The 576716-nt window shown below is 41.2% G+C and overlaps 3 protein-coding genes and 1 long non-coding RNA gene across 24 annotated transcripts; 2 read left to right on the top strand and 2 right to left on the bottom strand.

Moving 5' to 3' along the window:
• Positions 1 to 29262: 29262 nt before the first annotated feature.
• On the bottom strand, positions 29263 to 52468 carry GALR1 (galanin receptor 1). The gene is made up of 3 exons (XM_073331794.1): positions 51687 to 52468; positions 42420 to 42485; positions 29263 to 35435 (listed from the first exon to the last, which is right to left on the bottom strand). Exons 1-3 carry the CDS (start codon positions 52383 to 52385, stop codon positions 35118 to 35120), a joined length of 1083 nt encoding a protein of 360 aa, XP_073187895.1. The 5' UTR covers positions 52386 to 52468; the 3' UTR covers positions 29263 to 35117.
• Positions 52469 to 152266: 99798 nt separating this feature from the next.
• On the top strand, positions 152267 to 326472 carry MBP (myelin basic protein). 4 transcript variants are annotated; one of them, XM_073331790.1, is made up of 11 exons: positions 152267 to 152666; positions 189826 to 189901; positions 214612 to 214665; positions 237120 to 237224; positions 238117 to 238213; positions 291248 to 291678; positions 316089 to 316193; positions 317526 to 317561; positions 318238 to 318270; positions 321534 to 321659; positions 323781 to 326472. In XM_073331790.1, exons 2-11 carry the CDS (start codon positions 189851 to 189853, stop codon positions 323835 to 323837), a joined length of 1095 nt encoding a protein of 364 aa, XP_073187891.1. In that variant the 5' UTR covers positions 152267 to 152666; positions 189826 to 189850; the 3' UTR covers positions 323838 to 326472. The 4 variants fall into 4 exon arrangements, with proteins under 4 accessions (XP_073187891.1, XP_073187893.1, XP_073187894.1 ...); XM_073331792.1 differs by lacking the exon at positions 237120 to 237224 and having other exon boundaries at positions 152271 to 152666; XM_073331793.1 differs by lacking the exons at positions 214612 to 214665; positions 237120 to 237224 and having other exon boundaries at positions 152273 to 152666.
• On the bottom strand, positions 285201 to 517324 carry ZNF236 (zinc finger protein 236). Of its 16 annotated transcripts, none has more exons than XR_012157278.1 (38): positions 517233 to 517324; positions 493581 to 493723; positions 492606 to 492770; positions 488659 to 488837; positions 481771 to 481895; positions 475131 to 475303; positions 471552 to 471698; positions 453292 to 453363; positions 447992 to 448195; positions 446102 to 446330; positions 436374 to 436646; positions 435296 to 435499; positions 427667 to 427811; positions 425413 to 425673; positions 424832 to 425082; positions 424030 to 424131; positions 417671 to 417822; positions 416066 to 416169; positions 413444 to 413595; positions 413056 to 413268; positions 411610 to 411892; positions 410897 to 411000; positions 405905 to 406270; positions 403926 to 404071; positions 399978 to 400221; positions 397300 to 397479; positions 389867 to 390022; positions 376111 to 376298; positions 367978 to 368109; positions 360505 to 360702; positions 354590 to 354719; positions 339454 to 339630; positions 338773 to 339145; positions 329176 to 336860; positions 323744 to 328539; positions 316693 to 316752; positions 290850 to 290909; positions 285201 to 288401 (listed from the first exon to the last, which is right to left on the bottom strand). XR_012157278.1 is itself a non-coding variant. In XM_073331780.1 (33 exons), the coding sequence occupies exons 1-33, from the start codon at positions 517291 to 517293 to the stop codon at positions 339024 to 339026; spliced, it is 5781 nt and encodes a 1926-aa protein (XP_073187881.1). In that variant the 5' UTR covers positions 517294 to 517324; the 3' UTR covers positions 337610 to 339023. The 16 variants fall into 16 exon arrangements, 2 of the variants coding, with proteins under 2 accessions (XP_073187881.1, XP_073187882.1); XR_012157277.1 differs by having other exon boundaries at positions 323744 to 336413; positions 336525 to 336860; XR_012157279.1 differs by having other exon boundaries at positions 323744 to 336413; positions 336635 to 336860.
• On the top strand, positions 517157 to 539247 carry LOC140906897 (uncharacterized). Of its 3 annotated transcripts, XR_012157290.1 has the most exons (5): positions 517158 to 521731; positions 531917 to 532053; positions 536587 to 536677; positions 537043 to 537119; positions 538499 to 539247. It is a non-coding gene; the product is annotated as an uncharacterized lncRNA (long non-coding RNA). The 3 variants fall into 3 exon arrangements; XR_012157289.1 differs by having other exon boundaries at positions 517157 to 521731; positions 536587 to 537119; XR_012157291.1 differs by lacking the exons at positions 536587 to 536677; positions 537043 to 537119 and having other exon boundaries at positions 517164 to 521731.
• Positions 539248 to 576716: the final 37469 nt, after the last annotated feature.

Genomic DNA, 576716 nt, shown 5'->3' with positions numbered 1-576716 from the left:
CTGGAGCTGCGACCGGTCCTGTTGGCGTATGCTGATGACGTGCTCCTCGTGATCCAGGACCCCAGTGACTTGGTGCGGTGGAGGCTTGCCAGGCCATCTATTCAGCAGCCTCCTCCGCCCGGGTCAACTGGGTCAAGAGCTCTGGCTTAGCGGTAGGAGACTGGCGGCAGGCGAGTTCCCTCCCACCCGCGCTTCAGACCATCCGGTGGAGCGCGGGTCCGCTACTCTACCTCGGCGTTTACCTTTCTGCCATGCATCCCTCTCCACCGAAGAACTGGGAAAATTTAGAGGGCGGGGTGATAGAGCAGCTCTGGAAATGGACGGGACTACTCCGATGTCTCTCTCTCCGAGGGAGAGCGCTGGTGCTTAACCAACTAGTCCTGTCCATGCTCTGGTACTGACTCAACACCTTGGTCCTGGCCCCAGGTTTCCTGACCAACCTCCGGACATCGATTCTGGGGTTCTTTTGGTCAGGAATGCACTGGGCCCCTGCAGGGGTTCTTCATCTACCCCTGAAGGAAGGAGGACAGGGCCTGAAATGTCTGCACACTTAGGTCCGCATCTTCCACCTCCAGGCCCTACAGAGGCTCCTCTATGGTGCAGGCAGTTCGGCGTGGAACAAAGTGGCACACGCCATCCTGCTCCGCGTCCGAGGGCTCCGATATGACCAGCAGCTCTTTTATCTCCGTCCGGGAGGTCTTTCGCGAGACCTCTCTGGGCTGCCGGTCTTCTACCAGGACCTCCTCCGGACTTGGAAACTGTTTTTAACTACCAGGTCCATGGCAGCCACCGAGGGGGCAGATCTCCTCGCAGAGCCCCTGCTACACAACCCCCAGCTCCGTGTGCAGGTGGCGGAGTCCCGCTCGGTGAGCCAGAGCTTGATCTTGGCAGAAGTCACAAGAGTCGGAGACCTCCTGGACTATGACCGGGGAGACTGGCTGGATCCCCTGATGCTCGCCTGGCACATGGGGCTCTCCAGACCTCGTACCCCCCAGCGTGTACTTCAGGAGGTGAAGGCTGCTTTGCTGCCCGCTGCTCGAGCTTACCTCGACCGGGTCCTGATCGAGGGCACGCCCTGCCCACCCTCTACCCCAGGCCCGCCGGACCTTTTAATTGGACCCCTGCCCCATAGACCCAATCGACCCCCTCACCCCTTTACTGCGAGCCAGCTGCATGAACTGCAGCCAGTATGCTTCCAAACCTCACCAAAGAAATATCTATACACGCTCGTGCTCCACTCCCTCCATGCCCTCACCCTAGTGTCCTGCCCCGTCACAAAGTGGTGAGACCTTCTGCCACCTTTGGATGGTGAGCAGCCCCGGTGGGCCAGCCTATATTCCACCTTGGTTCCAAGGCCCATCAGGGACATCAGTTGGCGGCTCCTTCACAGAGCTGTGAGCACAGGCACGTACTTGGCGCGGTTCAACCCCATCCCAGATACTTGTCCCTTTTGCGGTGTGAGGGAAACCCTGGCGCACGTATATTTGGAGTGCGCCAGGCTGCAGCCCCTGTTCCAGCTCCTCACAAGTCTTCTATTACATTTTTGGTTGCATTTTTCCCCTCACCTTTTTATTTATACACTTCCCATCCGTGGCCTCACAAAGTTGCGGGATCTCCTAGTTAACCTCCTCCTGGCCCTGGCTAAAATGACCATCTATAAAACCAGAGAGAGGAGGTTGGCCAATGGAGTTTCCTGTGACTGTGGGGCTGTTTTCTGATCCTCGGTCCGTTCACATATCCGGGCGGAGTTCCTCTGGGCGGCATCCACCGACTCCCTTAATGTTTTGAGGAGCGGTGGGCGCTGTCCGAGGTTCTCTGCTTGGTGTCCCTGTCCGGTTCCCTTTGTTTGACCCTTTGATTGGGGGAGAGAGTAAGGGACCCCAGCCCCAGCCTTTGCTGCTACGGACACCACCACCTTAGAGGGGTCCTTTCACACATGGGTGCATGTGCGCCCTCCCCCGGATTGTCCACCCCACAGCCTGCCCCTCTTGTTGGGTGCTTTCAAAGGAGGGAATTGTTGGTGACACTGGGCATGGCACCAGGTAACTCCAGGGGGTGGCAGACCTTGAGAGTCAATGAAGCCCCCTCGCTCTGGGCCACCAGGTAACTCGGAAGGGTGGAAGACCACGAGAGTCAAGGAAGCTCCCCGCTCTGGGCCCAGGCAAGCTTGAACATTTCCCTCCCCTGAAGCTAATGAGAAAACAATTGTGTTTGGCTACTGTGTTACACGTTGCATATGCTGTTGGTTTAGTTTTGTAAGTGTGTTATGCAAATAAGAACACCTTTTTTGCTTCAAAAAAAAAAGTACTCTCCTGCTGCCCTCTGGCTGTGCTGTATCACAATGTATAATGTGCCTGAATTATTAGTTAGCATCAGGAAACCATACAATATAATCAAGGCAAATACTAGAATAAAAAATAATCATCTAACCAGCCCAAACAAAATATCATTTGGAACCAAAGGGAGGACCTTCAAGGAAAGCCATCCCAAAAAAACAAAAAAGAAACCATTCCCAGATGACACATAAAATAATAAAGCAGTTAGGTTGGGAAAATGAGAACAAAGGAGGAGACTCAAAAAAGGGATCAAAATGTATATGCCTGGTATTTTTTCTAAAAGCCCGATCTGACTAAGCATTTAAGTATGTGTTTAACATTAAGATGATAGTGGTATTAGTTACATGGTTAAAGTCAAGCATGTGCCAAAGTGCTTTACTTGACAGGTGTGTAAAAACAGTCAAGGTAGGCCATTGTGCAGCTCTTCTGGGCTAGACTTTCACAACCAAAGAATCTTAACAAATTTCTGACTCCAGCCTGGACTAGGCTAAACTGGGGGGAGTGGTAGACACACTGGAGGGTAGGGATGGATACAGGGGACCTAGACAAATTAGAGGATTGGGCCAAAAGAAATCTGATGAGGTTCAACAAGGACAAGTGCAGAGTACTACACTTAGGACGGAAGAATACCATGCACTGCTACAGACTAGGAACTGAATGGCTAGGCAGCAGTTCTGCAGAAAAGGACCTAGGGGATACAGTGGACAAGAAGCTGGATATGAGTCAACAGTGTGCCCTTGTTGCCAAGAAGACTAACGGCATTTTGGGCTGTATAAGATGGGGCATTGCCAGCAGATTGAGGGACGTGATCATTTCCTTCTATTCAACATTGGTGAGGCCTCATCTGGAGTACTGTGTCCAGTTTTGGGACCCACACTACAAGAAGGATGTGGAAAAATTGGAAAGAGTCCAGAGGAGGGCAACAAAAATGATTAGGGGGCTGGAGTACATGACTTATGAGGAGAGGCTGAGGGAACTGGGATTGTTTAGTCTGCAGAAGAGAAGAATGAGGCCCCGGGGATTTGATAGCTGCTTTCAACTACCTGAAGGGTGGGTTCCAAAGAGGATGGATCTAGACTGTTTTCAGTGGTAACAGGAGTAATGGTCTCAAGTTGCAGTGGAAGAGGTTTAGGTTGGATGTTAGGAAAAACTTTTTCACTAGGAGGGTGGTGAAGCACTGGAATGGGTTACCTAGGGAGGTGGTGGAGTCTCCTTCCTTAGAGGTTTTCAAGGTCAGGCTTGACAAAGCCCTGGCTGGGATGATTTAGTTGGGGATTGGTCCTGCCATGAGCAGGGGGTTGGACTAGATGACCTCCTGAGGTCCCTTCAACCCTGATATTCTATGATTCTAGACTGATCCTAGGCAACCAGAGCTGTATGCTTAACAGTTCTGTGGTAACAAACTTTGGTACATAAGCTTGGTTTGGGTAGCTCTCTGCTCACTTCATCCATTTTAGAAAAAGGCAAAGAAAATAAAGATTCAAAGTTACTATTTCACAATTGTGCTCTTTCCTTATCCCTTGTTCCTAATTCCCATATACTTGAATAATGGTTTTCTGTGTCTTTTGGCTAATGAGTATAAAACATATTTGAGGAAGGAGAAACCTTTTAGTTAAATGAGATCTTCATGGAACTGTAACTATTTCTTGTTCTTTGAGCAGTTGTCACTATGTGTTGTGCACTTCAGGATGTGCATGTGCCCAGGACTGAAGATTTATCCCTAGCAATGTCCATTTCGTTCACAAATGTGCCTCGCTCTCTTCATTCATTGCACCAAGGGCATGAAGGGGGCTGCTGGACTGCTGCCGTCTTAGTTCCTAGAAGGAAATGAGGCAGCAAGGGAGCAGTGTGCTGCATATAGGGACAACACCTCTCAAAGAACTCGTTACTACTAGGTGAGTAAACCATCCTTTCTGCTCTTCTGGTTGTTTTTTGTACTACTTTCTACACATCTTGGTAACATCCTAATCTTCCATTTCCATTTGTTTGTTTGTTTTTGTTTTTAAAAAAAGTTTAAATTGTAAACGTTAAAATGCTTGTCATGCTAGTCTTTTTATTTCTCCAGCTATGTTAATCATTGGTTTCTGTTACTCATGAATTGATTTTAGCATCGTAAAACAATGAATGAAATATCCCTTTGTACTTCAGATATAGCTATTAGTCACACTAGATTAAACTATTAACATTCTTGCCATTTAAAGCTTTGAGGGAACACAACCGTAATTATCCACTATAATGCGAATCTCCAGAGACACCATTACACTGTGTAGTATAACTTCTTCAGAGGGGAGTAGGGTTGGTTTTGAGATATTTGGTGGGTGCACAGGCACTTAGACATTTATGAAGAGAACACTTTTGGTCCAGTACTACTTCATTTTAGGCTCCTTTCTGACAAAGGACACTGACCCTGATAGAAGGACATGGACTCATGGAAATGTTCTACATAGGGTGTATCGAGAAGATCCTGCTGCTGACTCTGGCTTTAGGGCTGGACCCCAGAGTTCCATAAGTAGGTAAGCTGGAACTACAGTTTCTTCTCAAGGTATGATGGTTGTAGTTCTTTTCTTTGCCACACTTTCCTGATTGTCACAATCTGGGAATTGTCCACCCATGGCAACCATATTAATAGTCTTAGTTTCTGGCAAGGCATGATGACAAACAATGGGAGTTATATAAACAGAACCCTTTCCTCAAGATGGAGAAAAAACCCAGAGGGAGCCAGATCTTTCTGATGATCTTTCCTGTGAGATGTGGACAAGTAAACCCCTATTTGTTTATTTTATTTGTTGTTTTGTAATGGAACTATGAGATTGACACTTCTGAAGAGCATCTGAAACAATCTCTGAGACTGCAGGTAAATTTTGCTGTGATGTTATAATTTTGGCCTGTGCAAAGATCCAAGTGAAATGCGAATTTGTAAGGGAAAGAAAATTACTAACATGGTCTTTGTATGGTCTGACAAAGATGCTGAATAATCCTGGTGCACTCTACTGAAAGACATTGTGAAAAGAAAGTTAAACTCTTTCTTGGAGAATCAGTTATACATAGCAAACATCTTCAAGATAACTGTGTCAACAGTACGCTCAGTATTTAATATAATGACCTTATCTTTCAAAAAAACCCAACAACTCTGCATCTATTAAAGCTAAACCTTCCATTAGGCAGGCAATTCAGTCCAGAAGTCACTCAGCAGTGAGGTCACTTTGTTGTACAAAGCACAATTGGATACCAGACAACAAGGAGCAAAGATTAAAGAGTTCTCCCACAGAAGACTAAATAATGAGGAAAATGCAAAATCTCCGCTATTAGAAAACAAACCACCCACTCAGAAAGAGCATCTGGCATCAACTGTGACTAAGCTGGAAAATCAAGAAAGAAAAGCATGTTATTGCTTCCTTTTCCTCATATTTCTTCCTGAAAATTAGGAACCTAAAATTTGTTGCCAGATTTTTTTGCTCCTGATCTGGAAGCTGGATGCTAAGAGCACTTGTACTTAGGGAATGGGATTGGGTTGGATGGACTCCTTCCTTTTGGAAGAAGATTTAAGGACTCCAGAGTGGAAGAAAGACAACCTACTGCGAGGACTGAGAGGAAGAATTTGGAGAAAGAATGCAGGGAAGAAGAGCCTGTTTGTGAGGTCCTGGAACTTTGGTGGAACTGGGCCAATTTTTAGCCTTATTCCACCTAGATTCATAGATTCATAGATATTAAGGTCAGAAGGGACCATTATGATCATCTAGTCCGACCTCCTGCACAATGCAGGCCACAGAATCTCACCCACCCACTCCTGCAAAAAACCTTCACACCTATATCTGAGCTATTGAGGTCCTCAAATCGTGGTTTAAAGACTTCAAGGAGCAAAGAATCCTCCAGCAAGTAACCCGTGCCCCATGCTGCAGGGGAAGGTGAAAAACCTCCAGGGCCTCTTCCAATCTCCCACCTTTCACCAAATTTTAAGGATGTACTAGTGGACAAATCTAACAAATCATTAAAGTCAATGGCAGTTCTGAGTAAGTAAGGATTTTGGTCATAGTTATCTAAACGGGAAGGGGGAGCATATAAAGGTCCATAAAGAGGCAGAGAATATAGAAATAATGACCTAAGTTATCTGAAGAAATTAGTATTGTAACATTTCTTAAATGTACCTATAAAGTTGTTTGGGTTTTTTTACAAATAAGAATTGGGGCTGTGACCTTTTTCACTTGCTTTGCTGATTTTGTTTTTTAAACATTAGAAATACCAGGAGTGTCATGTATGTTCTTCCCTGGTGTTGCTGAAGGATTCTTTGTAGGTCTCAGAAATGTGTAACGTGACTCTTATAATTTAATTGAAGGAATCAAGGGGTTTTGCAAGCTTTTTCCCAAGTGTTCATTGGCAATGAAGTTAAAAAGCTGTAAACATATACGAACAACAATCCAGATGGCTTGATTCTCCATTGTCCTGCCTCTGGCATAGTCATTTGCAAAGCATGAGCAGTACCATCTACCGCAAAATAATGAATCAAGATGCAAAAAATCATGAGCTGAGCCAAGAAATCATGATTTAAATAAATATTGTCTTTTGTCTGTCTTCTGATTTTTGAACTCTCTCTATCCACCCCAAATGTGTGACAGTTAATCTTGCAGATTCTCCCAGATTTATAGTGAATATGGTATTGACAACCTCAAGTGTTCTGAAATCACAAGCAATGCAATCAGGACATTTGGCTTATAAATCATATTTTAATATATAGATAGATGATAGATATAGATATAGATATAGATAATTTGATTTCTTTTTATTTACCTGGTGTTTTTTGAACCTTTGTGGTGTACTCAGATGACATTTTGAAGCTCCCACCCTCAATCATGAGGGTTAGAAACTTTAATTTGTTTAAAGAGAATGAGAGTTAAGATTCTCACATGACTCCAGGAGCTGGGGCTTTAAGAAAAACACCAAATATCATGAGACTCATGATAAAAACATGAGAGTTGGATCTGTGGAAATAAAATGTTATCATTCTGAACTGGTAGTGTTTTACCCATACTTTTGAACTGCTGTAAATGACTGCAAAAGGTACAAGACAATGTAGAATCAGGTCTAAAGTTTTAGCAGCCTAACTAAATAGCCATATCCTGCTCAAATGCTTAACTGTCAGTCTCTTGTATGGTCATAATTTCAACACTTGTCCAGTTAAAATTTTCCACATCAGGTAGTCTTGACTTTTTGTATCGTTTCTTTTTCATATAAGATTTTTTCTTTTATATGCTTACAGTAATATACAATACCCCAAGTCTATCATTCCAGATGCAGTAGAGATACATGAGACAAGATATAAATGTGCAAAGGGACAGAAACTTGGAACAGTGACATGAAAAAGGCTTTTTCTATAGTAATTGAAAGTACATAATTAAATGAGCATTGTACATAAATATTATAGACGTTAGCAACCCAAAACCGACGGTCACCCATGCGGCAAAAAAGTAAACCATAAGCATAGCAACATCGTGGCTTAATAGAGCTCTAGCCTACTAATATTCCGGTTTATTTGTCACCTAAACTGATAAAACTTGGGTCATCTAAATCCCTTGTATATTAGTCTTAATTAACTTTTATTACTTCCTATGTCCCTGTTAGAACCGGAGAAAAAAGCAGTTGCAGAACGATTAGGCAAATGCTTTCCTTCGTATCCTGCCCCTGGGCTGATCTAACAGATATTTTTTATCTAGGCTGGTATATCTCACAGAAACAGCGTTCTCTTTACAGAGCGCTTGGCATATACAGAGGATACACCAAACATTTACTGTCTTTTACTATATATCATCGTCTTTTACTGTATCTGTATAAACTGCTAAGATGAGAGATCCTTTCTGCCATCATGCATCTATTTTTATAAAATTTGTTTCATCTAAGCCCCAATTAATATTTAGACCTTTCATATGGAAAAATATAAAGTGCCTAACTCTATTTAAAACAGCTGAGCAATTCATAGCAGTTATCCCCTCTGTCACCACAATGCAGGACATCATCCGTGATGATGATAGAGCCTCACCTCGATGTCGACATACGAGGATTCAGCAAACGCTATTCAGGGTTGCATTGCTGAATCACCTGCATTGTTACTGGACTGTGACAGTGGGACAGGTGTGTGCAATTACAGACCCACTCTCAGCTATACAAATTATGTGCCATGCTGGTGCAGAAATTGCAATGAGGAACTTCATTCAATGTAGAGCTCCTTTCAATTAAATGCAATCAGTTCAATTTTCTAAGGGCCTGTCTAAATGGTCATTTATTTGGCAGCAAGCTGGGGTGTGAATCTGCCACTAACTGTCTATGTGGAGCCTGCTGATGTGCACTCACAGTTCGCTACAGTGCTTTTATCTACTTCTGTTTCATGGCGGGGCCGCTAGGATATTTCATCCATGTGAACTAATTATTGGAGCCGTCCTATGCATATGAACAGATATAACGGTTTGGCATCTTTTTGTTCTATGGTAATGATGAATTTGTAAGTAATAGTCCAAGCCGATACAAAAGTGGATGCATGCTGTAATGTCTTTGTGCATACAGTTAAGCTGTATCAAGGCCTAGGGGTATGTAACAGCATCACTTCAGAATTAGAGCTGGCAGAGGATGACAATTCTGTTTCACTACAACTTTTAAAGTTCCAAAATTTGTTCACACTGAAACAAAACCAAAACCATTCAAACTTTGTCATGAAGCAAATTTGGGTCAAAACATCCATTTTCAGATCAGAAAGGTCAGGCTTTTGATGTAGGTCTCTCTCTGACTAGAGAGTGCACCCTAGACCTCAGAAAACTTTCTGTCAAAAACTTTGCCCAAAGCAGTACTTCTCCATGAAACACACTGACCAGCTCTAATCAACAGTTCCTTTCTTTGTTCAGTTTTAGAATCTCAGCCTTAACATTAATGTTAGACCTTTTTGTGGATTTAATTAGTTTCCTCAGCTGTCATAGTTAAGACCACAGAAGAAAACACAGAAAAACAAGGAAAACACCAAGAGACCTTGAACGGAGAAGAGCAGAAAATTCCATTGAGTCCATTAAAGATCTGATTTTGTCATTTTAATTAAAATGAGAAGTTCTCAGATGCTACAGTGATGAGTGGTATATATCAATTTATCATCACCTCAGTGCAGTCTTTTCTGTGTGATAATGCTTTAAGGCTCTCTCTGACGAAGATTTTATTTGAAACTTAGCCCTTTTTTTTCAGATGACAAACTGACAAGATTTTCCTGCTCGTAACATTGAAAGATTTCATCTTTAAAACTTTTCAGTTACAACCTAGAATCTTTTGTCAGGCTGAAGCAGTGATGTTATCCATTTAAAGCAAAATGCCAGATCTTGGTGAATGAAATGAAATGCATCGGACCTCAAGATTACGTGTTTCTGATTTGATAACAAGAAAATGAAATTAAATATTTATTGTCAAGCTGTCATCTCTTATTTTAGAATAAATGTAATTAGGGATATATAAGCACTTAAATGATTACATTTTTTTAAATGGAAAGATTAAAAGTATTCTGCGCAAATGAAGATACATCATGTTTTAGATTTAAAAGGCAAGGGATCTGGTTAGCACTTTGTTTAACAGATTGCAAATTTCACATGAACACACCAACCCATCAAGAAATATCCTCAACCTTTTAGAATACTAGGAAGACAATGGATATTGTCTCCACATCAAGCTGACCTTTTCAGGAGAAAAGCCAGCCTTCCTTGCTGTGCACAAAGCCCCTCTCAACCAGGCATGATGGGAAGATGAGGTGCTTCATACCCACTCTGCTTTGGAAGTCCTTATGGTGAACATGTCCTGCTTCTGCCTCTTGAAGCTGCACAACCCACAGCTCGGTGGGGTGCACACTAGTTTGGAGAATTTTAAAGATTACCTCTGGATAATCTATAAAACAGAGGGGTGGGGGTGTGTGTGTGAGAGAGAGAGAGAGAGAGAGAACACACTTTTCCTATATCTCAATCACTGGGGGGTGATCACAGTTGTAGAAGGGGTCTCCTTGATCACTGAAGAATATCGATCTTGATTAGTATTTAATTTGTGGAGAATCCTGAAGTGGGAAAGGAAAATCTTCATTCTTCAGCTAATTGGGACTCTCTTCCTCCCTGTATGATCTTTCTGACGAATGTGTTTGCCAAAGCATCATTTTCAGACTGTGGATTACCTTTTAAAATTATTTTCTGACTTACTGAATGTCAACTAGAAAAGTATCCTACCTCCATGTGAGGACATTATGGAACTCACTAACCATGCTCAGTGCATTCCCTAATGCCAACCCCTTGAACCAAATTTCCATATATGGCACTTGCAGGCAGCCTTTGAAAAGGGCAACCTTAAACCATCACATAAGAAGGTTAATGGTGACTAGATACTCAACACAAGTAATATTAACAACAGTGGGAAGGAATGTAAATCAAGATAGGTAAAGATCTGGTTAAACAATATTTAGATGTATTCAAGTCAGCAGGGCTTGATGAAATTCACCCGTAGGGTACTTAAGGCTCTAGCTGAAGCAATTTTGCAATCATTAGCAATGATCTTTCAAAACACTGGGAGGATGAGTGAGGTCCCAGAAGACTGGAGAAGGGCAAAAATAGTACCTATCTTTAAAAAGGGGAACAAAGAGGACCCAGGGAATTATAGACCAGTCAGCCTAACTTCGATACATGGAAAGATACTGGAACAAATTATTCAACAATCAGTTTGTAAGCAACTGGTTATAAGGGCTAGCCAGCATGGATTTTTCAAGAACAAATTTTTCTTCTTTGACAGGATTACTTACCTAGAGGATAGAGGGAAAGCAGTAGATGTGGTATATCTTGATTTTGGTACGGCTTTTAACACAGTCCCATGTGACATTATCATATACAAACTAGAGAAATGTGGTTTTGATGGAATTACTGTAAGGTGAGTGCACAACTAGATGAAAGACCATACTCAAAGAGCTCTTATCAATGGTTTGCTGTCAAACTGGGTGGGCGTGTGTAGTGTGGCCCCCGCAGGGGTCAGTCCTGGGTCTTGCACTATTCAAGATTTTTAGAAATGACTTGGATAATGAACTAAAGAGTATGCTTATAAAAGTTCCAGATGGCACTAACTGGGAGAAGTTGCAAGCACTTAGGAGGAGAGGATTAGAATTCAAAATGACCTTGACAAATGGAAGAATTTGTCTGAATTCAACAAGATAAAATTCAGTAAAGACAAGTGAAAAATACTTCACTTAGGAAGGAAAAATCAAAAGAAAAACTACAAAATGGGGGAAAACTGGCCAGGTGAAAAGAATGTGGGGATTATTTTGGATCACAAATTGAATACAAGTCAACAATGTGATGTAGCTGTGAAAAGCTAATATCATTCTGAGGTGTCATATGTAAGACACAGGAGGTAACTGTCCTGCTGTATTCAGCACTGGTAAGGCCTCAATTCTGGGCACCATGCTGTAGGAGAAAAATGTGGACAAATTGGAAAGAGTCCAGAGGAGAGCAACAAAAAGGAAAAAGGGTTTAGAAAACCTGACTGATGAGGAAAGGTTAAAAAAACTGGGCAGGTTTAGTCTTGAGGAAAGAAGACTGAGAAGAGACATCTGATAAGTCTTCAAATATGTTAAGGGCTGTTGTAAAGAGGATGGTGATCAATTGGTCTTCATGTCCATTGAAGGTAGGACTAGCAGTAATGGGCTTAATTTGCAGCAAGGGAGATTTAGGTTAGATATTAGGAAAAACTTTCTAATTATAAGGGGATTAAGCTCTGAAATAGGGAGATTTTGGAATCCCCATCATTGGAGGTTTTCAAAAACAGGTTGGACAAACACCTGTCAGGAATGGTGTTGTTTACCTAGTCCTGCACAGTGCAGGGGGCTAGACATGATGATTTCTTGAGGTCCCTTCCAGGGGAGACATAACCCCTCAAACTAGGTAGCTGTCTATCAGGAAGATGTCTTTGGCCCTTACAACTAAACAGCTAAAGGAGTTGACAGTTTCTGTGGGCTAGCTGCCAAAGAGTTTTACTTCTGATGGATAGGTTTTGACAGTATCTTAAACTGTGGAACATTTCATTATACAATAAGAAAGCGTACTAGGTGGATAACAAGATACCACAAATAGGGCCAAAAGTGGGTCAAAAAGTGGGTCAAAGAACAAGTTGCTATCCATTTCCATACCACAATACAGATTGATTGATTATTATTGAAATGAGCCATTTTTTAAGGAAAACTTTCAGTAACTCAGTAACAGCAGAGAAAACTTTAATGCTGTCATTACTCATAGATTTATTTATTGATTCAGAAACATTTTGTCAAGACATAAGTGATTTGCATCTTGCAGATATACAGCAATTTAAAATTTTATTCCAAAATGGGCTGGTTATGTTCCTCCCTTGGTACAACGTATTATTTTCATAAGAATTAGGTACTGTTATGTCTTCAGTGACACTGTTCCTTTTTAGATTTTTGTTTTGCTAAGTGATTGATAAAGTGCAAACAAGTTAAATTTACAGTACTTGGGAACAGTGTCAAAAATTCACCCTACTTTTCCTGTATACACACAAGAATTGTATGGGAAAAGACCAAAGAAAACTGTTGAAGAATATCAGTTACAAAGGAATGAGCCTCCAAACAACATATTATTGCTCCATTTATGGTATGAACCAAATTATAATTCACAAGATGAAAGCAAAGGACGGGATCCTAAACTAGGGTAAACCAGTGTAGTTCCATTTACTTCGATGGAGTGACACCATTTTACACCACCTGAGGCTGGCCCAATAAGTTGGAAAGCTAAAGGATCAAAGTTTTATAAAAGATAATTAAAGCTTGTTTCATGATATATTTTAAAACTTATGTTTCTGTTTGAGAGAGGGATATGCCATTTTACCCTTTATTTTTCCTCACCCTTGAAGGCCCCACTTCCTGGTTGCAGGTCTGTAATGAAGGGGCCTATTTGACCAAGAAATAGGGGTCTGGCAGCTAAGGAAAGTGTTTAGCTGAAGGTTGTGCACTCCAGAAAAGAGATCTAGGCCCCACAAAGGGAGGAAAGGCTCTTGAAGTAGCAACTGGGTAAACAAAAGGAGACAGCTCTGGCGTGGGGAAAAGAGCTGTAAACCAGGATAGATAAACAGTTGGACAGTGAAAAGGAGTTAAGCAAGGTTAAAGATCCACGGAGCAGTCACAGCGGAGAGTAAGGAGACAGGCAAGGATCTGGAAAGCAGGGCTGAGAGAAGGAGCTAGGCCCAGGAAGAGAGGAAGAAGCCAAGCCAGGAGCAGGAATGGAACTGGGAGTCCAGGCATGGGGATTAGGATGTAGAATCACACCTCAACAGCTCCATTCAACTGCCGCTGAAGTCCATGGAAGTTGAATTAGGGATGAATCAACTAAGCAATATTATATGTGATGGAAAAACTCTTTCCTCAGTCACGGTGCCTGGGATGGCTCACAGCTGACCACAGTGTCAAACTCAGGTCAGACTGTCAGAAATCAGGGCAGACACCCCAGACTGGTGGTATATTCTATCTTCATTTGCACCAGGCTAGTAATGAAACTGTACTCCTGGATCACTATATTAGTTTTACCATGGAGCCACAGACAGTCCTCTTTAAACTCTCCAGCCCCTACTTTACCACCCAGAGAGACTGGACTTTGGTTATTAAAACCAAAATGTACCCCCACATTATATTACTTCTGGCCCCAAAGGGCCAGTCACTTACCCCAGGTCAAAATACGCTCCAGATCTCACCAAAGACAATGTTGTAGCCAATCCTTTAGTAAACTAAAACTACAGATTTATCAATTAGGAAAAAGTAATGAGAGTTATAGCAAGGTTAAAGCAGATAAAATACATTACAGATGAATTAATCTGTAGGTTCAAAATAAAAGCAGTGATGTAATGATCTGCCAGTCTCATAGAGTCTTTTCATAAATTCTTTCAGGGTTTTCCCAAAGTGGATTTGGGGAACTCTGTCTTGTATCTGGAAAGCCCCCTGGCGGCCTCCAAAGAGATCAGAGACATCAGGATCCTTCCCAACGTCCAGTATTTAAAGTTGAAAACAGCCGGCCAAGTGTCTTTAGCACAGTATGTGTTCATAGGTTTCCCTTTGTTGAGCACACAACGCCCCACGCTTTGAAGTCAGTGTTCCTCCCTGCTCAGCAACTTTAGACAAATGGGTGTAGATAAACAATGTGATAGCCAAAAACATTTAGTTTTCATGCAGTTTTACACATCAAGTGAATTCACAACTAAACACTAACACACTTTATTCTTCCAGGATTAATTAAGTATACAGACAGCAATCACAGGTAAGCAGCAGCGCTTTAAAGTGACTGTGTGGTTGTGGCTCTCCCCAAAAGGGGAGTCCCTGAGTGAGAAAATTTCAGCACTGTAAAGTGATAGTGTAGACAGGGCCTTAGTGTATATGTAGTTACCGGGCACGTGCCATGAAAACTCTGTGTGACAACATCTTCCTTTGTTCTGTTCTAACAAGTGAATACAATACCATTAGCAATCAACTGGTTCATAGAAAAGTGGATACAATAACATTCATATTTCTTCTGATCTAGAGTTATTTACCATAGGGCATGAATAATAGTAAATAAAGCAACAGGATATAGCCAAATTTAACAATCCAGTTGCATTTTATGAGTGGATTAGTTTGCACATATCAATGCCACTCGACATTCCTCTGAGGTGCACAGACAGGTGAACTGCCTATTGCTTTTAATCTAGACTGGTTTGCCTGCTTTTCACTGGTGATTGGATAATGGCCTGAAATGCAACAATTGATTTTTCCCATAATTGTCGAAATTTACTAACCTGTTAGCTTACATCCCTGGTTTTGATATGGGGTCATTAAGTATTTCCTGTACATCTGAAGGCCCACAGCACTGACAGCAAAGTACTTTATAGCAGAGGACCCTTATGCTATGCCCTCTTGTCTGAGAATTTGAAGCAGGGAAGTTTCCAGACACACTTCCTTCAACTACCTTCTCTTAGGGATCTTTCTACCTCTCCAGGACATCCTGCATGAAATTCTCAAGCATTCTAAGACCAAAGTAATACTAGATTTATTAGATATAAAGGGGAAAAATCACATTAATGCTAAAGAAATGGTTCGTATAACATATGGTGTCTAAAATTCTTCAAAAAACAATCCACCTAGTAGTATCTATGTTGTTACAGTGAATAAGCTATATTGTACATTTCCTGAGCATATCCATCCTAGATGGTCAGGTGAGGGGGGCCACATAAGATAGGTCATCTCCTCAGCTTGCCTGTTATTTCCTTTTCCTTCGGGACCTTTTGGTAGTTGGCCAGAGAGACAGCCTCTAATCTCTCAAGAAGATACCATCTCCATTCTTCCCTGCTCCCTGATATCCAATTCCTCTGTAATCTTTTCTGAAGGTGTGACAGTGTTCATTATCACATCAGCATTTTGCATCTATGGTGATGTAAAATAGTCTTTGTCCTTGTACAATAGCTATTTTCCTCTTTCCCACTCCCTGCTAGATTGCCACCTTAATCTAGTTATGGATTTATTTCCCAGGTTCTTCTCTCAAAAGCAAGGCCCCTTTAATCTTGCCTACAATTTAGTCCACCTAAGTATCCATTAGATACTAGGTGATTAGATTCTGGTTTGCATGTCAATTGTCCCTGGTTGGAGGTGCTAAGCAAAATCTATATCACTGTTTGCCTTTGAAAAAATAGGGCTCAGATTTTCTTATAAATCTCTTACCTTTGAAATATTGATAACTTCATACTGATTTGCCATAACTAAACATTCCTCTTTAAAAATCAAGCCACACTCTGTGCCTTGAAGGCTTCCTGCAGCAGTGAATTTTACACTGTGTAAAAAGACTCCGCAGTTCATAGACGATGATGATGGCACCATATAAAGTGATTTAAAGAACTCATTCTTCTAATTTATTATATTAAAATAGAAGACATCAGGATTTTGAGTTTTCCTTTTTCTTATTTTGTGGAATATTTATTGGCATTGGTTAGCTGCAGTATTGGACAGTCAAACTGATGTAATGCTAATCCACTCCAAGGCATCAGCAGCAGGGACAGGGATCAGACCTAGGACTTTGCATGAGCTTTTACTGCCTGAGCTGAAAGACACATGTCTCTTAGCCAAAGCTGAAGAAGATTCATCAATCTCTAGCTGGCCTAGCCATCACCAGAGGGGGACAGAATACCACACCAAGCAAGTAGGGGTTACATCGAGATAAGTATCAAAAACATATGAAGTATTTATTGGCTTGTCCACACACAAGTATGGACAGAATTCTCCTCTCACACCAATGTAAATCAAAATATTCTATTGAAATGAATGAAAGTTCATGTGTAAAAGTTAGACCATGTCCCTACATGTCCTGAGTTACCTAGGTGTAGTTCCCATTAAAAAGGGACCATCTGAGTCTCTTCAAATCAGGAACAGTTGTGGATTCCAACATTCATGGACGAACTGCCCACTCAGGACTTATCTGTACTGGGATCCCTTTTTATACTGATGTAAAACATATCTACAACAGAAGTTTGCACCTGTGTAGCTACAGAAGTGCAAAACACCTTTGGTTGAATAGAGATAATATATAGTACTTATAGTGCTTTTTATCTGTGGATCTTACAAAATAGGTCAGTATAATTAGCTCCATTTTACAGATGCAGAAACTGAGGCACAGAGAGGAGAAATGACTTGTTAAGGTCACCCAACAGGCCAGCAAGGAATTGAAAGACAAGTTCTCAGTTACAAAGGTACAGCTCCCCTTGACTTCTCAGTACTTCTCTTTCGAATTGTAAAATGCTGAAAGGAATAAATTGTATTTACTTGTTAGTTAGGTGGTTAGTGTATCTATAATTGTTTTGTTCTAACTGTGCAGCCAGATTTCAATCTCTGGGCCAGAATCAGCCCAATGTCACAAGCCGGTGCAAAGTACAGTTACATGACCTAGCTTGGTCAACTGTGTATTTAGGGGTGATTAAAATGCACCCCCAGGCTGCCATTGAAGGGAAGGGTAATAATAGATGTTAAGCTTTTGAAAAGGGAGTAAGTATGTAAAGGAAATAGTACTGTACTAATTGCTGTGTTAAGCCTCTGAACATGACTCTCATGAACTAGGGGTGAAATTCTGGCCCCATGGAAGTAAGTGGCAAAATTCTCATTGACCTCAGTGTGGCAGGATTTTGCACTAGATGTTTCCAGGAATCATATTGAACCAATACTGCCAATCCCAAAGGTTCAAAAATCATGAGATTGGCTTAAAAATTATGAGATTTGAAAAACCACATTTAGGTTCTTTTTTTTATTTGCCTCTGTGGTTTGAGCCTTGAGGGTACACTTGGATCATGTTTGCAAGATTTCCTCTGCAAACATATGAATAGAGAATTACTTAGTTTTTAAATGAAAGCTGAGGCTCTCACATGCCCCCATGGATCCAAGAGCTGGAGCTTTAAGAAAAGCAACAAATATCATGAAACTCAAAATAAAAATCACTCGAGTTGTCAACACTATGAGCTGAATGCTGATTCAATTTATAAAAATACCATGCCATGTCTCCTAATAACCCTCAAGAGTTTATTCGTCATTACAGAGGGAAGGTGATATTTCCACAGGATTTGTGTATTAATGGAAGGATGGATTAATTTAAATAACTGATTTTAATCATGATTTAAATCTGAAAGCAGGAAACTGATTTAAATCAACAACTTTTTTACATTTGTACTTTTTTAGTTAGTTTCCTAAAGAAAGGTCAATTTTCATGTAATAGTCATGCAAATCAGCATGTTTGTTGGCAACTAGTACGTAAGAACATAAGAATGGCCATACTGTGTCAGACCAATGGTCCATCTAGCCCAGTATCCTTTCTTCCGGTAGTGGCCAGTGCCAGATGCTTCAGAGGGAATGAAACAACAGGGCAACTATTGAGTGATCCATCCCCTGTCTTTCAGTCCCAGCTTCTGGCAATCAGAGGCTTAGGGACACCCAGAGCATGGGGTTGCATCTCTGTCCATTTTGGCTAATAACCATTGATGGACCTCTCCTCCGTGAACTTATCGAATTCTTGTTTGAATCCAGTTATACTTTTGTTCTTCACAAACATCTCCTGGCAAAAATTTCCACAGGTTGATTGTGCATTTTTGTAAAAGTACTTCCTATGTTTATTGTAATCGTGATGCCCATTAATTTTGTTGAGAGTCCCCGGGTTCTAGTGTTATGTGAAGGGGTAGATAACACTTCCCTTTTCACTTTCTCCACACCCTTCATGATTTTATAGACCTCTATTATAACCCTCCTTAGTCTTTTCTGATCTGAACAGTCCCAGTCTTTTTAATCTCTCCTCATATGGAAGCTGTTCCATACCCCTAATAATTTTTTGTTGCCCTTCTCTGTAACTTTTCCCATTCTAATATAGCTTTTCCGAGACGGAGCAACCAGAACTGCACACAGTATTCAGGATGTGAGCGTACCATGGATTTATATAGAGGCACTATGATATTTTCTCTTGCTATCTTCTAATGTTTCCAAACATTCTGATAGCTTTTTTGACTGACGCTGCACATTGAGCTGATGTTTTCAGAGAACTACCCACGATGACGCCAAGATCTTTCTTGGGTGGGAACAGTTAATTTAGACCCCATCATTTTCTATGTGTAGTTTCGGATTATTTTTTCCAAAGTACATTACTTTGTACTTATAACATTGAATTTCATCTGCCATTTTTTTGCCCAGTCACCTAGTTTAGTGAGATCCCTTTGTAAATCAGCACAGACAGCTTTCGACTTAATTGTCTTGAGTAATTTTGTATCACCTACAAATTTTGCCACCTCATTCTTTGCCCCCACCTTTCCAGATCATTTATGAATGGAACACATGCCCCAGTACAGATTCTTGAGGGAACCCACTATTTACATCTTTCCATTTTGAAAACTGGCTTTTATTCCTACCCTTTGCTTCCTATCTTTTAACCATTTACTGATTAATTAAAGTAGCTTTCCTCTTATCCCCTGGCTGCTTACTTTCTTAAGAGCCTTTGGCATGGGACCTTGTCAAAGGCTTTCTGAAATTCCAAGCACATTATATCAGCTGGGAGGTATTGCCAATACTGAGGAGGACCAGAATATCATACCAGAAAATCTGGATGACCTTGTAAACTGGAGTAATAGAAATGGGATGAAATGTAATAGTGCAAAGTGCAAGATCATACATTTAGGGATTAACAACAAGAATGTTGGTATAAGATGGGGACTTATCAGTTGGAAGTGACACAGAAAGAGAAAGACCTGGGTGTATTGGTTAGTCACAGGATGACTATGAGCTATCAATATGATATGGCCATGAAGAAGGCTAGTGCAGTCCTAGGATGCATCAGGCGAAGTATTTCCAGTAGTAGAACGGTAAGTTTTAGCACCATTATACAAGGATTAGGGAGACCTCTTCTGGAATACTGTGTGCAGTTCTGGTCTCCCTTATTTAGAAAGATGAATTCAAACTGGAACAGGTGCAGAAAAGGGCTACTAGGATGATCAGAGGAATGGAAAATCTACCTTACGAGAGGAGACTCAAAGAGCTTATCTTGTCTAGCCTAACCAAAAGAAGGCTGATGGGAGATATGATTGCTCTCTATAAATACATCAGAGGGCTAAATACCAGGGAAGCAGAGGAGTTAAGTTAAGCACCCATGTGGACACAAGAACAAATGGATATAAACTGTCCATCAACAAGTTTAGACTTGAAATGAGGTGAAGGTTTCTAACCATCAGAGACGTGACGTTCTGGAACAGCCTTCCAAGGCGAGCAGTGGGAACAGAAAATCTAACTGGCTTCAAAACTGAGTTTGATATGTTTATGGAGGGGATGGTATGATGGGACTGCCTACAATGGTGTGTGGCTTATCAGCAACTGCCAGTAGCAAAAATCCGCAATGGCCAGAGATGGGACACTAGATGGGGAGGGCTCTGACTTTCTACAGATAATTCTTTCTCAGGTATCTGCCTGGTGGTCTTGCCCACATGCTCAGAGTTTAACTGATCACCATATTTGGGGTCAGGAAGGAAAAATTCCCCTGGGCAGATTGGCAGAGACCAAGATTTTTCACCTTCCTCTGCAGAATGGGTCATGGGTCACTTGCAGATTCAAATTAGTGTAAATGGTGAGTTCTCTGTAACTTGAAGTCTTTAAACCATGATTTGAGGACTTCAGTAACTCAGCCAGAGGTTAGGTGTCTATTTCAGGAGTGAGTGGGTGAGGTTCTGTGGCCTGCAAATGTGCAGGAGGTCAGACTAGATGATCACGATGGTCCCTTCTGACCTTAAAGTCTATGAGTCTACCTCCATGTATTTAAATAAGATGAACTTACTGAGCCCTAAGAAAACACCTTTGCTATCAACATATTCATTGAGACTATGTAAAGACTTTAACTAAGAAGACTCCAGTCAGTCACTATTTGCAGATGCAATCGAATTTTATTTTGAAGTAGCCTGAATGGATCGTAAAAGGTCACAGTATAACTAAAGTGAAAAGTAGAGCATGCTATTATTGAAATAAACTGGAAGCAGAAAGTGTGTTTATTTAAATGTCAGTAACCTGATATCTTTTCTCATTCATTTCTCATTTTGAGTTTTCTCTTCAGAACATTTCAAAGAATTTGCCATTCAAAACATGTCTTTATCACATCTTCCTGACTCAACCACTAAGCCCCTGACATAACTATTGCAAAATGTTCATCTAGGTCTAGTACACTTATAAATAATCTTGACTGCATTCACTGAAGAACATAAAATTTAACTCCTGCAATATGAAATGATGTTTGTGCTGCCACACCATTCCCATCTGTCTTTCCTGCAGTATTCTAACCTGTGCAAGCACCACCATGGATTTAGGAAGGAGGTAAAGTCTTTGGGGAAAGGACCACTTTTTTATTCTGTGTTTGTACAACACCTAGCACAACACAGTCCTGGTCCATGATTGAAACTCTTAGACATGACCGCAGTAGAAATAATAAAAACCGTAACCATAATTAATAATAATAAAAAATAAAAGAAAGCAAGTCACATTGTTTAGAATGTGCCTTGAATTAAACCCCGATGCCAAAATTGTCTCATTTTAGAGTTCTAACCTCTTTTAAAAAAATAAAATAAAATAACCCCTTAGACCCTAAATATTTTTGTGGTCAGTCTCACTTGCTGAAATGGAGTGTCTGAGCACTGTACCGAAGTATATAAACCTAACAAGTAATCCAGTCACAGGTTCTTGCCTTGGTTCCCTCCAGCACAATTGAAGGGGATTTTGTGTGTTTGGCTTGTTTGTTTTGATTATTTGTGTGTTTTTACAAACCCTAGGAACAGTGTTCCCTCAGGGTCTGCACATGGCAGGTCATGTTCCCTGGTAGTTATCCCCCAGAGATAACTGTGTGAAAGGAAGTGAGTATGTTCCATTGCACCATCCCTCCTACGTTAGATGTTCAGAGAACTCAAAAGGGTCAGGGATTCATGTCTGGAGGAGGAACAGATGGGATGATGCTACGCTCACAATACCCACAGCAAATAGCAGAGAATCCACAAAAAAGTAACGCAGCCTAGGCTGGAGAGTCTTTGTCAGAATAGCATGCAATGGAGCCACATTATCAGAGAGCTGAAATGAGAAAAGGACCTTTGCACAGGTGACCCTGTGCCTCTGGGAAAGGCATGGAATTAGAGAACAACTGCAGCTTCTGTGTATCCACCATGATGGCTTGAGAGGGAACTACCAGAGTGTAATAATACAGCTTTAAGGTCAATCATTGTGGCAAAGTCCCCATTTGTCAGGACATGACAAAGGTGCCTGCCCAGCAACAGCTTTGGAAGAAGGGTTTTTTTGTTTGTTTGTTTTTCAGCTGGGTATCTAGTATCTTTGACAAGTCCAGAAGGGCACATTTCTATTGCACTCAGCTTGCAGTGAAAAGTTGATACAACATAGATTCATGTGAAGTGTCAACTGCTGTGATGTATCTGTGGCAGACAACAGTTTTCTCTTTGTACTTACAGTGGCTAGTCACAAATCCTAGCTCTGGGCCTAGCTGCAGTTCTAATGGATGTATTTATGCAAGTGAATTTTTAAGGAGGGAATGTGTTATGTAGCCCTATCATATATTTATACTTTGTTTCAACCACACATTTTAAATGGGTTTCAGAGTAGCAGTCATGTTAGTCTGTATCCGCAAAAAGAAAAGGAGGACTTGTGGCACCTTAGAGACTAACCAATTTATTTGAGCATAAGCTTTCGTGAGCTACAGCTCACTCTGAATGCATCCGATGAAGTGAGCTGTAGCTCACGAAAGCTTATGCTCAAATAAATTGGTTAGTCTCTAAGGTGACACAAGTCCTCCTTTTCTTTTTACATTTTAGATGCTGATCAGTAAGGCTAAAACAAGACAATATAGAATATATTTGAAATTTTCAAAAGCACTTGGTATTGGCATAACTGTATTTTCACTGAAATAAATGGGAATTTTACCACTGACATAAATCGGAGCGAAGTTAAACCAAAACTGAGCACTTCTAAAAACATTATTCTGTATCCAAAGAAGAAAGGAAATTCTACATGGAAACCCTTCTGAACACAAGTCTAAGAAAGGACAACCTTTCAGATAGCAGCAGTTTGCCATTTGCTTTTAAAAATTTAACAGAATTTAACTGCCCTGTTAATCCAATCACAGAGCTCTTAGATGCCAAATCTAGTCCTATAATTAACTATTCACTAAAAATCTTGTTAGATGCAGTGGGGACTAAGCACAATCAGGTACAATACACAGATGCATACCAGCTACATAATGTTTTAGAAACCAACTATGATCAGCTTGTTCCCAGTTTAATGGAACAGAATGTAACAGAGCTCTTAATGAAAATCACATAATTTGACCAACTGTCCAATGACACAGTCCAGGCCTTCATAAGGCCAAAGTGATCCTCACAAATGAGTGAAATTCCAATTTCTCCTTCTCTGGACATTTGATCTCTGCAATTTTACTGGTATCTTTTATATTAGTTTGGGATTGTTCCTTCAGTAACTTCCAATGTTCACTTTTCTTTTAATCAGGTTAGTGTCCAGATTAATAGATATGATAAGAAAACAGCGTCCTTACCACTTATTTCATTGCCAAGTATATTGTAATTGAGAAGTTTCAGAGTAGCAGCCGTGTTAGTCTGTATTCGCAGAAAGAAAAGGAGTACTTGTGGCACCTTAGAGACTAACCAATTTATTTGAGCATAAGCTTTCGTGAGCTAATGCGTCTGATGAAGTGAGCTGTAGCTCACGAAAGCTTATGCTCAAATAAATTGGTTAGTCTCTAAGGTGCCACTAGTACTCCTTTTCTTTCTGTAATTGAGAAGGAAGTTTTTTTCAGGCAAATTAAATAGTTTTCCCTAAAGGATAAACTATTGCGTCTGGTCATTTAAAGTCAGTGGTCAAAGACAAATGAAGACAAATGCAAAGATTAGTTGTTGGTCTTAGGAAATAAAAGTCAAATGCTGATTAATAGCGAGCATTATAATATGAAATAATAGCAATGTCCTCACTACAACAAAAATGTGTCAATTTTCAGACAAATATATAAAAACAGACTTTTAATCTCCATTGCAATAAAGTTAGCAGAACACTTTTAGAACATATAATCCAGTATAACACTATTTTGAGGGATTTTCTTCATCTTGAGCAAATACATGCTTGTACTATAGCACCTGCTTTTGCATGTTGGAACAGAAAATTGTCTGTATATTTATATAGAAAAAATGGTGGCAGTGGCAGAGAGTTCATGGCAATGTTGTACAGAGGTCAATCAGAACAGACTTGGCTGTTGTATTACAGTACAAGCAGACTTCCCAGTGAAAGCTCCTCAAAGCATTGAGCCAGATTCTCAGTTATAAATCAGCATAGCTCCAGTAAAGTCATTGGAACTGTGCAAGTTTATACCAGCTGAAGATCTGGTGTACTGTGGCTCAGGCACTCTACCCAATGCACTGTGTGTGCAACATGCAGTCATTGCAAGGGGACAACTCACACGAGTAAACTTACAGACATGCTTAGGTGTTTGTAGGATTGCGGGGGTTATGTATCTTAGTGTAATGTGAGACACTTCAGAAGGTACCTGACAAGGCTAGACAATTTGACAATGCTGCAACAGAAGTTCAGTGTGGACCACTGCAAAGTAATGCACATTAAAGGAATAAATGTGAACCTCATTGGTGAGTTGTAAATTAACTAAAAACACTCAAGAGAGAGACCTAGACAAATTTTGAAAACCTCTGCTCAGTGCAAGGGAGTGGCAAAAAATGCTATATTAAGAAAAGAATTGAGAATAATACTGAAAATTATATTGCTATTATATAAATCGTGATAAACTCACAAGTAAATACTTTGTTCAGTTTTGGTAACCCCATTTTAGCTAAGCTATAGCAGAAATTGACATTTCCGTGAAAACCAACAAAAATAACTAAAGGCATGGAAAGATTAAACAGATTAATTTAGAAAGGAGATAAATAAGAGAACTCAAGAGTGAAGTATTATAATTAGCAAACATAGTTATTCCCATAACATAAGAAAAAGGAGGCACATACATTAAAAAGCAATAAATTTAAAATTGATGAAGTGAAATACTACTTTACATGATACATTATTAACCTATAAAACTCATTGCCACAAGTTATTTTGATAAAGACCTTAGTAAGTTTAAAAAAAGAATTATGCATTTATATGAATTCAGAACATCAGCCACAGTTACATTATCTATCATAGAAATATATTAGAAACTAGGTATAGTTGAAAATTTCCATCAAAATTATTTTTCAATGGAATATTGGGTATTTGATAAAGTAAATTTTTTCACAAGTTTCTGCTTTCTATTAAAAAGAAAAGATATTTTTGTCCAAAAAGCAGAATATTTCAATTTGGAAATACTTCCATGGCATATCAAGAGAGTTGTAGATCATGTGCCTCATGGAAACTGTAGTTTGGCAAGGGTCTCCCATGATGTACCAGAATGGCTCAGCAAGACGTGAGAACATGTGCATCATGGGCAATGTAGCCAGCCAGGCAGCCCAGCCCATGGAGGAGGAATGCAGTATGAGGTACCTGAACTACAGTTCCCATGAAGCCCCAAGGCATCAGTTCCAAATCAAATTTTTTTGGTTTTAGGCTGAAGATGGTTGGATTTTGATTTTTTTTCTTATTTTATTTTATTTTATTTTACCAAAAAGTTGAAATTTTCTGCAGATGACAAAAAGAATTGTTTTCTGACCATAAGAGGCATCAATGACTATTCTTCAGGACATAAACCAATTACTAACTGCCTGAGGTTACAAAGAACTTACCCATAAGCATGATATTGCATTGATCATTATGAGGGCATTACACTACACATGGCCACTGTCACATATGAAACACCAGAACAGAAGGACAGTTGGCCTGATCTGGCATAGTAATGTATATATTGCAAAAATGTATCACTTTGAGGCTGAGTTTGAGACTGGTGGGGAGCTAAGAGGAGCAAGTGGTGGGCAGGAAGAAGCCAGCGGGCTGGCGGGGTCTCGGGACACAGTGCAAGCAGAACAGGCCGGGGCCCCTTCTGAGCATGGGCCCAGCTCCATGGTGGCACCACTGTTGCCATTGTAAACCCAGTACCGCCCAGATGTAGCCAGAAGGAGTCCCTCCAGTGGTGAGTAGAATCATAGAATCATAGAATATCAGGGTTGGAAGGGACCTCAGTAGGTCATCTAGTCCAACCCCCTGCTCAAAAGCAGGACCCATCCCCAATTAAATCATCCCAGCCAGGGCTTTGTCAAGCCTGACCTTAAAAACTTCTAAGGAAGGAGATTCCACCACCTCCCTAGGCAACGCATTCCAGTGTTTCACCACCCTCCTAGTGAAAAAGTTTTTCCTAATATCCAACCTAAACCTCCCCCACTGCAACTTGAGTAGAGCATCTTCTGACATTGTCAAATTATTAATAATACCATAAAGAGTTTATAAGTGGGAAAAGTAAACAATCTTAATCAAATCCTATGAAATAAAAAAAATATTTAAATTAGTTATGTAAGTAGAGTCTGAATGAGCTCTTCCCTGACATCTAGTGGTGAGCTGTGGAAAAAGATTTCAGAAGCTGATCTCGTTTGCATGGACACACCTACCCTGCATAGGTGCTCAGCATGATGGGCTTGCTTGCCCAAATGATCACTTGTGGATGGTGTTGGATCCCCAGTCTCCTAGTTATTGGGGCAGGAGTAATAAAGGGTCATTATCCTTGTTGTGTGAACTGAGGGCAGCAGAACTGTACCTGGCATACCCCAGTGGAGGAACTCACCCTCAACTGAATGGCACTCGCTAGGCAGGGGACATGGGTTCCAAAGCCCAGTTAGTGGAGAGAGGGTAGGGATAGGTACCTGTATCCCTGTTTAAGGGTTTTAGACACTATTTGACCCTTTCTCTCTCCATAGTATAATAAAAGAGCTAATTTAGACTCAGTTGAGCATCTTGTTACATACTGCAGAGCTGAAATCACTGATACTTTGGTCTAAATATTAGATCTACTTTGAGACAGTGTCTCTATTGCAAGAGACTGCCCAGTGTGCACTGGCAGTGAGGCTCCTGCACTGAGAGCTGAAATCAATGAGAGCTGTGTTGGGGGTGGGAGGGAGCTGAAGACAGCTTGATGAGTGGCCAGCCAGGCAGCTTGTGGAGAGGCATGGCAAGTGGTCAACAGCAACACTGGTGGAGCAGGCCAGAGCAGAGCCCCACAGAGGCATGGTAATTGGCCGCTGGAGTGAGGACCGAGTGCCTGAGCAATGCAGCGTGTAAGGTGCCCCCCTCCCCACCTTCCACACAGGGTGGGAGGTGAACTTTGTGGATGAACCTCTGAACTCTGGGACTGCACTGGCCAAGGACAGCAACTCTGAGTGGGGTACAGAGAAGGGATGGTCACATTAAAGGGACTTTTCAGTTGCTGGACTTAAGGCCCTGAGGGGAAAAGGACATTTCCCAACTTACTTGGGGGTGGTTCTTTTGCTCATGGCTTTTGTTTATGAACCCTAGTTGTGGTGTTTTCCCAAATAAATACTGAGTTAAATCCCTCCTTTTATTAAAAGTTTTTGTTACACTCAGACTCTGTGCTTGCGAGAGGGGAAGTGTTGCCTTCTAGAGGCACCCGTGGGGTGGGGTGTAATTGTCCCAGGTCACTGGCTGAGGGCTTGACCTAGTTTTGTGTTGTATTGTTGAAAAGTAACCCCTAGATACTGAACCCAGCCCTCGTTGCTGCTGGCTCCACCTTCCAGAAGGGTTACAGTTACTTAGAAGAAGCCATTTAAGGGGCTGTCTAAGGGACAGGCCAGTTGTAAATGTTAAGAATCTTAAATCCAATTAAATCCCACTGTTTCTCTGTTTACCAATGTTTAGCTCCTGACTCCTCTACAGGAATACATGATCTAACCATCTGGTGCTTAACAGGAGAACTGTTAGTAATTTAAGTTACAAGCATTTTCATACCCAATAAAATCTTTTCAGCTGTTTAAATCCATTCCCTTGGTTTTCTCTCACGAATTTATGTTGAATTTTCTTTTTTATTTGGGGATGGGGTCCCGTTGGTTGACTTCTTGACTCGTTTCTGTTTTTCTTGTCTGTCTGTGGCATCTTGCTTGTAGAGATGGATAAGATAAGTTGTGATGTGTTTTTTATCTAGCAGGGGAGGTTGTTCACTTGAGTCTTTTATACCCATATCTTACCTATTTCCATGAAATTATAGGAAACACATCTCTTTCAGGCTTGCTTAGATTCAAGCTGGTGTCATTCCTTCTTTGGCTCGATCCCTTCATGGGTAGTCCTTAGGAACCTCTTAATCTTATGAATATAGAATTATAGAATCATAGGACTGGAAAGGACCTCAAAGTCATCTAGTCCAGTCCCCTGTAATCATGGTAGGACTAAATATTATCTAGACCATCCCTGATAGGTGTTTGTCTAACCTGCTCTTAAAAATCTCCAATGACAGACATTCCACAACCTCCCCTTAGGGTATTAAGCACTGGAATAAATTACCTAACAGTTAGGCAGTTTTTCCTAATGACAATCTAAACCACCCTTGCTTCAATTTAAGCCCATTGCTTCTTGTCCTGTCCTCAGAGGTTAACAAGAACAATTTACCTCCCCCCTTCTTGTAACAACCTTTTATGTACTTGAAAACTGTTATCATGTCCCCTCTCAGTCTTCTCTTCTCTTATCGAAACAAACCCATTTTTTTTCAAACTTCCCTCATAGGTCATATCTTCTAGGCCTTTAATCATTTTTGTTGCTCTTCTCTGGACTTTCTCCAATTGGTTCGCATCTTTCCTGAAATGTTTCACACAGAATTGGACACAATACTCCAGTTTGGTGGAGTATGTAGTTTAGTAACTGAATATCCAACGTGTCTTTAATTGTCTTCTTCTTGTGGCAGGAAGGTAGCACACAATTTTCAATACTAGTTTTAACTCTTCTTATTCCGTCAATTTTTTGAGATATTCTTTCCATTTTATTAGAGTTTGACAGGAAATTAAATTCTGTTTTCAAAATGTGCAAACACTCCTGTTCTTTATATAAATATTCAGCTCTCAAAACAGTCTTTTAAAATGAAATAACTTTTAGAAAGTCTTTAGCTTAATTTGTCGATGCTACATGACAATTTTTTTGCACTGCTTCTGTGGGGTGCGGGAAATCCATTTTGTACTGTAGTTTAAATGAATTATTACTCAAAGTTCTGTATTAATATGCTTAGTAAGGAATCTACTTATCAAAAAACATTTCCTGAATCTTTTTTGTTGTCTGTATTGTTATACACATACTTGCTGACTGGTATTTTGAAATAAATTACCAAAATAGTTGAAACTGGCATGATTATATTGTGTTATTTTGACAAATAAAATATGCAGAATTTTAAAATATTATATGCAGAATTTTTAATTTTGGCACAGAATTCTCCCAGGAGTGGTCTACACACAAACCTGCACCAATTAAATCAAATGAGTTACTGCGTAAGGCCATTACCAACCTTAGTCATTAGCCCACATAGACTTGCACTGAAATAACTAAATAAGCTATGATTCACACATTTGGTTATTGTGGTTCAACTGTGTTTGTAGACTAGTGCTAATGTAAGTGACATCAGAATCTGGCCCTGTGTGTGTAATTCATGAGTAATGCACAAACTTGTAGGGCTCAATTCTAATCTTATCCCGGTTTTCTATTGGTATGGCTCCCTTGACTTCAGTTGTTATTGTTTATTTACACCAGCCTAAGGAAAAGGAAACTCAGAATCCGCTGCATTTAAAATATTTACATTTCAAAGGCTTTTAAAATTCAGTAAAATGGCACAACAAAACTTCAATAAAGGCATTTGCATTCTGATATGAGGGCATTTAACTATGGGACTCCATCTGATAATTGGTATAGCATTGAAAATTAATCCCCCTTAACTCCCTGAAAGATTACCTTTGGGTTGTTAGATTGTTATACAAACACACTAAAACTGTTTTAATATTTCAGTACCTTACAGTTATGTGCAGAAACATAAATCGTACAGATGTATTTAAAATTAAGGCAGAATACAGATATCATTTAGAACAGCTGCATGGTACTTTAAGTCAACTATACACTGACACAAGTACAGATTAAATTTTCTGCTCTTTCACAATTTGTGTATGTAATGAATTCACAATACTAGTACAAATACTCTAAGCTAGAAGTTCTTTGCTCTTATCTGAAAATGTATAACTATTGTTAGGCACAATATAAATAGACCAAAGTATGCAGCAGCCACGAACATAATGCAGTCTAAAATAATTACATTCATAGCGTTATCACTGTACATAGATTTTCTCCACTGTCCACACAATTTATGCATTCAAAACAAAATTTCTTTTTTGTAACATTTTAAAACACAGTCCACCTGGTGCTTATCTCTTGGAGATAGTAATGTTCTTTTACAAAAATGAGTGCCATAAGCTTCAAAAGTTAGGAAAGACATGCACAAGTTCAAAATCACTGACTATCAAAATTTGAAGGACCGTGAGTTTTAACACTTCACTCAAATGTTTTATTTTGCCAAAAAAGTAAGCTGTTTTATTAAGCTAGTTTATAGCTTGAAAACCACTTTTAATGTGTTGAAAATGACTCATCTACCAAAGCCACAATATATTCCATAATAAAAACCCCTATATTAAGAGAATGTTGAAATGGCACAGTTAAGCACGCAAAAGTCAGAAAATAGCAATGTTAAGGGTGACTCCCACACCAGCTTGACTCTGTCCTCTTTTGCATATGCATTCCAATGCAGTTGCTGTTTACCTTCTCACATTATTTCTCAAATAATCCAATATAATTTTCCATTTTTTCTCTTCCTTGAGATAAACAGATACAGCATTTTCTCATATTTCTTTCTTGAATATTTATACTATTTTCACTCTCAATGATCCAGTATGTTTGTATCGACTTAGACTTTTAATATAAGTATGTATTTTAATAATTTATCGGCAGCCATGTATTATCCACTTTCTTAACCAAAAGGGGACTGCATTCCTCAGATGCAATTCAGGAGATGAGGCAATTGCCTGTGAAGCTAATGTAGCTGAATATGTAGGTGACACTGATATGCCAGCAAGAGTTTATTATAACGTAGTGCAGTTGCACTTATTGTGTAGTATGATTATTTAAGAATAGTTTACTTTCTGATTTTCAGATAAATGATTTATGGATTTGGGGCATTTCTGTAGTAGTTTTACAAGATGCTACAGATGTGTACCTAACATGTAGAACAATTTATGATGCACTCTATTACTTTAGAGAGTATGTGATCACGTAAATAAATCCTGGTTTAATAATGCATACACACAAATTTGCAGACCTAAGGTTGAATGAGAAACCCTAAAACAATCAGAAATTATTAAATTGAGTGCTTATTTGTGCAACATTAAAGTTCTCTTAGTGCAGAGTTTTCTAATGAAATTTCAGGTTATTTTTTAAAGAGAAAAAGAGAAAAAAGAAATTCCATAATGTGAAAATATTTGGCAAGAAACCATCAGCAGCCTCCCTTCCATGTGAGATCTGCAAGAGCAAGCCTCTTTCTAGAGGACTTTGGAATTCTGCAGGAGGGACCCACTCTCATGTGAGCAGGAGAAGCTGCACAGCTTTTACCTCGCCATATGCCATTTTGCCTCAACCTCTTTCTCACTGACAAAATAAAGGCCCGTGAAGTGGACTTTCCTATCCTTCCATCCACTCTGCAGAGACAAATATGGAAAGCATGATCTTGTCCTTATTCAATTTTAAAGGGGACTTGAATAGCTCCTAGTACTAAAACAATGTATCACATTATAGTTATGTTTTGAATATATTAAATGGGCACTTTAATTCTAAACTTTTTGAGAGACAGTCAGTGTGAAACAGCCTAAACAGGGTGTTTGGTTTTGTGTGATTAGAAAGTTGGCAACCCTACTTTGGCCTAATTAGAAAGTCAAACACAAATACTCCACAACTTGGGGTTCAGCCCAGCCCTGTGACTCTGGATGTGGAGTTTCACATTCCCAAAGGCATTCTTCCCACCCCCACCCCACCCCATCCCACCCTGCATTTCTGAAGCAGCTTTCTTCTAGGGTCTGATCTTGACTTCAGTGGGCTTTGGATCAGGCCCATAGCCCTTCACCTGAGTGCTTTTGTACGATGAAGGGGAAGCTGCAGTGAAGTTTAGTGCCCAGGTACCATGCCACAGGGCCTAATTCATGTTTCATTTGTTGTTGGGAAGAAGGTGAGGGAGGGTTTCCTCCACAAAATGCTCAAACTCATTGATCCACTATGGACCAATAATCAACAAAATTTAAAATGATTAACATTACAAGGAAGCTTTTTCCAGATAAAATATCAAATTAGATATCTTAACTGAGTTTATGTATTTATTTTACTTTTAAACTCATAAATTAAAAATGCCAGAAGCAGTGCCTTTCAAAACTGAAAGGAGATGTTTCCAAGCAGAGGTATTCTATGTTACAAATGCTGGAAGTGCTCTGTAATTATGGTAGTGAGTGTGACAAAGCCTGAATACAATAAAGGGTTCTTTATCTTGATGTAGGTTGTTAACAAATGTAGCTGTAGTTCTGTCTAAATAGTCATTTTATTTTTTCAGTGGGGAAAAAAAGCAAATAAATTATGCAAAAATATAAATTAAGAGTGCCTATAGATAGCATGAATTTACATTCCCTTCTTTTGCCAGATTTTGTATTTTTTAATTACAGTGCAGTCCTGTGAAAATGTGCCAATCACAAAATTTGTAATATAGACTCTCAGAACCACTGCTCAAAATAACTTTATATCTTTATAGAAATGTTGCAAGATCTCGCCATTCTATTCTCTAAGGGTTCTTATACCACCCCTCTTCACCATAGTATGCAAGCCCCTTCCAGTAGTATGTGACTAACACCTGTCACATGATGTTTGTTCCCTCTCTCATACTCTCCCCAGAGGAAGAATTATGTTTGCAGTGGAGTCTTTTGGTGGGTTTTTAAAAATATATATTCCATTTATGTATATATGTTGCTGTGTATACCATGTTTGAGAAGTCAGGTCAACGATGTATGCCGTGCAGTAGGTGGTGAGGTTTTCGGTTGCCCCTAGTTCCTATGGAAATTCAGTCCACAGTCTTAAACTAGCCCCTGAAGGAGCTGTCTCCCAAACTACATTCAGCATTTTCTATTTTAAGAACATAAGAACAGCCATACTGGGTCAGACCAAAGGTCCATCTAGCCCAGTATCCTGCCTTCTGACAGTGGCCAACGCCAGGTGCCCCAGAGGGAATGAACAGAACAGGTAATCATCAAGTGATCCATTTCTTGTCGCCCATTCCCAGCTTCTGGCAAACAGAGGCTAGGGACACCATCCCTGTCCATCCTGGCTAACAGCCATTGATGGACCTAGCCTCCATTAATTTATCTAGTTCTTTTTTTAATTCTGTTTTAGTCTTGGCCTTCATAACATCCTCTGGCAAGGAGTTTCACAGGTTGACTGTGCATTGTGTGAAAAAATACTTCCTTTTGTTTGTTTTAAACCTGTTGCCTATTAATTAATTTGACTCTGATAATGTACTTTGCATGTGGGACAATAACTCTATGCCATTTCATGTGTACTCACTCGGATATGTAACAGAGTAAGCCATTCACATACAGGAAAAAGTGAATAAATAAACAAAAGTTCTATATAAGCAGAACTATTTTCTGGGAAGATGATTTCTCTGCTATGTCTGAGTGCATGAATTAGTGTGTAAATGCAGGCATTTTTGTGTGAATTAAGCCATACCCTCTAGCTTGGAATTTCACTGACTTTGTCACAGCTATCTTCCACTAAGCACAAAAAGATACTACACCTGCCCTGTTGTAAACATTAAGTTTCAGGAAGAAGAGGAATGTGGCACAGCATTAACTGGAGAAAAATGTAAAAAATCATGCACGTAATATGGATCCAACCCAATTCCTACTAATGTCAATGGAAATACTCTCATTGACTTCAGTAGGAGCTGGATCAAATTTAAACTTAGAAGGTCAGAATGTCAGCTGGTATACATTGATGTATCTGTATTAAGGACAATGGAGGTACACCACTTTACACTAGCTGAGAATCTCAAATAAAGTCAGTGGAACTACTCATGTTAGTTAAATGTCTACAGGATTGGACCATTTAATTTGTTTTAAAAATACTAATTGTATTTTTTTCCAACTTAAAACTATTAAGCTGTCTGATATTAAGACACTAATAGAACTGTTGGAATGCTAATGTCAACAATTTCAACCCCCATTTAAAGCTTCCTTCAAAGAATAACAGTGTGTGTGTGTATGAACATATCCATAACTTAATGTTTAAGCTAATATATTTAGATATATATCAATAACTAGAAATGGCATATATAGAGAGACCTGAAACAAACCCTTCCCACTTCGACTACATCAACCTATGTTATGCCGCTGCTATGTGAGTGCCTTAAGCAAAATTTTATAAAGGTGTAACCATTGTTTTGTATATGCAGCCAGGCAAGGCACACAAAGTACAACCTCATGTTAATACCCTGGTGTAAATTCTACAGTTACATAGTTAGTTTAGCATTTCTTCTCTAAGTAATTATTTCAGCATATGAAAATTATTTCTGCTCAACATTTGCTTAAAAGCAAACAAAACCATTGTCAGAACCAACCTTGAAGAGATGACTGAAGTTTTAATTATCTTTGGAATCTAATCACTTCTTTTGAAATCATAGTACTGCACTATTAATTACCTATCTTTGAAGTGATCATTTCTCCCCCCCCACACACACACACATACACACAATTTATAGAATAAAGTATGACGTTATAGAACTGAATTAGGAACTATACACTTGCATTCTATGTTAACATATTTGTGTTATAGGTGCAATTGGAATATGCTGTACTTTAATATTTATAAATAGCAAGTTATTAGCTTTCCTACTAAATGAATAAGAGGGCTAGTACTGACATACCATTACCCACTTTTTCTGGAACATCTTTCAAAGGACATCTCCTCATTTGAACCACGCGAGACAAAGATGTCTAAGATTAAGAATGGCCACAGTTATCTGATAAATGTAAGGAAATTGATTTTTTTAATTCTACCAGTTATTAAGCTAAAGCTGAAGCTGCAGCTCTTTTTGGGAGCTCATTGTGCTTTTTCTAGAAGTCTAGAAAACCCAACACGACAGGATTTTTTTTTTTAATTGTTGCTCACACATGAGTACAATTTGTAGACGGTGCTGTATCTATCCGACTTCTACTTTCTTTAACATCACTCAGAGGTGATTCGTTACCTATCTGGCATTTGAAGACTTGTTTGTAGGCCTTCCTAAAATTTTCAGAGAGGAATGCGTATATAATAGGATTTACAGAAGAATTGCTGTAAGCCAGGCAGTGTGCTGTCACTCTGAAGAGAAATGACGCTTGAGTCAGTGGGAAAACTCCAAATTCAGCCCAGAGGTGGATCACATGATGTGGCAGCCAAGATATGCCAAAAGCCACCACCACCACTAGCACAGTCTGAGCTGTCTAAGGCAGGAAAAGAGAAACAAGGATGATTTATTAGCACTTGAACAAACAGTTTCAAACAACGTGCTTCAAAACCATTGTAGAGATTAGGAAAAATATTAGGAAAAAACACATTTCTAAGTATTTACAAACTATTTTAGTTTATCGGCCATATGTATTTTATTTCATATAATGGGATTAGGTCAAGAAGAACATAGGCCCTCAAACTTCACTTGATAAACATGAGGTTCCCATTGCATGGACCGTGTGATTCAAATGGTAGGAAGCAGTATGTAAAGATTAAGGCTCCGATTAACTACTTTGTTAGTCCAGTTTTATGTCAGTGGAACTCCACTGAGTTGCAATGGAGTTCCATTGACACAAAACTGCTGTCATGCAGTGGTGATGCAAGCCCTTGAGAAATGCCATAACTTTAAATCTAATAGGCTATGTTTTCTGTGAATTGCATAAAGATTTAGGGCCAGATTTTCAAAAGACCTCCACCTAAATTCAGTTGCCACATTTTCAAAAGTGCTCAGCATCCAGCTGGCCACTTAATTTAGGTGCCTAAATGGGGACTAGGGGTCTTTTGCAAATCTGTCCATTAGCCATACAAATCCCATTAATGTTGGTGGAAATCATGGGAGTAGTGCCCAGCAATGAAAAATGATCACAATATATGTATTAAACCTGAATTGGGAAGAGGAGGCAAATATATGCTTTTGATAACCTGGAAACCCAAGCTCACCAACAAAAACAGTATTTTAGACAAAACTAACAAATTGAGCAGAACAGACTAGACCACACTACAGCTACCTGACTTCATTGTCCTTATTTTCATAAGGAGATGCCATCCATCTCCAATGATAGACTCTGTCAATGGGGAGTACTAGGATATAAATAGAGAAATGTTAGGCTTCTAGGATAATGGAATGCAACCATGGCTTGGAAAAATCATTGTCGGGGCTTTTTTAATTTTTAGTTACTTCTTTAGGAAAATACTTATTGTTTTGCAATTGTTTGACAAATTAACACCTATTAAGTTTCCAGCAATTACCTCTTTCAATTAGTTCATTGATGAGAGACATAAGCTCCATCTTAACTATCAAATTTGTCATTCACTATTATTACATAAATAAGGTCTTGTCACTTTTTCAACATGGTTTGGTCTTGCCTGTGTAGACGGAGTCAAACCATGTTACAGAGCTATCTTATATCCCTGGGCATAGAGTTTAGTCCCATCTACTCAAGGAACACTAAACTATGTTATAACACAGAAACGGTACACATCAGTGTACATGAGGCCTAGATATTTTGCTAGGTTCTTGAATTTGGATCCTATTTACCTGTAAGTAACCAGCCACTTACTCTGAACAATAGATTTTTAGCTCAAGCTGGTAAGAAATCAATCTCATCTCCTCAAGAGAAGGTTGGACTGCTCATGAAAATCGTTTCCATTTCAGTGACAATGAATAAAAATTTCCTGCATGGGAGACTGTGCTAATTAGTTCTCACTCAACAGAAATGTTAGCATTAGATTTAATTCCCTTTAGCTGGAAACAGAATTTGGCTGGTATAGGAAATGTATTCAGCTCTGCCTATGAGTAACTTCACTGAGCAGCCGTAGAACTTCAGGGTCCTTCAGTCACCTTCACTCTTAACCTCACTAACACAATCATCCACACCTAGATTCTTATTTCAGTCGGCCCAATCCATCACATAATATCCATTGCCTTTGGAGATACAAAAGCTCCAGGAAACTATTCAGTAGATTCCACATCAGGGTCACCTAATCAACAGAGCAGAGTTCATCTGCTAAAGATGAACCTTCCCATGCCAAAAGGAAAACTCTTTCAGATCCACAAGTGATGATGGAATAGCTGGGGGAAATAAGAAGAAACAGAAGATCTTCAATGATCTGAAACTCAAAAAAGAGTCCTATAAAAAGTGGAAACAAGGTCAAATTATGAAGGGTGACTATTAAATAACAACACAAGCATGTAGGGACAAAATTAGAAAGGCCAAGGCACAAAATGAGATTAAACTAGCTAGAGACATGAAGGGTAACAAGAAAACATTCTACAAATACATTAGAAGTAAGAGGAAGACCAAGGACAGGGTAGGCCCATTACTCAATCAGGGGAGAAAGACAATAATAGAAAATGTGGAAATGGCAGAAGTGCTAAATGCCTTTTTTGTTTCACCAAAAAGTTTAGTAATGACTGGGCATCTGACATAGTGAATGCCTGTGAAAATGGGGTTAGGATATGAGGCTAAATTAGGGAAAGAACACGTTAAAAATTACTTAGACAAGTTACATGTCTTCAAGTCGGCAAGGCCTGATGAAATACATCCTAGAATACTCAAGGAGCTGGCTGAGGAGATATCTGAGTCATTAGCGATTATCTTTGAAAACTCAAGGAAGACAGGAGAGATCCCAGAGGACTGGAAGAGGGTAAATATAATGCCAATCTATAAAATGGGGAATAAGGACATCCTGGGGAATTACAGACCAGTAATATAATGCAGCAAATAATCCAGAAATTAATTTTTACACACCTAGAAGATAATAAGGTGATAAGTAACAGCCAACATGCATTTGTCAAGGCCAAATCACATATAACCAACCTAATCACTTTCTTTGACAGGGTAACAAGTCTTGTGGATAGGGAGAAGTGATATATCTTGTCTTTAGTAAGGCTTTTGATACTGTCTCACATGACCACCTCACAAACCAACTAGGGAAATATAGCCTAGAAGGAGCTACTATAAGGTGGGTGCATAATTGGTTCCCAGAGAGTAGTTATAAATGATTCACAGTCAAGCTGGAAGGGCATATCGAGTAGGGTCCCGCAGGGATAGGTCTTGGGTCCAGTTCAGTTCAATATCTTCTCAAATGATTTAGAGAATGGCATAGAGAGTACACTTATAAAGTTTTCAGATGATACCAAACTGGGAGGGGTTGCAAGTACTTTAGAGAATAGGATTAAAAATGCAAAGTGATCAAGACAAACTAGAAAACTGGTCTGAAGTAAACAGAATGACATTCAATAAGGACAGATGCAAAGTACTCCATTTAGGAAGGAACAATTAATTGCACACATACAAAATGGAAAATGACTACCTAGGAAGGAGTACTGTGGAAAGGGATCTGGGGTTTACAGTGGATTGCAAGCTACATATGAGTCAACAGTGTAACACTGTTGCAAAAAAATCAAATCCCATTGTGGGATTTATCAGCAGGAGTGTTGTAAGCAAGACATGAGGAGTAATTCTTCTACTCTACTTCACACTGATAAGGCCTCAACTGGAGTACTGTATCCAGTTCTGGGCATCAGACTTCAGGAAAGATGTGGACAATTGGAGAAAGTCCAGAGGACAGCAACAAAAATTATTAAAGGTCTAGAAAACATGACCTATGAGGAAAGATTGAAAAAATTGGGTTTGTTAGTCTAGAGAAAAGAAGATTGATGGGGAACATAATAAGTTTTCCTAAAAGGTTGTTACAAAGAGGAGGGTGAAAAATTGTTCTCCTTAACCTCTAAGTAAAGGACAAGAAGCAATGGGCTTAAATTGCAGTAAGGGATGTTTAGATGAACATTAGGAAAAACTTCCTAACTGTCAGGGTGGTTAAGCACTGGAACAAACTGTTTAGGAAGGTTGTAGAATCTCCATCACTGGAGGTTTTTAAGAACAGATTAGACAAACATCTGTCACCAATGGTCTAGTTCAGTGGTTTTCAACCTTTTTTCATTTGTGGATGCCTAAAAGATTTCAAAAGGAGATGTAGACCTCTTTGGAAACCTTAGACATAGTCTACGGACCTTCCCCCCCCCTCCCGCCCCCCACCCCACCGAGATCTGTAGACCACATGTTGAAAACCACTGTTCTATGGTAATGACAACCTTTCTGAGATCCCTTAAACATAGTCTGCAGACCCGCAGGGGTCCACGGACTACAGGTTGAAAACCACTCGTCTAGTTATTACTTAGTCCTGCCTTCAGTGCAGGGGACTGGGCTAGCTGACCTACTGAGGTCCCTTCCAGTCCTACACTTCTATGATTCTATTTAGTGATCATTCAACCAGTCATACTCCACAGCACTCTATCCTAGACTTGTCTTACCTCTGCACACACTCTCCCATTGTGCCCTAAATGCGTTCCTTCAAGCCTAAAGCCAGATCCATCTCTTCTGTAACTTCACTGGCTACAGTGGGATTATGTTATGGATAAATTTAGCAACTAGCATGAAATAACCCATGTGTTTGATCCTAGAGTAGGAAATGAACAGGATTCAGGCAACCTATAGTCTCTGGGGCAGATCTTCAGCTGGTGTAAACTGTCGTAGAGCAGGGGTTCTTAAACTTCATTGCACCGCGACCCCTTTCTGACAACAAAAATTACTACACAACCCCAAGAGGGGGGACCGAAGTCTGAGCCTGCCCGAGCCCTGCTGCCTGGGTGGAGGGGCCAAAGCCCAAGGGCTTCAGCCCCAGGCAGGGGGTCTGTAACCTGAGCCCTGCTGCCCAGGGCTCAAGCTCTTGGCTTCTGCTTCAGCCCCTGGTGGTGAGACTCGGGCTTCGGCTCTGGGCTCCAGCAAGTCTAAGCCAGTCCTGCTGACCCCTTTAAAATTGGGTTGTGACCCACTTTGGGGTCCCAACCCACAGTTTGAGAATCGCTGTCAGAGTATGTCACTGTGTCCGACAATTTTCACAGCTGAGGATCAGTCCCTCTGTTCAAAAAATAAAATATGTTTGTGAGGGGAATGGACACCAAGAGACACCTCTCCCAAGTCTGTTTCTAGAGGCAGTAGTAGGGGATAGGAAGGACAAAATGGAGCAAGGAAATTTTTGCAATATTTTGAAATATTTGCAAATAATGAGCCAGGTCCTCAGCTGATGCAAATCAATAAAACTCTGCTGATATCAATAAAAGTGTGCTAATTTACACCAGCACAGAATCTGCCCAATAAAAGATCTGTCTTAATAAAAGATTACAAATAGGACCCTTCAATTTAGGAAAAATTCCCACTGGGAACTGAAATATTGTCTTTATCACGCATACATTTTCAGTAGGAAACAAAAAGGTAAATAAACCTACAAATTTTTTTCAGAAATTTCTTTTTTTCCTGTATATATGACATAAAGAAAGCACAGTGCCCTAACCCTTTCACTATGTTAACATTTTGATACAAAGCAGAATGATATGGATAATTGTATACCTGCTCAACTTACTAAGAGAGATTTGTCTCTGACCTTATTTACACCCAAGCAACCCCCTATCCCCCAATCCCCACCCCCACCCCCCCGTGATTTTAGTTCGATGGCAAAGAATTTAGGGCAGATTTTGTCCCTGTGTCTCTTAAATCTATCATGCTTAAGATACTTGGTATCTGTGGGATGCCTAACTGTGCATAATGGTTTGACAATCCTTGCAACATCTGTTTTATTCCATTATCCCTCTCAAGCCTAATTCCAAAGTTTACCTTTATAACATTATCAGTATAATCTACAACCAAGGAAACACTACAGGGCTGCTCTTATTTATTTAATGGGATGGCTCTTAACATTACACATAAGTAAATAAAACTACCTGAAATATAATTTCAGGAAATATGCTAATTCTAATATGTTAATGCTAACGTTTTGTGTGTGATCAATAAATATACAAAAATAGTATTCTAGGAAACATTTATTTTGCATTTAACTTTTTTCTTAAATATGAAAGTCTAATTTAAAAATCCACTTATGAACTCCTTAATCAGGCAACACCCATTCATTTGAATACTATGAGAAGCATAGGATTAGGCCCTAAATGCAGAATGAAAATGAGCAAGAGTTCTTGTTATTTAGAAGAAATAATAATTTAAAATAGTATATATTTTTTTTCAGTATGGCTATGTAAAATTGTATTGCCAACCCCAAGCATTCAACTGTCATTAGTTGGGTCCCAAAAACTCATGAGATTGATTTAAACCAATTATATTTTTCAAACAATAATATTTTGGTTAATTTTGTTTGCCTCTGGTTTTTGAGCCCTTAAGGTACATAAGGGTACACTTTTTATTTTTAAATTAAAGCTCAGATTCTCATATAACCACATGACTCCAAGAGCTGAAGCTTTAAAAACACCAAAAATCACAAGACATAGGATAAAATCACAAAAGTTGGCAATTTCCTGAATCTTTAGTAGTTATATCATAGGCCCCAATTCCACAAAGTACTTAAGTACCCTGCTGAATCAGAGATTTAATACCTAATCCTCTTAACACTGTGCCTCTAAAAAAAAAAAAAATCTTGATCTGTGTTCATAAATATAGAAGTCAGGCAGGAAACTCCTGATTTCAAGTCTGCTCAGAATTAGAACTCTACATCGCTCCTGGTGCCAAGTCTGCTCAAAATTAGAATTCTACATGCTGTATTACCAGACAAATTCACTATGATACAGACCCTTCTATACATTCCTAAAGAACAATATTAGCTTTGTGATTTAAAGATCTTTTCAAAATTTTATTTGCAGTATTAGTAGTGGGTGTTTAATTTAAGCCCTGAACAGCAGAGAATAAAAACAGTTTTCATGCATGGCAACGTTTTAAAAGAGGATCAGGAAGTAAAATAAACCTTATTTAGAATGTTCATCTTAAAAACCAGAAATTCTTCGTATTACATCAAAAATTACATTAGCAGAAAAAATTTACAAGATAGGGAAAACATACAGGAGAAGTGAAAAGTACATTTCTACTAGAAATACGTCTGAGTCACACTGATTGGTTCTGGATCTGGTTTTCACATCCTCAAAAGTTCAAAGTATAAAGATCTAGAATAGTGGCTTAGCCCATTGTAGAGACTAGGGGCCAAAAGCAAAATTCAAATCTAGTTTGAGGTTTGGATTTTAAACCCTCAATGTTCAGGTGTATTTAGATTCAAGTCCATCTCTATGTTATACCTTTGGTAACAAGCAACATTACATTGAGAAGTTAGCATGCTTGGTAAGGAAAGCAATCTACCTTTTTCTTGGATGCTTCTGACTTCTTTGACATGTTTCTCAACTTTTTATGCAGATGATTAAGGACCTGAAAAAGATTAATTTGCGTCTTGCATTTAACGGCTTTTAAAATTAAGGGACATGTTTCAAAATTATGCTGTCCAATATTGCTTGCAAATGTTGATGTATCCAGTCTACACATTTCAAAAGTGCATGCTGTAATATCTAATATGCACCCATAGGAATCAACAAATATGAAGCACATAAGTTATTTAATTCTAATATAAAAAACAGATGCATCACATAACAAAATATACATGGCAGTGAACCCAATCTGCCAATAAACATAAACCTGTTCTACAGTCATTTGTAACTGGCAGTCATTTTTCTTCCATAAGAATGTCTATGTTTGTGAATTTAGGATGACTTTCTTTGCACATAAAATAAAAAACGTATATTTTGAACCGTAGCGTTCCTTAGCCTTCTGCATAATTTGCATTCAGCAGCTGGATATTTGGTTAATATAATCATGCCTTGGAGCTGTCTGATTTTGAAGAAGGAAACTAAAAAGGTTTTTTTTATTAATTTATATAAAAATGTGTCACAAGTGAAATATGACCTTTATGCAAGATTTGCCATGACTTGTCATGTATCTATAGTAGGTCAGTTTTTTATTCTGGCAACAGAATTGACTTGTCATTAAAGAGAAGCTTCAAAATTGTAACAGAACCTTGATAGTTCACGCACAAGATTTTTGGGTAGTGTAGCAGGAACATATTTTGGCTGCAACCATCATTCGCTCTGAAATTAAGAGCATCTGTAGGACAGGATCTGAAGAAAAAAAATTGTGCCATGCAATTGTTTATGGAAAAGTATACAAAAAAAAAAAAGAAACATTCAATAAAATGGAAAGGTGGCAAATTCAAATACGCAATTAGACTATGGAACTCATTGCCACCGGATGCCATGAAAGCCAAGAATTTAGCAAAATCAAAGGAGGGATTGCGTATTTATATGGATAACAAGACTATCCAGAGTCATAACAGTACATATTTTTACAGAGTTTTAAAAGGGATAGAAAACCACATGCTTCAGGGTTTATAAACCAATCTCAATTTAGAGGTTAGAAGGAGACTTCCCTGGGGGCAGATTATCCCATATCTGCCTATTGTGGTGTCTTTTGCCCCTTACTCTGTACCATCTGGTTCTGGCCACTTTCAGAGAAAGGATATTAGTTAAGATGGATCACAGATGTGATCCAGTATTAATCATATGTTCTGAAAAATGTATCTAATGCAGTGGTTCTCAACTCTGGTCCACCGCTTGTTCAGAGAAAGCCCCTGGCAGGCCGAGCTGGTTTGTTTACCTGTCGTGTCCGCAGGTTCGTCCAATCGCCTCTCCCACTGACCATGGTTCACCGCTCCAGGCCGATGGGGGCTGCAGAAAGCGGCGCAGGCCGAGGGATGTGCTGGCCGCCCTTCCCGCAGCGCCCATTGGCCTGGAGCGGCGAACTGCAGCCAGTGGGTGCCGCGATCAGCCGAACCTGTGGATGTGGCAGGTAAACAAACCAGCCCGGCGCGCCAGGGGCTTTCCCTGAACAAGCGGTGGACCAGAGTTGAGAACCACTGATCTAATGAGTTAAAAAGAAAAGGGATATATTTCTGAATGACAATGGTCACTTGAGGGTGAAGAGAAAAGATGTAAAAGACTGCCGGATACCTGAAAACATCAACTGAAGACAATTTGTATGTAAATACAAGGCTAAAGGTATGATAACTGTTAAATACATTAGAAGTGTATTAGTTCAGCAGTATATACATACCAACTGCTTGATCCTGCATTTTTTTGTACATCTCAATCTCCATTCTTCTGCATCTTCCTGACATGACTCAAACTGTCAGTAGACAAGCCTGACCCACGAACAGCATGAGAGAGACACATAGATTGGCCTTCACTGAGTGTGGTCTGGATGAACCCCCAGACCTCTCCACCTCAATAGTAAGGAGACCAGAGGGCAAGAACAGCCCTTTTCCCAGACTTCCATGAGAAGAACTCCTGGGTTCTTGTTGAGAACCTGGGGCAATGATCTTCCTTCTCCTGACTCCTGCTCCCCTCCTCTCACCTGGGCAAAGGGAGGGAAGAGAAAATCCTGGCTGCTTCTGCCAGAGTAATATACAGAATAAGCAGTTTCTAGCAAGGTATGAGTAGGAGCTGGATGGGGAGGATGAGGACAGTGAGTGGTGAATGTGTGGCTGACTTTGGAAGAGAGTAAGAGCAAGTGAGAGAGAAATGAAAACCATTCCCCCGGTTGCTGCTTTAGACTAAGATCTGGAGTAGTGGCCAGCTCCACACTACTTGAATAGGCTATTTCCTCCAGGTAGTTAACCCCTTGAACTTTCTCCATTTTGGATTAGGTACTAATTTCACAAACCCACCACATGCAGCCATCTGACTAGTCAAATTCTAGCTTTGTATGGGGGGTTCACCAGATAATCTGCAGTCCATGTGCAGAAGTTGGATGCCCCTATTCCAACACCACTGAAACAAAGCAGACAATCCACACATGACAGGAGCTGTGGAGGAGTGATATGTTTATGTACGTATACTCCAAGATCAACCAATGGCCTCTGTACACACTATTCCTACTTTGGACCAGAATGCTCCCAATGAATGATCCCTTGCTCCTCTATTACTCACACTCAATTCAATCGGATCACTTTAAAAATATGATACTATTCACTGTGAGCAAGGGTGACAGTGTCTGATCCTTTTTTCGGAACAGATTGCATGAAGTAGTGGTTTGTGGGCTATTGTCAACCACAACACTGGAACACATGAATGTTCTTCTTACAGCATACACTGAATATGGATTTGGTGGGGTCTATTATGCTATTTTCCAGATGCCAGTCAGGATTTGACCCCAAGTAGTTTTGAAGACATCTACTTCTGCATTTGTAGCAGCTGGTAACACTGCAGGATTTTTAGGAAAAAAAACCTGTAACATGCAGAAATGCATCCAAGTGAGTTTGGTACCAAGATTTAGTACTCCATCTGAGCTCAGAAAGCTAGCTGAAGTGAAGGATCACTTCTTATTTTTTTAAGCAGCCTGGAGAACATAGCTGATTCACACAACTAAATCCCCACTCACTTAGCTGAAAATGTACTCCATACTCTTTTCTAACAAGAATTTATATGTCAAAAGACTTAAAATCTGGAAAAACAATTCCTTACATAAAACTTTTCAAGCTCCCAGCTTTCATGTACCTATTGTTTACAGATCATATTTTGCTCTCAGGAAAGGATAAAAGGGAATAAATTCTCTTGATTAACCTGAGGTTTTGCAGGGTCTTTTATGACCATGGCGGTAGAAGAGTCTTAAAGCCATCACTGAATCATACAGGGGGCGGGGGCACAGCGCGGGGGGAAGAGAGAGAAAGAGAGAACATGGTTTAAAAGACCCTGCTGCTTTTGGCATATATATTTCCACCAAACAACATACAAGCTTAAACACTGTACAGTTTTAAAGCATATTTGATTTCTTGCTACTTACAGCCACTTCATTGGTTACACTTTCATTATTAGTAGCTCCTGGAAAGATCCATTTAAAATAATGCCCCTAAGTAGATTACACAACGTAATTATCTAATAATAATGACTGTATCTTGGTATATGTAAACATTGCATTCTGAACCACAATTTGTCATATAAATCTTATTTACATTCAAATGTCATTGTCAGCAGTGCCATAGTTATGGTACTGGGACCAATTCAATTACTACAGCAGAGCCTTTCATTCCATTCTACTTAGTACTGTGTCACTACAACTATTATAGATTTTATTTCTTTTTCTTTTTCTTGGTGGGCCTGGGTTATACCACTTCCATTAACATCCTCCTGCTAAAACTTGGGATACAAGATTTCAGTCCAGGAACATTTTTAAGCTCATTTTTATGTTAGGACTCCTACGCTGTGTGATTTATATTTTTAACTGAGTCTATAAATCAAAATGAATTTCCGCAGTTCAGAATGTTCAGGATATTAGTACATAATGGAGACTGGTTTCTCTTAGTATTTCTAAAGGCAAAAGTAAAAAATAGGGCAGTTATTAATATTTGAAATGGATAAGTGGACAATAATCATTTTGGGGTATATCCTGCCACATGAGTACTCCCATCAAAGTCAATGACCAAGATTTTTAAAAGTGACTAATATTGTTGTTACCTTAGTTTCTGGGTGCCATGATTTTTGGGTGCCCAACATGAATGAGCCCTGATTTTCAGAGGATAGCTTTAAGCTTTCTCAACTTGGGACCCAAAAACTGAGTCACCCAAAATCACTAGTCACTTTAGACTTCCTTGGTAAATGGGAACTGAAGATGCTCAGGACCTCCCAAAACAAGCTTTGGCACTTTGCAGGCTTGAGCCATTGGTCCTTAAGTGGCACTTTTTAATGTACAATCCTATAGTAACCTCATAATAGTATATACAATAAATTGATATGTAAATAATAAAAGAAATACGTAATCTCATGACAAATCACACTTACTGAAAAGAGCCATTTCAAGCTATCCATCAAATAATATGCACTTAATTTAATACTCACTACTGAACTATTAAATAGTTAATCACTGCTTATAAATCTCATTACATGTGAATGCCAGCTCTGGTTTTCTCTGGGTTTGCAGGAGGACAGATTTTAGAAATACCCATCACTGTTTCAGTATTTCTGTAATTTGTAATGGTGCTGTTGTCTCTCAGAAAGAGCTGTCCTTTTGCTAGTACTTCCCAGTAGGATGTGAATTCTCTGATAATGTAATTTAAGACAGAGGGAATGCAGCTAGCTTGCCATTTAAATGCATAAAAAATGAAGGAAATTACAATTTACATAAAAAAACAAGAACTTGCCTTACAACAGTCCTGAAAATGCCATATATTCAAATAGAGAACTGCATTCCCTTTGTCTTAAACTACATTATGAGTAGACTGAAGCTTCCTTATTATTACTATTTCACAGATCCACAGCTGGCGTAATTAAATGTAGCTCCATAGAAATCAATGAAGCTACATCAATTTATACCAGCTGAGGATCTGACCTAGTAATATGCTCTACTTTATAACTAAATGTAGCCATTGATGTACCTGTTATATTACACAACAACTTTCCTTTCACACTGTGTGCACTGGGAAGCCAAGATGTCATGGTTGTGTTTATTTCAATAGCATTCTATGGTAATTTGCTAAATGGAGCTTCATGATGACTCCTTTGCTGGACATATACTATCACAGCTCTGGCCTTGACAAATTTAAGACTGAAACTCTGTCATTGACTTATTGCCATTCCAATCTTAACCTACCCCACCCCCTGCTCATCCGGATGTGCCAAAATACTGCAGGTGGAGTTTTGTCAAGTCACAGTCACAGTAGGAGTGAGCCCTTATGTTGCAGACAGATGCCAAGTGCCTCCTGCAAAGAGCTGAGTTTATTCAGTTCTCACTGCTACGAACTGAGGGTGGTGAGCATCTCACAGAACTGGTCCCTCAGGGCTGGATCCTGACTTCAGCGGGAGCAGGATTAGGCCTGTCATCTCAGACCCCTTCAATTCCTAACCAAAACAAGGGTGAAGTAAGGACAGCCTGGTAGCGAGTTAAAAATGAGGTTTCAGCTGCAACTTTGAATTGCCTTGATTTCCTGGCTGTGACAACATTTTACTGTTAATTAACATACATTTAATTAGTTTAGTTAACCCCTGTTTCAGGCTATTTTAACTTGACCATAAAAGATTTGCTCTGGGCATAAACTTGTTATTCTGGGACTCAGATTTGAAGATTTTTTTAAATCATATTCTTTATATTAATATTTATAATAAATAGTTATTTTTATAATCAAAATGGTGTGTTTATATTAACTTTAATATTTCAATAAAGTCTGTTAAAAAACAATCCCTTTTAATTTTGTTTTTAAATTCTACAAGTAAAAATTTATAATTTTAAAAATCATTCACACTTGTTTAACTTACAAAACTTCTTTCATGTAAAAAACAAGGGTTTAGAGGCCATAAGTCAATATTGTGAATGATGCTCTTTTGGCTATAAAAATTATTAATACTTATTCATTAAAAATTAATGTTTAAAAAAGGCATCTTCTGAGCATGTCCATTAACACTTTCCCCATATCTGTTAATATCTTTATTTAAATATGGTGATGATCAAATCTATGGTATTGGTTTCTTCCCCTCAAATCTACTCAGTGCACACAGTAACTCCTGTTACAGACAATGAGAAATCTACCTACCACACAGAGAAAAGAGAACTAAACCTTTGAGGGCTAATACTAATTTTAATGTTTTGCCTTTTTGCCAGTTTGACACCTCTGTCACTTTAAATGTTGTTTTTGCTCTGTAATTTAGAAACTTTGTCCTTTGAATACAAGCATATTTCAAAGTGTTTTAAAATGCACGTTTGCACTCTATCGGTCCTTTTTCCACATCACAATTAATGAATTTTTACACAAACTATATAAATTATACACTACAACCCCCTTGGAAACATGTTTGCTTTGGAGGAACTGATTCCTCAGCAAGAGAGCAGATTTTACTCACATGAGCAGACCTATTAACTTCAATGCAATTTACTGTAGTGAGTAAGAACTAAGGAAGCGAGTAAAGGTTTGCAAGATCTCAGTAAAAGAACTGTCCAGTCTGACGGAATTCAACCTGTTCTAGATTCTGGAGAACAGCAGTCTGAACTGGTGCTTCCTTCAAAGCTGCAGAAAACAATGGTACAGAAAATGGATCATTGCCTGAGCGAAGAAGTGGGGAGAGTGAGTGTGTCACAGTTCAGCCCTTTTCATCAGAAACTTGCTCATCATCAAGTGATTGCTTTCTGGCAGCAAAAGGCATGATCCTGAGCCCCCTGAAGTCAGAGGCAAAGCTCCCATTAACTTCAGCTGATGCAGGATGAGGCTCCCTAACAAGCGGGTAGCGTGCCTGTTGCTCTTAGTGTCTTTTAACTGAACATTAAGAAGTAAGTGGTAGAACGGGCATCGTACGGATCAGGACCCCAGTAATAATGTGGCTGCAGGGACGGTGCAAGGATATTTTTGCACCCCAGGCGAAACTTCCACCTTGCGCCCCCACCTCCCCGACAACCTCCGAAAACTAGTAAACTTAGCATTATAAACAGCCTGTCCGAACGGGTAACGGCTGTTGTAATGTTTCTTTTTTACCTTTAAGGCATTTCAATTGTTTGCCATTGCCTCTGATGGTGTCCCATTCAAAGTCTTACTATTGTGCAAAGCTAAACAATTGAGCCTTGCATTGCATCATCAGCCAGGTTAGGCAGGGTGACAAATCCCCCTTACCCCAAACGGCCATTATCCCCTGGTGACTCATTTCTACCCCTAGTCTGTAAAGCAGACTTTTAAGGTAAATACATTATGCCTTCAATATTACCCATGCACACATCTCACAAAGATTCTCACTCTTGACAAGTTACCAGCCTTGTGTAGATCCCTTCCACGTTCCTCTTTGTGGGTAAGTGTCCTGTAAGACACGTGCAGGGTGCAGTGTTTGTCAGGCCTGCGGTGACAGCTGTTTGTGAAGATCAGGGGGCCCTTTGCCAAGGGATTCTTGTGTCATAGTGAGGTTGGGGTGGCTGACTGTATGGGGCAGGGCACTGAGGCTGGTGGGGCAGGTAACACTCACTGGGCTGAGGGGCAGGCGGTCCCAGGATGGGGCAGGGGTCAGCCTGTCAGTCTCCAGCGCTCGAGCCGCGCCAGGGCCAGCAGCCTCTTCACCTCGGAGTCTCCTCCGCTTCCCCGGGGGCCACCCCTCTTACGCTTCCCGCCTGCCCCTGCGGAGGCTGCGCCACCCTGGGCTCGGGCCACCCGACTCCCCCCAAGTGGCACCTGGTTCCTGCTGCTCTCGGCCGGCAGGTGCAAGGCCCCAGCTGAGCGTGGCCCCTTGCGCCTCCTCCGCGGCAGCGCCCCCAGCCCGTGTCTTCCTGGGCGGCCGCAGCGGCAGCAGCCGGGGAGCCTGAGAGAAGGAGTGGCCCCCGGGCAAGCGAGGGAGACTCCGAGGTGAAGAGGCTGCTGGCCCTGGTGCGGCCCAAATGCTAGAGACTTACAGGTACCTGCCCCTGAGCAATAGTGTAAAAAAAAATTGGGGGGCATTGCTTTTTGGCGCCCCCAAATCTTGGCGCCCCAGGCTGCAGCCTAGTTCACCTAGTGGTTACACCAGCCCTGTGTGGCTGGGTTTTATTGAAGTGCAGCATGTTTTAACTTATTGCAATTTTTTTTTAATATGTTAACAACTTTGCACACTGTTGCATTTTGCTGCATTTTGCTGCATCGGCATCCCAGCAGTACGGGAAAACACTGAAAGTGTTTATCGCAGCTGAAATGGAGATTTTAAAAAGAAGTTTTTTTCTAAAAAAAAATGAAAACTAGCAGACAATATGCCCACTATCGGCTATACTATACCTCCTCCCCACATTTACTGCTGAACCTTCGGACCCACACAGGTGTGAGGTTCCCCGAAACACCTTACAACTGGACATTCCTAGCCTATAAATCCACAGTGTAACTCCAGCCACACTTAACTCGCTTTGAGTGTACCCCCACTCCCTTACACACACCGAAACTTCAACCCCTCCCATGTTCTTACTTCTGTACTCTCTTCCCATGCTCGCAGCCCAAAACTACCCCTCATAGCCTAGCCCCCTGCTACTGCACCCACACACAGACCAGGTAGCCCACCCATCTAACTTTTGCAGATGCTAACACCCTATACCCCACCCTGTCCTATAGCTATGCGTCTACCCCTTCCTCTATTCAATCATCGTTGTATTTTTTCGTCTACGCACACAAACCCTATACCTAAACACACCCTGTAACTATACCCCATATACACCTACACACTTCATACCAGCATCCCATCCCTGTACTATACCCCCATACACACACACACACACCCTATAGCTACATCCTATAGCTAAACCCCACCCCTCTAACGTACCCCAAACTCTCACACCCCCTTAAGGCTACACCCCACTTCTGCAACTGTACCCCAAACTCTCACACGCCCCCTAAGGCTACACTCCACCCCTGTAACTGTACCGCAAACTCCCAGCCCCTCCCCTGGCTACACCCCACCTCTGTACCCCAAACACTCACCTGCCCTATACCTACGCCCCTGTAACTACCACATACACACCCCCTATCGCTATACCCCTTGTAGCTGCACCCCGTACACCCATCCCCTGCACCCTCGACATCCTCCCCCTCGCATCCACCTTGGCGTAGCAGAAGGAGATGAGCAGCAGCGGCAGCAGGTAGCCGAAGACGAAGGTGCAGACCACGTAGACCTTCTTGTGCCGGGGGTTGGGCCACTGCTCCCAGCAGAAGGTCTGGTTGCTGGCGTCCCGGTGGAAGAGGCGCTGGTGGTGCGCGACGGGCGAGGCCATGGCGATGGAGAGCGCCCAGATGAGCCCCACGCCCAGCAGCGCGTTGCGGGAGACCCGCAGGACGGAGGCGCGGCGGGAGTGCACGATGGCCACATAGCGGTCCACCGACATGGCGGAGAGGGTGAAGATGCTGACCAGCATGGAGATGGTGAAGAAGTAGTGAATGAACTTGCAGATGAAGGCGCCCAGCACCCAGGTGGGCAGCACGTAGACCGTGGACTGGAAGGGGATGCAGAAGAGCAGGTAGGCCAGGTCGGCGATGCTCAGGTTGAGGATGAAGATGTTGGTGGTGCTGCGGGGCTTGCCCGGCTTGCTCCTGGCCAGCACCGTGATCACCAGCGAGTTGCCCAGCACCCCCAAGGCGAAGATCACGCCGAAGACAATCAGGGTGAGGAAGTTCTCGATGCCGATGCCGAAGAGGGGCTTGGTGTCCTGCTCCTCCTCCGAGAGCCCCGAGAGGTTGAATTCCCCCCGGGGGGGGCCTTCGCTCTGGTTCAGGAAGAGGATCGCAATGGCCTCGGGCTCCATGGTTGCTGCGGCTGCCCCCCCCCCCCCCCACCAGCGACAGCCGGGGAGGGTGGAGGAGAACAAACAGCGCCCTTGTCCTGCACACGGGTCCCGCGCCTCGCCCCCAGAGACCCCCCCCCCCCCGCCCCAGGCCCTGCAGCTGCGGAGGCCCCGAGGGAGCTGCGCTGCGCTGCGGGCCCCAGGCGCCCAGCCAGAAGAAGGGGGCGGAGGCGGGGGCAGTTTGCCGCCGCGCTCACGGAGCCGCGAAACTTTCCGGTGCCCGGAGGCTGGATGGCATCTCGCCTCTGCTGCTCCCCGGGTCAGCGCCTCGTGCGCGGTGGGGGCTCCCGGGCTGCGGCCGGCCGGGGCTGGCTCACCCACGCAGGCACCCGCCTCGGGGATTTGCGGAGCGGGGTGGGCAGGGGAGCTCCTGGGGGAGCCTCGTGGTCAAATGCGCCCGCAGCGGCGCTGCCCAGCTCCGTCCCCTTCGCAGTTCCGCCACGGCTGCGGGGTTTGGGCTCCCACCCCCTCTGCCCAGCGCGGTGCCACCAAAGGGCAGAGCCGGAGAGCGGCGCTGGGCGAGTGCGCGGGGACCTCAGGCGTCCCTGGGAGCGCAGCAGCCTCCCTCGGCCCTCCCCGCTCCTCCACCTCCTCCCCGGCCAGCTCCTCCCCGGCTGGCCTCCCGCGCGCTCTCCCGCCGCCCGGCTCCAGCGCGCTGCCTCCGCCGAAGGGAACGTGCCGCCCCGCCGGGCTGCACCTGGGCGCAGCCCCCAGCTCGCCACAGCAGCCGAGCTAATCGCGCCGCTAATGCGCCGGCAATACACTAGCAACCCCTCCTCTGCCTGTCCGCAACCCCCCTGCCAATCCAGAGCCAGGCCAACTCACCCTCTTCCACCCTCACACCTCCCCTCAGCCCTCCCAGCTGCCTGTCCCAGCCCGTGCACTGCTGAGCCCCAGCCCCCGGGGCTCGTCTTTCCCCATCAGCAGAGTCAACGCTGCTGCATCGCACACAGCTCGCATCCCTTCCCATCTCTGGAAGGCTGGTCGGGGACTGACCTGTCGCTGGGTTGCGTGTGCGTGTTTTAACTGGAACCACAGCCAACTTCTCCAAACATCAGCTCCAAACATCTCCTGCTCTTGCTGCCACACTCGGGGGACTGTAGTCAATAAATAGCACTGTACATCTAGACAGTGATTCACAAAAACACGCCATGATCCCTGTCCTGGTGTAGGTTTTGTCCTTATCAGTCAAGGCACAATTTCAAAAGTTAAACAGGTGTATGAAGATGTGTGACTGATGCTGCCTGAGGGCTCCATCCTCTGAGACGCCCCAGCATCCTTCTTTCCTGGGGGATGCTCAGCCCCTCACGAGGACTAGGTTCATAAAGCCCAATCTTGTAATGCTAATTATGGACCCTCTTCAGGAAAGCACTTAAACAAAGTTTAAATCCATACCTGTTCATGACAGCAAAGAAGCACATGCTCAAGTCTTGCCCGGAAGATAGATACTTTCTGAAATAGGGACATGTGTGAGTAGTCCCATTGAAATCAGATGCAGGATCAAAACTTTCCCTCTGATCCTGAAAACTCATGCATGCAAATAACTCTGCATATAAGAAAAGGAGTACTTGTGGCACCTTAGAGACTAACAAGTTATTTGAGCATCCGATGAAGTGAGCTGTAGCTCACGAAAGCTTATGCTCAAATAAATTGGTCAGTCTCTAAGGGGCCACAAGCACTCCTTTTCTTTTTGCGAATACAGACTAACACGGCTGTTACTCTGAAATCTGCATATAAATTGTCCCAATGACATTAAAAGCACTACTCATTTGTGCCACTAGGTGTAGGTGTTTGCAGGATTGCAGCCTTGGCCCCCATTTCCTGACAACATCTTTCTTCAGGAAGGATACAGAAGCATATCCTTACATTCCAGTGAAGTCAATGTGTTAGTTAAAACTAAATGCATGTATAAGTGCTTTCTTGAACCGGGATGGATTTAACCCCATGATAACAGTTTTCCTGAATTGGGGCTTTAGTTTGCTGCAAGCCTAAGTCTGAGCTAAATATATTTTAAATGGTATTAATTTCATTTATATGTTCACAGTTTTATTAAAGTTTTGTAACACAGATAAGTTCACAAAAATAAAACAGGGATACGTTGTTGTTAATAATACAATGTAGCACGTTTACTATTTAAATAATCTTACAAACTTCACAGCATCCCTGGCAGGAAAATAATATTATCCCATTTTATAGATGAGAAAGTGAGACTCAGAAAATTGAAGTGAACTGTTCAGAGAAGAGGTTATCAAAACAGAAGTTACATAAACATATTTTCTAAACAATTGGATGGAATTGAAAACTTCGTGTAAGAAGTTCATATAAATTACACACACACCCCATTCTTCAAATGTGAGTTTTAACATGGTTTCTTGATAGTTCTTAAACATCTCTTGTTTTCAGATTATAAATGTAGGTGCCATGCCTGACTGTATTGTTATGTTATCTCCTGTTTCTCTTTTTAAAACACTTTTGGTCTAGAATAGAGAATGAATGCTGAGGAGGTAGGTGGAGATAAAGGTAGGAGAAAATAAGATTAAAGGGAAAATTCGATGTTCTTAGAAGAAAGAATAAGATCTGTATCATTGAATGTTCATTCCTAATTTTTGTAGATATATGGTTGACATTTTTGTAGATATATGGTTGACATTTTTCCTTTTTTACATAGCCTCATTTACATATTATTATTTCCCAAGAGCTCAAAGCTACTTCACAGCAATTTTAGTGCCTGAACCGCCGGGATAAATTGAACTATTCTGGTGTGATTTTTGAATGCAATGAGCTCTTGCTTGCTTTGCAACCCAGAATTCGAAAGGTTTTTTTCTGTTTGCCTTCTCTGCTTATATTGATACAGATCATCAGCTAGTGTAGCTCAGCCTAGCTTCATTGACTTCAGTAGAACTAGACTGACAGAAACCTGCTGAGTATCTGGTCTATGTACAAAAACAAAATAAACACTGAAAGAGCTAAATCTAGCTAGTAGAAATTTAAGAGAATGTTTTAATTATATTAAAACTGTTTGCTTTTCTGTAGCTATTGTAACTTAGTTAAAAATGACAGAAACAAATTATTTGTTATTAATTTTTTAACTTAAAGCTTCCTATAGTGTTCTTGTTTGATTTTTTGTATATAATTTATCATCATATTGACATGTTTTTAAATGACCATCAAAACACAGTAGAATACATTTGTGCATCTGTAACAGACTCCAGAGCAGACATTTTGAAAAGTGTCCATTATATATCAATTACTTTGGACAGATTAGAAATTGTGGGATCCAAAATTAATGTTATAGGGACCAAAATAGATTTTCTTAACATTGTTGATGTATATATTTATCAGTTTGAATCCCTTCATATGCTGTGATGCAAGAAGTATTTTTGATTAGCACTAACGTTTTGCACTTAAATCATATCTTGCAGCCTGTTACCATTCTCTAAAATATTATTAATTAAATACTGGCTCCATTGAAGTCAATGGCAACATTCCTGTTGATTTCACCCTATATTTCTGAAAATGTAATTCATTTGTGCTGTTCCTTCCTTTTTGGCTCATTACTCATAATAGGTGTTATATGTTGAGTAATATAGCCTGGATTATAGATACAGACCAAATAATACAATATTGTTTAACAGACGGAAATAACCAGGAAGAATAAATCCAGGAACAAAATCGGTTTTATGAGAAGACAACCTGGACATTTCATTTGTGATATTGGATAGAAGTGTTGGCACTAATACAGTTTCCTAGGTGATGTATAGCCAGATTTGCAACTCAGACACTGCTTTTCATGTGCACATGCATAGTATTTGTCAGCCTGCAAAACAGTACCCAAAATGTGTACCAGATAATATAATTATGTTGTAATTTTGCTATCTTGATTAGTAGTGCATTAGTAGACTAGAAGTGCATACTCTTTCTGTTTAAAAACCCAATGCTGCCAAAATACTCACTTAAAGGATTAGGTTCGTAAATCAGGAAGGAAAAGCAGATATTACCAACTTGTAATTTTCAGATGGTTAGAACCATTTTGTTCCCCCAAATTTGATAAAGCTCATGATCCTTGTGAAGGATTACACACCGAGTTTGGCATTTTAGTTCACATTTTTGTATTACAGTTGCCTAAGTGTAATAAATAAACTGAACAATTTCAAACAATGGAAAACATTTTTTCACATGCACAGTAAGCTGTTTAGTTTACTTCCTTCAAAGACTCCAGAAAGATTCACTTTTGTGCACAGAAAAAGCATGGCAAAATTTAGCCCCTAAATAAAGATTCCAAGAATTCCATACAAATAATTATGTTATTTAATATATTTTATTAATGATCTGGAAAAGCAGGGGAACAATGAAGTGGCAAAATTCAGGCTCTGATTAAAAAAAACACTTAAAGCACATACTAAAGTTGATCCCTTAAGGACTTGAGGATATCTCTTAAGCACATACATAGGAACTTTCTTGAATAGGGATGCTTTTCTGAATCAGGATTTTAAAGAAGATTCCAAATGTTTCAGATGAGCCAAAACTAGCTGTCTGTGAAGACATTCAGAGAGAACAAAGCAAGGTGCATGTACAAGATCATGACAATGAAATTCAGTCGGCAGAATTTGTGGCCACGCTCCACAGCGTGTTCTGTTCTGTGAAATGAAATAAATGTGCACCCCACAACGGAATGATCAGGAAGAAATCTGAGATAAAAACTTCAATGAGATTTCCTTTCCTTCCATACACTCATTCAGGTTTTCTCATAAGAGGCTCTGATGGGTGCACCATTACTCTTTTATACAAGGCCTGTAATAAAACACTTCAGATACTTCAGTCAAAATCTAGCTTATGAAAGAGGCTGAATTCAATTATGGTTTAAAGTTAATAACCCAACAAATTAATTTTTAAATACCCATCTATTACTTTTTAGAGGTGATTTAGTATTGTATAATATTGTATAATCTAAAATACTTTTCCCCATTGCAATACATTTATAATTAGCAATAATTCTTCTACTTAGAACAAGGCAACCATAACTATATATATGTGTGTGTTTATACACACCTCAGATACTTTTTTCCTTCTATAGGATTTCTATCCAAGCATCTCAGAGTTTTTTTAGAGACAAATTTATTAAACATGACAATAAACATGAGGTAGGTAAGTATAGTTTTTACCATTATATTGAATGAAGAATAAAATGGGTAAAGGGTGGATGGAAGAGTCCCTCAAAGATGGCATTTCAGCAAAACCTGCCCCTCATGTATAACTTCATTACTATAGAAAGGATGAAACCAGATTTAGGGCTCAGTCCTGTAAAGTGAACTCTTGCACCAGTCCAGCAACAACTTAAGAACATGTTTAACTGTAAGCATGTGAGTAGTCCAATTGGTTTCCCATACCATTGAGGGATGAACCCTTTGTTCATTATGCTTGTCTTAGTAAATGACAGTTTTTATTATTACAAAAAGCATTCCCAAGGTTGTTGAATTTTGTGTACGGAGGTTGAAAATAGATTGACTTTCAAGATTAACCTTGTTTCTTTTAATTCTGTGATACAAGATAGTAGATAACAATTAAAGAATCTATGGTTAATTGTTTTTACTTTGTTAACTTCCTGAAGTAGAAACCCCTATTTATCATTCAGAAGCTAAATCAAAAATCTATAATCCACTTTTAACTCACATGCTGGAAGATTATTAGCATGGGAAAATCCACATATTTGGAGATGTGAACGACCCTACCACTGGTATTCTTAGGAAGAATATAACACTGTGGTCATAGATGTCAGTGCAATAAAGTTTAATTTTAACTCCATGATTGAGAGATATTGCTAATAAACTGTCTGAGTTTATTGCTAGTTTTACTAACATTTAGAAAAGAAATAAACATCCATCCCTATTCCCTTGAGAGAAACTACCATTTTGCTGCAGATTAAATGCCTAACTCTTTAGTCTGATTTCTAAATATCAACTGTGGAATAGAAGCTGAACGTAGCTTGAATGCAGAGGACTGACTTTATTGTTAAACATGTTCAGTATGGTAGTGGATAAGGACCTGGCAAGAATGGAGCCTTATTGTGTTAGCCACTGTACAGACAGAGTCATAGACAGTCCCTGCCCCAAGGAGCTTACAGTCTAAATAGACAAGACAGACGTGAGATGGGGGGAGGGGTAGAACACACAACCAGAGTGAACAATGGACGGTAGCAAATAGCTGATAGTGCCACAGTTTGTGGGCGAGCGAAGGGGAGTAACTTAAGAGGGGATAAGCTAAATAAAAAGGGAAGGGAAGAGGTGATGAGAGGGACAGGGCAGGGGAGAAGAGGGTAATACCAGTACAGGTCAGAGAAAGTCCAGTCAAAACTGTAGAAAGTTCTCTGAATGTCCAGAGGTCTCTGCTTTGGCTTCCTCTTCCCCTACCAGCTGGAATCTCTGTCTGGCTCCTCTCTGCATTTTTCCCCTCAAGGCACATAGCAGGAGAGAGATGAGGTACCACATGCATCCAACGAAGTGGGTATTCACCCATGAAAGCTTATGCTCCAATAAATCTGTTAGTCTATAAGGTGCCACAAAACTCTTTGCCGCTTTTACAGATCCCGACTAACATGGCTACCCTTCTGGTACTTGACACCTGGGTCCTACTGTCCCCAAAGCATGTGCGTGGTCTCTCCTGCATAAGTCTGGGTGCTGGGGGGAGGTGTCCTTGCCTGGCCTTATTTTGCCCCCTCCCCCGCTTTCTCTGCTTCTGCTTGTACCAGCTGAAGTCATTGGCTTGCTCCTCTCTGCAGGGTTGTTGCTTTTTTTAAGTTATGGTTTACAGTGCTGTAGTTTCTCTTGTTCTAGGCACTCTGGGGTAAGTACCTCCCAGTGAAGTATATGAAAATAATCTGTGTTGTATTTCAAAAGAATATTTTAATATGCAAAATTGAATGTTCATTACCTGAACATTTACACAGATGTTATATAGCACACAGCATTTATTCATTACAAAAGTTGTGTGATTAAATTACCTTTTCTAGTAATATATTCTAATGTTTGGTAGTTGTTTAAAAATATTAATTTTTTTTAATATTTAACACTATTAAACTACGCTATGCTTTTCAGAGTTGAACCCAACAGAGTTTTTCCTGGGTGAAGAAACCTAACTGTGTTTCATTCCCCATCCCAACTTCACTCCCCACAAAAATGAGAGAGAGAAAAAAGAAAGCAAAAAAATTCCTTAAATTGGCAGAATTAAGAGGGATTTTTTTTAATGAATGCTAGCAATACAGCAAGGCATAATATAGCACACTCTACAGAAACCAGGACAGAGCAACTTAAACCCTCGGAGGTGTGCAAGCTGCAGAGGCCATGGACACTGAATGATCCAGCTATAGAGCCAGAGGACTAATCCACCTCCTAGAATCCTAATAAAAAGAAAAGGAGTACTTGTGGCACCTTAGAGACTAACCAATTTATTTGAGCATAATAAAAGCTACATGCCAGGGAGTGAGGGGTGCTGGAGGAGGCAGAGAGAAAGGAAAGCTCATGTGAAGTGAGCTCCCTATCTTCTATCCCCTTTTTATGCTTCTAAGGGAGAAGAGAAACATGAGCAAGAAATAATACATGAGGAAATTTGGAAAAATCCCAGCTACTATATTTGGGAGTAAAATAATCTGGAATATGGATATTCAGTGGAAAGGAAAAACCTGGAAAGCAGAAATGTAGCTGAAAGAGACCGACACCAGATAGCAAACTAGACATAAATTGGAAGGGTGATATGGTAGCAAAAACCACCACTACCACCTTCAACAACAACAAAAGCCATTTTGGCCTGCACATGATGAGACATCACAACCCAAAGTGTGGGATAATTATCTCTTCTCATATGGCTGCTGTTATGATTGCTCCTGGAATACTGACCTCAGTCTACCCTAACGCCCCCTGTCAACTAAGATAAAATAAATAAAAAACATGTAATGAACAAAAAAAATCAACCAAAAAAAAAAAAAGCAGAGGTTAGTTTTTACCATGAAAATGAAGAAAGCCCAAAACTCCATGAAGTCTGATAGAGATTCTGCTATTACTATTAATTTTACATGGCAGACACTTGGATACTACAGTGGTCGGTCAGCAGTATAAAACCCCAAGATGGATAGGTAGGGCCTACCAAATTCACAGGCATGAAAAACATGTCACGGACTGTGAAATCTGGTCTCCCCCTGTGAAATCTGGTCTTTTGTGTGCTTTACCCTATACTATACAGATTTCACAGGAGAGACAAGTGTGTCTCAAATTGGGCATCCTGACCCAAAAGGGAGCTGCAGGGGGGTCGCAAGGTTATTTTAGGGGGGGTCATAGTATTGTCACCTTTACTTCTGTGCTGCCTTAAGAGCTGGGTGGCCAGAGAGCGGCGGCTTTTGGCCGGGCGCCCAGCTCTGAAGGCAGCGCCCCGCCAGCAGCAGCACAGAAGTAAGGGTGACAATGCCATACCAGGCCACCCTTACTTCTGCACTGCTGCCTTCTGAGCTGGGTGGCTGGAGAGTGGCGGCTGCTGACTGAGGGCCCAGCTCTGCAGACAGCAGCACAGAACTAAGGGTGGCAGTACCACACCATGCCATGCTTCTTCATGCTGCTGGCTGCAGCTCTGTCTTCAGAGCAGGGACCCAGGCCAGCAGCCGCCGCTCTCCAGCTGCCCAGCTCTGAAGGCAACGCTGCCGCCAGCAGCAGCGCAGAAGGGTAGCAGTACCACAACACCCCCCCCGACACACACACACACACAACAACCTTGTGACCCCTCCACAACTCCTTTTTGAGTCAGGACCTCGACAATTACAACACTGTGAAATTTCAGATTTAAATAGCTGAAATCATGACATTTATTATTTTTTAAATCCTATGTCCGTGAAATTGACCAAAATGGACCATGAATTTGATAGGGCCCTATACAGGACTGTCTCTAGGCACCAGTAAAACAAGCATGGGTTTGGGGCAGCACAATTCCAGAGGCAGCATTCTGGCCACCCTTTTTTTTTTTTTTTTTTGATTGGGCAGTTGCGCTCTCGGCGCTTGGAGCAGCAAGTTTTTTGCTTGGGGCGGCAAAGATCAGATATAGTGTCCACTTCTGGATACCACCTTACCGTTAGACTTATTTCATTTTTATTTGTTAAACTCCACCAGAGCCCGTAATGCTATGAAAAACTACAGAAGACATGGTTCTTGTTCCATCGAGCTTACAATCTAAATAGACTAAAAAATGAGTCTGAGTTACAAAGCGCTGTAGCCGAGTAGAGGATGGCTTTATCTCAGAGCTTTAGATGGTGCCCAAAAGAATTGTATCATCATTGTGCTTTTGAATTTGCTAATACTCAAGGAAAGTACAGGTTTAGAAATGTAGGTGAAGATAAAAAAACCTGACAAAAACACAGGAGAAGTACATAGTCACTACCTGTCAGCTTACGTGAAATGAAAGTTCAGACGGGGCTCAGCCTTTGATGTAGGATGCTAGCAGCTGTCAACATCTCAGCAGATCCATTTGCAAACCCTGACCATTTTTATTTTACAATAAACCTGGGCATTTTTCTAAATTTTCAGGCAGTTAGTTGGGGGGAGGAGTTATTATTATTATATTTCTAAGATTGTCAGCAGTTTAAGCTTGATTTTGCTCTGTTGAGTTTTCCGTAGCTTAAACTCTTTCTGATTTATTGACTAAGTTTTGCTGAATATTGACTTAGGCTCATTTGTACGGTATTTAATTTGCTCTGGGGTGGGGCTTGGTTTTAAGTCCAGCAGACTATACTGGTTCCATTTTTTCTTTGGTCTCAGTGAGCTTATTGAGGTTTTATCCCTTACAGTCCATTTGGAATTTACTGTAAAATTTTAATTTGTTGTAAAGGTAGTTGAGACTTTTTTCCTCCAGACAGTCACTGGATATCTCCAAAGTTTCAATCTAATGCCATGAAATAGACAGATTTGTTGGTGGTATTTCTAATCTCTGCCTGCAACTCAGAAAAACATAGGTCCCCAGAAAAACAAAAGGATCAATTCAGAATTCCAGGTGTCTCATTTGCATAGTGTGATACAGCATGGCCAGAGGGCAGCAGGAAAGTGTTTTTTGTTTTTTGGGTTTTTTTTGAAGCAGAAAAGAATTTTATATTCATAACACTTACAAAGAATCAGCAAAAAGGATAAAGCAAAACTATGCAACAAAACAAAAGCAAACGCAAGGTATAACACAGCAGCCTTCAGGAGGGAGAAGTGTTCAGGCTAGCCTGGGCCCAGAGCGGGGGGGCTTCCTCGACACTCGTGGTCTTCCACCCTCCTGAGTTACCTGGGGGCCTAGAACGGGGGGACTTCCTCAACACTAATGGTCTTCCACCCCCTCGAGTTACCTAGTACCACGCCCAGTGTCACCGATTATTCTTCTCCTGAGAGTGCCCAACAAGATGGGCACGGCTGCAGGGTGGGCGGTTTGGGGGTGGGGGGACGTACACCCATGTGTGATAGGACCCCTCCTAGATGACAGTAATGATGGTATCCACAGTGGCAACGGTTGGGGCTGGGGTCTCTCGCTCTTCCCCCCAATCAAAGGGTCAGATGGAGGGAACCGGACGGGGTCACCGAGCAGAGAACCTCGGACAGCACCCACCGCTCCTCGAAGGCGTCAAGGAAGTCGGTGGACGCCGCCCAGAGGAACTCCGCCCGGATACGTGAACGTACTGAGGATCGGAAAAGCAGGGAAGTGTTAGAAGGGAGCCTTATTCCCTGTAGAGGGAAGAAAGTTTGCTATAGATTAATTAAAGCACCTGAAGCCAATTAAAGCACTTGAAGCCAATTAGAGCACCTGAAGCCAGTCACCTGATAAAAAAACCCTGCTTCAATCAGACAAGAAGAGGAGTTGAAACAGAGTGGATTGGTGTTGGAGCAGAGAGCAGGTTGGAGGGGTTGAAGCAGAGTGGATTGGTGTTGGAGCAGAGAGCAGGTTGGAGGGATTGAAGCAGAGTGGATTGGTGTTGGAGCAGAGAGCAGGTTGGAGGAGTTGAAGCAGAGTGGATTGGTGTTGGAGCAGAGAGCAGGTTGGAGGAGTTGAAGCAGAGTGGATTGGTGTTGGAGCAGAGAGCAGTTTGGAGGAGTTGAAGCAGAGTGGATTGGTGTTGGAGCAGAGAGCAGTTTGGAGGAGTTGAAGCAGAGTGGATTGGTGTTGGAGCAGAGAGCAGGTTGGAGGAGTTGAAGCAGAGTGGATTGGTGTTGGAGCAGAGAGCAGGTTGGAGGGGTTGAAGCAGAGTGGATTGGTGTTGGAGCAGAGAGCAGGTTGGAGGGGTTGAAGCAGAGTGGATTGGTGTTGGAGCAGAGAGCAGGTTGGAGGGAAGCAGAGGAGAGTTTGGAGAAGTGCTGCGGTGGGCTAAGAAGACCAAGACCCTAGGTAAAGGGACACTTGGTTTGTGCAGAGGGAGGGCAGGAAGCCCCACAAGCTGAAGGGCAGGAGAGGCAAGTAGCCCTGGGGAAGGAACCGCTAGTTCAAGGAGTTTACCGCTATCCCTAGGGCCCCTGGGCTGGGACCCAGAGTAGAGGGCGGGCCTGGGTCCCTCCCTCTCTACTCCCCTCCTCTAGGACACCAGTGGGGCAGTTAATACCCCAGTTCAGGGGCAAGAAACAGTGGCCTGAACCCCACCCCCACCCCCAAGAAGAGAAAGCATGATACCCATCATAGTAGTGCCGGCAATTTGCCACAGTAGTGAGGAAGGAGATTTGGCCACCGCTAGTCAGACTTGCTAGTGCTAGCACACACAGGTGTAAAACCACAGCTCCGGTGGCAGCAAGGAACCTTGAGCTGGTGGCAAGATTCATCCATAAGAAGGTTGGAGGTTCCTATCAGACACTATCAAGAAGCTCTGGAAGTGGGAGCAGCTGTAGGATGGTGCCGAATCCGTACAGTCACCAGCTGTCCTAGTCATGACTTCATCTCAGCCAGCACTGACCAATATTTACATTGCATTGCCCCTTTACCCCAGCACAAGAGAAGCTGTGGCTGCTTTGTGTAACAACAACCTCCTATGGAAGATACTTTATCCTAGGGCAAACTAGTGTGGACTCAAAAGAGAATCTAGCTCACTTTAAAAAGTAATCACACATCACCAAAGACTATTTCTGATGTTGCAATCAGTTACAAATGTGGAAAGAAAACAGATTCTTATTTTATTAATAGAAAAACTGAACAGTTATTAAATGAAGGTAATACAGTTTCTGGTATTATGCAAGGATTGTGGAATGTTCTTGAAAGCTCCAGTTTGACAGGAATCTTGATTACAGACAATGATGTATTTCATTTAAAAAATGAAAATCTTTAAAAAAAAAACAAAACAAAACCCCTCAGAAAACCCACATTGCTTTCAAATATTTCACAAGAAAAGCAAACATTTTGGTTTACCATAAAATAATGACCATTGCCAAAACATATAAACAATGTGGACTTAACCTGTTTTGCAAGAAAGAAGTGCTGGCATTTATAGGGAAACTAAAGAATCCACTTCTGGACATTGGTCTTCTAACATTTCCTTAAAGAAAGTTTCTGCCTAATAGCTGACAGTTTAGAATTCAGAGCATTTTTTTCCCAGTTTTGTTTGTGATTGAATGAGAAAGGTGAGAAACTCACATTTCAGAAATGAGATGATGCTCAGCATTTTCTTTTACCCAATATTCAAGCAGTAGTGAAGCCCTGTGATGGTGGGAAGAGGCTCTCTATATCCCATAAGAACATTAACATTCAGGGGGAAATGAACATTAAATACAGATCTAGATTATTCCAATGGTTGAGGAACAGCCTATTTCAATAGTTATGATTACTCTTGTATTCAGACATTCAGCTACCACAGTGATGAGTTCTGGAATTAGAGCAATAGATAGTTGGTTACTGTATTTTCTTCAGGGTTGCTGAGGTATTGACTTTTCTATTTAACTAATATTTTGATTTTTATTGTGAGACAAAAATTATGTTTTCCCATCGTTGACTTCCTTATTGGTTGCTTCTCTTGTCTTCTTTCTCTTTCCCTAAGATTTCTGAAACTGAAGAACTATTAACTGTGGTATGTAACCTTAAATCAGCCTCTGTACCAGATGACTAGAGGATAGCTAATATAACAATGATCTTTTAGAAAAGCTCCAGCGGTGATCCTGGCAATTATAGACTGGTAATCCTAACTTCAGTATTAGGCAGATTGGTTGAAACTATGATAAAAAACAGAATTATTAGACACATAGATTAACACAATATGTTGGGGAAGAGTCAACACAACCTCTGTAAAGGAAAATCATGCTTCACCAATCTATTAGAATTCTATGAGGGAGTCAACAAACGTAGAGAAAGTGAACCAGGTGATATAACTTTCAGGACTTTCAGAAAGCCTTTGAAAAAGTCCGATACCAAAGGCTCTTAAGCAAAGTAAGAAGTAATGGGATAAGACAGAAGGTCCTCTTGTGGATCAGAAACTGGTTAAAAGATAGGAAACAAAGGGTAGGAAAAAATGGTCAGTTTTCACAATGGAGCAAAGTAAATAGCAGGGTCCTCTAGGGATCTGTAGTGCAACTATAATGGGACTGTACTATTCAACATATTCGTAAATGATCTGGAAAAGAGGTCAACTGTGAGGTGGCAAAATTTGCAGATGATACAAAATTATGCAAGATAGTTAACTCTCAAACTGACTGAGAAGAGTTACAAAGGGATCTCACTAAACTGGGTGTCTGGGAGACAGAATGGCAGATGAAATTCAATGTTGATAAATACAAAGTAATGCACATTGGAAAATATAATCCCAAGAATACATACAAAATGATGGGGTCTAAATTGGCTGTTACCACTCAAGAAGGAGACCTTGGAATCATTGTGGATAGTTCTTGTGCAGCAGCAGTCAAAAAAGTTAACAGAATGTTAGGAACCTTTAGGAAAGTAAATATCATAATGCCTCTATATCAATCTATGGTACGCCCCCACCTTCAATACTGCTTGCAGTTCTGGTTACTCCATCTCAAGAAAGATATATTAGAACGGGAAAAGGTACAGAGAAGGGCAACACAAATCTTCCATATGAGGAGAGATTAAAAAGACAGTTTAGAAAAGATTAAGGGGGGTTATGATGCATAACGTTAGCACCCTCTTAGCCAAGATGGTGTCTGCTCTGCAGGCAGTTCTGGCCAAGAGAAGGTATGCACAGGAAAGCAGCAGGGAATGATCCTTCTACCCCAAGGACACCTGCTCCAAACCCCCAGAGTGAACACACACACCGGAAGAGAACAATGAATATAGAAAAGGGAAATATTTATTTACAGAGGCATGAGAGGAGAAATACAACAGAGGGAAATATAAGGGGAGTGATAAAACAGGGTTACATTCGACATGAGGGCCCACGGGCCCAGTGGTACCACAGTCTAAAAGGGCAGACACCAAGCAATGTGTCTGCACACAGAGTTCGGGAGTCCTGGGCAAAGTTCCAGTCCAGTGGTGAGTCTTGGGTGCTCCTGGTCATCTTCGGCACCAGTACACTTCCCTCAACAAACCCCTCCAGTGCCCTTTTCTGTCATTCTCTGCAAACACACACAAAGTGACAACCTCCCTACTTAATTAGCTAAAAGCATCCCTCCTTATTCCCAATGCAAAGTCACAAGCCCCAGTACTCACAGCTCCATACAGCTCGGGGCAGCCATGATACTGGGTCCAGATCTAGTTTGTCCTTCTCGGGTGATTCCTCCCTGCCACAGTGCTCCTCCTGGCTCCTATCCTGGGTTGTCCCCGATTGGCCATTCTGTCCCTCCCTGACTTCACGCAGGTTCTTGGCTGCTTCACTCTATACTGCAGCCCTTCTATCTGTAGCTCCAGACACACACCCTGCCCCTCTACTCTCTCTCTCTCTCTCCCCCTCCCCTTCCTCCTTCTGGAAGCACTTCCTCCTTCTGGAACAATCAGCACTTCCCCCCCGTCAGGAAAAAGATGTAAAGGGATGCTCTCTAAACCCGAAGGGGGTTATAAAATCTATAAAATCTATAAAATCATGAAGGGTGTGGAGAAAGTGAATAAGGAAGTGTTATTTACCCCTTCACATAACACAAGAACCAGGGATCACCCAGTGAAAACAATGGGCAGCAGGTTTAAAACTAAAATAAAGTACCTTTTCACATAATGCACAGTCAACCTGTAGAAATCATTGCCATGGGATGTTGTGAAGGCCAAAAGTATATCTGGGTTCAAAAAAGAATTAGGTAAGTTCACAGGTGATAGGTCCATCGAATGGCTATTAGCCAAGATGGTCAAGGACACAATCCCATGCTCCGGGTGTCCCTAAATCTTTGACTGCCAGAAGCTGGGACTGAACAAGAGGGAATGGATCACTCAATATTTGCCCTGTTCTTTTCATTCTCTCTGAAGCATCTAGCACTGGCCACTGTCTGAAGACAGGTCACTGGGCTAGATGGACTATTGGTCTGACCCACTATGGCTATTCTTATATTCTTTCTTTAACTTTTCTGAATATTTTTTGAAGCAAGTCTTTTAAAATTTGTAAGCCTTTAGGGATCAATCTGCAAGGTGTTGAGCATTTCTGAGAGGTGCTAAGTACCCTCAATTTCAGCTGATTTCAATGGAAGACAGGGTGTTCAGCACCTCTTAGGATTCCTCAGTACATCACAGGATCGGGCCCTTATAGAACAGAGTATGTATAACTTAGGTGTTGTGTTTCTATTTGTCTAAAAATATTCAATTCTTTGAGACTTATAGGAAGCAGAACTTGTAAATCCGCATGGCTCTGTTTGACGTAGTTGAAACTATGCCAATTTACACCAGCTAAGGAGCTGGATCATAAGTTTTTGTGGGTTATGGAAATTTTTGAATATATGTTTACATTTCCCTCTAGGGATCTGATAGAATTATAGTGTCTTGAATTTGAGCAACTTCGTTTTGTCACAGCAACTGGTGTTCAATATTTCAGTGTTTCTGAAGGCATAATTAAAATAATAAAAAGAACAGGGAAAAAAAGAGGCTGAGGAAATCTAGTAGTAAAAATAACTGCCACAGACTTAATTTTATTTTATTTATGAGAATATACTCAGTGTATATTTATTTCTAGTTAAAGATTTTCTTGCTGAGAAAAAACATGTGAATAGTGCATGAGGGATTTATCTCCTTTTCTTTTCCTTGTTGAAAATCACGTTAATGCACCGTAAACCAATTTTCCAATGAACGGCTTAATTCCTCTTCTGAAATATGCACCGTTAATATCCTTACCACAGTCATAAAGTGTTAAGCATTGACTGAGGACATAGATGCAACATTTTTTAAACTTCCAATGCAGATGTTAATAGATTGTGTTAACTGTGTACAATTTGTTGTTTATTGATTTCACCTTTGTTCCATGTTCTTCAGCTGCAAAAAGACAAAGGACAAAATTCTTATCTCAGTTACTGTATCTGGAGTAGTTCCAGTGATATCTTTAGTGGAACTTATCCATATTTATGCTGATGGAACTAAGACCAGAATTTGAACTATGGGTTTCAGTGCCACAGGATTACACTACATTTTTTCTTATTATTTTATAACATTATCTTATCTTATTTTACAATAAGACTTCCCTAGTAGGAGACGTTTTTTTCAATACAATAGGAATAGAGTATCGCATCCAAAGGGGTGTGATGTTAAATAGTAATGATGAATACGAATGGTCTTATTACCAACTTTGTCTTGAGAATAAATCTACCCTATGCTATTATGGCATTACCATTCCTAGCAAAAACTTCAGGAAGAACTTTAATGCTTTATATATGACTAATTATGATACAGAATACAATTGGTTTAACTTAATGTTTGCAAGAATTGACCAATAACACAGGCATTTTGAGGATACAACCAAACTGTATGCTATAGAGTACTTTGATCATTTAAATAAAACCTCCTTAACTATTTCCTTGAAGCAACCCCATACTCCAAGAGTGGTTAGGACCTGAAGGTTGTTCCCTTAAAAGTCTGTGCATGCATTTTAATCCGGAGGTCAGGATTTCAGCAACCGAATGATCAGTACAATTGAAACATACTGAGATTTTCCAAAAATGACCTGGGGATTCTCTGAATGCTGAAAAAAGAAAGAAAGCTGTGCAGCCACCTTCTCAGTCTGCGTCACGCAGTGTGTGCATGGAGCTTTTTCATGAGTACGATCCATGGCACGCATAAGCCTGAGTAGCTGCAGCCGTGTTTTGTGTTCCCTGCATTCATGGGTTGAAAAAAGAACTTCAGAGGAATCTTCATTTATAAACCCTCCAGGCTAAGTAAACAATTTTGAAGGCCAACATGAAACTGAGAGTGCCCTCACACAGTGACGGACAGCAAGGACAAAACAGCTATTTAATTATTTGCTATGCCCAAATTGTGCTCCTAAAGCAGAAGGGTAGCTCTGTTCTTTTCTAACTGAAATTTTGCAGATAATTTGTTTATAATGAGAAATAGGTCCTTCCAATACAGTGCTTCCACTGTGAAAAATGTTAAAGTGGCAAATTAAGTAGTACAGTTTTTAACCACTTTTGTTAAGAACCTTATTATACTTTCAGAATTATCATACAGAAATGTGAACAGAAATTGGAATCTGTGTTTTCAGTTAGAGCTAAACTAGCTGTCTCCTGAAAACTAATTTAAGAAAGTTGTCATTTTGCAATGAAAGCCTCTGAAGAGTGACAGTTTTAGGCATAGCATAGGGTTAAGATTTAAGGTGGCACATCAACATAAATTTGGCCTCAATGGCATATGACTACCTATCTGTCTAGATATTTATACTCTGCAGTGTTGCGTAGCCATTTACACAGCATATATTCAGTCAATTTAGAGAGCAGAAGTGTCAAGCATATGGCCTGTGGGCTGGATATGACTTGCATTATGCATTTAAGTGGCCTGCATGAAATTTCAGATCATGCAGAATTTAAATTTTCGTTTAATTAAAAGTAAGTTTCTAGCCATTATGGCTGCAAAGGTAAGCTTCTATAGCATGAACCAAGCGTAAACTAATGTCATGAAGTCTGTCTTACTCTGCAAACAGCCTGAAACAATGACTGAGGTGTCAACTCCCCAGTCCCCTACTAATCTCATTAGAGTGTCAGCTCAAAAGCCCACTGTTGACACTGAAGTGTCAACATTAACTATTCCATTGCCGATCATTTTAGCCAGTGGAAGAGGAAAGGGAGTGGGAGTCAAATGCACAAGGGTGGGAACTGGGAGTTACTGCAGTGAAGGAAATGCAAAGGGAAAAACAGAGAAGAGGGAGAGAAACAGAGAAAGGCACATGAAGAAGGAAGAGAAACAATGGGTAGAAGTAATGGAGAAGGATATGTATTGAGTGACATTGATCTGACAATAAGTTACTGAATAAATATAATTTTAGTTACAGGGAGGCCACAGTCACACCTCAACCTCTGTGCATTGACATCAGTGGAAGATCCACTGTGGATTGAGGGCCCTATGAAGTCCTGAATTTATATCCCGGCCATCGGACCATAATATAATTTAGAAACCACCCATCTTCAGAATGAGTTTGACACCTTTGGTACAGACACTGTATAAAAATACCGATTTATCCTTGCAACAGTCTGTCTGTGTCAAGAGCTTGCAAAGGAGAACCTACTAGTAGTAGTCATTTTTCTTCTCAATAAAGCTCTTGGTACAGTCAGATATTTTTATCAGGCTTAGCTTCCTTAAACAAATAGTAACTGGTGAAGCCTTTTCTAAGTAATAGATCCACACTGAGCCATCAGCTTCAAATAATTTTAGGACTCCAACATGAAACACCCTCATGCTAGCTTGCAAATTCACCTGGTACCAGGAGAGGATCCACACCCACCTTATAGATAGAGACTGCCAGTCAGCAATGAAGGAGAATGAGAGTCCATTCAAATCCTACCAAATTAATCCCTGTTATCACATACAAAGTTACAGGAAACTAACACCACCACCCATGGTAGCATTGTTTCCTAAATGACCTCATTCTCTGGTGACTTTAGCTACCTCTCTCTGGGGAAGAAGTGAAGAAGAGGTGATTCTGCAGAGCTTTATGATCCCTGTGTGTGGGTTTTTCTCTAGGAGGTTATTCTCCAGACCAGTAGAAATTAGGAGGAGCAAGTGGGATTAGGGAGAAAACACACACACACACACAGAGCCAATTCTCCATATGATAAAATGATCAATAGTTCTACTTAGAGTGAACACGTTTCCTTATTTATTCCACACCAGCTCACTGTGGGATGAATGCACTACAGTCTTAGAACAGTCATCACAATACCTTATCTTGGATTTTGAGTAACTCTTTATTTTTCCTCCTGTTCATCTGAATGTGAAAAATTACAAGATTTACAAGTGAGAGAGAAGAAATAAAACAGTAAGCCGTAGCTTTTATACTTAATTAAGTTAAGATTCTTAATTAAATCAGCAACATATTTAAACCTTGTGTTCCTTGTTTTATATTGGATGAAGAACAGATGCAGAAACAGAGAATTCAACAATGACTAGGAAAGAAATACCCTCGTTGCAGAGCGCCACCACAAGGCCTGTGTACCACTTAAGTAAGTTGCTCAGCTCATGTATACCTTCACTACACTACACAACTAATTTAGCCAAGCACATATGTTCTTATTAGTTCAGCCAAAAAAAAAAAAAAGCATGCAAAATGCATTTTGTATGTACAACATGTGATTTTCAAATGGTCATAACTTAATCAAATCAAAGCCAAATTGCTCCAGAACACTTGAAAGTTCCTCTTGTGAATAAGAGATGAGGTGGTGAGGTAATACATTATCTTTTATTGGACCAACTTCTGTTGGTGAAAGAGACAAGCTTTTGAGCTACACAGAGCTCTTCTTTAGGTCTAGGGAAAGTCTATTTTTATGTGATATATCACCAGTCTACCTCCAACCATTGTGACTGTGAAATTGTTGGGATAAGCTTTGTACATTTGTGTTATAGTAGGAAAATTATGTTTTCCTCATTGGCCACATACTCAAAAATCATTTTTTTCATAGATTCATAGAGTTTAAGGCCAGAAGGCACCATTACATCTAGTCTGACCTTCTGTGTACCACAAGCCATTACATTTCACCCAGTTAATCCCATTCTTGTGTTTGACTAAAGCCTAAATATCTTTAGTTTATATGTATACCTCAAACCTTCCCCAAAATTTACCAATAATGACAAATGTTAATGCATAAGATAAATTTTTTAGAATTATATTGGAAACCATTATGCAGACTTAACTACACTAGTCTCTGACATAATACATATACATATATCTCACCATTTCTATCCACTTAGTGGGAGTTTTGCCTGGGTAGGAATTGATATTCTGGCCCTCAAATATTTCTTCATTGGAATTATTGACCTAGATGACCTATATAAGGCATTAGCACATATTATACAACCTTAACATGCTGAATCATCTAGCTTTCACTCTCCACTCTCATTTTTCAGTTTTAAATCAGGAAACATATTATGATGAAAGTAAAATAAAGAAAACCAGACTACTCTAAGCTGAGGTCTTAATTTCGTCCTTTATTTTCATCTGATGCATCATTTCCTAATTATTTTAACCGTAAAGTAACCCCAGCAAAATTTCAATCCCTGGCGCTCAAGATCTAATACCTTGTCCATACAATGACCGTCCTTAAGCAAAAAGGAATGTTTTTGTTCAGTTAACCACCAGAGGGAGCGTCAATAGTCCTGTGAATCAAAAGAAAAATGGTGAAAGTGACAAAGAAAAAAATATCAAAAAAGCTTTGGGCCTTATTCTGCCAAGTCTTTCCTATATCAGTAGTCTTTACTCACATAGATATTCCCACTGATTTCAGTAGTGAGATTTGTATACCTGAAGACTATTCATATGAGTAAGGGTTTTCCAGATCAGAGTCTAAAGTAGGGCTTCTGAGTTTAAACAATTTTTATTCATTACTTCAAAGAAAGGGCTTGATTTTTATACATTTATGTATATATGTATATAAAAGTTAGGAATTAATTATTGTCATTATTATTTTCTGTATCAAAGATATTCCTTAAAAGAAGTTAAGTGGATTTGCTAATTTGTAGATATGGAAAAATAAGCAGCAGCAAAATCTTTATTACATATTTAATTTCCCCTCCCAACCTGCACCCTCCTCCAACTTTAAAACTGTGAATGAGGTAGTAAATCAGGCCCTTGTTTTGAAGTAATTAAAAGACATTTTTTTAACTCAGTAGCCCTACATATATATATATAACCAGAGTAAAGTTAAATATTTATCTAAGGCATTTGGAAATTTTTTGGATGATCAATCTATTAAATAAAGACAGATAACAACAAATTTATTAAATGACAGTCTGTGTTACTCTGAAAATTGGAGTGAGTCTATATTTCTTGGAAAATATAAAATAGCTCACCTTTATAGTTAAAAGACATCAAATTTGAAAACTCAAAAAGTACTTTTGTCTTTTTTTATCAATGAAAAACTCCATAAGGGTAACTGGAGATATTAAAGGAGCATAGTGTCAGGAAGTGTATATAATAACTTTAAACTTACTGACATGATAAAATGTTATATGATAAATGAGCATGCAATTATGTCTTTCAGGTATATCACTGTGTTGGGTGAGATGTGGAGCCGCACAAACCCAGGGGGAGCTCACAGAAGGGTTCTGCCCATATGAACTCCTTAGGATGCAAGAAGAACTCACCTGCTAGGACACCCCCTATAGGAAGTGAAGCTTGTTCACCTGCATGCATAGCTCACTCTCCTAGTCAGTGCGCAGTGGGTGTAAGGTCATGGCCACACCTCTTCCCCATTGGTGGGAACGGTCTCTGGAGTTGGAGACTTTTATTGTGTCTTTGCTGCACAGGGACACAAATGGTTGGTGCTTCTTAAACTTCCTCCTCCTTCTCTCCCTTGTGCATCAATGGAACAGCAGGGAACAATCTGACCCTAAATATCTTATCCCTGCTTTAAATGCAACGCTCAGTTCAACATTAACTGTAGAGGCACAATTGGTGCCTCCATAATTAACTAAGGGCAAATATTTTCTAAACCTTTTAATAAAGCTTTAATCTCCCACTTACCTTTACCACTGTGAGCCTCAGGTCTCTCAAAATCAAACAATCCACCTAATAGTGTCTTCCTTGGGATATTAATGATGCTACTCCCAGAATCTAGATCTTTCTTCCATTCTCTGGTAACCAAGCCATCAAAAAGCAGCTTCTTCCTCTACAAGGTAGAAACAGAACTAAAAGCTACTGATCAAGTGGATAGTGAATTAATAAAACAATTTTCCAAGGCTATTTTGTTTGTCTAGTATACTGTGTCTAAGGTTTTCATCATTAAGCTCCTTAAATCGAACTGCCAGAGCTTTCAATAGTCCTCTTCTTGAAATTAAGAAAATGACTCTTTTTTTTTACAAAAGCTCTTTTGACAGGATTTTCAGGAAATATCACTAATAGAGATGTGTTGGCAAATGGAGATTCACTGCAGTGACTCACAGAAGTAGAATTATTATTCCATGTGGCCCTCATGGTAATTTGCATTTGAGAGCCCTGATCTAGACCGTCACTGGCAGATGTCTGTCTAACCTGTTCTTAAAAATCTCCAGTAATGGGGATTCCACAGCTTCCCTTGAAAGCCTATGCCAGAACTTTTAACTACCCTTATTTGTCAAGGTCATTTTGAATTTTAATCCTGTTAGAAAGTGTTTCCTAATATCTAACCTAAATCTCCCTTTCTGCAGATTAAGCCCATTTCTTATCTGACCTTCAGTGCATATAGTGAACAATTGATAACTGTCCTCATTATAACAGCCCTTAACATGTCTGAAGACTGTTAACAGGTTCCCCCTCAGTCTTCTTTTCTCAAGACTAAACATGCCCAGTTTTTTAACCTTTTCTCATAGCCCAGCATTTCTAAAACTTCTTATCATTTTTGTTGCTCTCCTCTGGTCTCTCTTTAATTTCTCCACATCTTTCCACAGTCTGGCACTCAGAACTGGACACAGTACTCCAGCTGAGGCCTGACCAGTGCTGAGTAGAGTAGGACAACTACCTCCAGTGTCATACATATGGCACACCTATTACTACATCTAAGGATGATTTGCCTTTTTTTCAACTGCATCACAATAATAAATAATGATAGCACATCCTCAGCATTCTTCTCCCCACCCCTTTCACTGAAGGCTATAGGGGTAGGAACCAGCATTGTCAACTCTGTATCAGCTGCGAGACTCTTCTATGCCAGGAGTAACCTGTCAGGACCTATGGTTGAATTTGGCTCCACTTTGTACCACTCAAATGGCATAAAAGAGCAGGGCAGGGCAAAGAATGTGCCCAACACCTTAACACTGCCCTCTGGTGTGGTGTTATAGCTTTTACTTATGTGATCACTTAGACTTTTTCAAAACATGTATATGGAGTATATGCATAGTTAAGATAATTGCTAATTGTGTAATTAAAACTGTATCAAAAGTTTTATGTGCAAAAGTTGTGCCTGTAATCTTTATGACAGGTTTCAGAGTAACAGCCGTGTTAGTCTGTATTCGCAAAAAGAAAAGGAGTACTTGTGGCACCTTAGAGACTAACCAATTTATTTGAGCATGAGCTTTCGTGAAGTGAGCTGTAGCTCACGAAAGCTCATGCTCAAATAAATTGGTTAGTCTCTAAGGTGCCACAAGTACTCCTTTTCTTTTTGTAATCTTTATGTTCACATTTCTTGAGTCTTTAGTCTACTTATATTTTCAACCTTAATGTAATACTAGCATAATTGTTTTATTGATTATAACTATAACAGAAAGGGGAATATCTGAGACAAATTGCTTTTAAAGGGAGGCTCTAGGCATTTGATTATGATCCTTCTAGTTAATAGGACATCAGACCAATACTAATAATGTTATCACGGTAATTTTAGGTAAGCAGCAGAAAATCTACCACAAGAATGTTTTAAGATTTATGAATTGATGCTTTGGCATGCTGATAGCATTTCAAAAGCTGAGTAATGCACAATAATACATAACCTTTAATGAGGTTGCATAATATGAGGAATGTGCTTGCAGTTTATCAGAGAGGATTGAACTTGGTCCTTCTCATGGATATGAATTGTTTTTTATGCAGTACCATTCTTCTCAATTCCCACAGTTTGAATGAATGTTTACATCTAACCCTCTCGAGACCCACAGTAAATCTTCTATATCGACATTATTTTATGCTCCTTTGTTGTCTTTGGCAATTACTCTTTGAATGATACTAAAAGCAAAGAAAGTATAAATAAAACCCAGGAAATTCCAAGGAAGCAACAGAGCATTTGTTTGCCCAAACCCTAATTTTTTGCATTATGTGACAATCTCTGTTTCTGCAATTGTTTTATTATACAAAAAGATCCATTTCTAAAGACCTAAAAATGTAGGGGCAAAAAGAGAGATACTAACTTTCTTTGAAGAAATTTCCTGACACAACCTGCCACTTTCTGTAAGAATGAGGTAAAGAAAACAGTAAGACACTCCTGTTTGTTGTGCTTCCTCCTGATGACTAGACACTATGGAAATGGGTGCTAGAAAGACACACTTACTTCACATCCTAGCCCTATCCTATATAACACAAGCATATATAGGACATGACTTGTAAAGGAAAGGGGATGACCGATTCCTGAGCTTAGACTAAATGTATTGTCAAGTAGGAAAAAGGACAAACCTTAAGAGAATCTGCATTAAAGGTGGAGAAGATAATATAATTATTTACTTATTTTATTATATCCCCTGTTTTTTTGATCCCAGAATAGAGTCCCATGGCCCAAGTTACACAGTGGATTGATCTGCTACTCTTTTAATCTTTGCAGGCTTGTTTTTAAATCAATTCTAGACTTTGTTACTAACGTACATAATTTTGATGGGCTGACCCTACTGTTAGTATTTGACATAAGTCCACATCTCAAAACCATATTGTAGGAGAAGAAGGATTGCCTACTGGTTAGGGTCATAGCCTAGCCCTCAAGAAGGCTGGGTTCAAGTCCTTGCTCTAGTATGGGTTTCCTATATGATGATAAGGAAGTCACTTATCTCTATGTGCAATAACACCACTTTCCTAACTCCCTGGTAAGGCTAAATACAGTAAACATTGTGAGGTGCTCAGAAACTATGAGAGCAATATAAGTAAATAGAATTAGGCACTTTCTCTTTCTAGACAAGTCTCAGACTGCAATAACAGATGTGTTGCAAATTGGTTCTCTGATCATGTTTATGAGCTCTTATTTCACACACACACACACACACACACACACACACACACACACACAAGCAGTTTCTCTCATCCATATTTACAAAGTAGAAGTGAATAATACAAAGATGTCTGGACACCATATTTCAATTGCAGAGAGCTCTGTGTAAGCTTGGAAGCTTGTCTCTCTCACCAACAGATGTTGGTACAATAAAAGACATTACCTCATCCAGCTTGTTCAGCATTTTGACCTTCTCAATTTCCTCTTTTTCAGTCATTCCAGAACCTATTCTGGGAATTTTTTTAATTCTAATTGAGTAAGAGAGATTCTCTCCCCTCCAGCCACACACACACCCTTTAACACTACAGTACAGAGGAAGTTGTTCATAAGATTTACAAAACAAAGGTATCTGTGATCATACTGGTTGGAATCCCTTCAGATTTTTTTGAGGACTATGAATGAATGGCCAAATAAGCATAAAAAAGTTCTAAACTCTGTTGTACATTTCAACCCTGAATCCTGCAAACACTTATGCACCTGCTTAACTTTATGACCATGAGTAACCCCATTGATTTCAACAGTACAATTCAGAGTAGTACAGTGAGGCATGTGCACATGTGTTTGCAGGATCAGAGCTTTGGAAACCATTTCATTAGTGCACTCCCCCATCACGGCCACTAGCAAGTCCTCAGTCTGAATAGTTTTTAGTTCTCATCTTATTTTCCTTTGAAATTCTTTAAACTTTTCTGTACAAATATCTCTCCATTGTTAAATAAGTTTCCTTTCAAGCAGTACACTTTTATCACTAACATGCCAAATCTCTGGCCCAGGTATGGGGGTGGAGGTTAGGCTGGGACAGGAGGGGGGAATTAGTCCTTGACCACAGAGAAAGATTTGTAAAGGAAAAGCTCTTGTGTAGCTTGGAAGAGAAAAGGCCGCTATTAGCCCTCTCATATGTCAAATCTTGGCTGACCTGTGACATCAGCTCTTAAAGATGAGAGCATTAGCTGTCATTAGTGTATGTTTCAGCCTACTGACACTACCTCCTACCTGAAATAAAAAATATACAACATGGAAGTACAATATTTAAAGAAGAAGCAAGAGAGACCAAGGAACAACTTACTTTGAGTGTGCCCCTTGAGTGCCTTTCAGAAAAAAGAAAATTCTAGGGTTGACTTATGAATACATTCTGGTGAACATTTATGCCCATGCAAGTCTTTCTGTGGGATCAGTTGATCAGTAAAATCCTGAAATATCAATATGAACTAGCAATGGAACAAACTTCTCCATATTCAGACTAAACTCAAGGACCATAAGTAATGCAGAACACACTGCTGAAACAGTGGGCCAAATTCACTGCCAATGAAAGTGGGTAAAACCCCACACAAGTTAGTGCAGCAACACCCATTTACATCAGCAGCGAAACTGGCCCTATGTCTAAGAGTGATGTGAAAGATTTTGCATGTAAAAGAAATGTGTTCACTTGGACTTTTTGCCCATGTTGCAAAAAGGCAATGGGCTCAATTTTGCACCATTAAAGTCACTGGTGGTTTCCCATCAGTTTGAATAGGAGAAAAATCATTACCTTTTGACGTGAATACTTATGGTTTTCACACCTGGTGAAAATTAAACTTGAGTCCAAGTAGATAAGTTCCAATTGCCCTGACATATTTTTGCTGGCTGATTTTGTACCCATGGGATTTGCAATCTTCATACTCAAACTCAGGACAGGATGATAAAAGGAGAGATGGTGTCTTGGGAAACAGTATCTTGAAAAAACATCTATGAACTGTTTTAGAGCAGTTTTCCTGTTAAGTGACAAAGATCTGCAGATGTTTATATGTTTCGGTTTTGGACACAGAAATTTAAAAAATGTGTCTTTGGGATTTTGTTGTTCTAATTGCTAAATTAATCAGAGGAAAGCAAATCTACCTGCCTTCTGAACAAAATACTTCTCATTCCAGTAACTCACCTGCTCCCCCACTCTGGTGACATGCCACTTATTTCTCTTGCTAGTTCAAAGCTTAAAGTGACTGAGCTGTAAGAAGAACACAAGTCACCCATTAAGGGCAAAGGTTCTGAACAATGTTAATTTTAGGGACTGGATCAACAATTAGATTCAGAGAGTCAAAGCCAGCCCTGTTGCACATGCTAGTTCATTAGGGACCCACTTCTGCAAGACACTCAGCACCTTCTGTGAGGTGTTGCACACCCTCATTTCCCATTAAGATAATGTACCTAATTAGGGCCACAGACAGAGACTGTACTTTGAAAGACAGGAGTAATGTGCACAATTAGAATTAGAAGAATATGCCACAGTCGGCAGAAGGAATTTTAAGTATCAAGTCACATAAGTGATTAGGCAACAATGACTTGATTATGATTATGGCCATCAGGCCTTTTTATTATAGCATGAAGCCTTTTTTAGTGCAGTATGAGGTCAAGAAGGCCTATATGAGTTGTGGTTAATGTAAAATTTTAAGCTAGTTATTTCAAATATGTTCAGATAATGGGCCAAATTCTGCTCTCAGTTAGACCAGTGTTATTCTGCTTATTTCAGTGCCAAACCGGGCCCTAAAACTTATGTTTGTAACATTTGTTCTCATCATAAACTCTACAAAACACTACAGCGGAATTAAGGGGAAACTACAACTGTGGCTACCAAATCTGTTTTAGACACTTCATGTATAAGGCCAGATAAAATTACTGCTAACAGGCTGACAAATACCCAGCTGATTAATGAATATCAGAGCTTAGGAATCTCCTGATTTTATGCATATATATCTCAGTGGGTCCTTGAATTATTGTATAACGCAAAATTAAATGATACTGAACCATCAGGTTCAGGTCAGAGTATACAAATACACAGTGAATAAAGTGACATTGGTTAATTCATTACTTTTATTCAATCTGTTCTCCTTCATAGTCATTTCAAAGGCTTCCTCTACATCTACATTTATTCCTGATGCTTTACTCACTATTTTCCTTCCATGAAAGTCATCGTAGTGTGCCAAATTCAGCCTGGTGAAACTGAACTCAAATCTATTGAACTCAATGGGTTTATACCCACCAAAACCAGGGCTCAATTTAATCATATAACTTTAGGCTAAATGTTATATCCAAAAATCCATGCACACACAAAATTATTAGTACCAAATAAATATGAACTGTTCAAACTTTTCCATAGTAAATTGGCTGCTAGTAAACTGGTCATTGTGTTTATTTAAAAGGTTACTATTTCTTTGAGTGATAGTCTGTTAGGTGGGCAAATAGTGGGCTAAGCACAGGAAAGAAACAGGATGAAGTCTGCAGTGTAAGGGATAAAACTTCCTTTAACAAAGGCATATAATGGATCTTAAATACCTTGGGATAATGCACTGCACTCTAAAGGTATGGGACCAAATTCAGCCTGGCTTTGAGTGCACTTGAATTGGGGTCCAGCCTCAATTCTGCTAAACTCTTAAGCATCTGATTATCTCCATCCCTGTTAAGCACACCACCTAAGCACATGCTTAACTTTAACGGGTCTCAAGCACATGCTTAAGTATTTTGCTGAATTACAGACTAAATGTGGTTCCTTAGGATGACACTGACACATTTTACCTTAGCTGTCAAGTAAAGTTTAATGACAACAGCTCCTGGTTCTGTGTCTCTACATAACCGGTACAATTTTGGACAAATCCAGTACAAAGTAAGTGACTTAATCAGGAAAAGTTTAAAATTGAACACAGTATTTATTACTCTGAGTAACCCCATTGACACCAATGGGGCTACTTGGGGTAATAAGCTATGCTCACTGGTGAATCTGCCCTTAAATTTTCTTCACTGAGAAGGACCAAAAATATCCCAGAAATCTGAAGGTAAAGGAGCACTTCCACAAGTGCTCTGTAACTTGCATCACATCCAGGATGATGACCCTATTATGTGATGTCTATAGAAAATTCAGGCAATTGTTATGGTCCATTGTATCCTTTTTACAGCAAAGGCAGATTCACAAGACTAATCTTCAAAGATTTAAAATGACAGTTTAGAAGAGAATTCATGAGAAAAACAGATTTGAGCAATGCTTTTCTAGAGTGCCCCTATTAATCATCACAAGCGAAATTCACTTAGGCTCCAAGGCTAAAGAAGTTTATTTCAGTGGGAAATGATGCTTAGCTTTTCTCTATCGCTGAGAACATTTACTGCATTATTAAAAGTCAGTAGTCTTTTATATTTTATTTCATTATGTAAAATATAAAGAGATAACAATGATTCCAGACACTTTGCAATACAAATCCACAATGGTTAACAATAAAATCAATCCATGTCTGAAAATTAATAATGGGCTGCTGTGACTTGAGTAAAGTAGGGTCAGTGGAAAAAAGAACCCAAGAAGTTATATATTCTTCCCTCATCCCTTTGCCCCAACATATAAATCATGTTTACAGATAACAATCTTAACTGATGGTGAACTCATTTAAATTAAGCTATATTAGTTTTGCCAGCTGTACACTCCAGACAGGCATAATCTAGCTGATTTAGGTATGGAAAGTAGTAACCTCAGTGTAGTTAAGCTTCCATTGTAATGGACAATTTTAGCCTTTCACCTTTTGGATTGATCCATGTCTGTACACACTTACAGTATCTGAAACTCAAATGACAGATGGATACAATGACTCTCTGCCTCAACCTTGAATCTTCTGATCTTCTAAATTTCATTACTGAGAGAGAAAAGTGGGGAGGGGGATAGTGGGGGGGAAGGGTTGTGTGTGTTCTGGTCAGGAAATTGAAGTGTCTGGATAGTAATTGTTTAGAATATATTAGGTAAAATGACAGAAGAATACACTCCTTTGAAATGATAATAAGTGTTGTAGCCAGTAGAGAACACAAATGAATATTAAAGCAATCTTTTTTTTAAAAAAATCAAAGGAATCAGCAGCAAAAGAGTTGTGCACTGCATAACTATGTGTCTGAACAACCATAACCAGAAAGCATTCACTGAGTGAGAACTTCAGTTGATTCCTTGTTTTATACTGCAAGTACTCACCAGCCTCTAAATAACAATGTCATAACACCCTGAATGGAGTGTGTTTAAAAGTGATCAGAAACAGACTCTTCATAGCAATATCACTCATTCAGTATTCTAGTTGCCATAAGAGTGGCAAAAGGCTACCAACTAAATCTGATCATTGTTCTCTCCTTGAATTGACTGGTTACAAAACGCTTATAAGTTATGGAGATCATTTGTGTAAGGGTTCCTTGTTTAAAAACAAAGCAAACTCTGCATCTTTTTTACTTTAGTTTTAAAAATTGGGGACTATTTTGAACAACTATTTGACCAAAACACAAAGTACAGTTTGGTGATTCCCAGGATCTATTTATGTCATTCTGTCTTCTGCAAAATTATTTTACAATCTTCGTCCAACTCTAAAGTTACCCAAACATTTTTCATTGTTGTTCAGTTCTGTTCTTATCCAACAGAATGACATAATCACTAACAACATATTCCATTCTTCAATTCTTATTTTTGTAAGTAGTTACAAGTCACAGTAGTTCCACTGATGCTAATGGATAGAGCTGGTAAGAAAACAAAATATTTTTTGCAAATATTTCAAAGGAAATTTCCATTTTTCAAAAATTTCAATTGTTATATTAATAGGAATAAGATTTAGTCACATGAGAAAGGGTTTCAGGATCTGTTCCTCTGTTTAATTTCCTTCATGTAAATCAGCCAGTAAGAACATCGTGGCAGGATGAAGCTTCCAAGTATTTCTCATTATTTGGTTTTCATACAATAGAGTGAAATAATCTCTGAAAGACAGAGGGAAAGGAACTTCTGTGAAGTCATATGGCCAAATTCTGCCCTAACTTATATACCTTGTGTAACACTGTTAATGTTTTAATGAGGTTGTACATTACTGAAGAATTTCCCATCATGTCAGCAAGGGGGAATAAATCAAAGTGAAGATTATTTAGGGGTTTTCTACACGGTGAGGTAATGCACTCTGCAGGGGTGTGTTATCTAAAGTGCACGAACATTTTGTCCATTAATTGGTCTGTGTAGGCCCTGCTGGAGCACCTTAATGTAGTGCTGCTTGCAACAGTACTACCATAAAGCATAGTAGGGAACCTTTAATGTGCAGCAGCAGGGTCTACACAGACCATTTAATGTGTAACATGTTAGTGCACTTTAAAAATTGCAAGACCCTCATTCCCTCACCATGTAGACAAGCCCTTTGTGAAGTCACAATGACATCTGAGAAATATTATTTAACTCTGTTCTTAGCAGTAAAAATAGATTTTCTACAGTGAGGAAATCAATTCAACTGATCAAGAAAAATCCAACAGTTGCAGAATCCCAGAAACCACATAAACCCTAATAGCATAATCCAGTAGTGCCCACTGTATTGAAAATAACCAACCTCAGTGAAAAGCAGAAAAGAAGCTACAAGGCTATGAGACTAAAAAAATGTGCTCATCCTATGTTAAAAACAGATTTTACACAATATTTTTTATTTAGGAACTATACAAGGTCAATTTTATTATAAGGATATATTGGAAATACTGATTATAAACATCATGGCATTTGTGTGAGGTATAATTTTTGCAAAAGCAATAAAAATTAAAATGTTTTTCTTTAAGTCTCAGTGTCAGAAGCACAACTGACTCCCAGCCTGGTTGCTAGGCAACCCAGCAAGCTCAGCTAGGCCCTATGAGCCTTCTCCAAACCCTCATGCCTCCTACTGGGGAAGGGAGCCTGCAGCCTGCTACTTGAGCCTTCCAGAGGCTACACAGCCTCCAGCTGCATTTGCCATGCTCCTGCTTCCAGTCTTTACTCCAGCCCAGCTCCCAGTCCTGACACAGGTTCCAACCTTTGACTTGATTGATTGATTGATGTCCTAATCCTGACCCCAGTTCTGGTCTGTCACTTGGCTCCTTGACAACAAATCCAGCTTCACTCTCAGTCTGGTGCTTGGCTCCTGGATCTGCGCTCATCACTATCCCAAACTTCCACTGCAAACACCAGATGCCGTCCTGCTCCACCCACTAGGTCGGATGCCCAAGTTCCAGCAGGTTATAATAGATTCTAAAGCCGTAAGGGACCAGTGTGATCGTATAATCTGACCTGTATAATCGTGTATAACACAGGCCATATGACTTCCCGAAAATAATTTCCTTGGAAATAGAGCATATCTTTTAAAATTCAAGCAATACTGTGGAATGGAGGCGGAATTAGGAGAGAGATTTTCTTAATAATCAGGATGGAAAAAGTAATCTTGAGTGCAGTTGTTCTTTAAGAAGGAATGTGCCCTCTGAGACTTCCACAAAACTGAGCCAAGATTCAGAGTCTAGTGTAATTTACCCTATCATTCACCTTTCAGAGCTTCAGAAGGTTCTGAAAAAAAGGATAGGAATATCATTTTCTATGGCTTGTTTTACAGTTGAAAACAGCAGAATGAAAATCAATCAAAACGGAAATTCATGCGTCATGTTTTGTTCAAGCAGAAAATTGTTAAATATCCACATATTACGAGATATCTACCTGTATATTTATACATTGCCTGTATTTACTCCTAATAGCTTTGCAAGCACATGAGGCCAGAGATTTGATTTCTGCTCAGAGCTCAACAGTTAAAATAACAATTTGCAGAAACCATGCCCCCTCCCCCTCTTTTTGCAACGGTGCTATCTGCTGAAATCAAAATTCTGCTTTCAGTTACATCAGCACAATACCTATTAAAGTCAATGAGCGTTGCACCTATATAACTGAGAGCAGAATTTGAACAAAGATATTATTTAAATGATTTTTTTTCTTCCCTGCATAATTTTCTCTGATTGGGAAAGATCTTTAGTTCACCCTCAAATTGTCTTCAGTTTCTGGCCTGAAAGTGGAGTAGGTCCTCCACGGTTGTGGAGGTAAAATATCAATTTCAGCCTGCGCCTACCTTGATAATTATTTTGTCCACTCTAGCTTGTTTATCATAATTACACAGCATTAAAATGCTTATCCTGATCTCTTCTATTGCTTACTGTTACTTCTTTCCACTCCTCTCTTCAGATAGTCTATATCTTAAAGTTAATATTCACTTTGACTGTTCAAAGAACTTCTTATTTAATTCAAGGCTCTTATAGACTCTTAAATTAGCAGTCTTGGTGTGTTATGTTAACTTTTTAAAAGCTGTGGTACTACACACTGCTATTTTTCTCTGGGTGGCTATGTAAGCAGGTACTAGTCTCACTCCACTTCTAACATAGTTTACACAAAATGGATCTGGCTCAAGCTTTCCCCTTTTAAGGGTTGGCTTTACCTTTAACTTAAATAACAACAAAACAAACATAACCCTCAGCCTATGCTTGGTTGCTCTTAGGGTTTTCCCTGCAGTACCCAACTGTCTCTGCCCCTTCTTCCTGCCAGGTCAGAGCTAATAGGTCCTGCCAGGTCTGGCTGCATAGGTGATTCAGCAAAAATAACTCCATCTCTTTGCAGAGTTCAGAGCTTCATTTTAGAAGCCTATCAACACTGAAGAATCACAGAAGAGATTGGAAAAACAAGGTGGTCTGTGCTGCCTTGAGGTTAGACCATCATCTGGTTTATTACAAAACTGTTACATTTAAAGTCCAGTCCTACAAACAAGTGCTGCTGTCTACCCATTGTGAATAGAACTGACTTTCCATAGTCCTTACTACTCACAGTTGGAAGAAAGCATAATGCCTGGTAGTGAGTGAATGCAGGATCAGGTGCTTAGAATGGAAACTTCTTGGATTAGGCATCATGTTGTCCTCTATAATTTACAGCTCCATGCTCAGGGTTGACATTTAACAAGTTATTACTAGGGCTGTTGATTAATCACAGTTAACTCACATGATTAACTCAAAAAAATAATTGCAATTAAACAAATTAATCATGATTAATTGCACTGTTAAATAATAGAATACTGATTGAAATTTATTAAATGTTTTTGGATATTTTTCTACATTTTCAAGTGTATTGATTTCTATTACAATGCAGCATACAAAGTGTACAGTGCTCACTTTATATTATTTTTATTACAAATATTTGCACTGTAAAAATGATAAACAAAAGAAATAGTATTTTTCAATTCACGTCAGACAAGTACTGTAGTGCAATCTCTTTATCGTGAAAGTGTAATTTACAAATGTAGATTTTTTTGTTACATTGCACTCAAAAACAAAACAATGTAAAACTTTAGCGCCTACAAGTCCACTCAGTCCTACTTCTTGTTTGGCCAAGACAGACAAGTTTGTTTTCATTTACGGGAGATACTGCTGCCTGCTTCTTATTTACAATGTCACCTGAAAGCGAGAACAGGTGTTCACATGGCACTTTTGTAGGTGGCATTGCAAGGTATTTACATGCCAGATATGCTAAACATTCATATGCCCCTTCATGCTTCAGCCACCATTCCAGAGGACATGTTTCCATGCTGATGATGCTCGTTAAAAAAATAATGCATTAATTAAATTTATGACTGACCTCCTTGGGGGAGAATTGTATATCTCCTGTTCTGTTTTACCCTCATTCTGCCATATATTTCATGTTATAGTAGTCTTGGATGATGACCCAGCACATGTTTGTTTTAAGAACACTTTCACTGCAGATTTGACAAAACACAAGGAAAGTACCAATGTGAGATTTTTAAAAATAGTTGCAGCACTCGACCCAAGGTTTAAGAATATGAAGAGCGGTCCAAAATCTTTCTGCTGGTGGCACCAGATTCAGATGATGAAAATGAACATGCATTGGTCCACTTTGCTTTGGATCTTTATTGAGCAGAACCCATCATCAGCATGGACGCATGTCCTCCGGAGTGGTGGTTGAAGCATGAAGGGACATATGAATCTTTAACACAGTTGGCATGTAAATATCTTGTAACACCGGCTACACCAGTGCCGTGCGAATGCCTGTTCTCACTTTCAGGTGACATTGTAAACAAGAAGTGGGCAGCATTATCTCCTGCAAATTGTAACCAAACTTGTTTGTCTGAGCGATTGGCTGAAGTGGAACTGAGTGGACTTGTAGGCGCTAAAGTTTTACATTGTTTTATTTTTAATGCAGGGGGTTTTTTTTACATAATTCTATATTTGTAAGTTCAACTTTCATGATGAAGAGTTTGCATTACAGTACTTATATTAGGTGAATTGAAAAATACTATTTATTTTGTTTTTTACAGTGCAAATATTTGTAATAAAAATAAATATAAAGTGAGCACTGTACACTTTGTATTCTTTGTTGTAATTGATATATTTTCAATATATTTGAAAATGTAGAAAACAACCAAAAATATTTAAATAAATGATATTCTATTATTGTTTCAGTGCAATTAATTGAGATTAATTTTTTTATCGTGATTACTTTTTTTAATTGCTTAACAGCCCTAGTTATTACTAATAATAATATACTAAAATATGTTAAATGTAGATAATTGATTTTACTATACATCCCTAATTGGCTGGGAACCTAGGGCCTCATCTAAAGCCCACTGAAATCAATGGGAGTCCATCTAATTACTTCACTGGGCTCTGAATCATAGTTACCTGAGAAACAGTCTATCTCCCTGTGCAATATTGCTGCAATTGAGGTCCACAGAGGGCTCAAGCTGGATGCCCTCATTTTAAAATTAAGAGAGCTACTGGCAATGTGTTCTCCATGAATTCTCAGCTTTGGAATTATTTGCCTTACTTTTCATCCACTGGATTTGATAGCCTTCTTAGCCCATTGTAACTTGATTTTTTTCCCCTGGGAATTTGGGACTGGGCATGCTGCAGTCAGAGTGGTTTTATTGTGCCTGCTACAGAAGGGCTTTTATTACTATGTCTGCTAGTGTGTATTGATTTCTTAAAGTGAGATGACCAGGCTGTTTATATCATATTTTGAACAATCATCTCTGTTTCTTTGTTTATCATTGCCAGGACTCAAATGCATTGGGCATATCCCCTCGCCTTTTAAGTTCCTTTTGAAAACCATGCTGTCTCACTTCTGCCATGCTGCCTAAAATGAATTCTGTTGATTAGTATTGAAAATTTCTCTTGTTCCCTTTCCCTGACCACTGTCTACTTGTCTGTTTGTCCTTCCTTAACTGTGAACTCCTATGAATAGGAACCATCTCTTCTGGAATCTCTGAATCTCTGAAAAGAGCTTGACATGTTGTAGATGCTACCACAACTAAATAATAACACTGTGAACATTAAACTGTGTTAGGTTGGGTGTTTAATGATTTATATATTGGAATTATCCGTAATTAATACATTTGATTCTTTATACTCTCAGTTTAGGCGTGTGATTGAGTCATGAAGTATTCCATTCTGGGTCAGGGCAAGAAGGGGGTAATGGTCTGCTCAAGGGACAGTTCTTCCACCTCTTATTTACACTTACGTAGTTCTTTTGTGGGTAGTCCCATTCAGTTCAATGGTGCTACTTCATGTTAGCAACAGTTGCACACCTGAGGATTATGGAATCAGTACTGGAGTTCAGGTTATTATTTTTGTGTATTTTTGAAGTAGAAAAGGATTCCAGAGGATGTGTTTTGCCAGGGTAATGTCATCTATAGATTGATGCTATCAGCTTTATTCACAACACAGGGGGAAACGATTGTTTGACAATGACAAAAGACCCACATTAGAAATGATCCATATGTTTAAACTTTGATCCAAAGATAATAGCAATGGAGAATAAATGACAACTTAAAAAGAATTTGTTTCCTTTGAGACCCAAATTTTCAATAAACCTCTAAACACTTACCAGGCAACATGCTTCAGAGTAACAGCCGTGTTAGTCTGTATTCGCAAAAAGAAAAGGAGTACTTGTGGCACCTTAGAGACTAACCAATTTATTTGAGCATAAGCTGTCGTGAGCTACAGCTCACTTCATCGGATGTATACTGTGGAAAATACAGAAGATGTTTTTATCATGAAAAAATGGGTGTTTATCGCTACAAAAGGTTTTCTCTCCCCCCCACCCCACTCTTTAGATAAGCTATTACCAACAGGAGAGTGGGTTTGTTTGGCTGTAGGGAGAGTGATCACTTTACATAAGCTATTACCAGCAGGAGAGTGGGGTGGGAGGAGAGAAAACCTTTTGTAATGATAAACACCCATTTTTTCATGATTTGTGTGTATAAAAACATCTTCTGTATTTTCCACAGTATGCATCCGATGAAGTGAGCTGTAGCTCACGGATGCTTATGCTCAAATAAATTGGTTAGTCTCTAAGGTGCCACAAGTACTCCAGGCAACATGCATCTACTGGGCATTTTCTGCATTCTAATCCTCACACTGTCAGTACAAAACCCTACTTGTGCATGTCCCACAAGCATTACAGTTACATTTTCTTTCAGGGGCAAATTGATAATTTGGCCTTTAGAATTTCACAAAATAAACTTCATGTCTCATGGTACATAGAAATCAACAAAACAATCAGATATGAAGGGCTCCTTAGAGCTTTCACTTTTCTCCCTAACTTGATACTTATGACATTTCTAGGCCTGGCAAGAAGTCCCATAGGGTGACCAGAATTCTGACTTCACAATATTTCCCTATGCAGATACCCACATCAGTGTAAAATTTGCCCGGGTCAGTGACTGGACCAGTATGTGGAATTTGAATGTTTTAACTTCTTTGGCAGCTTTGTTAGTTATCTGTCTGTACTCTCTGGTGTTTTAAGCTGCACAGTCCTGTTTTTGTCTGGTATTATTGTGGATGCATGGAGGATGCCATTTTGCAGACTGTGCTGCTCTGCCCATGCTGGTGTGGGTACTTGGTGCTCTGCAACATGGTGTCCTCAGTGCAGTGTGAGGTCACAGCAGTGGGGGTGTGGTCACACAGGCGAGGGTGGGCTCATGCCATTCTGGAAGCCCTGTATTTTGGGGGTGCCTCAGTGGCCTAACTACTTTAAGGAAACATGACAAAACCACTCTAAGAAATGTAAGTTTCTTCACTCAGAAAAGTTATCATCTTGACTGAGTATCCTTGTATACATTCAACACATGCACCGTAATTTTTCATGGAGTTTTGCACTTATAACTCAGCTGAGAAGATACCATATATCTTAAAAGTCCTGAGCAGAAGCATAACTATTGAATTTCTTCTTTACTTAGTGTCACTGAGATTAAAATGAAATGAAGAATGGAAAGCTTCCTTGACGTGAAATGAAAATCTCTGTGGAAGTTGAAGTTAGTAAGTGTGACTATATTTTACAAAGCCATCCTGGAGAAACCTCTGTAATCCATTCTGAATTAAACCAGTATTAGATAAATCCCTATCCCCTCCCTCCAACATGCACTAGTTTCAATAGAATATATTGACATTCATTACATAGACAGCTCAAGTACCCTTCCAAACCATTTATAGGTGCCCAGCCAGATAATTCAGGTTGGGATTTTCAAAAGCATTCAGTTTTGGAATAACTACTCCCATTGAAGCCATGTTAAAACTCTCACCGACTTCAGTGGGAGCAGAGTTAGGACAATTCTTTGTGATTTTGAAAATCCCATATTCAGTCTCTCTGGGTCTCAGTTTCCTTATCTGTAAAATTGGAGATACCGACTTACATAACTAGATGTTATGAAGCTTATTTCATTGATATTTGTAAATGCTTGGTATACTTGGATAGAAGGTGATATAGGATTATTGGTTATGTCTACACAGCAAGGAAGAATCTGTGGCGGGCCCATGCCAATTCAGGGTGGCAGGGCTGTTTCATTGCTGTGTAGACTTCTGGTACTGTGTAGACTTCTGGCCCTAGGATCCTGTGAGGTGGGAGGGTCCCAGAACTCAAGTTCCAGCCCAAGCCCAGAAATCTACACAGCAATGAAACAGCCCTGTGAGCCTGAGTCAGCTGGCACAGGCCAGCCACGGGTTTTTCTTTGCTGTGTAGCCGTACCCACAGAAGAGGGAAATAGGCACATGGGATAGGGGCAGGGATTTCAAAAGCACAAAGGATGTTAAATGCCCTCTTCCCCTTTGTGCCTTTGAAAATCTCCCCCTTGCCCTCTAGAAAACAAACTTTAATCAACACAAAGAGATGTCAACGTTTAAAATATTGCCTGTTACATGATAGCACAGATTGCATGGTGAAGATTCACAGGAATAAGGGTGCACTCAAATATTCCTAAGTGATTATCAAGAAAATAGTGTGCAGAATCACAAACATAAGCATATTCTGTCCATCTTGGAGCAAACACAGAACCATGCATTAGAATATTACAATCAGAGCTGGATGAAATATCTCTTAAAATAATTAAAATTTGAAATCATTTTTCATCCCACTAGTTTTTGAAACACACCATGCAACAGGTTGTGCTGGTCCTTTAAGGACAAGTGAAGGCCAACACTTCTGTTACTATCTTGTCCTGCTAAGGAAAGGCATTCTGAGGATGCTAGTTCCCAGAGGGAGGATAGAAACTGTAGGATGGAAACAGTGCATTCAGGGAAAGGGAGCAGGAAAGTAAAAGAGATTCATTTGCCATAGTGTAGAGATAGACTTGGGGATAAGAGGAGGAGAAGAAGCTGCTGCAGCAGCTGCTGCTTTCTTGTGAAGTTTCCCAGTGACCAGGCCAGGCCAGGACCAGCAGAGAGGTTCCTAGTGGATATAAGGAACAATCCCAGTGGAAGATGTGGTGAAGTAGCCAGGGTGATGGCCTGAGAAGTAGTCAGGCAAACATGGGAAGTGGCACTGAGGAAGAAAGGGAAGCGAGAACAATGGAGTTTGGAGTGATTAGCTGCTTCACAGTGACTAGCTGTTTAGGAAGACAACTAGAATATTCACCAGAGGTACTGTGTGATTGACAAAAGATGTTACTGCAGATAAAGTGAGAGCCTCAAGCAAGCAGCATCAAACTGCAGTTCCTTTCCATCCTTTCCTGGATATTAGCTGCATTCTCATCTACTCAAGGAAGTTCTATAAAGGTCTTCTTAACAAAAATAGTCTCCTTGGCAGGAGTACAATCATATATGATTTGCATTTTTTTCTTAAACACTGATAGAAAGAAAGCAAAAATAACATTTTCTAAAAATCGAGGGGGATATTTAACAAAACTTTGATAACCATTTCACATACCAGAAAGGGTCACAAAAACGATTTTACTTCAATGTATTTCTTAGCGATCTGTTTGATATGCATTTGGGTTTTGTGTGCACTGAAGGAGGACTGTTAGATTTGGATTTTCTGTGCTTTATTTACTTTCTGGTGAATTCTGTTTTTCAATGCAATGTGCCTGGAACAGGTGTTCACTTTATAATTCTTTGAAATTGCAACTGGACTAGTTGGCCAAGTGTAGGCCACAACTGACCAACAGCAGGCCTGCGGATTAGATGACTCTGTTATACCAATAAAATAAAAACCAGCAGGAGCTTATTAAAGAGGAAAAGGCAAAATACCACATTTATTGTGAATACAGAAAGAATCATAGTAAGCAGTTAGTTATAGCTATAACATTCCATTCAATCTCATATTTATTCACACATTCATTCATACAAACACACACACACACAGGTTCTGCAAGGCTGTTATCATAGTTACCAGCCTTAGAGTTGCTCATGCCAAGCCACTGGCCAGGTGGTCTGGACATGAGGAGGGAGCAGGGCCTTGTCAGATGCTCATCTGATGCTCCTGGAAGTTGGTTTGCAGAATCAGACCCTCCAAAGTTCTCACTTTCTAGAGTCTATTTTTATAGGAATTTATTCCTAGGCCAGTCTGTGGGAATTGTTTCATCATGCTGTTGCTGAATCAATCAGCAGATAGCACATTCCTGACAGCTCCCTGCTGCTAGATGTTATCTTGTTCTTTGGTTCTCCCATTCTTGAGGCTGTTGGGTGGATTCCAGTCTGCCCTCCGGGGGTCCTCTGGTTATTTCCACTTGATGCCTTCTTCAGCCGATGGACACTGGATTCTTAAGCTGGCACCTCCCTGATCATTCAGTTGTTATCCACACCAAGCATCCATCCACATACATCCTCTATCTCTATTTTAATCACAATTGTTAATACAACAAAAGGGCGGGGAGTCTCTGGGTGCTGTTTCTGTTGTTACAGAGTATTGCTTTGAGTCTCTCTCTGTGTGAATAGTTGTTGTTACAAAGAATTGCTTTGAGAACAGACTCTGTCTTAGAATGTACTAATGCAATTAGCAGCTTGCAAGTTTCACACATAGAGGGAGAGAAACAGTACCAAAAACCAAGAGACCTTTTAATTAGTAATACCCTGGAATTTAAACTACGGGGAATCAAACTCATTTGTGATTTTAATACAGAACTTCTTTAATATGATCCAACAACTCCAAGTACTAAAGAAGATACTTTCTGAACCAGTCTGTGGCATTAAAGAAAGAATAATGGAGGTGTCAGACTGTTCCTCCTCCAGCTGAATTTTCTGTGTGACTTTGAAATCTGACTATCTAATTTTATCTGTGTGGGATTCTTTCAGCATTCTGAAGTTAGATGCCTTGGCTCATCTGAAACATTCACCTAAAGCTGTCAAAAGCATTCATCTGTGAACACTGAACAGTATCCACTTACTGGGAAAATGTTCCTGTTGTATTTTTGCTCTGAATCTTCTGCTTCACAGTTTCAAATGATGAAAGAATAATTGGAGCAGGGAGACTGAACCTTGGGTCTCCCACTTTGGTGCCCTATCCGCTGGACTGCAGAGTCATTCTCTCTTGCTCTAGCCCAATGATATGGGAAAACCCAGATCCAATCCCCCTGCTCCAGTCACTCTTTCATTATTTATCCACAGCTGAACAGCTTCAACAGGAGAGAGTGAGAGAGCCTGTGATGGGCTTCGCCCGCCACTTTCTGGATCCCAATAAGACCAGCCCCAAAAGGGTTAACTGTGCTTTGCAGGCTAAGGAAGCCCCGCCTCTCCAACTCTTGCTGGGCATGCTCAGCCTGAAGGCAGAGCATAAAAGGAAGCAGCCCAGTTCAGTCTGGGCAGGCTGCTGAAGGGGGAGGATAGAGACTGCAGGCTCTCTCCAGGCTCCTACTACAGAGCCATGGCACACAGAGTTCCAGATGGTGGACTCCAGGCTGCCTGATGAGCCTGGACAAGAGACCACGCCAGAAGGAGCTATGCCACCTGAGGACCCAGAGACCAGGGAGACAGTGTAGGAGCAGCCCAGGGACTGTATACTCTTCTCTGGTGAGTGAACTGGGGAAATAACGTGTTTCAGGAAGATCCCTGCTGACTTGGTGGTGAGCACCACCACCAAGAGCTCTCGGCTGGGACTCAGAGGAGAAGGGTGGGCCCAAATCCCCCTACCCAGGGTGCCACACTCCTCTAATTAGCACCCCAGTTCTGCAATGGGCCAATAGCCTGCACAGTCCCACAGAGGTGGGCTACTCTATTGACTCTGGCCTCTGGCTGGTGCTGCCCTAAGAGGAAGGGCCACTTATTGACTCCAGCCATTAAGCCATCCTGCCTGAGGAGGAAGGGCTGCTTTATTGACTCTGGCCATTAGGCCATACCACAGTTGATAGTCAGGGTCATGAACGAGGGACTTAACTGGCTGCTATACAGTTTTTTTCTCCTTCTCCTCACCATACATGATCTAGCACCCGTGACGGGGTGTACCTACCCCATGACAAAGCCCCACTCTGCAATATCCCATAGCTCAGTAGTTAGAGCATTTTCCTAAGTGGTGGGAGACCCGTGTTCAACCCCTAACTCTTTTTGGGTATCAAGGCCTCGGGGCCTGCTCTGATACCAAGCAACAAGTCCCACAGAAAACCAGTAAGATGCAATTTAACCAAATATACAGAAACTCTTGTTTCTGAGACAACAGTGGCTTGTTTTGTCTTTGATGTTCTCTGTGGTGTCTTAAATTTTCATAGAAAATGTGAAATAAGTAACCTTTATAATGTCCAAGTAGCACTCTTGGTGAGTTGCAGCACTACATTGAGTTGAGAAATGTCAAGTACATGAGGTATGCAGAGACAAAAGCAGTGGCAATATTGTCTCTGTAAATTTTCAAGAAAGGAAATTGCTACTGTAGATGAGTTGACTTTGTGGATAAGAGCAAAGGCCAAGCAGTGACAAGAGCAAAGAATTTATGAAGCTCACAGGTTACAAGTTTTCTGTTCATGATTGTAGTAATCTGGTCTCGTGTATTGTCCTTTATTCAGTCTCATTTGTATCTTTGCGGACCTTTAGCATTTTGATTTCTTGTTACAAAGTCTTCAGTCTTTGAGATGTTAATTTAGAAAAATCTCCAGTCTCAACACAGTAGTCAGTGGAATAATGGGAGTTAATTTTTTAAATATATTAAAAAAATTGAATTAATACTTTCACGCCAGCAGAAACAAAGAAATTCCTATCAGCATTTCAAATGAAAAATTACAATAAGGGATATTTTGCTCTGCATCTTCAGTTTTCAGACTTATAAGGAAAGTAGTGGGGCGGGGGGTTAACACAAGTTAAGAGATTGTATTTCATTTAAAGGACTATCATGACTTGTGTACTCATATGGAAACCATTCTTCAAAGCGCAATGATCATTTAATGCCTCTCTCCTCCTGATAAAAATTAGTAGCCCTTTTGGTGTTGGTCTTGTGACCATATGTAATTGTGTGAATGTTACTACTTTCCCTCTCCTTAGGAAACAAAGTAATCTGGAAGTCCTGACTTTAAATGAGTTCTGTACCTGCCTTATTAGAAAGGAAGCATGGTCTACTGAACTGAGCACAGGATGGTGAGCCAGTAACTCCTATGTTTTGTTCTGGGGACTTTGGCACGTCACTTGAACTCTGTGCCAAATCCTGCTCTGATTATTCCTAAAAGTAGTTGCAATGAAATCATGGGGATTGTTTACATGAGTAAGGAAAATAAGACTTAACCTCTGTCTCATTTCCCCCACTGTTAAATGAGGATTATAACTTTTAACAGAGGTGGTATTAGGTTTAATTATTTAGTAACACTTAGCATTCATAGCACTGTATTGTTTGTTCTGTGAATATTCTGCTTTTGCAGAATTAGTGTGCTTCAACTTGAGGGCTCCACATTAGGCAACGTATGGTTGAATTCTGAGGGAAGTTACAGCACTGTAGATATAGAGCTTTGGACAGGCTACGAGGCTCAGGATTAGGCCCATAGTAATTATCCCGCTTATTTTTTGAGCATGTGGTAAGTGCTATCATCTTTGAGACCACATTGCTTCCTTTACTTGCTTGTTTCATCCATCCTTCCCTATGCAGCATTTCTGTTTGTCTATCTCTTTGCAGCATGGTGCAAAGCTGTTCAAAGATTTGCCTTTGCAACTTAACTCGTTTCCAAGCAAACACACCAAGCTTTTCCACAGCGTTTCACAAAGCATTGTTTAAAAGAAGTCAAGTGAATTCAAATGTTCTTGAAGCACAAAGGCTACAATATATTTTCAGAGTATGTTATCACACAGAAGAATATGTTCTCTCATTAATATAACCATATTGTTTGTGGTAAGAGATACAATACTAACCACTTCCTCTGGTTAAAGGTTCTGTAGAATTGAACACGAATGAAACCAACAGGATTCTATAGAAGTTTCTCCTAAGTATAGAACTCAAAAAAGATATAGAATTCTTTAAATCTTTTAAAACAACCTACAGCATTCAAAGGCAGAGTTATTAGGGTCTGAGCTAGTTCAACTAAAGTCAAAGAGGGTCGGAGCAAGACATAAGTTTCTCTTTAAATTATACAGGATGGCTTAAAAATTCTGTAGAAAGGATCACCTTGCATGTGTCTTCTGTACATCAGTATACCAAGCTTAACATGCATGAACCAAATACATTAACTTTCTTTGTGGATGGTCTTAATCCTAAAGAATGGACAAATGTAATGGTAAAAAAATTGACAGGTGTCATGGGGCAAGGCTCCTCTCCTGCTTTCTTCCTCACAGAAACAGCACAGACTCCAGTGGTTGTGCCTCCACTATATTCTTTTGTTGTAAGTTCCTGCTACCATGCCCACATCAATCCCCATTCAACAGTCTAGTTACAGTGCCAACAGCACTTTTTGGCCCTCTCCCCAGGACCTGAGTGGCTCTCCCTTGAGCCCACCATGTTACTGAGGTCAACTAGCCCTAGTCCCATTTCTTCTCATCCATCGCACATGCACTGGCTGGCTTGCTTGCTCTATCTCTCTCTCGCTCTCATATGATCCTGGCACATCCTTCCTGCCTCTTTGTCAGCCTTGGGCTGATGGGGTAATTGGGTCCTTGGACCATCCAGCAGGCCAGCTTGATTGTCTAATTGTCCCCATCAGCTTTCTCAAGGGGAACTAGTTAACATCAGAGTGATCACACTGCAGGCTCACCTGTTTGCACCCTACATTCTGTCACAACAGCACAAAACTTAATAGTATGTGCAGTATAGAGGAAGTGTGTAGGGTATATAAGCCAATTTACCTAAAATCTATAAGCACTAGATAGCATATCACAAGACTTACAAGTGCTAGTGAAATAGTGCTGTCTATTTCTCAAAACCATCAGATATTTGTATTGGGCTGAATTTGAGATTGACTGAGTTGCACTGGTAAATGAACAGCATTTAAGTATGAAGCTAGCTGAGGGACTGGGTATATAGAATCAGGAAACAGAAAACTTTCAGCCTCTATGCTAGTGGTTCTCACATTTTTTCATATTATCAGCCATTTCTTAAGATATTGATTATCTTCCTGAAACACACCACAGCACACCAATTCTATCAGGCACCAACATGGGAGCTACTAGAGTGATTGGTTATATGGGGAAAATGTTAACCCTGTATTAAGGCAAGATTAAAAAAAAGTTTTTTTTAATTTCTCTTGTTAAATGGTCTCAAACATTTACCAGACATAAAAACAACTCATTCACATTTAATGGGGTGGTGATGGTTTTTTCCCCTTTTTGCTATTTGATTTCCCCCTTCAACAAAAGCTTTCTTGTCATTGAGTGTGTGAGTAGAACATTTGCAAGGCTTTCTTCTGCAACACCCATTTTGTACCTCTATTTATTTGTTCTCCCAAGGTGTATCGCTTCTAATAAATGTTAATCTCCTGTTTCTTGATGGCCCTCTGCTCTAAACTCTCTAGGTCTCTTTACAGTTTGAATCTGTTCTTTGTAATTCCTTAAGTGTTGGTGTCATTACTAGGCTTAATTTACAACAAAACAAGTTATGATGGGACCATAAAGGTGAGTTACTTTAAGGTGTTTGGTTGGTTAAACAGGTTTTTGAAAGTGGAAAGCCTAAGAATCTTAGACTGAGCTGTAAGTAGGAATCAGTAGCACTGTGGTAGAACACCATCAATCATGAAAGCCATGTATGTGAGCCACAGCTTGAAAACAAAGGGGTATGGTTATCCTTATGTCAGTGTGTGGAATGGTGCAAAGACTGAGAGGAGGCAGTTTATGCTTCCTGAATTTTGTGGCTGAGGGAGCTAGTTCATCCCCTAGTACTGGCCCCTTGCTTCTTATGCTCCTTGCTGCTGTAGCCCATGCCAGAGCCTTGCTGCAACAAGGGTCTTGGAGTCATGGGGAATTTCCAGGGTGAAGGGCTGCCCCAGTCTCCCAGAATGCCACCAGCACTATGGGCTGCTGTGGAGGCAGTGTAGAGGGCCCTCATGCGGGTGATATTCATCTAGAAATCCTTAACCTGCCCTACAGCATTCCCTGTGCTGTAGGGCAACTATGTATCTGACCTCATTACTCTACATCATATTGGTTTATAATCTCCACTTTATGCTATTAGTGATCAAAAGTCATTTCCATCTGATGCCCACATGGCATCCTGCATGAAAGATTTGTGGTCACAGCAAAGTTCCCTCATTGTTAGGTGTCACAAAACCCACCAAGGATTTAACAAGATTGTCTCCCTCTAGCTCTGGGTTAAGTCAAACAAAGCTTGACCTGTCATCATCCTGCTAGTACCTGTTCTTTGAACAGACAGAGGATTCCAGATTCCAGTGTGGTCAGCCCCAAATCTTTAGTCAGCACTGAATTCACTCTTCATTTTTTTAAGAGGCTACAAGTAATATGAATATTTTCAAGGCTTGGATTTTCTCCACAGCACAAAGCTGAATATATGAATAGTAAATTGTTTTTTATTCTCAGGGCTCAAACTGAGTCACTATAGCACTTATACCATTCTGGCAGATCTTCATAGATTTTTAAGGCCAAAAAGGAGCCATCATACTAACTTATCTTGACCTCTTGTTTAACACAGACCATAGAACTCTACTCTATTTTCTGCACTGAGCCTAGTATCTTGTGGTTGAACTAGAGTATCTCTTAGGAAAACGAAGTCTCAGTTTAATGACTCCAAGTGATGGAGACTCTACCACATCCCTAGGTGAATTGTTCCCACTACCTTATTCCATATATATACCTTATCCCATATATATTAAAAACATGCACCTCATTTCCAATTTGAATTTTTCTAGCTTCAGCTTCCTGATGTTAAAGTTTGTTATGCCTTTCGTCTGCTACATTAAATAGTCCTCTAGAATTTAATTTGTGAGAACAGAACACACCAGTTGCAGTTATACCAACTCTGAGAGACTTTCTACAGCTAAAATCTTCTGCTCAGCATTTGGCTCTAATGTGGCTACATGGGCCGTCTGGAAAATGGAATTTTCTTTCCAAGAAAAATGTCCCAAATTGGGACAGATTTTTAAATTGACAAAGTCAAAAACTTGACCTTTTTTGTGGGAAGGAAAAACTAGAAAAAAATTAATTTTGGGAGAACTGAAATGGAAATTGTTTGGCTGCCTGGTGGACAGTCTGGGGAGCTCAGGGAGTCAGTGAGCTGGACAGCCTGGGAGCTGGCTTATCAGGGAGCCCAAGGAACCTGGGAGCTGACCAGGCAGACTCCTGGCAAATTTGGGGAGATGCCCAGCTAGGGAGCCGGCTGTCTGGCTAGCTAGGGAGCCGGCTGTCTGGCTGCCTAGGAAGCCCCAGCAGCCTGCCAAGCAAGGAGCTGGACAGCATGAGGAACCTGGGAACCCACCAGGAAATGATCGGGGGAGCCCAGACAACTTGAAAGCCTACCAGGCAGGCAGCTGGGGCTCTCGGCTTCTCCTGAAGCCCACCATGCAAGAGCCTGGGAGCTGGGCGGTCCCAAAAGCCTGGCAGCCCACCACATGACTAGCTGGTGAGTGGGCTGGCAGGAAACCAAACAGAGGCAGGCTGGTTGAAAGTATTGGTGGAATTGACACATTCCTATTGGAAAATGTTAAACTCGCAAGCCACAAGGCTGCTCTGTGGCACATACTCTAACTCAAAGGCTGTGGTAGGCTCTGTGGCCCCTAACATAGTTCCCTGAACGCATGGAAAACAAGAGGATCAGTACAATGATAGGTTTCAGAGTAACAGCCATGTTAGTCTGTATTCGCAAAAAGAAAAGGAGTACTTGTGGCACCTTGGAGACTAACCAATTTATTTGAACATAAGCTTTCGTGAGCTACAGCTCACTTCACCGGATGCATCCGATGAAGTGAGCTGTAGCTCACGAAAGCTTATGCTCAAATAAATTGGTTAGTCTCCAAGGTGCCACAAGTACTCCAAGTACAATGATAGATTCCCTGTCCCTGGTCCTGTGACATCTTATGTTCTGCCCATCCCTTGTGCAATAGAACTACATTGTTTCTGCTGTCTGAGGAACCTATGTATCTATCTAGATGGGGGCTGGATTTTAGTTTAAATCCATAGGAGATGTCCTTATCTCACACTGTGTTCCAGTGACACAAAACCTAGGGGTGCCCATAGGACTTAAAAAGGAATAGGTATGTTGGAAGTCTATAAAGAATCTGCACTGTAAAGTGCATTTCCCACAATGGCCAGCAGGATTATATGGCCATAAAGAATCCACCTGGAGAGAATGGAGGTCTAGGAGTCAAAGGAGGGAGAGTAATGTTGGTTGCAAGGGGGTAATACTGGGATGGTTTTTTAGCCAAATGAAACACTGAATATTCTCATTTTCTTAAAATTAAATTATCATACTAAATGACTTTGACTAATGATCTGTATGGTTTGAAAGAACTGTAAGCACAGCTTGGAGCCTGCTGTATGCTGTTTTTCAATATAAATGTTCTAAAATATAACCTTCCACTCTGCAGAATGTCACCAGGAACATCTGCACATCTTCAATTCCTCTAATCTGATTACAGTTATGACAGCTCTAAATGGTCTGCCCTTAAACTCAGTGTTTTATAGTGACAAAGTGTCTTTCTCGACAAATACAATTCCTGAACAAGGAAGGAGATCTGGTTTCACATTTGATCATTCCTCTGCTGGAGAAATACTCTAGCAGAATGACAGCAGTAACTTTGTCATCAGAGCATTATTCTATGGAGCAGCATGTTAAGAGCCAATTTAAGAACAAATAAAAGCAATTCAATATTCTTTAAAATAAGAGGATGGGGAGGCTTCTGACTCTCCCAAATTTTACATGATTCTTGGGGTAGTACATGTTTTGCTGAAAGCCCCAGCTCTTGGAGTCATGTGATTATGTGAGACTCTCAGCCTTTTTTAGTAAGTTCCTAGCCCTTGTGGCTGCAGAGAGAAATCTGAAAACAAGAACACTAAAGGCTCAAAATCCAGAAGGGCAAATAAAAATGCCTATTTTATTTGTAAAAAATCTCATGAGTTTTATAACAGAGGAGTCTCTCATCTTTGAAGGGTAATGAGGACTTAGGATAGCCAGCTCCTGTTCTGGGTCATAATTCTTTAGTGGCCCAGGAGTTCTGGAGCAGATGAGGGCCTAGGGAATGGCAGAGGTAGATGCTGGGGAGAGGGGAAGTGGTCCCAGCATAATAGTTAGGGAAAACTGGGTTATTGTTTCTTTAAGAGCCTGGGATCAGGAGTTTTGTAGGGTAAGGTGGGGCAAGATTTCCCTTTCTCTCAGACAGCCAGGATGTGGTCAGGGAAAGAGGGATGTATGTAATCTGCCTCTTCCCTGTTCTCATAAGGCAGGACATAGGTGGGGGACCTATTGACCTCTCCCAGCCCAAGGGAGAAAGGACTGAGATGGTGAGACCCAGCCTCCAATTTGTGGCAGAAGGTTGGAAGACTCCCAGCAGAGATGTCTGGGAGGAAAGGACTTTTGTTATGAGAGTTGTGTTTTGCCTTCTGTTTGTGTGAAAGACTTTGCTGTCAGTCCAGGTGGAACTGAATGAGGGTAATTTTAAAGGGGCCTGCTGGGAAAAGTTGGCCAGAAGCAGAGCACAGCCCCACAAAGGAAGGCTGTAGGATCCCTTGCCCAGAAGGAAGAGGTTTGGAGGACCAAAAGAAACTCTTTGTAAAGACTCAATAAATGAGACACACCCAACACCACAAAGGAAATGCTGTTTTAAGTACTCTGGACTGTGACAAGTTATTGGGAGACTCAGGAGGGAACTAAGGGAGGGGCACCTGCAGGACCACCCATGGCCACTGAGGGCATGATCTGGAGGTGGCCTATAACAATTTTCAAGACAATCTCATGATTTCAGGGGTTGGGGGCTGACTCCTGATTTTTGAACACTTAGGGTTGGCAATACTGTAATGATAAAAATAACAATAAAAATAAAGAAGCTACTGATGCCATGGGATAGCATATGAGCCTCTTACTTCTGAAAAGCTAGCTTCAGAATCTGACCTTCTACAAGTGATGGGTGAGTTTGATGGCACACAGTTTGACACACCAATCACACTCTCTAACGAGACCCAAGACCTGGAACTGTAATGGTATCACACAGGGGTCAGATGGTGAGCTACAATAAGTGGAGGTTTTCTCCACCCTCTGCTGACAGGTGAAATATAGATTGTCCAGCTCTCCATGAGAAATAATTAAGGTTTTTATACCATGCCCAGCATGGTGGTATCTGATTGTCCCTTTTTCTTGCACGCTTTAACCAGAACTGATATGTTGTCATTGTACTTAAGTCTTAGTGCCATGAGATGAACATGAGCATTTCATACCTCTCAAAGCTCTTGTTTCAGGCAGGGTGTAGAATCAAGCAGAGGTCACTGCATTGGTTTCCATTTAATTTGCATTTTGAAGGTTTTCCTTTCAATCTCAAGGAGTTGTAATTTTATTTATTTGAGATGCAGCCACCAGGAACAACTGACAGCTTACCACACTGCTTCAAGCCAGCCCCTTTCAGCCTCTGGTGTGGCAATGCATATCCATTTTGTGGTACATTGGCAAAGACAAATGGTAGTTTGTAGAGAGCCTAGGTCAAGCAAATGATATTACTCCATTACTTTCATGTCTGAATTAATTCACCATTTAGAATAAAGGATTTAAAGTTTAGAAAATTAATTTTTCCTCTGTAGCAGACATCTCCAATTACTGCTTCAGTCTTGTAATGTATGTTACTTCAGGACCCAATCTTTCTCAGATTAGAGTAAACTTCAATATTGTTATATTGAAGCAGGTTCTCAGCTGGGCCCCAGAAGCACTTGACATAGCGGCAGCGGCAGGGCAAGGAATCATGTGCATCTCATCCTGGCCTCCCAGTGTTGGAGCCAGTTCTGTGCTGGATGTGCCCTGCCATAGTTTAGAATAGTGGTTTACAAAATGGAAGGAAAAACTGTCCTATGACCCACTATACCTCACAAGCCTTTGGGAGAGCAAAGGACTGTGTGATTTGGGTCATAAGACAATTTTTTGGCCCTGGTAGAGGTTTAAAATTTGAAAGTGAGAGACAGATGGTGGTCTTGGAATGGGAGTAGGACTGGTTGACAACAGGCACCAGGAGCCATTCTGGCAGCCAGGTAACAAAGGGCCTCAAGAAAGTCTTTTCTCCCAATCATACTCCATGAGCCAAGGTCTCCACACCACCCAAGAATGCCTCGGTATTGAGGAAATCCTCTACCATCCAGGTTGGATGGGCTTGACACTTTTTCAAGCACAAATCTTGAGAGAGAAATACAGAATTTATGGTGAATTCACAAATTAATTTGGAATGGAAAATGGAGTAACTTAAATGGCATAGACTATTGTAATGAATTAGTGTTTTGTGCGCTCCCTTTGTGCGTAGACTCAGGAATTTGCTTAACTGTAGAAAACTGTAATAGAGACTCTGTTATCTGCCATGTGCTTCTGGAGCAGAAGGAATTTGGTTGATCAGAGCACACAAGTAAATGAGGACAGAGGGAAAGATGGATTTAAGTGTTAGGGTTTGATTTAGATTACTGATGAGATGTCATAACACAGGTTCAATCAGTTCATTAATCAAAGCTTATTAGTGATGGGGGAGCTGCAGGACTCCAGGCATAACACCCTGTACCAGCACCCAAAACCCCTCCTTGGTGGAGTCCTGTGACCACACAGGAGGGGAGCAGAGAGCCCAAGGCTGTTCCTGAAGGCCAGCATGTATCCAGCCCTCAAACCCTGTGCAGGAGATGCCACTGTTTGTCCCATGTGGACTGTTTTCCGCAGCCATTTCCCTCTTACATGGGGAGGGTGTCCTCTCTTTTCCAGGGGATGGGGAGATCGAGGCCAAGGAAATGGGATCATATGCAATAAAGTTTTAATGTTCTTCGGGAAGTCTGATCCATTCTGTTTTTCATCCACAGTTCTTCATTTACAGTTCCTTTTTTAAAAAAAATTCAGTTTTGCTACCTTTACTCTTTTCACTAAATGTTTTTGTTTACTAATGTGTGGATCCTTCTGTTTGGACTGGATGAAAGGGTAATTTTTTTTTTTTGTTCAGCTTTGGGTCCCACCAATGGGTGCTTCAAGTCACATAACTTGGAGCTTATGCTCAAATTTTAGTCTCTAATGTGCCACAAGTACTCCTTTTCTTTTTGTGAATACAGACTAATGCGGCTGCTACTCTGAAACATAACTTGGGTTGTAGTTGTCTGACGATGAATTCCAGTGTGGGGTGGTTGGTGACAACTAGAAATGTACAATCAGAGGGGGTTTTATTCTGTATTAAAGCAGGTTGTCTTGGGGTATTCCATGATGTGTTAAGGGTTATAGATGGTGAGACCTCTGGGAATGATGACTTGTTTGCTTCCTGGGCAAATGCAAGAATGTTACTTCCTATTTCTTCATGTTGTGGAGTTTCCATTTCAGGTGGCTAAATTTGATATCTTCCATTATTTGCATTGTTGTATGTATACGCAGCATAGGGTAAGCCAGAGACATTTAAAAAGTGAAATGTGCATGGAAATAACATAACTTTATTTACTGGGGAAGAAAAAGAAAAGGGAGGATAAAATTCCCCATGGGTGTTTGACAACACCGAGAACAACAGTAAAGTAACCGTGCCACCACATTCTGAACAACACTAAAATGGCCCTTTCTCAAACCTGGCACCCACCCCAAAACCCATGACCATTTTGAATCCTGGGGCTACTCACAGTTAACTGCTGGAAAGTGCCCTTGTCTCTGCACACAATCAGTGTCCAGAAATGAGTTGTAAAAGTCCCTTCCAATGGCTCCATCAACTGTTCTCAAGGTCCTTCAAACACTGAATAATTGACCCCAAACTGCAGTCTGACTACCAGTTGTGCAACTTAACATAAAATGAAAGAACAATAAATACCCTCTGCATAACACTCACAATACCTTCTGGTTTGTATCTGAGGAGGTGCCCAGTCGCAGTTACCCATAATGAATTATTACCAAAATGACTATCTCAAAACCATTGGCAGGAGGGGAACTAAACTGTGTTCTGAAACACAAATGAGTGGGAACGTTCCCTAGTGTATTTTTACAGCAGCTGCATAGGGTGTAGCACTTTACTTGGGACCAGGCTGATGTCACCCTCTGCCTGCTGTTCCAAGACTTAAGCACAAGTTGAATCCTGGCTTTCCCTGGGCTTCTGTGGTTTAGCACCAATATGAATGTTCACTGGATCAGGTTCTCTGTAAAGGCTTTGAGAGCCAGTGCTGTCCTAATCTTTCTTACAGTACTTGCCTTTAGACTCACAAATGTTATAAAGGCCACAGCATGCCTCAATAAAGCAGATGGCGCTGGCCACACTGGCATCCAACTGGGTGCCTGGGTGTCACCAATGAGCCTTCAGCTGTCCAAAGACACATTCCACTATCATCCTCCAGCTCCCTAGTTAGAAGCTGAATTCCTGATTTGCTGGGTTGTGGATGTCAGAGTAGGGTTTCATTAGCCAGGTAGGAACAGGTATGTGGGGTCCCCCAGAATAACCATGGGCACAGATAGATAAATAAAACATGTCATAGAAAAACATGTCATTTCTGGGGAATAGTCTATTCCTCTCCCGTCAAGTACAGTCCTGGTCACTTCAGCACCCTGACATTGTGAACCTTTTCTGTGTGTCCGACATTCGTGTTCATGAGCCTTCCTTTGTGATCCACTAAGCCTTGAAGAACGAGTGAGTAGTAACCTTTTCAAGGGATGTACTCGCTCCTTTTGGTGGGCAAAGCGTGGGGCTGTGACTGTCATCAATGGTTCCCATGCAGTAACTCCATTCTCTGGAATCCTTCTATCATGCCTGGAATGTAGGCAATGGCAACAACCCAAGGATAAATGAAAGTATTGATAGCGTCAGAAACCTGCACCACGTGTCCAACAGTGGACTTCCCCACCACAAAGTGGTTTGCAACTGACCATTAGCTGTCTAGTTTTGCCAGCTTCCAGAGGGGAGTAACCACCCACTTCTGCACTGGTATTGGTCTATTGCAGTGGCTCTTAATCTTTGCAGACTACTGTACCCTTTTCAAGAGTCTGATTTGTCTTGCATACCCCCAAGTTTCATCTCACTTAAAAACTACTTGCTTACAAAATGAGATATGAAAAGACAAAAGTGTCACAGCACACTAATACTGGAAAATTGCTTACTTTCTCATTTTTACCATATAGATCTAAAATAAATCAGTTGGAATATAAATAATGTACTCAGTGTATAGTAAATAGAGCTCTATAAACAAGTCACTGTTCGTATGAAATTTTAGTTTGTACTGACTTTGCCAGTGCTTTTTAGGTAGCCTGTTGTAAAATTAGGCCAATATCTAGATGAGTTGGTGTACCCCTGGAAGACCTCTCCGTACCCCCAGGTTGAGAGAGACTGGTCTACGGAACCAGGTGTTTTGCCCTGCAGTTCTGCAGACACTGGTCATCATACCAAGCTTCCAGAATGATGTGATCCCACTACACTGTGTTGATTCTCCTGGTTCAGAAGTGGTGGTTCACCTGTGGACATACAGTCACAAAACTGGCAGTCTCCTCATCTGAGTCATGGGGTGACAGTGGATCAGTCACTGTCCCCATCACCTATCTTCAGCTTCTGAGAAAGATCAGAGTCCATTTGGCCAAGATTCTCACCAGTCGCATACTGCCTAACACGCACATTTGTCCCACAAGAAGGAGCAGAAACACATCAGTCAGTTGATCCATGTCTTTTGAAAAGTTGGGCAGCAGAGAGGGGTGAGCAGGAACTTCCATTGGCAAATATGTGGAGGCAGCATACAGTACCAATACCACACTGCAAGGAAGCTCCTAGAGTATCTCCTATGATGCACAGAACCCTGAGATACGGCCCCTGGAATATAAACACCAAATATGCATACCAAAAGTGGTAGTGTGGATGTGGATATGCAGCTTATACCATTGTCCAGCACAGCATATGTGGATATCAGCACTGGTAGGGGGTACATGTATGGGTACGTACCCAAGTATGTGTGCCAGGGTAAATGTAGCCATAGCCTTTTCAGTTCTGCTACTAAACTAAACGTGCTGGGTAGTCCTAGTCCTCCAGGTTCCAAAGAGGACCTTTGTGATCAGGAAATTCTCTGTCCCGGTCGCATTACAAGGGGAAGTGATCTTGAACAAGGCAGTGACATACAAAGGTTCTAGGGAAACCTTAGGTCAAGGGAAATTCTTCCCTCAGGTAAAGAGGATGAAAGGGGACTAGCAGCTTCCTACTTTAAGTCTGAGTCACTGTTTGTATGCTGGCAGCTTGGAGCATTGCTTCCATATTTACTGGGGAGATAATGGGGTTTGATTATGAGAGAGGCACACAGGAAATCAAGCCTCTACAAACTGTTATGTTTCTTTATCTGATTAACCAACCCATTGGGTATGGGGTGGCTTTTGCTGTCTGGCATAAAAAAAAGCTATTGACTTTTTATTGTAATCTAAACAGTAAATGTGAAATCCTCTTTAACAAGAAGTTTACTTTTCTCTTAGGAAAACACTCTCTAGTGTAACAGGAGGTGACTAAAAGCAGGGTCTGTCCACAGGTGACAGATACTGCATGGGTTATTGTTTACAGTAGGTGCTCTAATGTGATATGAGTGACTATCTTACACTATTAAGAAATATCATTGAATTGACCTGTGTGTCTTGTATGACTGCTCTTTGGATTTTGATGCAATTAAAATTTAGTCTCTGAATTAAAAGGCCCTCAAGCAATTAAATCCTTTGTAATTAGAGAAACTGGTCAAAGTCTGGATATGCTGCCCATCAAGGCAGACTGCCACAGTGCAGTCAGACCAGGATGACCACAATATGTACAGTGAATTTTATCAGCTTTTGGTTGTATTTTCTGCTATATATAATATCTGAAAAATAGTATATGTATCTTATGTAAATCACATGCAAATTTAAAAGTAATATGTACCCAACAACACTGGAGTCTTGATTCGCTTGCTTAAAGCTAAGCATGTGCTTTGGTCTCATCGACTTCAATGGCACTTATGCCCACACTTAAAGTTACAATTGTTTATCTACCCAAGCAGCATGAGCAGATTGGTGGATAAGAAAATGCCGTTTTTATGTAGCCATTCTCAGAAGCAGAACTGCACTTCACACACTAGAGAGCCTAGGAGTCTGTCTAGACTAGGGAATTTTGCACTGATATAGTTGCACCAATGCAAATCTTTACAGTAGACACTTGGCACCAGTGCAAAATGGATCTTGCACAGATGCGGCTTACCCAATAACAGTTTACATTGGTGTAACTGAGAGGAGTATCTGGCTCTGTTGGCAGAAAGAGCCAGCAGCAAGTAAACAAGTTAAGTAACCATTCTCAGAACTCTGAAAACACCAGACCACTAATGATGACATAATCACTACAGTATTACTAATGCAAAATTGAAAACGTTTTTAAAAGTTAGCTTACATTGTCACAACCTATGCCACCATGGACTTCTCAGATGTAACACTGCATACCATGGCTACTCAAAAGTTCATGGCTGCAGCAGGAGGCATTAAAAACACATACTCCTGTTCCAAAAGCACAAGCCTCAGCACATTAAACTAAAAGATAATTTCCTTTAACTGTTAGCAATATGGAGTCTATGCCACATAGAGGAGCAGTTCTAATTCCATGCAGTATAGGGCAGTGGACACACAAATAACATAATTACAATATCACAGTGCAGTTGAAAAGACTTGCAATGTTTGCCACATTTAAAAGGATAAAATTGGCAGTAATTATGGATGACTCAGTTAGTGCCATCTATAGTTAAGGTTATCCAACACTTCCCATTACAACCTTAATTCTGTCATTTCCTAACTTGAGTCCTTGGCTTTGCAACCTTAACATTCTTTCATAGTTTTGTAATAAGTATATTTTTTTATGAAACTCTGAAGTGTTTTTAAAGTGAAGGATTTGATCCGACGTTAGGAGCAGCCAGTTTGAAACATGAGGGCCATATTCTCTCATTAGTTAACAATACACAATCATTGTTATAAACAAACTCCGAATATTTTAAATGCGGCATTATTTTTTTTAGATGGCTACTTGTCTCCTACAAAAGGTACGCTGTGCTACTCAGATTATCCCACACAGATGAAATAGGATTCTGAGTGAGTTGCGCTCAGTTCTACTTTGAAAACAATCTTTCAATGGTTGTTTTTACTTCAAACTGACTTTTTTGTGTTGTAATGTAGTTTTTAAATTAGTTTAACCCTGAGATTTGTACTGCTGCATATAAATGGTAAACAAAGTACTCCAATGAATGGTAAGACTTCATGTCTTTTTGGATGCAAGGTAAACAAGATTTCAATCAAAGTAAAAATTATTATGGTATGCATAATACAGTTCAACCAGAGATAGGCTCAAGGTAGGAGGCTGAAATCGACATCTAAACTCTCCAAATATGTTCTGGTTCCCACTCATCTGATTGTATTACTGGGTGACTGGTGCTTGCCTTGGGTGTATTGTGAGGAATTAGACCAGAATTTGCAATTCTTCAGCCACCCAAGAATTGCAAAACAGTACCAGCCCTTCCATGGCTTATTGCTCTTCATCACCAATTTTAATTTTTTATGGAAGGGGTTTGGTGAGAAGAGGTTGAGACAGATTAATGCAACATAACTTTCCTCTAATAGTTTTTCTCCTTTTATCAACATCTATTTTCATAATGGAAAGCAGCACTTTTTATATATTTACTTTGAATATATTTTTTCTAATCTTCTTCTTTCTCCTTTCCTCCTCCATAATGATCCTTTGGACGATCTTCTTCTGACTACCCCCAAGAGCTCACCTACCCTTTCATCAGCACTTTATGGTTCAAGTACTTCTAACTCACTTTTTTTATTATAACATATAAATTTGGAAGTGTGAATCTGTGGAGAGTCATTTGCAAGATAGTGAAGTTGAATGTTATAGTTCAGATTCCTTTGCCACTTAGATGTGACAGCAATAACTACAGTATGTTTCACATGAATCAAAATTTAAAAGCTTGTTAGTGACAACAGGTCATGAAAGGCATCTCCTAACAGCTGTCAGTTTTTTCCCTCATGTTTACTCAGCATACTTATTCAGCCAGTTACCAAGAGTTCAGCATAAACAAAATGAGGAATAGAAGTTAAGAAGGAGATTATTATTGTTCTAAACAGTCCTTAAGGTGTAGCCCTGCCACAAAGCCACTGCTATGGACTATTATGACCAAATGGAATTCACTTTTAAGATATTACCTGTGACATGTTCTATCTCCATAGGCTTGATTAGTGAAGGCTATAACCAGCTGTTGGAGAAAAGACTGACATGACTTCTGATCCTTTTATGCCACAGAGTCCTCTTCTTTGTTATGGGTCTGTTGTTTTCTTGCACTGGGGGACCAACTCCTACAATGGATAATGAATGTAATGCCTGAAACCTCTGGCAGTTAAGCCATATTAAACATACACTCTGTGTGAGAGTGGCAAGAATCTGAGGCCTCATGAGGTGTTCAAAACAAAAATCCAAGTTGTTATATCTCAGAATAAGGCAATCAGGATTGCTAGATCTGGTTGCAGGCAATTTTCTATTTGCAGTATGTTACTCACAAGTTCTTCATTTATTCAGAACTTGTGCAACCCAGAAGACTGTTCATAAATTAGGAAATTGAATGTAATTCTACATTGTTAAAAAATCATGGTAATAGTTCATGTTCCTCAGAAATACCAGTGGCCTTTTCACCGCTGTTTGATGCTGGTATAGCTCCAGTTACATCAGTGTAAAACTGAAGTAATCATGGATCAGACCAAATAAAACCTGATCTGTTTGAAATATTCCTTTTAATGTGACAGCAGGGGTTCTAACATGCTTAAAAAAAAATCTATAATATCCACTTAGTTTCTGTTTAGAATCAAATAATTCTCATTCTTTTGTATCCATAAGAAACTCTTGCCAAAATCCATTTAAATCCATAGATGAAAAATGATTTTCATTTCTAATCATTAAGGCGATACTGAATTTTAGAACCATCTGATAGAACACCCACCACAACTCGTAAGAGGTTATAATGCTGGTGGCTTAGCCAGCCAGCCTGTAAAATATAAATTAAACAGCAATTATTTTCTAAAAATCAGAAGTGTTTTATATTGTGGATTGATTTTTTTTTAGTAATCTGTTAAACACTTTTGAAACACATCAATTTAAAAATAAAGCATGCACAAACCATGAGTAAAGTTGATAAAAAGGTAAAGGCTTATAAAGCAACATTAGGAGTTTTACTTTACCTTTCTCTCTGCTTTGTATATTGGCCATTGAATTTTGGTTTTTACTATTAATAACCTTCAAAATCACGAACATGTACCCAGCGGTGTAACAGATAAATGTTATACAAATTAATTGGTTTCTAAAATCCAAGCTCTAAAATGTAGACCTCAAAATACAGTATGCCAGGTGCTTATTTCTTTTGCTGGGATAAAGAAGAGGACAAATATTACATATCTGGATCTACATTAGTTACACAAGGAGGGTGTATCTAAATAAAAGAGGTGACAGAATGTGATGAACAAATTCAAATGGAAAGTATGTCTAATGTACAGTTCTGTAATAATTAAAGGTCTCAATATCTGCTTACTGAAGCAGGGACAAATATATTCACTCTCAGACCACTAGAGTCTGACTGGAAAATGACTAGTTAACAGTTCTGAGAGCTCTACTTTTCTTTGGGGCCAGCAATGGCAGATGGGTCTGGCTGGTAGGCACAGTCAGTGGATAAGAAATAGTTTTTAAATAACTACAGGAATGCAAGCCAGGGGTCTCTTATGAACACAGAATCTCACAAAAAGAGATACTAAGCTGAAGTTCAAGTGTGATTGAATCCTGTACAAAGCAAAGTCCAACCCCTGCCTCAGCCACTCCTTCTCTTGAGAATTCTCTGAACCAACTGGATGAGGGTTGCAAGACATCTGTCAGCAGGTAATCAAAAAAATGACCACAGTATATATGTCTCTTGGTTCTCAAAAGAAGTGTGAGGAGAATGCAGGTCAGACCACATCAGGTAGTCAATTTCAGCTCCCCAAAGGAGTTAAAATATTACTAATCTGAGAGTGAATCCTTCTCTCATTAGTCCTGACAAATCTTCCACGGACTGGAAAAGTAGATCAAATTGAAACGCGCTGTGTGTGTGTGTGTGTGTGTGTAAATGGACAACAAGAATATTGAGTTAGGATATTACTAACAATGTTTGGAAGATTTCATGCTGTGATATTAACCAGGGTACAATCTGGACTGATAACTGTGTACCCGCAATTCTCCAGCCTGGGGTTCCTTTTACACTGCTTCGCTGTGACAGCAGCCAGTCCTGGTCCGCTCACACACAGCCTTCAACAGGTAAATTACTCTTAGCTATGCTGTAGGAGTGCTTTTACCAGCCACTCTTGAATTACTCTGCAGAACAACACCAGCAAATTCCAAATCCCAGGCTTTCTCCCCCCCCCCCCCAGAAACGTGTGTTTTGTACTGCCCAGCCCTCTCCTGGACAATACAAGCACATATAAAATGTGTCAATTTATTAATAGAAAATGATATGCACAAATCACTTTCTCACATGGAGTTGCCCGAACACTTCAATCCAACCACACTGGTTTACATACAACAATAAAACAAGTTTATTAACTATAGAAAGATTTTAAGTGATTACAAGTAATGAGGCATAAAGTCAGAATTGGTTACAAAGAAATAAAAGATAAAACAGAACTAATACCTAACTTAACAAGCTAAGTGAATTCAAAGCAGAAATCTCTCTCACTACATCCATCAGCAGTCTTACTAACTGAATTCCTTTCAGACAGGATCCCTCCCTCAGTTCAAAGCTGTTTCTTTGTTCCTCAGGTGATATGGCAGCTGTGGGTAGAGAGAAAGGGAGGAATGACCTGGGATATCTGTTCCCCATTTTTATACTTTTTTGTCTTCTTTAAAAACCATCTCCAGCTCTGGTTCAGGATACAAAGTCTCAGGGGGATGGGAACCTTCAGCTGTTTCTTTACCAAAATGTAAATTTCTCACTCACTCCCTTTTTTTGTACCAAAGAATGGCCACTTAACCAGGTAATGGTCTATTTGATTTCTTTGATACCTGGCTGAGGTGTCAGTTTGCCTTTCATCTCAGAAGAACTGGTTAATGGCAGCTTCCCCAGATTTGGAATATGTCTTAGTAACATCATACAGTAGAATATTATGCACATCTTATACACAATATAATATGTTGCCACACACATTTTACCGGGACAATAACAAATCATGAGTTTTCAATGATACTTTACAGGGCATAATTTGTACAAAACTTATTATAGTCTTGAACATAGAGATACAGACCCTCACACATGCTTCAGCATATAAACCAACTTCTAACTGTCAAGCATTAGGATTAAACTTTCATAAAGGGCAGGTTATCCCACATTTGTCTACCGTGGGGTTTCTTGCATGTTCCACAGAAGCATTTGGAGCTGGGCCACTGTTGGGGACAGGATACTGGACTAGATGGACCTTAGGTGGATGCAGTATGGCAATTCCTAAATCAAGACACAGTTTATACTGTGGAATCCTTCTCAGACTTTCCTGTCAGGGGAAGAGCACTGGCTGAAGTGCTAGGATGAGCAAGGGGTCTGCAGGGAGCTCCTTAATAAGCTCTGACTCTCTCAGTTCCCTCAATACTGTTGTGGTCTTCCCCTTTGTTCTGTGCATTCACCCAACCCCCTCTTTCACTAGCTTAGCCCAGGAGTAAAGGAAGGAGCAACTGGCTGCAAAATTGAATGTTTCCTCTTTCAGTGAACACTACTAGTGGGAGGGGGGGTGACCCTCCTTAGATAAACTTTGACTCTGTGATGAGTCTCACAGGAGTAAGTCATAACAAGAAATCATGGAATTAATATGATGTGTTAAGTACCATTCCTCTTTCACTTTCTTTTTTTGTTCCATCATTTCTTACCTTTGTACTATCCAGTTAGATCATAAGTTCTGTGAGGCAGGGACCTTATCCTCATATTGATCTCTATATAAAACCAAATGCATGCTAAACATATTAAATACATTAGACTAGGTTGCACCACAATGACAACAATTTTATCAACTTTATTCATGGTTTGTGTGTGCTTTATTTTAAACTGCTGTGTTTAGAAAATCTTCAAGTAACAGATTACTTTAAAAAAAAAAACCCAAAACCCACAATATAAAACAATTTCTGATTGTGTTTTTTGGTTTTTTTTGGAAAATAATTGCTGTTTAATTTATTTTTTACAGGCTGGCTGCATAAACCACCAGCATAACCTCTCACCAGCTGTGCTGCGGGTTCTGTCTTTTCAGATGGTGCTACAATTCAGTCTTGCCTTTAATGATTATGATTAAAAATGAAATCATTTTTCATCCTTGGATTTAAATGGATATTGGCAAAAGTTTCTTATGGCACAACCGTAAAATTCTGTGATGATCATATTTGAACGACTGCAGCTGCTGGTATGTATTTAGGTAAGCACATAACTAAAGTGAGCCATGAGTGTATTTGGAGCCAAAGACTGAAACATCCGTGTGGAAATTTAATTGTCCTCTCCTGAGTAATATTCTCTTTCCAGTGGGATAGAGCAGAGCTACATGGCCTCAAGGGCAACAATGAATTATCATCATCTTAGAGTCAATTAGTTTGTGCCACTGGAAAATATTTGGGGTTTTAGAACATTTTACACTCCAGGATGTGGATATCTGCCATTTTGTCAAAGGAAGTGGATGAAAAATTGTGCTTTGTGTGTGGTGCTGGTTCTGGAGTCTGTACGTGAAGTCATGAGTTGTCAAAATGTCTACTGCTTAGAGTCCTCTTACTACCTGCCAACTTTCACATTTTGTTTTTTTTCTGTTTCCTGTGGGGGGGAGGGGGGGTTATGCTGCTCCTGGAATCACATCCTGTAACAGCAGGGGAAGCTGAATACTAAATAAAACTTGGGGACCAGGTGTAAATAAGAAATGAGTGATGGAACAAAACTTCCAAATCTAAAATTGTGTGGGGAAGTTTCAGATTTGAAGCACCAAGTTCTGTTTTGTTTCCAGTTTGGATCCAAAACCACAGGGCGTAGGTGCCCACTTACTCTCCAGTTCAGTAGGAAGGGGGAAGAAGTTCTCATTCTTCCTCTGACAGTATACTTACAGCCTCCGTCCTATTGTCCAAGAATGAGGATTTGCCCCAACTTCTCTTCCAGCAAAAGGACGTCACTCTGAGTAGGAACAAGCCCCATAATACCTAACTAAAAAGATCTTCAATGACATAAAACTATTGGCCTAAGACCTCCACCAACAGCAGCACCAGCGTTCACTTATAGGAGAAAGTCAGTGGCCACAGAGATGCTTTTGTGCAGGAGGGTGCTCTGTAGCTTTTAAGGTTGGAAACATGGAATAGCAGGAGGGACAAGGTTCATCTCCCAACCCTGCAGAAAACACTTTGGATCCAAACCTCCCCAAAGTCAGAGGATTTAAAGCTGAGGTTTTGTTTCAGGCCATCTCTAGTTACATTCTTATTGAAATAAGATGTGGATTTTACTCATAGCTGTGCTACTGACTTGCTGTGTGAAGATGGGCAAGACATTTCACCTCTGTGCCAGTTTTCTCCTTCCATTCTTTAAGAACATACGAACGGCCATACTGGGTCAGACCCAAAGGTCCATCCAGCCCAGTATCCTGTCTTCCGACAGTGGCCAGTGCCAGATGCCCCAGAGGGAATGAACAGAACAGGTCATCATCAAGTGATCCATCCCCTGTTGCCCATTCCCCTTTGTCTTATCTACTCTTTCGGGCAGGGCTGTCTACTACTATTTGTTTGTACAGTGCCTAACACAGTGGATGGGCTGATCTTGGCTCTGGCTGTAAGCATTACTGTAAAACAAATACAATAATAAATGTAGGCACAGATAGTAATTTTACAATTATTTTTTCCATAATGTTTACAGGACAATGAGGTGACAGGGAAAAAAAAGCTTATGTTCTTGTTTCTGAACAGCAAGCCTAACGATATTAAATCAACACTTTAAAAAAAGCAGAGTAGATGAAAGGAAGGCTAGGAGGATAGAAGTGTACTTTCAGACTGTGGATTTACGTGATAAAGAACAATACTGCAGGGTTAATGTCAGCCACATGCAGAGATTTCCCCATGTCAGTTTTGATTGAAATTATAAGGTTTTTCCTTTTTACAAATCTCAAACTGCACTGCAGATTTTTGTTGTTATGCTTTCCAGGAAGCAGAAATTTCCTGGGGGCCGGGAAGGGGAATATGCCAAGATCAACACAATTTAATGCCTTAGGTTTAGTCCTGCTGCATTGTGGGAAGATGCTCCATAAATCAGTATACCTGCAACAACTATTCACTGCCCTCTGCCATAGCTAGCATTTCAAAATCACTAGCTGTTGCTGAGCCTCTTAAGAAGATTTATTTTAAAAACTCTTCTTTCTGCTATTAATGCAATGGAAGCCAATAATGATGTTAATAGCATCTGGGCCATGAAAGTGTACATAGCATTTGAAAAACCTGCAGAGAATGAGTATTTTCCAGGAGAGACATGAAACTGAAATTGGCTATGTAAAGGTAGCTTCAGTAACATGAGTAATAATAATAATAATAAAATCCCTTTCTATCAAGTTAAATAGAAATGCTGGAGACTCAAGCTCCATGTAAAAAAGTCTAGCTTCTTGCTATTTGAGAGATTTGAAAGAGCAAAGACAATTGAAGGGAACTTTTGGTATAACTCTGCAACTACTGGAAAGTGGTCTTGACCTTTTTTTATTAAGTGTGCAGATACCATGTTCTCTCTCAAGTGAAATGGTTGAAATAACACCTGAAATTGATTTCTGAGGTAGGAAAATAGTGTATGCTAAGTAGAGCTGAATGAATAATTGAAAGCAAATAACTTACATGATGACTTTAACCTCATTTTCTTTTCAAGTAGTGTCCATGCACAGATCACTTCCTCAAATCTTTGTTTAAATTTACTAAACAATTTTAACACAATTAATTCATTTTAAACAGTTTGCTATATTTGATCAGTTTGATTCAAAATTCAGGCTGTTGCTTATTGGTGATTGGTCAGATAAGGCAATGATATTGTTTCTGTTGCCTGATTGGTTTAGCATAAAACATACTGGTCTGATTCTGCAAAACATGTAAGTGCATGTTCAACTTGAACCATGTTGTTAAATTACACTTTAGTCCCTGGCGTTTAAGCACATGTTTAAGTGCTTGGCTGAATGAAGACAGGCTTAAGAACTTGCTGAAGTGCTTTGGTGGATTGGGGCCACAACTAGAAGGAAGTCATAAAGAAGCCAATAAGCTTTTGAATCCCTCAAGGAAAGACAGCTGTTTAGGGACTGTCATGGTTAGAAATTTTTAGAAAATTTTATATAAGCCTTGCCTGAGGCATCATTCCTAGAAGAATTAAGCAACTCTTGGATCTATTGGCTGGGCATGCTGTTTAACTTTCTCTTGTCTCTTGCCACAGTCAGACAACATAGATTCACATGCATGAGCATTCCCAGTAGCAAATTGTGAGGTTTGATCTTTTGCCAGCATGATGAATTGTGCTTTGCGCTAGAGCTCTGACAAGGCATCCGGAATCTTGTCCCTTTGCTGCATCAAGCAGTGTCTGCTCGTCTATAAAATACGCCAACACTAGTGAGAGTGATTGTTGATGAGTATTTTAAATTACCCATCTGAGAACTAGAGCATACAAACTTAAACTATGCTTTACACAAATAGAAAATCACAACCATTGATGTGCTTATGGAAAGTGTATACAAAATGGAGGGAAGAATGGCTGAAACTATTTTTTAAATTTGGGTGAACACTCAGAAAATATTTGCAGTATCTGCCCAGCTCTACTGCTGACTGTGGTATTTGCTTGTTCCTGGGCTAGAGATCAAATTTCAGTTGCAGAACAAACAATGTAGTTTCACGATAGGTTGATATTTCCACTCCTCACCTGGCTCATGCATCAGAGAAAGCAATGTCTGGATGGTAGACTTCTGACACAGTCTAATTGCTAGGGGATGCATCATCAAAAATTACAGATGGTCAAGTTTTTTTTGTCAAATGTTTTTGTCTGAGGAAAACACCATTTTGACAAAAATGAAAAATTACTATTTAGGTGAAATTTTTAGTAATTTCAAAACATGCTAGTTATGGTACAGAAAACACTTTTGCTGCTTTCTCTTCCCTTCCATCTCTGTTCTGGTTTCAACCCCAGCCATATGCCCACCCCCTGGCCCCATTCCCTGGTCCCATCCCCAGCCTCGGTATGGCTCCCCACCTAGCCCTGCATCAGTCCCCAGCATTGGCCGTTGACTGCGGCCCCCGCTCCCAGCCCCACCCCTAGCTGTGACCCTAGCCTCAGCCTCCTTACCCCTGTCCCCGTCCCCTCCCTCCCCCAGAGTGCAGACAGGGGTAAAGGGGGGTATGACCCTCAAAAGTTTGGGGACTGCTGTCATAGGGACTGAAATACTCCTCTTAGAGATCAGGGACTAAAGGCTTAACCTTGGAAGGTACAAAGTGTCTTCAGCTCCCATTGTATAACTTCAACAGGAAGTGTTTTTCCAGAAACATTTTTCTTCACCCAGCATTGACAGTTTGCAAAGAATGACTTAAACTGTTTTATTCCAAATGATGGAAAACAAACTAATGACTAATAGCTGTGAAAATAAAACACTCTGAATTTTGTCAAAAAAGAGTAGATGCTTTAGCATCCTTGTAAATTAGATTGTATTGGAGATACCAAGTTGTGACAGAATAGCAATAGGTAGTCATCTGTTTAAAAATGATGCATCATTTTTAAACAAGATTTGCATGAACTAGTATAATCCCACAGCATGAGAAACTAATTTATACAAAAATAAAGACTTACTCTGATATTAAAATAAAGGCATTACCATTGCACCTTGGATCCCCAGTCATGGTGCAGGACCTCATTCTGCTGGGTGCTGTACAAACAGTTCCTGTCCCAAAGAGTTTACAATCCAAGTAAAGCAAGACAGATAGGTAGATGGGGAAGTACAAGAAAAAAATGAGACAATATTGATCGGGATGAGAGACAGTAGTGTCAGTGGCCTACCTGGTGGCTGGGACACTTGCAAGCAACTTGACAAGAGATTTCAAGGAGGATAATAAGGGAGTTGTTTAGGGGGAGAGTTGAAGGTGCACATCGTCCCAAAGGGTCAAGGCCACAGGTTAGTATTTGTGGGCATCATGATAAGTGTTTGCCTTTTAATGATCATCACTATTTTGTTTTCAAATTGAGCATTTCATATAAGCTGTTTGGGATATTTGATTTAAAATCTTCCCTTCCCTTCTTCTTGCCCACCTTGACTTTTGCTTTATTTAATCTTTTGTGTAATTTTGTTCAACACAGGAAACTCATGTACATACATTTATGTACAAGAGATTTTGATTGTAAGGGGTATAATATATGTTCCTTAAGTGGGGGGGGGGGAATAAAATAGGGGAGGGGTGTCAGTTGTCAGCCTGTATTTCCAGTGATATAAAATGTAAACTAGTTTGATTTGAGTTAGGGGAGCAAGTTATTGCTGTCAGAAAAACTATTATTGTTCCCTAATAGGTCTTTCTACAATAAGTTCTAATATTCTGCATTCTACAAAATGTCCTCTTCTTTGTCCTCACCATTGTCTCAGGCTGTGGGATCCTGACAATTCATGCACAATTTTTGCATAATCTACATTTTTAATAAGAACATGACAATTGCCAGCTATTCTGGCACAGGCTGGTGCCTGCAGTGCAAACTAATTCACAATAGCATAGGAACAAAAATTCTTTCCGAACAAAGTTCACATTGTTTTGTTTTACACCTATTTGTTTGTTTGTTCCCACCATGTGGAATAAAATATCTTTCTTTACTCATCCTTTAAAAATATTCCTTGTGCATTTAATTGCAAACTGCCTATATTTTATGAAGAAAAATTGTCCAGAATAATGTTTCTTCATTTTTTTTATGGTTTATAAACTCAGACTTTAAGGTCAGAAGGGACCATCATGATTATCTAGTCTGACCTCCACAGAACTTCACCCACTCCAATAATAGACCCATAACCTCTGGCTGAGTTACTGAAGTCCTCAAATCATGATTTAAAGACTCCAAGTTACAGAGAATCAACCAGTTACACTAGTTTAAACCTGCAAGTGACCCATAAAACATGCTGCAGAGGAAGGTAAAAAATCCCCAAGGTCTCTGCCAGTCTGACCCCGGGGGAAAATTCATTCCCAACTTCATATATGGCGATCAGTTAGACCCTGAGCATGTGGGCAAGACCCACCAGCCAGACACCTGGGAAAGAATTCTCTGTAGTAACTCAGAGCCCTCCCCATCTAGTGTCCCATCACCAGCTATTGGAGATATTTGCTGCTAGCAGTCTCAGATCAGCTACATACTATTGTAGATGGTCCCATCATACCATCACCTCCATAAACTTATCAAGCTCGGTCTTGAAGCCAGTTAGGTCCTCCCACACTGACAGAGCACAGACGAATGGGTGGAGGCAGACAATGTCAGAGTGCAGGAAAGCACAAAATGACCAGGAGGAGAGGTGGCGGGCTGAAGAGAAGGCTGAAGCTGAAAGGTGGCAGCGGGGTGATGACAGGAGGCAGGATTCAGTGCTGAGGCTTCTGGAGGATCAAACTAATATGCTCCATCATATGCTTGAGCTGCAGGAAAGGCAGCTGGATCATAGACCGCCGCTACAGCCCCTGTTAACCAACTGCCCTTCTCCCCAAGTTCCATAGCCTCCTTACCCAGGCGCCCAAGAACACGGTGTGGGGGCTCTGGCCACCCTGTCACTCCACCCCAGAGGATTTCCCAAGCAACAGAAGGCTGGCATTCAATAACTTTTAAACTTTTAAAGTGCTGTGTGGCCTTGTCCTTCCCTCCTCCACCACCCCTCCTGGGCTACCTTGGTAGTTAGCCCCCTATCTGTGTGATGAATTAATAAAGAATGCATGAATGTGAAACAACAATGACTTCATTGCCTCTGCAAGCGGTGATCGAAGGGAGGAGGGGAGGGTGGTTAGCTTACAGGGAAGTAGAGTGAACCAAGGGGCGGGGGGTTTCATCAAGGAGAAACAAACAGAACTTTCCCACCGTAGCCTGTCCAGTCATGAAGCTGGTTTTCAAAGCTTCTCTGATGCACACCGCGCCCTCCTGTGCTCTTCTAACTGCCCTGGTGTCTGGCTGTGTATAACCAGCAGCCAGGCAATTTGCCTCAACCTCCCACCCTGCCATAAACGTCTCCCCCTTACTCTCACAGATATTGTGGAGTACACAGCAAGCAGCAATAACAGTGGGAATGTTGGTTGCGCTGAGGTCTAACCTAGTCAGCAAACAGCAGCAGCACGCTTTTAAACATCCAAAGGCACATTCCACCACCATTCTGCACTTGCTCAGCTTATAGTTGAATGGCTTCTTACTACTGTCCAGGCTGCCTGTGTATGACTTCATGAGCCATGGGAGCAAGGGGTAGGTTGGGTCCCCAAGGATAACTATTGGCATTTCAACATCCCCAGTGGTCATTTTCTGGTCTGGGAAGTAAGTCCCGTCTGGCAACTGCTTGAACAGCCCTGAGTTCCTAAAGATACGAGCGTCATGCACCTTTCCCGGCCATCCCACATTACGTTAACGTTGGTGAAACGTCCCTTGTGATCCACCAGTGCTTGCAGCACTATTGAAAAATACCCCTTGCGGTTTATGTACTCGCCAGCTTGGTGCTCCGGTGCCAAGATAGGGATATGGGTTCCGTCTATGGCCCCACCACAGTTAGGGAATCCCACTGCAGCAAAGCCATCCACTATGACATGCACATTTCCCAGGGTCACTACCCTTGATATCAGCAGATCTTTGCTTGCATTGGCTACTTGCATCACAGCAGCCCCCACAGTAGATTTGCCCACTCCAAATTGATTCCCAACTGACCGGTAGCTGCCTGGCATTGCAAGCTTCCACAGGGCTATTGCCACTCACTTCTCAACTGTGAGGGCTGCTCTCATCTTGGTATTCTTGTGTCTCAGGGCAGGGGAAAGCAAGTCACAAAGTTCCATGAAAGTGCCCTTATGCATGCAAAAGTTTTGCAGCCACTGGGAGTCGTCCCAGACCTACAACACTATGCAGTTCCACCAGTCTGTGCTTGTTTCCCGAGCCCAGAATCGGCATTCCACCGCATGAACCTGCCCCATTAGCACCATGATGCCCACATTGCCAGGGCCCATGCTTTGGGAGAAGTCTGTGTCCATGTCCTCATCACTCTAGTCACCGCGCTGACATTGCCTACTCATCCGGTTTCACTTTGCCAGGTTCTGGTGCTGCATATACTGCTGGATAATGCATGTGGTGTTTAATGTGCTCCTAATTGCCAAAGTGATCTGAGCGGGCTCTATGCTTGCTGTGGTATGGCGTCTGCACAGAAAAAAGGCACGTAACGATTGTCTGCCATTGCTCTGACAGAGGGAGGGGCGACTGACGACATGGCTTACAGGGTTGGCTTACAGAGAATTAAAATCAATAAAGGGGGTGGCTTTGCGAGAAACAGAATGGCCCCTTCAAGGATAGAACTCAAAACTTCAAGGATAGAACTCAAAACTGGGTTTAGCAGGCCATTGATTTCACGGAGGGAGGGAGGAGAAAATGAATACAAAACAAATCTGGTCTATTTCTTGTTTTGATCCACTCCATCTATCTTTTACATCTTTGGCTGGCAGCAGACGGTGCAGTAGGACTGCAAGCCATCCACATCTCCTGGCTGCTCGGCAGAAGATAGTGCAATGGGACTGCTAGCTAAAATCGACCTTGCTAGGTCAAATTTGGGGTAGTGCAGACGCAATTCGATGGTATTGGCCTCTGGGAGCTCTCCCAGAGTGCCCCAATGTGACCGCTCTGGACAGCACTTTGAACTCTGACGCACTAGCCAGGTACATAGTAAAAGCCCCGGGAAGTTTTGAATTTCATTTCCTGTTTAGTCAGCGTGGCGAGCTCATCAGCACAGGTGACCATACAGTCCCCCTAGAATCGCAAACGAGCTCAAGCATGGACAAAAAGGGAGACACTGGGTCTGATTGCTGTATGGGAGAAGAATCTGTACAGGCCAAACTCTGATCAAAAGGAAGAAATGCAAATATATATATATGTCAAAATCACACAGGGCTTGGTGGAGAGAGGCTACAACAGGAACACACAGCAGTGCCGCTTGAAAGTTAAGGAGCTCAGGCAAGCCTAACAAAAGACAAAGGAGGCAAATGGTCTCTCCAGGTCAGAGCCCCACAATTGCCGCTTCTATGATCAGCTGCATGGCATTCTAGGGGGGACCCTACCACTACCCCACACTGTCTGTGGACACCTGCAAGGGGGGATTCTCTCGCAACAGGGAGGAGGATTTTGTGGATGAGGAAGAGGAGGAGGAGAATGCGCAGCAGGCAAGCCGTGAATCCATTCTCCCCGGCAGCCAGGACCTTTTCATCACCCTGCAGCCAATAATCTCCCAAGGCAGGATCCCCAACCCTGAAGCCAGAGAAGGCACCTCTGGTGAGTGCACATTTGTAACAACAGTACAGGGTTTAAAAGCAATAGTGTTTAATGTTTGATTTGCCCTGAAGAATTGGGATGCATTTGCTGCCAGTACAGCTACTGGAAAAGTCTGTTAACGTGTCTGGGAATGGAGCAGGAATCCTCCAGGGACATCTCCATGAAGCTCTCCTGGAGGTACACTGAAAGCCTTTGCAAAAGGTTTATAGGGAGGGCTGCCTTATTTTGTCCTCCATGGTATGACACTTTATCATGCCAAGCCAGTAGCAAGTAGTCTGGAATCATTGCAGCACAAAGCATGGCAGCGAATGGTCCTGGGTTTTGGTTGCATTCAAGCAACATTCGGTCTTTATCTTTCTGTGTTAGCCTCAGGAGAGTGATATCATTCATGGTCACCTGGTTGAAATAGGGGAATTTTTGTAAGGGAACAGTAAAAGGACCTCGTTCATGCTGGGTTGTTTGCACTTGGCTAAAAGGGATCATCCCGGAGAATAGCCATGCGACAGGGGGAGGGGTGAAGGGATGATCTCAGAGAATAGCCACGCGGTGGGGGCAGGGGTGAAGGGATCATCTCAGAAAATAGCCATGCAGTGGGGTGGGGAGAGGTGTGTGCTGCACATCCACCCGAAAACTGCAGCCCCTCCTTTTAAATCTGAAACCCAACCGTCATTGCTTGCTATGGGAAAGGATGGCAATGAAGTTTGAAACCATTGCCACATGTTATGAAGTTGGAAGAAGCCAACCCTGCATACCAAAAGGCTTACCATGGCTGCCTGGAAACTGAATTCTGTTGCCCAGCCATGTGTGACGTGTCATCATACCGGCAGGTGCTCAATATAAAAGGCAAAATGCGACCTTGTACCTAAAGCACATGTGCTGTCTGCTGTGAATTGCTTGATTCACTGTGAGTCTCCCTTTTGTTCTCAGAAATGTATCATCTTAAATTTTACTCTCCATTTTTATCTCCCCCCAGGTGCAAATGTTTCTATGCTCCCCCATCATCTCCGTCCCTGAGGTTATCGCAGATTAAAAGGTGAAAAAAATGCACTCGCATGGACATGTTTTCCGAGCTCATGCAGGCCTCCCACACTGATAGGGCAAAGCTTAATGCATGGAGGCATTCAGTGGCAGAGGCCAGGAAAGCATTAAGTGAGCGTGAAGAGCAGAGGCAGGAGGCGATGCTGAGGCTAATGGGGGAGCAAACGGACATGATGAAGCATCTGTTGGAGCTGCAGGAAAGCCAACAGGAGCACAGACCCATGTTCCACGCATTGTATAACCGCCTGCTCTCCTCCCCAAGTTTCATATCCTCCTCACCCAGAGGCCCAAGAACGCGGCAGGGAGGCTCCGGGCACCCAGCCACTCCACTCCAGAGGATGGCCCAAGCAACAGAAGGCTGTTATTCAAACAGTTTTGATTTATAGTGTGGCTACAATAAGCAGTGTGGCCTTGTCCTTCCCTCCTCCCGCACCTCACCCCACTCGGGCTACCTTGTCAGTTATCTCACTTTTTTTTTAATTAATAAAGAAAGAATGCATGGTTTCAAAACAATAGTTACTTTATTTCCTTTGCCAGCTGTGATCGAAGGGGGGAGGGTGGTTTGCTTACAGGGAATTAAAATCAAAAAGCTGAGAAGGTGAGCTGAGAAGGCTCCATGCTTGCTATGGTATGGCATCTGCATGGGTAACCCAGGAAAAAAGGCACAAAATGATTGTCTGCCATTGCTTTCACGAAGGGAGGGAGGGAGGGGCGACTGACAACATGTACCCAAAACCACCCTCGACAATGTTTTTGCCCCATTAGGCATTGGGAGCTTAACCCAGAATTCCAATGGGCAGCAGAGACTGCAGGAACTGTGGTATATCTACCCACAATGCACTGCTCCGTAAGTTGATGCTAGCCACGGTATTGAGGACACACTCCGCCGACTTAATGCGCTTAGTGGGGACATACACAATCGACTGTATAAAATAGATTTCTAAAAATCGACATTTATAAAATCGACCTAATTTTGTAGTGTAGACATACCCTTAGAGACTAACAAATTTATTTGGGCATAAACTTTCATGGGCTTCAACACACTTCATCAGATGCATTTTCCAACCAGTTGTGCATGCACCTTAGACTAGGTTTGTCTAGGCTATATTTGTGTGGTATGTTTATGAGAAGATCATGTGAAACAGTATCAAAAGCCTTACTAAAGTTGAGATATATCACATCTACTGATTCCCCGCTATCCACAAGGCTTATTACCCTGTCAAAGAAGGATATTAGGTTGGTTTGACACAATTTGTTCTTGACAAATCCATATTGACTGTTACTTATCACCTTATTTTCTTCTAGATGCTTACAAATTGATTAATTGTTTGCTCCATTATCATTCCACAAATGCAGATAGAAAAGTAACATCTGGAAAAATAAACTTTCACACACAATAAGGGGACTCTCAAATACGATAAGGAAGGTTATATTACTTCTGAATTTGGAACTGGTGTGACCACTACTGGAATACTATGTCCAATTCTAGTGTCCACACTTCAGTAACAATATTGATAAACTGGAGAGCGTTCAGTTAAAACAGAATGATTAAAGTTTTGGAAAACAACTTGGATGGGGTCAGGGATCAACTTGAGGCCAGGGTCAGAGAGAGATACAGATCAGATGGAGAGGTGGGGACAGGACTGGGACTGGATGGGTAAGGATACTGGGATGGACAGTATGGAGCACTGAGACTTCTCCTTGCTGGGTAAAGAGAATGGGAGTGGGATATGAAGCCTGAGGAGAGGAAACTGGGACTTGGTAGGTGAGGAAAATGGAACTGGGGCAAGGATCTGGGCATGGGGAAGAGATAGGAGTGGGACAAGGACAGGTTAGGGGAGGGCAGAAGGGGGTCATGCTTGAGGTGAATAGGCAGAAGAATGTGTGCCTCCTAAAGCACACTCCCCTCCAGAATCCAGCAGGTACTCATGGTTCCTGAGTCTCACCATTCATCTGCTGTCAGCAAATACCTGTGAAATCCTCTGGCAAAGTGCCACATCCCCATTTAGTGCTGGTCCCTATAGAGGAGGACAACCTACTATCAGTTATTCTGTTAGCTTCATGAGGAAATTCTGTCTTCTGAGCGGGGTTTGAATAGTGAACAGTAAAAAATGCTTGAGGCCATTTATTGGACAAAGAAGATAATTCAAAATATTGAACAGCCATTCATTAAATGAGCACCATCCATTCTGTGTACTGACTGAGGCAGGGGCCCTGTGAAAAAAATATCACATGATGATGTAATTAAAGACTTAAAGACTGATGTAATTAAATATGACAAAGCAACTTTAATTCTGTAACTTTTGAATGCTTTACCTGGTGATTTTAATAATATTATTTTAATGTAGGTTATTTTCTGTGTGTAATATATACCTTAACATACCACAAGGAAAACAGATATTTCTCAAAAGTCGAGTACTTTCTTATCTTAAGACAGTAACAAGAGACAAAAACTCTTCCCCACTATCACCAGCTTCAATTAAGAACCATTACTCCTGCACTTTTCCTGTAATGTGCATGTTCGTGTAGGGGCACAGTAGAGTATCCAGGGGAATTTTTGGGGTGTTGGGGTGGAAGGAGATATAGTTAGGTCCTGAGCCAATATGCAGATATACTGCCATCAGTAATTGCAAGATGTTCCTTGGGTAAAACTCGCTGATGGCAACTTGCCACCATCCCTACTGCATTAGCTCCCTTTAGGGGTGTAAGAACCTAAATGCGAAGGTAGGTTTGAGTCTTTACTGTTTAGTGACCTCCTCTGTTGTGGATTGTATTTGCACTTTCACCTAGACATGGTGCCCACTGGGGCTGTCCTTGGCATTTTTGCCATGGACCCCTAAAACGAGCAGAGGGATGTAAGTTTTGCTGGGGGGTGAGGGGATGGGCTGAATGAAGGTGAAATGAGCTGGGGAAGGGATCTGCGGTTGTATGTGTGCTGGCAAGTGGGAAAGAAGGTGTGTGGGGGGGAGGGAATTTGTGAAATTAGCAAGGAGGATGTGATTTTTGAAGGTGAGGGTATCTGGGTCCCAAAACTTGCGTGGGAGACCTCAGAATTTGGCGTTCTGTGGCCAGAAAGCAAAACTACTTCAGTCGTGCCTTTCTGATACATGGAGGTTGGATAAATGCTGTCATGTCATATCTCATGAATACATGAACTTTGAAATGGCAAAGCTGGCTTATTCAGACCTATATTTGATCTAGGGTAAGATTTTCAATAGTGCCTATGGGAGTTAGGAGCCCAGCTTTCATAGATTTTCAATGGGAGTGGGGCAACTAACTTGATTTAACCATTTGAGTATTGGGCCTACATAGGAACATCTGGATAGTCCATTGGACCTCATAGGGTCTGGCAGAGCCCCAGACCCTGGGAATATGTTAAGAGAAGTGAAGAAAGCAATTACTTTAGTGGGGAGGGGATTATAATAGATTTCTAGTGAACTCTGTTATGTTTTGTTATAATTATTTTTACTTTCATTTTTACACTTAGTCTTTTATTTATGTTAAATTTCCCACAGTTAACTTCCCAGATACAAAACCTGAAGCACTTACCACATGGTAGTGCCACTCACCTCTTTGCCTCTCTGAAATTGGGATTGACTCCAGCGTGAAGTGTGTGTTGCTGGTACAGTGCCACACACACACTAATTGCTGCCAAGTAACAGTCTCCTTTTATTTGGCTACTGTACAAATTATAGCTAGTCTGAGTCAGTGCACAGCAGTTGCTAAGCAGTGGTCACCTGCAGGGTGGGATTAACATATAGACAAACTAGGCACATGCCCAGTGCCCAAATGCATGTGGATGACCCCAAAATCATAGGCCAGAATCCTTCTCCTCTGCCATCACCCTGCTGCGGGGTTCCTGATCCCCCACAGCAGGACCCAGCACCATAATCCCAACCTTGTACAGAGAGGAGGCCTCTGGGTTAGGGGGGGAAGAGGTTGGCCTCTGAGACTGAGCCCACCCTGCAGAGCTGAGCCTGGCTCCCTGTTCCAGGTGTTGCAACCTGGAGCAGTGGGTCACAACGCCACTCAGGTTTGACAGAGGAGTAACCAGGCCAAACCTGTGTGGTTCTGTGACCTCACATAGCAGGTTGCAATTAGGGTTGCCAACTTTCTACTTGCACAAAACAGAACATCCCTTCCCTGTCCTCTACCCTGCCCCTCCTCCGAGGCCCTGCCCCACGCCTTCTCCGAGGCCCCGCCCCTGCTCACTCCATCCCCCCCACACCCCGGTCACTCGCTCTCCCCACCATCACTCACTCGCTCAGGGTGAGGCAGGCTCAGGGTGTTCGGGTGTGAGGAATCCGGCTGGGGGTGCAGGCTCCGGGGTGGGGCCAGAAATGAGGAGTTCAGGGTACAGGCGGGGACTCTGGGCTGAGGTAGTGGGTTGGAATGTGAGAGGCGGTTAGGGCTCCGGCTGGGGGTTCGGGCTGTGGGGTGGGACCAGGGAGGAGGGGATTGGAGTGCAGGTGGGGGCACTGGGCTGGGGGGTGGAGACGAGGGGTTTGGAGTATGAAAGGGGGCTCTGGGCTGAGGCAGTGAATTGGGGTGTGGGAGGGGGTACAGGTTCTGGGGTGGGGCCAGAAATGAGGGGTTCAGGGTCCGGGCTGGAGTTTGAGGGGGTGAGGGCTCCAGCTGGGGGGTGCCTGGAAGCAAGAGCAACGCACGGAGCCCCTCCCCCCCATCTTCCCCCAGGCCGCAGGGACATGGTTCGGTCGCTTCAGGGAGCGGCACGGGGCTCGCAGTGTCACGGGGTAGGCAGAAGAGCGAGGGGCGCATGGGAGCTTGGTGGGCCGCATGAAAGAACCCCGTGGGCCGCGTGTTTGAGACCCCTGATCTAGACCATCCCTGACAAGTGACTGTCTAACCCGGTAATCCACTGGTGGGCTGCGAGACTGTTTACATGGACCGTCCGCAGGCATGGCTGCCCACAGCTCCCAGTGGCCTCAGTTCGCTGTTCCTGGCTAATAGGAAGCGGGAAGCGGCGGCCAGCACGTCTCTGGCTTACTCTGACGTGCCACATGCGGCCCTCAGGCTGCAGGTTGCCCACCACTGGTCTAACCTGTTCTTAAAAACCTCCAATGACGGAGATTCCACAACCTCCCTAGGCAATTTATCCCAGTGCTCAACCACCCTGACAGTTAGGAAGTTTTTCCGAATGTCCAACCTAAACCGTCCTTGCTGCATTTTAAGACCATTGCTTCCTGTCCTGTCCTCAGAGGTTAAGGAGAATCATTTTTCTCTCTCTTCCTTATAACATTTATTCTAAAAGCTGTTTTTATTAAATCCCTCCAGTGTACAAGCACTAGGTCAGAAAATGAGGTGAAGTAATATAACCTACCTGTAAAGCTTGAGCCCAGCCGCAAAATCTGATTTTTATTGTTATTGGGAAAAAAATCTCATTTCAATTAGAAAATCTAAAAACATTTCTAACAAGTTGATATGGCAGCAGGGGTACTAAGGCATCCTGGGGTATATTTATTTTCATTGCCTCTGTTTTTCCCTTATTGTGACAGCTTTCAGTAGCAATAAAGCAGGGCCTTGTGGATTTCTGTTCACACAGTCACTGTATCTTTTGTTCCCTTAGCAACTGGAGAAAACGTAATATAATCCTGCCTCAGATAAAAAGAATATACTTCACTTAGTTTAAACTTTTTAAACTTAGTTTAGTTTTAAAACTGGAGTGAACACAGATGAAATTCTCCCATAAAAATAAATTACACAGCATCTTTTGCTTTCTGTTTTCTAGCTACGTTAGTTTCAAACAGTGCTCAATTGAGAGGTATGTGACCAAGAATAATATGTGGGGAAAGTTTGAGTCCTGGTAGAATTTCATTCTATGCATCTAAAATTGTGCTCCATCCAAGAAATAAAAGTATTTTATAGTGTCCCTAGTTCTAATATCATTTCAAGATCTTTCATGCCTTGCACTGTAAAGCTCCATTTTGGTGGCCTTGATAAAGTTGCTCTGACCAGAAATTTGACATGCATGGTCTTGGTTTAAAAGTACACTTTAAAAAAGGATTGACACGTGAAATATCTAGCCTTTTTTTAAGTTGCAGGTGTGTAAAACTAATCCATTTTGTTCTTTTATAGCGGTCACCAGCCAATGACTGCTGTAGTTATTGTTGCTAGAAGAGTTTCTGTTCGGTCAGGTTTTCAGTTGTCCATAATTTCTGAAAATATATTGGTTTAGTTTTAAGGTGAATTTTTTTGTTAATTTGGGCAAAACACTTCTGCTTTATTTGAGTATGAGGAAGGTGAAACATATACTTTTTCCATTATTAGATATTACCGTAAGAAAGTCCACCTCTTTGCTCTTTCTTCAAAGACCTCTATCTCTTTCACATACATAGTCTTCTACCCACCACTGGGGATCCTGGAGTTTGTCTGGCTGGGACTGCATTGGGTCTCTGTGAGTGTCCTGAGCATTCCCTTTTGGGGAAGGCAGATTGGGTCTGGGCTGCATCTGCATCCAGGACCACACTTTTCATCTTCAGGCTGTGCAAAGACTTTGTTAAAGTGCAGGCAGTCTGGCATGGAGCATGCTGGCACACTCCTTCCTTTGTCACCTCTGAGGGCTCCAGTGTGACTGGCAGCACTTTTATCTCCACACAAGATGTCTCACCTGAGGCATCTCTGAGCTGCAGGTCGTTTACCAGGACCTCCTCAGGAGCTGACAGCTAGTCTCAATGACCTCTGTAGCAGCTCCTGAGGGAGAGAACCTCCTTGTAGAACCTAAATGCGAAGTCTGAGGTGGTGGAGTCCCCCTTGGTGCACCAAAGGTTGGTCCCGGCACCACAGACTCTGAGACCTCCTGGAATATGATCAGCGGGGCTGAATAGACCCTACATTGTTTGGCCAGTACATGGGGTTGTCCACTATACATGTCTTCCATTGTGTGAAGGCACCCTTTGTTCCTGCTGTGACGCTGGCAGACAAGATCATGCAGGGTATTTTCAGGCCAATTCACTTGTGTATTAGTATAGATCAAAGTGATTGCTGAAGGTAGAAGAGTGTATTTGGTGTTTTGACTTCATAAAACTAATGGGACATTACATGCATTGTTTTCTCTTATCTATATCTTGTTATGATGCAGCAGCAAACATTTACCTTGCGTATAAGCATGTGACTAAATAACCCATCAAAGAAGCCTTGCGGAATGCTAATGAAAGACCTTTTCTGTTAAAGTCCTAATTTAAATGCAAATGTCCATTGTCTGTGATCACCAGAGGTCAGAGCTCAAAGTGCATTTCTCACTCACCACCATCAAAGGAAAAGCTCACTGGGTAGAGACTGTTTGGACTCTGACAGGGAAGTGTGCCATATGCAAAGCAGAAATCCCCAGAGACAATGTGAAAAGACTTTTGGGAAACTGGCAGTTTATTACATCACTATCACCATTTGGAGTTACAAACTGTGATTCACCTGTGTGTATATTTTACCTTTTCTAACCTCTCAGTAACTCTCATTTCCTTTTCTTTACTCCAAACCTTTAGTTTGTTTACTGTAGAATTGGCTGTCACCATTGCTTTGGTGTAAGATCCAGAGTACCTATTGATCTGGGGTAAGTGACTGGAGTCTTGGGACTGGGAGCAACCTGATGTGATGTGATTTTTGGTTCAAGTAACCTTTCGTCACAAAGTTCAGTTTGTTTGAGTGGCAAGATAGACTGGTGAGTCTAAGGAGCCTGTCTGTGCCTCCATGGTAAGTTTAGTATAGTGACACAGGAGTTCACATTTGTTACTGGTTTGGCGAAATCTAATTACAGAACACACTATGAGTTTGGGGTGTCTACCCTGTTTTTTGACAGTCCCCTGAGGTAGGTATTCACAGTCGTGAGCCACTCCAAACAGCATGACACTGGTTCTCTCATTTTCCTCAATCAGGCCCTGCAGGAGGATGCTCCCTGCCCACCCTTCACCCCTGGCCCTCCAGAACGCGCCATCAGGCCCCTAGCCACACCACCAAGCCTCCCTGGCCACCCCAAACATGTCACCTGAACCAGCTGCACAAAATCCAGTTGGGCCCACCTCTGGACTGTGCCCAGAGAACATCTGAATGTGCTCATGTGTCACACCATCTACTTCCTCACCCTTATGTTCTTCCCTGACACCAAGTGACAGGACCTGTTAACACATGAGGAAGGCAAGGAATCCTGGTGGCCCAGTCTGTACTCCACTCTGGTTCCACGGCCCACCTGGGGTATTAGTTGGTGGCTCCTCCATGGAGCTGTGAGCACGGGCATGTACCTGGCATAATTCATGAACACCCACAAGATCTGTCCCTTTTGTTGTGAGAAGAACACCCAGATGCACATCATACTTTCTGGCTGCATTTCTCTCAGCACCTCCTTGTTTATGCATACCCCCTCCATGACCCTACAGAGGTGTGGGACTTCCTTGTCAACCTCCTCCTGGCACTGGCCAAGATGGCCGTCCATCAGTCCACAAGGAGAACGCTGGAAAGGCTATTAACTGTGACTGTGAAGCCTATTTCTGCTTCCTTGTTCAGTCACATCTCCAGGCAGATCTCCTCTGGGCAGCGTCCAATGACTCTCTAGACACCCTGAAGGAGCAATGGGTGCTGTCTGTGATTCTCTGTTTGGTGTTCCCTTCCGCTTCCTTGGTTTTCAACCTTTGACCTCATTCCCAATGCTGTTTTTTTCCTTTGTTCCCTGTGCCTGACTCAGTGATTCCTCCCCTTAGTTGAGGGTAAGGGCCTTTAGGTTTGGACTGGCCTGTCTGTTTCCAGTACTTCAGATGGCTGCAGAAGATTGTGTGCACTATCGGGAAATCCTACCCTACAATTTATATAAACAACATGTCCTTGACCTCCCTCGCTCTACTGACCCTTTGGGACTGCTCCTGCTTTGATCAAAGTTAATGAGAGCTCTGCCATTAGGCCACACCTAACGAGAAATGCTGGGCCTGAGACAGGTATATTGTTAGGGTGACCAAGTGTCCAGTTTTGGACGGGAACACCCGGTCAAAAAGGGATCCCGGAGACTCCGCTCAACACCGCTGACTCGGCTGTTGACTGTCCAGTTGGCAGCGTCACTGCGCCGCACAGCAAGGCTGGCAGGCTTCCTGCTAGCTGCTGCGCTGTGTGGCTCCCAGGTTGTCAAGCAAACGGCGTATCCAGCTCCTAACCTTAGGGGCAGCCCGGGGGGTCCGCATGCTGCCCCGCCCGCAGGCGCAGCTCCTATTGGCTGGGTCAGGGCAGGGGAGGAACTAGTGTGAGCGTGACTCACAAGCGCTCAGCAGGCGGCTGTTGAGGGGTCGCGTGGTGCGCGTCTCTCCCACTGCTGCCTGGCCCTCTTCTCCTTGCATGGCTGGGCTCAAGCTGCAGTGCGTGCCCTGTGGCAAACCGCGGTCTGTCTGTCACTCCATCGCCGGCACCTGGGAGTTCGAGATATGTGTATCCCTGTCTCTGAGTGCTGGCAATGGGGCTGCACCCTCATCCCCCTCAATGCATACCTCCCCGTCCCACATCCCTGCACCCCCATTCCCCCAGTCATTGCACCCCTCCCCGTCCCAAGCCCCACTCCCCCATCCCCCTCACTGTATCCGTCCCCCATCCCATCCTGTCTTGTCCTCCACACTTACCCATCCCAGCCCTGTACCCCTTAAAGCGCTCTCCCACCCATCCTCTCCATCTCCCAGAGCTGCTACCCCCATGTCCGTCACCCCCCCCCCACAGCCCTGCCATTCACCTCCATACACTGCTGCACTCCCATTATATCCCTATATGCCCCTGTGCCCCCCACATCCTCATGCACCTGTAGTCTTCTGCCTCCCCCCTGCATCCCCATCCACCCCACATACCCCCCACACACCTGCCTCTCTCCTTCACTGCCCCCTTTCACCCTACCCTGCTCTCTTCCTTGGCTTCTTTCCCTCCCCATCCTCTCCCCTTCATCTTTTCCCCTCCATCCCACCCGCCTCTCTTCCCAGCTGGGTGATTTAGGCAGCCCCTGGAAAAGTGTATGAAAAAGTGTCTCTCTGTAGGCAAGTGTGTGTATGCATGCATTGTATGTGTGTAAGAGACTGTGTGTCTTTGTGTAGGGAGGTGTGTATAGTGCCACATGTGTGTATACTTGTGTGAATAAAATTTGCAGCCTAACTCTTTGCCTTTTATTCCTTTTGCTGGCTTGTGCACAAAAAAATTGATGACATAAAATATGTGTGTATTCATTTCATAACAAGTTTTTAAAAGAGAAGGGAACTCTAAAAGAAATGTATTATTTCTTAAAAAGTGAATGTTTTTGACTTGTAATTGCAGCAGAGCCAATGTGTTATACATTTCTCCCCACCTTTGTCTAGCTACATTATAAACTCTTTGTTGCAGACTCTCTCTTTTTATATGTATGTCCAGCATCTACCACCCTGGAGCCCTGATCTTATTTGGGGTCTCTAGGCACTAAACAACAATTGTAATATTAAATAATGTGGAAGTATATGTGTTAGTGCATGCTAGATGTGTACACACAAATACACGTGTGTATCTGCATGTAGGTGTGGGCGACAGTTTCTACAGATTTATTTATATAGGTATCTGAACAGGTGCACATTTCTGTGGTTGTGCTCTATGGATTTGTATTTGGGCTTCAAGAGTTGGCCTTTAATGGACCCATTGCAGCTGTTATACTGTATAATTCCACACATAAAATTACAATAACTTTAGTGAACAAAAAACATGGAGCAGGTTACAAAAAATGTGAAGAGGGGAAGGAAAGAATCATGAAAACCTTTGTGAAATTTCATTTTTTTAAAAATTACCTTTTTTGACTGTTTTGCTACCAGCTCTAGCACCCTGTAACAAATAAAACCTGAACTTAGCATAATACATCTGTCGAAACAATAAATATGCCTGTTTGGACCTTGCAGTGAAAATGAACACGTGAGAGAGGGTGGGGGACAGCAAGTGACAGAGGGAGTGGGGATGGAGTGAGCAGGGGTGGGGCCTTAGGAAGGGGCAGGGCAATGGATGGGGCAGGGGTATTTAGTTTTCTGGAATTCGAAAGTTAGCAACCCTATATATTGTAGTGAAATTTACTTACCTGTATAAAGTCTGAGTATTTGGACTCTACATAGATGGAAGTTGGGACAGTGAAGTTCTCACCCACCCCTCCATCCCAGGACCTGAGTGTCATGCAGTAGCCCTCTTCCTCCTCCCTTGATCCCACCCTAATCTATAGCTACTATTTTTGTCTTGAATAGTGGCTACAGCCCCTTTGCACTGACTGCATGACGTTCTGATGCCATTGTATCCATTCCAACACAGATCTGTGGCTCAAACCCAGATTACCCAGGCCAAACTCCAAACTCAACTTCTGTGCCAGCTCTAAATAGCCTAGTATAGAGAGCAGTTTGACAACATGGAGGGTATATACAAGCATTCCTGTGTGGCTATTCACTTGGCCAGCCCCACTAATATACCCTATGGAGTGTTAAGTGGGGTAGAGGGCCTCGCATCTGCTCTCTGCACCTGTGTGGATTTCTCCCATAGAGATTCCATGACTTGTAGAAATGAAGTCTCAGAGATGTAGTAACATATTGCAAATGGATCTATAGGTAGGCAGAAGTTCCTTTGGTAGAGAGTTGAGTAAGGACTGTTATCTAATATTTATATTGTAGTCTACTGCTAGAATTGTACAAACATATGATAAACCCTGCCCCAAAGGGTTTACAATCTAAAAGTCAAGAAGTAACAGGTGCATAACAGAAACAAGTAGGGGGAGGATGGAGGTAATTAGCTCCTGGATGTTTTGGCTCCTGGCCCAATACTTCCTCTTAATTTTTGTGTCCCTCCTACTCTCTCCAACTCTATCTGCCTTACCAATCATACACTCATTTTAAATGAATTATTCATTTGTAGAAAAAGTAAACAGAAGTCTATAGGCATTTCAAGCTCCCTTTCATAATCGTTCACTTGCAAGTGATCCTAGAAATCCATCTGCCATGAAAAAATGTGGAATTTGCGTTTTTACAGAGAATCTGACAGGGCTCCCACTATCAGACTTCATTTTAATTGCAGAAAAACATGGATTTGTATGGGTTTTTTTCATCAGAGAATTTTGGTTTTTTATGATGGAAAATTAGGATTCTTGCTTATCAAGCATACTTTCTCCATGGATGAAGTGCTAGTGAAAAGCAAAAGGAAAAATACAGTAATGGGCTCAGTGCAATTTAAACACATCAGACATTTTTGACATTTCCCATTTAATTAGTGTTTGTATTAGAAACAGCAAGGGAGCACTGATAACTGATTGGAATGTCACTGGGATTCTTTTAAACAGGAGTTTGGCAGGCAGTTCCCAGTGATCTGTTAGAATATCTTGTTAGCTGATCAGTTTTACAAAAAATCTCTATCTGGATTGTCAGAGGCAACAATTATTAAAGGCAAAGAAATACAAAATAGAGAATCAGGATGTGAAAATCAACCACATTCTTCTTGAGGGGCCTGCCCAACTAAAGCCTCTTGCTGTAGGTGCTTTTGGTCTTTTCCAACAAACAGGATGCTGTCGATGTCACAGAAATTAAAGGTCTTAGCTTGAAAGATGACTACGATTTTAAGATAAAAACACTGATGTAAATGCATTTTACACCGAAATTCTTGTTTGGTCACAATTAAGTCTTTTCTATTGCACTAGATACTAGGGCTTAGAGCTTTAAATATCAGTATTTTATGCCCAGCAATGGGCCAGTGGTGATATTAGACATTCTTTGTCCAAGAGGATTGCCATTTCTTTTGTTTCATCTGTCACAGCTTTCGTCCAATAGGGACTCATTAACATACGCTGTTTACTGGAAATAAGATTTTCTTTCAGATCCCTAACTGCTGAGTCATTTTAACTTTGATCACAAAGTCATCGTTCTTTACATGTCCTTAAATGTCATTTAGTCCTTAAATACATATATATTGCAAGTTCTAGCAAGATTTTCTGCAGACAGGGCTAGCTGCTTCTCTGATGTCTTTCTGATCTGAGGCTTACATTGGTATAACTCAGAGGTAGGCAAACTACGGACCGTGGGCCACATCTGGCCCGTGGGACCCTCCTGCCCCGCCCCTGAGCTTCTGGCCCTGGAAGCGAGCCCCCAGCCCCTCCCCTGCTTTCCCCCTCCCCCGCAGCCTCAGCTCACTGTGCTGCGCCGTGGTGCGGCTGGCTCCAGCCGGGCGGCACGGCTGCCAGTCCTGGTGCTCTGGGCGGTGCGGCTGTAGTGCTGCCAGCCACCGGTGCTCCAGGCAGCGCAGTAAGTGGGCAGGGAGCAGGGGGCGTTGGATAGAGGGCAGGGGAGTTTGGGGTGGTGGGCAGGGGGCAGGGGTGTGGATAGGGGATGGGGCGGTCAGAGGGCGGGGAACAGGGCGGTTTAATGGGGGCAGGAGTCCCCGGGGGGCAGTCAGGAAGGAGAGGGGGGTTGGATGGGGCAGGGGTCCCGGGGGAGCAGTCAGGAAGAGAGAGGATGGGGTGGTGGGGGCCAGGCAGGAGTCCTGGGAGGGCCATCAAGGGACAGGGAACAGGGCGGTTTGGATGGAGCAGGAGTTCTGGGGGGGCCGTCAGGGGGTGAGAAGCAGGGGGGGTCAGATGGGGGCAGGGACTGGGCCACGCCTGGCTTTTTGGGGAGGCATAGCCTCCCCTAACCGGCCCTCCATACAATTTCGGAAATCCGATATGGCCCTCACACCAAAAAGTTTGCCTGCCCCTGGTATAACTTATGTCATTCAGGTGCATGAATAAGGGTGCCTGGCCCCTTTCAGGAGATTCTGGGCCCAATTTACCACCAAGGGCTTCTGTAAGGTGAAGGAGCCCATCTCTACTGCCTAGGTGACTGAGTGGCAGCTAATTGACTAACCAGCACCTGGGCCTGATGAAATGCTACAAGAGCTCAGTTGAATGAAGGTACTGTCTGCATATCTCTCCAATTCTAGGGGAGAAAGGACTGAGTTGGGAAAAGGGACATGTTAGGCTAAGTTGGCTGAAGTTCTTATCTGGCCTAAGTTATAGCCCAGCTCCAGGTGATGAGTTGTGGGCTCCTTATCCAAAGAGAGAGAGAGAGTGAGTGATCATTTACAACCCAGCCTCAGGAGGTGATCTATCATACTCCTGCATCTGAGGGTAAGCCTATGTGAACCCTTATACAGACCCCCAAAAGGGCTGGGACTTGATGGGCTAAAGAAGAGACTTCTTGTATCCTGTAATAAGAGTTAATAACTCAGACCTCCACAAAAAGGGAGTATCTGTTTGAAGTACTACAGTCCAAATAAAGAGGGGAGGATTGAAAGCAGTATACCTAGAAGGCCACATGAGGGTAATCTCCAGGGTGGCGGCTTACCACAAGTCTATCTTACCTAAAGCCCCACCATCCTGTGATGGTGGCCTAGCTTCTCCAGCAGATACTCTTAGTAGGGTCTCAGTGTCTTTTTCTGGTTCCCCTGAACAACTACCCTGTCTTGATAGTTCCTTTTTAAACCCAGCAGTAGCTGACTCTTGTTCTTCTCTGTTCCTGGGCTTTGATCCTTTGTGTGAAAACCGGTCCTGTAGGCTCAGTAAAAGATTAAGCCAGTGACTTTGACATTGCCATTAACAATGCTCAAGTGTTTGCTGAGGAGCAGCTTATCTTATGCTATTCTTTTCCTTCCTGCCTGTTTTTCCAGACAGACCCTTGTTCGGTTAAACCAATATATTCCTATAGAGAACACTGATAATCAGGCCAACAAAAATATTAGAGAGCATCTCCAAACCCATGACAGGTCTCTATATAATAATTCTGTGTAAAGAGTTTCCTTCCGTATTTTTGGTCTCTGCCATCATTTTGTCATTTAATCATCTTTTACTATATCAACATAAATACCTGTTGGTCCAACCTGCTTTCAAGATTAATTGCATCTATATATTCCACTCTGTTTAATGAAGATAGGAAACCTTGCCAGCTGTGTGAATTTGCATTTAAGGTATCTAAGAGATCTGTAAGTACCAGTTTGTCAGTTTAGGCTTTTATAATGCTGTGTATGGAGCCATCCTCTATTTAGTGAACTTGACCAAAGACATCTGTCTGGTCTCCTTTTCTCTCACAGCAATGGAGGCTGGTAGTGGCCCAAAGATTCTTTTTTTCTTTTCTTTTTTCTTTCTTTCTAGCTTCTATACACTCACTGAAGCACCAGTAATTATTGGCTTCCAGTAACAAGCTCTAAAGAGTGCTGTAATAGCAAGTCTTTTGGAGGCAATGGTCACTGTGTGAAATTCAATGCTAGGCCCACCATGCCACTTAAGCCTCACATAGGTACTGGTAGGAATAAATGTGTGCTGATGTGTCTATGGACTTCCTACAAGCTACAAAAATGGTCTCCAAATGGGTACCTCATAAGTGCAGATTAGAGGGGACTTCAGCTGTTATTGCGGTACATTGATGTGCCTCTCTGTACAGCAGCTCTGACCTATTTACATGGGTGAGCTTCACCTCTCCCAATTCTTCCCACTTATCACCCCCCACCCCCATATAAAGCTTGATCACTTGGGCTACATGTGGGTGCAATAGACTACACCCTCTGTGAACAATGGGGCAAAATAGCTTTTGTGGTGGTTGGTATCTGGACAGTAGAGCCTTAGGCCATGTCTACACTACCACTTATGCCAGCAAAACGTATCTTGCTCAGGGGGAGTGTTTTGTTTTTTGGTTTTTTTTTCCTTCGCATCCCTGAGCAACAAGTTTTGCTGGCATAAGTGGCAGTGTGCACAGCACTAGGTCAATGGGAGAGCCTTCTCCTGTTGGTGTAGAGCAGCTACATGAGTGATCATTCAGCTGCATTGGTACAGCTGTGCCACTGTAAGCTCTCTAGTGTAGACATAGCCTTGATTTCCACTGCTTTGCCCTGGTATAATCGTTAACTGCAAAGTGAATGCAAAGGTGTAAAACATTGTCATCTGAACGGGCATCTGTTTTGTACAGGTGTAAATGAGATGCAACAGAGCACTGGGGCTCAGGAGAACGGGGTTCTATTCCTGACTCAGCCATTGGCCTGCTGAGTGACCTAGGGCAAGTCCCTTCTCTTCTCTGTGCCCCCATTTCCACATCTGTAAAATGTGGATGATAATAGTGACCTCCTTTGTGAAGTGCTTTGAGATCTTCTGATGAAAAGCACAATAAAAGAGCTAGGAGTATTATCCTGCAGTCCATGGGCAGAAAAACTTCCTACTGAAATCAGTAGTAATTTTGCCTGCTTAAGAATATCCGGATTGGGCCCAGGTATGCCCCTATGATCACTTCAAGGGGACTTGAGCGCTCTCCTGTCTAGTTTCTATCTGTCAAATGTCAAAGATGTTAGCGTATGAAGTCAGCCCTATTGTGTTACAGGGAATGGATGTCTTCAGTCAGTGAACTCACCTAGAATAATTCCGTCGCTAGCTATGACTGTTACAAGTGTATCCCAGACTGCAAATGACTAGGACCTTTCTAGTGACAGTGCTGTGTGACACAAACACTGCAGTAAAGGGCAACTTAGATTCCAGACAGGAGCCAAATCTAGAGAAGACTAAATGACCAGGAGACTAATGCCTAGTTATCAAGTTTCCAAACAAAGAAGGCACTTAAGGAAGTAAATGCTAGGTACTAATGTTCTGTGATTTTTCTATCAAAGGCAAAGATAAAACAGAGTTAAGTTGTATGGTGTGGGCTGACACCCCACTCTTAAATCCCACCACTGAAACAGGAAGCACTGAAGTGTGTTAATTCTTTACTTAGGTACCTAAACAAGTGATCTGCTCTTCAAAGGTGTGGAGTACCTACAGCTGTCCAGGAGCTGTGGCTGCTCAGCATCGCTGAAAATCTACTATATTAAGGCACAAATTTCAAATCAAGCAAAACACTAATTAAAGTGATCCTCTTGCAACTGGCAGTTTTGCCTGAATAAGGATTTCAGGACTGGGCCTTTAACCTCTCTATGATATTGCAATCTATTAGGTAGCACAGCAATGATCACAAAAATAGGCATAATTTTTATGAAATACTTCCACAACCCTTCAAACTTTGAACAAACTAGGCCCTTTGCTAACCAGCTCACTACAGGGCCTGATGTTGATCTCTCTCACCAGTGTAAAACAGAGGTGTTACCATGGCAGTCCATGCAGTTGCATGCATCAGGGTAAAACTGATGTGAGATCACAATCGGGCCTGTACAGTTTTCCTTGTATGTAGAGCCTGATATTCTTGGTCTGACATGGATAGTCATTCAGAGTTGCTTACTATGGGGCTGCACATCAAGATGTTTTTCAGCTCTTTAAACTGAAAAGTTATTCCTTGGTCTAAAATCAGTTATATGCTGATGAGTTTTAATTCATTCTTTGAGTTTGTATGACATGTAATTGGTCATGATGAGGCTTTGATAGCTGAAATATTCTGTTTCAAAATGAGCCTCATCTATAGTGTCCTACAGAAGGACTGGGTCAGCTATTTCTTGCTGTTAGTAGTTAATCATCCATTCTAGTATATATACCTGTATATGCAACTTCCACTCTCCTTCCATTCCCCATTCCACTTTCTCAGATTTGCACAAAGAAACACTTTGTACTTTAACTGTCTAGTAGAGACTACTGAAGCTTATTAAGGATACCAATTTTTAATTTATCACAGTCTTTTTAATATTTTCAATAATTCAGATCCAGACACTTACTATGGTCCATGAAACTGAGGGTACAAATGCTATTTTTAATAACCTATAAATATCAATATGCTGTTTTGCATGTGATAGGAAGGAAACAGGAGGAAATTATCTTGTCTTGTAGACCAGATACACAGAACATGGATGGCTGGCTGAACATGTATGCTGGCTTTTCAGACCGTGACCTTGGAAGGACGGACAGCATTAGCAGGACTATAAAGGACACGGTTACAACGTATTGATTCAGTCCTGCAAACACTTAGAGGTGAGTAACTTTAGAATGGGAGTAGCAGTGATGCCTATAGGGCCACTTCCATGATTGCATAAGTGATTTTAGGGTCATAGAAATGTAGAGCTGGAAGAGACATCAAGAAGTCATTAAGTCCAACCCCCTGTGTTATGGAGGACCAAGCAAACCTAGACCATCCTTGACAGGTGTTTGTTCAGCCTGTTCTTAAAAGCCTTAGATGATGGGGATTCCACAACCTCCCTTGGAAGCCTATTCCAGAGCTTAACTACCCTTATAGTTAGAAAGTTTTCTCTAATATCTAACCTAAATTTCCCTTGCTGCAGATTAAGCCCCTTACTACTTGTCTTACTCTTAGTGGACATAGAGAACAATTGATCACAGTCCTCTTTATAGCAGCCCTTAACATATTTGAAGACGTATCATGTCCCCCTTCAGTTGTCTTTTTCTCTAAACATGCCCAGTTTTTTAAAAATCTTTCTCCATAGGTCAGGTTTTCTAAATCTTATCATTTTTGTTGCTCTCCTCTAGACTCTCTCCAATGTGTCCACATTTTTCCTAAAGTGTGGTGCCCAGATTTGGATATAGTGGCACTGGTGAGGCCTCAGGTAGACTAAGTAGAATGGGACAATTACCTCCTGTGTCTTACATATGACAATCCTGTTAATACATCCCAGAATATTAGCCTTTTTTGCAGGTGCATCATATTGTTTACTCTCGTTCAATTTGTGATCCTCAATAATCCCAACATCCTTTTCAGTGGTACTACCACCTGGCCAGTTATTCCCCATTTTGTGCTTATGCATTTGATTTTTTTTTCCTTCAGAAGTGAAGTACTTTGTACTTCATTGGATTTCACCTTGTTGACTTCTGACCAATTCTCCAGTTTGTCAAGGCCTTTGGAGAACAAAATTAGAATTCAAAAAGTGCTTGCAATCCCTCCCAGCTTGGTGTCATCTGCACATTTTATCAGCATATTCTCTACTCAATTATCCAAGTCATTAATGAAAATATTGAATAGTACCAGACTCAGGACTGACCCCTACAGATCTCACAAAATACACTCAGTTTCACAGATAACTACAGAGTAGGGTTTTTCAACCAGCTGTGCACCCACCTACTAACTTTATCTAAACCATGTTTCCCTAATTTGCTTATGAGACTGTCATGTGGGACTGTCAAAAGCCTTACTAAAATCAAAACATATCACACTGACTGACCCCCCCCCCCATCCACTAGGTCAGTAACCCTGTCAAAGAAGGAAATTAGGTTGGTTTGGCATGATTTGTTTGTGACAAAATCATAATGGCTATTCCTTATAACCTTCTTATCCTCCAGGTGCTTACAAACTGATTTGATATTTTTTCCTCTATCTTTCCAGGTATAGAAGTTAGGCTAACTGGTCTATAACTCCTTGGGTCCTCTTTGTTTCCCTTGTTAGATAGGTATCATGTGTGCCCATCTTTTGGGACCCCCCTGTTCTCCAGAGGTTCTAAAGATAATTGCTAACAGTTCCAAGATTGCTTCAGCTAGTTCCATAAGTACCCTAGGATATTATTCAAGTCAGCAGGTTCTGGTTCAACCTATCTAAACCGTCTTTAACACGTTCTTTCCCTATTTTGGCTTGCATTCCTGGCCCTTTGTTAATGGTGTTGAGTATCTGGAGGCCCTTAACCTTTTCAGTGAAGACTAAGCAAAATAGGTATTCAACACCTCAGCTTTCTTGATATGTTAGCTGTCCTTCCCTGCTAAATGGAGAACCTACACCTTCCTTCATCTTTTTCTTCCTCTTAACATATTTAAAGAACTTTTCGTATAGCCTTTTATGTCCCTTTCTAGGTCTAACTCATTTTGTACTTTAGACTTTGATTTTGTTCCCACATGCTTGTGCTTTTCTTTTTTAGTTTTTGTTGTACTTCTTAGAAATATCTCCAGGTTTCTGCTTTCTGTAGCAGCCTATCTCCACCTCGCAGAGCAGCCAGTTATCCTTCCTCATCTGGTGGTGTTGTAGTCACTTGTAGTTGGCTAGCATCCTTCATCACAGATGTCTGCATGTGCATCCTTTTGATGAAGTCATTGTGCTCCTGGATCCTATGCAAATGAACCATCTCCTCCTGCAGCTCTTACTTGTTTCCTGAGTGACTCCACCAATAGACCTCACACTTGATGGTTCCTTTTGTTTGGCTTTTGTTGGTGGGGAAATGCAGGCCGTGTTCCCACCAAGCCCAAGCCTGGGTGGAAGCCTCCCAGATGAAGGACTGTGACTGGTGGTGGTGAGATGCTATTTTTCTCGCATGCCAGGCTCTCCCTTGTAGAGCACCTGCAAGTTAAGGAGACACCCACCCCTATCCCCCTCAGCTGGCAACTCCCTTACTCTCTCCGCTACCTTTCTTACCAGCACTGGAAGTCTGCATGTTTTTTATAGCCTGGGCCCCACACAGTTAGAATGGATGGCTCAATGTCCCTTATTCAGCCACCTCTAACCACTGGCCTATCCAGTCACAAGCAGCATTGCTCTCATTTCAAAAGAACCCCTATTAGAAAGTAGTCGCTAACATACCTAACTGCAGGGAAACCTAGCCCAGACAGTCAACAACCAAGTCTAGATTCCAGCCAACACCGCATCAAACCCAAATTCCTACCAAGTGTCATGGCAAGTTTTCTGCATAGCACAGCAAGTGCTCCTCTTTTGCCCCACAAAGTTAATCCATAGCATTATGTGCCTTATCAACCAGCTAGTATTGGGTCCTAAACTTTTTATTTTTGTATCATCCATACAAAAACTGCACAATGCTGTAAAAGGAAAGGGGAGAGACGTCTAGGCCACAAACTGAGGGGGAGGTTCAGCATAATGATAGCTGTTGGTATTGCTGCACATAATGCAGTTTTGAAACTCTGAATACAAGGAGAATTTTCAACAAAATAAGTATTTCTCTCCCCTACCCCTTCCAAGAAAGTTTGTTTATAGCACTTTTGACTTCGCTCAACGTCTCTAACTCACTTTACATGCGTTTCTTCTTTAGGCCCCAATAATGCAAACATGCATGTAATTTTACCTATGCGAGTAATCTCATTGAGTTCAGTGGGACTAATCCTGCACAAAGCTGTGTGCAAGCATGAATATTTGCAGGATTGGGTCTTCAGTTTCTTTATTGTGGATTCTTTATGAACATTATTTTTGGTTTGGATGGGATGGTGGTAGCATTGGGTCTGGTTCTGCTTATGGATTTATTTGCATAAGTGACCTATGCAATTTAATTTAATTAAGAAGCCTAGATATATCTGGAGCTCAGCTGTCCCAATTCTGGGGTTAACTGCACCAGTGCCCCTTTAGGTCTCGGGTCTCCAGCTGTCACCTCTCTATGGGTGGAGGCCTGTGTCCTTCTCCTTTCAGACTGGGAAGTCAGGTTTGCAGTCTCTGTGCAATTTCCTATGTTTATCCCAGCAGGTCTGACTTTAGTCCAGCCAGTGATGAGCTGCCAAAATCTTAACAATCAGTTCCCTCCTCATCCCATGAGGGGTCGTGGCCCGCCCCAGCCCCCTGGGACTCCTGCCCCATCCAACCCCCCCGCGTTCCTTGATGCCCCCCCGGAACCCCTGCCCCATCCACCCCCCTCCCCTGTCCCCTGACTGCCCCCAGAACCGGGCAGGAAGGTCTCGTAGGCCACCGTAGTGAGTGCCCACTGCATCCCACCCCTCAGAGCCAGAGGGACCTGCCGGGGGGGTGAGGTGGGGAGTCCCAGCGGTGCTTACCTGGGGCAGCTCCCCCCACTGATCACATCAAAAGTGGTACCTTATCACTGACTCCCTGGGTGCTCTGGGGCTGGAGCACTCACAGGGAAAACTTGGTGGGCAGAGCACCCACCAGCAGCTCCATGCCCAACCCTAGCTTGCCTCTGCCTCCTCCCCTGAACGCGCCACCCCGCTTCTCCACTCCCCTGGCTTCCCGCAAATCAGCTGATCTCATGGGAAGCCTGGAAGGGCTGAGAAGCAGGGGGCGGCTTCATGCTCAGGCCCAGGAAGGCGGACGTGAGCTGGGGCGGGGAGCGGTTCCCCTGCGCGCCCCCCAAGTTACCTGCTGCGGCACGGGCAGCCCTCCTCGTGCCCCCCGCCACCCCAGTTCCCCTCCGCTCTGTCTCCGCCTCCCTGGGCCTGAGCGTGAAGCCGCTGCCTGCTTCTCAGCCCTCCCAGGCTTCCCACGCGAACAGCTGATTTGTGCGAAACCTGGGGGAGGGGGGTGGAGAAGCAGAGGGGGGCGGTGCGTTCAGGGGAGGGAGTGGAGGTGAGGTGAGGTGAGCTGGGGCCGGGCGGAGAGCTGCTGGTGGGTGCTCTGCACCCATCAAATTTTCCCCGTGAGTGCTCCGGCCCCGGAGCACCCACAGAGTCGGCGCCTAAGGTGCCACTTTTGGCCGGTTGTTAAATTTAGAAGCCCTTTTAGAACCGGTTGTGCAAGGGACAACCGGTTCTAAAAGGGCTTCTAAATTTAACAACTGGTTCCAGCGAACCGGTGCGAACCAGCTCACCACTGAGTCCAGCACATGTGGTTCTCAGTCTCTCAACAGAAAATGAATGTGTCTACTGTGACCAGCCATTTTTCACAAAGCACAGTATGCTTATTTTAGGACAAAACACTGTTTCCTCTGTAATGCAAGACAATCTATATGCATTCTAAGCTTACCAGGTGTCTCCCTTCTTCCACATGGAGATCCTGCAGGTTCCAGTCTTTCAAACCCTTCCAGCTAGGTTTTGCTCTCTTGGGTACAATCTCAGCTCAGTATGTTTGTGGTTTTTTTGTTTTTGTTTTTTGTTTAAGCAGAGTCAGGATGAGCTCCACCCTGACATCTGGTGGTGAGGTGTGGCAAGTTGTGGAAAAGAACTTAAGGGGCCGATCTCATTTGCATAGGCACACCCACCCTGCCTAGAATGAGGCCATAGCTGCCCAAATGGTCACTTTGGCTGCTGTGGGATCCCCAGTGTCTCTGTTATTGGGGCAGGAAGAATAAATTGTTATTATCCTGATTATGGGAATCAAGGACAGTGGAACTGTACTTGGCCTTTTGTTATGATGGAGGGACTTGCCATCAACTAAGTAGCACTCGCTAGGCAAGGGACATGGGTTCCAACTCTGTGAATGGAGAAAGGTTGGGGACAGGTATTAATACTTGGTGGTATGGGTCCCCTTACATGCTAATTATACGGCCTCCTCTCTCCACTGTGGAATATCAGAGCTAATTTTGATTCCATTAGGAGTCTAGTTGCAGGCTGCTGAGCTGAATTCACTTTGGGCTAATGGTGCACCAGCACTGAGGCTCCCCTACTACAAGCTGAAATCACAAAAGAGCTAAACTTATTAAGAGCTGAAATCACTGAGTGTTGTGTTAAATAGTGGGGGAGCCTGAAGATATATGGTGGAGTAGTTTACGGGACGGTGAGCAGAGCAGCTGGTGGAGCAGAGCAGTTTGTTGAATGCCTAGAGCAGCTCATGGGGTGGCTGGCAGAGCAGAACCCCATGAAGAGGTGGGGCCATCAGCTTTAGACCACATAAGGTGCCCCTTAACTCCCCCCCCCCCATCTCCACCCAGGTTGGGAGGTAAAACTCTGCAGATAAACTTTCGAACTCTGGGGCTGCCTTGACCAGGGACAGAGACTTTGGGTGATTTTGGGTTGCTGGACTCAAGAACCAAAGGAAAAGGGCATGCCCCAATTTGCTTGGGGTGGGTTTTTTGCTCATGGGTTGTGTTGTGAATCCTGTTGGTGGTGTTTCCCCAACATAATGCCACATTGTTTCTCCCTGTTATTAAAAGGCTTTTTGTTACACTCAGACTATGTGCTTGCAAGAGGGGATGTATTGCCCCTTGGGGGCGCCTAGTGGGGGTGGTATATATTTGTCCCAGGTCACTGGGTGGGGGCTCAAGCTGGTTTTGCATTGTGTTATTGAATGGAACCCCTAGATACTGTACCCGGCCCTTGTTGCTGCCAACTCTGACAGGCAGAAGGGTTACATTTGTTTTATCAAAATGAGGGACCTGAGCTAGTTCAGATTGACCCTCTATACCAAAAGTCCTTTCTTTGTCTGCGAGACCTCTTAAACCTGGTCTGAACCAAAATATGCAATATCCCCCAAGAGGTAGTACTTCTCTGGAGTTGTTTGTTTGTCCTGGGTTTTGCAGTAAGTCCCATCCCCCCCTTGATTTTTAGTTCCGAGAGCAAGTTTGGTAATCATCCCCTATCAAGGTACAACACAATACCTAGCTCACAAATATACTATTTTTAGATATAGAAGTTGGAATATTCCTGGGGCCTGCAGCATCTGGCACACTTCAGTATAAGTCTTTCTATGCTTCTATAAGAAGTTTGTGCTTCCAAGGAGTGTCATCAGTCCCATTTTTAAAGTTGCTAAACTTTAATTGTGAAAAGGGTACTACTCATATGCTCAATGGTAAACACACACAAGTCTTTGCAAGCTTGTAGTTAAACTTTCCTTTTATAAATGTGCTCCTAAGTACAAGATTTAAATTGGGAGAAAAGCAATCATTTTTGGGAGACTTTATAAGGTGTTTAAGTCAAACTAGTATTCAATGTTCCCTAAATATAAAATGACCAGAAGTTTGTACAGGCTAATGTTTGAGACGCTGCTACCTCCTCTTCTTCCTTCCCCAGTTTTGTGACCTAGGACTCTTTTTTTTAAAAAAAAAAAAAAAATATATTTCATGGTGGTGTAGTAGTAGCTTGTTTTACTGGCTTAATTTTTAGCATGCTATAGTGTTGCATTTTTGATATTAAAGGGCTGTACTGTGAACCTCTACTCAATAGAAAAAAGTAATCACACTGGCTTCACTGGGACTAATTGTGCAAATAACTGCTCATCAATGAGAGTGATGGCTTCACAAACTGATCCCAAACCATGAAAGACTTCCTTACCTTAAAATGGCTTCTGCTTGTTTTTATTTATCAGATACATTACCTAAACATTTGTATTTGCTGTTGTAAATAAAGTGGGTAATGATCAATACCACTAAAAAATATGGAATTAGTAGGAGGGCTGCGTATCCTACCTCTCCATCTGTTAAGGCCTAAACATATGACATAAGGTAGGACAAAGACCCAAATAGAGGGATAGCAGAAAAATAATAGCCTAAAGGAGCTTTGGTGTTTAAGTGTGACTGTGATTTCCTGTTTCTGCAATTCCGAATAAACAATTTGCAATAATAAAATTGCTCAACTACACTTTGGTTACTTGATCTCTTGAGTATATTTCATCATAAACCAATGTCAGTCATGTTCATTGAGATGGCAGAGGGGGAAGAGGTTCTGTATATACCAGTCTCTAAAGAGTAGTCCTATGTAACATTCACCTCATGCAGAAGGTATGCTGCCCAATTTACATTTTCAGGTGGTATTATTTATGATTGTGTAAGTTACATATTTCTTTACACATCACTAAAATCCAAGCCCTTAGTTTGTTCCAGTTCCCTAACTTGTTTTGTTTCTTCCTTATCTTTGTTTTGGATACTAGCATTCCAGGTACTGACCTGTGAGGCTACTTTCCCAGCTTGTACTAAGATATAGATTTGTTCTATCTGCTTGTGCTAAAGGCTTACTTCAGCAAAGGCAAGGTACAGTGGGATATGTAGCATAAATTAACAGGATCATGGTGTAGGCCAATCTAGGGTACATCACTGTTATATACACACATGGAGTATGTGCATTAAGCACAAATATTGTATTATGTTAATGTTGTGCAGATAATACATATTTATATGCCAGCGGCATATTAGGCAACAGGCCTCCCAACTCAGGCTTGGCTTAAAACTTTTTTTTAAATATATTTTGGGTTTTGATTTGCTTTCTGGTTTTTTGACACTCTAGGCTCAATGTTTTTAAACTCTTCTCTATAATGGGAAGGGCTAGACATTTGCTGAGCCTCTCATATAATAACAGGATTCTTTGTTCCGGAGCTTTAAGAAACACCCTAGGTAGTATGAGTCTTGAAATAAAACCATGACTGTTACCAACACTGGATCCTGAAAACAAAGCAGTAGTTCCATTATGCTCACTGTGACTCTGTGTGTAGTTAGTGGGATATATGGCTGCAGAGCCTTGATCCTAATATGAAAGATGCCCTTTGTCAGGACTGTAAATACATTCACTGTGCCCCTTGAAGATTTCCAGAGCACTATGCAGGGTGTGTGCTTTATTTATTACAGAGCTGAGATCTATTCCAGTCCTAGTCTTGTTGCAAACCTGTGTGTGAGAGTTTCCTTTAAATATGAAGTATATCATTTCCCCTTCCTTCCACACTATGCACTACCTATGACAGGTATCAGAGGTTTCTTCTGCCTCTCTTGCCCAGCCCCAGACGAGCTTATCGGACTGAACTGCCCGTTGCTTTCCTTTCCCATAATGCTCGTTGATGTTCAACTCCTCGAAACGCTGAGCCAGGAGCTTCATCTTTCTTGTCTGTGTCTTTCTAGTTCTTCTTCCTGGTTTGGAGCGGCGCAGCAGCCCCGCCCCGCCCTGACATGACGCCCGCGCGGCCCGCCTGAGCCCAGGTGCAGCAGATTGCCCCGGCTCTCTGCCTGGGGCGGCGGCAGGCAGGCAGGCGCCCGGGCTCGCAACCACCTTGGGAAGAACCTGGGCGACGGCAGCCGCGCCGGCAATTGTATCTCAAACCCGCAGCTCCTCGCTGAGCGACGGAAGCGCCCAGGGCTAGCTGCGGGGAGAGAGGCGCAGAGCTCCGCTTCGTGGGGGGGGGGGAGCACTTTCTCCCCTCCCTGGCGGCGGGTGCAGCCTGTAGCCGGTGCCCCGCTCCCCGCCCGGGTGGGTTGCTGCGAAGGGGGGGGTCTCCCCCCCCCATCCCCGTGTCGCTCTCCACGCCGCTGGTGGATGCCGCAGACCCCGGAGCCCGAGAGGACGCGCTGGGTGCGTTGTTACTGTTTTTCGTGGCTGTGCCTCTGCTCAGCCCCGCGGGGGGGGGCGGCGGGGCGGGGCCCCCCATGCCCGGCGGCGACGGCGGCGGCACACCTGCCTCTTGTTCACCGCGGTGGGCTCTTCGTTAGCGGTGGGCTCGGGGCGGGGGGAGGACGAGGTGGCTCTGTCAGTGTGTGGAGGGGGGTGATATTTGCCTCGCTGCCCTCCCCTTTGTTAGGTGCCCCCCTCCCACCCCGGGTCAGAGACAGCCGCCGGCCCCCGGGATTCCTGCGCGCTGGCCCAGCCGGCCCCAGCACCGGGCTGGGCAGGTGCAGGTGCCCGGCCTCACCTCGTTGCCCAGCGGCCGCTAAGGGGTAAAGCACCGTGCTGGGCTTCCCAGCCGTTTGGCCCGCTCCTGCGCTGGCAGCAAAGGTGTTTCCGGGAGAGAGAGAGGCCCGCCAGCCAGCCGCGGTGCCGTATCGGGCTGGGGGTGTCCCGGGGCCGGGAGCGGAGCGCCCCAGCCGCAGCCCGGGGCCGGAGCAGGGGTCCGCGCGGAGGAGCGGGCAGGTCCCGACCTGCGGCGCGGCCCGGGCTCACGCGGGGTGTGAGTGTGAGTGTGTGAGGAGCGGCTAGCGGCCCCCAGACATGGAGCGATCGTGCTGAGCTTGGCTTTTGCTGTCAAACCGAAGCCCCGGCCCCGGCGGCCCCGGCCCCGGCCCCACCTCGGGGCAGGCCCCACCATACAAGCCCGAGAGGCTGAGGGTTTCCGGTTTCAGCTCAGGGCTGGGGCCGGGCGGAGTAAAATCGAAACAAAACAAACCCCTCGCCTAGCGCAACCAGCTGCAGCCCAGCCGCAAGCGCCAGCTAATGAGGGGGCGGGGCCGCCCGCCTGCCACTGCTGCCCCGCTCACCTGGCCGCCTCCGGCCACCCAGAGGCTCGCCGTGCGCTTGAACTTTACTTGATACTTTCCTTGCAAAGCTGCTGGGCTGCGTAGCAGGAACGTGCTTGTCCCGCCCTCGCTGATAGCTGCTGAAGGGTGGTGTATCGCCCAGTATAAGTGCATTTGTGGTTCCTTCTGTCAGCACTAGCAGGAAACTCACTCCCTTTTGGGGTCTTTGCTTTCTCTCTTGTTGTCATCAGTGTTTTCTGTTTGTGGGATCTCTGGTAGGGTAAGCCTCTATAGTAACTCTAGTTTATTGCATTGTTATCAAATTTCTCCACTCTGGGATTTATTTGATTTTTGTTACGTGGCTCATGCATTTGGAGCTGTGGACTTGGCAATTTTTAAGTATTTTTGTGTTACCCTGTTCGTTCTGTAGCAGCGGTAGGTATGTTGATCTTAGGTTTCCTGCATATGTGTGTTAGTTATTCGTAAGTCAATGTGGAAATGATAAATGTGTATATTGTTTTAAATCAAGTGCAGAGGAGGGTGGATAGTGCGTTGGGAGCATCCAATCCAATCTTTCAGCTGATCAGATACTACATTTGAGGGTTTGATTTTTTCCTCATATATGGGAAAAGTTACCAAAAGAGAGGGCACAATAAAATCACCAAAATCAGAAACACCAAAGACCTGATTCTGCATCAGTGGAGGTTTCCCTCTCACTTTAATGGGAGTAGGATTGAGCCTCAAGTGATTAGAATATACTAAAATGTATTAATTTTACATGGATTTTTACAATATTAGTTTAACACTTCAACACTGCTGAGATTAATAAACGCAATCTTGGATCCAAGATGCGTGGAACGCCACTAGGTCACTGTGGTACATAAAGTGGTGTAACTGTTGAAGAGCCCAGCACAAGGACTTGAAATTCATGAGTGGGAGGAAGAGGTTGAAGTGCTCAGTCATACAAAATAATGGACCAGTAAAACACATCTCCCTTACCTTAGTACATTATTGATTTGTGTTGGCAGATGAGCTGAAAATAAAAACTCTGAAGAAGACATAAAAATATCTCCAAAGTAGTTAATAATTGGTAAGGAAGATGTTGGCCACAGCTGTCAGGAGTCATGGATTATATATTTTTCATACATATTTTAAACTAATGACTAATGTTTTTTTTTAAATACTAGTGAGCATTGAGAAATTAGATGGGTAACTGGGTAGGTGGATGGATGGGTAGGTAGAGAGTTGTACAGATTTTACTGAGAGCTAAGAGAATACAGTATAATACTGCACATGTGACAATTAAAGGATCACAAATGAATAAAGAACCATTTAAATTAGTGCCTTAAGTGGATTTACATTAAGCTTTGATTGTATTAGACCATGAGGTCAAGCAGTTCAAGGAAACTGATATGTCATGAGAAAAAGACAAAGAATAGCTCAGTCTTTTATTGTTTTGTCATGACAAACAACTCGGCGAAGGTGGGAGAAACTCCATAAATAAAATGTAATGTTATTTTCTTAGCCTCACTTGGCCTATAGCAAGTACAATGTAAAGGGCAAAAGGGGAAGTACTTAAATTCATAGTTTGCCCTGAAAATCAAAGAATAATTGAGGCCTAAAATAGTTGAATCACTACAGATTATAACAGTAACTAGTCACAGTTTGACTTAGCATTGTTGCCTTGGCTGTTTCCCAAAATCTACCATGTTCTACTTAATGACTAGACATTCCAATATACTCTTGTTTAAATCATTAATATGCAAACTGAGCTGTTTAGTCTTGGATGCCAATGAGAATTCTCAGAACAAACTTGTTCTCTCTTTGGACTTTCATTCCTAAATGGTGACTCCTAAACCCAGCTCCATGTGCCTATTGAATGAGATGCAATGCTTTGGTTCACAGTCACCTAATCTCTTATATCCTCTTCCAAAAATACAGGTACCATAATTACAATAAGTACCTGTCACCACTCCCTCCATACTGAATTTATATAATACTTTTCATCCATAGATTTTTAAAGTGCTTTACAAACGTGGACAAGTATAATTTCTGTTTTCACTGATGGGGTAACAGATCTTAAATGATTTGTCCAAGCTTCCACAATTACTCAGTGGCAGAGTCAGGACAAAATTTCAGATCTCCTGACTCTTAACTCTGTGATCAGTGCAGTAGGCCGCAACTACAGCTGTCACCAAAATATAGATATGAATAAACTACAAATGCAGACAATCACAGTGTTGCATATATTAAAATCTTTGCCAAATATTTTAGACTTGCAAACTTAGTGACACTGGTATTGATCAGATTAAATTTAAAAAAAAAATTATCTGAGTGAGAGAGAGAGAAGAGAGAGATTAGTGTTGCAGATAACCGAAACCTAGATAGCTTAGGATAGGGTTCTTTGAGATCACTGTAGATTGGATCCACACTGTGATCTGGCTCGCTTTTCAGTTACAGCTTACTGGTTGTTTTTCTTAATACTATCACGTGTTGTCACTTGTGGAAAGGTTGACTGGCATTGTGATTTTATTTCTTTTTCTAGTTATGAATGTGGTTGAGTAACTTTTTAAGTTTCATGTCTTGTTCAGTGTGTACATGTAATGGCTTTTATTTAGAGATGGAATGGTTATACTATTCTTACTCACTTTGCACACAAATTCCAAGTGAATCCTAAAACTAGTGAATAATGTCAGGCTGAATGATTACACTAAGATCTACATGCAGCGGGGACCATTGGCATGCTGCATTGCTGCTTCTTGTATGTGGGAACGAGAAATCTGTATCTCCTCTTCCCAAGAGCTAAAAGAGAGTGTATATGCCAGGGAAGAGCAGACAAGCTGGGGATAGGGCCAGGTAAATGAGCCCTATCTATCCACTGTCCCAGCAGAGATTTTCCTAGAAGGCTATTATAACTCTAATTGAATTCCCTAGAGAAATCCCAAATCTTCTGTGTCATGTCTCCTGTTCTACGAGGGAGGTAGAAGAGAAATTGTGACAACATCAGCAAGTGAGCAACTGGACCTCACAGCTCCTCCCTTGTGCCATGCCAGACTCCTCTGTGCTAATTCTCGTGAGTTCTGCACACTGGAGGACATCAATACTGCTGAGGACCTAGAATATACTAGAAGTTAAATGGAGCTACAGTGATGGGATCAGGCAGGGAAGCTAATGGGTCTCCCCAGGGGAACTCGTATTACTTTTCTCTTCCTCCAGTCTCTGGAGAAACGTGGAAACTTGGAAGAGTGAGGAACTCTGGTCTCATTGCCGCACATACTCATTATTTCCTTGTGTGGTAGTTGTATTCAGTACTCAATCTAAAACATTCATTTGGCAATTGTTGAACTTAAATTTAAAATAAAAAAAGTTTGCTCCCCAACCTCACTCTGTCTCCCACCAAGACTCTTTTGCCCTCAGTTCAAAAAAGTTTGAAAATGTTGAGAATTCACACGGGTTTACCCTTGAAAGGGTTTGTCTATCTAGTCCACAGAAGCGAGCCTCCCAGCTCAGGTTGACGGCTTTGGGCTGGTGGGGTTCATGTGAATGCTCTAAAGATAGCTGTGTAGACAGAGCTTTGAAGTTATGGCTTGGGCTCTGAAATCTATGGAGGGGGATGAACAAGTGCCTTTGTACATGAATAAATAGATTTTAAAAAATTAAAGGTCTAAGCCTTCCAAAAAAAATAAATCATATGCTACTCAATTTTCTGTTAATGTTTTATCTTTTAAAGAGCTCCAGAAATATATGTATGCTCATATATTAGCACATACGCGTTTCATACATCCAAACAAATACAGCTACATTTATTTCAGATGAATGTACATTGGCATAAGCAAAATCTAGCTGAAATTTATTATTTGTTTTTCTGTAGTGCCAGAAATGTGAAGTGTAAACAAAGAGTAACAATTTTTTAAAGCCTCTTTCCATAAGCATTTATTGTCTAAGACCCAATTGCATAGGTGAACAGTCCCATTGAACTCAATGGGACTAGTCTCATGTATAAGAGTTTGCAGGCTCAGTAGCTAAGGACCTAGTCCTGTCAGCTTTACTCGTGTGAATAATCTTTTCTCATACAGATTGTTCTGCTGAAGTTAGTGAGGTTGTTTGGGGGAGTAGGTTCTGGATGACCAGATCCTTAATTAAACAAAGGACATTAATGGATGAAAAACAATAGGGTAGGGAAAAGATTGCCATTAAAGATATAATTTTATTATGTACATCGTTTGATGTTGTCATATATTAAAATATTGGTTTGTCAGGTTTCTGAATGTAGTGGAGTACTGTGTTTTAGGGCTTGAAGGAGCCATATTAGGAATGAAAGCAGGAGTGGGGTCATCGTTGAAAAACTAAACAAAGAAGTGAGTTTTGAGAGTTTAGAACCTGATTGCATTATGCACAGGATCCGAGAGGGCATTATTTATTATTTTTTTAGCCCCAAATGGTGCTAGGTGGTACACAGTACAGGCAAAACGACAAAGTCCCTGCCCTGAAAAGTTCACAGTCTAAGGCTATGTCTACACTACGCACCTTTTAGCGACACTGCTGTGCTGCTACAGCCAGGCTGATAAAAGGCACGCAGTGTAGCTCTCCCACTTACAGAAAACTTCCACTCCCAATGAGCAGCGGTAGCTTTGTCGGAAAGAGAGCTCTCCTGCTGTCAAAGTGTCACACTGGCACTTTTAGTCAGCAAAACTTTTGTAGTTCGGGGTGTGTGTGTTTTTTTTTCCCCCCACACCCTTAAATGACACAAGTTTTGCCAATGAAAGTCCAGTGTAGACAAAGCCTAACATTAGACCTTAAGTAAGGGTATGAACAATAGGATGGAGAAGCAGAGAGGAACTCACAGCGGGTGCTTAAGTGCTCAATTAGGGTAGAGGTAAGCATGTGCTTAAATGCTTTGTTGATTTGGAGCCTTAGATACTGGAAAGATGGGCTTGGTAGAAAAGCCTAGATAGATGATATGAAATCTCAGTGATATATTTGCAATAATATATCCGTATTGTATTAATGCTCACCCTGTGGGGAGCACTAGCTGCCGCAAGCAGTTTAAAATGCAAGACAATTCAGTGGTCGATATAAAAAGCCAAGCTGTTTTTTTTGAGAACCTGATCAAATTCCTACTGAAGTCAGTGGTACTCTTTCCATAGACATCAATGGGAATTGGATTGTAGTTGTTTGTATTATGGGCACCCACAGGGCCCCAGTCATGGAGCAGAGCCCCATTGTGCTAAACAATGTTCAGACTTTTAACAAAGACTGTCTCTGCCCCGAGGCACTTGCAATCTAAGTGTAAGATGAGAGACAATGGGTGGATGCCACAAACAGATTGGGAAAGCACAAGGAAACAGTGAGACAATACTGATCAACATGATAAGCACATCAGCTGCTAAACCATTCAAGTTTTTTTTGTAGGCATCACAGCAGATGGGTGTTTTTAAGGAAGGATTTGAACAAGGAAAATGAGGTGGCTTTGCAGATGGTTACAGAGAGCAACTCGTATGTATGAGGGGCAGCATGAGAGCAAGAGCAAAGGTGCTTGTTTGGAAATTAACAGATGGGTGGTGAAGGCCAGTGTCATAGATAAAGCAGAGTTGTGAGTAGACATCTTGATAGTGTACAAAAGATGGTAGGTGGCGCTGAGAGAGGTTGTAAAGAGCTTTATAAATTAAGACATAGTTTACCTGATGTAATAGAGAAGAGTGAGTCAAAGAGAGGAGTGATGTGATTGAAGCAACAAATCTGAAAAATGACACATGCAGCAATGTTTTGAAGAGATTCAGGTGGCATAATACGAGATTGTCGAGACCAGAGAAAAGGAAGTTGCACTAGTAGACACACAAGATGATGATGAACCTGGATGAGAGCTTCAGTTGTGTAGACACAGAGGAAAGGCCATAATCTTGGAGTTGTTCAGGAAAATGCAGCAAGATTAACACAAGCCTGAAGGTGAGGATTGAGTTGAAGATGACACCCCGATTATGGCTTAATTGACAGGGAGGATAGTGGGCATATTTTTTTTTTATGAGTGTCATGAGCATGGAAGCATGTCCTCTGGAATGGTGGCCAAAGCATGAAGGGACATATGAATGTTTAGCATATCTGGCACATAAATACCTTGCAATTCCGGCTACACAAGTCCCGTGCAAACACCTGTTTTCTGGTGACATTGTAAATAAGAAGTGGGCAACATTATCTCCCATAAATGTAAATGAACTTGTTTGTCTTAGCGATCGGCTGAATGAGAAGTAGGACTGAGTGGACCTGTAGGCTCTAAAGTTTTGCATTGTTTTGTTTTTGAGTGCAGTTATGTAAAAAAAAAAATCTACATTTGTAAGATTGCACTACATTACTTGTATGAGGTGAATTGAAAAATACTGTTATTTTACAGTGAAAATATTTGTAATAAAAGTAATAGTGAGCAGTGTACACTTTGTATTCTGTGTTGTAATTGAAATCAATATATTTGAAAATGTAGAAAAACATCCAAAAATATTTAATACATTTCAGTTGGTATTCTATTGTTTAACAATGCAATTAAAACTGCGATTAAAAAAATTAATCACAATTAATCACAATTTTTGAGTTAATTGCGTGAGTTAATTGCGATTGCTCGACAGCCCTAATATATACATTTAACTACTTATGAACATTTGTTTGTAGGTTTTTTTTTTTAACATTTCTCTCATGTTAGAGAGTTGGAATTTTGTGTATAGGCTATTTCTAGTCAATACTGCGATATTTTTCACAACACTGCACAGTAATGTTTAAACATTTTAAACATCTGGAAGTTCTCATGGCTTTACAGATTAAAAAAAAATTTAATGGGTGTTGATACAGTGTAATTTAACTATGATCCACCAAGGTAAAAATGCTGTGAAAGAAAAGTATCTGGTTGCACTTTTTTTTGTTGATTTTCTTTTTCTAATTAAATATTAATTTTATTGATCATATTCTGTTGTAGACATTTTTATAAAGTCAAACTAATATCTTGGGCCTAAACCAAGATGTCTATTTTTACCAATAAAGACTAGATAATACTATATCTGAATGATGTATCTTTCGGTCAGTGAAAAATTTATAATTATCTAAATGGTATCCGCTTATCCAAGTGTCATTTAATATTACAGGCCGCAGCTGGGTGGCATAGTGGCTAAATGTTTAATCTCTATAGATATGGGTTTTGAAAGTGGGTTAGGTCACAAATGAGTATTGTACAAATTAAACCTAGTCCCTAATAGGCTTTTGCCAATATCACAAATAGGGATGTAAATAGCGTTTTTAAAAAGTATCGATTAAATGTTTAATCATGAATGAGTTCACAACTTAGGCATGGGAATTTAGGATGTGTGTGTGGGGGTGCGAGTGTGTGTGTGTGGGGGTGCTGCAGCACCCCCCGAACCTGTAGTTCCTTTGCCTATGACGTCAGTTCCATAGCAATGGTCCTGACTCCTAACAGTGTGGAACCTACTTCCACATACACTATGAAATGGTATTGCTGTGGTGTTTTTAATGTGCACATTAGGCATTTATACATTAACTGAATACATTACTGGCAAGACTGATGCTTATCGGTTAACCAGTTAACATTTTACATCCCTAATCACAAAGCCACCTGAGAATTTGGCGTGATATGAATTTTCTGTTCAAAACAGTTTAGAATTCTTCAGGAACGTTGTAGGTCAGGATTGGAGTGCATTAGCAACACGCTATGAAAAAACTTCACAGCAAGGTCCTTTGTGCTTTTAGTGCTAGGCAATGTTAGTGTATGGCTTTCACTTTCGTGAGCACTAAATTAAGGATGCGGTAAATCCACTTTTTTTTTTAAGCTTTGTTGAATGTAAACTACCAGATGTTGTGATCAGACCTCAACTAAGACGTGCATTTTCTTTGCCTCTGGCGAATCTGTTTTGCTGTATTAGTGTTGCATACAGAAGTTCTTCTGATCTTACCTTCTGATATGAAGAGCGATAACAATCTAAAACAAAACCCTAATGGAAGTCCTTGTGTTGAACTTCTGCCTGATTAGCTGGTTTTGAATGCTGTGTTCAGCTGGACCGAGGCTCAATATATAGCGTTTTCAGGTTCTCACCTGACTTTACCCTGGCTGCTTTTTGTTTTGTTTTTAACAACACCTGAACAATTCCAAATAACTTCACTATTAGTAGATTTGTGTTCATAACAAATACAAATTGGGAATTCATCCATATGCTTTTAGAATAAGACAGTGAAAGCTAATTGGGTAGATGGAAATGTGGCAGTTCTCTTAGCTCTGTTGAACAAGGAATTACGCTCTTGTCAAGAAAAAAATATTTTCAAACTTCTCCTAACCATGTTAAGAGCTGATCTTATTAATAAATTACTTAATACACCCTGTTAGCCCACTCAACAGGTTTCAGTCAGCCTTGTGTCTGTTTGCTATGCAGCTTACTTCCAGTTGTGAGATCCTCATTGATTGAGGCATGTGACAGGTAGATTTATACAAGCTTTACCCGATAGGCCAGAATGCAGTGTAGTACTCATTTGTATTAAAAGACTCAGGTACTGTACAAGTACAAAGGAAAACATTCTTGGCCATGAAGAAATTACAAAATAGGATTAATTAAGCCAAAAGTTGTAGTATTCTGCTCAGTTTTGGTATAAACTGCTAAACCCCAAACTGTTGCGTTTTTTTTTTTTTTTTTTTACATGATTGGTTTAAAAATCCTGGGCCAGATCTTCACTTGCTATCAACTGGTGTAGCTCCATCTGTAGCCTCATGGTAATGGCAGTAATCATGAAATCCCAGCTCTACTCTCTGGTATAGCTGCACATCTTGGACACAGCCCAACAGAGTAACTTTTCAAATGAAGTTGAAATAATTCTATTGGTGAAGTTTTCCATATAACCTTCACGTTGCCATTGATTACTCTGTCTTCAGAAATAACGTTAGGGCAGTAGAAAGGGAGAAAACAAGAGAGGTAGTAAGTTTGAAAAGGTAAATGAAATCAGGGTTTCTTTCTCTCTCTCTCAGATACAATATGGAGCCATTTTTTCTAAGTTACTAACCCATAATACTCTCAGTTCTATTTCCTTTGAATACAATGTTTTATCCTTGTTTTACACTTTGAGAAAGTAGAATTTTCTTTAAAACTTCTTGAATTGTATGTGGTTTTTTTTCTTTTACATTTTTGAAAGTGTCATTGTTTTTCAGTCTTTGGTGTCCTAAATCAGTGTGTTTGATATCCTGCCCTTGCAGGTAGGTGGACTCAAGGATGTAAGCAGCTTTTTTGCCTCTAACTATTCTGATCCTAAAATGTGGGAGGGAGGACAAAATAAAAAAAATTGCAGTGAACACTTTAAACAATAATGTAATAATTGGTGTATATATTAAAGGGCTCAGCATATTAAGATGTATTTGTTTAGTACATTTGCTAAATTGAGTTCAGAGTTTTGGGTCACAAGTGAAAATGAGTTTGGACTCAGTCTAATCCCTATTTAAAATGTATTACAAGTTGGCACAGTCACACAGTTTGGCATGGTTAGCAATATTCGATTGGTAATGGGCGGAGGAGGGAGCAGGAGCAGGGCTAGTGGAAAAGGGTGTATTATAGGTCAGCATTAAGATGCAATTGTAGTGCTGTTCTGGACAAAGCTTGTGTATCACCTGTGTGCACTGTATCCGGTCTTAACCTGTGTTCTTGATCCTTCATTTTCACTGTTCGGTAGAAAAAGAATACATTAATTAACAACAACCGAAGATTCTTACAAGTTCCCCATGATTGGTTACATGTTTTCACTTGTTTCATTCTGATCTTTCTTGTGAGTACATGCAGGAGAGCATGAAAAGTTAAACTAATTTTTTTTCTGACTTCAGATTTTTCCTTTAGATTTAGGATTTGTAAAGTACAAACACAATCTAGAATTGTCTCCAAAAAAAATATTCATTTCCTTGATATGTAGAAGAAATGAAACAAAGCCTGTTCACAGGCTGTGAGCATTTTGCCAGTTATTTAAAATTACAAAATCAAACACAGTAAAATTCACCTCTTCTACTAAGAAGCAGCATATAAGTGCTAACACCCCCATTCACCACCCTCTACCACTTTTCAAAAGCCAGCTGAAACAAATGGGCTTTCAGGCTCATGTCCTGAAAGTCAGCAAATAAGGCTATTTCAGACTGGGGTGGGCAGTGCATTTCAGAGCCCTAAAGTCCTTACAGAGAACACCCTGCCAGCTACTACTCCTCTGTTTTATCAAAGTGATTCTAACATGAGCGCAGCCACCTGTGGCAGTGTATCATGGTATCAGTGGCCATCTCTCAGGTAGGCTGGTCCAAGGCCATTTAGTGCGTCTGTCAAGGCTAATTCCCCACTCTGGCACTTCGAGTGCAGAAGGTTGGGGCCCACAAGGATTCTAAAAATTAATACTTGCCACTTCAGGCTTGTATTATTTCCAAGGTTACAACTTTTCTCTGACCTGGGATTGGTAGATGCTGTTACCACTCAAGTGCAGAACCCCTTTGAGAGCCCAGGAAGGCGCACTTGGGAATTCCTTCCTGTGGGGTACCTTCAAGCCCTTCCCCACCCCCAGGGAAGAGCTGAGAGGCAGGAAAAAAAAAAAGGAAATCAGCTACCAGCTAATTAAACATGTGCACAAACCTCTTAAGACACAAAAGTCAAGTTCTGTTCTTAAAGGTAAATTTTCTTAAGAAAAAAAGAAAGAAATACATCTAGGAACTCAGGCTATTGCTAGATTTTTAAAAGAGCAACTACAAGGAGTAAGCACCAAGAATAGCTTCTGGAGGTCCATCTTAAAGTTTACAAGCAACAACAAAACAAAAGCACCTGGGGTTAGCACAGAGGAATCCACAAGCCATAAAGAAATAAAAGGGATAAACCTAATTGCATCTTCCTAGACATTTCCTGATTTACTTACATATGTGGGGTTTTAAATGAGTAGTTTCTAGGTATGATACCAATGATTTTTTCATATCTGGCCCAAGCTTCTTACAGTATAGCTGCTAATCTGTCCGCCTCTCCCCGGGAGAACAACAGACAGACAAAAGGGGAGTCTTTTTTCAATTTAAAAAAGTTCTAGCCTTCCCATGGCTCTTTTGGCCAGGTGCCCACTCACTTCCTTTTACCTATGCATATCAGTGAGACCTTTTAACCCTTTAGAGGTAGAGCAATTAGAGAATAGCTACTAAGAGGGATTTTATAGCTACTGGCTGGCTGGATGTCCATAAAAGTGAGCTTCCCCCTCCTTCCCCCACCCTTCATTTATCACAGCTTCATTGGTCAAAACAAACACCATACAAAAATCTGTCTAGAAGTTCACAGTTAACCAGTGCAAAACCCCGAGGGCAGGTGTCATGTGCTTTCTGTGGTGTATCCTGTAAATCAAGTGGGAAGCTGCCTCCTGCACCAGTTTCGGCTTCTCAGTTGATTTAAGATGTTGTCCCATGTAGACCACATTGCAGTAATCTAATGTGACAAAGGCACAGGTGATAGTAGCAAGATCCTCATCCAAAACAAAAGACTGGCCCCGCCTAGCCAGGCACAGTTTTTGTAAAATGCCGTTCTTACCACTTCTGGCTTGTGACCTTTCAAGTGCAGCTATTAGTCTCCACTGACAGCCAAGTTGTAAACTCCAGTTAGCAATGCGAATTGAGTACCCTCAGTTATAGGGCAGATATTATTTTTGCCAGCTCTTCTGGTTGTTTCTCCCAATCTACCAGCAACACCACCATCTTGTCTGGATTGAGCAGTTGGGTCACATCAGTGCCTCAATTTCAGCCACATGCTGGGTTAGTCTTTCAACTCTGCCTGCTGGATCAGTTGAGATGTTTGGTTTCAGAGTAGCAGCCGTGTTAGTCTGTATTCACAAAAAGAAAAGGAGTACTTGTGGCACCTTAGAGACTAACCAATTTATTTGAGCATAAGCTTTCGTGAGCTACAGCTCGCTTCATCGGATGAGCTATTACCAACAGGAGAGTGGGGTGGGGGGAGAGAAAACCTTTGATAATCAAGGTGGGCCATTTCCAGGAGTTAACAAGAACGTCTGGAGGGGAGGGGGGACATTAAACAAGGGGAAATAGTTTTACTTTGTATAATGACTCAACCGCTCCCAGTCTCTATTCAAGCCTAAGTTAATTGTATTCAATTTGCAAATTAATTCCAATTCAGCAGTCTCTCCTTGGAGTCTGTTTTTGAAGTTTTTTTTGTTGAAGATGAGATGGAGGCACAAATTATCTGGCCTGTGTTATGCAGGACCTAAGAACAGATTAATTAATGGTCCCTTCTGATCTTAAAATCTACATATCTATTAGTAAACCTTAGTGTCATCAACATTCTGATAGCACTGCAGCCAAAGGTCCAGATTTTTAAAGAGGCAAAGTGGGTGAGGTAACATCTTTTATTGGGCCATGCTCTATTGGTGAGAGAGACAAGCTTTTGAGCTTACTCTCTTACCAGTAGATGTTGGTCCAATAAAGGATATTACCTCATTGACCTTCTTTAATATTTTGGGACCAGCTACAACAACCCTGCATACAGATTTTTAAAGGTATCTAGGCATTGCTGTGCTCAGACTTGTAGCGTACAACTGATTTAGGTGCCTTCCTCATTTTCAGAAGGAATTTATGCACTTAGGAATTTAAGATTTAGGCTCATCAGTCCTAAATATCCCTTTTTAAAATGAGACTTGATCTTCTAAATCAGATATTGCTATGATGACTGCAGCAATGCCTAAGTATCATTAAAAATCTGGGTCAAAGTCATCTTGCTGACCCCCACAACGGCCCACTTTACAAGAAGAGCATTAAGGAATAGGACTGGAACTCTGCAGAATCTTATCTTTGAGTGCCTTTGGAGTTGATGAACAATTACCCAATACAACTCAAGATGTGAAATATTAGGGAGTTGTGGTTTTTCTGAAACTAAGCTATGCACTTGACCCAGACAATATGCTATAGGCTATACAAATCTCTGATAATAATACGGAGCTCCTTAATTTCCATGACCAGAACCTCAAAAGTGTTTTGGTACCTAGCTCCCATTGATGTCAATGGGAGTTAGACACCTAAATATGTAAGAATGGCCCTACTGGGTCAGACCAAAGGTCTGTCTAGCCCAGTATCCTGTGTTCTGACAGTGGCCAGTGCCAGGTGCCCCGGAGGGAATGAACAGAACAGGTAATCATCAAGTGATCCATCCCCTGTCGCTCATTCCCAGCTTCTGGCAAACAGAGGCTAGGGACACCATCCCTGCCATCATAGCTAATAGCCATTGATGGACCTATCCTCCATGAATTTATCTAGTTCTTTTTTGAACCCTGTTATGGTCTTGGCCTTCACAACACCCTCTGGCAAGGAGTTCCACAGGTTGACTGTGTGTTGTGTGAAGAAATACTTCCTTTTATTTGTTTTAAACCTGCTGCCTATTAATTTCTAACACCTTTGAGTATTGGAGCGTACATTCTGGTTTTCTAGCACTGCCAGCCTCTGCCTTCTTGAAAAATTAATGACTAGCAGTGGGAATCAAATTCTGTAGAGTATAGAGCTCCACCATCAGGACACTGAGCTGTCCTATTTTAATTTGAGAGACACAGAGATATCTTTTATTGGACCAATTTCTGTTGATGAGAGAGACAAACTATTTTAATTTGGTCTTTCAAGCAATTTGTCATTGAAAAATATTATAATTAGGGATTTGATGACTGGAACTCTGATCAGCTCCTCAGGTAATTTAGTTCAACAGGAGAATCTGTACGTACAAGAATGGACGTGAAGCAATAATTATGAAAAGGCCTACTTTTGATTATACTTGCCTGGAGCGATTCATGTGTCAGCAGCACCGGTGTTGCCTTTCCCGAGGTGGGCAGCTTCCCAGGGTTTCTTTTAGGAAAGCAGAAGGAGAATGAAATATTGACATTTTGTTCATGGCATTTTTTTAGTTTTAGTTTCAGAACTGACATTTAAAAGAAAACATAACTTTATTTACCGGATACTTTGGCTCTTGTTGGGGAATTAGGGTTTTACTCCTCAGTATGCTTCCTCTCCAAGGTTTGACCGAAGTGATGATTGCTACTGTGTCATTTTCTGGGGGCTTCTTGTTAAATACAATTTGTGGCTGCTGCCAATAGAACCTTTCCTAACACTGACTTCTTGAAACCTTTTATCTGCACTATTGCTTTGCCCTGACTTGTTTCTGGAAAGTAGAGATATGTACTAAAGTTTTTGCATAGCTGTCATCAGTACAGTCTGACTCAGCACTATTCACCTGGAGGGTATGGAATAATTCCCCCCCCGCCCACTTTTTTTTCTTTTTGAAAGATAACCTTATCCAATGGAACAGGGCCTGTAATAAAGAAAACAAAGCTAACCCTCCCAAAAAACCCTACCTTTAAATTTTTAAGTCAGTGTCAGAAGCTATTGAACTATTGCCATTGAAAAGCTAGTCTTAATTTTGGCTTGCAAAACAGTAATGCTGACTTGTGAACTGTGGGTTGCAGTCTTTTTTTCTGGTTGATGAGAATCAGATGATCCTATATTAAAATCGTATTACCGTTTGTGTGCTGTTTCTCTCGTTCCTGAATGATAGGCTCTCTTTATTAACCAAGTCACTGCAGGTGGAATTTTAGTCCTCAGGGGAGACTTGAACTAGTAGCCACAAAAGCAGAGTTGCAGTTGTGTGTACTGGAGAAATGCGTAAGTTTTATGTATGGTACAGGTTTTGGAGAGGTGCTGAAATGCTATTCCTCACTGTTTGTAATCATGATTTGCTTTGCAAGGTCTTTTGTTTTTCATCTTTTTGTTCTGTATAGTGTGGTGTTCCTCTGCGGGGCTTCAGTAAAAAGGGCAAGACACCCTTAATAAAGATAACATATAGCAGCAACAGAGATGTATGCCTGTTGATGGCATGTAGTAGTGTCTGGTACGTTTGATGCAGACCACAATGCTCAGGATTTTTTATATATTTTAAAATGTTCCATAATAGGAGAGATGATGCTATCAATTACAAAGAGCATAATGATAATCTGTAGCCTTTCCCCTCTTATGGTGTGGTTCCTGATTTTCTATTTGTATGATTTCTGTGCCACTGAGATGACTTTTGGGTTCAGAAGTGTAGCCAACCCCAGGCATTAAAAATAATGAGTTAATCCCCAGAAAATCATAATACTAGCTTAAACATCTTTTTTTTTCCAAAAATGTTTTGGGTTCTTTTTATTTGCCTTCTGGTTTTGAGCCTTTAGGCTCATGCTTTAAAACTTTTCTCTGCAACCATGAGAACTAGAAACTTACTTTTTTAACAGTGAAAACTGAGATTGTCACGTAATTGTGTCACCCAGGAGCTGGGACTTTGAGGAAAAACACCAAATATCATGAGATTATTGAGAGTTGGCAAAGCTGAACACATTCTGTTGTCTGAAAGAACAACCTCCTGCAAGATGCTGAGCACAGCTTGCCTGGTATTAAGCATGATCAATTCACAGTGATTACACTGAGAGCTGAGCATGTCTAAAACCTCACAAGAGGCACTCTGCACCTTTCAGGGTCGTACCCAGTGGTGAGCTGGAGCCGGTTCCCACTGGTTCCCTGGAATCGGGACAGCCAGTTCTAAAAGGGCTTCTAAATTTAACAACCAGCCAAAAGTGGTGCCTTAGGCACGACCTCCGTGGGTGCTCTGGGACTGGAGCACCCACGGGGAATTTTGGTGGGGGGAGAGCACCCACCAGCAGCTCCCCGGCCCCACCTCACCTCCTCCCCGAACGTCCCGCTCCGCTCTTCTTCTCTGCATCCCCCCCCCCCACTTCCCAAAAATCAGCTGTTCACGTGGGAAGGCTGAGAAGCAGGCAGCGGCTTCGCGCTCAGGCCCGCGGGGGGGGGGGGGGGGGCGAGAGGAGGGCCACCTCCGGGGGGCATGTAGGGGAATTGCTCCCCACCCCAGCTCACCTCTGCCTCACTGTGCCTGAGCGCGAAGCTGCCACTTGCTTCTCAGCCCTCCCTGGTTTCCCGTGCGAACAGCTGATTCGTGGGAAGCTGGGGGAGGGGCGGGAAGCGTGTTCAGGGGAGGAGGTGGAGGGGAGGGGAGGTGATCTGGGGCTGGGTGTGGGGCGGGGAGCTGCTGGTAGGGGCTTTGCACCCACCAAATGTTCCCCGTGGGGGCTCCTGAGGGAGCAGGGTGGGGGCAGGGCTGGATCCTGGGGCTGCCTGAGGGAGATGCCCAGGGGGATAAGTCTGACCCCGGGGGGGACCCATGGAGTTGGTGCCTAAGGTGCCACTTTTGATGTGATCGGTGGGGGGAGCAGCTGCTCCCCCCACCCCCCCAGCTACACTACCCCGCCCCTAGGAGCCAGAGGGACCTGCCAGGTGCTTCCTGGGAGCCGCCCCAGGTAAGCGCTGCCGGGACTCCCCACCTTGCCTCCCGGCAGGTCCCTCTGGCTCTTAGGTGCGGGGTGCGGTGGGCACCCACTACGATGGCCCACGAGACCCTCCTGCCTGGTTCTGGGGGCAGTCAGAAGGAGGGTGGATGGGGCAGGGGTCCCAGCGGGGGGGGGGGCATCAAGAAACGCAGGGGGGTTGGGGGGCTGGAGTCCTGGGGGGGGGGCGGGCCATGACCCCCTCGTGGGGTGAGGAGGCAACCTGTGGTTAAGATTTTGGCAGCTCATCACTGGTCGTACTTTAAATGTCTGCCTCCTCTTGCTCTTTGATAAAGTTATCCTTATTCATGGTCTCAGTTTATGTATTTTGTGAAAGTGATTCCACCACACAATCATAGTCGAACTTTTGTCTATGCTTGATTATAAACTACATTGTAGATGCTCATTTTATGCCATGTGTTATAATTTAGGCTATGAAAACCCCCAAGTATCCAAGTCATGGTGGATGACATTTAATGAACATTAAAGTGCCATCTCTAAAGTTAGACTGTGAATATTTCATGACATTTTTCTCATGGTAACCTCCCATGAGAAATGACAGGACTGTTACTAATGTGCACTCTAAAAGGGGTTCAGTTTGTATCTTAGAAATGTAATTGCAACAGACTGGTCAGAGATGAGGTGGAAAGATAACTGCCAGTAAACAACTGTTGCACAATATGTTCAGAATTATATGCTGAGCCAGTGTATGAATAAACGATGGGCTCATATATTATTTTTATTTTCCAAGAATGCGCTTTTTGGCATTATCTTGTAGTATGTCCCAAATCTTAGTGCATGTGTTTCTCTGATTACATTATGTGCTGAAGTCTTCACCCACCAAAATAGATATCGGATAAAAATATTCAAAATAAGGACTGCACTTTCGGTGGTGTCGAGGGGGTGCAGGGAGGGGCAAGATGTTAACATATAAAAATTCTGTGACAGATTTAAGGGCATTTTATAAATGTTCATCTCCTCTATTTTGCTGTTTTGTTTTGCCACAGATTATTTCTGAAGTATAAAATTGCATGCCAAGTCTAAATAACTTCTTGTAGAAATATTTTCTTTTTTCCAGTTAAGTAAATAAATTCAACCCTTAGAATATAAGATTAGAATGCTGATGTAACAAAATTGCCAGAATATTAAATTGTGTGTGTGTGTTTATATAAAGAATTCAGAGTCAGCTGCTTCCTTACTTACTTTTGAAAGGAATACCAGAGCTTGGGAAAGAAAGCAGTTATATAATTTTATAATCACGTGCATTGCAATAATATTCGTGGCATATGTGACAGAGGGGCTGACCCTGCAGCGCCTTCCTCATGCAAAATAATCCCATTGACTTCAGTGTGACTATATACATGAGTAAATACTGCTCACATGGGTAAAATTATGCACAGATCAGCCCATAAATATAGTATGGACATAATGAGACCAAATTCATTCTGGTATCTCAGTGAGTTTTAATGGTGTGGGTTTCTTTTATGTATATACAAGAAGGATTTCAAGCATCCGTGTTTACAGTCAAATGACTGTTCTAAGTAGATTTAAAAAAGAAAAGTGAACAGCATCTGCCTTGCTAGTGAGGTGTCAAACTTACTTATGATACTAAAGATCTTATGATAGCTTTTTGCAGTTGCAGAGGTGTTAACTCCAATGGTCTGGCTAAATTCCAGCTAGATAATTACATTCTGCCTACTTAAAGTCCGCTTGTAGCATCAGTTGAGTAACGCGATAGTCATTTCCTCTTCCAAAGTTTCTTTCCATCCCAAAGATGGCTGCATTTTGTCTGTAAGTACTGGGATCCTCTTGCTTGAAAGGGATTGAATAAATTTAAATATTTACCCTTACTGAAAGTGGCACAAATGTCAGAGGGCCCCTTATTAAAAGAGCAAACAGATAAATACTACAGAATTTTGCAATAGTGGTCCAGAGTGCTGTATCTGACATTAGTAATACCAGTGTTTTGGCTTCTTCCTGTAGAATAATGTAGTATCAAGGGTCATTAACACTCACATTTCTGGAGAAGAAAGTCTAACAAGCTGCCATCAGATAAAACCAAGGGATAAATTCAAAACATAATATTCTTCCACATCCATGTCCTTTCCTTTTGCCACCTGTGTTGGCAGAACAAAGGCCATCTGTAAGAATGAAATAAATATGGTTGTCACTGGCATAATAATGGTTCACAGCAAAGAGTCCAAAATAGGCGAGTGAGTAGCAAGACTCACAGAAATAGTACCAGTTCGTAGGAAGTACAGAAGATTAAAATGATCAGCAGAGAGACTGAGGCAGGAAATTGCTAAGTCCAGATGGAGAAAAATTCTAAGGAGTGTTTGTTGCCAGCTGGCACATACAGTGTGATCCTTAAGAGCTCTGGCTTAATGTTAGTCATGACACACTTTTTTGCTTGAAAAATCAAATAGAAGCATATTTAGAAAACTGTTTTGTTTCAGTTACAGCTATGTAGCATACTAGTGTATGTGTCTTACATGTAGATACACATCAGAATTCCAGCAAATGTTCTGTTTCACCATTTTTGATGGCAAAGAGATGGGAGTGGGGATTTGTATTTATAAGGTTCAGCAATATGCTGGGTCTCACTCTTGTAGCCCTATTCTCTGAACACATGTTCGTTTGTATTCTGGATCATAATAATGAATCCTCCTTTTCAGCTTGATTTATGATTTCAAAGTTGTTTATAGGCAGTGACATATAGAAGCTCTCTTCTGCTTAGAATAGAATATCATCTAAAGTTCAGAAACCATGAAAAATGAACATCCGGTTGGCAAAAAAATAGAATGTTTTGAGTTTTTTGTCTTTGGTTGTTGTTAACCCTGTGTATCACTATTCTATCTATACGACACAGTTATGTCAACATTAGGCAGCTTATACTGACTTAATTATGTCACTGTCTACGCTGCAACTTTCCTCCCACTGATGTAAGTGCCCTACTGCACTGATGACATAACTCCTCCTCCATGAGAGGTGTAACCTTATGTCGGTGTAGTTAGGGTGATGTAGTGTCCGTATAGACACTGCGTTCCTTACATCAGGTGTTGGCTGTCTTGTCAATTTCACAGCAGGCTCTCCCCTGGAGAGCTGGGTGGCTGCCCTGCCCCGCCCCACCCCACCCCAACTGCCAGGTGGGGTGAGAAGCCTCCCCTGCACGCTCCCCAGGTGGAGCCTTGTTAATTTCACGGAGCCGTGAAATTGATAGAAGCCAGGGAAACAGGACCCTACTTTCTGGGGTTGAGAAGCCCTGGGGGGATCCCCCACCTCCATCCACTCACAGTGGGGAACGGGGAGGTGAGAAACCCCGGTTGGCTTCTGGTAGCAGAGGGGGGCAGGCCACCAGGAGCCTGTGGAGGAGCCAAGCTCCTGGCAGGGAGCTGCCAGCAGAACTAAGAGACAGCACTCCCATGCTGCGCCTCTTAGGTCGGTGGACACGCACCACCAACCCCAGGAAGGTAGTGTGAACATGCACCCAGGAGCGCTAGAACAGGCAGGGCCTAGGGGCTATGGCCACATCACTTTTAAAAGTGGGAGGATATACTGGCCATAAAGGCGAGTGATGGGGGGTGGGGGAGGGGAGTGGGGCGGAAAGGAGTGAGTTAGGGATTAGGCCTCCGGAGTGGGGGGGGGGGGGGGAGGAGCAGCATGGGAGGGAGCACGGTTTGGGCGCCGGTGGCCTTCCCGCTTTTAGGGAGCTTCCACTGCTCCTATATGCGCCACTGCAGTAATTACTTATGTAGGTCAACATACCTTTCTCTTGTAGAGATACCCTGAGAAAAAAGGATCATAAAATGAGTCATTCTGTCAGCATTAGAGAAGTGTGAAAAATCTACAGTGAAATCTGAAACTGCAAAACTCGCATGGTGGTTGTGTGACAATGGTAAAGAATCAGATATTGTTTCTTCTAATGCTGACCCAGAAATTGTATTAGAATAAAGAAAATAGGAAAACCTAAAGCAAATCTTTCTCCTCTACTTCATTTTAGATCTTTTGCTCTACAACTCCTACTCTCTGGTTTCCTGCTACTGATTTAAAAAAAAACAAACAAAAAATCGTGCATATATTCCCACACTTGTTTGCTGTTTAGTTACAAACTGAGGACAAGTTGTCCAAAGATTTGTGAGACAGAACTTTGAGGAAATCTGGACTGATTCGTGGGTTAGCATTTAAACTCTTCAGAAATCACTGTTTCACGTGTTTTTGATGCAAAAAGCAAGTGAAACTTAATGGTTTTATCTGAATCACAAAGTGGATTTAAGAGGTATGAACTCGTGTCAACCCAAGCCAATTAAATGTTTATAGAAAATTGTAAAAAGAGAAATTGCTATGGTTAGTTCTACTCAGTTCGCTTTATTAAAAAAGTAAAATGCTTTTAATTAATACTCTTAAATGTCCTTATTTGGCAAGAAGAGTCCTATAATATTTTCTATGCTGTAATGTGTGTACTATAATAATATTTGGGGAAAGCTTTGGGAGATTTTAGCCCACCAACCCAAATGTAACAGATTATATGAATAACTACTTGGTAGGGGCTTTACTGATAGATTTTTTTTTTTTAAAGGGTGAATGGAAGGTGCTGAATAGTGGTATTAAATGTATTGGATAGTCTCCAAAAAGAAAAGAATTAATATCTTAACATTATCAAGGCAATCCCTCCCATGCAAAAGTAATGTATGGTTTAAAAATATCAAATGCAAAATATTAAGGGCAAAATTGTGTACAGCCAGGCAGTGCACAAGGGAAAGCAGAGGATACAATGAGCCTTTGCCCACCACTGCAAAGGGGGCTATCCACAGTGTGTCTGGGGAGCAGAGCCCTTGCTACAACATGCTTCCCAAACTAACCAAACCCACTGAGAATTGTAATATTCCTATTTCCATTAATACAAAATATATTTTAAAACCATTTGAAAATATCTTGAAAATACTAGTACAACTTCAGAGCATGCAAATTGATCAACCTCATTATAGTTAAAAACTGAGCCATTTTATGGAATGCACACTAATTGACTTCCCTGTGTGCCCCCACTTTCCCCCGTGGACAATTGGAATAATAAAGCATAGTTCATACAAGTGTTTACGCTAGTTATCAGTTGTTTCTGACTGTAGTATCCTGTATCGATACTTCAAAAAAAGATTGTGCTGAATTATTGGTCCAGGAATTGGTATAAACACACACTGCTGCTTGAAAAGTTCAGAGCTTTATATTCTTTTTGATTACAAATATTTGCACAAGAAAAAAAGATAGTATTTTTCAGTTCACCTCATACAAGTACTGTCGTGCAATCTCTATTGTGAAAGTGCAATTTACAAATGTAGAATTATTTCTTTTTACATTTCTGCATTCAAAAACAAAACAATGTAAAACTTTAGAGCCTACTAGTCAAAACATGAAGTGGCATATGGATGTTTAACATATCTGGCATGTAAAATACCTTGCAACGCAAGCTACAACAGTGCCATGTGATCGCCTGTTTTCACTTTCAGGTGACGTAAATAAGAAGTGGGTAGTATTATCTCTCGTAAATCTAAACAAACGTTTTTGTCTTAGCGATTGGCTGAACAAGAAATAGGACTGAGTGAATTTGTATGAGGTGAATTGAAAATTGCTATTTATTTTGTTTTTTACAATGCAAATATTTGAAATAAAAAATATAAAGTGAGCACTATACACTGTTATTGTGTTGTAATTGAAATCAGTATATTTTAAAATGTAGAAAAACATCCACAATATTTATAATGTTAAATTGGTATTCTATTTAAGTGTGCAATTAAAACTGTGGTGAGTTACAACTATTTTTTTTTAATTTAGTTAATTTGTTTGGCATTAATCACATGCATTAGCTGCAAATAATTGACAACCCTGGTACATACTGCTGTACTATTCTGTCTATGCAAAGTTAAGTTTCTGGGGCAGGTGACTCACTGTGCTGTCACCTCTGCCTTTGGAGTACCTTTGCAGATTGCCAGGCAGGAACCAGCAGAAGCTTCCTTTGAAGCACATTCGTGTACAACTTTGGGTATGCCTTGTGTTACCGATTACTGCAAAGACAGGTTTCCTCTATGTTTGTATAATGAAATATTAATTGAGAAGGCTGCCATGTTCGCTGGGGAGCCTTATGGCACCCTCCTGGCCTAAGAAAGGGGAAATGAGAATGTACAGTTCTTCATCTGGAGAGAACTCATCATTTTTCTCTGACAAAAGAGGAAACGTGAGGAAGATTTGAGAGTCTTACAGATATTTTGGGTTTTTGTTTTTTTGTTTCTCTTCATCCTATAACAACAGGTGTTGGATATCCTTTTGAGCTCTCAGTATGTTAATCTCAAGCACTGTAAATCTCTGAGTAAAAAATAATGGACTAATGTGTGTGAAATGTTAGTAAATATCTTGCTGCCATTTCTATTTTTTCCCATTTTCTCTGATGCTCTTCACATTGTTTATGACTATCCACATTTCCCGCAAATGGAACCGCATGAGGCTCGAATAGATATATTGGGTCCTGACAGAAGTATAGGACTTTGTAATAAGCCATTTTAAAATCTGGATTTTGCTGTCATTTATTGATGTTTTAACATCTGTCCTATGTGATCACATAGGTATATCCTTATAGCACTGGAAAATATCGGCCTGACCATTACTATAGCTTTTACAGTGTATCAGACTTATATATTAAGAAAATGCACCTTCATGTTTTGGACTCGGGTTTATCCCGTTTCAAAGACAGTACATTAAAATAAAGGATATTAAAAGACTGAGGATTGGACCTAAATCTTGGTGTGACGTGAAGGGGTGGAGTAAGGAGCATTTTCTCCAACCCTGTAGCAAGGGCCTTGCACAAACCCAGTTCTTCCCACCGCTTCCTGTGTGCTTTTGTATTTGGCACTAGAAAAATAATAGGGTCCCTCGGGGGAGTGGGGAAAGGGGGTGGTGGTGGAGGAGAGGCATATTGTCATTGTGTTCTGCATGCTTCAAAGGGGGGGGCGTGGGTAGCAGGGCCCTCTCATAGCTACATTCTGTTAGTGCTGCTCTGAAGATATCATCCTGTCCTGGAGCAAATACAGGTGTGCAGCTCCTCTTCACTGTCCAATCGCAGTACAGCCAGCAGTTTAAAGCCACAATCTTGCCTTGTATGTTCAAATATTTTTTTTAAATAATCCAGGATCGTAACACTACTATCTACATAATTGTATTATTTAATGTAATATTGTAATTTTTTTAAAGAAAAGACTAATGTACACAATAAAACATAGCAAAGTAAATGAACCATATGGGTATTAGCAAATGAGGGAACAAGAGAGTGCTTGATGCTGCCTTCATACTCAGGCAAAATTCCCATTTTGTATCAAGCCCAGACAATGCAGAGGTTAGACACTGTTCTCCCCTGTGTGGTGGTGAAGGGCAGGAGGAGTATAAGGACACAAGTACATGTCTGAAGACCCCAAAACTCATGGCAGTAGCAAAAGCTGTGCCTTCATGGCATGCTCCTTAGGCTACCGAGGAGCTAGTGGAAAACCCTTTTCTTCTCATGCCTCTCTAGTTCTGAGATGGGGGTAAGCCACTTTACATAGCATGATCCTATGAATTACTGGGACCCCCAATGGAACTTCACACATAGTGCAGGTTCAAGGAACAGTAACTACTATTACTTCCCTCTGCACTGTCCATCCACACAGTATAGCGAGTGCATGTGAGGATGTTACTACGCAACTTGGAAGATAATACCTGTTTATGTCTCTACAAAACCTATGATGTGATGGAGTTCCTTGGCCTATGTCCGTCCTTTTATGGATCCCTTCACCCCTCTTGAGTGAAATAAACCAAGGAAACTCTGAAAGTAATACCTGGAATATCATGGATATTTCTTCTGCTGGGAAGGAAGCATATGGTTCAATATGCTCCAGCAATGTTTGTCTTTGAGGAAAAGTGCTTACAATGTGGATAATATACTTTGCTATTTATTAAACAAACAATACACTTCAGCATAGAAAGATCTTTTGGCCTTAAAGATATCTTTTTCAAGTACTATATTAAAAGTTTATAAGGAAAGCAACATTTACATAAGATGGTCTGTGTTGCTCTTTTTAATGTGATACCACAGAGATTATACTTGACCATAAATATGTTTACATCAATGTTGCTGAATGGTGTTGGGTGATCTTGTATTTGGTTCCCTGCAGGGAAACAGAAAACTTCTCCTGAAGAATTATTTTTAAAAACCTTGATAAATTCCTAACATACCATACGAAAAAATATATAAATAATTATGACATGGAAAAGAGGAAAAATGTAAAGAAGAAACACCAAGGTAGTTTTAATATCCATGAAGCCTATAATCCACAGTTTGTGGAGAGAAAGGGAAGGGTTGAAAGAAGAAAAAAACTAATAAGGAGGTATAAAATTCCTCCGACGGCTGCTGTCCAACAATTTCATTATAATTTCACAGACTGTCATCTGTAATTATGAGAGAGACTAGGTAGATGAGGTAATATCTTTTATTGGACCAACCTCTGTAATTCTGTTTAGACTGTCAACTATACAACATGGTGGTGTCACTGAAAATGACATACATCTCTACCCCAATATAACGCTATCCTCAGGAGCCAAAAAATCTTATCGTGTTATTGGTAAAACTGCGTTCTATTGAACTTGCTTTGATCCACTGGAGCATGCAGGCCCCCCACCCACCCCGGAGTGTCTCTTTACCACATTTTATCCGAATTTGTGTTATATTAGGTCGCATTATATCGGGGTAGAGGTGTACTTAAAAGGGAATAATTACATGATCCTCTCCATGTGAGGCACATGGGGGAAAAAAATTCAAAAATAAGTTAGCTGATGCCTTAAAAACTGAGATCCTGTCTGCTTTGTGTATACCATCATACTTCTTGGTTGACCTAGTGGTTGCCCCAGTGTTCTTTGCCAAAATCTCCCCTTTCCCACTGTTTGAAATGTGGTTTCTTTCCACAAGTGTTTTGAATGGAGTGATGTCATCCAAAAGATACCAAAATCAATCAGAGTGAGACGCTATATACTTGTAAATTATTTATATATTTGTATCAAAACTTGAGTCTGAATTTCTTATCTTTTCAGGTAAATTGTATTAAATACTTGGTCTAGCTCTTGGGAGGAAAACATTTTAGGCCCAGCCTTATCAGAGCTGAAGGACATATGTTATTTATTAATGAACATTTATATTACAGTAGTGTCTAAAATGTAACCAAATCAGGGCCTTTATTGTGCAAGTCACTGTACAAACATAGTGTAATACTTGTCAGCTCTGAATTACCCTGAGCTTAGTTGCCACCAAAATGGGAAAATCCTGGCCTTAATTATTCATATTTCTGGCATCTAGTTCATTACATCTAGAATTACACATTTTTTCCCTTTAAAGAATGCTGCTTTTTATTTTAACTTTGTTTTCAGTCAAATATTATTTTGATGAAATGATGGATGATGAGAATTTCCAGTTCATTGAATAAGAAAACACACCCCCCCACACGTGCTGCCTGAAATAGTCCAACAGCTAATTCAAGAGGGTAGAGATGTTAGGGAGGAACTTGCCTTATGGACAAATTATTTGATTACTGTCCATTATGAGATTTCCTTGCACCTTCCTCTGAAGTGTATGGCACTGGCCACTGACCAAAATTGCTGAACTAAATGGATCACTGGTCTGCTCCAGTTTGACAACTTTTCTATTTTACTTGAGGAAGTGATGGTGAGGCAATGTGCCCCCCCCCCCCACTTTAATTTTTCTGTGGTGACTGTTCACCAGAGTGATGAAAAGTAATAAAATGTGATCCTGCAACTCTTCACCCTGATTCATCCATATCAGACCATGATGAATTTGGAGTCCTATACAAAGTAATATTTACAATATGATTCTTGAAAACACTTATGCGTTTACATAACTTTACTCCATGTCAGTAATTCCACTGAGTCACATACGCAAGCATGTAGGAACCTGCAGATTTGAGCCTTAAGTTTACGCACTTGACTAGGCTACTATTCAGGGATAATATTAAAATACCAGTTAGAAGCATCTGTGCCCTGAGAATTGCAGTTAATGTATTTTAAAACTTAGATGACCCCTAATGTGCAGTTAAGATGCAAATATATAGGTGCTTGTTGCTTCTTTGAGATTCATTAGTAGTCACTGCAAAATAGCTTCTGGAGCGGAGTTTACTTTTTATGCTTAGAATATATACAAAATGAACTTTATTAGATCTGATATTATTTACAGACCTCTGAATCTATAATTCAAGCCTTGGGATTTTCTGCAGTGATGATTGTTCAGACTCTACTTCAGTGTGTGTGTGAAAAGATTTCCTCACAATTTGTAGTTAGAATATCATAATCTCAAAAATGTGTCACTGTTGTATTTCATTAATATATTCTAACTTAGATCAAAACTAAGGAAAGCTTTTGCTTTCTAAGATGCCATCATCTGGCTCTTTCAATAATGTTGTAGCTAAATAATTTTAAAGTGACACTTGTTTTGGATTGCTGATAAATGTGTTCTTCCCTATCCTAAATACACACTTAATTTCAAAAGGCTTAAAATGGGCTCTTTAACAAAAGAAAACTTTCCAGTTATTTAAAAAAGAATAATCTTTAACCAAATATTCCACCTGAAGAGGATAGCGAGGTCCCTCCCTCACTCTTGTTTTATTTTCATGTTTCTATTGCTTGGGTGATGATATGCTTGGGCGTGAAATGAGCTTCCCATCAATTTTTTGTTTGTTTGATTAGACAGCAGAGAAGTGAGAGTTGCTGAGGTTTTATTTTTATGGCATTGTTAGAATATGACTCTGTGGGGAGGCTATGGGGTGGCATGTGTGATTTCCTATACAAATTAGGGTGTTGGTCACCTCTATCAGCTGCTAGAAGAGCCTCCCCACTCCCTTGCCATACCATCATTGTTTCTAAAGCTGGGCAGCCACTGTATTGTAAGGGTGATGTCTTGGAGTTGAGGCAGTGGAGATGCAGACCTGGGAGAAGGCTGCGAAAGAGTTCCCTGTACCCTTATTATCTTCTGCACTAAGATTTTATGTGGCTGTACAGAAGAACTGTTTATAAGGCCAAAAGTCTTCAGCTAACATGCCAGATGGTCCAAATTAATTCTTTCAGACTAATGCAAACTACTTTAATCTGATTAGAAGTTCCTTTTAGGAGTTTCAAATGTTCTGTATGGATAGGATGCATTTTGTTTCAGAATGGTGCCTCTGCAAGGTTCCAGTGGATTGTTTTCCTCTGTTTGGGTTCACACCGGTTCCAGATTGGGATTGGTGTGGCCATGTTGGTTTCCTGATATTTACTATCTGCAGTTCTAAACTTTGGGGCCTAAAGCATTGAGTGTAGTGTCATTATTGGCAGGCATCAGCAGTTTTTGCTTCAGAAGGGGAAGGTGTCAGGTATCACTCTTAAATAAATAGGCAGAGATCTGTTGCCACTTCAAGATGTCATTCCTTGACACTGAAGGGATTGCTAATTATAGTGCACCTTGAAGAAAGTGTTTTATATCATCACCAGCCTACTTCCATGAGATTCCCCAATTTGTGCCTTAAATTTTAAACTCCTTGGGGGGAGATGGAGAAAGACATAGGCTCTGTTTTGCACAGCACAAACCATACTCTGAGTGTGCAGTAAATATGATTTCACATGTTTCAGATGTATTATTTATTACCTGTGGTAAGAGTTTTGCTAAGAAGTTGTCACATGAGTTTATCACCATTCATTATTTATTACTCAACAGAAAACAAATGTGCTTCAAATTAATACACTATGCACTTGCAAGGAGCTGTCATCTTTTGTTACTTTGTCATTCTGATTGGTATGTAATTATGTAACATAACCAGTAAGGGTAAATTCACAGGGCTAAACTAACACACTCACTATCATTTTAAAAAAACAGTCTTTCAGATTTTGAAATGGCTATTCGAGACCTCTATGGTATAAAGACCCTACTTACATGCTTAACTTTATGCCGTGTCACTAGTCCCATTTAAATCAGCAATGCTACTTATGGTGTGTAAAGGTAAGCACGTGCTTCAGTCTTCCCAGAATTGGGGTTTGATATGCTCATATTTCTAATAAATGTTTTAAAAGTAAGGATGACAATAAGGATAAGAAACATTCTTTTTATTTTACTCAACACCTTTTATTTATATAGCTACTGAAAACATGACCTGATTTTGCACTCCTTACTCAATTAAATGGGTCTTCTGCCTGAATGAGGACTGAAGAATTGGATCTTTATATATGTTCCTATTCACTTCAATTTATTTTGGTGAATGTTCATATGCTTATGCAAATTCACGTACACTAATATATATATATTTATATATATAATTCATCAGCACTGTACATTTTTAATTTTTAATTGTCCTTCATGTTAGATTTTGGAGATACATTTTTTTTCAGAAGACTACAGTTTTTTGCTCGTCATAGTTTGGAGAAGGCCCATGATTATGGCATGTTTTTGCTAATCAGCTGTGTTGCTTTTGTTTCTTGGGCTGAAAAGTCTGTCTTTAGTAATGTTCTCTTTAAAAATCATAGTCCCTTAGCTATGTGCAAAAAATTTATTGCAGGTAGGTATATCTAGATATCTGATTTAGAATTTAGTATTAAACATTTGCATTCATTTATGTATGAATAAGATGAGGTGAAATCTGGTCATTTTATAATACAGTACTTCAGTTCCTAGGCTGGAGGAAATAAACATAAGACAAGATTGTATTATTTTGGCCATATGCTTGTCTCCCTGAGACATTAAAATGAGAATGAAAAACCTAAGTGCAGATTTATGGCTTTACTCAAAGATCACTAATTTCAACTTTAGTCATGTTCCTGCAGAACCCAAATACACAACCGTATTTAAATCCACTCTTAAACCATACTCATGAATTTCTGTATAGAGCTTTACTCTTCTACTATGCAAGATTTTTTTCCTTTTCCATTTCCTTTGTATTTAATCAGTGTACATTAAACAGCTAGAATAATTTGCTGAAGAAATGATCCATGTTGGAATCATGAGCTCATTGCTTAGTAGTCGATTTCAGATGATTCAATGTGCTTATCAAATTGTATTTTCTCTTAATTTGATTAGCTGCACAAGCTAACAGTCTACGGCTATCTAGATCATTTCATCCTGCATATGGTTTCTTTCATTGTCTGGCATTAGCATGCTGGTCATGTTGCATATTTGGTTCAGTTAGCTCCCCATCAGTCTATACATTGCTGTTCATAAAATACACAGCTGTTCATTTTTGTTTGTTTTTTTTTCTATTGCAGTAGAGCAGTGGTTCTCAAACTTTTATACTGGTGACCCCTTTCGCACAGCAAGCTTCTGAGTGCAACCCCCCCTTATAAATTAAAAACACTTTTAAATATATTTAACCCCATTATAAATGCTGGAGGCAAAGCGGGGTTTGGTGTGGAGACTGATAGCTCACGACCCCCCATGTAATAACCTCATGACCCCTGAGGGGTCCCGACCCCCAGTTTGAGAACCCCTGCAGTAGAGCCCATGGACCCATATTTGTGCTAGGAAAACAGACAGTCCTACTCCAAGAGCTTACTTTTCCCCACCGTTGTTTCCCTTATTTACTTAGACTGTAAGGGGAAGCAACATGCAAACAGAGTGATCAGAGTGATAGATTGCAAATATCACATTAGCTCCACATTCTTCCTTTGTTCAGTAGTGGTGGTGGTTGTTTCTATCTATGACTGCTGAAATAAGGCTTATGATAGCTTTATTTGAATAATTGACCTATATTGAATTGTTCCCTTAAAAGGATTTTACTATTCTGTATGTAATAGAGAAAGGCAGGAAATGGATATTAATTTCTTCGAGTTATGCCTGGCTTACTGTCATAACTGTAGTAATCACCACATACCAGATTATTTCTTTACTTGTTCCTCTTTTTCTCATCAGAGAGCTATATGTGTAAGGTCTGACTTCTAAGGTATATGATCCCATGCCTCCTCCAAATGTTTTTAGAATAATGCATTTAAATACAGCTTTAAGTTTAGATGTTTTTTTCTCATTCCTCCTTTTTGTCTTCCATATTTCATTTATCTTACTCCTATTTTCATTTTCTTTATTTGTTTTCTAGTTTACTCCCATCTCTCCACATACTTCCTTCCTATGTCCTTGTTCCCATTTCTCTCTGCTTCTACTACCTCTCCAGTCTATTCCCATTCTGGTGATTCCTCCTGTTCCTTTTTCTGTACCCTAATATTGTGATCTTCCCCATGCCCCCATCTTGAATTTCCTTCTTAACCTCCTATTCTCACGCCTGTCCTTCTCTTGCTCATGTTCCAAAGGAGACTTTCTCAGAGCTTAGCACCAAACCATTAGTTGTAGAGCAGAACCTGTTGGAATCTGGTCTAGAATCCTTTTTGATTTTTTTTTTAATGCCATCAGTATTGTTTCCATTGATGATCTCCTAGCAGTGAAGTCCGGAATTTTGATTCTTTTAGAACTGTCTGCAGCCTCTGCTATGCTGTTGGCCATCTGTGAACTCTAACTAGTGTGGACATGATTGCTCTTGATGGTTTTGTTTTTGTCCTAAGTGGGTAATAATTTAATCAGATACAATAACGTGTAGTATGATTTTTAGAATGAATGGAATTCAATGAACATAATAATGTGTACTGTAAAACCTCACCAATTTGCACTTTGCTAATCTGCAAAAACAATAATTAAAAAAAAAAATTAGTCATGGTTAACATCTCCTGCGAAGATGTAGGACTAGATTGTTTTTGAGAGTGTATAGGGAAGGTAACACAACACTCCCATCATTTTACACACATTAAAAGGGCCAGAGACAATCCATGTAATCTCTGTGCTTGGGGGAGCAACATGGACTGCTGCTCCTTGAGACAAAAATCAACCAAATTAGCTGTGGCTAAAGCCTAATCTTTCCTTTGTATTGACCACAACAAGGAATAGTCCACAGTCCCTCCTCAAATACCCAACAGTAGTAGTGAAGTTCTCTGTCGTAGTCGCCCCCCCCTCCCCCCCAGCTTAAAGTTGTGCCTAATGGCACCATTTAGCCCAGAATTAGTTGAAAGCTGTGGTGAGGTCTCGGATTACAAAAACTTCATAGTGTATGAGTTAATATGCTGTAGTATTTGTCACAAGGAACGAAAACTAAACTGTTAAGAAAGTGCCATTGGGGAGTGGAGAGTACATATTTTTTGTAATTTATGTATCTTTCCTGAGTGTTTTTTACTTTCAGTGCATCACATTACCTTCAGTTACACATGTCACCAGTGACTCCAGGTGTTTTAAATGTCACAAAAGCGTACATTTCTAACAGAAAAACATGCAAGCATAACCACATTAGCCAACAACAAGCTAAGGTTTAAGCATTGCGGCTTAGCCTACATAAGCACTATTTAAGTTGAAACATAGCAAGAGGAGTCAGAGAATGAGACATAAAGGTTGACTTTCCATTCTTTCACGGCTTGTCATTGAAGGAGGCATTCTGTATAACGTTGTATCGTATCCCCAGACACATACAATAGCAAATTAAGGACACTGTTACTATTGAACCCTAAAATGTTAATTGCATTTTATATAATTTGAAAATGTTAGTCCCCAGGAGTTCCTTTGATATTAATTTCTGCTGTTTTGTATTGACTTTTGGGGGATTTTTTTTGGCAGCATGTGTAAGTGTATATGTGTACAATAAACTATATAGTAAAAATTGTTAGCCATAATCGTGATTTTATATGCTATTATTCGTTTGTCACAAACTTCCTATTAAATGCATTTTTCTTTGTTTATGCGCATTTTTGAAAGGAGAAGAAAAGCTTTCTGAAATTTAATGAGATTTGGTGAAATAAGCCAAGTGATCATGATCTTGTAATATAAAAATGCTTTGAGAATTTACTAAATAGGTCAGCTGATTTTGACTTGGGTCGTATGTCAAATCAATGACTGAAAAATCCAAATGGGGTTTTCGGGTTTGACCCAGGGTTTAATTCTATGCTCAACAGCGTGACTTTGCTCTAGTAGCTTCCCAGGTATCAATGTATAAAACATTCAATTTGTGAATACCTGGAGGATGAAGGGGTGATCATTAGCAGCCAGCATGGATTTACATTCCAAACCAGTTTTATTTCCTCCTCTGACAGGGTAACTGGTTTGGTGGATAGGGGAATGTGGTGGACATAAAACACTTGGACTTAGGCAGGGCTTTTGACACCATCCTACATGACATTCTGATAAGTCAGTTGCGGAGAAATGCCTTCTCGATGGAACTACTAGTAAGTGGATACAGCATTTGATTAAACAACAACGAACAGTGAGTAACTATTCATGGAATGATGTTGGATTGGATGGAGGTCTCAAGTGGGGTTCCACAGGGATCTGTTCTGGGTCTGGTGTTGTTTAACATCTTTATTAATAATCTGGTTGTAGGAAGAGAAAGCATAACTGATCAAATTTGCAGATGACCCCAACCTATGGGGGTTGCCAACACTTTGTAGGATAGCTAAAATTCAGAGGGATTTTGATAGGTTGGAGAACTGGGCTTTAGACAACAAAATGAAATTCAACAAAGACAAATGGAAGGTGCTACACTTAAGGAAGAAAAACCAAATGCACAATTACAGAATGGGGGATAACTGGCTTTGCAGCAGCACAGCTAAGAAGGACATGAGTCAGCAGTTTGATCCTGTTGCAAAAGAAGCAAATGCAATTTTGGGTTGAACTAACAGAGACATACATAGTATGCAAGTCATTGGAGGTGATAGTACTGCTGTACTTGGCTCTGGTTAGGCCTCAGCTAGAGTACTGTATTAAATTTTGGTCACCAATCTATAGAAAGGATGAAGAGAAACTGGAAAGGATCCAGAGGCTAGCAACAAAGATGATGAAAGGGCTGGAATGCAAGCCATATGAACAAAAGCTGAAGGAACTAGATATTCTTAGTTTGGAAAAGAGGCGATTGAGGGGGGATATGATAGTGGTCTTCAAATACTTGAAAGGCTGCCATAAAAAAGATGGAGAAAAGTTGCCACAGAGGGCAGGACAAGAGGCAGTTGGTTCAAATGACAGTGTAGCAGATTTAGATTAAATCTCAGGAGAAACTTTCTAACTGTAAGAACAGTAGGACAAGGGAGCGGACTGCTTCGGGAGATTTTTGAAAGCTACTTCACTGGAGGTTTTCAAAAGGAGGCTTCAGAGCAATTTGTCTCGTATGGTTTTTAGACAACAAATCCTGCATCTTGGCAGGGGGTTAGACTACATGACCCTTATGGTCCCTTCTAACCTTATAGTTATATGAATATTCTTTCTCTTCTCAGCTATGCTTGCATAGCTCTCACTCTGACAACCAATAGGAGGTACTTGTTAACATGCAACTGTCTTCATCCCCTATACTGCTAGAAAAATAATGATGCCTTGATTGTTTCTAAAATTCCATAGAGAGTTTGTATTAAGGGTTTGATTGGTCATTGGAAAATGTTTGTGTTCTATGGGTATGGTTTTCAGCAGTTTCCAGCTAAGTGAATGCATAGGCAATTTTGTTTCATCCCTACTGTAAAGCATATGGAATTAATTACACAGAAGTTGTATTGGTTGATCACAGGATGACTATGAGCCACCAATATGATGTGGCTGTGAAAAAGGCTAATGTATTCCTAGGATGCATCAGGTGAGGTATTTCCAGTAGAGACAGGGAAGTGTTAATATTCCAGAGGAAGTCTCTTCAATTCCTTGTATAATGGTACGATGTACAATTCTGGTCTCCCATGTTTAAGAAAGATGAATTCAAATGAACAGGTGCAGAGGAGGGCTACTAGAATGATCTGAGGAATGGAAAACCTATTTTTATGAGAGGAGACTCAAAGAGCTTGGCTTGTTTAAATTAGCCTGACCAAAAGAAGGCTGAGGAGAGATATGATTGCTCTCTTTAAATACATTAAAGGGATAAATACCAGGGAGGGAGAAGAGTTATTTAAGTTAACCACCAGTGCTGGCACAAGAACAAATGGATATAAACTCTCCATCAACAAGTTGAGCCTTGAAATTAGACGAAGGTTTCTAACTATCAGAGGAGTGAAATTCTGAAAAAGCCTTCCAAGGGCAGCAGTGGGGACAAAAAACCTATCTGGCTTCAAGACTGAGTTTGATAAGTTTATGGAGGGGATGGTATGATGGGACTGCCTACAGTGGCATGTGGCCCATCAGCAACTGCCAGTAGCAAAGATCCCAGTGGCTAATGATGGGATGCTAGGCTCTGAGTTACTACTGAGAATTCTTTCTTAGGTGTCTGGCTGGTGGGTCTTGCCCGCATGCTCAGGGTCTAACTGATCACTATAGCTGAGGTTGGGAAAGAATTTTCCCCTGGGTCAGATTTGCAGAGACCCTGGGGCTTTTTCACCTTCCCTCTGCAGTATCTGGCACGGGTCACTTGCAGGTTAAAACTAGCGTAAATGGTGGATTCTCTGTAACTTTAAGTTTTTAATCATGATTTGAGGACTTCAGTAACTCAGCCAGAGGTTAAGGGTCTATTTCAGGAGAGTGGGTGAGGTTCTGTGGCCTACAATATGCAGGACTAGATGATCATGATGGTCCCATCTGACCTTGAAGTCTGAGTTACTGATTTTCATTTAAAAATCCTTCAAATGGTTTTCCATAAAAACATTCTTCCATGGTTGGTTGTGGCCTCTGAACGTTTTGGAGAAACAGTTAATTTTCCCTCAGGCTTTTTGGGCATTGGCCTGTGATCCACAAATATTGTTATGAGAAAGAAAGATAAGCTTTCAAGTTCAAATGCACACAATGAGTAAACAAAGAAAATAATGAGTTAGAAGCTGAAAGTTAAATTAAAATTAAAGAGTTGCGTCATCGAGTATTCAGTAAGCTACAGTTAGTATCCCCAATGTTCACAAGTGCAACAGTGGGAGCTGCTGTGTGCTGAACACTTTTGAAAATCTGGCACTTCATTTAGGAGCCTAAATGAGAGCTGGAGCTCTTGACAATCTGGTCCTTAAACTTTAGCTGGGAAGATTTACTGAGGGTTCATTTTGGGGACTGTACCAGCAATCTCAAGTATGCCCAACAGATCAACACAAGGGAAGGAGCTTGGGTTCTGTTCGGCGGAAAGAGTCAGGTCTATGATGTCCAAAAGGACCTGAGAATCTTCAGATCTTTGCAAAGGTTCAGATGCTTTCAGAAATGAAAGGCTTGAAAGCAGCTACCCTTTTTTGCATCTTTATCCTCTCCAGCGATTCTTCTTTTCCACTAAAAATGGAAATCCTGAGCAAAAATAGTTCTAATGAGTAGTTCAGCATTGAGAGACTCAAGACATTCAAAACATTTAACCCCATTCCAAATCACTCAGTAATCTCAGAGATAAGGCTACTCAGCTCAGGTCTTGTCTTTATTAGGAGTGTTCTTAACCTCATGTTAGCTAACACATGGCAATTAACAAGACTTAAAATCCTACTGAAGCAAGGCAGTTATAGTTTTCACATGTGATAGCAGGTTGATGTATAGGGAAGTGAGATCTTCAGGATTTATCTTGACCTGCTAACATGTTAAAACTATAACTGCCTTATCTTGACTAGGATTTAACCACGGTAGTGACCCTGTGTTAGCTATGAAAACACCTCCCCTCCCCCCCCCCCGTCCCTAGTGTGGCCACACCATTGAAAGATAATGGAAGTTTGGTATCTAACTCATGTAGGTGGCTTTGAAAATCCTGGCCTGGAACTGTAGAAATACTGTGTCACTAATAACTGTAGCACAAGAAAGGCCATTTGGTAGGTGTGAGAAGAAAGGTTCCAAAATTTCTTTTGAAATCCATGTTTAGTTTTTCAAAAATGTTTTTCTTCTATTTTTATTTTAGTTTCTGAAGAGCTGAGTGGCTTGCCATGGGGAACCATGTAGGAAAACGAGATCAGAGCGCTGAGAAGGCTATTAAGGTAAGAAGAAAAAAATACTACAAGAGGAAGACTATAATATCAAGAAAAGTGTATGTGATGAAATGCCAATACAATTGCTAAGCTTATTGTTACTACTATTATTTTATTATAAATCATCACTATATATATATAATTTCTTAAAAGTGGAAAAAAGCCCCCATGCAATATTGTGAAAAATGGGGTTCTGGTTTGGTGAATTTCATGATAGATGTGATATCTTAGCGTTCTGCATGCTTGGGATGCACATTGGATCTGAAGCCAGCTAGTCATGGTGGGGAATGGACACTATGAGACCTGAAAGAATAGAAATGCAGCACATATTTAAGTAGCAACGTGCTGAGTAAAATGTTACTTGTTAACCTAGCATTTTGTCAAAGTCACTAGATTTAACTAACTTACCTTTAATGCGGGAACTATATAAAAGACTGATAGTAAATAAGAGTATATTAGAAATGAAAGATTGTAATGAAAGCTGAGATTCTGACCTAATCATATCGCTAGGACTTCAAGAAAAACACCTAATACTGTGACCCAATAAAATCGGGAGTGTTGGCCACACAAAAATTAAGAAGCTCTACAGTTTGTTGATACTGATTATTTTCCAGAAAGGGATAGTCAAAAGCTTTTTGCTTTCTCATGGTGCTTTTTTGTTGTTGTTGTTCTAAATTTGACTGAGATAAAAGGGAATGCACAGAAATGATTTTTATCTAGGAGAAAAATTAGTGTTGTTTCCTTCTTGTTAGTAGCTATTACTCATTTTTACACCAGAAAGGCTCCAGTGCACAAACTTTCTCCAGAAAATGACCATACCTATTGAACAGGTGAGCTGTACAGCTTCATCTGGAGGAATACTGGTATTTCACATTGTTATAGCACAAATGACCAATATGCCCCCAGAAATAAGAGTGGTAGTAGTAAAGAGAAAAGGAGTACTTGTGGCACCTTAGAGACTAACCAATTTATTTGAGCATGAGCTTTCGTGAGCTACAGCTCACTTCATCGGATGCATACCGTGGAAACTGCAGCAGACTTTATATACAGACAGAGAATATGTGTATATAAAGTCTGCTGCAGTTTCCACGGTATGCATCCGATGAAGTGAGCTGTAGCTCACGAAAGCTCATGCTCAAATAAATTGGTTAGTCTCTAAGGTGCCACAAGTACTCCTTTTCTTTTTGCGAATACAGACTAACACGGCTGTTACTCTGAAAGTAGTAAAGAGGTGGTCAGACCTTCAATGTGTCCTTTTAGAAGGCAGGGCTAAGTGGTTAGAAAATAAGTAAACATGCTGGAAGGAAGAGGGAGAAAATAGCAGAAAAATAGTACCATCAAGAGGGGATTGTGCTGCTTTCTTTACATGTAGCCATAGTTGTGTTTATGCCGTGCCTAGCACAATGGGACTGTAGCCCTTAGGTTCAACTCTAATACAAATAGTAACAAGATGTTTGACGCCGGTGTAGTTCATGCATCAGGTTAATACGGATTACTGTTTATTTTACCCTTTAAGAAATTATGTTGTCTTAATTTAGCTAGGTGAAGTCCACTCATGTAGGCACATTGCACACTGAGTTTTTTTTAAAAAAAAAAAGCAGATATGTGGAGAGTGCTGATAAGGAAAGGAGACATAAGGTGAATGAAGTGAGCTGTAGCTCTCAAAAGCTTATGCTCAAATAAATTGGTTAGTCTCTAAGGTGCCACTAGTACTCCTTTTCTTTTTGTGAATACAGACTAACATGGCTGCTACTCTGTTAGAATGTTGTATTTCTTATAACTCTTTATTTATGGCCCACCTTTCCTTCCTATTTGCAGTTACAATCAGAGTGTTGAAATTTACTTGCAAAAAACCCCTTTTGTTTAGGTGGAGTTAAAGTTGTTGCTGTTCAGCAGTGAGCTCTCCCTGCCATACCCAGATACCCTTTTGGTATGTGGGATTTCAAAACCCATATTCAAATCTTAGAAAACTAGAAATGTTCAGTTAAGATATCTCCATGCATCTCTGAAAACAGTGTTTGCATTACATGAAAAGACACGCCAGAGATTTACAAAAAAACAGGAAATGCATGGTTAAGGTACTGCTATGCACGCAGTGCAGCCAGATTGTTGTAACTGTGCTCTGCAGCAATAGGAACTGAAAACATCACAGTATTATACCCCTCATTAGCAAAAAAAATCTGTTTTTTTTTCTTTGCGTACCACTGTTCTAAATCTAATCTTGCTTTCCTACAGTCCCACAGTGTGAAGTGCAGAGCAATCGCTATTGGTTGACAGAGATAAACCTAGAGTTACTGAGCTGTTTCTCCTGCCTTGCAGCTGCACAATTGCAATTTTTAAAAAAATCTAAAAATGCATTAACGGTTTTCCAAAAATTAATTTCTTGCGGCTTTAGGCTAATTATATCCCATGCCCAAAAGAATGATACAACAAGAAACTGTATCTCACTATCTGAACCCCCTTCAGCAAATGAATTCAGATTTGCATCACACACTCTACTCTAGGTTCTGAACTGACATTTTGATTTTTTTCAAGGTGATTTCACAGTGTATATCGATTTTTTTTTTTTTTTTTTTAAGGGAGGGTTTAAAGAGAAACCATGTTTAAACCTTAACTCTGGGGTGGCTACTCGCATTCTTGTAATACATTTATTGACTGCAGTCACTAAGATTTCGAGCAGGTATCTAACTTTTGTTTACTTTCAATGAATCTGGATATTTTCTAATGACTGAAACTAGGGGGATAGAGCCATAAGATGATGATTGCATCAAGCTACTATGGTCAGACCAGAAGACTTTCACTTAAGCAGATTCTCAGGAGACAATTTCCCATACTTTGATCTTAACTTCAAAATGTTGCAGTTAATTTTGTCTTATAAGTGCACCATGCTAAAAGGTGCAATCCATAAATAATAAGAGGAACTGTATGAGTAGGCTTGGCAAAATTCCATATTTTTTCAAATAATTTCGGTGGATAACATCAATGTTTATTTTTAAGCATTTTTTTTATTAGACTTTTGTCTTTACTTTCCCCGCAAGTGTGAACATTTAGAATGGGGTTCAGACATTCTCAATAGACATTTAAGTTCTTGAATCTCCAGCTTTATAAACTGTTAAAACACACACTGTCAACATCATATGTCAAAATAGACTAAGTAAATATTCTTAAATCAACAAATCATAGCTGTTTTTACTATTCATTCACTAGTCTATTTATAACAAGCCTAATTTAAAAGTCTAAATCACTGCATTTTGTCAAGCAGCTTTTTTCTTTTCATGTCTGTAAATTTTGATTTTTATCAATGGAAATATTTTTCGTCAGTTTATGCGTACAGTGAAATCAACATTTACCAATAAAAATCTAATCCTTCCAAGCCTATATATGACTTACCAGCTGCATATGAAAACATCCGGTATAAGTGGGATAAAACTTTATAATTAAACAATAGGTATATTTACTCTAATCAGTAACTTATTCTGCCTCATCTCTCTTGTTGTTCTCTTATCCGACACCTGCACTTATACAGTTTTTATAAGATGACTGTAAATCATTCAATCTCTAATTCTTTTTACTTCAGTGGGAGCTGCTGGGTGCGTGCTGCTTTTCAAAATCCTGTCATTTATTTCTGCAACAAAATAAAAATTTAGGTACCCAGTTTTGAAAAACCTTGGCCTATCTCTGTGTAAATATATTCATCATTGGGGAGTCTTAAAGAGTCGGAGAATGGGTTTTCCTTCACTGGCCTGAATTTTACCTAAAACTCTGAAAAATAACGAGGTGCTGATGAAGTGGAGACTGCTCTGGATTATTGAATTTTTACCAGTCTTAATTCTGAGCCGTTATTATAGTTCACCTTAAATTGATGCCATTAATACAGCTGAAAACCACAACAAACTCCTGCTCAATAACTGCTAAGTAACCACCCTTAATGCAACATTGGCTGAACTTCCCACTGATGACTCCTTTTGGCTTCCCCAGAGACTAAGCACATCATCTCCTCAAAGTGAATGTCCCTTGTTAGCAAATTAAGCAAAGTTCTATCTTAATGTCAGTTCCCTCATGACTGATAGCTGAACGACAAATGGAGATATCGCATCACCTGGCCATTCTCATATTCTTGATAGACTGGCTGAATAAATAGGTGGTAAAGTACGGCAGCCTTGAAACTTTGACAAAATAAATCAGGTGATGCTTCAAGCCTCTAGCTTTGCCTAAGAGTTTGGGGGAAATTTGTTTGTTCCAGTACATTAATTTTTCACAGGCAGAAATTTAAAACAGATGTAACAGTTTAAAAAAAAAAAAAAGTACTCAGCCAACAGTTTAATGTTTTACCAGACCTCTAAGTCATGGTTTTAAAATGAAATTTTATAAAATGTCAGGTTGTACCAGAGAGCAAGACATCATCCTATGTTCTTTTGAGAACTGTTTGCAGTGATTTATGAAATACTGCAGTTTATCGGAAAAATCATTAATGGCTAGATTATACTTAAATATTTTAACCCTGTGCAAGGGTTATATAGCAGCACTGCTCTAGGAGAACCACAGGGAAAGTGTTCCCTGAAAGTGTCCCCAGGGGTAGTAATTTGCTACTATCCCATACCTGTGGCAGATTTCTTCCTCTGTCCCATGGCTCAACCATGTTGGCTGGTGCATCTTTCTTTCTGTTCCCTTCTGCCCACTTTCCACCAATCAAGAGAAGCACTTAGGCACACACTTGCAGCACAGATGGTGGAGAGGCTGTGCAGGGATGTAAGAGTGGGATTTACACCCTGTGAAGGGTCGGCCATGATGTGTTCCTTGTAACTTCTTAAATTGCATTCTAACTATCTAAACCAGTGGTCTCCAAAATGGGGTGCACGCAAGATGATCCCAGGAGGGTGCGCGGCAGCAGGAGCGCTGCCGGACAGCGTGCTGCCATTTTTTAATTCGGCGACAGCAGCTCTGCACGTCCACGGCTGGTGTTCCCCACCGGCGGCGCGTCTGCGGCAGGTCCTCCGCTCTTCACCTTGGGGGTGCGTGTGCCAAAAAGTTTGGAGACCACTGATTTAAGCGTACAGTGAAATTATGAAACAAATGATGTTGTCCGTGACTGCCTTATCTGTGTATCTCTGCTCAAAGACTGTGTTCCACAACATTTGCTCACTAAATTAGATAGCTTGATTAGATGGTAAACATTTCCAAGAAATGCTAAAAGTTATCTATTTTCACTGTGTAAAGGAGAAATAAACTCAGGTTTAAACTTCTTTAACTGAGTTAAGTATCGATCTTCCCACTACTGAAGCACTACTCATTTCCCATTGCCTCCTTTTTTCCTCCCCTTTTTATCTTAACCAGTTTTTAGGAGCTTTATGCCATGTACTTTGTTGAGCGCATTCCTGCTTCCTATTGAAGTCCATGGAGAGCTCTGCAGTTGAGGGGGAGAGATAGAACCTTTGGAAATGACTGGATCAATGTTATAGCTGTACAAGCCATTTCATAGGCATTGCAGATGTACAAATGAAAGAATTAACACACTATAATTTTTTACCTCATTTCTTGCTCTCCAGAGTTGCCTAAGACCCAGATCAGCTGTGTGGTTTTACCAGGTGTTTCCGCCTGGTGTGCAGTACAGTGTGCCAACCAGCAGAAAAACAGAAGCAGCATTTTAATTTTGAGTTGTATTTCTAACTGTTAAATACAGTAACATTTTTGTGTTAGTGGTAAAAATCAATAAAAAGGATGTATTTATTTTTTATTTATTTAGTGCAAGATATATTTGAAGAGATTAAATACGTTTTGGAAATGTTTTATATATATATATTTTTAAAGGTAAAGCAGTCCATATAAAGAACATATTTGGCTTCCTGATTTGGGTACTGGTACAGAGCAATGGTCCTACTCCCATGCATAAAACAAGCAGGGTGCAGATTTGACTCTTCAACTCAGAATACAAATAGAAAGTTTGTGACTGAGAAAGTTTATAACAATATTTGTCTCTTCCCCGTTCAGCATGGCTGTGGTTTTTTCCTGTGGTTTTGTTGTACTCTTCTGTGCAGCAATGGGGTGTATTCTCAAATTACAAAAAAGATAGTGATTTAAAATGTCCCTCATTTAAATGAGTATTTTTTCTTTGAAAGCATGAGATAACAGAAAAATAAGTCAGGAGGAGGAGAGAATGGATTAAAAAATGTAAAAGAGGAAGGTAGAGGAAGTTGTCTGTTTTGAGATTTAATGGGTATTTTTCACCAATGTGTCTCACAGGATGCGCAGCTTAGAAGTTTTTCTGAAAAGAAGTGTCAGTTGGGAGTGGAGGAAAAATGCTTTTCTTGGGGTGGAAGCAAAGTCCCAGGCTTATCGAGTGAGTTGGGGGGAAGGGATGGATGGATGTCTACACTGTGTCTGGGAGTAAGGTTCCCAGCTCAGACTTGGGGGAGCCAAAAATAGCTGTGAAAAATGGAGCTCAGGCTCTGAAGCCTAGTTCCTGCCTGAGAAGCAGTGTCAAAGCACTGTTTCATTGCTATTGTTAGTGCGCTAGCACAATCCCTGTTACACAAGTCTTTGGACCTGAGCTCAGAGGCTAGCTCCCAGATACACTGTGATCTGGGAGCTTAGGGTTAGTGTGGCTAGGGTGGCGAATTGGGACTCAGGAAACCTGAGATTCTCTTCTGGTTCTACCATTGAGCTGGTATGTGACTTTGAGCAAGTCCTTTCACTTCTTTGTGCCTCTGTTTCCCTTCCCACTTTTTATCTATCTAATTAGATCGTAAGTTCATCAGGGCACGAACTGTCCCATTATGTATTCATGGTGGAGTGCCTAGAGCAGTCTTGACTGGGGACACCAGGAACTACTGTCATACTAACACGGTGATACCATATTAGTGTAGAAGTGACTATGCTAGGTACCAGCATGAAGCGTCTGAAAACGTCCATTGTGCAGTAGTTGTTTCCAGAGCCTGAGCAGACTCAGCACTGAGGTGGGTGCTTGTGCAGTTAACTCAGTGATGTGCCTACTCTCTTGATAAATCTGACTCCGAGGCCCTGGTTCAGCAAGGTACTTAAGCACATGCCTAACTTAAAGTGTGCAAGTAGCCCTTCTGAAGTCAATAGGACTATTCATGTGTTTCAGTACCTTGCTGAACTGAGGCCTGAGTGCTTATTAAACTTTACAACCACTGGACTGGATAGGGATTATCATTATTATATATTTATTTGTCAAGTATCCATAAATATGCTAAGTGGCTCACATATACAAGTGAAAGATATGGTCCCTTCCCCAAAGAACATACAGTCTTAGGCCTCAAGCCTCCAATGAACTCTGTGCATGTGGACCCCATTGAAGTCAATTTGGTTCCACACAGAACAACTTTCAGAATAGTTAGGGGGCAAGAAACCTGATATGAGAGAAGAGTAGATATTGGTAGAAAGTCAGGATTTAAGTGTCTACTGTTCATTATTACTATTATGAATAGATTTGGCTGATACTGCACATTTTAGAATGTATTGACAATTTTTCATCGATTTTGAATTTCAGTGAAAAAATGGGTAAAATTTTTAAATGAATTTTGTGGTGAAGACTTCATACTGCTTTTTATCTAGCTCTGATTGTTAATAACTTAGTGTCACGGAGTCCCCGGGCGATGCACTGGAACTGCTCCCTACGAAGCCAGTCAGGACTCTGGTGAAGTCTCCTCTCTGTGAGCAGTGGGTCTTCAGGGCAAAAAGCTCACACAGCCTCCACCTTCCTGGGTCTGACCTTGGAGCATTCAGCATCCTCCGCCCCTCCGTGCACTTCCCACAGCGAGTCCACCCAGGCGGGGTCCTGGGGAAGCCAGAGGGTCCTGCACCCCAACTTCTCGGTCAGATGTGACTCTTAGCAAGCTAGTAAAACAGAGGCTTATTAGATGACAGGAACACGGGTATAAAACAGAGCTTGTAGGTACAGAGAACAGGACCCCTCAGCCGGGTCCATTTTGGGGGGCAGTGAGCCAGACAACCACGTCTGCACTCCACGTCCCCAGCCAGCCCCAACTGACTCACCCTCCACCCCCTCCTCCTCTGGGCTTTGTCCCTTTCCCGGGCCAGGAGGTCACCTGATTCCTTTGTTCTCCAACCCTTTAGCTATCACCTTGTAGAGGGGAAAGGCCCAGGCCATCAGTTGCCAGGAGACAGAGTGTTGGCCATTTATGTACACTGGCCCTTTGCTCTGCAACAATTACACCCCCTTATCCCACCACCTAGAGACTTAAGAAATGCATAGGGGAAACTGAGGCACCCCTACAGTATTCAGAGGAAACATTAAGAACAGTCCCACTTCGTCACACTTAGGACCTGATGTAGCTGAGTATGAAGGGTTGTAAAAGTAAGTGGAGAAACCAGCCATAGTTACAGTATTTGCGGTTCCTTGTGTGGAGGGTGCAGGGCCATTGCCTTGTCCTCCCATCCCCTCCCCAGTTTGTAGAGCTGACCAGCTGCAGAAGGAAGTGCCCACTTCCGTCTTGTAAGTGTTGGTGTGTCAGGCACCTTCCCCATGTGGCATTATGTCTCTCTAATGCACAGTGCTTTCTGTTAGTTCCTTTTAGCCTTGAAATGCCCCTCCTTTGGAGTCAGATGAATGCCTTCTCAAACAAGGGTATAATGACATTATCACTTGAATGAGCAAGGATATGGAAGAACTGGGGGTTTACACAGAGCCACATTTTCTGGTAACTTCACACCGGAAAATAATAAAAGCAAATAATGAATGAAATGTACAGTTTTTATATTTGTGAGCCTTGACAAGGCAGGAAGTGGTGTATGCGTGGCAAAAAACAGAGATCTGGGGGTGAGAAGCAAGGATCTGTGTCCCTCCCCATATTACTTCATTGTACCTGGAACACTCAAGTGCAGGGATTCCCAAACTTGGTTCGCAGCTTGTTCAGGGTAAGCCCCTGGCGGGCCACGAGACGCTTTGTTTACCTGAGTGTCCGCAAGTACAGCCGCTCGCAGCTCCCAGTGGCCGCAGTTTGCTATTCCCGCGCTGCTTCCTGCAGCTCCCATTGGCTGGGAATGGTGAACCACAAGCCACTGGGAGCTGCGAATGGCCGTACCTGCGGATGCTCAGGTAAACAAAGTGTCTCACGGCCCGCCAGGGGCTTACCCTGAACAAGCCGCAAACCAAGTTTGAGAACCCCTGCTCTAGTGGTTCTCAGATCAGTATGCTATATCACATGTTGGAATGTATCGCAGTACCTTATGTCAGGGGTGGCCACCCTGAGCCTGAGAAGGAGCCAGAATTTACCAATGCACATTGCCAAAGAGCCACAGTAATATGTCAGGAGACATATTACTTCCCACACCTACCGATCAGCTGTTTTGTAGCATGCAGGAGGATCTGGGAGCGGGGAGGAGCGAGGGCACGGCAGGCTCAGGAGAGGGGGTGGAGTGGGGGCAGGGCCTGTGGCAGAGCCAGGGGTTGAGCAGTGAGCACCCTCCGGCACACTGGAAAGTTGGCGCCTGAAGCTCCAGCCCCGGAGTCGGTGTCTATACAAGGAGCTGCATATTAACTTCTGAAGAGCCGCATGTGGCTCCAGAGCCACAGGTTGGCCGCCCCTGCCTTATGTGAAACAGAGTGACCTAAGTCAATAATGAGCAGGAATTTTCCCATATATAGTTGTTGATTTTAGAATGTAGTTTTTAAAATTGTAAAACTAGGGCTTCATTACTCCCTTCTTAAACTAGTACCTAATTATTTATGTAACTAGTACAAATGTTACAAATTCTCAGTGTGAATCCCAAGTAAGCAGGCTTTGCACAGGGGTTATTTGAGGCCAGAGTGAGATAGAATATTCACCTCATCCGACAACATGGAGAACATGGTGCACAACTGTTCTACGACCAGTGCCATCCTCCACTGGGTGGAAGGTTGGCTGGTGTCTCTGTCTCCAGAACCCTTCTCTTTGTTACTGTAGATGAAGCCCATGCTGACCTGGGTGTAGATCCCCTCTGTACAGGAGCTCTGCAGTTTGCCCTGACCCTCCTCCCCTACAGTGGAACTTACTATTTCTTCAGCCTTTCATACTGGGGTGGGAGGAGGAGGATTTGGGCCATATTATATCTGTCTCCTCTACACTAAACCTGCTTGAATTTCTGAGATATTACCATCAGGAGAGCTGAGCCAGCATAAATGATGTTTAATCAGATTCTGCATTATGCACCATATAACTTCTGGGCTTACAGTATGACCATAGCTAGGGGAAAAAATGTTTTAACTTGCAAATTCAGCAAATATGGCATGGAAATTAGTGCAAGGGAATAAATACAGAGATGCCTGCGTGCACTGTCACTTTACCAGTAACTTTTTCCTAAAAATATTCACAGTTTAAAGACTGATATTTAATGTTGGACAAAGAAGGGTTTCTTTATGTAATTAGAAAAGGAGTACTTGTGGCACGTTAGAGACTAACAAATTTATTTGAGCATTCCACAGCGTATTCTTTGTGTACTCATAGATTGATCTTATCTGCTACTGCAGATCTGAAAACATGTTTGTTTCAGTTCTAAAAACCATGTCTCCATTTATGAGCTTGTCTTTTCCACTTTGAGCTGTTTAATAACAAGTAAAATATCACAAAACATTTTTCAACAGCATGTCTGGGTTTTCCCTTCCCTCTACTGTAACATGATGGAAACAAATTTAATTGGTATTAATTGAAAAAGCTTTTGAAGAAGGAGATTGACAGAGTGTTTTAAAGCACAGTATTATAGGTTATCTTCAGTACATCTCAGTGTAGGCCAGTGGAGAGGATTGGGAGTCAGAAGTCTTGAGATTTACTCTCAGTTCTGGCACTGACTCAGTATGTGACATTAGGCAAGTCATTTAAGTCAAAAAGTGGCCACTGCTTTTGAGTGCCTCCATTTTTGGGTGCCCATTTGAAAGTCTTGAATCATAATTTCAGAAGCAATCAGCACCACTCGCTCCAGTGGGAGCTCTTGGTGCTCAGAATGCCTGAAAAGCAAACTCAGGGTGTGTCAGGCTGGGTGCCCAAAAACTGAGAGATCTGGAATCAGCAGCCAGTCTGAAAAATTTGGGCTTTAGCTTCTGTGTGCCTCCCTGTTCCCTATCTGTGTAAATAAGGTTAATATTTACCCACCTTTTTGAGATATGTATCTAATCTATTGTGCCTACAGAGTCTAAGGCAGGGTGGGCAAACTTTTTGGACTGAGGCCACATCTGGGAATAGAAATTGTAGGGTGGGCCATGAATGCTCACACAATTGGGGTTGGGATTCGGGGGGCGGGGAGGTGAGGGCTCTGGTTGGGGGTGCAGGCTCCGAGGTGGGGCCAGAATGAGGAGTTCTGGGTGTGGGAGGAGGCTCTGGGATGGGGTGGGGGAGTGGGGTGCGGCAGGAGAGGGCTCTGGGTGGGGATGAAGAGTTTGGGGTGCAGGAGGATGTTCTGGGCTTGTCGAGGGGTTTGGAGGGTGATCAGTGCTGGGGTAGCGGTTTGGGGCGTGTGGAGGGGAGGGCTCCATCTGGGGGTGTGGGCTCTGGGGTGGGGCTGGGGATGAGAGATTTGGGGGGGCAGGAGGGTGGGGCTAGGGAGAGGTTCAGGGGTGCACGCTTCAGGCGGCCGTTACCTCAGGTGGCTCCCAGAAGCTGGCAGCGTGCAGAGCCAGAGAAGGGGCATGCTGCCTGTCCACAGGCACCGCCCCTGCAGCTCCCATTGGCTGCAGTTCCTGGCCAATGGGAGCTGCAGGGGCAGAGCTTGGGGTGGGTGTGAGTGTAGCCCCCTGGCTGCCTCTATGTGTAGGAGCCAGAGGGGGGCCACGCTGCTTCTGAGAGCCGCATAAAGCGGCCCTGATCCCCAGCTGGAGTGCCAGAGTGGGGCCATGCTGCTGCTTCTGGGAGCTGTGTAGAGCTGCCCCCGACCTTGCTCCCTGGCTGGAGTGCTGGTCTGGGGCAAGCCCCAGACCCCGCTCCCCGGCAGGAGCTCGAGGGCCAGATTAAAATGGCTGGCAGGCTGGATCCAGCCCTCAGACTGTAGTTTGCCCACCCCTGTCCTAAGGCCAGAAGGACCACTGTGATCACTTTTACTCTAACCTCCTGCATAACACAGGCTAGAGACCTTTCATAAAATAAAACCTAAGGGTATGTCTGCGCTGTAGCAACAAGGTGTGATTCCCAATGCGGGTAGACAGACTTGTGCTAGCTCTGCTCCAGCTAGTGAGCTAAATCTAGCAGTGTGGATGTTGCCATGAGGGCAGTGGCTTGGGCTAACTGCCTGAGTCCAAGCCTGTCCGAATTCAGGTGGCTAGCTTGACTTGCTGTCACTGCCGCAAAGTCCACACTTAGTTTTGGAGTGCTAGCTCGAGGAGAGCTAGCGCAAAACTGTCTTGTACTGAGAATCACATGTCCTGGCTGCAGAGTAGACATACCTGTCGTGTCCACGGACCACTGTGTTTACCAGTTACTATGTTTCTTAAATAGTTTATAACAGTGAAATAAATTTATTCAAGGAGCATTGCATCTTAAGAGTTGCCTTACTGATTCAATAATCACTTATGTGAAGTAATTTGAGAATAAATGTAGAGCCCCCCTGCAACTCCTGTCACTTTAACAGTAACTTTTTCTGACCATAATTATGGTCCTGTATCTTGACTTTTTTTCTGCAGGACTACTATAACTACTACTGTAGTACTACTGTAGAAACATTTTCTGCAGAAATAAAAACAGATGATTTAAATGACAAAATGTACTCCTATGAGCCTGATTACTGAAGTTTATTAACTTAAAGTTACCAGTGTAAACTTAACTAACTTTAATGGAGTTATCCACAATTTACTCCACCAGGAATTCAGAATCCAGTTGTGTGCGTGTGATCTAAAAACCACTGTGAGCTAGTAGGGATTTCACAAGAGCTGCTGGTACAAAACCATTCTCTTCATATTAGAGAAGTGAAATACGAATGACACAAACTGCTTAATAAAATTCAAAGGACATTTACTTTTAACCTTGGAACTGATGTCTAGGGCTTGATTTTCCTCCCATTTACGTCAGCGAGGATTTTGCTATTGACTTCTAGGGGAACAAGATAGGACCTTTAGCTGTCCTTATTTAAATAGGCCTGATTCTGTAGCCTTGCTCAGTTAATTGGGATTATTCACACTACTACCCAATGTGAGCACGGGTTGCAAAACTGGGCTCAGTGTTGAGCAGGTCCTAAAATCTACAGATCACTCATGGTGATAATCTTTTATATGAGCAGATATCCTGATTTACCAGAAATGTCACAGATTAAAGGGACTGTCCCAGCTAGTTATAATGAAAGTTGTGATCTCTTGCGTTTGTCATAATTGACCTACTAGATGTCTGTCACCCTCTCCCACTTCTTCTCTCCCACTCTTCCTTCCTTTCCCTGTCTGCTAGCTCTTCTCACCATAACCCGTATCAACTTGTGACTGTACACCCATTTCCTGATTAAAAACCAGCTGCCTGTGGGCTGAGCCCAAATGCCTCATCTTCCTCTTTGTGGTTGTCTTCCTGTGGCATTTAAAATGCAACATCACATTTTGGCTTATGGGGTATCTTGGATGGTGCCTCATAAGTCAGAACAATGTGGAGGCAACTTGTTGATGGGTAGTTTGTATAGCTGAGCTTGTTGTCATGGTTAAGAGAGAGGCTGGAACCACTGCAGGGGAAATGAGAGGGAAAGTTGCATCTCTAAGGAGGGTATTTCTCTTTGATGTGTACCCACTTCAGTGACAATGTACTACCCAAACCAACCTCCTCCCACCTTTCACAGGGGCATGAACCTTAAGCAGGCTATCCCAGTTGCCAAAACTTTCTATATATCTCATCCTGTTGCAAGCCCAAGCTATTAAAATACTCCTTTATTAATAGTGTGAGATATGAAGATCTAGAGAATCTTGGGATCTCCCCAGACAATCTAACAACATTTAGGTTTCATGTCATCACAACAGTTTGATATTTCTCTTGCCTCATATCTCACAGATACCTGTGTGGTGCACCCTCTTGCACTCTGTAAATTCTTATTTCTCCTGGGCCTTTCATATCCGTATCCACTCGTTTATTGAATTTATGGTCTGTTGGTTCAGGTTTAGGATCTTTCACTTACGTATATCACAATCTTGGTGAGTTAGCCCCAATCTAATCAGCCAAGTCAGAGGCATGTGCTCTAACACAGGCTGGCAGTATGTAGCTAGCTGATCAAGAGAAATAAAAAAAAAAAAAAGTTGATCCATTATCCAACCAATAGTAGCCATTAACTGACTGCATGCAAAGAGTCATGGAACTCTTGAAGGTGCCAGCTGCTACCATCTTACTCCTTTGGCTCCAGATTATTGACTTTGTTGTTTCCTGCTGAGCTGCAGCAGCTGGCTCATCAGCGGTTCAGATGTGCCCCAGAATGTTCTTCATCAGGTGCTTCAAAGGAAGTTTCAAATAAAAACAGTTGATTAGCTACGTGCTTTGCAAAACGATCCCTAGATATCTCTGAAACACAGACTTACCTGTGCATTGCTAACTGATCTTCCCTGTTGTTGAAATTCACAACAGAAGTGTAGCCAAGCCTTAGAATTGCAAAAGGAAAATACATGCACTATAAATACAGCTTCAGATATTATTACAAATTAACTTTCCAAAATAAAACCATAGAAAGCTAAAGTTTATAATAAATGGAAACAGTGTGTTTCCATTTATTATAAAAGCGGAAGTTAAATGTCTGATTTGCATGGTGGATATTAACCAACTTTTGATGATAAACACTTGTAAGATCTGAATTTTGGGTGAAACTCACCCCTCTGTAGAGGACCAGCACAAGGCCTATCTTCCCGTATGCTGAATTTTGAAAGTTTAAATGTTACAAATGCCTTTATGCTGGCCCTCTGCACAGGAATGCGTTTCACAGTTAAGAGCAAGGCTCTTGTGCTGTCACTGAGAAGGTTAACGCTTTTTTATATTTATGTGTGTTCTTTGACCACTGGTTGAAGACCAATAGTCTTTCGCAGTTTTTTGTTTTTGTTTTTGTTTTTCCACCTGTAATAGACATAGGAATTGTTGTGATTCACAGCTCTACGTTTTTCATTTCAGTTCAGAAACATGCACTGCTTTAGATGCTTGAAGTAGAAGCTACTGCTAGACAATCTTTTAATCCATTAAGGTCTTCAGGAGATCATCTCTATAGCTATACACCTTAGGAGGTGTGCAGAAGGGAAACCCCATTCCTGAAGGCCCCAAGGAAGGAGGGCTCCTGCCTCATACTGGCAATGAGGGGCGATCAACAGGTTATCTCAAGTGCTTATATACAAATGCACAAAGCCTTGGAAACAAGCAGGGAGAACTGGAGGTCCTGGTGATGTCAAGGAACTATGACGTGATCGGAATAACAGAGACTTGGTGGGATAACTCATATGACTGGAGTACTGTCATGGATGGTTATAAACTGTTCAGGAAGGACAGGCAGGGCAGAAAAGGTGGGGGAGTAGCACTGTATGTAAGGGAGCAGTATGACTGCTCAGAGCTCCGGTACGAAACTGCAGAAAAACCTGAGTGTCTCTGGATTAAGTTTAGAAGTGTGTGCAACAAGAGTGATGTAGTGGTGGGAGTCTGCTATAGACCACCGGACCAGGGGGATGAGGTGGATGAGGCTTTCTTCCGGCAGCTCACGGAAGCTACTAGATCGCATGCCCTGATTCTCATGGGTGACTTTAATTTTCCTGATATCTGCTGGGAGAGCAATACAGCGGTGCATAGACAATCCAGGAAGTTTTTGGAAAGCGTAGGGGACAATTTCCTGGCGCAAGTGCTAGAGGAGCCAACTAGGGGGGGTGCTTTTCTTGACCTGCTGCTCACAAACCGGGTAGAATTAGTGGGGGAAGCAAAAGTGGATGGGAATCTGGGAGGCAGTGACCATGAGTTGGTTGAGTTCAGGATCCTGACGCAGGGAACAAAGGTAAGCAGCAGGATACGGACCCTGGACTTCAGGAAAGCAGACTTCGACTCCCTCAGGGAACGGATGGCCAGGATCCCCTGGGGGACTAACTTGAAGGGGAAAGGAGTCCAGGAGAGCTGGCTGTATTTCAAGGAATCCCTGTTGAGGTTACAGGGACAAACCATCCCGATGAGTCGAAAGAATAGTAAATATGGCAGGCGACCAACTTGGCTTAATGGTGAAATCCTAGCGGATCTTAAACATAAAAAAGAAGCTTACAAGAAGTGGAAGGTTGGACATATGACCAGGGAAGAGTATAAAAATATTGCTCGGGCATGTAGGAATGTTATCAGGAGGGCCAAATCGCACCTGGAGCTGCAGCTAGCCAGAGATGTCAAGAGTAACAAGAAGGGTTTCTTCAGGTATGTTGGCAACAAGAAGAAAGCCAAGGAATGTGTGGGCCCCTTACTGAATGAGGGAGGCAACCTAGTGACAGAGGATGTGGAAAAAGCTAATGTACTCAATGCTTTTTTTGCCTCTGTTTTCACTAACAAGGTCAGCTCCCAGACTGCTGCGCTGGGCATCACAAAATGCGGAAGAGATGGCCAGCCCTCTGTGGAGATAGAGGCGGTTAGGGACTATTTAGAAAAGCTGGACGTGCACAAGTCCATGGGGCCGGACGAGTTGCATCCGAGAGTGCTGAAGGAATTGGCGGCTGTGATTGCAGAGCCACTGGCCATTATCTTTGAAAACTCGTGGCGAACCGGGGAAGTCCCGGATGACTGGAAAAAGGCTAATGTAGTGCCAATCTTTAAAAAAGGGAAGAAGGAAGATCCTGGGAACTACAGGCCAGTCAGCCTCACCTCAGTCCCTGGAAAAATCATGGAGCAGGTCCTCAAAGAATCAATCCTGAAGCACTTGCATGAGAGGAAAGTGATCAGGAACAGCCAGCATGGATTCACCAAGGGAAGGTCATGCCTGACTAATCTAATCGCCTTTTATAATGAGATTACTGGTTCTGTGGATGAAGGGAAAGCAGTGGATGTATTGTTTCTTGACTTTAGCAAAGCTTTTGACACGGTCTCCCATAGTATTCTTGTCAGCAAGTTAAGGAAGTATGGGCTGGATGAATGCACTATAAGGTGGGTAGAAAGCTGGCTAAATTGTCGGGCTCAACGGGTAGTGATCAATGGCTCCATGTCTAGTTGGCAGCCGGTATCAAGTGGAGTGCCCCAAGGGTCGGTCCTGGGGCCGGTTTTATTCAATATCTTCATAAATGATCTGGAGGATGGTGTGGATTGCACTCTCAGCAAATTTGCGGATGATACTAAACTGGGAGGAGTGGTAGATACGCTGGAGGGGAGGGATAGGATACAGAAGGACCTAGACCAATTGGAAGATTGGGCCAAAAGGAATCTGATGAGGTTCAATAAGGATAAGTGCAGGGTCCTGCACTTAGGACGGAAGAACCCAATGCACAGCTACAGACTAGGGACCGAATGGCTAGGCAGCAGTTCTGCAGAAAAGGACCTAGGGGTGACAGTGGACGAGAAGCTGGATATGAGTCAGCAGTGTGCCCTTGTTGCGAAGAAGGCCAATGGCATTTTGGGATGTATAAGTAGGGGCATAGCGAGCAGATCGAGGGACGTGATCGTTCCCCTCTATTCGACATTGGTGAGGCCTCATCTGGAGTACTGTGTCCAGTTTTGGGCCCCACACTTCAAGAAGGATGTGGATAAATTGGAGAGAGTCCAGCGAAGGGCAACAAAAATGATTAGGGGACTGGAACACATGAGTTATGAGGAGAGGCTGAGGGAGCTGGGATTGTTTAGCCTGCAGAAGAGAAGAATGAGGGGGGATTTGATAGCTGCTTTCAACTACCTGAAAGGGGGTTCCAAAGAGGATGGCTCTAGACTGTTCTCAATGGTAGCAGATGACAGAATGAGGAGTAATGGTCTCAAGTTGCAGTGGGGGAGGTTTAAATTGGATATTAGGAAAAACTTTTTCACTAAGAGGGTGGTGAAACACTGGAATGCGTTACCTAGGGAGGTGGTAGAATCTCCTTCCTTAGAGGTTTTTAAGGTCAGGCTTGACAAAGCCCTGGCTGGGATGATTTAACTGGGAATTGGTCCTGCTTTGAGCAGGGGGTTGGACTAGATGACCTTCTGGGGTCCCTTCCAACCCTGATATTCTATGATTCTATGATTCTAAGGAAAATGAAAACTTCCAATAGGTGTCTAGCCTGCTGAGCACATAAGCTCCAGAGCCCTGGTCTTGTAGAACTTGAAGCTCTGCTGGGATGATATCCTGCCCTCCCCACTTCCCCCCCAGCTGCCCCTTTATTTCTCTTCTGGCCCCCTTCACAGTTATCCTGAGAGATGGGTCTACAATTTCAGGCTACGCTGACATTTTTACGGAGCCGTTACTGTGCTGAAAGCACCACTAAAAGGGGAATCCCGGGGAACTGCTGGCTGGGAGATGCCTTGGCCAACTTATTGTAGCCATGCAGCCTGGGAGCCCAATGAGAGGGTGTGTGGAAGGACAGAGTACCCCAAAGTTAATGCACAGGCACATTTTCTCTGCAGATCCCTGCCCTCCCCCGGGATCCATGGTTTTTATGATTGGAAGTAGCCTTGCCCCCTGGCGAGTCTTACCATCTATCCTGGTGTTCGACTGGACACTTAGGCCAAATGTTTCCTTACAGTTACTCTACTTACACTAGGAATGAATTTAGCCTAATGGTGTTCTGTCAGAAAACCCTGATTCTTAATTAAGTACATAACTAATTAGCACTGTGTCTTCAATGTCATTTATTTAGTTTTATGAGAGCTGGTAGTTGAGAGGGAAGCAACTGTGGGATTCTTGGCTGGCATCTGAGAGAGTGGAGGAAGCATGTTTACATCTAGTTAAATAGATTTACCGTGATAAGGAAGGGCTTGGTGCTCCATAGTAGATGAGATGCAGATACAGAATGGATTTTTTTATATTAACTCTGCACCCCTAACACAGCAAATCTAATGTGTTTAGGAGGGTTGATGTTATTTGAGGAGCAATATGTCATAGGGAAATGCAACCTAGATGGAGCTACTATAATGTGGGTGCAAAACTGGTTGGAAAACCATTCCCAGAGAGTAATCATCAGTGGTTCACTGTCATACTGGAAGGGCATAATGAGTGGTGTCCCACAGGGATCAGTTCTGGGTCTGGTTCTGTTCGATATCTTCATTAATGATTTAGATAATGGCATAGAGAGCGATACCAAACTGGGAGGGGTTGCAAGTGCTTTGGAGGATAGGATTACAATTCAAAATGATCTGGACAAACTGGAGAAATGGTCTGAAGTAAATAGGATAAAATTCAAGAAGGATAGAAGCAAGTACTCCATTTAGGAAGGAACAATCAGTTGCACACATACAAAATGGGAAATGACTGCCTAGGAAGGAGTACTGCGGAAAGAGATCCTAGGGGTCATAGTGGACCTTAAGTTAAATATGAGTCAACAATGTAACACTGTTGCAAAAAAAAGCGAACATCATTCGGGACTCGGGGGCGATTTAAAGGGCCCAGGGCTCCAGCTGCCGCTACCGCAGCAGGGCCCCGGGCCCTTTAAATCACTGAGGAGCCCTAGTGACTGCCGACTGCCACTGCTACCCCAGGGCTTGGGCAGCAGGGTTCAGGCGGGGATTTGAAGGCCTGGGGCGGTAGCGGGGGCTGGAGCTCTGGGGCCCTTTAAATCCCCACCAGAGCCCCGCTGCCACTACCCCAGGGCTTTAAATTGCCGTCTGGGAAAGCCGGTCCCGGTACGGCGCACTGGCTCTTACCGGTACGCTGTACCAGGGCGTACCGGCTTACTTGCTCAGTTTTGCTGCTTAGATACCAGGTAGGATCCTGTTGCTTGGGGAAAAGCCGCAACCATAAGGTTTTGCAGTTCTCTTGATCAGAGGCTAATGCAGCTAATTTAAAACCTTTGAAATGGCTCACAGTTGATTTTTTTTTCACTTGAAAGGAAGAATCAGGTGCTGCCTAGGTGCAATGAGAGCAGGCTTAGTGACCTGACCTAGGTAATTTTGACTCATTACAGCATTACTAGTAAGACGGTACAATTGCAGCCTAAGAGTTTTTGGTCTATTAAATCAGTGGTTCTCAACCAGGAGTACATGTACCCCTGAGGATACGTGGAGGTCTTCCAGGGGGTACATCAACTCATTTAAATGTTTGGCTAGATTTACAACAGGCTACATGAAAAGCACTAGCAAAGTCAGTACAAACTAAAATTTCATACAGACAATGGCTCGTTTATACTGCTCTATATACTATCCACTGAAATGTAAGTACAATATTTATATTCCAATTGATTTATTTTATAATTATACGGTAAAAATGACAAAGTAAGCAATTTTTCAGTAATAGTGTGTTGTGACACTTCCGTATTTTTATGTCTGATTTTGTAAGCAAGTAGTTTTTAAGTGAGATGAAGCTTGGGGTACGCAAGACAAATCAGACTTCTGAAAAGGGTACAGTAGTCTGGAAAGGCTGATAGCCACTGTATTAAATATTACAGCTTTGGTAATTGTAACTGAATCCTCTGCATGTATCAGCAATTCCACAACTGACATGTTTTTTATGCAATTTTTATTAAAATTTGGACCATGGATGAATTTTAAATAAATCTAACTAAATATAAATAAATGTAGTGTCAAATTCAACCTGTGGTTTGTTCTGCTGGAGGGCCCCATTGGCAGAAATCCACCAGGGGAAGAGGTTGTGGTAGAACAGAGCAACTACAAGTTCCCTTGTTCCACTGCTTGGGGGCAGCACTGGAAAGGAAATTGTTGTGTGCCTTTGTTCAGTTGTCCCTGCAGTAGTTCCTGCTCCTGGAAGGAGTTAAAGCCACCCACTTTCTTTTGATGGGATCTCCGAGGCAGGATAACAGTCAAAACACCTCCTGTCCTCTTTCTCTCTCATAGTAAATTCTCTGATTGGGGGAACACTTAATCTCAGTCGTGCAAATATAATGCTTACCTCCCTGCATCAGGTTTTCTGATTCTGGCCCATCTACAGTATTTGGCATAAATATGAGCACCATAATGTGTTTGCAGTAATGCAAAATTCTGCTTATGCACAAGGGTTACTAAGCTACAGTTGCTGTGGGAAATAGAATTTTGAACTCTGATGTCTCTGCATGTAAAATTGCAACTCAGACATTGCATTAACATAGGTTTTTCACATTTAATTAGTGTAATGAGTATACTGTGAGTTGTGCATAAGCAAAACCAGAGTCTTATGCAAAAAAAAGCAACAGCTCATGAGGGCTAATCAAACCCCAAGAACCTGAAAGACTTCTCCTGCAGCAGCTGGAGCAGCAGCAGCAGTACTGTGGACAGGAGACAAAATCCATCCTTTCCACATTTCCTGATCTACTTGAGAGATGCGCGCGCTCTCTCTCTCTCTCTCTCTCTGTGTGTGCCAAACTGCATGAGCTGCAGTCTTATTGGTATAGATGAGAATGGGCTGTTGCTGGCTGGTCATTTGCTGTGAGGGTATCCACAACTTTGGAATCTATTCCCTAGATACAGAGCTAATTCCCCACTCCCCACCATCCCAACCCCACCCTAAAAATACTTGGAGGAGAGAAGGGAATATGTTGGAATGGAGGGTGGCATGAGTTTTTAGGTGGTTTAGTGTGTTGGTGGATTATATTTAATTGTACTTCTGCACTTCAGGTATATTTGGGGATTAATTTTGTTGAATTTTAAAATTATATCAGAGATGCCTAGAGTTTATGGGTAGATGCTCTTTATTTAGTGTGTGTACCTAAATCTATATAACAACACTTAGCTGCTATTATAATACTGTGAATAATTTTGTTTTGGTTTTTTAATTCTTGTGGAACTAAGTAACATTCTTAACAACTGAGAAGTAATATAGCTGTGACTTGATAATGAATGGTGCTTACTGGGACTTAATGACCAATATTTGTCATTGTCATGTCAATCAATGTCATTTGTCATATCAGCGTGTAATATAATCTAGCAACTTTGCAAAATTCTCTTCACCAGTGGCAATTGATCTTCCCCTTTAGTCATTTCACTATCGGCATCATAAAGGTGGGTATGTTGATTTTTATGGCTGGGATAGTAAATGGACCTGGCACTTTTGCCACGCCGTTGTTCTAAGGCATTGTCTAGTTGTTTCTCTTGCCTGGATGTGAGATGGTATTGTCGTGGTTCAGGTCTAACTGCACTTCTGAGACCTTCTGTGGTGTCTCTCTCTAAGAGTATCCCTTCCAGGTTTGAGACCTCGACCCTTTACTGGGATCCCTGGAGTGGAATCCTGTGATTCTCCCACTCTTAGACTGAGTGCTGGGCTACAGTACTTCATGTACCAACTGTGATTGCTCAGCTGTTTTCCCCTTAGGGAGTTGGCACCTGTGGTGAATGCAGTGACTCAAAACAGCCTTTTCTAAATAAAGTGTTGTTTAATCTCAATAGTAGGAAGAAAGCATAAGGAGAGAAAAGGGTTCTTAACATAACACAGAGTCTACATGCATATCTATCTTAGTAAGAATCTCCCCATTGGTACTCTTATAGGTTTATCTTACCAGATGCCCCTACTTCTGGGGACTGGGGTTCATTCTCCTTTCTGTCAGTTTTTGTCTCTCCCCCTTGTGTTTCAGACTTGTCCATTTATCAGCCCCAAAGTTCTTTCTTCCAGTTTCCCACATGGAGGCCCCCTTGTATACTTGAGGATCACCCCCCACCCCTGGGGTTATCAGCCAGACAGGTGACCTTAGCGTGGTCTGAGGTAAACTTTGAAGGAGGTAAACTTTGAAGGAGGTGATGCTTACATTGTCCCTTTAAATATGGTAAATGGGGCTATCTGAAACTCCTGCCCCCTTTCCTGTAGAAATTCCTGCTGGAATTAAGCCCTGGTAGTCATATAATGAACAGCAAAATAACAAACAGAGGGACATATAATATTCATAAAATGTTACAGGTAGCTCCCATGTCTTTCACAGGTAATGTCTTCATTCAGTTAAACTGGCAGAAGCTCCTGCGGGTACCTATCTGATTAGAGGAAAATCATGTCCAATTATGAAGTTTAACATTGTGATTTGTGTAACCTGTTAAAAGGATGTAGTGACTCTTATAGATATTGGATTCTATTTACGTTATTTTTGTCTCTTTGCAGAAGAATATATTACGTTCCGGCTAACACTTTATTCTGCAGCTGTAGGCTGCCTGTACGTATATGCCTGCTTGATCCAGATTGCCTTGCATGTTCGGTTTTGCAGCTATGGCTGGTCTGTCATTTAACTGTCAAGGCACTTCAGTTAAATTATTTCCTTCTCCTGTAACCACTAAAAGGGGCACAGTTCTGTTGTTGGACAGCCTCCCAGGTGCACTAACTAGCCAGCATATACTGAATCCCACGCTATTTAGTAGAACTCGAGTAAAGATGCAGAAATTTTGTCACATCTTGCTAGTAATCCAAAGAAATATGAGCTGCTGTGCTCACTTAAGGACCAGATCCTCCCTGTTGTTCTGCAGGTGGTGCTTGGGGGGGATGTGGAGGGCAGAGGGGAATTGTTCCAGGCTCTGGAGCCTCTCTGTGGCCACTACTGGCCTGAGGCTACAGAATGCCCTTCTGCTCCCTATCTCTTAATCTGTGGGAGGTGTTTGGGATTGGAGCAGGAGAAGTTGCCAGTGGTTCCACCAGCGTCACCCCAGATACCCTCCCACCCTGACGACCCTTGTGCTGTTTCTCAAAGCGTCATTATGTTGATATGTGGGGGGAGTCTCTAAGGGTATGTATACATAGCAAAAGCTGCGAATGAGCTAGTCTGCCTGAGCTAACGTGAATCCACCTTGTATGTGAAGGCAGCTGGCTTCAGCATGGGTAGTGCAAACCCAGTGAGGACTCTGGGAATGTAATCCATTTGCTAGCCCACCCTGAAGACTGAATTGTTCTCACTTCTTTGCTATTGTTACCCAGGTTAGGCGGCTTCAAGCTAGCTTCGGTAGGCTAGCCTGTGAACAGTTTTTGTTGTGTAGACCTACCTTACGACTCCTAAGTACCCCGCTGTTCAGCTTCACAAATCCTGTCCAACTCCAGCACATACAATTCATTGGCCTCTCTGCATTTGTGGTGGCTGGGGAAGGACTTGTGCCCAACACATTCATCATGCTTTATTTGCCAACCAAGTTACAGTACAAAAGCCTCTAGTTAATAGTTAAAGAGCACTTTATTTTTCATGGCAAGAGATACCAATTTTTTAATTGGTACACCTTTAAAATATACCTACAGATTTGGGTCACAAACGTTGTTAACACAGCATCACTAGGACTAAAATAGGTCACAAATACCGACCTGTGGAGCAAATCAGCGTGAAGTACATGTGTGAATAGAGTTATAGAAGTGCCTGAGAGTGGTCTTGTAATCTTGGAATTAGCTGAGGCTTCTTTATTTTAGGTCACAGGGTCTCAGCCAATGATAAGCTGATCAGGTGTAATAAAAATTACCTTTCGGTCAGCTACTGTAAGAGGGCAATGGGAAGAAACTAGTATAAATCCTATCAGTTTTGTCTCAGCCATATTTTGTTTGTCAGTCTGAGAAGTAATAAATATCTGTATTGTATAGGATATTTTCTTTAAGAGGTAGACATTAGGGTGTTCATGTTTTAGAAAATATACAGCAGCATATTTCTCTATCTCGCACGCACACGAGCACATGCGCACACAGAGTGAGGTGCAATCATATGTAAGGAATGGACTAGATAACTTCATGGGCCTTTTTCCATCTCTACTTTTTAGGATTCTGTGATCATCTCCACTGAGGTAGGACCAAGTACACCTAGACCATCCCTGGTAGGTATCTGTCTAACTTGTTCATTAAAACCTCCAGTGACATGGATTCCACAACCTCCCTTGGCAATCTATTCCAGTACTTAACTTACTTAACTGTAAGGATAGTTTTCTTCATATCCAACCTAAATCTCCCTTGCTGCAGATTAGGCCAATTACTGCTTGTCCTTCCTTCAGTGGACATGGGGAACATCATCCTCTTTATAACAGCCCTTAATGTATTTTGAAGACTAGTATCAGTTCCCCCCCCCGCCCCCCCCCCATAGTCATCTTTTCCCAAGACAAAACATAACCCTGTGTTCCTCATAGGTCAGGTTTTTAAACCTCTGATCATTTTTGTTGCTCTCCTCTGGACTCTCTCCAATTTGTCCACACCTTTCTTAAAGTATGATGCCAAAAACTGGCCACAAGGCTCCAGCTGAAGACTCACCTGTGCAGAGTATAGCGGAAGAATTCCCTCCCATATCTTGCATATTGAACTCCTCCTGCTACTACCCCACAGAATATTAACCTTTTTTGCAACTCAGGCACATTGTTGGTTCATATTCAGTTTGAGATCCACTACAATTCACGGATCCTTTTCTGAAGTATTGCCTAGCCAGTTATTCCCCATTTTGTATTTGTGTATTTGACTTTTTCCTTCCTAAATGTTGTACTGTGCACTCGTTAATTTTTTTTCAGACCATTTCTCCAATTTCTTAAGGTCATCTTGAACTCTAATCCTGTTCTCCAGAGTGCTTGAAACCCCTCCTAGTTGGTGTCATCCACATGTTTCATAGGGATACCTTATCCAAGTCATTAATGTAAATAGTGAATTGTACCAGACCCAGAACTGAACCCTGTAGGACCCCGTTAGTTACACCATCCCAGTTTGACAGCAAACCTTTGATAACTATTTCTTTGCATATGATTTTTCAACCAATACTACTTGACATTAATTTCATTTAGACCACATTTCCCTGGTTTGCTTAAGAAAATGTTGTGTGGGACTGTGTCAAAAGCTTTACTAAAATCAAGATATATCATGTCTACTGTTGTCCCCATCCATTAGGTGAGTAACTGTGTCAAAGGAGGAAATTAGGTTGGTTTGGCATGATATTTTTCTTGACAAATTCATGTTAGCTGTTACTCATCAGCTTATCCTCTAGTTGTTTATGATAGTTTCGTAATTTATTCCAGTATCTTTCCAGGTATTAAAGTTCGGCTAACTGGTTCTCAGTTCCCTGGTACCTCTGTTCCCCTTTTAAGAGAGGTACTATTTTTTCCCTTCTCCAGTCATCTGGGATCTCACCCATACTTTGTGAGTTCTCAAAGATAATGGCTAATCATTCAGAGATCGCTTCAGCCAGCTCCTTAAATACCCTAGGATGGATTTTGTCAGGCTTCCGCTGACATCTAACTTACTTCTTACATAAGTTGCATCTAACTTATCTAAACAGTCTTTAACCTGTTCTTTCCCTATTCTGCTTTGTGTTCCTTCCTCCTTCTTTTTTATGTTAATTATATTAAGCATCTGGTCACAATTAATACTTTTAGTGAAGACTGAAGCAAAATAGGCATTAAACACCTCAGCTTTCTTGGTGTCATCCATCATTGCTCTCCTTCACGGCAAAGTAGTAAATGACTGTTTCTGTTCACTCCTGGTATTGCTGCTGCTTCTGCCTGTACGTGTGCCTGGATGTTCCATTGCCATCAATCCTGTGAATTCTGTATATTACTAAAACAGAGGCCAAATACTGTACATTTTTACAGTAAATCAAAATTTCTGTATTTCCGAGGTCTTTCTTTTGTTTTGACTCTAAATATCTGGGCAGTATTTCCAGGGCCGGATTAAGGCAGGGACTTTAGGGGCTGCAGCCCAGAGCCCCAGCTCAAGGGGGGCCCCACAAAAAGTAAACACAGGCAGCGATCTCCGGGCCACTACAAGGGGCACTCAGGCTGCCTGCCTGCATACTGTGGCCCCCCACCACTCCCAGAAGCGGCTGGCTACTGGCACGTCTCTGCGGCCCCTGGTGGTGGGGGAGGCAGTGGAGGTGGCTCCGCGTGCTGTCCCTGCCCCCAGCACCATCCCCGCAGCTCCCATTGGCCGGGAACCGGTCAATGGGAGCTACGGGGGCAGCACTTGCGGGCGCGGGCAGCGCATGGAGACCCGCTGCCCACTCTCCCCAGGGGCCGCAGAGACGTGCTAGCAGCCAGTCGCTTCCAGGAGAGGAATGGGGCTATGGCAGGCAGCCTAACGCCTGCTGCACCGCTGGCTGGGAGCTGCCTGTAGTAAGCGCCTCCTGGCGGAGACTGCGCCTCGCACTCTCTCCCGCACCCCTCAACACCCTGCCCCAGATCAGAATCCCCCTCCTGCACCCCAGTCCCTTGCCCCAGCCCCTTCCTGCACCAAACTCCCTCCAAGGAGTATACAGGGGCCCCACAAAATCTAATAGCCCCAGGCCCACAGGAGAGTTAATCAGGCGCTGAGTTTTTCATATCCTCCGGAACCACAGTATATTATAAGAGTGCTTCCTTGCTTCCTCAAATTTGCCCTTGAGACATTCAGAAGGGGTGAGAGCAGTTTTTGTATAATGAAGCATACATGTGTTGCTATTTGGAGGATATGAAAGAAAAATGCTTTCTTGTCATGGTCTTGTTTTGTAATGTAGATGAAACCTATTAATGTAGTAGAAAAACCTTCCCTATTTCCAGATGAGTAATCGTGTCTATTTGCAGATGAATCAGCTGTCACCTGGGAGTGGGAGGCACTCCCAGGTATGATATTTGAGTGAATCATTTCCCGGACACACAATCCTTGCCTTAACTCAAGTTCATAGTAATATATAAAAGAGAGAATGAATGGTTTTGCTTTATTTTTTCTACTTTACAGATATAAAAAACTTGTTCATTGTTGCTAAAGAACTAAATTTTATGTAGTATGTTGCTAGTTTGGAACACGTTTTCATGATTTTTTTTTTTACTTGAATTTAGGTAAATATTAACATGTTTTCATTTGTAAACATTGTCATTCATATTATACTCTGAGTCCATATTGTATTATTTAATGTACATACCAGAAGAGGGCAGCCTTCTCCACAGGAGGCCTGCTTTAAGTATTTCACACTGAAAACCAAGTAATGGTTTGGAGACAGAAACTTTTGAATTCAAATCCCAGCTCTGACACTGATGGACTGTGTGGCCTGGGCAAATCCCTCTGTCTGTGTCTCTTTCTCCGTCTATGAACAGTGAAGGGTATTATTTTCTTATCCGTCTAAAGGGGTCTATCTGAGGATTAATTGATGTTTGCACAGTGCAGTCCGTCAAAGGGTCAACTAAACATTGATGGTGCAGTTGCCTAAAAATAAATCATTAGAAAATCTGTCTTTCTCCGGGGACCTGCCCAGAGTGAGCATTTATACAGCACTTGTAATTTCATCGTTGGTAATTTTTACCTCTGAGACTTCCCTATTCCCTTCTGAGAGATGTGGGAGTTTTACTGTTTGTACAAAAGTACTAACATATTCCTTTTAATATTGCCACTTTTGTTAGCCTTTCTGTTGTGTGTTGCAATGATTATCCGGAGATTTAGCTTAATCTGTTTACATTCATACAGATGTCTGTAATCCTATGCGCTGTTGCGTTTGGTAACTGTAGTTCATTGCTCTGCCCTATGCTTTAACAGCCATGTTATCATTTTATCAGTCTGGTTTCTCCACTGAGTTCAAAAAACAAAACCAGAAAAATAAAACAGACTTTGCTTTTGTATGAGTCATAGATGTTATGACCTTTACACAGTCTCTGACAGTTTTGTTCCCTATGTATTAACCATGCTGCCCATGCTAAAGCCAGTTCTTCTGTGTAGGTAGGTAGTAAGGTTATTGTGAAAGTCCGTTTCCATCATCTGGAGTCTAGAGTTCTGATTTTCACTTCTGGGAGCACCACAAAATGTCCTTTTCTCAGCCCCTGCTCCTGCCATTAAACCCATATGTTCAGTCCTGCTTTCCTGTGAGGAGTCCTGTTGAAACCAATGGGGTTCATTGCAGATACAGACATTTGTCTGGATATATCCGGTTACAGGACTGGACCTGACTGAGTGCTTGATACAGACTTTCAGAGCAGGCTATACTGCACATCTGGAGGAGAACTGGGTATCTAACATCTCAATAAATATTATAAAACGACAGTATAATTGCTCAATTAAGATACAGAGGCACTATATGGGGGAATGGTTACCTCAGTAAGGGCTTACTCTTCACCTGACACTGGCTTCTGAAGCCATCTGTATAAAAGAACCTTAGGAAACCAAAAAGGGAAGTAGGGTTGGCCCTCTCTATCCATCTTGCTTGTTTGCTTTTAATTGGCTCATTTTTCTTATAGTGAAGTGTTTGGTGGGGAGGGTTCTTTTGCATTGTTTGTGTCTTTATATTAGGAGGGGATGTATTATATTATTGATCCCCAAGTATCAAAATTAATCCAGACAGTTCACAGAATAATGCATGACAGCTGGAAAAGTTCAGTAACACATCTGCTCTTTAAATGTGCATTTTTAATATATTTTATGGCCTACTGAGGTTTTTCTCTTTGTAGGGTGGGTTTGTTGGTTGGGATTTTATTTTTGTGTTAATTTAGGTCTACAAGATAAAAGTGATTATTTCAGTTTACAAGGCCCATTCTAATCTCTTCACCCAATATTCATCTGATCTGCTGTTTGTGTAGTAGTTTGTATATGTTTCAGTGCGAGTGCTCTTGGGCTCTACAATACTTTTCTTGCTATGCTGTTTGTGTAGGGTAAGGAGAGCAGGAATTGGCTCTCCTTACCCTACATGTAAGGACCTGACCAAATCCAGGCCGTGTGCTTGTCCATATTACATTTTGTTATGGCATTTTTGTTTGCCTTTGGTGCCTGAATCCTTAGACTTCTAATGAATTCTCTGGATTAAGTCCAAAGACTGTACGCTCTCTGAGTCAGGGAGTCTATTTGTATTGTTTAAAAAGTGCTTGTAAATAGGTAGGGTTTACAAACAAAGAATAGTTATGTTAAGGAACCCCAACATTAAAAGAATATTAATGACGAAAAGTCAAGCACTTAAAAGTTAGGAAATGACAGAAATACGGTTGCTAGTGCGACATCAGTTCAGCCCCCTCATGTGTATGCTCTATGATCATTTTTAACTACATGGTCCCATACTATTTTTTCCACATGTCCCATGCTTCATTCAGTGACTAACTTGTCAAGTCAATATTTCTGTCACGTTCAGTGCATGACCCCAGACACATTTAATACACGCTATCCAAATTCTGCTCTGAATACATAATTACTGATTCCTTCATGGGTGTTTCTAATGGTCCTTTGGGCATATTATGTGAGTGCTTCATAAGTATTAATTAAGTTATCTTCACTATACCCCTCCGAGATACAGAGTGGCAGTATGCAGGTGGAGAACTGAGGCATGGTGATTAGAGCAAAAATTGTCTTGAGCCCTCTAGACTGTGATTTTTTCAGCATACTTTTGGCATTTTATATGTTTGAAGTACAGCTCCAGTTGATTTCAGTTGCATTTGTGAGTGCTCAGCACTTCTGCAAATTTAGCCCCAAGTATCTCATATTGGGCATCCAAAAAATGAGGAACATAGAAAAATGTGAAAAGTTTTGTTTAAATTCCTTGCCCAACATTACACAGGAAATCTGTAGCACAGGCAGGGATAGAATCCAGTTCTCCAGGACAGGAGACCATCTTTCTCTTCCTATAATTCCCTACTTCTTTCATTGCACACCTTCTAACTTTTGCAACAAATGGAGCAGAGGTCCCACAGACTAAAGCCTCATTCCTTACACAGTCCTGATCCATTTGAGCTCTGTCCATCCAGCGCACTGAACTCTCCAGAGGTCCTAGGGAGGGGGAAAAATGTATATGATCATAATGCATATGCACCAGGAGATAGCATTATGGTTGCACAGATAAACTTAATTCTTGCATTTGCTAACTTCAAGTGCTTGACTTTGCAACCTTAATCATGTTCTTCTAATTAATTGTGTGTGTGTGTGTGTGTGTGCGCGCTCGCGCAATTTCCTAATTAAGAAAACAAAATCAAACAACCCCAAATGAAGAAAACAGAAATTCCATCATGGGGAACCATATTAATCCACAGATAGGGACATCAGCAGGACTTAGACCTTTTTAGATGTACAGCATGGATCGTTATCGGTTGAGGTAATGTAGGAGTAGTAATAATAATAGGTTGTTATCCTGAACGTGAAAGAGGCTGGAAAAGGGGATGCGACATTTTGTCAGTGTGTTGCAGAGAGATTTGCTGACAGCAGAGGCATGGTGAGATCGAGGAATCCTGGGTTCAATTCTAGGTTATGTAAGGGAGTGTGCTATAGTGGTTACAGGCCCATTTACCTGTCTCTGTACTCTTCTGCTCATAACCATTCCACCCTGGCTCCTGTTCCTGTTCCCTTCTTCTCTTATCCACCCCTGCAGCTCTTCCCTCCCACCTACCTCCTTTCCTACCCCTCTTCCCCATCAGCTCCTATCTAACTCCTCATTCTGGCTCCTGCCTCCCTCCCCTTCTGCTTCTATTCCAACTCCCTCATCTTTCCCCCTATCCATTCCTCACGCCTCTCTGGATTCCAGTGTGACTGCTGCCTCCTCCTGCAGTGGGGCCATTGACCACAAAAGACAGAATTTCCCTGCTCTCAGTTCCTGTGATGCCACAATGGCTCATAGCAGCTGGGAGCAGAAATTTACCAGGAAAGTCCTCTTCAGCCCCTGCATCCCTGGGCTAGAGCATGCTCAGCCCTGATTGAGTCTTCAGAGAATTTAGCTGCCAAACTCTGACTTAAAGTCCCTACTGAGTGTGTGCAAACTGTTTTTTTTCATAGGATTAAAACTTAGACAAATTGGGGCATGGTTTTTCACAGGCGCAAGGCAAAGGGCACATCCCTCACACCAGGGTGGGGACTCTGCCAAATTTCAAGACCCCACCTCCAAGTATGGAGGCACTAGAGCTTCTCAGTGAAATGGTGGTAAGAATTTGTGAACATGGGTGAAGTGCTGTATTTTTTCTTTAATCTTGTTCTCGGAAACAGCTGAACTGCTTTAGCTGAAGCTTTTTTATATTTTTTTTAAATCACTTGGCATGGAAAACTTCAGCTAATATGGCTAAAGTTTACAAAGTTCTAACCACTTTGAACAGGGTCTTATAATGGGGCGTGTCAAGCAATTTCTACTACATATGCAGCAACCCCTTGCTCCCTTGTGCCACAGAGCTGCTATATTATCCCTCACCTTTCCCATGAAGATGGGCAATAACGTGCAGAACCCTGGCTTTTCCCAAACCAAATGCATCAGCTAGTACAGCCACATGGGAGAAGAATGCTTCAGGAGTATAGGTCTGCCCCTGTGGTGGTAGTGGTATGCAGAACAGCTCTCTCCCACTTTCTCAGAGCTCATGGCAAAACCACAGCTGAACCCATAGAGTGTAAGCTTTATAGACCCTGTCTATACTCGGCACTATGTAAACTAAATAATTTTCCAAGGCTCTGTGAAGCCATGGCTTATACATAACTCGTGAATTTTAAATTTTAAGAATATATTTTTTTTCCTCTCCAAAAGTCTGATCAGAAGCTCATTGTTGTTAATAGAATGACTCCCACTCATCTGAGGAGCCTTGGATGATGTCCTAAAACTTTTAGTACCAAACTGCAGTTAAAGTACATTCTGGGTGTTTTCCCATATTCTAATAACTTGTTTTATTTAAACATTAGTGACAACGAACTGTGTTGCTCATATGTTTTGGTCCAGAGTCCTGACATTTGCCTAAAAAATGTTATGGACTGCTCCTGCTGTGGGGGAAAGTCTGAGAGACCTGGCACCTTTTCTGATCACATGACTATTGGTGACACTAACGTACTGTTACCTAAGGACTGTGGTCCTGCAACTGTGCGGGAGACAGCCTCTGAGACCAGGCTGCCATGAGTTTGAGATCAAAATCTGGCTCTTATAGTTTAAACCTCCCTTTGCTCAGATTTCCTGACTACTGTGGTAGAATATCAACTGAAGTTGTTTCAGAACACAATGTTGAGGATTTGCTAGACAAAATATCTTTTTAAAATTGCTTTTTGTGTAATCTCCAGTTGAATGTGGTGGTGGGATTTAAAATGTGAAAGGTGGACTGGTCTCTTAGAAATTGATAAGGTACTGCTGTTAAAATAAAAGATTCAGCAACCTGCTGTTAGTGTAAGTTAGTATATGTAGCTGTTGCTGCTGCCTAATCTTATGATTAAAGCTTTTGGGACCAGGGTTACTATCATACTTTGAATCCTTTTGTGTGTGCATAGGTAGTAATGCCAGAGGAAAGTGGCTGAATTTGTGTTTGTTTACCCACTGTGTGGAGTCCTTTTGAAGCAGAGAGAGACCTTTTAGGCTGCAAAAGAATCAAAAATATGTTTTCCAAGACCAATTGTTTGCAGTTCTCTTTTCTCTTCCTTCCGTACCCCTTTGAATTACAGAACAAAAAAGCATGCCCTTTTATTTTACAGTTGTATTATTCCCTTGGAATATACTCAGAACTACATTTGAGTATCTAAGGTTCATATTATCTGATGCAACTCCATTGACTTGGAGAGAGAAGAGAAGCAGAGCTACTGGCCTTCAATGGAATTTAAAAAAATTGTGTGTGTATTATTTGTTTTGGGTCCTCTGGCTATATGTGTCTCCTTTAGAAAGAATTGATCACACTAATAATGTTAAAAATCACTTTTTGACCAGTCCTATTTTGGTCATATAAAAAGCAGGGAAATCAATAGCTGGTAGTTATCGAACCTGCTGAATTTATAAATAAATGGCAGGAGTTTCAAAAGTGACTTGTGATTATGGGTGCTTCTATTTTGGGGTGCCCCAAGTTGTGACATTAGAAAATGATCTGATTTTCGCAAATACTGTACACCCAATGTCTGAAAATCAGGCCCTTTCTTAGGGTGTCTTCAGTGCCTAAACACTGAGATGTCACCCAAAACCACTAGTCACTTTTGAAAATCTTAAACCTTCGCTTTTGATTGTGGAGTGTGCAGTTTTCAGTATTTTCCTCACTTGCCTATTTAAGGAAAAACAGTTCAACTCATTTATCTAAAACTGTATCCATATTGATATGAAATGTGAGCCAAATTCTCAGTTGGTATAAATCAGTATATAAATACTAGGGGGAAAACCTCTTTATTATAGCCAATAGAGATATTTCAGGCACTGTTCATTGTTGGAAAATGTGGAACAGAATATCATTCTTACCAATTGACATATTCCAACATAGGATATGAAAGGAAAGTAACTGTGCATTATTGTCAGCTTTTATTAATTAAAGGTAAAATGTTTGCACAATCCTATATTTACATATTTATTTACAGTATGATTTGGATGAATTTTGATAGCGTAGAGTTCATTCCTTACTTAGGCAAAACTTTTCAGTGAAATCATGTGGATTTTTGCCTAAGTGAGGGAATCCATAGTTGAGCATTTTTCCTATGACATTACTGTAACTTGTTAGAACACTGTGGGAGGGGTTGGATCAAATAGAAATATCAAGTTAAAATAAAACATGCAGCAGATGTTTGTATTTGCTACATGCCTAAAGTTCTTCATGGCTCTCTCTGGCATAGGTATTTATTGTCTCAGGGCTTGTATAGGTTAGGAGTCAAACTTTTGTGGGTAATTACATTTTATATAATATACATTTTATATATATAGTCTTATCGGTGAGAAAAAACCTTTCTTGCCACATATTTATATTTTTGGGATCTCTGAAAGAATTTTCAAGGTGTTTTGTTCCATGACTGTGAAAATTGATTGAACCAGTAAAAGCAAAGTGATGACCCATGGCATCCTGTTAGCTCACCTATTTATGTTTCAGTGTCACAGCACGTGAGGTATTTTAGTCTACGTTGTCCTCACACTGTGTGTGCTGCAGTTCTTAGGCACAAAAGAGAAATGGGAGCAGCTGTAAGTAGCTGTAATTTCTTAGCTATTATTGATTTGTCTTTTTGTTCTTTTTGTTCAACTTTTTGTTCTTGGGATTTTATATTGCAATTTCCTATGTCTTTTTACAAAGCCAGATCCCATTAGTCATTTTTGGACAATTTAGGCCTGAATTTTTAATGTATGGCAAACCTTAGCTCAAATAACAATTCATTTTGCTATTTTCCCCTCTTTTAATAATCCTAATGTTGAAGCTTTATCTGTTTAACTATTGCACACACACACTTTTAGCCTGTTCTTTTTGGATAAGGCTATTGAGAAGTTTGTGGAGTGACAATCTGGATAAATTAGGGTCCTCAGATTTCCTTGACTGCTCTCAATCCTACTTGATATTATATTTTGATTGCACTGGTCTCGGTGGTTGATGATCTCCTAGTGAAGAATAAGTGTCAGAGTCTGAATGGACATATTAGATTTAATCAGCAGCCTGCAATATACCATTGATTTGACTCTGATCCTGGCTGGAGGAAAGAGAATTGCTCTTGGTATTTGTTATTACCGTTCACAGAGATCCCAGATAGTAGTATTAAAGGCAATTGCTCATCCACTGGACGAATGCTCAGGAGCAGTTTCACAGAGTCCTTTGCTGTCATCTCTCCTGTTAAGTGTGTATGTAAGGCCACTAGAAAACATACTGAGACAATTTGGGCTGCAGTGTTATCATTCTGCTGATGACCCATGGCCTACACTTTCTTTTCATCAAATGTAGAGGGCAGAGTATTGTTATTTGGCTAAAATAAGGGCTTGCATGAGAACAGCGGACGAAGACTCAATCCAGATAAGGTGGAGAGTATGGTTGGTTGGTGGAAGCATTCAGCTGGCAGAAATGATGCCTGTCTATCCACTTGGTACAGGAGATTATCCCACTCTTTGTAAAAGAGGTTCACTTCCCCAGATACACTTGGAGACTTTTGTGACTAGAAATGCCTGTTTCCTCTTGCTTTTTCCCAAAATATTATGGCCATTTCTCTCTGATGTGGCCCTTGATGCACTCAATCACGTGACCTCCAAATTAGATTGCTGCAAAGTGAAGACCACTCAGTCGCTATAGCTGATGCAAAACAGGGTGCTTGTTCAGTGATGTTAGTCTCAGGTCACCTATTACACTGGCACGCCAGATAATGTTCCACTGGCTCCCCATTCACTTTCAGATCAATATCAGCACCAGAAATTGTATCTTTAATTCCCTGTATGGTATGTGCCACTTCAGTTAAAAACAGGTGATGTGGTGCTTTTGCTCTGTTGTCCCTGGATCTGAGCATCTGTGATGGCATGTAGTGGACATGTAATTAGACGCTGCAGTGAATAGCACACTGCATCCATGCTATGATGTGTAGCTGTGCATGTCAGGCAAAGGCTTCAGCTGCTCCCCGCTGCCAGAGCCTTTAACTGTGGTGAGGAAAAGATTGGGGGGGAGGGGGGGAAGGCGGGAAAGGCTACTTAAACCCATGCTGGCAGGGGGGCGGGGGCGGCGCTACCCAGGTACATACTCTGTACTACCCCAAAAGAAGCGTGCAGTTTAGTTGTAGTCTTAGTTGATGGGGGTCTCCACTCTGATCCTCAGAAAATCATGTAAAGTCTATTTATTGCTCAGTGCTATGCATGAGGGTATGATGGTGGTGGTTTGCATCTCTGCCTGTACTTGTTTGGGGCTTGAATTTCTTATGATTCAGTTGCTATTAATCAACTTCCTTTGTACGTTCTGACAATTTATGTATACAAATGAATAGATGTATGATGGGTGGTTTTCTTAAAACTCAAAAAGGTTATTTAAAACAAAGCACATCTTGTGTCTTGTTGAAGTCTTATCTTGTTTCAGAAAGTCACTCTTCTGTGACTAAGATACTTCCTGATTTCTTAAAACTAACATAAAAAGGGATTCCTCACAAAGAAAATATCCAGTCATTCACATAGCTATTTTTAGGCAGGGTGAGTCTGTGTAGGTGCCTCTTTTTCAATTCAGACCTGTTCCTGTGAGAATTGTAATATTTAGTATATTGGTACAGAGTGGCATAGGGGAAATACCTAGCACAATGTAAAAGAAATAAAAGAACTCGAATACAATCAGGAAATTTCTGCAAAACAGAAGAGAAAAGTCTATTTGATATAAAGACATACTTCTCTCTCTCTCTATATATATATCTATATCTCCACAAAAGGTTGGCATATTGGAGAAGTCAATATGCAACAGGATAATAGGGAATAGAAAGTTTGGAGGCATACTGTAGCAATGGTGGAAAATATGTCTAGAACTAACGATGAGGGGAAGCAATTTGCCTAGGAGATGGACTTCAGCAGTTTTATTGTGGCTTCTTGGTATCTTTTAGAACAAATAAAATTTAAAATATATTAACTCTATCTTCCAAGGTTTGGGGAGATGTCCCTTTTCAGCCTGTATCACTGCTGGCCTTTGTGGTACTATAGAGTCCGTAGTTACGGGGTCCCTTTTTGTTTAGAGTCTTTTCTTTGAATTTGGGCGGTTGGTGAAATTAGCAGCTGTAGCACCACAGTGTAAAACGTGGGATTTCAATGCAGTGGGGAACTGCAATTGTTAACGCTGAGGAACTTTTGTTTTGTTAAATGGTATGCTTGATGAGGTTTTTTTTTCACGCACCTCATACAATGCGTTATTGATAGTGGCATTCACTGCATATACAGTGGATGTCCGTTTTGATCTGATGGACCTGATCTGAGATTTCACTGGGGGATCCTGGAACTTGGCCACATAGTGATACCATAGCTAATTAGGTTCAAGTGTGGGGCATACAGACTTTTAGAAGTGAAAATCAGACTTCCTAGTGAATGAAGAGAGAAGGAGATTGATTATACCAGTAACCTATTTGGGAATGATGGTGTGGGGGAGAATTCCAGCGAATGTGGTTTACCCACTGTTTAAAACAAATTCCATTATTTCACTTTTCCTGCAAATTATTGAGAGAGACTGAAACTCATCATGACATTGGAGGCTTTAATGATTGGCAGGAAATATCCAAATACTGAACTAAATCTGAAAGCATTAGAAATATCTTAAAAACGCAAAGCAATGGTAAGAGTCTGAGACTAGAATTCTGTAAAATGGCATAAGATATCACTGAGAGAGAAATAATGTACTGGTGTGAAGTCATTAAACGTTACCTTGTGTGTGTGTGGGGGGGGGGGAGATGGAACTTGGTCTTATGTAATATCTGTAAGAGCCTATATTCAAAGAAATGGGGGATTTTTTTGAGTTAATGATGACAGAATTTGAAAATATAACATCTGAGTGAATTCATTGGATAAAGAACCAGGGGAGATCTGACCACTATTTCAGGAAGGCCATCTAGAAAAAAAGATTCCTCTTGTTGCAAGTAAGACCACAATAACAATTGTGACCAAGTTTAAAACTGTTCTGTGGTCCTGGACTGTACACCTAACATTCATCACAAAACAGATGTGGGTCATCTTGAGGTTCATGGACATCTCTTTGACTGAAGCATCAGGGAACATTTTCTGGTATTCTGTGAACAGGGCTAGTATTAACAGAGACGTTTCTTCAGAAGGAACGTAATTTGGGTGTTATGGACTAGTGAGGAAAGATGGTGATAGTACTGGCAAAGAAAATAAAACTAGCATGTACAGTCTCATAAAAGTGCCAAAGTCTAGAGCTATTTATGTCCCATATAATTTCTGTAAAATGAACGTTTGTCACTGGAACCTGTTCCTCAGAAATTGCTCAGGCAATTCTCAGAAGCTTTGTGATGTATGCCTCTTCACCAACATTGTTATTTAGTGTAGAAATAGAATCTTTGGAGTCATGGCTATGTACTTTCTGGAACTCATTAGTAATACATGATTGAATCTGTGAAGGCAGTTGATTATTAGCTGAAAAATGTTCAAGCTGTACTGTTAGAGATGTGGAAAATATTGAAACCAACATACTTGGAATTGCGTACAGGCATTACCGTAATGCTAAATTATGTGCAGCCCTATAATTTGATTTTGAGCCAGTCAGTTTTGTATTTGTACTTGTTGAAGTGGACTGTCAGGAAGGTCTTGCCAGAATGCTTCAACTGACATGTCTGGCTCAGTTAGAATTCTTGACACAAGTCACTTTTGTGGGTGTATTCTTGTTGATGCTATTGGGATGGCACAAGAATTAAATGTATTATTTGAATTCCCTGAGATAAACAAGTAAAAAGGCTGATTGATGATGAAAGATAGGGTAAAATAATAAAAAAGCAAAATACAAATTCAAAAATGATTTCTTCAGTACACTGCTGTATACAATACTAACCTTCTGAATATTCTCATCTAGTATCTGAATTCCAAAATTCATACATTTTGGTGTTCTTTACAGAAACAAATCCTGAAGTAATCTTTCTGTGCATGAAGTGAGAGGAAAGTGTGGAGCTCTCGGGGGGGAAAAATGGACCAAACTAATATCCATTTTGGTATAGATACAGAGCCGGCAACATAGCTACAAAATCTTGCTAAAATGAGCCAGACTGCAACTTCACTAGCACAAGAACTCCTTACATTTCCACTGGAAATAAATTGCAGCAGATGTAGCTGTGTTATACTTCATGTTTCTGTCTCTTTTTTCTGTAGCCTCTGCAGAATGAACCTGTTCATAGCTTACACTGGTCAAAAGATATTCCTCACTGAATCAAGGAAGATTCTCAAGATCTGCACTGATAGAAGCAGAATGTTAATTCTCAAATAGCTTTATGTATTATAGTGTGGTAAATAAATGTATATCCAAAAAAGCACGGAAGTTCCATATCACTATTGGAATTGCCTAGGTTGGTTGTTTGCAAATACATCGTCGTTGTCATCGTCATCCTGGCAAATCCCAAAGGGGCATGGCCTCCTTGCTGATCAAGCATCACCCAGATCCATCTCTAGCTAGGTCCTCAAGATGTGATAAATTACACCTCTGAAGCTTTTGGTGACCCTGTGATTGCCGGCCTGGTTGAGAATTCCTTTGTAAATTCACTTTGGAATTTGTTGGAATTCATTGCAAATATTTAATAATTTTTGGCAATAGCCATTTTCAAAATAAAAAGTTGCTTATAAAAATAGAGAATAGTGTTCATTTACATTTAATGCATGGTGGGGTGTGACCATGGTGGGGGGCAAGGCAAGGATTCTTTTGTTGTGTGGGGGAACAAGGAGTTTAAAAAAAAATTGCTGGTGTGTGAAACTAGGAAAATATTTAACCTAAATTAAGCCTGGCTTTTATTTTGTGTACAGGTTCATTGAAACTAGTTCTGCTGGAATAGATGCTTTTCTTTACAACTGTTTCATAATAGGGGATCATCTGAATAGTTTTCAAAGAGAGAACTCTCTTACAATTGAATCTAAATAAAGTATATTCAAGGGTTTTGGTCACTACCATCTATCATGACCCAGGGGCACTGGCTTGTGTGTTAGGGTCTTTGTAAAATTCTGGAATGAAATTTGGACTTGTTCAGGTAGGGCATAACAAATGTATATCAATTTTGTCTCAGCAATCTATGCGATTTTGCTCTTTTGTCACAGTGGAATGGAGCATGGGCACCAAGACTTTGTGTGATTGTGCATAAGTGAAGATTAAGATCCTGATTCAGGAACCCTAAGCATGTGGTTAAGTCCATCTTTGTTCAGAAAAGCACTTTAACCACATCTCAGATTTAATTCATGGAACTTAAGTATGTGCTTAAAGTTAAGCAAATATTTAAGCACCGTTCCTGAAGAGGAATGCTTTTGTGAATCAGGGCCTAAATGTTTTACCTTCTTTAAATCTCATCCTAAATGGGGGAGAGGGCTATAGGTCTTATAGTGCAATCATACAAAATAAGCATATTTTGCCCCAAAAATTGCATTTTGAATCCAACCTGAAGGTCACGGTTCACTTCAGTAGAGTTACAGTAGAGATGACTTACATAATGTGCCTTTATTTTAAAATCTACTACAAACATTTTGTGGCTGTGGATGAAGGAATCCCTCTAGGCACAGCTCAGGCAATGTGAGGGAATATGTTTTCACAGTTCTATTCATTAGAGCAGAAGGAGATGGTCGGGGGCATGTTAGGACACCAGAGTGGGTAACTAAAACAGCTGGCTAAACTAGATTTTAAATTCCTTCTCTATAATGGAAAAATGCTTTTAAAGCATCTGGTCCACACTGGACCATTCTGTTTCTATACAAAGCTGCAAATTTCAGTTATGCCAGTAATCAAGTTTTTTACTAAATATTCTTATAAATACTTTTATTTAAATATTATGTAAAATTTTATTTCCATGTTTGTGGAAGAAGTCCTGTCATGCAGGTGTACTTAATGGTTTCTGCTCTGCCTTGTGCTAGACTTGCATTCTTGTCTGTGTCCCCATCTAGGGCCTTATAGAGCTGATGTCTGTCGATATCAACTGTTCATAGAACAGGTTCAGCACAAATAACAATGCAATCTCTCTTAGAATTTCCCCAACCTGGAAACCTGAGGGCCCCTTGTCACATTCTGGAGTGTAGCTGAGACCAGTGAGAGATTGTCACCACTTGTATTATAACCCTGAATGCCGCAAAATGCTTCTGCTACTTGTGGCTCCCTGCCTGGGACATACACACAACTAGCAGCCACCATGTACTCTGTGTTCGGTATGCTGTACAGCTCTGATTCAGCCAGTTTGAATCCAACAACCTGCCATCAGTTATCATACTTAACGCATTTTTTGTCTTTACCAGACATGGTTCATATTAGAAGGTGACCCCAACAGCCCCAATATTGAACTGCCCCAGACATGTGTAGTCTTGTTAGGGCTGCCAACTCTGACTTTTTCCACTGAATGCATCTGATGAAGTGAGCTGTAGCTCACAAAAGCTTATGCTCAAATAAATTGGGTCTCTAAGGTGCCACAGGTACTCCTTTTCTTTTTGTGAATACAGACTAACACGGCTGCTACTCTGACTGAAGCTATTCCAGGAGATTTCCCCCCCCCAATATGACATAATATGATTTTTTTTAAAATAGTCTATTAAAATCTCCCGGATTGCTTTCAATAGTCACCAGGAGATCAATGCCAATTCCGGGAGACTCCAGGCCAATCCTGGAGGGCTGGCAACCATAAGTCTTGTCCTTCTCCTGCAACATTCAGAGTATGTCTACACTACGGAATAAGGTCAAGTTTATAGAAGTCGGTTTTTTAGAAATCGGTTTTATATATTCGAGTGTGTGTGTCCCCACAGAAAATGCTCTAAGTGCATTAACTCGGTGGAGTGCTTCCACAGTACCGAGGCTAGAGTCGACTTCCGGAGCGTTGCACTGTGGATAGCTATCCCAGAGTTCCCGCAGTCTCCGCTGCCCATTGGAATTCTGGGTTGAGATCCCAATGCCTGATGGGGCTAAAACATTGTCGCGGGTGGTTCTGGGTACATATCGTCAGGCCCCCCTTCCCTCCCTCCCTCCCTCCGTGAAAGCAAGGGCAGACAATCGTTTCACGCCTTTTTTCCTGAGTTACCTGTGCAGATGCCATACCACGGCAAGCATGGAGCCCGCTCAGGTAACCGTCACCGTATGTCTCCTGGGTGCTGGTAGACGCGGTACGGCATTGCTACACAGAAGCAGCAACCCATTACCTTCTGGCAGCAGACGGTGCAGTACGACTGGTAGCCGTTCTCATCGTGTCCGAGGTGCTCCTGGCCACATCAGCTGGGAGCGCCTGGGCAGACACGGGCGCAGGGACTAAATTTGGAGTGACTTGACCAGGTCATTCTCTTTAGTCCTGCAGTCAGTCCTATTGAACCGTCTTATGGTGAGCAGGCAGGCGATACGGATTGCTAGCAGTCGTACTGTACCATCTTCTGCCGAGCAGTCATGAGATGTGGATGGCATGCAGTCCTTCTGCACTGTCTGCTGCCAGCCAAAGATGTAAAAGATAGATGGAGTGGATCAAAACAAGAAATAGACCAGATTTGTTTTGTACTCATTTGCTTCCCTCCCTCCCCTGTCTAGGGGACTCATTCCTCTAGGTCACACTGCAGTCACTCACAGAGAAGGTGCAGCGAGGTAAATCTAGCCATGTATCAATCAGAGGCCAGGCTAACCTCCTTGTTCCAATAAGAACAATAACTTAGGTGCACCATTTCTTATTGGAACCCTCCGTGAAGTCCTGCCTGAAATACTCCTTGATGTAAAGCCACCCCCTTTGTTGATTTTAGCTCCCTGAAGCCAACCCTGTAAGCCGTGTCCTCAGTCGCCCCTCCCTGCGTCAGAGCAACGGCAAACAATCGTGCATCTGAGTTGAGAGCGCTGTCCAGAGCGGTCACAATGGAGCACTCTGGGAAAGCTCCCGGAGGCCAATACCGTCAAATTGTGTCCACAGTACCCCAAATTCGAGCCGGCAAGGCCGATTTAAGCGCTAATCCACTTGTCAGGGGGGAGTAAGGAAATCGATTTTAAGAGTCCTTTAAGTCGAAATAAAGGGCTTCATCGTGTGGACAGGTGCAGGTTTACATCAATTTAATGCTGCTAAATTTGACCTAAAGTACTAGTGTAGACCAGGGCTCAGAGATAATAAGATCTGTTTGCTCCTTTGAAGGAGACAAACCCCACCAGCTTGCCACATTAACTGGAATTGACATTCACTTTAGTACAAACAGAGCACTGTTGGTTTAGATTAATCGTAAAACAAGTTTATTAACAAAAGAGGATAATATTTTAAGTGAGCTAAAGTATAAGAGATAAGGTTAGAAATGGTTACAAGCAAATAAAAGTGAAAACACATCTAAGTCTAGAACTAAAGCTTGCTAAATTAAATTTAAGGTTTTGAATGTAAATTGAAGTAAACAGACCTTCCGTTGTTTTAGAATAGACCTGTTTAACAACTTTTGCTGAGCCAAGGCTCTCTGATTTTCAACAAGTAACATCATACAGTGGGAGTTCATAACCTTTACATATGATGTTCCTGCATATATTTACCATGGTAGTATTGGCTTGTGAGTTATCAGTTTTCAAGTGATACCTCATATGACATTCCAGGGTGCAATCCAGGCCATTGAGGGCTGTGTCACCCCTGCCCTGCAATCTTGGGTGCCTCATGATGCTTTGCTGTTGTAGCATCCAACTTGGGCTGCTCACAGCCTGCCAGCATGCAGATCACATCCTGAGTGACTGTGTTTAACTACAGCCCTGGTCCAACAGCTCTGACCCCAGTGGCCTCCAGTAATGTTGGTTCTTCGAGTGCTTGCTCATCTCGATTCCAAGTAGGTGTGTGCGAGCCGCGTGTACATTTATTGGAAGGTTTTTCCCTTAGCGATATCCGTCTGTTTGGCTATGGAGCCCCCTGGAGTCGCGGCTTTATGGCGGTGTATATAGGCCCCTGCCAACCCGCTACCTCTTCAGTTCCTTCTTATCGCCTGGGAGGGCTGTTGGAGCTGCGCTCTCCTCTTTTTACGGCAAGCGATCCCCTACTTTTTCAGGTACTTTTTTTCTTTGTACCTGTAAATAGTTAACTTAGTGTTAGTATTTCAAGTAGTTTGTAGAGTTAGATAAGTTTCTGTTGGGGTTTCACCCACTGCGTTCTCCCGTCCCAGAGACTGAGGCATGCCTCTGTCTCACAGGTTCAAACCATGCGGGTCCTGCCAGAAGCCTATGCCCAGGGCAGCAGCGTATTAACGCCTAGGCCAACTAATTTGCCCCCATTCACCGCCCTTCCCCAAATCCCTGCCCTGGCCCCGCCGCCTCTTCTGAGCGTGCCTCGTTCCCCCCCTCCTTCGCGAAGCTGTTTCGCACACAAGCACTGGCAGGGAATGGGGAGAAGCAGGACCCGGCGGCGAGTTCAGGGGAGGAGGCGGAGATGGAGTTGGAGCGGAGGTGAGCTGGGGTAGGGGTGGGGGGCGGCAATTATTTCAGGGCCTATGGGCGGCAAAATCTTTAATCCGCCACTGGCCCAGGGGCAATCTGCACGACTCTTTCTTAAAGTGGTGGGGCTCCCCAGCCGGCACAGCTTGTGTCGGACCCCAAGCCCGGCACTTTGATTCAGAGTGCACTGGCCTCTATGAGAGAGACCGTGGCACTGAAAAAGGACTCTGGGTGCAGAGATCCTCTGCACTGCCACTCCCCAGCACTGAAGACCTCCACCACGGCTAACCGGCAGCACTCGCACTTCCCAGTGCCACGGAAGAACCAGAAGAGAGCTGAGAGGGGGTGTTCACCCACAATTAGAGCAGGAGAGTGAAAACAGGTGAGAAGAGAGAGAACCACCTGGGATGTTTATGCCCATCAATTTTATAGTTCAGTCACCCTTTGAAATGCATTTTCCTGCGAGTGACCCCAAGAGAAAGTTCTTTCAAGCTGAGAGCAAGAAGGGAGGAGGCTTCAGGCTGTTTCTTTTCACCTATGTATGCTTCAGTGCAGATTTTCTTTGTTCTTTCTTTCCCCGCTTGCTGTCTGAGGATTCTGTTTACAGCTTAAGTGCACACACATCCCATTAAGACATGCTTGACTAGTTCTTCCTACACGGGGCTGCATGGGTTCAAACATGTGCCACCAGCATCATTCAGAGAGAATTCATAACTTTACGTATAATGTTGCTGCATGCATTCCACCATGATGATATTGACTGGTACATTATTAGTTTTCAAATGATACCTCCCAAAGCATATTTTGTGCAAGATTATTACAGTAGAATGTAAGGTGAGAGTACAGGATGCTTTGAATCACACCCATGCATAGTCAGTCCTTGGCATATCTGTTGAGACTGTCGAGATGCAAATTGGAATATGGGAATCAGTCTACTAGGAATTTAGATACATTCCATCAGCTTGTTTCATATTAGCCACTGAGAAGCCGTCAGATTATACTTCATTACTACTGACCTGTGCCAAAGCTGGTGTCCTCAAAGTGAAGTATCCTGTGTCTAATTAATTACTAATCCTGTGAATCATCCAGTTCTTTATATTGAATAGCATTCTCAGTGATCAGCTATTTGAGTAGTTTAATACGGTCTACTCTTAAAAATTAGGGTAAAAGCCTTTTGATGTTTCTTTCTCTCTTCTCTTTTTAGCTCTTAATAAACCCTTTCCAGAAATACTTAATACTGCATTAGTCATTTTGGCCCCTTTTCCAAATATTTGATTATGCATGCCAGACTTCCTATCTGCATGCATCTGTTTTGAGTACCTGACTGGTATATACAATGTCAGTACACAATGCTATAAGCTGGATGTTTGTGATTGTCATTATTATTACTTAGCAGTCAGTGAGGAACATAGTAATGAGGTTGGCATGGGAACTGAATGCACAGCATGCTCCCATTACAGAACTGTCAGTTTTAAAAGCTGTTAAACTAATCTTAAGGTGAACACTTTGTAAAGTTCACACATAAAATGAACAAGTTTTGCTAAATTTCCTAAATACATATAGAATTTCTTCTTGCTGTTTTGAGATCTCTTGTTAAACCTGATAAAACTGGTTATCAATGAAAAATGAGCTGTATTTGGCTAGTCTCACTCCTTATTAACAGTTTGTATTTCAGTAGCATCCAGAGACCTCCACCTTGATGAGGGCCCCATTGTATTAGGTTCTGTAGAAGCACGGAAGAAAACATGGGGGAAATCCTGGTATTATTTTAGTTAATGTGAGTTTTGCCGTCGACTGACTTCACTGGGGTCAGGATTTCTCACATGATTTAAGCCCTAAAGAGTTTACAGTCTAAATGGACAAGAAAAACAAATAGGGTATGTCTACACTGCATACTAAGCCCAGGCTCCCCTTCCCTCCATATATAAATCAGGCAGACTCGGGTCAGCAGGCACTCAGGGTCTGGATCCTGTGTCCCTGCTAACTGGGTGGATCAGAGCCTGTGTCCCACTGTGACTTGTGTCCAAGCCCTGTTGTTTTGTGGTGCGTCTGCAGCTCAAGTTACAGACCCAAGTCAGAAGGTCTATCTAGTGAGGTATGGATGCATTAGCACATCTGTGAGACCTGGGCCCTGCATTTGTTAGCCCAGTTTACAATGTAGTGTGGACACTCAAGCATTGGCTTGGAAACACTGAGGGTATGGACATCCGTGGCTGGCCCGTACCAGCTGACTTGTGCTATGGGGCTCAGGCTAAGAGGCGATTTAATGGTGGTGTAGACTTTCGGACTCGGGTTCTAGCATGAGCTCTTGGGACCCTCCCAAGGTCCTAGAGCCCAGGCCCCAGCTGGAGCCCGAACGTATGCACCACAGTTAAACAGCCTGAGCCCTGAGAGCCTGAGTCAGTTGGATCGGGGCAGCCGCAGGTTTTTTTAACTGCGGTGTAGACATACCCTTCATCCACAAGCTTGGGCTCTGTGGACCCGGGTTTATGGTGCTGTGTAGATATGCTCCTAGTAATGGACAAAATCTGTGCAGAATGTCAAAGGTCCATATATTCCTAGTTACTGTGTGTGGTGGTTTCTCCCCAAGCCATCCCCTTATCCCTCATGTTCTCCCCTCTGTCCAGATGTCTCAGTGCCTGGCTCAGCAGCCTTCTTCCATTTGGACCACACCCAGAAATGGACTCTGGCTCTGTATATGTGAAGGGGGTGTAGCGGGGAAGAAGCAGCCAGTAAGTAGGTGCCTATTGAATGACTGACTGCAAGTGTCTGGTAGTGTTACCACAAGTCTCCTTGTGTGCTCGCAAGCATGGGCTCTTTGTGGAGCACAGGGAGTGTGCATTTTCCCCAAATCCAGCCCCCTTGTGTGGTGCAGAACTGTACTGGTTCCATCATTGAAGACTCACTGTCACGGTGGCGGGGATGAAAGGCATGTGACATCACATATTACAATTGTATAAATACTGTTATCAATATTGCTGTTTATTTGTATTACAATGTTACGGAGAGGCCCTAAACAGACTGAGGTCCTATGGTGCTAGGTCCTGCTGGGACTTAAAGGAAGAGAGAGTACCTGTCTCAAAGAGCGTGTGTAATTTTAGTTTGACAGTATACAACATTGAATTGCAGAACTAGCAAAGGGGGGGTGAAGACAAGTAATGCAAGCATGTTGCTGACAGTAACCATAACTAACTAAAATGGCTTCCAATGAAGGTAGTGGGAGAAAAAAAATTCTTTATAAAATAATCCCTAGTGAAAATGCAGAGCAGATGCATCAATTTGGGTTTACCACCGCATAATTAGAAAGGGACAGAAAGAAGGGGAGCTTCCAGTGAGCTATTAGATTGCCCCAAACTCATGAAAATAGTAAAATTCTGTTTTTTCTGTGGTTTATTTTCTATACATCTGTATATATGCATGCATGTGCATGAAATTATAAAAGCACTGTTTCATCATTTACATAAGAACATATCCATTTCATAAAAAAACATATTTAAGAGAAATATTTGTTTCAGAGGGTTTTGGGTTTTCTGTTTGGTTGTTTTTTTCTGATGAATAATGTCAATAATATTCCTTGCAGTTGCTATCTCAAATGGTATATCTAAAGAAGTATTTGTGTTACAGGAGACAAAAGTGGAGGAAGTGGAGGAAACTGAAAATAAAGGAAGCCCCGAAGCAGCCAGATTACCCAAACAATCCTCAGAAGATAATGAAGTGTTTGGTATGTATCTGAAGAACTGGAAAATAAAGCTTGCACTGTAGTACAGTTTACATAGTAATAGTGCACTACTGTTGGTTTAAACAAATCACTCATTTTTTCAGAGGAACAGCCGTGTTAGTCTGTATTCGCAAAAAGAAAAGGAGTACTTGTGGCACCTTAGAGACTAACCAATTTATTTGAGCATGAGCTTTCGTGAGCTACAGCTCACTTCGTCGGATGCATACCGTGGAAACTGCAGAAGACCTTATATACACACAGAGACCATGAAAGTTTCATGAAAGTTTGTTTCATGGTCTCTGTGTGTATATACTTTCATGAAACTTTCATGGTCTCTGTGTGTATATAAGGTCTTCTGCAGTTTCCACGGTATGCATCCGATGAAGTGAGCTGTAGCTCACGAAAGCTCATGCGCAAATAAATTGGTTAGTCTCTAAGGTGCCACAAGTACTCCTTTTCTTTTTACTCATTTTTTCATAGCTTTTGCTGAGATAGTGTTAGAGCATGCTTACAGATCTTTCTTATAATAAATATTTTCTCCTGCTTTAAGACTCTGATTTGGAAAAGAAACAATGGTTTTGTGACAGTATAAGTCCATTAAAGCCAGTGTTGATGATAGCGTGGAGAATGATGTCAAAGGTTTTTAGCCAATGGATCTGTGGGCAGCACTGCTTTCTAGAGCAGGAACTTTAGGAATCTGGGAAAATTAAGGCAGCCTTACTACTCCAGCTTTAAGAATTTTGGACAGTTCTTGAATTCATTATTTCCAGGGTTCAAAAGGAGTAGAAACTGAGTAACTAACTGTTTCTTTTACTAAATGTGGAAACGATGCATTTGATAATTTAAACCTGCAGTGGATAAAATTAATTTTCAGAGTCAATTCTTTAGTTCACTGTAAAGTCCTCTGAAGACCGGCACATCTATTTTCAGGGTGTATTACTGCTATTGATGCTCCCAGCTTTCCTCTTCTATGCCATCTATGGTTTCGGGACTTCCCTAGAGAGTTTCATATAGGGGGGAAAAAAAACATGCAAGGAGGGGTTAATATATGAAAATAAATTGTCTCTGTATGTTTGGTTCTCTCTATACTTGTTTATTGATGGAACATATGCAAAATTAATCCTGTGTTCCTATCATCTTAGTTTAAGAATCCCATATAGCCCTTGTAATGCTTGTGCAGTCCTATGGTGTGCATGTTTGTCTTATGTTTAAGTTAATTTTGTTACACACTATCAAGCCATTCTATTGGGGCTGGAACTTAGTGCTGATTAGTCAGTCATTGCTGGCTTACTAGGGATATGAGAGTAGTGCTGAGTGTATTCTAGTGGATCCAAGTGCTCTTGGAGAGAACTCCTTGGAATAGGTCAGTACATGAGATGCCAGGAAAATGTAGCTAATAAAATTAGCCACACCTGTAGCTGGGGAAAGAGATTTCTGAGCAAAGCCTCGAGTGTATTCAACATAAATCAGTAAGCTAAAAAGAGCTGGCCACACCCTTTAGTTTAAAGAAACTTTTTTGTATTTATTCAGGTGTCAGCTGTTTGTTTTTTTGTTCCTCCCTTTTCCCCACCCCAAGAATTAAAGTCAGCTTATTTTTTAAAGGTCAGATCAAAATTTACAAACACAGTTGTTTGCATCCTGTATTCTGGCTTTCCAAGAGCCAAAAGGGCTGCTTCTCTCATTAAGGAAGGGAAAATGAAGAAATAATTTAGAACATCCAGTGTACTTGTACTCATGCATGTTAATTCACATCACTCATTATGGGACATGTAGGAATAAGGGGCAAATACCCATAATAGACATCCTGTTGTACGATACAAAAGTCTGCAAGAGTAACTATCTTTTTACCCAAAGTTGCTGTGAGGGTGTGCTAATATGTTACAACATATAACATAAATTACTGTTACATTTAATGGTGCCATATAAATTAGATATCTATGAAATATATATAAATCTTTGATTCACAATTCATAAGCTGTTATTCTTCTGTTTAACCCAAACTCTGATGGCACCCAAAATTACCAGTTACTTTTGAAATATATATGCACATGGCCAAGATTTTTCCAAAAGAATCAGGTAATTTTGGGTACCACAACTTCTGTATGCCAGACTTTGATGTACCTTGAAGGATCCTGATTTTCAGAATTTGCTGAGCATCTGCCCTCTGGAATTGGGCCTTTTGAAGATTTCTGCAGATAGACACCTGAAAACTCGAAGCACCCAAAAACTACTAGTCACTTCTGAAAATATTAGCCATATATACCTTGAATAGAACTTCTGTTTAAAAAAATGCATTCAGTTGTATCTTGTTCTTTCTGTTCTGTTTAGATCTATATTATTGGTTGTTTGCCTTTATTTTATTGTTCGTATAAAGGCATGTCTGAGTGACTTGCAACTCCCATTTAAATTATCCTCCGAATGGCCCCCCATTTTCTACGTGTTTCTCTTGCACTTGTGGACCTGTTATAAACAACTATAGAGAGTAAAATAGAGTCTTTGGAGACTTAGTCTTGTACAATGTTATAAGAGTTTGTGGCGCTTACAGCTTGATTGACTTCATCTGCTCTTGGCGAAGAAGTGCGAATTAAGGGAAGCAGCATGGTGTATAGGGGACTTAACTGGGAGCCAAGAAACCTGGGTGCTCTTCTAGCTCTGCCACTGACCTTTTGTGTGGCTTTGGATAAGTCACTCGACTGTCTGCCTTCATTTCTGCTCCCACCGTTGATCTGCCTCATCTTCAAGATGGAACAGGAACGCCTCCCATTATACATTGGGGCCATAATCCAGTTGGGCTGTTCACACTGGCCAGATGAAGAAGGCAAACAATGCTGCAGCCTTTCAAAGTCTTGTTTTCCAGAAGCTTGGAAGAAATTTTGGCAGACAGATTTCCTTCCTTGGAATTATATAGAAGCTTGATTCCTCTCTGCACCTTCCGAATGCAGACCAATTTCTAAAATGCATAATACAGTCCTTGGAAAATAATAATAAAAAAGACAACATCCTAGGGTGTGTCTGTCATTCTGTGTTTTTAAATATTTAGATTACAAACTCTTAACATTTCTTTTACTCCCACAACTTTAAATCTAACCTTTATTTCTTGTCTATATGCCCTACTAATCGTAGAAATGTAGGGCTGCAAGAGACCTAGAGAGGTTTTCTGGTTCAGCTCCCTGTGTGGAGGCAGGACCAAGTATATCTAGACCATCCGTGACACGTGTTTGTCTAATCTGTTCTTTAAAACCTCCAGTAATAGGGATTCCACAACCTCCCTTGGAAGCCTATTCCATAACTTAGCTACCCTAATAGTTAGAAAGCTGTTCCCAATATCTGACCTAAATCTCCTTTGCTGTGGATTAAGCTGGTTTTGTCTTGTCCTGTCTTCAATGAACTTGGAGAACAGTGGATCACAGTCCTCTCTGTAGCAGCCCTTAACATATTTGAAGACTCTTATCAGGTCCCCCTCAGTCTTCTTTTCTTAAGATTAAACATGACTAGTTTTTGTAACCTTTTCTCATGAGTCAGGTCTTCTAAATTTTTGTTGCGTATTGGTGGCGCACTCTGAACGAAGGACTGAAGTTTAGTTTTAATACGCAGTCTTGCATCTGAGTGTTTGCTTGGAGGGACCACATGGCAGCAGGAGCCCCACAGGAACTTTGACAGAATTCTTCCTCCGAGGGAGTTTGAACACCTTTGCCACCTTTTTGAAAGGGTGCAACATATAACTCCTAGCCAGTTCTCTTCCCCCATGGCCTCAGCCTCATCCCACCATTTCTATCACCTATAGCAGTGGTCCCCAAACTGTGGGGTGTGGCCCCCTATTAGGGCATGGAGGAACATTTTGGCAGGGTGCAGTGGGGCCCGGGCCAGCCCCCACTGGGGTCAGGGAGGGAGCGCCACCCAACCCCACTCTGCTCCCAGCTCTGCTCCAACCAGAGCCCCACTCTGTAGCTGCAGCCCCAGCCTCGGCTCCTGGCTTGGCTGTTGGCCCTGACCATGGCCCGGCTGCGGCTCTGCTCCCAGCTCTGGCCTTGGCCCCAGCTCCAGCCCCAGCCTTGGCTCCCTTACCCCGGCCATGCCCCCTCTCCTGGCCCTGGTTCCTGACTGTGACTCTTGTGGGGGAGGGTGCAGACAGGAATAAGGGGTGGTACAATGTGAAAAGTTTGGGGACCACTGACCTGTAAAGAGGCTAGAACAATCGCTGGCCCTAGCAAGAAACTGTAGCACTGATCCCTTATGGTTGACTCCATGGGAATGAATGGGTGTGGGGCCCCTTTCACCTCCTCCCATTTGTACACAGATGTAGAGCCTGCCACGTTCTGACTTCAGACAGGTCGTTCCAAAATCATAGGTTGGCATTTATAAATCAGCCACAAGGGAGCAGTAATTGCCTTTCCCCTGGAGAGTCCAAGTACACAATCTAATATCATTTAAAGCATTGGATTAGTGACTCGGGGTTTCTGTGTTCTAGGTTCCCCTTCTCTAAAACAATACATATATTTTGTTACACTAGACTAGACAGCATTATGTTTAACCTGGAAAGTAGAGAATGTTCTATACCCTTTATAGCATTTGACGTACAGGATTGTTATGACAGAAATGCAGTAATTTAAGTGAAGAGTTAAGAGAAACCTTTTGTGGTAGTTCAAGCATTTTTAGTTTTCCATAAATATTTGATTCCCTAGAAGGTTCAGTTAGCTTGAATTTGGCTGGCCAAATACTACGTGATCTGAAGTCTTTTTGTTTCATTGATCCTTGTCAGTTGGGCTTTAGACATGGGCGGGATAGGAGACTACACTGAACTCCTTGGTTGATAATCCACTGCTGGGAATGGATAAGGTTCAGTTTTGTTCTATCTGTTGGGCATTCATATCAAAACGGTTTTATCAGCAGTCATTTGCAGAGCCCAGTGGTGCTTTACATTCCTTCCAGTCAGAAATTACTCTGAGAGTGGTTATTCTTTATTCACTTATCTTATGGTAGTGCTGAAATGCCTCCATCAGCATTGAGGCCCTGTCGTGCTGAGCACTGATCTCCATAAATAGAGATAGATGTGGTCCGTGTTGCAGAGGGCTTACCTTACAGGTAGGGTGACTGCTGCAGTACTCCAACATCTATTGTGGATGTTGCAGGTGTATATATTGGGGCCCCAGAGCTGCAGCAGGCTTTTGTTGAACAGTGAGTCAACCACAATAGGGAAACTTTCAAAAATGTCCATAATTTAATGAACATATGTGTCTCAGGCAAGTTATGGAGTCTACCTGAAATGTTGACTTAAATGCTCTTTTATGGTGATCTGCAGAGTTTCATCTTCTCATGCAACTACTTAACATGTTGTATAAAGCCAGACTGACAGCTTTTTGGAGGTGTACTACCCTGAGTACACCTATTCTGTTGCACACTCTATCTCTTTTTATATTCAACCTAGATAAGGTGGTCTCTTTGTATTTGAGCCAGCCAATAGGAAAGCTATCTTGAAATGAAAGTTCAGTACACATAAGATGTGGGGTAATGGCAAACATATGGAAAAACTGACCAGGAAGTGACTGCTCGTTTAAGTTCTAATGACTGAGTAGCTTCAGGGTCTTATTCAGTCCATACTCTTTAGAATTCCTGGGTGAAAACAGTGGCACAAAATGCCTTTAATCATTTGCTGGCCAGGTTTCTGTGGACTTTGCTCTCCAATATGACTCTCTGTCACCTCTAGGCTAGACTGAAATGCATTGTACTGGTGGGTTTTCCCTTGGCCTCAGCTTGCAAAGAATTAGAATTGAGCGAAAACCAGAATTTCTATCTTGGGGAAAATTCTGATATTTTGACATTTGTTTTCAATGTAGGATGAAAAGTCAAAATTTTGACATTTTGTTGTCAAACAAAAAGTTTAAGAAAAAAATCATTTTGGAAATGTCAAAACAAAACATTTTTATGTTCCTGAATCAAAACATTTGACTTGGGTTTGTTGCGAAAAATCAAAATGTTTTTTTCCTAGTCAGTTCAGAATTAAACTCTATCTGCCTAAAGTGCCATGGTGTCTCACTGGAGTTTTAGTTCAGGAGTTGCATTCCCCTAATCTTTCCTAAGGGCCTGGCTCCCTGGCTGGACTGTATCTCCCAGGGTCCACTGTGATCATGTGACTCCCCTGTTGCCATATGGTTCTGTCAGAAATATTTCAGGGTCAAGCCTAACTGCAACAAAACATTTCATTTTGATCCTCATGGAAAACTGAAAAATTATGGTTTCAGAGTAACAGCCATGTTAGTCTGTATTTGCAAAAAGAAAAGGAGTACTTGTGGCACCTTAGAGACTAACCAATTTATTTGAGCATGAGCTTTCGTGAGCTACATGCGTCCGATGAAGTGGGCTGTAGCTCACGAAAGCTCATGCTCAAATAAATTGGTTAGTCTCTAAGGTGCCACAAGTCCTCCTTTTCTTTTTGAAAAATTATGGCTCAATTTGAAATTTCACCAGGGAAAATTTGAATTTTATGGAAGCTACATGTGCCATTAAAAAAAAAAAATCATTTTGACAGAAAATTCCCAGTCAACTCTACCAAAAACATTGTTGCCCACCTATAAAGTGGGGCGGCCTGATAATGTAAGCATGTAACACCTATTCTCCCTGGCGTGTGCTACCTTCCTGTTTATTTCTGAGTACAGTTTAATTATTTATATGTAAAACCCTAAATGTCTTGAGAACCTGCTCTCTGTACAATGCTTCTCCTTCTACCATGAGGCAATTACATTTGGCTGGAATGTTCTTATTGCCTCTCTTTCAGGGTTAAACTCCAAGCCAGATGGACATACATTCTAAGGGGGGATATGATAGAGGTCTATAAAATCCTGACTGATGTGGAGAAAGTAAATAAGGAAGTGTTATTTACTCCTTCTCATAACACAGGAACTAGGGGTCACCAAATGAAATTAATAGACAGCTGGTTTAAAACAAACAAAAGGAAGTATTTTTTCACACAGTGCACAGTCAACCTGTGGAACTCCTTGCCAGAGGAGGTTGTGAAGGCCAAGACTATAACAGGGTTAAAAAAAAAACTAGATAAATTCATGGAGGATAGGTCCATCAATGGCTATTAGCTATGATGGCAGGGATGGTGTCCCTAGCCTCTGTTTGCCAGAAGCTGGGAATGGGCGATAAGAAATGGATCACTTGGTGATTACCTGTTCTGTTCATTCCCTCTGGGGCACCTGACATTGGCCACTGTTGGAAGACAGGATACTGAGCTAGAGGGACCTTTGGTCTGACCCAGTGTGGCCATTCTAATGTGCCCATCTCTGAAACACAGTCCTGCTTGAGCTTCACCAAAGCCCAAGTTGAGCAGATTTCTGGGTACAATACATAAAAATATAAGAATGGTCATACTGGGTCAGACCAACAGTCCATCTAGCCCAGTATCCTGTGTTCCATCAGTGGCCACTGTCGGATGCTTCAGAGGGAATGAACAGAACAGGGTAATTATCGAGAGATCCATCCTCTGTCATCCAGTCCCAGTTTCTGGCAGTCAGAAACCTAGGGACACCCAGAGTATGGGGTTGCATCCCTGACCATCTTGGCTAATAGCCACTGATAGACATATCCTCTATGAACTTATTTTAACTTTTTCTGAATCCAGTTATAATTGGGCCTTCACAACTTTCTGGCAAGGTTACAGGTGTGAAGTACTTCCTTATGTTTGTTTTAAACCTGCTATTAGTTTAATCAGGTGATCCCTAGTTCTTGTGTTATGTGAAAGGGTAAATAGCACTTCCCTATTCACTTCCTCCATTCCATTCATAATTTTATAGACCTCTATCACATCTCCCCTTAGTTCTCCCTTTTCTAAGATGCACAGTCCACAAATCTTTAATCTCTTCTCATATGGAAGCTACTCCATACCCCTAATCATTTTTGTTGCCGTTCTCTGTACTTTTTCCAATTCTAATTTATCTCTTTTGAGATGAGGTGACCAGAACTGCATTCAGTATTCAAGGCGTACCATGGATTTATATATTGGCATTATGATATTTTCTATCCCTTTCCTAATGGTTCCTAACTTTGTTAGCTTTTTTGACTGCCGCTCCATATTGAGCAAATGTTTTCAGAGAACTATCCCAAATAATTCTATGATCTCTTTCTTGAGTGGTAACTGCTAATTTAGACCTGATCATTTTGTCTGTATAGTTGGGATTACATTTTCCAATGTGCACTACTTTGCATTTATTAACACTGAATTTCCTCTGCCATTTTGTTGCCCAGATATATAAGATATCAGTTTAGTTCTGCAGGAGTTTAATAGTTATGTATACATTACACTTTGCCCACAACAGTAGATTATAAGTATCTCTTACACATTAGCAAACTGGTTGACATAGTATACCCACAATTTGGAAATATAATGCATGCATAAAATATGGTTATCCAAGATTCTTATGTTCACACTTCAGCTCTTACAAGAAAACCCCTAAACAAGGAGACCAAGGGAATCAGCAGTGTACATTGATCTACCTGAACAATCCTTTTATCTGTGGACTGTTATTGTCATGTACTGGACAAAAGCTGTGAGGTCATTGCAGTTCACATTGACCTTTCTGGGAAGCTTGTCTTATCTATTGTAAACTTAATCAGCCCTGGAAAACAAGCTGTGACTCTAATGTCAAATGATAGCAAGCTAACACAAAAATCTTCTGGTGAGACAACATATAGTTCTAAGCTAGATGTTACCATCATGACATTCTTCTATTTTGCTACATTATAAGGTGAGTGTTTACTGATGCTTATATTCAAGTTGTCCATACATTTCCACCCTAAAGGGAGTGGGGTTTTTTGGTTGTGACTTTCACAAAGTTTTACCTTTGTGACTGAAATTTGGCATACTTGTTCCCTATCAGAGAGCAGGGTTTTTTCCCCTGAAAGTTTAACTGAAAACAGTGGGGTCACTGTCAATCACAGAGAGAGTGGGAGGATGGGGACAGGGTGGAGAAACCAGAAGACTTTCTGCCAGCAAAAAAAAAAAAAAAGTGTTGACTTTTTTTTCATAGCTCTTGCACCACAGCGGGAAGAGATGGAAAATTGAAATTTTGCACAAAAAGATTCTCCTCATCATGACTGTATCTGTCAGTGCTTTGGTGGAAATGAGGTTAGAGTTTAAAAGATAATTCACGCATGGGCATTAGTTTTAGTTTGCAATAAAAATAACATCCTGCCAGCATTCCATTGGCACTGCACATGCAGGCATGGGTAAACTGAGTGGAAATTTTCATGGAATAGATTTTTTTTTCCCCCGGTACTCCATTTAGATTTCTGCATTCATACGTAAGGAAACTCATCAGAATTAGCTAGCCTCTAACTCTGCCTACTCAGAAAATGCATTTGTGAAGCAAACAGCATTTGCATTTGACTTGCTAATTCCACGTAGACAGTCTGGTTTTGATGAGTGCAAATGGTTTTGTATCAATACTACCAATGCAAACATATAGTCGGTTTTGGAAAACATGGTCTTATCTGACTCAGTCTACATAGTATTTGTGTAATTTCTCAGGAAATTTCTGCTTTTTAAAAATATATTGCATCCTTAAAATAGGAAAGACTTAATTTTGCGTAGTAGAAACGTGCATACAAGGGGATACTGATATCCACGAATTAAGCTTTTGTTTACTTCTTATAAAGGAGACCTGCATAGGATGTGATTGATTAGTAACTGTGTCTTTCATGAATTCAGATAAAACTCCAAGGACAAAGCCAGATTTTCACCTGGTGTTCCTGGGAAGTGCTTGCAGGAATGGTAGCGCCACCTGTCATTGAAATAGGGCACCTTGCACCTCACTCCATTGCTCTATATTTGGTGCTGTTGGTTTGGGTTCATGGTATAAGGCACTTCTATGATCCTTTTGATGTTCAGAGGTTTTATGGGAAACATGGGTAGACACAGGAAACTACTCAATTCTCCTCTTTCTTCGAGAGTTTTCTTTGGCATGAAAGATTTTGTGCTAACTCTATATAAACAGCATTACCCTGTTTACCAATGAACCAGAAGGGTTTAGAGAACTGTACCTGAAGAGAGACATCCAGCAGTCAGGAAAGACACACAACCAGTTAAAAGATACTCATGATTTTTTTTCATAAATATTTCTGTGTTCTGGTTTGACTCAATTGCTTGTTCAGTTATGGCTCGTTTGATGGCTGTCTAATCTCCTGGAGAGTGCCCTATGCAGAGATATGAACTAGTCGACTTAATAGGCCAGATTTTTAAAAGAGGACTCTAATTTTGTGTCTGCAGTCAGTTGTGGGCACAAATAATTGAGAGAATAAATGATACAGTAATTTCTAGATATCTAACTACCTGATAAGTGAATTCAGTCAGTTAGTGGCCTAAATACTATCGTTTAAGTCCATAAGATTACATTCAACCTCACAGTTGATTTTGGGCACAAAACTAGAGGCCGAGCTGAGGGCATTTAACAGTTTGACCCAAAATGATTTTTCCTTCTCCATCTCTTATGTTTGCATGTGCATTTATCTATGATTAATTGAATATCCTTGGCAGTTCTTGCTAAACACAATAGCATGTAGGGCTGTCAAGCAATTAAAAATTAATTGTGTGATTAATTACACTGTTAATAATAGAATACCATTTATTTAAATATTTTCTCATGTTTTCTACATTTTCAAATTTATTGATTTCAATTACAACACAGAGTACAGTACTCACTATATTTTTATTAGAAATATTTGTACTGTAAAAAATAAAAGAAATAGTATTTTTCAATTCACCCCATACAAGTACTGTAGTGCAATCTCTTTATCATGAAAGTTGAACTTACAGATGTAGAATTATGTACAAAAAAACCCTGCATTCTAAAATAAAACAATGTAAAACTTTAGAGCCTACAAGTCCACTCAGTCCTACTACTTCTTCAGCTAGTCACTCAGATATACACGTTTGTTTACATTTGCAGGAGATAATACTGTCCGCTTCTTGTTTACAATGTCACCTGAAAGTGAGAACAGGCATTCACATGGCACTGTGGCAGCTGGCATTGCAAGATATGTATGTGCCAGATGCGCCAAAGATCCATTTGTCCCTTCATTTTCAACCACCATTCCAGAGGACATGCGTCCATGCTGATGATGGGTTCTGCTTGATCATGATCCAGAGCAGCAGACCAACACTTTCATCATCTAAGTCAGATGCCACCAGCAGAAGGTTGATTTTCTTTTTTGGTGGTTCGGGTTCTGTATCGTAGTGTTGCTCTTTTAAGACTTCTGAAAGCATGCTTCACACCTCGTCCCTCTCAGATTTTGGATGGCACTTCAGATTCTTAAACCTTGGGTAGCTATATTTAGAAATCTCACATTGGTATTTTTTTTGTCAAATCTGCAGTGAAAATGTTCTTAAAACGAACATGTCCTGGATCATCATCCAAGACGGCTAGAACATGAAATATATGGCAGCATGCGGGTAAAACAGAGTTGCAGACATACTACTTTTCCTCAAGGAGTTCAGTCAGAATGTAATTGACACATTTTTTTAATGAGCATCCTCAGCATGGAAGCGTGTCCTCTAGAATGGTGGCCGAAGCATGAAGGGGCATACGAATGTTTAGCATATCTGGCACGGAAATATGCAATGCCGGCTACAAGGGTGCTGTGCGAGCACCTGTTCTCCTTTCAGGTGACATTGTAAACAAGAAGCGGGCAGGATTATCTTCTGAAAATGTAAACAAACTTGATTGTTTTAGGGATTGGCTGAGCAAGAAGTAGGACTGTTTTGTTTTTGAGTGCAGTTACATACCAAAAAAAAATCTGCACTTGTAAGTTGCACTTTCATGATAAAGAGATTGCATTATGGTACTTGTATGAGGTGAATTGAAAAATACTATTTCTTTTATCATTTTGACAGTGTAAATATTTGTAATAAAAATATTATAAAGTGAGCATTGTATACTTTGTATTCTGTGTTGTAATTGAAATAAATATATTTCAAAATGTAGAAAAAATCCAAAAATATTAAATATATTTCAGTTGGTATTCTATTGTTTAATAGTGCGATTAAAACTGTGAGGAATTGCAATTAATTTTTTTAATTATAATTAATTTTTTTAATTATAATTAATTTTTTTGAGTTAACTGCAATTAATCTACAGCCCTAATAGCATGGGCTGGGACCTGAGTAAAAGATTCCTGTATTTTTATCAGTGCTGGGCTGGTGGGCCATGCCCATTGTGGTTTAATGTGCACAATAGCAATACACTAAATTACTTATTCATTATTTTAGTGCTTGCTACATAACTTACAATGTCCTCAGTATTTTTCAACATGCTTATTTTGTGTGTGTGTGTGAGAGCGAGCGTGCACCAGGTTGTCCATAGGCATCTAAAATCCTGAGGAAACATAGTGGTCTAACTGCATCTATAGGAGCCTTGCTGAAGTTGCAAAGCAGGATGATTAAAGATGGACCATTGCAACACGCTGTTGAGTGCTGCATACAGCTGCTCTGAGAAGGAGGATAGTGCAGGCTCAGGAGACACTTGATGCTGATCATGGCATATTAAGTAGACCAGTGATTTTCAACCTTTTTGCATTTGCGGACCCCTAAACAATTTCAAATGGAGGTTCGGAACTCTCTGGAAATCTTAGACATAGTCTGCAGACCCTCTGATGTCTGCAGACTACTGGTTGAAAAACACTGTTCTGTGGTGACAACCTTTCACGGACCCCTTAGACATAGCCTGTGGACCTCCAGGAGTCCGCGGACCACAGATTGAAAACCACTGAAATAGATAGGTCTAAAGCTAGACACTACATAACTAGCACTCTGTGCCCTCTTGAGGCTGGAGTGTTCTAGCAGGGCAAACCTCCTTGTGTTTTCTTGAGTGCCAGGAAGACGTCCTTTTCTGTTAGCTCAAGGGGAACAGGCTTTTTATATTCTCTTCCATCGCTCCTCATCACCAGTGCAGGATAGGGCATAATTTTGCGTGTATGTGAATTAAAAGTGCTGCTGGGGGGGCAGAAAAAACCCTACACAAATGAAAATTGGAGGCAACTTTACCACTGTCTCCCATCTAGTTTTCCTGTGACCTTGAGTCACTACTCATTCAGAGGAGTAGAGTGAAATAAACAGAAGAGTCAATATATGCCAAGCTCATCTCTGTTTTGTGAGCTGAAGCAGCTTTTGTCATTAAACTTGACTTTAATTGTGTTGTGGACTCATTTTCTATTACAAAGTCTAGAAGAAAACAGGAATGAGTTATAATATGGATTCTTAACAGTAATTATTATTTAGCTGTATGACAGTAGCACCTAGAACCCCAACTGAGATTAATAGTTTTTAAAGTTAGGAGGGACTATTAAAATCATCTAGTCTGACCTCCTGCATAACACAGGCCAGAGAACGTCACCAGTAATTCCTTCATCAAACCCACAACTTTTGATTGAGGTAGATCTTTCACAAAGGTGTAGTCTTGATTTAAAGACTGCAAGTGTTGGAGAACCCACCACATTTATAGGTAAGTTTTCCAATGGTCAACATCCCTGACTAAGATATTTGTGCCTAATTTCCAGTTTGAATTTGTCTAGCTTCAACCTCTGTCCATTGGATCATGTTATGCCTCTGTCTGCGGCATTGAAGAATTTCAACTATCTCAAACTCCCCACATAAGTGCTCTCACTCACCTCTTAACTTTTCCTCTGAGAACTTGGACTGAGCTTCTTAAATCTCTCACTGTAAGGTGGGTCCCCATGATGGCTCCGTTATACTGGCCGCTGTATACATACACACATAGAATACCTGTCCCAAAGAGTTCATAATCTAAATAGACAAAACAGACAAATGAAGCAAGGGAAAACAGAGGCACAATAAGGTGAAATGCCCTGCACTGGGTGACAGGTCAATGACAGAGCCAGAAATAGAACCCACAGTCCTCTTCACCTCTGGTCCCGTGAGCTATCCACAGGCTGAAACTGCCTCACTTGAATCAACTTCAGAATCACGGTTTGTTAATGGTATGGGATATAGAAGTTTATATTTCTTTGATATGTAATTTTTGTTATGCATGTTTTTGATCATTAAGCAACATACACATTTTTTCTACATTTCAATTGGAAAGATACACAGGGTGAGATAAGATTTAAAACCAAAAGTAAAATCAGGTTGGCAGTATCCCTTTAAGGAATGGTCCACCGTGTGAAAAAGTTCGGTTGAAAACAAACAGTGGGCTCCACAGGGAGCAAACATGAAAATGCTGGCCACATGTAAGCAGAGAGTGAAAGAGGCATGTGAGAGTTGTGTGTCTCAATGCCCCCTGTCTGCTGGCAGCAGCCCTTTCTTGTGAACATCATTCTGGCCTTGTCTGCATGGTTTGGGAGGAACAGGTAGCAGAGCCAGGGAATGGCAATCCATGGGTTACTGTCCCAGTCAGACTGGGTAGGACTATGAAGAAAGACTGGGAGATCAATGGCAGCCTGGAAGCAGAAGTCTAGAAGGAGCTTTGAGGGTCCGCCTGAATGGGTGCACCAAAACTTGCAGGGTTGGGAGAGATTCTTTTGGGGGTTTGCGCACACCTCATGCTCTGTGCAACCACAAGACTCCAACCCTGTCTCTTAAGCACTGCAGCTGATCCCTAGCCTAAGGGGATATAATGTCTTTAGGTTTTCACATGTTTCACACTTACAAATTTTAGTAGTATTTTAAAGTGGTTTTACCTATGGAACCTATGTTGGCCCCTGCTTTAGTTCCTTAGGTAAGACTGATAGCTTGGCAGAATTTGTACTCAATTCTAGAGGCATGACAGTGTCCCTTTAAGTATGATAAGGAGGTATACAGTAGAAATCCATGTCTGAGGATTTTATTTTAACAACGAAAATAGAAGTGAAAAGAACTAGTATTTTCTGCTACACACACTGGTACTTGTGTAGAAACATCCTGGTAGTGACAAGACTGCGGTCCCTTGCAAGTGTCGCAGCAGAGCCCTGATAATGCCCTCCTTTATTTCAGTGTTCAGAGCAGGCTCACTCTGTAGTGCTTTCCCTATGCTTTCCTTTTCCATTGCCAGTGAAATGCCTGAATTTCTCAAGGTCTTTTAACACCCCTCGTTAATATGGGGCTATACTTTCTTTCTGATATAAAGGCCCTCCATCACAAAAGGATTTGTAAGTTAGTCCCCAGCTGGTTCAGTCACTGTGTTGCTAGCAAACTGTGAAGTTCCACTGTGATTTTCCTCCTTGCTTTTGAAGCACCTTAAAATAATAATAATAATAATAATAAATTACATAACCAGCACATACATAACCAACAAAATTGCAGAGCAGAACTGTAAACAATGGAAATAGACCTTTCTTAGTACCACCATGTTTGACTTAAACAGGATAAAAGTTTTCATCCTAACACACACATCATGTATGTGGCAGCCATTGCAAAAAAAAAAAAAAGAAAAGAAAAAAGTATCTTTGCTTTAACTGAGTCTAATGGAAATAGGCAAAAGGTAAAAAGGTTCCATGATAGATACAATCTCCCTAATTTCCGTTCAGAAGAAGGTTTTACGATTGAATTTCCTTGTTGCTTTTTTAAAACTTACTCTTACTTACTCTTCGTTGAAGGAATAGTTTAATATGGCTAAGGAAAGCAACAGATTTGTATTACATATACTGGACCAGATCCTGATATGGTGTAAATCAACATAGCTATGCTGCTTAAACAATATTTGATACCTAGAAAACTTTTCCTTACTTTATTTTTCCACTTGATGGGATTTCATGGATGTAAATCAGGGTGGAGGTAGACCCAGCTGGCCTGGTTCATCATTGCATTGCTCCCATGATACCAGTGTATCTCTGGAGTAATGAAGTGATTAGTCAGTCTCAAGTATTTAACGAGGAAGAATTCAATCTTAGATCTATTATATCTGGCTCTCGGGTCTTCTACACCATTAAGGATGGAGTCCCTCATTACAGAATAGTTCCAAAGAGAGAAGGGATATTCCATTTCCCAGCTTGCAAATGTTTTGCAAAAGAGAGCCAAATGAATAACTGTAAATTCTCTAATCCAAATATATCCATCTATTTTGCAGAACTCAGTTCTTGAACTCTTAAGAGTCTAAAGGCCAAATGCAGCCCTGATGTGAATGGATGGACTTTGCTGAAATCAGCTGTAAAAATATCAGGGTTTAATTTGGTTCCAGAGATTATGTATTTTTGCTTTTTCATTTGGAGTTCATCCATTTAAGAGGACAAAACCTTTATAATATTTCAGCGTAGAAATTAACAAGATGACATCAAACCACCATAGCAGTTTTCAATATTTGAAACAGGTAGATCTATCACTTATTTTTTTCAAACTGTGTTTTGATCTCTCATCTCTTCAAACTGTCTTGCAAATAATCCTGTCATTTATGAAGTTACTGCATACACTGTGCCGTCACTGCTTTGTTCAGCCCTCCAGGTTTTGCAGCTAGACTCTTGAGCACAAAGACATCTTCAGAGGAGCTACATGTTGCTTAAAGAGAGCTTCTTTTATGGCTGGAGTTTTGAATGTAGGCATCTTTCGGGCATACCACATGCAGATTCTACAAATTATCCCCAAAAATGAGTGGGTTTTCAGTTCCACCTGAAAGGAGAGCTTTTGATGTATGCATGCACTCATCCTTTCTCATCCTACTTGAGAAATTATTGGAGTATGAGAAATCGGGAAAAAAAATGGGGATATGATGGTACTGTGCTGATTTGTACTAATTAAATGATTACTAATTTAAATTTTAGTTTAATGTGTTCTATTAAAACTGATATTTTTAAGTGTGTTAATGTTCCTAATGTGCAAAAGAAATACAGTAAGTCTTAATGTAAAAATTTACGTTATTAGCCTTCCCGTACACTGAAGGAAAAATGACGTTGATAAGATTTAATGTAAAACGCAAGTTTTCAACCATAAATATGGAGATTGTTAATGCTTAAATTATATTGTTGGGTGAGGTTTTATTTTTGTTGTGACCACTGTGACCAGAAGTAATTCATATATGCTACTCTCTAGTAGCAACATGAAAGCAGGATGCTCCATTAAGGGGTGTGATCCAGTAACTGCAGGCTCTCCTCTGGTGCTGCCTCTCGGGTTATAAGCATGCCACCCCTGTTCAGGAGGTTGTCATACAGCACTGTGGGCTTTGTTTTTTGCCCGATTCCCAGCATCCGGTTGAATTCCTCATGGTAGGGGAAGGTAGCCTGGCAGTTCCCTGATGTATGATTCCCATCCTTCATTTTGCAATAGTTGGTCTTGATGCACTTGACTCTCTCCCAGCATTGATTGCTGGGGTGGTGGATCCCCAACACTGCTAGCCTCTTTGATATGTTTTCATAAACATTCTTGTTTCTTGTGTTCTTGCCAGAATAATGGCTCCCCTCACTCCATGTTCGCCAAAATCTTGGTATGTTCTTCTGGCCAGCTAGCAGGGCACTGGGTAGGGGGCATCTTCTCAGTTTTTGAAAAAGCTAAACTTAACTGTGCTTACAGTGGCTCCATCTGTGTGGAAATGCAGGGTTAAACACTAAGCATCTGTATTTGAACCAGGATGTTGCTTCTGGTTCCTGGGAGTTGAGTGGAAAGTTTGGGGAGAGAAGGACCCAGGGGGTTGTGGGATAGCACTGACAGACTCTCCGAACAGGAGCCTGGCAACACAGGCCTTCTGCTATATCCTAACTGCAAAGTGAGTGGGCTTGGACATGTGTTCATTGGGATGCAGGCTTAGACCCATATCCCTGGGTGAGCCACCCAGGCCCGTGTTCTGGAACATGTCAGAAGGCTTTGTGTGTGGACTCTGTGCGTGCGCGCACGGGGTGTGTGTGTGTGTGTGTGTGAAGGGTGCTGGACTTAAACCTGAGTCAGTTCCTGGGTTTGTTATGCAGTGTAGACATATCCTAAATCTTTTCTAAATCTTCCAGGGGTGTCACATGGCTAAAGGATCCCTTACTTCTGGAGCTTAGACTAGTGGTTTTCAGCCTTTTTTTTTTTTCATTTGCAGACCCCTAACAAATTTCAAATGGAGGTGCGGACCCCTTTGCAAATCTTAGATATAGTGTACAGACACCCCTTCCCCCCCTCCGCCCAAGGGTTCATGGACCAAAGGCTGAATACCACTGTTCTAATGACACCCTTCTGTGGACCCCTTAGACATAGTCTGTGGACCCCCAGGGGTCTGTGGACTACAAGTTGAAAACCACTGGCTTAAACATTTTCTTTGTTAGCCAGTTTTAAATCTTCCTATCTCAGGCCAACTCTTCTCTTTGAAAAATTGTTGCACAGCTGTGATGATCATTAAGCAGTTGGTTGGTTTGATTGCGAGACTAGATGTACCTCAAAATTTTTACAAAAACCCCCATTCATTTCTTGAACAAAGTTTTTGTAAATGTCCGGAGTGGTTGTATAAAATAGAGGCAAAGTGTTGTCCATGCGGAGAGAGAGAGAGAGAATAAAAATGGATTGTCTTGCAAGGTCCCAAAGACACTTCACTTTATTTCTCTCTAATAAATGCCATTACATGATTTGAGGTGACTCTTTCTAGTATGGTTAAAGTTTTTTTGTTATACATTGTATACATTTTTTCTTTATTATAATTTAGGATGGTTGTTTAAGCCCAGTAACTATGATTTATTAACCTGGGATGGGAGAACTTCTGTGGCTACATCTTTACTGCACAAGAGAGATGTTTTTATTGCTGGATAACTAACATGAATTAGCTATCTCACTGTAAAATCCTAGTGGAGACAAGGCATTATAGTTTTTATAACAAGGCGGTTAGCTAAGGCCAATGCTATACCCCCACCTGGGACTGACATCTCGTATTTAATACCATGATTAAAACTCAAGTGTCCTGTCTGTGCTAGTATTTTACAGCAGCATAGTTAACGCATGGTAGTTACCCTGGAGTAAAAAAACACCTTTTTTGGCAGTGAAGACAAAGCTTAATATACCGTGCTTAACTCTAGGGCAGAAGAAACGGAAATGTCTTGTATATTTCAGAAGCTTCTCCTGTAGCTGATTTACAAGTCTTGCTGAGAGGCTCCAAAGTAAGTCCTACCAGCCCTTTGTTGCAAGGATGGCAGCAGTGATATAGAGCTTGTCTTCACTACCTGTCTGGCCGGTTGGGGGTTATAGGCCACAGCTTGAGTTATCACAGTTGTCAGCTGCAACCACCCTGTGCTGCTAATACAGTCGTTCTGTGCAGTTTGAGTGGTGTTTTGCAGTTTGGCCACTTTCTCACCCGAGAGGAGATAACTCTGTGGTGAAGACGCAGATTGTGCATGATCCAAGGGCTTGAAGGATTTGAAGTATGATGCTGGAAGGAGTGACCGTGCAAATATCAGAGTCACTTTCAGGTTTATACTGTACAGTGTCAGTGTCATCCTCTCTCAGAAGTTGTGCATGATACCAGGCTTTGCCAATGTCCTATTGCTTAAGAGTCCGGCTAAGGAGTTTCACCGAACAATGCAAGAATCTGACCTCAGTGTGATTGGTATACCTGAAAACAAATAGACTGGGGAATAAGAGTACTACATGCTTTTTTGGAAGATTGAACACAGCTGAACAACCTCTGAACTCCATCAGGTGTCTTCCAGCAAGCGCGTTTGGGTCACCTCTTACTGTATCCAAAGTGATTTTATATGTAGGAATTAATCTGTAATCCAGTGTAGATATAAAAAGATAAATTCTTCATAATTGGGCTTCTGTGGCTGTCTAGATTGCATCTTAAGGGCTCAATGATCTTTCTAGCTTTACTAAGGCAAAATTCAGCGAGAAGGTTCTGGCCCAAGTTCTGTAGGAAACACTTTAATATTCTAAGGCCTTAGAGGAAGCCTTTATTCTTTGAGCCTTTATTATGCTTTCTAGAGAACCTGAGAATGACTGTCTCCTGTAAAACCTGATGAGGAGTGGGAACATTTTTTACTGCAGTTGGGCTGAAATGGGACAGAACTAATCTCCTGCAGCATTTTTAAAAATTGGATATTATTTTGTGTGGGTCCACAGCTGGTCAGCTTTTTCTTAACAGTGAGCTACACTGCCCTGGAAGGGGGCATGGTTAGCAAGGCTGAAGAGAGATGCCCACTGACATTGGTGGCTTCGGAGAACATCTTGGCACTTAGGGGTATTTATGCACATGGCTAATTTTAATTGAAGTATCTTACTCAGTCAGAGCCTTGAGGTTGGATAAATGGCAGTTCCAGCACCTTCCTTCCCTGTGATCAGCTCCTTTCTCAGGTATGCCGAACAAGGCTAGAGCAAGAAGGTAGAACCTGCCCTTCTCTAAATCAGCAACAGAAAATCTGACCCCTTATTTTAAATCAAGGCTTCATAAGCTCCTAGTAGTTTGTATGTAAAGGCCCAATTAAACTGGCAGATTGTAACCATTGCATGCCGGGGTCACCTGTGCTCTTTACTCAGATAGTTAGCAGCCCAGCTTTGATGTTATCTCATGTTGTTATGAGTTAGGACTGGCCTATGTATAGCTTTTTACCAGTTTAACCCTTTCAAGTATAGTTAAAGAGGTGCAATTTTTGTGTGTAGACAAGGCTTTAATTTCAGTATTAGGACTTGTCTACATGGGGAAATTGGCAGAGCGATAGTGGCATAATTATACCTCTGTAGACATGCTTGTCTGATTCCCTGTTTGAACACTCTTTTTTGTGATAATGAATGGTTGAATGAATAATGAGTCACTTTTATTCCAAAATAGTGTCCAGATAGGGAGATATAACTAGTATGGCTATAGTGGTAAAATTATTCCGCTATAGTTCTGCCAGTCAATTTTCCTGTAGGCAAGACAGTAAGTTATATTTTTGGCCTGATAACTGCCACTTTCTTTTCATTCACTTGTGATCTTTCTTCACTGTGAGTAGTAGATATACAATTATATGTGAACTGGCTTTCTAGTTTTTTAGTTAACGTTTTTCTCCACCCACTTTGTGCTGCTTAACGTGTCGTAAGTAAGATGCCCTCTTAGCATGAAAATACATGACTGTTTATACTTAGGGTTGCCAGGCATCCTATTTTTGACTGGAATGCCTGGTCGAAAAGGGACCTTGGTGGCTCCAGTCAGCACAGCTGACTCGGTCGCTAAAAGTCTGGTTGGCTGCAGAGGCGGGCTCTGCACAGCTCCTGGAAATGGCCGGCATGCCCCTCTGGCTCTTAGGTGCAGGTGCGGCTGGTGGGACTCTGTGCACTACCCCTGCCCGCAAGTGTAGGCACCACCCCAAGTACTGGAAACCACGGCCAATGGGAGCTGCAGGGATGGCGCCTGCAGGCGGGGGTGATGTGTAGAACCCCCTGGCTGCCCCTGCGCTTTAGGAATCAGAGAGGGACATGTTGCTGCTTCTGAGAGCTGCCTGAGGTAAGCGCTGACCGGAGTCCACACCCCAAACTCCCTCCTGTACCCCAACCCCCTGCCCCAGACCTGAGCCCTCTCCCACACCCGAACTCCCTCCCATAGCCCACATCCCAAATCCCCTCCCTTGCCTCAACCCCCTGCCCCAGCTGGGAACCTCCTCCTGCACCCAAACTCTCTCCCAGAGCCTGCACCCCGTACCCATTCCCACGTCCCTACTCTAGCCATGAGCACCCTCCTGGACCCCAAACCTCTCATCCCCAGCCCCACCCCAGAGCACGGAGGCCCCTCCCACACCCTGAGCCCCTCATTTCTGGCCCCACCCCAGAGCCTGCACCCCCTGCCTCAGCCTGGTGAAAATGAGCGAGTGGGGGGAGAGCGAGTGATGGACAGAAGGGGGATAGTGAGTGGGAGCGGGGCCTCAGAGAAGGGGTGGGGAAAGGTTGTTCGGTTTTCTGCAATCAGTAAGTTGGCAACCGTATTTATACTTCATTTCCTCAAACCTATTGGGAATAGAACCACTTTAGCAATAACCCACTCTATTATTTTTAAGTATTCCTTCTGAAATATATGGGTCTGAATATGAATTTGTTTAGCATCTTATTACTGTGAAGACAAGGGAGACTGTGAAATAATAAAAAGAGCTAATACTTGCATATTTGCTTTTGGGGGGATTGAGACTTCAAAAGTCGGGGTACTGATACTGCTTAACATTTTTGTCCAGTTCAAAAACACATCTTAGTGTCTTTAGAGGGTGTGTGTAGAGTGTGTGTGTGTGGTTTTTAATCTCTCTGATTACTGTTGTTAAATGCTTTGGGCCAAATTCTGCCCTCAAATTGACATGCAGTGCTCTTTTTGCTTTTGAGTGCAGTTATGTTTAAAAAAAAAATCATCTACATTTGTAAGTTGCACTTTCACAATAAAGAGATTACACTACAGTCCTTGCAGGAGATGAACTGAAAAATACTATTTATTTTTTCTTTTTTACAGTGCAAATATTTATAATCAAAATAATATAAAGTGAGCTCTGTATACTTTTTTGTGTTGTAATTGAAATCAGTATATGTGAAAATATAGAAAAAAATCCAAAAAATTTATAATAAATTTAAATTAGTATTGTATTATTTAACAGTGTAATTAAAACTGTGATTAATTGCAGTTATTTTTTAAATGTAGTTAATTTGTTTTGCATTAATCGCTTGAATTAACTGTGATTAATTGGCAGCCCTAAAAAGTTCCACAGTAGTTCTTTTGATGATAACATTTTATAGACTGCCTCAAATGACAACCCCATAATGAAATAAGGATCTCCTTGAAAAAAATAAATAAATAATGAAAACCCAGACCAGAACAAAACAATGCTGAGAGTCAGATCCTGCAAAGCTTATATTCACAAGTCAGCCTTACCTATGTGAGTAATAGTTAAGATTACTCTGGTGAATAGCAGTTGCTCTTGCAAGTTAGGGTTGCAGAGTCAGGCCCAAAATCTGTGAAACCAAACTAATAGAAACAAATAATCTCTCTAAAATAGGGAAGTAAACTGTCCATAATTTCCATTCCAAGTTTCTTATTTCCTAGAACGTACAATGTTGCATCTCTGCATGAAGCTGAATCACTCTGCTACTGAGGGAACTTTCCGCCGGAATTAGAATGTGACTTCTTGTTTTTGGACTGGGTTAGTGGAATGTAATTTTGTGATTTGTAATGTGATAGTTGAGTTGTCAGAAGTAATTAGACGAAAGGATATCAATAGTCACTGGAAAAAAAACACTTCTCCTGTAGAACTGTCACAGAAATAGTTTAACATTGAACCTTATTGCAAAGTACAAGTGATTTTGGTCACTAAAGTGTATGGAGCTAAGTCTTTGTAACTGACTAGGTAGTAATTTACATTATGTGACTTGGATTAAGCTACAGCAAAAATAACTCATAATAATGTAAATTAAGGTACTTTGATTTTAATGGTCATCTTTAGGACCATGGATATAGCTGTACATAATGATTTCGCTCAAAGTTTCAAGAAATTGGTATTGACTTGCCATCTGCCTTCTCCAGATGTAACAGAACTTTTGGCTAACATGTCATAGCTAACTGGAGAACTTTTAGTAAATTTTTAAAGCTGTTTATTCATGAGTAAACTGGCTCAGTTGTGGAAATTCCTCTCCTTTTGAATCTGCACATACAATAATACTTAGCTTTTAATATAGTACAGTACACTCTGACAATCATATCTCTGTGTGTGGTATATATCACTATTAGATAGTATTCATCTGCTCTTATGTGGTAAAATTCTCTCTCTCTCTCTCTCTCTGTCTGGGTGATATAACTATTTACATAGAATCTAATCTGTCCACATCACATGAAGTTGAAGGGGAAACTAATTCAGTGAAGCCTCTTTTACTATTTGGAAAGCCTTCTTGGTATTTATGCAAGATAGTTTCTTCAATATTGCTCCAGTAAATGCATTCCCGTTATATTATGCTCTTTTAAGGAACCAAGTGAAAAGCATTTAAGAGAACAAAGAACTAAAGCAATGTTGATAGTAGGATATTATAGCTGCTCAATGAAACTAGCCCTGGTGGATCCCAATAACCCCACAAAGAAAAGGAGTACTTGTGAGACTAGAGACTAACCAATTTATTTGAGCATGAGCTTTCGTGAGCTACAGCTCACTTCATCAGATGTTTACCGTGGAAACTGCAGCAGACTTTATATACACACAGAAATCATGAAACAATACCTCCTCCCACCCCACTGTCCTGCTGGTAATAGCTTATCTAAAGTGATCAACAGGTGGGCCATTTCCAGCACAAATCCAGGTTTTCTCACCCTCCACCCCCCCACACAAATTCACTCTCCTGCTGGTGCTAGCCCATCCAAAGTGACAACTCTTTACATAATCAAGTCGGGCTATTTCCTGCATAGATCAAGGTTTTCTCACATCCCCCCCACCCCCATACACACACAAACTCACTCTCCTGCTGGTAATAGCTCATCTAAACTGACCATTCTCCAGGTTTAAATCCAAGTTAAACCAGAACGCAATGCCATCCACAGCCTCAGAAACAACTCTGACATCATAATCAAAAAGGCTGACAAAGGAGGTGCTGTTGTCATCATGAATAGGTCGGAATATGAACAAGAGGCTGCTCGGCAGCTCTCCAACACGAGTTTCTACAAGCCATTACCCTATGATCCCACTGAGAGTTACCAAAAGCAACTACAGCATTTGCTCAAGAAACTTCCTGAAAAAGCACAAGATCAAATCCGCACAGACACACCCCTGGAACCCCGACCTGGGATATTCTATCTACTACCCAAGATCCATAAACCTGGAAATCCTGGGCGCCCCATCATCTCAGGCATTGGCACCCTGACAGCAGGATTGTCTGGCTATGTAGACTCCCTCCTCAGGCCCTACGCTACCAGCACTCCCAGCTACCTTCGAGACACCACTGACTTCCTGAGGAAACTTCAATCCATCGGTGATCTTCCTGATAACACCATCCTGGCTACTATGGATGTAGAAGCCCTCTACACCAACATTCCACACAAAGATGGACTACAAGCCGTCAAGAACACTATCCCCGATAATGTCACGGCTAACCTGGTGGCTGAACTTTGTGACTTTGTCCTTACCCATAACTATTTCACATTTGGGGACAATGTATACCTTCAGATCAGCGGCACTGCTATGGGTACCCGCATGGCCCCACAGTATGCCAACATTTTTATGGCTGATTTAGAACAACGCTTCCTCAGCTCTCGTCCCCTAAAGCCCCTACTCTACTTGCGCTATATTGATGACATCTTCATCATCTGGACCCATGGAAAAGAAGCCCTTGAGGAATTCCACCATGATTTCAACAATTTCCATCCCACCACCAACCTCAGCCTGGTCCAGTCCACACAAGAGATCCACTTCCTGGACACTACAGTGCTAATAAACAATGGCCACATAAACACCACCCTATACCGTAAACCTACTGACCGCTATTCCTACCTGCATGCCTCCAGCTTTCACCCTGACCACACCACACGATCCATCGTCTACAGCCAAGCTCTGTGATACAACCGCATTTGCTCCAACCCCTCAGACAGAGACAAACACCTACAAGATCTCTGTCAAGCTTTCTTACAACTACAATACCCACCTGCAGAAGTAAAGAAACAGATTGATAGAGCCAGAAGAGTTCCCAGAAGTTACCTACTACAGGACAGGCCTAACAAAGAAAATAACAGAACGCCACTAGCCGTCACCTTCAGCCCCCAACTAAAACCCCTCCAACGCATTATTAAGGATCTACAACCTATCCTAAAGGATGACCCAACACTCTCACAAGTCTTGGGAGACAGGCCAGTCCTTGCCTACAGACAGCCCCGCAACCTGAAGCAAATACTCACCAACAACCACATACCACACAACAGAACCACTAACCCAGGAACTTATCCTTGCAACAAAGCCCGTTGCCAATTGTGCCCACATATCTATTCAGGGGACACCATCACAGGGCCTAATAACATCAGCCACACTATCAGAGGCTCGTTCACCTGCACATCCACCAATGTGATCTATGCCATCATGTGCCAGCAATGCCCCTCTGCCATGTACATTGGTCAAACTGGACAGTCTCTACGTAAAAGAATAAATGGACACAAATCAGATGTCAAGAATTATAACATTCATAAACCAGTCGGAGAACACTTCAATCTCTCTGGTCACGCAATCACAGACATGAAGGTCGCTATCTTAAAACAAAAAAACTTCAAATCCAGACTCCAGCGAGAAACTGCTGAATTGGAATTCATTTGCAAATTGGATACTATTAATTTAGGCTTAAATAGAGACTGGGAGTGGCTAAGTCATTATGCAAGGTAGCCTGTTTCCTCTTGTTTTTTCCTACCCCCCCCCCCCAGATGTTCTGGTTTAACTTGGATTTAAACCTGGAGAATGGTCAGTTTAGATGAGCTATTACCAGCAGGAGAGTGAGTTTGTGTGTGTATGGGGGTGGGGGGGATGTGAGAAAACCTTGATCTATGCAGGAAATAGCCCGACTTGATTATGTAAAGAGTTGTCACTTTGGATGGGCTAGCACCAGCAGGAGAGTGAATTTGTGTGGGGGGGTGGAGGGTGAGAAAACCTGGATTTGTGCTGGAAATGGCCCACCTGATGATCACTTTAGATAAGCTATTACCAGCAGGACAGTGGGGTGGGAGGAGGTATTGTTTCATGATTTCTGTGTGTATATAAAGTCTGCTGCAGTTTCCACGGTAAACATCTGATGAAGTGAGCTGTAGCTCACGAAAGCTCATGCTCAAATAAATTGGTTAGTCTCTAAGGTGCCACAAGTACTCCTTTTCTTTTTGCGAATACAGACTAACACGGCTGTTCCTCTAATAACCCCACAGACACTTGGCTAAAGTGGAGGGATATTTTACTAGGGCTGGCAGAAAAAGGAAAGGTTGCACATACCCTGTATGGTGGTTTAAATGGTTGCACTTCTTGGAGTTATAATCCCTATATGGATTCCAGCCAAGGGTGCACATGGACGTCATGTGTCAGAGCTGGAACAGCTTTGTAGAAGTAGTGTCTGTTGAACCGCATGTGCATTGTGTGTTGTCTGCGTGATCTTATCCGAGGCTATAAGAGGCTGTGTAGGTTGACACTGCTCCAGTTCCCTCTTACCACATCATGCTCGCTGGCAACCAGTGTCTTATTCCAACAAGACTCCTGGCCCTAAAGAGATCCAGACCACTCTTGAGGACGTCGCCTTTGATAACCAGAAACTTTTCAGTGACTAGTTGGATGAATCCTCACGTTCCCTCAAGGATTCTTGTGCTACTCCATGGTTGCTCGGCATTTGCATATGTGGGATTCTCTGTCACGTAATTTTTACTGTAACCAGGAAGTTGAAAGCATTCTGTAGCATGTGGTTTGCATCACAGTGAAAGGGGGGGGGGGAGGTAACCCATGTGACTTGTATTTGCAGTATTCTAGCCAGCCTGTAACAAAACATAAGTTAGCTGTGGCATAAGAAAAATAAATGGCAAGTTACATGGAACAACCACAAATCAGGCTATTCTATTTCTTTCTCTTCAATGATGCAAACGCCACATTTCCTATAAAGATAACTCATATTTGTCAATTGACTTGGGAATTATCAGATAATTTGACAATTTCTGAGCTTGATGGCATGGTGCCAACCTTGCACCAGCAGAGAATTTGGCTGATATTTTTACTCCTATTTCAGGTACACCAAAAATATTTTCACTGTTTTACACTTTATCCATTAGATCAGAGTCATAGAAAATCTCTCTATTTAGAAATTAGGTGGATGTAATTTTCTTCTGGTCCAAATATCAAAAGTGTCTCCTAGCTTCTCATCTTTGCCTGATGTGCCTCTGTTACATAATGTAATGAAATGAACCATCCAGAAAAGCAAATATTGAAAAAAGGTTTGTTTTTGGACTTGCATCCCATTGTGCTTGGTTCTTTGTGATGCCATCTGAAAAGCAGGTGTCCAGATAAGCATGTATTTATCCACACTCTGAACTGCTTATATGTTTTTAAACAAAGAAATATGCTGTTTGTTTTCAGTCTCTGCTCACTTTCTCTGTGACATACACATATCATGAGACTGACACCACAATACAGTGATTGCCTTCTGAATTAGATTCCATACCTTCCTAGCTCCTCCGGCTTCTGCATTGATTGATATTTTGTTGTAGCTCAGTGGTGAAGTTTTATCACTTCAGCTTATTTGGGGTCACTCTTTATCATAGGCATGATCCAGAGTTCATTGAAATAAATGGAAGGACTCCACTGACTTCAGTATGCTTTGCCTCAGGCTTTGTTTGCGTAATGAGTAGTTTTTTTTATTAGCTCACATCACAAAGTTAGTGTGCTTTTTGCCAGCTTCTTCACCAGTGTTCCCCAAAAGGGTTAGCGTTTCCACAGGTGCTGTAATGATTAGAGAAATATACATTGTTAGAATTAAGACTAAATGTCAAGCGTAAAGGTTAATTGCCTGGTTTCTGTATCTTGCTATGTTTGGTGCCTGCGGTAAAAGGTTTTCCACTGTTGTGATGTTTCTTAGATTGTAGATTAAAATGCCTCCTCTTAATTTAACACAATTTCTGTACCCACAGTAATTTAATTAGCAAGACCTTGATAACAGTTTGATATCCAGACACTTTGCATGAAAAACACAATAATTCCAGATGCATGCTGATATTCCACTAAAAGAAACTGGTTACAATTGCCTGATGGATTTGATAACGAAACAGGCATAGTTCAAGAAACAGAAGACAAGGATGAGGGGCTTCCCTATCGGGGTGGATTTGATTTAAATCACTAGTCAGGAAGTCTTGATTTAATCATGGATTTCTACATAAAAGTGCATTCTTGTTGGTTGTTATAACCTTAATACATATTCTTCACAACTCAGAGACAGATGTAGGTTTCATTTTTAGAAGGTACACACTATACATTTTTAAAGTGATGTATTTTGAAAACTTTTCAGATTAGTTTTACAGCTATATCAGAAGAATTGATTGTTTGGTTATTTCATTTACCAAAGGTAGTTGAAGCAGATATTTATGAAGTCACTGGGAAGTGAACTGATCTCCAATTCAACAGGTTAATCATTAATATTTGGAGGATTTTCTTGCCATGCTGTATTAGGAGCAGAACATCACCAGACAGACATTTAAATTTTTTTTAACTAAAACGACGACATTATGTATTCTGGATTTTTTTCTTCAACAACAAACATATAATATTTTAACAAAACAAGCATATGAATTTTTGAATTTAATTAAACATTCAAGTTTTTTAAAATCAGGTTTGTTTTTGTTAAAATTGTTTTTAACTAAAATAGTTAAATGAAATTTAAAAAAAACCCAAAATTAAATCGACTGGGTCAGCCAGCTCAACATGAGAAACTTAAAATATTGGCATCTAACAGCTAACTCAATTGTCTTCACCTCCATCTTCCTGTTTGTTCATAATCTGGAAAAGAAAAACAAGCTTTCCTGCTTTTTCAGGTCTCAAACGATTTCTCAATTTGGAATGAATTAGTCCAAAGGAAGAAAATATTCTTTCTGCACCAGCAGAAGAAGCTACTGCTGTTAAAAGTGAGGTTATCACTTCAACAGTCTCTGAATCCAAGTACTTAAGTGACGTCCACCAGTTCACTGGTGTGACTTTCTTTAAAACATCATCAGCAAACCTATATTTCTTGAACGGTTCACCCTTAGCTCTGGAGTTTATTATAGTTGGCATTATGGAGGGATGATTGCTGGATGTCCATGTCATAGCCAACTCCTCCTCTTCAGCAGTTAAGATTTGACTCTGGTACCGAGTATTGAGAATATTTGCAAGAAAATGAGCTGGAGATAGTGCTTGTCCAATTTGTTTTTTTAATGCTTGTAATTTAAATCTGTCATTGCATAGTTCTCTTTTAATATTTCACTGAGTTTCCTTCCAAATTTTAACAGCGTCAGCAATAAAATAGCTATTTTCCTGCATTTTGTTCAAGGTTACAGAAATAGGCTTCAGGGTGGTGTTTTTAGAGCGGTGGGAGAGCTCTCTCCCAGTGCTGCAGTGCGACCACACAAGGCACGTTAAAGCGCTGCTACAGAAAAATAATATGAGAAAATATTTCACTATTTTCCAGAAATTTCCACCCCAGAAAACGTTAGCAACCCAGACATGCTCAATCCCTTCCTAAAGCTGGAAATAATAGATGAGCTTTGTAGCATGCCCTGGAAGGCAAAACAATTGAGCCATTTAAGACTGAGGTGAGGAGTGAGTTCCAAAGTTAATAGGCCGTCATGGAGAATGCCCTGCCAGCACCTCCCCCTACTATAATTGAGGGAATTTCAGGCCAAGTATCTCTATAATTATGGCAGTCTCTCAAGTAGGCGGTTCCTGAACCACTGATGGCTTCATAGGTAACACAATATCATCTTCTGTTTCATTGGGTTTTCTATACAATGGATGGATAGATAAAGATATTGGGTTTGACCTATAAATCCCTAAAGGGATTAGGAACGACCTACCCGAGACCACCTGTATTCTCAGCGAATTTTCTTCATTTCTTCATTTTCTTTTCTTCATAAGGCAGATTTAAACATCTTTTGGTTGGGGCCACTTTGAACAGGTCTTGTTTAAACACAGTTAAGGAACTAGGTCACAAGCTAGAAGATGTTGTTTTTTAAACTGTGCTTTGGCCTTGTCCAAACTGGCCTATCGGGTAAGTAACCTGAACTGGTTTTAAACTAGTTCCGCTAACATGGTTTTAGCCCCAGTTGCTGCATCTAGACCAGAAACCAGTTGTCCCCTTTTTTGCAACAGTGCAGCTGAACTGGTATTGGCGGTGGTGTAAGCACTGGCATAGACAGGGTTCAAGCATATTCAGCACTGTATTGTGCTTTCATAACACTGTGCTGAAAATGCCCGAGCCCTGTCTTCACTCTTGCATACATCATTGCTGGCGCTGGTGTAGCTGCAATGTGGCTGGAGATGGGCATTCTGTTTTTTAGTGTAGACAAGTGTGGATGGATGAGGGTTTTCTGGTCATCAAGACAAATGCGACTGTAACTTAACAAAATGTCTACCATGTGAAAATATACTAATCTGATTTGATCAATAATGAACGATAATGCTGAAGTCTTTTAAAGACTAATGTGGTACCTTTGCATTAGTTTGTATCTTATGACTTAAGGCTAAGTTTTTGTAACAGATATTTTTAGTAAAAGTCCTGGACAGATCACAGGAATTAAACTTTCCCTCTCCTGGTATTGACACCTCCTCATCAATTATTGGGAGTGGACTACATCCACCCTGATTGAATTGGCCCTGTCAACACTGGTCCTCCACTTGTAAGATAACTCCCTTCTCTTCAAGTGTCAGTATAATAATGCCTGCATCTGTAATTTTCACTCAGTGCATCTGAAGAAGTGGGTTTTTCACCCACAAAAGCTTATGCCCAAATAAATCTGTTGGTCTTTAAGGTGCCACCGGACTCCTTGTTTTTGAGGAATTAAACAAAAATGCACGGCAACCTGTGACCTGTCCCTACTGTCACTAAAAATATTCCTGACAAAAGGGGTAGTTGGTTCAGCACCTACTGCTGCTGGGGCTCCTGGGTCCCTCTGGCCCTGGGGATGGGCTACTGTGGGGTCCTCTCGCCCCAGGCAGCTGGTAGCTGCAGGGTCCCCCAGCTGCTGGCTGAGGCTGGGCAGCTGCATGGGGTCTCCGCCCTCCCCCTTCCCCCCCTCCAGTTGGAGGTTGGGAGCGCCAACCCCAGGGCAGAGAATGTCATGGAAGTCATAGATTCCGTGACCTCCATAACGTAATCGTAGCTTTATTTGTGACTGCTCTTGAATGGTGATTTATTGTAGCATTAGCTGAGAAATTATATGGAATTCAAGAAAAACTTAACAAAATTTGTAAATGCTCACATATCTCTCTCTCTCATCTCTCACACCTTTCATTTAAAAATTTCCCAAGAACTTTACAGAAGTCAGTGGGGTTGCATGGATGTAAATAAGGCACAGTATGCCACTGTGTGTATAGGAATGACGAGACATATCACTCAAAAGGCAGCCACCATTCATTAATGAAAACGTATACAATTATATTTTTAAGGGAAAATTGAATGTTTACTTTCAGAGTTAATGTACTTAAATCTTATAAAAATGTACATCTGCAAAACACTTTACACACATTTACTAATTAACCACAATTTCCCTGTGATATAGTAAAGTATGAGTTTTATCATTCCTATTTTGCCACTGGCAAAAACTGAGGTCAAGAGTTTCTCTTCAGTTTTCAGAAAGGCCTGTTTGCAATTGCTTGTACAAAAATGCATTTGCATCCGTGTACCTAATTTGTGTGTTCATTTACTGCAGCATGCATACAAATGAAGTTATCCATCTAAGTAGTCACCAGTTATAGAGCTCGAAAGTGTGTCACTTTCACTAACCAAAGTTGGTCCATTAAAAGATATTACCTCACATACCTTGTTTCTCTCTTATCCTGGGACCAACACGGCTAGAACAGCACTGCGAACACATGATTGCATGGCCATGTAAATTAGGCACTTGTTTTGCATGCATAGTAGCTCACTTGAAGTTCTGAAAATCTGTTTCTGTGCAACTTGCCCAAAACCAAAATCCATGTAAGAGCCTCCATAAATTACTTCAGAGATTCTAGTTCCCATCCTGGGCAATAACGGGACTATAAGTGGCTAGGAGGAACTTACCGGACTAAGAATGGGAAAATCTCTTGAAATTTTTAAATTTTTGTAATAAAACGTTTCATTGTACTCTCGACAGTTAATTCTTCAAACCCACATGAATTTTCTTGCGGTATATGTGTTTGTTACACTGAAGATGAATTTATACATATCTGAAAAGCAAGATAAATTATAAAGGTTGTTTTTTTTTAAATAGCAGTAACTCCCACTAACTGGTACAAGGCTTGGTACTGTGCAAGCAGTTTCTCACTCTTAGAATGCGGTTACTGAAAAGCAGATATTGTGTGAAGTACCATCGATCACTGCCTCTGTTTTATACAGTTTGTCACCATTGTTCTTCGTATAGCATTGAGTCACATTTAGAACTATAATACAGATTGCAAGTGTTGGGGGCAGGGAAAGGAATGTTAAAAATAACCCCCTTGTTTCTGAAATCATTGAATATCAATATATCTGTGTTTACATAGAAAATATGACTGACTGACATAGCTCTCTCTCATACAGTAGGCTAGAATAGGCTTACTTATATATAATATAAAGGTGCACAATACTTTTTGCAGTGATCGGGAGTGGCACTGAATTTCAAAAGGTTTGCAATACCTGAAGTTAGATTTGAAAGCTTTTAGACAGAAGTCTGAACGCTATGCTTGCCTATTGATTAGCTAATAAAGTGAATGTGAATCTAGGCTGTACACATAGTTTTGCTTTTCAACAGGTTTTGGATCCCATATGCATCCCCCCTAGTTTATTCTTAGTGAATACCAGATGACAAGTAAATAATTTCTAGTGTGTTGAGTTAAAAGCCTTGCAAGTTGCATTTAACTAAACAGTCTGTTAAACAAAGGTCCAAGAAAATACACCAGGGTCCTACTTCTTGACTTGTTTCTGTAGTTTTTTAGTTGATTTTGATGATTTTTTTTGGCTTCTGAGTCAGGCTGGTATTCTTGCAATACTATTGACCACTTGGGTCTAATTGTATTTATCATCTGGAGGCCTTTTGTCTTATTGTTCTTTCTCAATTTATAACACCCTTGTGGTATGTTCTGGGTTCAGATTTCTCCGTTTATGTTAGATTCAAATTATTTGTCAATATGTGACATTAATTTAATCAAATTATTTTCCGATAGGCTTGCTTTATAGTTTTGGGGTTTTTTGTTTGTTTTTTTTGCCTCTCACCAATGTTGTTTTCCTTCCATTTGACAGATTTTCTGCTTGTTTTGACTGCTTAATTTACCATCACTGCTTTCCGGTATAAATATACTGTACATAGTCTTATTTTTCTTGTACTAAGTCCACCGGGTTAAAAAAACAGTTACTGTGTATACATGCTGTATTTGGGCTCTAAACAATACTTACTATGATGTTCTACATTTGGATGGTGGGTGAGGAGAAGTCATACCTAGCCTGAGAGCCTGAAAAATCTGTTCCTTTTAAAAATGAAGTATTCTTAACCTTGACAAGATAGAGCATCTAAAATGTCTTGGTGGTGATGGTGGATAGGTCTAATTTTGGGAAAGAGTGGTTCTGTGTTCATATATTATAAATGACTAAAGTGATGTTTCCTTCCTCGCCACCCTCCCCCCACCAAGAAAAGTTGCATGCAGATTGACACAAGCTGTCATCTTGCATGGGGAATCCAGTCCTGCTCCCCCTAAGTCAATGAAATAATTCTATTACTTCTAAATTCTAATAATTCTAAATCTCAGTGAAGCAGGATTGGCCCCTGAACACTTACAGCAACATGTTAAATCTCCAACCAAATGATTCATGTTCAGTAAATGCAAACTTGGAGACTCGTACAATTTTTTGTCACATAAAACTTGTAAAATAAAATGATCAGACAGTAAAATAAATATTAAAATAAATAAATAAAAAGCTAAGGCAGCAGTATAAGATCCCTGAGTAATTACTAGAGCAAGATCAGGCCCATGACAGTCTGTAGCTTCTGTAATCAGCCAAGTGGGACCGGACATATTGACAGCAAGTGAAAAAAACTTGGACACCATCCATCCAAAAAAATGAAATCCAAGCGCAATCAAAAGAAAGTGAAGGGAAAAGGAAGAGTTAGCAGTAGAAGAAAGCACTCTCCGGCTAAGTGAAGAGTTAACATGCAGACTTATTAAGCAAGCGGAGATGACAGTTAGAAAAATGTCCTTTGAAAAGCAAACCAGCATTAATTCACAGATTTTAATTCACCAGAGGGAACCATTATCATCCTCTAGTCTGACCTTTTCTCTAACACAGGCCATAGAACTTTCCCATACTAATTAATGACACTCAAAAGTTACAGTGAGCAAGAGGTCGGGGATCAGGGGCAGAAGATTGTGCTCAAGCAAAATATATGCACCGAGGTCATAGAGTGATTTCTTCTAACTTCCAATGTATTATTGTTCTTACCTTGTGTCCTTGCCCTGAAGAGCTTATAGTCTAAAAATTAGCTCACCAGTGGCTGTCACAGGTGCTTGTTACTTATGCAATTACTTTAAACATTGTGGTCACTGCCCTGTGGACACAGAGTTGTGTCTCCAGGATTAGAAATCAGGAAACCTGACCAACTGTGCATCCACTCACCTCCCATGCCACCCCTATTTTCAGATATAAATGGTTCGTTATGCACTGTGGCTGAAATTGACGCCTGCGGAGAGGACCTGTACAAGGCCTATGCACCACTTTTGTTTCACTTAGGCCCTCAAAATAGGGCTCCAGTGAGGCTCAAGTAGCACAAAGGGCTTGTGTGGGCCTAGTTCACTGGAGTGAATTTTACTCTGTGCAAAGAGTGGCAGTACATAGCAGAACCCACCTTAATAATATCCACGGCGGTTTTGCCACTGTGACGGGCACAGAAAGCTTCTATCTACCTCTCTGTACCTTGCTGAAGAAGGGTTGTCCTAAGTGATTGAGATGGTGTAGCTCTATTTTCAATGGTGGCGGGTGGGGGGAAGAGGTAATTTAAATCATGTATAGTGTTAGTAAAGCTTTTGTAGGTTCCTTGGAAAAGGACAAGGTATAAGATATATTTTGTGGGGGGGTGGGGATGGACAAAGAGTTCTTAAAAAAAAAAAAACCCATCTAGTTGAACAGGAATATATGACCTCTGTGACACCAGCTGCCAGGGAGATCTTTAGAGCTGATAATGGGAATGTAATTAGAAGATGGACTGTGGCTATTTATAGACATGTTATGGACTGATACTATAGAATTAGAAGGCATTGTGTGAAATGTTCATGTAACATCTCTAAAGGAGGCCAGTACCACAGGAATAGATCAGAAATCCAGCTCTTTAACTTTGCCTAAATGTAGACTTACACAATAGCCGAGTGACACTTCTGAAGAGTGCACAATTTAAACAAAGAATATGTTCAGAAAGTACACTGTGTGCCTAGTAGGCAGTTGGTAAGACTGGACAAACAATACACAGTTTATATCCACATTTACATTTAAACAAGGGAACATACAAGGTTTCCATGACAATTTAACCCTTAGAATGTTACTGAACTTAATTTCCAGGTGGGTTATGCTTAAAAATTAGGTATGTGGGAGGGGGAGATTGGGGTCTCCCCAGAGGAAATGGGGATGAATGTACTGGTTCTACAGTCAGGAGGGATTTCAGGGCTGGGCTGTTGCACGCATAGGGATAATCTGGAATGTTGTCTTGAAGAGGCTTGTGAGAAGATTCTTCCATATGGTGGGGATCAAGATTTTTGTGGGAGTAGTTAAACTGAAAGGAAGTGAGATTGGGATAAGAGTTTATTGGGATAGTTTGGAGAGTACATTGGGACCAGGATTTTAAATGGGAAGAGGTGGCAGGAAGGATTGGCAGATGGTGGGGAGGTCAGAACAGAGACTGGCTGCTTGTGATGGGAGAGTAGCAGAAGGGATTGAGAGACTGGAACATTGCATATTGTACTTCAGGTTGGGGAGACTTAAATCCAAACATTTAATATTATGCACATAGGATTTTGTAGTTAGTGATAGACATATTTTTAGAATCTGCTGTACCCTATGTAAGTGCTTTGATTCCCTGTTCTATGGGAAGAAATTGATTTCAGGAATACAGGCAAGTTTATTGGTATTGAGTTTTGAATGTTTGAATTAATGTTTCTTTCTCTTGCCTTTTAGTCATCAAAACAAATAGTCCTCTCTCTCTGTCTCTGATATTGCTCTTTTCAAACATTTCATTCCCAGCCCTCTTCTATTATTTAAATTCTTTCTGTAGAACATTCTGTTTGTCCTAGGACACTGCCAATTTTGATCAGCTCATAGCTGGTTTAGCCATTCTGTATTCATTGCTCCTTTTGTTGTAATTCCCTGTTTGTTTTCAGGTATTGTCCCTTCTGATTTTTAGGACTGCACTGAGGCCACTGTAAAGAGATTGACTCCTGCCTAAAATAAATTAGGGAGATAGGCTTTATATCTAACATACCTTTTTCTTAGGCATCCAGACATTTTAAATCAAATTTAGTATCAGTTGTTGAGACATCTGAAAAATGTTGCCTCAAATATTAAATCTTTCTATAGAGGAAATCTCAGTTGTTTTTTTCTCCTACTATATTCAATATTTTCAGAAATCCTTTAAATAAACATTGTTATGGGGGGAGGGAAGGGAAGGGAGAAGAGAATAGAAGGAGGGTAGATTTAAAATATCCCCTATATTACCTTCAGAATTGTTAGGTTACAAAGAGTCTTCTAGATTTTAAAAATCTTGGGAATTTTTAAACCATCAGTGCTGAGAACTTTAACAAAACATGTACACTTTAACAAAATACCCACTGTTAGTGGTAGGACTTGGAATATTTTTGTTCCGTCTGCTCATTCTTCAAAAGCAATTAACAAAGTCTATTTCCAGAGCTATGCTGACAGACTTGATTATGGAGCTACCAAACAAAGAAATCTTGACAAGCCAGGTAGGGCACTATGGCAAAAAAACAAAAGAAAACCCCCCCTATGTCCCTCTCCCTTCACAATAGTCAATAGAATGCAAAATGGGCCATATACTGCGGTGCTTTGCTCTTTGTGGGTCTGTGTGGAGAGGCATTTTAAAACATGCTGGAATGGATAATAGAAACCACCCAGTGGCCTGATGGAGAGGAATCTACACTGCTTGCCCCAAACTCATTTCTTCAGTTTGGTCACGAGTGACAGCATTTGCCACAATATGTGTAGAATTTAGCTATAGATGCAACAGCCAGGTAACTTCAACTCAATTCAAAATACAGAACAATCCCCTCCCCTACTTTATTTAAAAAAAAAAAAGTATAAAATCAATAAGGAATAAGTATTTTCAAACTTCTAAGAGCAAAACTAAAAATTCAAATACTATTAAAAGTTACCTGACTCTCTTTTCAGAAGGCTGATCTATGGAATACGGTTTGCCTGTTTGTTTTGTAGTTTTCCACAGCTCTACCAATGGTCTGTCCTCTGTAAGCAGAGGGAGGCATCTCAGGTCTCAGTAATGGATGTAGTATATATTTCTTGCATATATCAAATATACAAAGAGTCATAGCAACATAAATCTTTTATGAAGGAAGAAAATGTCAGGATTCCAAGAGGAAATAGCCCATTTGCTGTAGGAAAGCAATAAACAGTGAAGGGGGCTTAACCTAGTTTTATAAAACCTGGAGTTATTCTGTGTTTTTATGGACTGAATGCAGTTAGGGATTGAGAGATCCCCATTTTCAGTTCTGTTTCCTTGTTTCCTTCCCCCATCTATCCAAAGTGAAAATTTTAGTTTGAAGTGCAGTTAATCTAAGAAACATTGCTGATCTGGGATTAGATCAGGAAACTGTCTGATGGCTGGGGAATCAGCTAAATACGCTAAACTGTGCTCTTGAACAAATGTACAGTCTATAGTTTTGTTGCTGTGCACAGTCACTATTAACAAAATGTTTAAGTTGTTCATTACTAGAACTGTAGAGTGTACTGGACTTTTCTGGAATGAAGGACTCTTAATCCAGAGAAACCCATTGAAGAATCTTTATGACCAAAAGGGTATAGTACTTATTTAAATGAAAGTTTTTAAACACTGGTAATACCAAAAAACCACTGACACCCCAATGTATATCTGAAATGTGCATGAAAAATCCAAGCATGTCCATTTCCACTTACCCTGAATATAACATACAGCTACCTAGTATTGTATGCCACCCTCTCTCCTGCACTTGGGCAGTGCGCAAATGTACATTATTCTGAGCTAGTGTATTTTTCCTTATGTCCGCTTTTATGCAGAAAGCATTTTAGAGTTTGAACTTTAATGTGACATCACAAAAAGGATGACAAATGTGAGTTTCAGTCCTTTAAATGTTTCAGAGTTGTAGCAGTGTTAGTCTGTATCGGCAAAAATAACGAGGAGTCCTTGTGGCACCTTAGAGACTAACAAATTTATTTGGGCATAAGCGTTCGTGCTTTAGAACCCACTTCATCAGATGCATGGAGTAAAAATATAGGAGCAGGTATAAGTACATGAAAGGATGGGAAATTGCTTTACCAAGTGTGAGGCCAGTCTAACGAGATAAATCAATTAACAGCAGGATACCAAGGGAGGAAAAATAACTTTTAAAGTGGTAAGAGAGTGGCCCATTACAGACAGTTGACAAGAAGGTGTGAGTAACAGTAAGGAGAAATTAGTACTGGGGAAATTAAGTTTAGGTTTTGTAATGACCCAACCACTCCCAGTCTCTATTCAGGCCTAATCTGATGGTATCCAGTTCACAAATTAAGCCCTCTACACCAACATTCCACACAAAGATGGACTACAAACCATCAGGAATAGCATCCCCAATACCATCACAGCAACCTGATGGCTGAACTTTGTGACTTTGTCCTCACCCACAACTACTTCAGATTTTAAGATAATTTATACCTTCAAGTCAGCGGGACTGCTATGGGTACCTGCATGGCCCCTCAGTATGCCAACATTTTTATGGCTGACTTAGAACAACGCTTCCTCAGCTCTCGTCTCCTTACACCGCTGCGCTACGTTGATGACATCTTCATCATCTGGACCCATGGGAAGGAGGCCCTTGAAGAATTCCACCAAGATTTCAACGATTTCCACCCTACCATCAACCTCAGCCTGGACCAGTCCATGCAAGAGGTCCACTTCCTAGACACTACAGTGCCAATAAGCAATGGTCACATAAACACCACCCTATACCGGAAAACTACTGACCACTGTACGTACCTACAGCCAGTCTTCCCTGGGGCTGTAGCGAGAATGTTGCCCATCATGCGTGGAATGACCTTCCAGAACCAGTTACTGTAGTCCTCTCTCTTGCCTCATTCAAATACCTTCTGAGAACTCACTTATGCTGTGAAGTCTAAGGTGTTTTTAAAAAAAAAAAAAAAAAAAGGCCATGTCCTCCCATCTTACTGCCAGAATAACTTCAGATATTTTTCTTAACATTATGCATTAAACTTACATAAAGATGGCTTATTTAGAAAAAAAAATGTGGCTATGTGGGAAATACTTCCAAAAAGTAATACACAGATTATTTTTGAATAGTTCAATCGTTCCTTAGTTACTTTCTTGTGCTTGTCCATCTTAAAAGCTATTAATTGAATATCCTGTAACTTGTTTTGATGCCGGCAAGGTTTGCAATCTGGCTGTTCTATTACAAGGTCAATAATGCAGTGAGACAGAGAGAGAGAGCGAGAACATGTAAGCATTTGTTTATTTAATACAAGTCAATCAAACTATTTCTGTAAGAAATTCTGTTTATTCCAATAAGCAACTCAATCTTGCAATATAAAATAAGAGTATGATCATTAAACACTGTAAATGATGCCCCTTGCTCACTCTTATGTGTGAAATATTTTGGATAAATAAAAAATATATGTTCTGTTAACACAAAGCAACAATTCTGTTTGAAGCTGGTGGGTGGATAAAATTCACTTGTTTAAGTTTTTAAAAAAATCTTTGCGGGTTGTATGGAGAGCTGCCACATGCCTCTCATAGATTCCAAATATATGCCATGGCAAATCCCACTAGCTTCAACCACAGGCTTGTTCGTTTTCTGTGCTCTCCTTTGTAACTCTAAGCAAACAGTGTCAATGCCAGAAGTATTTAGAAAATAAGGAGGATATGCTACAGACCAGGCCTACGCTTCAGAATTCCACTGTGATATCAGCCACCCTGTGGGCATCATTTTAGAGCTCATTGTAAGTTAATAGCGGACATAGTGAACTAACCATGTGAAACAATGCAGAATGCTTAAGGTTTCCTGCAAGCTAGTTATTTGGAATTTAATCTAAGATGATGACTTGGTTTTAATTACAGAATTAAATTTTAAAAAAATCTTTACTTTTCCCCCAGGGACTATGTTTTAACTTTTTGAACGCCTATTTTACTTAAAATAGTAAGTGAAAGCTAGAATGTGTTTCCCCAATACAGCCAAGAGGCAAATGGAAAGTTCCAAGACTCTTTTCTGGCTATTGTGGTCTGTGCCTGAGTATTTACAATTGCATGCTTTGTTTACACGTAGATGGTCAGTGCAGTTATGTAAAGGCATTTTTCATTTTACTTGATGGAACATTTTCCCATAGGACTCTCTAATTGTAATAGAGTTTGTAGTAGCTAATGTGATGTTCTGCGTTGGATTTGCAGAAGAATACATAAGTCTTTACTGTAGAGCATATTTAATTGTTTTGGAAAACAGTTCTCAAATAACCTCTGCACAGGGGTCATATACACTTTTTTTTTTCATGCTGTTTCCTGCTCTTCAACTGAGGAGTGGTGGTATGTGCATCTGTGCATGTGCACGTTCTACTTCTATAGTAACTGTAAAGTAATTTTCACTAACTCTGCAGTATGCCCATCTCTGCTCTCTAGAAGAGTGTCCTTATGAGCTGTAGTGGAGGTATATGTATAGTCGCTCCACAATTATTTCAAATATCCATGGGAATGCAAATCTCTCTGCTTTGCTTGGCTACTGCCCTCTGAACTTCCCCTGTTTGGAGTTTTGAGGGCAGCAGCCAAACAGCGTAGAACAAGAGGATATTAACTACATTTCACAAACAGTAATTTGAAGGTACTACCTGTGAATTGCAAGTCTTTGGAGTTTATTGCAGGATATGGTTATTCTGACAGAGATTTAAAGGGCTCTTACATTTTCGTGTAATTAACCATTCTGAATGAAAACCATAGTGGCTGATGTTGTTTGGTGAAATTTCTTCTATTGGATAGGATTTGTCAAGTAAGAGGGGAAAAGGCTATCAGTGCTGATAAACCAAATCAAGAATTCTGATTCATTTTAATTCCATCGCTATTATTTAAACTGTGGTAGTTTCCAAATGATCCTTTCAGGAAGAGAATGAGCAACACTATACTAGGTCCTGTGTAGTATGACGTGGTCCCTGCCCCAGGGAATGTACAATGTGTCTGTATGCCAGTTTCGTGGAAACTGATCTTCTTGTACAATCTGCTTAAGGTACAGCCCTCAAATATGAAATCTTATCAGTATGTATGGTCATGTTATGTTCAGTTTGCTGATTACCAATATCAGAAAGAGACAAGGAAAGAATAAAACTGTAAAGTCTTTTTCTTTAAAAAAAAAAAAATCAGTTTCCCTGTTCCTGCTCAGCTGCACATCGCCAAAAACCCTACTTTCTATTTTTAGTCAATTTAATTTTTTATTTCATAAATCTTAGCTGGGTTTTACTGTTTAAAATGGAAAAACAAATGAAGCCTTGCTAATTAATATACTAAATGGTGTGTCGTAGCAATAATTCCCTCAGCATCACCCTGTATAGTTAGCAACTTATTTTTATAAGAGTGTTAATGTTCTATGAGAAATTCATCTAATCACTGCCATCCTCAGACCATTAACTGGAATGAGTTTACTATGATGACAGTACCTTATTGCACTTACGTACAGTTATGTGCTGAAATATTTTGAATGGCACATTTTATTTTTAGCTGAGAATCATTGTAGGCAAAAAAATAAATAAATTCACATTTACAATGATATCACATGCTGACTGCCAACAGCTTTTTTAGACTTGAGCTAAATACTTTGTCACTTGACACTCTCCAAATAATCCAACATGGTTATTGTTTTTAAATAGATGAATACAAGTTAAAGTAGAGGTTGATATGTAGCCATTACCCCAACTTGCTTGTAGCCTGGGATCCTTCAGAAGAAAGATATGACCTAGAAGGATAGATATCAAGTGGCATTAGTTTGAATACTCAAATATACCGTAGATGTGGAATAAAATTTTATTTTTTTCCTTTGCTATGAGTACTTCAATGTCATCTTGAATCCAAAAGGGAACAATTTAAACTCTCAAAGCATCAAAAAAGGGTGACCGTTTATTACACAGGAGATATACTAGTATGACAGCTTTTCAGCCTAGTGCTGGAGCAAAATCTCCAGTGACTTCAGAAATGTTCATACTGAACAGAATGCTCAAGGACCCATGCATGTTGGTGCTATTTGTGCAAATAATCTGTAGAATTGAACAAGTCAAATGCCCTCAGATGGCTGGCCACTTTTAAATAATGAAAATCTTCTTTATTGCCCAAAAGACTTTGGAGGAGGGAAGGAAAAAAGAAAAATAGGAGAGGCTTTACACAGAAAAATCTTCCACAGAATCTAGTATTCTTTACAAAGCAAGCAAGGTAAATAGCACACTTGCTGTATGTCATTAGTCAATCAGTCCAACTATTACTGTCTTATCCTACCTATCAGACAAACCTTATATTTCCAGCAGTGATGCACCCTGGATCCTAGGATAGGGGGGTCTAAACTTACTCCCAGCATGACCCCTGTGTCAGGGACTCTTGGGGGGGGGGGGGAATTCACAGACCCAAGTTAGGTGCCCATGCTCTCTGTACAATGCAAGGGGAGAATTAGGCCTTTTAAAAAGGGATTCATGAAGCCAGCACACTTAAGTTAGCCAGTAAGAAATGCCAAGAATAAGGGTCTGGCCTAAGCCACAACCCTCAAAGGGAGTTAGGTGCCAAACTCTGGGCCATAGGGAGGTACCTGCTCCACTGTGGATTCACAGCCATGAAACTTCTCTCTGGAATGGCAGAGCAGGGTTTTTTGATCTAAATGTTTGACTTCGGTGCCTCAGTCCCCCATGTGAATCCCACCTACTAGTCACCACTAGAGATTTATTGTACCGATATGAAAGAAACAGCTTGCCGCTATCTGTCCACCAGGCCAATAATAGCTGTTCTGTAGGTGAGCATGTCAGGCTTTATTTTATGAAAAAAACTGTTAAAAGGAAACCCTACTGCAGAAATGATTTGTGTGGTCAAGGAACATTTTTCCACCATAGAAAAGGTGCAGTTGCAAAATTTTCACCAGGACTTTTTCTTCGGTTTTGAGAATTTCATCCATTTTCTCACGTTTTTCATGCAGAAAGTGAGATTTAGCCCAAGAAAAGGGCAGGCATTGTCCATTTAGAGCAGTGCTTCTAAGCCTGCGGGCTGCTTGTGGCCCAATCAGCATGCAGCTGTGGCCCATGTGACATCCTCAGGGCCATACAGGTCATGTATATATTGTGTAGACGCAGCCTACATAAGACACACAGAACTGCGTATGTGGCCCACAACAGTAAATAGGTTGAGAACCACTGGTTTAGAGGAATAGTACTTTTTCATATGTCAAAAAGAAGAAAGTTTCAAGTGCTGCAATCACTTCCTGAAATCAATGGGCTCTTCACTGATTGTCTCCCAGGGAAGCAGATTGCTAATCATGTTAAGAGAGAACCTTTCAACATCCCTGCATGATAGCTTTTACTGAAGTTCAGCTATGGTTTATTTGCTTGTACTTAAATTGGCAGAATTTAATGAAGAATAGCTATCTAATCTATCATTAGTTTTTATGGAAGTGAGACTTTTAAGTCCTCAGTCATTGTTTCATTTAAGATTTGGGTGTGGGCTTTCTACCTGTACATATCATACAAGTGGACACATTGTGCAGTATATTACACACCTACTCTGGTATGAGGACACGATATGTCCATACAAAAATGCTTTGAAAGTTCTGTATGACTCAGTGTCTTTTCTGATCCTCTAAAGTTCATATTCTTTTTTTTTCTTGATGTCTTAAGACAGTTCTAAGTTAGAAAGGCCCTGAATGGATTGGTACAGCTCTGACAGATTCCTCTCTTCTCAAATTCCATCATTATGCTCCCCCAGAGCTAGATATGGCAAACCTAACAATTCAAAGCAAAGGTTCATTAAAAGCACCCATGAACTTCATTTACTTTCCACCTTAAACAATTTTTTATTCCTGGACTCAGTCCTTTAGCATTCCTAATTTGAAAAATCCACCTTGTTTCTTATCTTCCCCTCCCCCACCCGTCCCCAACAGCTCCTTCCTTTTCAATGTGGGGGTGAATGGGAAAAGAGAGTGCTCCTCTATAATCTCTTCTAGGAGATGAGCAAAATCCAGAAGGTCCCACTGGACACTGCTGCCTCTAGAGTAAGCTATGAACTTGTTAGGGACTGAGATGCCACAGAGAGCACTTCTATGTTTATTGGCATTTTACATTGTTTTTTGGGACTTCTCAGCTCTAGAGTGAGATAATTACCCAGTCCAGAGGTAGTGTTGGCACCTAGTAAAGGCAGGTCTCACTGTTGCAAAACTCTGAGAAGGCAGCCTGCTTGCCTGTACGCTCCCTCCCCCCGCAAACAGATTTTCTGAAGATCTGAAAGAAGTAGGCCTACTTGGCCTGTGCCCAGACTTTTTGAAAGGGGAAAGAGGCCACCTGATTGCCCCTCCGTAGGGAATCCTATGTGGCATGAAATTCAGCCCAACTTTGCCAAATGGTTGACACTTTTTTGGAGACCTGGGCTGAGTTTTGTGCTGGCAGGAAAAAATAAAGGCAAGATGAATTGCACCTGATTTTGGGTTTCACATAGCTGTAATCATTATTTGCCATTGATAGACATTAGATTAACGTAACTGGATGTCATGCTCAGCAGCTTGTATTCCTGATAAAGTGCTATTCTTCTCTAAAAATGACCACACAAAAGGTAAAATCTATGAGGTGGGGGTGTCTGTCAAGACTACTTCATGGGCTTTTTTCCCCCCTGCTTTTCATTGGTGTTAGCCTCGCAGAGCCAAAACAGTGTGAGCTGGATTGTTCGTAGTGAAATGTGGAGGGGCGGGGAGGGGCTTGTGTAGCAAGTAATTTATTGCTGGGCCAATCTCTCTTCTGTTACAACTCTGCAGCCCTCCAGTGCCAGAGGGTAGAACTGGGCATGGAGAATCTTTACCTGTGGATGGTGCATGAGCCAGAAAGCAACCAGCCTGACTTTTAGATCTTAAAAGTTGTCAGGGCCTAGCAGTTAGAGAAACCATCTTTTTACTTGTCAGTAGATCAAATTAGATCTAGCATTATTTAGACATTCTAAATATGGAATACCAGGATGCCATTTTACAGTCGGAGTAGAACTATAAAAGGAAAGTGAAAAACTAAAAATGGCACTGTCAGGCTCTCTTTCACATGAAAGTTTGCAGCAGTAAGGCTAGGCAAATCAAACTCCATATCAGCTCTAAAAATGAAGCTGCTCTTTAGCAACAGTAAAAAAATCCTTTCCATCAGAACTTAGCCATTCTTTGTTTTTTAATGCAACAAGCAGAGCAGAATCAGCTCATTTTTCCATAGCTGTAGTCAGCACATTGTTAACAGAAGTAAAAGCATCTCTGTTGGTAGACCAAGTAGTTATGACCTCAAGACAGTTATGTTGAATAAGAGGGTGCTATTTTTATATCGTATACTGCCTTAACTGGACTTTAAGGAGAAACATGCCAAATGATTCACTGGATCTGTTCTTCACTCTGTTTCACCAGATTTATGTCAGAACACTTCCACTCTAGTCAAGAGTGTTACACAATCACAAGTCTGGTTTCAGCGAGTGGGAAATCAGGCCCTTTCTTTGCCATTCTTTTATTCTGTATAGGTTCTTATATCACCCTCATAACCTTCCACTAGTACATTAAGTCACTAGTATTTGTCTTACATGGTTTGTTCTTTCTCATCCTCTCCCCTGGAGGAGAATTGTGTATGCAGTGTAGTGTTTGAGTAGGGCTTTTATTATTATTTTTTGTTTAAATATACATGGTAGTGTGTGTGAGTGCGTGTGTGAGCGAGAGAGGAGTGTACCTAGAGGTGAAGTTTCTAATGGTCCTTAGATCCTGTGAGAGTTTGTTTGGCAATCTGAGACTGGCACCTGGGAACTCTGTCTCCTGCTCAGACAAGCTTTACTTTTATTCTTAGGCATGGCAGAATTGAGTGTTTGTTTTTAGGGTTTTTTTTAATAACATTGATGTTTATTTTCAAACACTTTTTCAATTTTTATTGATTTAAAGTCATGGAAACTTTGGGAGGGGGGAGATAATTTAATGACAGACACTGAAATTCAAAAAGTTAAAGCTTTATAAACATTAACACAAATTGTCAATATCCTATGTCAAAATATACAAAGTACATATCTTTAAATCAAACTGAAATTTAAAATAAGAAAAGTGCTGCTTGAGAATGCAGTCATTATCAATGGAAGTATATATACTTGTGTGTGTGTACAGGGAAATCAATGGTTACTGACAAAAATCTAATCCTTTCAAGCCTATTTACTGGAGAAAGAGCAGAGCTGTTGACCAGGATCTCCATTCTAAAGTTTTAAGCAATCTTTTATATGTTCTGGGCCCAGGGCAACTTGAAGATAAGGACTGAAACCTTTAACTTGCTTTGTCATTGTACAGGAAGCCAGCATAGACAGCAGAGGGTATGGCTGCTGCTATGACAAAATTATATTTCTAAAACTAAACATCAGTTTGTCCTTGAAGTATGTTGTGTGTTTAAAATTCTAGAAGAAAGCAGATTTTGAGTTACCCAAGTGTAAAACAAAAAGCACGTGAACATTTTATTTTGTAGGCTGGGGTAGTTCAAAACTGGCTAATTAGAATTTTAATCCCAAAATTTCACCTCGAGGTAAGGATGTTTTTCCAAAAGCAATAAGCACCTGACTAAAATGGGTTTATAATAAAAGTGCCCTCTTGACCAAGACTATAGCATTGGCATAATACGAATTCATCTGGGTCTTATGATGATTTGGCTGCTGTGGAGACATATTGGCATTGTGCACCAGCATCCATTTGGCCAGCACGTGGGGGAAAATAACGTTTATGTAATGGCTAAACACGTTAACTGAGCATTATGCTTAGAGAACTTTTACCAACTGTTCTCTGTGTAATTATACTGCATGCAATCCATCCCAAAGAGGAGTGCTTTTAAAAATGATTTTCAACATTTTGACAAGCGTCAGACAAAACCAGTAATTACATGTAAATGCTTGTTGGCCAGTTGTCTTCAGACTGTAACTGTAGAGTCAGGCTTGGGACTTACATTTTTGCTTTGCAAAGGCGGGGTGAGGATGAATCAAATTTTACAGCTGGAATGTAATGATGAAAATCTAATTCGTCTCCTCCCTGAAAATCTTATTGAGGCATTTAGATAAAAGAACTGTTTCAAAAAGGGTCAGTTAATGCTCCTGTGATCCGTAGTGCAATAGTAGTGCACAGTAGAGGCTGGATTGTCCATTGTCCTTCGTTGGCAGGAGACACAAGGGACCATGCACAATCACTGCTTTTTTTTGAGTACAGGGACTTCTCCCAGCTAGCACCTTGCTCCGTTCAGAACACTCAGAAGAGGAGCATGACGGATGTGGGACTTTGCCTGCTGTAAAGTAGGTTGTGGTGCACCCTTTCTGGGACGTAGCAGTGGGAGTGCTCCGGCTAGGGTAGGTTGTTCTGTGCCATCTCCAAGAAGAGGGCTCTAGCAAAAAGCCACAAGAGATCCCTTGTTACGCTGAAGGATGACCTATGACTATCCACAGATAAGAGAAATCTAATCCACCATCATCTTGCCGGACCTGTCTGTGAAATTTGATAAGACAGGACTATTTGGTGAGCAGTGTTATCTCCGAGAAGCTGTAGTGCTGAACAGAAATGGCCTGGACCAGCTGTGGCCCTTGCATATGACAGCCCTCGAGGCTGGGTGTGAAAGTAACTGTTCCCCCTCATCTACATAATAATCTCACAAGCCTCAGTCATCTCCTCCTTATTATTCAGTACTTCCGTATGAAGGGCTGGTGAGCCTAGCGGTATGCAGTGGGCGCCAGCTCTGTGTTTAATAAACAGCACACTTTTAGGGCTTAGCCAAAGTCAACAGCAGTCTAAGAACTTGAGGTGATGCTGGCAGAGAGAGATGCTTTGAAGAACTTGCCTTGACATTCACACTACTGATATACCTGGCCATAGAGCTAAAAGAATGCAGAAATTTTTTCAGTTTCAGTGCTTTTCATTAGAATTTTGAACCTTTGGAAGAATTTGACTACTCTATAAGCTGGTCAAATACGATTTTTGAGAAATGTGTTGCAATTTTGAAAAGCCAAAGGTGTTTGATGTTTTCCACTCAGCACTGTTTGCAAGATCAGGCCTTCTGATGCCAGTAGTAAATAGAAATTGCAGTATTTCTTCCCTGTTTCTCAAATCTTTTCAGAAATCGTCATGAGAAGAGAACAAATGTGAAATTTATAATGATGCATCCATCAGCCTGAGCAGCATAATTAAACTGACCTAACCCCGCAGTGTAGACAGTGCTAGGCTGCTGGAAGAATACTCCCATGGACTGACTGCTTCTTGGGGGTTCTCCAAGCAGTGTAGGTAGTGTCTACATTGAAGCGCTGCAGTGGCAGTTGTAGCATTTCAGTGCAGACAAGCCCTTAGATCACAAGCTTAGCCATACAATAGGTAAACATTTGGGTTCTGACAATCATTCTCTTCCTTAGGAATTAAATGGAGATCTCAGATCAAATGCCTGTTTTGAGAGTGTAATTAATGTTTCATGATCAGTTCCCATGATTAAGGCTAAGATTTTGTCATGGATATTTTTAGTGACAACATTATAAATGCTGGATGAAAAGCAGGTTTGGGGTGGAGGCTGACAGCTTGCGACCCCCTGAGGTGTTTGGAAGATGTAAAAATACAGCATTCTGCTAATTTATACAAGTCAGGATTGCTCCGGGAATTGCTGCCTCTTTAAAAAAAAACTGTTCAGATTTCTCCATTTCTGTACATGCTGGAATTCCTATTGCTCTCTCCCTCTTATTTTGGGAGTTGACACAACTGGTTCACAACCTTCCAGGAGTGTTCAGCATGCATTTCCTGCCGCCGCTGGCCAGCTCCACTGGCCCTTGCTGAGAAGTGCAGGACCATAGTCCCACCTCCTTCCTACTGCTTTTGGGGTGGTTGCCACCAGGGCACTGCATGGAGGATGTAGGGGTAGAGGGGGCTCCTTACGCCCATCTCCCTTCCACAGCCAGGCCCGATATTTTCTTTAAAGTAAAGTAGGTATTGTAATATTCTTGGGATAAAGTCTGTGGAGTGCTCCATGCCTTGGTTATAGCCAAAATTACCATATCTTGCAAAAGGATTCTCTCTCTTTTTTTTGTTGCAAAGATTAGGCTCCTTTTTTCCTACACAATAGATCTTAAGTTACTGTAGCAAGGAAAATCTTCTCTCTTTCACTACTGTAAGTGGCGCATTCCATTTCCCTCACCTGAAGGGGAAAAATCAGTGTTATAGTCAGTTGAATTCATGATGGAATATTTTTTATAAAGTTAAAGAAAGTTAAAAATTCTAATGATCTAATAAACCAATACTGAAATGCAGTTTGGCAGACATTTTATTAGTAATTTATTAGATCATACCTTGTATTAAGTAGTTCTATGTCATTAATATACATATATGTCATATACACACACTTTGGAAAAGGAATTCATGGCTGCTGGTGATTTAATATCGTTCAAATATAGACTTTTTTCCGTTGTACATTTTCGCTGAACATTAAATAGGGTTTTAACACAGTAAAAATGTAAAGGAAAAATTAAATGCATGCTTTCATTGCTAAACTAAAAGCATACAGAAAAGATTTACACTTTATAGCTCACTGCTTATGTGTTGAGAGAAGCTACTTTTATGGCACAAATGCCCTTCTTTGTTTCTTACAAATAACTGTATTCAGTGACACAAAGCACAACTGTTATAGAAGTATTAGCATGCAGATGCTCTGCTGTTTTGTTAATGCATTTAATTAAATACAATAGCACTATTGTTTTTCTCCTTAATTCAATTTGTATGATGGTATAGAATTTAAACCAGCGTTAAATCATTAAAATTAGTTATTGTTTGTTGCTCCCAAAACCACTGCATCCTGCTTCACTCCATCAGGAAAGCTATGGTGACAAACTAACAAAATCTGGTAAAGTTTTGATCCTTCAGGGCACCAATGTGTAAGTACCTTGGGAATATTCAGCATAAAAAGAAATACACCGCAGAAAGCAAAAGAACATAGCTGCAATATTTTTAATAAACAGCTTTCTTTTTTCAGTTCAGAAAGCCTTAATTGATGATTGCATCCCTGAAGATAATTCTTGAAAAAGATTAAGTGGAGGGAAGAACTGAACTGCCTTTCTAGCTAGTTGACACATTTTCAATTGAGGTCATAGCCAAAATTGCATGCCTTACACAAACACACATTAGCCTTCTCCAGAAAGTTAAACTGTAGCTGATTTACTAATTCATACTTGTCAGGTTATAATTTGTTGTAGGTCTGTATTTGCAGATTAATTCTGTCATCCAGCTAAAATTCATCTGCTTGGAGTAATTTTACTGCTCAATGTTTGCAATATGATCAGTTGTGGCCTTGTTCTGAATCTGTCCCTATTAAAACTACTTTAATAAACTTTTTTTTAATAAAAGAAAGATAACCCCAAAATACTCTTCTTTTCAGCAGTTCAGTGCTATGTAAATACTAAAGGGCTGGCTTGAATCAGCAAAGGACAAGCACTGAGAAAGCACACATCATGGCATAGTCAGATCCAGATCGCTTCTCAGTGCAGCAACTATCAAATCAAATTGTGGAATTTCATGAGGTAATCAACAGAAATCACAAACACCATATGCCCAGTTATTCCTGATCCTACTGAAGTCAGTGGAAGTTTTGTCAATGACTTGGGTCTATTTCATCATCCTGATCCCAGATGAATAATCACTTCTAATAATAAGGTTTCTTTGCAATCAATCAGGAGACTCATTTACTTCATGCATTTAAAAAAAAACAAAAAACCCTGTGGCTGACTGCTGAAGAACTCTCCCAAGTTACTAATTTACTACTACTCTTCATTGGAAATTTGCTTGATTTTGCAGTACATAGTCTACACCAACTCACAATTTGTCAACAGAAGTGGGAGCTACTCTCTGTAACGGTTGCAGAATTGGGCTGAGAATCCCAGCATGGGTAGACAGACTTGAGCTAGTGCACTAAAAATAGCAGTGTAGACATTATGGCACTGCTGGAGCTTGGACCCGGGAAGGTCAGCCAGGGTGAGCTGCCATCAGGGCTGCAACTTGGAGCCTACCCATGCTGGAAATCATATCTCCCAGCTGCAGTGTAGACATTCCCTCTGACTTCCAAATAGCTTACTGAAGCACATTAGAATGTAACCCAACTTAGAAAAGTTGGCATGAGTGTAATGTTTGTCATTTTACTAAACAGCAGCAGGCTGGGCCCTTCACTGAGGGTGGGTGTGAGGAAAAAGGAGGGTAAGATGTTTCTTACAAGCAGACCTGTAAGTATAACTAGCATAAGAGATAAGACTGTGGATGACAATATGATTATCTAAAGTGAAGACCTGTTTGAAGAGGGGATTGGGGAATGCAATTTGTGGTTTTTACGTTTGGAAGAAACTGGGGAACAAATTAGGCAAAGAGATTTAAAAAAAAATAATAGTAATGTAGCTCAGATTCAATGGGGATTTATACATTAAAGAATTGTAATAGACTCCTACCAGTGGGAGTTCCATCTTGTACAGCATAGAGCTCAGAAGTTAGAAAGTTAGTCACACAAAGAGGGGTTGAAGTGGAAATACAGTCCAAACCTTTTTATGGTCACGTACAGTAGTCTTTAGAAATAGTGAAAAGAGTAGTCAATATAAAAAATTCTCACCTCTTACATCAGGTACTGAGATGGCCATTGGAGACATTGATAATAAAGCAGAGAGATCACCTACAACATAAACATTGAAATGATTTGATAGGCTATAATTGCAATAATTTACAACAAACTTCAGCTATTTTTATTAACCCATTTCCAAACATATTGACCACCATTCTAATTTTAAAACCTAAAAGAAGTTATGTCATCCCAGTGCAAGTTAAATGTGAGAACACAGTTCAGTTGCAAGACAGATTAATTCTCTGAAAGGCATTTGGAGAGAGAGAGAGAACATATTCTATGGATTTTGCATAAAAAAACTAACTCAAGGCAAGTGAAAGAAAGCAGCATTGTTCCAGTGCTCTGTTTTTCATAGGCCTGTATTCATATCTCATTCTTGTTGTTTATAGGAGAGGCAGATGTGAACCAGAACAATGGGACCTCCACTAAGAGCACAGCGGTGACAGACTCCAAGGGCACAGCAGACTCAAAGAATGCCTGGAAGGAGGCCAACCCAGCTGACACAGTTGGTCGCCCCCACTTGATCCGCCTCTTTTCCCGAGATGCCCCAGGAAGGGAGGACAACACCTTCAAAGATCGGCCCTCAGAGTCAGACGAGCTACAGACCATTCAAGAGGACAGTGCTGCAACTTCAGAGAACTCGGATTTGATGGCTTCACAGAAACGCTCCTCTTTCCGGCACGGATCAAAAATGGCAACTGCAAGCACCATAGACCATGCTAGACATGGATCTCCAAGGCACAGAGACTCGGGTCTACTTGACTCGCTGGGCAGATTCTTTGGAGGAGAAAAACAAGTTCCCAGGAGGGGCTCGGGCAAGGTGAGCTCTGAGGAATAGAACAGCTACAGCAACATAAAATACAAATTTAAAAAGAAAGGGTAGGAGAAGAGAGAGGTGAACTAGGTAACCACCATAGAGCAAGAGTTGATTTAGTGAACAGGAAGGTATTGCCGGTGTCAGATATGTTTGGCTTCAGAAAGAAATAGAAAAGCATAGCACTAGAAAATGTTATGAGCTTGCGAGAGAGCACGTTTATCAGTTTTTGGCAGAACCACTCTTCCAGTGTCTGGAAATCAAGAGTATTTATAAATCAGGGTGTGGCTCTGGAGACATTCCTGAGAGACTTATGAACATTTTATAAGTGGTGTAGTATCGGTATATTGAACAATTTAGGACGAAGCTTCAGGCTGCTTTTGCTTTTTCTGTCGGGACCATTTTGTGTCAAATGTTTCTCAAAACTAACAGGCACAGAAGCACGAGACAATCTTATGACAATTCTGCACTAGTATGGGGGATGGACTTGAAAATGGGTCTTTTTCCTTCTCTAATTTGTATGAGGCATTCTTTTGTTGGAATCTGCCTCACCAGCCTGTATTATAAAATCAGTACAGCTTTGTAAGACGTGAATGTGGTTGCTGTTGGGATAACTCGCCAGAAATTCTTCTGAAATGTGAACTTACTGTGGTCAAGCTATTTGATCCTGATTGCATAGGAGGGAGGAATAAATCACAATTGTACCTTCAAACATCTGTGGATTAAATACCAGAACTTCTGTGACCTCTGAGTGTTAACAGTTATTAAATTTAGCATAAGAAAACATCTCCACTGTGATTAAATTAAAAAAAAAAACCACTCACGCAGGAAACAGAGGTGCTGAGAGATGTAGAAAGTAGTGTACTAATCCTGGAATGGGCAGGAGTATATACAGTTTTATAAGGGTGCTGATATTTCCTTAAAGCTTTGGTTCCTTGACCTGTGGTTTCTGAGCTTAATCTTACTGATCTGTTACATTCACACAGCAACAGACTTTGTCTTCATTTGTGTTTGATTTTTTTTTTTTTTTTTTGCTACAGTAATCCTGAGTGGGTACTTTGCTTTAAGAAAATATCACACTGATGGGTAGCTGAAGAAATGAAGTTCATCCCTATGTGCCATGTAGTACAAAATACTCACTTTTGGGGGCAGTTTCTTATAATCCTCTTCCCTCAATGAAAATTTTTGATGCTCCCAACTGCAGGTTTACTTGCACACACGTTAAATTAATAATAATAAACTAAACAGCTGTAATCACATTTTGTTGTGCAGAACACCTGAGAATTTCAGACCATAATCAAATCATACACTCAAAAAAATAGTGATTTGATATCAGACATACTTGCAAGTTCCTACTGTACATGTGAAGTATAGCTTGTATTAATTTTCATTAGCATATGGCCTAGTGTGACAGACACTGGACTGGGAGTCAGGTTCTATTCTTGGATCTACCATTGACTTTGTGGGTGACATTAGATGAGTGATTTAACATCTCTGTTCCTCCATCTGTAAATGGGGAATTATAATGTTTGCCCACCTATGAAAAGCTCTATAAGGGCAAAACATTACAATGTTTGTACAACAGCTAATGATATGCAGTGAGCAGCCACTGTCTTGATGAGGGGAAAATTCTTTTCTTAGAATCCCTTGGCTTTTCTTGCTATCATTGCAATAGGCATAAGTCACTCCTGATATTGATGGTGATTTGAAATGTATTCTTGAATGTGGTTGGCTAGCTTCAACTCTTGCTATTAATGTGTAATTACAGCATTGAGTTATCTAAAAACCAGTATATAAATGCTCTTTGTAGATCAATGTAAAATAGTATTAGAATCTGCACGCAGAAAAAATAAAGAGGCAGATATTTTTTGTGTAGCAATAAAAATGAAATCAATTTTCAGTGGTGGTGGTAGTGATCTAAATTGGATGTAAATTGTGGATTCCTGTATTTACCAATCATTGTGAATCAATTTACCTTGAGGGGTCAGTTTGTAGTCATGTACTAACAAAAGGGAAGGTACTTTCATTGTCATCTTGGTTGATCTTCAGTGCTCTGTTAAATTAAGGGCAGAAATGACTGGAGTAGAAAATCTCAACAGCAAACAGTGCCTGCAGAGCAAAACAAAGCTTTCTGCATGAGTCCAAACAATTTTTAAGCCAGGAATAAAACTGATTTTTTTAAACAACCGCTTTTAAAGGGCAGCCTTACAGAGTTAAGCTGTAAGCACATAGGAACAGGTATCTTGGCCAAAGTCAGTGATGATTTTTGAACTAGCAACCCTGACTTCTAGTGCCAAAGCATCTCATTGTTGTTCCCAGAAACAATAATGCCGATGAATAAAAACATATCTTAGGAATCCACTCCAGGAATCCAACAAGTTCCTCGGCCTTTTGTTTCAATTAATGTTTCATGAAGCTTAAAATTAGTGTCAGTCATCTTGAATAGTTTGGGTGTCAGGAAAGGTTTGTGCTCCATATATTTGTGTATAGATAAGAGCAAATCTAGATATCTGATATTCTCATTTGTACTTAAAGCAAAAGAAATTAACTACTGAATTATATAGAATGGTAGAAAAGAAATGAGTGACCCTAAAAGCATTTTAAAAAAAATCCAAAAAGAACTCAGGCAGTTTTCCAGCTTTGCTGCACACACAGTTCAATAGATGGCTTTGGTGCATAAGATATTGCAGAAAATGCTTCCTAGAGTGAATTACAAAGGGAAATGCAATGTATTGTGGGGGCTGTTTATGTTGCTTGAATCAGTTTTGTAACAAGTGTGCAGCTTTGAGTTTAAGAGCTATTCTGCTGCTGCCTTTCTTGTGGTGTCTCCCCAACTACTTCCATCCCATGCACCACTAGGAACATATATCTAAACTGCCCACGCCAGTAAATACTGGAATGTAGAGAAAACACTTGTTCTTTGTGCAGACTGAGGGCTGACATTCAGGCATAACAGATTATAAATTCCTCATGAAAGCATATTCTTCTTACACCCATGGGTGAAAAGTACATTAGTTAATAATGTTCTCTATTGTTTAAAAAAAGGTGGGGTGGGAACAAAAAAAATCTTGTTTTGTGGCCTCCAGGGAGCGAGTTCTCCCTTACCCTGGAATTTTGGAGTTGTGTTAGGGAAGGTGGGAGTTCTGGGGGCGTAAAATAAAAATAGACCCTCTAGAATATAAAGAGAGATTGTCTCCTTTCAATGGCAACAGCTGCGTTTGCCATTTTTTTCTTCCTTCTACCAAGATTTTTGATAACTGAACCATATCAATCATACACACAACATGAGTTTTGTATTGAAGTAAAAATAATCCTAATGAAGTCGTTTTTATGTAATCATATAGGGCTTGAGTCTGCCATGTTTATGGTAGAATCATTATCACTACTGGGGGAGTGAGGCTAAGTAAGGATGACAGAATCAAGCCCCTACACAATTATGGTACAAACGTACTCAAGATTTTTCCCAATGCAAGACAAAGTTTCTTTGCGGTGTTAGTAGTGTTTCCTTTTTCATGTCTATAGAATTTAACAGGGTAAATTTCAAGTTTTAAAACTCATTAAAAAAATTTGAAACGGTCAGGATGATCAGATCTGTCCAATCCCCATTTAAAATTTATGCTTACAAATAGTGTTTTTTCAAAAAACTAAATTTGTAAATTACATCATCAGAATTTTTATTTCTTGATTTAATTGCAAAGTTACTTTTGTTTTCTACCAAATCTTGGATTGTGATACAGTAACTTTTATACCCCAAAATTTAACATTATGTGCTAGCGTAGTAAACTTAAACTAGGTTTGTATGGTATGGTGGAATCTATGAAAAACATGTTAAATAATAACTCAAGGGCCAGACTTGATTGAAATGCCAAAGTCTGTATTAGTAAAGCCATTTGTATCTCCTGTTCGCATTACTGCTCAGTAAGTACACATTTTTACATTCTCATGTGCTATCTGCATAGGGCCCTCCTCCTACATTTCTTACACAGCCAAAGGAAGTTACGGGGGTGTAAAGAATACAGCATCAGGACATAGGATTTCCTTTCCCAATGTGTGAAGCAGCATGAAGAGTATTTATTACACTGAGCTCATCGATAAATTGGGTAAAATGGTGGTTTTAATACTGCAAACAGAATGTATGTTCACCAAGGAATGCCCAGCAGAACTCTTCAAATAATAAATGTACATAGATTTGCTAGAATCACAGCTATTTCATTGGGTTTTTATATCCTTTTAATCTATATTTCAATGTGTAAACCCCACCCCACCATCTCTTCTGTCAAGATTCTAACACAATACACCCAGTGCCCTGAGGGTCTGGAAAAATATCAGCCGACTCTATTCTCGTTCTAATTTAAAGTTTTGTTATCACAATGAGCAACAGACTTTCAAAGTATAGGAAATTCTCAGCTTGTAATTATTTACTGTGACCTTTCTTCTTTTAATTCTTAGGAAAAATCCTCTTGTTGTGTTATCCACTGTTTTTGTACACTTACCTAATGTACAAATGATGGGCTTGTAAAAAAAAGTATTTGATGTATTCAATGAAACTAGCTTTATGGTGGTTGTAATATAATTTGATTTTGTTTTCATCTTTTGCTTTGTGTGCTTCGACATTTATATTCATTTATTAAAATCACAGAGATCTGGTGTACTAATTCCTTAGTTTGTTTTTAACTATCTTATTGTATTAACAGTGCAGCTAGTTTCTTTTTATTTTTACTCATTCTACCCTGTGATACGTGTGAAACGGTTGCCAACATCAGGGGACAGAAAGAGAGAGATTCACCAACTTAACAGTGAAAACTCATTGATGAGAGAGGCTGAATGATTTTTTTTTCTTTGAGCTCAGTTAAATCTAACAGTGTTGACAAGAATGAATTAGGAATGTGTAAGTTTTTGGTGAATATCATGGGACTATTGATATTCAAGAAGTCATACTCCCGATTTACCTCAGTGAGAGCAGGATTAGGTCCTTATTGGGTAAAGATTGCCATCTCAGCACACTGGAGTGGTTGGTGAGGGAGTTGGAGACACTCTTGATGGAACATTCCATTATTACAGAGTTCTCTCGCCTTGGAAAATATTAAAATACAGTGAATATATACTCAGCAAAGGAACACAAAGAATGATCTACAGTGAATAAATGCATGATGTGTGGGCTGCCACTTCTAGTTAGGGTTTCATCTTGTGTAATTTTGGTGCCAGCACATTTCAGATTTGCTCTGTAGTTGTCTGGTCTGTATTTTTATATTGCAAGTCAGAGGAAATTCTCATTCTTATGTATTAAATTACACAAAACAAATACATATTGATGGCAACTACTGCAAATTACCAGGCAAGGAAAAAGATATGTGGTGCTGTACAAAAATGCAGCACAAGCCAACAAGTAAGGAGAGCAGGTGGGAGCATTCCGGTCCTATGACAACTGCATTTTGTTTGTGCATATGAATCAACTGACTGGTTTCTAAATAGCAATTTCTAATAATACAAGACTAAGAGGAGGAGGTGGTTGAAAATATAGAATTGTTTGAACAGATAATTTTGAAAACATGAAGTGACAGGCTGCAAGAGTCCATTTGGCTATACACGCCTTTTACATTTGATCTGAACCTGTGCTTCCTGCTCTGTGAATTGTTTCCTCTTTCTCTGAAGCTCAGCAATGTATTCCCTAAGCTATTCTTTGACTGACACAGTTCTGCCTGAACAACCATTATACTCTTCAAAATATTTTAAGATCTGCCTCCCTTTGGCTTGAGCCCGTTGCCAGTATAAGGACTTTTTTTCTTCTTCATCACATCCCTCCAGAAGATGACATCCTCTCAGATGAATCTATTCTAAAAAAGAATAAACTGTTCCAACAGAGGTAAACACTTTTACTTGGTCACTCTTGTTGTCAGATCAGTGTGACAGGGTATTCGGTAGAGGGCCTCTGGAACTCATTCTGATGTTTTGCCAGATGCTGGGCCTGTCCAACTTCAGGAAGCAAAGCAAGACTTACCTGTTTGACCAGGCCCTGTCACCCAGCAGACCATGAGGATATCTCGATTTTATTTTGCTATGATATACCCAGCGTTTGAGGCATTTATATTTAAATAAATACACAGAACCTTCCCTGGAGCAACAGTAACTTTCCAATAAGGTGAACAAACTATATATACAAAGGGTGAATATCACCCTGTGCAGAGGGCTTGGGCACAGAATAATCCAACTCAAGATCAAATGGTAAAATTTATGTAATACAAAAGTCTTCTCTTCAAAGGGGTGAATTTCACCCACTATACACTGGAGGGCATCATCCAGTACGCTCTTTGCTCCTTAATGCAGCCATAAATTTGCCCTACTGTTGTTGTGTAGACTAGATTAGATTGCCTTGAATTGTATTTTCTACTCACTTGTGCAGCTGACCATGTATCTGACTATAACAGTTCATTATTTGCTATATCCCCAATTTTTATAATCATAGAATAGAATATCAGGGTTGGAAGGGACCTCAGGAGGTCATCTAGTCCAAGCTCCTGCTCAAAGCAGGACCAATTCCCAATTTTTGCCCCAGATCCCAAATGGCCCCCTCAAGCATTGAACTCACAACCCTGGGTTTAGCAAGCCAATGCTCAAACCACTGAGCTATCCCTGCCGCCCCCAAAATCAATGATTCTTCTCTCAAATGCCACGGCACCTTTCATCCTAGGATCTCAAAGTGCTTTACAGATAATGACCTTACCCACAGCACTCTCGTGAGGTAGATATTATTAACCCATGGAGAAAACATAGAGGTTAAATGACTTGGCCAAGGTCACTCCACAAGCCTGCAATAGTAAGAAATCCATTCCAGGTTTCCTGCCCTTTAGTACCATGATTGTAGGTATCATTAGCAAAGTTTTCTGGCTTTCATTTGACATTTTCATCCAAGTTTTTTATATGCACTGTTTTATAAAACTATGAAATTCCAGGCCTTAATCAGCCTCTGATCATACCCACTCTCCAGCTAGAAGTATTGCTTTTCAGAATTACTAATTTCATATTTGAGCTATTGAGTTCAATTTTCTATCCAATAATCTTTTTTCCTTTATCTCTTTTACCAAGACCTCCATACTGTTGCAAGTTTTTTTCCATCTAAGCAATTTGACAATGACCTTGAAATACACTGTTACATTCTGCAGAGAGAGACAGAATGCTTGATCCCTAACTGTTTAACAAACACCTTCTCTCTAGTTCCCCTCTTTCATTTACAGCTGGCAAAATACCTTTAGGCAGCTAAAGCAAGTTCTCACCAATATTTTTCACACCCCTAAAACCACATTGTTAGTAGAAAACAAGCGTGGGTGAAACCAACAGTGCTTAGCACAATGGGACTCCAATCTCAGTTGGGGTCCCTAGATGCTACTTTAATATAAATAAGAATACTCCTCATATCAGCTTCTTGCAGGATATACACAACTCTAAACAGACTTTCACTATGAGATTCTCTAGCCCCTCATCCATGACTCATTTTCACTTATAAGATTACTTGAAAATGAGTCCTGGGAAGTTGTAGCTGACAAGTTTCTATATTACAATAAAATCTCTTGCTCAGGATTTAAGCCCAATTCAGGTTCTTTATTTAAACTGGTGACAGCAGAGATGTTATTAAGAGAGCATCCTTAAATCTATTTGGCAAAACAAATGAGTTACTCATTAAACTGACAGTTGCAGGGTTTTGGGGATGGCTCAGAGGGTTAGTAACAGAGCATTTCACTTCTAAATTGTTAGGTCATACCCACCCTAGGGACCTTTTACTGCAAGGTTCTCAGCTCCCTCAACATCAGTGGGAGCAGAGGGTGCTCAGTCATTCATAGAAGATTAAGACCAATTTAAATAACAGCAAATAATTGTTGCTATCTATTTGGTAGCCCATATAAAATGAACTGGACAATTTAGTCCCTCATGGGCATGTATCTTCATCACAAATTGAGTCCTTTTCCAGCAGATTATTTTTTAAAGGAAAACATAACACCAGTAAAATGGTTTTACAGCAATTTCCTCTGAAAAGGACCCTGTCATGCAAATTTGGCCTGAAGTAAAAAAGTTATTTCAAAAAACTTACAGCCAATTAAAAAGAACAAAAACACTCCTGGAAATCTTTCAATTCCAAAGTAACATTTTCCTTCAGTGTTCAAAGCTCATGCTAATGATACTGTGCTAATGCATGAGAGCTATAACCTGAAATTTCCAGGAAACTGACTATAATCTAGAGTTCACAGATTCCAAGGCCAGAAGGGACCATTGTAATCATCTAGTCTGACCTCCTCTAAAACACAAGCCATAGAACTTCCCCCAAATAATCCCCAGAGCAGATCTTTCAGAAAAACATCCAGTCTTCATTTAAAAATTATCAGTGATAGAGAATCCACTATGACTCTTGGTACATTGTTTCAGTGATTAATTACCCTCATTGTTAAAATGCACACCTGTTCGAATCTGTCCAGCTTCAACTTGGAGCCATTGGATTGTATTATAAATTTCTCTGCTAGATCAAAGAGCCCATTATCAAATATTTGTACTCCATTTGGAACCTACACACTGTAATCAATCAACACTTAACCTCTTTGTTATGCTAAATAGATTGAGCTCCTGGAGTCTGTCACTACAAGGCATGTTCTCTAATCCTTTAATCATTCTCCTGGCTCTTCTCTCAACCCTCTCCAATTTATCAATGTCCTTCTTGAATTGTGGACACCAACGGTGGACACTACTCCAGCAGCAGTCACACCAGTGCCAAATACAGAGGTAACCCAACCTCTCTACTTCTATTCAAGATTCCCCTGTTTATGCATCCAAGGACTGCATTAGCCCTTTTGGCCACAGTATTGCACAGGGAGCATACGTTCAGCTGATTATACCCCACAACCCCCAGTGTTTTTTTCATTATTACTGCTTCCCAGGATACAGTTCCTCCATCCTGTAAGTATGGCCTGCATTCTGCATTCATAGATGTATACACTTAACAGAATTAAAACACATATTTGTTTCCACCCAGCTCAAATGAAAATAACTAGTTCATTTTCATCCTCCACTTGGAGAAACTCAAAGTAAACAATGGCATAAATTGTGAAAAGTAAATTTAGATTTTTAAAATGATTTCAGTTTTCCTCATCTAAAGTCCAGATGTGTTATTTATAACAAAGGTTAAAGATTGTTTTAAAATTAATTTAAGGCTGATCTTCAGAATATTATTGCCACTAATACATTTTAAATATTTACTGATAATTAGGGGTTTGATACTACATTTACCTGCCATTATTTATTTATTATGTTTTTATAGGAGCAATCCTGTTACGGTAAGATTTTTAAATGGCAGTTAACTCCCATTAAAAGTTTTTCTGTGTTTGAAAATATACTTTGTTGAATTGCATGAGTAGGCATTGCAGGGTTTAGCATGTTTGTGCCAAGGGAAGTCAGACAAGTATTTTGTGGGATACGTTTTAGTACCACCACTTATATGCCTGCTACTGATTATGATCAAACCACCACAAAAGGATGACAAGCGCTAGTAAGCGCAGTATTGGTTTCTCGGTTAAGTGTTGAAGAAGATAGTGAACTGGATGTGACATGTACACTAACAGATTATGGTTTATAAATCAGCATAAATGGAGAGCTGTTTTATGCAAATATTAAATTAAGCACCCATTTTACCTGTAAAATCCTACTGTCTGTCATGGCAGAGGTATAAATAATAAATTAGAAACTTCCTCACTTTGCCCAAAAACCCAATGCGATTGAATGGGGATGAAACCTTGATTCATAGTACTTTGTTGAAAAGTGGGCTTTGCCGTTTCTCGAAGACAGTCCCTGAAGCATGTTACTGTGGGCAGTGTCAATACATAAGTTACACGATGGAGGTAAATTTTTAGCACAGGGAGTACGCATAATGGTAAAACTGCTGTTAATAATTAAAGTGCTTGTCTGTCAATTTCCCTCTGCAACAAACTCAAGGTTATTTCTTTGTCTGACTTAGAGCCCAATTATACAAGATTGAGAGGCCAATATTCATGAAATTTAAATGAAACCGTGGCAGAATGCAACTTTGCTTCTGACACAAAAAGGATATTTTACTGCTCAAATCTGCACGTGTAATTTTATTCATGAGAGTAGTTCCACCCAAGATGATGAATACAGTTATTGCTATGGACAAACCAACATCATTGGTGGCTTATGAGTTACATATCAAACTCATTGCTAATAAATCCAAGGGGAAAAAAAGACATTTTAACAAATCCTCAAAGTATGGGAGGCAAAGGTTTAAAAACAAAACACCAAACCAGATATATATTTTTACTGGCAATTTTACCTGCAGTAAGAAACATCAAAATCTGAACTATGGGGTAGTTGTAATGTAGCAAGTCAAAACACTGTGGCTTTGGCCCATCTTAATGAATAAAATGAACAGCCTTGGAATTCCAAAAATCACCAGCAACGAACGACCCAAGTAGTGCTCTCTCTGACTCTCTTTTTAGATGATGGCAGAGAGATATCAACTACACACAAGATTTCTGAATTTGAGTGCCAAAAGCTAGACCCATATTTAGGCACCCAAAGACAAAATCTGATTTCAGAAGTGCTGTGCACCCACAACTCTCATTTAAGTTGGTTTGAGATGCAGGTATTCAGAACCTTTAAAAATCAGGCTACTCTTGAACCAGAAGGTAACCAGATTTGAAATATTTTGGCCTATAATACACAGTATCTGCAGTAAGTGAAATGAAAATTTGTTCTTGGCTAATTAACAACAAAGTTTCCCCAAGAAATTCCTAGAAACTTCTTTTGAAAGTTAGTGATACTATATTTACCAATTTCACAATGAATTCACAAATTGATATACTGAAACCTAGGTATAGGCAGTTCTCCCATAAAAAAAGGCAAATACACACATTGTGGCATGAAACTAGTCAAACAAAAGTGACCTTTGCTTTTTACCTCTCTCTGGAATACAGAGCAGGGTTCATTCACTAGGATCAGCTGATTGAGTCCCAAACACCAAGCTTCCTGCGAATACTGGGGAATCGAGTCTTTGGGTATGCCTACTGTACAAGCACTATGGTGGTGCTGCTGAAGTGTAAACGCTTGCTACAGCGATGGAAGGGGTTTTTCCATCACTGTAGTAAATCCACCCCTCAAGAAGCACAGCTAGGCTGACAGAAGAATTGTTCAGTCAACCTAGCAGTGTCTACACCAGGTCTTAGTTTGGATTAACTATGTCTCTCAGGGGTGTTCATTTTTCACACCATTGAGTAGTGTAGCCTAGGTTGGCCTAAGTTTTTAGATGTAAACCAGGCCTCGGTTTCTGAATGCACCGTTTGGACAGAAGGCTGGCTCTTTGTTGTTGACTACAGTGTAAAGTATTCAACGAGTATAAAACTCATATACTTCTCTTATGTCAGCAAACTATTTTAAAATGTACCTGCAAGCAAATGGCCAAATCCCTCTGAGTTCACAAACCAATTCATTAATTCAAAGGGTCTCAATTCAAGACTAGACTTTATGAACATGATCATTGAATGTAACATACGGAAACTAATCTTGCCTTATTAATGATTACCTCAGGAGTTGCAAGTGCTGCACAATATTAAAACTGATGTAGAAGTTTAACGTTTATAATAGGTGTGAGGCATAGAAAACCCTATGAAATTGTCTGATAAGGTGCTGCAAACTTTAATTGGCAATCTGTGTGTCACAGCTCCATCTAGTGATAAAGACTAATATCACACTGTACAGAGTGGAAACTTCCCCGGTATCACAAGGAAGCAACAAAAGGTAAATATGGCCTCTTTTTAAAATATAGTTGATGTGCCACGTGCCCTTCATATTTATTAGGTTTTCATATTGGTGCCCATCATTTCAATTAGTGCCTAGCATCTACTTCAAAAGTAAACCAGGATATGGTAGTCTTCAGCATGTATTGATATAAAACTCATTGACTGGATGAACTAATTTAAAGACTTACTTTAACAAAATTGTATAACAGCAAGAAGTAAGTAAATAACTCAGCAGGGTTATTTCTTTTTTTAAAGACCCTCAAACAACATACTATGGCCTTTCAGTGAACGGATTTTCATAGGTTGGTTGTAGGTTGTGTTGTTTGTTATTTGTGATTCTAAGAAATGTTTTTCCAATTTTACTTTCTATTTCATTGATTTTGAGTCTTAGAGCCTTCAGAGTAATAAAAAGCACAAAGTTCAGATGAAAAAAGGGAGTAAATACAGTAGTTTACAAATGCATCCTAAATTAAAAGAAAATAAGGTAATTATCTGTTGCATCAAATTTAGAATAATATGTTTACAGAGGTTAATACATGAAGCGAGCACTGCATCTGGAGAACCGATAAACACAAGTTGTTGAAATCGGTCACAGGACGGTCAGCAGGAACAACAGCCCAGTTCCTGGTTTTAGGTCCCATGACTAGCTCATCCCTCTTAAAAAGGACCATATCAAAAAACTAACGGTTGTAATGAAATTGTTGGCACTACAAACAGCAGAATCTATGTCCATAATACTTAATTCGCTCTATACTTCGCATGATATCCTTTTCAATAAACCAGATTACTGGCATACACTGTATACCAGTAACTGATTATAGACCTAGATGGTGATTTACACCTAGTTTTTAAGTCATTAACATAAAGAAAATGAGAAATCTTATTCATGACAATTTCCACAGTTCATTTTCTAATTCTACTTTATTTACTCTGCAAAGAATGAGGATCTCAGGCCTCTAGCCAGTGACCACATATACCACTGCAGAATGTCTAGTTAAGTCTAATTAATGAAGGCTTTGAGATTTTTTTTTAAACTAGATAACTGCAGGATAAAATCATAGCAAAATGGTTAAAATATAATTTAGCTCAAGATGTGGGAAGGGAGCTGGGAATGATTTAAAACAGTGGTGCTGCAGGATTCATTTTGGGACATGAAACTTGCTTGAGCACTCATTTTTATTCCTTGGGAATATGAATGAGTGAAGCTTTGCCATTTAAATTCCTACCTGCTGTCTCTTGCTCATAAGGATTGAATACGAAATACAGAGTGGTTACTTACATTGTGGTAGCTGTGGTTCTTTGAGATATCTGCACATGTGGATCCCAGTCATGGTGTGTGGTGGCCCCAGTGCAATAGCTTGGAACGTTTTTATTAGTAGTGTCCAGTAGGGGTCATGCTTGTTGTCAAGTCCTCATGATCTGCCTCCTAAGGGCACAAAAAGCAGTGACTGCAACTGCCACTCAGTTCTTTCACCACCCAGAATCCATCGTGTAAGATTCTGAATTGCAAGAAGGAAAGTAGGCCATGGGAGCAACATGTCCAGACTTCTCAAAGAACCACGGTTACTATGAGGTATGTAACCACTCTTTCTTCTTTAAGTACTGGACAAGTGCATCCCAGTCATGATGATTAGCTAGCAGTCACCCTAAACTGAGGTGGGTGCGAAGAGTTAATTGAAAAGAGATTGCAAAACCTCCCTTCCAAAATGGGCAACCAGTCGAGAAGCATTCATTAACAAATAATGCTTTGTAAATGTATGAGCTCAAGTTCTGGTAGCTGCTCTGCAAATCTCCAGTATTGGCTTTCAACTTAGACATGCAACCGATGTTGCTTGTGAATGAATAAGAATGTTTTAAAGGACTTATTAATATTATATACAGTCCTAATACAATCAGATGCCCATTTTGAAAGCTTTTGAGATGAAATAGCCATCCCTTTAGATTTATTTCCATAAGCAATAAAATGTCTTGAAGTCTTACAAAAAGATTTTGTTTTATCCAGATAGTATAACAATGATCGTTTGACATTCAAGATACACATGTAATTTAACTTCAGCTGAGATGAATAAGGTCGTGAAAAGAAGACTGGTAAATTAATAAACTGATTTGAAAGTCCAATACAGGTGAGTCGCATCATACGCACATTTAACTTATGCAAATTCAACTATAAGCGCTCGGCAAAAAAAACCCAACAACAACAAGATATCTGTAAACAGTGTGGGCGATTGTGCCCACCATTCCACTCAATGAGCATATGCTCCTGAGTGAGCGTGAGACGTGAATCTGCTGTTCCCTCAGTCGGTCTCAGTTCCCGCATGCGAGCATCTCGCCGCGTGTGATTCCAGTGTTTAAAGATATGTATTTTTCGTACAACGTGGCCCTAAACGCAAGCCAACTGCTTCATCTGGTGCTCAACTGAAGAAACAGCGATCTGTTCCAACGCTGGAGGAAAAACTGGCTGTGTTGGACTTACTGAGAGACAGTATGTCGGTTTTCAACGTGGTGGATAAATATGGCCGCAACAAAACTAGCATCCGTGCCGTCAAGATTCGAGAGAGAGAAATTCGTCAAGCCGTGGCATCAAGTGCTCTAATAACTGCTAAAGTGACGAGTCAGGTGCGTTATAAGTTTTTAGTGAAGACTGAAAAGGCATTAAACTTATGGCTGGAAGACATGAACCGTAAACGTGTGCCTATCGATAGCAACACGTTGCGAAAAAAGACTCTTAGCCTCTACGCACTGTTCAAACCTCCTGCCAAAGAGGGACAGCCTTCTGATGAGAAGGAATTCAAAGCCAGCCAAGGTTGGCTTAACAGTTTTAGGAACCGCTTCAACCTCAAAAACGTGCAGACTACTAGTGAAGCTGCATCTGCCAATGAAGAGGCAGCAAAAGCCTACCCCAAACAATTAAAGAAAATCATAGAAGAAAAGGACTATCTTCCGGGACAAATTTTTAATGCTGATGAGACTGGGCTCTTCTGGAAAAAAAATGCCCAACTGCACTTACATTTCAAAATCAGAAAGACAACCCCGGCTTCAAAGCAGCTAAAGACTGTGTGACTGTGTTGTTTGTGGCAATGCGGCTGGGCATTTAATAAAGTTGGGCTTGCTCTAGAGGACTGCAAATCCCCATGCCCTGAAAGGCAAGAACAAAAATCTCCTGCCTGTGTTCTGGCAATCAAATAAAAAGGCTTGGGTGATGGCAGCATTATATCTGGATTGGTTCCACAAGTGTTTCATTCCGGAGGTCAAGCGGTACCACAAAGAGAAAGGACTTGACTTTAAAGTGTTGCTGATCGTAGACAATGCTCCTGGCCACCCTGCGGCACTCCAGTTTGTGCATAACGAGGTTGAAGTAATGTTTCCTCCCCCAAATACCACCTCCAACCTCTCGACCAAGGAGTGATTCGCTGTTTCAAGGCCACAGACACAAGGCTTGCGTTCTCATGGATACATAGCGCTATGGATGCTGATCCCAATCTTAATGTGATGGAGTGTTGGAAGTCCTTCAACACTGTTAATTGCATCACTTATATTAAACAGGCAATGGATGCAATCAAGCCTGAAACAGTCAATGCATGTTGGCGAAACCTATTGAAAGAATGTGTGAATGATTTTAAAGGTTTCCTGACCATTGACAAAGAAGCGAAATGCATTATTCAGGTGGACAGGCAAGTGGGTGGTGATGGCTTTGTTGACATCCTTGAGGAAGAAATTGAAGAATTAATTGAGAGCCACAGAGAAACACTGACTAATGAAGAGTTAGAGGAACTGATAAAATTGTCTACAGAAGACGAAGATGATGACGAGGAACAAGAAGAGCCAACAAGTTGGAATCTTCCTAAATTTGCTTAAGTGTTCCAAGCAGCGAAACACTTGAATGATTTAATTTCTGAATATGATCCGTCTATGGAATGAAGCCTCAAAATCACACGTAGTATTACAAACTATTTGAGACCGTATCAAGAAATGTTTGAGCAGCTCAAGAGACAACAGCGACAGTTGCCGATCACCATGTTTTTCAAGGAAAAACAAACAACCAGCAGCAGATGAACCTATGCAATCAACTTCTTGAGCTCAACCAGAGCCAACCACTTCGTCTACAACTCTCTCTCCGTCTCCTGGATCGACATCTGAAGAGTTAATGTTTAGCTATTCCACCTGGAAGCAGGAAGGGCACACCCTGACTGTTTTGTAGAAGCAATGCACACATTGCTCTATCCAAGGACAAGGGCTAGATATGAACCATGAGAACTTGATTGTTTGGACAGCAACTGTGGGAGGCTTTCTTAGCCTGGGCTCAAGGCCTGAGAACCAGGATTGTAGTAGATAAAGGATGGTAACTAAGTATATGAATCAACGTCATACATTCCTTTGTGTAGCAGTGTGTAATGCTTAGGGGGAGAAATATAATAAAAGGAGAAGGTGGAAGGCGGGGGGGCAGAACAGCCCATCTCCGCTGACCAGCCTGTTTGCTTGCATAAAGCTGTGTTCTGCCTGATCATTGAACCGCCACAGACATCAAGCCATCATCTCCTGACAACCCCCTGTAACTAAAAATACAGTATTATAAAATTATATTTTGCATATGTACTCATTATATACTGTACATTACTGTATACATTATACATTTAAACCTATTACTGTACAGGGTTGTATACACAAAACCATGTACAGTATACTGTACTTTATGGGTGATTTAAGGGATTTTCAAGGGTAATTTTGACTATACGTGATTTTCACCTTAAGTGCTGACTTTAGAACCTAACCCCCATGTAAAATGCGACTCTGCTGAAATACTTTTGGAATGAAGGACAGATTATGTCTCAGTCACCCTTTCTATATGAAAAGCCTTGTAAGGAGGGTTTATAATTAATACTTGTAGTTCATTTATTCTACTTGCTGAGGTAATAGCCACCAAAACTGCCGTTTCATTGCCAAAATTCTGAATTAGGAAGTTTGCTAGAGATTCAAAAGGAAGTTCCAGTATAGAAGAAAGCACTAGCTTTAAATCCCATGTTGGAGCAATCTTTCTTACAGGAGTAAGAACTTGAACTAAGCCCCTCAGAAATCTGCACCCCCTTCCACTGGTGGATGAAATACTGAAATCACTGCCAAATCACTTTAAATGTAATAAGTAATCCAAGATTATTGGAATACAACACACCAAGAAGGTATGTGATCCTTGGATATGGCCCAGAATAAAAGACATACCACTAGCAGAATGTGTTATTTCCTGTTCTGAAGTTAGATAATGTTCTTCAGCAGTACAGAATATCCAATGAGGACATCCAGAAACCACCCAAACAATGAGATGTAGTAACACTGGATTTGAGTATAGGAGTAGGCTGTGATTTTGTGATATCATGTCATTCTGAATCAGCAGCGTGGTAAACTGTTGATTGGACACTATTAGAAGATCAGAGAACAAGAACTGATAAGGCCAATTAGGAGCTATTAGTATAGCCCAATCTTTTTCTTACCTTATCTTCCTGATCACCCTTGGAATTAAAGGAAAAGTAGGGAAGGCATACATCAAATGGTGTGACCAGCAAATCATGAAAGTGTCTGCTATGAATCCCAGACTCTTTCCTGCTCAATAACAAAACAGACACTTTTTGTTCTGATTCCAAGCAAACAAGTCTATTTGGGGAAACCCTCACTTTTGGAAGATTTGGTCCACTAATTAATTAATCTTTTAAGTCCCATTCATGGGACAAGGTCACCTTTCTGCTTAGTGAGTCTGCTACACCATTGCTCTTCCCTGGAAGATGAAGAGTTGTCAGACTGATACAAAGCTGGATACACTATTCTCATATAGAACATAGAAGGTCTGCCTTACACCTCTCTGCCTATTCAGACAGTATGGATAGGCACTTGGTTAAAACATCCTCCAAGCTGATGAAATCCCAAACGGCGGTAGTTGGAATTCATAATTATTTGCCAAAGCCACAAACTGAAGATACTACTTGAGTGCAGAATGTGTCCGACACATGAAAATACGCTTTGTGCAAGTTGAGGGTCATGAACCAATCCATGGGATCTAGAGTGGGAATAACTGAAGCAAGAGTTACCATTACAAGACTTGGCATGCCAAATGTATTTGTTTTGGATTCCCAAAATCTAAGATCGCATGCCAACCTCCTTTATTTTTTTTATATGAAAAACGGAAGCCCTTTTCCACATATTCTTCAGGTACCAATTCTATCAACCTGTCCTAGGTTGATTAGGTCATCTAATTCTAGATGTACGCTTGTGAGAAAAGGGATCAGGTATGGGTGGGAGGCAGAGACTGAAACTGAATGACATAACCATCTCTGAGAAGTTGAAGGGCCCATTTATCTGTGATGATTCCAATCCAAGTCTCCTGGGAAAAGAAAAAGCAAAATCAAAAAGGAGGGAGGAACAGGTATTGGTCCTTGTAGATTAGTCCAAGATCCTCAACCATCACATCGAATCTGATGTCTCTGTGTCTGTCCTGGTTGTGAGGTTACCAAAGAGGACGATGGAATTCGTCATCTTTTTGATATCTTAATCTCTTCGTGGATTAGTCAGAAGATCTCTGCTGGTAAAAGTATGAGGAAGTTTAGTATATTTTGAGGAGGAGGAACATGGGCAACACTGTTTCTTCCTAAATGCAGGTGCATATAAACTTAGAGATCTAAAAGTGGATCTTAAGTCTTTTAATGAACTCAAGGCCTCATCTGTTTTAGTTTCATCTAAACAAGCTCAATCCATCAAATAGCAAATCTTCCGTGGTTGTCTGTACCTCCCTGTATCAATCTGGTGCAGAAAACCATGATGCATATCTCCTAACAATAGCTTTAGCTGTTTAACAGACACCAATATCAGTTGCACCCAGATCAGTTTGAAGAGCTATTTTAGAAATCAACTAGCCCCCATAAATTGATCTGAACTCCTCTCTAATTTCTGTAGGTAACTTGTCCTTAAAGTCAGATGTTTGTTCTATTGTAGATAATCATATTTAGAAAGCATAGCTTGATAATTAGTTATTCTAACTTGCAGACAGGCTGATGAATAAATTTTCCTCCCAAAAGTGTCTAGTCTGTTTGGTTCTCTCTCTTTGGGAGCTGACTTTCCCAATTGTTTCGACTCTTCATTTGCAGGAGTAACAACCAACGAAGATGGAGATGGACAAGTATAAAAATACTCAAAACCTTTGGATAGTACTTGATATCTACAATTAGCATGTTTTGAAGTAGCTGAAATCAAGGAGGGAGTAATCAAAAGCTCTTTTTCTATTCTAAAATTCCTCACTGATAGGAAGAGCAACTCTATTTTGAGATGCTGGTTGTAAAGTATCAAAAGTTTATGCCTTTTCCTATACCATTTCTTATAGGACTTCCAGTGTTTCCCCTTATGCACTTCAATAATTCCTGAAACATTTTAAATGTATCAATTGTCAGAGGCACAGTGGATGAAATAGTCTCTTCAAGTGAAGAAAAAGAAGAAGAATGTGGACATCCAGCTTAATCTTCCTGGTGAACCGGTAACTCTCCATCACTAGAATGATGCTGTTCCTCTGTTTCCATAATCTGAACAGGAAATGAGGTGACACTTGAAAAACTGAATTAGGTGACTTACACATATATGCCATTTACTGTAGGGGAACTTCCCCTGGATGCTGCAGATATTGCTGCCACAGAGACCAATATGGCCAAGGTTGTTGACCATGTGGTTAAGATACATTCATCCCATTTGGGGGATACCAACGAGAGTAATTAGAATTTAAACCCTGACATTCATAAAAAAGTTCCTTTGTGTCATCTTTTCTGTTTTTATTTTCTTTTTGCTGGCTTCTTAGGTGGAGGGCTCCCACTGGAATCTGATGAGAATCCTTCTATTGATAGGACAACAGGATTTTAAAATTTGAGTAGGACTTCTACTCACAGCCCTACTGTTCTGATGATGAAGAGAAATCTTTATCACGGGTATTCTTGATCTTTCATGGAGAGGAGGTTTAGATGGTGCAGAACTAGAAGACTTTAACAATGGTAAACCAGGCGCTGGAGTTATTCTGATATCCAAGGGAGATGTAAACAAGTATTTCGGTGCTGTGGAATCCCCTTCAAAAGACATCTGAGTTGAGGAAGCCTGTCTCATTTAGCTGCTTTGAGGGCTCTGAAATGCTGAAACTGCCTGTGCTGAGTGAGAGAGGTGGGTGAGGTCGTATCTTTTATTGGACCAACTTCTGTTGGTGAGAGAGACAAGCTTTCGAACCACACAGAGCTCTTCTCACCTTTCTGACAATAGAAGTTGGTCTAATAAAAGATATTACCTTACCTACCTTGTCTCTCTAATATCCTGGACCGACATGGCTACAATTATACTGCAACATGCCGAGTGAGATGCTCTTATCAAAATTAGTCCTGCTAAAGACAGTGCCAGGGCAGACTGTAATTGATGCACTGGTGCTAAGATGGATGGTTTCGGTAAGTCCTGAGCCACGGTTTTAGGACTTTCATCTCTATGTGCTCTCTTCTGCGAGTACCGAACAGGACACTGAGGGCTCTAGCACTGATTTCCTCTGTGCTGACTTCATCAATTACTTTTAGGATGACTTTCTCCTGCCAGACACCAGAGATAGAGAAGAGTCATAACCAATTTAGTGTCTCACTTTTCGGACAGCAGGGATTTCTGACTGCTCCAAAATTAATTTGCAAAGCCTCTCTAGGTCTTTCTGTTGCTCTTGAGCCTGGTGTCACATCTCTGGTGACTAGATCATAGACAGATTGTGTTGGTAGACAGCAACTTCCTCAGCATTGCCTTGGCTCACGATCTGACAGTGCCCTCATGTACTTTTCCATGAGAAAGAGCTTTCACCTGGACTGTCACGCTTTCTGTGTGAGCATCTTAGAAGATTTACAGATCACACGCTTAGTGACAACATGGTCTTCACTCATGCAATAAAGACACTTACCATGAATGACCGTTAGGGGAATGGCACTCCCTCCCCGCATGTAGAGGGGCATAATTTAAAGCCTGGGGAATCTCAGTTCTGACATACCTCAATTAAAATCCTAATACACTAATTCAAAACAGAAATAAAGTTAAAATGTAACTCTCTTCCTTTAAAAAAAAAACAGAGGTAACATTAAGGTTAAGTCTGCACTATGAACTAGGAGTGTGATGTCCCTTGCTTGTGTACACATACTTGTGCTAGCTCTTGTCAAGATAGCACAAGTATAAATAGCAGAGTTGCTGAAGCAGCACAAGTAATGGCAGATGAGGCATGGCTTAGCTGTGCTGAGTATGTACCCACCTGTTTCAGATGGGTTAATACTTGGAACAGCTAAGCCAAGCCTCGGCTGCCACTACTTGTGCTACCATGGTTATGCTGCATGTGTACATAGGTAGGTGAATCACACACTTATCTTGTAGTGTAAAGGCAGCCTAACACTACTGAACACTAAGGCTACAATAAATAAAAAGTAACTATCCAAATTAACTAAATAAAATGGGGATACTATTGTTGTTCTGGCTGTACAGCCTAGGTCCATCCAAAGAAACTGAGTGGTGGTCCGCGTCACTACACTCTTTGTACTCTCGGGAGGGAGAGAGTGAGGTTGTAAGGACATGCATCTGACGAAGTGGGTATTCACCCACAAAAGCTTATGCTCCGATACATCTGTTAGTCTATAAGGTTCCACAGGACTCTTTGCCGTTGTAAGGAGTGTGACCCCTACTGGACACTACAAGTGAAAGTGTTCTGAACTACTGTGCTGGGGCATCCACACACCACGAATAGGATCCACGTTTCCAGTTCGGAAAAAAATAATCCCTGTTTGACTGTGATCCTTTCTTTATTAGCTACAGATTTTTAAATAAATAACTTCCTCCCCACCCTCTAATTTCCAATGCCCTTCATGTATTCTGTTTTCATACTTCCTCTCTTTGCATGTGTGCTCAGAGTCTGGAGATAGCATTTCAAACTGCTCTCAAGCCCATCTTCATCAGGTTGAAAAAGTATCACTTTAAAGTTCTCCACAGTGTACACTATGAAAAATTTGCAGTAGACTAGCATCCTCTTTGATTTCAGTAACACAGCAGTAGAGGCGGCAACACTAGCCAGGGAAAAATGAGAGAGAAAGGAGGTTCGTGGAAGCTGTGTCCCAAAAACAAAAAAGTTTAATTTGGAAAAAGAAAAGGAGTACTTGTGGCACCTTAGGGCCTAACCAATTTATTTGAGCATAAGCTTTCGTGAGCTACAGCTCACTTCTACAGCTCACTTCATCGGATGCGATGAGTGAGCTGTGGCTCACGAAAGCTTATGCTCAAATAAATTGGTTAGTCGCTAAGGTGCCACAAGTACTCCTTTTCTTTTTGCGAATACAGACTAACACGGCTGCTACTCTGAAACCTTTAATATGGAACATTCACAGAAAACAGCAATCACCCCAACTACCACCTATATTTGTATACTGCTATCCTGTTGGTTTAAAAAAAAAAAGTCATGTGAGTTAAAACTGGACATTCTAGCAGCATCGTTATAGCCTTAAACTAGGCCGTTTTTCATTCACTGCTAGCCATTTTTTTCTGTCACCCGGTAATATGAATCCATAGCTCTGGCTATCATCTAAAAAGTGGAAAAGTAAAGCTAATTGTGGGAGGAAGTGCAGGATGATTGCATAATCTCATAGAAATTGCATAGTCCCAATAAAATCCATTAAAGTCCTACTTTTTAAGTGGTATAATAATATACACCATCGGCACAGGGAGAGCAAACCTAATAAATATTGAGCTGAACTTTCCTGCAATAACTAATTTGAAACTCATTTTTCCGAAGGATTATATTACATGCATATCATATATATGATATATACACATCATCATAGCAAGAGGAACAATGCTTTTTATTTTCATACAGATTTTTTTTTTTAAAAAACTCCCAACCCTGATAGATTGGTTGATCTTTGGCAAACAATAACTATAGGTCAAGACTTTTAAAGATGGTTTGACAACTAAAGATGCAGAGGTGCCTTGTGGGATTTTCAAAAGTGCCCATTTGACCCCATTAGGAATTAGACAGCTAGGTGTTTCTGAAAATCCCACTAGGTGCCTATCTGCATATTTTGGTGCCGAAATATCTTTAAAAGTCTGGTCCAGAGTGGTTAAGTTATTCGTCAAAGATCATACAATTAGTCAGCAGTAGGGCTAGGAATAAAACTCAGGAGGCCTGGGTCCATATCCAGTGCTCTGACAAGTAGATTACATTGTCTCATTAGGTAGGTTATATGGAAAGGTTGTGTGTTTTGCTGTCAGTGACAAATAAAATCAGAGTTAATTTGTTTGTCTGTCTCTTCATATTATTTTAGACTCTACTCTTTTTCACTGCACAGATATACTTGATCTTAAGTAGCAAGAAATGTACCATCCTTTATCAATCTGAATGTCTTTAATGTCATTAGATATTCAGGGAAGCAGTCATACTTGGTGGGACCTTTATGACACCTTCTCTTCAAGGTTTTCTCTATTCCCTGGTGATCTAGTTTGGTTCTGTTGGAGTTTCTGGTGTGGCCTTTGGCTATTATGTTTTTCAAGAAGGAAAGCTTATACCTTCTACTGTTCATGAATTTAACATGGATCAGTCACATCTAACTATTCTTATTTCCATCTTTGTGATACTAACGCAAGATGTAGCACCAATTTCACATAATAGAGTAGACACCATTTTCACCGTGGCATAAAACATTTATCACAGGTAACTGTGTTGTGCTAAAAGAAAAGGAGAACTTGTGGCACCTTAGAGACTAACAAATTTATTTGAGCATAAGCTTTCGTGAGCTACAGCTCACTTCGTCGGATGCTGTAGCTCATGAAAGTTTATGCTCAAATAAATTTGTTTGTCTCTAAGGTGCCACAAGTCCTCCTTTTCTTTTTGCGGATACAGACTAACATGGCTGCTACTCTGAAACCTGTGTTGTGCTAGTTAGTCTCCATGAATTTAATAGCCTTGCTCTTGTTCTGCCTCTGCTTTTTTGGATTTTTCTCCTCATCACTTGAAGCACTGCTGAGATGACATGGTGCCATCAGTTGCACTTAACTCTCCTCAGCCTGAAATAGAGCCGCTCTTTCATTGACGGAATGTTTGAAATTTGTGCTGCACATTAGAAATGAAAAGAGGTGCTACTCAGCTCATTACTGCTGTGGCACAGAGACTGACTCCAAGACCTAAGAGGCCTTTTTCCACCTAAGTTTGCACATCTAATTTACTGATTCCATGATTCCACTTACAAGGAAATCAAATATTTAACTTCTGTTACCGGAATACCTCAGCCTAACACAGGCGATATTGGACTTCAATAATGTTAAAGGGGTGTGTGTGTGTGTATTTATGTGTATATATATATACAGATATGGACACAAGATGCGTATGTATTACTTAATTCTGCTGTTCTATAGAGAGTGCATGGCCTTGTATGCACTAAAGACATTGGATCATAAACTCTGTCGATTTCTTGTGTGTTTTACTGTGAGTTTTTCCCCTCTTTTCTTTTAGTTTTATTCTGTGAGTATGCCTTTTGGTGCATTTTCTCTTCAAATGGTCATTATTTATCTTGGTCTCCTCAGAGCACTTACTAATATATCCACCCTACATTTCAGGACATACATGCAGCCAGAGCTAGCCATGTAGGTTCCATGCCCCAGAGGTCTCAGCACGGGCGGCCTGGTGATGACAACCCAGTAGTCCATTTCTTCAAGAACATCGTAAGTTTCCCCTTCCCTTCATGGTTCTCTGGCAGAGTTAAATGTAATTTGAGATTTAATGGCAGCTAAACAGTACCTGTAGGTTATCCATTTTGTTGCAATTGAGACTGTCGATAAAATGTTCTGTCTGTGCTTTTGAGGGAATAATTATATTTTGACATCAAAATTATTTTACTTTGCTATTACAACTTCTAGTTTTGTGTAGGAAAAATTTTTGGATGGAAATGGGTGAGTCTTCCATTAACGTATTGAAATTCCAACATTAATCACTGATGCTATTAAACAGCTTTACCATTTGCAAATTTTTTATTTGCCTTTCTTGAAATAAGGCATATTCAAATTTTTGTTTTGTTTAAAAAAGTAAGTGATGCTCAAGGCATAGTGCATTTAAAATAGCACTTACTAGATTTAATAAATTAATTCTATTCTAAGAGAGAAGCTAGACTCCGGCATTTCTTCTGAAGGCATAAACAAAAAAATCCCAGATTTGATTCCCTACCTGAGTGATGTTATTTGAGGAGAAGGATTTTCTTCAGCTTTGAACCTGGATATCTTCATACTAATATGAAAAAAAACCAAACACAAAATCAGAGAAACAACTATAGAGTTATGTCTCCCTCAAACATTCTACAAAATGGTATCCCTGAATACTGTGCAAAGATATCATAAAAAAACTTTGCTGCCTGAGCCTAATAATCCTTGAAAGCACTTCAGAATGCTTCCCACTTGAGAGAAGTCGCCTCAAATGTATTGCAGCTGTGAAATGATCACTGGCACCACAGATAATCCCTTTTCCCTTCTTTATCCTCTTTGAAGCAGACCTCTCCATCTGCTGAGGCCCAAATGTGCAACGAAAACCCAAAAGACAGACATGAGAAAGACAGAAGTGCAAGAAACCTTAAACAGCATAGGCTAATTGATTTGGATTAATTAATACTATTTCTATTAATATCAGCTTCACCAGATCAACATTCCTGATGTTAATATCTTCAGTCATGAAAGGAAGGTACCACTGTGTTGCAGAATGGAGACAAATACCTAAAATGAGGAATATATATTGCGTGCACTTAAAAAGTTCATTCCAATCCTAAACATATTATTGGATCTAGTATACTTTTAATTTTTTTATGATGGGGAATACCCCTAAAACTGGAATTAATTTTAAAAATATGTCCACTGTATATGCTATTGAGAAAGCTGAAAGCTTTAAACAATGTGAAGGTAGATGAAATCAGACATTATCCAAATTATAGGATGAAGAGCAAACCCTTGATGGTTGTACTAGATCTATTGCTGCTTGTGTTTTATCATTTTTTTTCTATTGCTCTGTAGGTGTCACCTAGGACACCACCCCCAGTGCAGGCAAAGGTAAGTGTCTTCCCCAAGATCCCATCTAATTATTGTGGTTAAATATGTACCTGTTCAGGTGGCCATATTCGTTTACTCAAAAGGTATCATCACCAATGTTTAGAACAGGGGAGTAGAAGTCAGGAGACCTGGGCTCTATTTCCGATTTTAACACTGACTTGCTGCATGACCACAGATTAGCCATCTGTAAAATGGCAATAATACTGCTTGTCCACTGATCTAAAGCATGTTGAGATTCTTTCATGAAAGCTGATAATTAAATGTAAAATATTATTCATAATATTTTAAAACATATTCTTCAGCCAAACCCTGAGAATGTCTATAAGTAGCTGGTGAGATTACAAGAAGATCCATGTTGTTAATTGTAAGTAAATTGAGTTGTTAAACCAAAGCTGGTCAAATAATTTTTGCAAATAATTCTAATTGTGAATTGTCTGTTTTCTATTCAAATAATCATTTAAGAATTTTTTATTATTATTTAATTAACTTTATAGATCAAATAATATAAATTGTGAATGTTGGTATTTTTAATTTAATAGAATGACTGTTCACAAATTTATGCGTCTATTATTTGACCAGCTCTGTTCGCTGTTTCTCTTTTTTCTCTCACGTATCTTGAGCACCCTTTCCTTCATGGTGATCATCATATCACTGTTTCTGTTTCTTACATATGCAGGGGAGAGGATTATCCCTCGCCAGATTTAGCTGGGTAGGTGATGAATGTGCTTTCATTCACAGCCATTTTGGTCTACCAAGGCCAAAGTATATCTTTCACCATTGCCTTTCAAGCCGCTGCAGCAACTTGACATTCATGTTTCGGTCTTCATTTTGGTGTTTGTTTTGCTTTATTCCTTTTGATTCACTTTCCCCCTCCTACACAGCAGTTTGTTTATGGTCGTAATTTTGTTGCTTGCTCTTATCCAGAAGCTTGTCAACCTTACAGTGATATAATCTCTTTTGCTTTAGCACAAATGGAGCACGTCTGCTGCATGGCAAAACTACCTCTTTTCCTTTAAGGCTCCTGGAAGACTTAACTGCTTTGTCTTTTCTTTTTGCGGGGAGCGGAAGAATTGGGGATAGGGTTGAAAGAGCCAGGGAACTTTTTGCATAAGCCTGATTTTTCTATATGCTAATATTGTCTCTAGTGTGTACATTTTTGTCATACGTTTTTGCAGTCCCTTTTAAAAAGAAGAGATCAATACTACTGCTTATTATATAGGCTCTTTCTACAGTTATGTTTTAAAACATGGACAGTATCGAGTAGCAGACCAGCACAGTTATCTCACAGCTAACTAAATCCTATTTTCTATTTCACTTCAGCTTTCATTACACACATGGGCAGATTACCACAAGTATCTTAAATGGTATATTAAAGCTTCTAAAATGCCAATGGTTTCTATCAGTGTAGTTATTTCCTAGAACACAAAAGTTATTTTCTCAAAGTCAGAGGTTTGGTGTTCTTTGTGCTCATGAGATGGGAGAAATCATTAACCAATGGGATGGCAGAAGACTCTAATGTGTGTGAATTCTTAAAATCACACTGTCAAGAATTTTCTCTAAGGTTTTTCTTATTTATTTTTTTGAAATTCTCCATCAGGCCTAAATCCTGGAGCTAATTCTCAAACAACACTCCCCTTGAAGTCAGTAATATATGGGAATTTTGAAGGATTGTAAGTTTGGGTTTCAGAAAGCCCAATCCTCAGTTCCCACCTACAATGTAAGAAGGTGAATGGGAGTGAAAGGCATTCAGCACTTTGCGGCATAAGGTTCAATATTTGTAACAGCCTATTAAAAGATTGAAAAAAGCCTCAGTTCTTTTGCTAATTACTTTGCTCTCCATTTGACAAACAATATGGTTTTTTTAATTGCTTCTGTTCTTGTAGTAGGAACAAAATCTTGAGCATCAGGTGAAAGGGTGCTCAGTCCTTTCACAAGAAGGTCCAATCTAACTCAAGTAAGTGTTGGTGATGTTCTTCACCACACAGAATTCGGCCTACTGCGATAGGGCTGGTGGGTCAGCAGAAACGTTAACAGCTTTGGCAACACAGCCATGGACTTCCCAGCTGTTGGGTATGGCATTCTCTCTCTTATAAACATTAAATCTAGATTTGGCAGTGGCTCTGTTTGCATGACTCCCATTGAAGCCAATGCGAGTTCTCAATGGCTGTATCATCAGATCCACACACTGAAGCAATTGGGAGCTGAGAGAGTTAAATGATTGCAGAATTGAATCCAGAGCAGGCCCAGTCTATTGAGATAGAGTGACATTTTGCCATTTACTTCAATACAGGCATGATCAAGCCCAATGACTTCTGGGAAACTTCTGCTACAGAATATGGGATTTAATACAAGTTAAGAGATTTAGAAAGGAAGGCTATTTCCTGCCAGGTTTATAACAATTTAAAACTAGGTCATCTTGGCAGTATCTCTTATACACAACTAAGTTCAGATAGTCCATTTTACTTTCTTTGTTAACATGATCGATAGCTGTAATATTGTATCTGAATAGATCTGTGAATTTATTCATTCTACTTTACTGTTTGTTTAACAACAAAAGGATATCTCAATGAATCGAATACAAATTTGGCTCTTAGAGCAGAGAAAAATCAAGGAAGCAGGATTCCACATAAACTTCACTCCTGCTTTGTGAATGAATTAGGAATGCAAAATTGCCAACACACTCTCACTGTCCTTTGATTGTCTCTTGCCTTTTAACTATCTTTTATACAGATACTTCCTTTGCTCCAGAACAGTTTTTCTCAAATTATGAGCCTGGCTCCCTTGGGGAGGCTTCAACCTCTTTCAGAAGATGTACACTGAAAATGAAGGAAGAGAGTATTCTTTTTTCCATTTCTTATAGGAATTATTACTTAGGATTCAGCAAAAGCAGGACCTGTTTGTTGAAGGGCAAATGGGTAGTTCAGGAGACAGGATAACAAATCAGAACCTTTTTTACTGCTGTACTACTCGTTTGATTCCAGGTCGACTCTGAAAATCTTTACCATTTGGCAGCTGTGTGATTACCTTTGTAAACTGATTTGATGGTCTCAGTCCAATTCTTAATGGATAAGTTTCCTCATCACATTTGGCAGCAGCACACTATTGGTAGTCTCCATAAACAGGCCAGTGAGTGATTAGGCATGGACACTGAATTACACTGTAGCTTGCACCTGGAGGGATCTAGTGCCTAGGACTTTCAATCTGGTAACTTTACTAAGCATTAAATTCATTAAAAAATAATTAAAAAATCCAAGTTTACAGTTCTGTTTTTGCTGAGCCTGAAGTGGAAATTACTCAGCAAAAAGGAGAAGTTAGCATGCTGACCCTGTCCGTGTTTGAAACAGACCACCAAAATCACAACTTGTAAACAACGTTTTCAACAAAAGGTTGGTGGGAGGTGTCTTTCCCTAGTTGTGTAAGGGGACAATGTTTGAGAAACCCTGTTCTAGTACTTCTCCTCCTCCTCGGGCAGTTACTTTATAATGAAAGAAAATGACTTTCACAAGCAACTTTTTTTCACCAGTGATCTTAGTACTTAAGTGTAAGTGTTTGAAAAGCTCTTAAAAATGTCATGTATACTTTTAGGAGAAATTCAAGTGCATACAAAATCTCCATGTTGATCAAGAGATTTTTATTCTTCCAACCCTTTTGTACTATTCAGTATAATTTTCTAAAGGGGATAAAACATTTTTAAGTCAAAAGGTTTCTTTTTCAAGACTCACAGTTGCAGTTACTATTCTTCCTTTTTCATTTTCCATTCACATTATGCATTTGACAGTACAATATCCTGTTCTGATTATTGATTTCTCTGTTACAGACCAAAGTTTGGGACTCAGATTTTCACATTTAGAATTTTTTTCCTCCCACACTTTCAACTACTTGACTAATTTGAAAGCATTGCATTCCAGCAGTCGCAAATGAAGGTAACTGGTCTGAACAACACACCTGAGATATCTGTGATCTCTCTTCTAGGGAGGTGAAGGACACAAGCCAGGGTATGGAGGAAGTGGCAAATTCTCCGAGCATAAATCTGCTTATAAGGGACATAAGGGATCATACCATGATGGCCAGGGCACTCTTTCCAAAATCTTTAAACTGGTAAAGTAAACTGAGCCTATGAAAAAGCATAAATGCCTCTCTGGATCTATTTAATATCAGTCACATTCAAATATTCTTGAGTAAAACTTGTCTTGAGTTACAAATAAAATTGAGCAGATACTATATCTGTATGAAACCAAGTTGTGCTTGACACTGTTTTATATACCAAATTCACAACTGAAGTACAATAGAAATCTACTGATTTCTGATTTGATTGATCATGCCAATCAAGAGTAAGGGGACCAAATCCTGCTCTCAAATGTGGGAGTATTTTCTTAAATCATCAATGAAGTTATTTTGGATTTACAGCAGACTATCTAAGAGCAGAATTTGGCCCAATATTTTCTTGTTTGTAACAATAGTAAAAACATATTTGTAATGTGCCCCAAGATTAATGGTCTCTGGATCCCTAACAAATATTTAGAATAAAAAAAAAAAAAAGGCAGTGTATGGCCAAATAGTTTCCAAAGAAGGGCAGGGGGAAAAAAAAAAAGACAAATGAAAATCTAACCCAATTATTACATCCATATCCAAACAAAAAATAATATGAAGTCTTCATTTTTCTTCCCCTAAAGCCAGATACAGTGATTTCCCACTACTAGTGTTGTGTTCTCAGTAAATAATGCAATCAGCAGTGATGCTACTTTCAATGAGGTGTCAATTCCAGGAGAGTATGCCATCATGTGCCAGCAATGCCCCTCTGGCATGTACATTGGTCAAACCAGACAGTCCCTACGTAAAAGAATAAATGGACACAAATTGGACATCAGGAATGGTAACATACAAAAGCCAGTAGGAGAATACTTCCATCTTCCTAGACATTCTATAACAGGTTTAAAAGTAGCTATACTTGAACAAAAAAACTTCAGAAACAGACTTCAAAGAGAAACAGCAGAACTAAAATTCATTTGCAAATTTTATCACCATTAATTTGGGCTTGAATAGGGACTGGGAGTGGCTGGCTCATTATAAAAACAACTTTGCCTCTCCTGGAATTGACACCTCCTCATCTATTATTGGGCGTGGACTTACATCCACCCTGATCGAATTGGCCCTCTCAATACCGGTTCTCCACTTGTGAGGTAACTCCCTTCCTTTCATGTGTCATTATATAATGCCTCCATCTGTATTTTTCACTCCATGCATCTGAAGAAGTGGTGTTTTACCCCCAAAAGCTTATGCCCAAATAAATCGGTTAGTCTTTAAGGTGCCACCAGACTCCTTGTTGTTTTTGTGGATACAGACTGACATGGCTACCCCCTGATACTTTCAAGATGGAAAGTAGAAGAATGAATCATTTCCATCTCTAGCATATCCTCCAAGAACAGACACAGCAGAACCTCACCAGCAGTCACAATTGAAATAAGCCTATTTAAGCCAACTAAGAGATAAATATGTATGTCTGCTTTAGTGCAAGACAGTACATAGATGTGTGGCACTACAAAGAGAAGTTATAATCCCTCAGTGGTGCATGATAGTTTTTGACTTGGAAGGAGATTTAAGAAAAGGAATGAGGTTCTATACATGTACAGAGAAAGCCAAAAGAAGCATTCACAGTTGGAGTCTGATTTCATATTGGCCCCAATCTGTCCCTCCCCCCACACTTGTGTCATCATTGCATAAGAACTGATAGATACAGTTAAGTTTTTGTTATTACCTTTCCTGTTAATTTTTTGTTGTATATACTTAATCATAAGCCGGTTCGTTTATAAACAGCAGTCTCAAATTTCCTGGCTTCATAATAACTTAATTAAGACTCCACTCACTGGAAATAAATTGTTATTACACAAGTGCGAGTGATGGAGGTGCTTAATTAGAATAAACTCATCTTACTTGAAAATTCAGTTATCAAAAGTAATCATCCCTTTGAAGCAAAACTGAAATTTCAAGCATTCAATTAATTTAGTGATATAATACACAGGCTTATCCAAAGATTGTCACTAGAAACAATGGACTCTGGATTGTACTACCAGTTTGTAATACTGGAACCTAGCTTTTTGGAATTAGTGTGTGTGCGTGTGTGTGTATATACACACACACGCGCACACACACACACATATTTACACACCCACACCGTGCCATACCTTTCTAATCAAATTGATTTTATTCCTCTGTTCACAGGGAGGATCTGGTTCTCGACCTGGATCACGGTCTGGTTCTCCAGTTGCTAGACGCTGAAGTTCTAAGATGCCATTCAAGGATCACACACTCTGCTTCATAAGATAACTGCCTAAAATTTTAATAATAATTGCAAGAAGTACATAGATAGAAACAATCTGTTACTTAATGTCATTTGAGTTGTGCGTGCAGTAGGATTATATAAACTTCTATTGGCAATCCCTGACCAACAGTTGAATGAATGAATGAAACACAAGAAGTAGCTTTATTTGCTATCTTCATCATTTTAAGGAAAACAACAAGATCCCCCACTTTATTCATTCTTCTTCAGGATGCCCCAACTGCATGTTAGATTTTATTTATTTTTTCTCCAAGCCCCACAAGTCTTCTGATTTTTTTTTTTTCATTCAACACCACAATTGGAAATGCAGAGCAACTGTCTTGGTTTCTGAGCACTGCCATTAAAGGATTTCTTAAATACTGCTGTAAAAAACATGTGCAGAAGTTGTAAGGACTGTTTATCCGAACACTTTTTTGTTTTTTGTTTGGGTTTATTTTTGTTTAATGTCACTTCTCTCAGAATATTTTACTTTTCATAACAGGATTAGGCAGTCATGGAAAGGTTTAATAAACTTCGGGAGTTCAAGGTATGTGAAATGTGGAAGAGGGCAGCTGTTACAGTATCAATGAGACGCAAAGCAATAGTAATAAGGAAATTCCTTATTTCTACAAATTGCTCATCACACCCAAGCCATTAGAATTAAGTGTGGCCGAGAGAGAAAGAAAGAGGATTTCAAACTTGGGTTAGACTAATGTCTTACAACAAAAAACAAGGAATATTCCCAAAGAAGAAACATCTAAGATTGCACATGACCACTGCATGTCACTGTTGCTCCATGCAGACACTGCTTCAACAGCATTTCTTTAGCCGTTAAAGAATAAAACAAAAATAGTCTAATTTGTGAAAGAAATAAAGCCCTTCAGCATTGAGATTTCAGATAGTCCTGCACATCTCAAGTTAGAATTACTAATAGTTTTCTTGTTACTGCAGCAGTGTTAAACTTGGAAAGCTTGTCTTCTGACTAAAAAGATGCCTTTAATGGCAGTGCACCAAAGCAAACTAGTAGTAAACTGTAAACTACTGTGAACATTTAACTGTTGCATTGTAGTTGCCTTATAGAAATTAAATCTAATTCATTAGTTAGCATTTAACATTAATTGTTCACAAATCTACTAAAATGTACACATGTGGCAATGGTATTTCCAACCATATGTAGGAAAAAAGCTCTTCTGAATTGCACTATTTTATAACAAACTTTAATATTTTTTGAGATTACCCTCCTTTACTGATTCAGTGTTTTTTATTTTAGCGTATATGTTGTAGACTCTATATTTAATGCTAAGTTGTCACTCAGTTTCAGCTACACTACGGACTGTCAGGAGTAGCCAATGTTTATGCCAACTGACATATACTGTATGTTGTTAATTCTGTTTTGTCTCTAAATCTACTGTAGATTTAAAGCACTGTCCATTAATATGCAGCAGTGAAAGATGAGAGGGAAGGAAAACATAGAAACGAAAGACAACGGGAAAACAGCAAAATTGTTAAACACACACCTATTACATCTTCCTTAAGCTATATTGTTGTCTGGCTATACTGGAAGGACAGGAGACAGTGAATATGGTTTAACCAGGCTGCATTTTTGTTATTAGGTGTCTGGGACTACCCATCAGATAAAAGTGTACGGTGCAGGTAACACCATGATCATTTCAACATTTTCCTGGGGACTTCTGCCAGCCTCCCACCCCTTTTTTTCCATCCTGGTCCTCAGCCAGTCCATTGTTGGGACCTTACCATCATCCCACTCTCAAATAATGGAGGTTAAGGTGGGGTATAAAGAAAGGAGGGGGTGGCTCCCTGGTCCCAGTCATAGGCGCTCCAACCCCACCCCACCCCAGCCCATTCCACTCCTTTAACAAACACCTCCTTTAAGTTGTTTACCAAGCCATTTATCTGATCACTGTATCCCTTCCCTGTGGAGTACCTGCACTGGACATCCGCCCCATACTTACATAATGAGTTGCGACATCATAGCCTAACTCCCTTCCCTACTCACCATAACAAACCCCCCCCCACCCCCCCGCCACCCTCGGGAAAATGCTATGGGGAAGGTAAAAATCTCCCACTCCAGTTTGGCTAATCTGGTGGTGAGAGAAAAATTCCATCCTGGCCTCCCGAGAAAGGAGTGGCTAGTGCAGTGCCCACTGTGATCCCAATCAAACCTGCTTTTTTGCCACTTCCAAGATTGTGAGGCTGGGTGCTACTCCATCTGGTCCAGAGAAAGATCTTCTCCTGTTGGGCTTGCCCTTTATCAACTCTGCAGCCCTTCCGGTTCCTGAAGGACGAACACTGACCCATTCTGCTTTTGCACCGGTATCTGTGCCTCTCTCCCCCTCCACACTCTTGAAGTGATATACCCCTTCCCCTAGCAAGCTGGACAACACCCTTCGCCCCCCCCACCAGCTGTGGTGCAGTCATTGGCTATGTGTATTTTTCTATATGTAGCTTCACTCGGATGTATACTCCACAACATAATAGTAAATTTAATTTAAATGCGTACTGTTCACAAAAGCGTAGGAATACAGCTTTTAAAAACATTCATTATTGAAATAAAATAATCAACTTGTAATGACATTTGGACCAGTTTGGTTTTTTTAAGCTTTATAAAATACTGTATGCATGTGTGTGTTTTTCTGTAAAATAACACTTTTGGTAACAGGTAAAAAATACAATAAAAAATTAAATTTAAAAACGTATGATCTCTGCATGAATTATGGGAAAAAGATGTTGATTATTAAAGACAGCCTTCAAATATATTTAATGAAAAAGTGATTTCTGAAGGTAAAAACTTTTTTCCAAAATGTTGCTACATGCTGTTTAAACAAGACCTCCCCCCAAAAAACCTTTTTCAAAGGTTCAAATACTTCTAGCTTTGCCTTCTCTGAAAATGAGACCATCAAGATATTTTTCATACATTTAAAAATGACAGTTTACCCCACTGTTATATATAATGGTTCTTTGTAAGGTTGAGACTGAAATCCAGTTCCTCTACTCTATGCATCACAAGAGACTGGGCATCTACACTATTTCCAAGGAAGGGGGTTTTAATGGGATGGAAGAGACCAGGACCTGAAAGAAGGCATGTGTCCACCCTTCATTCCACACATGGAGGGAGAAGGTATAAGCCAAAAGAAATACTACAGCTCTGAGGCTACACTGGTGGCCATCAAGCAGCTCTACTGCAGCATCATGATCTGGAAAAGGAAGGGAGGATTCCTACCCCTTCACTTCTTTGGGAAACCTCTCTGGCAACTAAAATACACAACCTGGCTCTTCAGACTACAGCTGGAAACTGCTTTCCCCTTCCTTCTGAAAATCCTGCTCTCAGATTCCAGGAAAATGCAGACAAAAATATGGCTTGTGAGACAGTCCATTACATCACTTATAAGAAGCCTGAATCTCCAGATCAAACACCCCTGAACTGTGGTGGTCAGTCTTCCCTCCCAGTGTTGGCCTCATAATCTCCAGCTCTTGTCTTCAGTACATGCCACCTGCTTCCTCTCATCTCATTTCCCCATTCATCCTCATCTATTTCAGTTTCCTTGTTAAACCCTCTGAATTCACTGCTTTTCACTTTCTCTCCCAGACTCTCTCAGATCTGGATCAGTCCATAAATCACCACTACAGTCAGCCTCTTGACCTAGTCTTTACTTGCAACTGCTCTCTGAATTATCCCTTTCTGTCAATGAATTATTAGAGAGGGTATTACTTCATATTCTTTAATATTTCTCACTTTCAAGTATAATCCTTCTAAAATTGAATTCTACTTCAGTGGGTTTTATGGAGATACCAAATCATACTGCCATAGGTCTAGGCCATCAAGTAGTTCATGTTTGAGCTGGGATTAGAAAACATGTTCTCAAATACAATGCAACATCTGATACTAGTAAGCTGCCCTTTTTGTGGGCAGAGATTACATAGGCTGCTCAGCAGAGGAATCACCTTAGCTACATGGAGCTGGCTGGAAGACTGTGGTAGCCTTGGGCCTCTAATGATAGTGTTGGAAATGCTGTCCATGAAGCTACAAACTGATCATGGGTCTTTCCTAAAAATCAAGGGGAAACATGGTCATGATTTTCCCAGTCTCCAAAAAATAATCACAGGGAGCTATAGGCAGTGGCATATCATAAACAATCTGATCATTAGGAAAAACCAGGGACAGGCTTTAAGCCCTTGTGATCAGTTGACATTTCCCAGGCTCTTTTTATAAGGAATTGGGTGAGAAATGTACTTTAAAAAAAAATGAAAGTGCTGAGATTGTTCTCTAATTTCTAGGTCCTTCACATCTGGGGGGATAATAGAAGATGCTGCAATCATGGGCTCTGCAAGTCTCACAGGCCAGTTCTATTATAGAGAATTCTCCCATAGCCATGTGCAATTTATACCGTCCAAAGCTCACTATGGGCAACAGTTTTTTAATGACAGAAGTATTCTGTATTTTAGTTGACTGGAGCACTGCATTTTATGTATTAGAAAAGATGGTAGAGACTGTGCTGTGAGTCATAGAATATCACTAGATATCATTGATGACAAATTATGAGATTCAGGTTAATAGTGAATTAAACATTTCCTGACATAATAAAGGTTATGGAAAAATTGTTACCTGATGATTTCCAATGCATTTAGGCTGTGGGTCTCTTCCTGCAAATACCAGAAGCAGTTCAGACTTGTCCACAAGACACTAGGGTTTAGGCACGTTATTTTTTCTGCCCTCATTCTAGCGTATTTCCAAGCTGTATGAAAACACTGAATTCTTATTATTAGCTAAATATAAGCTTCTTTACTATAAAGTATGACCATTATTATTAAAGTTCTGCTTATAAAGAGTTGATAGTTAATAGATGTTTTGATATATATTTAATCAATTGTTATGGATTATTTTAGAGTTCAAGAGGTTACTTATAACTATCGAATATCTTATACAGGAGTGTTTATAACACGTATAATGCATCTGATGTCTGTAGCATGCTTATAACATGTATCAATTATTTACTATCCTTTATAAACAATTTATTAAATTAAACCTTAAGTACAGCCCAATTCTATCTTTCTTAACTGTGTTAACTATACATACAGACTCTTAAAAGGCCATTATACTGATTATCAGAGAATATGTCTCAGGTAGGGCAGACTGGGAAGAGGTCCCAGAAAGGAATTCACTAGACAATAAATTTTTCCTTCTGAATCCCGACTTCTTCCTCAGTCTGAGGGCTGGTCTACACTACTGCTTACGTCACTGTAACTTATGATGCTCAGGGGTATGAAAAAGACACACACCTTAAGGTACATTCACTTAAGTGGTGTCCACACTGCGCTATGTCAGCAGTGGATGCTCTCCCACTGACACACCTTCTGCCCCCTGCGGAGGTTGAGTAATTATGCCAATGGGAGAGTGCTCTCTTGTCAGCATAGCACGTCTTCACTAGACACGCTGCGGCTGTGCGGATGTATCATACTCGTGTAGACTTACCCTGAGACAATCATAATGAGCAATAAGGAAAAAATAGGAAAGTAGGGATAAACAAGATATATGGTTTCTGCTTTCCCTAATATGAGTAACATAGGTACATTATATTACTGCTTGGGCCCCTTTCAGCCAAAAGATGCTTCTGCAGCAAAGTCAGGCCTGCCGATGAGGCGGCAAAGGGGGCAATTGCCCAGGGGCCAGGGCAATTTAAAAGCCTCGGGCCCTTTTAAATCACCTGTGAGGGCTGCAGGGCTCCTAGATGTGTGCGACCGCTCGAGGGCCTCGTGGGCCAACCCCAGAAGTGACGGATTCATCACTTCCGACCTGGGCTCCGCTCCCTCAAGGACAGCCCTGGGGCCCAGAATTCTTGTCAGTGGGCTTGAGCGGGGTGAAAGTCAAGTTTGCAGTACTTCATAAGTAATTGATGGGTGACAATTTTGTAAGATTTCCTCTGTGGTGGCTAGCACCCCTTCTGCCCAGGAAGTTGTGATGGAGTATGCTGAAGGAGTTCTGACTCTTTGGGCAGTCTATTTGTAGTAGTAGTACACATGGGTAGTGACCAATGGGTCCATGTCTAGTTGGCAGCCGGTATCAAGTGGAGTGCCCCAAGAATTGGTCCTGGGGCCGGTTTTGTTCAATATCTTCCTAAATGATCTGGAGGATCGTGTGGATTGCACTCTCAGCAAATTTGCGGATGATACTAAACTAGGAGGAGTGGTAGATATGCTGGAGGGTAGGGATAGGATACAGAGGGACCTAGACAAATTGGAGGATTGGGCCAAAAGAAATCTGATGAGGTTCAACAAGGATAAGTGCAGGGTCCTGCACTTAGGACGGAAGAACCCAATGCACCGCTACAGACTAGGGACCGAATGGCTAGGCAGCAGTTCTGCGGAAAAGGACCTAGGTGTGACAGTGGACGAGAAGCTGGATATGAGTCAACAGTGTGCCCTTGTTGCCAAGAAGGCCAATGGCATTTTGGGATGTATAAGTAGGGGCATAGCCAGCAGATCGAGGGACGTGATCGTTCCCCTCTATTCGACATTGGTGAGGCCTCATCTGGAGTACTGTGTCCAGTTTTGGGCCCCACACTACAAGAAGGATGTGGATAAATTGGAGAGAGTCCAGTGAAGGGCAACAAAAGTTATTAGGGATCTGGAACACTTGACTTATGAGTCAACTTATGACTTGAGGCAACTGGGATTGTTTAGTCTGCAGAAGAGAAGAATGAGGGGGGATTTGATAGCTGCTTTCAACTACCTGAAAGGTGGTTCCAAAGAGGATGGTTCTAGACTATTCTCAGTGGTAGAAGATGACAGGACAAGGAGTAATGGTCTCAAGTTGAAGTGGGGGAGGTTTAGGTTGGATATTAGGAAAAACTTTTTCACTAGGAGGATGGTGAAATACTGGAATGCGTTACCTAGGGAGGTGGTAGAATCTCCTCCCTTAGAGGTTTTTAAGGTCAGGCTTGACAGAGCTCTGGCTGGGATGATTTAGTTGGGGATTGGTCCTGCTTTGAGCAGGGGGTTGGACTAGATGACCTCCTGAGGTCCCTTCCAACCGTGATATTCTATGATTCTATGATTTGCATCTAACATGCTTCAAGTGATCTGGGATTGAGTCCCTCAGCCAACAGATGGACTAAATTACTCTAGATACTATTTTCACTTTCCTTTGCATCTCCTGTTGAAAATGGTTCCAAGGAATTTCTGAAGCACTGCCACATGCTGTCTAGCCTATAGATTAATCTGTATGCATGAGACAAGACTACCAAAGAGCAGCAGGTAGTGAGAGAGGGAGGATGCTCAGTTCCATGACACTCCAAGAATCACTACCTGGAAATTGCCAAACATTTCTTGTGATGGAAATTCTCCTTGTATCTATCTAAATAACTTTTAGATTAATGATGCTCTGTGAGGGGATCAGCAATGATGACAGTCCATCTGACAATTCTCAAAGTCAGAACTAAATCCAGGGAAACTAATGTAATGCTATAGAAGTTGCTTGACCTAATAAAGTTTTCTTAAAAAAAGGAAAGACTGCACACAGTGGTATATCAATATCCTTAAGCTGATTGTTCTTTCTCACCTCTCAATTTATTTCATTTAATCTGTTTCATTATTTCAGCGTTGGCATGCTCTCCTGCTTCTTCATGACCTGATTTTCAAAAGTGCTCAGTGCCTGCAAATCCCCCTAAAATCAATTGGAGCTACAGGTGTTCAGAACTTTTGAAAATCAGGCCATTATAGTTTGGCAACTATAGTTTGTGTCTTTCCTTGTGTGGCAATATTTTTTCCAAAATACAAAGATTTTATAGGCAACAGTGTTCAACAAAATTTTCCCCATTGTTGGTCTGTCGGGGGATACCATGTCTGACAAGAACATGCTCATATCTAGTATTATCATTCTCAATTGGTGCATTTAGATCTCCCATAAGAATAACTATAATATTTATTGATCTTGCCAAGGCCACTCTGCAATCTTTCACAGAAACAGTGTTTGACTTGTTCATCACTATAATTTATTGCACATAACACTGAACTATCACAAAACAAGTAGTCAGTATGTCTGAATTTACAGGTTCCCACTTCTTCGGTGCTTTAGTAGCTTCCTTGCTCAATAATAAGCCTAAATCTTCCAGCTGCTTGCCATCCTTTCTTCCAGAATTAAAAAAAGACACACCTCCCAATGGTACTTTACCTTGTCTAGTCCATCTCATATCGTTTCAGTCAAAGTAGACTTAAGCCAAAGAATTTCTTTTCTCTGAAATAGTCTACCATGCTGCAAAATAAGCTAACATGCCAACTCCCAATTCTTGTCTTAAACTTGGCTGTGAAGATATCCCATTTCGGACAAAGAACTTCCTTGGGGTTTTGATTCTCCATCAATTGACAAGGAGATCAAATGATAGCTTCACCCAGAAAGACTACACTGCCATTAATAGGCACTGCAGAAGATCACTGTTGAACACCAGGGTATATACGAGTGCTGATGTTTTAAGTGACAACCATCTTGTGATTGGGAGAATCAAAATAAAACTAAAGAAGGTACTACCAAATAAGGCAGACAGTATGCATGATACTCAAAAACTAGTAGTTCTTCTTCAAGTGATGGTCCCTATTGTATTCCACTGAGCGGTATGCGCATAAGCAGAGAGCCAGAGCTTTTTAAAAGTAGTAGTGTCTGGTAATCCGTACATGCACCCTTGTTTCGCCTCATGATATCAACCAAAGCGATTAATGGCGGCGTGGACTGACTGCGCTCTCAGTTCCTTCTCACTGCTGCATGGTCCGAGTCGAAGCTTCTGCTGTTCTTTCATCCCCTGTGACGCACTTCACAAACTTTGCATAGAAGACTGTTCTTGTACATAGATAGCATTTTGTTTTTACTGTTAGAAGCAGTTTCCCCTAGGATTTAAGGAGTTCGGGAACACCGCTTCGGTGGTTTCCCACCAGCCCTCCCCACCTAGCACCCAGGCCAGGGTACTGGATTAGGACAAAGACAACAGGGTTCAAGATTTGCGCTTCCTGCCCTTGCTCATTTTCTATCAGTGATGACCACCAGCACTGCCTATACTGCTTGGAGGGAGCCCAGCTTGTGACCAAGTGCAGTATCTGCCTCTCCTTCCCTGCCCGTACCTTGGAAGGCTGAGCTCTGTCACCTTTTAACAGCATCACTGCATGGTCCGCTGTCGTAACCAGGCCGGGGACAACCCTCACCCCCTCGCCATACACTGGCCTGAGCAAATCAAGGCACGCACCTCCTACAGTGGAGCTCCAGTGCTACAGACCCTGTGCCGGGGACTAGCCATGAGGCAAGGAAGCATGTGAGTAAGCATGCCAGAAGGTCTTGCTCGAGGCCCAAGAAAGACACTGCATTGTCCATGAGTTCGAGCCACCAAGGAGCAGAGAAGAACAATGGCAGTTTTTTAAAGAAGTAAGTGTGAATGCAGCCTGGACTACAGTAAGGGGGAGAAGATCTAAGAAAGAAGAATGGAAATATTAAAGAAGAGAATTCAACGAGACAGAACTAAAACTGCTGTTCTACAGCAAGAACATGGGGACAAAGACAAGTAAGTCAGAAGATCATCCAGAAGAAATAAGAAAGGGACAGAAAACAAAGCAAGAGAAGCTCAGGAGGCATGCTAGTGAGGGGTTTTTTAAAAACTTTTTCTAATATCCTAATGAGAGGAACAATTTTAGCCACAGAGGATGAAACATTTCTAGGCTGTACTCAACCATCCAGAACCACTAATACACACAAAGATGTGAAGAAATAGTGGACTTACCAATATCACTAAGAGCAGTTGCTTTGAGGAAGTAACTAAGGCCATGAACCAAGTAAGGAGTGGTAAAACACCAGGCTGTGGTAAGAAACATGCTAAATGCTAAAAGCTCAAAAAGAAATGAATTTGAGTTACATATCCAGGCTGTACAGAATGGTTTCGGAAAAGAAGACCTATCCTAACCGGAGAAGAGGTGTTATCTGTGAAATCCCTAAAAAGGTGGATTAATTTATTTGTGATAACAGGAGATAGATGACACTCCAATCTGTACCTGGAAAAGTGTTTTGCATTATCATTTTAAATAGGATGAAAACTGCTGTTGACAAACTACTCAGAGATAAGAAGTCTGGAATTTAATCTGATAGGTCATGTTCAGATCAGATTTTCCCCTTGACAAGACTTATTGAGCAAGGTTTAGAATACTGGCAGAAGATGGTTTTTAACTTCACTGATTTTACAGAAGCGTTTGACAGTGTCCACGGACAAGCACTCTGGAAGATCCTGAAATGCTATGGAATTTGAGCAAAGACAGTTAATCGGATAAAAGCTTGGTAGAATGAGTCTGCATGCTGTCAGGACAAAAAATGGCTTAAGACTCTTACTGGTGTAAAGCAAGGGTCAGCACTATCCCCGCTTCTCTTCTGCATTGCCATAGACTTTGAGATGAGAAAAGCGACAGCTGCTTTTGAGGCCACTGTCATTGTTTGGACAAGAGATGAGCTGCAGGAGCTAGATTTTTTCAGATGACAGTCATACTGAATACCAGCTTTGAGGAAATGAAAAAAACTGAGAGTATAAAAGTGGAAGCTACCAAAGTGGGAGTCTGAGACCAAGAGTATGGAGATAAGAGAGAATATGGTCAACACTGACAGATGTGTGAGTGAGTGATGGAGAAGAGTACAAAAGGGTTTACAACTTTTTTTTAAAAGATCTAGGAAGTAAAGTATTTCTGCTAATGGTCAGCTCATTAAAGAATTGAGGGCAAGAATTGGCAAAGCCAGTGGATCAATTACTTGTTTGCCAAACACCTGGAACAGTAGCAGGGTACAACTACATCTTGAAGTGAAATTGTACAATGGTATTGTCCTTTCAACATTACTGTATTCCTTGAAAATGTGGCAGAAGTACACAACAGGAAGCTGAATGCATTTCACCAGCATTGCTTGAGAAGGATTTTGGAATTCATTGGAGCAATTGTATAACCAACGTGGCAGCATTGCACTGCACAGGTCAGCAGACTGCGGACTTAATAAATCAGCTAGAAAACACTCTGGTGGTTTGCCCATGTCATCAGGCTACTCCATGGGAGAAGCACAAGCTACATCTTAGATTGCATTCCAACTGGATGGAAAAAAGAAGGCATGGGGGAGAAGGAATGACCTATCCCAGGACAACTGAAAAGGATGTTGCTATCATGGAAACAACTTATAGACAGCAGTGGGAAAAATGGGTCCCCTCATGTGCCACTAGGCACAGAAGATTCTAAGTCATATTTTGTTGGTTATTACAGAAGAGCTGGAGCTTCGATCCTCCTACAAAAAAAGTGCTGTTTCTGGGAACTCGCACTCACTCTGAGCACAGCCATTAGGCAGTTGTTTTAGTGCTTAAAGCTACTGTGTCATTTTGGATTAATTTGTCCCTCACAGAAAAATTAGAGGGACTCCCCTCCCACAGATTGGCTGCTCTGACATCTATCATCACAAACTTCTTCCATACTGCCATGGTCAGGAGGCTCCATGGAAAATACATCCTTGGGCTATACTACGTTTTCTGCGAAATTTCACAACCTGGCCACTCAGCCCCACAGCCAGTACAGTCTCCAACCCCCTCCAGTATAAACCTCAGATACATTAGAATCACTGCTGGGTTCTGGGGAGGCAGCTCAGTCCCCTCTGCTCTGTGGAAGTGGAAAGATCCAAAGGCAGCCCTCCATGCACAAATCCAGGTGGTATGATTTGGATTGAAGTTGGCATTTAAATCACAATTAGGACTTTAAGCTCACACCACATAGGGTGATAAACTAGGGAAGGGATGAGTTCTCTCCTCTGCTGGATACTATTTGGCTGAAAATAGTTTTCTGCAAGAAGCCAACCTATTTACATTGTAATGGTTTATATCTACAATCTAAAAAGACAGAAAATCAAAAATTGCAGGATTCATGATATGATTTTTTTTTCCTAGTGATCTTCTCCTGTTTATGTGAAGGAGGATTTAAGAGTTTCTTCTTTTGAGGTTACTACTATGTATTCCAGTAAAAGATTCACAATGTCTCTCATACAAGGCTCTTCCAGGTTGGGCAGAGAAAATACAAAATATCATAAATGGGCTGCAGTAGCCAATCAAGGCACAGCCATAAAATGGTGTTCACAACAGTTTTTTTAAAAAAAGAAACTTAAAATACAAGAGAAAAAATAGGTCAAGGCAAAATTAAATTGATTTATTGCTAATAACTACATCTCAGCTATCAATGGTATATGATGCTCTTACTCAGAGAGCAAATGCCCAGTTGCCAAAGCAAGATGGACTAGGGTTTCTAGGGCACAGCAGAGTTTATTTTTGATGTTATCTTTCTCCAATGTGATGCTGTTAGGGCATGCTCCACATTCCATTTCTTTATTTTACCAAGAAAGTTCCTAAACAACCTGATCTTGTCCTGGACACCAATGTAATTGTCACAACCTCTTCACTTCTACAGAGCATCAGCAGATATCATGCATTTGAAGGTTTCCAGTTCAAACTTATCCAAGTATTCTGGAGCAGCTCCTATGTTTAAAGGAAGGATATTAAATACCTTTGTGTCAGGCAGAAGACATTCAAGACATGATTTTAAAGTACATACTGTATCTTATTAAAATGTTCAAAAAGGATATTTACCATAATTGGCAGAACTCTCCCTATTGTGGTGGGTTGAGAACTCGGGGAAAAAAAGGCAAGTCTCCCTGTTTACTTGTTACTTACTATACTTACAAATATCCACTCATTACCTGATTGGTATGTGATCAAGAGTCCTAAAGCATGGCCCTCTTGGAAAAATGATTATGTATTTCAAATGGCACCTCCTTACTGAAAATATCTACTTTCCGTGTACAGTGAATTCTGCTTATTAGCAACCTCTTGGTTCCCAGCAAAAGGCTGTCATTCTCCATAAGTTACCAATAAGTGTAACCAGGTTTGCACGGCCAAACAACTTGTCTGGAATGAGATACACTGCTGAAATGAAAGGAGAACGTCAGTCCTTTATGTTCAACATTGAGCTGCATAATTTTAGTCATCCACAGTTTCCTTGAAATAACTAAGAATACCCATTTAAAATTGTCTTTTAAAAATAACATACACAAAGGAAAGTTGGAAAAAATTCATATTATTAACATTTCTGACTTAAATATTTCCACATAACAAAAATGTTATTTTTATGTCACCAGCTATATTACTTATATACATATGCAAAGAGTTAAAGAAATAAGAGATTCCCTATCAAAAACAACAGTGATTTCTTTCTTCAGGAATCTAAAATGACTAGGTCTTAGAGCAGAGAAAGTATAGATAATATTTACCAAAAGGGGAAAAAAGTGTTTTTTGTATCCTAGAGCAAATAAAAGGCGATTATTTTTCAAATGGTAAAATAAAACCCAACTCTATTTTACATTACAATGAATCCAATACTGATCTAGAAGTACTCATATGAACTCGAAAACTTGATGAAATCTTCCTGCAATTGGGATTACTATTTACAAAATATACTGATCAGCCACACAGAGGCCCATATATTTGTATATATACATACACACACACACACATATATATATATATATATAACATATAAATAAATTCAAAGGAACAAAAAGTAAAAGTAAGCAAAGAGCTTTCTGTCTTTGGAATGTCTAAAACATGACTTAAGTTTTACTCCAGTGTTTCTTTGTTATGAATACACTTAAAAGTGGCACCTTTTAGAGCAGTACTAAGGCTATGTCTACACTTACAGCGGCAAGTAGAGTAAAGGCACTACACCTGTAGCTACATGCCATGGCAAAAGGCAGGTGGCATGCCATGTCACTAAAGTGAGTAGCTACATACTGCTGTGTGCAGGCAGTAACGAAAAGGCTCTGGCAGTAGAGAGGCAGCGGGACACTACACTGCAGAAATTAGCAGCATAGACATGGGAGGCCCTGCTTGGAAATGCAGAGAAGTGTGTTGGATATATACCCTGAGGGCTGAGATATGTGGGCACTCTACTCTACCCACCTAAGCCCTGCCTCACCATCTACACTGCTATTTATACCCCTGTACTCTACACACTGCCGTAGCTGTAGATGTACCTTAAGTTAACTAGGTAGTTTTACTGAAAAAATAATTAAAAAACAAACAAAAAAACACCACAGTAAAATGCTTTCAGAGTTGATGCAAAAGAAAATAATGATGCTTTTACAGATTTGGAACTATAAATGTCTACAGTACAGATTACTTTTACATTAACTGAGGTGACCTGTACTGCAGCTTACTTCCAGTCTACTATTAAAATGTACTATTTTAGGTAACCTCCCAACTTTAGTATATGGCTTGTGCTTTCCACAAATACTCAAGTATCTGCCTGTTGATCCTTATGGCTAACCTAAAAACAGGGGTGTTCAACCAGTTTAATCTCTTTTAGTTTGGATTTTCTTTGAATATTTATTGCTGAGTTTGAAGCCTCAGACATTTTGATGGAAAAAAAACTAATAACTGTCTCTACAACTGGAATGGAAATAGCCTGGTCACCTCTCAAGAGATTAGCTACATAAATACCATTTAATGCAAGGGCAATTCACTTTCCAAAATTCCTCAAATGCACCAAAAGAAACTAAGAACAGAAGTTTAACATTTTACTTTGCATTGTAAAAATCAATTCTGTACTGCATGCATCTCTATTGTAACACTTTTCTTTCTAACCTCAAATGTTTTTGCTATACATTAAAAAAATAAAATAAAAAAGCAAATGACAATTTTCATGGTTTTCCCATGAAGTTACTTTTCATCTTCTTTACTAATGCAAGGGAATCACTTTTTCCTGATATGACGTTCCAGTTAATTGTTCAACTAGATATACTGGCTGTGGATTAGAAGATGAAACTGCACGTAGTATTACCTGAGTTCACTGATTTGTAGACAACTTAACACAGATTAATTGATGTTTTTTCAATATTTTCCCACAAGCTTCCAAAAACAATGATTCTTTTAAAGTACTTTTTGTAAATAATTAAAAAAACTATAATATATTATTCTATTGTTAATATTTTCAATGCTTGAAGCATCAACTGTAAAATCCATATGCTTTACTTTTTTCAAAACATATGTTGAGAAATTCAAGTCCTGAAAGCAAAGCTTTCAACTAAGGTGTCATCGAAAAACATTGCTTATACTCTGCCATTCATTTGAAGATTCTTGAACAACTTCTTCTAAATTCAAAGCACGATTAATATCTTCCCCTTCTTGTTGACTGGCAGATTCTTGTATAGTACCTATTGTAATACAACAGAGAAAGAAAGGAATGACCAATACAGATAACATAAGACTATTGCAAATACAACAAAAACAAGGAATGAGGAATATGCACAAATTATTTTGGTTCATAAATCAGAACATCCCCTTGAAATGGAAAAAAAAAATCAAAGGGAATGGACCATTTCACTAGAACTGTGTATCATCTACATTCTATGTTTTAGATCGTCCCCACCTACAGTACAGAGGAAAGGGGATACTGAAGCCACTCACTGATCTCTGCTTCAAAAAATGTGTGCTTAACATTACTACATATCACGTTACCTACCAGCATAACCATGAGCTCGTTTCATATGGAGTTTCATATTGCTTTTCTGTGTAAAGCCCATTGCACAGTAATCACATTTGTAAGGCCTCTCTCCTGTGTGCTTTTTCATGTGCACCTGAAGGGCACTCTTCTGGTTAAAAGCTTTATCACACAGTGTACACTGAAATGGACGTTCCCCTGCACAACAGAAAAATTTACATGGTAACTTTTCAGGTAACAAAACTACATGGGACAGAATACACTTATAATCCTTGAAGAAAGCATTAACATTTCTACTTTATATTCATGATTTTGTTAAGTTTGACAAATTTGTGTTTTAGAATACCAAGTTATAAAGAAGCTTACAAGTTTGATACTTTTTGCCCTACCTCAGAAAGGTAATATAAATTAGGCCATTTTATTAATTTCTAGAAAACTGAATTACTCTCAGACTTGAAAGGTGTGCCATTAAAAATCATTTCTGCTAGATTTGCAATAAAATACCAAATGTGACCCCTGTCCTGTGTGCCAAGAGGTGAATGATCTCTCTTTAGGAAAATTACTAAAAAATCTAGTAATTTTTAGTAATTTTAGTAAAATTTAGTAAAATTTAGGAAAATTACTAAAAAATACAAAGCAAAACAAAAATGAATTATTTAAATCAAGATCTCCTGCTTGCTGATTTAAATTATTTAAATCAATCCACCCTGACCTCCAGCTATAGAAATTAAGAGGCAGTCCAGTGTTTTTGCTGGAGGCTCAAGGACTACGCCCTGCCCTTCATCTTAGGCCACCAGAAAAATTCTTCCAAAGCTGAAGAAACACTGTAGCAACCAATTATTAGCATCAAGACAACCTGATATAATGCATTAATTAACCTTAAGAGAATATGTCTACATTTTCCTTTAGAAAAAGATTTCCATTTTTAGCCTGGTCATTTACTAGACTATCCAAGTGGACTGAATGAGGAGAAAAGCTACGCAACAGAAAGACATTTATCAGGTAAATTTAGTTTATCAGGTAAATTACATATTCTGTTGCTCAACTTCTCTCCTCATTCATTACTAACAGAAGTAGCGATCAGTGAATCACAAAAGTGTGGGGCAGAACAAGCAGTGTTTTAATTGATATAGCAGAACAACAGGCAGGAATGACGAGGCAGTATGTGGGAAACAACTCAGCAGTACCTTCCTACCAAAGGAAACAAAGAAATGGAAACACTTACTTGTAAAATCATCCTCAGACTAGGCTCATGACCTGTGAATAAGTTCTGCCAGTTGCTTAGCGTATTAGCTGGTGCATGATTTTAACCACTTGCCTGCAGCAATTCTGAGGCCCTAAGGCCTTAGCATTTTGGACTGAAAGAGACACCTGGCATGTGAACTCAATATGTTTGAAATATATCTTTTAAGTTCCATGAAAGCCCATTTATGTCATACTCTTCCAAAGGAGTACTAATGGTTAGAACAAAATGATGGAAGAACTATTTTCCAGGAATAGTGGAAAAAGGAACCTACTTGAATAGAAAATTTCCTGAAGCTACAAGAGTAATTTTATACTTTTGACAACCACAGTGTGGTTCTTGTAGAGACAGGAACCAATTCCAAAAACTACCTATTAGAGGTAATGAGAGCAGGTCAGAGGCTCTCACTGATTAATCTTGGCATCTGATACTCAAAGGGAGAGTCTGATGTGCTACATACAGAATACCACTAGAGCTGGTACCCACATTTCTATTGTGCTTGGTTGTAGGGCTCCTATTGACCATTCTGGAGAAACAATAAGGTGGCTGAGATCACTAGAACTTTGTGATTATTATTATAATTCCCTGCTATGTAGTTTCTTTCACATTCTTCTGGAACAGCTGATACTGGCCAATGCTACTGTCAGGATATTGGACTCAATGGACCACTGGTCTGATCCCATATGGCCATGTCTGTGGGAGTGAGGTTTGCGGGGTTTTGTTTTGTTTTGGGGGGGGGAGAAAGGGGAGGTTGTTCAGAGACACCACTGAAAGAGCTGCTGAAGTTAACAGGACGTGTACTCTGAAATTTTGGAAATTTGCCTTCTAGATATGCTCCCCACTGTACAAAACTTTCTCACACAGTGAATATGCAATGGTCCAGAATGAACATTAGATTGACTTTCTGCATGTTATTTGTACTTAAACTATGGAGGCCACCCTGCTATTTCAGCTGCTAATTTTCTCTAATGTTCTCAGAGAAGCAACTCACCTCTAAATCTGGATGCACAAGATATTTGTTTAAAGATGACTGATTGCTATTCATGGGTATAATATTGCCTTTGTAGCTGCCGAGTCATAAGCCATTGCTCATCACAGATCACATCAAAGGTCTGACAAGGTCAGCACATGAGATGTTCAACTCCAGGCAAGGATTATACTTCTAAATGAACCACCTGCTTACCATCAACTAGATTTTCCTTATTAAGTATATGAAAAACCTCTGGTCTGAATGGCTATAGGTGAGGCTTTGAAATTGCAGCACTGTATGTCCTCTCTCTTATAGTCCTTTGGAAAAAAGCTCCCTTCTGAAGGAGTGCCTGTCTTTCACTGGAAAAGCTATTGCTGCACCAGCCTTAGGTTTCCAAAACATATTACATGTCTTTGTTATATAACATTTAGTTTAAAATTTAGTTTTGATCAGACATCTTCATTTGGATCCCAAGATGATCTCAAAGGAGGTGGCTAAGGAAAACCTTCTATTTAATAACGTTTGAAAGATACTTTGTTGCAAGCCACTATCCTCTTGTCCGGTCTTGCACGTGGTGGTGCATGTGGTACTTCCCCAGGCTGTTTACATGGGGGAGATAGCATGCTACTGATCCTGGCTTGGAGGACTACTCAGCTGAGGAGGGATACTGATACAAATACCTCAACTCAATTGTAGAAGCAGCTTGCTAGATGTCCCCAGGAACATGAAAGGTTGCCTGCCTGCTCCCCCAGGATAGCTAGCATCCAAGTATTATAGGAGCAACCTAGCTCCTCTCAGGTCTTTATTCAGTAAATCAGGATAATTTTGAACACAGAAAGGGATTTCTCACTTAACCACTGTAATCCCATGATGGTGCAGCTTTGTGGGGAGTGGAATGTCACATCTCACAGTCAGCATGGATTTGTCAAGAAAAAATTGTGTCAAACCAACCCAATAGCTTTCTTTGACAGGGTAACAAGAATTGTGGATAGGGAGGAGGCGGCAGACGTGGTATTTCTTGACTTTAGTAAAGCTTCTGATACTGTCTCGCATGACCTTCTCATAAACAAACTAGGAAAATGCAACCTAGATGGAGCTACTATAAGGTGGGTGTAAAACTGATTGGAAAACTGTTCCCAGAGTAGTTATCAGTGGTTCACAGTCATGCTGGAAGGAAAGTGGGGTCCCACAGGGATCAGTTCTGGGTCTGGTTCTGTTCAATATCTTCATCAATGATTTAGATAATGGCATAGAGAGTACACTTATGAAAAGTCTGTGGAAGATACCAAGCTGGGAGGGGTTGCAAGTTGTCATAACCATAAGGGTAGCCTAAAATTCCTCCTTACCTGTAAGGGGTTAAGCAGCTCAAATATCCTGGTTGGCACCTGACCAAAGGAACCAACGGGGACAAAAGATACTTTCAAATCTGGGTGAGGGGAGAGGCTTTGTTTTGGGTTCTTTGTTTCTGTGTTCGTTTGCTCTTGGGACTAGGAGGGACCAGATATCAATCCATGTTCTCCAAACCATTCTGAACCAGTCTCTCATATTACAGAAATTTCAAGTACAGCCAGGCAAGGCATATTAGTTTATCTTTGTTTTCTCAATTTGTGAATTTTCCCTTTGCTAGAGGGAAGTTTATCCTGGTTTTTTTGTAACTTTCAAGTTTTGCCTAGAGGGGAATCCTCTGTGTTTTGAATCTGATTACCCTGTAAAGTATTTACCATCCTGATTTTACAGAGGTGATTCTTTTACTTTTTCTTTAAATAAAATCCTTCCTTTAAGAACCTGACTGATTTTTTCCATTGTTCCAAGACCGCGTGGTTTGGGTTTTTGATCATTTTGTAACCAATTGGTTAGGATATATGCTCAAGCCTTCCTCAGGAAAGGGGGTGTAGGCTTGGGGAAATATTTTTGGGGAACAGGACTCCAAGTGGTCCCTTCCCTGATTGTTTGTTAAATCACTTGGTGTGGCAGCGATCCCAAGGCAAAAAAGGAATCTGTGCCTTGGGGAAGTTTTAACCTAAGCTGGTAAGAATAAGCTTAGGGGATCTTTCATGCGGGTCCCCACATCTGTACCCCAGAGTTCAGAGTGGGGAAGGAACCCTGACACAAGTGCTTTGGAGAATAGGATTAAAATTCAAAATGATCTGGACAAACTAGAGAAATGGTCTGAAGTAAACAGGATGAAATTCAATAAGGACAAATGCAAAGTACTCCATTTAGTAAGGAACAATGAGCTGCACACATACAAAATGGGAAATGACTGCCTAGGAAGGAGTATTGCGGAAAGGGATCTGGGAGTCACAGTGGATCACAAGCTAAAGAAGAGTCAACAGCGTAAGGCTGTTGCAAAAAAAGCGAACATCATTCTGGGATGTATTAGCAGGAGTGTTGTAAGCAAAACATGAGAAGTAATTCTTCCGCTCTACTTCTGCACTGATTAGGCCTCGACTGGAGTATTGTGTCCAGTTCTGGGGACCACATTTCAGGAAGGATGTGGAAAAATTGGAGAGAGTCCAGAGAAGAGCAACAAAAAGGATTAAAGGTCTAGAAAACATGACCCATGAGGGAAGACTTAAAAAATTGGGTTTGTTTAGTCTGGAAAAGAGAAGACTGAGGGGGGACATGATAACAGTTTTCAAGTACGTAAAAGGTTGTTACAAGGAGGAAGGAGAAAAATTGTTTTTCTTAACCTCTGAGGATAGGACAAGAAGCAATGGGCTTAAATTGCAGCAAGGGAGGTTTAGGCTTCCTAACTGTCAGGGTAGTTAAGCACTGAAATAGATTGCCTAGGGAGGTTGTGGAATCTCCATCACTGGAGATTTTTAAGAGCAGATTAGTCAAACACCTGTCAGAAACGGTCTAGATAATACTTAGGCCTTGTCTACACTACAGGGAAAAGTCAATCTAAGCTATGCAATTTGAGTTACGTGAATAGTGTAACTCAAGTCGACGTAGCTTAGATCTACTTACCACAGGGTCCACACTATGCAATGACTCCCCTTACTCTTCTCGATCCGGTGAAGTACAAAAGTCGACAGGAGAGTGGTCTGCGATCAATTTAGCGGGGTCTTCACTAGACCGCTAAATCAACCGCTGATGCATCGATTGCTGCGTGTTGATACCCCGGTAGGTGTAGACAAGCTCTTAGTCCTGCCATGAGTGGAGGGGACTGTACTAGATCGCCCCTCAAGGTCCCTTCCAGTCCTATGATGCCTCTAATCTGCTCAGAGGCTGCCTCAAGTGTTCCTTTACACTTTAATATAGAGCCAGCTTGTAAAGGGGCAGGGAAAAGAGACAGAGAGAAAGAGATTCTTTCACATCTTTCAGACTATAAGCCCCTTTCTCTGGCAAAGACAGGGTTTATGGCTGATGGTCATAAGACACAATTCCCACAACTGAAATATGTGTCACTTTCCCTAACAGAGAGGGGGCCCTTAGGCTGAAAGCCAGACAGACAATTCCCACTGCACCACATCCTGAGGCAAGGCTTCATAGGAGTGACCGGCTTTTCTACATGTCCACACACATGCTGGTGGGGAGGGTATAGTGAGTTTGATACAGAGCACCAAGAGCGCCTCGATGTAGGAGAAAAATCTCAGCAAACACTCCCGCAGTGGGAGAAGGGATTCAACCCTGGGGTTGCAATTGCACTCTACTTGTTATTAACAATATTAATTGCTGCTTTGCAAAAGTGATGCTTGCTTTTGCCTTTTTGGGACCTGTGTCTCTGGGGTTTGCAAGACTTACCTCTGAATAACATGAAAATCCCCTGAGTCATAAGGGGAGGAAATGGAGTTGGGTAGGAGCCCTGCTTCTTTCAATAGGGAGCTGAGGACCACTTCAGTATCTTGTGGGCAGAGTAGAGAATTTTGGCTCCTCCTCATGGATTTTTCCTTGTAGCCCACATCTGTGGTAGCCACATCACACCACCCCACTCCCTGAGCTGGCTAGACAGTGTTCTCTTCATCTTTAAATTCTCTCCCTCTCTCTATCTGAAGTGCTCAGAAGCTCCTGCCTGGGCTTTTCTGCATTTGAGTCATGGTTCCTGGAAGCAAGAGGGGACTTGACTTGCAGATCGAAATCTGAGGCCTGTACCCTGGGGTCAGCTTGCTGTGAATATGCAGTGCAAGATTTGCCCTTCGCAGGACCTGTAAATGCAGAACCTGTAAACAGGGAGCACTGTTTACATAGCCTGGTGTTTTGAAGACACTGCAATCCTGGAGACAAGGTGCTGCAGCAGATTGAAACCACCGTGCTGCCAAATACCTGCTCGGAGATAGGTCACTATTGCATGAAAATGAATAAAAACTGAAGTTATAAAACAAAATTGTCAGGAGAAACAGCCACCAGAGGCAGAAAATCTGGTGGCTTGAGCTCAAAGCCAGGGCTTAGTCCTGGAGCCTCCTGCAACACAATGCACCACCTCTGAATTGTACAAGTGAGGGGTATTAACCCGTTAGTGATGATGATGAGAAACGATGTACATCAGAAATATAAAGTACATCTTATAATAAAATTATTTCACACCACTTACAACCATAACACTTGAGACCATTTTTTTCTATTTAAATATAGAAATTAAAACCCTGAGATCTATTCTCATTCAAATTCTACATTTTAAAATTTCATCTGAATGACACCGGATAGACTCCCAGCACTTCATCAAGAAGACTGTTCCTATAAAAAGTTACATTGTATTTTTTACTTTTTGGCGGAACACTCTTAATTAGAAGAAAGCAATTTTCTCAAAATTATATTACCTAATTCATCTATAAACATCTTTGGAATCCCTGGATGTCTCTATTCCAATTATTCATGGGTTTCTACTTGGTGAACCAACCACATTTCAGACTACTTTAATTTTATTTCTTCATGAACTGCAAGTGAAATTGTAGCTAGAAACCATTTAGAAATCTAGCTACTGAGACTAGAAAAAAGGCCAACAAGCTAAAATGGAACAAGAAGCCCAAAGTTCCCTTTTATTTTGGGACATCAAGGAATATCAGAAGTAAAAACTTTTTGCCTGATAACACGAAGGGACTTTTTCTACTGGTCCCAACTGAAGCATGAATGGACATGGTCACCTAGTACTCACTCATGAGAGAGGTTCATGGAAAAGGATGGGGGAGAAGGAGGTAGTGTAGTATGGAGAGAAACTGAATAGAATAACTTTACTAATTTCCAAAATTCACTTATCTGAGACAATTCCAGTCCATGTCACTCAAAAGAAGGATGAAATGTACTCAGAGGGGACTGAAGGAGGGAATAAGTCCACAAAGCATGATTCAAGGTTCTTATTAATTGGTTTTGTGTAAAATGGTCTAATTTAGGTATTGTAACTAAAACTAACTTGAGAATCAATTAATAAGGAGTATAGCAGTAGGATTATACTACTGACCACTTGATCAGGATGGTGAATGACTGTGAAATGCTCAAGGAGATTAGAGAGACTACAAAAACAGAAAACCCCATAATAAGGGGGATTTCAACTATCCCCATGCTTACTGGTATGTCTCATCACAAGGCAGGATGCAGAGATAAAATTTCTAGACACCATTAATGACTGCTTCTTGAAGCGGCTAGTCCTGGAAACCACAAGAGGAGAGGCAATTTTTGATTTAGTCCTAAATAGAGCATAGGATCTGGTCCAAAAGGTTAATATAGCTGAACCACATGGTGATAGTGACCACAATGTAATTTAATTTAACATTCTGAGGGAGGAAGCGGGGAAGAATAGCAAAACACCCCACCATAGTAGAATTTAACTTCAAAAAGGGGGAACTATACAAAAAATGAGGGAGACAGTTAAATGGAAATTAAAAGGAACAGTCAGAAGAGTTAAATGCCTGCAAGCTGCATGGAAAAATACACCATTAATACAGGGTAAACTAAATGTATACCCCAAATAAAAAACAAGAACAGTAAGAGGACCAAAATAATACCACCATAGCTAAACAGCAGAGTAAAAGAGGCAGCTAGAGCAAAAAGGCATCCTTTAAAAAATGAAAGTCAAATCCTACAGAGGAAAACAGAAAGGAGCATAAAGTCCAGAAGGTCAAGTGTAAAAGCATAATTAGGCAGATCAAAAAATAATTTGAAGAACAAATAGCAAAACACACAAAAATTAACAGCAATTTTTTTTAAAGTACATCAGTTGCAGGAAGCCTGCCAACAATGAGAGGGGCCACTGGACAATCATGGTATTAAAGGAGCACTCAAGAAAAACGAGGCCATTGTGGAGAAGCTAAATGAATTCTTTCCTTCAGTCTTCATTGTAGAGAATGGGAGGGAGATTCCCAAACCTGAGCCATTCTTTTTAGACGACAAATCTGAGGAACTGTCGCACACTGAGGTGTCAGTATATTTTGGAACAAATTGATAAATTAAACAGTAATAAGTCACTAGGACCAGATGGTATTCCCCCAAGACTTTTGAAGGAACTCAGATAAGATACTGAAGAACTCACTGTGGAACATAACCTATTGATAAAATCAGCCTCTGCACCGGATGACTGGAGGATTGCTCACATAATGCCGATTTAAAAGAAAAAAGGCTCCAGAAACAATTCTAGCAAATAAAGGCTGGTAAGCCTAACTTCAGTACCAGACAAACTGGTTGAAACTATCGTAAAGAATAGAATTATCAGACACACAGATGAACACAATATATTGGGGATGAGTCAACATGGCTTTTGTAAAGGGAAATCATGTCTCACCTATCTATTAGAATTCTTTGAGGGTGTCAACAAGCAGGTGGACAAGGGTGATCCAGTTGGTATAGTGTATCTTGATTTTTGGAAAGCCTTTACCAAGGTCCCTCTCCAAAGGCTCTTAAGCAAAGTAAGCAGTCATGGGATAAGAGGGAAGGTCCTTTCAAGGATCAGTAACTGGTTGAAAGACAGAAAGCAAAGAGTAGGAATAAAGGGTCAGTTTCCACAATGGAAAGAAGTAAACGGCAGGGTCCCCCAAGGATCTGTACTGGGACTTGTGGGGTTCAACATATTCATAAATCATCTGGAAAAGGAGGTAAAAAGTGAAATGGCTATGTTTGCTGATGATACAAAATTACTCAAGGCAGTTAAGTCCAAAGCTGACTGTGAAGAATTACAAAGAGATCTCACAAAACTAGTTGACTAGGCAACAAAACGTCAGATGAAATTCAATTTTGACAAATGTAAAATAATGCACACTGAAATAATCCCAAATATACATACAAAATGATGGGGCCTAACTTAGCTGTTATCACTCAAGAAAAACACCTTGCAGTCATCATAGCTAGTTCTCTGAGAACATCTGCTCTATGAGCAGCGGCAGACAAAAGAAGCGAATAAAATATCAGGAACCGTTAGGGAAAGGGATACATAATATGATAGAAAAGATTATGCCACTATATAAATCCATGGTATGCCTTCATAGAATCATAGAATATCAGGGTTGGAAGGGACCTCAGGAGGTCATCTAGTCCAACCCCCTGCTCAAAGCAGGGCCAATCCCCAATTAAATCATCCCAGCCAGGGCTTTGTCAAGCCTGACCTTAAAAACTTCTAAGGGAGGAGATTCTACCACCTCCCTAGGTAGCGCATTCCAGTGTTTCACCACCCTCCTAGTGAAAAAGTTTTTCCTAATATCCAACCTAAACCTCCCTCACTGCAACTTGAGACCATTACTCCTTGTCCTGTCCTCTTCTACCACTGAGAATAGTCTAGAACCATCCTCTTTGGAACCACCTCTCAGGTAGTTGAAAGCAGCTATCAAATCTCCCCCTCATTCTTCTCTTCTGCAGACTAAACAATCCCAGTTCCCTCAGCCTCTCCTCGTAAGTCATGTGTTCCAGACCCCTAATCATTTTTGTTGCCCTTCACTGGACTCTCTCCAATTTATCCACATCCTTCTTGTAGTGTGGGGCCCAAAACTGGACACAGTACTCCAGATGAGGCCTCACCAATGTCGAATAGAGGGGAACGATCACGTCCCTCGATCTGCTGGCTATGCCCCTACTTATACATCCCAAAATGCCATTGGCCTTCTTGGCAACAAGGGCACACTGTTGACTCATATCCAACTTCTCGTCCACTGTCACACCTAGGTCCTTTTCCGCAGAACTGCTGCCTAGCCATTCGGTCCCTAGTCTGTAGCGGTGCATTGGGTTCTTCCGTCCTAAGTGCAGGACCCTGCACTTATCCTTATTGAACCTCATCAGATTTCTTTTGGCCCAATCCTCCAAATTGTCTAGGTCCCTCTGTATCCTATCCCTGCCCTCCAGCGTATCTACCACTCCTCCCAGTTTAGTATCATCCGCAAATTTGCTGAGAGTGCAATCCACACCATCCTCCAGATCATTTAGGAAGATATTGAAGAAAACCGGCCCCAGTCATCTTGAAGACTATGTGCAGTTCTTGTCACCCCTTCTCAAAAACAATACATTAGAACCGGAAAAGTTATACCGAAGGGCAACAAAAATGTTTAGGGATATGGAACAGCTTCCATATGAGGAGAGATGAAAAAGACTAAGACTGTTTGGCTCAGGAGAGAACTGACTAAGGGGGGATACGATAGAGATCTTTAAATAATGAATGTGTGGAGAAAGTGAATAGGGAAATGTTATTTACCTCTTTACATAACACAAGAACCAATGGGAAATACACAATGAAACAACGTAAAGTAGTACTTCTTTACACAATGCATAGCCAGCCTGTGGAACTCATTGCCAGGGGATGTTGTGAAGGCCAAAAGTATAACTGAGTTCAAAAAAGGCATTCGATAAAATCATGGAGGATACGGCCAACAACAGCTATTAGCCAAGATGGTCAGGGACATAACCCATGCTCCAGCTGTCCCTAAACCTCTGACTGCCAGAAGCTGGGAACAGACAACAGGGGACTGATAACTCTATAATTTCCCTGTCCATTCTCTCTGAAGCATCTGGCACTATTCGCTTTCGGAAGACAGGATATTGGGCTAGATGGACCATGGTCTGACCCAGTATGGCCATTGTGTTCATGAATATACCCATATAACCTCAAAAACATGGGTTCACTGAAAACCGAAAGTCTGATGTCACAGAAGCATATCTTTGTTTCCGGAGCTTGGAATTATAATCTAAGCATCTGAATTGGTAAAGAAAATTTAAGAAAACATTTATATAAAATAAATGTAGTTGGTCACTTATTTTCTGTATTTCCTTTATTATTTCAAAAATTAATGTATGACTATTAGGGCTCAAGTGATTAAAAAATAATCGTGATTAATCGCGTGATTAAAAAAATTAATTTCAATTAATCGCGCTGTTAAACAGTAATAGAATACCATTTATTTAAATATTTTTGGATGTTTTCTACCAAGTGTACAGTGCTCACTTTATATTTATTTTTTATTACAAACATTTGCTCTGTAAAGAAACTTCAGTTCACCTCATTGAAGTACTGTAGTGCAATCTCTATCATGAAAGTTGAACTTACAAATGTAAAATTATGTAAAAAAAAATAACTGCACTTAACAATAAAACAATAAACTTTAGAGCCTACAAGTCCACTCAGTCCTACATCTTGTTCAGCCAATCACTCAGACAAAGAAGCATTCAGTGGTGGGGGAGGACAGGGGAGGAAGGAAGGAAGCAATGACTTGTGCAGGAGGAAAGACTGGGAAGACAGGGGGTGACAATGGGGAGGAGTAAGCAATAATTTGTGCAGGAGGGTGAGGAAGGTGTCTTTCTTCTGCTTCTGGAAGGGTGGTTTCTGCTACTGGGCTCACCAGGCTTAATTCCTTTTACTGAGCTAGGTGGGCTCCCTTCACCTGAGTGAGCCTTTGTTTGCAAGGGAGGCTGGATTTTACCTCAGGGACTTATCATACTGCAGGGGAGGAGAGTCTGGTGCAGGGAGGCTGAGCTGGCCAGGCCCATGTTCTCTATGGGTTATCCCCGGAACGAACGGCCGGCTAAAGGCAATGGGGCACGACGCAAGGGGGCTGATCCTGCGAATGAGGGGCTGGCCAGGAACAATACGTCCCGTTTTGGCTAGGACAGTCCCCTTTTTCAGCTCTGTCCCAGCCGTCCCTACTTTTTCATCAGAATTGGGTATTTGTCCCGAATACAAGGCAGAACAGAGAGTGGTGGCTGCTGCCTGGTGATCAGCTGAAGGCAGCACTGCCTGCCAGCAGGAAAGTGGAGAAATCTGCTGCTGGCAGGGAGTGCTAGCTTCAGAGCTGACCCCTGGGCAGTGCAGAGCTTGAGGGTTGTGGGGTGGGGAAAAAGAGAGATCAGCCTCAGACATGGAAGACACAGAGCTCGGGGAGGGGAGAGATAAGCCTCAGACGGGGGAGGCGTGGAGCTTTGGGGGGGGGGAAGAGGGTGTCAGTCCCAGCTGCAAGTGGCACAGGCTCGGGGGGGGGGGGGTGGTCAGCTTCAACCCCAGGTGGCATGGGGCTCAGGAGGGGGGCAGTCAGCCCCAGCTGCAGGTGGCACGGGGATGGGAGCGGGGGTCAGCCCCAGGCCCAGGAGGAATGGGGAGGGCAGCTCGGGCAAGCCCTGCAAAGGGAAGGGGGAGCTCCAGCGAGCCCCTGGCCATCCTGTTTTTACTTTAAAAAATATGGTCACCTGGGGGTGTGGGTGTGTGTGTCAACATCTCTACTTCTCCGCTGGAGCGGGAAAGAGAACCACTTCTTTCTCTAGCCTCTTCTCTTCCAGCCCCCTGGTGGCAGCTTGCATTACTGCACCTGACTGACAGGGTCTCCAGAGCATCTTATGCTGCCCTCCCGCCCACGTCTGTGATTAACATGTGTTAAAAAAATTAACGCATTAATTGTGCTGCGTGTTAATTGCATGCGTTAACAGCAGTTAATTGACAGCCCTAATGACTATATTTCCTCTTATCAATACAATCTCTCCTCCTCTATTACTTGCTAGTTCTGTGCTGGGCGCACACTGCCTGTACATCCTTTCACTCAGACCTTTTTCCCTGTCTTCCTATTTACAGAACCTAGCAGCTGTTGAAGACTAGCTTCCACCCAGGCCATTTCAGGATCCTACTTTCAAGATGCAGTTTTAGATACACCATGTAGCAGAAGTAAAGAGCTTAAGTTGCAGGAAGAGAGATTTAGTTTGGACATTAGTAACAACTTCCTAATTGTCAGAGTGGTTAAGTACTGGAATGAATTGCCTAGGGAGGTTGTGGAATCTCCATCATTGGAGATTTTTAAGAGCAGGTTAGACGAACACCTGTCAGGGATGGTCTAAATAATACTCAGTCCTGCCATGAGTGCAGGGGACTGGACTAGATGACCTCTCGAGGTCCCTTCCAGTTCTATGATTCTATGTAAATTAGACCATTTTACACAAAGTTTATTAAAGATAGCAGTGCCCAACCTTTTCAGCTTGAGGGTCAAACATTATTTTAAAAACGTTGAGAGACACAAACTACTGAGGGCCAGAGAATTGTTCCGTTCCCTTACCAATACTGAGGCATCACCAAAGGGGAAAAAAAACAATTAAAAAACCCCATGTTGGGATCCTTCCACTATGAGAAAGTCCCAAGAAAACACAGAGCCATTTCCTATACCTCCCTCCCTGCAGTCTCTTGTGCAGAGGAGCCTGCTGAGAGCAAGGAGAGTGTGACTGAAGCCTGCACTCTGGCTGTCCCTCAGGTAGTGCCATCATCTCTAGGGAACTGCTGTCACCTGATCACCTAATGCAAATTAGAGACAGCGAATTGGGAAGCTATAACTAGAGGTTGTTTCTCAGCTTCTCCTCCTTTTTCCTCTGTCCTTGGCTACCCTGGGTATCTAGCTGTGTAGAGGAAAGGAGCCATCCTTTGCTAGGAGCTCCCCTCTGCTTGGACACAGCAAATCAAGCTTCTGCCCTGACATCCTTGGGCCTCCCACAGCCCAACAGGGAAGCAGGACACTGAGTAGCCAGTTAGTAACTTACTTCCCTGTTTCTGCAATCCAACAGCCAGCTGGACTGCTGCTGAGCAATGGGTAGTGGAGAAAAGACAGCAGCTTCTCAGAGCTCATGCCAGAGCTGACTGTAAGGCCTTGTCTACACTACCACCTAATTCTACGTAAAAAAACCAAAACACCCTACTGAGCGACATAACTTACATCTACTTAACACAGTGTCTACACCGCACTATGTCTGTGGGAGATGCTCTTCCATTGACATAGCTTCTGCCTGTCGTTGAGGTGGTGCCAATTTAGTGCAATAGTGAAGACAAGCTCTAAGGTAGAGCAGGCAGTGTGAGACAGCTGTAAGTGTGGTTCCTCCAACCTGCCTCTTGTAGCAGGAACCTGAGTCACAGGTTGCACATACTAAATTAAAATAATTAGTGTAAGTATTTTCTTGGAAAATATAGTACAAGCTATATAATAGAAATCATGTACTTACTGCCACTATGGTCTTGGAGAACAATCCATCACAGAGTAAGACACTAGTATTAAGTTTGAGAAAACAAGTAATCTTTGAATGACAATGCAGTATGATTCATAGGACTGAATTCCTATAGGCAGACAGTGCCTACTTTGTGTGTGCTCCACCATTGGCAGCCATGCAAAGACAACAGACAACTGCATGCATGTAAATGTTCACCTACATGCCTTAGAAAAATCAAGTCCAATTTTTTAAAACCCTTATATTTAAGTAATGCTTTACTGATATGTCTCTATTAGCGTGTACCAGCAACTGACAAAATACCATTTACATAAAAGGGAAAAACTCATGAGAACTTTAAAATAGTAAGTACTGGGTTCTTTTTCTTTGCTTTTTGCTGTTTTCAGATTTTAAGGGTTCTAGCTTTTTCCCCCACAATCCTGAGACCTAGAAGCTTTTTTATTATTATTTATGAAAGCTGATATTCTTATATATCCACAAGAATCCAGGAGCAGCTTTAAGGAAAACAAAATATCACAAGATCCACAATAAAATAGCAAGAGCAGGCACAATGTAGTTATTACCTGTGTGGATGCGGCTATGCCTCTCCAGCTGACTTGGCTTAGCAAAAGCCTTTTCACAAGTATCACATTTAAACACTCGTGGCTTCTGGGAACTTAGTGAAGGTCCAGCCTGATGGGTTTGCATGTGCTCCTAATCAAAATATGGAAGAGGAAATGGCTTTATAAATTCATTTTTTAAAAAACATGTTTATTTACATTTTTGGGCCAATAGCAGAGGACTTCAGTCATCAATCGAAATAACAGAGTGAAGAAGATGGAAGCTGATATATTGTTCTTTAAAAATGGCGGAGGTCATTTTCTAAATGAAATCTGAGTAATTGTTGAATGATGTAAGAAGATTTTCTTTGTCATTCCATGTAGTTTATATATTTTTGTTATCACAGTTAACAGGCTAAGCATTCATCTGGCATTTGAGAAGTCTTTTTCTCACACCCAGAAGGCATGTTTTCGAGCAAATGAGATTTTAGGCTTCAATATTTGGTTCACTGTAGTTATTAATGGTGTTTCTAATAGGTGCCTCTGAAATACACTGCAAATGGTGGAATTTTTCATTGCTTTGCGTGTTAACTGAACACTGAACATATGGGGTAATCTTGTACATATTAGACATCTAAAGCAAAATAAAGCCATCTATTTGTGTGATACTGTTCCTTGAAATTGTTTCTATGTTTTCTTTAACCAAATCCCTTTCTTCCTCACTATTTACATCTAGAGACCACAAAAAGAGTTTCTAACAGATTCAGCTTCTGGGGTTCTTGTAGTGTTCGATATAATGTCAAATTCTGTCCTCAGATACAAGCAAACAAAACTTTGTAGGACACAATCATTTGCAAGAATTCATTTTTTACATAGTGCTATTTGATCCCACATGACTCATCCTTTTAATTCTTCCCTGATGCTGTATGTGCATGGCCATGCAGGCACATTAAATAACATCAGAGATAATTAATCATTTTGCACACCTGGAAGCTCTGGTTCCTCAAATTACATAATCCACTAAATATGATGACAACTAACTCTGGCCATACAATGGTTAAGCTCCTGCTATAAAGAATAGAAAAAATCATATTCGATAATTTTGTCTCTGTTAGATAGCATCTGCAGGACTTTTACACAATCTGGAGAATAGTCCGTTCTTCTGCAGAATTTGGAGACAGCAGAAATTTGTTGCTTAACAACATCATCTACTTTGCCATGCCCATTCCACTCGGCCACTAGATGAATGCTTCCAAAACAATAAACTTGATTCATAAAATAGGAAGAAGGATGTTGACAAATTGGAGAGGTTCAGAGAAGAGCCACAAGAATGATTAGATGTTTAGAACACATGCCTTATAGTGACACACTTAAGGGGCTCAATCAAAGAGAAGATAAAGGAGTGACTTGATTACAGTCTATATGTACCTAAATGGAGAAAAAATATTTAATAATGGTATCTTCACAGTCTGGCAGACAAAAGTATAACCCGATTCAATGGCTGGAAGTTGAAGCTAGACAAATAAATAAAGCATACATTTTTAACAGTGAGAGTAACCATTGGAGCAATTTACCAAGGGTCATGATGGATTCTCCATCACTAACACTTTTAAAATCAAGATTGGATGTTTTTCTAAAATATATGCTCTGAAGATTATTTGGAGGCAGTTTGGGCCTATGTTATGGAGCAGGTCAGACTAGATGATCACAATGGTATTTTTTGGCCTTGGAATCTACGAACCTATGAAATTAACAACCCTTAATTAACACTCCTTGAAACATTCAAAACAGCTATATAACTGGACTAAACCTTAGCCAACTGGGGAGAATGAACTAGTGAAGATGCTGTTCAGCAGAAAAAAATTACATAAAACATTTTAATTTCCAGCCCATCGCATCTTAATTAGTCCCATGACTTCTGAGTAGTGAGCTATAAGAATGACTACTAAAGATATAATCTCAGGTAGTTTATCATAATGGGTTAGCCTCCCTGACAAAAACAGGCATTTGGACGCTATGTGGCATCTTTATATCTACAGAGATAGTCAGGTAGCAGTTTCACCTCTCTTCAGGTGTAGCAGGGGATTTCTACACTTAAGATGCTGATATTTACTTAACAGAATTGGATGTGATCTCTTAAAAGAATTAGTTGCTTAGAGGTGATCTAAGATTTTCTTATTCTTTCCCTTGTAAGCCTTTGTACAAAGATGGTCTGGGCCACTTGCAGAGCTAGGCATCTGCCCCCACACGTCTGAGATCTCTCGCTCAAAAACGTATGAGTTGGCTGTACTTCCATGGGTGAATAAATCCACTTATGGTATCCCCAAAATTTTTCTGGTTTTTATTTGGAATACTATTTTGTTCAGGGCCCATTCTGAGGTCTCTCTCCTCCAGCAGCAAACCAGGTAGCCTTTTGATGTGCAGGAATCTTATGAAAATCTATTTTACTGTATCTGCTGGACTGTTTCTAGTGGTTCATTTTCAGAGGCCAACTCCTTGCTTTTCCCTGGCTATGTAGATATACTATTGTTGTGGTGTTGCCCGACTGATTAGATGACCCCACCCCTTTGTGTTCAAATGTTAGTTTTTCTGTTTTTAATTCCAAAGTCATGCTTAGTTTTTTTTCCTGTTCTGGCAAATACCCCTGGGTTGTAAATTGTTGGACACATTGGCTTTGATCACCTTGCAATATGGCCTTGCAAGAGGCAACTATGTGCATTCTTTATGTCTTCCACCAAATGGAGGGAACTCAGGACCAATTTGCTGACCACTGTTCCTCATTGTTTTACACTGAGGTCAAATACTTGGAGTGGTGTCATATACAGCCTTGCCCAGGCAGAATCCCAATACATGACACCAGTGGTAACAGACAATGTACCCTGAACTGCTGGGATTGGATCTCTTTGAATCTACATGGTTTTATCTTGGAATTTAATTCCTGGGTTAAAACAATTGTCCCAGACACATAGGGGGTATTTCTTTCCTAGGTAGCATTCTCTGAAATTCAATTCAGTATATTTCAGGTTCATAATGTAACCCTGTTCCAAGAGAACTATTTGGGTTTTCTACGTTGCTATAATGGAGATCTGACTCTTATCAGTATGTTGTCCAGAAATAGCTGACAGATGGGTGCTTGATGACCACCTCCCTACTGGTTTTGTGACAATCTTGGGAGTTAACAGGCTAATTGGAAGTGTTCTAAACTGGAAGTGGTGTCTTATCTATACATAAACTGGAAGTAGTGTCTTATCTATACGTAAATAGAGAAACTTGCAATGGCAACAGCAAATCCAAACTTGCAGGTATATATTTACCCACTCTTACATGGGGAAATAGTCTCCTGAGGAGAACGCAGCTGTTAACATTTCCATTCTGAATCTGGATTTCTTCATATTTGTTGTGATGTTTCTGGTCTAGTTACACCCTCATTTCAGGATCTGTTTTTTTTACCATGAAGTCACTGTAGAACCTTTCTGGTAATGCAACAGTTCCTTTGGCCCCAATTCAGAGAAAAAACAGGTTTTTTTTGATAGTTTGATGTTTACCAGCATTGAGAGAGGGAATGATTACGAAAAAAAGAGAGTGAAGTTTAAACTAATCGATGAGGGAACCCTCACTGCAGCACAGGATTTGTCTTGTTTGTTGAGGCTGCCAAACTGGATTGCTTCCCAGGGCTTTTACTGACATGCAGTTCTTTTTTTTGCCAGTCACCAAATGAGGAGGACCTCTAGTGTTTCTGTTCCAGGCATTTACCTCCAGTGTTTCTGCTCCAGGACCATCTTTTTATTGGTTTCCATACTTCTTTTGGAATATGTGGATGAGAACAGGGCTAAAGAACTACATCCTGTAGCTGGGATTGAACTCTTTCCCTGTGTTTCTTAGAAGAATTTGACAGGGAACTTGACAGGGTATGTCCTTCGGCCCACGCCGCTTCCAGCAGTTCCCATTAGCCTGGAGCAGCGAACCGCGGCACTGGGAGCCATGACTGGCCGAACCTGCGGACTCGGCAGGTAAAAACAAACTGGCCCGGCCCACCAGGAGTTTTCCCTGCACAAGCGGCGGAACAAGTTTGCGAACCACTGCTCTAGCAGATCAAATGTGTGCCACAGGTGCTTGCATCAAGACAGTGACAGATTCAAAATTCTGCTGCAAAGTGAGCTTTCAAAGAAGCCATTTCTGCATCTGTCTTTGAGATCAGGGTCAGATTCCCCTTCAGACCAATAGAATTTCATAAAGTCTCATTAGGTGTTTACAAATCCTCTTGGTTTTAAGTGAGACAGTGTCACTTACCTAATTATATTCTCCAGAGAATTTTGACATGGCAGGTTTGCTTACCTTTACCTGGCTGAATACCCTGCATTTCTGCACAGGGTAACAAAATAGGCAGGGGTTAATAGTCTTTCCTGCATGTCGTGTTCCTTCTTTTCAAATTTTGATAAAAAAAGAGCTGTTTTTTCTAGAAATAAGCCTGATGAGTAGTGTAATCTCAAGTTTTTTGTTCTTAGATTTTTATTTCAAGGTTTCTTCCTTTTGACATTGCTCAGCTTTTTGCGAAGGTCCATGCCTTGTGTTTGAGAATGGAGTGCCTTTAAAAAAAAGTTAAGCTAGTAACAATACAGTTTCTTTTCCTCATCTACTTCCGAGGAAAGAAAAATCTATTTAAATATGATCATCTTGACAATCTTGCATGTTTGACAGCACGTCTGCCTGTTTGCACAGGCTGGAGAGAACCCTCTTTAGTACCAAAGTAGAGACTGCATGAATTTTGGTAAAGTTATCTTAAAGAAGAGCTGTTCTTGTAGAAAGGGAGGTATTGGCATTTACCTCAATCTGAAATGTAGAAAGATCATCTACATCAGAAGTACAGCAATTTTGTAGATGTAGCCTTCCTGATACCTGTAATGAATGCTCCATGCTTGCTGCTGAAAAATTCTTGCTGTGTTGGAATTTTGCTGGAATATTATTTATATGCCATGAGTTTTTTACGAAGGTCATCTGTGGACCGAGAGTAAGTCTGGCAGAGCTCACTGTTTGCCGAGGAAAGGAGGGGAGCTTCAGAGATGAATTTTTGCCTTTTAGGGGAGTATTTGTTTACCTAGCCACATGCAGTAGTGAAAGGGAGTGGCAAAGGAACGGCAAAGGAGCACTCTGAGAATAATAATTAGAAAACTCCAAAGTAAAATAATATTTACTCCTTCCTGTAAAGTCCAAATACTGTAAGACTGCTCACTCTTTCCAGAAATTCTGAAAAAACACTAAGACAATAGTAACAAAATAAGGAAGTTAAAAAAAGAAAACTTTGGAAAGCAGGAGCTTTCACACTTGCTATCTGCCCTGATGCAGAAGGCAGAACAACTAGAAGTCAAATGGACGTGGGTACTAAGCCACAAGTCTCACCAGTCTCCATATTCTGCAAAGAGAGGAGACTCCCAGAAGTCAGGACTAATGGAGATGGCATGCATTAGATTTGCAGAGTTAAAGTTAATTTCTGTTTCAGTACATTTCATCTACAGAGTTAAACACCATCAGAAAACTGAAATATTGAATTAATATTCTATTTGAAAATGCAAAACAATATATTTCCTCACAAATATATTTGTTTTGGTATTTTTAATAATACTAGGGCACTATTATTTAAATTCCAGAGTACTGTCTTTTATTAAGTATTTCAGTAGAGATCTGCAGTACAAAAAGATATATCTATTGCTACAGTGAGAGAGAGAGAGAGAGAGAGAGAGAGAGAGAGAGAGAGAGAGAGAGAGAGAGAGAGAGAGGTATTTTTGCACAAAAATGCTCATGTGATGCATGCCCTAAGGCCTAATACCAAAAAGGAAAGATTAAGCAGATGACAAGTATCTTTAATTCATTTACATAACTAAAATTCTAAAGCAAAAGAATGAGTGAACATATTAACTGGGAATTAAGTTATTACCAAGTACCTTGAGATGTGTTGCCCGTTTGAAGGCTTTATTGCAAACATGGCACACATGAATTCTCTCCTTGCCATGAACCTCTTTACTGTGGTGCATTAACATCGTGGCTGAAGAAAAGGTCTCACTACATTCAAAACATTGGTGTACACGGCCCTCTTTTTCTACTTGACTGCCCTTAGTCAAGTTAGAAGAAACCTCAGCCACCTGTAACAATTTATAAAACATGATTATACATTCAAAATTGGAGGATGACACTCTCAAAAACCAACAGAATTATTTTTCTTGTTATGTACTCTAATCTGATCAATGTATTTTCAAATGAATCACATGAGCTGGGCTCCAAAAATAAATAAAAAGAACAGAACAAGATTAGGGGTAAATATAAATTTGTGTTTGACCATTCCTCCTATGCCTCTGGCAATTTTTTTAAATGGAAGATTTGCTAGATACATTCAATATCTGAAAATAAACAGACAATATATTGTGGTATTAAGGGTACATGGGGTACATGGTGTGCATGCAGTCAAGTCTATGGAGATCTAATTCACAATATTCTTTATGTAGAAGGGATTGTAAAACCACATATTCAGTACTGGAAAGAAAAAGGACAAAGTAAATGATGGCTGCTTCCTAAGGTGTCACTAAGAGGTTCCAAAATATATAAATTGACTTACAGGATAATTTCCTTTGATTTATGTCCCTCCCTATCAATCCTTCACTGTGAACTCCCTCTGTGTGAGCAAAGACCAGAGGGAGTTCAAGCATTGTGCCTGAAAACTCCAGGCTTATACCCCACTACTTGGCTTCCCACCAGGAGAGTATTTTCAAAGCCATAAACAATAACTCAGATTAAATATTTAATTGTGAATTATCTTTTTTGTGAACTACTGTATGTACACAAACTATCCTTGAAAGTGTATAGGAAAAAAATGAGATGTAGGCAATTGCTAGACTTGGGAGAGTCCATATTGAAAAAGACATTAATCAAAAATATTGGGTAAGAGATTTTCCATTCCTCATGTTGTCCTATTCCCCCTACCTCCCCCAATCTATTTATCACTAGGGAAGATAGTGTAGGGGTAGTAATTTGGAGGGAGAGAGAGAGAGAATGTCAGAAATAAAGTAGATTTTGGTGAAACCAAGTCAAGTGAGTGGTCATTTTGGCAAGTGGGAGAGTTGATCCATAGTTCAAGATCACAAAGGGCAAAGAGGTGGTCAGGTCAGGTCATGGATCAAATGGAATATCAACATGGAAACTGAAGTCACTAAAGATGACTGGAGATTGAGATGGGGGGAAAGGTAGGCATCAAAATCAGGGAATAAGGCATTAGGGGAAGCATCGGGGCAGTAGACAAGAGCTGTAAGTAGCTGAAGGAAGAATAAAGTCTGATGAGTGCTACTTGAAAGAGGAATGGGAGAGAATGGAGAGACCGTCTGCAGGAAGAGGAGGAATCTGACACCCTGAGTATCATTCTTTGGGTAGGATATACAGTTTGGAGAGAGAGAATTAAAATCCCCATATTAGAACACAACTTCAAAGGTTAGGGATGTGGGGAGTAGGAAGTGGACAGGACTGTGGTATTCTTTTGTAGAGGAGTGAAAAAGGGAAGAGAAGAATAGTGGTCTTAGTAATGAAATTGGAAGCGTATGGGACACAAAGGGACAGGAAGGGTGACAGAGCAAGGTGTGGTTGGTGAGGAACAAGGGGCGATGTAGACAGGGGCAAGGTTGGGTGAGATGTTACTTGATGCAAAAAGAGTGGCATTATGGGATGATGGCAGCAGCGAGATGTAGAATGTCATGCAGTTGCAAGGAGGCTGTGAGGTGAACCTGGCAATGAGTGAAAGGAGAAAAAAGAATGGAAAGAGAAATTGTGATGTAGGGCAGTGAGAAGGGAAGATAGGGTGGAACAAGAGGGTGTCAGGAACAAAGTAATGGAGGACAACTACGATGAGCATGGCTGCTAGAAGTCAAAAATCAAATAAGTAGTGAAGCAATTAAAAATGTGTGTGTGGTAGGAAAAATCATATGAACAGCAGAAAAGTTAGAGCAATGAAATCCATTGTATCAATCAACTGGGGTAATGAATTCATGCAAAAATTATTAGGTGACAATTTATTATGAAGAAAATTGAGAGCAATGAAACAGTTAAAAATATGGAAAATCAAGTGATTAACTGATGAATCAATATGCAGAGAATGAGACAATCAAAGGGATAATGAAGTGCTCAATCGCTCAAAGAGCAGCCCACTAAATGATGAATTCACTAAGACACAGCTGAGAAGGTATCTCCAGAGACTGATAATAACTAAAATTGTCACCATTGAAAGATGGCATGACACCATTGAGGAGGATAAGGAAGCTGCAGATATGCGCTCCTCAAGTCCTTTCATCCTGTCCCCTGAACTCTTCAGAGATAGGAAAGATGGCAGCAGTAGTCGATTAACTCTGGATGGGTGCAATGTCCCAGTGGTGGGGACTGGGGAAGCTAGCTGTGAACAAGAAATGAGATTTTGCCACACACACCTTTCCCCAACCTCAGACAAATCTATTGTCTCCGGTGAAACAGATTTTAATGGAATATCTTAGACACAGAGAGAGAAAGGCAGATATCTGGTGTCGATGGGTCCAGGCCATTGACAACCTTAACGATAAGGATCACAACCTCTAAACTATTCCAGTTTTGACCCACATCTCCTTATTTGGCAGTTTACTATTTTGCTCTATACAGATTTCTTTAAGATTTGATTATCTCTTCAAAGTAATAATGAAATGGAACAGTCTTTTCTGCCTAGATCTGAAAGATAAGTATTACTCTAACTTTTTCCTCCTCTTTTTTAAAAGTGTATGACAAAGAGGATTAACAACACTGCCACCCACTGATACAAATCAAAGTTGTTTTTGGCTGTGGTCCAGCCTCTTGCTGCTCATTTTTTGGTTACTTTTAAAAACCTTTCTTGTGGGATTCCAAAGACCACTCGTGGCAAGGAAAGAACTTCTTCTTGGATGAATAAGACATTACTCCCAAGTCCATGCTTTATGTTAATCTCAGAACAAGAGGTGAAATCCAAATGGCATCCGATGAAGTGAGCTGTAGCTCACGAAAGCTCATGCTCAAATAAATTGGTTAGTCTCTAAGGTGCCACAAGTACTCCTTTTCTTTTTGCGAATACAGACTAACACGGCTGTTACTCTGAAACCAAATGGCACAGTACTCCTTCATACTTTTTATTCTAAAAACAATGCTTTTTCAACTGCTTGAGCGTGGTGCTGTATGGGGACAGCCTACTTGTCAAGCAGCATTTTTTACTGAGTAGTTTCTGAAAGCTTAGGAAAATGGAGAAACTACTTCCCAAAATGAGAGGGCAAGGTCAAGAAGGATAAACAAAGGAAAATGTCTCTGCTACTTTATGAGGAATTAAAAGAGGAAAGCTCCAGGAGAACTTGAAATTGCTGCATCTAGCTACTGATGGGAGGCAGAGCTAGCAGAAACCAGAGTACTTCGGGCTTAAGCCTGGAGTTTGCTGCCAAAGCATTCAAACTTCCTACAATCTTTGCACACAAGGGAAAGCTCCACAATAACTGATTGATGGAAGTGTTGCACAAAATTAACTTTTCTGCATAGATACTTGAAAAAAAAGTGGGTAAATAACACCAGGTGCTACCAGTGGACCAATGGCAAGCCCAATGAGAGTGGAAGGGAGGAAGGCCAGACTGTATGAGACACAACAGAATCCAAATATTCTACCATAGTTCTAGACAATACAAAAGCAGAATTGGGTAAGTGGTTTTGAACAACTCCTAAGCTCTCCTCTATGTTGTCTGGGATACTAGAGCCTAGATCACCATTCTTAACGATCTGCTATTTTAAAGGAATTAATAATTTAAGTGGAGACTGTTACATGTAGTCCTTCCCTTGCATAAACTCAAAGCATTGAGAGTCAGACAGCATTTTTACTGTAATCATACTGTAACTGTGAGAAATTCAATACCCAATAAAAATTTCCTTATCATTTTAAAATATTTCAGTGTAATTCTTTTATTACTAACCAGTACATAAGTGTTTTTAGGGCTTTGAAAGAAGCTCGATGGCCAAATGTAAAGGCGAGATTCAATCTGTTTAGTCCATAGAGGAAAGTCTAGACTGAAACTGAGCCTGCTAAACCACAGTAAAAGGTGTTAACCTGTGTCTAGACTAGGGAAGAGGTCGATATTAGGTCTGGGTTAGCTAAAACATTTTAAATAATCAGGATCTAAACTCAACCACTGAAATTTCCTCATCTAGACAAAGCCACAAACCCCATTTTTCACATATTAGGGGGGATGATGTGCACCAGAACAAACATTTTCTGTGATGTTTTCTGGATTAATGTGACGAGTACCACCAACGTTCTCAGAATAAGCCCTCAATTTTGCAAATCTTTACTCACATGCTTAACATTAAGCCCATAAATTGTCTCACTAATACCTGTGGGACTACTCAAGTGCTTAAAATTAAGCAAGTGCATAAGTACTTTATTCTTTTAAAAAATGGATTGCATCACAGATGTTATTAAGCTAACTACAATATGAAAAGCTTGTTCTCTGTCCAGTTTCTTGAATGCAGCTAGTCTATTCCTCAAATGGTAAGATGATTTTTAAGATTTTTTAAGTGTAAAGCAGGTAAGGACTGTTTGCAAGGGAGAAAAAGTTAATTGCCTTTTAGAGAGTAACCCAGGAGATTCAGGTTTATCAATGTTTTGAAACCAAAGTATACCTTATCTAAGAATAAAAACTGATAATTATGAACATTAGAAAAAGTAATGTGTCATTTATTTGATAACAATATCCATCTGTCTATTTTTACCTAACAGATTTTTTCCCATAGGTCTGGCTTGCATGATTTACAGAAGAAATAACTAATTTAGTGAGAGTGATTTTTTCCCCCTCACTATGTAATACACAAGGAGTTTCTGCAAGAGACGAATGCTCTTTGTAAAAAGAACTGGAAGAAAAGAGTGATAATGTATTTAGTCTGACTGTATTTGTGATGTAACCATTTTCTAAAGTGCAATATGATCCACTAAAACAAGTTATAGGGCTAGCATTTACATGTGTTAGCTTATTGGTTTTACAGATCATGAGCCAGAGATACTTGTACCAGATGGAGCTTCATTTCAATATATCTGTAAGTTAGTGCACATAATTAAAATGGATAGACAAAAAACCAAAGTCCTTCATCTCAAAGCATAGCTAGAAATACTGTTCTTCCATCTCACTAGATAGAATGTACTTTTAATAAAGCATTTGAACTGGTAATATAAAAAGCTCTTAACCAGCTCAATGGCTATGAGCAATAGGGGTGATAAGAGGGAATGACTCTGTCATACTTCAAAATAAGGAGAGTAAGGCCTCACTTAGAAGAATTCAGTAAAAAGGCATTTATGTAATAGAAATGGAATTTTAACCTTGACCAATACATACCTTTATGTTCTGGAAAAGAAAGAACACTGGTGGTTAGATATTTTGTGTACATTCAATGGCAATTCTGAGAATACATGTGTATCAGATGCGAGAAGGTGCATAAAGTTCTGGTGTAGTCCGTTTCTGTTTTTTCTTTAGCAAAGGCCACTTACACTTTTTACCAAACAAAATTCACAATTTTTTAAAGGATTTGGAAATGAGGGAGCGACATGCCTATAAACCTGTAGATTGTGCAAGTGACAGGATCTTTTCCATTTCTTTTATTTCTTCAGCACAAGTAAAATTTTCAAATGTTTTAGTGACTTAGAAGTCAAAAGCCCATTTTCAAAAGGGATTTAGGCACTACAGGTGAAATGGTTAAAAGTGCCTATGTCCAATTAAAATTCAATTGGATTTAGATGCCTAAGTTACTTAGGCATTTTAAAAAATTTCACCCCACATCGTTTTTTAAGGAAATAACTTGAGGCTGCTTGAGAGCTTATTTAAAAATTCAGTAATTTCTAGAATGAGATAAACAACTCAAACATGACAGCACACATTAATGTACATGAAATTATTGAGGGTAGTCATGACTAAAGAAGATGTATAGAATTTCAATAAGAACTAAACTAGAAAACAGAAATGGTAGATTAAGTTTACTAAAGTCAAGTGCAATGTAAAGCACATTGAAAAGAAAAGTTTAAACTGCAAATTTATGCACTAATGGGTCCTAAATTAGCTGTAACCTCTCAAAAAAAGACTGAAGTGTGGGCAGCAAAACCAAGATGTCAGCAATGGTTAAATAAAAACAAACATGATGCTACTGTAACCTGTATGAACAGGGAAAGTAGAGAAGAGTATTATACACAATAGGTAAATTGCTGTTACTCTTGTGTTCATATTGGTCACCTCATGGTAAGAGAAAAGGGCAATGAAAGATATTTGACACACTGAGATGGTGGAAATCATGCATATATCAAAAAGGCTAGAATTAGTTTGAAAAAAGAAAAGAAAAAGGAGATATAAATATTTGTATTTTTAAAGCATCCATTTTTAAAACAGAATTTTGGACACTACAAATATTCAAAAGCAAATTTAAACCGTAACTTATGCACCTTGTAGCAGTGATTAGGCATGGAGCTGCAGAAACTGCATGCATAAATTATGTTTTTTGTCATTTGCAATATTAAAAATCTAAATCTATATGAATTCTAAGACAAAAGCAATGGCAAGATGGAAGTTATGGATGAGAATTCATAATAGTTATTCATAGTCAGTACATTACAGGGATGATGTAATTCTCCCAAAACCGATCATTATAAAGCCAAGAAATTAAGAGTTAAGGTTAAACTTAATGTTATTAATTGGCAATGCACAGACAGGGATACTAAACCTTTACTTGCCCTGTACTGATGCCATACAATTATCACACTATTATGAGTATGGTGTTTTCATGGCTGTGGTTCCACATATGATTAAATTAATTTTCAAAGATTACATTTTTTTCTTTTTTCCCCCACCTTATGGTAATTTGATACAGAATTGATAGAAAACTTGCGATTAATCTTTTAAAAATTATTCAAATGTAATCCATGCACAAGATTTAAGCAAGTTTCAACTATATGGGAAAGTCTGCATTATTCTGTTATTAAAATCACAGAGGAGGTTGGAGGGGGAAGATCTGGGAGGCGGAACAGGTTGGAGTACCAACTTTATTTAAGGACCCATTTTAAAGCCTGTACTAGTTAATAGATTTACTTGGAAATTCCCATAAAATGTATTCTATACTCAAAAAGTGCTATACTTATCATGAAGATATCAGATATTTTTTCATAGTTAACAAAGACCCTGAATCCCTGCTTTAAGTGCAAAATCAACCCAGTCTTAACTATAAAGCTAGAGCCTCTGTAATAAGCTACTTTAAGACAAAGTTAAAAAATTATATGAAACTCTCTGCTTCAGGACAAACGGATCATTTTCATATTTGAGTAAAGTCATGTTTTTATACATAAGAGTACACAAATAAACTACATCTACCTGATATGTTATTTCATCAGAGTTTGTAGATGTTGAATGTGGAGTATGGCTCACCAGTATGACTTGTTGTGAGCCCGAACCGCTTTGGCTGGAGAGACTAGAATCTGTGAGTAAAGCGGGGAACTGCTGACCCTATCAAAATAAAATTATTTAAGTGATTGTATTTACAAGCACAGTCAACTGTCATAATTAACCAGTAAATCCTAAAAGAATTATAAAATGGGGTTAAATAGAAACTCATTTTATCACTCAAGACTACTCTTTAAAAAGATTACTTCAAACATCGGTCTGAACAAATCACTTTAAAACAAAAAAAACAACCAAACCAACCAACCAAACACCCTAACACTTTCAGGCCAATGGGGATTAAAAATATATCCAAATAAGCATATCAACTGTGCTAAATCCACATATTTTGAAGTGTCACATTATCTGAAATTAAACCACATAATGTATTACTGCCAACTCCATAGAGCAGGAAGTCACCACACCAATGGTATAATACATTATATCATTATATATTTTGACCTACCATTTGCATGGTATATCATGACAGATATACCTTGTATAAGGTGTTTGGGAAGCCCACCATTTTTATTTTTCCAACTCAAGATAAATGTTTTTAATGCAAAGCTGAAGAGATCGGGGATAACTGGGAACGTAGTTACCTCCACAGACTGTATGTGTAAATATATATATACATACATACACACACACACACACACACACACACACACCCTAATCCACAGAAAATAAATAAGCAAACAACTTAGTCCTAGTTCAGCAAAGATAGAAGCCAGCAGTGATTTTCACATATTAAGATTGAAGGGAAATGTCACAGAGGATCTGACTGTACATTTGGCCTATGTACAACACCTAAATGTAGTCAGTGATATTAACGTCTAACTTTCAAGGACAACAAACATAATTCAGCTAAAAATTATATGAAGAGTTAAGTTATTGCTGAACGTGCAAATGGTTTTGCTTTGCTACCAACCACTGAAGTCCTTTTTCATGTGAAGCAATAGGGATTTTTTCTTCATACTACTTGCCAATGCACCTTTACCTCTATTGACGTACTGGAAAGGTTCCTAAACAGTGGCTCATGAACCACGGGCAGATACTGTTGGAGAGCTAAGTGGTCACACGGTGCTGGCTTGCGTTATTTTTTTTCAGCTGCTAACTTATTTTAAAAAGACAGTTACCAACTATAATATATACTCTCCTATTATTTTCCACAAAAGAAACAGCTGTATTGCCACAGAAATTATGTGGTCACAAATGGATGGACAGCAGGTTCACAAGACAACATACTAAAGTCTGGTCCATGCTACAAAATATTTTGGAGGCCTGGACCTAAAGTCACTGATTACTATGCACCAGCATTTTCAAGATGAAAAATAAATATCTTATTTAAGTCTCTATAGGTTTATTCACATTCACAAATACTTGCTCCTAGAGGAAGGTACCACTGTCAACCTTTATATAATGTGTCTTCCTTCATTATCTCACACTGGTGTTTCTCCTGTTAATTTTCCTAACCGGACATGAAGTGGAAGAGGTCACTGGGATTTACTGTTAAAATTTCTAAAATGTGTTCTTGTATTGTGACTAATTTGTCTAATTTTGATTAAGTAGAAATCACTATTACAAACCCAGTGAACTTTCTCTTGTACTGCAGTATTACAGAGTAGACAGGAGCAAGGAGCAGAGTTACATATCCTACAACACATGGAAAGAACAGTTTCTTGCCTTACAGCAACTGTGACTCTTTGACACGATGTACACAGTGTCAATCTCACTGTAGGAGGCACGTACCTGACACACACAAGACCAGATTATACTGGATATGAGGGTTGCATAGGCATCCTTGTGCTCCCATCTGAGGGATAAATGGTCATGACACTTCCTCAGTTCCCTTGCAACTCAAAGCCCACATTGCAGACTACTCCAAAAAATGGGGATGGAGGGTTGATCACAGAACCACACTGACTACAGCATCTCAAAGAACCACAGTTACTGTAAGGTAGGTAGCCATTCTTTTCTCTTCACGTACAATGTGTGTCAGTGCAGATCCCACTATAAGTGACTAGCAAGCAGTCTCCCCTTCAGATGGTGGGAGTAAGAAGCCACAGCTGTACAATCAAAAGCTATGTCTACACTTACGATCCTGTGTAAAGAAGACACTTTACACTCCCACCTAGCATGGGTATAAGTATCAGCATAGTTGACAAGGCACGGCTTAGGTGAGCAGAGTGCCCTACCTATACAGCCAAGATGTATAGCCTACAACTCTCAACGTGCCAAATGCTTCCCATGTCTGCACTGCTATTTTTAGGGTCCCTTTACCTCAGCTTTTCCCCACCACAGTGAAAGGCTATGACAGCGGGGAGGTACCAGGGAACAGCTCAGACAACTATCTGCTGCTGGAGCCTTTCACTGTCACGTGTAGCTATACCCTGCAGTGTCAGGTGTGAACACAGCCTGCCTTTCACTGAAGCATGTAGCTACACATGTAGTACCTGTATTCTACACACTTCCCTAAGTGTAGATATAGCCAAAGATTGCAATCCCACTTTTGGTGTCTCCCCTGGCTATCCTGTCAGGTGCATATTTTTAAAAAGATCAAAATCTCTGAGCTCAGCACATTTCTGAAGCAGGCCAACGAGGTTGCCTGTGCTCTGTTCATCAGCGCTCCTTGTTGTTTAGCAAGACACGCTCATTGACTAGCTGGTAACAAATGGTAATGTACTCTGTGATCTGCTTTGAGAGTCTCTGGGAAGATATTGCTTGGCGTTTACATACATCTGATAAAGCCACAAAGAAGACACAGTGAGTTTGAAGGGCTTTGTTCTTCTAAATAGTAAAGTAGGGCTCTGGAGACATCCAGAGTGTGAAATTTCTTTTCTCCTGGAGAAAACAAGTGTGATTTTGAGAAGAAGACTGCCAAGATGAGTGACTGATTCTGATGGAATTCTGAGACCACCTAGGGGATGAACTTGGGGAGGGGACTCATCATCACCACCTTATCCCTGTTAAAACAATGTGTATGGTGTCCAGCCATAAGGGTTTAGATCTTGCTGACTTTCCATACCAACCTGATAGCAACTAACAAAACTGTCTTGATGGTAGGTGGTATAACGAACATTTTGATGAAGGGACAAAGGAAGGTTTCATGAGCCAGAGGAGGGCAAAAAGAGGAGTCAGGTCTCTAACTGGATGTCAGGCACGAAGGAAGCCCTTAATAAATCTCACCACTGTACAGTGTGAAAAACTGCAGCAGCATACAGTCCAGAATCTGGAATCAGGTTTTCAACAAGATTTACATTACTTTGGGCTGCCTATATGGAAAAAAAAAATCACCATTTGAAAAAAAAGTTCTGCTAGTTTTCCTGCTCTGCATAAGAACCTCTTGCACCTGCCACAATCTGTGTCATGAATGCTCATCCACCCCAGTATCCAAGACAGCTGTGTGCAGCAAGTGCAAGTACAGGTGCAGTATCTGTCCAGAGTTCAGAGACACTATGTCTGGGCAAAGAAGGGACGCATATAGGAGGTTGGCTGGACATCTATAATAGGTCTGACAGACAAAACTGTCCCTGCCAGTTGGGGACTATCATGATAATGGTAGCCTTGTCCTCTCTGATCTTGGATATTATCCTGGGGATCGGTTGGAAGGCATAAAAGAGACTGTGAGACCACCAAAGAAAAAAAGCATCCAGCAGAGACCCTAGGTATATGCCTCCGTTGGAGTAGGAAACCTTGCATTTGGCACTCTCTATTGTGGCAAAAATAAATCTATGGCTTATTTGGATGGGTCCCCCATCATCAGAATATTGGGTCTAGGATGGATAACACAGCAGTCATTCATGGTTAGTTACCACATTTCTGCTCAAGAAGTCTGTAAGGTCATGGTTGACTTCTGGAAGAAGAAAGTCTGGTGGAAAATCATCCCGCACTGGTAACACTATTCACCAAATTTGATGGATTCCAGATAAAGTGAGGACCATCTGGTACCCCGCTTGCTGATACAGTGTATCACCATCATACTGTCCATCACAGTTTGCACTATATTGTTTCACAGACATTGCACAAATGCTATGCAGGCCAAGCTGGTGGCCCTCATCTTGACAACGCGTAACTTCAGATTGCCTGGAGACCACACTCCTTGTATTTGGAGTTGATTCAGGTGGGCAACCCAACTTGTCCCTGCTTCATCTGTAATAAGCTTCACTGTTAGCAAGGGAATCGAGGACGAGACCCACCTTTCCTCATATCAAGAGGTTTAGTCACTCGGTAAGTTCTCACAAAACTTGGGACGGGACAGTGACCAACAGGTTCATATTGTGTTTGGATGGGGAATATGCAGTCCTTAGCCCGTGCTGTAATGGCCACAGGTGAAGTCAGGCAAGCAACTGTCCTGGTGCAACTCTCGTCTGAGTAGTCACATCTGCTGCCATTATGTGTGGACAGAGTTCATGAAAAATGATGTCCTCTACTGTACCTCATCAGCTTCTTGGAATGGTATTTCGGCTGCCTACAGTAGGACAGCGTGTGCTGTCTTTGCTGGCGCAAGAGAGAGCTCAGTCACACTGGAGTCCTTGAGCAAGCATAAAGGCAGTGTCAGTTTTCTCTCTGATACTTCAAATGGCAGATCCTCAACCATAGTTTGTACTCCATGAAGAAGGCACACAGCCTGGAGCCAACACGCCTTCCACATTGGCAACACTTCGGCCATGTACCTAGTTGCAATGCCTGCTCTGACCATAGCTGCTTATAAGGTCATTTTGGCCACCAGCTGAGTTTTCTTTTATGATGTCCCTGAGCTCCTCTCTGCTCTCACAACATTCACTCTGCCCCAAGTTAAAACGTCACATTTGGCTTGGAAACCCTGATAGCCACTTACAATTGAAACAATGCACAGAGTAGGATTTTCCCCCAAACAAATCCAGTCTTTATCTTTTGGCACATTCTTGGCCGAACAAGACTTCTCTTGGACAGTTGAGACCAGTAAAGATCCAGCGACTGTGGCTGAGGCAAGGATGCTGCTGGAGAAGGAGATCTTTTCCTCTTCCAAGACTGAAACAAGGGGCTTGGAAGGTAGAGACCTGGCAAGATGGACCGTACACCACAGGGGCCAAGGAGGCATCCCATATGCATCCATGTGGCTGGTAAGTTGCTGACTGGACCAATGCCAGTCCTGGCAGGCCAAAGGCTCTGATGAATTCCTTGGGTTTCTTGCTGGCGCCACTCATGGATCACATGGGAGGGACACCTCCCTGCTAGTACCACCTCATCACCAGGATGCAAGCTGTCTCTCTCTTTCATGGGTGGCACTGATGGGTAGGGAGCCATAAGTGCTGGGGCCTTGTTGGCCCTGTTGGATACTGCAGTGCTGATGTATGTCCTGGGTGTGGTCCACGATAGTTCACCCAATGCCAGAGTTGATGATAGTACAGGTGCTTTTGGTACCAAATGTAGTCTGCTGCCCTGCAATCTACTCCTTTTCACTCATTTTTCATGTTGGATAAGGTTTATCCTCTTGCCTTCCGGTCTCTTTCTGCATGAGAAGACACTGAGCTTTTCCTCAAACTCCTGTCCCAGTGTTCTGGGTGGCCTGTTTTAGTGTCCTGTTTCAATGTCTGTGGTGGGGAGCATGGATCACCTTTCATGTTGCACTCCCCACCAGTTTCCAGTCCAGGCTGGGGAAGCTAATGATCCAACTAGCAGACCAAATTCAGTGATGAATCCTGGCCATATGCCACCTGAGGCTCGCTGTGTATACACTAAGAAGAACGTCTATGATGTTGACTAATTTATGCTGGCTATCATACATATATATAAAGCATTAAGTATCCACATTAAGTATTAATATAGCAGTTATAAATCCCAAATTAGTCTGTACCTTTGAAATAATCCCGTTCACCTATGTGAAATATCCCATACCACCTTGCATTAACTTTGGCTTAGAGTAGATAGGAATATTGTCAGTATCAGGACATATAATTGTTTCCTTATAGAAACAGAAAGGCAGTTACCCTCACAAACCTATTTATCCTAGTACAGGTTTAGGAGGTGTCTTCAGATCCCTTAGTACCTGGAATGCATTTACCCATACTAAAGATAAGGGTCCATCATGACCTAGAATGCACAGTGTGTTCAGAACAAAGATAAGGGACACACCAGAAAAACAAGATAAAAAGCTAATTAGTTGAACCTAGTTTCAAATGAGGAATATGGTTTCTTTTAAGATTGCTTCAGGAGTAGAACTTTGGAGAACACACCTTCTGTAATAAGGTGAACGTAACACTGCTCTACAGCATGGCTCTTTTGAAGATTGTGTCATATAGAACCTTTTTCCTATATCATATTAATAAACTTGACTGACATTGGTTATTTAGTCTCTTGACCAACTGACCATACAATTTATCAAAAATGGCATCATCTTTAATGTCAAAAGTTTTGATAGGTTCAATGCTGCAGTTGGTGATAGTGTACATCAGAGGTGGGCAAACTATGGCCCATGGGCCACATCCGGCCCTCTGGACCCTCCTGCCCGGTCCCTGAGCTCCTGGCCTCGGAGGCTGGCACCCAGCCCCTCCCCTGCTGTTCCCCCTCCCACACAGCCTCAGTTCACTGTGTCGCCGGCGCAACGCTCTGGGCGGCGGGGCTGCGAGCTCTTGCTGGGCAGCGCAGCTGCAGAGCGGCAGCCTGACCCGGTGCTCTGTGCTGTGCGATGGTGTAGCTGGCTCCAGCTGGGTGGCATGGCTGCCTGTCCTGGTGCTCTGGGCGGCACGGCTGTAACACCACCAGCCACTGGTGCTCCAGGCAGTGCAGTAAGGGGCCAGGGAGCAGGCGGGGGGTTGGATAGAAGGCACAGGAGTTCGGGGTGGTGATCAGGGGGCGGGGGTGTGGATAGGAGTCAGGGCAGTCAGAGGGCGGGGAAAAGGGGGTTGAATGGGAGCAGGACTCCCGGGGGGGGCAGTCAGGAAGAAGAGAGGGGGTTGGATGGGGCGGCGGGGAGCAGTCAGGGGCAGGGGTTCCGGGGGCGGTCAGGGAGAAAGGGTGGTTGGATGGGGCAGGGCTCCCGGGGGAGCAGTCAGGAATGAGAGGAGGGGTTGAATGGGGCGGCGGGGGGCAGTCAGGGGACAGCAAGAGGTGGATGGGGCAGGAGTCCTGGGGGGGGCCATCAGGGGGCGAGAAGCAGGTGGGGTGGATAGGGAGCGGGAGCCAAGCCACGCCTGGCTGTTTGGGGAGGCACAGCCTCCCGTAACCGGCCCTCCATACAATTTTGGAAACCCAATGTGGTCCTCAGGCCAAAAAGTTTGCCCGCCCCTGGTGTAGATATTAATGTCAGTGCCAATTGTTTTCTTGATGCAGTCTTCTTTGCTGTGGTCTTGGCATTACCTGCCTGCTTAATGGAGTGCTGGATGGTGCAAATTTGAGCAGTATGGGGATACTAGAGCCTAGATCTTCTGGGTCTCACGTCACTCTCAGACTGTTCCAAGAGATGGAGCTTCAGTCTCGCTTCTCTTGACCTTTAAGATGAGTAGAGAATGAAAGGCAAACCGAGCACCTGCTGCTTGGATGAATTATACACCCCAAAACCAGGCAACTGCTGTGTCTGTCTTTAAGAAAAATTAGTCTGTCAAAGGATGAACAAGGCTTGAAGGTTTTGACTCCACCATCTTGAGATCTTTCTATAAAGGGGTATGTCCTGAGGGGGGAGGGGGAATGGGGAGAGAGTGTTGTATAAGGGGATCAAATCAAAGAAATTCAATCTGGACAGGGATTATGCAGTTGAAAATTAAAGAACTAAAAGCTGTTCTAAAGATTGGTTCCATTTTGCTGCCACTGACAGTAAGAGGAAACTTGGGGAGGATCACGGGAACTCCGGCCTTCATGCTTTCCCATGGGAGCATGAAGTGGCATAAGCTGTAGCTCCACATAAGAAATTCTGTCATGGTTCTAGGCAACAATGTGCACACTGTTAGCAGCAAAAATGTTTATTGCATCTTCATCTACTGTGCGTAAGTGGTAAAAATTACTTTCTGAAAAAACATTCAGACACTCCAGTCCCTTGAGGTTGTACTATTACTTTACCAAAAGAGCAGAGCAGTAAATTGCACTGACCTGTGAAGTGATATTAAGTGTAACTGAATCAAGACCACTAGATAACATGCCCTGAGTATCAGCCAAAGTCAAGGTGACACTACCATCTCCTCCAACTCCTGACGAAGACATTACTAAATTCTGAGCAGAAACTGTGGATTGAGACATGGGTGGTGTTGAAGGAAGATTTCCACTTGAAGTATTAAGTTCTGCAAAAAATAAAGTATGCACAACATTAAAAATGGAAACAAGCATCAATCCTAACTACAGAACTACCTTATTTTAGGTGAATAACTTAGGTGATAATTTCTTGCTTGCTAAGAGTTGGTGGCACTACTGCAGATCTTTCTCCTCTTTTAGTGAGACAGGTGGCAAACAACGGGAAAAACAATTTACTTCCTTGTAACTGGAGTTTGCCAGATATGTAGCATCACAAAGATGTATGTGTGAGAGCCTTGCACTGTGCTGCATGGACATGGGTCCATTACAAGCAGTATAACTGAAGACAAGTTTTCAGTGATAGGTAACACACTATGGAACACCCTACCACAGGAGGTCAGAATGAGTCTTCATCTGATCACCTTAGGAACTCAGAGGAAAAACTCACCTTTTTCAAAAGTCTACTTACACCAGAAGCAAAGATGACAACAAAATTTATTGAAACCCAAAGAAAGAAAATTCCACCACAAAACAAAAACCAGTAAAAGTGACCAAACATTAGGATAGCGAGAGCAGAGCCAGATCTTATTTTCCTGTATAAAAGGCTCAGATATTACAGTGAGATGTGTCCACTCTAATATAAAAATAACAACAACAACATAAGACCAAAATTCTGTAAACAGTTTAGTTAATGCATCTGTTTACAGAACAGGGCCCCAAAAATATAAACCTACGTTAGAACACATTACAGTATATGAAAATAATAGAAATGTAGTGGCTTGAAATAGCCACAAGGGAGTTCCAACAAGACAAGCTGCCTAGTCATGAACCAATTTATTCTGAATCTGAAATAACTGGGGCTATGAGAAAGTCATCCTCAGGGTGTTCAGAAAATATTGCAATAATCTAAAAGCTGCACTGCCACTATCTAAATCTAATGAATTCATTTATAACTATTCAGAGCCAGTTCAGACACTAAGACAAAAGGAGACATTACTTACCTTGTATAATGAGTTATTTGAGATGTGTCCCCCACTTGAGGTGTACACACATCCCTGGCACATTTGATTGGAGACTTTCAGCAACAATGCTCCTTCAGTCCATGTATGCACCCTAGCCATCTTCATGCCCTGTACTGAGGATACTTAGGACTGTGATTGACAAACTATCCTCAAGTTCTTTTCTACCACAGAAGTCCCAGTGAGAAGAGACACTGCAGCTCAAGGGAAAGGAGGGCGGGTAGTCGAGCACCCACAGGGAGACATCTTGAAAAACTCTAGTTACTGTACAAAGTAAGTAACAACTTATTTTTCTTCGATTAATGCCCCTATGCACACTCTACTTGAGTTGACTCTCTAGCTGTATCCTCTGAAGGAGATGGGCACTTCAGAACCCAGCCTAGAACTGTTCGTAGAACTGCAGAACCAAATGTAGCATCTGTTCTAGAGGCATTCACCAAGGCCTAATGTGTTGAGAAAGTATGAACTAATGCCCATGTAGCAGCTTTGTAGATTTCTGTAACAGGAACATCTTTCAGTATGGCAATGGACATAGGTTGAAACCTAGTAAAGTGGGCTACTACCCTATTTAGACATGGCCCATTAGTAGCTGGATATCAGGAGACGATGAAGATGGAAACCCAAGTATCTGGGAGGACACTAATGGAGAGTGTGTAGGGGAGGGCAGCTAGTGGTGAGCGGGAAGCCAGGAGCCTGTGGGGCTAGGGTTAGGTTAGGGTTAGGTCAATGGAAGTGCTCCTGTTGAGGATGCGCACTACCGACCGAAGGAGGGTAGTATGGACCTGAACCACTGCAGTAATTATGTAAGATGTCTATGGAAAAATTATGATTTGCGGAATATGATTATCCTATTTGTATGAATGCATCATTTTGTATATGAAGTTATGAATATTAACTACGTACCTGTATTTCAAATGTTTGCTCCTATGGTAGCACCAACAAGGTATTTAGCCAGCACATTGTGAAGGAACTATCCAAGTTGAATGGCCCATCAAAGAACACTTAACTCACAATGAACCATGGAAGACACCTTAATGGACTTTCCTGTGAATGTTTTAACTAGAGTAGGAGTAATGGCCTCTGCTATATGTGTGGACATGTGACTTGCTGTCATAAATATAAAGGGAAGGGTAAACCCCTTTAAAATCCCTCCTGGCCAGAGGAAAAATCCTCTCACCTGTAAAGGGTTAAGAAGCTAAAGGTAACCTCGCTGGCACCTGACCAAAATGACCAATGAGGAGACAAGATATTTTCAAAAGCTGGGAGGAGGGAGAGAAACAAAGGGTCTGTGTCTCTCTGTCGGTATGCTGCTTTGCCGGGGATAGAACAGGAATGGAGTCTTAGAACTTTTAGTAAGTAATCTAGCTAGGTATGCGTTAGATTATGATTTCTTTAAATGGCTGAGAAAAGAATTGTGCTGAATAGAATGACTATTTCTGTCTGTGTGTCTTTTTTGTAACTTAAGGTTTTACCTAGAGGGATTCTCTATGTTTTGAATCTAATTACCCTGTAATGTAATTACTACCATCCTGATTTTACAGGGGTGATTCCTTTACTCCTATTTCTATTAAAAGTCTTCTTGTAAGAAAACTGAATACTTTTCATTGTTCTCAGATCCAAGGGTTTGGGTCTGTGGTCACCTACGCAAATTGGTGAGGATTTTTACCAAACTTTTCCCAGGAACTGGGGTGCAAGGGTTGGGAGGATTTTGGGGGGAAAGACGTGTCCAAACTGCGTTTCCCAGTAAACCCAGTTAGAGTTTGGTGTTGGCAGTGGTTATTTCAAGGACAAAAGATAAAATTAATTTGTACCTTGGGGAAGTTTTAACCTAAGCTGGTAAAAGTAAGCTTAGGAGGTTTTCATGCAGGTCCCCACATCTATACCCTACAGTTCGGAGTGGAGGAGGAACCTTGACATGGTGGCAGTGGTGGCTGTTGGTAAGCAGGTTTCCAAGTAGATGGAGGTTTTTTGCTTTGATTTGGGGCCAGAGCAGAGACAAGGGAATTATCTTTTTCTGTAGGCTGACAATCACTATCAGAGAATAGGTATTCTATTCCAGCACAGCAAAATTTTACAGCCACGTTTTGTTTGTTTATTTCTAAACCTCGGGTGTAAAGTTAGTTAAAAAACAGAGAGGTTAGGATGACAAAATCCATGGCTCGACAAAAGCTGGAATTAGCCAGATTTCAGGCTAAGGAAAAACAAAGGGAACATGAAAGACGGATAGAACTCATGCGGCTGAAGAAGGAGGAGAAGGAAGAAGAGAGGAAGCATGTGGAGGAGGAGAGGGGAAAAGAGAGGAAGCATGCACTGGAGATGGAGAAGGTAAAGGCTCAGCAGAATATACCAACAAACCCTAGCAATCCTTCTCTAGGTACCACTCCCCATCCCAGAAAGTTCCCCACCTACAAGGCAGGCGATGATACTGAAGCCTTCCTAGAAAACTTCGAAAGGGCCTGCCTTGGGTACAACATCTCTACTGATCAATACATGGTAGAGCTGAGGCCGCAGCTCAGTGGACCTTGAGCTGAGGTGGCAGCTGAAATGCCTAAAGAACACATGAACAAGTATGAACTGTTTAAATCCAAGGCAAGAGTCAGACCCGAGCAGTCTCATCGGAGGTTCAGAGCCCTAAGGTGGAAACCAGACGTGTCATTTACCCGACATGCCTACCACACTGTGAAATATTGGGATGCCTGGATATCAGGAGCAAGTGTTGAATCTCCAGTAAATTTGCCCTTCCTAATGCAAATGGAACAATTCTTAGAGGGTGTTCCTGAGGAAACAGAAAGATACATCCTAGATGGGAAGCTCAAAACTGTAATCGAGGCAGGAGAGATTGGACCAGATGGGTGGAGGTGGCCGAGAAGAAGAAAACTGGTCGCAGTTGGAGCGGAGACCAGAAGGGACAACCCCAGACCACACCCTATCACCGGGGGCCGCCCAAAACCCCACCTACCTCCCAAAGAACCCTCCAGACACCTTATCGTCCCACCACCCCGTTCTCCAGCAACCCACCTTGCCCCAGTGACCTGTCAGCTGGACGATGTTTTAAATGTAATGAGCTGGGGCATGTAAAGGCCAACTGCCCCAAGAACCCCAACAGATTACAGTTCATTGCACCAGGATCACACCAGAGGTCTGCAGGCCCAGATACCTCCCAGATACCCTTGGAGCGGAGGGAAACTGTGAGTGTGGGCGGGAAGAAGGTCACCATGTGGAGGGACACTGGAGCACAAGTGTCAGCTATCCATGCTTCCTTCGTGGACCCCAATTTAATCAACCCAGAGATCCAAGTGATGATTCAACCCTTCAAGTCCAACTCTTTCAATTTGCCTGCAGCCAAGTTGCCTGTCCAGTACCAGGGCTAGTTAGGAACGTGGACTTTTGCAGTCTATGATGATTATCCCATCCCCATGCTGTTGGGGAAAGACTTGGCCAATCATGTGAAGCGGGCCAAGAGGGCGGGAATGGTCACCCGTAGCCAGGCTAAACAAGCCGTGAGGCCTTGCTCTATTCCGGAAACTTCTATCAGGACCCAGTCAGAGGTGATGGACCCGGACCCCAGGCCAATGTCTGCAACAGCAGTAGTGGATCTAGTCCCAGAGATCCAGATGGAACCAGTCCCAGAACCGGAACCAGCGGAACAACCAGCACCAGACTATTTGCCAGCACTAACTCCAGTACTTGCAACCTCAACACCAGAGGGCCCCACCGAACCTGAACCGGCAACAGCCCATAACCCTACACAAGAGGCTCAGCAGGAGCCTGAACCCCAACATAGTGTCCCAGCAGAGAGCGGTTCACAGTCAGTGGAAACAGCCCCATCCCCTACATCGCTTCCAGAGGGACCAAGCATAGGTCCACAATCCAAGGAGGAACTGATGTCTCCAGCATCAAGGGAACAGTTCCAGACCGAACAGGAAGCAGATGAAAGCCTCCAGAGAGCTTGGACGGCGGCACGGAGCAACCCACCGCCTCTCAGTTCTTCTAATCGATCCAGGTTTGTTGTAGAAAGAGGACTTTTATACAAGGAAACTCTTTCTGGTGGACACCAGGAAGACTGGCATCCTCAGAGACAGTTGGTAGTTCCAACTAAATACCGGGCCAAGCTCTTGAGCTTAGCCCACGATCACCCTAGTGACCATGCTGGGGCGAATAGGACGAAAGACCGTTTGGGGGGGTCATTCCACTGGGAAGGAATGGGCAAGGATGTTTCTACCTATGTCCAGTCTTGTGAAGTATGCCAAAGAGTGGGAAAACCCCAAGACCAGGTCAAAGCCCCTCTCCAGCCACTCCCCATCATTGAAGTTCCATTTCAGCGAGTAACTGTGGATATTCTGGGTCCTTTTCCGAAAAAGACACCCAGAGGAAAGCAGTACATACTGACTTTCATGGATTTTGCCACCCGATGGCTGGAAGCAGTAGCTCTAAGCAACACCAGGGCTAAAAGTGTGTGCCAGGCACTAGCAGACATTTTTGCCAGGGTAGGTTGGCCCTCTGACATCCTCACAGATGCAGGGACTAATTTCCTGGCAGGAACCATGGAAAACCTTTGGGAAGCTCATGGGGTAAATCACTTGGTTGCCACTCCTTACCACCATCAAACAAATGGCATGATGGAGAAGTTTAATGGAACTTTGGGGGCCATGATACGTAAATTCGTAAATGAGCACTCCAATGATTGGGACCGAGTGTTGCAGCAGTTGCTCTTTGCCTACAGAGCTGTACCACATCCCAGTTTAGGGTTTTCCCCATTTGAACTTGTATATGGCCGTGAGGTTATGGGGCCATTACAGTTGGTGAAGCAGCAATGGGAGGGATTTACACCTTCTCCAGGAACTAACATTCTGGACTTTGTAACCAACCTACAAAACACCCTCCGAACCTCTTTAGCCCTTGCTAGAGAAAACTTACAGGATGCTCAAAAAGAGCAAAAAACCTGGTATGATAAACATGCCAGACAGCGTTCCTTCAAAGTAGGGGACCAGGTCATGATCTTAAAGGCGCTCCAGGCCCATAAAATGGAAGCATCGTGGAAAGGGCCATTCACAGGCCAGGAGCGCCTGGGAGCTGTTAATTATCTCATAGCATTCCCCACCTCCAACCGAAAGCCTAAGGTGTACCATATTAATTCTTTAAAGCCCTTTTATTCCAGAGAATTAAAGGTTTGTCAGTTTACAGCCCAGGGAGGAGACAACGCTGAGTTGCCTGAAGGTGTCTACTACGAAGGGAAAAGTGCTGGTGGTGTGGAAGAGGTGAACCTCTCCATGACATGCAGTGACAGCAGATCAAGGAGCTGTGCACTAGATACGCGCCAACGTTCTCAGCCACCCCAGGACTGACTGAACGGGCATACCACTCCATTGACACAGGTAATGCTCGGCCAATTAAAGTCTAACCTTACCGGGTGTCTCCTCAAGCTAAAACTGCTATAGAACGGGAGATCCGGGATATGTTACAGATGGGTGTAATCCGCCCCTCTGGAAGTGCATGGGCATCTCCAGTGGTTCTAGTTCCCAAACCAGATAGGGAAATATGTTTTTGCGTGGACTACCGTAAGCTAAATGCTGTAACTCACCCAGACAACTATCCAATGCCACGCACAGATGAACTATTGGAGAAACTGGGACAGGCCCAGTTCATCTCTACCTTGGACTTAACCAAGGGGTACTGGCAGGTACCACTAGATGAATCTGCCAAGGAAAGGTCAGCCTTCACCACACATCTCGGGCTGTATGAATTTAATGTACTCCCTTTCGGGCTGCAAAATGCACCCGCCACCTTCCAAAGACTTGTAGATGGTCTCCTAGCGGGATTAGGAGAATATGCAGTCGCCTACCTTGACGATGTGGCCATATTTTCAGATTCCTGGGCAGACCACCTGGAACATCTACAAAAAGTCCTTGAGCGCATAAGGGAGGCAGGACTAACTGTTAAGGCTAAGAAGTGTCAAACAGGCCTAAACAGAGTGACTTACCTTGGACACCAGGTGGGTCAAGGAACTATCAGCCCCCTACAGGCCAAAGTGGATGATATCCAAAAGTGGCCTGTCCCAAAGTCAAAGAAACAGGTTTAATCCTTCTTAGGCTTGGCCGGTTATTACAGACGATTTGTACCGCAATACAGCCAAATCGCCACCCCACTGACAGACCTAACCAAAAAGAAACAGCCAAATGCCGTTCAGTGGACCGAAAAGTGTCAGAAGGCCTTTAACAAGCTTAAAGCGACACTCATGTCTGACCCTGTACTAAAGGCTCCAGACTTTGACAAACCGTTCCTAGTAACCACAGATGCGTCCAAGCGTGGTGTGGGAGCAGTTTTAATGCAGAAAGGACCTGATCAAGAATTCCACCCTGTAGTGTTTCCTCAGCAAAAAACTGTCTGAGAGGGAAAGCAACTGGTCAGTCAGTGAAAAAGAATGTTACACCATTGTCTACGCTCTGGAAAAGCTACGCCCATATGTTTGGGGACGGCGTTTCCACCTGCAAACCGACCATGCTGCACTGAAGTTGCTTCATACCGTCAAAGAAACTAACAAAAAACTTCTTCGGTGGAGTTTAGCTCTCCAAGATTTTGATTTCGACATCCAACACATCTCAGGAGCTTCTAACAAAGTGGCTGATGCACTCTCCCGTGAAAGTTTCCCAGAATCAACTGGTTAAAATCGTCCTTGAGATGTGGAAAATATTTTTAGTCTTTATGTACTTGGTAGTATATTTAGAGATGCATGTGTCTTATTAACTCTGTTCTTCCTAGAGCTCCAGGAAGAAATCCCAGCCAGTGTTTCACCCTACCTGAGATTTGGGGGGCGTGTCATAAATATAAAGGGAAGGGTAAACCCCTTTAAAATCCCTCCTGGCCAGAGGAAAAATCCTCTCACCTGTAAAGGGTTAAGACCCTAAAGGTAACCTCGCTGGCACCTGACCAAAATGACCAATGAGGAGACAAGATATTTTCAAAAGCTGGGAGGAGGGAGAGAAACAAAGGGTCTGTGTCTCTCTGTCGGTATGCTGCTTTGCCGGGGATAGAACAGGAATGGAGTCTTAGAACTTTTAGTAAGTAATCTAGCTAGGTATGCGTTAGATTATGATTTCTTTAAATGGCTGAGAAAAGAATTGTGCTGAATAGAATGACTATTTCTGTCTGTGTGTCTTTTTTGTAACTTAAGGTTTTGCCTAGAGGGATTCTCTATGTTTTGAATCTAATTACCCTGTAAGGTACCTACCATCCTGATTTTACAGGGGTGATTCCTTTACTCCTATTTCTATTAAAAGTCTTCTTGTAAGAAAACTGAATGCTTTTTCATTGTTCTCAGATCCAAGGGTTTGGGTCTGTGGTCACCTATGCAAATTGGTGAGGATTTTTACCAAATTTTTCCCAGGAACTGGGGTGCAAGGGTTGGGAGGATTTTGGGGGGAAAGACGTGTCCAAACTGCATTTCCCAGTAAACCCAGTTAGAGTTTGGTGGTGGCAGTGGTTATTCCAAGGACAAAAGATAAAATTAATTTGTACCTTGGGGAAGTTTTAACCTAAGCTGGTAAAAGTAAGCTTAGGAGGTTTTCATGCAGGTCTCCACATCTATACCCTAGCATTCGGAGTGGGGGAGGAACCTTGACACTTGCCCATGTGACTCCAAACTCCATCTTGTTACAGTACCTGTATTTTTCCACAAACTGGACAGAGGGCTTTGTTTGAAACAATGGGTTTCCCTCTGCATGGCAGAAGCTATAAAAGGCTGTGGAGACATGTCCATTTTGTCTCTTTCCTACTCTAACCTCTGGACTATGGTTAGAATGCTCCCATGAGTATAAGTCCAAAGGACTGAGGACCTTCCAGTGATTTGGAAGCAACCAGAGACTTAACAAGCCAGCAGTTTAATTTCATCACTGCTACAAGCCTGATCCAAGAACCTTGCAATTATTGTATGTATTTGATTCCTTTAACCACTTTTAACTCTCACCTTTCTTTTTTTTATAAATAAACCTTTTGATATTAGATACTAAAGGACTGACAACAGCATGATTACTGGGTAAGTTAGATATTGACCTAGGTCAATGTGGCTGGTCCTTTGGGATCAGAAGGGTTTTAAATATCCACTCTTCATTAAGTCTAGTGTTTTTGGTGGTGATACAAGGATTAGAACACCTAAGGAGACTGCTTTTCTGACTTCTTGTTAGCCAGTGCGGTGAAACGTCAGTGTACTTCTGTTGCTGGTCTAATATATCTTGTGAAAGAATAACCACCAGTTTTGGGGTGTGTTTGCCCTATTTCTCAACAGTTCATCCTGAATTTGGTATTCTCAGCTGTGATCCACTGAGGCATGGTTACAAGAGGTATTTGCCACTAGAAAAACCATTTTCATGGAAAGATTTAGAAGCGTACAAGAAGCTAATGGCTCTCAGGGAGATTATTCAAACCCCATGTTCACACTTAGGATGAGAGTTGATAACACTTTGATGAATCTGGAAGCTGAAGGATGAGCAAATACTGAAAAACCTTCCATAGGAGAATTAAATTCTGTGATGGCTTCTACGTGGACTTGAATGGAGCTTAACAAGAGACCTCTTTTCTTCAGAGTGAATCCATAGGTATCCAAAATCTCCAAGATGGAGAATCAACAGGAGAGAGTGATAGTATGTGCACCAGTGGTAAAATCACTTCCATTTCTGAAGGTAATTCATGGTAGACTACTTACTGCTGTTCAAAAAAAGACTTCTTGATCCTCTCTGGAACAAGAGAGTTCTAATCCTGAAAGCCATCTAGGTACCAAGCCATTAGCCAGAGAGCCTCCAAGCTGGGGTAACAAATATTCCCCAAATCCTAAACGATGGCGGGCTGGGAGCAGAAATAAAGAAGGTAAGGAAACCATACCTGTCTTGGCCAGGTTGGTGCAATCAAAATTACCATGGTTTGTCCTATTTGTTTAGAACGCTGAAGATTAGCAGCATTGGAGGGGAAGGTATATAGGAGACTCTTTGACCAGGGAAGGAAAAAGGTGTCCCCATGGAATGGAGACTGAAACGTCTTCTCAAACAGAATTTTGCACATCTGCGGTCGGCAGTACTGGAAAAAATGTCTATTGTTTGGAAGACGCCAGATAAGGAAAATCTGCTTTAGTATGGATCTCTCAACTTCCCACTCGTCATCCAAGGTGAAGTGTTGGCTGAGGTAATCAGCAATGGTGTTTTAGCAGCTGTAAAAATAACCTGTTGAGATATGGATATGGTGGACTATACACCAGTTCTATTACCCGAGTGCCTCTGAGCACAGAGAAGGGGATCTCAACCCCTTGTTGATTTATGTTGTACATACTGGTCCTGTTTGTCATTAGACAAACAGAATGACCTTCTATCATGCTGGTAAGCATAATGTACTGCCATGACCTCCAGAAAGTTGATATGTAAACTCCTGGGCAGACTATCTGCACAGGATAACATGGTCCCATAGATGAGTTTCCCATCCTCAGATGGATGCATCCAAAACTATTGCGACAGAAGGAGGCAGATAACTGAAGGGAATCCCTGAGCATACCTTGTCCGGATTCTTCCACCATTCAAGAAAGACTAGCACACGGCTGGGACTAAAGAGCAACTTGTTCAAACTCTCTCTGCTGGGAGGGTTTAAACTGTCCTGAGCCAGGATTTGAAGCAGGGTATATGTAAGCAAGTGTGTAACGTGACAAAGTACACACTGCCACATGCCCTAAGAGCTGCAGGCACAATCTGGCAACGGTGTGGGGATTCATTTGGACTTGAGCTATTAAGTACGTCAGACTGAGAAACCTGTCCTCTGGTAGGTAGGCTCTGGATGTCGTGGCATCGAGAGTGGCCCCTATGAACTCCATTCTCCACAGAAGTAAGAGGGGTCATTTTCCAGTACTGAGGTGAAGGTGAAGCATGTGGAAGAGAGACACAGCTTTCTTTACAGCAGTTTGAACTTCAGCATAGGAACACCCCTTAAGAAGCCAGCTATTGAAATAAGGGAAACAAATTACTCCCCATTGGCAAAGCTGTGAGGCAACTACCATCATAACTTTTGTAAACACTCTGGGTACAGAGCAGATGGGCTGCAAAGGACGACTCGATACTGACAGTGGTCCTGACCTATGACAAAGTGTAAGGCTCTCTTGTGAGAGGGCTGTATTGTGACATGAAAGTACACGTCCTGAAGGTCAAGGGTCACAAAACAGCCTCCTGAATCTAGGGATGGAATGATAGTAGCTAGTGGTACCACCATGAATCTCTGTACCTTGATGAAGGTATTCAGCATGCTGAGATCTAGAATTGGCTTCCATGTACCCCTCTTTTTGGAAATCAGGAAGTACTTAGAACAGATCTCTTCCTTTACATTGAGTCGGAACTTGTTCCATGGCCCCTATGCAGTGAAGGGAGAGAACCTCTCACCTCAGGAGAGGTTCATGAGATGGATCCCTGAAAAGGGACAGGGAAGGGAGGCAGGGTATGGAATGCAAGAGAATGGAGTTGCCCGAAGTTATAACCTCCAAGAGCCATCTATCTGAAGAAATCTGCTGCCATGAGGTTCAGAAACAGGAGACACAATCCCCAGAAGTTGGGACGAAAGAAAGGGCAGAGTAGTATAGCAGCAAATCTGGATTGCGGAGATGTTTGTGACCCTCGACCAAGGAGTCAAAACAACCACTTTCTTGATGGTGGCTGCTGCGTCAATCCAGGTGCAGCAGTTGAGAATTTCCCCCTCTCCATTCAGGTTTTCTTTTTAGGTGTTTCCAAGGTGCTGTGGTAGGTGGAAAACTGAGCGGATCAAAATCTCTGTGCTGTCTGAGGCTAACTGAATCTCCTCTGGTTTGCAAATTTATTTATGCCCAGCAAATAAAAGGTAGCCCTGGAGACCTGGAGAATGCAGAGCCCTCTCCGAGAACTTGCAAAATAATTTCAGATGATCAAAGGAGAGGTCCTCTACAATGTTTTGGACTTCACACGAAATTCCAGAGGACTGCAACCATGAGACCTGACACTCGACTGACAATCCAGCTGTGGAGCTGGATTGAACAGCACTTGCCAGCGGCATCAAGAGAGGACCATAAAGCTGTTCTGGATAGATGCCCTTCTGCAACAATTGCCTGAAACTGATCCCTAAGCTCTGAACTACAGGGTGGCACGGTGGCAACTGAATAGCTCTTCTGACCAAAATATCTATGTGCTTATGGAACATTAGCCCTATCATGAGATGGTCTTCAAATGGTGCTGCCTGTGTTGTTCATTCATTGCATCCATAATCCATGAGTTAGGGGATGGGTGGGAAAATAAAAATTCTGAACCGTGAATTAGAACTTAATACTTTTCATCTGCCCTCTTAGCTATCAGAAGGTCAATATCAGAAGTTCTCTGCTTTTGATAGAAATCTTTCCCACTTCACATGCAGGTCTACTGGAGGCTGATGGGGCAATATCGTGGCTTGGAGGCCACTGTATGGGTGGGGGGGGGGGGGTCTCCGGGCCTGGACCTGAAGCCGGATGAAGGGAGCACTCCATCATGAAGAGGTGAAGTTTAATCTCCCTAGAATGGCTCTTAAAACTAGTGCAGATTTTGCACTTTGAGAGCACACGGGTATTCCCAAGTGGACACAGTGGGAGTGGCTGTCATTAACTGGGAAGGACTCCAGGCAAGTGAGGTAATATTTAAAGACTGGGAGTATAAGCATGCCTCAAAACAAAAAAGGCTCCTTGAAAATGGACACCCCTGTGCAAAGGAAAGTGGAGGCAGCAAGGAGCCAAAGCTTCGGCTAGTGGAAAAGATCCCAAAAGAAACAAAACACTAAGCTAAGTAAAAGAATAAAATAATTAACTATAAAAATAAAACTAAAAATAGCAACTAAGAGGAAGGCATCTGCACAAGCGAGTACTGCTGAACTCTCTGCCTCTGGCCATGGCAGCTGAGAAGGAATTGAGGACAGTTCATCTGTCACAACCTTATATGCCCTCAGTATGGGGCACAAGGATGGGTAGGGCGCATGTGCAGGCCAAACAGCACTGCTGCCAACAATCTCCAATTGAAGGTGCATGCGTATTTCAAGTGGAGCACCCAGAGGGATGCTCTCAAAGAAGAACTGCCTGCTTATAATTACAAAGGACCTGCATCCACTAAGGGAGAGAGGAAAGGAAAGCAAAAGGGACCTACCACACCAGACACAGACAGTGAATTTCACCGTTTGTATATGAGTACGAAGTATGAACTGTTTCATATTTACAGAACAATGTGATAACTTAAGTCCTATGGGAAATCTGACTCATGACTCCTTTATCACTGTTCCTTGGCCACATGACAGGTTCCCTAATGCCTCCAGTTTAATAGGAAACCTCTGTGCATTATTCCTTTAACTATCTCAGTGCACCAGTTTTAGATGTACTCCCTTGTTCTCCCTTGCTCCCTCTCCTATGGGGATGAACATTTCAATTGATATGAAACATGATGGAGTCAGGTGAGAGAACAGACAAAATCTTGGGCTTTATAATCAGGGAACAAAACGAATTTAACATTCTAGATTTACTGAACAGGCCCAGCAACTATTTTTCCACACAGAAAGTTATTATTTCTTTTAAGAAATCAATTAGTGCTTACCTGAAGCGTTCAGTGATGTACCCTGAGACAGAAGTTGATCATTGCTTATAGTTAACGTAGCACCTGTTGATTGACTGCTGATTGTTGGTGTTGTCAGTCGTAAACTCCCATTCAACTCATTACTTCCAGAAGAATTATGCTGAATAAGATCTTGACCTAAAGAGAAATTACTTCTGTGACATCTGGAAACTCCGGAAAAGCAATTTTTCTGCTAATGTACTTAGCACAAACAAGTTCTCATTAAACAGTATTAGGACAAATAGTACATCCAATCAAAAGGATTAATTTTGCACTTGAGCCAATATTAATAAGGAAGACTATGAAATTGTGGATTTTTTGACAGTATACTCCACTACTGTAAGAATATTTTTAAAAGGAGCAGTATGAAGTGTATTATTACAAGTCAATTCCAGCTAAATGTATAAGTTTCCTCAATTTATTAAAATGTAATTGAAAGAAATCTGTATTATGAAACTGATTTACAGAAAAGGGAAACCATTACCAGGAAATGAAGAGACAGTTCATTAGTGCCTGTGAACATACAGAATTGGTTTGCACACGTGAAGATTTTCAGATACCGGGCAGACAAATTTTTGTACACTTAACTACTGACCTCACTAATATTTAGATATTCATGAGCAAACATGAAGTCTCATTTAGTTAGGCCTATGAAAATGTACTAATGAAGCCATGAGACCCACTACCTGGACCCAGAGCTTAATTGTTGAAAATCTGTCCGTAGATAAAACGGGTACTAGCCTGTTCTGTGACTGTTGTTCTTCAAGATATGGTGCTCATGGTCATTCCACTTCAGGTGTGCGTGTCCAGTGCACCACAGCTAGAGACTTTTCCCTTAGACACCCATCAGGGTGGCACATGTGCCCTCTGCTGCCTGATACTGCTATGCATAGTATAAAGGACGGAGCTGTCCCCAACAATGCTCAGTTCCTTCTTACTGGACAGACTCCAATATAGAGGGGAAAGGGGTGGGCGTCATAAGAACAACAGTTACAGAACAGGTTAGTAAACATTTTTTCTTCTTCGAGTGATTGCACATGTCCATTCCACTTCAGGTGACTCACAAGCAGTTCAGTTTGGAAGTGGGATCAGGGTCTATCTGAACAATAGTGGGAGGACTGTTCTTCCAAGCTTGGCATCATACCTGGTATGCTGATATGGCATAATGAGATGCAAAGGAATACACTAATGAGCAAGTTGCAGCTCTACAAATGGCTGGTACAGACATCAGATCTGTTACACTAATAATGTTGTAGCACATTCTTATAGAGTCCTGCACTTAGGACGGAAGAATCCAATGCACCACTACAGACTAGGGACCGAATGGCTAGGCAGCAGTTCTGCAGAAAAAGACCTAGGGGTTACAGTGGACGAAAAGCTGGATATGAGTCAACAGTGTGCCCTTGTTGCCAAGAAGGCCAATGGCATTTTGGGATGTATAAGTAGGGGCATTGCCAGCAGATCGAGGAACATGATCATTCCCCTCTATTCGACACTGCTGAGGCCTCATCTGGAGTACTGTGTCCAGTTTTGGGCCCCACACTACAAGAAGGATGTGGAAAAATTGGAAAGAGTCCAGCGGAGGGCAACAAAAATGATTAGGGGACTGGAACACATGAGTTATGAGGAGAGGTTGAGGGAACTGGGGATGTTTAGTCTGCGGAAGAGAAGAACGAGGGGGGATTTGATAGCTGCTTTCAACTACCTGAAAGGGGGTTCCAAAGAGGATGGCTCTAGACTGTTCTCAGTGGTAGAAGAGGACAGAACAAGGAGTAATGGTCTCAAGTTGCAGTGGGGGAGATTTAGGTTGGATATTAGGAAAAACTTTTTCACTAGGAGGGTGGTGAAACACTGGAATACGTTACCTAGGGAGGTGGTGGAATCTCCTTCCTTAGAAGTTTTTAAGGTCAGGCTTGACAAAGCCCTGCCTGGGATGATTTAATTGGGGATCGGTCCTGCTTTGAGCAGGGGGTTGGACTAGATGACCTCCTGAGGTCCCTTCCAACCCTGATTTTCTATGATTCTATGACCCTATGATAGGAGGAAATTCATGACAAGATTCTCTGAGTTGAGACTGGAAGAACCTTCTGCCTGTCTTCGTATGCCTCAAACACTTGTGATGATGACCTAAATGGTCTAGCCCTGTCCAAGTAAAAAGCTAATGCCCTCATGTGGTATGCAGTCTCTCCTCACCCTTATGAGGACAGGGTTTAGGAAAGAAATTTGGTAAGTATATTGCTTGATTAATTGGAAGTGAGACACTAATTTAGTCAGAATTTTCAGATGTGGGCTAAGTATAGATTGCCCTTGTAAAAGATTGTATAAGGTGACCCAGCTACCGAGACTTGTAACACTAGCACCCTTCTTGCAGAGTTAACAGCCATCAAAAAAGCTACTTTCACTAACAGAAGTAACAAACAGGTAAGCAATGGTTCAAAGAGTGAACACATCCACTTTGTTAACACCAGATTCCAGTCCCAAGACGGACAGGATCCTCTGCTTGGGGATATAACCAGTCCAGTCCCTTTAAGAATTTGAGTGACATTGGACTGGAGAAAACTGAGTGACAAGCAATTGGAGGGTGGAAAGTGGAGACAGCTGCTAGGTGAACCCTGATAGAACTAATGGAAAGACCTTGCTGTTTCAGGTAAAATAAAATAGTTCAGAACAAGCTATATAGAAACCCAGTCTGGTGAACCTCCTTTCTGCTGTGACTACCAACAGAACTATAAGGAGAACTTAAATAGGTAATTGTACCTAACAGAAGACTTTCTGCTGTTCAGGAGGATGTTTTGTACATCCCTTAAACAGAACTCCTGAGAGGTTAATCATGAAGCATCCATGCCACAAGATGAAAAGCATCTGGGTTGGGATGAAGGTTGTGACCATAGTCCTGTGAGATTTGGTCTGATTCTGGAAGAAAACTCGTGGCGAACCGGGGAAGTCCCGGATGACTGGAAAAAGGCTAATGTAGTGCCAATCTTTAAAAAAGGGAAGAAGGAAGATCCTGGGAACTACAGGCCAGTCAGCCTCACCTCAGTCCCTGGAAAAATCATGGAGCAGGTCCTCAAAGAATCAATCCTGAAGCACTTGCATGAGAGGAAAGTGATCAGGAACAGCCAGCATGGATTCACCAAGGGAAGGTCATGCCTGACTAATCTAATCGCCTTCTATGATGAGATTACTGGTTCTGTGGATGAAGGGAAAGCAGTGGATGTATTGTTTCTTGACTTTAGCAAAGCTTTTGACACAGTCTCCCATAGTATTCTTGTCAGCAAGTTAAGGAAGTATGGGCTGGATGAATGCACTATAAGGTGGGTAGAAAGCTGGCTAAATTGTCAGGCTCAACGGGTAGTGATCAATGGCTCCATGTCTAGTTGGCAGCCGGTATCAAGTGGAGTGCCCCAAGGGTCGGTCCTGGGGCCGGTTTTATTCAATATCTTCATAAATGATCTGGAGGATGGTGTGGATTGCACTCAGCAAATTTGCGGATGATACTAAACTGTGAGGAGTGGTAGATACGCTGGAGGGGAGGGATAGGATACAGAAGGACCTAGACCAATTGGAAGATTGGGCCAAAAGGAATCTGATGAGGTTCAATAAGGATAAGTGCAGGGTCCTGCACTTAGGACGGAAGAACCCAATGCACAGCTACAGACTAGGGACTGAATGGCTAGGCAGCAGTTCTGCGGAAAAGGACCTAGGGGTGACAGTGGACGAGAAGCTGGATATGAGTCAGCAGTGTGCCCTTGTTGCCAAGAAGGCCAATGGCATTTTGGGATGTATAAGTAGGGGCATAGCGAGCAGATCGAGGGACGTGATCGTTCCCCTCTATTCGACATTGGTGAGGCCTCATCTGGAGTACTGTGTCCAGTTTTGGGCCCCACACTTCAAGAAGGATGTGGATAAATTGGAGAGAGTCCAGCGAAGGGCAACAAAAATGATTAGGGGACTGGAACACATGAGTTATGAGGAGAGGTTGAGGGAACTGGGGATGTTTAGTCTGCAGAAGAGAAGAATGAGTGGGGATTTGATAGCTGCTTTCAACTACCTGAAAGGGGGTTCCAAAGAGGATGGCTCTAGACTGTTCTCAATGGTAGCAGATGACAGAACGAGGAGTAATGGTCTCAAGTTGCAGTGGGGGAGGTTTAGATTGGATATTAGGAAAAACTTTTTCACTAAGAGGGTGGTGAAACACTGGAATGCGTTACCTAGGGAGGTGGTAGAATCTCCTTCCTTAGAGGTTTTTAAGGTCAGGCTTGACAAAGCCCTGGCTGGGATGATTTAACTGGGAATTGGTCCTGCTTTGAGCAGGGGGTTGGACTAGATGACCTTCTGGGGTCCCTTCCAACCCTGATATTCTATGATTCTATGATTCTATGAAGAAGTGTAAAAGGAGCCCTGGTTGAGAAGCTCAACAGGCTGGAGAACCAATGCTGATAATGGTAAGCATACATTAGCTTGTCTTTCCAGAGTAATAGGAAAGCTTTCATCAGAGATCCTTGAATGTGATCTGCTCTAGAATAAAAAAAAAGTTAAAAAAGGATGTCACTTCCTGTTGTGATGAGTTGCAAACAGGAGTATGCGAGGAACACCCCAGGTTTGAAAAATCAGTCTTACTATATCTGGCCAGAGAGACTACTCATGATCTCTGTGGAAGATCTACTCAAGGAGGCTGCCAGACTGTACTGAACACCCAGAAGGTGGGACACTTTGAGGTGAATTGTGTTGGCGATACAGAACTCCCAAGCTGTATCATCTCTTGATGATCTGATCTGGCCCCTCCCTGTCAGTTCACATAGAACATTGCTGCTGTGCTGTCCATAAGAACAAGAAAAGTCTTTCCTTGATGTGGGGGAGAAAAGCCCAACAGACAAGATAAATGACTCAACTCTCTCATGTTTTTGTGGACAGCTAAATCTTAGTGACACCAAAGACCTTAGTCTGTAGATTCCTCAGGTGGGCTCCCAACCAAGAGAAGTGTCTGTAACCAGAGTCAATGTGGTTGTGTGGACATGAACAGAACTCTAATGCATACACTTGTTAGATCCATCCACCAATTCGTAGTGGCTACAATTCCTACGGGCATTTGAACCAGCATGTCTAGTGATGAGTTGAAGCATATATCGAGATCAGCCACCGATGCAACTTCCTTAGATAAATTTTGGCATGCTAAACCACATGTGTACACGAGGCCTCTGGTAACTTGTAATCTGAGGCAGTTCCTTACAGTTGTGACTAGATGGGCCTTCAGATCCAATACAATGACTATCATCATCTGGAATCTGGTTTGCAGGAGGAAAGTCTTGGTTAACATAGAATCCAAGACTACTCCTATAAACAATATTCTCTGAACAGGGGAAAAGACTGAATTGTCTTCATTGATAAGCAGTCCCACAACTCTAAAGATGGACTGGATCTTGGACACACAGAATTCTACCTCACAAAAAATTCTAAAAATTCTAAAAAATTCTAGCTCACGAAAGCTCATGCTCAAATAAATTGGTTAGTCTCTAAGGTGCCACAAGTACTCCTTTTCTTTTTGAGAATTCTACCTGGCTCTTGGAGAGACCTCCCACCAATCAGTCATCCAGATATGGAAATACTTGTACTCCTGTTTTCCTTAGGAACACAACCACCATCACCATGTATTTTGTAAATACTCTCAGGGCCACAGATAGGTCAAAAGGCAGGAATGTGGCCTGATAATGGGAGTTATTTCTCATAAATCTTACAAATCTCCTGTGGCTTTGACGGACAGCCATATGGAAATGTGTCTCTCTCAACTCAAGGGCAGTGTACCAGTCCCCAGGATCCAGGTAGGGAATAATGGATGCTAGGGTCACCATGCAAAATTTTATTTTCTTTATACGTTTGTTCAGCTCTCACAGCTCTAATATGGGTCTACGACCTCTTTTGACTCTGGAATTAGACTGCATGAATAAAACTCTTTCCTTCTGTGGAGAGGAGGGGACTCTTCTATAGCTCCCAACAGGAGGAGAGACTGGACCTCCCAATAGGAGGAGAGACTGGACCTCTGAAGGGGGGAACCTCCTCATGAGAGTAGTCCCTAAAGAGGGACTGGGGGGGGTGGGGGGTGGTATAGAAAAACACTGAAGGATGTAGCCTAATTCCACCCTGCTTAGGACCCACTGATCTGTGGTAATGTGGGTACAGGCATAGGATAACCCGTTGGAAAAAACAGAGATAGGAACTGGTGTAAGGCAAACTTGGAAGCTGTCCTCGACATGGCAGTCAAACAGATTGCTTGGCATTTCCAGGCTGTCTAGAAGAGCTTATTGAAGACAAAAAAGTGAGGAGGGTGGACTCCACTCTGATGACTTTTCCCTTTCCTCCTAGACAGATTGCCTAACCATAAAGGATGTGTAGCACTGGAATGACTGAGGGTGGAATTGCTTCTTTTTAGGGAGTGGAGTATAAATCCCCAAAGCCTTCAAACATAACCATGGAGTCCTTGAGACTGTGAAGATGATGGCTGGTGCCTCAAAAAGGAGATTCTGAATAGTCTCCTGTACCTTCTGTGGAAGACCCGATGATTAAAGCATTAACATCAATACATTGTTATTACAGATGCCCTGGCTCTGGGCTGCAGAGTCTGGACCATCCAAAACAGCCTGTAGCAAGGTCCTACCCAACAGGTTACCCTCTTCCAATACGGGCCGCCTCTGGTAACTTGACCACAAAATTAAGAACATTGTCCCAGAGGAAGAAATCTTATCTAGGCAGCAAGGCTTGTTGATTTGAGATACATATTTCCAGGCCAGCAGAAGAATAGTTTTTTCTTCCAACTTGAACTACAGACATACCCAGAGTCTTAAAAAGCAAAATATCTATAGTAATATAATAAGGAAGGGACAGAGTCTAATAAGACCATCTTCAGATCAATGCTATTCAACATTAAAAAAAAAAAAAGAAGATCTGGGGAAGCTATCTTTAGCCTTGGAGAATCTAAAATACTTCAAACTAAAGCCACGTTTGCACTAGGAGTGCTTTATCAGTAAAGGTACACAGTATATTATCCCAGCAAAGCACTTCTAGCATACACAAAGCTATATGAGCAAAGCTGTATGTATTAGGTATAAGTATAGTAAAACCAGCCCACACAAACAAAACAAGATTTATCAGTGAGGGCACAACTTTGGCCAGTAGAGCTGCATCTATGCTAGGCACTTTCTACAGCATAGCTATGTCAGTCAGGAATCACATTCTTCACATCCCTGACCAACATAGCTAAGCCAGCAGAGGTCTGTAGTGCAGATATAGCCTTAGGCTAAACTTGCAGGCAGTAGAAACAAATGATTTCACCCTCTAATAAAATATCCAGCAAATGTTATTGTATAGCTAGCATTTTGGATGGGAACGAAGAATGATCGACCAGTGATAAAAATACTAACCAGATATGGTGAGGGTAATTTCTTGTGGGCTTCCTGATGAGTTTGTAGTGGTGGAACCAGCAGCATGAGCTAGAACTTGACTCAAACTTGAGTTATTTATGGTCAATGTTATCTCATGCTGACCATTCGAAGTGGACACCATACCCTGTGAGGTCATGACTTGAGAGAGATCCTGTGCACCTAAAATATAAGTTGGGAGGGAAAAAATAAATACATGACGGTACTTTTTTTGTAGAATGAATACAGATCTTTTTAAAAAAATAAAATATTTTTAAACAACCAATGAAATCCTGGGCTTTACAACAATACTAAGCTGTTTAAAGTTGTGTTTTGAATAAGACATTGTTGCTAACCAATCTTTACTTTCCTAAACTTTCAAATCTTTTTGGTAACCTGTCTTTGTGCTGCAAGTTATAGTACACATCTATAACTGTATAAAAGTACAACTCTGCAAGATACAGTGCTAAGCTTATTTTATTGTAGCTGGACAGCTAATGACAGTTATAGTTTTAGTACCTCTATTCTAAACCCCATTTTCAATTTTTCCAATTTCAAAAGCTTTCACCAATGTTTTCTAGCCTGTTCTTTGCTAAAAGATTGCTTGAATTTTCAAAAATAAAACAAAACAGCTAGGCTTTTTTTGAGAATGAAAAAAAGAGTGAAAAACTACCCACACTAGCTTCAACAGCTGTATGAAGTTGTAGTCTGACAGGGAAACCACCCTCATTAAGACATGACTTTGAATATACTAGGGAAAATCAGTTTTATTTTTCCAAAATCTGTCATGACTCTTCAAGAAGAATTACACTTCGCGTATAAACAGTACTTTACTACTAACCAACATTCCAATCAAACTAGGTTACACTGCACTTAGCTAAAAGGCTACTTTGGCTATTTTCATTCCATGCTTTTAGTTCATACAGGATAATACAGTTACTGAGGGACAATCTACACTCATTCCTATATTTGCTTTCTACAACCAACCCTCTGTATAACTCATCATGAGAGATGTACCCTAATATCTAAACTGTATCATTACGTTGATCTAAATTTGAGTTGTTATAGATTATGTACTATATGTATCTTATGAGATTTAAACAAACTTTGTATTTGTGGATAATCTAAGCACTATACCCAGATGTACATGCTTTTTTCTCAACCTGCGTATTATGTTAGATGGGGTGGGATCTGAGTTACTACAGAAAATTCTTTCCTGGGTATCTGGCTGGTGAATCTTGCCCATATGCTCAGGGTTTAGCTGATCGCCATATTTGGGGTAGGGAAGGAATTTTCCTCCAGGGCAGATTGGAAGAGGCCCTGGAGGTTTTTCGCCTTCCTCTGTAGCATGGGGCACGGGTCACTTGCTGGAGTATTCTCTGCTCCTTGAAGTCTCTAAACCACGATTTGAGGACTTCAATAGCTCTGATATAGGTGAGAGGTTTTCGCAGGAGTGGCTGGGTGAGATTCTGTGGCCTGCGTTGTGCAGGAGGTCGGACTAGATGATCATAACGGTCTCTTCTGACCTTAATATCTATGAATCTATCTATGAATCTATATAATTTTAACATTAGCTTAATACAATTTTTAAATCTGTTCTTATCAGTTTAATTACTGAGGCTAAACATGGAGTTCTAAAGTTATAGAAAAAAATTTGTACGACATGAGAAAAAGTATGTAATCATGTAGACTATCAAAACAGACAGTTAACTTGTAACTAAAGCTGGGTGAAAATTTTCCAACAGAAAAGATTTCCATCAAAAATAAAATTTAAATATTTTGTGGGAAGATATCGATTTTGTGAAAATTTTGATGAGATGAAATTCAAATAGCTAGTTTTGATCAGGTCAAAACATTTTGTTTCGACTTTTATATTATTATACATTATAATACAACAAATCAAAACAAAGTTTAAAAGTTTTTACCTTATTGAAACTAAATGTTTTGATAACATCAAAATGAAATGTTTCAGCATATTTCATTTCATGAAAAATTCTGAGATTTCGACTTTTCACACCAATTCAGAATGGAAACAAATTTTGAAATCTCATTTTCTATGGGACAGAAATTTCATTTTTCAGCCAGCTCTACGTGTAACCCTATTTCTGGGATTTCCTCTGTTATGCACTTAGCTGTTTTCTCAAACTAGTATTGTTGATCAAATTTTATTGTTTTGTTGAGTGCAAACTACATGTTTAGCACAGTACAGCACACAGAAGATGGCAAAGTCTTTGGGACTCATACGGGCTTCTAATCTAAATGAGTCACACTTGTAACAAAGAAATAGCTTGCATTCAATGGACCAAGTTTATAAAGGAGCCTAGACCTGGCATCCACTCTAACCTATAGGCACAAATGTTAACATTTAGATAACTAATTTGCAAATACGATCACAAAATTAGAGGTCAGAGTGTGCCTGGAAAATATGAGTAAATTTTTAAAAATCAGGCTCCTGATGTTTATGTTGTACAAATAGAACTCTCTTTATGGAGTTGTGTATTTTATCATCAAACTTAAAGCAGCAACGCATTTAATATCAATATCAATTTGTTTATTTCATGAAGTCTAGAGGGCTAAGAGCAAGTTAACCAATACCAAGATTTCCATCAATAAATGATTTAAGAATTATGGCCAAAAAAACCATCAAAGGCAAGAGAAAAGGGGCTATTAACACTTCTTACCACTACTGTTAGTTGTTAACACAGAGTCTTGCTCAGACAGTGGTCCTATTGTCATATTAGCTGAAGATGTTACTGTGGGCTGTAAAGACAAGCCTGATATGGGCTGGATAACCACATTAGCCGGCACCGTGCTGTCTGTTGTCTGGAGGGAGTTGTTCTGCGGAGCCACACTGGGATCCCCAGTTAGATGCTGGGCAAGTAAGTTACTCTGTTGTAGTGTCTGCTGTAAAATGCTGGGATCGATCTGAAAACCAAGAGAGCCAGATATCGATATGTAAAAGTTAATATAAACCCAGAATTCCAGGTGACAGTGCCTTAAAATGCCTTTAAGTCCCTCTGCCTGTTTAGACATGAACCTTTCCTTTTGAATCTGGACCTTGCTATACTTACATGTCACTTATGAAATCTGGTGCAGAATGCAGCTGATGACTTGTTAAGCAATGAAATAGGATTAAAAAAAGTAACAACTGTTCCTCAGCAATTACTTTGGCTTCCCATTTGTTTTTAATGCAATTCAAAGAGTTGCCTATGACATACTGAAGTCATAAAAAGAACAGGAGGACTTGTGGCACCTTAGAGACTAACCAATTTATTTGAGCATGAGCTTTCGTGAGCCACAGCTCGCTGCATCGGATGAAGTCATAAATGGTTTAAGCGCCAGCTAAGATGCAAGTGCCTCTTTCTCCAGGTCTGCCATAGCAATTGAGATCAGCAAGTTTTAGCAGCTGTAAGAAATCATTAGATTTAAACATGAAGGGACTAGTTGCAGGATGTTCTCTTGTTGGAACTCAGTATTTCCTCTGTATTGCCTTCAGGTCACTTTCCTCAGTTATTTGACAGTGAAAGGTGAAAGGGAGTAGAGGAAAAGAGTGGACTGAGAGTAGGAATAACTTATTTTTCCACCCTTGCTAGAGTTATATACTTACTTTTGTGTTTTATTAAATTATGTACACCCACCCTCAAGTTTTATAAATTGGTATCTTAGATAACTTTCAAATTTTACATTTATATATGTTTATCTTAGGGCTCTCAAGTGATTAAAAAGATTAATTACGATTAATCGCACTGTTAAACAATAATATAATACCATTTATTTAAATATTTTTGGATGTTTTCTACATTTTCAAATATATTGCTTTCATTTACAACAGACTACAAAGTGTATAGTACTCACTTTATATTTATTTTTATTACAAATATTTGCACTGTAAAAAACAGAAGAAATAATATTTTTTCAATTCTCCTAATACAAGTACTGTAGTGCAATCTCTTTATCATGAAAGTTGAACTTACGAATGTAGAATAATGTACAAAAAAAAACTGCATTCAAAAATAAAAATGTAAAACTTTAGAACCTACAAGTCCACTCAGTCCTACTTCAGCCCTTCACTCAGACAAACAAGTTTGGTTACAATTTGCAGGAGATAATGCTGTCCACTTCTTGTTTACAATGTCACCTGAAAATGAGAACAGGGGGTCACATGGCACTGTTGTAGCCAGTGTCACAAAATATTTATGTGCCAGATGCGCTAAGGATTCATATGTCCCTTCATGCTTCAACCACCATTCCAGAGGATAAGCATCTATGCTAACCATGGGTTCTGCTCGATAACAATCCAAAGCAGTGGGAACCGAACATGTTCATTTTCGTCATCTGAGTCAGATGCCACCAAGAGAAGATTGATTTTCTTTTTCTGGGTTCTGTAGTTTCCACATCTGAGTGTTGCTCTTTTAAGACTTCTGAAAGCATGCTCCACACCTCGTCCTTCTCAGATTTTGGACGGCACTTCAGATTCTTAAACCTTGGGTTGAGTGCTGTAGCTAACTTTAGAAATCTCATATTAGTACCTTTGCACTTTGTCAAATCTGCTGTGAAAGAGTTTTTAAAAAACGAACATGTGCTGGGTCATCAGCTGAGACTGCTATAACATGAAATATATGGCTGAATGCAAATACAACAGAACAGGAGACATACAATTCTCCCCCAAGGAGTTCAGTCATAAATTTATCAATGCATTATTTTTTTAACGAGCATCATCAGCATGGAAGCATGTCCTCTGGAATGGTGGCCAAACATGAAGGGGCATACAAATGTTTAGCATATCTGGCATGTAAATACCCTGTAATGCCGGCTACAAAAGTGCCATGCGAATGTCTAGGGACCGAATGGCTAGGCAGCAGTTCTGCGGAAAAGGACCTAGGGGTGACAGTGGATGAGAAGCTGGATATGAGTCAGCAATGTGCCCTTGTTGCCAAGAAGGCCAATGGCATTTTGGGATGTATAAGTAGGGGCATTGCCAGCAGATCGAGGGATGTGATCATTCCCCTCTATTCGACATTGGTGAGGCCTCATCTGGAGTACTGTGTCCAGTTTTGGGCCCCACACTACAAGAAGGATGTGGATAAATTGGAGAGAGTCCAGTGAAGGGCAACAAAAATGATTAGGGGTCTGGAACACATGACTTATGAGGAGAGGCTGAGGGAGCTGGGATTGTTTAGTCTGCAGAAGAGAAGAATGAGGGGGGATTTGATAGCTGCTTTCAGCTACCTGAGAGGTGGTTCCAAAGAGGATGGTTCTAGACTATTCTCAGTGGTAGAAGAGGACAGGACAAGGAGTAATGGTCTCAAGTTGCAGTGGCTGAGGTTTAGGTTGGATATTAGGAAAAACTTTTTCACTAGGAGGGTGGTGAAACACTGGAATGCGCTACCTAGGGAGGTGGTAGAATCTCCTTCCTTAGAAGCTTTTAAGGTCAGGCTTGACAAAGCCCTGGCTGGGATAATTTAATTGGGGATTGGTCCTGCTTTGAGCAGGGGGTTGGACTAGATGACCTCCTGAGGTCCCTTCCGACCCTGACATTCTATGATTCTATGTCCATTCTCACTTTCAGGTGACATTGTAAATAAGAAGCAGGCAGCAGTATCTCCCATAAATATAAACAAACTTGTTTGTCTTAGCGATCAGCTGAACAAGAAGTAGGACTGAGTGGACTTGTACCTCTGAAGTTTCACATTGTTTTGTTTTTGAGTGCAGTTATGTAACAAAAAAAATATACATTTGTAAGTTACACTTTCACGATAAAAAGATTGCACTTCAGTATTTGTCTGAGGTGAACTGAAAAATACTATTTCTTTTGTTTATCATTTTTATAGTGCATATATTTGTAATCAAAAATAATATGAAGTGAGCACTATATACTTTGTATTCTGTGTTGTAATTGAAATCAATATATTTGAAAATGTATAAAAACATCCAAAATATTGAATAAATTTAAATTGGTATTCTACTGTTTAACAGTGTGATTAATTTTTTTGAGTTAATCATGTGAGTTAGCTGCGATTAATCAACAGCCCTAGTTTATTTATATACACACTGTATTTAAGTATATGTAATTCAGATTTACATATGGAAGTTCTTGTTTTAGGTTTAAAACCAATAAAACTACACCAAGTCCATTTTTCACCACAGTGTGTTCAGAGTAAGCACTGAAAATTGGTTGAAGCCAAGAATTTTCTCTTGCTCTTTTTTAAGCAAACATTTCTGCTGGATTATGTTCACAACTTTATTGTCCAAAAATTAAATAACAAATTTAGACATGGAGGGTGCTGAATAATACAGGTTTCCTGCATTAAGAGGGAGAACATTCCGTGAAAGAAAGACTGTAAACAGGAGGAAAATTTGAACTAAAATGCTTTGGAAAACCAATGTTATTAATGGATAAAAAGCAAGTTCTAATTTGCATAAAATATTCAGAAAAAAGGGTTTCTGGATTGCAGTGGCCTAAGTTTTATTTTCAACACACACACACACAATATTTTTAATACTGTACAACATGGAATCATTGCACCCTGTACAGTGAAGTGAAGTCAACAGGGCTCTGCCAGGGCACAGGTAGTCTACACACATGACACTCCATCCACTCTAATTAACAGAAATTAATAATAACCTACCTGTAATGTGATGTTGTTAATACTGGCAGCATCTATTCCAGAAATTTGAACATTCTGTCCAACCAGATTAGCAGCAAGCTGTAACTGTATGCCTTCAAGGGTGGCCAAGCTACCATCTGTCAAGGACACAGTTAAGTCACCTCCAGCTACCAAAGAAAATAGTCATATTATAATTTTTTCTTTATCATTGTTGGTCTCCTTTTTATCCAGGTTTTTTAAATGAAATCATTCTGAAATATCTAAGTATTTGCAATTCTGTGAACCAAGAAAAATAAATTAGATTCAAGTAGTCAGTGCTCCATTTTTTAAATTTATAACAAATCTGCATAATGCATTTGGGGGGAAAAAAATCAAAGTATTTAAGCAGTGACCAGCTTCTTTCATAAAGTAGAAAAGTTTCAGAATGACTTTGGAATTCTAGACACAAAGGTCCAAATATTTCAATATTTTCACTTTCTGAACTTCCACCCTCTCTGAATGTAAAACACAGATTTGCAAATGGTTGCACCACAAAGTTTGAATATGCATGCACATGCGAAGGTTCTTTGAAAGTTTATCCATAGTACAGCAACACTGTAGTTCAAAGTTCCACCTATGTCTCAATAAATGCTTGTGTGGGTAGAATTTAAATACATGTAAAGATTTCAAATCTGACCTGTGTTAAACTGTTATAATTTAGAAGGATATTCCATTCAATACTGGGTGTATCTTTTAAAAACTATACAATAAACAAAAAATGTCCTTTCCCAAGTCAGATAAGAACCATTTTAATAGCCAGATGGACTGCCATCTGTCCTGCTTTCCCTATTTTCAATCTTTGTGCTGCCAGAAAGATAAATTTGCTCCCCACTACATCTACAGGAAATATCTGTAGAGTACTGGGCAACCTGCAGCACCAGGAATGCTTTTTAGATACTGCTTATAAGGTTCATTACCCCATTCTGAGGTAAATGAATATTCTGAAGGCCCCTCTTTCTGCTCAACCAAAACTCAAAAGGATGTAAAACTCCCACAAATTGAACCTGACAATTAATGTTTACCAATATTGTGTGAAATGAAACCAGTCAGTTTCACCCAGTTCTACATAACAGACTAAGATCCAACTAGACAGGCTAGAATGGTGGTGGTTACAACTTGATGGATATGTAAGCATTTATGAAAATGGAAGTAAATTTGTGGGAAATCCTTGCCTATAAAGAAGGCTCAATGGGCAAAATTTTCGAAAGTGCCTTAGATGCCTAAGTCTCATTTTCAAAAATGCTTAGGACGCTAACATCATTTATTTTCAATAAGGCTTGGACGCCGAAATGTCTAAGTCTCTTCTGAAAATATTATCCTATACTTATGTTAATTTCTTCTGCATTGCGCATTGTAATATTTTTGTTAATTTTTGCTCTGAACAATTAACTGTAGGGAGGGATCTGTGCAACTGTAAAAGTTGTGTATTTTAAATGCTTTTTCCATATCCACAACTAATGTAAATTAATTTTCCTCTCTTTATCACGTAACACTTGAGGTTAAAAATATATTTTTAAAATGAACTGTTTACATAAAACATTAATTTTCTCTTATTTTACAGGAAAAAGCAACAGAATTTAATTAAAATATATCAGAATGTGGAATCTCTAATTTAGGCTCCTATTTCATCTATACTGTCCTCATTTTTGTGTATAGCACTACTGCAATATCACAACAACATGGGGAGCTTTTGTTTTTTTAAATCATAACTTGAGTAAGTTCTCTACTCCCCTGAGAATAATGAATCCTTAACAGACAGACTACATGATATCTTCACTGCTGAAAGCACCACCTTCACCCCTGAAAGCACCACTTTATGAGGAAGAGTCAAATCACAGTTTCAGTGGAAGTCTTATCTGAACAAGAACTACAATTTGGCATATGTCTGTAAACTTTCTCTAACAGAAATCAGAGCTTAGTATTTTGGCTAACTAAACCCAAATGAAAGTATTCATTTTTACCTGACATAGAAGCAGGAAGGATCGCCTGACTCACAAGTCCTTGCTGAAGCAAATTTTGATCAAATTGACCTGTCAGAACAGAGTTATTCATGATAAAAACATTGGGGTCTGTGGTGGAAGAATTAAGAAGATTCACTGGTTGTAGGCCCTCAGCAGATGTACGGGTCACAGGCTTCCTGACCCTCTTGGTTTCTGGTTTATAGTGACACTGTATGTGGGTTTTTCTGCGTCCTGAAGTACGAAACCGTAAGTCACAGTGTGGACACTTAAATGGCTTTGCTCCTGTATGCAGCCGCATATGCACTTTTAGACTCCCTTTGGTAGAAAAAGAATTACTGCATACATGACAACTGAAGAGCTTCTGACCTGAACAACAAGAGAGAGCAAAAGAAGAAATAATCAATAATTACCAGTACTGTATAACAACGTAACAGTCAGAGTTCTAAACAAATATGAAAAGGAAGTTCAATTAGCAGTATTGTTAAAAAATATTGGACATTTCCAAAAAGCTGAGATATGTTTGGTCTCACACCAAGTCCAGAATTTTTTCCATGTAGGTAGGTAAATATAAGGAGTTGTTGAATGTCTGCCTTTTAAAAGAATCTCTTTTACATCCTCTCAACAGATAAATTTCCAGATCCTGGAACCATGCCTTCAGATGGAGAATTTGGCCTGTATCCTGCAAGAGGAGGTTTGGAGTCAACTGCAGGGTGATTGGTGGACAGACTGCTACAAGCATGAGGTAAGGATACCATCTATGTCATGACCATGTTGAAGCTATGAGAACAACTCTGGCCCATTCCACTTGTACCTGGTGAAGCACTGTGAACAGTAAGGAAAAGAGTGGAAAAGTATAAATGAGAGGTGCATCCCACGTAATGTGGAGGGCATCTCCCAGAGACTGGTGACCCAGACCCACTCTTGAGCAGAATAATAGGCAGTCAGCGTTTTCGAGTGTGCTGAACAAATCTATGTTTGGGAATCCCCAGTGGTTCAATATGTGTTGTAGGGCTCTTGTGTCTGACTCCCTCTTGTGAGAATCTCCTGCTCAGTGAGTCTGTCATTGTGTTCTGGTATCCAGGTTGATATATGGCAGAGATGTTGATGCCATGTTAGATACACAAGTTCCATAATTTTAGTGCTTCTGTTCACAGGGATTGAGACCTCACCTCCCCCATTTTTTAATATAAAACATGCAGGCGATGTTGCCTGTGTCTGATCTCCTGGCAGTTTGGGAAAGCGTGACCTATACGTGGCCCAAGGGTCCCCACAGGGCCAATGTGTAGGAATTAGCACATGGGGTTACATCCATGGGGGTCCATATCAAGGACCTGGTCAATTCTGGTCTCTGGCTGGATATCGAGAGTGGTAATGTGATTCTCTATGTCAAGCCCCTTGATATGATGGTAGGGTGCAAGGAGCAACGGAGTATTCCCTCCTCACTAGAGAAGGGTGGTGTCATCCTTAGTGTGAAGGAGAACGATGTGGTATGAGTTGGGTATCCAGAGGAGAGACATGAACAATGGAAAGCTCAGTTCAGAGGAGCAGCGACTCTGGGGTATCAGAGACTATCAGGTCTCTCGCACATCGGAACTCTTGCAGTACCGGCAGGAGCAACCAGTGGTTGTGTGTATTGGTGCAGAAATTGTGGATACTGCTGGTGCCAAAGGTGGAATGCTTTCTGTTGAACAACCAGTAGATGGTGCCACGTGCTTCACAGGCACAAAGGGCTTGGACAGCGCTGATGCACTCAAAGTCGCTTGTTGAAGTGTTCAGTGCCAATTTTGAGATCCTTGAACTGTCCTTCTCGGTCCCAAGTGACAGTGTTCCTTTACGTGGCCCTGCCTTCGACCTCTCGTTAGCGTCAGTGCTGCAGGTAATCGGATGGTCATAGGCGTCCCCAAAGATACTGAGGCTATGACCTCGTAGGGGATGCCTTTCTTTGAGACGGCTCCTTGGTGGGTGAGCTCGGGGCCCATTTCTTCTCATCTGAGTGAGAGTTTAAATTGTCTTTTAGTAGTAGGCAGCGAGTGGGGATTGGCTGATGACGATGCCAATAGTGAGCACTGCATAGGAGAGGTATTGGGTCCAGGGTCTGAGGCTGGTAGCACTCAGCTCTCCATTAGTAGAAGTTTTAGTCTCAATTCACAGTCCTTTCTGGACTATGCCTTCAATTTGACGCAGTGGCCGCACTTTTTTGATAAGTGCCCCTCTCACTCAGCATAAGCACCATGAGTGATTGTCACTCATGGAGATAGGGAGGAAAGAGAAAAGGGAATTTTTTTAAATTTATTTATAAGGGGTAGAAGAGAGAGAGAAAAATAAAAGAAATAACCAATAACTACGAACTTGCAACGGAAGCACTAATATTACTAAAGGTTCTTGGACAAACAAACAAAGGGCTCTGCTAGGAATACCGCCCCAGACCAAGGGCAGTTGAGAGGGATCTGAAGGTGGCTGGACCACACAGCACTATATAGACGCCGTTCACAGCACAAGACAGGAAATGCTACCAAAGACCTCTGATCCTAGGCACAGGGACGCTAACCACACCTACAGTGGAGCACCCATAGGGACACTATTCGAAGAAGAACTTGCAGCAGCAAGGCTAGAATCAAGCTAACAACCATTATGGGTGGTAAGAAGGAACTGAGGGGGGCGAGAGGCAGCTCCACACCTTATAATTGCATGCAGTGGCAGGTGGCAGCAGAGGGCCAGACAGGTACTGCTGAGGGGGAAAAAATCTGTGATAACTACGCACACATTCATGTATAGTGGAATGGATATGTGCAATCAGACGAAGAAGTAGCAGCGTGGTTCTGGCACATTGTTGCTCAAGTAAAGCACTACCTGAAACTCCCATACTTTACAATGTTTGTTCTTTCCTATCCAAACAAGGACTGGAGGCAGCACAGTATATACCAGGGGTCTCAAACACGTGGCCCGCCATAGGCGCTGACTCCACCGGCAACCAAGCTCCCCTCCCCCCACAGTGCACCGCATCCCCGCTCCTCCGCTTATGTCCCAGCGCTTCCCGCCAACAACCAGCTGTTTGGAGGCGCTTAGGACTTTCCAGGAGAGAGGGAGGAGGAGCGGGGACGCTGTACTCTCAGGGGAGGAGGCGGAGAAGAGGCGAGGCTGGGGCAGAGACATGGGGAAGGAGATGGATTAGGGGCAGGGAGGGGGCAGAGTTGAGGCAGGGCTTTCGGAAAGGGGTTGGAATGGGGGCAGGGAAGTGGAGAGGCCTCCTGGACTAGATGAGCAGTCTGAGGTACGAAGTTCAGCATGTATGATTCTTTGCTGTGAGTAGTTGGGAACAATGTTTGTTAAACGTATTTTATATGAATAGTTACTTTAAAAAGTTCCTGCTATTACAGCTATTTTGATAGACTGTTACTGTAGATCATCATCAGTGTTACTGACCACAAGGAATAGTTACAGGTCAATATACTAGTCCTCATGTGGTCCTCATGGTGATTTGAGTTTGAGATCCCTGGTATACACAGACACCCATAACACAGAAGAATAACATTTCAGACCTCTCTAAAACTGACTGAAGGAAGGATTTCAGCCAACCAAGTGGATGATGAGTGAACCATGACTACTATTGGCCATTTCCTCTGACAAACTCTCAAACTAACTCCTGAACAAGTTAAACTCAGTTCTTTACGGCAAGACTAACCTGCTTCCAGACACTCTGTGGGTGGCCCAATCCACAACTCTTTACAACTGAATACCGAGGCTGTGGAAGCCTGTTTGGTCTAGAATTGTTACTAGTCAAGATGTGGCTTCAACTGATGTCACAGGACCGTTTATTAAATTCTTGAATTGCAACTCAGACTATTTAGGGAAAGATTGTATAGCCCCAACAAGGAGGTCACTTTTGTTCAGTGAAACAAGTTTGGGATAACATTCATCAACACATATACTGTCTAGAGTTTGTTAGACAGTGGGGGGAAAAATACCGCTCCCTTGGAGTGAAAGGGATCTTCAGAAAGCACAATAATCTTAGGTTATGGCACTATAAATCACTTTTTTACATGGTCAGAAAGAGCATTATTACACAACATACTGATTCTGTAACCATTACTTCCAGGAGTAATAAATTACTTCAGAAGTGCCTGTATGAATAAGTTGTAAAAGTTCAGCCATAACAAACATACAAAAAGATACTCAGACAAAGAGTTTTGTTAATTCACACACATATTATGGTAGAAGTCTATTAGTACGGGTATTTACAATATACTGATGCTAGTCATGGTCAGACACTGCAATTACTGTAACAATTTAGAAAAAGACTATTACTGCCAGCCCAAACTCCTTCTGCAGAAAAATGGCCCAAACACTTTCTACTTAGTGTTCCAAGATATTTAAGTCAGTTTCATTTTTAAACTCATCAGACAAGAAAAAGTAGCTTTTGGCTCATGAGCTGTACACACAAAACTTTTCTAGTTGTATATAATCCGCAAACCCTGCCCTTTCTGGCCAAGCCTTCCTGGCTTGTCTTCAGTATCAGGGTAAGTCGACCTAAGTTACAGTACTTCAGCTATGTAAATGTCATCACTGCACCGCGTTGACTGGAGATGCTCTCCCATCGATTTACCTTAATCTTCTCGGGGAGCTGGAGTACTGGGGTCGGCCAGAGAGCGCTCTGTGGTTGATCCCTGCTTCATCGATTGCAGCAGCATCGATCTCCCCATAGTGAAGACCAGCCCTAAGTGGTGGACTGTTCCAGCAGGTATGAAAGTAATACATATGTGCAAAGCATGGCTATATTTCCTTGACATGGCTTATCATAAAACCTATTGTTCTAACAAAAGGTTTATCAACGACCACTAAGTAAGATATTGTGGACTCAAAAGTGTTATCAAATGTTAACATTGTGCTTTTAATAGTGAAATATACCATATCCTCCAATACCTACAGATAAAAGAGCCCATTAAGAAAATAGCTAATGGAGCTGCAAGTACACAACTTCAAAATCCTACTGACCTGTGTGCGTTTTTACATGGCAATCCAGAGTAGACTTCACAGTAAAACTCTTTCCACATTCATCACATTTATATGGTTTCTCACCAGTGTGGATACGAACATGCCTAGACAAAAACATGTTTTCTTGAATATTTGTGTTGGTTAACTTTCTTAAACAAACATATCAATTTCCATACCAAACAATCACTTTGTATCTTAATAGATCTTTAAAAAGTTCTGAGGTACTTAAACTTAAATTTATGGTTATACTACATACTCAGAACTCTTGGACAGAGGGTGTTCTGTTGGGTGGGTGGTGGGGGAGGGATATTTTTTTTAAAGATTTTTGCAATTCTTTTTCATTCTCCAAGTAGATTTTTCATATTATATATCAAAATTTTACTGCAATAAAAATCTACGTTACCAAACACCTGCATACAATTATTCATTGTAAGATTTTAAAATAACTAACTTAATTCAGGGAAATGGAAATGTGAGAAGAGAGCAATTGTAGTCAATTCTAGAGAATGATAGCAAGGAAACATTACAGAGACCATTATGTTTCAGTAACGAAGTGAAAAATTGCTATATAACTGCTAGTTAGTCCCCATAATGCATAGTGAGATAGACACAAATGAATTTAGCTATAAAAGGTTTGATGAAAAGCTAATACTGTTAAATGTTCAGTAAAGAACTTAGTACACCCAAAAGCATGACCCTCTGCTTCATCTTACCTGACTAAATCGCTGGGTTTTTTAAAGCTTTTGGGACAATAAGTACAACAATTGGCGTATTTGGGCTCCGCTTCCAGTTCTGCATGCTTATCTTTGATCTCACTAATTCTGTCCTTTTCCGCAGCAGACTGGACAAGAACTTTTTCTGAGACTGTGGCACTTTCTCGAGGTCTAATTTTTGCCAGTTCTGCTGTTTCTTCCTCTGTGAAAGTGATGACACCAGGCCGAGACTTTCTGGAAGCAGTTCTTTCAGAATTTTCTTCATCTTCTTCCACACATACAACTATTTAAAAACCACAGAGAAAATCAGTTTAATCTAACCTGCAATAATGAACACTAACATGCATTAATCAAAATCATATAGTTATTGTATGATGTGTCCACATGGCAAAGCTAAAGCTGTTTGGTGTCTTAACTGTGCACGTTTGGGTTTCCTTTAAGTTTAACCTTAAAGCTAAATTTCCTGGTTTTATAATGCTTGTTTTTATGATAAATTACAACATCTTGATAATGTATTTTACACCAAATTACTGATAGGTTTTCTCAACCTGAACTCCACTACAACACAGCTATATTCTCAATGGGAGACTGCCTAGTCTGGAGAACACAGCTATGGGAAAGAGTACACTGGATTCTAACTCTACTCACATCAAAAAATTGTTAATTAAGTCTCAAATACAGAATCTTTATAGTTAGTGAATTAGGAGCTAGAAAGAACCCTACTTGACTTTCAGATTCCAAGCTGGAATATGCAGGGGTGGTGTTCTGCAGAAAATAATTTCTTTACTTATACTTTAAAAAAGGAACTCTATTTAGATAGTATGGAATGCTCAAAGCCATTTTTACAAGTCACTTTTTTTTAGAGTAAAACTGCACTTTAAAGTGCAGAAAACACTGAAAGTCCCCAAAAAATCCACTCTTGTGAGATCTTGAATTCATGGAAGTGCCCACACACATTTCCAATAAAAAGTGAGCTTTTTTCATTCCATATGATATGAATGAAAATAACCTTTTTTTAGCTAGAGATTGTAGCCAGAAAAAGAGCAAGTTGACAGAATGTGAAAGGAAGATCTTAGTCAAAGCAGAAATATGAAAAATATTCTCACAAGTCACTTAATATCTGCCCCATGAAACAATTTTTAATAAATTACTGTGAGATAAAAAGACTATTAAATACATTGGGATGGAATACGAGGTATAGATGTATTGTCAGCTATTGCTGGGTTGAATATGTCAGACCTATTCATAAACGTGTTCCGTTTCCTCTACTAGTTAATGTAAAGGAGCAATTTTACTGGCTTATTGGGCATAGCCTTGCATCTTGAAACAAGAGGGCATAAATTATAGCACTAATATCACATGAATGCAATTTGTTGATAATCATTTTTGCCAGGTTTGCAGTCAAGATCTAGTACAGTTTAAAAAAAAAAAAAAAAGATTGTTCACCTCCTCCTCCAGCCTCTCCAGTGGCTGCTACTGCAGAGGAGACTGTTTGGTGTTTTTTCATGTGCTTTTTGCAGTGAACGGTTGTTCGGAAGCTTTCATCACAGAATGGACACTTGTAAGGCTTCATGCTCATATGAGTTGCCATGTGCCTGGTAAGGCTGCCATTGGTAGTGAAAGCAGTATTGCAAATGCTGCAACTGAATGCTTTAACGCCTTAAAGAAACAGAAAAAAGAAAGTATTTTACTTATCTGACTCACCTACACAGCGAACATTAAGAGACAACAGCAACTTCCAAAACGGAAGTCATATAAACAAATATGTATTTTCATAAGTGAGGCTTTTGTGTACACAACGAATAAACACAGTATTAAAAAGGTACTCTGTTACCTGTGTGAGTCTTCTCATGTGATTTAAGAACTCCTGAGGAAACAAATCCACGGCCACACAGCTGGCATTTATAAGGCTTCTCACCAGTGTGTGATCGCACATGCTGCTTTAAATGGCTGGATTTCTTAAAACCCTTGTTGCAATAGTCACATCTATTTAAATAAACAAATGGTAGTTTTCAGGTTGTGCTATATTGACAGTTATTATTGCCTTTTATTTGAACTCCATTGACATAAGTCATTTTTCTTTAAACAAAGGAAAAATGGCAGTGTGAGTGCACTCCTATTCTTGAATGTATGTATTTTAAATCAGGTGTCCTCAAAGTTTTCCAGATTTTGTGAAGTTTCATAGGGAGTATTTCACAACCTCAGTTTAATACAAGCAGCATTCACAGCAGTATTTTTTGTTTTACTATGGACTAGTAAGATTATGCCAGCAAAGTAGCTAAAACAATTCTGTAGGTAAACATACAGAGATATTTTCCAAATATACTGTTTTAGAAAGTATAAATGCCTCAGGTATAGACATTGTTAACTAAACCAGCGTTTCTCGCATACAGCCTCCAATCGGGGGGTGGGGGCAGAGAATCAACCCCTCCTCTTCCTCCCTCCCTATTGCTTCTGGATGCTCCGCCCTGCACCGCCTCTGGAGACAGGTGGGACATACAACCCTGAAGGATCAAATACCTGGGGGGGAGGGAGCCTTAGAAGGCTCGGACTTTGGCCCTAGGGTAGCTGGGCAGTGGGGACTTAGGGAGCCTGGCAGCGGACCAGGGCTCCAGCCATGAGGCTTCAGGTGTCAACACCCAGCACCTGGCCAAGGGGTTTCAGGCACTGACCGCCGGCTCTGGTCATGCGGCGCAGGCCTTCGGCCAGGAGGCTTCAGGCTCCTATTCCCGGTCACGCGGCAGCCACAGCGAGCTCCAATCCCTGGCTGTGACCGCGTGGCGCAAACCCGTGATCACGCAATCCGACCCTCAGCCCTGAGAGCTTGCCCTGAATGCTGACCCTGAGCTCTAATCCCTGGCCCCAGTTGCACGGCAGCAGGCTCCGGTGGATGCTGGTCCTGGATGCCAATTCCTGTGCGGCAGCGGTCACAGATCCCAAGCACCAGCCCCAGGTGCCAAACCCCAGCCCCGTGGCAGGGGTCGCTGATCCCCAGCCCTGAATGCCAAGCCCCAGTTGTGCGGCAGCAGGGTCTGACGAGTGCTGATGCCGGATGCCAACCCTGACCCCTAACCTTGGCCATGCGGCAGCAGCTGCAAACCCCAAGTGCTGACCCCCAGCCCTGACCCGTTGCCGACTCTGGGTTCTGGCGGCTGCTGGTTCTGGGCACCAATCCCTGGGTGCATATCTACAACCAAAAAGGAAGCCCTCATCAACAGATGTAACAAGGAACAGGATGGTATGGGTTCATAAGCAGAGGACTTGCTCATGATGATGCTCCACATATGCCACCGCAGCCTAGAAGGGATGACTTCATCACCACCATGGTTCTGATTGGAGGTGTGGCACAAAAATAATTGCACACTTGATTGGAACGATTCCACCACCCTAAGGTCATCAGTACATTTTGTAGTACTAGGCATATCCAAGGGATGTCTGCTCAGAATGTAAACCTATTTTAGCAAATCTTGCATGACACAAATCCTAATTCTGGGATGGGAGAATAGGGGACTTAGATCTTTTCTCAGTTGAAGCTTTCATAGGCAATCTACCTCTTTTTTCTCCAAAGAGTGATGCTCCTTATTCTCAGAAAGCTTTTTGTCTGTCTTCCCAGAGACAGAAGCTGGATCCTTGAGTGATGGACCTCTGGATCGGACAAATCTTGAGTTCACTGAAACACTCATAGAAAAAGGTGGAACTTGTCCAAGGGGTGGGTCTAAAATACTAGGGCACTTCTGAAGTCAGTCTTATGGAGTTGTTGAATAAAAACATCTGCAAACGTTCTTCCTTGGCCTCTGAAGTTCTTTTCAAGAAGAATTTACGAACGATACATTTGCTGGGGATATGGGAGTCCCCCAGACAAAACAGGACAATCACCTAACTAACCCACTCTAATTTAACATTTACAAGACCTAGAAAAAACAGTTAAGGTAAACACATCAAGTCATGGACACTAGGTAGCTCCATCTCATAGTCATGGGCAGTGCCTTTATGCCCTTGGTACAGACACTCAGTGATCATACACGGTTTTGAAAGATATTGATGGCCAAAAGACTCAGTTCTCAAGTGCAGAGAGCACATGAACACCAGGAGTGGGATATGTATCTTTACACACAGGTATATGGACAAACACTCTGAAGAATGTACGTTCCCACAACCATGATGCTAACTTACTGAAATCTATTTGGAATAGTTCTCAGTGGGGATTCTCCATCACTTGAAGTTTTGTTCAGAACGTTGTAGTACCTTTGTTCTCTAGGGTGAACCAAATGATCATCAACATGCCTTCACAAAGTATTTTTTATATTGACTTTCTACAAAATCATCCATCAATTTTTAGATGGCACTTCTGATTTCCAAAGCACTTAATGGTATTGGTCTTGACCACATTTAAATGGTGGTAACGTAAGAAAATAAGCAAATCAAGTGATAAAGGCTAAAATGAAATATAACAGACCTGTATGAACGTCTGCTTTGATCTTCATTGTCCTCAAGAAACTGTGGGCGTTGGGCATGCAATTCAAGTTCTTCTTGTGACTGATCTTGTATGAGGCGAGTAGTCTAGAAATCAAACAGAGATCCAAGATAAAACTTAAATGCAGAAATACTAAAGTCAAGGCACAGAAGTCTGTATCACAGACTTGGGGCAAGTGTGCATCTCAAGTATTCAACAGAAATGGTATAAGAGCATAAATTTATAAATACACACAAATTCTCTAAGAATTTTTACAGTGGATCTAAACATTAACAATGGGACCAACGCTCCTCTACTGTGAAGCGAGGAGAGCAACAAAAGTGCAGAGACAGAAAAGCTACTGGGGTTTACAAAACAGGATAAACAGAGCCAGTACCGTACAAATTTCCCCTCTCACTGGGAATCCCAACTATGTCAAATCTCCAGTCAGGTCCTATTATTTGGGTCACGTAAAGGGGAGAATCAAAGAGCAGTCACTCCAAATAGCAAGCCTCCCACCACGCAGTTGACAGCCAGGTGAAAAATAGTGCTTACAGTCTTTACTACCTTTCCATGAATGTACCCCTTTCATCGGACCAATGACAGCATAGCCTCACAGTGAGGCTGGTACATTACAAAATTTGAAGGAAAAGGAAGCTCCAATGTACATAGCTAAAAAATACTCACTTAACTCCTCTGGAGATACTAAAACTCATCTTTTGAGGTTAACTGGGGGTTTTTGGCCTTACTCTGCAGAATGGGGCATGGGTCACTTGCAGGTTTAAACTACAGTAAATGGTGGATTTTCTGTAACTTGAAGTCTTTAAATCATAATTTGAGGACTTCAGTAATTCAGCCAGAACTTAAGGGTCAATTATAGGAGTGGATGGGTGAGGTTCTGTGGCCTGCATTGTGCAGGAGTTCAGACTAAGATGATCAGGATGGTCCCTTCTGACCTCAAAATCTATTAATCTAACTTTGCAGAGTTTCTCAGTCTTCTGATCCCCACCCACTATTCGTCATGGGATGATATGATGTGGTTGTATATTATGCAATTTTATAGCACAGCTATCAGGAACACAATCTCAAAATAGTTATGGCATGTATTCAAGTTAGATACAGTAAGGTAATGCCAAGATTATATAATAGAAAAGCATGTCATTTGCACAAAAAAAAAAAAAAAAAAACCTGAGAAACATTTAAAAGAAGGCTAACCCATAAGAGTTGTTCCATAAATTAGCATAATGAATTTCAAATCTGTCTATGTAAGGTTCCTTCAATGACTCACAGTAAGTGTATCCATAGCATATACATATCTAGATTTTTTGATTTAAGAAAGGAAACTGCCAGAAAATATAAAATAAAGTGACACATTTTTATATTCCTAAACATGTGGATAGGGAAACTTATTATTTTGCCTTTTTTTTTTCCAGTTTGTTTTGCTTTTGTTGTGTCTTAAAGAAAAACAACTAAGCAAGAAAAGTCTTCTTGAACTTTCCCTCATTTTCTCGGTGCTTACATGAACATCCCCTGGAAGAGGCTAATGTCTTCACAAGGTCAGCCTCACAGAATGAGCAACAATATATTCTATCTTTCACAGATACTCACCACATTAATAGTCTCTGGGTTAGGAACTTGAAGCAGATTTGGTTGATGGTAACTTGTTGAAAGAGCCTGAGACTCAAGTGTGCTTGAATCCTGTAGCTGCTGTACAGCTGAAAATTGATTCTGTTGATTGTAGCTATCATTCACTGTAAAACCTGTCATAAATTAAAGAAGGTCAAAAGCCCAGAATAATGGAAAATGTACAAAATGTAAAATGGGACAAACAAATAGTGCACTACTTATTTAAACAGTCACTTCAAAAAAAAGATTAAATATAATTTACAGCAGAAAACATTACACTCTTCACTAGTAAGCATAAGCAAAATGCATAAGCATTCTGGGCATCTACTAAATTTTCACAATAATAGGGTTACTTACCATTAGCTGGAGTTCTATTAGACAATCTCCTCCATAGAACAACAGTTTGAAGTTTCTTCAAGATGCCTCAATTACCTCAGAGCCATTGAAATTTTGAATTTCTTATACGTAAGCATGCATGTGTCAAACAGGTTGACCCAGCTCCCTTTATCCATGTTGATATCACGCTCCCTTACTTACACTGGAAGCCAATCACAAAGATGCGAAGCTCAGAGGGGAGTATGGCGGGTGAGTGGAGGAGATGACCCAATAGGAGAACTCCAGTTTCAGATAAAGTAACCCCATTTTCTCCTACTTTGGATCTCCTCCACATATTCCCACTCTTTAGATTATAGTAAAGTAGTGCCTTTTAAAGGCAAGTTGCAAAGTAAAAATAAAATTGTGTTTATGTACATCACTGATATATAAAGATGGCCTCAAAGATGGGTTTTCTCTGTGGTTTTTCTTTGAAATATCAGATTGTAACCTTCCTCTTTGCTGAAGGAACAAATGAGACAGTGCCATCACAAAAGGCTAACTGAAAGCCAGGATAGTATAGCTCAGATTTCATCCTGTTCTGTCATCAACATCAGACATAACCCCTTAATAACAACAACAAACAATAACAAAAACAAGAAAAAGAAGAGAGGATCTGATATTTCTATATAAAAAACAAGTAGAAAATTTTGGTGGAAAAGAATCAGGCCATAATTATGCATCATTAAGGAACAGTAAAGGGTACAATTTTATTTTTGCTGTGCAGTTTGCCTTTAATGGACAACAGATGAAGATTATGAAAATAATGTAGAACTGTACAAGCACATCAAATGACCACAACAGCATCAGAGCCTAAACAGCAATGCTTACAAAATGTTTGCAGATTACTAAGTATCATTCATTGGGATGTGTCAGATGAAAGCAGAAGTTTCCTTCCAGTCCCTCATACGGTAGTTCTCATGACAGATAAATACAGTTATCAGTATAGTAAAGTCACAAATAATTCTAGGTAAAACGTGCAACTGGCTCTAGTTCAGTTATAACGAAGCACTCAGTGTAACTGTGCAGTTTATATAACTATTTCTTTCCTAGATCAATCAAGGTTGGAAGAAAATAGGATTCAGTAACATGAAATTCAGATGCATCCCCAAGAAGAAAAGGATTCAACTTCCGAACTACAACCCCTCTTTTTTCTAATGGTCAGCTTGCTTAACCGAGGCTGTAGATCATTTATTCACCTGACTGAGGTACCTGACAGACTCAAAAGGTATTCTGAAGAACAAAAAAAGGTACCCTGAAGAACAATGCCTCCCCACATCCAAAAAAACTCAAAACAGTTGTTAAGCATACCAGAAGAGACCACCTACAAATCCAATCAAGCCAAGATAAGGTAACGTGGTATCTTTTTCCCTCGACAAGGGTGCTAAAATGTCACTATGACTGAACATCATCCATTTCACTTCATGGTTTTACAGTAAAGGGATTATGAACATCCTGAACAATTTCCAAGAAATCCTGAAACAATCTCAAAGTTTCAAACTAAGTACTCAGAAGGAAGATCTGTACAATCAAAGTTGTTGTTTGGTCACACTGAAGAAGTAGGCCCTGCTTGTGAAAGAAGTTCTGGACTGAATATAAACTGAAGGTATAACAAGGAGTATGAGAGACTCACATTGGTCTGCTTAATTTCTTGTATTAAGATCATATTTCAACAGTTAAGATTTTAAATTACTCTGGGAATTCAATACAGCAACTTCACTGTTCTGAAGATGCTGAAGGTATCTACTACTACTGTACTTCTATACTGCATCTATTTTATAGATGGGACTATACGGGACGAAGCAATTATGTGTCTTACCAACCGTGGCTACATATGAAGTCTGTGATAGAGCCAGATATAGAGCACAGATCTCCCGGACTCTCAGTCCTGTGCTTTAATCAAAAGACCATACTCCTCTCCTGAAGACCCTTACATATCTTCTTCCTTCACCTGACACTGAATAGGGGATTTCTGGAATTGAGTCACAGGGGCCTATTACTGGAGAATCCCTGTTCGCAGTGTGTTGTACCAGTGTTGGTCCCAGGATATCAGAGAGAGACAAGGTATGTGCGGTTATTTCTTTTACTTTGCCAACTTCTGTTGGTGAAAGAAAAGCTTTTGAGCTTACACAGAGCTCTTCAGTCCCTCTCAGTCCTGGATGAGATGCTACACCATTTGCAGCATGGCGATTAATTTGTGAAGCTTGCTCTTTCTTGGCTTGAGGACATCGTCCAAGAAATTTTCTTTCACTTTCACATGAAGTTATTAGAGAAACACTCTGGAAATCAGCTCATTATCAGAAAAAAAATGTCTTGCATATAAAGGACCACGGACAAACTATAGTATCCCATGAGAAATATGGCATTTGAATTTTCAGTCATGATCTGGAGTCTTCACTTCCAAAAGTGACATCCTTTGAATGGTAACAATTTTCTGGCAAAGGACTGCCTCTGAACCTCCAAATATGTCCTCAAACGAATAGAAATTGAGCATTCACACGTAGAAGCTATCAAGAAAAACGTAGTGGTTCATCATTCTGGATGTTGTCAAAACCAGCTCAAGTGAATAATGGATTATGGTGCTGGCCTATACTGCCGTCAGAGGAGGAAATCAAAACTCTTTAAAAAGTCTGAATGGCAAAAGGAAGGAAGTCTATCTGAACAAAATAGGCACCCTGTAAAAGGCTATGATCCCTACAAGAAAAATGTAATGTATGATCCTGATAGGTCTATATAGACCTGCATAGGTCTATGTCTGTTCTTTGACAAATACAGAGGGTGGTTGGTTTTTTATTTGAAGTAATAATTATGAAAATGTCAGAACACTCCAACATTGTTTTATTAAGAAATTAAACATTTAACCAATATATTTAACAAGAATTACAGCCTATAAATACCAAGGAAAGAAAAGACGATGTCTGGGACTCAGATGTCCTACCTAATTGGCAGAAAAAAAGGAACTAAGGAGCATGAAGCACAGATGCAGACATAGGGAGAGGGTCGACCAATTTAACGCATGCATCCGCGCATATGCTTACCTACCTGAAATTCAAAAAAACTGAAGGGCTCCAGGATCTTCAAGGAAACTTCAAAGAGTTGGGAATCTGTGGATGAGATTCCAAGTAGAATAGGAGAAGTCTTATACAAATGAGATTTTATCACTTTTTAATAAAACATGTTGAGCAGTATAAATTTCTGTGGTAAAAATGAATATTACTAAGACTCAAAAAAAACCAATTTTTTTGGAAAAAGCATTTACCAATCTATATTTGCCAAATGACAAGAAACACACAGAAACTGAAGCATAAATTACATAATACTTCGAAATGAAAACAGTGTAATTTCTCCATTTGAAATGAACGTCCAAAATGGAAAATCAACAACGGAAGAAAAATCAGTAATTCTGCCATTTTTTTTCCATTTGGAAAGATCTCAGATGGGATGGCCAATCACAAAATTCCAATGGACTTTAATGGATCCGGATCAGGCCTGTTTAATAAATCTAGAGACATTAATACCTTCTCTCAACTCTTTGTTACAATGCGTTTTAAATAAGTATCAAAATCAGCAAAACAAAATAAAATGTTCTAAATTGTATAACACACTGAAGTAATAAGAGGCAGTTATATCTTTATAAAGGGGGCTATTTAACTAGACAAGGAACCAAATTAAAAACTGAGGAAATAAAAAACAATAGTAATTCAAACATTTATGTGTAATTAAGGAGCATCAGTAGGTATTATGTAATTAAAGTCAAAACTAAGTGCCCATAAGTCCAAATTTTAGACCACTCCTCTTTCACAATCAGAAACAGATCATCTTCAAGATTTGCATGCCACATTCTACATTCCACAGGTATTCTTCTAGAAAGTTTTGTAAATACCAGAAGAAGTTTTCACATGACCCATTAAAGACTACAGGCCTTACTGTTGCAGGACCTCTATGAGGGCATGTTTAAACTACAGATTTAAGGGAGAGGAAGGCGGGCTTCTCGCCTACCCGCCAGGAGCAGAACCCTGAGTGAAGAACTGGACAGGCACAGCCCAGCTGGGAGCAGGGGAAAGCCAGGCTCTAGCTGCCAAGCTTTCTTGTCAATTTCAGGGCTCCAATATGGAGCCGTGAAATTGACAAGACAGCGACAACCAATGTAAGTAAGACAGTGTCTATATAGACACTGTCAACCCTAACTACACCAACATAAGACCTATGCTTCTTGTGGAGGTGGAGTTATTATGTCGGTACAGTAGTGCACTTACATCAACAGGACAGGGCTGTAGTCTGTACTTAGGTTAACGTCAACCGAAATGCGTAGCGTAGACCAGGCCTGAGTCAGAAATAGGGGTAGGAAACCAGGTAGAAGTATGTCAGGGCAGAAGTCTAGGATGAGATATAGTGGGGGGTATTAGAAGACTGGGAACAGTGAGATACATGGAGCAATGGCATGAAGTAGTGCTCCCTAGTCTCTGAATGAAAGACACTGGAGAAAATGGGAAGAGGACAAGCAAGATGGGCAGAAAAGGCAGAATATCCATCCATGAGAGTTGAAAGGGACCTAGGGGTACAGAGGAGATAAGGTATGGAATGGCAGCAGAGCAGAGAGGACAAAAAAGACACACAGGTGCATACAAGGGACTAAAGTGAGGTGTTGAAAGGGTGTGGCATGTTTCAGAGGTAGGAAGAGAGATGCATGCAAGGACACAGGAGAGTACAGAGGTCTTGGGTGGGACATAAGAGTATTGGAGGAGTCCCCAGGAGATGTATCTGAGTTAAGAACAAGGCAAGAACAGAGGGGACAAGAAACCAAAAGGGAGGGAAGGAGTTTATCAACATCAGAAACTTCTAAAACTTTTGAACACTAAAAGTTTGATCTCTAGTAAAAAGCTCTTGAAGTTTTTTATGTGGATTAGAGCCTTCCTGTAATCATCTGCATCATCCACTACCCACCCCTTACCCCATCCAGGTATATATTTCCCCATCACACACATCTCTCTTCTGGACTTGCTGAAATTTGCAAAAGATGAGCCCCGCTTTGGTGGGCCTTGTAAAAGAACAGAACTTCCCTTCTGCAGACTTTATATGACAGCCATATTAAAACTTTTAGTGCTCATTCAAAGACATGACCATTCCTGAACAAAAATTTATTTAAAAAGAACTGAAGTTGAAAGTAAGTTCCAGTGGAGCGTAGAGAACATCCAAAATTATTATGCTTCCTTTAAAAAGTTATTATACAGCTTCAGAAAGCTCCAATGTTAAGGTATCTAAAATTATTAAGTCATGGATCCAGCCAGTTCTTAATGCTATTATCCTTCTCTCACTCACTCAAATACCACCAGATTTACACCACTTGCCCAACCTTGATAACACCCCCACAAAATTGGCAAAAATACACGTAAACGTCAAAAAAACAAATTAATAGATGTTTGTATTTTGACTGTTGCATATAGTTTTGCAAATTTTAAAGGGCTATGGCAGTATATAAATTCGATAAACTAATGCTGTGCATTTATAGTACCTGGTGCTTTTTCATCAATAATCTCAAAGTTCTTTACAGACATTAAGAAAGCCTCAACACCTTTGTGAGGTAGACAAACATTAGTGTCTTCCATTAATTTGTTGTTTAGTTGAGACAGAAGATGTTATGAAGACTGCTCATGGTCACTCAAACTAGAAACAGAATACAAAATGCCTGACTATAAAACTCATATTGTAACCACTAGATAGAGATCATTTTAAAGGAAAATCTATATAAGTTTAAATAGCCAAAAACTCAATTTTTTCAGATTACAAGGTCTATTTTCAAAATAGTTAAGATCAGGTTTTCAGACGGTCTCCTTTTTGTGCATGCACGAATGGGACAGCTAAACACATGGTTACCCATATGCACAGAATTGAGGCTTTTAATAATTCTAACACTTTAGGGCCAAATTTACTAAGAGCTGTAATTTAAAATGTTTTTATCTATAACTAACCTTGTGATAACCCTTGCTGATCAAATGACTGCTGTGTTAAAGTTTGCTGTTCAAATTGATTGATGTTCTCCTGTAAAGCATGTTGGGATGTCACAAACCTATCTGAAATCAGGAACATAAATTCAAGAAAAGAACACACAAATTAATTAGGTAGATGTACAATTAGTGACAAATACATTTATTTAATATGTCATTATTCAAGCTTTTAAAATCTTTTTATTTTAAAATTATCTGTCAGGCACAGTCCTGCAGATTTAAATCTTTAGGTGGTATATTTTTTTTTAAAGTTTTAAGTTTTTTAATCAATTCTATTGGTCAACTGCAAACAAAAAAACATCTCATTTAACCAAATCTACCTAACTTTTTGATACTGGCAGTGGCAACTAACAAAATATTTTGTATTCTTTCCACTAGCTGTGCACATGTGCTTTGATAACAACCTGAAAAGTTGTGCTGGAAGATTGTGATTTACAAAGAAAATGTTTGCATAAAGTATTACACAGCATTTTTTTGTGATATATTGTTTAGATTTGTTTGCCAAATAGAAATGGGTAAGGGTTAATATAAAATATTTTATATTTCCCAGTATATTTTACACAATTATGCAGGGTAAGAAAATTAAGTCATTTATGTAAATTTTAAGTAATTATTGTACACTTTTATAGAAAATATGTTTTTCTAAACCATTATTTCAGATGTTTTAAAACCAAATTCATAAAAGTTTTCAAGATAAAATAATTTAAGAACTTCCCCTAAAACTGATTTTTTCTTCAGTGTAGTTTTTCATGTTCTGAATATATACCTTCATCTTGCTCTAAAGGTTGGTCAGTCAATTGTTGTCCCAGTCCTGTTTCTTCTGTGGTTACCACCTGCTGCTGGTCTAGTTCTAAAATAGCTTCCTGATCTGTTGTGACAGCTTCTGGCTGCTGCAGCTCATCACTTTCAATCTCTACTTGCATCTGAGTGGAAACATGAATGCTCTGCTGATCTACTGTTGAATCATCTATTGAAGCAGCTTGCTGGTGCTGCTGAAGCTGCTGTGCAAGCTCATACCTGAGAATGAAAGAAGAGATCTTTTATTAGCAAATGATGCACACACCTAGACACTATTTTAGCTCTTTATATGACAGTTTTACTATTTTATCATCATTTATTTGTAATAAAGTATTGCCGAGGAGCTTCGGTTATAGTCCAAGACCCATTATGCTAGATGCTAACCTGGGCTTTTTCCTAATTAATTATACCAAATTACTCTTAACTCTTTTAGAACCCAGATAATAATACATAGCTTTTAAATCAAAGCTAGGTTTCAAGGAAGTTTTAAGGATGAACTACTACTGCAATGTACTGAAAAAGAGTTAAAAAAAAAAGTTTTATACCTACCTATGAGTTTTCATGTGCTTTTTGCAGTTTAATGAAGTTTTGAACGTTTTTTGACAATATGGACACATATATGGTCGAAGATCATTATGGATCCCCATGTGTCGCCTGAGGCTACCACCCGTAGTGAAGGCCCCATTACATATAAGACACTTAAAAGCTTTCAATCCAGTATGAGTTCTAATATGCGCTTTTAGCACTCCAGCCGAGACAAAACCTCTTCCGCATTGAGAACACTTAAATGGCTTCTCACCAGTGTGTGATCTTTTAAAAAAGATAAAAAAAAAGCAAAAACACAAATTGGGTTTGATTTCTCAATGTCATCAACAGCAAAATAAGAAAAAACATAACCAAAGAGCATCTAACATTTTGTTCAACAAAACCTGAAAATATAAGCTAAAAATGGTTATATAATTACACTTAAGCATGTAATTATGGCAGAGTTGGTAGAAACTTCTTGCTTATAGCTTTGCCAAACTTAAAATATTTGAGCTGAAATTCTGCATGCCAACCTTCTGCCTAAGGCTGATTATTAAGCATTACTACAACTTCCACTGGAAAATTTCAGCTAAAACAATTCAGCCATTTCCAAGAACGAGGTCAGGAAAAAATGCTGGTGATCTTTTTTTGACCTCTAGTGCCACCATGCTTTGGAGCAGGGACTTGAAATTGGGCCGGGGGTAGCCTTTATATCCAGGATATGCCTTTTGCTGTTCCCATGACAATACATGCAAATTTAGTAAAGTCTTTGAAAAATCTCAGTTTGCAAATGCTCAGTTGAGACTTGCAGCTAAATTCCCTGAACATTTTGTCCACACTGAGCGTGCTCCAACTCTGGGCTGAGTAGGCCCTGGGCTGCTGTGAGCTGAAAGCAGGAAGACTGTCTCTTCTGTGTGCACACCGCCGTCCCCAACCTGGTTAGGTCCAGCAGCTCCCTGATTAAAATGCAGAGCCAGACAGGGATGGAGTGGGAGAGCAGATTGGGAGAAGGAACGAGGGCACGGAAATGCAACTAAGAATTAGTGTGTTGAGACTGGGAGCCAGTGGGTGAAGGTGCAGACCGAGATCAGATGTGGAGCTGATGGGGAGGGAAACCGAGACCAGCTGTGCAAGGAGACCGGGGCTTCTATGAGAAGTGTGAGTGGTAGAGAATGGAACTGGAACTAAGGAGACATGACTGGAGCAGGCACAATTTGGAAGCGATGGGGCACAAAGGATCAATCTTGCGGGAGAGGGGAAGTAGAATGTTGCAGAAGAGTGTGACTACTACAACACACTTCCCTACAGAGTCTGGAATGGAATCCAATACTCCTGAGTCTCAGCATTCCTCTATCAGTAAATACCTGTGAAACCTACTGGCAAAATGTATGACTCATCCCCTACTAGTTCTGATCCACAGAGAGGATGACAACCTACTATTGCTGTGAGTAATTCAGTTAGCTCAAAAGGCAGAGGTCTGTGTAGTGGATCTAAAGGTTTAAACTCTGCAGATGAACCATGTGGGTGCCAATATAATGACAAATGAAAATTTGTTTTTTCAATTTGTTTTAGTTTTTAAAAACAAAGAAATTACACACATAGCCCCATACACACAAAGCCGATCTTAAAAGAACATTAAGGTTGTATGGTCAAGCACTAAAAAGTTTGGAAATGCCAGAATTAAGATTGCCTGTTTAATCTTATGGTCTTTAATTACATAATCAGATTTTTCCCGCAGGAATCATACTGCGTACATAATGCATACACAAAATTATTTCTTGAATTGAACTTCAATCAAACCACCAGTAAGAAAATATGCACTAATAACCACTAGCTGTGAAATGTGCATGCAGTTACAAGGCCAGTTTCCTTTTCTAATTATAACAATTAAACACATAATTTGCCCCTTTACCATAAACTCACTCAATTTGTGCAGTAAATGTCCATACAACTGCTTGCACATTTTTATACGTAGTTTAGAAAAATCCGGTGCTTAAGAGTCAATAGGATAAATTCTGCACTAATACCCCCAAGCAATCCCACTGATATTGATGGCAGTGCACAGAGTACAAGTTAGCCAAAAATCTGGACCAACCTGACTTCTTAAGTTAATTCTGTAGTTTCACTAGCTAAGGACAGCAAAATAGTAAAGCTGAAGCCTTAGCAAAGAGTCCTATATAAACACCTCCTACAAATTATTCTTCCATTTTAACTGTCCTCACATTAAATTACTTTTATTAAATACACTTATTTCCTTTCTATTTTGTGTTTATTTTACCTGATATGTTGCTTAAGGTGGCAAGATTTTTTATATGCTCGATTGCAGTAATAACATTTGTATGGCCTGTCTGCTTCATTTCCAAAACTATTATTAAAATAACTTTGGAAAAACTGGCTATTCCTTGGGATTGGCTGGATAAGACCTGCAAATATAAAACAAAAAACAAAATGGGATCATTTGGTAAAGCTGCAATGGTATAAAGAGATTAACCACTTTTAAAAACAATACATATTATTAAATATAGTAAATCGGTAGTAACAGAGAAAAAAAACTAAACACCTTTACAGTATCTTTTTAAAATTACATGTGGTATCTTAGCTGCACAGTTCCTTCTAGCACTAATGGCTCTAGCCCCTTACAGTAATCCGCAAATATAATCCTATGAGTCCACATAAGACATTTATTTCCAACAAAATCCAAAATAAGTTCAATGAAATGCGAATTATTTACTAATTCACTACCGACTGACTTATACAGGGATCTTATTTCAGTCATTTCACATGACACTTAATTAGCTAGGTTTCATTTTATCCTACTGCTGTGTAATTTTGTTACATTAAATTTAATTGGAAGAGTTTATATAAGTGATACCACATCACTGTAGCACTGGTCTTCCTCACATTACATAAAACCTACATTTGAAACAGAGAATGGAAATTACCAATGCTTGTTTGCCCAATATCTACCTCCACTAATTGGTGGTTATCTTTTCAGTGCCGCCAGAAATTCATTGGGGAAAAAAACAACCTTATTTAAACAGATACTGTTTATACACTGTACCTTGAAGACAGACAACTTCAGCTCTGCAACATGAGGAGTGTTCCTGCTACTAACTGTCCAAGTCTTAGTCTTAGAAAATTCACAAAAGAACTCCTTCCCAAATGACATGACAGAATGTGGGGTAGTAGCAGATGTCTCAAGTAAAAAGGTCCAAACCATTCACATATCTTTGAACCGAAAATAGAGTCCTGTGCACAGCAGTAGTGTGCAATCTTGTAAAATGTTACTGTACAATTTATCTTTTTTACTAAGAGACTACATAAATCTGTTTGTGCTGCTTATATTCATAGAAATAGCCAGTTTTTGCCATCGTCTAGCTCTTTTTGCCAACTTCATTGCACTGAGACCCACTTCCAACAACAAAAATTACTACACAACCCCAGTGTCCTGTATTAACTCTAGATTCTGGAGCCTAGAATTTGGGCCGGCATTAGGGGGCGGTTAGCAGGGCAATTGCCCTTGGCCCCATTCCACAGGGAGCTGAGCGAAGCTAAGTTGCTCACGTGTTGGCTTCAGCCCCAAACAACGGGGCTCACGCTTCAGCTTCCACCCCCGGCAGCAGGAAATCTACCACCACCCCTGGAGATCCCATTAAAAAAACTTGCAACCCACCTTTGGGGTCACTACCCACAGTTTGAGAGCAGCTATTCTAGCTCTTCATCCTGCCCATCCACCATTCTGCCTTTCTTCCTTACTGGTGTTTTATTTCTCCCCACAAAGGAAAGTTCATAGTGTTTCTTTTGCCGGGCTGCATACTGCTTACCTTGAAGGTAAGAGCACGAGAGGAGAGGAACATCCTTTGGGATTAAAAACAGCAGCTAAGAAAAGACTATGTGACCAATTAATTTCTTTTAGCACTGTTTTGTGGGGTAGAACCAGGAGAGGTCTACAGAAGATGATCTGGGTCTTCTAAATCAAGCAGGAACAGAGCTGCACTTGGCAAATGCTTTTCCTGCTGTGCAGTTCCTAAACCTTGATAGAAGTGGAACTCCTCTCAGTAGAGACTTAACAACTATAGATGGCAGTCACCTCCTGCTGCAAACCTATCCTTGCCCCTCTCCAAAATAGTGCTTCTATCCCCTTTCTTGCAGCTTAGGATCCATGGAGCTACCATATCAAATTTTAAACTTTATAGGTAGCTCCACACAAATTAGTGTTTGGAGATCTCTCACACACACTACAGGCAGGTGTACGGTAGTGGGAAAGCATGTGCCCAGTCCACACTAGAACCATCACTCATGCTACCACTGGCATTGAACAAATATTTGGAAAAGTAATGAAAATTCCAACTGTGAACACACCCAAATATTCTCTAATTATATCTATAATTGATAAAATGAATCAGAAAACATTTGAGGTAGCCAGGAAAGACAGGACACACTTTACCCAGGATGCAGCAACTTAACTAGATATTTTTGAGAACTTATTCTTTAAAATAACATTTCTTCCCAACCAAAAGCAGGAATCAATAGTATTGGACATCAGTCAAATTCAGAAAAGTGATTGAAGTCATAATGGCACTTCTTGGTCAATACTTTAATGAAAAATACCACAGGGAACATATAAAGAAACCTGCCTTAAAATATCTGGACCCAAGAGCAAACAAATAAATAGATACATGAATAAATAAATAAAAGAATAAAATATTTTCAACAAAAAATAAAACCTACATCTTTTTAATTTTCTGTCAAGAAACAGTTTAACCATACCACCACCACCACAGAGCAAAGACATTTGCAGCTTGGAATTTCTTGACACCATTCACACAAAAGAAAATGATAGTTCTCAGAACACTTAAATGTGACTAGGGGGAAGGTGCATGTGCTACCTGTTGGAGGAGTAGCAGAAGTTCAGATTCCTACGCAGCACATTTCAAACCTAGTAAGGTGCAGGAATTACAATGTATCTGTAAAAAAACCTACTTTTCCATATATTTCACAATTCTTAACATTCAGAAATGTGCACTTTAATCAAATCAATCTAATCATTGAAGATATTTTACTACAGAACAAAATATGCTTCTATTTCTTCTTTGGTCTAAAAAATTCACTCCAAGCAAAATGCCTGGCTGATCTTATTATTACACACTAGGACTACATTTTTTGATGTAGACTAACATGATTAGTGTCAAGAGATTCTTAAAACAAAAACATGTAGGAGGGTATGAAACCAAGATGTATACCTTCCTTTTACAAAGGGAAAAAAGATTTTACAAATTGAATAGGCAAACTGTCTACTCTAAAATATTAGCAACATGTAAGAATTCTTAAAACCAATAGAAGCACAATGATCTATCAAGAAAAGCAATGATAATAGAGAAAGGATTCTATCAAAATACAAAAAGAACAAATGCATTACTGTGGCTATGGTCAGCACAATAAACAAGACAGAGGAGAAAGTGACAGATCATTAGTGAATTTAACAGGACTGGAAAGATTCATTTTGCTATATCACATATCAAAACATGACCATCTAAATTTCACAGCATTCTCAGTAACGCCCTGTTCAGTCACTGATTTGCAGTGGCAGTAATGAATTCTATAATGTTCTCAATGGGAAGAACTGACCTAAGAAGAGAAAACTGCGACCCCCGATGAGAAGAAGTCAGCACCAGGAAGTGTCTCTTACCAGAGTACACCCTGTTCTTTCCTGAGTGCTTAATGGTGGACAGTACCGGGGAGCTTGATCATCTAGTGGAGCTAAGTCTCAGATGCTTATACAAGTTTGTCCTTTTGCATTTCTTTCTCACGGACTTTCAGAAGCCATGTCCGTAGGGCCACTCCTTCCTGATGCCAAAGTATTCGGTGCGTGCCCTGAGTGAGAATGTTCTGAAGGGGGACACTGGGCAACCTCCCTGAGATTGTGACGCAGTCTCACTTCTCTGTCCTTGTTCGTCCAGGGCTCCAAGTCCCTGCAAATCTGGCAGAGTTTTCTAATGTGACTTCTACCAAGGCACTTTAGGCAGGTGAACAAGGGTATCCCACTGGCAAAGATTCATAGAATCATAGAATAACAGACTTGGAAGGGACCTCTGGAGGCCATCTAGTCCAACCCCCTGCCCAGAGCAGGACCAATCCCAACTAAATCATCCCAGCCAGGGCTTTGTCAAGCCTGACCTTAAAAACTTCTAAGGAAGGGGATTCCACCACCTCCCTAGGTAATGCATTCCAGTGTTTCACCAGCCTCCTAGGGAAAAAGTTTTCCCTAATATCCAACTTAAACCTCTCCCACTGCAACTTGAGACCATTACTTCTTGTCCTGTCATCTGCTATCACTGAGAATAGTCTAGATCCATCCTCTTTGGATCCACCTTTCAGGTAGTTAAAAGCAGCTATCAAATCCCCCCTCATTCTTTTCCATAGACTAAACAATCCCAGTTCCCTCAGCCTCTCCTCATAACTCATGTGTTCCAGTCCCCTAATCCAGTCCCCGGATTCTTTGCAGCCGGCACACAGCTTAAATCTCAGAGACTGACGCAAATCCCTGTACTGAATATTGGCAGCCTGAGAATAAGATGGAACCGATGCTCCAAGAAAACAAAGACCAAAAAAAAAAAAAAAATAACTACCAGCAACAAAAACCACTACTAATCTAACATATACCACTATGTACAGTAAGGAAGATATTTTTTCTGTAAGGAGAGAGAAACGTGCAGTAGCAAGTCAATGTCCTCTGACTACCAAACACGTGCAGTAAAAAGGAACTAGCATCTAGGGCGGGTCCATCATTTATTCCATTGTGCAGCAGCATGAGGCAGCAGAAGCACCTGTGCTGCCCCCACAGGTACCACCAAGGAAAAAAACCTCCAACTCCGGTGCACTGGGTGTGCATACCTGAACTGGAAAGGACATGTGCAATCACTCAAAAAAGAACTATTGATGCTTCCACAACTTTGAGAAATGGAACTTATTTGCTCTCTATGGAATGATAACGATAAGGAACAGTAACCATTTGAAAATCATTTTTTGAGAATGATGACAGTCTGAATACAAGTTTGAAAAGTAACTGACTGCTGAATTTACTTTGTCAGTTCTAAGAAACAGCCAAACAAATCTTATATATTCCAATTGTGAAACAAGAAAAACCCTGAAGTTCAACATCGGAGAGAAAATGAGAAAGTAAACAATACTAAATTACTTCACAAATAATATAAAATATTTACAAATATTTTAACTCACAGTAACTAAAGGACTTACATTTAAAATAGAAAAAGTTTTGTGAAAACAGCAGTAAGGATATCAACATATATGTACTGTAACAAAGTTCCTGATCTACCTTGGAGGGTCTTGCGCTTATTGGGGGATTTGCTTGCCTTGGAGCTTCACGGCAGCCCTCAGCTTGGCCGTTTTTCTGAATTCACAGTCCAGGTCAACACCTCCTGTGTCTGACCAGGAGTTGGGAGGATTTGGGGGGAACCCGGGCCCGCCCTCTACTCCAGGTTCCAGCCCAGGGCCCTGTGGAATGCAGCTGTCTAGAGTGCCTCCTGGAACAGCTGTGCGACAGCTACAACTCCTTGGGCTATTTCCCTATGGCCTCCTCCCAACACCTTCTTTATCCTCACCATAGGACCTTCCTTCTGGTGTCTGATAATGCTTGTACACCTCAGTCCTCCAACAGTCCACGTTCTCACTCTCAGCTCCTAGTGCCTCTTGCTCCCAGGCCCTCACACGCGCACCACAAACTGAAGTGAGCTCCTTTTTAAAACCCAGGTGCCCTGATTAGCCTGCCTTAATTGATTCTAGAAGCTTCTTGATTGGCTGCAGGTGTTCTAATCAGCCTGTCTTAATTGTCTCCAGAAGGCTCCTGATTGTTCTGGAACATTCCCTGTTACCTTACCCTGGGAAAAGGGACCTACTTAGCCTGGGGCTAATATATCTGCCTTCTATTACTCTCCTATAGCCATCTGGTCCGACCCTGTCATAGTACATTAAGCTTTTCATAGGCCCTTTTTAAAGAATGCTAAAGCTTTCTTTTTGTGGTAAGATAAACTCAGAAAAAGTGTTTCTTCACTATTGGTAGAACTAAAATGAACTGATCAGGCCATGTTCAAGGGAAATGAAAATGTCAAAGAGAAAAATTTTCTGATAAGCCCAGCCCATGTGTCACTACAGCGAAGTAACTGGAAGCTGCCAGATCTCCCTTGCTGGATTCACCCAGAATGGTTCCTATATTGCCCCTACCATCATCATCCATAGCCCAGGGGGCGGGGGAAGCTGGGTTGGGGAGAAGGCATGGCTGGAGCACAATATGTTCCAACAATCCCAAGCTAGATGAGAGCCCCTTGGCACAGGTTACTAACAAGTATTTTAGATCTCCCCATTGCTATTTCAAGGAAGTCTGGACTAAGATTTAAAAGGTGTATTGTTAGAACATGTTTGTCACTGATTCTCAGCGAACTATGCTGGTCCTAACACAGTGACAAACTATGCACAGTCATGTGCATTTTAAATGTAACATTTAAGAGCTTTTTATACACTTGGGCCCAAATTCTCTTCTGTGTCCAGTCTTCACTGCAATAGATTACCATTTGTTGCTCCTTATTTCTCAGCCAAGCTCTGTGCTGGTGCTGGCATAGTTTAAGCTTGGTCTTGACTAGCATTTAAAAATGTGCTAGTCAAAAGCATTTGCTAACATACTCTACAACTCTGTCCAATGCCTTGTCCACAGTAGAGCTATGGAACATGTTAGCAAACACATTTTAAGAACGCATATTTGAATCCTAATCAAGACAGAGCTTAAACTATGCCAGCACCAGCAGAGTTTGGCTGAGAAATAAGGAGCTGCAAATGGTAATCTATTGCTGTGAAACTGGACACGGAAGAGAATTTGGACCCAAGTCTCTAAAAAGCTCTTAAATGTTACATTTAAAATATACATGACAAAACAGGGCTTTTATTGAGGCTACCTTTATTATATAAGTAACTAAAATAGTTTTATAATCCTATGATCTTATTGACAGTTTCTCATTTAAAAAAAAGTAATTTGTGGGGTTTATTTTCATTAATAAAATAACGGGGCCCATCTGATTGTTATGGCCATGTTAATATCTTTAACAATTTAGGAATATTCTAGGTCTATAGTTTGATCTTTTTCGTTTGAAACTCATGTGGTTATTGTCCTCTGGTTGGAGTTTTGAAAATAATACCATGGTTAGTATATCTAGTTTAAGGTGGACAAAGCAGAAAACTGCCAGTCACTAATGGAGTCTAAATCAACCATTTTTAAGTGAAAATGTAAGTACATATATATCACAATCCCTTGTCCACTGTCACCAACCTCTTATTTATGATACAATTCTTCATCTAAAGCTGAATGACAACTAATCTGTTCCAACAAAATGGTTTTAAAAAGTGATAAATAACATAACATCCTATGCCAGAATAGAAAGATGCCATGTGAGCTTTCTAAAATGTTATAGCTAATGGAACACTACTTCAATTGAGTTCCCACTTACATGAAATCCACTAAAGCCATATAAAATTATAACTAACTATCAAGAATAAATGTGATTAGATTAAGGAAATTTTAGACTATGTTCTCTAAGCATTAGCTCAAAAAAACTAAAGGAAACAAATGAATATGTTCACCTTTTCTACACTGCATATAAGCTTTATAGGATTCTATCAATATAAAAAGGCTTTGTTATAAATTCATAAAGTACACTTTCAATTCAAACAGCTGACACAGTACAGCTTTCTCTGCAGCTGCTGAACAGTTAATTGCAGGTGCATCTTATTTAGTGAGTTTATAGACTGCCTTTGCTTAATAGTGTACTCTACTTCATTCTAAACCCAAATTTCAGGATTACAATGAGCAAGTTACAGCACATACTAACTCAGTCTTCACCTAAATCAGTGATGAGTATGGGTTCTTGCAAAGGAATATCCGGTACAGGAACGCTGGTCTTTCCTATTCGAACTTTTGCGGGTTTACGCTGATGTCGCATCTTTCGAAGTTCAGTGTGTTTAAAGTGTGAAGCAATGTGAGTCTTCCTGTGGCCAGATGTTCTGAACTTTTTATCGCAGTGAGGACAAGCAAAAGGTCTAACACCTGGAAGAAATTAAAATATATTACTACATGGTTTACTTCCATGTCCCCAGGAATAAAAGCTATGGCATCCAAATAGTAAAATCATAACCGTGTGCTTACAGAGACTGACATGACCAAATGCGGGGAGGATGTGTGTGTTATTTTGACTTAGGGTAGAGAGCAGAAATGGGAGATTATGTGTGTTCTGTTTAAGTACATGGCTAACCTAAAAGTAAAGAATAGATATTTCCATCCACGCTCCATAAATGAGAGGGAAACCTGGAACAAAAATTCCCAAATTGATGGGAAGAGGGAGTAGTGACTATGTGGCACACTCTTCACTAACAGCTACAAGCCAGTAGGAATGCCTGAAGGGTGAACTCCATGCTAGAATACCACAAAATTGGAATCTCAGAACTACTGCACTTAGCAGCTTTCAACTCAGGTGTACAAGCTTCTACCACCTCCAGTGATTCAGTAGCTTCATAACTCAAGTAAGGGTTGTTGTCTGGAGGCCTGAAATAGCTAAAGAACTGGCCCTCCATGTATATGTTCCAGGAGAAAATGAAAAACAAGAGTGAAGGAAGGAAACAACATAGGCGGACAGTTGTGGTTTAGAAGAGAAAGGGGTGTGAAAAAAGTCATACACCAATGAGAACTGGGACATGAACAAGTTAAAATATTTGGTGAATAAACGTTTAAAATACAAGAATTCAACAGGGCTACCATTTAAATTCTTATGACATTATTTGTCAGAGACAAAATACTCCATTCTATATTCAATATTTATGAAGGTATCTGATCGCCTTCATATCTACACACCAAACTCTATCCACTATTCTTGGAGGTCTTCTGAACATCATATAAAACCATAAGGATAACTCACAGGCCTTACCTGTATGCAGACGAATGTGAACTTTTAAGCTTCCTGAGGTGGAAAAACATTTCATACAATACTGGCACTTAAAAGCTTTAATGCCAGTGTGTGTTTTTGTGTGTGCTGTGAGAGTGCTCTTCACAGCAAAGGCGCGGAAACACTGGGGACACTTGAATGGCTTCTCATGCGTGTGAATTCGAATGTGGCGCACTAGATCACTGGGTTTTTTAAATTCTTTAGAGCAGTATGGGCAAACATGCCACCTTATTCCATTCTCTTCACGTACAGAACCTGAAATAAATAACACTGAAATTAGATATTTGTATATATTATATATATGTATAAGTTAATAAACAATCTGATAAACTGACATTGTCACACAAAAGATGAGAATTAAAAATGAGCACTGAAGATGCTTGCCAAGACTTAGTAAACAAAGTGTAATGCACTTCTCAGATACCTTCCCCTTAGAGTAAATACTGCTTATAGAAATATGATTGAAATAAAATCAAGATAATCCTATTTAATCACAGTTACGAACATACCTGTAACGAAAGAGGACAAAAAACCAACAACAAAATACACCTATAGTAACGTTTTATTCTACACTGTGGAGTGAGTGTATGGAAATAGTATATCATGTATTAGCCATTTTTGAGCTGTATATTTGTGTTGACAGGATTTAAACATAGCATACCAGAATGGATAAAAATCAATGATTTTTTAAAAAAAAATTTTAAAAATCGGATTTTGATAAAATGCTTTTTGAGGAAAAAACCTATCTAAAGATAGTTTTAATTAAGATACATTACAGCTCAAAGATATCTCTTCATGGAATAGGTATTATACATTCTAATTCTACAGCATGAGACAATATATTCATGTAATGTTTAAGAAAAGTTTTGTAAATGAGTTCCAATAGTTCATGGATTAGGGACCCAACTTATGGGGTTCCAGGAGTTTCTATATAGATTATTTAGGTTAATCTTTCTATCTACCCAATGGGTCTCAGTGCTCAGTCTAGAAGATACTATCAGAGATGCTTAGTTTTGCAGTTCTTAGATGTGGATTTGTGTCTCTAGAGATAACATGCTTGTTAAGAGCAAAAATGTTTTAAATAAATAAATAAATATGGAGAAGTGAGAAATAACAAACCTCAACCCTATTGTCCCTCTGTGTATACAGAGCCAATCCCTTACCTCTCTCTAAAAGTGCAAAGTTTCAAAAAGTTCAATTAATAGAAGGTTGTTGGGGGCGGAATAGATCTGGACAAGGAGAAGAAGTCTGGAGATAAATGTGAGAAGGAAGGGACAGGCAGTAGAAACAAAAGTGAAACTGTTTGAGCAGCATATTCCAGAAGTCTTGAGGTCTTTCTGAGTGTAGCCTTCATTGATTTGAGATCTACCATACCATTCTCTCACGAGAAGGGAAAACCTACAATGGCAGCAAGCCGTAAAAGAGACCCAGTTTGGGAATATTTTAATGAAGTTCCTCTATCTGTGGGTAGGAGAGGCAGACGTGCAAAATGCAAACAGAGCAACAAAGAAATGCAAGGCCTGGTTGCCCGAATGAAACAACAACATGAGAAGTGTTTCTTCTCAGGAGGAAACTGCGTTGAAGATGATGAAAGGAACATGTCTGAACATGCAAGATCTTCAGATTGGTAAACTTTTTTATTTCATGCTTCATTCTTAAGGACTGCCTGTCTTCCTTCTGGACTATTCTTGAATTCTCATGTTTGAGCAAAAAAATATAGCTGTTACTCTATGGTACTATCATTTTAGATGCAGTTGTGATAAAAAAAAAAAAAATAGCTGAAATAGGCAGATCTTCCTTTTACAATTTCACCTTTAAAGTAGTACTGAGTGTCAGTAAATGCAATGAGTAATACTAAATGAGCAGTATGGTAATAATAATTAAATAACTGCACTGACTTATTTTGTTTAGGAGAATCCATCCTCAACATACAGGATTCTGAAAACTATCCACCTTCAAGGGGTGGAGGTGTAGGAGGGTGCTCCAGGCTGGGAGGGTTCAGAGGGTGGGAGGGGAATCAGGGCAGGGAGTTAGGGTGTGAGAGGGAGTCAGGGGTGCAGGCTCCAGATAGTGCTTATCTCAAGCAACTCCCAGAAACCAGCTCCTACGGGGAGGCACAGCCGGGCAGTTTGGCATGCTGCCCCTTCCGCAGGTGCCGCCCCTGCAGCTCCCATTCACCATGGCTCCCGGCCAATGGCAGCTGAGGAGCCCTTTGTCTGACCCTATGCATAGGAGCCAGAGGGGGAACATGCCACTGCTTCTGCGAGCCGTGCAGAGTCACAGCACAGGCGGAGCGGGGCAAGCCACAGACCCCGCTCCCCAGCAGGCACTCGAGGGCCGGATTAAAACGTATGAAGGGCCGGATGTGGCCCCCCCGGGCCAGTTTGCTCACCCCTGGTCTAGAGGGTGAAACTGTTAACCCAAGTCTCGATGGGTGGAGCAATGTCCACAATGATCATGTGGTATGTGCCTGTGTGACAACAGAAGAAGGGAATGTCTTCCTTACAGAAACAACTGATACATCAGGAAATGCACACACAGCAGAATACTTACAAGAAGTAGCAGTAAAAGCTATAACAAACTGTGAAAAAAAAATTCAAATGTCTAGTACGCAGCTTGGTCTAGTACCAAAATGAGAAGAAATTTAGAAGAGAGAGTCCCAAGCGAATAACATATGGTTGCAGTGCTCATTTGATGCACCTCCTAGTCAAAGACTTCAGTGTTTTAGAAATAAAGGCTACTGTTGTTGAAATTGCAAAATACTTCCCTAACAACCACTTTGCAGCAGCTGCTCTGAAAAAAATGGGAAGAACCAAGCTATCTCTCCCCCAAGACGTGCGATGGAACTCAGCAGTGGACTTTGAGCACTAGATCAAGAACTGGCCTAACCTGATGACAGTTTGTGAACAAAATCGTGAAAAAACAGATGGCACTGTCACAGCCAAAGTTCTCAACATTGGGCTTAAGAGAAATGTTGAACACATGCTGAGTACCCTGAAGCCTATTTCCGTAGCCTTGAACAAAATGCAGAGAAATAGCTGTTTTACTGCTGACGCTGTTGAAATTTGGAAGGTAATGAGAGAGATCTTAAAAATAGAAATATGCAATGAAATATGCATTAAAAAAACAAATGGGACAAGCACTATCTAGAGCTCATTTTCTTGGAAATATTCTCAGTACTTGGTACCAGGGTCAAACCTTAATTTCTAAAGAAGAGGGGTTGGCTATGACATGGACAACCAGCTACCATCCCACCATAATGCCACCTATAATAAACTTCATAGCTAAGGGTGAACCGTTCAAGAAATATATGTTTGTTGATGATATTTTAAAGAAAGTCACACCAGTAAACTGGGGGAAGTCACTTAAGCACTTGGATTCAGAGACTGGTGAAGTGATAATCTCACTTTTAACAGCAGTAGCTTCTTCTGCTGGTGTAGAAAGAATATTTTCTTCCTTTGGACTAATTCATTCCAAATTGAGAAATCGTTTGAGACCTGAAAAAGCAGGAAAGCTTGTTCTTCTTTTCCAGATTATGAACAAACAGGAAAATGAAGGTGAAGACAACTGAGTTAGCTGCAGAAGCCAATATTTTAAGTTTCTCATGTTGACCTTGCTGACCCAGTCGATTTAATTTGTTTTTTTAATATTTCATTTAACTATTTTAGTTAAACAATTTTAACAAATACAAACCTGATTTTAAAAAACTTGAATGTTTAACTAAATTAAAAAGTTCATATGCTTGTTTTGTTAAAATATTATATGTTTGCTGTTGAAGAAAAAAATCCAGAATACATAACGTTGTTGTTTTAGTTAAATGTCCATCTGGTGAGGTTTTCCTCCTAATACAGCATGACAAGAAAATCCTCTAAATATTAATGATTAACCTGTTGAATTGGAGATATTTATGAAGTCATTGAGAGGTGAACTATCTGCTTCAATTACCTTTGGTAAATGAAATAACCAAACAATCATTCATTTTCTGATATAGCTATAAAACTAATCTGAAAAGTTTTCAAAATAAATCACTTAAAAAATGTATCATGTGTACCTTCTAAAAATGAAACCTACATCTGTCTCTGAATTGTGAAGAATATGTATTAAGAGAAAGCACCCCAACAGGCACTGCTTGTGAAGGTTCCACCATTAGACTGCACGAGGTAGGGAGCATGCAGAGCCACTTGAAGAAAAATTCTCTCTTACATTAAGAACATTCTGCCTAAAGAAATTCAACTTAGTGCACACCCTGAAAGAACTTAAGTCAACATACTATATATGTACCACTGAATTTAAAATAATTTAGCCTACAAATCAGAATTTTGTTCTTATTAAATTTTTAAAAGGAGAACAGAACTGAAAGATTAAATTTAAGCAATGTACTTTTTCATGGAAACAGGATTCATTCTTCCAAGTTTAATCTTACATTTAAGAATTGTATTACTAATACCTTTCATATTTTACCCCCTACATTTGCAAAATAGTCTTAATGTTTAGAATCCTGTTTATAGATTATGTGTCATTTCCAATGTATTTGTATTAGCTGCAAATACCAGCGTATCAGGTCTTCACAAACTTGCTTGATGCCCATTCAAATGCAGTAGAATTCACTTCTTTAAAAACAAGTTTCATATGTCTGACACCTGATATTTTTAAAGTTTTTCCTTTGTTCTAGCTATCTTAAAAAAATCAAAATTAAAATAAGTTACTTTTGATATTAATGTTACACTTTGCATACCTTGGTATGTAGGAAATGGGCTCTACACACCTAATAGGCTTTTAACTCCCTATAAAACTGAGAAGCATCAGACAACACTGGGATTCTCTACATAAGCAATGTATTTTTCAGTCATGTTAGCTCACCTGAGGTAGCTAAAGTCAACTCAAACTCCCCTCTCAGTGCCCATGTAGACACAGTTTAACATCATTTAAGACGGTTGCACAGTGGATTTGATTAGGCAGTTAAGACATAATGCTGACTTGCTCACATCCCATCCTTTCCCAAAGAAAGGGACTGTGATGTCACAACCCAAAATTATTATTTCACTAAAATAAGAAAAACTAGAAGCTAAACTAGGAGAAAATAAACTTCAAAGAAATTGTTATTAATACAATGTTATAATTGAGAGTTTACACTTACAAAATTATAATTCCCACAGCAACCTTAATTCAGTGTTCTTACACATGTAGTATTTTCTATATATTATATATAATGTGTTAATTTTTGTCTCATTACTTTACTGTAATGTACCACATAAGTGATGGAAATCACATATCTCAAAATGTGTAACTCACTAGGTGGAGTGTGTTATCTCTTTCCCTCTATGCCCAATCAACTGTGGACAGTTAAAGATGTAAGCTAGAGAGCCAGGCTCTTTAGCTGAGGCTGTAGAGACTCATGCTTTTAGCTCTGGAGGTCTTCAGTTCAGTTTCTGGTTTCAGCCAAGATGGCAGCCATTCCTCAAGCACTAATATGTCAGCAGATAATTTAGAGCTTGTGAGAACTGAAACTTCCCTTCCAGAGAGTTTAGTAGATGCACTGGAACTTGGCTTTAGCCAAGCAGAACTTCAGCCTATGCCACTCTGGAGAAGAGGAGGTTACTTATCTGTAACTGGAGGTTCTTCGAGATGCGTAGTTCCTATCTGTATTACACCAAGAGTTATATGCATGCACCATGCATCTAGAGCTGGAGATTTCAAAAGCAGTAGCATCCGTTGGTCCGTGCATGCACCCTTGCTCTGCTTCATGGTTTCGTCCAAAGACATAAAGGACAGGATGGACCAACCGTGCCCTCAGTTCCTTCACTACCACAAATCAAACAGATCCGCAACAGAGGGGAAGGAATGCAGGGCTGGAATACAGGTAGGGACCATACATCTCGAAGATCCTCCAGTTACAGATAAGTAATCTCCTCTTCTTTGAGCGATGTCTCTATTGTATTCACTGAGGGTGATTAACAAGCAGTACCTGGTTAGAAGGAAAGAGCGAGGAAGACAATGAAATCATGTAATGGAGAACAGCCACGCCGAATGAGGCATCCATCGTAGAGTCTTCCACTAAGGCTTATGGGAAGAGAAGGTATGTACCGAACTCCACGTGGCCACCCTAAATATGTCCATAATCAGTCCATTGTGAAGCACAGCTGTAGTCTATGCTTGCACTCTCGTGGAATGGACTTATACCCCAAGGGGTGATGACAGTAACGATAACTAATAGCAGAGCATAATGCACCCCGAAAGGCACATAGAGATCCCTTTGAGTGAAGGTCACTTGACCTTTAATCCTTTCCGCTAGAGCAATAAACAGTCTAGGGAACTTTCTGAATGATTTCATCCTCTGCAGGTAGAAGGCCAGGGCCCTGTGGACACTGAGGGAGTGAAGGTGCTGTTCCTTCGCTGAAGTGTGAGGCTTCAGAAAGAAAGCAGGTAAGTGTATGGGCTGGTTGAGATGAAAGCGGGATACACTCCAAGTTTTTGCCAAAGGTTGTAAGTGCAGGGAAACCTTGTCCTTAGGGAACTTAGTAAAAGGAGGGTCTTCCATTATAGCCTCCAGTTCGCCTACCCTTCTTGCAGAAGTAATAGCTACCAGGAAGGCAACCTTCCTGGAAAAGAGAGACAGGGAGCAGGAGGCCATACGTTCAAAGGGCAATTTCATCAATACCGAGAGGACAAAACTGATTAGCCTTGCTGGGGGAATGGTTGGTCCCATTGCAGAGCAAAGGGTTGAACAGGCGGCTAAGTCTAGAGGAGATCTGGTAGTCTGACCTGGTAGTCAAGTGATGCGTAAAGACAGAATGCCCCTCCCCAAGAGGGTGCAAGACACTGCCAGTGGCTACATGAACCTTGACGGAGCTGAGAGCAAGTCCTGAAGCCTTCAGGGACAGGAGATAGTCCAGAAGAGGAGGGATGGCCATGTGCTCAGGGGCAAAACCCCTCTGCTAGGCCCATAGGGTGAAACGCTTTCATTCAGCCCTATAGGACCCACCTCGTGGACTCTTTTCTGCTACTTGAGAGGATGTCTTGTACAGCTGATGAACATTCCTGCTCTAGAGGAATATGTCTGTTCAAAAACCAAGCTCTTAGGTGAAGCATCTACAGATTAAGATGCCTGATCCTACAGCCATGTTGCGTGAGGAGTTCCAAGAAAACTGGCAGTGGAAACAGGGGACACGTCAACATCCACAGGAGGAGGGGAAACCAGAAACTGTGAGGGCAGAATGAGGCGATCAGAATGACCATCGCTCTCTCCTGTCTGATCTTGTGTAGGTCGTGTGGCAGGAGCAGTAGGGAAGGAAAGTCATAAATGATTTGGTCTGACCAGCGGATAACTAGGGCACTGCCTTGAGAAAGGGCGCTGATCTCCTCTTCCTCTCCACCCCCCGCCCAGCCCCTGGAGCAGTACTGGGTACATTTGCTGTTGGTGTGGGATGCAGGAAGTCCCAGGTCGGAGTCCCGCAGCGGTCAAAAAGGTCAGCAGCCACAGTGTCATGAAGGTCCCATTCATGGTCAGCCATGAATTTCCTGCTGAGAGAGTCCAACATTATATTCCGAGTCCCAGGAAGATACACTGCTGACAACAGGATTTTGTGGGTAATGCACAAATCCCAAAGACAAACAACTTCCGCACAGAGCACTGACAACATCATGGTCCCATTTGTTGATGTAGGAAATGGTGGGGGTAATTGTCCGACACAATGAGAACATGACAGGAGTGAATGGATGAGAGAAATGCACTAAATGTTCTCCGTACTGCCTGAATTTCCAGGATGTTGATATGCATTTGGGATTCCTGAGTGTACAGTTGCCAACCCTCCAGGATTGGCCTGGAGTCTCCAGGAATTAAAGATTAATCCTTAATTAAAAATTATGAATCTCCAGGAATACATCCAAACCAAAACTGGCCACTCTACCTGAGTGGCTCGAGTCCCATGTCATGTGCTCACCCATGTGGGCGCCCCATCCGATGAGTGACACGTCCATGACAATCGTCATGCTTGGTGATGATGAGAAGAAGGCTATCCTGATACAGACATGACCTGGGTTTGTCCACCATTAGAGGGAGGAGACAATCTTGGGGGCAGGGGAACTGTCAGTAGGAAGTCCATGGTATGGTGCACAGGAGAATAGGCCCTCAGAGCCACGCAGTTGCAGGCAGTGAAAGCAAAGACAAGAGAAGGCGGTAATGTACGTGCAGGTCGCCATGTGACCAAGGGAAAGGCAAATCCTGACCGGAACAGAAGGATTGGAGACCACCTTGGTAACTGGTTCTTGTGGAGTCTGGAAGCTGTCCTCCAGTAGGTAGGCACATGCAGAGACTACACCGATGTGGGCCCCAATGAATTCTAGGGACTGTGTGGGATGAAAACTTGATTTTTCAACCTTTACACTCACCCCCAGTGAGGAGAGGAACGTGAAGATCATGGAGGTTAAGACTCGAGCCTCTGCTTTGGATCACGCTGCTATCAGTCAGTCGTTGAGATAAGGGAATATAATGATCCCTTGACATGGAGATGGGTCCCTACTACCGAGAAAACTTTGGTGAAGACCATAGAGCACTGGTGAGTCCGAACAATAGAACCCTGTATTGGAAGTATTGAGGACCTGCCATGAATCTAAAGAAATGTCTGTGGGTAGGATGGATGTCTACATGAAAGAAAGCATCCTGCATATCAAGAGCCGTAAATCATATGTCCTTTTCTAGCAAAGATATGATGGCTGCTAGGATGACAATACAAAACTTTGGCTTGCATATGAAGTGGTTGAGATGACTGAGGTCTAAGATCAGTCTCCACCCGCCCTTCTTCTTGAGAACCAGGAAATAGGTGGAATAGAACCCTGCGTCCTCATAGGTCATAGGAACAGGTTCAAACATTCCCCCAGCAAGGCTAATCCATCCCTGGTGACCCCATTGACCCACTTTGGGGTCCCAACCCACAGTTTGAGAACCGCTGATTTAGTGAATAAAGCCAAGTAATTTGAGATTTGAAACTGAAGGCTGACAGAGGACAAGACCTTTCGACCCAGAAGGTCCAGTCACTTGCCCTCTTTAGCCACTAAGGTGGAGCATGGGTGGTGCTGCCAGACTCGCACCACCGCTGCCTCTGTGACCAGGGAATTGGATGGGGGAAGGGGGGGGAGATGGGTGAAAGAACAGAAACTCAAACCCCTCTGCAGGCACATAGTACCTCTTTTCTTTGCTCCTGTGGGGGTGGGGATGTAAGTGGTCGGAGTGTGCCAGACAGTCCAAGCTGGTTGAAGAATGCTGTAGGGCATGGGATTCCTGTTTTGGGATCAACTGTAAGTCTCTGCTTCCTACACAAAGAACAAGCAACATAAGATGACTATTAAACTCTGAGCAGCAGAAGCTTAAGTATTGCTTGTCACAGAACTCCAACCAACTGGCACTGAAGTAGTACCGGCAATGCCTTTACTGTACTGATCTTCAATCTGATTTACGGATGAATAGGAAAAATCCAAACTTGGATGCACAGAATGGGGTAGAGAAAATGGAAACCAGTGCGCACACACAAGTTCTGTTAAAAACAAATAAAGTATTAGTGGTTTTGAAATTCCATAAGCATTTTATTGATATATCAACTGCATGTGTTTTAGGAAGTTCCTATACACTACAGTGACAGGTGCTACAGAGAACTGTAAGATATTGTAGTTATTACTGCACAAAAGTTGTATGTAGAAAACATTTCCAACATTACCAGGTAAAAATGGTGACTTTTTCTTTATAACCTTTTTCTCTTTTTTATCCATCTTATCTGGGCTTTCTTGCTCTTTATCTTGTTCTGCATTATTAGGGTCAGCTTGATGACTAGAAAGATTCTGAACATCTGGATTGTGATCCTGAGTTGTAGGATTCTTAGCCTGGCTGCAGTCTGTAGGATGTGCTGAGACTGGAATTGAAGATAGCCCACTGTTTTCTAAGGCTTGCTAAGGCAAAACAAAACTAGAAGATTAGGAAAGAAAAACTACACAAGTTATTCTAAACCTCTGCTCAAACAACTATAAAGGAGATTCAATACAGTTATGATTAATGGCATTTAATCAAGTTTCTTACAACTACAAAATTTTAGCTGAATTTCAAAATTGCAAAGATTTAGAGATCTTTCCTGTACAAAGGTGGTAAACAGTTATATGTTTAGCTAATCACATTATTCAACTGGAACTGTTTTTTTCCAGTAATATGTGTACATTACATTATTCGACTGGAACTGGATTTTCTCCAGCAATGTGTACAAGCAATGACTCCCCAGAAAACTAATCAGATCTACAAAGCCCAATTAAAAAGATGTTTTCTCTTAAATCTCCATTCAAATTCTCATTTTTATCAGTTACTTCTAATTTAAAAAAACAATAACTAGATTTTTTTTTAAATTGTATTCCATTAAAGTTGGAGAGATAATATGTTAAACTGTACTCCAAAAATACAGACCTATACATCCAATAACTGGAAAAACTAATCTCAAAGCAGAACAATTTCTTCTCTTTTGGTGGGGAGAGGGTAGTTAGGATTCATAGAATAAGGATATGTTTACACTGCAAATGCTAGCCCATCAATCTAGTGGTGTCTACACTGAGGCTTATGTCAGCTTAGTTACATCGCTCAGGGCTCTAAAATTTTTCACAGCCCTGAGCGCTATAATTAACCTGACCTAAGTTTGTAGTGTAGATAGGATGAAAGCCTAAGGGCTATTTCATTGTATCTGCAGAAAACCCCACTGACCTGCTAGGGCTCTGCTCAGGGATAACAGCGCATTACAGAATTAAGGCCTGAATGTTTCAAAAAGGGGTTCAGATGAATACTGTGGTTGGCTGGTGCTCAAGAGAAGAGACACTAATACATAAATCGTGCGCAACCTTTTCAGCTTGAAGACTGAATAGAACTGAGAAAGATCAAGGGGCCACAACCACTATTTAAGATGAATGTTTTCTATCCTGTTCTGTTCCCTTTCTTCCAGCTGAGCCCCGGATGCTACAAAAGAAGCATTAAGAGGCAATTGGAGAGCAATGAGTTTGAGAGAGGGTTGATCCAAATAGTCCAGCTTAAACATCACAGGGTGCAGCTCAGGGAACAAATTCTCAATTCATAATCAAATAGAAAATTTCTTAACATGCTCATCCTGGATGGCTGCAATTTAGGTCCTTGAATGCCACAAGTAGTCCATGGACCACAGAAAAACAAAACAAAAAAAAGGACAACCTTAATTTTAAAAAATATTTAGTGTCATTCACTTCCAACTAGTATTTACTGCATTCCAATCTGATCGCATAATGGGGCCAAAGAAACATCTTGCTGCACTCTGCACTTTCATTATTTCAATTTTTCCTGTTACGCAAAGAAGTCAATTCAGGCATACAAACACTTTATGGTTGTAATCAACTGCTGATTTCACTAGAAAGATAAGATAATTACAAAGACACTGTTGAAAGACAAAAAGAAAAGGAGGACTTGTGGCACCTTAGAGACTAACCAATTTATTAGAGCATAAGCTTTCGTGAGCTACAGCTCACTTCTTCAGATGCATATCGTGGAAACTGCAGCAGGCTTTATATATTAATAAGACACTACTTATTATGTAAATACGCCCTACCTGCAAAATGTCTCGATTGAGTCCCACTGCAATATTGAGTTGCTGGCCAGGTTGCTGGGGCTGGTTATTTTCTACTGGACCTGGCTCTGACAGCTCAAGGAGCTGCTGGATGACATCTGTTACAGCCTGTTGCCCTTGTTGACCTGCAGCTGAAGTTACTTGGTTTTCTGTCTGTTGAAGAAGTGGAGACCGAAAATGTGTGGCCTGAAATATACAGCAGTATATGTGTAAAGGAAAATGAAAGAGATAAGCATAAAGAAAGTTTGACTTACCAGTCTATTTTCTTTATCTGAAATATGTCTGCTAATTGTCCATTGTGGGGATGTCCACTCATGTAAGACTGGGGAGTTTACAGAGCTGTCATTCAAGGACTGCTGTTCCACTAAAAGACTGCTCCTCTAGTCTCCTTCCGGAAGGAGTTTTCCCCAAGCTATACAGCTGTAAGCTTACAGCTTGAATTAAGTTTATGATAAAATATTGGCCCCTCACCCATTCTCACAGCTTGGGGACCTATTTTGAATGATTGAATTTTGCAAGTAAGGGTACACAAAAAAATAAATGTAATCACAAAAAATACTTCAAAAAGCTTTTATTTTTTATCAAAAATACGTAAGTATATTAGTAAACTGTCTAGCATATTTAATAAAAGTAATGATGCCTCTGTGATACACAGTTTCAGAGTTAAACTCAACTGTTAAGCCTTTGTGAAACAGACTATTGTATATATGTGTGAATTGGTAATACAGTCCACAAATTATATAAAATAAACTCTCTGTGAATAAGTGTATAATCATATTGGTAGACCTATTGCTGAGAAAGAAAGTCAACAGTGGCCATCCAGGATTTCCCTTTTCCCCTTGAAGCCATGTACAGGGCTGGAAGACCTGGGACAGCCAACCCTGATTACTAAGAAGCCACATTTGGAGAAATCAGGAGATTTCCTATAAAGATCAGCAGGAAGCTGCAAGAAGGGGGGAATGCTCAGGGATCAGAGACTGCTAGGAGTGAGCAGGCTCCAGAAGAAAGTCCCAGGAGTTAGGACTGAGAGTCCAGCCACATAGGGCCTGGAGTGGTCTACCAAAGTATGGAAGCAAAACCTTCATTCTGTATGGACTTTGTTTTGGAATCTTGATTCTTCTTTGAAGTTTTATTTAGATTAATATGTTCAGTCCCCAAGGAGAGGTATTTCTGACCAAGAAAAAACCTTGGTGATGTTTTATTTCAACAGTCCAAGACGGGAAATTGGAGGCTCTCCGCCTGCAGTCTGCCCACAAGACTGCCTTATATTACAGGCCTCCTTAACCAATCCTTCATTGTAGGAAAGTGGCCAACAAAGGTGAGCCATCTGGTCCCATCTCTACCACTTTCTTTCAAACAACTTTTATTGTATTGTATAGAGTAAGTTATTACTTCTAATAAAGTTACTTCATACTTAGGGTGCTTTGCAGATTTCCAGTGTCCCTGTCATCTGCTTTAAGCAGGAGACCACCTTTTATCACTTCCTGTTGACAGATAGTGCTCTTCCATTTATCTGACACTTTGGTATTCAGCAGAAGCTAACAATTATTTTACTTGGCTCTCAGTTTTACGTCTCAGTCACTATAGTTGAGACACTATCTTCTGCCAGCAAGCCATCTGGAGTTTGTTTGTTTTAAGAGAGTACCTGGGGGCACCTGCCACAAAGAAAAATAAAATAGACATGATCCGAAAGACAATTTTATAGATTTATCCGTACTGGGGATCAATTCTTCAGCTCTTTGCAGAAATATTTTGGTCTAAATGAACAACAGGCACAGGGTACTGATTGCTTTCTTCTTAAAAGCCTCTCTCACTTTATATGCCAAGTCCCTTGGAAAATCTCCTTCAATAACAATTACAAGGTTATTAATTTAAAAACAAAAACAAAAAAAAGATAGTGATAATACAGCAACATTCTTCAGACAAGTCAGGTTTATCTTTTTGATTTTGTTTTAATCTACAATCTTCTGCCTTTATATGAGGAAATTCATCCTCCTTGTAATAACCTGTTCCAGGCTAGAAAGTAATAGACCATAAAACGTCCTCTCTGAACTATAAAGGTAATGCCTCCTTCAGTTTCTTCACTTCTTTGATTCAACCTCTTTTTACTCCAAAAATTTAAATAACTTTTGAATGACAAAGTACAATGATGAAAATAATTTTTGTTCTAGTCTAAAAATCAAACTTCTCCACCCATCTTGGCTCGCTCCCTTTTTCTTTTCTCTTCATCCTTAGAAAGAAGGGTGAAGAAGAAATCCAAGGACTCATTCTTCAGCTAATTTTATTTTTCCTTTTTAAAACCTGGAATAAAACAAACAGGGTGGCTAGCCTTATTCTTTCCACTTAACTTGAAAACCACTCAAATATACACTTACTCAGAGAGCTTTTCTTTTATTTCCTTAACAATAAAAAGGATACTGCAACATACATTCGCTGGCCATGCAGTTCTGTTCTTGAGCATACACAGACTAATATTCACTTCTGTTCCTCAAGCAATGAGAAGCCACCTTATCGCTTCAGGCTGCACTAAGTAGAGTCCTGTCTGCATACTACCAAAGTTGGTTCAGGATGAATTTCACTTAGTCTTTCACTGTAATTTTGTTTTCCATTTTGAAAAGCTATTCCTCCACGGCTCTTTCCATAGCTGAAACACTCTCTTGCAGACCTGATAGGGTAAAGACCTTGCCTTCACATTTTGTGATGATTCCAAATAATTAGGATAAAAAAAAAAATTGTTTCACCTTGCAGTTCCCTCCTTGGAATTGGATGAATAGTTCTGAATCAACATTAAAAAAAGTGAGCTGACACTCACAAGAATAGATATTTGTCACCCTGTACATACACACACACACAGTGTTTATCTTTGTTCATCTTATTGAGGATCAGGGTGGCACGATCTCTGCTCAGATCTCAATTTGACAGAAACTCTGTCTAAACAGTTTAACAATAATACATATATTCTTTATTTTGTACTTACTGCTGTTAGACCACAGAAAACAATTTTATATACGGAGGTGCAACAACTTCAGAAATAGTACTTTCTGGGAGCAGAATGTAGCAGAGGTCCTTAGAGGAGCAAGCAGTCCTAGTTTGACAGCTCTATAAGCTGCCCATTCTTCAGCAAGAGGAGGACAACCCTTCATTGAAGGGCTGGCGGAACATAATATTAAGGGGAAAACAATCGATTAGACAATTTAGACAGCATGTGTGTGCATCTTACACATTAGACTAGGTGTTATGTATGTTTGTATATGTTCACACATAGGTCATAATGTTTCAATGAAACCACAGAAAAGTTTTAGTTACCATTTCCATAATGTTCCCCCATTATATTTATAAAAGTGCCAAGATTTCCTTCCAGGCTGTAACTTTGAATGCTTATCATGTAGCCAACTTATAATACAGCACAAAGAGCGAAATGTTTTATTACTATTCCATAATAAAGAGGTCTGCCATCCAGTCCTTTTAAGAATAAGAAAGCATGGTATTGTTTAGCTTTTAAAAAAAAAAAAAAAAAAAAAACTTTTACTCTTTCCTATCATAAAAATAGTAAAGAACTGTATTTGTCAGACCCGTAATCAACAAGGGTTTGTACCGTTTACAAAAAAAAAAAAGTGAATTTTAGTGAAAACAAAATATTTACAAAAGTTTTCACACTTAAGAGCCTAAGAGACTTAATACCCAATTTTGAGAGGTGCAACCCACTGACTTCAAATTTGAGTTGTAGGCAGTAACATATGAAAATCTGACGTTTTTACCAAGAGCAAATGTATAAAGCAATGGGAATGCTAATCAGGTGACTATGTGGCTGAAATACCTGCCCTCATCAACTGTTCTGGGGATGAAGTCCTGAGGGAAAAAAAAGAAGTACAATAGACTAAAGTTTCCCCCTCAATCTCTACCACTCAGTCTTTGCTAGCCACCTGCTCACTGCTGATTCTGCTCTGGTTGCTGAGTTACTAAATAGCGGACTCCTTTCTCTGAACACCTGCTTCTTTCTGGAGCCCCACTCAACATCTCTATTATAATGAGGAAGCAGCAAAGGCTAGAAGCAATGTAAATTCCGACCACCAGGGTGCTCACTGACTGCTTAATCACCAGCTGCATAAGAAATGGTTTCGCCTATCCATTAATGATAAGAGGGGAAAAACGGGTGACCCGTTAAGAACATAAGAATGGCCACACTGAGTCAGACAAAAGGTCCATCTAGCCCAGTATCCTGTCTTCTGACAGTGGCCAATGCCAGGTTCCCCAAAGGGAATGAACAGAACAGGTAATCATCATGTAATCCATTCCCTGTCGCCCATTCCCAGCTTCTGGCGAAGTTTTCCCTTGAGTATTGTTTGAAAGCTTTTGAATAATCTGGCATTTACATACATGACAACTGCATCTTGTTCATATTAAGCCCTTGTCTTTCTTAAGCACCAAGCTGTCATGCAAATTATATAAGGAATGCCACTTGCAAACCTAATGGACTATGTATACTGTATTCCAAAGCATTCTAGCTAAAATATCCTTCGTAAGAAAGTATTTTTGAGTCCTAATTTTATTTCTTCTCTATAACAATACCTTTCTCCTCTCAGGTAATCTACTTATTTTTGATTATTTATAAGTTCCCCACTTTCCACCAAACAAAGGTAGTTGAGCTTGTAGAGACTGATTCAACAAAACAAGTTGAAATCTTCCAAAGAAAGCAATATATTTTAAAAGACAACTGCCTTTTATGAAGGTCAGGGATGGGGGTTTTAATTATAAAATGATATATTAAAAAAGCATTTCAAAGTACACCGTCTGCCACCAGCTCTTATGCTGGTGCTTCCTAGAGAGTCCTGGGAACGCAGCCTTGAAGTTCTCTTCCACAGTTCCTGCATTGCATGAGTCCTCCCTAATGGATGCACTCCCTAATGCTTTTAGAACCCTTTTTATGGTACACTAGTCATCTTACCCACCATACAGGGACTGGAATGGGAATATCTGACATGTGTTTTCCAAGAGTTTTTGCATGGAGTTGTGTATGCAGTTATCAGGAAATGTTTATGAATTGACTTGTTATACTCCGAATTAACCATTTACAAGAATTAACAGATTTTCATTCACAAATTGGGCACAGCATTATATAAGGCCCTTTAATCAAATATCAATCCACCTTCCAGAGGACTGTGTGTTTGTTAATACATAATATTAATAAATGTTTGCAAAGTTCTGAGAGCTGCAATTCCCCTTTTAACATGCCTGCCATCTCAGTACTGACACAAATAAATTAAGAAAATCTCTATACTTACATTCTTCCATTTATTATCAACAGGTTGCATCAGGTTAGCAGGAGACGTCATTAGAGGCTGGGCCACAGGATCCTACAAACAGAAGAATGGCAAAGACAGTAAGCTACTGTATTAAAAGAAAAAAAAACATACACTTTATATTAAAGTTAAAACTTACAAATTAGCTTTCAACAACATCAAAACCACAGCTAGAGTAAAAGAGACACTTTAGGGGTTGGATAGATATCCAGGGTTCTCTTCATAATGCATATACATTAACTTAGGGGTTCTCACAACAAATTTTTTGGTGGCCTCAGAGTGCAGCCACCAACTCTTGCTGGTGGCCACTCTGAGAATTTTTCCTGAAGTACTTAATTCACTTTAAGAAAAAAAACAAATAAATATGCAAATATACATGTCCATTGCCATTTATTCGTGTAGGGCTAAGTTTCCTCTAAGCTGTGAGTCTGGGCAAGTGCCCAGCAGGCTATCAAATGCTGCACACTTCAGATGTCCCTCCCCCCACTGCCATACTGCTCCTGCCCTCTGCCTTGAAGCTGCTCCCGGGAGCGTCCTGCTTGCTGCGCGGGTGGGGGAGGGGGCACTGATGTCAGGGTGTCCTCCTCTGCCCACTCCTGTACCCCATCTCCACAGAGCAGGGGGAGAGGGAAGCTTGCTGGCAACTGCTGCTGTGTCAGAACATGCCAATCTACTTAAAAGGGCAGGTCTCTCTGAGAGTAGGTCTACACTATGGGGCTAAGTCAACCTAAATTACGCAACTCCAGCTATGTGAATAATGTAGCCGGAGTCAACATACTTTAAGGACAACTTATTGTGGTGTCTACACCGCCCTAGGTTGACGGGAGAAACTCTCCCGTTGACTTACCTTATGCTTCTCGTTCCAGTGGAGTATCGGAGAGCAATCAGCAGTCAACATAGCGGGTCTTCACTAGACCCGCTAAATCAACCGCCAGTGGATCCATCGCTGCAGCATTGATCCACAGTAAGTAGAGACAAGGCTCCCCCCCTCCCCCGCCCCCCACACACAGTCTTTCACACTCACCTCCCAACACATTGTATTACTGTTGTTACTTCTTCCAATGTGTGTTATTTTAGTTTTTTGACTGGTCTATGCATTTCATAATCTTTATTCCTCTCTTATGCTTAAATTTAATTCTTTGAGTAGTGAGTTCTAAAATGCCTAACCCGTCCTGACTGTAGTAATTATCCTTATGGTAATTTTTGAAAAATATATATTATATCTAGGTTTTTGGTTTCTGCTGGTGGCACACATCCGCACATTATCTCAATATGGGGCACATAAAATTCTTTCTGCACATGGATGGAAAAAATTAAAGGGAATATTGATATAGGGTTGTTGGGTTTTTTTTGCAGACTCAATAAAAAAAATAATGTACAGTTGCCTCTATTCTTTACTGGACCTAAACAGAATAAAAACAAATAAGTTTTCACGTTCTTGTCTTTTGCTGTTGTAGTTTCTTTTGCTTTTTTGGTTGCTTCTTTTTTTTAAAGACTTGCTAGCTAGTAAGTCTGCTTCTTTGAAAAGTGATATTTGTACATTTGTTAATATCATTTGTCACAGCAGCAGACTTGCTAGCTAGCTGGGAGGTAGCAAAAAGTGATATTAACAAACCATACAAATATCACTCTTCATAACAGACTTACTCAGCCATGGCAAGCCAGGGGACAAATTAAGCCGTGGATGAGCCGATCAGTGGGGAGGCAACAGGGGCCAAAGGTGATGGGGGTGGGTTGGTGAGCCTCTGGCCAGCACCCACTGCCATGCAGCTGGATGCCAGAGCCGGAACCCAAAGCTTGGTGGCTGGCACCACGCAGCCAGGATCTGAGAACATGGCTGAAACCCGAAGTTGGAGAATGCAGCAGGGGCCAGGGGCAATTGGAAGGGGGTGGTTAGCCCACTTCCGCCACCACTTGGCTGCTGGGGCTGGATCTGGTGGCCCCGCAGCCACAGCCTGAAACCTTTCGGCTGAGGGACGGAGCCCGCCACCATGTGGCCATAACCCAGGACCAGAGGAGGCAGCGGGGGGCCAGGGGTGGGATTAAGCCAGGGGACAGAGCCAGGTGATGGTGCCTGCCACCCCACGGCTGAAGCCGGAAACCCAAGTCCCATTGCACCCAGCAAGGTGGTGAACTCACATCGGCTGCCTTCTCCTCTAGCATCTGTGGCTCCAGAGAAGGGCAGGGTGCGAGAGGTGATACTGCTTTGTCCCCTCCCCCGCACCCCCCATCACCACCCGGGCAGCTGTGAACACACGAAAAGAGAAACACTGTCCTAATATATGCCTTCCAGTAACCAGACAGTTACATTTAGTATCAAAGCAAGCTTCTTGGGTAGGATGTGTGCATAGATTTTTTTTGTTTACTTGTTTGTTTTACTATTAATTAGCATTACCATTGTGCCTAGATGCCCCAGTCAAGGAGCAGAACCCGACTGTGCGAGGCACTCTGACAAACAAAGAACAAAAAATGGTCCCTGCCCCAAAGAGCTTATAATCCAAGTATAAGACAAGAGACAACAGATGGATACTGACAGACAATCCAAGGAAACAGAGAGATATGGGATATATAGATAGAGAGAGAGAGAGAATATCAACTCCTATCCCCAAATAGATACAAGTGAACTTAATAGTTGCAGGGAAAAATATGCTTTTCAAACAGTATTCACGCTTTTTAAAACAGAAAAGTAAATCCCTTGACCTTTCAGTAATAATGCTATAACTTGTATAAACAAAAAAGCCATTTGGCTGCCTTTATTGTTATCTGAGCAATTCCTCCCACAAACTGCTTTCTAACATTCTGTTTCTAACACAACATTGCCCCCAAAGCATGCTAAGCTCTATATATCCAACTGGATTGAGACAAAATATAAGTCTCATTTGCTATGGTCGTTTTTAGAACCAAGCAGCTATTACTAGGTTTGGTTTTTCCCAAATCCTTGGAATTCAAAATGCATCAAGGTCAGCAAACTTTGGCAAAAAAAAAAATGGGGGTGTTATGTGACCTTTGGCTTCAGCCCCACGGGGCACGTCTACTGGGGCTCATGGCTTCAGCCTCACTCCTGTTGAAGCCCCAGGACCCAACAGGCACCTCCCATGGGGCTGAAGCCCCAAGTCCCAGCAGGCGCACTCCAGCTCTCGAACTTCTGAGGATTGTCATATGTGGCTCGGAGGGTCAGTAAGTTTGGCCACCCCGCTCTAGTGATTCTTTCTAAAGGAGAAAATCCTTAATTTTGATATCTTGAAATACTTATTCAGGTTTCTGAAGTCCAGAAAGAGTCTTAAACCAACAACCTTTGTGGGGGATGAAGAAATACCACGAATTCTTTGCTATCAGTAGATTAGGAAGACACCTTTTATGGATTCCCTTGATAGCAGAGGGTCCACCTTCTATAGGAAGACATTCTCATGAAATGAGTCTTTAAGGAGAGAGGGAGCGAGGAAGGAAGTGAGAGCTAGGACCTGGTGCAGAAGTGGTTGGATAATGCTGCCTGCTTCTTGTTTACAGTGTCACCTGCAAGTGAGAACAGGCGTTTGCATGGCACTGTTGTAGCTGGCGTAGCAAGATATTTACGTGCTAGATGCACTAAAAATTCATATGTCCCTCCATGCTTCAACCACCATTCCAGAGGACATATGTCTATGCTGATGATCATAGAATCATAGGACTGGAAGGAAACTTAAGAGGTCATCTAGCTCAATCCACTGCACTCATTGCAGGACTAACTAATAAACAGACCATGGGTTCTGCTCAACAACAATCCAAAGCGGTGCAGACAGAGCATGTTCATTTTCAACCTCGGAGTCAGATGCCACCAGCAGAAGGTTGATTTTCCTTTTTGGTGATTTGGGTTCTGTACTTTCCCCACCAGAGTATTGCTCTTTTAAGATTCTGAAAGCATGTTCCCCACCGCATCCCTCTCAGATTTTGGAAGGCACTTCAGATTCTTAAACTCTGAGTTGAGTGCTATAGCTATCCTAACAGTTAACTTTTTAAACAATATTTACATCCCTAATCTGCAGTGAAAGTGTTCTTAAAACAAATAACATGTGCAAGGTCATCATCCAAGACTGCTATAACATAAAATATATGGCAGAATTTGCATAACACAGAACAGGAGACATAAAATTCTCCCCCCAGGAGTTCAGTCTCAAATTTAATTAATGCTTTTTTTTTTCCTTTTTCTTTTTTTTAAACACGCTTCATCAGCATGCCCTCTGGACTGGTGGTCAAAGCATGAAGGGAGGGGAGGGATAGCTCAGGGGTTTGAGCATTGGCCTGCTAACCCCAGAGTTGTGAGTTCAATCCTTGAGAGGGCCATTTAGGGATCTGGGGCAAAAATTGGGGATTGGTCCTGCTTTGAGCAGGGGGTTGGACTCGATGACCTCCTGAGGTCCCTTCTAACCCTGATATTCTATGATTCTATGACATAATGTTTAGCATATCTGGCAGGTAAATACCTTGCAATGTCTACTACAAAAGCACCATGCAAACGCCGGTTCTCAGTTTCAGGGGAGACTGAAAGTAAGACGTGGACAGCATTATCCCCCGTAAATGTAAACAAACTTGTTTGTCTTAGCAACTGGCTGAACAAGAAGTAGAACTGAGTGGACTCAGAGGCTCTAAAGTTTTATACTGTTTTATTTTTAGATGTGGTTATTTTTTGTACATAATTCTACATTTGTAAGTTCAACTTTCATGATAAAGAGAGTGCACAACAGCACTTGTATTAGGTGAATTGCAAAATACTATTTCTTTTGTTTTTCACAGTGCAAATATTTGTAATCAAAAATAAACGTAAAGTGAGCAGTGTACACTTTGTATTCTGTGTTGTAACTGAAATCAATATATTTGAAAATGCAGAAAAACATCCAAAAAAATGTAATAAATTTCAGTTGGTATTCTATTGTTTAACAGCGCAATTACAATTGCAACAAATCGTGATTAATTTTTTTAGTTAATCGTATGAGTTAACTGATAGACCCTAGTCTATTCCACTTCAGGTAACTCCCAAGCAGTTAACTATGGAGAAGCGTTCAGAATCTATCAGAAAAGTGACTGCAGAATAGCCCTCCCGAAGTCAGCATCATCCCTGGGGCCGATGAAATGGCATAGGCTTGGTAAATATGTGAATAGGAGTCTAGGCTCTACATATATCTGTCAACACAATGTTGTTTAAGAAGGCCACGAACGCTACTTGTACTCTAGTGGGGATGTGCAGTTTTCTTGAAAGGCAGTGCTGATTTTACAATAACAATACGTCGAAATGCAGAAGGTGCTCAATCTAGAAATATGCTATGATATAACCACCATTCTGTTCATGCAGAAAACAAATAATTGCCGTGAAGATCTAAACGGTTTTGTCCTGTCCAAATAAAAGGCAAGAGCACAGCAGGCGTCCAGGGAATGAAGTTTTATCTCATCCTTGTGAGAATGTGGTTTAGGAAAAAAGGTAGGTAAAAAGATGATGGTAGAGATGGAAATCAGTAACCAGAGAGAAACTTAGCAATCTTATCTTTGTATATAAAAAATAATCATATATATGGAGGGAATGCCATTAATGCTAGCAGTTTTCCAACCCTCCTAAGTGGAAGTAACTGCCACTAGAAAAGCAACCTTAGTCAACAATACCAGAGAGGATAAAAAGCCATTAGTTCAAACTTAGGAGCCATTAACATGGACAATACTAAGTTCAAATCCCACAGGGAAAATTGTCTCTCTAAAAAGAAAAAAGTCTAGATATTCCTTTTGAAAAATCTTACTGATATAGGATTTGAAAACATCCGATGGCCATGCACAAGAGGATAAAAAGCTGAAATTGCAGCAAGGTGTACTGTTAGATAGCTGAGACAAAGATCTGACACATTCAGACGTAGTAAATACTCCAGAACATTCTGAATCCTTGCCTGGGCAGGAAAAACATTCCTCTTGCCCAGCGACAAACTTTCCTATTTGTGTAGGTAAGTGACTCAGGTGGACAATTTTCTACTATTTAGTAAAATATTCTGCTCTGCTAGTGAATAGTCTTTCTCTCCATTGAGAATTACCCTGGGCATCAAGGGTATAAGGAGGAAAAGCACAGAGCAGACCCACACTCCGTAACAACAGAAACGGATCTGTGAGCAAACCTAGACTTTATCCCGTTCTGCTGCAGAAACAGTGGCATTCCCTGTTCCACTTCATAGTGAATAGGCCCACAGTTAGCATACCCCAAGTTTGAAAAAATGTTCATAGTGTGTCAATCTTCAGTGACCATTCGTGATCTCTGCTCAAGGATCTGCTGAGGTGATCTGCTAGAGACTTCTGGAACCCTGATGTTCTGAGTTATATTTCATTTTAGGGCTGTCAAGCGATGAAAAAAAATTAATCATGATTAAAAAAAATAACCGCGCTGTTGAACAATAATAGAATACCATTTATTTAAATATTTTTGGATGTTTTCTACATTTTACAAATATATTGATTTCAATTACAACACAGCATACAAAATGTATAGTGCTCATTTTATATTTATTTTTTATTACAAATATTTGCACGGTAAAAAGAAATAAGAAAAGGAGGACTTGTGGCACCTTAGAGACTAACCAATTTATTAGAGCATAAGCTTTCGTGAGCTACAGCTCACTTCCTCAGATGCATATCGTGGAAACTGCAGCAGGCTTTATATATACACAGAGAATATGAAACAATACCTATTCCCACCCCACTGTCCTGCTGGTAATAGCTTATCTAAAGTGATTTCCAGCACAAATCCAGATTTTCTCACCCTCCACCCACCCCACAGGGTGGAGGGTGAGAAAACCTGGATTTGTGCTGGAAATCACTTTAGATAAGCTATTACCAGCAGGACAGTGGGGTGGGAATAGGTATTGTTTCATATTCTCTGTGTATATATAAAGCCTGCTGCAGTTTCCACGATATGCATCTGAGGAAGTGAGCTGTAGCTCACGAAAGCTTATGCTCTAATAAATTGGTTAGTCTCTAAGGTGCCACAAGTCCTCCTTTTCTTTTTGCGAATACAGACTAACACGGCTGTTACTCTAAAAAGAAATAGTAATTTTCAATTCACCTAATACAAGTACTGTAGTGCAACCTCTTTATCGTGAAAGTTGAACTCTCAAATGTAGAATTATGTATGAAAAATAACTGCATTCAAAAATAAAACAACGTAAAACTTTAGCGCCTATAAGTCCACTCAGTCTTTCTTCTTGTTCAGCCAATCACTCAGACAAACAAGTTGTTCACATTTGCAAGAGATAATGCTGCCTTCTTCTTGTTTACAAGGTCACCTGAAAGTGAGAACAGGCATTTGCATGGCACTGTTTTAGCCTGCATCGCAAAATATTTACCTGCCAGATGCGCTAAAAATTCGTATGTCCCTTTACGCTTCAACCACGCAGAGGACATGTGTCCATGCTGATGATGGGTTCTGCTCGATAACAATCCATAGTAGTGTGGACCGACATATGTTCATTTTCATCATCTGAGCCAGATGATACCAGCAGAAGGTTGATTTTCTTTTGTGATGGTTTGTGTTCTGTAGTTTCTGCATTGGAGTGTTGCTCTTTTAAGACTTCCGATTCAAACCTCGTCCCTCTCAGATTTTGGAAGGCACTTCAGATTCTTAAACCTTGGGTCGAGCACTGTAGCTATCTTTAGAAATCTCATATTGGTACCTTCTTTATGCTTTGTCAAATCTACAGAAAGTGTTCTTAAAATGCACAGCATGTGCTAGGTCATCATCCAAGACTGCTATAACATGAAATATATGGCAGAATTTGCATAACACAGAACAGGAGACATACAATTCTCCCCCCTCAAGAAGTTCAGTCTCAGATTTAATTAACACATTTTTTTCTTTTGTAAACAAGCTTCATCAGCATGGAAGCATGTCCTCTGGAATGGTGGCCGAAGCATGAAGGGGCATATGAATGGTTAGCATATCTGGCAATGCTGGCTACAAAAGCGCCACGTGAATGCCCATTCTCACTTGTAGGTGACATTGTAAATAAGAAGTAGGCAGTATTATCTCCCATAAAAGTAAACAAATTTGTTTGTTTTAGAAATTGGCTGAACAAGAAGTAGGACTGACTGGACCTGTAGGCTCTAAAGTTTTACATTGTTTTGTTTTTAAATGCAGTTCCGTAACCAAAAATAAAAAAATAAAAATCTACATTTGTAAGTTGCACTTTCACAATAAAGAAATTGCATTACAGTACTTGTCTGAGGTGAACTGAAAAATACTATTTCTTTTATCATTTTTACTGTGCAAATATTTGTAATAAAATATAATATAAAGCGAGCACTGTACACTTTGTATTCTGTGTTGTAATTTAAATCAATATATTTGAAAATGTAGAAAAACTTCCAAAATATTTAAAAAATTTAAATTGGTATTCTACTGTTTAACAGCGCGAGTAAAACTGCAATTAATCGTGATTAAATTTTTTTTAGTTAATTGCGTAAGTTAACTGCGATTAACGGACAGCCCTATTTCATTTCGAATGCAAAAATTCCAGAAAGGCTGGCTGTTACGAGGCTGTCAAGCTGATCTGCCCTGTCAGCTGATCTGTCAAGCTGATCCTCTCCACCCAGCCCCTCAGGTAAAACACTGCTGTCATATTGTCTATATGTATTTGAACATACTTGCCCTTTCTCTGGTGGAGAAAAACCTGGCAGAAAAACTCTGAAAATTGCCCTCAATTATACAACATTTGTGTGGGGGGTTTGTTTGCCCACAGGCCTTGAGCTTGCAAGGGACACAGATGTGCACCCCAGCCCAAGAAAGATGTGTCCATGACCAGAGTCAGAGTAGGAAGGGAAGAGGAGGAGACAACGAAACATTGAACTGGACTCTCCACCACTTCAAGGAAGATGGCACACTTGGTAGGTCTGTGAATCAATGTGTCCAGAGGATGAGTTAATGGACAGTAGATGAATTTTAACTAGCCTTAAAGACATCTCAGGTATAGTTTGGCATGCTGAGTCACCTACATGCAAGAGGCCACATGTCCTAAAAGTTGCATCCAGTTTCTCATCATTGTTTGTAGATAAGCTTGGAGGAAACTGCATAATTCCAGGATCACTGGAAACCTGACCTGAGGAAGGTATGGCATTGCTGAGGTTGAATCTAGCAATGCTTCGATAAACTCTATTCTCTGCACCGGAAAGAGACTGTATAATCAGGCTCAACTGGTCAAATACAATCTGAATTGCTCTGATGCCTTCTGTTTTAGGAATGCCACCAAATAAGCCAGTCATCCAGATAGGGGTATACCTGAATAGCGATTCTGTGAAGAAGGGCAGCTACTCCAACCATGCATTTGATAAACACTCTGGGAGCTGATGACAGACCAAAGGGGAGGACAATAAATCTGAGAAACCTGTTCTGGTGTGATGAATGACCACACGAGAGCAGCACACCAATCTTCAGGATTGAGTGATGGGATAAACGACAACAAGGATATCATACAAAACTATCTTTCTTATTTCAGAGTAACAGCCGTGTTAGTCTGTATTCGCAAAAAGAAAAGGAGTACTTGTGGCACCTTAGAGACTAACCAATTTATTTGAGCATAAGCTTTCGTGAGCTACAGCTCACTTCATCGGATGCATACTGTGGAAAATACAGAAAATGTTTTTATACACACAAACCATGAAAAAATGGGTGTTTATCACTACAAAAGGTTTTCTCTCCCCCCACTCTACTCTCCTGCTGGTAATAGCTTATCTAAAGTGATCACTCTCCTTACAATGTGTATGATAATCAAGGTGGGCCATTTCCAGCACAAATCCAGGGTTTAACAAGAACGTCTGAGGAACAGTTGGGGGGGGGGGAGTGGGATAATAAACAAGGGGAAATAGGTTACTTTTTATAATGAATCAACCATTCCCAGTCTCTATTCAAGCCTAAGTTAATTGTATTCAATTTGCAAATTAATTCCAATTCAGCAGTCTCTCGTTGGAGTCTGTTTTCAAAGTTTTTTTTGTTGAAGGATAGTCACTTTGAGATCAGAAATCGAGTGACCAGAGAGGTTGAAGTGTTCTCCGACCGGTTTATGAATGTTATAATTCTTGACATCTGATTTGTGTCCATTTATTCTTTTACGTAGAGACTGTCCAGTTTGACCAATGTACATGGCAGAGGGGCATTGCTGGCACATGATGGCATATATCACATTGGTGGATGTGAAGGTGAACGAGCCTTTGATAGTGTGGCTGGTGTTATTAGGCCCTGTGATGGTGTCCCCTGAATAGATATGTGGGCACAGTTGGCAATGGGCTTTGTTGCAAGGATAGGTTCCTGGGTTAGTGGTTCTGTTGTGTGGTATGTGGTTGCTGGTGAGTATTTGCTTCAGGTTGGGGGGCTGTCTGTAGGCAAGGACTGGCTTGTGTCCCAAGATTTGTGAGAGTATTGGGTCATCCTTCAGGATAGGTTGTAGATCCTTGATAATGCGTTGGAGGGGTTTTAGTTGGGGGCTGAAGGTGACTGCTAGTGGCATTCTGTTATTTTCTTTGTTAGGCCTGTCCTGTGGTAGGTGACTTCTGGGAACTCTTCTGGCTCTATCAATCTGTTTCTTCACTTCCGCAGGTGGGTATTGTAGTTGTAAGAATGCTTGATAGAGATCTTGTAGGTGTTTGTCTCTGTCTGAGGGGTTGGAGCAAATGCAGTTGTATCGCAGAGCTTGGCTGTAGACAATGGATCGTGTGGTGCGGTCTGGATGAAAGCTGGAGGCATGTAGGTGGGAATAGCAGTCAGTAGGTTTCCGGTATAAGGTGGTGTTTATGTCACCATCATTTATTAGCACTGTAGTGTCCAGGAAGTGGATCTCTTGTGTGGACTGGACCAGGCTGAGGTTGATGGTGCGATGGAAATTGTTGAAATCATGGTGGAATTCCTCAAGGGCTTCTTTTCCACGGGTCCAGATGATGAAGATGTCATCAATATAGCGCACGTAGAGTAGGGGCGTTAGGGGACGAGAGCTGAGGAAGCGTTGTTCTAAGTCAGCCATAAAAATGTTGGCATACTGTGGGGCCATGCAGGTACCCATAGCAGTGCCGCTGATTTGAAGGTATACATTGTCCCCAAATGTAAAATAGTTATAGGTAAGGACAAATGCCCCTCTGCCATGTACATTGGTCAAACTGGACAGTCTCTACGTAAAAGAATAAATGGACACAAATCAGATGTCAAGAATTATAACATTCATAAACCAATCGGAGAACACTTCAATCTCTCTGGTCACTCGATTTCTGATCTCAAAGTGACTATCCTTCAACAAAAAAACTTTGAAAACAGACTCCAACGAGAGACTGCTGAATTGGAATTAATTTGCAAATTGGATACAATTAACTTAGGCTTGAATAGAGACTGGGAATGGTTGATTCATTATAAAAAGTAACCTATTTCCCCTTGTTTATTATCCCCCCCAACTCCCCTCCCACTGTTCCTCAGACGTTCTTGTTAAACCCTGGATTTGTGCTGGAAATGGCCCACCTTGATTATCATACACATTGTAAGGAGAGTGATCACTTTAGATAAGCTATTACCAGCAGGAGAGTAGGGTGGGGGGAGAGAAAACCTTTTGTAGTGATAAACACCCATTTTTTCATGGTTTGTGTGTATAAAAACATTTTCTGTATTTTCCACAGTATGCATCCGATGAAGTGAGCTGTAGCTCATGAAAGCTTATGCTCAAATAAATTGGTTAGTCTCTAAGGTGCCACAAGTACTCCTTTTCTTTTATCTTTCTTATGTATTTGTTTGAGTTTTGTAGGTCTAAGATGGGCCTTAGCCAGCATCTCCCCCCCACACACACACACTTTGATTTCTGTGTAAGCAAACGTCTCAAATAAAAATCTCTCCCCTAATACAGTAAGGAAGAACCACTAACATGAGAAGGAACCTGGTGAGGGACAGGGAAGGGGAAAGGGAAGCAGATCTAGTTCTTTGCTGTAACATGTAGTCCAGTTCAACAGTGCTTAGAACCCATTTGTAGATAGTGATGGTTTTCCAGGCACCTAGGAAATCAGACAGTATGTTTCCAAATGGAGGTGAAGAAGAAAAAGAAGATCCCCGATAATGAATATGTTGCTCTCTGACTGAGCACTGCTTTGACATAGTAGGGTGCTGTTCTAAGGTTAAGACGTGTGCTTCATTCCAGGTAAGTCCAGCTATCTTTGAGGGTAACAGGATTGCCTCTGCAGCTGCTATTGAGGAAACTGATTCCTGGAGAGGGGAGTAGGGAGTCACCCTAGAATCTGAGGGTGTATAACACCTCTCTTCTTTTCCCAGGAAACAGTGAGGAACGCTTAAAGGACAAATGCTCAATAATTTGTTGTTCCTATATAGATATGCTCAAATATTTCATCCACAAGGAAGAGTGCATCGTAACTGAAATCACCACCACTCTCACTACCAAACTCATTGCACCTAGAGCAGCCTGGAGTGATAGTCAAGCAAATAGACAATCCTTAGTCAGCATAGGCCAGAGTTGTTCTTTGGCATCACCAGAAACCTTAACTCCAAACTTGGACAAAGTATCTATGTTTCAATAATCATATCTTGCCAGCCAAGACTGATTGGCTATGTGGACAGGAAAGCCTTCCTGAGAGGAAGATGGAGAGGTGTTGCCATAGAGAGGTAGAGTTGTTTCAGTAATACACCTGTCTCGGCCATGACAGTTCTGTGAAAATAACCTTCGCCCCTTCCTGTTTGAGCAAGATCTTGAGAATTAGAGGTAGGGGTGGGTAAGCATACAGCAAGACACGGGGTCATGGTGTTATTAAGACATCTCCCAACAAACTGTGACTGCATTCTCCCTTGAAGCAGAAAAAGATGACATTTTGTATTGGTTGCGGTAGCAAAAAGATCTGCTCCCAGGTTTGGCGGATGCTGTGGAAGACTTTGGGAGGTTTTCAGTAGTATTCTGCACCCCTCTCAGGAGTACAGAAGACTGGAGCCAAGATGCTCTCTGCATAACACTGCAGTAGCTAATGATCTAGAAGTCATGTCAGCTGCAACAACTGCCCCTCAGAAATGAGGGACTGCAATTACTCTTTTTGGTTCTGTGGCAAGCATTCAGTAAGTGTGTAAACTTAACTGTTAGAATCGTATTTCCCCAACAAGGCCTGGTAATTTGTGACTCAAAATTGAAGAGCCACCGATTAATAGCTTTTCCATCCCAGAAGCTCCAATCATTTTGACTTTGTCCGAAGGAGAGGGTCTAGAACGATCCTGATTATTTCTTTCATTAACTACATCCACCCCCAGGAAATTAGGAGTGGGATGGGAGAAAAAGTGCTCTATTCCCTTGGCTGGAATGTAGTATTTTTTAACTGTCAGTTTGCAGGGGTTTGCCATAAGGTGTATGCAGTTGATTTCAGTGTCTCTTCAATCAGCAGAGCAATTTTTCCCTGGGGGCTGATATTTAAAATGCACACCAGGGAATGCGGAGACTCCTGAACAGCTTCTAATGGGATCTGGAAGGATTCCACCAGATGTTTTGTCTTTTCCTGGGAAGCCCTAAAGTCAACAGCATAAGACAGTGGCAGTGGCATTACCATCTCGTCTGGGGAGGAGGAGTACTTGGCTGATGGAGGCAAGCTTACATCAGTCTGTGGCTCTTGGTCCTCTTGTGCCTCTCTTACTGTCAAGGGAGCATGTGGCACCAGAGAATGCTTTGTTGGTGCCTGTGCATGATTATACAATGCCAATGGGTGTTAGGGTTTCTTTCTAGCTGGCACCCCGTAAAACATTTTACCAAAGTACTCCCAGGGGTTCCAGTACTGGAGTAAGGGAAGGTCCTCAATGGCATTCGTATCATCTAGGGCTAGGGCACTTGGAGGGCTCCAGAAGGTTCTCTTCAGTAAATGGACTCATAAGGGTGTGATGGTATGGTACTGAGGGAGAGCTCTGTACCGAGACCTCAAGTCACAAGTACCATCCCCTGGGCTAAAAAGGGGGGTGGGGGGGAGTCCCAGGCATCGGTGCCAGTACCGAGGGTTGGACATCTGACAGAGACTCAGGCTGCAGCTGTCAAAACAGTACTAAAGAGGGTGCTCTAGTAGACCACCTTAGCAGGGGAGACACCGGTTCATTCAAAACAAGAAGGTCCTGCGGGAAAAGGAACGTGGAGGGTGGTGGAGGGCAATGATAGCCTACGGTCGGAGACTAAAACAGTGACAGAGTCAGGAAAATGGATAGGTGCCAAGTGCCAAGGAGACGTTGGTGCATGCAGTACCAAAAAGCCAACAAAGGAGCTTAAACAAGACAATGGTACCAGAACATGGGGGAGAAACCTATGAAAGCTAAGAAGTGCTGGGATAGAAGCCACACTGTGAACAGAACGCTTATCTGCACAAGATTTCTTATGGGGTACTGACACCTCCGTTTCCACTTCAGTTGGAGCCTCAGCAATACTCCTTAAGAGACACAATGTCTCCCAAGAATGAGATTTACAGGATGAACTACCTTTCTTGTTTCCCTGATAGATGAAAGAGGCTTCTTCCTTTATGAAGTCTTAGCCTCTGGGGATGCTGTCAGGGTTGAAGCAGTAATTGAAGCAGCATGGGATGTTGAGGCTGATGTACTGGGGAAAGCACATCCCCTGGAGCTAGGGAGTATTACATTAATAGAAGTTTCAACCTAGCCTTTCTGTCCTTCCTAGACCGGTCTTTAAACCGTAAGAGACCCCCAGAAGCTTTTGAACGTACCATGAAATCTTTCTATTTATTTATTATTATTGCTATTGCAGTGTGAAAAATGTTTCTCTGGAGTCTGGACCTTGACCAAGAAATTTGGATCTTGACAAAAAATAATTGACTACCACTGGTGTAAGGTGTTGACCATCCTCCCAAAAAGGTCTTAAATTTTTTTGAAATTGCTTAGAGCCGACATTGCAACCAAACCAATATTCTTATCCAAGGAAGTGGCATCCACTGTGTCCCCAGTCGGGTAGTCCTCTGTTTGAGGGCCTCAGCATCCCACACATCAATATACTGGATGCTGAGTGGAGGTAGTGTTTGGTACTGGTGCAGAGAGACAAAGGTCTGGGCTGGTGCAAGGTGAGATGGAAACTGATGGGAAAACTCCTGCAGTCTGATGGTCTATTGGAATATGATTAGACTTCACATGATTAGACTTCAATGCCATGGTGAGAACCTGAAAAGACTCTTGGATATAGGATCACATTTGTCAGGGTCACACAGAACCCTGCATCAAGTCTTTCAAGAAGCCCAATATCTGAGAAGGGCTAAGAAGAGGTTGAAGGATCCCATGTCTTTGTGCAGAGAATGGCATAGGGAATTCTCAAAGCCCCCTCGATGGTACTCTGTACGATTCATGCAAAGGTGTGAGCCTCTATGGTGGGCTTGGAAGAGGACCAGGGCTTGACAACAAGGCATGCAGAGAAGAGGCCAGAATTGGTACTGGAGTCTGGTGCTTATGCACAATGACATGGAGGGGGCCCAAAGCATTCTCAGAAAGGAAAACCCTTTGCACATAAGCACTAACAGGCTAGGTATGCTGTTCTGGTGCCAATAATAGTAAGAAATGAACTGCAAAGACCAGGCCACAGGGTTCCTGCACCAGGCCAGGTGAGGAAATGTGGTGGTATTCTTTTTTCTTTTTCAAGTCTCAATCAAAATACTTGCAGTTTTCCTTCCATTTGGAAGAGGGTCCTTCAGGGATCTCAGCCAAACCTGAAGAGTCTATGCCAATACCCAAACGGACAGTTTGGTGCCAGAATAGCCAGGGAAGTCCCCTTGGGAGTAACTCTAGGGGCTGGGACAGGAGTAGGTGGCAAATTAATCACTGGAGTAAAGGTAACCAGGCACTGGGACCTTGTCAGATGCCCATCATGTTTAGAAGCAGAGATCTTGCTCTTGATTGAAGAGATACATCCACTGATTGAGCCCTTGATAGCAGCTGGCACCAAGGCAGCTAACTGCCTCTTAAGCACAGAAGTGGGTCATTCCAGACAAAGTGCAGAATTCAGATTCAAGGGTAGTTTGTGCACCTTCAGTCCTTTGACGGGAAAGTGGTCTGAAGCCTTAACTGCTGTTCCTAGGGAAAAAACCTCACACATTGTAGACGGTGAAGGGGATCACATGCTGCCCAGGCATATTGGGCACCAGATGCGTACATCCAATTCCAGAGCAGATGCTGGGTATGACATGCCCTTTAAAAAAAATAAAAATAAAAAAAAAATCTATTTTGGGTCCCAATGCCAGAAGATTCCCAAGCACTCTGAGGGAATAAGGGAATAAGATTTACTCCTTTTTTCCTTCTAATTAACACAGAGTAAACTATTCTATAGTAACTGTATACACTAAAAACATATATAATGAATTGGTCAGCTACCTAAAATTTAGAAGTAGCTCCTAGACATGAATGAGATCACTTCTGTTGTCTGTGATGGCAGAGAAGAAACTAGGGTAGCTGGGAGGGGTTTGCATTCCTATAAACAGACTCAGGCATTTGAACTAAGACGCTTCATGGGGGTGCTCATGCACATACACAATGAAAACTGTTCTGAAAGAGAGTTGCATATGTTCACTTCTAGGAGGTGCAATCCTGTAAGTGGGAATGCACAGAGAGGCTTGTGAAGAAGAGTCCCTCTTATCTGACTCAGCAACAACAATCTTAGAGAGAGGCTCTCAGAAAATGCAGAATGTATCAAATACGAACAACGATATTTGAAAGCAAGTCTCATTCAGTTATTTTCAGCGGTTGTCAAATCACAGAAATGTAGGGTTGGAAGGGACAATAAAAAATTACGTAGTCCATCAAGTTATATTGAGGCAGAACCAAATATACCTAGACCATCCCTGACAGATGTTTGTATGACCTGTTCCTAAAACCATACAATGAGGAGGATTCCATAACCATCCTCAGTAACCTATTTAGTATTTAACAATCCTTATAGTTAGAAAGTTTTTCTTGATATCTAACCTAAACCTCCCTTGCTGCAGACTAAGCGGATTACTTCTTGTTCTATCTTCAGCAGACATGGAGAACAACTGATCATTATCCCTTTTGTTACAGCCTTTCAACGTATTTGAAGTCTGTTATCAGGTCTCCTGTTAGTCTTCTTTTCTAAAACTAAAACATACCTCCACCCCCCCCCTTTTTTGTTTTAAAACCTTTGCGCCTTTTATCATTTTTTGTTGCTCTCCTCTGAATTCTCTCTCTCTGTCCATATTTTTCCTGAAGTGTGGTGCCCCAAACTGGACACAATACTCCAGCTGCATCCTCAACAGTATCAAGGCGAGTGAGACAACTACCTCCCAGGTCTTATAGTTACAAAGAAAGGCTAATATCATTCTAGAGGTTAATATGTCCAAGATTATTAGCTGTTTTTGTAACTACATCATATCATTGGATCTTATTCAGTTTGAGGTTCACTAAAACCCCAGCTCCTTTTCAGCAGTACTACTGCCTAGCCAGTTATTCCCCTTTTTATTTGTGCATTAGATTTTTCCTTCTGAAGTGTAATACTTTGCACTTGTCATTATTGAATTTCATCTTGTTGATTTCAGACCAATTCTCCAATTTGTCAAGCTTCTTTTGAATTCTAATCCAGTTCTCCAAAATGCTTGCAACACCCCCCCAGCTTGGTGTCATTCATAATTTTGTTAAGCATACTCTCCACTTCCTCATCCATGTCATTAATGGAACTCTTAAATAGTACCAGACCACGACAGATCACTGAAGCCCACTAGACATGTCCTTCCAGTTTGACAGCAGACCACTGATGACTATTCTTTGAGCCATAACTGATGTCTGTCATAAGAGGAGAACATGATGGTTTTGATTTACAAATGTGTTGCACACCCAGAACTCCAGTTGAAGTTAATGATACTCAGCAAATTTGAAAAAATCAGGCCTCAAAGTTATTGGACCATGAGGTGGAAGGGGTTGCAAAAAGGTAGAGCTGATTTCCCCTATGAAATAAAAGGGAATTCATAAAAGTAAGACATCTTCTGTACTTATATGCTCCATCATTCATCTTTAACACATTTTCCTATTGCATGCACCGACTCTTCATAAACTTGAATTTTCTCACACTATTCTGTACAAACATAGCTTTTTAAGTTCTTTTAAGAACTCAGAAGACACCCATAAGAAAGATATTAAGAGTTCTAATACCATCTGAAGGAGAATCATATCTATTAAAAATATCCAATTTTATTAAATTCTTAAAGTCACTAGCATAGCATAGAAAGTAAATTAAGTTTACCGTTGTAACATGAGAATCTTCTGTAGTAGTGCTTGCTGAGTTCTGTGGACCACCCATATGCATCTTGCTGATGTGCGTATTTAAGCTGCCTAAGCTTTTGAAAACACAGCTACATTCTGTACAGTTATAGGTAGGGCCATTCTTCACCTTAAGGAATAAAGAAAATATGTTTTTTCACCAAGACTTTCCAGTTGTAATTTTTTCTTTATTTATGAACACAATAAATATACTATAGTCTTAGCTCATTTAAAAGAAAGTTGTCTATTTCTTCAATGCTATTTACCTCCAGCTAACAGAGCAATTCAGTATCACTCTTTGGACCAAGGCCATCATCATTCAGTGACATGACTATCATCTGATATCATGGGGAGCTTCTGTGGAACTTCAGGGTATGTCTACACAGCAAAGAAAAATCCATGACTGGCACGTACCAGCTGACCTGGGCTCGTAAGGCTTCGGCTGCAGGGCTCTGGGACCCACTCACCCCACAGGGTTTTAGATCTCAGGCTCCAGCCCAAGCCCAGAAGTCTACACAGCAACAAAACAGCCCTGCAGCCCAAGCCCCGTGAGCTCAAGTCAGCTGTTACAGGCCAGCTGTGAGTTTTTCTTTGCTGTGTAGACATACCCGCAGAGAGTAAATTAATATGGAAAAGAAAAATGCCCTTGGCCAGTGGTTTTCCAGCTTTTTTCCATCTCCATCTCATCTTTGCATTAAAAGCAATATTTATATGGAAACAAAAATCCAATAAGGCAGTTTACAAATAAGAACAAGGTTCCTAATTGAAGAGGATATCCAAGTAATGTACAGATGAAAGACTGAAAGCAACAAAAAGCAAGTGAGTTAGTGGTGATGCTTAGAGAATGCATCTTGTTCATTTGCTTTTTTTTCTTCTGTTTTGTTTTGGAATTTTTGTTTTAGGTTTTTTGTATTAGGTTTAGACTTTTGGAGAGTTTCTGTGTAGACCTTTTTAAAATTGTGTGTTCCTCAAGGAATAGAAGATGGAGGCAGGGTGGACTTTGTTAGAGACAAATAGGGCTGCATGGAAGAAAGCACAAAGACTAAAATGCAAAGAACACATGAAGGCGGAAGCAAGGAAATTTAATCTTGTAGCTTGAACAGATGAAGAAAAGACAAGATCAGAAAGGTAGGCAAGAGCTTGTAAAGGATTTTGAAGGCAAGGACAAAAAAACTGATAATCAGGGTGAGAAGAAGCCACTAAAGGGTTTTGTAAATAAGTTAAACATAGCTGGAGTGGTGGGCAAGGTAGATGTTCTGGTGGCAACATTTGTACAAACTGAAGGGGGGGAGGCCAAAAGAGAAGAAGGTTGCAGTAGTTGAAGCAAAAGACCAAAAAATAAGGACAGACAAAAATTTTAGCAGAGGAAAAAGATGGATTTTTGAAGAGGATGTAAAGAAAAATGTTGATGGGATATAGCAACAATAGTGACATGGTGGGAGGAAAGGAAAGAATGAGCTATCCAAATTATCCTAATGTTGCAAGCCTGTAAAAGAGAATGGCATGCATGGCTGCCAACACAGTAAAACAGAGGGATGAAGTTCTGCTTTTCCCAGAGCTGGTAGCAAGATATTCAGGAAGAGGTATCAGAGAGAATAAGAAATACAACACTAAATGGAGGAAGAAAGACCTGTGAGCCATCACAGTAGAGATGGTAGTTGAAGCAATGTGATCGGAGACTGGTCAGAGAGTGTGGAAAAAAACAGGAGGGGCAAGTATAAATTCTTGAGAAAATACCAGGGAATGTGAGAAAGAGGAAGTGAAGGATCCACCAAAGATGACACTAGAGGCAGAATCAGAACAAGGACTGCATAGCATGACAAGGCCTTTGGAAGAAAACGTTTCTAGGAGAGCATGATCAAATGATAGATCTTAAAATTGGGAAGGGGGGGGAAATCAATACATGGGGATATTTTAGGAGGATCCCACAACAGTCTAATGCTATTCAATAATTTGATCAATTACATTGAAGAAACTCATTGCTAATGAAGTTGTAAATAATGAGGACCAGTCACAGAGACAGATCTGAATAACTTGACAACTGGGGCAGAAATAAAATTGCAAGTTCTTAGATGTACAAATAGAAGAATACATAGTAGAGGCTGCGAGGTGATACTATCTTGGCATTGGTGAGATAACTACTGTACTGGAGTGCTGTATCCACTGTTTTGCAGTCCATACTAACACACTCCAATTTTGTTAAAAAAAAAAAAAAATTAAAGAAAGGCAGAAGAGTGATTTGAAGTCTGGAAAACACCATTTAATGAGAGACTTAAAGGCTTAATATGTTTATCTTATTTAAGCAAGGGTGACCAACGGCTTCTCTAACAATTTAACTTTATCAGTCCTGAAACACATACAGTTCAATCTATGCAACTTCCTAGCCTAGATGTAGTTATCCTGGTACAAAGGTGCTTCTGTGGTTACAGCTTATCTCCCTGAGTTTACCAAAATAAGCTACAATGATATAGCCATTTTCATACCAAGACAGATAACTGAGTCACTACTAGGGAACAGCACAGAATTGTATCGGTTTCAAAACTGATATAGTTAAATTGGTACAAAACCTGTGTGTAGACAAACCCTAAATCAAAGTCTACAAGTAGCTAAACATGTAGAAGATACCTTATACTAGCTGACAAATTGAATTTTTCTAGCTTCCAGCCAATGGATCTTGTTTTCAAACTGGCACAAATTTTTTAACAGGGAGGGTAATACACCACTGGAATAGTTTACCAATGATATGGCAGATTCTCCATCACCTGAAGCCTTTAAACCAAGATTAAGTTTCTTTCTAAAAAGATATGTTCAACCACAAGTTGTTGGGCTCAGTGCAGAAATTTCTGGATAAAGTTGTATAGCCAGTGTTATGCAGAAAGTCAGACTACATGATTATAATGTCCTTTTTTAACTTAGTATCTATGAATATAGATGTCAAGAGACCATAAAGAAAAAAGTCAGAATGAAGAGTTCCTATACCACTGTTTGTATCTTCATTGGTAGTTTCTTTTGCTCCAACTGTAACCCGGAAAGCCCCTTCTAATGGCTATCATTTATTTCCTGGTATTGATGAGCGGAGGGGTATTGTCTGGGTTTGAAATCTCTGGCTGGTTGTCTTATTTTATAGTTTTGGAAAAGCTGCTGGTTATATATATCTTTACCCATTTGTATTTTCAACTATATCAAAGGCAGCAAGAGCCAACGATAGTTTTTTTAAAATAATAAAAATTGTAATAAATAAAATTATCTTAAATTACTCAACTGATACATCATTAACCAATATACTTGAAAGGTAAGAGTAAATGAACCCTCTGCTACTAATAAAAAAAATGTTAATTCAGATTAATGATTTTAGCAAGTCTAAATTACTATATCAAATTGAGCAAAACTGATCAGTAATCTGTGGTTTAGCATATAATCCATGTTGGGTGCAGGCAACAAGGTACAACATAGGAATATGAGGTAATATAAATAGGGTAGGTTAAATAATGAGGAAAAAAGGTTAAAAATTGATAAGCAGTATATTTAACAGCAATCATATTAACAACAAAATTGCATTTACCTCTGAATGAACTCTCTGTATGTGAGACTGAAGATTGCCTTTCTGAGAAAAGGCTGCTGGACAAAAGGCACAAGCATGGGGTTTTTCACCAGTATGCTTAATCATGTGTGTCTGTAATGCCCCCTTCTGGTTAAAGGCTTTTCCACATTCACTACATGTAAATGGTCTTTCACCTAAAAAAAACCCAAAAAACATAAATCCATTACCAATGATCACATTATGTATGAGAGAGAAAAATAATCCCATCATAAGCAAAGCACATTACATGTACAGTAATAGTCTACCATCTGTTGTCACTGCATCTAAAACAACCACTAAACTGGCCATTTGTTCTTATTTGGATGTAGCTTGCTAGCATAGATTATTTGGTTTTTAAAAATATCACTTACAACGTTACCTTTAATGTTTAAGTTATCCAAAAAGTATTTTTTCCTTTTTTTAAGAGATTAGAATTTAGATGCTGCTTTCTAGTATATGAGGCCTTTTTTGGACTGATTAGATGCCCTAACTAGCAATTCAGATTTTAGAAAATACTGAAAATGCTTCTTTGGCCCTACAGGCTAATTTTTTTTTTTTTGAAAGTGCTTGAAGACAGCAGCTAACTATGAAACAAATGTTGTAACTATGGCTCTCGCTGGTGAGATGCTGTACAATTATAAAAAACGCATATTATAAAGAGACAACAAAATTGTTTTATTTTTATTACATTTGTACAGCACCTAAATAGTGTTTGGGGCCCCATTGTGTTATCTATTGATTTATCTACTGATCTATTAAATAATAATGTGGTTTGAGTAAAGTTAAATTAACCTTGCATATTCAGATACGCTATAACGGATTAGAATTTAGGGACTAACCCATTACATGTGCAGTCATTTCACTGAGATCATATCTTCTCTCCCCCATTCCTCCAACCAACACATACACCCTTTTTATTCTTCCTAGTGAACTGCAAATTTCTAAAAGTTTAAAGGATTTAAGGACTCCTGTTCTCTACATGAAGTACAATCTAGTTTCTTAAATTTACATTAGAATATATAAGTATGTAGAACAATAAATTCAAGACAGAATGAACTCAGCAGGAAAATAACTTTTCAATTAACCTTTGGAAGTACAATAATGAATTGTGAGACTACTTTTAAAATCAGTTGCAAGAGTGACCAACTGTGTATCTTTTCTGGATCTTCAATATATAAAATCTAATACAGATATATCCCTATTAAAAAGTGAACTAACACCACAATTCTAGGAGTAAGTTTGACGGATAATTCACATGTTCCCCTTTTCAGTAGACTAAGCTCTCCACATGTACTACGGCTGTTACATTAAGGAGACTGGTAAAGAGGGAACTGGTTAGGAATATTACCAAAATGATTCACCTGTGCTCTCCTAGAAATTAGAAGAAAGAGTTCATTTATTCCTGCTGTGTATTTATCACTAGGAATAAGATATCTACATGAGTATGAAGAGTTAATCTCTGCAATTTTTGTTAATGACTGCATTTAGAGCCCAATGCATTGCAGTACCATGCTGAAATGTATATATTTCTAGCTCTATGTTTGCCATAAATAGAGCCCTTCATTTTCTATTTTGATTTTATTTTTCCCAGGAATTTATCGGTCTTTATTACAACAACAACAAAAACAGCTGAAAATTGGTGCAAAAGATACACATTTTTCTGGGTCAATATCGGCATTTATTTTGGTGGACAGAAGGACGGGGGGGAAGTATTCAGCAGATTAATGCCTTGCTTAATGGAATTCAATGTGGTTTGAAATGTGTACGTGGGGGCATTAAATTCATCAGTACATTCAGATGCACACGCACTCCAGAGCTTGCACGCATGCCTGTGTATTGTGTGCATCTTCTAGACTAATACATAGACTTATTTCAACAGGCAGCTTTGCATATACACACAGATTGATGTATTATCATAATACATATCTCATGTAATTTATTGTATTTTTATAATAAAATTAATTATTTTTATATATTTGAATGATACAATAGTAGGGTGAAATAAATTTTTTTTTTAAAAAAACCTGGGATTTTTCTTGTAAAAAATCAGTTTAAACTGAAAACTAAGGGCCTTAGCCATAAAATCCCTGAAAACATACAATATAGTGTAGCGGGCAGATGGCTTACAAGGATAGCTAAAGTGCTTTAACTGCCCCATTCATCTCAATGTGTTAAGTCTGAAACCTAAATAAAAGAATGTAAATGCAAACATCTATTTATTTCAGTGTTGATAATTTTAGCAGAAACATTGAGCTAATGTGCCTATCCTGCAATTCTGAAGTGCCTCCCACTCATCTCTCCACCAACACCTCCAACAATGCAGTTATACCTGAAACAATCGAAAGAAAAAACTGAAAGTGTGGCGATCGCTTTAAAGAAATAGACTTAACATAAAAATAAAACTCTGTACTATCATTCATTTTCATGTTCCACGCTTTAAAAAAAAAAAGTCAATGCAGCTATTGTAGTATTTCCAGTCTGCCTCACCATACATCAAGAGAACGCACAAATTCTGACACAGAATTTAGATCCTGCTTTCTGTGGAGTATTTTGGGCCTTGTTTAGAGTATTTAGATGAACTATTAAGCAATTCAGATTTTAGAGAATACTGAAATTGCTTCCATGAGTATAAAAATGGGTATTCCCTGAAAATGAATTTTGTAAAGCACTTTGAATAGCAGAATCCAGATTCAGAATCATAGAATATTAGGGTTGGAAGGGACCTCAGGAGGTCATCTAGTCCAACCCCCTGCTCAAAGTAGGACCAATCCCCAACTAAATCAACCCAGCCAGGGCTTTGTCAAGTCTAACCTTAAAAATATTTAAGGAAGGAGATTCCACTACCTCCCTAGGTAACGCATTCCAGTGCTTCACCACCCTCCTAGTGAAAAAGTTTTTCCTAATATCCAACCTAAACCTCCCCCACTGCAACTTGAGACCATTACTCCTCATTCTGTCATCTGCTACCACTGAGAACAGTCTAGATCCATCCTCTTTGGAACCCCCTTTCAGGTAGTTGAAAGCAGCTATCAAATCCCCCCTCATTCTTCTCTTCCGCAGTCTAAACAATCCCAGTTCCCTCAGCCTCTCCTCATAAGTCATGTGTTCCAGTCCCCTAATCATTTTTGTTGCCCTCCGCTGGACGTTTTCCAATTTTTCCACATCCTTCCTGTAGTGTGGGGCCCAAAACTGGACACAGTACTCCAGATGAGGCCTCACCAATGTCGAATAGAAGGGAACGATCACATCCCTCGATCTGCTGGCAATGCCCCCTACTTATACATCCCAAAATGCCATTGGCCTTCTTGGCAACAAGGGCACACTGTTGACTCATATCCAGCTTCTCGTCCACTACAACCCTAAGGTCCTTTTCTGCAAAACTGCTGCCTAGCCATTCAGTCCCTCATCTGTAGCGGTGCATGGGATTCTTCCATCCTAAGTGCAGGACTCTGCACTTGTCCTTGTTGAACCTCATCAGATTTCTTTTGGCCCAATCCTCCAGTTTGTCTAGGGCCATCTGTATCCTATCCCTACCCTCCAGCGTATCTACCTCTCCTCCCAGTTTAGTGTCATCTGCAAACTTGCTGAGGGTACAATCCACACGATCCTCCAGATCATTTAGGAAGATATTGAACAAAACCAGCCCCAGGACCGACCCTTGGGGCACTCCACTTGATACCGGCTGCCAACTAGACATGGAGCCATTGATCACTACCCATTGAGCTCGACAATCTAGCCAGCTTTCTATCCACCTTATGGTCCATTCATCCAGCCCATACTTCTTTAACTTACTGGCAAAAATACTGTGGGAGACAGTGTCAAAAGCTTTGCTAAAGTCAAGAAACAACATGTCCACTGCTTTCCCCTCATCCACAGAGCCAGTTATCTCATCATAGAAGGCAATTAGATTAGTCAGGCATGACTTGCCCTTGGTGAATCCATGCTGACTGTTCCTGATCACTTTCCTCTCCTCTAAGTGCTTCAGAATTGATTCCTTGAGGACCTGCTCCATGATTTTTCCAGGGACTGAGGTGAGGCTGACTGGCCTGTAGGTCCCAGGATCCTCCTCCTTCCCTTTTTTAAAGATGGGCACTACATTAGCCTTTTTCTAGTCATCTGGGACCTCCCCCAATTGCCATGAGTTTTCAAAGATAATGGCCAATGGCTCTGCAATCACATCTGCCAACTCCTTTAGCACCCTCAGATGCAGCGCATCCGGCCCCATGGACTTGTACTCGTCCAGCTTTTCTAAATAGTCCTGAACCACTTCTTTCTTCACAGAGGGCTGGTCACCTCCTCCCCATACTGTGCTGCCCGGTGCAGCAGTCTGGGAGCTGACCTTGTTCGTGAAGACAGAGGCAAAAAAAGCATTGAGTACATTAGCTTTTTCCACATCCTCTGTCACTAGGTTGCCTCCCTCGTTCAGTAAGGGGCCCGCACGTTCCTTGACTTTCTTCTTATTGCTAACATACCTGAAGAAACCCTTCTTGTTACTCTGGACATCTCTTGCTAGCTGCAACTCCAGGTGTGATTTGGCCTTCCTGATTTCACTCCTGCATGCCCAAGCAATATTTTTATACTCTTCCCATGTCATTTGTCCAATCTTCCACTTCTTGTAAGCTTCTTTTTTGTGTTTAAGATCAGCAAGGATTTCACTGTTAAGCCAAGCTGGTCGCCTGCCATATTTACTATTCTTTCTACACATCGGGATGGTTTGTCCCTGTAACCTCAATAAGGATTCTTTAAAATACAGCCAACTCTCCTGGACTCCTTTCCCCATCGTGTTATTCTCCCAGGGGATCCTGCCCATCAGTTCCCTGAAGGAGTCAAAGTCTGCTTTTCTGAAGTTCAGGGTCCGTATTCTGCTGCTCTCCTTTCTTCCCTGTGTCAGGATCCTGAACTCGACCATCTCATGGCCACTGCCTCCCAGATTCCCATCCACTTTTGCTTCCCCTACTAATTCTTCCTGGTTTGTGAGCAGCAGGTCAAGAAGAGCTCTGCCCCTAGTTGGTTCCTCCAGCACTTGTGTTGTACCAATAAAATAAAAACCAGCAGGATCTTATTAAAGAGAAAAGGAAAAATACCACATTTATTGTGAATACAGAAAGAATCATAGTAAGCAGTTAGTTATAGCTATAACATTCCATTCAATCTCATATTTATTCACACATTCATTCATACAAACACACACACACAGGTTCTGCAAGGTTGTTATCATAGTTACCAGCCTTAGAGTTGCTCATGCCAAGCCACTGGCCAGGTGGTCTGGACATGAGGAGGGAGCAGGGCCTTGTCAGATGCTCATCTGATGCTCCTGGAAGTTGGTTTGCAGAATCAGACCCCCCAAAGTTCTCACTTTCTAGAGTCCATTTTTATAGGAGTTTCTTCCTATGCCAGTCTATAGGAACTGCTTCATCATGCTGTTGCTGAATCAATCAGCAGATAGCACATTCCTGATGGCTCCGTGCTGCTAGATGTATCTTGTTCTTTGGTTCTCTCATTCTTGAGGCTGTTGGGTGGATTCCAGTCTGCCCTCCGGGTGGGGTCCTCTGGTTATTTCCACTTGACGCCTTCTTCAGCCGATGGACACTGGATTCTTAGGCTGGCACCTCCCTGATCATTCAGTTATTATCCACACCAAGCATCCATCCACAAACATCCTCTATCTCTATTTTAATCACAATTGTTAATACAACAAAAGGGCGGGGAGTCTCTGGGTGCTGTTTCTGTTGTTACAGAGTATTGCTTTGAGTCTCTCTCTGGGAGAATTGCTTTGAGAACAGACTCTGTCTTAGAATGTACTAACGCAATTAACAGCTTGCAAGTTTCACACATAGAGGGAGAGAAACAGTACCAAAAACCAAGAGATCTGTTAATTAGTAATACCCTGGAATTTAAACTATGGGGAATCAAACTCATTTGTGATTTTAATACAGAACTTCTTTAATATGATCCAACACTTGCACCAGGAAATTGTCCCCTACCCTTTCCAAAAACTTCTTGGATTGTCTGTGCACAGCTGCATTGCTCTCCCAGCAGATATCAGGGTGATTGAAGTCTCCCATGAGAACCAGGGCCTGCGATCTAGTAACTTCTGTTCATTACCAGAAGAAAACGTCGTCCACCTCATCCGCCTGGTCCAGTGGTCTATAGCAGACTCCCACCACGACATCACTCTTGTTGCTCACACTTCTAAACTTAATCCAGAGACTCTCAGGTTTTTCTGCAGTTTCATATTTGAGCTCTGAGCAGTCATACTGCTCCCTTACATACAGTGCAACTCCCCCACCTTTTCTGCCCTGCCTGTCCTTCCTGAACAGTTTATATCCATCCATGACAGTATTGCAGTCATGTGAGTTATCCCACCAAGTCTCTGTTATTCCAATCACATCATAGAAAATTTGTACCACCAGGAGTATAAAAAAACCACCGAACAAAGTTTTCCTTGGCTTAATACAAAGAAAATTATGCACATAATGCACTAACTGCAGTACATAAGTATCTAGTACAAAGATAAGTAACCAAATAGACTGATGCTACTGCCAGAACCAGCTAAGAGAAAACAGTGCTTACCCATCTCAATTATTTTTTTTTTTTGAAAGAAACTCCCACTCCTCCTTACCTGTATGTATTCTAACATGTCGGGTTAACTGACTTGGTTTTTGGAATGTCTTTCCACAGTGTGGACACGAATATGTAAACCCACTTCTGTCAATGTTTCGGTTGTAAGATCTAGTATTGGATACCCTGGAAACATACACAAAGTAGTTACAAATAAAGACTTTTTATCCTCAGATTAAATATTTGAAAAAGATGATTTTTCATCACATCTACTTTTTCTGGATTTACAGTAAATGTAGGTCAGAAATGCAGCTTCATTGACCCTGTTCAGCATGTGCTGTAGTTTATGGTTAACATTACAGAACTAATTAACCGCTGCAGTACCAGTACTTTTTATTTTTTCACCCTTCTGCCTCCAACAGTCACTGATCATTTTGAATTTATTTCTCCAGTGACAGTGATGGACACTTCATGAACTATCTTAAGACCTTCTTAGTGTAATTGGGTAAGTGTGGTGGAAGACACTATCACAAAGTTGTTTGCTGGGTAATTTAGTAAGAAGAGAAAAAGCCTCTGTCACTGGATTAGGCTTCAAATACACCCTTAATTAAACTAAGGTGGTGTCAGGAAGGTCCATATCTAAACCTCACAAATTTGAATATCTGGTATTCTCTAATCAGGTGATAAATGGGACTAAGATGGAATGAAGCAGTTTTGCAAGCTTCTATTAATTCACAGTGAATAAAATGTCTATGACTTTGAAAACATCAATCATCGTAATAAGTGGTAGATGAGCAAATTCAGTTCCTGACTAGGTAAATTTTGCAAGATTGATAAAACAACTGCAGTATCTTTCTATTCTAAAAGAAAGTATGAGCAAGTAGGACCTTCTCACTCAAGAAACGTGCTTACTTTAGTGACAAAAATAACTTTTTACTTTTTACTCACGTTAGCCTAGCAGAACCTGAACAGCTAAGAAAAAGCAAGCTATATTCTGTTCCATTTCATGCATCATTACTACATCCATGAATATCCATTGACAATAATGAGCTAGTAGTTGAATGAACAATTTTAGAACATGGTTACACACTAAAGAGGGGTTTAGCATGACCTTCAGACTGGTGAAGAAAAACTGAAGAATTCAGGAAAAGAAGAGGCCCTACATACTCACAACAACAACAACAACAAAAAATCAATCAATCATCTTCAGTTTTACCCGTACTGGTGTTCACTTAATCACATTACAAACTTGAAAATCTGAAAAAGAACAGCTTTTCAAAGGTTTTTTTTTTTTTTTTTTTTTTTCAGAAAAGAGAAATAATCCTAATACATAGAAAGGAAATGCTGTCTTTTCATTGCAGGAACCATGTATTAGATTCTTTATCCATCTGTAATTAGTAACAGTCTAATAAATCACAGTTACATATTCATTTCAGTCTTTGTTTCCCTTAGTCTTTAAAAATTTGTGCACATTACAAGAAGGAGGGGTTATTTTCCCAGTACAGTAAATGGAGTTCTTCAAGATGGATGTCCTATGGGTGCTCCACTTGGGGTGCACGTGCACCTTTGACCAGAAATTTTCAGCAACAATGTCCCTTCAGTCTGTGCATGCACTCTAGCTATCCTCGTGCCCTGTACCAAAGGTATAGAGGGCTGAGGCAGACAAACACCGCTCAGTTCCTTCTCTACTACAAAAATCCCACAAAGATCAGACTCCGGAGCAGAGAAAAAGGAGCATCCACAGGCATGGGTTAAGTTTGGGGGAGGCGATGCCCTCCCAAACTGCAAGCCTCAAGCAGGCACAGCATTTGCTCCCCCATACGCAGGCCCCATTGGCCTGACTGGAGCTGCTATTCCAAATATAGAAGTCAAACTACACCTGTATCCATAGGTTCACATATCTCAAAGAATACCAGTTATTTACATGCTAAGTAATCTCTCTTCTTCGAGTACCATCCCTCTGGTTACTCCAGAACCTGACCTAGAACCGTTCGAAGAACTGCAGAACCAAAGGCAGCATCTGTTTGTGAAGCATTCACATAGTGTCAGGAGAAGGTGTAGACCGAAACACACATTAGCAGCTCACCATATTTCCTCTATAGCAGGAGTTTTCAAACTGTGGGTCAGGACTCCAAAGTGGGTTGCAACCCCATTTTAATGGGGTCACCAGGGCTGGTGTTAGACTTGCTGGGGCCTGGGACCGAAGCCCAAGCCCCACTACCCAGGGCCGAAGCCTGAAGACTAAAGCCCTGCGCAGTAAGGCTCAGGCTTCAGCTTTAGCCCTTGGTGGCGGGGCTCAGGTTACAGGCCCCCGCCTGGGGCTGAAGGCCATGGGCTTGGGCCCCCCGGCTGGGGTGGCAGGACTCAGGCTTCAGTCCCCTCCTCCTGGGGTTGTGTAGTAATTTTAGTTGTCAGAAGGATGTCGCGGTGCAATGAAGTTTGAGAATCACTGCTCTATAGGGACATCTTTTAGCAAGGCAACAGATGTGGAGTCCTATCTGGTGGACATCTGGTAGAATGGGCTATGTCCCTAGGTTGGCATGGTACATTAGCAGCTTCACAGCAGAAAAGGTACAGGCAGAAACCCATTTAGGAAGTCTCCAGGTAGACAATGGAGTTCCTTTTAGCTCAGTCCACAATACCAATAAAGATACAAATAAACTTGGAGAGAGTCTCAGAAGGGTTTAATCCTGTCCAAATGTATGCCAGAGCCCTCTTAACATCCAGTTTATGGAGGGAAGCATTTTCCCTACTCTGATAGGGTTTAGAACAAAATATAGGGAGATGAATTGTCTGATTTAGATGCAAGTCTGAAATGACTTAGGTAAGAACTGTGGATGTGGTCAGCATGTGGTCAGAAGGACAACTTATCTTTGAAGAAAACATTGTAAGGAGGGTCAACCGTCAAAGACCCTAACACACTAACTCTTCAAGCAGAAGTAATGGCCACTAAACAGACTGTTTTCATGGAAAGGTGGGAAAGCATACCGGTAGCCATTGGTTCAAAAGGAAGTTTGTGGATGGCTGCCATATGGACTTCAATGGAGCTCACTTCTTTTCTTCAGTATAAGAAGTTATTCTAAAACTTCCGAAACAGGCTAATCATCGGGAAACAGATGTTGGTGAGTACACCATTGGTAAAATCTTTTCCACTGCTGAACTTAAGTTTTTCTGAACTCCTTTTCATCCATTAAGCAGGACCTTCTGCATCTGCTTTGAACAGGAGAGCTCCATCTCTACGATCCTTCCAGATCCCAGGCAAGCTTAGAGGTTGGGGTGAAGAATGCTACCTGAGTCCTGCAAGAGAAGTCTGGAGGGTCAATGGTAAGTTGATGGCCAGCTGAGAGAAGAAGCAGAGAAGGTGTCTTGGACAGGTTGATGCAATCAATATGTGTGGGGCTATGTCTTGCCTGACATTTTTCAGGACCATGAGGATTAATAGCATTATAGGAAAGGCACGTAGAAGGTTCTTGGATCATGAGAGGAGGCATCACCCAGAGAACAAGCACAAGTTTGTACGTCTCCACTTGATGGTGATGGCAAAGTGATCTAGTGTCAGAAAATTCCAGGTGAGAAACAGAAGTCTGAGTATGGACTTGTTGAGTTCCCACTGCTGATCCTGTGCAAAGTGTCTGCTGAGGTCATCAGCTATGGTGTTTTGAAGATCACCTAGAGAGACTGATGAAAGAAGGATACATTGAGCTATGCGCCAGTTCCATAACTTCATGTCCTCTGTGCAGAGGGAAGGAGATCTTTCCCTTCCCCTCCCTCCAGTTTATGCAGCGCACACTGGTCCTGTGGTCTGTTATTATGTGAATGAAAGGAAGTACTGACAGACACACCTTACTGCCATAAGTTCCAAGATGTCGATCTGAAGAGTGGACTCAAATGGTCCACCTGCCCTGTACACTATGATCCTGTAGGTGAGCTCCCATCCGAGGAGGGATGTGTCAGCAACTATTTTAATAGTGGGAAGGGGATAGTTGAAAGGAACCCCTAAAACACACCTTGTTCAGATTCATCCACAGTCAAAGGAGACTAACTTGTTCAACCTGTCCCTGTTTGGGGTGTAGATTGACCAGAGCCAGGCTTGGAAGCAGTGCAGGTATAAAAGTGGGCATATATGACGAAGGTGCACATTGCCATGTGCCCAAGGACCTGGAGCCAGGATCTGGCCAAGACCTCAGGACTTAATTGAACTTGTGCAACTTGTGTCAGGGTGAAGAACCTGTCCCTTGGTAGACAGGCCCTGGATGTTACAGTATCAAGAGTGGTGCCTATAAACTCTCTCTTGTCCAAGACAAGTACAAGGGAGAACTTTGCAATGCTGAAGACCAAGCCTTTTGAGTAGAGACGTGGCTTTGTTTACTGCAGTTTGAACTTCCGTGTAATAAGGCCCCTTTAGGAGCCAATTGTAAAGATAGCGAAAAACGGTTTCTCCCCACTGAAAAAGCTATGCAGTTACTATTGTTGTAACTTTCATGAACATCCTCAGGGTGGTAGATAGCCCTAAGGGAAGACACAATATTGATAGTGGTCCTGGTCCACTAGAAAGCATAGAAAAGTCTTGTGAGAAGGCCATATCGCAACAGGAAAATACACGTACTAAAGCCTGAATGTCTCGAAACAGTCCCCGGGATGTAGTGATGGGATGATAGCCACAAGCGTCTCAATCATGAACTTCTGAATCTTGTGAAAAGTATTCAGCATCCTGAGATCTAAAAATTGGTCTCCATTAGCCTTTCCTTTTGGGAACAAGGAAATATTTGGAATAAAATCACCTTCTCCTTTGTATCGAGTGGGAACTGGTTCCATGGCTCCTAAGCAGAGAAGAAAACAGAACCTCCTGTCTCAGGGGAGACTCATAAGATTTGTCCCTGAAAAAGAGATGGAACAGCCTAATGTTATGACTTCCAATCTGTCAGGGGCAATCTGCTCCAACTAACTGCAGAAATGATCCCCAAGAGGTGGGAGGATAAGTTCAACAGGATAACTCTGCTTCAGATTCCCCATCATGCTGTGACCCTCAACCAAGGCATCAAAAGGAACGCTTCACAGATGACACCTGCTGCATCAACAGGGCTGTAGTGGAGAAGGGTTTCCCTTTGGGTAGTCTCAGTTTCCTCTTCTGTGGCTCAAGTCCTCTGTGGGAAGTGGAAAACTAAGATGGACAGAACCTCTGAGCTATTAGAGACACAGACCTACTGAACCTCCTTTTGTCTGCAGACGTATACGTACCCATCGAGCAAAGAGTCACTCTACAGTCCTTAAAGGAATGTAGGGATTCATCTGCAGATGAATAATTTCACTCCACAGAAGAGGACGTCCATTACGGTGTTTTAGACCTCATGAGGGAAGACTGAAGAATACATTGTGCATGACTGCAGTAGTGGACATGGATCAAGCTACTGTGCCAGCAGTGTTGAGGTAAGCCTGTAAAGTCCTCCCCAACAGGAGCTTTTCCTCCACAATGATGGCATGAAATTGCTCCCTGTGTTCTTGTGGGAAGCGCTCGATAAAAATTAAATTTGGTTTAGTTGATGTGATTATAGTTCACAAGTCTAAACTGCAGGATGCAGACAAGTACGTCTTGTTACCAAATAAATCTAAACATTTTTGGTTCTTGTCAAGAGGGTTGCTTTTAAATGGTGCTGCCCGTTCCACTTGTTGACTGTATCCATCACTAGGGGGTTGGGAGCAGGATGAGAAAATAAAAACTCCAAGCCCCTGACTGGGGAAAACCCTTTTTTTTTTTCTTTTTTTTTTTAAAACTAGCCTCTTAACTTTGGGGATGGCGGGGGAGCAGCAATGGCTTGCCAAGCCATTTTGACAGGCTCCAATAGCAGCTCATTCACAGAAGATGAGGGTGTAAAATTTCCAACAATTTATACTGGGTCTCTGGGACTTTTTCTAATAGAATTGGGAGAGAGTCCACCATTCTCTTCACCAACTCCTAGAAGTCATCCCCAATAGATGGGTGGAACATAACCACTTTAACCAGAGAGGATGATGAAATATTTGTCTGAAGAGTGGCCTCCTCATCAACCCTTCTTTGTTGCTACTCAAATGTTTCCTCCTGCAATGCAGACTGCTGAAGAGGAATGAACGGAAGCAGGGAATGCTGGCTCTGGTGTTCCACATGAGGACAGGTAGGGCATATACCAAACAGTCACTGCTGCCAAAAATTTCAGATCAAAGGTGCACGGGGCACATGCACACCTCAAGTGGAGCACCCACAGGAACACTAGTCAAAGACACAGCACTATACATCAGGAACTCTAAACACATACTTTACAGATGCATGTCAACTGGAACTACAGTTTATATTAATAAGTCCATAAATATTAAAGAAAAAGAATCACGGCCTACTCCAATGAGGAATTAAAAATTAAAAAAAAAATGATTTCAGTTCCATTTACATTTCTAAACTTACTCAATAAATTATCTCACAGAACTTGATGTTAATTATGTCTTTTTTTTTAATGCTCTTCCTTTGGCTTTTAAAGTCAATATTTACATAAGGCTAGTGAACTCTCTCACAAACACAACAGAAGTTACCTGTATGCACTTAAAAAGAGCCAAACTACAGCCTCAGATAGTCAGCAATATGAAATATAATCCCAAACAAGGGACTGATTTGTTAAATCCACATTCAAGCAAAATTTCAAGCTAAATCCACAGAAGTTTTACTTGAGCACACTCAGCAGCATGAAGTCCTACAGCACTGCCACTTTCTCAGTAAGACACTTACAGCTGATGTGCATGAATTTAAAGTGCTTGGTCTTGAAGGGGGATGGAGAACCCTCACAAGGGTGCTGCTGCTGGACAATTCCCACTGCCTGTAACAGTCAATACTGTGTAAATTCTTTTCAGGCTTCTCTATATTCTGCTGCTGCAAAGGAGCATCCCTTATTATATGAATATGCGTAACTTATCCAAGGATTCACACCTTATTTTGTAGTGAGTTTTCATGTGCTCCTTAAGCTGTGAGGAAGTCTCAAATTCCTTCTTACAGGACTTGCAGCTGTGAGTCCTGCTTCCAGCCAATTCCTGACGATGTTCTTCCATATGCATGGACAGCTGGGTCTGCAAAGTAAACTCATCTCCACACTCTGAACAAATAAGATTCTGAAAAAGATAACAGAGAACTTGATTCTCTAGATCATGAAACACTCAAAATATTACCATAAACAGAGTGATTTTTTAAAAACCTATTCAGAAGCTACACCAGATCTAACTTTTGCTTAGTTCTGAAAAAGTGGGCTTTCCTCCTTGGACCCTCAGGGTATGGAACACAGCAATTAAACACCAGCAGCTGGCTCAGGTCAGTTAATTTGGCTCATGGGGCTTAGGCTTCAGGACTGTAAAATTATGATGCAGATGTTCGGGCTTGGGGTAGAGCCCAAGCTCTGGCATCCTCCCATCTTGTGGGGTATTCCAGAGGTCAGGTTCTAGTCCGTGCCCAAATGTCTACATCACAATTTTTCAGACTTGCAGCCCAAGTCAGCTGACCCAGGCCAGCCGCAGGTGTTTTTAATTGCTATGTAGACATACACATAGAGAGACGATTGCTCATGCCCTGAAATATAAGAGTTTAAAAACCTTCCAAGACACGTGGAATTTTTTTAAAGCTTTAATAATAACTCTGGATATTCTTATTATCTACATAAGTGTCCAATACCTTTGGATGCTCTTGGCCTCCACCATGTCTTGTATCAACAAGATACACAGATTAATTGTGCATTCTGTAAAAAGAATTGAAGTTGGTGCCTTTCAATTTCACTGGAAGTCTTCTTGTTCTTGAGTTATGAGAAAGGGCAGACAGAAGTCCCTGCTCTATCTTTTCTATACCATTCACTATTCTGAACAACTGTCACTGTACCTACTTATCTCCACTAAACTAAAAGAGTTTCAATCTCCTTAGTCACTCTTTATGTGAAAGTTTTTCCAAACCTCTAATTAGTTTTGTCACCCATCTCTGAACAAAAGCTTATGCCACTGGAAAAGGGGGAGGGATCATTTGACATTCTAATAGTACAAAGTGCCAACTTTTACCCCCGATGAGACATGAGATATTGGACATTAAATCTGCCCTGGCACAGAACTGAATATTGCCCATCCTGAATGTCAGACCAGGGGCATTTGTACGATATGGGGGAAGAAACAGGATTACTTTGTGTGGCTGGGGAATCAAAAAAGTAGTGCCATTTTTAAACTGCTAAAAGAAAATGTGAAAAGTAATAACAATAGAACTATATTATTTGACACAGAACAAGTGAAGAGTTCAAAATGCATATGGTTAAATTGCATTTTTTCAGCACTGTATTTGATCATAAATAGGGCACTACCAAATTCACAGGCATGAAATCTGGTCTCTCCGTGATATCTGGTCTTTTGTGTAGTTTTACCCTATTTCTCAAACTGGGGATCCTGACACAAAAGGGGGTCACACAAACTTATTGTAGGCGGATTGCAGTATTACCACTCTTACTTCTGCACTGCCTTCAGAGAGTGCCAGCTCCTGTCCCGACATCCAGCTCTGAAGGCAGTGCCACCAGCAGCAGCCCAGAAGTAAGGGTGGCATGATATGAACACTACCCGCAACATTTGCTATTTATGCCGTGACCAACCAAAATGTGTGATTTCTCCATGATTTAAATAGACCCCTAATCATAAGGTGAGCTTCAAGAGCATATGTGTAGGGGGCAAAAGTCTGTCATATAATCTTGGTTCAATATGCTACAATATTCCTTATAGAACACACTGAGCATCAACCATCAAAATCTGATTCACAATAAATTTTCGGGTCAATACTGTATTAATTAAAAATGCAGTCTTCAGAGACTAATAAAGGTTTAACCAGTGATTCCATAAGCTTGATAAGCACTGTACTAGATCCATGCCACAGGAAGGTGGTTGTACATGGGTGAGGGAGTCACATACCACTAATGGAAATAAATTTATAACGACTGACGGTGCAGAGAGATTCCAGGATGAGAGGAAGAATGGTGTTGTGATTAAAACACTGCACTGGTAGGCACACCAAGTTCAATTATGGCTCTGCCAGTCTTCCTGGGTAAAGACTGGGCAAATCACTCGTTATTCCTATGCATTAGTTCCCATTATATAAAAGACATCAAAATACACAGGGGTACTGAGCGGATAAATTCATTTGTGACTGGGGGCTCACAACACCCTCCTCTACCCTGGCTAATAGGCATCTAGTAAATGTTTAAAGTCTTTCTTGCATGATGAGTTTTAATTGACTCTAGGGATAATCCATGTCTAGGAGAACCCAGAGGCATGAAAGATGATGGAGATTTTTTGCTCTACTGAAACATCAGAAGAGCCCTCATAGTTGAGAGACATGAATCAACACACAAAACCAGCATTGGAGCAGACTCTGCTGGAACTAACTCTGAAAGAACAGAAGTTTATTACGTGAAGTATCAGCTATGCTATTTCCCTTGGCTTCAAAGACTCATTGGGTCCATAACATTTACTTATTTCTGGACCAAACCTAAAATCTGAGGCAGTGGGTATGTGAGACGTGTCCCTCACCAAGACAGCATATGCACTGCAAGTGACCATTGCTCATGGGAATAGCCTTACGACAGGAAAGGCACCTCTTGAACCCAGGGATGCGGGCATAACCCCGAGAAGGGAGAACTTCCCATTTGGGAAGGGCATAAAAAAGGAAACCTACTAAGCTAAAGAATATCAGGGACCAAAGAGTAACGGAATTCTTTTTCCCCACCAGGAGAAACAAAAATAAAGGAAATGGCTAATATCTACAAAATTATAACGGAAACATTACCATTACTAAAGGATAAGAATGTATGAAGAGCTCTGCTTGGGATTCCACCCCAGACCAAAAAGCAGTTGAGAAGGAACTAAGGGAGGTTGGACGGCACAGCGCTATATAGATGCCGCTCAGAGCGCAAGACGGGGAGAAGTGCATGTGCGGCCCAATGGGCACTGCTACCGAAGATCTCTGATCTCAGGCACAGGTGGGCTATCGCACCTACAGTGGAACACCCACAGGGACACTACTTGAAGAAGAATCTGACATTTCAGAAAGTCCACAACTGGCTAAATTGGTGCCAAGACTACGAACGGAGCACAGGACAAGGCTAGAACAAAGCAGAATTAACCATAACTGTGCAGAGAAGATCTTACATTCTCTGTGGATAGCACATCTTTTTCTAGTTCCTAAATTTTAGTTCAAGTACGTAAGTGATAGAATCCAACCTCCTCCGGCAGATTTTACAAAATGAGCCTCTAGATCGCTATGAAGCTATCTCTAGGGAAAACGTATCCACTAGGGAAGATGCATGCAGACCCAATGGGCACTGCTATTCTAGAAGGTTCCAAACACTGCACTGCTAAGGGACTGAGTTCCACAGGTGAGACGAGGTATTTCTGAAATTTGAAACAAAGAAAATTTAGGTTTCTTCAACATCAAATTTTTGAAACTAGATGATATAAATAGCATAGAAGATTAAACAGATATGAATCTTGAAATGTTATTACATTCTCATTGAAAACACTTTCATGTTATCTGAAAGCAGGATTAAACTCATTCTTATTTGATGCTTTTAAATAATTTTTACTTGAATTTACAAAAGGTAAATATTTATTTTCTTGTTACTGCCCTTGACTCTCAGTAACCTATTTGCCAAAAATGCAGGGATTCATTTGTATCAGCAGATCAGAATAGAGGGGTATGTCCATTTTTAGCTAATATTATTAAATTGTTTATGTTCTCCATTATTAACTTTATAGCTCTGCCTCATTTACTCACCCTTCTGCGCAAAAGCACATACACTCAAGAAATTAAGTAACATTCATATCACATTCTCTGTTTCAAAAATTAAAAATGAGGTTAAGAATTACCTCTTCTTTCTCATGTAGCATAATATGAGCTTTGAGACTAGCCACTCTGGAGAATTTCTTGTTGCACACAGGACATGTAGGATCTTCCCCATTGTGAGTACATTTGTGAAGTGTCAGGTTGAACTCAACATTAAATGACATTGGACACTGGTCGCACCGATGAGGCTGTTTGGGGAAACAAGATAAAGATAAATATATTAGGTCTAATCTTCTCACAGATATAGACTATAATATACACTAAAAAAATCCACATAATAATTAAAACAAAAACAGGCAATTCAAGAACCTATCTACAATAATGACACAAGAGAATCCTCCTGATTATTTTCTCTCCTCATGGTTCCAGGTCAACAGAAATTCTGACTCCCCAATTTTTCATAATTCCATTTGATTTTTTTTGGGGGGGTTGGGGGGGGCAGGAGAAACTGGCAAGAGAGAAGAGTGGAGACAAAAATTAAATCTCTGTCTAAAATGTAAATAATAATCCCGAACTCCTCCTCTGTGCTCAACCAATCATCTGACCAGAAAAGCAGAGAGCATTTAAGAGAATTACTGTCTTGCTTATTCCAAGGTTTACTGTGCTACTCTACAATTTTGTTTGCAATCATTTTTCATTTACTATCAAAAATCCTGATTAAAAGGTATCTTTTTACCAGTTTCCTTAGCCCACCTAAATACTTTGCAGAGACAATGGATTATCTGTGGATACCTAAGCAAAAACTGCTTCAACTGGGGATAAGATCATAGCTGAAATGCTATCCAATGCAAGGTTTCCCTCATTCCTTACAGACTGCACATGTGATGAGGCAGAAGTAAAAAAGAAATTTTGTCCAACCAAACTGCAAAGTTTGGCTGTCAGCACCATTACTGAACACAGTTAAATGCGTCTTCAACCTCATCTATTAAAATGCTGGATTTAACTTTTGATGTATTAATATTTTTTAGATTTTTATCTAGATTTACTGAAATACATACCTTGTCATTTCGTTCATGATCCCTCATGTGGCGCTGGAACTGTGTCACTTTTGAAAAGGATAGCAAACAGATCTCACACTTATGGAAGCTTGGTACTTGGTAGGAACAATTACTGTTCTCTGTATTCAGTGTCAGAACACCATCTGCAAAATACGCATTAAACACTTTTGTACAAAGTTTTATTTTCAATTTTTAAATTAGGTTTAAAAAAAAAACCCACAAGTGTGGTCTGAAGTGGCAAAGACCCATGGAAACTTTAAAAAAATTTGAACCGGATTTGCAAGATCTCAGGAACAGGAAGGAAAATGTTCCTGCTTCAGATGACCCAGAAATTAATCACCATTCCAAACTTTTTATCTCCCTATTAATTTGTAGCTTTATGGACATACTTTTCCCTTTATTTTTAAAATTGATTCTCTCTCCCTTCTTGCTTCTGTATAAAAAGCCCACAGAAACAGGGGACAGAGAAAAAGAATAGCATAAAGCTGTAAAATGAAAAAAATTCCCTTCCAATCTCTATGTTATAGTGAACATGTTTACTTCCAAAGGGGGGGGGGAAAAAAAAGTTGTGGGTAACCATTTAAGACAGTATAGTTAATAGTCCCGAATGTACAATGCCATTTGTAAAAGTCCACGTAGGTGGCTGTACAATGAACCTTCACTCTCTGTAAACAAGCATCAATAAAAACAAAAACCACAAATGTAAAACCCTCAGACACGATTACAATACTACTGAATTTTAAAAAATAAAAATAAAAAATATATATGCAGGCACCTCTTCTCTCCCCCACCTTTGGTCCCTGCAATCTCTCCATTTCACCAGTCACATCTTGAGAGCTGTGTAGTCAATACTGATTGTTCAAGATGGTTGAGAGACATCAATCCATCAGAGTGTTCTTGCACTTACATTCAAAAGAGAAGTAACATTTTTTATAGGCCAATCCAATTAAGACCCTGTTCCCCTTTCCTGCTGTGAAAACTCATAAGGTGATATAAACCCTGAAATATAGTTTGAGGTTTGCATATCTTGTTGCAGAAAATGGTTGGAGTATTATTGAATCTTGCTTTGTATGTAAGCTGTTCTTCAAAATTGTTTTACCAAACTATCCAGAAAATGGAAATCTCGGCTCTAAGGAAATTTAAATATTTAAATTTTGGAAGACATTATATGACTATAAATGTTATCTGGCTTGTTTTTGAAAAATTCAATGGAAAAACTTAGCAGCAGATTTTTAAAAAGCACCTGGTTTAAGATCCTTCAAAGTTTTATTTACAAACAACATCCTGAACTCTAAATTGACTCATGATGTACTATCAGAGCACATGTTCTTCAGGACCAGAGTTTTGTAAATATACCACTTCTCTTCCTATCAAAACAGAACAAAGTGTGTCAGTGATGACAAAGAAATGGAGAAAAAATTGCTAATACTAGTTACAAAAGCATGGGATGAGGGATGAAGTCATGGCTCCCACTCTCCCCTCACAGCAGTCACAATCCTCTGAAAAGGTTGCAGTTGAGGGAGGCCACGGTAAAAGTCTATGGGACAGGGTTTTTCAGCAGTAAGACCTTGACTGTGAATACAATCCAATGACAAATCAGAAGCAGCTCAGACATAACCATCTCCAGAAGAAAAATGAGGACTCATGTCTTTGCACTTGCTTTGCCACATCAGAATGGTGCTGAAGCACTGAAGATAAGCACTAAACAAATTATTTATATATGCAGAGTAATAGGAAGAGTGGAAAACAAAAGCCTTCTGATTAATTTCTGCTTCACATAATTGTGTTATAATTAGGAGGAAAAGAGTCTGTCTAGATATGACAAATATCTAGCCTCTATAAATTTAAACCTTTTGCATACTTTCACCTACTGATTCATCCAGTGCTGTAGAAATTCTCTGTAGCTTGTGAACATTACCAGTAACAAGAACTCTTTCCCTCCCTGAAGTGGTCAAAATTCTTAGAAAACCTAGCAGCACAGCTCCAGTTACAAGGGACTTTTATCTTATTGTACTTGGGATAGCACACTTACTCAAGTGGCATACAAAGAAGATCAGTCACTAGTCAACCAGTCCTTGTAAATTCTAGTTAGATACATTGATGAGAGGGGAGAGAAAAGAAGAGTAAGAGAGCCAAATTGTGCAAAGTCATTTTTTAAAATTCAGCAGTGTTTTATGCATACATATATCATTATATAGTTATCTATATAGAAATGTACTAAAATTACTTTCAGAATTCAATATGAGGATTCAAAGTGCTGTTAGAACCAGAAACAATAATGAAGCCAAATATTATCCTAACAAGATTTTTTGTAGGTAAAATTCTGTTTTTAATTTTTTTCATTCTCACAAAGCAATAATAAGTAACAGTCAGCAGTCTCTTCATACTTCTCCCACCCCTTGAAAGCACATGATCCCCAAGGACCAGTCACATATTTGTATTTATCTCCCTACTTTGTCTTCCTCTCTCACCCACCCACTAAATCCACAAATATGTTCAATTACATGCACATACATCCCACCCAAATACGCAACCATCTACCCACAAGCTATTCTTGCCCTCCTGTCTATCAGCAGTTAACTGCAGCAGCTTCTGGGCCACTCTGCTCTCCAACTTCCTCTCCCACCATTTCCAGATGGTAATCAACACTAAGAATTTCAATCAGAAGAGGACTCGGCAGCTGCTATCGAAGATTCAAAGTGTAATATTCTCTCGCTAGTCCAATTCCACTATTAAGCAGTTTGGACTAGTTAGAGGTTCTAACTGACTGAAAGGATATGAATGCTAGTTAATTTACTCTTCCTTTACATTTTGACAAAGCTGAAGTTCTATAATACAATCATAGATATTTAGGGCTGGAAAGGATCTTGAGACGTCATCTAGTACAGCTCCCAGCACTGAGAAAGGAAGGACCAAGTAAACCTAGACCATCTTTGACAAGTGTTTGTCTAACCTGTTCTTAAAAACTTAGAATGACTAGGATTCCATAATGCCCCTTGATAAAAGACAGTTACCTTTTCCATAACTGGTGTTCTTCAAGATGTGTTGCTCATGTCTATTCCACAATAGGTGTGCGTGTTCGCCATGTGCACTGGTGCTGGAAGTTTTTCCCCTAGCAGTACCCGTAGAGGGGGAGTGCCCACCGCAACCCCTGGAGTGACGCGGTATAAGTGCCTGGCGCGGTATAAGGGGAGCTGCGTGCTCCCCCCACCCTCAGTTCCTTTTTGCCAGACAACTCCGACAGAGGGGAAGGAGAACGGGGTGTGGAACAGACACGAGCAACACATCTCGAAGAACACCAGTTACGGAAAAGGTAACTGTCTTTTCTTCTTCGAGTGATTGCTCATGTGTATTCTATAATAGGTGATTCCAAGCTATATCTGTTGGAGGTAGGAAGGATTTCACAAGTTCCCAGGACGGAGGACAGCCCTGCCGAACCCGGCATCATCCCTGGTTTGGGGGATGATCACATAGTGCGAGGTGAACGTGTGACCCAAAGACCACGTGGCAGCCCCACAAATGTCCTGCATGGGGACCTGGGCCATGAAGGCAGCCAACAAGGCCTGTGTCCAAGCCGAGTGTGCCCTCTCAATGGGTGGCGGGGAGACACCCACCAGCTCATAACAGAAATGGATGCACGAAGTGATCCAATTGGATAGCCGCTGAGTGGAAATCGGCTGGCGCCTCGCGTGCTCAACCGAGGCGGCGAACAGTTGCGAGGACTTTCTGAACAGCTTGGTCTGCTCGAGGTAGAAAACCAGAGCCCGCTGCACATTGTGTAGAGACAGCGCTCCTCACTGGACGCGTGAGGCTTGGGGCAGAGGACCGGTAGAAAAATCATCTACTACATGGTAGGCGGAGACCACCTTTGGGAGGAACGCGGGGTGTGGGTGAAGCTGGACCTTGCCCTTATGAAAGGCCGTGTACAGCGGCTCGGAGGTCAGGGCCCTGAGCTCCAAGACTCACCTGGCCGACGTGATTGCAACCAGGAAGGCCACCTTCCACGAGAGGTGAGATCAGAAGCACGTGGCCAGCGGTTCAAACGGGGGCTCCGTGAGACGAGCCAACACCAGGTTTAGGTCCCACTGTAGGACTGGGGGTCTAGAATATGGAAAAATATGGTCCAAACCCTTAAGGAGCCAGCCAGTCATAGCATGGGAAAATTACATGTGCCCTTGCACTGGCGGATGGAAGGCCAATATGGCTGCCAGGTGCACCTTGACTGATGAGGGCGCCAGGCCCTGGGCCCTCAGGTGGAGGAGTTAATCAAGAATAAGATGGATTGGGGCGGCCACAGGGGAGACACACTGGTCCGCCACCCACCTAGAAAACCAGGACCACTTCGCCAAATAAGCGTGGTGAGCGGAGGGCCATCTACTTTTGAGGAGAATGCACTGAACCTGTTCTGACACGTTCTTTCCTCTCCACCTAATCACTGAGCAGCCACGCCGTGAGGTGAAGAGCCGCTAGTTTGGGATGAAGGAGGCGGCCCTGGTCTCAGAGAGCAGGTCCGGGCAGAGCAGCCACGGCCACGGCGGAGCTACCACGAGGTCCGTGAGGGTCCCGTACCAATGCTGCCTGGGCCACACCAGGGCAATCAGGATGACCCAGCCTTGTCCGTGTTTATCTTCTCCAGGACCCTGCTGATTAGAGGGAACGGGGCAAAGGTGTAGAGAAGCCGGCCTGTCCAGGACAGGAGAAAGGCATTGGAGATAGTGCTCCTCCCCAGGCCCTCCCGGAGCAGAAGCAGGGGCATCACCAGTTCTGCCAAGTAGCGAATAGGTCCACCTGGGGAGTTCCCCACCTTTGGGAGAGCTGGTGGGCCACTTCTGGGTGAAGGGACCACTCGTGTTGTGAGGAAAAGTCCCTGCTCAAGCAATCCACCCTCTTGTTCCGGGCGCCCGGTAGGTGGAAGGCCTTCAGGTGGATGTTGTGGGCTATACAGAAGTCCCAAAGCCTGAGGGCTTCGTGGCAGAGGGCAGAGGATCGGGCCCCACCTTGCCTGTTGATATAGAACATAGAGGCCATGTTGTCCGTTAGGACCCTGACTACCTTGCCCTCCAGGTGCGAGCGGAAGGCCATACACGCCAGCCGCACCGCCCTGAGCTCCTTGATGTCTATATGTAGAGTCAGGTCTTGAGCCGACCACAGGCCTTGGGTCTGAAAGTTCCCCACCTGGACCCTCCAACACAGGTCCGATGCATCGGACACCAGCTCCAACAGCGGGACCTTGTTCCTGAACAGGACCCCTTGGAGCATGTTGTTTGGGGCAGGCCACCACCATATGGAGGTGATCACAGAGTCCGGCACGGTGAGGACCTTGTCCATCCTGTCTGTGGCCTGGGAGAACTTTGAGGCCTACCAGAGCTGGAGGGGCCTCATCCTGAGTCTGGTACGATGAACCACGTACGTGCAAACCGACATGTGACCCAAGAGCTACAAGCAAACCCTGGCTGTTGTCACTGGGAACCTTGTGACCGAGTCGATGAGACCTGTCAGGGTCTCAAATCTGTCTGGCGGAAGAGAGGCCCTGGCCAACGCTGCATCCAGGAGTGCCCCGATAAACTCTATGAGTTGGACCGGGACTAACGTGGACTTGGTGTTGTTTACGAACAGGCCCACAGTGGTGCACATGGACAAGAGGAGCGGCACATGATCCCTCACCTGCAACCAGGAGGTGCCCTTGACAAGCCAATCATTCAAATAGGGAAATATCTGGACCCCCGCCGTGTGAGGTAGGCTGCTACCACAACATGCATTTTGTAAACACCCTGGTGGCAGTGGACAGACCAAATGGGAGGACCATGAATTGGTAGTGATTCTGTCCCACCACGAAAGGAAGGAAGCGTCTGCGCCCCTCGAATATGTGGATGTGGAAGTATGCGTCCTGTACATCGAGGGCAGAGTACCAGTCCCCAGCATCCAGGGAGGGGATGATGGAGGCCAGAGAAACCATGCGAAACTTTGGCCATTGGGATAAGGAAATAATGGGAGTAATAACCCTTGCCCAGTAACTCTTCGGGCACCACCTCTATCGCTCCTAGTCCTAGGAGCTGCCCCCCTCTTGCTTGAGCAGAGCTTCGTGCGAGGGGTCCCCCAAGAGGGATGGGGGGTGGTTGGGTGGGGAGGAAGTAGGCTGGAGGGTGTAACCCCAAGAGATAGTGTTAAGGACCCATCGGTCTGAGGTTAGCAGTGACTATTCCGGGAGGAAAGCACACAACCGGTTGGAGAACGGGAGCTTTATTGGGGGTGGATCCCTGATGAGAACTGGCAGAGTGAGCCCAAGCGTCCCATCAAAAGCGCCTTTTCCCCGCCTGCTTGTCCTTGGAGGACCTAGGCTGGGGGCAGGCCGAGACTGCCTCTGAGGGCGTCTCTTATAGTCCTGCTGCTTCTTATGGGCAGCCTCAGACTTCAGGAGGGCGGTCTGGGTGGGAGTCTGCTGCGGCTTGAACTTAGATTTTGCTGGAGCCGGGACATAGGGGCCCAGAGTTTGGAGGGTCATGCGGGAGTCTTTCATGCCATGCAACCTTGTATCTGTTTCCACCAAAAACAGAGCTTTCCCATCAAACGGGAGATCCTGCATGGAAGACTGCACCTCACAGCCCAGAGAGCAGGAGCCATGACACCCGTCTCATGGACATCACGGAGGCCATGGATCGTGCGGCCGTGCCCGCAGCATCTGAGGCTGCCTACAGGGACGCCCAAGTGGCCGCTGCCCCTTCCTCCACTAGCGCCTTGAACTCGTTCCTATCACGCTCCTGGAGGAAGTCCTCAAATTGGTTAGGGAGCCCCACAGATTTAATTCTTACCAGCCCAGGAGAGCTTGATGATTTGCCACTCGTAACTGGAAGCTCAAAGACTAATACATTTTCCTTCCACAAGAGTCCAGACTCCGAGAGTCTTTGTTCTTTGCAGGGTTGGCTGACCCTTCCTTTCTCTGTGGTTAACTAACTCGGCCACCAGGGAGTTGGGCGCCGGGTGGGTATACAAGTACTCATGCCCCTTAGTGGGTAAAAAGTACTTGTGTTCCGCCTTCTTATAGATGGGGGCCAACGAGGCCGGTATTTGCCACAGGGCATTTGAAATCTTAGCCACCCCTTCATGGAGAGACAAGACCACCCTACCCAGTGCCAGCTGGGACAGCACGTTAAACGGGGGAGTCTAAAGGCTCTTCCATATCCTCTGCCTGGAGATGGAGGCTTGCTGCCTCCCTCTTTAAGAGTTCTTGATGGGCCCTGAAGTCCTCCTGCGGGTCGGAGGGGGGCAATGCCTCAATCGCCTCCTCCAGGCGGAGCAAGGAAGACAGTGCAGTGCTCTGGGTATCGGCCGACATCGGAGGGTCCACCACCTGCTCAGACTCCGGGAACGGTGCTGAGGATGTACATCCCACCGACTCCTTTCTCTGGGGTCTGGAGAGGGAGGCTGACAGCGCTTCCGAAGCTCTGGACACTGAGCAAGCTCCCACCAGGGGCTGCGCTGGAGGCCAGGGTGCCTACTGGTACTATTGAGCTGGCCACAATGCTCCCTGCCACTGCACCTGCTGTGAAACCGGCGGGGCCAGCTGTTCGGGTTGGCTGGCCTGCCCCATCGAAGGACAGCTAAGAATGGAGGCCAGGCTGGCGTAAGATCTGCTGCTGTTTCTGGACCGGGAGGAGAGGCAGTGCTGGGATCTACATCGGCCACAGGACTGCGATCTCAACATGGAGGATCAGTACCAATGGTAACAACTGCTCCATGAACCGAGATGCCGGTGATTGACACCCAGGGCTGCAATGTCTTGGTGGAGACTTGGAGCAGGAGTCCACGTGGGAACGGCGTCGACAACTGTGCCATGACCGTCTGCAGTACCCCTTCCGAGACGAGGACCATTGGTGACGCCTGCCGCGGTCCCGTCAATATTTGCTCCTTGAGGACGAGCGGTGCTGAGAGTCTCAGCTGGATGAAACCCAGACAGACAGTCTGGTCAGCGTCAAGGGCGATCCACACGGACTCTGCCCCAAATGGTGGTTGGGCAGTGAATGGGCGTCAGGAACGTTCCCTCGATCGAAACTGGTACCGGGCCAGAAGCGACTGTGGAGATCCCAGCAGCGGCTTGCCTCTGGAGTGTGGGGCCAACATCGGCAGCGCTCTGGGCACCGGCATGGACATAACATCCCAGGCCGCCTGGAGGGCTTCAGGCGTGGATGGCATCCAGACATCCAGAGAGGCCTGTTCCGAAGGGGCTGGGCTACTCCGCTCAATGTGAGTCGGAGGCCTGGGGCCCAGTGGGGATCGAGGACTGCCTGACGTGGGCCTAGCCTCTGTCCCAGACTTCCCTCAGTGCCGCTGCAAAGAGGGAGTCTTCCTAGCACTCTTGGCGTGCCCTGTGGACGGGGAGCAGTGCCGACTGTCGATGGCACTGGAGGGTCGCCGTGTACCAACGCCACAGTGCCAGGTACCACTTCGGAGCGGCATGCCGGAGTCGGGGTCAGCGCCAACTCCATCAGGATGACCCAGAGCCTAATGTCCCTTTCTCTTTTGGTCCGAGGCTTAAACGACTAGCAAATCTTGCATCTTTCACTAATATGAGTTTCTCCCAAACAGTCTGCGTTTGAGTCACTTCTTGGCATAGAACGCCTACAAGAGCCACACGACTTAAACCCCAGGGCACGGGGCATGCCCTGGGCCGGGCTCACTGACTAACTAAACAGCTAACTACAGGTACTAACACTGAACAAATGAACAGTTCTGGGGAGGAGCTACAGCAAAGCTGGAGCAGAGTAATTCCGACGCATCTTCACTGGTAGCAAGAAGGAGGGTTGGGGGAGCGCACAGCTCCCCTTACACCGTGCCAGGCAGGCGCCACTCCAGGGGTCGCCCCCCCCTTACGGGCACTGCTAGGGGAAAAACTTCCGGTACCGGTGCACGTGGAGAGCACGCACACCTATTGTGGAATACACATGAGCAATGACTCAAAGAAGAACCTACTCCAGTGCTCAGCTATGCTTATAGTTGTAAAGAGGAGACTATTGGGAAAACTTTCTAACAGCGCCTAATGTATTTGAAGGCTGTTATCCAGTCTCCTCTCAATCTTCTTTTCTCAAGACTAAACATGCCCAGGTTTTATTTTTTAACCTTTCCTCACAGATCAGGTTTTTGAAACCTTTATCATTTTTATAGCTTTCCTCTCAACTCTCTCCAATTTGTCCACATCTTTCCTAAAGTGTGGCACCCAGAACTGGACACAGTACTCCAGCTGAGGTCTTAATAGTACCAAATAGAGTGCAACAATGGCCCACGCCGCTCCAGGCCAATGCGGGCTGCACGAAGCAGCGCGGGCCAAGGGACATGCTGGCCGCCCTTCCCGCAGCCCCCATTGGCCTGGAGCGGCGAACCACAGCCAGTGGGAGCCGTGATTGGCCAAACCTGCAAACGCAGCAGGTAAACAAACTGGTCCGGCCTGCCAGGGACTTTCCCTGAATAAGCGGCGGATCAGCTTTGAGAACCACTGTTCTAAGGAACCTGGTTTGAGTCTTTCCTCCTGTAAGAAAGATTGCTCCCACAAAAAGATTTAAATCTGTGCTTTCTTCTGTAATGGAACCCCATTCTGAACATTTATCAAGCTGTCCAATTCACCTTTTATCGATGAAGGTGGCACACTTTGTGGCAATTACTTCAGCATATAGGAGCATTAATGATTACCCTCCCTACATGGTTTTTCATATGGAGAGTAACTATGAGACCTCACCCGTTCTTTATTCCAAAAGTATTGTTCAACTTTGTATCAATTTATTAACTTGTCAACTTTCTTTCCAACTCCTCATTTATCTTCAGCTAAAATTATTTCACACTTTGTGTTAGGAACCAGGGCCCACAGCACAGCCAGGCTCTGGGTAGCCGAACACTTTGACAGCTGGTTTATAATAGGCAGCCTGGTTGGCTACACTGTCTGATTGGTTAGATGAGCCAGCAGGCTGGCTCTCAAGACCAGCAGTAGCTTCTCAAAGCATTTGTCCATGGCTGCTATAGCTCCTGTGTGTACTTGTTCCCAGCCTTGCTCCGGTCTTGCACCCAAGCTTTGTCTCACTCCAGGTAACACAGTTCTGACCCTCAGCGCCAATATCTTTCTGACACAGATAGCAGGACACTTACAGATCTTGTAGGCCCAGGTTACTGCCCTACAGGCATAGAATGCAGTCCTCCTGCAAGCTCAGGTTGTGCCACCTTTAGTGCCAACTCCCATGCCCCATGAGCCCAAGCTTCCCCTACCTGACAAGTTCAATGGCAAGCATGACAAAATCTGTGGGTTCCTAAGTCCGCATCGTCTCCTATTTCTGCTATGTCCAGTCGTACCCCACTAACCAACCCCAAGTGGGACCGTCAACCAGCTTAATGGGGAGGCCCTGGTTTGGGAGTCTCTGCTCCTGGAAAAATCAAGCCCGCTTTTGGGATAATGTGAGGTCTTCATTCAAGTTATGGTGGTGATCTTTGATGCTGCGAGAGCACAGCCAAACCCACACTTTGGGTGTTGCCACAGGGACACCAGCCAGTTGCTAAATTCTGACACTTGGTAGTAGACACTCAGCACTATCAATTCCTGCTCAACTTAAATGGTGAAATTAAAGATGAACTAGCACAGGTGGAATCCTTGTCTGGCCTCGATGCCTGACTCAACTTATGCATCAGGACTGATGACTGCCTGACCAAACATCACCCGGAAAAAAGGTGGTCCTCTCAGCTCCAGCCAGTCCTGCTAGCTCCAGAGCCCTCATCATCCATTACCCAAGCCCACGCAAGTTGATACAGTCTGGCCCCATCTCTCTGGTGAGGAAAAGAACAGATGCCAGGCATCATGGCTATGCCTACACCATAGGGAATCATGATTCTGCATCAGACCGCCCTACCAATGCCCAATCTATGCCCAGATCAGGAAATGCAAAGCTCCAGCCCTGCTAGGGGTCCAAGCTGGGCTGACACTTCCCCCTCTCCCACTGACCCACACCAACACTTGCCCATCGGCTCCCTGGTGATGCCCAATCAGCACCCAACACATCTCCCTCTCTGGCTCCAGCACCCTGTGATGCCCAACACCAACTTAGAGGCCCTGGTGGACTTGGATGCCTCAACCAATTTCATAGATCTGGAATTTCCCCAAACACACAATACCCCAACCCAGCACAAGGACTCCCCCAGATTAGTAAATTCCATAGACAGGTCACTCTTTCAATTGGGACTGGTCACCCACCACATAGCATCCTTGGAGGTCACACTGAAGTCCTTCATTTTGGGTTAATTCATGGACTGCTTTCATCAGTTGTCCTTAGCATCCCCTGGGCAACTGCTGGCAGTCAGGCACAGTACACTTTGACTCCCCATCTTGCCAACAATCCCGTTTACCTGACAGACACCCCAGGACCAGCAACCCTTTTCAGTCTACTCAGTCTACCCTTTTCAGTCCTCAAAATAATTCAGAGGTGTGAAGACAGTATTCAGAGGATCCTAGAAACCCCCCCAACCTCTCCAATGGCTCCAGGAATTCCTGTTAAACATCAACACTATGCTGACATGTTCAACAAAACAAAAGCCAACATTCTACCACCTTATGGCAGCTGTGACTGTCTTATTGACCTCAGCCAGGAGCAGAGGTTCCCTTCAGGTGCATTTACAATAGAACCTCAGAGTTACGAACACCTCAGGAACGCAGGCTGTTCAGAACTCTGATATGTTCATAACTCTGAACAAAATGTTATGGTTGTTCTTTCAAAAGTTTACAACTGAACATTGACTTAATTCAGCTTTGAAACATTACTATGCAGAAGAAAAACGCCGCTTTTAACAATCTTTATTTAAATGAAACAAGCACAGAAACAGTGTCCTTACCCTTGTCAAATCTTTTCGGGGGGGGGGGGTGTGTCTGCTGCTACCTGATTGCGTGTTTCCAAATGAGGTGCGTGGTTGACTGGTCAGTTCGTAACTCTGACATCCTACTGTACTCCTTCTCTGAACCCAAACTACAGGCACTCTGGAACTATCTTGAGGAAAACCTGAAGAAAGAGTTCATTTGCGCCTCCACGTCCCCAGCAGAGGTCCCACTGATCTTTGTGGCGAATACAGATGGCTCCCTTTGGCCTGGTGTGGACTATCAAGCTACGATCCAAAACCAGTACCCATTACCACTGTGATGCTATATAATTGAAGATGACCATTTACATCAGTGTTTCTCAAACTTTTTTATTGATGACCCCTTTCACACAGCAAACCTATGAGTGCGACCCCCCCTTATAAATTAAAAACACTTTTTTTGTATTTAATACTATTACAAATGCTGGAGACAAAGCAGGGTTTGGGGGTGGAGGCTGACAGCTCACGACCCCCCATGTAATGACCTTGTGACCCCAAGGGACCACAACCCCCAGTTTGAGAACCCCTGATTAATATCATTGATATTACCACTGTTATACAACTGAAACAAGTCTTGTACAAAGTATATCAAGTAAGGTGTCATTGGAAAGGTTGTAATATGTCAAGTGTGATTATCCGGTTTAAATCCATGTATCATCGCTGTATCTGAAGTTATGAATATTGACTATAAATTTGTATCTGTTCTTGGGGTGATATGCACAAGGTAGTTTATATCCAGTCGTGCAAGCTCATTGTGAATAGCCTATTCAACACTCCCGGTGGAATTCCGTGCCAAAAAATTAAAAATTCTGCACATAATATTTTAAAATTCTGCAAAATTCTGTGTATTTTGTCAAAAATAACACAATATAATCATGCCAGTTTCAATTATTTGGTCATTTATTTCAAAATAGCAGTCAGCAAGTATGTCTATAAAAATACAGATTCCCCCCCCCCCCCCCCCCCCGCCCCAAAAAAAGAAAAAGAAAAGATTCAGGAAATGTTTTTTTGACAAATAGATTCCTTACTAGGCAAATGAACACAGAACTTTGAGTAATTAACAAACCACAATACAGAAACATATTTCCCACACCCCTCAGAAGTAGAGCAAAGGCTTGGGGTGGGAGGAGTATGAAATGGGGGGGTTGGGAGAGATTGTTAGGGAAACTCCTCCATGCAGACCCTGACTAACTCCTAGCCTCTTCCATTCCGTCAGGTGTGTCCCTGCACCACCCCTCCCAGTATGTGGCCCTGCAACCCATCCCACCCTCTCCATTCAGCCCCTGGCTCAATGCTGCCACCGCACTGGCTCCTGAGCCTCCACCTCAGTCTGTCCTCCCCACTAGCCCTTCTGAACCCCAATCTGTGAAACCCCAGCAGCTCCATGTTCCCCACTCTGTCTGCCCCCCCTTCGCCCCGCACATATCCCGTACCTCCTAACCTGGCTCTGCGGGCAGGATGTTGGGATGCACGCAGCCAGCTGCTGACTGTTATTGCCGGTCAGCTGCTGTTGGCTGTTCTGGTGCCACAGTGGCCTCTGGTGGGCGAAAGACAGAACTGTAGCACTTCTTGGGCAAAACGTATTTTCTGCGCAGAAAAAAATTCTGTGCTGGACATGAGTTCTGTGCGTGAATAGTGGTGCAGAATTCCCCCAGGGGCAATTCAAGCTTGATAGAATATTAAGAAGAATCAATTTTCCAGACAACTCTTCCTAAGTATGCCTAAGACTGCAAGCAAAACATGTAAGGGCATGAGATGTGGACAAGTGACCTTGGAGTTCATCAGTTACTTTCCATACACAGGGGCTGTGGGCTTTGTTTGGGACAGTAAATTTCCATTGTAGAGCATATAAAAGACACCTGAGACATCTCCATTTTCCCTCATTCCTGCTCCAATTCTCTGGACTGTGGATTTATAACTAAATGGAGTATTTTGAACAATGGACTAAGAACCTTCCAATCTTTTGGAAGTTACCAGACTTTTGAAAGCCACCAAACTATTCCAACACTGCTACAAACCTGACCTAAGGACTTTGCAATTATGATCTTTTAACCACTTTTTCTTTTATTAATAAATTCTTAGTTTACTAAGGATTGGGTGACAATGTGATATTTGGGTGAGACGAAATATATATTGACATGGGGGTAAGTGTCTGATCCTTTAGGATTAGTAAAAACTAATGTCTGGGGAATTGGGTTTTCAGTAACCTTTCACTGTCTGGATGGGAACCAATGGCTGGAATGCCTAACAGGGACTGTGTTTAGCTTCTTGTTAACGAATATTATGCTACATAAGCTCTTTTGCTACTGGTTTAGTGAATCTAATTATAGATTAAAGCACTAGTATTGGGGGTTGTCTGCCCTGTTTCTTGCAGTCTGCCTTGAGTGTGGCATTCTCAGTGTGGTCCATTCTAGACATCTGGTCACAACACTTGCTACTGAGCTGTTTCAAAAACTCCACTCTGCCCAGATCTTCACAAAACTAGACCTCCGTGGAGCTTACAACCTGGTGAAGATCCAGGAAGTAGAAAAATGGAAGACCACTTCAAGTATTTGGTCATGCCATTTGGGTTGTATAATGCTCCAGTGACCTTCCAGCAATTCACAAATGACATATTTAGGGATATGCTGGACCAATTTGTCATCATTTACCTGGACATCCTCATTTTCTCCAAAAGTCAGGACCGCCATAATCATTGTGTATGCACTGTTTTGGAGAGACTCCACCAAAACTAACTCTACATGATGCTCGAGAAATGGAAGTTTGATAAGGACACACTGAAATTCTTGCGATTTATTGATTCGCTCAAGGGACTCACCATGCACCAAGGTCTAGGCCACACCCATGTATCTATGCAGAGTACAGCGATTCCTAAGATTGGCAAATTTCTACAGGTGATTTATTAAAGGTTTCTCTGGCCTGGTTGCAACCATAACAGTACTCCTGTAAAAGGGAGTCTGGTTTGCTTGATCCACAGAGGCTCAGTCGCCCTTTGAATGACTGAACAAAGCATTTACCTCAGCCCCCATCCTAATTCACCCAATCCCACTAAAGGTTGATTTGCCACATGTGCAGTGTTATCTTAACATGCGATACCCCCCCGCATCCTTTTTATTCTCAAAAACTAACCCCAGCAGGAAAATATACAATATCTGGGACTAGGAGCTACATGTGATCAAGGCAGCTTTCAAGGAGTGGTGCTATCTCCTATAAGAAGTCCAATTCTTGATCCAAGTCCCGAGGGACCAGAAGAACCTGGAATACCTAATGGATTACTATATGCCTTAACCAATGCTAGATCCACTGGTCCCTCTTCTTTCCTCACTTCAACTTTCTTGTAACCTGTTGCCTGGAGACAAGAAATGGGAAACAGATAAATATGTCGAACTTGGCAAAGAGCCTTCTGCCACCACGCTCAAGATGTCAAATGTCATCAACAGGACAACTGACAACAATCTGTTGCCCTACATTTGCTCCAAGCTCCCCAACAACCCAATTGCAGCTCAGATCCACCAGATCCCAAACAATGTGGGTATCCGAACCATCTCCAAGTTCCAATGCCAGAATGGCCTCTTATCACAAGGGTTCTTATTTATGATCCAGAGGGACAACCCAGGCTTCAGGTATTGACACGATACCACGATTCACTGCTTCAGGGCCATTTTGGCCAATTCAAGACTTGGAATCTAATCTCCAGGAGCTTCTGGTGACCAGGCCTATGAGTTTACATCAAGGATCATAAAAGGTCTTCTGACCTCTGCGCCCATACCAATATCGCACCATCAAAACCCTTAGGTCTCCTCTAGTCCTTTGGAATCTCACCCATCTTCCACAACTTTTCAAAGATAATTGTTAATGGCTTAGATATCTCCTCAGTCAGCTGCTATTCTAACTTGTCTAAGTAATTCTTAACTTGTTCTTTCCCTATTTTAGCCTCTGAGCCTACCTCATTTTCACTTGCATTCATTAAGGTAGATGTCCAATTGCTACTAAACTTTTTGGTGAAAACAAACAAAAAAAAGTCATTTAGCACTTCTGCCATTTCCACATTTTCTGTTATTGTTTTCCCCCTCTCCTTGAGTAACAGACCTACCCTGTCCTTGCTTCCCATGTATTTGCAGAATGTTTTCTTGTTACCCTTTAAGTCTCCAGCTAATTTAATCTTGTTTTGTGCCTTGGCCTTTCTAATTTTGAGCCTGCATACTTGTGTTATTTGTTTATATTCATCCTTTGTAATCTGACCTAGATTCTACTTTGTGTAGGATTCTTTTTTGAGTTTCAGATCATTGAAGATCTCCCGCTTAAGCAAGGGTGGTCTGTTGCAATACTTCCTATCTTTCCTACACAGTGGGATAGTTTGCTCTTGTGCCCTTAATAATGTCTTCAGCTCATATGTTTACAAAACATTACTAGTTAGTGAATGTTTCTAGATCAAATGTCTGTTTTGGAATAAGTCCTGGATCCCAACTCTATTTAAGGTAATTATGAGTGGGATCCACATGTGCAGTATTCAAAGAAGAAAGAGTGGTTACTTACTTTATAGTAACTATGGCTCTTTGAGATGTCTGAACACCATGGATCCTACAACTCTCCCTCCTTCCCTACAGCCTGGAGTCTTATATATCTTGGATTGTGGGTAGTGAAGGAACTGAGTGTCAGTTAGGGTTGCTCTGCTCTTGAAGTCCTAGGGAGGGGAAGCTCAAGGGGGTGCGGCGCACAATCTTGACCCCCTAATGGACACTCAGTGAAAATGTGGCACCTCAGCACAGTAGCTGGTAACATCACTGGGCTCTACATTTTGGAGAACAGATACTATAAGGTAAGTAACTGCTCTTTTCAATAACTACTGTATAATTAAGATGTAATCGTGAGAGTTGGGGACCCTTACCACCTCATAGGATCAGAATCAGAATTCAGTTTCTTTTGAAACAAAGAAATTGCTGTCTGAACTCGAAAAAATATCACCAGTTTTGTCTAGTTTTTACTGGGACCACCCCCCAACCAATCAATTTTTATAGATTTTAAGCTTCTATTTAAAAAAAAATGTTTTAGCCTAAATCTCTGTAAATATAATCTTTTAAATGTATATTCAAAGTAAACTGATAAAAAAAATGCTTTCCCAATATGCAGACAGCTTCAATACCTCTTCTTTTGATTATAGCATATACTTAGCAGCAAAGCGAAACAAACAAGACTCTTGTCCGTTTCTCTTCTGCTATTCAGAGATTGCAGGCAACAATGAATCATGCTGCAGTTGTTTATGGAAAGCTAAGAATTTGCAGAAAGGAGGGGGAACCTATTTATAGAGGAGGAAAACCCCAGAAGAAAAAACAAAAAATGAGGCTGGAGATCAGAGTAAAGCAGTAGAGACAGCATTTTCTCCTCCCTACGCGTGAACCAAACAGAAGTCTCAAGGCAATGGTAAAGTATGGACATGCACCCCCTACTCCATATGAACAGTGTAGGCAGAATTCATTATTTTTTTCTTTGAGAATGTTGACAAACATCCATTTTTATCTTTAACTGATATTTTAGCAATTTCAATTTTCAGTTTCACAGCAAGGCTGCAGGGGACTGCCTGTGTCACTGCGGGCTAATGACAGTGGAGTGCAAGGAGCTCATTGTGGGGCCAGGGTTAGGTGATCCCTGCAGGTGCTATGTGCCGGGAAGGCTGTGCTTGCTCAGTGGAGCTGAGACCCTCCCCTGGCTGAGACCACAACAAGGACTATGAGCCCCAAGCCACGGGGGAAGCCACACTGCTGCTGAACAGGGATGGCCCCTGCACTCCCAGCCAGTAAACGTGTCAGGAAGGCTGCAATGGCATGGCTGCAGAGAGCTCCCTATGCAGCCAGAAGGCCAGTGACAACGGTGTCACAGGGGCTTCCTCATGCAGCCAAAGGCCCAGGATAGCCGATCTCTGTCGGTGCTAGGTGCAGTGGAAGATGCACTCCCTGACTGATATTGATGGATTTTATTTCTGTGTCAAATGAAATTAACATTTACTGACAACTATTAATTTATTTCATATCCTGCCACGCCTGTAGGTGAGTAGTCTCCATGGGTTACAAAATGATGTAAACACTTTTCTTCCAGAAAAAAACAAAAACAAAGAACAGGGGATGAAGCTTCAAGTTTACCACATAACTACCAGCCAGAGGTTTATGGAACTCCTACACAAGGTCCAGGGACAGCCACCTGGAAGAGCTCCCAACAGCCTCTGAAGATTTTGCAGAGAACATCATAGCTGAGACCTCTTTCCTTCTATTTTGTATCTAACTCTGACTAGTAAATGTGATACTTATTCAATTTAAGAGCAATTTACTCCTGAATTCATTATACCACAAAATTGTTTCTTTCAAATAAAAGCTCTATAAAATGACAGATGCCTTAATTTAAGAATTTTTTTAATTCAGAATGTCTGTATATAATCCAGTACATATCAGTGAAAGCTATTACACTTTTTTCTGATTTCCACCTCCTCCAACCCAAGAGATCCTTGTAAAATGAGGTTTTACTGTAAATGACATATTAAAATGTAAAATGACACACTTTGTTCAAGGTGAGTTAAAACAATTTACAGAGTACATCAGAAGCAGCCAACTATGCTGCACTCTTCATTCTGACATATGAACTACGACAAAGAGTCAAGGGTATGTAACTCATTGTTGGCCCTCAGCTGCTCCTTATTTTCCCCTTCCTACCTGTCACAGTGGGAGTATGCAGGCAGAGCTCTGCATGGAACTATTGTTTTAATCCTGCTCCCATCCCGCAATACCCACTCCCATATTGTTTCTTGCATTGTTATCCCACTCCCACGCACAAAAACCTTGGATCTGGCAAATCCCACAAGAGACAGATTCCCCCATGCTACTAAAAAAAAAAAAGTTGGTTAATATTATAAACAGAATTCAAATGCAATTTTTATCATTAAAAGAATAAAACAAATCTTACTCATATTATGTAAAAAATCCTTTAGCTCCTATTATAATAGGCATCAAATCTCTTTCTATTCCTCGCTTAAATTTAAGTATTAAAACCTTTATTAAAAAAAAAGAAAAATGTGCTTTACATTACTGAAATTCTGTTTATGAGGAAGACTTAGTATTTTCCTGCAAATCACCACAATGTGCTTTGGTTTTGCCCACCTGATCCCACCCAAAACAAAGTACATTTTACCTGCTCCTGCTATTATGGCAGCAGGTTCTGTGGGACCCTTGAGATCCCAGCCCCACTATACAGATCTAAAAGCAGGCATCTTTTCCCAGGTCCTACTCTTGGATTAGAGCAAGTCAAGCCCCTACCTTGCTCTCCCCAAAGATGGCACAGCCTAACAGGGAAGTAGGTCAGGGAAAAGCCCAACCTATCCCTACAACTGATGAGAACTTGCGCGAGGATGTGTACTCAATCAGGGGAAATCATACCCTTAGCCTGTAACGAACACACAGTCCCAATTTCAGGAAAACTAAAGCCATCTGCTGTTCATGATGTTTATTAATGATCAATGAAGGAGGCACATCAAAAGCATAGTTGTTCCGTATCATAACATACACTGTATAGTTTCTTCTGTACAAATCAGCCTCATCATCAACATATGGATTAGTTACTTGCAGAGCTGGGCCGAGAACAGCAATTCTGTTCTGCAGAGCATTGAGATTAAAAAAAAAATTCCAATTTGGAAATAAATTTTTTTTTACAAACCTCTATGAAACAAAAGCCCCCCCCCCCTTTTTTTTTAAAAAAATAACAATAAAGTCAGAAGATTTTGTTTTGATATTTTCTAAACAAAATTCTACCTGGTAGGCTGAAAGACACAGTAGAAACTGAAAGTTCAAGAGCTTGGAAACTGGTGCCCCCACAAACCCCTTCAGCTTGAGGCTAACAAGAAACTGGGAGCCTGTAAGCCTTACGGGTGCTAGCTCAGAGCAGGCTTCCAGGCTCTCAGTTCTGACCACCTTATAGGCCTCTAAGGAGACGAAGAGCTGGGACTCCCATAGCTCCCTGATCCCCTGGAGCCTTGGACTCCAGGGGTATAACTATACAGCAATTAAAAATCCGTGGCTTGCCCATGCCAGCTGACTCGGGATAAGGGCTTGTTTAATTACAATGTAGACGTTTGGGCTCAGGCCTGGACCAGCCACAGGTGTCAGACATACCCTAGAAGCCCCGAGGTCCCTGGAGTATCTGCTGGCAGGTTGCCCTAGAGCTGCAGACTCCAAAAGCTCAGGCTTCTTAGGAGCCATGCAGGCGAGATGGCTGCAGAATTCCTTGGGTTCTTTCAAAGCTTCACTGAAATCAAACCTGGTTTTTGTCCGAGTCCCATCAAAATCAAATCAGTTTCAACTAACCAAGAAATTCCACTGAAAGAATATTGTCACAATTTTTCTAACAAGCTCTAATTAATTGCCTTTTCTCTGCATAAATCTGCCAATTATCCATACTTCATTCAAAATTATACAGCAGATGCCACTTATTAGCAACTTCTTGGTTCCAAGCAAAAAGTTGCTATTATCTTAAAGCTGCCAACAAACAAAAGGCCCATGCCTGAAACAACAGCCAAGGCGGAAAGCCCCACAGCCAGGGACCTGCCACCCACACAGAAGGTAACCGGGAACTCCTTCTGAAGTCTCGGTGCTGAAGGCTGGTAAGGGAGGCTGCGGTCAGGACAGCAGCAGAGAAGACAGAACTGAGCACCTGCAGAGTTGCACAGTACCTCTCCCTGCACTCTCCGAGTTGCACCCTACCCTGACACTAGGGGCTCGGGTTTGGCACAGCCCAGTGCTTCCTTCCCTGCCTACAGCCCTACAAACCTGTAGCCAAGGTTTTCTGCAGGAAGTGGGGACGCTAGGTCAGCAGTGCAGGCCAAGGGATGTGCTGGCCGCCGCTCCAAGCCAATGGGGCTGCGGGAAGCAATGAACCACGGCCAGTGGGAGCCGCGATTAGCCGAACCTGCAGACACAGCAGGTAAACAAACCGGCCAGGCCCGCCAGGAGGCTTACCCTGCCAGGCCACGTGCCAAAGGTTGCCGATCCTTGCGCTAGGTTATCAAAAAAGTTGTCAATAAGCAGCATGACAGTTGCTAATATACGAATCCAATTAACATTAAAGTCTATGGGATGTGTTCTTGACAAAAAATTGCTAATAACCAAAAATTATCAAGTCGGCTAATAACCAGCATCCGTTGAATTACATGGCTTAATTTACACTTTGAAACTTAGCTACACCTTGTTCTTGAGAAATATTGGTATTACTTTTTTTAAAAATAACCTATACAACAACTGGTAGTTAGTTGTCCTCAGCACATCACATTATACCTAAATAATGTACGGGTCTGAGTTCAAAGTATGATTTAAATATCAGAGGGGTAGCCGTGTTTGCTGCTTTTACAGATCCAGACTAAGAGTCGCTTTTATGATTTAAATGTTATTGGATATACTTTTATCATAACAAGGCTGAAGGTCAGAATTTTCATACAGTTTGAATGTCTTTGTTTTGGTCAGCTTGCATTATAAGCTTGACAAACATTTTTACCCATTTATGTTACCATTATTCAAAAGCCTTGTGTATACATTTTAAGTGTATAAAGTACATGCACTGAAAGATAATTGCTTTGTTTTCAAAACACCAAAAGCAATTGTTACAAAACTGACTGCTGATCTGTAGTAAAATCAAAACTGTTTGAGTATCATTTTTTATTTTTGCATTACTTAGTTTAAAACAGCAGAATCGCTTTAAAAAAAAAAAGTCGTAAACATGCTTTGAGGCTGAAACTTGTTGGAGCACATTTGCATTGTCTGATTTTTCTATACGGAGCATAACATTCTTCGTTAATACATATCTCCTGTTTCACAGAAATTCACCACTGTTTTTCCCTGCAAGCATAAAGTCCCAATCCTGCAAGGAGCACCTCATAGATTCCGCCTTGCAGAAACGGAACTTGGGACCCAAATCTGCAAACATGCATTTAATTTTTCCATACAAATAGTTCCATTTAGCTAAGTGTGATTACTCATGCAAAGTTACATGTGTAAGCATTTGCAGGACCAGATCCATAGTTCTGATAAATTATTCCAATTAACTAACTCCAGAAGAAATATAAAGGGCATGCTATATGAATGACACTTCTTAGAGCATTTCCATGCCCAAAAAAACCTAAATCACCACCAATTCTCATATTAGTTAGGTAATCATTCAGCTGCTATAGAAATATTTTCTACTCAACTTTCAACATCATAATATGGATCTGTGGACTATGGGTGGAAAGAACATATGATACATGCTTACCCTCCATTACCAAATATTGCAATTTATTTTATTTTTAAGCCTGCATAATGAACAATACAAAAATGTAATATTTCAACTAAGATAAGAGTTTAATTTAGGAGGGGCAGGGTGAGATTCAAGTATTGTGGAAGGCCCTGACGCAGGAGAGTCCTTACACGTACAGTTTAAGTCTTTGCAGGATCAAGACCTAAGACACTATTGCAGAATTTTCTCACTTCCCTTTTAAAAAAAAAATCAATATTAAATAGTATTTTCAAAAATTGAGTGAAATTTTTAAATATCTAACAAAACAAAATCTTTCATTGTAGGGTTAAGAACTTTTAAGGGAGTTTAAAAATTTAATTCGATTAAGGAGTATCTATCCCACAAAATAATAAACATTTAGCTCACCTCCTGAGAGAAAATTAAAAAAAAAATCAGTTGCTGCATAAGAGAAAGAGTGCTGTTGAATGTCTGTACATCAAAGGACGAATTAAGTCCCTACTCTATGGGAGGGACTCTTCTATGCTGTTACTTACAGGTTCCTGCAATCTAATCCATCACTTTGAAAGCGAGTTGAAGGTAATCAGAGGCACAGACCTACCTGAGCATCTGTGCTAGTTTTTTGGGCTGTTATGATCATGCTTTCCCTCTCTGGTTTCTGTGAGAAAGACCCAGATATAAAGGGAAAATTGACTATAAAAAGTGCTATCAAATACACAAAGACAACTACCTGAAAAAAAAAATCTGTTCAGTGATAAATAATCATAAAGGGCCAGAGGAAAAGGCAGAACCGTGTGGCTTTTATGTTGATCGTTTCCTTATGCGCAACACACATGGAGTGACTGTTTTAAAACTCTCTTAAAAGTTATTTCTTGCAAGGAGAGCCCCGAGTTCTCAGCCTGCATTGCACGGCTGCCTCTGTCGACAGCTAGGTCGTATATTTCAAGCCTGTATTTGTTCAGTTTGAGGGGTGGGGGGCGGGAAGAGAGCAACAGGCGACCCCTCATCGCCAAACTGTCTCCAGTCAGGCTCCGGTTCCGCTCTCCGCCCAGCCGGTGCTGCAGGGCCCGGGCACCATCGAAACGCGCACCCGCCGGGGAGGCTACTACACGCCTCGTCTCGCTTTCTCACGCCGGCACACCCCCCTCCCCCAACGCCGTTTAAAAGCCGTTCAGAAGCTCCCCCACCCCCCATACGAGCGAATATAAACGGGCCCCGGGAAGCGCCCGCTCCCAGGCGCGCTGGCTCCGGCTCGATGCCGCGGCGGCGGCGCCGCTGGAACTGAACGAAGCAGGAACAGCGCAGGGCCGCCGGCCCGGGATCTGCCCGCTCAGTATCATTCCGCAGGGCCTAGCTCCCCCTCCCCCCACACAATAGACCCGGCCTCCCTCCCTCCCCCCCCATATCCGGGGACTATATGCGGGACCCGGCGGAGGCTTTTCGCTACCCCTAGGGCCCCAGTCTCGAACCCCACGGCGCACATCGAGCCTGTCCGGCCGCGCTGGTTACCTGACTCGGCGCCGGTCTTGTTGTCTTCCCTGCTGGGTTTGCAAGGCCGCCCCCTCGGCATGGCTGCCCCCTCCCCCCACACGCGCGTGCGCGCGCGCGCACTCACCCCCCCACACACAGCAACGGCGGTGGCGGAGGAAGAGGCGGTTGAAGGGTGGGGCAGGCGAGGAAAGAATGGACCGGCCCTATACCCAGAGATTGAGGAACTGCATGGAGATGCGCCAGACAAGTGAAACGCGCACGCGCGTGAACCGCGAGCGTGGGGAGGAAGGGAAATGCGCGCGGCAAAGGCGCTTGCGCTTTACCCGCGCGAACGCAAAAGGTCTCAGGTCGCGAGGGAAAGAAAAGTGATTCTAGTGAAAGGCGGCGGCGCATGCGCCCTACCCAGGCTAATGGCAGGGGGGTTATGCGCGTGCACTCGCGAGCGGGAGGGAGGGAGAGGTGCACGATGACGGATGGCTTTGCCTCTGTGACATCCGGGTACTGTGGAATTCTGAGAGCGGAGCGGAGTTCCAATCGCACAGCGGCAGCTGCTGGGCGGCGGGGTAGGGATGGAGAACCCGTGGGCCGCGTGCCTGCAGAATGGGAGTGGAGCCAGGGAGTGGCATACACACACCTTACCCTTCCAGGCAGGCTCTGGAAATCATGACACTAGGGTAGCCAGCCTGGGTGGGACCTGTTGCTGGAGTTTCCTGACGGGACATAATCTTTAATTAAAGAATCTTGAATTCCTGGAGACTCCAGGCCAAAATCCTTGGGGGGTTGGCAACCCTACGATCAGGTCACAAGTATTGCCTCACACCAGCCTGAGTCAGGCCCTGGTCCCCTCCCCATCACAAGTGGCTTAAACACACCATGATTTTATCCAGCAATGTTGGATGCTGGACTCTTTTTCTTTGCCATCTGGGGTCTGAGAGCCTTTAAGGAGTGCACATGCTCCAGCTTTTCTCCACAGCTCTGACAATTAGAAATTTAATATTTTTTTAAAAAATGAACAGTCTCCCCCAATCCCTTGTCTGAAGGAGTTGGGGTTTTAAGAAAAATCATATAGTGTGAAACTCACCCAGAAATCAAGTGGGCTGGCATCGCTGAGGTTTTTGGCTATAGTCTTCTCATCTTCAAATTCAGTGAGAAGTTGCCCCTGAAACACACACATGCAGCTGCAGTGCACTTTGAACATCTGAGGGGAGAGGGGTATAAAATGTACTCACAAACACTGGAGTCTGCCTGTGCCTCAGCGGTGAGAGGGACATACTCCCTTTTCTGCCTCTAAAATCCTCACCACGTAGGGTTGCCAGTTTTGGTTGAACATATTCCTGGAGGTTTCATCACATGACAATCTTTCATTAAAAGATTAATCTTTAATTCCTGGGACTCCTGGACAATCCTGGAGGGTTGGCAACACTACTCCCATGCCAATTCTATTCTGAAAACATTCTCCCCAGTACCTCCCTGTCTCACAATGCTGCCCTGAATCGTACACCCCTGCCCACATATGGAATCCAGCAAGCATGGGGAGCTTTCATAGCCCTTGAGATCAGACAGGACCGTTAGATCATATTGTCTGATCTTCTGTCTAATCCAAGCCACAGAATTTCACCCAGTTACCCCACCATTGAGCTTAGCATTTGACTAAAGCATACCTTCCAGAAAGGTCTTGCTGGTGACCCCCCCATGTCTCTTGGTAGTGAGTTTCAATAGTTAATGACCCTCACTGTTAAAAATGTCTCCCTTATTTCTAATTTGAATTTGTTCGTCTTCTAACCTTTGGTTCTTGTTATGCCTTTCTCCATTAGATTAAAGAGCCCTTTAGTACCCAAACTAAAGGGGTATATTGTAATCAAGTCGCTTCTCAGTCTTCTTTTTGATAAATAGCTTGACTTCCTTAAGTCTTACTGTATGGCATTTTCTCTAGCCTTCAGATAATCGCAGGCTCTTTTCTGCACCCTCTCCAACTTTTAACATCCTTTTTAAACCGTGAACACCAGAAGTGTACGCAGTATTCAGTATCAGTCGCACCAATTCCATATAGAGTGGTAAATCCACCTCCTTACTAACCTTCATACATCTAAGGACTTCATTAGCCCTTTTTGCCATTCCATCGCACGAGGAGCTCCTGTTTAGAGCCCTGCATGGGTACAAAATTTGTGTCTGCATCCAATACGCAAACTTGGTCCATGGATGCGGATATAAAGCAGATATCCACAGATTTGCAGTGCTCTACTCATGTTGAGTTGCTATCTACTGCATCCCTTACATCTTTTTCAGAGTCACTGCTTTCCAGGATAGTCACCCATTCTGTAGGGTTGGTCTGCATTCCTTGTTCCTACATTTGGCTATATTAAATCTCAAATTATTTTAATATATGCAGTTTATCAAGCAACCCAGCTTGCTCTGTATGACTGCTCTGTCCTCATGATTATTTACCATTTCACCAATCTTTGTGTCAGATACCAATTTTAACAGCAGTGATTTTATATTTACTTCCATATTGTTGATGAAATGTTGAATAGTGTCAGGTCAACTACCAATCCCTGCAGATCCCCACTCCCATTCAGTGATGGTTCCTCATTGACCATGACTTTCTGAGATCTGTCCATTAGCCAGTTCTTCATCTATTTAATATAGCTCCAAAAAATAACAATGAAGCCTATTTTTAACCAGAATGTCATGTAGTACTAAGTCAAGCACCTTACAGAACTCTAATTATATTACACCTAGACTGTTGCTTTATCAGCAAAATTTGTAATCTCAAAGAATGAAATCAGATTTGTATGAATGTAATTGGGGCTTCTTTCCAGCAAGCTGAGTTTGCAAAGAGCACACTTAGTTCCTTTTATTCCCCTGCTCTGCCAATAGATCACATTTGGTGTTTAGCCCACCCCGGCTTGGTGAAATGAGGGAAAAGGGTTTGAATTGTTGCTACCCTTCCATTGGATGCCTCTGGGTGGATTCCTTGCCACTGCCCACTCTACACATAAGAAAGGCAAAGGGCAGCAGTGGCCTCTTGTGGCTGTAGGCTAGAACTATGCTAATGTTGCCAATATCTGCAGCAGTAAACCACGGACATTAGCCAGTGACATGGCAGCTGTTCACAACAAGCATCTGCTAACTGGACTGAGAAAAAACACCAGAGGTGACAACTGCATATGTTCATTACCCTGAAGCTATTAGCCTATATCATAATTTGCCACGTTGCCATGGATCCCTTTTGAAAACAACTGCACTTCTCTTTTGGTTGTTTTCAAACGTCTCAGGCTCAAGCGCAGAATATTAACACATAAGAAAGAGAAAGAGCTAAGACACTGCAACATTTAGGCTTTATAACTTCCTCTACGTATGCACAGTCTTCTCTCATTGAGCACTTCCTGAAAATAGAGTTCTCAATGAGTATGTCTACACAGCAGCTGGTAGATGTAATTCCCAGCTGAGGTAGATGTACATGCACTAACTCTGCTCAAGTTAGCACCAAAAAATAGTAGTGAAGCTGTGGTGGCAAGGGTAGTGTCTTGGGCTACCCACCCAAGTACGTAGCCAGGGGGTCAGGAGGGATAATACTCAAATGGCAGCTCAGATAGCCGCTCATGTTGCCACACCCATACTGCTATTTTCAGGCAGTAGCTCAAGCAGAGTTAGCATATATACCGGGGGTGGCCAAACTGTGGCTTGTGAGCTGCATATGGCTCTTTGACAGTTAAAGTGCGGCTCTCAGAGTCCCCCGTGCACCCCCATTCTCAGCCTGCCAGACTGGTCGGGGGCAGCTCGGGGCTTCTGCCTACAGTGGGGTGGTTGGGCAAGGGGCTTCTTCTGTCCATCAGGGAGGGGAGATCTCGGGGCTTCAACCCCATGGGGCACGCCTGCTGGGGCTCAGGGCTTCAGCAGGAGTGGGGCTGAAGTCCCGAGCCCCATTCGGCACCTCCTATGGGGCTGAAGCCCCGAGACCCCCTGCAGCCCAGGGCAGAAGCTCCTAGCCCCACCACCCCACCACAGGGCTGAAGCCGAGAGCCCCAGCAGGTGCACCCTGGCTCTTGAACTTCTGAAGGTTGTTGTATATGGCTTGGAGGCTCAGGAAGTTTAGCCACCCCTGACATATACATTTACCTGAGTGCGAATTACACCTCCTAGCTTCCATGTAGATATGCCCTATGACATTACCCTATATCTAGGCATACTATCATACTGTAAACACCCCTTACTAGGAAACTATCTATCATAAGACAGGCCGTAAGCACAGAATGGTTTAAAAGAAAATTTGCTTTTAAATATATTAATGAACTCTATGTGGTTGCGTTAGCAACAGAAACTTGTTAAAGGTTGCAGACTGTAGGTCTGAGCCTATACCACTGAAGTCTATAGGAGTGTTGTTTTTTCTCCAGAGACTTCAATGGGAGCAAGATCACAATCCTCTATTCTCAGTGCACTCTGCATGAAAGTTGGAGGGGAACTGGATTATTGCTGCATTATTCTACCGTGGAGGAGTGGAAGATAGCTAGCATCAGGTAGGTGGATGAGCTCATTATCTTCAAAATTTAAGCAGAAAGCTCTTAATGCACAGTATTATTTAGATAGGTAGTTGAGTTATTATTTTAAATTACAGAAATCATTTTCCTAAATGTTGAGGAGATATACTGTGACTGAGACTATTACACCCACAACATAAAGTGATGTGGCGGAGATCACTGTAAGAATTCTAAAAATGACTTTTTTAGAAGTGTTTCTTTAAAACAGTATGAAACATTTTCTCCTTTTTAGAAAAGTCAGACATAATTAATTTTCTTTTAAAATCTAACAAACCTGAAATTGTACAATTGAACATTGTTTCTTCACCTTGAATTTTGCACCAAGTAGTATGGTATATTAAATAAAGTTTTACACTTCTGTGGTGTTTTTCACATGAAAGCAATTTAATTGCTATATACATATGATACAACTGAAATGCAGACAACTTGGGGATGGAGTAGAACAGTCCATCAGCACACAGCATACTGCAAAATAGTGGAAGGAAAAATTTTGGCCAGTAATATCAAGGCAAGACGTGCCACTGATCATTAATATCCACGCATAGCAGAACCTTGTTTTTTAAGGTCTCATCCAAAATTTCCACCCAATAAGTTTTGCGGTACCCCATTGATCAATTACAGAACGCTCAAAGGAAAAATTTACCTCACCAAGGTAATAAGGTTCATGAAGTGCACAGAAATATAAGGTATAGTTAAGAGAAGAGCTGGATTACAGCCCTTGGGTGCTTGACTTTAGCTTGGTGTACCTTCCCCTAAACTACAGATATTATGTAATGAGGATCTTGCTCTCACTCTGAGGCACTAGTCCTGCAAATATGTATGTTCTTTATTTGATGCATGTTAATAGTCGCTTTGCTGTCTGTGAAACTCCAAAAATGAGTAAAATTAAATATGTACTTAAGTGATTGCCATATAGGACTCTTAATCTGTTAACCTATAGTTGGGGGATGGGGGGGGGGGTTCTCCGTATTTTGTGAACCAAAACTTTGTTCACATAGTTTGTTTGGCACGTTAATGTCTGTGTTTAGAGGTACTAAGTTTTTGCCAAACCATGTAAGAAAACATATTAGAAATCCATTTTCTTTTTTTATAATTTTAAAGGATAAAAATCAATGCTTATTTTAAAGCATGTGTTTCTGTTTTTTACCAATTTGAATTTTCATGGTTGCAGGAAACTATGGGAGTCAGGGTCAGACAATTATTAAATGACAGTAGACGTTGACATTCAAAAAGTTAAATCTTTATAACCACTAAAATACAGATTGTCAACATCATGTGTCAAAATTTACAAAGTATGTATATCCTTACATCAAACTCTAATAAGTTCTCAAACATCATTTTTCTTATTTACCCATCTGTAAATTTCAATTATTATTGATGGAAATATTTTTGTCAGTCTGTGAGTGTGTGTACGATGAAATTAATGTTTACTAACATTTACTGATAAATATTTAATTGTTCTAAGCCTACATGTAGGACCTGCAATATTCCGGATGTTATAGGATTTCTTTTCTCCTCAAAAAGGAAGGAATTTGTATTATTTTGTTAAAGTGTAAGCTACAAACACTAAATTATCTGATTGCTTACTTCAAGGCACCAAGTCCCCCTCTATTGACATAAATAGACACATTGACCAAGTGAGTTGGGAAGGGTATTTGCAGAATATACAACCCCAACAGGAAAGGAAGCAAGGTTATAACAAGACAAATATTCACCATTTTTAAATTCATCATCATTTAAAAAGTAAAAAATTATATTCAACTCACTATCCATTGCTAATTCCACTTTTTTTCCCCCATCCAAAATAATAATGTTACCTGTCACATTGAGACACTAAGCTCGTTTCACAGAAGCCTCCAATAAGCTTTCATATAGTAAACTGTTGCTCTAATCCAGTGGGTTAATTATCTTGGTCTGAGGTTAAAGACACTGCAAGTGTGCATCTTAATTAGCTTAACAGAGTAGCAGGTGAGCATAAAGCATGGAGTCAGAAGGAAAAGTGTGACTGTTGGGCTGCATAACACCAAATAGAGACACTGAGGAGTGAACTTTGCTCATATCAACTGTAGTTTTGGTTATATTCAGCTTCTTCTGACCTGGCTTAGAATTCAGCTGGTGATGTGTAGGTGAAAGGCTCTGTAAACAATTACCTAGTTGTAGACTTAACTGGAGAGTCAAGGAAATTAACATCTTTAGACAACATTTTCTTAATGATACATTGCATAAATTGTACAGCTACAAGTGGTACAGCCTCAAAATTTCCTAACTATACCAACATCCAGTCATATGAAAAGCGCATAATAATACTTCACTTCTTTAATGTTCTTTGTCTGAGAGTTTCAAAGCATTTTACTCACATTGATGAAACTTCACAGTAGCCCCATAAGGAAAGCTGTTTTAATGATGGAAAACAGATGCACAGAGGACTTTTCAAAAGTCATACAGAAGTTTGTGGAAAACTCAGAATTAGAATTCATGCACGTCTCCTAACTTTAACTCCTGTACTATCAGACCATCCCAATTCTTTCTTTAAACTCTTGTTTAGATCCTAGTCAATGGTGTCTCCTGTACAATAACAATTTTAAGGGTTATAGGAATTTGGATTGGAATTACTTGAACGGTATGACTAAGAATTTTTTCCTAGTTTGTCTATAACACAAATAAAGTACTCTTATTTTTTGTAAAGAAGAAGGATGTTCTTGTGGTTAACTCAAAAGATGTGATCTTAATTTCCAACTATACCACACTGCAGGCAATCTTTATGTCCATATTTCCTAACTTTTGAGGGCTTGACTCTGCAACAGTTTTTTTTCTAAATATAATTTCCTAGATTTTTTAAAAGGTTATTTGAAAACAAACAAACAGAAAAAAACAAATTCTTTTGTATGGAACTACAGAGTACATCTAAACTGCAACTTAAGACCACGCTTACTAGAATTTGAGTTAGGAGACCCTGGGTTTGTTAACCTCAGATTTGAGTGTCTACACTTATTTGTAATCCCAGATTAGGAATTGTTGAACCCTGGGGCCCAACCTGGGCCAGCATCTGTGCTGCATTATGCAATCCCAAATCCCATATCCCAGACTTCTTAGCACCCTCCCAAAAATGTGGCTGCTCTAGCCCTTTGTTCATGATGCAGTGTGTGAAAAGCTGACAGTCCGGCAAACTTGACTATGCAAAGGAGAAAGAAAGTCAGCCTATGGAGGGCTCTCAGAGCATAAGTCCAGTAGGGCTGCATCTACACTACAGAGTAATAGGGCTTGAAGCCTGGATCCCCTCTTGACTCAGGCTTGGACCCTCGGTTAGTTTTGATTCGTGTGTAGATAGAAGGGGGATTGGGCTCAAGCCTGACTTTGAACCCTGGACTTACGCTGCAGTGTAGGCAGGCACCTCTAGACTAGGCAGTTCATAGCCCCATCTGGCTGCTGCATTAGTTATGAATATAAAAAATTTGCCTGAACCCTAGCAGCTCTTTCATTACTAATTAAGCACAGAGTGTAGACATACCCACGGTGACCCTCCACATGGGCATCGGTATGGTTGGGCCCTTTAGATCCACAGCACATAACTCTACTACAGTGGTTCCCAAACTGGGGTTCGCAATCCCCTGGGGGTTTGCAGAACGTTACAGGGGGTTCACCAGAACAATTTCACTAATAGCAGCCAGAGGACCCTGGGCATTGGAGGCAGCAGGTGGGACCTGGTTGCAGGGCAGACAGCCCGAGCCCCAGGGAGAGCAGGGCAGGGCAGTTGGGGCTGGCAGCCCGAGCCCTGCCCCTGTGAGCGGGGGAGCCGGCCGCCAGAACCCCAGCGTTCCACGTGCAGCTGGAAGCCCGAGCCCTAGCGGTCAGCGGGACCTGCAGCCCAAGCTCAGTGGAGCTCAGTTGACCGGAGCGGTCAATGGGGTCCAGCAGCAGGAGCCCCACAGAGTGCAGAGGAAATTTAAACTTAAATCCCTGGAAATATTCATTTTTAGGAGGGGGTTCATGAGATTTTACAATTTAGTGAAAGGGGTTCGTGGGCTGTTAAAGTTTGGGAACCACTGCTCTACTGCATATGCGAATGGAGTAACTGGCAGCAGTAATAGATTATTACCTTCTGCAAGGACTAGCCAGTAGAGATGAATGGAGATGCACACTTTGCTAGTGTATTTCATAGCTATTTGCTAGATAGCAGAAGAACATTCAGACTCTAATCCTGGGTTAAATTCTGGGTTTTGTAGGCGAGTATTCTTTAGGGATTATAAACTCTTCTGCCCCGGTCCTTTCTGATTACCTCTTTCTGCCCCTATCATCTACTTGCTTGTCTGGGGCCCCTTTTGCCTCTACTTCTTCCCTAGAGCCTGGCTCTTTGCCCCCCCCCCCCACTCTGTCCCTATTCTTCCCTGCAGTTTGTATTGCACCCCCCTACTCTCATCATCCCCACTACATTCAAACGGACTTGGGGGGCATAGCCAATGTTTCCCCCTTCTGTCCCTTTTCACCCCTAGCAGCTGGAATGAGCAGTTGTAAGAAAAGTCCTGTACAGCTCCAACTTGAAGCATGCTCATTGTGGACAGAATCTTCAGAGAATTTAGCTGCAAAACTCTAACAGGTGTCTACTGAGCATGTGTGAATTGTGGTTTCCAGAGGCTCATAATTTGGCTAAGTGTGGGTGGATTTTCTGGGGGGACATTAAAAGGCACATCCCTCCATCAGTAGTGTGACACACACAGACGCTAAATTTCAAATCCCTGCTCCAAAGCATGGAGGCACTAGCGCTTTTCCGTGAAACAGTTGTATGAATTTTTTTAAAACCATAGACTAAACAATGTATTCCTCCCTAATTTCATTCTTCAGTACCACTGAAGCATTTTACCTGAAACTTAAAAGAAAAGTTTCTGGCAGACACCTACCCATGAAACATTTCAGACCAAACAGTTAAAATTTGGCAAAAATTATAAGCAGCTGAAGACAGGGTCTCATAACAGGAAATGTTAGGCAACCTTACTGTAGATACACTATCATTTCTGCCTCTATGAATAAGAATGAAAATAATCTGGTTAAGGAGTTTCAACCCCATCCATTAATTCCTTCAATTCTATCTCAAAAATAAGGAGCTTTAATATCAGAAACTGCTTTTCAGGTATTGTTGTTCCATGTATATTTATTTAACTACAGCCATTCCAAGCTGACTCTAGTCTAATCAACTCCTTGTATGCTTCCTCCACCAGCAGCAAAACTAGCACGTCAGAAAACATGGCTATCATTTGTGAAGGCAAGTGCCAAACTGCAAACAGTTTTAATTCACACTACTGAAAACAGTGACTGTATATGCAAAGTATGACATCTGAGAAGTATATAACATTTGCCTTGTAGAAGGACTTGCCAAGTAAGAGAGGAGATAAATAAGCAACTAGACTAATGGAAATAACAGACTGGAAAGGGACAGAGACCAAACAAAGTACAGTACCTAATATATATTTGAAGAAGTGTACTAAGAATGGAAAACATTTAGCAGAGAGAGTCAGTGAAGTATGTGGCAATACATTTAATTATCTGGAGAGCTAGTTGAACAAGTTGTAAGAAGTTAGTGAAATGAATAATAATTAGGAACACCTGATAACTAGTAAAATAGTGTTTAGAGGGAAAAAATAGAATCTTGCAGTGCTATTATCTTATTATCTTATGCTATTATCTTGAACTCCCTCTGGGTGTTGTCTTCTGTTCTATTTTCATTCCATCACCTCCAACCACCTACTTCTATGCTGGATGCAAGCAGATGTTCTTAGAAATGTAGATCTCTGGAGCTGCCTGTGATAGTCTGTCCACTTTTTTTCCCCCTCTCAGTTGCAACTTTCCCAGCCCCCACATTGTCAGGATGTTTAGCCTTCATTAGCTGAGATAGATGCTTGTGAACTTTTCTGCCTAATTGTCAAAAAGATTTTCTTTTTTTACAGGCAATGGTAGTCATAGTTGGGACAGTTACAGGCATATGCTATAACAGATCAAATAAGAAGTAAAAATCTTGATCAAGCCAGAGGACACATGAGAGAAGTACTACCTGAGTTTTCATTAAACAGATCTGCTGTATATATAGATCCTTATGTGTGTATGAGGGATTCAAAGGAGCTGCAAAGAAGCCACATTTTCCCACCTGAAAATTCCCTTGTCATAGGGAAATGCTCAGCTGATGCTAATCTGATTTAGTGAACCCCATCCCCACCCCCAGCTCCCACTCTTGTACAGGTGGGGAAGCAAAGCTGCAAGACAGTACCCTTCAGCTATACCCAGCTGGTGTGCATTAAAATCACCTCCACCAGGGTTTAGGGTGAGGTCAATCTGCCCTGAGAATTATGGAGCCATAAGTACCGTCATCTCTTCCTCTCTCTTTGCTGTGCCAAATGAATCTGAGCCCCAGTCCATCTTAGATACTCATATGGCCTCATTACTGTAATATCTTAGTACCTCACAATCTTTAATGTATTTTATCCTCACAACCCCCTGTGAGATAGGGAAGTGTTATTATCCTCATTTCATAGGTAGGGAACTGAGGTACAGAGAGATTAAGCGACTTGCCCAAGATGACACAGGAAGTCTGTAATGGAGCAGGGAATTGAACCCCATTCTCCTGTATTCCAACTTAGTGCCCTAACTATTGGACAATCTGATATAACTGGCTGAGGAAAGGTATCAGACAGCATCATCTGTTGTCCCTCGATGTAGTTGCAATCCAAGATTCTATATGGCTGGAGCTGATTAAAGTACAAAAGAAACAGGCTACACCTTAAGATGCTTGTAACCCCTGCTGAATTGCCATGGGAATCTTATAACTGTGGTGCTGGCAAACCAGCTAATCTGTATATGATCCTTAGAGGCTTAATAAGTGGCACTGCAGTTGTAATCAGGACAATTCACTTGTGTGTGGGTATCAAAGAAATGTTAAGTAGACCAGCAATCACTATCTCATTCATTTGTAGTAATAGGAATCAAGAGTAGATGCTAAATGTGTTTGTCTGTGTACCTATGTCTTGTTTGAAGTTTACCAGTGTCATCAAATTAGCTTTTAGATGCTAAATCCTTTTTATGTCTTAATTGTCTTTATATTATATATGCGGCTCTGTTCAGTCAACCTTAAGATCAAAGATGTATAAACACTACATGAACTAATGATATTACTTATATTGTCTTCAGCTTATCTATCCCTATTATAACAAGTGACCAGCAATTGCCTTATGTAAATCAGTGTAGAGGAATTACCTGTGTATGCACAGGAAATGTTATGTTAACTTAAAAGGATGGGTCCTTGTGGGCTCAATAAAGAGGAATCTTTGAACACATATTGTGCTCAAGAAACTTGGTAGCTTGTTTCAACTATAAAAGAGAGGCATTGGGTATGATCCTGTAATCTCTAGTCTGCTGAACTTTTAAACAGGGAAAGTTTAAGCCATTAGATGGAGATCTCCAAGTAACTACTTGGATTGTCCTGGATAATTCATGGAAGGCCTCTAACAGACTCTACATCTAAGATGTTCTTTGGACTCTAATCTTTTTTGGGTGATCCAGAGAGACTTATTGCAAGCTAGCAGATTTAACATCACTGCTATTATCCAGATCTACAAACTCTGAAATTAACTGTAATGTATATGATTCATTTTAACCTCTTAATAACTCTTCCTTTTTTATTTTAATAAAGGTTTTATGTTTTGGTTATTAAAGGATTGGTTATCAGTGTGATTTGGGGGTAAAATCTGAAATATATTTTAAGCTGGGGTGTGTTTGAGCCTTTGTGATTGGAAGAACTTTATATGTGATTTCTGTTTTTAATAATTATTTATCACAGAAATCTGGTTGTCTGGGTGGCAAACCAGGGACTGAGATGCCTAAGGGGACTGTGTTTGGGATTCTTGTTAACCAGTGGTGATCCAGGAGCTCACTTTTGTTACTGGCTTGGTGAAATCTAATTCTAGAATAAGCCACCAGTTTTGGATTGTTTCTTACAGTCTGCCCTGAATTTGGCCTTCTCAGGGGTGACCCATACCAGCATGACAGTAACAAAGGGAGTCACCTCACCAATATAGTGAAGGGAGATACCCTGTTGAGAAGAGGCTATTGAAGAGGAATTACATCCTTTAGAATTTGATAATCCAAGTGAATTAAACTGGACAAAACCTTCAGTGTCAGGCATTTCCACTTCTGAAGCCCCAGCTTCCAAGGCATGAGTGTCCATTGACTTCCTCCACAAATGATTTTCAACACTGTTAAAATCATAGATTTGGGATACTTCTGGTGGATGAAATAAAAAAAAATCTGGTCTCAGGTTTTGACTCTTGTGGATTTTTATCCTGTTGAAGCTAAAAATTCATAACTTAATTTTGGATTTTCAGTTCTGCTGTACTAGTTACTATAAAGAATACTTGTGGTAAGAACTTTTTATGAGCCATAGTACAATGTAATATTGTGTATGATATCCACATGTCCAAGAATGAATATCACAGGATAGAAGTGCAGGAACAGTTAGGGTTAGATTAATTCAATTTAAACTATTTCTCATCCCCTACCTCCCAGTTGGGTCTTGGGATAGATGCAAAATTAAATTCCTGGCTATTTGCCACTAGAATTTATCTTAAAAGACATTAGCAGAAGGATTCTGTCCCTACTATGGAAGAGTGTATGGAGCCCCTGGGTACTTGTCTTTCAATGAGCAAAATTGTGTATATGATAAGTAGGTAGAAGAAGGCTGTGTCAGTGGTTAGACTACTGGCTTGTGACCTAGGAGACCTGTGTTCAATTCCCTGCTCTCTCACAGACTGCCTGTGAAAGTTTAGGCAGTCATTTAGTCTTTCTGTGCTTCAGCTTCTCATCTGTAAAATGGGGATAATTGTACTTCTCTACCTCACAGGGATGTTGTGAGGATAATGATTGTGAGTGATCGGATGTTGTCGTGATGGGGGTTCTTTTATTTTTATATATATATATATATATATATATGAGGATCTCCCGAAATACAGGACTCTGACATAGATACTATATAATGCTGAACAGTATTAGAGTTAGTATGGAAATCAAGAATATTGTCTTTCACCATTCTTGTATGAAGACTGTGCAGAATTATTGTAGCTACTACAACATTCAGCTTTAAAACTCTGAAGTCCTACTGAATACTTCTATTGCAATGGCCAAGTCACTCCTCTTTAAATGTCCTTAGTAGCTTTTCCTTGTCCAAACTCCAGTGTGTCATGTTTGAGCTTCTTTACTACATCTTTAAAGCCTTTCACAACTCTGTTCCTCCCTAGTTATCTGCTCAATCACCCCTCAACACATACCCCACCAACGATGCCAACCTGAATGGCAACACTCTGCTTCACTCACAAGCACATGTGTGTGCTTCTTTCCATGTTTATGTGTGGCATGCTCGTCCTGAACCACTCCATAAAGTTACTAACCTGTCCTTCAGTTCTTCTTAAGAACTACTCCTACAATTATGTCTGCAGGAGATCAACTGATAATGGCTAAGCAGAAAAACAGTGAAGATTGCTGATATTTAAAACAAAGATTTTATTGTATACAGAATTATGAACATATGCAAAAAGTAAATGCATAATCTGTATTTATTTCCTGTTATTGTTAATCTGATTCTCCTTTTTCATGACCCTCCTACTGGTTGTTACATTCACTTGTTGCACCTGGTCTTAAACTAGATAGAAAGACATGGTCCATACCCTAAGGAGCTTACGGTTTATACAGTAAAAGAACGACACCCACTCTACACACCTGGAAGTCAATGACAGTTTTGCTGTTGACACTGATAGGAGCAAGACCAGGTCATAAAAGCAGCATATTCAAAATTATACTGACAGGTACACCTTCTCGTCTGCTGAATAATTCATGCCTTTAATTTTAGTCCTTTCCCTCATGTGGGCAGTCTATCAACCATAAATCTAGTCACACCACCTAAATTATAAGATGAGAAATATATCTGAGTATTCCTACTTTATAAATACTCCCTCCCGTTGGCAAAAAATCAGCTCTCCAGTCAGAGAAAAGAACATCAATGCTATGTGCAGCAACACAATGAGAGAGTAAAGGGTTCATAAACTGTCTCTGAATAAATAGGTTCACTTTTTTTCCTTTTAGGTATTTGTTTACTCAAATATTCTTAACTGACTTGGTCTTTATTTTCAGAACGAAGTTAAACCTCTAGAGCCCATGACAGGTCAAACAAGGACTTTCATCACAGAGATGATATCAAGCAACCCTTGAAGACTATGTTCGTGTCGATAATCAACATAAGAGTCCTTATTGAATTGCTGTTTGCAAAGGTGCTAAAAAGAATGATGCATTCTGAGGAATCTGTGATCAGCACATTATAGGATATTCTCATACACTTCCATGATGAGATTTTATTTACATTTTTAAAGATTATTATTAATTCACATAGAAAATTACCATACAAACTCTTAAGGCAGCATAACCAGCCCTCAATAGGAAGGAAATTAGAGCGCTCACCATATTCTTAACTGACTTCTGATATCCAAATCTTACAACAAATGTGGAACAATAACATCATGCAGTAATCTTATTCATTAGATTTAGTGAACGGGGTAGATGTAGTAAATCTGCATTGATAGATGCTTTTGTGTATTCAAACATGAAAGTTATATTAAGAAAAGGGTGAAACTGAATAAAAAAGAGAAGAAAAGGTTTCTAAACTTCTCACCTTTTTACTTCTGTTCAGTTCCATCAAGCTACATTTTTTCTGGTTCTAAAATTAACACATCCCTGCCTCTCATAACTAAAAGCATATGCTAGTGCCATTTCAGAATACTGGGAGACCAGCAATACCAAGATAATGGTAAGAATCTTTTAAATTTAGTAAATAAAACCAAGAGGTGTAGTTAAAAGAGGCCATGAGCAAGTCCCTCTTCTAGATCTGTCACTAAACTGCCTGCTCCAAAATAAAGAGTCCATACATATTGGGTTTGAACATCATGATTGAATAACATTGTGTATTTTATTGATAAAAACATTATGCATAATTCAAATATAATTTTTTCTAGTAGTCATGGAAAAAATGATTCACTTAGCTTGAATAGGTCTGTATCCATAAGAATGACTCAGTAAATACAGTCCACTAAAAAGAGGCCAGAAAGAAAGAAACACAGTGCCCCCAATTTATATAATCCAAAAGAAACACAGTAGTCCTATGTAATCACATGACTCCAGGTGCTGGGGTTTCAAGAAAAACAACAGATGTAGTGAGAATCATCATAAAATTGTGAGAAGTGACAGTACTGGAAAGAGGCTACCACAGAGCCTCTTCTAGAGCTGTTACCCTTTCAAGTTCTGTTTGAAACGCATTTGTCAAGTCTTTGTCAGAGCTGGTTTACACTCCTTGAAGTTCAGAAAGGTTCCTGTTTGAATGAAACCAGTTTTATTTTGTACACTTATAACTGCGAGACAACAAGCAAGGACCGAGAGGTTCATGTCAGTTTGCTAAAACCAAAAATGGACCTTTGGCAAACACATTTCCTCTTCTGAACCTGTGATCCAAAATATAAAAGTAATAATGAGAATACCCTGTAATTACAGAAAATAATGATGTACTTGGGCCACTGGCATGACAAGGCTATTCTGCATACTTGTGATCCAAGAAGGAAGTAAGAAATAGCTAAAAGTCTATGGTTAAGGCTCACATTCTGAAAGACAACAGGATTACATAGATAAGTATTGCTCACTATAAGCATCCAGGGTTGCAGCATCCACCCCTAAGAAAGTAATAATAAAATACCAGAAAGATGCTCCCTTCCCATCATTATTGGAACAGACTTGGATATCATCGGTAGGGAGCTGACTGTGGTGGAGAGAGCATGGAATGTGGGAGAGGAGGTGTGATACATGAAGGGAGAGGGGGTGGGAAGTAGCTCCCTTTGATAGACACCCAGCCAGCCAGTTAGCTGTAAAATCCCTCTTGGTCTGTTCTCTGCTTGCTTTACCTGTAAAGGGTTAACAAGCCCACAGGTAAAAGAAAAGAAGTGAGCACCTGACCAAAAGAGCCAATGGGAAGGTAGAACTTTTTAAAATTGGGAAAGAAACTTTCCCTTTGTCTGTTGTTCTCTGGGCTGCAGGGACACGGATCAGTAATGCTGTAACCAACTTTAAGCCAGGTATGATTATAGAGTATCAATTCATACCTCGAACCTACTTATCTGGAGCCTCAGATATGTAAGTAAAATTAGAGAATGTCGAAAAAGACATGATTTGGATTATTTTATTTCTCATTGGCTTGTGGACTCCTCTGTGCTAACCCTAGATGCTTTTGTTTGCTTGTAAACTTTAAGCTGTTCCCCCTAAGAAAGCTATTTTGGGTGCTTGGTTTTTGGAATTGCTCTTTTAAAATCTAGCAAAAGTCTAAGTTCCAGATGTATTTTCTTTCTTTTTGTTTTTAATAAAATTTACCTTTTTTTAAGAACAGGATTGGATTTTTGGAGTTTTGTGCATATGCTGTTTGATTAGTTGGTGGCAACTACTAATTTCCTTTGTTTTTTCTCTCAGCTCTTCCCTGGGGGGAAGGTGAAAGGGCTTGAGGGTACCCCACAGGGAGGAATTCACAAGTGCTCCTTCCTGGGTACAAAGTTGTTGGGGGTTTTTTATCTTTGGGTGGTGGCAGCGTTTACCAAGCCAAGGTCAGAGAAAAGCTGTAACCTTGGGAGTTTAATACAAGCCTGGAGTGGCAAGTATTAATTTTTAGAATCCTTGTGGGCCCCCACCTTCTGCACCTGGAGTGACAGAGTGGGGATTCGACCTTGACAGAATTATGTAACAAAGACTGGCATTGTAAAGGCAATTTCGTATTAGTTTGTTCCTTTAGTTCTCAACAACTGTTAGTCCACATCACATAACTATGTATTTATCAGTTTGTGAGAACATGTATGGTTCCTCTGCAGGCAATGCAGCTGCAGGTCACATGCAAGAAAAGTCCCAAATAAGAAATGACAACTTTTTCCCCCCTCTCATATCTGTGATTTTTAGCACACCTTACTGACTTGCAGTAAGGTACTTCAGAGTGCACTGAACTGTTTGTCAGAGCTACGTCATGGCTAAAAAGTAACAGCCAAGCTAAGAGGAAACGTTTGTGTTAGATTTGTTTGTTCTATTTATATTAATTATAAAGGCATGCCCCAGGGATACCATGAGTATGAACAATATTCAGTCTCAGGTTTCAGAGTGGTAGCTGTATTAGTCTATATCAGAAAAAAAAAAAGAGGCGTACTTGTGGCACCTTAGAGACTAACAAATTTATTTGGGCATAAGCTTTCGTGGGCTAAAACCCACTTCATCAGATGCATGGAGTGGAAAATACAGTTGGAAGATAGATAGATAGATATATACACACAGAGAATATGAAAAGATGGGGGTTCCCTTACCAACTCTAAGAAGACAAATCAATTAAGGTGAGCTATTATCAGCAGAAGAAAAAAAACTTTTGTAGTGATAATCAGGATGGCCCATTTCAAACAGTAGACAAGAAGGTGTGAGTAACAGTGGGTGGCGGGAATTAGCATGGGGAAATAGTTTTTAGTTTGTGTAATGACCCATCCACTCCCAGTCTTTATTCAAGCCTAATTCGATGGTGTCCAGTTTGCAGATTAATTCCAGTTCTGCAGTTTCTTGTTGGAGTCTGTTTGTTTTTGAAGTTTTTTTTGTTGAAGAGTTGCCACTTTTAGGTCTGTAATCAAGTGTCCAGGGAGGTTGAAGTGTTATCAGTGTGCACACTGTGAGGAGGTGGGTGTGAATGCCACCTGCTTATATCCAGGTGCTTCACTTCAAAAAGCAACAAGGAAAGGAAAAATTAGATATTTTGTTTGTTTTAGTACTCTGCTGAAGATTGCAGGACCATCTTTTGTCACACATAATGCAAAAGGTAAGAATGTGAGACAGAAAGACTTATTGGACTCTTTAGTATGACATTAGCAAATACCAAAGTAAAGCGCCAATAAACTTTTGGGATGGCATATAAAGATGAAATCCTGACACCTGCTCTAGCCCCTTTAGATTGGATAAAAGGGCTGGAGCAGCATGAAGGTGCACTAATGGTATGTCTATATTGCAATGTAAGCCTGGACTTGTGCCTGGGCTCAAGGCAATGCCCCCTTGCATCTACACTGCAATTGCACTAACCCATGGTTCAGACCCAGGTCCCAGGACCCCGTTGGGTCTGAGCTCAAGTCAAGCCAGGACTTAGGGTCTGAGCCTTATTGCTTTGCAGTGTAGATGAGGCCTCAGCTTGACTTAGCTCCCGGGAGTCATCCGAAAGTATCCACAGTTCCTTGGGGCAACTTCCTTAGTTCTCTCTATGCCAACAATCTACAATGCACTCTATTAAAAACAGTGCTGCTTCTTGGTCATGCGAGCACAGCTAAATTTTGGTGAATCTGTGGTGTGAGGCCAGTAAAACTGTGGACTTCAGCAAAAGCACCAGGAATGACCACGCTTACCAGCAGATAGCTAAAAATCTGGCAGCTCTGCAGATTTTCCGGACAGGTGATCAGTGCAGGAGTGAATACAGGAAGACAAGGGATAAGAATCATACCTCAGATAACTCACAGCAGCATGCCTATTTTATGATGACCTTGACTGGGTCCTAGGCACTGTCCCAGCACAGAGCTAACCTTGCTTCATGATGACCTGGTGATCTGGGATGGCCCTGAATCAAGAATGGGGAGTGATAGGAGCCAGAGGCCATGGGACTGATGAGATCCCAGCCAGGATCATGAAATGACTCTTTTAATTAAACCAGTCCCAGAGCAGGCTGTGGATCAGGATCAACAGCAAATTCTCTGTCCCCTACTCAGAAGAATTGTTTGATCCACGTCCCAAAATGAGGAATAGCCAGCTGCTGAGCCTGTAGAGAACCCAGTGGGGACAGAAGCTGCCCCAGAACTGGTAAGTGCATGATTCAAATAAAAAGTTTATTATTACACTAATGGAAAGGATTTCTGCTTTAAGAGGCAATGCAAAAATGGTAAGCCCCAGCTACCAGCATTTGGCCACTAATGGTGGATTATATCACAGAGCCTAGGCATCCCTTCCCTCTCCGTCTCCCCAACCCTCCACCAGGGGTAGTTCAAAATGGCAACTTGGAATTTCAAACTTTCATACACAGCTGTAAAGTACGTTTGCTACAGTCATTCTTGTTTTCCTTCAGTAATTAGGAATTTGCCACCCTGCAATCACTTCTCCTGGGTATATGCAGCTACCTGTAAACAGTGAAAAGTGTGTGTGTAACAGTATTCTATTTCCAAATCTAGTCCATTGCAGAGGTAATCCATGCAGAGGTGGAGTAAAGCTGCAGATTTCAAAGAGTTTTGCATTCATCAATAACAAGGTAAACCATGTGTGAGCTAACACAGCATCATGTTAATTCCCTCATGGATTCTGACCCGTCCTGACTGCTGATAGCTGCAAACTTTTCCTGAAGCAGGAACTCAGATAGTCAGTCACACTGTGGGGAAGAGCATATTTTCCAAGCCATCTGTACAGCTAACTAGTCCACTCCACTCACAAGTGTGCTGTTCAGTCACTATTCATTTGAATTCTTCTGCTGCATACACTGCAGGTTTCCATCCAGCAGCTTGAAATCAATCTCTCTCTCTGCCACTAAGGCACCCCAAGAACTTTTATGTCTTCCAAAATATGAAAGGCCTGAAAAGAGAGTAAAAAAACATTTGCAGTGAGGGTGCTATACACACTCCCCTCCTTCATAAGGCAATTAGTTATACATTTTTATGAAACAGAATAAAGGTGTTAATTTTAAACTTACCATTGCCTCTGCACTTCTGTAACTACGATTAACAAGGCTGTGTCCAGAGACAGAGGACTGAAGCATCCCTTTCACAGTGTAGGATCACTTTAGAACTGTTAAAAGAAATTGGCCCACCTTGATTATCATGCACATTGTAGGGAGAGTGGTCACTTTGGATGAGCTATTACCAGCAGGATAGTGAGTTTGTGTGTGTGGTTTTTGGGAGGGTGGTGAGGGGGTGAGAGAACCTGGATTTGTGCAGGAAATGGCCCAACTTGATTATCATGCACATTGTGTAGAGAGTTGTCACTTTGGATGGGCTATCACCAGCAGGAGAGTGAATTTGTGTGCGGGGGTGGAGGGTGAGAAAACCTGGATTTGTGCAGGAAATAGCCCAACTTGATTGTCATGCACATTGTGTAAAGAGTTGTCACTTTGGATGGGCTATCACCAGCAGGAGAGTGAATTTGTGGGGGGGGGTGGAGGGTGAGAAAACCTGGATTTGTGCTGGAAATGGCCCACCTGACGATCACTTTAGATAAGCTATTACCAGCAGGACAATGGGGTGGGAGGAGGTATTGTTTCATATTCTCTGTGTGTATATAAAGTCTGCTGCAGTTTCCACGGTATGCATCCGATGAAGTGAGCTGTAGCTCATGAAAGCTCATGCTCAAATAAATTGGTTAGTCTCTAAGGTGCCACAAGTACTCCTTTTCTTTTTGCGAATACAGACTAACACGGCTGTTACTCTGAAACCTGTCTTTAGAACTGTTACAATTTATGTCCTTGAGATTCCACAGTAATTAATTCTGTGCTCTTCCACAGAGCTACTTTGAACAATAACCCTCTGTTTCTTAAAAAGAAAAGGAGGACTTGTGGCACCTTAGAGACTAACCAATTTATTAGAGCATAAGCTTTAATAAGTTTATGTTTAATAAGCTCTATTTCTTGTGCTGTTTCAGGACCCTTAGCCTATACTGCCTGCTCTTCTAAGTTCAGGGACTTGATCCTTGGCCCAACATGGACTCACGGACCATTCCAAAAGGAAGTGTTCCCATGATGAAGTTATGGCTGATGCTCTTGAGAGGGCAGACCAGCAGGTCCAGTACCAGAAGAAGAAGGATGAAAGACTGGAATAATGGCATGCTGACAGGCAGGAGGCAAGGCTGAGGCTCGCCACCCCGGTGGAGAACAGGGTTTTATCAAGGCAGCTGGTACTTGCAAAGCAGTTCCTGGAACAGGAACAGTGGCTAGAGGAGGACAGAGCTCTGCGGAGAGAACTGTTTCAGCAAGTCCTGTCTACAATGGCTGCAAGAACACTGGCTCCTGCTGCGTCCCCATAGCATGTTGCCCCAGCAACATACCCTCCACCCAGCAGTAGCTTGGACAACTCCATATCGGGGCGGCCCATGAATTCAGGACTCTTGAGCAGCTGGGCAGGGCAGCTAAATACTGTGCAGCTTCCCTTCCTTTCGTCCACTCCTCTTGGATGGAAACTTCCAGCCCCACCCCCATTGCAAAGTGAGGGGTAAACGTGTAAAGAAGAGAAAGGAGAACCTGGGACCAGGGGCATCGGATTGGGTATTAACTCTTTCCTGACCTTTCTTTTTGGGTGTGTGGTTTTGTAAGGGCAGCTGGCTTGCACAAGACTGTGAGCGGTTTAGTGTTTTAAGAGCTATTTACAAATAAAGTATGTTATATTTTCAAGAAAGGTTATTTCTATCACTGCATAATATCATACAATCATGATTTCAGATAATAAAGCTCAAAACATGTTGAGTAATTAAGCATTACAAAGCAAACAGTATTCCTCTATTTATGGAGGTACAGCAATTCAAATGTCAGTAAATTCTATCTCTACAGCCATTGCCCCCCACCCCCAAACCACAACCAAATTCATTTTTCATCATGTTCATTGTGTCATGCTGACTTACATTGTATGGCAACCAAGACCACTCCATTCCCAAGCACTGTCACCCCAAAAAATAAATCAGCCAGTTTTTTCCTGAGGCACATTCATACAGGTACTATCCCGCCTCTTCAAACAGGCCAGGCAAGTACATAATGTGAGAACACAAAGCATCCCTTACTTCTGCTGCCAGGATGGAACCAGCTTCCCTCAGTGGTAGCTGCACTTTCTGGCTGAGGGTACTGATCCAGTGTCTTCTCAGTGTCATAGGTCCATTCAGGGGGAAATGGCTTACCTCTGGCTTCACAAAGGTTGTGAAGAGCACAGCAAACCACAGTAATGAGGACAGCATTGATTATTACATTGGCATCCGAATGGATTTGTAGACACCTCCAACATGATTTTAATCTGCCAAAATCACATTCAGCCACCATCTAAACCTGTTGAGAGTGTAATTAAACCTTTTTTTGTGTGAAGGCCTCTGAAATCAGCGTATAGTTTCATAAGCCAAGGCAACAGAGGGTACCTAGGGTCCCCAGAATAACAGTGGAGACAGTAACACCATTTATGTCAATGTCATTTGGTGGAAATAGGGTCTCTGCCTGTCCATGAAAGTAGACTCCTGAGCAGTGAAAAACTCTGGCACCATGATTCTCCTGTACTGCCCACACTGACATTCATAAATCTGTCTCTGTGGTACCCTCGTGCCTGCATAACCATGTGGTAGTACCCTTTGTGTTTTATATAATCATGTGCTCCTTGAGGAGGATAAACTATGGGCACATCAATAGCCCCGCTGCAGTTAGGAAACCCCATTCTCTCAAAGCCAGCAAGTACCTCTAAAATATCTTTAATACCCACCATCTTTGGGTAAGCCACACATCTGATTGCCTCAGTTACTTCCGCCTCTGCTTTACACACAGGTAACTTTTCAATCCCAAACTGGTTAGTAATGGAGCTGTAGCAGCCAGCTTTCAGACAGTTGTAGCAACCGGCTGCTAGACGGGCCTGGGTGATCTCAGATGTGTCTCTTTATGTTGGAGGTTGGGAACAAACTGATCACAAAGCTCCAGAAACGTGACTTTCTTCATGCTGGTCATCCCAGATCTGCAAAACAATGTGGTTCCACCAGTCTGTGCTTGTGGCCCTGCACCAGAAGTGGCGGTCTATATAGGGGACATAAGCAGCTATGACAATTGTACTGAGCAATATCGGCCAGTGAGAGTCTGCGATGCCAACTTACTCCTCTGCCCTCGGAAATCCATCAGGTACCTTTGGTGGGATGGAAAACGCCCCTGAAATGTCCACCAGCGCCTCGCAGATGCTCTGCCAGCTTCCTCACACTGGAGTGAAAGTGCAAGCAAGAGAACTTTGTCAAAAGGCACCGCCTCCATGTTGCTGGCTCTGGTAGCTGGGAGTGCACAGAACAAAATAACTGTTAACAAAATAACAGGCTGTATTAGTGGGCAGTTCAGACTGTCTGTAATGTGCAGGGTGGGCAGTAGAATTTTCTCATAGTGCCCCATGTTCCTAGGGCTACAGCAGCCACATTTGGGGGTGGGAAGGCACTAGAGACTCTGGGATATGGTGACTTTGCCTGAGATCTACCCACTGAAAGGTTGGACCCACCCTAGGTTCAAGCATGGTTCAGAACATTCTTAACCTAGGGTTAGAATACAGTGTAGATGCTCAAGCCTAGGTTCCCTATCATGGGTCAGCTGACTTGAGTTCTACTAACCTTGGGCTTACATTGCAGTGCAGACATACCCTGTAAGCCCGGGATCTGACTCTGAATCCCTACTGGCACAGGCACTGGGGAAGACAGTCATAAGACTGCCTTCTGAGGACCCCACTCATGGGGACATATTGGGGTGGATATATTGGGAGCAAGGCCACATGATCTCACCCATACAGTAGTCTGAGGAGGTTTCCATATGTAGACTGAGGACTTTCTAAATTAGACCTGGAGCCACAGCACAGCCCGGGACTGAGAGAGTACAAAGGTGGTTTAAAGCTACCTTTAGCCCCCCTCTGCCTAGGCTGGGAGTTCTATGCTGTGCTGCTTGAGGAGCAGCACAGCATCTCACTCAGAGTTGTCACCTATAGAAGTAAATTGTGTCTGGGGGAGAATGGGAGAAATCAAATTATGAGTCCTGCTCCAGAGAGACATAGTAAATGATTCTGGATTAACTGCCTAAAGGTAGTTATGTCAGCGCTGCCACCCCTTAAGAGCAGTAATAATGATTGTTTTCTAGTCATTTAATTCTGGGCCTTTAAAAAAAAACACTGCATCACACTTTACATTGTTAACATACAAGGATATTTGTATTAAGTTATTTGCTGTTTAACAGATGACTAAGCATGTATGTTGTTTAAAAAAAAGGCTGCTTTTATTTTTACTTTAATATATCTCTCTGATTTTACTAGAAAATATTTTTCATTCAACTGGGTCATACTTCATTTCTGTTAGAATTTTATAGGACTCTTGGTTGTTTAAAATCTTCATATAGATTTCATATGTCACATCACACTCTTGAACCACAGAATGATGGCAAAAACAATAACAAATCTTCTCTTTTATCTTCTTGTAAGACACATAAATATAATGGCAATGAGTGTGCCATAAAAACCTAGATGGATGGATGGTTTATTGGATATACAGCTAGATAGATATATAGATGTTTTAGTTATGCATACCAGAGAACACCTTTTTCCCCCTTTTTGACTTGAGTGGTTGGCCAACATTTGGAGCCTTCCAGGGTTGTTTCTGTTAGGAGGAGAAATTGTTAGTAGTCAGATATTTCTTTGGTGCAATGCTGTTTATTTACACAGAATGTACACAAAGTCCTGTTTCCCTGAACACAATAAAAACAACTAGAAGGAGGCAGTTTCCCTGTTCAGCAATCCAAGTCTGCCTTTCCACAAAGTATTTTGCCCAAATGAATCTCTGTCTCTTGGCTTCCTCCCAAGGCCATGCTCCCCACTGCTTCTCTCACTGTCTGCCTCTCCCCTCCCCACAGAGCTGTAACCAATCAATCTGCAGCCCCTGAATTTGCAACCAATCCCCAGGGAAACTCCTCCATCCACACAGTGTAGCTTCTGGTTGGCTTTGCCATACAGTGCCTTGGGAGGCAGCTTCCTCTTATTTCAGCTATCACTATACAAAAGGGGCATTTAACTGCTTCTTCTTTTTAGCCTGAATAAAAGGTGGTTAATATCTCCCACAGACTTGCACCAGGTCAGTGACTGATCTATAGAGCAAAGACATGCTTGATGGCAGCCATTAACACCTTCCAGCTTAACAATATTCTGCACCTTAACCAAATCATTATTGAGATGAACGTCCACTTATAATAAGGGCCAGATCTTCACCTGATGCTACCTGGCTTACACCAGCTGAGGATCTAGACCTAAGTATCACAACAGAATAAATGTGGAGAGCCAAACTCTTCTCTCTGTTGCATTAGTGCAATTCAACGGACATTTACTGGAATTGCATTGCGGACCTGCCAACTCTACAGTTGCCAGGCTTTCCCTGTAGACTACAGGTTTTCAGACCTTCCTATATGTCTGCAGTGAAATCCCCTTCTGATTGGTTATCCCTCATTAGGATGTGGGGGAAATAGAGAAGGGGAGCCAATCAGAGCTGCTTCATGTGCTTAGGGTCAGCCTGGTCACTGGGGAACACTAGTGCTTAGAGCTGGCTGGAAAACAGCTGCTTGCTTCTGGCTCTGCAACTACTGCTGCTTCTGTCCCCTGCCAGACCTGGAAGGCAGGTTGATGTCCCCACATTGTTGCTAAGTCCCCTCCCCAAAGCCGAGGAGAGAATGAAATATCCTTCTATTCTTGACAGGTTTCAGAGTAGCAGCGGTGTTAGTCTGTATTCACAAAAAGAAAAGGAGTACTTAGTCTCTAAGGTGCCACAAGTACTCCTTCTATTCTTGTCCATCCTCTGAGCACCAGGAGGAAAGGAGCTGGAGCCACTGTATTTTTTGCAGGAGAAGGAGTGCGATGAGCAAAGAGAGCCAGTGGATATGAGAGGCCAAGAGACTGGAAGGGAACAGGACCACCAATAACCCTGAAATGAGGACAGATTTCAATAGAGGGTGGAGAGATGGCAGGATTGATTGGGGTGGGGTGCTTGGAGAGGTCAGCACCAGGATTAATTGAGGGAGCTTCTTTGCAGGTGGGTATGTGGATAGGAGTGAGCAGAATTAATTGGAGAGCCTATGGGCATGGTGGACAGCAGAATTAATTGGAGGTGCATGGGTCATAGAAGTAACTGCAGAGCTTTATGGGTATATTGACACAGCAAAGAAAAACCTGTATGCCAGCCGACTCAGGCTTGTGGGTCTCGGGCTGTGGTGCTGTTTTATTGCTGTGTAGACTTCTGAGCTGGGCCTGGAGCCTGAACTCTGGGACCCTCCCACCTTGCAGGTGCAGGGTCCTAGAAACTGAGCTCCAGCCTGAGCCCAGAAGTCTACACAGCAATGAAACAGCCCCGTGAGGCTCAGTCGGCTGGCATGAGCAGCCACAGGTGTCTAGTTGCTATGTATACATACCCTACCCTGTTGGAGAGTAGATTAACTGTGGGGCTGTGTTGGAGGTATAGAATTATTGTTTGTGGTGACTGAATTAATTCATGGTGTTCTAGGAGGCAGAATTGATTGATTTTTCATGGGGAGGATAAAGTAATGAGGAGAGTGGTGAGATACAATGCATTACAAGTAGCTGGATACTGAAACCAGAAGAAAAAAAATCAAACTGAAAACAATATGCAGATATTTAACAATGAGGGCAGTTAACCATTGGAACATTTAATAAGGGATGCGGGAGATTCTCCATCACTTGAAGTTTTAAGGCCACAATTCATCAAACACTTAAGTATGTGTATAAAGGGAATCATTGGGATTTTAACATATGGTAAAAGTTAAGCATATGCTTAAGTGCTTTGATAAATTGGAGCCAAAATCAAGACCAGATATCATTTTAAGGATATATAGTCTAAGACAAGCACAAGTTGTTGGGCTCAATGCAGAAATTTCTTGATGAAGTTATATAGTTAAGGCCCTACCAAATTCCCAGCCATGAAAAATGCATCATAGACCGTGAAATCTGGTCTCACCCCTGAAATCTGGTCTTTTGTGTGCTTTTACCCTATACTATACAGATTTCACGGGGGAAACCAGCATTTCTCAAACCGGGGGTCCTGACCCAAAAGGAAGTTGCCAGAGGATCGCAAGGTTATTTTAGGGAGGTTGCAGTAGTGTCACCATTACTTCTGAGCTGCCTTCAGAGCTGGGCTCCTGGCCAGCAGCCACCGCTCTCCAGCTGCGCAGCTCTGAAGGCAGTGCCGCCACCACCAGCAGTGCAGAAGTAAGGGTAGCAGTACCACAACCTCCCCCTCGTACAATAACCTTGTGAACCTCCCACCTCCCACAACTGCTTTTTGGGTCAGGATCCCTACAGTTACAACACCATGAAAGTTCAGATTTAAATAATTCATGAAAATTTATCATTTTTAAAATCCTATGACCAAACTGATAAAAGTGGACTGTGAATTTGGTAGGGCCTTATTGGTAGTGTTATGTAGGAGATCAGGCTAGATTATCCAAATAGCCCCTTCTGGATTTAAATTCTATGAATCTGTGACTTCAAAGCAATTTCTATTGCGTTTTACTTGTTGGTGCAGTGCATCAACCAGACCATTTAGTCCGTGGGTCTCAAACACACAGCCCGCGGGAGTTATTTCCTGTGGCCCGCCATAGCTCTCCCCGCCTCTGCCCTCCCCCGAGCGTGCTGCGTCCCTGCTCCTCTGCCTACCTCCCAGCGCTTCCTGCCCCCAAACAGCTGTTTGGCAGCGCTTAGGACTTTCCAGGAGGGAGGGGGGAGGAGCAGGGATGTGGCACGCTTAGGGGAGGAGGCAGGGCTGGGGCAGGGATTTGGAGAAGGGGTTGGAATAGGGGCAGGGAGGGGGCAGAGTTGGGGTGGGGACTTTGGGGAAGGGGTTGGAATGGGGGCAGGGAAGGGGTGAGAACAGGCAGAGCAGGTGCTGGGTCTCATGGAAGGGGTGGAGTGGGGGGCGGGGCCGAGGGCAGACATGGAGGGCTTTTGTATCTTTGTATGAAAAGGTGTCGGTGATGCAGCCCCCAGGCCAATGTACTAGTCCTCATGTGGCCCTCGTAGTGGTTTGAGTTTGATATCCCTAATCTAGTCCTTTCTTGAAGTCCCTGGGCATTTCACATGTAAAATGATGCTCTGTAGAGGTTTTGACTCAAAGAGGATTTCGTTTATTATTTGAATGTATTGATGGTAGTGATTCAATTAGTATAAGATCTGCAACAAAGTTGCAACAAAGTTACTTACTCTGGGTCAGATCTGATCCTGGCATAAGTGTGCACAATTTCACTTAGTCAATAACCCACCTATGCCAGAAGTGAATTTGGTCTGTAGTTAACTGTGCTTTTGTTCTGAGCCAGCATAATTTTCCTCTAAGAATAATGGGCCAGATCCTCAGCTGGTGTAAATCAACATAGCTCTATTGAATTTTTAAAATATATTTCCTTATCCTGAAAACTCTATGTCATTCTCACTATATAAAATTAGTCATGATGACAGTAAGTCCCAACTCTGAAACCTTTTCAAATAAATCTTCATGCTGAATATAAATGGTTGGAATAAAAGCATCTAGGCAAAGGATGCTATAGTGATTATGTCATCCCAAAAAAAGATTGCTCTACAGCTGATCTGAGTTCAATTCCAGTGTAAAGAGTTCCTGGCCAAAAAAAAACAAAACAAAAAAACCCCAAAAAATTAAACCCCAACCTTGCCTTATTGTCAGAAACAATATTATTGTCAGGAGTAATGTTCTTGGCAAGTAATTTCAGATTTAGTACAATTTTTCAGCTTCTTCTGAATGCAAACACAAAGAAAGTGAATTAAGGGTACCTCTGTTATTCAGCATCAGTCTCTAAAATAAAATGCTCCTCTCAGCAGTATTTCTTCTTTTATATCACATTCCATTCTTTTATGCACAGTGAAACATGAACTAAACCTAAAATCACATCTAGACTCCATTTATGCAGGACGAGAAAGACCACATGATGGTGAAGCTTGTGCCAGTGAGTGGTAAACTCTGGCTATAACCCATGATTATAATAAAATCTATCTTAAATAGAAGCTGAGGGGTTGGGGAGAAGAGACATCGCACACCAAACTGAAGACTGAAAAGGTGCCAAGAACAGAGGCAGGCAGGCAGAACAAAAAGTGGCAAACAAAAGCAGGAACAGTTCATGTTGCAGGATTAAGTGGATTGCACCCAGCTCCCCCACAGACTTCAGGGAGTGACTCTAAAGATGTGATGCAATTTCTGGAAGCAGATCTCCCCCTGAATGAAAGTGATGGTCAGGTCACCATCCATCAAAGCAGAACAACCGACTAAATAGTAAATTTGATTATCCATTCTAACTGAAGAAATGAACTCATTGAAACAAGGAACACAGGGAACTGGTAATAAAGTGGATGAGGCAGAGAAACTGACTGAAAGGTGGATACAAAAATCTAGAAGAAAAATGCAAATTAAAGATTCCTAGGCCATGCTCGAGCCACTAGATAATGTGGAGATCATAACAAAGTGAAATAATATCCCTCCAGTCTGTAATAGGAAACAGTCATTCAAAGATGACTTGCTAAAGTATGTGTTAATAATAATATGTTAATACCCAAGCAGTGGTCAGCCTATTGTGATAAGATAAGTTACTGTACTCATCCTAAGAGTCTTTGTAGAAGTTGCTCAAGGGTCTTAATTTATAAAGAGTATTATTAGGGTTTGTCACTTTTGGGGCAGCTATATATGGAAGATGTGGTAACAGCTGAAATAAATATATATAGTTTCATTAAAATACATTAAGATAAATACAGAAAAAAATCTATAGATAAGAAAAAGTGTGCAAATATGAAAGGAAAAGGCAACACAATTGGCAGCACATTAACCTTGCTCTTGCAGAAAGCTGGAGGGCTAAATAACATGATCAGAAGAAAAGGAGTACTTGTGGCACCTTAGAGACTAACCAATTTATTTGAGCATGAGCTTTCGTGAGCTACAGCTCACTTCATCGGATGCATACCGTGGAATGCATCCGATGAAGTGAGCTGTAGCTCACGAAAGCTCATGCTCAGATAAATTGGTTAGTCTCTGAGGTGCCACAAGTACTCCTTTTCTTTTTGCGAATACAGACTAACACGGCCGTTACTCTGAAAAATGATCAGAAGAGTAGGGAAAGAGGAAGTTTATGCTAAAAAGACAAGAATACAAGATACTCTGCTTCAGAAGCTACATCTGACAAACGCAAAACAAAACAAATGAAAATAGGGTGGAAAAAAAATCTATTAGTCTTACTCCTGAGCCAAAGGAATAGTGGAATAAGAATAGTCAGGGGGAAAGCATTTCAGGCAAATTTAGGGCCAGTCTGTAACAGAGAGTATGCGCAAGGCAGAGGCCTCAAGGAACTTTTCCCATATGCCTTGCATCCCCAGCCAGCAGCCACTCACAGCTGCAGCACCCCCGGGTATCCTTAGTAGGCATCCAGAGAGGGATGGGGAGGAATAGGCAGTATGTAGAACTAGGGAAAGTAGGCTGGTGCAGAGGGGAGCACATTGCACCATCCCATTGTCTCTGGGCATCTATACAAGTTGGAGAGGTGATGATATTTTCATTATTTGCAAATTGGCATGTACTATTAAAAGTGAAATGTGTGCACAGTGATATGGAAAATTTTGGAATTCTACAAGCTGATGATAATACAAAGCATTTGAACAACATCATAGTTAAGTTCATATGCTTTGTATGGGATTCTTCCAGTAACCTATGAACATGAGATACATAAGAAATGCATTCTGATAAAAGTGGAAGGGTCTGTGTGGGGGAATAAAACAATATCCATAAATGCTAGGTACAATCTAGTGTACAATAAATTTATACACAATGCATTTGAGGCTGGATAAACAAAACAAAATAAGAAAAATTTAAAATGTGCCCTAATGCAAGCTGCTGTCTTTCCTTTGGACTGGGAGTGCCCCATAATTAAGGGATACTGGGCCAAAGAACTAGAGATATTAGTGGGCATCATAAAACTCTTAGCCCAGAACTGTATCTTAAGTAGAAGTTCATTGCACCAACGTGAAAAACTCAGAAATCCTGGCACCGACACTGCTCTTGGCAAGGAGGTAGCTTTTATCTAAACAGAAGAGGAAAACCTGTATAAACAATCAAATACAGGCTTAAACACAGAATACACAGTGCTGCAATGGAGGAAGTAATATGTGACAGACAGGAAAATGCAAGGAAAAACAAAACAATGACCCAAATTCAGACCTGGTGTAAGTGGTCCAACTCCACTAAAATCAATGGAGTTAAATTAACCCTTCTTAATTTAGCTCTCTTTATAGATTATATGGAAACAAACAAACAATTTGGTAGAATATCTGTAAGGTGGAATGTGATACAGCATGGCCAGAGGGCAGCAGGAAGGTGATCCTATTGGGATCCAGGAAGTGGGCAGCCGGAAGCCCGCCCACTGCTAAAGGATCCCCCTCTCAGCCTAAGAGGGGGATCCACAGGACCTGGAAACCAGGGGGGGCAACTAATGAAATAACAGGGACGGGAGTGCGGTCAAAGGGTCAAACGAAGGGAACCAGATGGGGACACCGAGCAGAGAACCCCGGACAGTGCCCACTACTCCTCAAAGGCTTCAAGGGAGTCAGTGGACGCTGCCCAGAGGAACTCTGCCCGGAGACGCAAACGGACAGAGGATTGGAAATAGGCCCCACAGTCACAGGCAACTCCATCGGCCAACCTCCTCACCCTAGTTTTATAGATGGCCATTTTAGCCAGGGCCAGGAGGAGGCTGACCAGGAGGTCCCGTGACTTTGTGGGGCCACGGATAGGGAGTGCATAGATAAGGAGGTGAGGGGAAAAGTGCAACCAAAAACATAACAAAATATCCGTGAGGAGCTGGAATAGGGGCTGCAACCTGGTGCACTCCAAGTAAATGTGTGCCAGGGTTTCCCTCACACCGCAAAAGGGGCAGGTGTCTGGGATAGGGGTGAACCACACCAAGTACACGCCCGTGCTCACGGCCCCGTGAAGGAGCCACCAACTGATATCCCCGGCGGGCCTCGGGACCAGGGTGGAGTATAGGCTGGCCCACCAAGGCTCCTCACCCTCTAGAGGTGGCAGGAGGTCCTGATACTTTGTGTCGGGGCGGGACGCGAGGGTGAGGAGACGAAGGGTATGGAGCACGAGTGTGTATAGATGTTTCCTTGGCGCTGTCTGGAAATGGACTGGCTGCAGATCATGCAGATCAGGAGGGTGATAGAGGGGAGATATGTAAGCCCCAGGATGATAAGAGCCTTATTCCCTGTAGAGGGAAGAGAGGTTGTTATAGATTAATTAGAGCATCTGAAGCCAATTAAAGCACCTGAAGCCAGTCACCTGATTAACCCCCCCCCCCCCCCCGCTTCAATCAGACAGTTGAAGGAGTTGAAGCAGAGTGGTTTGGTGTTAGAGCAGAGAGCAGTTTGAAGGAAAGCAGTTTGGAGGAGTTGAAGCAGAGTGGTTTTGTGTTGGAGCAGAGATTAGTTTGAAGGAGTTGAAGCAGAGTGGTTTGGTGCTGGAGCAGAGAGCAGTTTGAAGGAGAGCAGTTTGGAGGGAAGCAGAGGAGAGTTTGGAGAAGTGCTGTGGTGGGCCAGGAGACCAAGACCCTAGGTAAAGGGAAACCTGGCTTGTGCAGAGCAGAAGGACTCCACAGACACAAGGAGTAGGGAAAAACCTGGCCCAAGCAGAGAGAGGGTAGGAAGCCTCATAAGCTGAAGGGCTGGAGAGGGAAGTAGCCCAGAGGAAGGAATCGCTAGTTCAAGTGGTTTGCTGCTATCCCTAGGGCCCCTGGGCTGGGACCCGGAGTAGAGAGCGGGCCCAGGTCCCTCCCTCTCCACTCCCCTTCTCTGGGATACTAGTGGGACAGTTAATACCCCAGATCGGGGCGAGAAATGGGGCCCTGAACCCCCCCCCCCCAAAGAAGAGAAAGCGCGGGACCCATCATAGTAGTGCCGGCAATTTGCCACAGGACACAAACTCTTTCTTCTGGTCATGAAACCTGCAATAACTGCACACACAGATTGGAATCTCAGACTTTATTATATGGTTACCGTTCCAGCTTATTAAAAATGAATGCTGAATTGTATGTTTATGTATAATTTAGCAAGCTATAGCACACAATAGTTGTGTATTATTTTCTTTTTTCAAACCAAGGAGCTAAGAAGAATATACATAAATGTTTTTAGGTATTTGATATATTTAAGATTTGGTTTTGTAATAATTCTAAATCACATCATTTTATAGTTGTAATAGAATTTCTGGGAACGCAAACTGCAGTTCTGTTCGTCCTCCTCTCACCCATTCCTCTCTTTAATTTCTTTCATCACAGCTTTTTAAAAACATTTTTTAAGCCTCCAGTGTGGCATATATGGGATTGCATGGTCCCTTAGCCATACAATCAAGGAATTCACAGATTTAAAACACAGATTTTATCTACATTCTACACATATTTGATGTTCCCTTCCTTTTGTTGTTGAAAAATTATTTAAATCAGAAATATTCATGACACTGAGGTTATAGAAAGAGTTATTATACTAAACAAAGGATTCCATAACATTTTAATTTTGCTACATACGTGATTGTGTTGTGTCTCTCACTCACATATTGGTTCCTACATTTGGGCCTTGGTATCTTAAGAGATAGGATCCTATATATTATCTAAGTGTGACACAGAGGCTTCTTGAAAAAGGATCCCCTGTTTCTTCAAAAAAACTCTTACCTCATACCTGATGAATTCACTACACCAAATACATGTTTTACAGGATATTTATCCATAAAGAGTAACATGTAAGGTAGCTACAGAAAGCACATAACTTGTCAATACTCATACCCATTGTGAGATGTATGTACGGGTAATATTTAGGAATAATGTATTTATACTGAAAGTATGCTTTATGGACATGGAGTAGAAGTTAGTCACCAGGAGATAAATCTGGTGTTGACCCGGGATCCTAGAAATCTATTTGCCATGGAAAAACACAGAAAAACACAGAATTTGCATTTTTACAGAGAATCTTTAGTTTTTACATTTTGTTAAAAAAATAAAAACATATACAGTAGAACCCCATTTAACCAATCCTCCATTATCCGGCTCTCTGTATTAACCAAACCACCAGCCGCCTGGGGCTGACCACCTGAGCCCCGCTGTCAGCTCCAGGTGGCTGATTGTTCGGTTAATACAGAGAGCCAGATCATGGAAACTCAGATAAATGGGATTCTGCTGTATCTCAATAAAACATAGTGTTCAACTGATACCTATATATATTGTGACTAGGGAAACTAAAGTTCAGCATTTTATTTTAATCACAGAAAAACATGGATTTTAATGTTATCAGAGAATTTTTGTTTTTTTATCGTGGAAAACTAGGATCCCTGGTGATGACGCATTCAAACATGAGGCAGTTGTGATCCTTCCCTATTCAGCCACTGAGATAATGCAAGCTTCTGTTGTCTATCCTTGCCATAGAACAGTCAATGGAAAACTGTCAAAGACAATTGCAAATGATCAAAACCACTTGGAGGTGAAAAGGAACGTTACATCAGGCAGGGGATTGTCCTGGCTATGAAAAAAGACAAAAGACGGTTTCAGTATAACAGAGTCTAGGGAAAGATACTCTGTGTCCATTCACTGAGGAAACCCCTTAAGGTGCAGAGGGCTTTCGTGAACAGTTGAATCCTGGTTTATATGAAAACATCCAGCTCTGCAATGGACTGAACTTTGTGGGAAAGCCTACTTTATTAGATAGGAAAGGTAACTGGGGATAAGTTTAGACTCAGGTTTGCATTTTATGATGTTGTTTTGTGTTGTAACCAGTGTTTCCATCACTTTCTCTCACTTATAGTAAATCTTTATTCTTTCTTAAATAAACCTACTTTTGTTTTATTGTAAGTGCTCACAGTGCTTTACAGAAGAGGTGGTTTAAGGTAAAACTGGTAAATTGGGGTGCACTACACCTTTGAGTGCAGGGGATCTGGAATTCCTGCCGCTAGCCAGTGTGAGGGCTGGATATCACCTGCATGGTGAAGTTAGGGCTGGCATATCCCAAAGGAAAGTGCTTGAGTGGCTGAAACACTGGTTGTTTCAGGGAGCTGACACCCAGCTCTCACAAGAAACACTCTCTCTGGCTGGAGGCAGAGGGTAACAAGGTGGCTCACTGTTCTGGGTGCCTCAAGAACCACCACACATGCATTTGTAGTAGTAGCCACTGGAATCAGTGGATATTGACATCTGCCATGTAACTAGGCTATAACATTTTTAATCTTGTCCCAGATCATGTGCCAGGGGTGAGGAAATTAAGTCTCATCTAGGCTGTGCCTCAGACCCTCATTACTGCTACATAGCTGGATATATTACAAACTAGCTGTCTGTGACAAGTCATGTTCTGTTAAATACATACAGTAACCAAGTAATTGCCTTTCATACTCTGATTTCTACCTATAGTCATTCCACACATATCTATTGTCTAAATTCAGACATGTTAATACTGTGTGACAAAGTTCCTGCTCTACCTTGGTGGATCTTGCGCTTATTGGCGGATTTGCTTGTCCTGGAGCTTCACGGTGGCCCTCAGCTTGGCTGTTTTTCTGAACCCACAGTCCAGGTCGACTCCTCCTGTGTCTGACCAGGAGTTGGGAGGATTTGGGGGGAACCCGGGCCCGCCCTCTACTCCAGGTTCCAGCCCAGGGCCCTGTGGAATGCAGCTGTCTAGAGTGCCTCCTGGAACAGCTGGGTGACAGCTACAACTCCCTGGGCTACTTCCCCATGGCCTCCTCCCAACACCTTCTTTATCCTCACTATAGGACCTTCTTCCTGGTGTCTGATAATGCTTGTACACCTCAGTCCTCCAACAGTTCGCGTTCTCACTCTCAGCTCCTAGTGCCTCTTGCTCCCAGCGCCTCACACGCACACCACAAACTGAGGTGAGCTGCTTTTTAAAACCCAAGTGCCCTGATTAGCCTGTCTTAATAGATTCTAGCAGCTTCTTGATTGGCTGCAGGTGTTCTTATCAGCCTGTCTTAATTGTCTCCAGAAGGTTCCTGATTGTTCTGGAACATTCCCTGTTACCTTACCCCAGGAAAAGGGACCTACTTAGGCTGGGGCTAATATATCTGCCTTCTATTACTCTCCTATAGCCATCTGGCCCAACCCTGTCACAACTGAAATAAAAGACTTTCAGCAACCATTACTATTTATACCTTTAAAGCCTGTCTTTCTTGATCCTGGCTTGATAGGTAGATAGGTTTATAAATAATATCCCCCAGGCAAAATACTCTAATGCTGCATATAAGAAACATTAGGAAATGTGATATGTGAAAATGAACTAAGATACACTGTTGTTTTTTTTAATAGTATTTCTTTATATTCAATTTGGACAACAAGAGGCCAAAACATTAGTAATACTTCAGAAGCATCTGAAGATAAAATAGGAAATAACCATTAAAAACAAGGTAGAGTTTACGTCTTTTCAAGAGTGATAGCATAAGTAATCTATCCCATAGAGAGAGAAAGGAAAGCTGAATACAGGGTAAGGGAAAAAAAGAACCAGATTGCCTATGTGAAGAGTTCTCCATTACTCAGCAAGCCATTATAAGTCTAAATATAATGGCGCCTCAGGCATTGCCACTGCTATAATCGGGTGTGTTAGCATATTTATTATCAACTCTATTTTTAGGGCCTTATAAGTCAGTGTTAAAAATTAGCTCTGGTCTGAAGCTTGGTATATAACATAAGCAATTTGTATATAATGTGAGCAATTTTTCATGTAAATGATTGGATTGTTTTTAATATGGGGAAAAAAAAAGAGTAGCTTACTGGTTTCAGATGTGGTTTTGTGCTCCTCTATCAAAGAGAAACCAGGATCTACAAAGCAATCTCATTTCAAAGTGGTCTCTGGTATTGCACCACTCAGAATACACACATAGTCATTTGGTGTAGCCTAAAACCTGTATGTATGTGTGTACCCCTGAATTTGTGTGCTCAGATTGGGTCACCTGACACACAATTACTTGATTTTTCTTCAGTTGGTTGCAGACACATATTCCATTTATGTATGCATGGGCCCAATGTACTGAAGCCAGAGAACTTTGCTTAGCAATACTTATGGAGTAGCGCTCACATCCTCTGGCCCTTGTAGCCTTGTGCTACAGCCACAGGCTGAGAGAGCTTCCTCTGACCTGGTGCAACCGGAACCACTGATGCAGTTAACTGTTATCACCAGAGATTCCAGTGGTTCCGCTTACCTTTTCACCAGATAATGCTACAGTGCCCGAGTGCTCATCTGCAATACCAGAGGATTTTAAATAAATTGTGTCGAAACTTCTTGAGACAAATGGCATCATCTATGGGTATTCAGTCTGGGTTTGTTCAGGAGAACACCCATAAGGTATTGGATATTTTTCAAACTTCAGCTCCTGGGAGAGTCGCTCTCACTATGAAATGATACTGGAGCTTGCCAAATCTCTGTGGAATACCCCAGCATCTATAATATCCACAGCTAAGGATACTGGCAAGGTTTAGAGTGGTTTTTTCCTCTCATCTGCTTCCTAATTCCCTGATTGTAACTGAGGCAAATGAGAGAGTAAGTCAGGGTAGGTATAAATCTACTCCTAAAACAAAGAGTCTAAAAAGGTTAGATTTGATAGGAAGAAAAGTATATTCAATATCTTTATTGCAAATGGACTTTGCCAACCAGTATGAAGTGAGCTGTAGCTCACAAAAGCTTATGCTCAAATAAATTGGTTAGTCTCTAAGGTGCCACAAGTACTCCTTTTCTTTTTGCGAATACAGACTTACACGGCTGTTACTCTGAAACCTGTTATTATTTAAATATGACTTTGTAAATAAATTATCAGAATCCTCCAAGGAAGTATTTAAGGCATTTATTACCGTGGGCTGTTTGGTGGCAGACAGCTTTACAGTCAGCACTGAATGTGGTAGATTCTTTGTCCAGACTTACGGCTTCAGCTGTGACAATGAAAAGGGCTTGTGGCTACAGAACTCCACCATAGCTTCTGAAGTTCAACATACCATAGAGGAATTACCGTTTGATGGTTGTTTTTTGCTTTCTGAAAAAACTGATGAGACTTTAAATTTTTTTAAGGACTGCAAGCTATTTTACAGTCTTTGGGGTTTATATCCAGGACAAAGATACATCATTTTGCAGATCACAACTCCAGCAATATCGCTCTCAGCAATACTTTCATCAGTTGTACTACTGGGCTAGGCAACAAGACTTTCCCAGAAAAGGACATAAATCACAGAGGAGATGATCTTCTGGGTTTATTTTTAATCAGCCAGCCCATCCTTCTCCACCTGCAGGACGGCAGCCTATTTGTCTTTCATATCAAGAGCAGCATACCAGTTGTGAATGTTTGAACTCTGTCTCCTCAGTTCAGAGACATTGTGTCTCACTCCTTCAGTGTATGGGAAAGAACAACTATAGACGGATGAAGAAAAGGAGGACTTGTGGCACCTTAGAGACTAACAAATTTATTTGAGCATAAACTTTCGTGAGCTACAGCTCACTTCATCGGATGCATTCAGTGGAAAATACAGTGGGGAGATTTATATACATAGAGAACATGAAACAATGGGTGTTACCATAAACACTGTAACGAGAGTGATCTCTTAAGGTGAGCTATTACCAGCAGGAGAGCGGGGAGAAAAAACCTTTTGTAGTGATAATCAAGGTGGGCCATTTCCAGCAGTTGACAAGAACATCTGAGGAACAGTGAGGGGTGGAGGGGGGGAATAAACATGGGGAAATAGTTTACTTTGTGTAATAACCCATCCACTCCCAGTCTCTATTCAAGCCTAAGTTGTATCCTGTTTGCAAATTAATTCCAATTCAACAGTCTCTCGTTGGAGTCTGATTTTGAAGTTTTTTTGTTAAAGAATTGCAACTTTTAGGTCTGTAATCAAGTGACCAAAGAGATTGAAGTGTTCTCCAACTGGTTTTTGAATGTTATAATTCTTGACGTCTGATTTGTGTCCATTTATTCTTTTACGTAGAGACTGTCCAGTTTGACCAATGTACATGGCAGAGGGGCATTGCTGGCACATGATGGCATATATCACATTGGTAGACGTGCAGGTGAACGAGCCTCTGATAGTGTGGCTGATGTGATTAGGCCAAATGATGGTGTCCCCTGAATAGATATGTGGATACAGCTGGCAACGGACTTTGTTGCAAGGATAGGTTCCTGGGTTAGTGGTTCTGTTGTGTGGTGTGTGGTTGCTGGTGAGTATTTGCTTCAGGTTGGGGGGCTGTCTGTAGGCAAGGACTGGCCTGTCTCCCAAGATCTGTGAGAGTGATGGGTCATCCTTCAGGATAGGTTGTAGATCCTTGATGATACGTTGGAGAGGTTTTAGTTGGGGGCTGAAGGTGATGGCTAGTGGCATTCTGTTATTTTCTTTGTTGGGCCTGTCCTGTAGTAGGTGACTTCTGGGAACTCTTCTGGCTCTGTCAATCTGTTTCTTCACTTCAGCAGGTGGGTATTGTAGTTGTAAGAATGCTTGATACAGATCTTGTAGGTGTTTGTCTCTGTCTGAGGGGGATCCTAAGCACTGTAGGACTTGGTTCTGCCATACAATTTCTGTCTTATAAGCCACTGCTTCTTCAGCAGGTCCAGACTTTGTGTGGGAGCTGTAGAGGAGATTCCTCGTCTTCATCAGCAAAAGAGATTCCTCTCTCAGTACTTCCTGATCCCTGAGCCCCAGGGAGGGGTGGTACCTATCCCCAATCTCTGCAAATACACCAAATATGAGATTCTGCATGGTTATCTGGCTACTATTCTTCTTGCATTGAATCACGACTGGTTTATTGCTCTGGATCTTAAGGACGCCTATTTCCATGTTGTGATTTTCCCATGCCACAGGGAGTTCCTGAGATTCCTTGTCTCTGCTCAACATTTTTAGTAAACGGTTCTCCCCTTTGGCCTGTCATCTGCACCACGTGTCTTTACAAAGTGTATGATGGTGGTAGTGGCCTATCTCAGGAGGGGAATTCATGTCTTCCTGTACTTAGGCAACTGGCTAGTGAGAGGAACAAATCCTCAGTCATGTCCAGTTCACAGTGGACTTTTTCGTTTGACTGGGGTTGATTTTGAACAAAGCAAAGTCGACATTGACTCCAACTAAAAAAAAAAAGATTTTATTGAGGCCTTGATAGCCTCTATGAATTTGAAGACCTTTCCCACACATGAGCGATTCTAGACAATTCAGCCTCTTTATCTGGATCTCCAATCTCATTCTTCAACCAAGGTCCATGTATGCCTGAAGTTACATGGATATATGGTTGCATGGACTTAGTGGTTCAGCATGCAAGACTGTCTTCATCCTCTTCAGTCATGGCTGAAGTTGGTGTATTGTCTGAGCTGCCAGTCATTGGACAGTCTTGTCCAAGTACCTCCAGCGATACTGGACTCTCTGCAGTGGTAGGCAGAACAGAACGATGTGTGACAGGGTGTTCCCTTTGTCCATACTCCACCAACCAGAACTGTAGTCACCAATGCCTCCACAATAGGTGGGGGAGTGCATTTAGGAATGTTAATGGTTCAGGGTTTGTGGTTGGAGCAAGAAGCATCATGTCGTATCAACTTATTGGAGCCTTGAGACATTTACAATCTGTGTCTTGCCTTACAGGATCAGATCTGGGAGCAGCAGTTCACATACTCACCAACAATATCACCACAAAGTATTATGTGAACAAGCAGGGAAGAGCCTGCTCCAACCAGCTTTGTCAGGAAGCAATAAAGTTTTGGCACTTCTGCATCAACGAAGATATCATAATCACAGCCACATGCTGACTGGGCTCTCAAAACCAGACGGCTGACCATCTCAGCAGGATTTTCTCTGACAACCACAAAAGCAGCATGGTGAAGTCCATTTTTAGGGAATGGGACATTGCATTGGTCAACCTATTTGCAATAAAGAAACCAAGAAGTGCCATCAGTGTTTTTCCTGAGCAGGACTCAGTCCAGGGTCTCTAACTGCTGTCTTTCATCTGAACTGGAGAGTGGACCTGATGTATGCCTTTCCCCCATCCCTGAGGTTATCCTCAAACTGAAGTTGGACCATGCCAAACTTGTAGTGCCCGGTTGGTCAAGACAAAGTTGGTTCTCCGACCTTCTCAGTCTGTCTTTTCAACTGCCTAAATTGCTTCCTCTCCTCCCCAACCTGCTGACTCAGCATCATAGCCAGTTTCTTCATCAAGCATTGAACAATCTACAACTCATGGCATAGATGGTACATGGCTAGATGAGGAGGACAGGCAATGCTTGGAAGAAGTTCAGAGGATCCTGCTTAATAATAAAAAAGACATCTAATAGGTCTACTTATTTGGCGAAGTGGAAGCATTTTTCAGTTTGACCAATAGCTAAGGGAATTCAACCCATGTTGGCTCAAGTTCAGGACATTTTGGACTACCTGTGTCATTTGAGGTGCTCGAGTCTGGCTTTTAGTTCATTGGTAGCGATCTTGGTGTTCTATCCCCCAATCCAAGGAAAGTCAATTTTCTCAAACTGCATGGTAGTGAGATTTCTGAAAGGCATTAACTGCCTGTTCCCACCTGTTAAGGAAATGATCCCATTGTGGGACCTAAATACTGTGCTGGCCGACCTCAGGGGTCCTTCATTGGAGCCAATAGCAAACTGTTCTTTGTCTCTCCTCTCCCAAAAGACAGCCTTGCTTGTGGCTATAACATCTGCAAGAAGAGTCAGAGAATTACAAGCCTTAATGGCAGAATCTCCATATACTCAGTTCTTCAAAGCCAAAGTGTCCTTAAGACCACATCCAAAGTTTTTGTCCAATGTGGTTTCATTTTAACCAGGTTATTTACTTGCCTATATTCTTTCCTAAGCTGCACTCAAATGTGGATGAGCAGCTGGTGTTGGGCATTCTGTCTGGAAAAGACTAAACCATTTTGTTCATCACCTCAACTTTTTGTCTCCTGTGCAGATCAGATGAAAGGTCAGCCAATCTCCATGCAAATACACTCCAGGTGGATAATTCTGTGTATAACCATGGCTTATGGAGTAGGTCAGACTGCACCTCCGTGGACATTATAGGTTCTTTCAACAAGAGCCCAAGCAACACTGACTGCATTTCTCAACAGTGTTTCAATATTGGACATTTGCAGCACTGCTACATGGTCTTCAGTGCATACTCCTACCAAATATTATGCTATTACTGCAGCATCTAGCTCAGATGCAAACTTTGGGAAGGCAGACTTTGAGCCCCACCGCCTACTAAAACTGCTTGTGCATCACCTGAGTGGAATACATGTCTGCAACCACTTGAAGAAAAAAAAGGCGGTTACTTGCCTGCATTGTAACTATTGTTCTTCAAGATGTGGGTGCAGATATTATTCCACGACCCACCCGCCATCCTCTTTGTATTGGAGTCTCCCGCATTTGATTCAAGTGTGAAGGAACTAAGAGTGATAGGAGTGGCACCATCCCTATATAGCCGTGGGAGGGGCTACAAAGGCCAGAGGATGCAAGCATCGCTCTGATGCGTACTGCTAAGTAAAGTTCTTCAGTTTTGGTGCACCGGATACAAGTACACCTGAGTGGAATACACATCTTTACCCATATCTCTAAGAACAACAGTTACAATACAAGTAAGTAACTGTCTTTTTTGTGCACATAGGTGAAATCCTGGCAGTAGTGAAGTCAATGGCAAAATTCCCATTGACTTCAATGAAGCCAGGGTTTCATGCATAGTGTCTGTAGTGTCTGCAGAAGAGGAAGGTTAAATTTAGTGGGTCCATATTGGAAGCCACTTTTGAAAATCTGGGTTTAAATAGCTAAATTTTTCTGTATGAATTTTTGAAAGTAGTTTGTCAGATAGGAAGGAAGTATGGCCTAGGGAATAGGGCATTGGACTAGGACTCAGGATACTTGGGTTCAGTTCTTCTTTTTTCAGCCACAGGCTTCCTTGACATGTATCCCTGTGTATCCTTGGGCAAGTCACTTAATCCATCCTGAGCTTTAGTTCCTCAATTGTAAAATACAGGGGTGTTGAGAAGACAAACTTCATTAGTGACTGTGAAGCATTCAGATAATATGACTGCGAGGACTGTATAAGTACTTAACTATTTAGTGTTGCCTCTTTGCCAAGCAGTAGCAGAATTTGGGGCTTTACAAGTCAGTTTTCCCATGTGGAGCAGAAATCAGTGACACAGAGCCAGGTATTTTATTAGTGTAATATATACCTTTCTTTTTTAAACAAAAAGTCCTGTTTCCTTGGACAGAGATGGGGACAGACAGCACACAGGCAATACTCTCCTGCAGAAGTCTCAGATCAAGCACCTCTGCTCTGAACTTGCAAACTGCTGCCTTGTGCCTCTGTCTCTCTAGGGTCTCAGTCAAAATTCACCATTTCACTTAGTACCTTATTCCAACATTTGTCCCTGGGATTTACAGTTGAGAAATCCCTATTCCAAGGCTGCTCATGGACTGCATGGCTCAGACAGGTGTGCCTGCTGATGCTTTGCAATACAAAGGAACCTCAGCACTTCAGCTGCTGGAGAAAGGAAAGTGTTTTAACCCAAATAATACCCTTAATGACTTTCTGGGTGCAGTTACTGCATGGCATCTTAACTCTGTCTGTGGGGAGTTTCATCCTAGATCCATATACATCAGTGACTCCCAATGGGCAAGCCATAACAAGAGATTCATCCCTTTAACTTCAGAGGCATTACACATTTATTTGGCTCTCTGAGTCCAAAGTGCAGAATGATTACTTGTGATTCAATATCTTTAAATGACAATGGCCAAGATACAATACTGAATCATAAGTACTAAAAAGTAGCAGCCATGCATCACAGCATCTGCTTTGCTAAACAAGTTTTCCTGCAGAATCAGGATTATTGAGCCATTGTTTGCAGTTCATTCTATTTTCAATGCTCATTCATTGCATCCACCAAGGAGTCTTGGAAACCTACTGCAATTAATGCATTTTTTGTTTCCCTCCTCCTTCATTCTTCTGTTAAGTAAACAAAACCAGTGGAAATCAAAACGATCTGAAACAAGTGCCAAAAGTGACTGCATTTGTAGACCTCTGTTTCCCACATTACTTCAGATGTTATCTGTTATGTTCATATTACAAACAATGAGGAGGAAAACACTTGGAGCGGTCACAAAGGTCAATAAACATCTGGCTTATGAAGTATTGCCCTGCTGCCTGCATTATGTTCATAAAATCACTTTAGTCAGGAGAAAGAAATATAATGTACTGAAAGTAAGCGGTAAATTCTTCCCCATCTCGAAGTGTGGGGGATTTACATCTGCAATTTCTATTAGTATAAATCTTTGAGCATCAAAATGAAAATTTACCCAAAAACCTCCTGGAAGAAAGACAAACACAGTGTGCAGTTTTAAGGAGACTATCCTCTTCTCAGCAGGGACAAGGATTTATGAGGGCCCTATATCTCCCCAATCAGGAGGATCTTTTCCAGCACAACACTACCCCATATAGACAGAGGTTTCCTTCTGCCACAGAAACAAATCTAAGATCCTCTAAATGCAGATCAACAATGGAACCCTGCAGCTATGTGTGTTCATCTCATTTTCATATTCTTCCCAGAATTCCTCTTGTTTATCTCACAGGCTATTGCAAATGCTAGGAAATTCTTGAGATTCCTTAAGGAGGCAGTCATCACCTGCACCCACTGGGAGCTCCATTAAAGAACTTTTAAAGGAAAAGTGCCATATTTATCTGTATTGTCTAGAATCAGGAACATAACTGTGTTGATGACAAAGTCTATTTTTATGAATTCCATTGTAGTACAGACTACATCCAGTTGTGGGCCTTTATGTTCTTTATTGATGTGTTTTGCCTGAGTAAGGCTGCAGGATCGGGTTTCTTACTGATTTTTGAAAACTTCCAGAGTAAAAAAGAAAACTAAATTCTGCAGCCCCTATTCAGGGAAAATGCCTTTTGACTGCAAATAAGGATGTAGTGTTTGGCTGTCCAAGAGGAATGCATGTAACATCACAGAAAAGGATCTACTTCAGTAATTCAGAGGCCCAGTTGTCCCATCATGTGCATGCATGCAACTCCAAGCCGACTGGGGTCCACAAAAAGACTGCATAAATATTAATGTATGAGCTCTAGTCCTCATGAAGTGTGAGTATAATCACATAATCCCCTACATGTATATAGTGACTTTCATCTAAAAGGAGGGGACTTGAAGACTAGTGCATGCGATGCAAACTACAAGGGAGATTTTTTGTAACCTTACTGCAGCCACAAAATTAATCCCACAGTGTCTAATTTTAGACACCTAAATTTGAAAATTTTGGCCTAAGTGTTTAGTTCTTGTTCACCATCCCATATCCTTATTCTTAAACTTTTTAAGACAATATCCTTATTATTAAACTTTGCCAGCTAATGAAGAGAATATAGGAAGACATTCTTAATATGTACCAGTGACTTCCAATGACACCTCTAGAATATTAACATGCAGAGACTAGGCTTATCCCACTTCCTCCTCCTTGGCATCAGTTTATTGTCTTTTTTCCTAAACAGACCATCTGCATTAGCATTCTTGGTGTAACTATGGTGAGGAAACTGAAATGAATATTGTTTGAGAGCTACACCACATTTTGGCATTCATGCCATGCACAATGATATAATCGCGACAGGGTATTATGGTCAGTGACCACCTCAAATATCCTCCCTGACAGATAACACTGGTGTTTCTGTATAGAAGTTAGTCAGTGGGGCTGGGATGATGCAATAGTTGCCATCAGGCAAATGTTAATAATACCCACTGTCCCTAGGGAAGCTCTCATTGGTTGATTTAGCCTCTACCTTAGACAGTTCCTATCTGATCTAACCACTTCTTATCCAATATTACAAATAAGTCACCTCAGTCAGACTTATTCCTCAATGTTCAGTCAGACTTCCACACAAAATGTTCCTAAACATCTCGTTTAGATCTCTCAGCTACTCCAAAAATATATCACAATTTCATCATTATAGACCAGGATGAATTTGTTCAGCAGTTCCAACACTTTCTTACCCTCCTCTGAAACATTGCAGAAGTGTTCTACATGCCAAAAGCCAATAGCCAACTTGTAGGAAAAAGATAACGAATCTTCTTTTCTTTTACATTACTTTAAACTACTGTATGACCCACAATATCGAAAGTGGTATTATTTAGAGCCATGTGTGAAATTCACATTGCCCCTCCTTTCATTTTAGGTGAAAGAGTGTTATATAACTCGATGAAACACCCAGTTTTCAGAGCAAATGGACTGCTCATGTTGGGGGATTGAGTGATTCACTCATCTGAATGGTTAAGTACCAGTGACATAATTTGCTGAGACGCCGCACACCGAGAATGCCTGTTGGCAATTACGTCCTGAATTATACGGTACATTTTGATGCTACTAACTAGTCTTCAGTGTCTGAAGCACTTACTATAATTTTGGTAGCTACAAACACTCAGCTACTCTTTTTTAAAGTACATAAATGTTAAAAGATGCAAAAAATTTGCAAAGAGGAATGTGGTTCTGATGTCTTAGTGCTGACACAAAGAAGTGACTTCATGCAGAAGAGAGAGCACTAACAGAATGAGTGTAAGACATGTGAAGAGACTTATTAAAGACAAGCTTATTAAAACTAGTTAAACCAAAATTTTCAAATGTGAGTCCCCAAAGGTAGACACCTAAATCCATCCTTAAGCACCTAATTTAGTGGCCTGATTTTTGGAGGGACTGCGTACCTGCGTACATACTCCTAGTGAATTCAATATGAGGGATGGCACAGGGCTTGATTAATTAGTTTTTATAAAGCATGCTGAGGCCTCAGGATGGTAGATGCTAAAGAAAGGCAAATTATTATTTTATTTTATTCTTGCCCTTAGTAACATGTACAACATAGACCTAAAACCTTCACCCACCAGACAAAAGACTCTGTTATTTAGACAAGTTCACCCAGTGCCTGGCCACTAGTTGGCAGAAATAGCAGTTATAGGCTATCCACTCAAACACCTGATTGAAACGGAATCCCTGTTGAAAAGTCCAAGCAACTGTGTGCAGATACAGCACCATTCAAATACATAGGTGTTAGAATGAGCAGCCAAAACTGCATGGATGCTTTTCAATGGTGACTTGGGACATACAAAATTTCCACTCCAAAATGTCTAACTACTTAGGAGGCTTGGAGATCAAGAGTTAGTTGGAAGGGATGTGTTGTGCCAACTTACCATTAGAGCGCCCCCTTGCAGCAGAGCTTGATATTGATGGAATCTGCATTTCTAGCGCCACCTGCAGGTCAGCTGTCTCTGTGTGCAATTCAGCCCTCTGGTTGAGCAGCATTTATATCCAACCCCCTTCAGGGCAACAAAACCTCAAACTAGTAATCCGAGTCTAAACAAATCTACCCTTCTCTGGGCTCTGTCTTCAATCCTCACCCTCCGCTACTCCAGAGTCTTCTCCTCCCCTTCCCCGTTTCATCACTGGCCTTTCAGAATGTGTCATTTGAGTCTCTGCTCTCTTGCAGGCTCTAGCTCAGGCCCTTTCATTGTAGTCCCTCTGTACCCTGTAATTCCTCCCTTTCAGAATGAGCTCTCCCCATCTATGGGGACCAGATATCCATTAAGTTATCACCTGATGCCTCCTAGTCCTACCCCCCGACTGAGAAACAACTAATTAGGTACATCGATTGCACCACCATCCGAACTACTTCACTATTAACCCCTTTCCAGTCCATAACGGGCTATCACCCCATCACAGGATGTACTATTTCTACTCCAATATTTTGTTGGATTAACTTCCTGAAATAAGAAACAACTCCCACAGACTTTTTCTCCCCATTAGGCACTCTCCTTTAGTATCACACATTCATATATAGTGTGCCTTCCATGGCATTTCTATAAGATACTCAAGAGTTTCATGCACTGTCTCTGCCTCTCACTGTTCTGTGAGATGTAGTGTGATCTTATCAGGACACTCCAAATTGAGGAACATAGCTAGGGACATGTGCTCTAGCAAGCCAGACTAATCATGCATTTAGTATCTTCTTTCTTTTTTTGTTTTTGTTTTGTGTTTATAATGGCAAGTGCAAAACCACAGTTCTCCCAGGCCAGGAAGCCTGGGTACATACTCTTGTTGCTAGTCCATGCTGAAGCTCCTGCCACCACACCTACACTACTATTGTACTACTGCCACCACACCTACACTACTATCTCACAAATCTTGGGAGACAGGCCAGTCCTTGCCTACAGACAGCCCCCCAACCTGAAGCAAATACTCACCAGCAACCACATACCACACAACAGAACCACTAACCCAGGAACTTATCCTTGCAACAAAGCCTGTTGCCAATTGTGCCCACATATCTATTCAGGGGACACCATCATAGGGCCTAATAACATCAGCCTCACTATCAGAGGCTCGTTCACCTGCACATCCACCAATGTGATCTATGCCATCATGTGCCAGCAATGCCCCTCTGCCATGTACATTGGTCAAACTGGACAGTCTCTACGTAAAAGAATAAATGGACACAAATCAGATGTCAAGAATTATAACATTCATAAACCAGTCGGAGAACACTTCAATCTCTCTGGTCACGCAATCACAGACATGAAGGTCGCTATCTTAAAACAAAAAAACTTCAAATCCAGACTCCAGCGAGAAACTGCTGAATTGGAATTCATTTGCAAATTGGATACTATTAATTTAGGCTTAAATAGAGACTTGGAGTGGCTAAGTCATTATGCAGGGTAGCCTGTTTCCTCTTGTTTTTTCCTACCCCCCCCCCCAGATGTTCTGGTTTAACTTGGATTTAAACTTGAAGAGTGGTCAGTTTGGATGAGCTATTACCAGCAGGAGAGTGAGTTTGTGTGTGTATGGGGGTGGGGGGGATGTGAGAAAACCTGGATTTGTGCAGGAAATAGCCCAACTTGATTGTCATGCACATTGTGTAAAGAGTTGTCACTTTGGATGGGCTATCACCAGCAGGAGAGTGAATTTGTGTGGGGGGGTGGAGGGTGAGAAAACCTGGATTTGTGCTGGAAATGGCCCACCTGACGATCACTTTAGATAAGCTATTACCAGCAGGACAGTGGGGTGGGAGGAGGTATTGGTTCATATTCTCTCTGTATATATAAAGTCTGCTGCAGTTTCCACGATATGCATCTGATGAAGTGAGCTTTAGCTCTCGAAAGCTTATGCTCTAATAAATTGGTTAGTCGCTAAGGTGCCACAAGTACTCCTTTTCTTTTTGCGAATACAGACTAACACGGCTGTTACTCTGAAAACTACTATTGTTGCCCATGTTAGCTAGCTTAAAGCTAACATGGGTATGCCTACCTGTGCTACAATCAAACCTTCACTTGCAACATAGACAAACCCAGAATGTGAACTTGCTACCATTGCAACATAAGGCTTTAACCATTCATTCACACAGTGGTAGGTTACATTTATCTTAGTGCTAAGGTTGCTTCCAAATAGAATCATAGAATCATAGAATATCCGGGTTGGAAGGGACCTCAGGAGGTCATCTAGTCCAACCCCCTGCTCAGAGCAGGACTAATCCCCAACTAAATCATCAAATGTCTCCCCTATTCCCACTTCTTTTTTATAGTTGTTGAAAACACTGGCAGACTGAAGCAAAATCTATCCGCATTTTTCAAGGCCTTCAACTGGATACATATGCCTAAAACTCTGTCTGAATATTTCTCTACATGAGAAAAATCATAGTTTTAATTAAGCTTTCTTTTCAAATGGTGCCAAAACAGAATATTTTCTAGAAACACTACACTTTTCTCTCCAGCATGAAGTAGGATGAAAGACGCTTGTTCTGTGCTTTCATATGCATTCTCTAAGATGATTTTCTGAAGCGTTCTTTGATAATAAAGGAACTGCTTGTTAGTGCAAACTGAAAACAAAGTGTTACTTGTCAGATTCCAAACAAGTACATCCTCAAATGTAAAATCCTCACATGCAAAAAATTAGTGCTACTGCAAAGTAAGAGTTGGGAGGTCATGCATAGTGCCCCTGCAGCATTAAATCAGCCACACTGAATATCCTGTGTATTTAACAGTATTATACATTAGTAAAGAAAAAAATGTTAACATTTACTTTTAACAAGTGGAAGAGGTGCAGAAAATACTATATGGGACCAGTATGGCTGAGTTAACATTACCAGAGCAAACCAGACTTTTGGGATTTCCTGATTTTTACTGTACTTGATCTTGAAACCTTAATGTTACACTGATTCATTTTTGCGTTTTCATTTCCTTTTTATTTTTAAAAGGGAAAAAGAGTATTTAAATCAGGCATAAAAGACTTGTGCAGCTTCCAGGCAATGCTAGTTTTTGGAAGAGTCCATGTAGGGCTACATTGTGGCTGTAGGATCAGCCCAGTGTAAGGGGCAGTACATTGCTGTGCTCTCCTTGGAGCAGTCCTTCCTGTCTCCCCACTGATCCATATCACATAGCAAATCATAAGATCTGTCAATTCAGAGATACTACAACACTACTCCATTATCTTCTATTTTAGACCATTCTAACCAGGAAATATAGGATACACTGGATTAGCAATGGCTCTGGAGTGAATACAAGGCTGTAATTCCCTTGACAGATTCTGCTGATGTCACTAACCACAAGAGCAAAGACTGAGCATTTTCTGAACAGAAAGAGTACTCAGACTGAACAGAGTGAAGTGATCCCAGAGAGAATGTAGCTATGGTTATTTAATCGTCTGTTTAAAAAAAAAAACTGTGGGAAAATTGAGAACTTCTGGAAAAGTGGAATGAACGGTGCTGATTGGGGCCACAAAAACAGGAGGCAGGAACTTTATACACTTTTTACACAACTCCACCAGTGCAACTAAAACAACCCTGTTTTCAGAGTCTCTGAGCAGAAAGAGCAGATCAGACCAGCTTTTTCTAGTGTGATGACGGTTGCATAGATCTCCTCCGGGAGTGGGGTATTTGGCACGGTAACTATAATTAATCCTGCATATACCAAGTCAACACAGAGGGCTCTCATCCTTTCTGACCATCACCTTCCCTGCCATAGTCCATCTCTTCTTTATTGGTTTTTTTCTGTCCTCCAAACAAACCTTTAAGCACACATGTCTGTAGCTCCTATCCCTGGTTGTGGGAGCATGTTCCATACTGTCCTGTCACTATTTGCAGTTTTATTCTCTTGCTGAAGTCTTGCCTGTATCTCTGGGGGGAGTCCAGGATTATTAATAGCCATTCAACTCCTCTCCCATCTACACAACCTACAGAGAAAAGCTCAGAACGCCTTGAGACAGATCCCCAGGTGTTGTAAATTAGAATAGCTCCATTGACTTTAGTGGAACTACACTGATTTTACACAAGCTTGCCTCCCTATATTCACTCCTGCTTAACTTCTGCCCATTCTCATACCAGCAGCTTTCCTTGTAGCACCATATAAATGGCTCTTTCTCTTAGCAGGGGAAGGGTGAGGATTCAAGCCATTCCTCCTGCATTCTAGCAGATAACTCTATCAATCTGCTAGTCCCACAGGTTGACCCATGCACCGATAATCCGTCCAGTCAGTGCAAGAACAGCTCCCATTCAGCTTCTCGTGTTGAAGGCCTGGTTGCTAATTCACTGTCCACAGAACAGTTAAAACAACATTAGCAATGATCACGCTTAAAACATAGTTGTTCCTAGCATAGTACTAGGTCTGACTGCTGCTAGCCCAGTTCTAACATGCACAAGGATCTTTTTAGGGGGGCCACACTAGCCAAGTCGTGCTTTAGGCAAATCCCTTTCCTCTCCCAATAATCTACAGATAACCTGGATTTAAAACATGATTCTGAGGAGGAAAAGAATCTTTGTCCCCACTGGTCAGCAAGAATGTATTAGCAGCAACTGAATTTAAATATGTGAATGAGAGTTGTGGTTAGCTTTGTGTTAGCTGCAGAACTGCAAAACATTTGAGGGTTTTCAGTACCTCCCGGGAGTGGAACATCTTTTTCAGCTGCAAACTCAGACTAGTTGTGAGCTCTGTTTCTAATTTGTACAAAAAGGGTATAGGATGAGACCACCAAACTCACTTCAACTTGGAAAGTGAGACAGCTGGTGAATACAAGATCTACATTCACTTGTAATTTAAAGGATTCGATCCTAGTCTGATACATGAAAGTAGGTATTGTGTATCTTCAGATGTGGAAGTTTTTTTCCAAGCCTACACAGCGGTATGGGCATCCCAACCTTGCATTTATGCAGTACTTTTTGCCTTCGATGCATTTAACATACATTAAGGGCCAGATTTTGGCACCATTACTTACACTGATGAGTAGTAGCTTACTACTCAAATAGTCCTATTCAAATGGGTTATTACAGAATAAGGCACTCCAGAGCACGAGAAAGGTATCATAATCTCTCTTTAAGGAATTACAACACCCCTGCAAAGTAGCAGAGTACACTGTAATTAGGTAGAATAATTAGTGAATGTAGTAGAATAATTCTACTTTCTGGCTCTGACTCTTGGGTCCAGCTGAGCTGCACTTGTTGCCATTCCTGAGGCGTGGTGGGGAGGTGGCTATATGCAAGTTTTATACAATCCCAGTTTTGGGGGGAAGCCAGTAGTCGATTCAGCCTCTAGGCACAGCTAGAGCAGACTTGTGGATACTCTAACTTGTACTGGCTGATAGTGGTCTCCAGTGGAATCATCTTTCTTGGTTACCATCCTATCAAGCCAGTGGCTGTGAGGGGTAGGATGTAGAGTCCTTTTATTGGCCCCTCTGCACCATCTCTGTTGCATGTAAGTGCTGAACTGGTGGCCAGATTTTGATTCCTTAAATCTACTTTATTCCCAGAGCTTCTAACCTACACGGATTGCATGATAAAACCGACCCATTGGTATAAAAACACAAAGATGTTCTAGCTCCTCACAAGGAAACTCACCTCATCATAGGTGTGAAATATTATGGTATGAAATATTATCACCCCAATTTTACAGAGAGAGGGCCACTGATATGAGATGACATTAGAACCCAGAACTTCTTGGTTTCTATGCCTGCACCTAGACAACATCCCTCTTACTAGTTTGAAAGTTTGCACTGTTTTTATGTTCAAATGTCAACTTTCTAATAGTGAATGATGTAATGTCCTTCTGTTGAGAGGCAGTGTCATCCAGTGGCTAGGGCTCTAGATGGGGTCTATTCCTGGCTCCGCCTGCATCTGATCTTGGACCAATCACTTCACCTCTGTGCCTGAGTTTTCTCATCTGTATAAAACATGGATAATGGGAGTTTTCTTCCCTTGTAAAGTGCTTTGAAATCTACAGATGAAATAATAATAAATAATTATTCAGCATCTGATCTGTGTTTGTACAGTCCCTAGCACAATGGGGTCTTGCACACTTAGGTACTGTGGAAATACAAATAATTAATAAATAATTATAATGGTTATTTAAGGGCTCACTCATAAGATATTACAACTCACCAGCATTTGTGATCAGTATAAATGGGATTTGTTCTCTTCCAGGGTATACAAAGGAATAAACTAGTAAGTAAATACAGGGTGTAAATACACCATAAACTTGCAAAAGCATAAGTCTTTCCCCACTTTTCTCCCTGTGTGCTAGAAAACTCCACCTTTACTCTAACGCTATTACTTGAAGCAAAAAAGGATAATAGTCACAAAGTAAAACATCAATTAGTTTAAAAAGTGGAAAAAACGGAAAATGCAAAGTAGGTCAACTTTTAGCCAACAGACTCAACTTCTAGGGTCAGGAAAGGCCAGTGTCATATTTTTGTTCCTTTGCTAGGGAAATTACAGTCATGTCTTTGGGGCTGTGAGTTTTCCAGTAATACCAGGACAAGTCATTTGTGTGTGTGCTATAAACAGCATTCCTTTTTTATCATATGACTGTAAGATGGACATAATGCATTGCAGTTAATAGTGTTGACTCACTCAACGCTTTATGCTAATACATTAATGTCATTCAAACAATACAACTGTCAGCTTCCACTTTTCCACCCACGTTTTGTTATTTAATATGATACCTGTCACACACAAGCAAAGTTACTGCAAGTTGGCCCTGCTTATTTTGCAATCTCCTCGATAAAGTGTTTAGCCCATATACCTGAGAGAAAGTTCTCTGAAATATCTCCTTAGGTTGGTCAGCATTTCAGCTGAATGACTGCTGCATGTCTTTCGGAAAGATAAAGACTCTCTCATAATCTGACTGCAAAGACCATTTTGCTTAATCCAAGATGTAAAGTTAGCTGTAACATCAAATATTGTTCAAGCCAAAATCCCGTACTTGAATAACCTTGAACTGTGAGAAAACTCAGATCCAAATCTGATATTCACAGGTTGGCCCATCTTTAAGATCTATTTAATATTTTCCATTCTCTGTTTGACTAACGAGATTGAGGGGATTAAGTACCTTAGATCCGAAGCTTTGTTTTTGTTAAAGTTATGTTTTACAAAATCTAATATAATTAAAATGTAAATCTTTCCCTGCGGTGTTGGAAGCCCCTTTCCCTAGCACCATGCTAGTTCATGAGAAACACAAAGTGAAATTGTTCCATCTGGGTTCACAGTTCAAGCTGAATGATGAGCCAAACATAAATATCAGTCTTTGTGCCAGTTTGTGGCTGGCCCTTATGGGTGCTCGGAAGGCTATGGGGACCAAAGAGTCTGCTTTTACTTGCCATTTTGAACAAGGATCAGCTGCACTTACAGCCCTTGGACCCTTAAGTACAAGTAATAAGATTCTAGTGCCATTGGGGCTGCTACACATCCCATTCCAGAACAGGAACAGGAACAGAGTCAGCGCAAGGTGCAGTGCCTGCTACATCTTTCTGAAGGATATATAACATGCACTTCCACAGCGTCCTGGACGCATATTCATAATATAAGGGTATAATCTGAAATAAGGTTGTAGACACTGTTTCGAATCTAGGGTTCTTCTTTGCAGGACCAATCTGCAGATCCATAACAATGGGTCTTATCCTTGTTTGCAGATCTTAGGGTTTCTTCCCCGAAGAAGTGTTTTGAAAGTACCTTGCATTTGGTACCATCTGCTCTCTTCCAAATGCAACAAAATTGTTCAGCAGAAATATTTTTATAAACCCCCCAGGGATAAATTGTCTCAAGTGCCTTGATTTAGCAATATGAAGATGGGAGAGTATCTAGTATCTAGAAACAGGGAAATCGTCCCAACTTTCATTTTGGTAGAATTTTCACAAAGGGCTCCTGAAAGTGCCCTTAAGTCCTTCTCAACACGTCACTGGGGCACTGGTTCAATGTCACCTAAATCTTTAGCACTGCTTCCTCCAGCTGTTTCTTGGAATTTTCCCATCCAAGCCAGCCTGATCCTGCTGAATTTGTGAGACCTAATAGGACAATAGCACAAGGAACTTTAAGCCTAGTCTACTCTAGAAAATGGTTGTCGGCATAGCTATATCAGGATAACTATACCAGCAAACTCTCCTAGTGTAGATGCAACTTATGCCACCAACAAAGAGCTTTGGCTGGTATAACTGCATCTACCCTAGAGCTTTTGCAGGTGCAGAAACGTCTCTCTCTCACACACACACATAGGTTACATCTACACTATGAGCTAGGGGTGTGATTCCCCAGTTTGTACACACATATTCATGCTAGCTCTCATTGAGCTAGTGTGAGTAGTGGCGGCCGTGAGTTCAAACCCACTTGAAACCAGTGGGTATATGCTCGGCATGGCTCAGCTATGCTTCTGCTGCCACTACTTGTGCTGGTGTGGCTACACTGCTATTTATACTCACACTCGTTCAATGAGATCAAGTGCCGAGTCTGTGTACCCAAGCAGGGGAATCGCATCCCTAGTTCATAGTGTAGACATAGCCACACCCAAAATGACACCCCTAACGGACATTGCTATTTCAGTAAAAGTTTCTAGCATAGACCTGGCCTTACCTGAAAAGATCCTGTCACTACCTGATTAACAGCTATGGCCTTTGTCCAAAAAGCCTTTCCACGGACGATACGGAATGTGATGTCTCCCAAATTCAGATATGTTACTTAAAAGGTTAAACCATACATTTGTGGTTGGTTTCATCTCAGTGATACACTTTTTCGAACAAAAATTGCACAATTTTAAACAACTGTAGAGCTTTCATTGCCTGTTTCTGAGAAAAGAAAGTCTCCCTTTATATATGATTCTTTCAGACTGGTCTCACAAGAAACAAAATATTGTTGCTGTAAACCTCTGCATTTAGTACATTTGGTTTGGACTCCCTCATGAAATCTATCAGGGGGAAAGAGAGAAAACAAGTCTGCTTTCAGTAGTTTAGTCATTTCAAACAAAACCATCATAGCCACTCTCTATGAATAAAAGTATATTTTTAACTCAAAACAGAGTTCATCGTCTTCTGCTTTTTACTGGAAGTACACTTAAATGTAGGGAAGGATGTTGTTCTGATTAAAGCATTTACTGGAGGTCAAGAAAAAAATACTCTTTCTGGCTCTGCCACTGATGTTCTGTGTGACCTGTGCAAGTTATTTACCATCTCTCTGCTTCAGTTTCTTCATCTGAAAAAAGGATGTAGTTAGACCTACTTCAGAAGGGTATTGCTAGATTAAATAGTGTTTGTAAAACATGCCAAGATCCTCAGATGGAAGGTGCTATATAGTGTATTGGATCTTTTATAAAATCCATTCATATAAGAAAATCACATACAAGAGCAAAGCTTTTTAAGAGGAGCTTTGGTATGAGATCTACGCAGGAACTTTCCTACTTGCCACTGGGCTTAACTGTAGAATCCAGTCTTAAAAAAACAAAACCAAAAAGCCATTTTAGAGAGTTGTCAGGGATAACACACACTGAGATAGTTCTTCTTTTGGCTTATTTTTATTTTTTAAGAGAGAGAAAATTGCTGGGTTGTTGACTGAAGGGTTGTGGGAAAAGTTGGGATTTCAGGAGAGATTTGAAGGAGGTCCAGAACTCCCAATATCCTGGTACTTGGCACTGCGGTTCAGACTTTTATGTGTGATGCCCGCTGACAATACAGTTTGAAACAGACATTCCAGAGCATGGCAACAAATAGTCACCAGATGTATTTGCACCTATTGTTACTGCTTGTATTTAAGGACAGAGGTGACAGCCAGGCTCAGTACAAAGCGGAAATAATGGAGTGGTGTCAAAAAGGGAGTTCACAATGGATGGGCAAGGAAAGAACAAGAGGTCTTGGGAAGTTTTGTGATGTGGTTATGTGAGAGAAGAGCTGCCTTGGGGAGATTTGAGGGCTACAGCTTCAATTTGTAAAGACTATATGGACTACAATGTAAATGTTTGGCTTCCATTCACTGCATGGTATCCAGGCTAAATGGTTTAATTCCTTGCCTTAGCTTCATGTTCTAACTGAGTATTTCTATGATTATATTTAAATCATCACTATCAGTTATAACACAGGGCAGCTAACCTACGATTCTGCTATAAAACATAATTCTAGATTTATTTCCAGGGATCCTGTTCCAGGATAATGCATCATTTTAATCTGTCTCCTCCAGTGTTTCATTTAACACACTGCTCTCAAAGCCAAGTCAGAGAAGGGACAGGGCATATCAAAGGGGGGGGGGGAGCGCAGTGGAAGGCACACAGAGAAGTCATCACATTGTCAAGATAGACTTGAAATAAAATGGCAAAACTGGGTCCAAGCTGGTTGAAGTCCTGAAGCTCTGGATCTTTCTATGAAATGGTTTGCAGGTACAGGATTCCCTAACTTAACCCTGTTTATCATGGTCCAGATTGGAATGACTCAGCTGAAGAACTGCTCATTAAGGTGAGGAAAGGTTTCACAATCTGGCCTACTATCTAAAACAGCAGTCAATCCTTGTGGAACTATTTTAGATAATAAAAGCAGCAGAAACAGCCATTTTAAAGCATGAAAAGAAACCCTCGCCCACTTTTTTCATGATGCCCTTCCTATGCTGCATGTTTTATTATATTTACACATTTTTGTTTTGTTTATTATTACGATTTGTGTGTTAATTGTTTGGGAAGAGTCTGGAGTGCCTTGATGGGGGGAGAGAACAAAAACTAAATACCCAAAACTCAAAACTTCCCAAATATCAGTAACTATATCTATTTATGTTATCACAGAGAAACCTGTGATGTGTCTTACTGCAGCAGTTCCAAATATAAGCCCTACCTGCCACTACAGGATTAGTGAGATGTAGAGCTGCAATAGCAGCAGCACTGACATATTCGCAAGTTGTTCAGAAATGCTGATGCTATCAAATACCTGGAGAATGTATATTTACATATGATCTATACTTACATATATCCCTACATATCTCCAATATGTACTTATTGCATATATATCTATGTATATATATGCACACACCTTGTGATTACATTATGGCTCTAACAGCCAGTGAAACACAATGGGAAAGTAGGTTATATCTGAGTCAGGCATAATTCCTTCTCAGAGCTGCTCAGAAATTCACAGATTCAGCAATTTTTAAGGCCAAAAGGGACATTACTGTCATACAGTCTTACTTCCTGCATAACCCAGACCACAGAATTTCACCCAATAATTTCTGCACTGAGCCCATAACTTCTGTTTGAACTATAGCGTATCTCTGCAAAAGATATCTAGTCTTGACATAAAGACTGCAAATGATGGAGAATCTGCCTTGTCTCTAAGATAGGTTGTTCCAATAGTTAATTACTCATACTGTTAAAAATGTACACTTTATTTCTAGTCTAAATTTGCTTCTCTTCAGCTTCCAGCTACAGCATCTCATTATGCCTTTTTCTGCTAGATTAAAGATCTGTTTAGTATCAAAAATTTCTTCCCAAGGCAGGTAGTTGTAGACCACAATCAAGTCACCTCAACCTTTTAAAGAGCACTTACTGTACCATGATCAGTGGAACTGGAGTCAGAGGGCACCTGAAGCCTAGAGTGGCTGTTATTGAGGGGGGAAAGGAATGGGTGGAGTTAGGCTGGAAGCAACTCAGCCACCTGGACAGAGCAGTGCACAGGGTGTAATAAAGTTCCACTTGTTCAGCTTCACCTACATTTCGGCTTCAGTCACGGCTAATGAAACATGGTGGCAGAAGCTGAGTGGTGCGTTCTCTGAAGTGCAGCAGCTGGCAGCATGAGCCATAGAACTGGGTCTGAA

This window comes from Lepidochelys kempii, chromosome 2 (genome assembly GCF_965140265.1).
Source record: "Lepidochelys kempii isolate rLepKem1 chromosome 2, rLepKem1.hap2, whole genome shotgun sequence".
NCBI classification, from domain to species: Eukaryota; Metazoa; Chordata; order Testudines; family Cheloniidae; genus Lepidochelys; species Lepidochelys kempii.
The sequence above is the reverse complement of the archived record's forward strand: the minus strand, read 5'-3'. Positions and strand labels throughout refer to the sequence as shown.

What these genes read in the sequence shown, in the direction of transcription:
- MBP (XM_073331790.1), top strand. Translation starts at nt 189,851, where the DNA reads ATGGGGAACCATGTAGGAAAACGAGATCAGAGCGCTGAGAAGGCTATT. An exon ending in GCGCTGAGAAGGCTATTAAG is followed by an intron (nt 189,902 to 214,611) that starts GTAAGAAGAAAA and finishes TCTACTTTTTAG; the next exon opens with GATTCTGTGATCATCTCCAC. An exon ending in TCCATTTCTTCAAGAACATC is followed by an intron (nt 316,194 to 317,525) that starts GTAAGTTTCCCC and finishes ATTGCTCTGTAG; the next exon opens with GTGTCACCTAGGACACCACC.
- GALR1 (XM_073331794.1), bottom strand. Translation starts at nt 52,385, where the DNA reads ATGGAGCCCGAGGCCATTGCGATCCTCTTCCTGAACCAGAGCGAAGGC. An exon ending in TCTCCTTCTGCTACGCCAAG is followed by an intron (nt 42,486 to 51,686) that starts GTGGATGCGAGG and finishes AATCTTTTTCAG; the next exon opens with GTCCTTAATCATCTGCATAA. An exon ending in CAGAAGCATCCAAGAAAAAG is followed by an intron (nt 35,436 to 42,419) that starts GTAGATTGCTTT and finishes TTCCTGCCTTAG; the next exon opens with ACAGCTCAGACTGTGCTAGT.
- ZNF236 (XM_073331780.1), bottom strand. Translation starts at nt 517,293, where the DNA reads ATGCCGAGGGGGCGGCCTTGCAAACCCAGCAGGGAAGACAACAAGACC. An exon ending in GTTAACAACTAACAGTAGTG is followed by an intron (nt 397,480 to 399,977) that starts GTAAGAAGTGTT and finishes CTTATATTTTAG; the next exon opens with GTGCACAGGATCTCTCTCAA. An exon ending in GCATAGCCGCATCCACACAG is followed by an intron (nt 339,631 to 354,589) that starts GTAATAACTACA and finishes TCTGTTGTGCAG; the next exon opens with GGGAACGTCCATTTCAGTGT.